Source organism: Periplaneta americana, chromosome 14 (assembly GCF_040183065.1).
Source record: "Periplaneta americana isolate PAMFEO1 chromosome 14, P.americana_PAMFEO1_priV1, whole genome shotgun sequence".
Taxonomy (NCBI): domain Eukaryota; kingdom Metazoa; phylum Arthropoda; class Insecta; order Blattodea; family Blattidae; genus Periplaneta; species Periplaneta americana.
The window spans coordinates 59,820,807-60,362,190 of record NC_091130.1 but is presented as its reverse complement, the minus strand read 5'-3'; the positions used below and the strand labels follow the sequence as shown (position 1 = coordinate 60,362,190).

General features: G+C 35.5%; 3 protein-coding genes and 1 long non-coding RNA gene across 6 annotated transcripts; all 4 read right to left on the bottom strand.

Annotated features, from left to right (window-relative positions):
* Positions 1-5,750: 5,750 nt before the first annotated feature.
* LOC138713992 (uncharacterized) lies at positions 5,751-6,438 on the bottom strand. Its single transcript, XR_011336025.1, has 3 exons — positions 6,234-6,438; positions 5,973-6,112; positions 5,751-5,795 (listed from the first exon to the last, which is right to left on the bottom strand). It is a non-coding gene; the product is annotated as an uncharacterized lncRNA (long non-coding RNA).
* A 14,955-nt stretch (positions 6,439-21,393) lies between these two features.
* On the bottom strand, positions 21,394-33,768 carry agt (O-6-alkylguanine-DNA alkyltransferase). Its single transcript, XM_069845379.1, has 4 exons — positions 33,487-33,768; positions 31,471-31,622; positions 27,489-27,587; positions 21,394-27,232 (listed from the first exon to the last, which is right to left on the bottom strand). The coding sequence occupies exons 1-4, from the start codon at positions 33,624-33,626 to the stop codon at positions 27,036-27,038; spliced, it is 588 nt and encodes a 195-aa protein (XP_069701480.1). The 5' UTR covers positions 33,627-33,768; the 3' UTR covers positions 21,394-27,035.
* A 5,060-nt stretch (positions 33,769-38,828) lies between these two features.
* LOC138713348 (uncharacterized) lies at positions 38,829-59,849 on the bottom strand. 3 transcript variants are annotated; one of them, XR_011335849.1, is made up of 4 exons: positions 59,695-59,849; positions 54,711-54,791; positions 40,462-50,534; positions 38,829-40,377 (listed from the first exon to the last, which is right to left on the bottom strand). XR_011335849.1 is itself a non-coding variant. In XM_069845377.1 (3 exons), exons 2-3 carry the CDS (start codon positions 54,767-54,769, stop codon positions 49,634-49,636), a joined length of 960 nt encoding a protein of 319 aa, XP_069701478.1. In that variant the 5' UTR covers positions 54,770-54,791; positions 59,695-59,849; the 3' UTR covers positions 38,829-49,633. The 3 variants fall into 3 exon arrangements, 2 of the variants coding, with proteins under 2 accessions (XP_069701478.1, XP_069701479.1); XM_069845377.1 differs by having other exon boundaries at positions 38,829-50,534; XM_069845378.1 differs by lacking the exon at positions 59,695-59,849 and adding an exon at positions 59,380-59,638 and having other exon boundaries at positions 38,829-50,534.
* Positions 59,850-81,109: 21,260 nt separating this feature from the next.
* Positions 81,110-457,360, bottom strand: LOC138713002 (uncharacterized). The gene is made up of 4 exons (XM_069844684.1): positions 457,252-457,360; positions 393,813-394,025; positions 88,985-89,072; positions 81,110-84,098 (listed from the first exon to the last, which is right to left on the bottom strand). Exons 1-4 carry the CDS (start codon positions 457,358-457,360, stop codon positions 83,936-83,938), a joined length of 573 nt encoding a protein of 190 aa, XP_069700785.1. The 3' UTR covers positions 81,110-83,935.
* Between the last annotated feature and the right edge of the window lie 84,024 nt (positions 457,361-541,384).

Sequence of the window (541,384 nt, the reverse complement as noted above, 5' to 3'; positions counted from 1 at the left end):
AAGATTTAGAGCATATAAAAGAACCATGACTAAGGAAAAATTGCCGACCAACTGTTCCTTATTTCCTCAAGTGCCCTTGCTTTGCAGAAAGAAGTGTCTACAGGACATTGTCTCTCACCACTACAGAGGTCTTTGATGGATAAAATAGAAAAAAATGACATGCTATCATTTTCAAAGACTGCAAAGTTTAAAGGATGTGAAAAGAGACTGCTACTAAAAAATGAAGGGTGAAGGGAAAAACACATGGAATGTCACAGAACAGTGTTATTGAGAAAATAGTGTTTTAATACATATGACATTCATGGTCTTTAATCATGCAAATGTTTAATGTTACCATATATGGGCATTTCCACATTTAAACTCTTTGCGATTGGACACTTCTGTAATCTCAGTTGCCATAGAATGAGCAATGAGTTATACTGGTACACCATAAAATCGATAAAAATGGATATTCCTTGTTTTTCTTCTTACCCTTCAAATGATTTAGATCGGTTCATTGTAGCGGGGTGCTTTCCTAAAAGAACATAAGGCATTTTTGATGAGGACGCAAAATATGTAAAATAAATATTCATTATATTGATAAGAGTTTGAGTTTTTACAAACTGCCAACAAACTTTATTTAAATTCTATTGACAATGGATTCTTATTATGACGCGGGTGTAGCGTAGACCAGCCTCCTATGGTGCATCCTGGGCAACGACTTTGTCGGTAAATTGGTCTACACAACTGGCTTCATATGAATGAATGAGTTAGTTAAAAAAAAATCTTATCCATATGCCCTCTTATGTGTTATCTATGGCTTAACTCACATGGACCATAACTTTGCGATTATGTTGCAGTTTTGTGTGGTTGTGCTGTGGGCGGTCAGGAATTAGTATGGAAACAGGTGACAGTAACTCACACGGACCACAAACTGAAATAATTGTAGACGTCTGTCGCAATGAGTGGTCGGTATCACCCACAGAATTGTCGCTCCTGGTGGTCGAGCATAACTCACACAGTGTGACATGCTGACCACTCACCGATGACACAGTTATGGAGAAATCATATAAAAAGTGTTATGCTATATTTCTATGGAAATGTCGTGGTGTTCAACAACCATCTGATTCCACAATCCACAAAGAAGTGTGAGAAACTGATTCATTTTTAAATAAACAAAATAAAGCATATAAATCGCATTCTACCTGAAGAAGAACTCGATCATATAGACTAGAGCAGTCTCCCAAGAAATAATTAAGAAACTTAGCTTAACTGGAAGGTATATTCAAGACATCAGCTTGCAAAAGCAACAAAATTGTTAAACGTCTTGTAAGATAACAGTCATTTAAAAATTGAACGAAATGAGCCATATGCCTACAGTTCTATTTTATAAATAGAAAATCCAACATGTCTCTAGACATCTTTTCAGAAGATGTGAAATGTGCATTAGAGAGGATGGTCAACAGTTCCAACATTTACAAAAAAGTAAGCCATTCATTTTTCTTTCTAATGACTGGCACTTGACCGTCATTCACCCATCTGAAGCCAGTTGTGTAAACCAATTCACCGACAGAGTGGTTGCCCAGATTGCGCTACAGAAGGATGGTCTATGCTACACCTGCAATGAGATGAAATGATGTTGCGAAGTCACCCGAGCTCCCAGAGAAAACCCCTAATAAATGTAATGCAATGAATAAGTCGTGAGATCTTATTGCTGAAAGCTGACAAGCTGAATCACCACTAAGTGGGCTGTTACTTTCCCATGTCACTTTTCAAATGATATTGTACTAAGTGAAACGTGACCTCTGCAGTGACTGAATGGTCAGACCTTCAGACTGTTATGCAGGCGGCTCGGGTTCGATTTCCGGTCAGGTCTGAAAACCATAGTGAAATTTGTGGCAGACAAGGTCGCAGTTGGGGTTTTTCCTGGGGTTCTCCTGTTTTTTCCCAAATTAGCTATTTACATCATTCCATCACCATTTCTCCATTTCATTATCATTCCATAGCGTTCCCTAAATGCCGGCCGGTGATGCATGGAGTGGGTTGGCCTAGGGACGAGTGGGGTTGCCTGCTCGAAACCTGGACCAGAGAACGTTAGTGTGGTCAGCCGGTGTGGGTTTGGGAATGCGTCACCAGAGGGCTAGCGCAATAGATCTGAACAAGGTCGCAGTGCTGGGCCATAGTGGCCCCCCTTCGTTAAATTAAAAAATTCAATTCAAGTTAAACGTGTTTCCAGGTATACACCCATTATTTATAGCTTTAGATTAGACTTTTTTGACAGGAAGATTCACTGCATATTACAAAATAAATTGTTATAATTAATAAAAGGTAATAATACCATATATTTATAACATTTTTAACAAGATATGCATAAAGAGCACGCCAGTAGTTTTGTAAATTAGACATTTTTCAAAGCACATATGATTAATAATGGCATAAAAATGCAAAGATCAGAACTAAAATTTTCACTTTGTAATTTGACACACAAGATTGAGGAACTGTGTTTTTAAATGCTTCTGGCGGAATATCGCCTTCTTCATAATATTCATATTCTTCCTCTCCAGTTCCTTTATTTTCCTCACCTTGTAAAGCTTTATGAACATCTCTGATATTGTCTTCATGTTGATTTCTGAACTTGTTTTCATTCTTCTGTAATCCATCATATGAATAATCACTGCCATATCCACTCTTAAAGTCTTCATAGCCTTCGTTAGGTACGTTTTCTTCTTCATCACCATTACTGTCATCATTATCATTTTTATCACTGTACTCATCATATTCCAGCAGTCTTCTGCTACATGGCCTCTGTTGTTGAACCTCGTTTCTCTTCATATTTCCTTGAAAATACCGGTCGTTGTTTTTATTGTTATAATCAATTAGGAGAGAATTTTTATATCTGCAATTGTCAGGTAAGTTTTTTGCAGTTGGTGAAGAAGGGTGCAATTGCAAGTTTAACCCATATGCTGGAAAATATTGAGTGCGATGTTTGTCTTTCAAACCAGTCAGGTTTTTAAATATTCTTCGTTTTTCTTGCAGTTGCTCGTGTAATTTTTTTCGATTTTCCTCTGTAAGATAAAATGATTGGGGCATCCGGTTTTGTTTCAAGATTTTATACTTTACTGCCCTAGTGTTAAGTTTATTATTAGCGAAGAATTTTTTATGTTGAACAGAATTAAGCTTCTGCTTCTTGTGCTCCTTTCTTATAGAATGCAATCCAGTTACACCACGGCTGCGTAAATTTTCATGTCGAGGTTTCTCTGAAACCATTTATAAATGTGACATTATAGATAGGACATAAAAATGCTACAGCAACCCAATCTCATTTGCTTTTAATAAATTTTATGTGTAATATAAGAATAATGTCAAGATTATGTTCTCTACCTGTAAAGATATCATAATCATCAGTACATGGCTGAAGTGAAGAACATGGACTGAACATTCTAGTAACTTTAAGGCCATCTTTATGATGATTCACGTGGCATTCACAACTGGGGACGTGTTCCGGACAACTGTAAGCAATCGAATTTAAATGACAATAAAACATTTTTCAACATTTGTTGTTAATCATATTGTCGTCTACCACATTATCATAGACGCAATGGGTTTCTCGCTATAGAGACTGCAACTACAACATGAACAGAATTCGACATTGATACACTACAGTCCTGCAACTTAGAAAAGAACCTGCGCAGAATCAACTGTCTTTCTGGCACACAGCTAGCTACTGAAGAGAACCTGTTTCACTGAAGAAGTGTCACTCTAAAGACTATGTTACACAAGTACAATTTACACGTGACAAGATCAGAAGAGTATTTCTGGCTGTCAATTGTGAAGCTAAACACGAAATATGGTTAATGTTCTGAAATAATGAGCCAAAAATAAACATTTACGCTCAAATATAATTTACAGTCTGTCAATGAAATATGGTTAATGTGGTGAAACAATGAGCCAAAAATAAACATTTACAGTATTCAATGAAATATGGTTAATGTGGTGAAACAATGAGCCAAAAATAAACATTTACACTCAAATATAATTTACAGTCTCTCAATGAAATATGGTTAACGTGGTGAAACAGTGAGACAAAAATAAACATTTACGCTCAAATATAATTTAGGCTACAGTTTGTCAATGAATAAATCAGAATTTCAAAGAATTTCGTGAAAACAATTGTATGAGAAGAAGTAATGTCAGTAACCAAAAGCAAGCAGGTATGTATTTCAATTTCAGACAGAAAATCCGAAAGCTCAGTTGAAATTGCGTTATAACTTGACACATCATATGTACAATGTGCTGTCTTATATGGATATAAAGTCGCAATTAAGTGTTCTTCAATCGAAAATCTACTCGTGTCTCGATTTGAAATTAACAATATACAATGACAATTTAGTCCAAAAAATGTCTCTGTGATTTGTTCTACTGCACAGAATAAACTGATAAATTAAACTGCATAGTTCATATGAAGAAAAAAAATATATTTATTTCTATAGAGAAATCTATGTAGACTTCTAACACTTTATCTGTGCGTTCTCTGATCATTAGTATATGAGAGAGAAGGACGTTGGAAGTCAGAGAAGAAAGACTCTGCACACACTTAGAACACCAATCCACCCACATTACCGTATTTCCAGTAAATATCAGTTATTCTTAGTAAGGAACACGTGTGTCTATCTTGTGCTTCTAAAAGCATATATTTTCGAGTTTGTGGTGTTCAATTTGTGTATATAATAATAATAATAATAATAATAATAATAATAATAATAATAATATTACAGAGTGATTTATATAGAACTAACACATTTCTTTCTTTATTTCAAAACGAATGATGTAGCCACAATTTGTTGTACCTCAAATGTAAAGTATATTTGGGAAATTACTAACCTCTATAGCAAATTTTAAAATTCTTTACTTATTCGGTTGGAAATTCACTTAATGACCAGTTTTTAACCTCAAATCAAGCAGGAGCTTTGATTCCCAGTCACGAGATGCGCAGATGATTATTCTTTATTTCTTATTATTGGCAGCTGTTTTCGACATTTTGTTTGAAAATGCAGTACGCATTACATCAATGGCTCTTCCTTGTGAAGCAATACTGCATTACGAATTCAATTAGTTACTCAAAGGGCATACCAGAGAGAATTTGGTGTTCGTAATTCCCCCCAAAGAAACATAATACTGAGACTGGTAAACAAATTGTAAACAACTGGATCTCTAGTGAGTGAAAAAGGCAAACATCGTTCATCTAGGCTGCCCACAGTTGTTGTGGACGTCTGGAGCAGTACCCTGTAAGTCATTAAGACGTTTGTCACAGGAGAACGAGTACATTTTCAACATTTCCTATAGAGGTTAGTAATCCCCCAAAGATACTTTACATTTGAGGTATAACAAATTGTAACTATTATTATTATAATGTACCCAAGTACATATGATATTTTCAGCACGTAGAGCTGAAAACCCGGGTTCAAATCCCGGCGCCAGAGAGAATTTTTCTCCGTTCCATTACTCTTTAAATTGTAACTAGCATCATTCGTTTTGAAATGAAGAAAGAAAGAAATGTGTTACTGTAGTTCTATATAAATCATTCTGTATAATAGTATATTTGTGCATTACGCTACGCTATGCTAAGGATGCCTCCTTAAACTGATATATTTGTAGTGAGTTGAAATGAAACAATCTCTCACCACTCTGACATCGGCTGAGTGCACAGATAAAGTGTCAGAAGTCTATCTTAAATTAATGACCTAATAACCAATTGCTTATGAAATCTTTCTCACCAAAATGTTCCTGGTCCCAAGCAATCCAACGCAGGGCTCCCACTGAAGAGAAATAAATGACAGCTCTAATAATTTTCAATCATAAACAGCAGATTTACAAGCTAACACTAGGGAAAAATCACATGCCTGCTTGCATCTTCAATATTCAACAGGATTAATGTTTACTGCACTTCGAATTCTTAAGTTATAACATATGTATATTCTCTTAAAATTCATAACCTGGTTTTACTGAGGCATGTCGCTTCAGAATACATCACACCTCTGCCACAAGTGGCGTTGCAGATAGGAGTGCTCCATTCTGACCAATAGGATGTAATTGTCCGTGGAACTGTTGTAGCAGGGCCAACATCCTCGCAAAACTGATCCAACAAATAAAAAAGATACACAACTCGCTATTTTCTCTATATCATATGTATACTGACAGGCAAATCTATTTTCACCCAATTAGTAAAAGATTACATAGTTTAATCTGCTACTCACTGGTTGTCCACCACGGCAATTTGGGTCACATCTCACTGAATGAATATTAAATGTTGTCTTAGCTGAACAAAGAGCAACTCCACACACACTTCTTGGGGAGCAAATGGATTGTGGCAAAGGTGACCGAAAACACGTTGGAAATCCTGGTGAATGAAACACAGTATATTCGACATTCAGAAGTACTGAAGGCTTATGATACAGTGACTCCCAGCAAATGTTCTGAGTTTCTGTTGGCCGACCAGCAGGAATCTATCCTCTACCACCACTGATGGCACCCACGAACTCCAGGCACTTTGCCAGATTAAAACTTGCATACTATGTTATATTAATAAAAATTGGACAGCCCTGTTTTATGACTAACTACTAAAGATGCCAATTCGACTATTTCCAAGAGTTTGTCTTCCTTCACCTGCATGACTAGTGAATCCCCTAATGTGAATGTTTAGCTTATTTTATCACTCCTGACTGGTGTTTACGTTATCCTTCAGGTATAAGCTCTTATTATTATGTATGTGCTAAGAGAGAGGGAATTAGGGAAAGATAGATAAAAACACCCACATGGAAGCTGCATGGTTAATGAATCCCCATCCTCCGAAATTAGCTGTGCAGTAAAGACACACAGTGAGTCAGCTAAAAATAAGTGCAGTTTATTACATTGTGTTGTGTTTTTCAATGGTTACACATTAGTGTGTGTAAGTGTTCACATTTTCAAAACGTACATACAGAAAAAGAAATCGTTTGGCAGAACAAGGGAAAACTTTAGACATACATTTCTTGGCTGCTCAGTTCTGTGTGGAAAAACAATACAGTACTAAATTTAGTAATATATTTAATGAAACAGGTTCTGTGAATGATGTGAATTAACTACCACACAAGATGGACAATACTTCCAGCAGGTACTGTTGGGAGGATGAGTAGCCTACCAAATGTTATTCATATAATACAGTGCCTTTAAGTTTTAATCTGATGAAGCATTATGAGTTTGCGGGGGAGAGAGGGACCTGCTGCTGGTTGGCCAATAGAAACACCAGGAACATTTGTTGGGACTCATTGTACTTCAAATATAGTAGTAGTAGTAGTAGTAGTAGTAGTAGTAGTAGTAGTAGTAGTAGTAGTAGCAGTAGTAGTAATAATAATAATAATAATAATAATAATAATAATAATAATAATAATAATAATAAACATTATTGTTATCCTTAATGTCTGAGACCATGTGACCTCTTTCAATTTTACTCTATCATTCTAATGATCTTCAAATTATTTTGGTTTGATATATTTTAGAATTTGTTTTAGGACAATGGTTTAATGTGTCCAATAATTTTATATAAAATTTTAATTTCGATCAACTTCCAGATTTATAAAATTTATATTTCTTCTACTCTAGTGGTAGTGTTTTATTTAATGACACTTTCAACTGCAAAGATTATTTAGTATCGAAGTTCACCATGGGAGATAAATTGCGGGAGAATTTCGCCAAGAGCCCTTTAACAGGACAAGATATTTTACACACCATAAATCTAAGACACCAGAATCCACAGCTTGATTTTACTCCTGGAGAAAACCATGATAAGGACTTTACTGTCCTTCAATGTCTCAGCCAGATTTGAACCTGTGAACCTCTAATCTAATAGCAGCATGGTAATCGCAAGATTACTAAGGACGATCATTTTGTTATCGAAAAGTTTTGATTCCAGCAGTTTTCCTCATGAATTTGATTTCTGGTGCTTCAAGTTTACTGGAGAGCTATGGTAACAAAGGTGATGATTTACTGTATAGAATAATCACTGAAGATGAATTGCGGAGGTTGCAAACAAAACTATTAATTTCGAAAAATAGTATTTTTTTTCAGGAAGTAGAAAAAACTGTATCGAGCCTTCACTTCACCCGAAAGTGAACGATAATTTTATGTGTCATGCATGTTATGTCCGCTGTTGTAATGGTGTCAATAATAATGATTTTAATTATTTTCTGTGCATTTTATAGACAAAAATATTTTGGAAATATCTAGTTTTGTTTGGAAATGTGAGGGAAATGTTTAGTTTTGTTCGAAAAAAGCTATTTGACATTTGAAACAGTAAAATACAGATTGTTTCATAATTCCTATTACAAACTTCTAGGGGTTGTAGAGGGGACTACGTAGATAAAGTTTTGATTAGGAACCCATGTCCGGAAATGTATCATTTTGATGCAAAATAAGTTTGAAGATAGATTCGATTTAAAATCTCCCGCTTCACGGAATGCAAACAAAATGGGCTGAGGGCGACTTCTGCAGTCCCCTGATATCGTGTGTCTTCTGTTTAGAATCAGTTCTACGGAGTCAGCCTTCACATCAGTTGTGATTCAAGTCATTGAGCAGTGCAGGACGAGACAGTAGGCCTCTGATATCGTGTGTCTTCTGCTTACAATCAGTGAAGTGGGAGACGGAAAATCGATTCGATCTTCAAGCTTATTTTGCATCGAAACGATACATTTCCGGACATGGGTTTTCAATCAAAACTTTATCTACTTAATCCCTCTGCAACCCCTAGAAGTTTGTAATAGGAATTATGAAATACCTTGTATACATGTCAAAATGTCATGGAGTAACGAATATAACATTTTCATGGTAATTATGTAGTAAGCATTGGCCAGGCAATCTTCCAGCAATAGGAATCCAGAGTTCGTAGGCTTACATTACCAAATATATACATATATTTAAATTAAATTTTGAACATTTTCCTATGACTAGCATATTGTGAGTCCCTTTACACTCTAATGGGAAAATATGTGCTCAGGACCTCTACTGTGGGAAAATGGCGGCCTCGCCGGTGCTTACTACATAATCACCCACACTTTAACACTTTTACAATAATTTCAATTAAAATGCATTTCGCTGAACTATGAGAATGCACATTGCATGAAAATAAAAATATGAATTGAATAGCACATCTTCCTAGATATCTTTCACTTTAATTATACTGTATCATGAAAAATTGAGTATATTATAACACTTTTATAATAACCTCAATTAGCAATAAGATATTATCACTCTTGCATAATGAAGTGGAAATGACCAATTTTGAATGGATTGGTAATTGCAACACATACATAGTGTTGGAAATGTCAGTTTTTGATACAGAAAAAAAGACAATGAAAATATTGGCATTAGTATGATATGGAATTATCCAGTTTTGATTGAAAATACTGATTTTACCATACTGCTTCTCATGGAAATGACCGAATTAAACAAAAAACAGTAACATATTCAGAAAGATGTCTCTCTAAAACATACTAAAACCATAAAAAAACTCATTTTTTGTTTTCGGTGGAAATTACAGGTTTTGTTCGCAACCTCCACAATTGTGGATCCATCACTTCAAATCAGAAGTTAAACGTCATAGTATGGAATTGAAACACCCACAATCACTAGCAAGAAATCAGAAGCCAACACATTACAGGAAAAGTGTTATCAAAACGTGTTTTGTTATTAAATGATAATGTGCGCCCACACACTGTTTTCAAATTAGGGTTACCAGATGGAAAAAATAAATAAATAAATAAATGAAACGGGATTTAAAAAAAAAACAGGATATGACAATATAACATGTGATGTGATGCTTATTCCCTATATTTTGTATAATAAGGTAAATTTTTAGGTTAGTATACAATAAAATTAATATAAAACTGTTAGTAATCATTTATTAAATTAACTATTTAACTGTACAGACTACAAATAACCTTATGTCTTTTTAAACTTCCTAAATTGAATGACCCAATTTGTTTGAGTAAGAAAAGTTGTTTGTCACTCAATAAATGTTTGTGGAATCCCACACAATATAGACATCTCAAATTAAATTTTACAGACATAATTCCTTTAATGGATTGCAGATATAGTAGATGGTTTCTCTCTTTGGTCTACTCGAATTGACGAGAGAGAAAAGCAGCACAATTTCTGATTTTCTACAATGCCTCACCGGATGCAGGACACAACCTAAAAAGCAGGACATATCCGGCAAAATACGGATGTCTGGTAACCCTAGTTCAATTGCTTCAGAAACTGGTATTCAAGATTGTAGAACATCCTTCGTGTAGTCCCTACCTAGTTCTCTTGGGTTATCATATGCCTGTCTACTAAAAGATGACTTCAGTGATTGTCGATTTGCCATGAACCAAAATGTGAAAGAGGTGAGGCATACATGGCTGAGAGATCTTCGTGTAGTCCTCAAAGATATAAATATATATGTACAGTATATGTATTTTTTTTCCGGAGGAATATACAAACTTGTGGAACATTGAACCAAATGCACTGAAAAGCAAGACCACCCAGGATAAGTGACATACATAAAAAAAATTATAAAATGTCATGCTTTTCAATAATTCATTATACTGAAAGTGGTTAGCAGGGGCATATTAGTACAATACAGTACTCTCAATATAGGAAGCTACAACAAGAGAGGAAGCAGCAAAGCCAACAAGAGCCAGGCTATGCAAAGAAGTGAGCATTCAGCCACATTAACTGAAAGATTGAACTTTTGACATTGCAAATTTATTCATTGTACGAATACTGTGAACACAAGGAGTTAGCAAGGAAAGGGACTTGTACCTTTAGATGGGTAATGGTAGGAAACAGATTCTGTGTGAAAATACATGAACCAGGCAACTTCCAATTGCAGAAACTGTATTACAATTGGCTTTAAATGTATTCTAAACAATTTTATCTCTCTACAGTCTATAGAAAAGAATCTCATTGTTGTACCTGTTACACTGTACAAAGGCTGGTTAGCCATGGAGCGCGAGCAGTTGCAGGTCTCGACTCTGCGTGCCATATCAGTTACATCACACAGCCGGCGATGTACTCGAACGCTGGTATTTGCTGTTGAAGTTGCTTCTTGAAAAGTGCAGTCTTCGTGACGGATATGAGCTAGAGTGGAGGAACACAATCTCCACTCTCGAATGATAGCACATTCACACAGACCAAGAAAGAACTCCGACACTGATAGCATCTCGTAGCTTCCAAATCCCGGTCCTCCACGTAGTTCAACAAATATCTGCATTTTTGAAGAGAAATAAATTGCTTCCACTCATTTACAGTTCACTGTGGAACCATAGATGTGCTTGTGAACTTTTAGGTGTCATTATACTCACATGTTGTCATTAACCTATAAAGGCTGGAAGTGGTATAACTGTACAGATTATATTAAAATATAAATAAAAACCCATTAAGTGCATGGTTAATTAAAAAATTAGATTCTACAAATTGGAATTTCTAGTTAGAGATCTTTCATTCTCCACTCTGTCCTAGAGCAGTGATCAACAGAATTTTTGTCATCACACTTCTCTAGCTGAAGAGGCGAATTGAAGCCAAAAAAAGAGAAAACGCAAAACAATAAATAGAGTTTATACTCTTGAAAATACAAGTTTGTGTTTTCGCAGATCTTTGCCAAAGGTTTGATCCTTTGATTGCATTTGGTATTATCCTTTGCATTCTTTGGATCTTCCAAAGGCTTTGGTCTGTGATACACAAAATGGAATGATATTCTGTGACCCAGTTTGTGAATCTCCAATTTCAAACTATTCGGTTCTCAAATGTAAAATGTCAAAAGACAAAGCAATAGCATTTATGGAGGTGTATCAAATTCTACAATTTGGAATTTCTCGTTAGAGATCTTTCCTTCTCCACTCTGTCCTAGAGTAGTGATCAACAGAATTAGGCTGAAAGTCTATGTAACTTGACAACAGCGCACTGCCAGCTCACCTACAAAATCACAAACTCGATCTGAATAGCAGCATTCCGTCCCTTAGTCAATGCAGTAGGGTTGGTAGACTTTCTAATGACAAGAAATAGCGATACATATTATTTAAAAACTGGAGAGGGATAAATCATTCCTTATCAGTTTCTCTAATGACAAGCGTACAAATCAGAACCATACAGATAGTATTTATTGAGTAAAACAGTGTTATCATCTTCAACATTCCACATATTACACCTAGTAGTTTTTTACGATCTCTATTCATATTCATAGATAAAGGACTAGTTTTTTTATCTGCCCTTCTGATAGTCTGTGCGCTGCTGCCATATGTAAGAGTTTTGTAGATCCTAAGTCTGATGTGTCTCTGCACTTGAGGTGTGAAAACTTGATTGATTACGAGTAGGATCTTAATGAATTAAGAAATTGTAAGCTTCGTATCTTCAACAAATGAAAGGTTGTAACTGAGATAATTGAACGAATTGACTCATTCTATTAATATGTTATTTATACACATTTTACTCTAAAATGGCTTTGTACCTAGAAATGCCATTATTTTTGTTTTCTGTGTTGAAATTATCGTATTAAATTTGGAAGCAGTGTTTTCTAAATTATGTACAGCACGCTGGAATTCAGCTTCTGTTGTTGGAATAATAAATAATTTGGTTGCCTGCAAATAAAGTGTTAACATTATTATTTTTTTCTTAGAAAAGTATTCATTTGGGACTAATATATTAGTATTTTTTGTTGTACTCTAGCCAAGGAATAAGCAGTTAAAATCTGTACAGTTATATTACTTCCACTCTGTATATGAACCAATTCAATGTTCTAACTGCAGCTGGTAGTGCAACAGTGCGCACAACCTATTTACTACTTTTATGGAATAACATGGTACTTGGTTAACATGACAGAGGAGGTTAAGAAGAAGGATATAAACTGCCAAAATATGCTAGAGGGAGTGTTACCAGACTGAAAACTAAAACATAAGATTATCTGGGCATAAACTACGCAATGTACATTGGCTAGCATGCAAGAAGTGTGGTCACAACCATTTCCTATGATCTTCAGCTTTTAGTTTTTACTGTACATTAGTTAAGTTATTTATCATATTATAACAATTATCAGCCACTCTATGGATGAAAGAATATACAGGGTGTTTCAGAAATACTTTGACAAACCTTGGGGGCATGTTCCTCACACAAAAACAAGGAAAAAAGTTAATATAAACATATGTCCGAAAATCCTTAGTTTTTTAGTTATTAATGAAAGAATATAATGAAACATGTTAGATATTGTCAGCTTTGTAGCAAGTGTTGCAACGTTAATCAATTCAGAAACTCATAACATACATGTTCAAAATGTTCTGCATGCACTCGTCGGATCATGGACTCCTTGGCAACACATAGCCATCTAGACTACAATGGGTACATCAGCAGACTTGTATCGATAACATCATTCTATTATCTAAAAAAATTAATATTATTATCGGTTACAAACTTATGTTGTTGGATTGTACCTCAAAACGTGTTGAACGTAAACTTTCATTGTTATGAGTTTCTGAATTGATTAAAGTTGCAACACTTGCTACCAAGCTGACAATATCTAACATGTTTCATTATGTTCTTTCATCAATAACTAAAAAACTAAGGGTTTTCGGACATATGTTTATATGAACTTTTTTTCCTTGCTTTGTGTCAGGAACATGCCGCCAGAGTTTGTCAAAGTATTTCTGAAACACCCTGTATATACAAAGACCTCATTCTCCAAGTACGAGTAGATGAACTGGTCTTATTTTTGTATCTGATTTAAAGTTATTGGGTCCATGTTTCTTCTTTCATCATATGGACGGCTCAGAAGCCAATCAGTGTTAAGTCATTAAATATCCAATTCTGAGATACTGAGCTTGGGGGATTCCTATGAGACATTTCTTCATAAACATATTCAATTAAGACAGTTGTAAGATTTTTATTCGGAACAGAGCAGTAGGCTACATATTAATGCTTCTGAAAAAATCACATGAAATTCCAGTGGTCATTCAAAGTAAGTCTAGAAAGATTTGTATTCTGGTGCTGAGACTCATGTATTAGATTCAAATGTTTCTGCAATCATCGTAACCTATAACTTGAGCCAACTTTCAAGTGTACTAACACACATTTAAATTAGTTTAAAGGTATTATTGGTATTTTTATATATATATTTTTTTACTTAGTTCATCCAACTTTCAAAATAACTAAGACATTATATATATAAATGTAAAATATATAGAAAATATAGAATGAATTAACAAAACAAAACTAACAACAAGAAATGCAATATACTGACAAATTGGAAGAGAAACGTGAAATAAGTGTTAATACAAATCGCAGACAAGTTCAGGACAAGAATTCATTTCAGATTGTAAGTGTGCATGCAAATCGTACTTCCCCAAGCAAGAAAGAAATTTTCAAAACTTTCCATGCCCTGATATATCATATAAAACAGAATATATAGAAATTTGTGGTTTAGTACAATTTGCACCAATTAAACAACAGTACAATTAGAGACTTTTCTGAAAAACCTAAATAAAAATACTGTAAGCACTTCCTACATATAAATGAGTCATCAAAGAAGTATTCAAGAAGTTTTTCAAATTAGTGACTGTTGTAATGAACCCTCTCCGAAAGGCTATCAGTGCTATCACATTTAGAAAGGTCACTACTGAAAGAGAGCCACCGGCGTAGCTCTGTTGGCTAAGGCACTTGCCTGCCAATCCGGAGTTGTGCTCAGGCACAGGTTCGATTCCTGCTTGGGGTTTTTCCGAGGTTTTCTCTAATCGTAAGGCAAATGTCAGGTAAGCTATGGCGATTCCTCGGCCTCATCTCGCCAAATATCATCTCACTATCATCAATTCCATCGACGCTAAATAACCTCGTAGTTGATACGCATTGTTAAATAACCAAGTAAAAAAAAAAAAAAAAAAAAACTACTGAAAGACATCCGTAAATTTGACGAAAATCCAATGGTTAAGATACTGCAAAAGTGAACCTTATAGCTAGATTATTCTTCAAACTTGCATTTGCAGAAGAAAAGCGAGCTTCATGTGATCAACATCACAAAACAAGCAAGACAGGAAAATCTGCAAAACTCTCAATATCTTAACAACCGCTATATACTGCTATTAGGCCTGTAAAATATAGGAAAAAGAAAGACATGACAGACTTGTTGCTATACATATCACCTATGTATCGTTTTTACTATACTTCTCTACCAAGCTTGAACAGCAATATACCTAGAACTTAGGCTATCTGTACTTCTGCATAGATAAAAAAGAGAAAAGTTAATGATCACAGTGATATCGATTTCTATTGTGATTAGATGACCTGAAATTGAACTTGCTAGAGATATGTTTGAAAAAAGTTTTGTGGGCAAAAACAATAAGTCAATATTTTTTTATGATTTCGCCTCTAATAGTTACATTTATTAGTCGATTATTTTGTAAGTATTAAGTTGCTTTAGTTATTGTCACACATGTATAACTGATTAGTTAACGTTTTAATCTTAATGAGGTTTTGGAATAAACAATCTAATAAAATCCTCATTTTCTCTATGACTTACACTGATTGGTTTGTGAGCCGTCCATATGTAAATACACGTTTTAAACAAATCTCTCTACCATGGTTGTAAATATTTCCTTTTCTCACGAACTAACTCTTATGTTTCGATATCCGTCCAACATGCTAGCTGAAAGAAGGCTAACTATTTTTACCCTCACTATTAACTCTGCTACAGCATTCAAAATGAAGTACTTCATTTCAAATATGCTCTACATTCAACACACGTTACAATTCTGTAATGTTAAACTTTCTTCAGTATATTCCATATATTCACAGAGTTCGTGTTTTGAACAGAAGTTTGGTTTTAAATATTTGTTTCAAAGCAGAACTGACAATAATAACTAATAATAAAAATTATATAATAAGAAAAACAGTTTAATATGATGACAAATTATGCACTTATCTTTTGTAGCATGATGATAAGACATAAAGAGGTTAAGTATCATCTGTATGCTGTAGCAACTTGTCTTGAACAGCCAGGGTGCGAATTAACAGAGAGGGGGATATTAACATCCCTGCCAGGGATAACTTCTATCCCCACTCAAAAAATATAATTTTATTGTTTTAATACGACTATTGATGTATTATCATCACCAGCAAGCTGACAACAATCAATAACTTAGGAATTACACATCTTATCTTAAGCCTGCTCATTGATATAATTATTATTATGATCAAGATGCAAGACAAACAACTCAGTGTGACCAAGCATTCAGCAGTATCGAATGAGGATAATAATAATGTTACGTATGGTAGGATTCTATCCCCCCCCCCCCCATCAGAAATCTTAATTCGCACCTTGTGAACAGCACATAGACAAACAGCCATAAAGTAAGAATCATAGTTCACAATTTCATATGTCTGATAAAATATTCGATAAAAATTCTAATAATTTCATCAAAAATAGAGAACTCCTTTTTTTTGTGGAACAATCAATAGGATAGGTTTCCCACTATACAGTTGCAAAACTCATTTTAGCTACTATAAAAACGATCATTAAAGAAAAACCGTAACTTGAGTCTTAAGAGCAAAATTATGATGTATACTTTTATCAAAATTAATTCAAATTTCTGGCATTTTCTTTTTAATTATTTTGAAAAATTGTTATATTTCCTTCCAGATATAAATTCTTATGAGATTTGCAAATTCGAAAGAAAAAAGGAGGAATGGAGAAGATCATGGAGCAGAAAAAAAACTAAAAATGTGACCCAGAAACATGAGGACATTAAATTTAGTTTCTGACATTCCTTGAAATATGTTACTATATTTTATACAAATATATAAATAAGACTGTAGGCATTGAAATATTTAAGAATATAAAATATATATACTGTACTCAGGGGCGGACGCAGAATTTTTTTTCGGGGAGGGATTTGTGGAGATAGTAAAAATGGAGTAATGAGAAATAAGTTTACATACTTACAAGTTGGCCTGAGTAGCGTAGTCGGTATAGCCTTCTGTGCTTGAAGTTGCGGGTTCTACCCCAACCCAGCTCGATGGCATTTAAGTGTGTTTAAATGCGACAGGCCTCATATCAGTCGATTTACTGGCATGTAAAAGAAGTCCTGCGGGAAAAAATTCCGGCACACCGGCGACGCTGATATAACCTCAGCAATTGCGAGCGTTGTTAAATAAACCATATATTTTTTTAATTTTAACATTTAAAATGACTCCAATACAAAAACAATGACAGAATGACATTTACAGAAGAAGGTGATGAGGCTTCTTAGACAGTTCATCCGGTACTTCATGAGCTTTTACTTCTACATTTTTATGTATATACATCAAGGCCAGTCCATTTAATCTGTCTGCTCTCATCGTGCTCCTCAAGTAAGTCTTCAAATACCGCAATGTTGAGAATGACCGTTCTGGTGTTGCTGTAGTTACAGGCAACGTGCAGAAAATTTTCAGCGCCTTGCGAGTGCAGGGAAAAATAATTTCATTGCACTTGTTCAAAGATGATACAAAATCAGTACGTATTAGGTGAAGATTTTTCTGATCAAGGAAATTTCTCTCCACATCTTCAATTCATTGAAGAAAGACTCTGATGATGCATCAACATCATTGGGCCACTGATTTACTATAGCCTCAACAGCAGTTTCTAAATCTTCATCTGATGCTCGCACTATGTTTTTAGGCAGCAAAGTTTGTATGGACTTTAGGATTCCCTTATGATTTAAAAACCTGTCCTTGAGCTGACTAATGAAATAGTCTAAGAAGAGAAGGAAAATTACAAGCCTAAAATACTCTTCATGACTCTGTCTTGAAGTAAGAATGCTGTGTTTGTCTTCCTGCAGTTCTTGGAATTTAACATTTTAGCAAAGAGAATTTACGTGGAAAACTCTCTAATTGCTATGTACATTCACGAATTAAAATTAATATTATTTTTGTTTCTTGTTTCGTATTTTTCTCAAAATTTCGGGAGGGTATATATCCCCTTAATCCCCCCCCTTGCATCCGCCCCTGACTGTACTTGTTAATACATTAAAGATATAGGTACCACAAACATTAGAATTTGCTGCATACGTCACAGCAGAAAACACGTAGGTGATCAATGCTTATGGAATATTATATAGCTAAAATCTATGGAACATAGTTTTTGAACTTACAGCACAAAATCCTTCTCCAATTTCCACAATTGCACACTGCTGGAGATTGAGTTGTTTGATCCAATCTGTTATATCATAGCCAGGAAGAGACTCTCTTCCTGGCATTTCTACCCACTTTATATCTCTCTTGTTATGCAGGAAAATGAGCATTTTCAATTCCTCACCACTATGATTTTTTCCACAAACCTGTGGTGTTGTAGTAAGTACTAAAATACATAACAACATAAGGCCTATAGATAGTGTTTCTTGAGGTAAATATCCCATGGCACAGTTTGTATAAATATTTGTAAAATTATAAAATTAAATTATCATTGAAATATGTTGCCTCACAACTACAATACAGGTCACACAGTGTTGGCCAACAATGTTATATGTGAAATTAATTATATATTATAAACTGGTAAATAACTTAGCAACCAAAAACAATAGAGTTGTTCAAAAATCGGAATAAATTACGCACTGAATATAAGTAGGTTTGTTTCAGCAAGCAATTCAGAATGTGTTACGAACTAATACCAAACACCTTTCGACGCAAGCGCTAGTTGAGTAAGTTTCAAAACTAGTTCAGGTTTTTACATTGTTGAAACATTTCTTGAATTGTTCTTTCATGGCCTTCGGAGTTTCTTCTCATATTAAAGTTATATTCATCTTCCGAACTTAATTCATCATAAAATATATTACTATCTTCCAAATCATTCATGATCGACTATTTTTTAATTTTAACCTCAACCTCTGATTAAACCATCTGTGCAATGCATCAGCAGTTCAGAATTCTCAGTTCCTGCTCTTAATCAAGAACCAATTTCACTTGTTCCAAAGCACGTTGGAAAGGAAACTAAGAGTTCAGAATCAGTTCAAGTCTTGTTGGAACGCAAATTGAGCAACTGCACATGAGCAGGAAGTTCGAAATCGATTTTGAACCGTGCTGGAACAAACCTATTGAGAACCAATTTCATTCGTTCCAAATGAGTTCATGCTGGAACAGGAAACTGGGAGTTCAGAATCGGTTAAGTCTTGTTCAAATGCACATTGAGATACTATGCATGAGCAGGCAGTTCAGAATAATTCTGAACCGTACTGGAACGAACCTAATATATTACAAGTGATGATTATTTTGGACCATAATGAAATATACTTCATGGAGATTGTTAGTTGCTAATGCTTTACTTTTTTTAGAGACTTTTCATTCACCACCTTGTATTCCAGTATCAAGTTGTTAGATTTCCATTCATTAAATCTGTTTGCAGCAGAGGTGACTCCTGGAATTTTTTTAATGTAGGAAGTTAACATTAACTGTCTGAAGTGGCGAATTATTCACGGACAGCATCGATTTTCAACAGTTAATCAAAGGCAGAGACCCATCACATTCGGCCTCATTCCAATTTTGTACTATTTGGAAGATACAGATAAAACTCTAGCACGACCATTTCTAGTTTATGGCAGCAAGGCATGGACGATAAGGAAATGTGACGAGAGACAACCGAAATGTGATTAATGCAACGAACTGCAGGATGTTCTTACTTGACCACTGTCGGAATGAAAACATCCTCAAAAAACTTAAAATTGATCCTGTCATTATCTCTAGCACTATAGACTGCAATGGAAAGAGTATGTCAAGAGGATGGATCATACTAGATGACCTAACAAATCTTATGACTCAAGGAAACTAAGAAATTTAGGGCGACCTAAAAACCACTGCAATGAGACCATAACAAATCCACTGGGGTCTAATATAGGAAGCTCATGATGATAAAATTCGTCATAACCACCGAATGGCAACTCCTGAAATGCGAGATAGCATGTTGCAACTAATAAACATTTAAGCACATAATGGTATCTATTGCTTTCCACATTTACATTATACACACTATTTAGAAAGAACTCAATTCTGGTATCAGGGTTTTCATATTCAAGACTTGTTGCAACTGCAGTATGTTTTTTATTTTGTTGATGACACTTTCATAACACATTCCCTAACCTGACTTGGTGGCCGAGATTCCACAGTAATATACACTGTTGCTCGAAGAATCTACTGAAGATTAATTTTTGGTCCTACAGAATATATCTGTTATGGTAACAATTGAGATTAGAGGAGAAAAATTCTCTGTGGAATCCCGGCCACCAAATCACTCAATTGAGTGCACTCCTTGTATAATGGCAGTTGACTTAATATAAATGTCAATATACATGTCGAACTTGGAGTCAGGCCACAAAGGGAAAAACACTGGAGGAGGGGGATTTGATCCGGTGCTGTGGATTGAACTTCAGCATAGCTCAATGGTTAGAGCACTTGGTACGCAGAGCCAAGGATCCATGTTCGATCTCCGGTGCCGAAGCAAATTTTTCTCCTCTAATATCAATTGTTACCATAACAGATATATTCTCTAGGACCAAATACGTAGATAAAGAGTTTATCATTCTAGTCATTAAGAAGCTATTATTTCTTTTTCCCCCTTACATACTAATAAAACTGTAAGCAGTACCTGTCGCCTTCTGAGCTGTTTTAATTCGGGTATAGATGATCACACAACCCAAGAATTTTCCTTTTTCACCCAAGAATTTAATTATTTTACTCAAGAATTTTTACCTTTATCACTCAAGAAATTTAGGCGATTTTATTCAAGAAATTTGAGTGTCTCTATCTGTAAGGAAGAATCATTCCTGGTTTTAAGGATTTTTTTTCTGTGCAATGGCACACCTTTAACCTACCATTCTTCGCTTTGACTCTATGAGCACGGTTCGAGCTCATAGTCACTAGTGCTGAGAAGAGTAGACCATTTATATTGAACACAGAACTATGAACATGGGAGGTGCTAGACGCGGCCATTATTCTGCAATCAGCCAAACTGAGATCACTGCAACGTTGTTTAATAACGACCACACTGGTTTGCTGTGGCAAAGCCTTCTTATTTTTTTTTCTTCACGTGCACAAAATTTATTACTTATAGGAAATTTTTGATAATGTCATGAGAAAGAGCTATTTTTATTGAAGAAGACTGTCCAAACCCCGTGAATGTATGATTCTTGGTTGGCGGGATAAGCACTAGTCTTGAAGCTAATATAAACACAGCAATCCTTGTTTTGACAAGTTAACTTTCAATCGATTAATAATAAAATTTCTACCAAGAACTATAAGCTAATTCTCAGATCATTAATCAATTCATTAAATTGATCCTTGGAAAAGGGTAACTGAAAGGGAAAGCAGTCAGGCTAATATTTTAATTAGTACACATTATCTACAAATTACATGTCTTTACTGAACATTTATAAAGGAAACAAAATGCAATTACATTGCTCTATAAAACATTTACAAAGAAAATAAAATGCAATTACATTGCTCTAAAAACACTGTACCTAAATAATACATGTAAGGTACTTCATGTAGTAGCATTATTGTATGATGCACTCATTTGTCAGAGATATGTACATTTCAATTTACAAAGAAAAAGAAAAACTGTTAATGAGTGGTCGAGCTATTAAAGCTAAAGGAATGTAAGTACGACTACTAAAACGTTGTAATGTAACATCGAGAGAGATTATTAAAAATAAACTAACGAACTAAATAGAAACAAAAGTAACACTACATAAATAAAGTTTTAGTATGAACTTGTGTTGTTTTGTATTGAACGAAAAGTTTACAAAGGTTTACAAAGCAATTAATTCTGATTCTCACAGTATGATATATAGGCCTAATATTATCAGGGATAGACAAAACTCCAAAGTTTTCAGGCACCAGCCCCCTTTTTTCAGGAGCCACCAGATTTTATCCAAAAAATGCAATGAGAAAACTATTTGGTCTAAGATAAAGATACATTTACTAAAATACCGTATATTAAACACTATTATAATTCATTAATAATAATATATTGCGATACAAGTGTAGTAAGTGGATTATAAAAGAATCGAGGAAACAGTTTGAAAAATGAAGTGAAGCCGAGTTTTTTCAATTTACAAGATTGTTAAGCACTTAACGTATGTGTATTGTACACAATTTTTTTTTTTTTGACGATTGTCACTTAAATAAATTTGTTTTTAATTTTTAATAATGCATAAATTTGTCTGCTAAGTAAATATTTCTCCAATAAGAAAGTTTGAGCATTGTTGCCAAGACAGTATATAGGTTTTTTTATTTCAGTGTAAACATTTTTTGTTGTTTTCGGTAATTAAATTTGTATTGATCTGATTAACATACGAGTTTCCTTAGAAGTTATATAATCATTTAAAGATTATGGCAAAAGAATTGGTAGAGAATTTAGTGGATGAAGCGATTGAAGAAGCACTTGAGCTAAGTTAATACCGAAAAAGTCTAAAAGATACGAAAATACGTATTTTTATAAATAAAGGCTCTGCTAGTGCAGTAAGAAGTAGTTATAACAGCACTATGATTTCCTTTGTTTGCACAGCAACCAGAGAATGTGTGGTATTGTCAACTTACGAAGGATGTAAACAACAATGGCAAAAAAAAAAAAAAAAAAAAAAAAACATGATGGTCCAAAAAATATATTACTCACTCGAACTTCTTCCTACAACTGTTTTTGTTAACATTATGTATTAGGAATAGTGACATAAAAGAAATCGAAGTCTTAAACAATTCTGAACTCTGAAAAAAAAAAAAAAAAAAAAAAAAAAACTTAGGTGTCACATAAAAACTTTTAAGTGTCATGCCGATCTGATGGCTAGGATTTGTCTATCCCTGAATATTATATTTGAATGTGTTGAATTACTCGATAAAATATACCTAGAATAATAGTATTATTCAAATTTATATGGGCTATTTCTGTATGTCTATGGTAAGAGTCTAGTATGATTCTAAATGAAATAAAGGACGAAACCATTTTTGTATTAAAAGAAAGAAGGAAATCACTGGAAAGTTGCTTACACCATGTTTGTGATCCCACTGCACTATTTTCACAATATTCCACAGTGATACAGAGACATTATGATGTGATGCGAGAAAACAGTGGGTTACTGGCAGCAAGGTCTGAGATGCGCGGGCTGCTAGAGGTGTGGCATAGTCGCCATATGGCATTCACTGTAGTCACAAGTCGTATTACAAAAGTCTAGATTCTTCAAGTGTACAAAGTTAGTGTATAAAGTTTAGTGATTATTGTGTATATGTACAATATGTACATAAAAGGCAGAAGGTCGTGTGCGAAAACAAGACGTAAATTTCGAATAAAGTTTCCAAACAGACCTCTGCCTTCTGCCGAAAAAATTAGAAGACTCGTTAAAAGATTTAAGTAAATAGGCTCAATGAACAATCGAAAATTAAACAGAAAACTAGTGTTCTTACAGAAGAAAAATTAAATGAGATTGGTGAATGATTGGGGGTCATTTTCAGCAATGACTGTGAGCATGGTAAGTCCAAATTATTGGACACTTATTGTTAGTACTGTTATGTATTGTAGAAGTGCCAAAAAAAATTGTTACACGCTCACCGGAAACATGCTAGCAGTGAGCCATGTGTCATCCACCATTTTCTCGCATCACGTCATAATAATGTCTCTATTACTATATTGAATATTTCAGTTTCATCCTATGGAAGTAATGGCTGAGAAAATTGTAGAGAAGCCGCAATGCAACAACCCAGATCTTGGTGAATGTTACTTATGTCCCGGCCACTGCAGGAACTTTATAAAATACCTTCAAAATGTCTTGGATTTAAAGTATTGAGGAGTAGATAATTGATGTGGTCACTGGGAGAGCTGTAAGCCCGCCCAAACGGCCCTATACGTACCTTACTTATATACGAAAATCGTCGTGCATGAACAAAGAATACCGCCATATTTCTTTAATGTAACAGTGGGTTTCAGTGTTGCCAACATAGTAACACTATACACACCTAATAAAACTTTACCTAACCTTTCTCATAATACTACACACCTAATCAAACCTAACCTAACCTGTCACATAATACTACACACCTGTAGTAACATTCCTCACACTTAGTATGAATTAGTTTTCATGTATTGCCGGCTCTGCCAATTGTGTCAGTTTCCATCTAGTGGAAATGGATCATACTAATACTACTAATTTTAAGAAGAAGCAAAGGCGACTTTCATAATAATTACATTTTACATGTTTCGTGATATACTAAATGTGTTAGTATAGTAATAATTCTCCATACAGGGTGTTTCCGAGGTGGTGTTACAAACTTTCAGGGATGATGACGTAGGGCACATGTATCAATTTGAGATAAGGAACTCTGGTCCAGAAATGACCGCGTCGAAAGTTACAAGCAAAAACAGTGTGTGGAAATGAAATAATTTTATTCCTCTGTACACCTTATTTATGTGTATTTATCTGTACATCTTACACATACTGTATTCATCTGATGTTGTTTACGTTGTCTACTTACAGTATTCTATTCAGTGCGCTATCTGAGGGATGGGGACAGGAAACTACACTAAAGCAATGCAGATAGCGTAATGTGTAACGGGACGTGGTCGGTCCTGATATGCACATCTGTAGACAGCAGTGTATGTGTACAAGTTGCAGTGTCCAGTTGATCAGTCCTAGTGAAATGGAGTCATACACGAGAGCAGAATAAGCAGACCTGATCTTCGAATACGGATGAGCCAATGGGAACAGTAGACAAGCTCACAGATTGTATCGGGCCAAGTACCCACATAGGAGACATCCGGCCCATACCATCTTTCCACGACTGTTCCAAAGGTTAAGGGAAGGAGGGCACATGGTGCCAAATTGCAATTCCATTTCCACACTACTATTTTTGCTTATAACTTTCGACTCAGTTATTTCTGGACCATGGTTCCTTATCTCAAATTGATACATGTGCCCTTCGCCATCATCCCTGAAAGTTTGTAACACCACCTCGGAAACACCCTGTATATGGCACAGTAAGATTTTAAATGTGTTGTGGTTGTGATAAAAGTATTGAAAATTGGTTTATAGCAGCAAATTGCAGTGACAAAAGTGTGCAATATTCGTTCAGTGGCCGATGGATGCTCTACTTTGACCCAGATCTCGACCAAACTGCCCACAGTCAAGTTTCCAGTTAAACAGAGAGCTTGCTATCAGTGATATGTACGTAGTAGTGTCAGTAATTCAATACATTACAAATTATTAATATAAAATATGACTAAACATAAGCAGCTGAAACATAATTTATACTCACCCAACACTGATAAATGGAGGCAATATTTTCAGATTCTGCAACATCACATATCAACTGTTCTATGGAGGAACTTCATAAAATATTCGAGGAAAGAATTATCAATAAGAAAATGTGGTCCTCTTGATTCCCCAACCAAATACTTTGTAAATTTTATCTCTGGGGAAATCTAAACAGACGAAGTGAACGAAAATAATAAAATTCACATACACTAGACAAACTACAAAACTACATTCTCCATTTGAAAACAGGAACTGCAGTAAGTGATGCATTAATTTTTAAACAAATATTTGGAACAAGAAGGCAGGTAGTTTCAGCATCTTACATCTTAAATTGGAAAAGTAAACGATGTTTATGTTTTAACTGCTTATATTTAACTTAGTAACATTTTAAATTAATAGTATATGGTATGTCAAAGTAGCAGTAGTAGTAGCTTCTTAGGTTGCACACAAACTCTGGTGATCCCGTGGGATGTTTTCAGCAGTTTGGTTGCCAGCCTTCTATTTACTTGATCATGCTCATTAGTAGGGGTGTGATTTTATTGTGATTATTTTACCCTGATTTCGATGATTAAAATGGTTTGATTTCGGTGAATATTTCACAAAAAAAAACTATTTCGTGCACATTTCGCCCGTTAAAGAAACTTAAAAAATAACAAAATAACATTTTTTTTTTAATTATTGAAACAATCCCTTTCAAACTAACAGATAATTCCAGTTGTATTCTACTCTTCATTTCGTTTCTTTGTATATGTTCGCTCTCATGAAGTTGATTTCATTTACATTCACTAGTTCAAGCTGCACATCACCAAAAGCATTGAAATCTGTGAGCATATTGACGAAGGGCTGGAGTGCCACAATACAGTTTCTCTACACTATATTCAACCAGTAGTTGTAGTTATATTTGAAAATACTTAAAACAAGCACAGAAGAATTTGTTTGCAACATTTCGAAAACATATGATAAAGTATTTGATATGACTACATACCTAACCACAAAAATAAGAAGAGAAAATACTTGATCATTTAATTTCAAGTCCTGGAGAAGAAACATATTTAGAGCCAAATATGTGCCAATAAGACTGGACAGTGAGCTAAAGTCAATTCTATCAGGAAAAATTCTTAATCTGATTTCGAATTTTTTGACAGTATGTTCTTTCTCACACAATCGATAAGTCTACCTTAGGAATTCCTAATGTATATAAAAGAACCTGCTACTAAAACTGATGATTATTACATTTGTTTAACTTAGTTAATGTCCTAGTGTCTTCAACAGTCATTTTTACACTGTGAACTATGATTATTGACACTCTTTTATTAGTACTGAGGTTTCAATACAACGAATATACACGGAAAATAAACCTACAGTACGCATTTCCACTTAAATAAGCAATAATGTTTCAATTCCACGGTTCAGAAAACTATAAAATTAATTTAAGAGAAGTAGTGAGAAAGGCATTAATTTTAATAAAATTTTCAACTTCATGTAGACTTGTAAGAAAGACTCTTGGTTGAAGTTGGAACCACACTAGAGAGGACTGTGGTTGAAACAGGTGATAACTGATTGTACTTTGTTCTGGTCAGCTGCTCTTACCATTTCAAACATATTCCTGCCAGGGCAAGGACATTCCAATGTCACAGTAGTATAAGTATGACATTTATTCTCATAATATAACTTTTTCCATTCTAGAATTCGATTTTAGTCCACTGTGCACTGTAGAATAATAATGTAAGGAAGTTATTACTTGAAGCCCTGTATCAAAACTTTCTTATTAACAATTTTCAGGCCTTCATGTTCCAGCAGCCAGTTCTTCACAGTGTTCTTTTTACCCCTGGAATAAAGTCCCATTGAACCATCGCTACGTATGACACGATGGCAAGGAACTATGATCTGTATAGGGTTTGCAGCCATTGCATTGCCAACTGCTTGTGACGCACCTATATAACAGATGGAAAGTTGTTACTTGTATCATGTTATACATAACATTCACACAGTTTGTCTCCACACCCATTAAAAATTGTACATATATTTAAATGAACTGCTTTTTTTATTCAGAATAGTCCCTACTACCATCCCCAAAAATATTGACTATTCCTCTTGAATTACTACGGAAAAGGAATAGGTCCAAAAATACACTCAAAATGTAAAATTTTTTTCTTGCTTTTAGTTAAAGAAAGAATGAATATAACAAACCTGGACTATTCACTAATTTTGCCAATCCTCCATATGATACAGTCTCTCCAGGTCCAACATTTTTTGCCAATGCAATCCAGACTCTTTCTTGAAATGAACCTGAAATTTTACATATTTATATATCATATCATTGACGATAAAGATTTAATGCATTTCATGGACAGCAAGCTTATAGTTTCTTTTTCAGAAATGTGTGCAATGTGCTTTTCACAAAAATTGTCCAATTTGTTTTCAATTAAATTATAATTTTTACATATAAAAATAAAAGTTTTGGAATAGCATTCCAAACAGGATATAAAACAGCCATTCTTTTGTAGTGGATATGACATGTACACAGGTTTGGACGTTCCATTCTTACCTTGTCGCCTTGTGGTCTTTCTTATAAGGGATCCATCCCAAGTCGTGTAGCTTAAATGAAAATGCATATTTAAGCTAATTTTCGTTCGTTACGAAACATGGTGATAGTTGTTCATTTCGCTTTTTCCTCATTTACGAAATATACTCACTTGAAAATCGTTGCTACTTACACCGATTCTTACGCACTCAGATCCTCATAGTTCCACGACACCGTATCACAACTCATGCGTTAATGCTCTAGTCAATTTATTTTCTCTAAACTCACATTAATAAAGTAGTAGTGCAATCCATGGCATCTTCCACTCATTCATACACCATCCAAATCCACAGGTATGCAGCTGGAAGTCTAGGAACACGACTGTACATACTATGCTTTCAAGAACCGAAAGGGAAATTTGGGCCTGAAGTAAAACAACGTATAGACAATGATTAGCCATTTAATGTTGTTGTCCATGCAAGTACTTCTGGTAAACTGACAAAAAAAATCACGTGAGAAGATGGTTAAGAGATGTATTTTTTTCCAGATATTAAGAAAGGCACACTACTATTTCTGGATTCCTGGAGTGGTCACATAGATGACATTATATTTACTTTTGAAGGAGTAAACAATACTTTACATAATAAGACGATTAAAACACAAATTATACCTCCAAAAACTACAAAGATTTTTGCAACCCTTGGATATGTATTTTTTTAGACAATATAAAATTGTAATTAGAAGGCTAGAAGAGTATTTCAGGGATAAAATTATCTGTGAAAACATTCCAGATACATTGCACGATAGGGACTTCATAATGACATTGCATTCAATTTCATCCACCTGTCCTCAAAGACATGCTAATATACGCATGGCAGAGGTGTGGATGTGACGAAGAAATATGTGAGAAAGTTTGATAACGTTCTTGCAACAATGTTGCATGTTGGAAACAGTGTGTGTATGTTACAGAAGAGAGTGAAAAACCAGCCTATATAAAATGTTTGTACTGTTTAAAGGCTCTTTGTTCCGACCACTTCATTACGAAACCACACATATTTAAGGTAAGTCACAAAGTTAATATATAATTTAAATTCAAATTGAATTTCTATTTCAGCAAGAGTATTCTATTAATGTCAGTTAAGAGAAAAAGAAAATACATAGATCATTAATGTGGGAGCTGTGATAAGGTGTCGCAGAACTATGAGAATCTGAGTGCGTGCAAGAAGCAGCATAAGTAACATCGATTTTCAAGTCACTATATTTCGTAAACGAGAGAAAAGTGAAATGAACGACATTACCACGTTACTTAACAAACAAAAATCAATTTAAATATGAATTTTCATTAAATTCAAGCTACACGACCTGGGATGGTTCCCTTGTTAGACTCATGGGAATTTTCATCATTACTGCTCTGAAGATTTTCATTTTATTGCCATTTTTTGTGCTATAATGGTTGTGACAAAAATATCACGTACCACAACACTCCGTTTTATATTATCTTAAAAATCTGTTAATCTTTATGAATATCAGTATTTTAAAAATTCTTTACTGGTACTTGAAGAATGGCATTAACTATGTGTGTTGACAAGTTTAATAAATGTTTATTTTAATTAAAAAATATTATGGTATTTTCTGTAATAAATATAACATGGATTTGTAACTGATGTAACAAGTATGTAACACATGATTTTACTTTATTTTATATGAAAAATTAATGCTTCACAAAAATTCTGTCAACACATTAAGATATGAGCTATTTAGACATTTTACTACATATTACCATTTTATTTTTACACCAGGATGATTTTTTTTTAGTACGAGGTGTTTGTTACAAAAAAAAATGGCTGACAATACCCTAAAAATTACATCAAACTAGGCTATTAAAAGCTATAATCGTGAAATACGACAATGAATCTAATAGCAAGAACAGCTTCAGGCTAGACTCTAAAATAAAGGTAAGCAAACTGCTCTGGCATTAGTGACCATTCCATGTCGAGCCAGAGGAAAAATAAGCACTGAATGGGGAAGGAGTGGCACATGGTTTCAAATTATTAATCTGTTTTAGTAACAAAAAGCTAGTTATGTAATGATGGTTAGCTTAGTGGATATTATTTTATTTTATTTTTTTTTTTACAGAGGAGGGACCCAAAGACTTGCACCACAGCCTGAGGCTTATTGCTTACCACTCCTGTTCTGTGAATGATTTTTTTGCTGAACAGCCGTACTTTTGTACAAATACAGCACACTTAACTGTGAACTTAAACCAGGTTATGATAATGATACAATGACATTTGAAAATTAATGATGGTGAAATGAATACGAGGTCCAACACCGAAAGTTACCTAGCAATTCTGCTTCATTTGGTTGAGGGAAATCTGGGAAAAAACCCCAACCAGGATCTGAATCTGGCCTGCTTGTTTCATGATCAGACATGCTCACCATGACTTCACAGTGGTGGACTAGTAGATGTTGTTACAAAACACAAAGTTCAAATGAGTAATGCATTTGATCAGCAAATAAAGAAGAGTATTTTTTACTTGAAAAAAAAAAAAAAAAATTCTTTTGGGGGAGGGGGAGCGGAAACGAGAATTAATGGCCTTCGACACAATTCCCTTTATGGGAAGACATACTTTCTTTTCCCGAACTTCCAATTCATCAATTTTCACATGTGACCTTCACACTTACATTAATATTTTAATTCAGCATGATTACTTCACAGTCTAGTATATAAAGTCACGAAGCTTAATACATAGGGAATATGCATCAATAGATAGTTGCTAACCACTAGGATCGCTACTATCGCCTCATTACAGACAATGCGAAATATTACCGGCACAGTCTATTGTTCCTAGTATTCTCAACAACTTAAGCATCCTGACTGTATATACTAGACTGTGATTATTTCTCAAACTTCTTTGTACAGTTGGCCAAGATTTCTTGCACATTACGGCAACAGTTTTTCTTTTTTTTCCCACTTTACTTTGCTTACCAGCTCTACACGTCTTACAGTTATGTTTCAATGAACATAATTCTGAGAATAAAGCCAAAGAGTACCCCTATTCCGTATCCTACATAAATGTAGGCATCATATTCAAAGGTTTAAATAATGATTAAATTATGAAGACTGCTAAATTAATTGACATTTAGGAGAAAAACTACAAAAGAATGACCCATTCAAAATTAAATGTTACAGTAGGAATTTGCAAAATTGATGATGAATGTGTGTGATGGCATTTTGTTATGGATGCGAAAAGGGAAAGTTCTGACCAAGACTGAGGATTTCAGTAGGAGGAGCAAGGGATAGGCTAAACTGAAGGAAAAAATTATGAGAAAGTTTTTAAAGTGTTCTTTTATTGGTTGAATCTGAAGATCACAGTGTAACTGACTGTTTCTTATGTAGCTACCAAGACCCATTAACAGCTGATCGTAAAAATTTGCAATTTAATTAAATGAAAATGTGTTGCACCACCCCAAATTGGATATCCATATGTGATCGTAGGTCTGAAGCACAATTTTTAAAAACTTAACTTACCTGTACTCTTAGAGTCGGTCCCAACTTCGTTTCTTTGCTATACACTTCTCTTTAAATCCTTCAATTACGTTTAAATGTTAATGAAATATAAAAATTACCACATAAGAGTAACCCACCTATTTCCGAAGCAACGCATATGTCCGGAATGGGCACTGTCTTAATACTTCCCACATCATTAAAGTAAACCTTCAACCAGTTGATACAGCTCTCAACATGTTTCTGCACAGCTTTATTTTCTGAGTTTTTTCCAGTCAGAACTACTTCTTGACTGAAAAATTAGAATATACAGTACATTAGTCTAATTAGACTATTTGAAAATGTTGCACAATCCTAGAGTGACTGTCAAAAAAAATTAATTAGTATTATATCATGTAGATAGTAGCCTATCTATGTATTTTTAGTGCCATTTCATCAATGCACCTGTATGGTGGTACCACACCCAGATTAGAATATCAGTTTTAACATCATTCAATAATACAGAACAATCAGATGTGGTATGGACAGGAGCTATGGCATTTTCACTGTGTGCTGCTGATGCACTCACAGCAGGGAATGGTGGGCTGGCAGAGGCAATGATGCAAGCATACATGTGTTCGTACAGGTTCGTGTAAGATTACCATTCGTCCGGCAAAAGGAGGACATGTCCTCTTTTTAAATTTTTTAATAATTTTATCCTGTCCAGCAGGCACTTTAAAAAAAAATTGAAATGTTCGGCATTTCAACTAGAAATAATATGAATATTGAATAATGCGCGATATGCATAGAATATCTAAACAAATGGTGAAAACCTATGAAAGAATTTGAATAGTTGAAGCTGGAGCACATAAAGGGAGTATTTTCCCTAATATCTGCTCAATGGACAAAAGAACGAAGTCGCATGCTAACGGAGACAGTCAGAGGTATCATCATGGTGAAATATAATTTCAAGGACATGTCCTGTGAAAGTGGGCTCCACCGATAAGTAGGGTACAGATGTAATACTGATCCAGCAACTAGTGAGAAAACTGACTAAGGTGAGCTATTGTTTTTATCTTTAATTTTGTTCATACGGTACCAATTTTTAAAAAGTCCTCCTTTTTCAGCAATGTCCACTTATTTTAGATTCCATGTCCTCCTATAGAATTTCTTCTCATGGTAACCCTAGGTTCGTGTCAAATGTCAAGGTTAGTGAATCAGTCTCCAAGTTGCAAGTGAGAAGGTACATACTACACTGTATTGTACAATGCATTTAAAGTGAAAGTGTGAATAAGTGTAAACTATATGGGTGACTATAAAATCTCGATCCATTTTCGAGTTAACGTTGGAATTTGGTTTTCATTTCAGACTGCTATACTATTATGTTGACTACTGAAGAATGGGTGGCTGTTGTCGGTGCTCGATTGTGCCATTTAACTTAATGCACAGGTGCAAGAGGAATTTAGACGTAAATTCCATACCTGGCGCCAAAACGAGCAACTATCAGACTCTTGGTCAACAAATTTCAGAGGATAGGTAATGTCGCTGATGCTCAATGTTCCGGTCGACCTGCCCAGCCCGAACAGACTGCGGCAAGATCCGAGAAGCCATCGAAAGAAGTCAAGCATCGACTCGTCGTTTAAGAAACGAGCTAGATGTGTCCAGAGCAACTGTGTTGAAGATTTTGAGGTTTACATTCATAGGGCAATGTGTTATGACTTAAGGACTGTATAGGCCTATAGCAATAAAAATAAATCAATTTTTATAAAATTACAAAAAAAAAAAAAAAAATGGTGGGTGCTAGAAAAATTCTGACTTCATTTTTGGAATCAGCAGATGACATTGCATAAGAAATAGCAGACACTGTACATTTAACAAAATCATTGTTGACCAATGATAATTAGTTGATGTTACTTACATCTTCGAACACACAACTCAATTGCTATTATCTGTATGATTAGTAATAAAAATAAAACATAAAGGGGAAAAGCAGCAAGAAACAAAAAATTCAGCATCAGTTTCAACTGCATATACTTCAATTCTATTCACACAAGCCCAAAACCGTTAAATGCCGTATAATGCAGGTTAGGTCTAACACAAATTGGCAACTGTGGACTAATAATATGACACTAGCCAGATATCTTACATATCGTTTTCTCTTCATTTTTTGTACTTACTTTTTCTGGGGTTCAAAATTTTCATCACTTATGTAATCATATTGCGACAGACAATGCAAACCTTGCGGACAAACTTTTAAAACCATTTCTCCTATTGGAGATATCAAATTAAATACATCAACAGATTTGACGCACACCATTCTAGTAATTCCAAATAAACAAATTAAACGTTTCCTTTGAAACTTTTTTGCCAAACTACAATCAGTACAATCTTTTCCGACTTTCGTTCCTCTCAATTTTGACAAGTTGAAACATGTAGACTTGCCGCCAGAATGATCAGGATCAGACAGTGTTGCCAACATGTAAATTGTATCCCCGTTAGCCTAACACCTAGAAATCCGTCAGAATCCGTCAAAATAAAAAATACCCACTCAATATATCTATATACAAAAAAAAAAAGGAAATTTAACACAACTTACTTAGCAATCTTGATTAAAATAATAATTTGTCAATCTCTGACTTGATTACGAAGAAATCTGATACAGAGAATTCTTTAACATGGTACGGCACAGACAGGGCTGTTCAAATAAAAAGTAAAATCCCCCAAAAATTAAACAATTAAAATGATAGCAGCTAAAAAAGTCAAAAGACGATGTAAATAGTAAATTCCGCCAGAAAATCCGTCACCCGTCAAAGCCATTCTTTTCCCGTCCATGTTGAAATTCCGTCACTTTTGGAATTTCCGTCCCATTGGCAACACTGAGATCAGAACCACAATCAGAATTGCCAACCTTGTCAACTAAATGCTGTATACCGCAACATTCGCTACACGATTCTTTTCTTTCAAATTCAGACGTTCAAGCAATGCATGCAAGATTGATGTTTAATAAATAAATAAAAAATATATATATATATATGTATGTAGTGAACATGACGTTCAAAACGGCGCACAATGTAGACACAAAACCTTCATGCTTCTTAATTGAGCGCGTTTTTTAAACTTGATTTTTTCGATATTCTTCCCAAATTGCATGCGTACGCGCATAGAAAATTGAACCGTATAGATGCAGCTTGTGTGTATAAAAAAAAAACTCTACACATCCTTTTCATTACACGAGTTTCAACAGACAGTGGCATGGATGATTTATTGATTATATATTGTTGTTTAATCAACTGTCCGAAGACAAGTCTGAACCTCACAAACGATACCAAAAAGTACCACTCGGTAGACATACACCCGACCTTCCCTTCTACTGCTACCCCCTCGAAAGAAACGTTGTTCCCGTACTGCACATCGCGAGTGTCAGAAGGCCAGAACCTTAATCAGAGGATGGGATGAATACATATTCATTTTAATATATTATATATTTATCCATGGCAGTGGTTTCAGTGAACTTTTGCTTCTGCTCGCAGAAATCTGGCAATATAGCATTTTTCGTCCACAATGTAAGAGCCATATACAGTTACTATATGGCATAAAAATATCAATATCATTTCTCTGCTGTGTTTTCATATGTATTTTACACACATTTAACTTGCCTGCCGCTGGAGCGCTACTGTCACGCCAGTTGTCAAATTTTAGCATATTTTATATGTATGCAGGGAGGAGAGTATGTATAAAGCACGTGGAGGGCCAAGGTCAGTTGACTGGTGACCTGACGTCCATATGGAGAAGTGAATGATCATTCAATCAATATAGGAGTGATGTGTGGTCAGTGTAATGATCCTCCCAGCCAGTATAGCTGGCATACAAAACCGGATTTCATTACTTACTAGCTCCCCAATTTCATCATAATGCTGGAAATGCTGGGTGGGCACCAGCCCCATACAATGGCCGAAATTTCATGAGAAAATATCTTTCCTCGTGAGGACTCAAACCAGTGCTCATTATGTATTCATAGTCAATATAATATTTTTTTAAACAATCCTAGATACACACACACATTAAAAGATGAAAATCAGTTATAACTATACACAAATCATCACATTCCAAAATAAAATTTTCAATGGAATCCATCCAAATTAAATTAGACCGATAAACAAAGTTCAAACACTGGTAAAAGGATACCACTTAACAACTAAATGATTCAACTGGTAAAAGGATACAACTTACCAACTAAATGATCCAATCACTCTTCCTTAATATGTACTTTATGCAAGATGAGAAAAGTTCAGATTTCAGACATAAATACTCATAGTGTGGGGTCTACTGTTTACAGTAAACCATTTGCAATTTCTGAAGAAATTACACCAGTTTTACATAATCATGATGCCTTAGACCAGTGTTTCTCAACCACTGGGCCACTGCCCAGTACCAGGCTGCGAGATATTCTCCTGGAATTGTATCATTTTCCCTTTCTAAGCATTTTTCACGAATAACATTTTATAGCAGAAATATTCTAAGGAGAACAATTTTCGTGATTGTGTCGAAAAGTGCAGATCCTAAACTATGAATTCTAAAATCTAACTAGATAACATCTGTGTAGCAAGTGGGCAAGCCACTTATTTTCGAATGATCGGGAATTTTTACAGACTTAGAAATATTTCAACATTCGAGATAGGTAATACTGCTGTTTATTACCAGTCACAAAAATTGCCTGCAAGCTGATTACAACAATAGGCGGTGAATCCCATTCTCAAAACTGAACGAAATAATTTTAAACTTTAGTAGGCATACAGATATTAATATGAATAAAATATACTGGACTTCGCTTAAATTTGATATTCAGAAATTTCGTACTGAAGTTGTGACGCAACTAGTGATGCATCCACCTCAAGTCCACAGAGTAAGCTCCAGGATAAGAAAAAGGAGGGGAAAACTGTCCGCACACAGAAGAAAAGGTCTGTGTTCACTCGTCAAGTACATGGATACTTGAAATTTGGTTTCAATTGCCACGACCTCAATGTGTTATTTGTGCTGCTGTTCTGGGAAATGAAGTTATGAAGCCATTGCGGCTTTTTCGACATCTCAACACACAAGATTATCCAATTTAGTCAACAAACCCACTGAATTCTTCATGCATAAGAGAGATGTAGTTAAAACAGAAAATAAAATTATTTCTCACGTTTTACCCACTGATACTTCACTTCTGACTGTATTCTATTTAATATTATTAAAGATAGTCTAATGTAAAAAACCGTTTGCAGTTTATGTCTGGTAAGTGTTTCGCAGAAATGTTAACATCCATCTGCTAATTCCCCTGCTCAGCTGACCTCACTTCTGTGGTGAGTTACAGTACATAATCACCCTTCTCATTACCTTTTCTTTTTCAAACCAACATCATTAAAATCAATTTAATAATATAATGATCAATGTTATAAATTTTATAAGTTTTTGAAAATTGGTGTACATTGCAACAAAAGGATAAAGGAGTGATTCTTAACAAAGAGTTCCCCCCAGCAAACAGCTGGATAAGAAATCACAAAAGTCTAACCCTCTCGGAATGGATAGACACCTTTAAATGGTAGGCTATGTTGCTCCGGTCCGAGCTGTACCGGGTAGAAGTAGGAATGGTACCCACTATAGGCTCTGTCTCAGCAAGATTGCAACTCTTCCCCATATCCTTGGCTTCTGCCCCTATAGTGAGGCCCTTCGCAACATCCGTCACCATGCTGGCCATTCTATGCTGGTCGAGGCATTGAAGGAAGTAGGGTTTACAGTCCATCAAGAGGTGCAGGGACTAGCCACACAAGGGAGTGTTTGGCGAATTGATATCATTGCCATTAAGAACAACTCTGCATACATTCTCGATCCCACCATCAGATTTGAGAGACATGCAGATCAACAGCATGAGGTGGACAGTGAAAAGAAACGGATCTATGAACCAACAATCCCTTTCTATAAAGATAAATATAACCTGTCCCACATTGGTGTAATAGGTCTGATGGTGGGAGCACGAGGTACCATACCCTCCTTCTTTGCCAACAAATGTAAAAAACTGGGGCTAACACACAGCCATACCCTCCTTCTTTGCCAACAAATGTAAAAACCTGGGGCTAACACACAGCATTGTGAAGGAAATACCATTAGTGCCCTCAAAGGATCGGTTCAGATATTGAGAAATCATTTGTATGGGAGTGATAATGGAAATTTGAAGTTATCTTAACCGATGGCTGTTGATTGGTTTAGATATCAATGCCAAGAAATCCATATTATTATTTTTCTCGCGGTATATCGCATTCAAATTATTCTAACCTATCTGATGATATTTTTTTTCCCCTTTCTTAACTGTAAATAAGCACAAACGCTACTTAGGTGTAAATTTTCTGACATTCTGTATATTCGATTCCCTAACTGTTTCAAATGTATATGATTTCATCTTTTAGGTGTGTTTCCAAATTATGTTAATATGCTTTGTCAAATCTGGCAACCTTTTCATAAGGGAAGCTAAATTTATATGTATTATATACAGGGATAATATGTCAATGAAAATTAGCATAAATTAATGATGTTGACAATTAAATTATTTGTCAACATGTCACACTGTTTTCATAGAGTACTAATACTCTCCAAGTCTGAAGATTACGCCATATTTAATTACTAATCTTATGTTAGTTCAACGTATGAACTTTAAACGAACAGGATAGGTATTTACAAGTAAATTTGTTGACACCAGGCCCTCGTCTTATAGAAAAAGAATTTACCAGGATGCAGTCTCTCAAAGATTGTGAGCCACTGCTTTAGACTATGCATCTACAGGCAGGGTGAATATTTATTATATAAACACATAATCTGCATAATAATAAGATTATTAAAATTCATAAAGGAGAAAGAGTGGACAAATCAATAATTGCACAATACTGCCATTTCAAAGCAAACTGCAGCAGAACTGGATCAAGTCTTCTGAATTGAATACAATGGTACAAAATTTTCAAGTTACTTTTGCTATAATACATTTTATTACTTGATAATTCTTTTACAGAGCAGTTTTTGTTAAAAAAATTATACACAGAAATAAGAATTGATTTGGTTTCACAACTATCAAAAATATGTATATCATTTGGAAACTAAAGCTCTTTGGTAAATTTTATTACTGTATTAAACTTAACAGCCCTGTTAAAAATACTATCAAAAATTAATCTTAGAACATAAAAAAAGCAGTCTATATTAAGAAAACAAACCTAGATATTTAATTACATTTCATTGTAATCAGAATGTTGAGATAAACTGATGAAATAAAATATATTTTCAAACAATCCTACATACACACATTAAAAGATGAAAATCAGATATAACTATACACAAGTCATCACATTCCAAAATAAAATTGTCAATGGAATCCATCCAAATTAAATTAGACCGATAAACAAAGTTCAAACACCGGTAAAAGGATACCACTTAACAACTAAATGATTCAACTGGTAAAAGGATACAACTTACCAACTAAATGATCCAATCACTCTTCCTTAATATGTACTTTATGCAAGATGAGAAAAGTTCAGATTTCAGACAGTTTACAGTAAACCATTTGCAATTTCTGAAGAAATTACACCAGTTTTACAATTTCAAAAGGCTAAACAAAGTAGTTTTCACGTAGTTTTCTTATAAATTCAAATAAATTTAACTTCTCAATACATCAATTTCACAAAATGTAAAGGAAAATTACACACTTAATAATTTTCTTCACTTGTCCTAGCATGTCTCTAACTAAAACACAATTTATTTCCAAAAACTCGTTTAATTGAATTTCATGGTCAAGATACTATAACTTCCAGAATTCATGAATTTTTAAAGATAACTGCATAGTTTCAATAATTTTGACTTCTACGAATACTTGGATGACCTCTAGAGGTATATATTAATCAAACACTAAACATGCATTTTGGAAATAAATAGTATAGAGAGAGGCTCCCACTGAAATTTCTAATAACTCACTCAACAGCAGAAGACATATCAATACATCTAACCTTTTACGAATTCCTCAAATTTTCCCACTATTTGGTCTAAAGATCTCTAGAATTTAAAGAAGTTTGAACTTTTAATAAACATGATCAGTTACTGAAGTCAATATAGACAGTTCTATAGAAACCCAAGCCACTGCACTGGAGGTGAGGAAATGATAGTAAAAGGTTTGGTGGTCTGCATAAAAACTTCGACCAATCAGATTTATAGTTTCCAAGATCACACAGCACAGTGTTGCTAACCATGTGGACAGCATAATCAAGCAATGTCAAACTCTACCACTGGTGGCTTCTGCCTTTGTTTTGCCTTAAGCCAGAGAGACCATGCATTTTGTGTCCTGAACTGTAGTTCAGTACAGTAGAGTCTTGATTATCCGGATAATACAGAGGGTGAGAATGCTATGTGGTTTTTGATTCTGTAATCTTAAAGGGACAAAGGTTGGACCTAGTAATGTAGAAAGACATTACTCACACATACATAATAATAGAGTCATAATACAGTACAGTAATTGACTTTAAAAAACTATATTTTTCAGTACTATATATATGTACACTACTGTAATTTTAAAAAATCAAATAACACGGAAGACCCGATAATCGGGACTCTGCTGTATATCCGTAATTGTTGACATAACAGTACTCAATTCAAGAAATGGCTGCACCTAAATGCATGCACTTGAGCTGCAATGAATCTTATCAGTTATTTAGGCATTTCAATTCACAATGGGAGGATCTATTGTTTAAAGTATGTTTGGCAATCATATTTCAGTGCTTAGTATGCAAACAGTACTCTATTATAATAAAATACGAAAACATGAAACAAAGAAATATTGGGAATTTTATATAATGAACCAAGTTGGCAGAGTGCTTTTTAATTATAATGGGATGTTGGCAATACCGGTAAACATTATATGAAATGTGTTAAGAGCGATTTAGTAGCATCACAATTAAAAATTTTACTGTATATTATATGACAAAAAGTATTTAAGAAAGATGAAACAACATGATTAGTTTATATTCAAACACTTGTCTAATACGGAAATCTGTCACCTAATATACTGCAACTGATACGTATAGTCAGTAGCAGATAAAATGCCCTACCATTGTCTAATATGGAAACACGAAATCTGTCACCTAATATACTGCAACTGATACGTATAGTCAGTAGCAGATAAAATGCCCTACCACTATCACAACTCGAGACTAAAATACTCTTTTAGCACATGTTAGGCCTGGTTCATAATGTTTTTAACATTTAAAACCAATACAATGAAATTAAAGCAGTCATTTAATATGTTTTGTTCAAGATGCATTATAAGTGGTCCCATATATTACTGAAGTAATTGCTGTTCTCTTTAACAATGTAATGAATAGAAAACTATGAATTCATCTTCATCTCTTGAATCTACTGTCGTGTATTACATCTGTCTTGATTTATTTTAAAGTGCACAAAGTACTGTCCTGATTCATTTTAAAATGCACAAAGTGTTTTGTGGTGGCATTTTGAGCTTGACATCACTGACATAATAAAAATAATATCAGTAAAGTAGTTAATATTTACGACAATACAGCACTAAATCAGGCTACATTAGTCATGCACAATGTTTCTATGTATGTAGTGTAAAAATCGCAAAAATTTGTTGAACTATAGTTACTGAGAAAAATATACTAATAATGTTTACAGTAATTAATATTTACTATAAAGAAGAATAAAATTATTAGGTTATGTTTGATTTTGACAAAACAGCATATTATAATAGTAATGTTTCTTAGATGAATTCTAAATTATGCAAATCTTCTCTATAGTATCTTACCAAACATTGCAATTACATATTTCGGGAAACTTTTTACGGGAGATTTTACAATAATGGTTAATTTTCTTCCTCAAATTAAAATATATCATCACTGTTTCTGCAATATGACATGTTTATTGATTTTCCGATTTCTGCTCTATTAAATAACTTAAATAGTGATACAGCAAATAATAAAATCTTCTATATATAATTATATTTCTTTCTTTCGAAAATGTAAGAATTCACAACCTCCTATGTACTACTGCCATAGAATGAATAAATGTGTTTTCCTTCCTACTGAACAATTTTATATTTTGCACATAGGAGTTATTGCAGGAACGACGACGATATACTCATAATAATTATATGAGGGCTTATTATAACATACAAACTTTTATTTTTCCATTATTCATCCTTTTTTCCGTCAAAAATCAACAGAAGAAACTGAACATAGAAGAAACATGTCAAATCTGTTGTACAATAAAACATCAATTATCAATATGATATTTTAGGCTTTCATGATGATTGCATCCAGAAGCACACTTCTGGGTATTCCACTGTATGCTGGAACTTCACACCCCCCTTATGTGAAGTGTAACGTCTTTAATGAATTCCTCTCACAATCAATTCTGTTTGTATATTACATTTAAAAGACTTTTGTGCAACCTGTGAGGACACAGTGAATGCTGCTCTACAGTACTAAGCTTCAAGGAAGAAAGGCTTTACTTCAGTCTAAATTATTATTCCGTCTACATACAGAGTGAGTAAGAATGAGTAAGAAATATGGAACATTGCTTATAACAATTTAACTTTTAGTTTTATTGAAAAATTCAAGAGTTGTTTCCAATAAATGAATAAATTTTGCACATATTCGCAAAACAATAGTTACTCTTTTTGTACAGATATGCGGAAAAAATATTTCTTTCAAATGGCATCCTAATATTTATTTATATTTTTCATTTCTGTGTTCACCAGATCCTATCCTGTACAAAATCATAACATTTTTATTTATTTACATGTTCTTATTGTATGGGTCCAATGAAAACTAGAAAGCTACTTATAAATACTATTTAAATTTTTGCCTTTTATTTGAGTCCACAAGTAAATGTTTGGTCTAAATGTGAAGAACTGGACCAGAAATTGGAGAGTCCATTCCTGAATATAAGACAAAACTGGAGGTAGAAGCAGAGCTAGAAAATCACAAGGAAAGAGCAAGTAAATTCTATAAGATGCATACAAAGGACTGAACGAAGTTTGCACATTTTTAATGGATTATTTTGAAACCTTCATGTTTCATGGAGAGGAGAAACTGTACTTCTTCTCAGATTCATGCCTCGGACAAAATAGAAATCACACAGCTACTAGATTAAGTCTATTCTTAGACACAAACCGATTTAACTACACAGAACACAGTTTTCCTGTAAGAGATCACCCCTCTGTAACTTATGATTGGAACTTTGGGAAAATAAAGAGAAGACTGAAGAAAACAAGATAGAATATACCAGTATATTCCAGAGCAGTTTTAAGGTCTCACCTCAGATGCCAGCAGAAGAAATAACTACAGTGTGACATTAATCATTATCAGTGAAATCACACGTTTATAAACCTGGTGGGATTAGTGGTACAATCAGAATGTAATAGTTGAAGATTTCTTACATAAAAATTTCCATGAACTGAGAAGTAGTCATTTATGATTTCAAAGTTTCATCACTTCTGTTACACATCAATGTTTCCTGAAATTGTTTAAACAAGAGAGATTATTTATGGTGAATCAATGTTCAACTTACAGCTAAGACATTTCCCACGCAGTACCTATGTTGCCACAAGAACATGTTAATGGTGACATTGCCAGTGTTAACTCGAACAAAATTCAGGATCTACGGAACATCAAAGTATATTCCTGATGGTCATAAACCTTTTTCGTTTATGAAAACTGTTCCTCTGTCAACCCCAAGAGAGTAATGCTGATGACTGAGATGCTCAGCAGTTATCCTAGATCTTGGTTTGACTGTTAGAAAAATGCATGTAATCAAAATGAACTAGCAAAATATTATATTAAAAGTGTTTGAAATTATAAGAAAAGTAAGTATAGCTCATGCAAGGAACGATTACCAAAAAGCAATGATGGCGTTGCTGTCTGTTTTGACGTGTGTATGTAGGCATGCAGACGGGAGGTGCGGGCCAATGGAAGTACTGTCTCTTCCAAGAAGATGAACAAATGAGGACATCGCTGTGGGAATAAAGAACGTAGCAACTGAAAAATTCGAGGCTAATTAAATGTGCAACATATGTTTACGAATGAAATAATGATACCGTGCAATACAAGACATGTATTCACATGGAATGGAACAAACTAAAGTCATAATGTAATTATCACAATGCAAGACTGATTCTATCGATGTCATTTCTTTTCCGACTGTACTTTTAAATATCATTCAAGTTATCCCGTGACCTTTCCTGTCACCCGCTCTTCCTTATTGCATTGTTTGATTCGCATTCCTTCTGTCAGTATTCCCTGCTTGCGAGACCTATACCAAAAATGTCAACAGAAGTTATGTAATGCAAGTCTAGTTTTTCAGGTAAAGCTCCCTGTGAAGCTGACTTGAATAATTTCAAGGGGGGGGGGGGAAGAGAAGTTATGTAACTTAATTACTTTATTCATAGTGAGAAATGTGCCACCATGGTAGTCTAGTTAGTGCCTAAAGTGGATTTACAATTCTGTGGACCCAGGTTCGATCCCATTTTCTCCGGAAGCCCTTGTGGCATACCAGTAAATCTCCATCTCATCGGAGGTGTGTAGACCAGCCTCCTATGGTACACCCTAGGCAATGACTGTCGGTAAATTGGTCTACAGACACAACTGGCTTCAATATGGGTGAATGACGAACAGTCAAGTACCTGCCATTATTAAAAAAATAATTTAAAAAGTGGGAAATGTTACATTAGCCATCGTTTCTAAAATTAAATGAAAATAAAATGTGTAAAACTAATACATTTTGAAAATTCCGTATGTCCGTCTAATTGGGCATGTGTTGTACAAAACCGAAATACAAATATGTGAAAAATTTGTTCATTTACTCTAAACAACTATTATACACAGCATTTTTAAATCAAACCAAAAATTAAAACATTATAGGCAATGTTCCATTAGTTTTTAATCACTCTGTATAGAACCTCCCATTATCATGCATGAAAATGAACACAATGTCTGCAACAATTGCAAGTTGATTAATAACTGCATCATCATCGAAATTCATAACGACCAAAGACAAAAGGGATTCTACATTTTTAAGATGATTTAGGCTTCTCATGCCTGCTGACAGCTATAGAAATACAATTCAAATTCACGAACCTATTTTTATACCACACTCAATTTTATATTTAAAATAACAAACAAGGCTAGCAGAAAAGTTCATTTGATTTTCTTAGATCCAGCTAACTGAAGTATATTTGCGTACTGAATCAATCTTCTTAATGTATCCAGCTATTTGCTGACAACATAAAGTGCACTATAGTCTATTCAAGTTTTTGTTTTTCACGAAAAATGAGGGGTATTTTGATCGGTGTTCATTATAGATGTCTATTGCTAGTAGCTAGAGGAGTTGGGGTGTAGTACTGAGATAACAGAAAATATCGTACATACTTTCCATTTTTGTATTTATGCTCGAAATTTACATTAGGAATCATGATCTATCCTTCTTTACAACTTTGCTCTTCCCAGCTATATTCCTGCTGGAAAATGGTTTCAGTAGCAGGTCAGTTATTATACAAAACTCTTCACTTTTCATAATTAGCCCACTACTTCTCACCATGCACTTAACTCACAAATTCACAATTTAGCAGAATGTACACTTTGAAGTTACATAGTGCATGTGGAGTGGGTTTCGCAAGTTTTCATCACAATACAGTCATCTAAATGCCTTAGAATGACGTCATGCACGCACGTGTTTGCTGCTGCAACCCTTTGCAAGAATAAGCATCAAATTTACGCAAGAATTGTACTGACAGGAAAAATATGGCTGTCAAAAAAGAAATCTCGTTTATTAATTTATTCCTCAGCATCACCCTTGCTTGGATATTTCTATATACACTCCTGAAGGTTAAAAGAGAAAGTCACCTGGAGGAAAGGTAATGGCAACAGTCTTTTGGAATGCGGAAAGGCTGATATTGATCAATTTGCTCTTAGATTACTAAACAATAAGTGCAGCATGTAATGGTAGTCTTTTAAAGGGCACATTCAAAAGGTTCAGAACATGAAAGGTAGTCCAAAGACATCATCCTCCTTCATGGCAAAACCTGTCTTCTCTGCACAAAAATCACATAATACCCCTTATATATTGGAACTAGGAATTGCTGCCACATGCTCCATACAGCCCAGATTTATTCCCGATCAAATTTGAACCACCTATCAAGAGAAGCACACACCCTGCACATGTCGAAACTGTACCTGAAATTTTGCTCATGCTTAGATACCTAAGAAATAAAGGTAAGTAAACACTTTTTCGAATTTTCAATCTCCCTTAAAATATTGCGAATAAACGCAATTTTGAAAAATAATGTTTTAAGAATAAAAATGTAATCTTAAGCACTCTATATTTATCCCAGTTATTAATAGCATATCACCCCTGATCACTTGTAACAGATTGATAAGCCTAATGCATTTTCAAGACAACAAAATTGATCAATTCCACTATGCTGCCATCTAGCGACTAAGAAAGAAGTCATGGAATTGTAGCTTGCAACTTACTTCCATCTAGCGGCTGTTATCCAAAAATACTTTTTCGACAGTGGAGGCTCTGGTGGTTGATTTCTTTTTATATTGCTATTTCATAACATGGGAATGACCAATCTGATATACATGTATCAGGGATACCACGTTCCCTCTTCCTCTTAGATAAAGCTATCCTTGCTGTCAGAACTTCGCCATTAAAATATAATGCAAAGGGTTAACTTATGAATACAACACTCCTGAGCTGTAACATCAAACTAACAAAGAAACATTTAAACACGAGAATAATTGTTAGAATAAGTGCCTAATATACAAATTAGTGAGAGCAAAGCTATTCTTTGTGGAAGACTGACTTATAATTTTAAATTACAGATCAAATAAGACATTAAAGGATTTCAAAAATACGTATGAGGAAAAATATAAAAAATAAGTCTGCATAAAATGGTTATGAGTAAACACTTTTTGACATATCCTATAACATACAGGCACAAGTCGACATAAGATTGATAAATTACTTCTAAACAATTCTTATTTGGGCACAGAAAACATTTTCAACTTCAGTAGTGCAAAAGATTACTTTGAATGTAAGAAGCCAGCCAATATGTCTGATCTTCAGTTTACCAAACAGGCCATACCAACTGCACACATAGATATTATTCTTATATCTTGCAGTAGTGAAGACAAAAGACAAACAAATTGTAAATGCACCAGAATGGTTTTTGGTCTATGGACGCCAGCACATGACTGTACACATTTTGCAATCTCTCAAATGGAAACACTGCACTTACGAGGTGGCCAAAAAATTGTGTAGTAGTAAAAAATCAAGGACATAAATTCAGATTTAATATTACAATTACCTTCCAAATAAAATTTAACATACAGGTAGAAAACTGATGATTGGAAGTAGGAAGACAGTATGTGAAAATTACAAAGTGGGATTATATATCCCTATAATCAAATCCTAGTAATTAGAGATAAGACATGAATTTTAAACTAGCAGTTGTAAAATTAAACCACAACTACGAGTATAAATAATTAATGTCACGAAAAAAAGCAAATATGTAAGAATATAAAACACAGCGAATTTAATGCAAACAACTAACCATATTGAAATATCTATAACTTGATAGGCCTTTCACTTGAAATATTTCTTACAATTATTAAAATTATTAATTTTTAAGGTAATAAATATTTTGTGATTGTGTGATCTACGCTGAAATTATAAGTAATCAGAAAGTAATTGAATGTAAAGACAAAAAAAAAAAAAAAAAAAAAATTACAAAATGAATTTACAGTACCGGTACACAGGTTCATTCTAAGTCTACAGTACTAATATGTTACAACTTTTATGGCAATAATTTCAACAAAGTGTACATTTTAATAATAGTTATTTCTATTTTGTAACACTGATATTTCTTTTCTGCAGTTTCAATAATAATATAAAATAGTTGTATGATTTTCAGACAGCAACTTATCGAAGTGTAAGTACAGAATGAATTCTGTTACATCACATTAAATTATATATTTCACAAATCACATTATATTATGTTTCACGAATATTTTCGACTTGTACAAAAGTCATCTTCAGGTGACACAATAAAGCAAACAAAACAAATTGAACACAGGTGATAGATAGCAGTACAATGAGTGAACACATATACACATTACAAATCATGCATGCTAATTTAAAAAAAAGCTTTAGTGTGGCTGTAAGTCAGAGTATCATACATTGTAATTAATCCCCATTTCAGTTTGGTTGATAGGCTTGCCCCTCTACTCACACTCTTTACCATCCGTGAAGGGGAAGATGCTACTGCCTATCTTACTAACGTTCGACTAATTGACTTTGAACTTAGTGAAAATCCTTATTATTGAAAATAATATCTATATTTCGAAAATCTATAATAAGCTTTTGTATTTCAATTTATTGTTATTTATATCAATTGGCACATTAAAGAGCTACTGACAGCAGAAGATAAATGTTTTCTTCACCGCTAGTTGCTACACTGGGACAATCTGCACTGTGTCGCTCCCCCCTGACTTCACAGTACAAATTAACATTCCTTAATTTAATTAACTATTAGTTGAAAATATTGAAAGAACGACACTAAAATATACTCAAACAAGTAATTGTCAAACATCTGTGTCACTGTATTTTATATCCATTTATGTACTTTATTTAATATTTTATTTTCTTGTGTGTACAGCTTGGGGGGTGCAGGTATAAGAGGTAACAGCTACCGGTCTGTTACAGACGGACTCGGGGACAGTAGAAGGGGAAAGAAATACCTTAGCATCCTCTCAACTTGTATGAAATGTCGTTTAGTTATAATAATCAGGTAAAAATAACAATCAAGTAAAAAGGGTATACTTAGATTAATATCATGTTGTGTGACACATAACAAATTGTGTGCCAATGTTTAAAGATAAACATTAAAAATTAAGTTCAAAAATATAAAAAATATATATAAAAAAAAAAAATGTTATATTTTTAAAACTTAATTTTTATCTTTAAACATTGGCACATAATTTGTTATGTGTCACACAACATATTAATCTAAATGTAGCCTTTTTATCGTTTGTTATTTTTACCTGATTATTGTAACTAATTGCAATGTATGATGGTCTGACTTACGGCCACATTAAAGCTTTTTTAAAATGAATATGCATGTTCTGTAATGCGTATATGTATTCACTCATTGTACTGCTATCACCTGTGTTCAATTTGTTTTGTTTGCTTTATTGTATCACCTGAAGATGACTTTTGTACAAGTCGAAAATATTCGTGAAACATAATATAATGTGATTTGTGAAATATATAATTTAATGTGATGTAACAGAATTCATACTGTAGTTACACTCTGATAAGTTGCTGACTGAAAATTATACAACTATTTTATATTATAAGTTAATTCCAACTTATCTGAATCTCAACATAACCTTCAAAAGTTTCAATAATGTTTGGAAGTTGTGACGCCTCTATGTCAGATCAAAGACCTTTGTAAACATGTTTGCCTTTTAAAAGTAAGCCCTATTTAAGAATATTAAATTCTATGAGAACATTATTTCATGCAATTATTAATAGAAATTGTCTGGGGGGGGGGGGGGGGGGAACAGCAAAAATAAATGAATGTTTCTCAGATTTCTGATATGAAGAAACACTAGTAATACTTGTGAACTTTTACTCTTTCTTTACTAACTTAACAATGGACTTGTAACAAAAAACGTAATTTTATGGCTACCCTCTTCAGAAAAAAAAAAAAGTCTTAAAATCTACGTTTGATAACGGTTTGGAACATTAACAGAAATGTTTAATTTTTTTTTATTAAATATAATTGCAATAGGTTGCGTTATTTTATATTCATAATGCTGACCAGCAAAAAGACAAAATACTGAACTAAGTTATAATAAATCAAGGTATGCTTAAATATGAGTTCACAAACATTGCAAATTCATTTGAAAGGGTTCTTTTTCACGGACATTTGAATCTAATCTCTACAACCATTAATAATTCAACTTTGGTAAACAATTTAACATACAATCTTACTTCATATCTTTGGATCCGTTTATAATTTTAACTTTTGTACTACTGAATGTTCTACTATGTGGCAAAACCAAATCAATGGAGAAATTTCATTGGTATATGCATTTTGACTGGCCGAAAATTATGGACGAAATAAATCACGTTCAGAAAACAGCAATATAGAATTGTAATGTAGCTTACAAAAATAATTGACCAACTACTCAATTTAATCAAAAGTGGTGAAAATTATTAATCATAATTCTAAATATACATCATTTCAGCCATGTGAGACATCTTTTTGGGGATATGAACAAAGACATCAAAATAACTAGCTAATTCATCGATCGTGACGTCATCACAAGAGATTGTTGCGGTCAGTCTTGCCTGATGAGAACATGACTGACCACTTGAGCTACCGCCATTGTTGTGGGAGTTCCTGGTCGCCATACGCTTCTTCGCCACACAGTTGACACACGTGTTTCCTTCTGCAGACTTCTCAGCTTTTATCTCTCCTCTAAACACCATTTGTTTAGATCTAGAATTTGCACGCATGTTCTGAAAGCTAGCTGTACAGAAACTCTGGCTTCTAACCACTGCAGAGCATTTTGATGGTATAGAACGAAGAGACTTGAAATCTTGATTACAAATTACATTATGGCCAAATGCTTGAAATTTAGAATCGGCTGCAATATCACTTGATCTAGCATCCACATCAACTGCAGATTTCTTATCTAAGGATGGTTTCGAGATAGGAATCATTCTAACACTGATGTCACGAAGAGGTAACAAGCTCTGAATAGACTTATTTGTGAGTTTTAAGATTGGTTCCTTTAAAATATTATTGCTTTTATCTTCTTTTCTTACAGCACCACACATAACACTCAACTTGCTTTTTCGTATCAGGCTCCTCTTGAAGGTAACTGTAGGTCGCACGTGAAGTATCTGTTTACAACTAGACCAGCCATCACAGGGACGATTGTGGCGTGAAGCGGATGGAGTGGTCGAATTCTGCATGTTACAACTGCATGATGTACTTGCACATTCCTCACCAAAGAAACTAAGCTTTCCAAATGTTTCATCAATGGGATTGAACTTCTTGAAAGCACCACTGCTTTCTCTGCTGAATGGGTTTACATTCCTCAAGTTATTATCAGCTGCCTCCCTGTAATCAAATACGATTACAGTAGTGTGTAAGAAAGTTCATTTAAACAGAAATTCTGTAAAGTTAAATAGGAAACAATATACATAACTGGCTTACATTTAAGAGGGTACATAGGTATACATTTACAGCATAAAAATGATGCAAGAATGATAATTTTTGTATCTTAATATCATGAAGTAAATTTGATATTGTCGCTGTGCCTCCAAAATTCGCTGTGTGTTTTTAAAAAGATTTTGTAGGAGAAAGAAAAAAGCATAGTCACTTTTAATTTCCTTGATTTTCAAAGCTACTTTCGGTATAATTTCAATCATTACAAGACACAGCAACAATATAATATGCATAAATTATGTTTGTTCCTTTTTTATCTGCAACATGTATTCATATTTGAGTGAAAGTTACTATTTATATATTTGTATCTTTTTCTTTTTTTTTTTTTTTTACTGCACATAATACCTTGAAAATAGTTAATCTCTCATAACTCTACAGTTTTTTAATACTTCTTAATAACTAATTTTTTAATAGTTAATTGCACACAATTTTTTTCTTTTTAACTAATGATGCTATGAGCATCTCTCTTACAATATCCACAGAAACAAGTATATGCAAGATGGAGGGAGATACCTTAAAAATTAGCAAGTTATTATGGATTGACCTCAGGGGCTTACATTTGTAAGTTTGTGGGTTGGCGAGAACAAGGACCCGAGCTGAATCTGATACTGCTTCCACTTACATCAGATTCCTTATTTTCAATCTTTTCTGTTTGATCTTTCTTGATCAACTCTTGATTTTTTCGACATCAAAGATATGAGGGACCTGCAGACTTACTAAAGGCTTTACCAATAACCAAAAATATATTTAAAAATAGGCTTAAGGACTTTACTAATAGACGGTAGTATATTATACACACTATTTAAAGGGTGTAATTGATATTTTGTTGTGTGAAGTGTGTTGTGTAAGTAAAGTTTTATAGTTTATAGTGGCAGTGCAAAGTATTTGAACAGTGAAATGTTTTTGAAGTGTTAGAGAAGTCAGGATAGAATCAGTGAAATGTGTTGTAGTTCCAGTGGAGTGAGTGAGTTGACAGCGAAATGAGTGTAGTGCTGAAAGGTACTTGTGCAGGTATGAACATATCATACTCGTGGGTTTTAGTTCGAACTTAGGGTTAAGATACAAATTAGATTTACTTTAAATGTTATTTTAAGTGATTATGCTTAATTTAATTTAGGATGCTCATTATTATTATTATTATTATTATCATTATTATGAATTTATTATTAATTGAATTTTTATTAGTTGTTTATTATTACTTGTCATTATTGAGTGTAATTAGTTACCAGTGCCACTGGATATGTATCCATTTGTAGTGTGAATAAATACATACATATGTACATTAGAGTGTTCGAGGTCTTTGGTTGTCTTTCCTTTTCTTTTCTAAATACTGAGTGATGTAACCGCCAATTGCTGTTCATTTAAACGGTTATGTTTATGCCCATAATATGAAACTTCTTTATCATAAAAAGTCTGGAGGTAAAATAGTTCTCTGTTCGGATCTCTAGTTAGGGACTGGAAGAATCCTTAATATATTGCAATGGAATGCAGATGGCCTAAGCCAGACAAAGAAAACAGAATTGTCGAAAATATAATATGATAAGAAAGGGTCCGTTTATGCTTATCTATATAGTAACAAAATAACTAAAAGTTATTTGTACACATTTTAATTAAAATATGAACGTTTTCGACTCAATTGAGTCATCTTCAGATATACATGCCAAATGAATACATTAATGAAGCTGTTGGAGTGTAGGTGTACATGTGTATAAGCAAATGCAATATGAACCACCACAAAACAAGGTGCATGCATGCATCATGAGTTAATATAAGTTTAAAACATATCGATAAAATAACAATATTATACATGTGTAGGCTATTATACAAGTTAAAATGTTAAAATATACAAATTGTAATATACTATCGTGAGCACGTTTTTTACCAATCATCTGTTCTTGGTAAACTTTCTTAAAAGTGTGAGAATAATATTTTCAAGCAGTGACAGTGAAGAAGAATTCATACATAGGTGGAGGATAACATTTAGGTCAAGAATAAATAGAGATTTTCAAGAGTTCCAGTTTAAAGAAAGATTTTGCTTGTCAAAAATTAAATTTGAGATATTGAGTGATATTAATAAAAGGAAGTTACTCAGAAATCTGAGCATCGTTGCTGTTTGATATTAATAATAAGATCTTGTTCATGTTACTCACCGAGGTCGTGCTCATTTGCCTCGGTCACAGAGCAAATGCCCATGTTTTGATATAAATAAAACAGAAGTCATGCTCATTGTTACGAGCAAATGATTACGCTCATTAGCAGACTCGAGTTTATAAACGTGATGGCAGCATTTATGAATGTGATTTCTGATCGAAGAAGAAAGATTTATAAAATACATAGGAACTCTGATGTACATAGTTACAAAGATTTGTACAGATTTGAACGGGAAAATGTGCAGTGGCTTATGGAACTTTTCTTACCTGAATCAAACGAAACAAGAATTGGAGCACTAAACAATGCAGAAAAAATGAGAATATTTCTAAGATACGTAGGAGACCCTGGTTTTCAAGTTAGTGTAGCAGATGTTGGGGTTTGACAAGGAACTGTGTCTTTAACATTCTGGGAATTTGTCTGTGCAATTAAGGAAAAAGTAGACAATTGGACACAATTCCCAACAACCACTGCTGCTCTTGAGGCAGCTAAAATTCAATGGTCAAACAAGTATACATTCCCTGATGCTACAGGGGCAGTGGACTGTACTCACGTGATAATAAAAAAACAGACTATACATGGGGATGAATATATAAACATAAAAGGAGTCCCCAGTATTAATGTGCAGGTTACGTGCAATGGATATGAGAGATTCGCCAGTGTTAACGTCAGGTGGCCTGATTCCCATATGTGGAAAAAATTCTGGTGCGTGATGTATGACATTCTGGGAAGTTGTCTGTGCAATTAAGGAAAAAAGTAGACAACTGGATACGAAATAGCGGTAGGAAGTGCGGAAGGATGTAAATAAAGCAAAAACAAAAGATGAATGAATACAGAGCAAATGCTCATGTCACTCATCTTTTGCTCTGTGATTTGAGGATGTTTTTAATATCAAACTAGTAACACTATGCTCATGCTGATCAGGTCTTACTCACAAGGAGTTTTTCAGTTTTATTAATATCAGTCATTGCTTGCTATTGCAAAGCCTTATTTACGTCCTACAACACGATTTTACTTATAACCAAGAAAAGACTATTTTAATAGTACTGGTAATCAAACACTGTATTTAAAAAATAATAAAAAAAACTAGTAATAATATTCATTTGAAAAATATTATGTAAATATATACCATTGCGCTCTTACTAAAGTTCGACGAAATTGTCGTTTGTGTATATTTATAATTGGTATCAGTAGTACCGGACCAATTGATTGAGTACATGTGTGGAAATGGTTCCATTTGACTTTACTTCCTTCGTCAAATTGGAAGAAAACTTTCTAAATATTATATTGTTCTCTTCCTTTATCAAGAAACATGACACAAAGACCGTTTCACGACATTTTTACAACAATGGAACACAAATGTTGAATATTTTGTGTGCATCTTAGACTACAATTGTCTTTCTTCTTTCTTAATTAAATAAATGCAAAATTAAATAATACTTAATATGCTGATCATGACAAATTAGTAAAACTGTGCTATGCAACACAAATTACTAAGAGTTGTCATTTATCATCCCTATATTAGTAAACTGTCACTTGTCACTAGTATATTTTATGCAACAGGCCCCTGATGGTAATAAGATAATGTTGTCCATATACATTAGAATTTCAAGAAGCACAGGAAACTCCATTTGGGGTATTTAGACTGGCACCAATCTGCAGAATTATGTGCCCCATTTGTTTTTGTGTAAGATTCAAAGTTAGGACGTAAGTTTCTATCCTAATTTTATATGTTACTGATTCCCTCTATAATGTATTGTGATTCTTGGACGACATTTTCCTTATGTCGAATGAACTAAAATGTAAATCCATTCCTCACTGTATGAAAATTATATACACATCACTGAATGCACAAAATGAATAAAGGACAATGAAATTTACCCATAGTAAAAACTAAATGCTTAAAAAAATCGGCATTACCTTTGAGAATCTATTTCCAACTTCTCAAGACTAGCAGGAAGGAAATTATCTTCTGCCATCTTAAAACTAGGTAAGTATCATCTGAAATAAAATAATGTATAAAATGAAACCTTCCTGTTTACAGAGCACAAATATAGACATGAAACAATACATTCTTTATTAATAAATAATTGAGGCTTACCATACACACTCAATTTACTGGAATTAATAAACTTTACAAGGATCATGTTCTTCTTAAACTGAAATGAAATTCTTCCAAAAAGCTAAAAATATGCACAATTATAACGAGAATAAAAATGAAGACATGTCAAAAGGCTTGCAATATTTTCTATTTATGAAAAATTTGAATAATAGATACTATATTGCTGGAAATACCACATTAGAAGAACAAGAAAAAAAGATAATCGCTACACAAATTTTAAAATATCAACCTCAATGTAAATGAGAGAACGTTGTCCACATAAAAGTATGGTAAGTTAAATCTAGATAACGTTAGTTTACTCCGAATATTTTCAGACTTCTTTGAGATAAAAAAGGCTGGAGCGACATATGTGAACGAGATGAGAAAAGGCCTTTTTTTTTTTTTTTAATGTCAAGAATACTGCCATTTTTAAAACACACTCGTTGGAAGAAAATTGCGTATTTCTACGTTCTTACACAGGTGACAAATATTTAAACATATAAAATACCCGTCACATTTATGCTAATACATCAGTAGACATCCGATATGACTATCTTACTTATAGGATTTGAAGTTTTAGGAATTTGAAAAATGGTTTATCAGAATCAATGAACATTAAGCACGAACTCTTGAATTTTATAACATCTTTTTTTTTGTCATTGTTTCTTATATCATTTTCCTTAATGATTTATTTAGATTTAGGTATTTCTCCAGGAAAACTACACCAAAGAAGGCACAATTTTCTTTTGTTTCATTGATTTCTGTGAGATGTAGCTATATAGTAATAAATAAGTGGTTTTAGTTTGCAGCAGGAAATACTTTCAATATAAAAATCGTTTGATACTTAGAATTTTACTGCACTGTTATATCCCCCTCACATTACCAGCATATCATCCAAGAGGTCTAGGACGAATTACTAGGGACATGGTCAGTTTTCCTAGTATTGTGTCCTGAACTTCTCGAGTATTATATCTGTAACAAGTAGGGGTGGGGGGGGGAGCACTACAATAGTGCACTAGATATAAGGTATCAAACGATTTTTATGTTAAAAGTATTTGTGCTTGCAAACTAAGACCACATGTTTATCACTATGTACAGTCTATGTTCTGTCGCACAGATACTTTATAAGTCCCAGAAAGAAGACAGTGTGCATCATCAGAGGACGAGCGATTTGGTTCACAAGAGGAGGACTAGTTGAGGTAATAAATTAGTTTTGTTTCATTCTGCCTCCTTTCTGGGATTTGTAAAGTATCTGTGCGACAAAACTTTTTTCTAAGATTGTACATTGCACAGAACCCAGTAAAGAAAAAGAAAACTGGGCCTTTTTTATGTAATTTTCTTGGAGAAACACCAGTTTTAAATTTTTAAAACCCAACCGTGGGTTCCATTTTAGACACGCTAATACTATGAAAACAGAATACTGGTATGTGGTTAAAGGGGAGCCTAAATTAAGTAGATGGGAAAGAAGGTAACCTTGTTCCGAAGTTATTGCTATTTTTGTCCACCTAGAAATTAATTTTGTTCAACAAACACCACAAATTTCATTCTAAAGTTATAGGTATATTAAAATTCGAACTATGGAAATCATAATAAAAATATCCATTAACTTAAGTGTTTCATAAACTTTGGTATAATAGTGTAAGCACACAAAAGGAAACCAAACTTTAATCGCCTATGACCTCATTTTCAATGCCTAAACATCCGATGTTTAGTAACTGATACTCAGTAACCAAAGTAATGCAGCAGTTAAAAATGTAATGGCAAGTATTTTTTTCTATTGTATTTTCCTTTACCTCGGTAATATATACACTGGCTCCAAAAATTATTAGCACACCCCATTTCTTCTATAATACTGGACTCAATTTAAGACAATTGAAAATGAAATTTATATATAGGCCTATATGGGCAAAGATAAGATAGTTAAACTATTTTACTTATGAAATTATTCAATGATATGATAAACTACAGTGTTAGATTCGTCAAAAAATTAATGGCACAGTGGCACTCTCATACTTTTCTGTCATTTAAACTGCATTCAAAACAAGATCGTGTTCCTGTACCTTCACTAAGGATTGTTTACCAGACTGCATTCAAAGTCATGTTCCTGTACCTTCACTAAGGAATGTTTACCAGACTGCATTCAAACAAGATCATGTTCCTGTACCTTCACTAAGAATTGTTTACCAGACTGCATTCAAACAAGATCATGTTCCTGTACCTTCACTAAGGATTGTTTACCAGATAGCATTCAAACAAAGTCATGTTCCTGTACCTTCACTAAGAATTATTTACCAGATAGTATTCAAAACAAGGTCATGTTCCTGTAGCTTCTCTAAGGATTGTTTACCAGATAGTATTCAAAACAAGGTCATGTTCCTGTAGCTTCACTAAGGATTGTTTACCAGATAGTATTCAAAACAAGGTCATGTTCCTGTACCTTCTCTAAGGATTGTTTACCAGTAAGTCGTAAGTATGGTGTGATAGTGCTCATTAGTGTCAAGATGGGACTGAAGAAAGGTGAACATTCATCCTCTGTTCGAGATAAAAATTGTTTTGCTACATTCACAAGGAAAATGTTAGAGAGAAATAAGTAGATTACTTCCTATTAGCTTCTCTATTGTAAGATCTATAACACATAAACACAGAGAACAAGGATCTGCACGAAACAAGCATAGATATGGTCGCTCAAGAAAAGTCACATATTGAGAGAAAAGAACCATCACATGTTTAACTCAAAAGGAACCTATAAAAAGTGCTGTCTCTTTAGCTGCTGACATCTCAATAACATCTAACAAGATGGTACCGTAAGTGCTCAGACAGTACAGAATGTCTTGAATAGTGCTGGTATTTGTGGCAGACCTCCCAGAAAAGAAACACTATATTTCCGAGGTAAACAGGAAGACAGGTTTTGGGTTTGCCAAGGAATATTGTAAAAAATCATTGGAATTCTAAGACACTATCATATCCTCAGACGAGTCGAAGTTCAACTTCTTCGGTTCTGACGCATGGAAGGAAGTGTGGCGAAAACCTAACACAGCATTACGACAACATATAATTGCAACAATAAAACATGGAGGTGGGCATTTTTTATGGTTTGGGGTACATGGCATGCTTGGGAATTGGAAATCTGGCCTTTATTGATGCAAAAATTGATAGTACAAATACATTGATATGTTGCGGGATAACTTGCCCAACAATGTGCATAAGCTCAGCCTGGATGGGAGTTTCCCTTTTCAACAAGATAACGACCCCAAACACACTGCTATAAAAACAAGAGAGGGGCTACTATATAATTCCTCCAGAAGACTTCTTACTCCACCACAGAGCCCAGATTTGAATCCCATATATCATTTGGGATCGTCTTGGAAGACAAAAGACCAAAGTCCGTCCATCTAATAAAGAAGACCTTAAGACGGTTCTCTTGGGTGTATGGTCTCAAATTTCCCCTAAGTGACGAGAAATTTGGCTCATTCAATGTCAAGACGTCTGAAAGCTGTCATCCGTGCTAATGGCTTGCATATAGGATATTGAAAAATACATTACAGAGACCTATTATATTTATTAGTATAATATGCCAATATCTTTTTCGGAATCAGAAAATGGATTTTCTTCTGTATATAATTATTTTGTGTTACTGTTGTAATGATTTCAATGAAACATTTTTAGTTTTACATTATATTGAGAAATAAACATATTATTTTCTTAAACTTGTCCTATATAAGCTTACAGATTTTATAGGGAAAAAATTGAGTGTGCCAATACTTTTTGGATCCAGTGTACACTACATGAGAAAGGCCATTTATAAGTTACAATGTCTTATAATAGTAACAAGATACGCGACAGTTAAACTTCTTAACGTTTATAGAATGCAACATTTTTTAATTTTTTAGAATACAACTTTCCAAAATGTACAGACTATGGTAAGGCAGTAGCTTATTGGGAAGAAAAGCTCTATCTTTGAGTTTAATAACTCTCCAAGTTATAATCTAGGCTAAATTTGTAAAACTAACAATAAATAAGCTACCGGTACTATTTTCTTTGAAAAAGAAAAACCAAGGGATTTTTAAATTTCACCAAATTGCATAAGTAAAAGTAACACAGCTAATTAATTGCATATATTATGTGAAATACTAAAATAGTGTGATGAAATACTAGGCCTATATTAGCAAATCAAAATTGTTTAACTCATCTTGATAAAAACTAAACAAGATACCAGTTTATTGCCTACTTGAAATATATTGACATCTTGGTACATAAGAAAAGGAAGATATTAATGTTACAAGTCGAAATAGAATATCTCCTGCTACTTACGCTTACAAGGTTAACTGGCACCTAACCTACATTAACAAATCAGTGAACAAGTTTAGCTTATGTCATTTAGGCACTGAAAAAGAATTAGACATGATTCAGCACCATAACCATAAAACATATATAAATTTAACTTGATATCAATATAACATAAATAGACAAAAGTAATCCCATTCTTACATTATTTTCGACTGACATCTGTATCTGCTGAATGAAATGTCCGAGTCAAACATTTTTGCGTCAATGATATAGGAAGTCCTTGTATATCTACGCAGTTAACTATTAGTGAAAGTTTAACTTCGTAAAATGCGTGGCAACAAATCGGATGCTCTCAAACATAAAATCACATTCCATGTCTCTCAACGTAACTGATTTTAGACACACTTATAACATTTTTCACCGAAGTAAATAAAAGCTTCACATCTACAATGTGTTCCACACGCGGGAAAAATATCAATAAGTCTTTCTCTTATATTGAACAACTTCAATACAAACCTGCATTCAGAATTAGTAGACACTTGCAGTTTATTATTATTGACAGCACTACTCATAGTCCACACACGAGAGTTCATTAATCTTCAGCTGCAAACGATGACTAAGCGCAGTAACTACTGCCATTTTTATTTCTTTCTGCTTCTAGATTGTTTTGGTATTTTGTTACTATCGATATGGAGTATCGATATACGTATTTTCCCGCCATTAACCATGTAAACTTTTGACCATAGTATATTATTTGTTTATTTCATAATATTGTTGAAATGCATGACTGGTATCATAGTATCTATAATATCTCGCATGTTTTTATGAGCTGAAATGAAATTGACTACCAGTAACAAATTTATTATTTACCTTCCAGCGTCACACAACAGATCACTGCGGCACAAGCGATCCTCTGGAATGATTACGAAATGTATCAAATTAGCCAATGACAGCAACAGGCCATCCCAAGCCGGGACACTTGAATGCCTGTTTCATAAATACAGTAGTCTCTCGTTAATCCGAACAAAATTATTTTAAGAAAAATCAAATTTATTATAATAGTACAAAGTAGCGAAAAGAAAAAAAGTATAAATTCACTCAATTTCTTTCACTTAAAAAATTATGAAAATAACTCATTCGAGGGTACGTACTTGCAACAATTATTGTTTTCTGTGGTTAAACGAGCGTTGAGCGAATTCCGCCGATTTTGGAATAGACACCGACGCACTTAGGTTAGGTTAGGTTAGGTTAGTTTAGGCTTTTATTATCCCGTCAACAACTATCAACAATATACCTCTACTAGAAACATCAACAACCAAATTTCTTGGTTTGCATATTAATAATACAATAAATTGGAAAAATCATATCAAAGAAATAACCCCCAAACTTAGCTCAGCATGCTTCGCAATTAGGTCGTTACAACAATTTCTAAACAGCAGTATCTTAAAGACAATATATTTTGCCTATTTTCATTCCATTATGTCCTACGGAATAATATTTTGGGGAAATTCTGTAGATAGTAAAAATATATTCTTATTACAAAAAAGAGCCATTAGAATAATAGTTGGAGCAAAGGCTAGAGAATCATGTAGATTATTTTTTAAAAAAATTAGAGATTCTAACCTTAACAAATCAATAAATATACTCTACAATAAATTTCCTCTTATGTAGTAAAGAAAAATTTCCAACTAACTCAGCCATACATAGTATAAATACCCGCAGAAGGAATGATTTTCATACGCCATCATCAAATTTATCATGCTTTCAAAGGGGAGTACGTTACATGGCGATAAAAATGTTCAATAGTCTTCCTGAAGACATTAAGAATCGTAGCCAAAACCCTGCATTATTTAAGGTAAAACTAAAAAATTACTTAATATTTCACACTTTCTATTCTGTAGATGAATTCTTGGAACGTAACTAGTCTTTATAAATAATTAGGAACATTAAATCCAGACGTTTGAGATGGGCAGGGAATGTAGCACATATGGGCGAATCCAGAAATGCATATAGAGTGTTAGTTGGGAGACCGGAGGGAAAAAGACCTTTAGGGAGGATAATATTAAAATGGATTTGAGGGAGGTGGGATATGATGACAGAGACTGGATTAATCTTGCACAGGATAGGGACCGATGGTGGGCTTATGTGAGGGCGGCAATGAACCTTCGGGTTCCTTAAAAGCCATTTGTAAGTAAGTAAGTAAGATGAATTCTTGACATTTCACAGTACTGTGTAAATATTATAATACTATTAAATGGTAAACATATTACATTGTATAAAATATTATTGTTATTAAGGTATTAATTCTGTACTGTACATATTTCATATTTGCATTTTATATGTATTGCATTTTATTGTTAAACATAAGAATTGGACATGGTCTTTATTCTATGCTATAATGCAAATGTAAGAATATTATGGAACGGATCTATTTATCTGTCTGTCTGTCTGTCTGTCTGTCTGTCTGTCTGTCTGTCTGTCTGTCTGTCTGTCTGTCTGTCTGTCTGTCTGTCTGTCTGTCTGTCTGTCTGTCTGTCTGTCTGTCTGTCTATCTATCTATCTATCTATCTATCTATCTATCTATCTATCTATCTATCTATCTATCTATCTATCTATCAAGATGAAGGTGAAAGCGATTGAGTGTGATTTTTTGTTTTCTATGTTTTCAGTTCAAGTACGTCGGTGCCTATTCCAAAATCGGCGGAATCCGCTAATTTACACATCTGTCATGCTCATAAAATCAGTAATTTTCTGTTGTCGTAATGAAGTGAACCTGTTGATTGTGGTTCTAAAAATAGCAACAGTGCACAGTGCACTCCCATGACCGTCTCTCAGCGCTCGTTGCATTACAGGAAATATTTCGGTTAATCCGAAAATCTTGTAATCCTAATAGGTCTTGGTCCGAATTAACGAGACTCTACTATAAGTAATGAAGTTGAGACATCAAAACATTGCCTAGACGTGGCCACAGGATTAAGGAACACAGGATGAGATGACGTTAGCTGTTTACTTTAGCCATGTTTACTTTACTGATGTACCTTCATGTTCGTGTGCAAAATGAAGGAAGTCACGTGAAAGGATTTCTGTTCATTCGAAGTTTAATGGGTGCGGGTTTTGTATTGTTTGCTGAATTATAATAGGTTGTTTCGACACAGAACACCTATTTTATGCTTAAAAAGTAAACCTTTCGTATGGAGTTCAGTTGTGATCTAGCAAAGGTACTGTGAAGATGCATTAAAATGTCGCCAATAAAATCAGCTACTTTGCCTTTGCTTGTAAAAGTCTTCGAAGATGACTATTTTTCAGTCGAGGACAAAAATATATTATTATGGTGTAAAGTGTGTAAGTTAGACATAAAAATTGTTGCACTTTAAAATGATATAAATACGGAATTTCTACGATTTATAGAAACTTCAGTATAGCCATTTTCATAATACATTGCACCCTAATTTACGAAAAAAGTAATATTTAATAAACGACTAAATAATTGTGTCTGCCCGAAAAAAATACAAAAGTTACTAAGCGTCATGAATTACAAAAACATTGTGACTAAAAGTCACATCGAAAATCTGGAATGGTTTAGTGATTTGATTTCGGATCAGTCCACTTTTTGTTATGACTTGTGTCTGATGCTGATATGTGCGAATATTCCGTTCCATAAACTTGAGAATCCACATTTTAAACACTTCAGTGAAAGGTATAGGCCTACGTTTAGAAAATTGCAGACTCCAACAATCATGTGTACACAACATTTACCCTTGTGTTATGAAATAACTTTAAATTCTATACGATCAGCTGTTGGTAACAATAAAGTATTAAACTAAAAGTGAAGAGTATTCTTGAAAAAATCCTGCTTATTTTAAATTCTGTGAAGTGCAATATGACCTAAATAATGAACAGGCACAAGATTATAATAAATAAAAACTATTTCAAATTCGCACCAATAACATCATGTGATGTGGAAAGAAAATGTTTTTGTTAGAGTGACACTCGAAACAGGTTAATAGTTGACAATTTAGGAATCTATACAGTTGTACATTGGAACAAAATTAGTGACACTTAAAGTACACCATTATTATTTAGAATGTATCACCATTTTCTACAATGAAGAGAATGAAGTTGATTTCTTAAATAATATGTGTTATACACTATTAGTTTTAGTCACCTGATTATACCGAGCAATATTTTGATTCAAGCATAGCAGTGCTCTGTAGAAGTCCCTGTACTACCCTGAGTTGATGTAATCAACATGACTTGTTTAATACGCGACTAGGAAAGTCCAGAAAAACAGAGAAAGTTTGGAATTGAACGGGTTACATCAGCTGCTTCTTTATATGGATGATGTGAATATGTTAGGAGAAAATCCACATACTTTAGGGAAAACACGGGAATTTTACTTGAAGCAAGTAAGGAGATAGGTTTGGAAGTAAACCCCGAAAAAACAAAGTATATGATTATGTCTCGTGACCAGAACATAGTACGAAATGGAAATATAAGAATTGGAAATATATCCTTTGAAGAAGAGAAAAACTTTAAGTCTTTCACAAGAAGTGATGTATTTATAGTGTATTTAAAACAATTAATAGGTAACCAACATGACAGAAATGTTCGTGTGTCACAACATATTTGCAATATTTTATTTCTTAATGGCACTGTTAATTTTTTTTAAAGTTCGTGATTTACGGTAGCAGTTACATGTACTACACAAGCATCTTAATTGTTTAGAAAACAACTGAATGCATTTATGTCATTTGGCACAATAATATGAACATTTTCCATTTTGGTAATAAATCTAGTGGCAAGAAAATGTTCGTGTGTCACACCATACAATATTTAATATTTTTTGCATTATTAATTATTCCTTTTCATTAAGAATTTGTGTTTATATTTAGGAATGCTTATGTTAAAAGACAGTAATTCATGAAAAAGACATTACTAAGTATTTAATTAAATATCCTGTGAAGATCATAGTTAGGTACTTAAAAAATGTTACGTGTGTCACTATGGAATGACCCAGTAAAAAATATAAATGACATTCGAGAGGAAATTAAACGCAGAATACATAGGAAATGCCTGTTATTATTCGGTTGAAAAGATTTTATCTTCCAGTCTGCTCTCGAAAAGCTGAAAGTTAGAATTTATAAAATAATTATATTACCGGTTGTTCTGTATGGTTGTGAAACTTGGACTCTCACTTTGAGAGAGGAACAGAGGTTAAGGGTATTCAGGAATAAGGTGCTTAGGAAATAATATTTGGGGCTAAGAGGGATGAAGTTACAGGAGAATGGAGAAAGTCACACAATGCAGAACTGCAGGCATTGTATTCTTCATTTAACATAGGTAATTACTAGGAACATCAAATTCAGTTTGAGATGGGCAGGGCATATAGCACGTACTGGTGAATCCAGAAATGCATATAGTATGTTAATTGGAATATCTGAGGGGAAAAGACCTTTAGAGAGACCAAGATGTAGATGGGAGAATAATATTAAAATGGATTTGAGGGCGATGGGATAAGATGGTAGGGACTGGATTAATCTTGCTCAGGAAAAGGACTGATGGCAGGCTTGTGTGAGGGTGGCAATGAACCTCTGGGTTCCTTAAAAGCCATTTATAAGTAAGTTAACTTAATAGGTTCGGTGTGCAAACTCCAAATTTTATTGTATTGTTCTGTTTCATAAAATTATTATAGTCTGCATCAACTGAATATTCACTTCAAGGTCGATGCTTAGTTGCCACTTTGGTACAGTCATAAGATGTTTACGGGAAGAGAATTTCCTGCGAACTTCATGGAAAGACAAAAATGTAGTGCTCACTGTACTGTGTGCTCTTCGTATTTTAGTTTTTCACAGTGGTGAAAATGACATTAAAAAGCACGCGAACACTGCTTTGCATAAAGCGACTAGAAATCATATGATAAAATCTTGATAATTTCTTAAATTGGCTTCTGATATTCCGATTTCGCTCGGAAGAAACCTGCAGGGTGCGAATTAACGGGGTGGAAGGGGAGAATGGGAGGGATTTCCTCTCCTGTTGGAAAGTTACCCCCTCTCATAAATTCATATTAACATCCCTGCCAGGGATAACTTTTATCCTTCCCCTCACAAAATGTAATTGTTTTAATACGAGTATATGTACTGTATCCTCTTCAGTCCTGTTGTAGAGTATACTATACATAATTTCCTTTTAATTTTTTGCAGTGTTTTGGATACTTTTGAAAATTTTGAAAAAATAAAATTTGATAGAAATGAAGAGTATCACTTTCGCAACATTCCTATACCAGAATTATAAATTATAATTTAAAATTTGGGGACACCAAGAGTCAAAATTACCCCAAAATTTGATTTTCTGTGAAGACTTGATTTGGAATTTTGGAACCCCAGAATGATTATGACCGATTTTTTTTTTTCAATTAAAAAAATATATATATAAATTCGGGACTAAAGAGGTTATAGTATTGATGTATTATCACCAGCAAGCTGACAACAGTCAATAATTTAGGAATTACACATCTTATCTTGAACATTCTCATGGATATAATTATTATTATAATCAAGATGAAGACAAGAAACTCTGTGCGACCAAGTGTTGGGCCGTATCGAATGAGGATAATAATAATTTTATGTATGGTATTTTCTATCTAGGATTCTGTCCCCTCTCACCAGAAATCTTAATTCGCACCCTGGCAACCTGCAACCCTGATAGGAAGGGCTGAGATCTCCGGGCCCTGGAACTTATCAGGTACTCATTTGAGGATCAGATCTGGCTCTGTCAGAACTAAGGCAGGATGGCCCACATATCAGCATCGGGTTCACGAATACCACCCAGATTTGCTATCAGAGTTGGACAACATATATCGCGTACAATGGGTATAAAGCAAGCCTAAGTGTAAGGATCCAAAGTCAAGTCAGGCCAAGAAGCAAGACGTGGTATAGTTGGTACCGCACTTCGACCACCTTTCACCTCTGGGAGAGACCTGGTACTCAATTTTATAGGAAACTGGGTGGATCTTGAGGCCGTTATGGAAGTTTTGAAACGATAAAAATCTCAATATCACCTAGAATCTTCCAGTCTGTATCCAATTGCTCTACTAACTGTGCTACCAGGCCACCTTAATAATGAAACACAAAAATCATTACCTACCTTATAAGTTGAATTGCAGTCATCAGGATTGTCTATCAGCAAATTTATTGATTAATGCAGAAGGATCCTTTACATAATAACCAATTGTCTCGCCCAAAACAAACAACCTGTTCGACATTTGAAAATGCACAATATACAAACGTTTTAGTCATATATTGAGAGAAAACAACCCATATGATCGTTACACCACTGCATCCATTATTGTAGCTTTTTCTTCACTACTAGCAACTTACGGACTGGAAATAATCTGGGAAAAGCTGTCACTCAGAGACCTGGAAAAAATTGAAAACGTCAAATCTCGTTTTCTCAAATGTGCACTGAGTATTGGGAAAACAGCACCAACAAGAATGGTCTACGAACTGGCTAAAGAGACTTTATACATTGAGGATCTCAGAACCCGAATACTACTGCCTTCTACGGAACCCTACATTGAACACCTGAAGAGAAGAGAAGCAAAGAGGAAAGAGATAGACCCTGACTTCTACGCCACCAACGCAATGTTGGAGAGAAAGTAGACCAAAGAAAATCGGGAACAAAGACATGTCCTAACATGCCTCGCCATCCACAGTTTCCACCACAAAATATGCAGTGACAAGACATGTCATAACTCCAGTGACAGTTGCGTGTGTGAATTGTGTAGCCAGATATGTGACAGATATCACATAACAGTGTGTCATAACAGACTAAAAACACTGAGTAAATATAGTAGAACTTAATGCCCATTCGGGGTATCATTTCCTTATTATTCCTTATTATTATTTTTCTTCACTATCAGTACATCTTGGAATTCTTCGTCTTTCTATGTTTATATTCTCACGTCTTCTATTATCAACTGTCAATGACTTAACTAATTTAGAAGCATTTATAATGGCACCACTTAGTGGAATTCTCCTTTTTTTTTCCTGAAGATCGAAAGTAGATCCAACCTTCAGAATTTCTGTCTCCTGTATTTCACCAGTACCAGTAATGCAAATGTCTTCTTTTGACTCACTCTGTTAAATTAATCTATTTACCGGTACTTATTAAAATGAATTAAAACAAAGTATTTTAAAATTAACATTAACTATTTACACAGAGAATGACAAATGTGGTAAATTTTGTACAAGAAAATTACGGCATGTTTTCGAATATAGCCCTATCTGTATTGTGTCCAGGAAAGAACCGATGAAAAAGAAATAATTATGTCTGTGAAACAATCGCATTTATTGCCTCGATGTTTACAAAGTTATGAAGAGAAAATAAGTTTTAGTAAACCTATGTATGGATACAATTTGTGGCACAGACACCATGTCCAGGGACAGTCAATCTCCTGCCACATATTAGAAAGCATCTATGGTGTGACCAGTACTACTGTTCCATTAATTCGGCTATGTAAATCTGCATTAACAGCCACAGAGTGTGATACACTTTATCCATCACAAAACTCCACAGAAATAAATCTAGTAGGGTCATTATTGGCGATCGTGGTGGCCATGGCGTAGGTCCACCTTTTCCAGTCTCACAGTCAGGAAACGTTTCATCAAGAAAGGAGCACACATCATTGGCATAGTGTATAGGACCAAAAATTAATCTTTACGTATAGATTCTTCAGCCAACAATGTATAATACTGTGGAATCCTGGCCACCAAGTCATTCAATTGAGTGCGCTCCTTGTATAATGGTAGTTAACTTAATATAATATGCCAACATATATGTCGCACTTGGAGTCAGGCCACAAAGGGAAAACACTAGAGGAGAGGGATTCGGTCCGGTGCTGTGGATTGAACTTTGGCATAGCTCAGTGGTTAGAGTGCTTAGTACGTAGAACCAAGGACCCAGGTTTGATCCCCAATGCTGGAACGAATTTTTCTCCTCTAATAACCATTGTTACCATAACAGATATATTCTGTAGGGCCAAAAATTAATCTTTTCGTAAAATTGAATGAGTTTCTATTTGTAACTGTGTAAACATCAAAACAATAAATGCAATTGTTTCAGAGATATGATTCTTTCTTTATTATAAGACCTTTCCTGTACATGGTGTAAGCTTATAGTAGGCCTACTATCACCACCACTACCACTACCACCGCTTTTGTCTATTCTCTAAAACCATCACCCTCAACAGTAAAGCAAAATACTAATTAGAAAATAGTACTGGGTCAATCAAGCTATCTCTATTAAATCGATGGTTTTCGGGTAAAGGAATTAAGTCATATTTTGTACAAATGAAGTTTTGTTGTTCCCCATGAGAATACACAAGTTAAATTCTACAAGTGGATGTGCAAAAAACAAAAGAATACTAGCATTTGATGTCTTTTATTTGTGTAGAAAATTATTTTCAATAGAGGTCCAATGCTTAATTTTCATTTAACTCAAAAACTAATTTTTATGGTTCATCTCCCTTTACCCAAACACCATCGAAATTTGCTGGTTCTACGTTCATGAATTAAATATAGCAATTTTCGTCTCTTTGCTGTATACATTTCCTATTTTACGTCTAAAACTGTACCTACATTGTGTTCTGAATCATACTGGGATCTCACCTGTACATTTCAATGGTGAATTGATGATATAGTCCACACTTGTGAAGTAATAACGCGTCTGGCTGCGAAACCAGGTGGCCAGGGTTCGAATCCCGGTCGGGGCAAGTTACCTAGTTGAGGTTTTTTCCGGGGTTTTCCCTCAACCCAATATGAGCAAATGCTGGGTAACTTTCGGTGCTGGACCTCGGACTCATTTCACAGGCATTATTACCTTCACCTCATTCAGACACTAAATAACCTAAGATGTTAAAAAAGCATTGTAAAGTAACGTAATAAAAAAAGTTGATGATATAGGTTTCACAAGGAAAAAACGAACTACACAATATAACAAAGAAATGTCATTTTCTTTTCTTCATTTTAATGGAGATTACAGTCTTGGTTTTTATTAAACCAATAAATTATATGAAATTTGATTTTTAACAGTATACTTGCTTACATAATTTTCACTATAACTTAATTCTAAAACATGTGAATAATCTTCCATGTGAAACAGCACAAATCCATGAATTCATTCAAACACACATACTTCAACACTCATTAGTTCATTACATATCTCATTCACTATGCATCCGAAACTAGATGTAAACACTATAAAGACTCCAATATACAAATTTAGATTTGGGAGGATTATAAAATAGGTGAAGAGATATGATTTTCACTTTAGGACCTCACAAGAAGGCTAACAGGCACAGTGGACACTGTGAACCTGATTGTAATACAACAGCAGAAAATAACTATAAAATTATTTGTGTACTGAGAAAGATCAATCGGGCTCTCAACTCTTTGATTATAAGGATGATTTTATTAGGGATGCATCTTATTATTATGATTATTATGTGGGTTAATTGTAATGTAATAAAATCAGGACACTGCATAAATAAGCAGTTTAAAATGTATATACAGTACCTACTTTCTTCATTCTTAGGTGACCACAATGCCATTTTGTGGCATATGACCTACCAGTAAGTTACCTACCTACATAATATTATTCAGGGCCATTTTAGTAAATTTATTTAAATTTTCCTAAAAATCTTATTTTCATATTCATTAAAAGTATGCTTGATTATTAAATTTATAAAATTCATACTTGTAGATTACCATCTCTTTGTGAATAAAATAGTATTTAGAAAATGTGAAGAAAATTGAATCGCTTAGACAGTTTACAGAAGTGAAGACAAATGGAGAGGCATCAATATGGCAGTTGGGATCAATGTTTCCTTTTTTTAATTAATTAATTTTGAGATTAATATTCTTGTGATTGCGTTATAATTTCTTGTTTTCATTACATTACATGATTCAATATGAAAAGTATTTTATAAATGTTATATCACTATAATAATGACCAATGTTCTATAGTTATAAGGCCATCATCTCTATAGACGAGTGATTTAAAAATTATTAGCGCCATTTTTTTTTTTTAGAAAATAACAGTACCGAATAATCATGTAAAATAAGTTACTCATAGTTTCTAACAAAAAATGTGTTTAAGAAGCACCTGAATTATATTACGAAAGGCATGGACATTAATGGCACTTCAATACACGCAACCATTGTCTAGTCCGATTGTAAAGATCATAATGTTTGATTCTGATTATAATTCCATCAAGTGGTTGCTTGTGAATTACCATATTTAAATAATATAATAATTTATGTTTAAATTGGAGTTCACAATATTTCCTCTTCTGAAAATTCACCATTTAAAGCATGTAATCTACAATAGTTTCCAGTTGTCATTAAACTTTACCAAGCGAAATTCAATGAAACTGGCGTGGATGTTAATAAAATTAAAGAACTCTACCTGCATGGTACCAGTAGCAAATTGTTGTACATCTCTGCATAACTTGTAGATATTATTTCTTTGGATATTTGTATCCATGTGCTGTCCATACCTTGATTATAATAATTTATTCTATAATGAATTGACTCAGGTATTAGAGCAATGCGTAGACATTCACATATATTATTATAGACTTAAGCAAATCACAGTTTAACAAGGCAAAACAAAATCTTACTGCTCTAAATACTTTGATTCTTTTCTGTACATTCTCAACAATGCAGGTTTGTCTGATACAAGATCTAAAATAAGTACCTAGGTATTATATTATACAATAATAGCCCATTATTGTCAAGTACGAGTTTCCATCACAGGTAAATGACAGCTAATTGAATGTATGGAAATTTCACCTATTATGAACTTCATAAACTAATTACCTAGGATACGACCATATTTGGAACATAACTGCTTGTGTAACTAAGAAGTAAAATAATGTTGATTTATCAATATGGACATAAAATCATTACAAAATTTTTTTGTACGTACTTTAAACTTTTGTTACAAAAAGAAAAACGTGTTATTTAATTGAAAACTGACCATTGAAATGAAGTACGATATGTGGATTTTGTTACCAACTTCAAATTCTAAGAATATTACATCATATAAATTCCCTGGCACATACCGGTATAGTATCACAGATTTTATTCTCAATTTAGTGATAAAGAATAACAACTTTCGCTGATAAACTTCTTGAGTTTCACGCTTTTGACTAATTCACATTATTGGACAAATTGTTTGGTGTTTTATTATTCTGAGGAATGAAAATACTGTAAATGGAACACAAATATACAACAATGCTACTGAGTGGATTCAATGAAGCCATGAATTTTGTTTTCATGTACGGGTACATAAATTTTTTTCCTCTCATCAACAACCATAAAGATAAGAATGATGGGACACTAAATTGAACGCTAGAAAGAGAGCATAAATTAACACTTTTTGGATTTTCTTACGGTAGTAAAATGCACAGTCTCTATTCAGAACCATAGAAGTGAAACCTTGCTTATAACATGAAACTGAGTCTAATTTAAGTATTTGGTAATATTTTTTTGCACTGTTGTTATTATTATTATTATTATTATTATTATTATTATTATTATTATTATTAATGATTGATAAAATGGCAAACTTACTAGTGTTAATTATATAAGCACGTGTGGCTTACAGCTGTTTCGGTGTATACTGTTTACCGGTATCATCATCAGAGCCTATTAGATCCTGGCGTCATCTAGATATCGTTGCCTGTTGTAGGGATGTGTTTATGTGTTGAAAAGTGGAGTCAAATAGTGAGTGTGTTCTAAATTGATCTGTGTGTTGAGAATTTGATTAGGGTGTGTTTTAGTGTGTCTGTATATTTCGTATTGTTGTAGTGTGTTGAGTTTTTGGGTTTTATGTGTAGGATTTCCATGTCTGTATTTATGTTATTGTATGTATGGTTAGCATTAGTTATGTGTTCGGCATATGTAGATGTATTGTGTGCTCTGGTTATTGCTTTAATGTGTTCTTTGTAGCGTGTTTGGAATGATCTGCCTGTCTGTCCAATGTAGAACTTGTCGCAACTATTACATGTGAGTTTGTATACGCCTGTGTGGTTGTATTTATTTGTTTGTGTTGTTTGTGTGTCTTTATAGTGTGTTTTCTGTTCTGTATGCTATGTTGTATTTCATTCCAAACATGCTACAAAGAACACATTAAAGCAATAATCAGAGGACACAATATATCTACATATGCCTAATACATAACTAATGCTAACCATACATACAATAACATAAATACAGACATGGAAATCCTACACATACAACCCAAAAACCAAAAACCCAACACACTAGAACAATACGAAATATATGGACACACTAAAACACACCCTAATCAAATTCTCAACACATAGATCAATTTCAGAACACACTCACTATTTGACTCCACTGTTCAATACGCAAACACACCCCTACAACAGGCAGCAATATCTAGATGAAGCCATGATCTAATAGGCTCTGATGATGGTGTACAGTATACACCGGAACAGCTGTAAGCCACACGTGCTTATATAATTAACACTAGTAAGTTTGTCATTTTATCAATCATTTGTATTTAAGTGTTAAAAGTAGTGTACGCAAGGTTCAAGATGGATTATTATTATTATTATTATTATTATTATTATTATTATTATTATTATTATTATTATTATTATTATTATACCAACTCAACTGCATTAAAATAGAACATTATTGATTGTGATTTGGAAACTGAATTTATAAATTTTAAAAGGTTTTTTCTCTACCTTAGCCATTTAAATGTGACTTCATGCTTGTCTACTCATTGTTCTTATAAACCTGATATTTTTAAAACCCATGTTAAAATAGACCATGAAGAGTCTTCTGAAACATTACATACGGATAGCAAAATAAATTAAGAATATATAAAACATAGTTCACTATCAAGTGTACATATATTATATCAGTTCTGATAGAATATGTTGGTCTAAAACATGTTTCTGATGTAGTAACTAAATACATTTCCAATGTATTATATTTCTGGATGTAAAAAACAGTTTTTATAATTGAGATGAATGACTTGTTATAGTTTTTGGTAATTACTTGGACTTTTCAAAAAGACTTTCCATTTTTTAACACACAAATTTATTTGAAAATGCAGCATCAGTGTAATTTTTTTAGAAGTTAAAACAAGATGTACTGATACTTAGGTAGGCCTACATTTTATTTTAACGCTTCTTTCTTACTTTTGCTTCATGTTTTGTGTTTCTTTTTCGTACCGGTAAGAAAGAAGTTATGGTACGGTACTTTAATGTTTGAACATAGAAATAAAATGGTAAAAATGACCATAAAATTGATATATTTGCGTTTAGAAGAATTCCTTTCGAAAGTATCAGCACATGCCATTACAAGAATTACAATGAATTACATTTTTCTTTTTGTGTATATCGTCACTGTTCTGAATTGGAACAGGGAAAAATAAGGAAAATAGTATGAAGCATATATGATGTGTAAAGACGATAATTCAACAATATTTAATTAGCAAATAAACTATTGGATCTTAGTATCCTTGCTTTCCGACCAAGAAAGTTGCTGAAGTACCGTAGAAGGTAAAAATTCTAATTACAATGTGTTGAATTAAGATATTTTCCAGTCTGGGATGGAGATATAAATTCATAAAAATAATAATACCTATGCAATACTTCTACTTACATTTTTTCAAGTGTAGGCATACAGATATTATTTTCAAATTAAAATAAGTTTTTTTGAATTAAATATAATATAATATAATTAAATATTAAATAATTAAATAATTAAATATAATATGTCACATCAACGGATGTATATACGTCATCCAAACATCGTAAGATGAAGATTACATTTGTAAATTTAAAAAAAAATTGTGATCTAAAATTTAGATTATGGTTTACATTCAATCTTGTTCAAATTTCTTAATATCTGAAGTTAATTTTACGATATAAATAGCCTATGTAAAGGTTAATTTTTGTCCTACAGAATACATCTGTTATGGTAACAATTGATATTAGAGGAGAAAAATTCGCTCCGGCGCCGGGATCGAACCAATTCACTCAATTGAGTGCGCTCCTTGTATAATGGCAGTTGACTTAATATAAATGTCAACATACATGCCGAACTTGGAGTCAGGCCACAAAGGGAAAAACACTGGAGGAGAGGGATTCGATCTGGTGCTGTGGATTGAACTTCAGCGTAGCTCAACAGTTAGAGTGCTTGGTACGTAGAGCCAAGGACCCGTGTTCGATTGCCGGTGCTGGAGAGAATTTTTCTTCTCTAATATCAATCGATATAAATAAGTTACTTATGGTATTTAAAAATATTACTATTGTATATGCAATTAAAATTTAAACAATTACTACGTTAAATTTCAATGGAAATATAAAAAGCTAATGAAATAATGGAAGCAAACAACTACAGACTTCTACATCAGTCAATTTTGAATATCCTATTGTACATTCAAGATAGTACTTAGGGACTGTTAGTTCTAAAATAAATGTACCGGCAATCAGTAACATGTGTGTAAATAGATGAATTTAATTATTATCTTGGAATGATATAGTAATTATTGGCTCCTATACTATATGTATAGGTACCAGTATATTAAATACGAATACTTGATTCTAGTACCGGTACTATATTATTATAATTATATCCAAGGAAAAATTTTCTTTCTGAAGGAGAGAATTTCCCCCAGGCCAACCTTTGCATTCATCAGTGATTGAACTTAAAATAGTTTTTTGTAACTTGAGTTCTCCAAGGACTATTGGGACAATGACAATATACACAGTTTATTTTCATATGATTTAAATATATCTGATTAAAACAGATCGTCTTTTTGTAAAAAGACCCTGTATGATGGGAAGCAGGACACTTAGGTGAGTGAGAACAAAGGATTAAGACATTATTCACTGTACATTTACACATCAGTTCTATGTTCGCACACAAAGATTGTGTACAGTAATAGTGTACCACATTTGTCTTGTCTTTTGATAGGCATGTCAAACTAGTGGCCTCTGTGTATGGTAGGGCCTTATGAATATCGATACGAATATTAGTTATTACAGTGTTACAACAGATAATACGCAATAAATCTTGCAGATCGTTATAATGGCGTAGTTCTTAGAAAAGTCCTTACTAAAAGAATACTCGTTATCGTAACCTCGAAATATGAAAAATAAATTTGAACACTAGAAAATTACGTTGGTTGAAAGTAGTTGTTTAAAATATATGAGCTTTTGAAACTTGAATTTTCATACATCTATAATAAAGGCATTTTGTTTATAAAAGTAAATGTCGTTCTAGTACAAACATTAAAAAATCTAATATATTTTTTACTTCTATATATTGTTTGAATACCGTACCTTTAGCATATCAATATTTAGGCGTTTCATTGAAATAAAAATCATTGATTTTGTAGGTGGCAGAATTTATTACATTCAGAAAACACTACACACTCAGAACTGCAGGTCTATGAGCATTTGGCTGTGTAAAGAGGTGCCCTCAAATCACTCGCAAGTCATGTAAATACACCGTGTCCCGCTTAGAGGGATCGAGAAATAAGTGCTAATTTAAAGTGTAAATAATGGTTTTATAACACAACTTTTTATACAACTTGATGTAAAAACTCTCCAACTTTCGGAGAATGGTAAGTGCAACTCGATGTGTGCACTTCGAGCTACCCTGAAGACATCCGAAACGTACTCAACCTTCTGCCAAGTGTTCCATAACATTTGTGGAGTGATTAGCAGAGCTGCATTTATAATGCATTGTCTCAATTTTTCCAAAGTGTCAACTGTACCACGCTGGTACATAGCACTCGTCATAAAGCCCCAGAAAAAGGTTAATGGGCGTCAAGACGGGTGACCTAGGTGGCCAGGCAAGGATTCTCCTTTTCCAATCAACCTATTGTGAAAGTTTGCATTCAAGAAGCCAAGCACTGCTCCAAAGTAAGGGAGTGGAGCTCCATGTTGCTGAAAAGCCGATCCTGGGAGGAGCTGATCAACAACAAAAGTTCTACACATGTCCAGATACAAATTCCCTTTGATTGTCGCCTCGATGAAGAAGAATGGTCCAATGATGGAATGTTCTACTCAATGGCGCCAGGCTTGTTTCCACGATAAACGTTAGTGCGCATGCGCATGAACATGCAACTGTTTTTAAACCATTGGTGCATAAACTTGTACAGTTTCTGCAGCTTGTCAGATGTAAATTTAAATAATATCTTTATCAGATTTTAAATGGTGAGCATTTATTTCTCGATCCCTCTAAGCGGGACACAGTGTATAGCTACAGTACTCACTTCCAAAATAGTATATGGTACCAGTGGTTCAAGAAGTTTCACAGATTATTTTTACTATCGCTATGTTTGTAGATAGTTAGGAAGTGGGTGGATTTCTGGCTGGTTTACAACTTCAGTAATGATCTCAACAGTTTTCTCAGTTTTTGCTTGGTTTACACTCCCAACGAAAGCTTGATAACATGAAAATGATGGTCTGAGAAAACGCCTTTGGGCTTAGTGTATATATTATCAATTAAAATCTAGAATTTTTTATATTAAAAGTAGGCAACTAAAAGAAAATTTTGAACTTCCCTTGGCAATTATTTAATGGGAGATATCCAATTTAAAGATATTTAATAGAATTACACATACTGGTATCGCTGCTGTGAAGAAAAAATCTTGGAAGTCACTTTGGGTAAATTCTGACTTCATTAACACAGAATATTTAAGTACCGGTATCCTATATTGATGCAAATGTCTAATATTAATTCAATTTTGTGAAGTAAGTATATATTACCATTTCGAAGTTAATCCTTGCTATTATCAGTAGTCTCAGTTTGAACGATTTTACGGTAGGGTATATGCAACTTCTCTCTCGTGTCCATTATCATCATGAACAGCACGAATAAGGTCTCTTGGCCTGTTCCGGTTTTACAGAATTTTGTTTGACTTTAAAATTGTTTTCTCCAGCGTTTATTACGTTTGCCAACATTTCTCTTTCCAATACCGTAGGTTTATAATTATATTTGCAATGGTAGGCCCATTCTGAATGGTTATAAAAAGTATGGTTTATTTAACGATGCACGCAACTGCCGAGGTTATATCAGTGTCGCCGTTGTGCCAGAATTTTTTCCCGCAGGAGTTCTTTTAAATGCCAGTAAATCTACTGACAAGAGCCTGTAGCATTTAAGCACACTTAAATGCCATCGACCCGGGTCGGGATCAAACCCGCAACCTCGAGCACAGAAGCCCAGCACAATATAACGACTACACTACCCAGGTCGACTAAATGGTTATATCCTAAGCATATGTGTAAATCAATAAATTGTCTTTATATTGTACTACTGTATATTATCTATTATATTAGTGACTTTTATTTCATCAACCTAGGAAAGTCGGAGTAAACTTTTACTCTGCTGTATTGTTTATATTACTTTACTTTGTAATTGTATTAAGTAACTTATACAATGTAAATTTTCATGAATATCAGACTATTGCCTTCATGTATTCTGTTGTATTTTTATTACTGTACAAAATTTGTTATATTACTGCACATATTGGTTTTATTATTGCACATATTGTTATTACTGTACATTAAAAAACCCTGAGAGCAGAGCCTATAAAGAAGTGCGCACAATCTTTGGAATGACAGACCAAATACATTAATCTATGATGCGATGCTGCACATTTTGTGGTGTTGTGCTGTAAATACTTGTCATAATTAAGTGCAAAGCAAAGAAATTATTTTGCTTTATTGACCTTTAGAATATCTAAGAGGGACATTGGTGTGTTATAAGAATAGGAAGTGAGATTTGCGCTCTGACGTTGGGATCGGGCTTGGGTTCGAATATTCGGTTGCGATTTTCTCCACCTGTAAGATGAATGTCAGATAATCTCATAGTGAATCCTCGGATTCATTTCGGCAACATACCATCTCGCTATCACCAATTCCATTGGTACTAGGTAACAGAAAAATTTATACGGAATCATTAAATAAACCAATTGAAATAAAAAAGATCCAAAAAGGTTCTTTTATGATTATGTAGTAAGGAGGTTTTACTGCTCAAGAATTTTTCTACCTCAAAAAATACTAATATTTCCCTCGAACACCCTCGTGAAGTGTTTCTCTAGTATTCAGAAATAACCTATTCTGTATATATTCAGTGCACGAATTGCCATTATAAAATTTCAGTACTTTTATTCAACGTTTTGATTTTCACAAATGAGCCTCTCTAAAACTAAATTTCATAAGCGACCACTGAATCTGCGTTGAAATGTGTCTGCATTGTCCACTTCAAACGAAAATTTGAGTTTCTCTAATGCACCAGGGAAGATACAAGTTTTCTTATCTCAGTGATTAGTTAAATTTGTTTGCATAGTATGGGTGATTCGGAGTGTTTATGCTTTCAGTTACGGTAACTTGTGATTTGTCAGTAAATCACATTTTCGTTCCTTCTTCCTTCCTTTTTTTTTTTTTTCAACAAAATTAAATTGTATCATTATACTAAAAATTTCGCTTGATATACATTAATATAATTTACTGAATTATACTAAGGATTACTTTTTAAATCGTGTCTTTTAACATAAATTATGATAATTTTAAATACAATTAATTCTTTGGTATATTATCACCTTTTATGGTACAGGATGCAATCCCTTAATGTGATATATGGGCACATTTTATGAGCCAGACAAAACTATTTCATATAATTATATGCATTTATAAAGGTGGACACATGACAACCATCAAACTTGAAGCAGTAATTAGGAGAGGGAGAGACCGATTTATGAGCGAAGTGATATCTCCATATTTCTATTACATGTATTCGCGGGGATGTTCTGGCGACTTCGTTAGAATTAGCTTCCTCACACAGGTGTTTCGTCACTTGTCAGCATCGGACAGATTTAGGGCCACCTTGAGCGGGGTTTCGTATAGACTCGATGAAGCATAAAAGCCGGAGTCGGACTAGACCCGTGGGAAAGATACTGCCAAGCTTGGGTTTTCCAAAGAACGGGTATTCTTGTGAGATATGCAAACTAATTTGAGGTTATGGGAAATCCAAAGTTTAAATTTAGAGATGACATATTTCGCGCCCAATAAGAAGAGATCTTGGTCCAGCTTATGAGGTCACTTTGGACCAATAGGGAATAGATTTTAGGCCAGTTAGTGACGTAGTTTTTAACCAATAGGATAGTTAGTTTTAGCGTAGGATAGGTTTTTATAAATAAGGGTGACGGGGAGCGGAGATAAGGATTACTATTCCGCTTCGGAGCGGAGATCATCAAAACAACTTTACATCGTGTCGGCGGCCCTACATACAGGGCAGAATAACTACTTCGTTTGGTGTCGACAGGACTACTATTTCGCTTCGTGTCATAGTGTACTCGACAGAGTATTGAATTTGTAGTATCGGATAGAGCTTATTCAGAGCCGCCATAGAGTCGATACAGAAGTGCGACCAACGATTGAATTATATGTCAGCCGGAAATACATATTCTAGGGTTTACCAAGTGGATACGACAATAAACTTATAGTTTTGAAGTTTACGCTGCCTTTTATTTAAGTAGCCGGCTTGGTATTATTCCCGACATCAACCTGCACCACAACCGTACCTCGGCTACCCTGAGTGAATCTCACGCAACATCGAGACGCACCCACCCTCAAATGGCGCCCAACGTGTGGTCACAATAACCACTCACCCTCAAATGGCGTCCAACGTGGGAACTCAATAACGACATACACCCACAAACTGCACGTGTATTGAGACGTGCTGTTTGCAATATTCATTCATCTGCCCGTTATTAACCTACATTTTTGTTCCAGATCTACCAATGCTTCAGCAACGACCACAACAGATTAATGTTCGGAAGAACAAGCTACACAAAAAATATAGTTGTACGATTTCTTTGCCTGTATTTTTTGGGTTGCATGGGATTAGCCCATTCTTTTTTTGAATCACACATTATTAATATTATCAGCTTCTATACAGTTCTGGTATTGTTAAATCATATGCTGTAAGCATACATTATTGTGTTTACATTATTGTTAATAAACTCGGAATCATAATGAATATCGTATGAATCAGGTCAGGTCAATGTGAAATTCAGTAACCTGATTCAATACAAAAATGTTCGAAACTATGTATGTGATAAATAATGAAGGTATTTAATTTTATATCTGTGCAAATGTTGGACCTTGAGCAAGAGGAAACATATTTTATACTGTGGAGAAGTATGCCGTGATAGCTTATCTTATACCGGTATGACTTTTAATCTGATTACTGTATAAAATTGTATGGTAATTTTATGTTGAAATGTATAATTTTGGATTTTGGTATGATAATTACTCATTATCAGTTTCACAGTATGAATTATTCAAATATAGCAAGATAATTGGCGTTTCCACAGCGACTCCTATCTCTACTTGTGTCTCTAACCTGCTTGTTTGACAGCTGCCATGTGTCTTCTTCCAAAATACAATGCTTCAATTATACTGTATGTACAGTACGTAGGTACTGTCTGCTGACTTGGTGTTTTGCTTCTCAGTGGCTGAGTTGCAGACTCACACTTAACCTAACCCTGTTAACTTAAGACATGTATAAAATCATATATTATGGAAGAAACTGGAAATGTCGTCTTCCCTCAGCTAAACAGAAGTTATGTCGGGAAAACACATTCTGATTGACACGATTAAGTTCGGCCACTGTAATGTTTGTGATTTCATTTGTTCTATCGATATACGATATTATTAATCTCACAATAATTAAAATGCTCAATTTAAGAATAATGAAAAGCAGTGGCGGCTCGTGGGTATTGAATTCAGGGGGGGGGGGGCTGCATACAAAAATAAACCATGCAAATTACCTTATTTAAAGACTAGTTCCATGCGCCTTGTCTTGTAGGTTGCAAACTTTTGAATCATCTTATTAAAATCCGATGTCGTTTAACATGTCTTTACAATTGAAAATATAGGTAATGCGGTCAGTCTCGCTTCTCTCATCGTATTTCTAAGATAGGATTTCACTCTTTCAAACATGAAAAGCAACGTTCTGGTTCGGAAGTTGTCATTGGTATGGTGATATCTATGCGTAGTAGTTTCACAACTTCTGAAAATGAGGCCTGTAAGTTCTCAGATAGAAGAAACTGCAAGAGCTTGACTGCGTCACTGATATTTCTGAATTCTTGTCTCTGATACAACACAGTGAGTTATGTTTTTAGTTTCTCTTTATCGAACATTAGAAAAAGCTTCACACATACATTTAGGTCATTTTCAGGAAATGAGCTTTTGTAGCAGTCAAATTTTTCTTGACACAGAAGAGAAGATAATATCAGATGATCTATGAACTGGAATCGGGTGTTAGCTTGTGTGATAATGAGGTCACACACTTCCTTGGCTGCCGCAACGCTTCGACCTTACAACGCTTTTTAGGGATTTCATTTTCACAGATCTCGCTGCTCAACTGTGCACTGTTCCGTATTGTCTGTACGGCATTAACAAAGCTTGATATGCAGAGTCAGCCTCGGGAGCATAGTCGGTTGCGGGTTCGATCCTGGCCCAGGTCGATAGCATTTAAGTGTGCTTAAATGAGACAGGCTCATGTCAGTAGATTTACTGGCATTTAAAAGAATCCTGCGAGACAAAATTCCGGCACACCGGCGAAGCTGATATAACCCCTGCAGTTGCGAGTGTCGTTAAATAAACCATAATTTAATTTTTTTATATGTAGATTTGGACCTTAGAAATATCTAACTGACGCTGTTGTAGTTGGTTGTAAAATATATCTACATGATACATCAATAAATGAAAAAACTGAGCCAGAAATGGAATTCAGGATCTTCAAGAGCACGCACCAGGGTGCTTGCCTCATTTATTGTGATGTTGTTAGATGTCTCAGATTCCATTATGGTTTGAAAACATTCTAGCAATGGCTCTTTCTTCTCATGAACAACATTTACTATTCTTATTTTAAAACTCCATCTTGTTGCCCCTGCTGATGGAATTATCTTTGAAACACATTAATCTAATACAGACTGTGTGGAGATCGAGAGAAGAAAGTAGGGATACTGGATAAATCAGCGAGCCTTTGTATTTTATTTAGCAGTTCTTTACATTATGAGATTCAAATGATGGGCACTTATTTCCACATTTCTCCTGAATTGTTAAGGTTCTGAACTGAATAGACGGTAAATATTGTACAGAATTAAACACTGTTGCACTTGTCATACTCACAACATTAAAGAAAATGTATTTAAAACTGCACGCTACTGACAAGCTGCTGTAAATTTTGCAGCTCCTGGAAACTCTGGATTCATGGCCAAGGGCAGCAGGGGGAGGGATAAAACTAACGCGCAAAGCATCCTAGACGAGCCTGGCAGCTCCAGGGGAGGAAGTGGCTTCACCCATAGTCCTCGTCTCTGGCTTCGCTCTGGCAGCACCAGGGGAGGAAGTGACTTCACTAACGATTGCGTGCATGTCAATGAGAGCGAAATTAAAAAAAATTCGAGCCGCTAAATAGAGACTGTATAATAAATGTATTTCACAGCATAAAACGAGACATGAGTCACAAATGTCTGGGGGTGCTGCAGCTCCGCAGCCCCTCTTCGAAAGCCACCCCTGATGAAAAGTAGATAAAGTGTATGGTTTTTTCATCAGTGACTGATTGTTTAATCGACCCACAGCTCGTGTTCTATTCAGAAGAGGCGTGGTTCTACCTGACTGGTCGTGTAAACAATAACAAAACTATTGGCGTTCTGAAAATCCACATCGTAGGTATAGGCTACAAAAAAATCCCTCTTCATGATAGGAAAGTTGGAATTTTGTGTTGTTAGCGCAAGACGAATAATCAGTCCGATCTTTTTTACGAGTAGAACACACTTTGTCTATGCTTCAGTGTTCTTAAATTGATCATTTTAATTATTGTGAGGTTAAAATTGCATAAACCGGTAGAACAAATGAAATCACAAACATTACAGTGGCCAAATTTAATTGTGCCAATCAGAATGTATTTTCCCCGATATAACGTCTGTTTAGACGAGGGAGGACGACATTTCCAGGATCTTCTATAAGGTACGATTTTATACACGATTTAAGTAGCAGGGTTAACGTACGAGTGCAGCCAGCTGCAACATGCCCAGCCTCCTAGAAGCAAAACACCACATCAGCGGTTAGTACATAACTACTTACAGTATAATTAGAAGCCCTATATGAAACATAATATACTCTTAACATTAATTTAGTATTAGATCTGTAATAGACACACCATTAGGAGTTTTAATAACATATAATGTATGGCGTATTATTCTTTGCTTCCATGTCATATGCCAGATGTCTTAATAAACTTCTGCAGTTCATTGAAGAACGCAAAATGTCCTGACATCTCAATCTCAAAATTAGACTAATGTTCGTACCTGTTTCACGCATATACACCTGTAAAATAATAATTATAAACGAAATAAACGAAGGACTAGGAGTCTCACTTTTTCTTCCTCATGTACGGTACAGTACCTATTCTGTAGTAATTATCGACCTGAATATTTGACATGCCTGGTCTTCAATTGGGATCGTACACAATTTGCATCGTATTTCTAGTCCTCTATAGGAAGATATCTCCCACTGAAACTGAAGATACTACCTTCCTTCATAGGGAGAGTAAAGGAAGATAAGTAAGATTTTGAAAGCAATTGTCCACTGTGCCTCACACAGCATTTGTAAGAGCTACCACACACTGGTCAGTTACAGCAGCCTCTCCAGCTCTTCACTGGTCACTGTGTCATCACTCGTCTCGTCACCAGATTCAGTGTTGCCAATACTTTCATCACCAGACCAATGTTCGAACTCTTCTTTGTGATGTTCGAGGGCCATTAGTGAAGGAAATAAACTGTCACATGCTGAGCACCTGAAATCAAAATGAATTTTACATTTAATAATAAATTCTTCTTCAAATTTTCATCGTTATTCAAGAAAGAATTTCCTTCTTACTGATAGATGAATGCCTCAATTTGGAATTTCGAAATAGATACAAGGAGGGTAGATATACAGAGTGTTAAAAAAAAGTATCCACTATTTTAGGAGGTGCTAGTATACATCAAAACAAGAAAATAATTTCTAATAAACATGGGTCCTACAACACATACTTTCTGAGATCTGTACACTTGTTCATAGAAGGTGCTCAATGTGACATCTCTTCATGGCAGTGCATTCCTCTGCCCTTTGGCGTAAGGAATCACACACTCTTTAAAATTGACCTTGTTGTTCTTGATAACCAAAAGTCTAGGGGATTTATTTTGGGGAACGAGCAGGCCAAGGCGTGGGGCCTCCCCAATCAATCCAGCAATCCCAAAATGTCAGCGTCAGGTGTTCACGCTGATTGCAGAAAAAATGTACTGGTATGCCATCATGCATGAACCACATCTGTAGTCTTTGCTGACATGGCACATACTCCAGAAAGGTAGACAATACGTTAATAAGAAAGTTCTGATAACGAGCCCTAATTAATCTCTGTGGTAGCATATATGGCCTTTAATCTACTGCCAAGAACACCTACCCATAAGTTGATCGAAAATCGGTATTGATGCCTTGTTTCTTCAAATGCATGGGGATTTTCATCAGCCCACACATGCTGATTACGAAAATTGACAACACCATCTCTGCTGAACCCCCCCTCATATCCGCAACCAAACTTTTGTTTTCAGTTTTCTTTGCGACGTATCAGTATTCCATGCCAGGGGTGTCAACTACGGTATGATTATCTGGTAGCCTGCTGTATTATAGGGCGGAAAAATGCATTGCCATAAATGGACGTCACATTGAACACCTCCTATGAACAAGTGTTCAGGTCTCAAAAAGTATGTGTTGTAGGACCCATGTTTGTTAGACATTTTTTTCTTGTTTTGATGCATACTATCACCTCCTAAAATATTGGATACTTTTTTTAACACCCTGTATACGTGGCCCATTTCTTTCAGGGCTCATCCCGACATTTGTCTTAATGTCTTAGGTAAACTACTGGAAAACCACATATAGGATGGATGGTTTCAATTTATAACAGAGTCAGACATCTCATTTACATTGCACTGACTAGTAAATTTGCCTCTTCATTGAGAGAAAAGCTTATTATTCTAAAATGGAAGCAGTGCTGTAGTTGGACCGGAATGCATCAGAATGCAGTTTCAGTAAAAATAATGTTAAGGTTCCACAGTTCCATTATAAATAATACAAAAAATGATTAATGAAACACAATTTAGGGGCTTCTGAAATAGCCAAGTTCGAGTAAAAAAAGTTTTTCAACTACAGCACTGTTCGAAGACAGGTCTGAACCTCAAAAGTGATACCAAGAAGATGCCAATTATGAGTAGATTGACCAGTTTTTTTATGGTCCAGCAAGGGACATCGGCAATTTCAAGAAAAACCAGAAACGCTTGTCCAGTCACTCTGTGTTGAAATGTTGCACAAAATACATGTAACAGTTGATACAATAATAGAACTTCGCGCACTAAATTTGTAGAGTATCGTAACTTTTTTAATTAAATGCATAAACACACGTAACTCCTATACATAATTATAGCCATTAAGAATTCAGTTTCAGTACTGCCGCATGCATGGAAGTGTTTCACATAATATTATACACACTGAACTCTAACACACATTTTGCAAGTATTTGTCTGAAGAATGTATCTTTTTGAAGGATTTGTTCATTTCCATACAGCTTCACACTAAGTTCTTCACATAAGAAATGAAAGTTTGTTTTCACTTGTAACAAAGCTTTAACCGTTTCAATTTTTATTCTTGACTTTTCATCAGTCCAGATTGAGTTCATTGTGTAGAAAAAAAGAGTCTTTCAAATGGTGAATTACTGACTGAAAGACACATGATTAATGACACTATTTTGAGAAGATTTTCAAATGAAATGGAATTTTTTTTTGAAATGTTGAAAAACGTCAGACCACTTTTCACCTGTTGGTTTGTCACAAAACTCCTTTTTTTTTAAACTACTTAAAAATGGAGACTGCGGCATTTCTAACACTTCTGCGCAACGCAAATAAAGACAAAAATGCTATGTTCTTCTCAAAGTGTGCAGAATATCTCATGCTGTGCTCGCTGGTTCTTCTGTCTCATACTGAGAACCGTTCAGAAATGTGCATGAATCACAGCAGTTTCATCACGATACTTAAATATTTACATGTAAAATGTTATTGAAACAAAATCGAAACTTCTGGGGACGAAATTAATTTCCGAGGACAAAAACGGGGACATTTGCTCCGCGGGGACAGCAACTCAAAACCGTGGACTGTCCCCGGAAATCGGGGACGTCTGGTCAGCCTAATTATGAGGCAACTAGGACAGGAGATATATTATATCCAGGTCTAGGAAAGGTTCCTACACTGGATTCCACAAATGCCGTCTCGTTCTTTAATTGTACCTACAACGAAACTGCGTCTTCTACTCCTACCCCTACCATACACGAGTGGCTTGACTAGTCTGTACTGTGTATTTTGGATTTCAGTGGTGTTCATGCTAGTGTAGCAGCTGCACCATCATCAGAAATGAGATCCCAACATTTCAGAGGTACAGCAGCGCGCTACTGCTCATAGGAATGATTCTCTCTGTATGTTGTGTACATATTTACTAGCATAGCAGCGGAAGAAGGATGAAGTGAGCCTACTGAATGTAAAAAAAACTTTAAACGTGACGGCATTAATGTAATTGATTGTACATTAAAATGTTTTGGATGAGAGAAATACTGGTGGACATAATCCTTGTTGTGACGATTGGGTACATCAGTCGCTCATAGCATCAACTCATTCAGCAACTGCACAGGAATAATGAGAGGCAAGCAACACTTGCCAGTTAGGCAGATTGCGCAAAGTGAGAGAAGGAATAAAATGTGTGTGCATGACTCCTGCACAAGAATGCGCGTGTCTCCGGGAGACCACCGAATAGGGATTAATGGGAATAGGCACTGGACGAAATTCCCTACTCTCTTTTTTTTTTGTAAGCATGCTCTAGGCTAGCATTTGAGTCTACTTTCAAATGCTAACAGTCAGTGTAATCGAGTATCTGCGAATGGTGGAAACTAAATCCCTAATCGGTGGCAAATCTGCTAAAAGATATTTCGGCTGTCTATTGTTGATGCGATATCAGCGCTACCTCTAGGGGAAAAGAAAGACCCTCACACTGTTGTGTATACTAGAGATGAACAAAACTAACTGCCCCTCTCGCTAGCTGTGTTCGCTGAATTTGTCTTTCGAGTCTCGTCTCGTCATTCTCGTGCGCTTCGAGTCTCACTCATCATTCTCGAAATAGCATTTGGTCGACGTGGAAAGATTTCGTAACTTTGAATAACATACATCATTAAAATAAATAACATAAATGTTTAAATGAGACAAAAAGACAAAACAGAATAGTATTTTGGTTATCAAAATGTTCTGGTTCTATTATATGATATTACCTATGGCTATATAAAAAGAAAAAGAAAAAAAAAAAACAATTCTCAAATAAATTTGCATTTCCACGAAACATAAAACATGACATTAATATCTTTTTATACTTGAGATTGCACACTTGATCTTAAACATATGAAAAGAAAATTCCTAGCCTTTTAATAAGGGCCTAGTAATTAAATAAAGACTGGGGAACGGATTATTATACACTAAGGTAGAGATGTTTCAAATAAGCTACTTGATTGTTTATACATATATACCGGTAACTTAACAGTTGCCAAAGTAGATAAAAGTTCAGTCAGGTATAAACAACTGCTGACTTCGGGACTTCGGGAGATGATCAATATCGAGTCTCGGAAGACTCATAGCCAATCTTTACGTCAAGGACGCGACGTAATACAACATTGTCGTGCGGGTTTTCGGCTTTGCGGGCGCTGTTAGTCTCGTTTTCTCGATCGTTGTTCATCTCTAGTGGGTACAGCTGGTTTGAAGGTAATTGAAATGTCAATGCTACATCAAAGGTACCGACGAGCAGTGTCCATACTTATAATTCCCCATAGGCTGCGCTGGGGAGACATAGACAATTACTTGCCTCTTCATCAGTTGAGTTCAGGTATATGCGTAGGAGCTGCTATTTTCATTTCGAATATTTGTGTAGTTTTGGTGCATTTCGATCAGGTTTTCGAATATTTTTTTTTATAGATTTTCTGTGTCTGGAAGTGTGATGGAGTGGTCTAACGAGAAATGTATAGAGTTAATTGAGATCTAAAAAAAGTTTCCTTTTGTTTGACGAGTCTCAGATACGAATATTATGACTGTTAGAAAAGTGGGAACGCCAATAAATTTTTGGCAGAAAAGTATGAGCAGGAATGATTCCAGTTTCATCCCTTCCTTTGAGATATTTGCTCATCCAAAATTAAGGCTTCGTCACTTCAACTTAAGTGAGATGATATTTGACGAGATGAAGCCGGGAATTTGCCAGAGATTAACCGACATTCGCCTTACGGTTGGTAAAACATCGGAAAAAAACCCAACCAGGTAATCAGCTCAAGCGGGAATCGAACCCACGCCCGAACGCAACTCCGTAGCCGACTGAGCTACGCTAGTGGCTGCTTCGAAAGTTAACCAGTATTTGCTATTAATGTGTTGAGGGAAAACCTCGGAAAAAACTCAATCAGATAACTTGCCCCAACCAAGACTTGAACCTGACCCGATCGTTTTACGATTAGACATGCTAACAGTTACTCCACAGCGGCTACAAACCTGAATAATAATATGATATTATTTTCTTAAGGCAACTAATCTACCTAACACATTTCTTGTAAAATAGGCAACCACTTACCCAAAATGCCGTTTCTTTTGTTGATGGTGTGCCAATTGTCTAGGACTGCTAAATGAGCGATCACAAACATTGCATGTGAGGGCCTCGTCTGAAAAAGAAGAAGAAATAATTACACATACGAAATTTCACTTGCAATGTTCAAAATAAGATGCACACAGTGTGGAAAAACTACTTGTAACAATTTTAGAGGTGATAGATACCGTACGTTCAACAGAGACTTTGCTTTTATGATAGAAAACAATAGATTGGAAATGTGTAATTATGTCCCTAGGAGCCTACTTTGTAGACATGCTTCGTTAAGGCTCAAAGCTTAACTGTGATTTTCCGATCATTACTGAACAATGACTATCAGTACTGTGGAAAGCTGTGCTCTACGTCGCATGACGTGATAGGAGCAAAACGATAAAGAACTAACATCATTGCAGTCTTTAAGAGACAGTCCTTTATTCTCGGGTGACTCTATGCCCACTAATTTGCTGTTTATGTTACGCAATGTTCCATATTCGTTATTTTTACATAACAGTGATTTCCACTTCTGTTTTACACGTTCAGTAACCGGTGTACTTGGTGCCTCATTAATTCTTTGCGTCATTTTCTAAATTAATTTGAGGGCTTCCGTCTCTCTTGCTCTGTCTTTTCTAACAGTGTAATAGTTTCAGACACAGTTTGAAAATAGGTTTGTATGAAAATCAAATTATTCGTCAGAACTTTCAAATCCAGAGCGTTTTTCTTTGCGTATTTGTTGGCATTCATTCTACAGTACTCTCACCCACTATATGCTTTACCACTATAATCAGTACCCCGTTATGCGGATTTCCCACTGAACTGCTCTATTGGGTCCGAAGTCTCGAAGCCTAATAATATATAATGAGCAGGCTTCGGTCCTGGGCACAGAAACGCATGAAGTTCAGAACGCACGGACGATAGTGTTCCGTTGGTCGAGTGGACTGGGAGATGGAGCGCGCCGTTACTTCGTGTCTAAACATGTAAATAGTCCGTCATAGTACGGCACAAAATATATTTCACCCTGTACAGATGCAATATATACAGTACATTCCTAGTGTGAATTCTAACCTACAATCAGATGTCCCTAAGCGAAGTCTGTTACACGCACAGCAGCCAAGCAGCAATACACACAACGGTAATGCATTACGGACCCACCTGTGCTGTTGCAGTCACACCATACGGGTCATGACGTCATTTATACTCCGTGTACTCTAAACTGGTTACTCTGTGTCCTTAGGCCGAAGCCTGATAATGAGATATAGATTCTATGTGCAATTTAAATTACGCAGTTATTTCTTGAGTGTTGTGCAATTTTAGTACATAGAGATAAATACATGTAACCACTTGATATCTGTACGTACGTACTTATATTTCTAACAAGCCGCCACTGATGTGCTTGATTATAACAATGCGATCTGTCACTGTGCTGTTGGAAGATGAAGCAGAGTCTGGGGATGTGCATGAATCCTGGGAGAATACACAGCGCGAGGGAAACACATTTCAGCTCGCGAATATTAAAATACATACAGCCAGGCACCATCGTTCGAGAACCGGCGAAGAAGTGACAAGAGGGCTTCTTTACTACGCCATGAATTGCAATACAAGCCGGTTCACAAAATTTTATTTATTTATAGTAACGATATAACTATGGCAACACAAAAACGGAAATGTTACGAGAGAAATATTGGATTTCTGAGGCGAGAGCGCAAGATATGACGGACGGGATCAAGGCACGTAAAGTCAGAATATGATAGGATACGAACTTATCGAAAGTTAAAGGGGGGTACATTGTATTTCTACAGATTAATGTGGTCTAATAACGCTTCAGCCTAAGTACTACATTTAATACTGCAAAAAGGAATCCTCTAAAGCATTTTGAAATCGGCTATATGATGCTAAAAGTGATTATTTACGAGTTCCATAAGCAGAACAGGCACCTAGTGGCTCATGCACTTCACTGTAGGAACCGGCATAGCAGAAGTAAACAATATGCTTTAAGGGGAGGCAGAGGTGAATATTTCAAAATCCACAAAATTTATCCGATTTGTTTGAAATTGATCATGGATACTAAGTATGTTATTAGTAATGGACATACCAAGTTTCAACTTTCTAAGTACAATAGTTCTGTAAATATTAATAATTTTATAAAACTTTATATCGTTTGATGTAAAATGCTCCATGCACCATATTGTAAGAAATTTTCAATATTTCTTTTTATTTATATGTTCAGAGAAGGTATATAAATAATGATAAGTATTAGTTTATTATGGGAATAATATAGTAATACAGTTATCTTGGTTTTAATTTCATACTTTTAAGGGCACAAAATCAAAAACTAACATCGTAATATGAAAATAAAGATAATAAAAATGGAAAAAACCAAATTTTCATTTTTTCTTCAGTTTTGTTCGAAAATTTCACCTCTGCCTCCCCTTAATAATAATAATCCGAGGCACGACAGCCCATGAAGAACCATGACCGACCAGCCGGCTCCTGGCCTCACGTCCACATGCCGAAGCAGAGGTGGACGCTCATCCAACCAGAATAGAGGTACTTATTGTGTTGTTAGCACGATGATCTCCCCAGCCGTTATAGCTGGCTTTCGTAACCGGATTTCGCTACCTATCGTAGTTCCCCAAGTGCATCACGATGCTGGGTGGGCACCTGTCCCACATACTCTGGCCGAAATTTCATGAGAACATTTCTTCCCCCATGAGGACTCGAACCAGCGCGCATTCCGTAACGCGAGTCCTAGGCAGGATGCCTTAGACCACGACGCCAAGGCGCGGGGCAATATGTGTTTTGCTAGAGAAAAATAACTGAAGATATTCATATGCCGAAGGTTATTAGACAAATAAGACATTGTTTAGCTGGCAGTATTAAAGTATTTGCGATTATGAATGCAAGATCAATCAAATATATTACCACCGTGATGAGTACATTGTAGAAGAGTACTGCAACATGCTGTTCGTTCTGTATCAGAGTAGCAATGCTGTCCCAGCGTCGTTATACGACTGCGCAGGAAATACAGGGACATCATTTTATTTTTACTAACATTTTTAATATTAACCTGACTATACCTTTGGATCAACGCCGTTTGCTACCCCCTTCCACGACTGGAGTTCGATGATACTGGCGTAATGTACAAACAAATCACTTTACTAGGTACAGGAGGGAAGAAAAGTAGTTCATCCATTTACGTAAACTAGAAAATATCGCGATTTTGAGTTTGATAATTTTCATTAGGTTTTTGTTTAATCAAAATACAGTACAGTATTAACAATGAGTGTTTTTACTCACGAACTGAGCTGTCCATGTGGACGTATTCATTATGCAGTGTATATTATACTGTCTACAGCACATTAGCGTACAATATAGAGAATGAAGTTACATTGAAAAATAATCATAATATGGATATTTAAGCACATTTTTGAAAATGGTGGCCGTTCATTTCGATACAGGCTTCAGTTCTAATGTGCATGTTATCTCACTATAGACTATTGTACGTAATTCCAATTACCAGGTTCGTATTTCGTATCAGTAACTCATGTTGAAATAATTCTGTACGTACTCTATAAAAGAGACCTTACGTACTGCAAATTCAATCTTCACTTCTGCCCGATCCGAAAAGATAAAATTACTGAGACATGCTATCTACTGTCCGTCCAAGTGGTTATATCGCAGGGTCGTAGAAAAGGGAGCAAATTACGTGACAGTTAATTACTTAACGAGGCCCTTTTATTTAAGTTATTTTAAACAATTGTATGGGTATAATATTACGTAGACATCCAATTCCTAACAGAAATTAATGTTCTCAGAAAAGAGCTAAGACAGCCAAGCCACTAGCTGGCGAATAAAAGCTGGTGGAGGGAAACCGGGATATGACGTAGGCAAATGGACGACAGTACCTGTGCGAAAATGATTTAACGCGAACATATTTTTGGAACGTACTGTTTACTATGACCGTAAGGCTACTATGACTGTATATGCGGTCTTGGATCTGTGTGGAGGACGGTTGAGCTTCATTAGTAGAAGGGGTGGGAGTGAAGTACATTAAAAAACTCAGGTACAATAAAAATTGAAGTAAAAATAAAATGATGTCCCTGTATCTCACACGTAATAATAGACTAGCTATACGGGGTAGCATATTATTAACACTTTTCCATTTTTTCCAAAAATTTCCCCCGTTTGACTGACAGTTACTTAACCACGTCGCTATAACGAATAACAATGCGTAACAAATTTTAACTTTTTTTTTTTTTTTTTTTTGCGCTGGGTATGTGATACATGTTTTCTATATAATTTGAGCCTCCTGAATACGAATATGACAATAAAAACAATTGTTAGTTACGGTTTTTGAGAAATTTTCGAATTTATATCTATTAAAAATACTGCTTTATCTTAATGACAATAAAGTTAAATATTCACTGTTCAGAAGATTACAGCTTTCTTTTACTGGGCATGAGGTAAATCACGAGATAAAGTCCAAGAATAGTCTGCTAACATATTGGTACTCCATTGTCCTTGGTATCTTTTTTCCATAGTTGAAATTTCTTGATGAAAACGCTCACCATGCTCATCACTGAAGTCGTCCCAATTCTCGGGGAAAAAGTCAAGATGGGAGTGAAGAAAGTGAATTTTCAGGCACATGTTACAACCCATAGTTTCATAAGTCAACAGTAAATTTTGCACTAGTTCTTCATAGTTCTCACTTCTACGGTTACCCAGAAAATTTAATACAACCTCCTTGAATGCAATCCAGGCCACTTTCTCTTTTCCTTTCAACAAAGATTCGAAATAACTGTCCTTCAGTATTTTTTTTTAATTTGTGGTCCATTGAAAACTCCCTCTTTTATTTTCGAGTGACTAATAGCAGGAAATTTGTCCTGGATATGTTTAAATGTTTCAGTTTTATAATTAATCTCTTTAACAAAATTCTTTATCAAACCTAACTTAATGTGTGAAGGGCATAAAATTACTTTACTTTGAGGTACAAGGGGTTGATGTATAATATTGTTCTTCCCTGGCTCTAATGAGTGTCGCTTTCTTTGATAATGTTTATCTCGAGCGCGGCACAGAAAACAGCAAAATTTTATGTAGCCTAATTGCATTCCAAGAAGCAATGCTACAACCTTCAAATCCGCACATATAAATCATTGGTAATTTGAATATTATCATTAAAGCACACTTTAAAGAAATACACGTCTTACATAAAATACTAACACCACGGAAATCTTCTGGTAAACTGAAGCGATTTCATACAGCGAATCTGTTTCTCCCCCTCCAAATGGAACCGAAAAAGGGCAATAAAACAATTTCCGCTTCTAGAAGTCGTCTGACAAGGTGGTCTATTGCAAAATATAAACTACAGTAATGTCATTAAAGCTCACAGTGAAAGAAATGCACATCTCAAGTAAAATCAGGTAAACTCAAGTAAATTCATACCGCGAACCTGTTTCCCTCCTCCAAATAGACTCGTAAAAGGGAATAAAATAATTTCCGTTTCTACAAGTACTTCTAACATGGTGGCCTATTTATTCTAATATTGTTTTCACATAATGGGTCGTCACATTTGTAAAACAAAGTAGTTACACACTAAATACGGTGATTATTTAAAAAATAGAATGCATATATAAAATGAATTATATTGTGCATCTCGAAAACCCGAACTGATGGGACATTTGGCTTATTATTTTTGAATTCAGGAGGTCAAAATTAGTAAGAATTTGTTAGTTTGATGTCTGACTCAAAATGGCTGTTGACAAGTGTAATTGTTAAACGATCCACAGCGGCACTTATGGCGGACAAGGTCGTAGTTTGGGTTCTCCCGTTTCCCCAATATATGCATCCACTCAGTCCTTCAATATCTCTTCAATCCATATCATCCAGTATTCATAGCATTCTCCGATCACAGGTCGACGACGTGAGAAGAAGGCTGGTCTAAGGGATGTGGGGTTGTCGGCATGTACTCTGGATAAACAGCGAACCTCAGCACAGTCGGCCAGTGTCAGTGGCGGCTCGTGGGTATTGAATTAAGAGGGGCTGCATACAAAAATATACCAAGCAACTTATTTTATTTAATGATTAGTTCCATGCCCCTTGTCTTGTAGGTTGCAAACTTTTGAATCATCTTATTAAAATCCGGTATGTCGTTTAACATAATCTTTACAATGGAAAACATAGCTAATGCGGTCACTTTTCTCATCGTATTTCTATGATAGGATTTTACTCTCTTCAAACATGAAAAGCAACGTTCTGGTTCTGGAGTTGTCATTGGTATGGTGACAGCTATGCGTAGTAGTTTCACAGCTTCTGAAAATGAGGCCTGCAAGTTCTCAGATAGAAGAAACTGCAACAGCTTGACTGCGTCATTGATATTTCTGAATTCTTGTCTCTGATACAACACAGTGAGTTCCGTTTTTAGTTTGTCTTTATCGAACATTGGAGAAAGCTTCACACATACATTTAGGTCATTTTCAGGAAATGAGTTTTTGTAGCATTCAAATTTTTCTTGACACAGAAGAGAAGATAATATCAGGTGATCTATGAACTGGAATCGAGTGTTAGCTTGTGTGATAATGAGGTCACACACTTCCTTGGCTGCTGCAACCCTTGTCTGAATCCCTTCGACCTTACGACACTTTTAGGGTTTTCATTTTCACAGATCTCACTGTTCAACTGTGCACTGTTCCGTGCTTGCCTCATTTATTGTGATGTTATGTTTCAGATTCCATTATGGTTTGAAAACATTCTAGCAATGGCTCCTTCTTCTCATGAACAACATTTACTGTTCTTATTTTAAAACTCCATCTTGACTTTGAAACACATTAATCTAATACAGACTGTGAGGAGATCGAGAGAAGAAAGTAGGGATACTGGATAAATTAGCAAAAAATAGCGAGCCTTTGTATTTTGTTTAGCGACTCTTTCCATTATGAGATTCAACTGATGGGCACTTAATTTCACATGTCTCCTGAATTGTTAAGGTACTGAACTGAATGGACTGTAAATATTGTACAGAATTAAACACTGTTGCACTTGTTATACTCACAACATTAAATAAAATGTATTTAAAACTGCGCGCTACTGACAAACTGCTGCAAATTTTGCAGCGCCTGGAAACTCTGGATTCCCGGCAAGGGGCAGCAGGGGGAGGGGTAAAACTAACGCGCAAAGCATCCGAGACGAGACTGGCAGCTCCAGGGGAGGAAGTGGCTTCATCCTATAGTCCTTGTCTCTGATTTCGCACTGGCAGCACCAGGGGAGGAAGTGACTTCACTAACGATTGCGTGCATGTCAATGAGAGCGAAATCTTGTAAAAAATTCGAGCCGCTAAATAGAGACTGTATAATAAATGTATTTCACAACATAAAACGAGACAAGAGCCACAAATGTCTGGGGGTGCTGCAGCTCCGCAGCCCCCTTCGAAAGCCGCCCCTGCTGCTGACCAGTGTAATTATTGTTAAACGATCCACAGCGGCACTTATGGCGGACAAGGTCGTAGTTTGGATTCTCCCGTTTCCCCAATATATGCATCCACTCAGTCCTTCAATATCTCTTCAATCCATATCATTCAGTATTCATAGCATTCTCCGATCACAGGTCGACGATGTGAGAAGAAGGCTGGTCTAAGGGATGTGGGGTTGTCGGCATGTACTCTGGATAAACAGCGAACCTCAGCACAGACGGTCAGTGTCAGTGACAATTCACCTAGACGGAGGTTAATTTTTGGGGTACTAGTAATTTTGGCCAGCTAAATTTGAGTGGTTGAAAACTCCTTGTCATTTTTTTATTATCGTTTTCGTTCGCTTTTTTAATATTTGGCATCACATGGGTTTTTGATCTCTGAATCAATGATTCTTCTGAAATGACAATAAATGACTTGAATCATCACCTACAGTATGTTAAATCACGTGTATTTGAAGGGGTTTTCCGATCCCCACTTCGTCATTTATCTGAAGAAACTCCAGTACATAGACTAGACCCAGTGCAAGTTGTAACTTACGTTCAATGAATATAATTAGTTTGTAAGTTTTGGCAAGGAAAATTTGTTGTAGTTTAACAGATTTTTTACTGTATTTTTCGCTGTCAGTGTGAGTGTTATTTACAGCAATGGTGATTGTAAGTTACTTATTGTCCGCCGCTGTGGCGTGACGGTTAGTATGTCTGACCGTGAAACGAGCGGGCCCGAGTTCAAATTTGGTTGGAACAAGTTAACTGGTTCATGCTTTTTCCAGGATTTTCCCTCAACCCATTAAGAGCAAATGCTGGGTAGCTTTGCGCTGGACCCTGGACTCATTTCGTGGCATTATCACCTTCTGTTATAGATTTATTAAGCTGTCTTACAGAATAATCTCTGTAATGTTGACAATTAATATTTGAGAAGAAAAATTCTCTCCGGCGCCGGGGATCGAACCCGGGTCCTTGGCTCTACATACCAAGCGCTCTGACCACTGAGCTACGCCGAATTCAATCCACAGCACCGGATCGAATCTTCCTCCTTCAGTGTTTCCCTTTGTGGCCTGACTCCAAGTTAGGCATATATGTTGACGTATATGTCTAGTGTCAACTGCCATTATATTAGGAGCGCACTCAGTTGAGTGACTTATTTGGCCGAGATTCCGCAGTTAAGTGCACAGTAATCTGTACAGACATATGCACTGCTAGCTATGAGAATATTATAGATTTATTAATTTGTCCTACAGAATAATCTCTGCAATGTTGACAATTAATATTTGTGGATTGAATTCGGCGTAGCTCAGTGGTCAGAGCACTGGGTACGTAGAACCAAGGACCTGGGTTCGATCCCCGGCGCCGGAGCGAATTTTTCTTTTCAAATATTAATTGTCAACATTACAGAGATTATTCTGTAACACAAATTAATAAATCCATAATATTCTCATAGCTAGCAGTGCATCATAACTGCGGAATCCCGGCCAAATAAGTCACTCAACTGAGTGCGCTCCTAGTATAATGGCAGTTGACACTAAACATACGTCAACATATATGCCTAACTTGGAGTTAGGCCACAAAGGGAAATACTGAAGGAGGAAGGTTCGATCCGGTGCTGTGGATTGAATTCGGCGTAGTTCAGTGGTCAGAGTGCTTGGTACGTAGAACCAAGGACCCGGGTTCGATCCCCGGCGCCGGAGCGAATTTTTCTTCTCAAATATTAATTATCACCTTCATCTCACTCATCGCAATCAATAAAGCTTTGTAAAATAAATGAATTAAAAATGTTATTAATTTTTATTTTTGTTTAATTATTTACAAGATAAGATGGTTATAAACAATGAGTCCATCTTTACACCTTTCACACTGCGTTTTGTAATATTTCTTTCTGCGATATTATTAATATTTTGTGTAATTGCAATGAGAAAATGAGAAAAGTACAGCAACAATTGTCGAATGGAACTAAGGGCACAAAAAGCAGATTTGAAAACAACACGCAGATTCATGAAAATGCAAACAAAATTCAGTTTCTTTCATATCCCAAACTAAACTTTAAAATGTGTTTCCAGTTGGTAATTCATTAACAACATTTGAAATTCAGTTGGCAGTTTTGTAACTAGTCATACCGCGGTAAAATCTGTTGATAATCTAAGCGACTTATTGATTTAAATTGTTCAAGTGTAGGAATGTAGTCTTAGAGAAAAAGTTTCGCCGCACAGATACTTTACGAGTCCCAGAAACGAGGCAGTACGCATGATCAGAGGACGAGCGACCTGGTTCACAAGAGAACGACTAGTTGAGGTCATACAATTAGTTTTGTTTCGTTTTATGTCTGATCATGCGCACTGCCTCCTTTCTGGGACTTATAAAGAATCTGTGCGACAAAGCTTTTTTCTAAGACTGTACATCTATCTCCAACCTCACAGAACGAAGTACATTACAATAATTACGAATGTCATAGCCACTAATATCCTAAACGAGCAAGTATAAGATATCAAAGATATATCATTTTTATGAATTATTATTAACGAATCGACAGAAGTTACATGTATTATATATCTTCACCATTGTATATGTTGTAGGTATTATAATGAAGAGGAGTTTTGTTTCTCATTAAGATAAAAGATAGTGTGCATAGGCGGAGAGAGAACTGTTTCCTTGGAGTGACAAAGCAAAACCATAGAATCCCCATATAACGTGGTTACGGGGACATCATTTACCTCCTTCCCCGTTATAGTTTGACCATGATACAGTATATCGGAATATGATCATTTAATAAAAGTATTTTCGAGGGGCATGTTTCTTACAGTGTTACATCCATATCCGCGATGTTTAGGGTTTGAACAAATTATAATAGGGCATAACTTAAAACAATCTGCCTCTTTTTCTCTCTCTCGTACAGAAACACATGCGTACGTCAATGAAACTATGTACCAGTGATAATTTTACATGAAGCTTACCTTCCTGAAGAAATATGAAATGTAAATTCTAATTATTTTATTTAATCTCGTCTTTAATTCTACACGTTATATCGGAATCATTTTTCTTTTTATGTGCAGTATGTTATTTATACATCTCCAAGTGTAAATTGAATAGTTATATGATAGAAAATTCGTTATTAAATATTGTATATTTATTGTGTATAATCACTATTTGTGCATAAGTCAGTTTTAATTAAGTTTATGTACTTTTGAACTATTAATTAATAAATATCAATATATTTATACATCTCCAAGTGGCAGCCTGAACACCTGCAGACTTCTAACACAATAGTACAGGCTGTTACAAAAGAAACATTACAGTGCTTCCATTCCTCAAATGAAGTATAGGAATTCTTATACATTCAGAAATTTAAAATAAATGTTATAGTCCAGACACATGCTCTGAAGACATTAATTCATCAATTTAAGCACAGAAACTTGATCATAAACAAAAATAAAAAGATTTTTTGAATTCAACATTTTCTAACGTTAATAGAAAAAAAAAAGAGTTCAGACAAGTTTGGGGAGGCAGTGCCCCCATCCCCCCCCCCATAACTCCGCCTATGATAGTGTGAAATTAAAATATTGGGCGATTTTTTCCTCTAAAAGGCAACTTTTAATGAAATATATGCAAATTTCTGAGAAAACAATCTGGCAACCCTGGTCTGGTGAAAAGCAATGTCACAGAGCTCCCGACAAGTAGTTTTCAATATGTGCGTTCTTATCTGTCACTTGACGTCTCTGATCCGTTATTGCGGCCGCAAGCAAATAGACCGACGCAATATAGCGGTCCTGTTCAACTCAGTCTAGCACACATTGCTGAGCACGCCATACAGTCCAGTATCATTCTCAAGGGTCACTGTTATGAAATATGAACTTGTTCCATTACTAGCTATTTATTCAGATCGAAAGGAGAAACCAATTTAGCAAATATCAAATTATTTTCTGCGCAAAGATGGTGATGATGATGATGATGATGATAGTAATAATAATAATAATAATAATAACAATAATAATAATAGTAATAATAAGTGGACAGCTTCAAATACTTGGGATGTACTATAGGGTACGGCAGCGAAATATGACGGTTTTTATAGCTTTGTTGTGGGACACTCAGGACGAATTAAAAGAAAATACGTATGCTGAAAGTAATCTAGTACAATGTAATTTATTAATGTCTGATTACTTTTTAAAAACTACATTTCGTAAGTAGCCTCCATAGCAAAGAATACATTCCTGCAATCTGCTATGAAAGTTCTGAATAACTCGCCCCAACAAAACAGGTTCAATAGCACTAATTTCGTTCCTTATGTTTTGTTTCAGCTGGATGATGGTGTGAGGCTTGTTGCGATACACCCTACTTTAGAGATAACCCCATAAGAAGTAATCAGCTGCAGTCAGGTCAGGAGATCTTGGCGGCCAGGCAATGTCTCCAACTCGTGAAATTATTCGTCCTGGAAACATATTTCTCAGACAGTTCATTGAACCATGAGCAATGTGCGCTGATTATTCCTATGCAGTTACCTCACAAGTAGGGTATTCCCATCTGCTAGGCCATAAATGTAGTGCATATCCGTCATTTCTCTCACTGAATACATCTTGTGATGTGATGAATGTTACTGTGAATAACACAAAACAGAACAAAAGGCAATCAGACAAAACAAAACAAATGTCATGACCAACTATAATGAAGAAAGTGGGACAAATGTAAGTTTGAGGTGAATTACATAATCAGAGGTCACTACAGGAAATTTCTTTCATAACTCCGTAACGAAGGGTTTGCGGACTCATGTTCATGTGAACTTCTTGTTTTGGTGTCAGGAATATGCCCCCACATTTAAGGACACACATATAGATACACCCTGTATATTGTAATACATTGTAATATGGCTACATAGAGTTAATTTAGGGTGCCAAGTGTAGTATGTTTTTAATACTGTAGTTCCAGTTCCAATTCTTTTGTAATGTTAAGTCATTCATTAAAATGTAGCATCATAAATAGTGCCTATTTCTAGTGCCTATTTTTGTATTTTAATATGTTTTTAGGTTAGGAAAATACTTTATTTCCACGCTGTACATCTCCAAGAATATGACAGGCATCGAATTCTGTCTGTTGCCAATAGTTATTATTAAATGATACCATTTTACTCTATTTAAAGCAAAAGATAACATAAAGAAAGCTAAGACATGGCGTGGACTCTTTCAACGTTTCTCTTCCACTTGGTCGAGACGGGTTCACTCTTTCATCGCATTCAAATACACGCCGGGAAGGTTCAAAAGGTTCTCTCAACTTGAGCCGCCCATCCGCCCGCCTGTGCCCTCTATTTCTTTTGCATAAAGCCATAACGTGGTTACAGCTCACCGGCCCGCTTAATCTTTTCCCTCGAGGCAAAGGTTCGAGATGAGAAGATGAGAAGGTCGACTGTCTGCGAGAGAAAAGAAATGGAACTCCGACGAATGCGGGTCCCGATTATCCGTTGCCTCATAGCAACCAATTTGTTTCTAGAGACACAATCCCGCCGCATCTTCAAGACAGCCTCTGTAACTAGGAGGAGGCAAACACCGAGCTACAGAATTGCCGAAGAGCTTCATTCTTCATAGTTTTCTACCCAATGACAGGTCCTTCACTGCAAACCCAGTATTCTCCAATCTTTCCTATTTTCTGCCTTCTTCTTAGTCTCCGCATATGATCCATATATCTTAATGTCTTCTACCATCTGATATCTTCTTCTGCCCCGAACAAAGCACCATTCATTATTATTATTATTATTATTATTATTATTATTATTATTATTATTATTATTATTATTATTCGCTAAACTGAAGAATTCCCACGGTATCTTTGAACCGTGCCGTTACGTTTAGCACCAAATTTAAGTAAATACGCAATCTCGCCAACATAAGAACACGACGTTGGTGTGTGGCGTCGTTGGAGGGAGAAATTTGTTTATTTTCTCTCTCTACCTCTTTCTTTCTGAACATTACTGAGAGATAGCACCACTGTTAGCTACAAGATATATTTGCGCAAATATATTGAAGTAGATTACGTGACTTATTACGTGACTTAGATGAGAGTCTCGGGACAAAACAGTTTTGCTATATTTCTTTTTTTATTAAATTTTAAGCACAGGAACGCCATTTCGTAATTTTATTTAAGAAACAAGCCAAACAAATTATCTTTGCATCAAAAACGGATGCTCCCTGGACCAAATTATCGTATTTTATAATTGTTTGAATGCAACAGAAGCCAGAAGTCTTGCACTTGACTAATGCAGTGAATTATTTAAGAATATAGTCGCGAATTTTACTACCACCATTTCGATTGTGTTTTGTTTGGCACGGCTCGGTGACTAGTGGCCAGCGAGTAACGTCGACTATCGACATTGCTCTGCCGTGGGTATTATCCAGTTGTTCTTTATTATTATTATTATTATTATTATTATTATTATTATTAGCCTTAGATACATTATAGGTACTGCCAGTCTATTTGATAATATCGATTCATATTCTTATCTGGAAATAGTATATTATCGATTATTATTCTAATATAGCCAACTTAATAAAGTTAATTAGTTTTTTATATATTTCAATAATACATAATGTCACTGCCTTCTCCAAACTTATTCATTCTTCATTATAGTTTATTTACGTAAATATTTTCCCTGGACCTTGTAGTGTTTAAATACCCGCCATGGTGACATGCAAAACAAACAAACTTGGTTCTCAATTATTCAAACAATAGGTATCGATAATTTCATTTATCGAACTGCTACTTCCGTTGACCTTTTTTTTTAGGAGATATAGGCCTATTAACTGGCGGTATCTATGCATCTATTCAGATTATTATTATTATTATTATTATTATTATTATTATTATTATTACTATTGCTGCTCTTGATGGCCATGATGATTACGTACCGGTACTACATTTTTTTTTCTTGCCAAGCTTTTCGTTCGAATGAAAATTAAATCTGTGCTATATATAGTGCGGCCAAGGACGAAGCCATAACGGAAGCAGGTCGCTGCTTTAGCTTTGTTGTGATCTATTTCTGGTTAAATTACAGACTTGCCAACTTTCATGCATAGTACGCGAGCCACCCGCAATTAGCTCACGACTTACGTTCTCGTGCATTGACACGACATTCAAACTTTTAGGATGAATTTGCGATCTTATCTTATCTGATAAAACGCCTCGTACAAAACTTCAGTGTCAATCACAGAAAATCAAGAAATGCCAACAAAATTTAACTTTCAAAATCGCATTTTCAATAACTGTAACTTCAAGTAATAAATAACTCGGTTAAGAGAGAAGTTTTATATAATATTCTTATTGAATTTGGTATTCCCAAGAAACTAGTTCGATTAATTAAAATGTGTCTCAGTGAAACTTACAGCAGAGTCCGTATAGGCCAGTTTCTATCTGATGCTTTTCCAATTCACTGCGGGCTAAAGCAAGGAGATGCATTATCACCTTTACTTTTTAACTTCGCTCTAGAATAAGCCATTAGGGAAGTTCAGGATAACAGACAGGGTTTGGAATTGAACGGGTTACATCAGCTTCTTGTCTATGCGGATGACGTGAATATGTTACGGAAAATCCACAAACGATTAGGGAAAACACGGACATTTTACTTGACGCAAGTAAAGCGATCGGTTTGGAAGTAAATCCCGAAAAGACAAAGTATATGATTATGTCTCATGACCAGAATATTGTATGAAATGGAAATATAAAAATTATCCTTCGAAGAGGTGGAAAAATTCACATATCTTGCAGCAACAGTAACAAATATAAATGACACTCGGGAGGAAATTAAACGCAACATAAATATGGGAAATGAGTATTATTATTCGGTTGAGAAGCTTCTGTCATTTAGCCTGTTGTCAAAAAATCTGAAAGTTAGAATTTATAAAACAGTTATATTAACGGTTGTTCTGTATGGTTGTTAAACTTGAACTCTCACTTTGAGAGTTTAAGGGTGTTTGAGAATAAGGTTCTTAGGAAAATATTTGGGGCTAAGAGGGATGTAGTTACAGGAGTATGGAGAAAGTTACACAACGCAGAACTGCACGCATTGTAGTCTTCATCTGACATAATTAGGAACATTAAATCCAGACGTTTGAGATGGGCAGGGCTTGTAGCACGTATGGGCGAATCCAGAAATACATATAGAGTATTAGTTGTGAAGCCAGAGGGAAAAAGACCTTTGGGGAGGTCGAGACGTAGATAGAAGGATAATATTATAATGGATTTGAGGGACGTGGGTTATGATGATAGAGAGTGGATTAATCTTGCACAGGATAGGTACCGATGGCAGGCTTATGTGAGGGCGACAATGAACCTGCGGGTTCCTTAAAAGCCATTTGTAAGTAAGTAAACAATTTTAAACGTTGTAATTTAATTTGTCATTCTATAACAAGATTATCCAGATGTACAATAGATTCCTAAAATAGTAGGTGAAATACTGCACGCTTGTCTTAAGGAAAATGATGGATGGGAATTACAACTCTACAATTTTTTAACTACAAGGTTTACTTTTTGCTCACTAGAGACCTGCAAAACTGCGCACACAACCGGTTTAGATTCGTCCGGTCGGGAGCTCAACCGGCTACGATGAACATCGGGACGAATAACTCGGTTGTCGAGCGATTACGCCTGACGTATTGCAGAGTAGACAGAACATCAGGCGCATTTACATGAAAATAACGTTTTTCGAGTACACAACCGGAGTAACAAGGAAATTTACGTTGTCTTATTGAAAAAAAAAAAAAAGTGTTTGCAAGTATTCTTACAGTTCATTCGACACTATAACACATATATTTTCTTTATTATTCTGAACTTGCAGTAACTTTATAAGTATCGTTTATATTTTAAACTTTTAGAGTTTTACTAATGAAAGTTGCTTATAGATATGTTAAACAATGTTATAGTTTTTCACAGAACAAGACGTGTACAAGCCATGTATATTTTTCTTACCAATAAACGCTATATAGCTGGCGCTTTTCCATACCAGTGTTAAACAGTATACTTTATAACTTCATCATTTGATTACGTCGTAACTTTTTGTCGTCACATATTGACTGAATCTTGTTCGATTTGTATAACCCATTGATCGATATTACATAAGTTCATGTAAGATCGCGAATTATTTAGAACACAAATCTCACACAGAAAGAAATGGTAAGGAGGAAGAAAATACGATCTCCAAATAACACCAGGTACATTTCATCATACAATAACTTTTTAACATTTTCTCAGTAGGCTGTACAAACAGAGTAATAATATTGAAGGATATTTATTTTGTTTAATTACAAAAATATGTTTGCTTCAAATAGGAATACAAATAATTTGACACTTTAATACATTTATTTTTGTATTTCGAACTTACAGTAATTTGACTAGTAACAAATAAATGAACAATGGACACAGTGACATCGAAGGAAATAGACGTAATGTATAATGTGAAATATCATAATGTATTTTTTTTGGTTATTTAACGACGCTGTATCAACTACGAGGTTATTCAGCGTAGATGAGATTGGTGATAGCGAGATGGTATTTGGCGAGATGAGGCCGAGGATTCGCCATAGATTACCTGGTATCCACCTTACGGTTGGGGAAAACCTCGGAAAAAACCCAACCAGGTAATCAGCCCAAGCGGGGATCGAACCCACGCCCGAGCGCAACTTCAGACCGGCAGGCAAGCGCCTTAACCGACTGAGCCACTGGCTATCATAATGTAAACATATTCAACAATATAATTACAATTCATTATAAAACAAAATAGGAAATAAGTACATAAGTCCATTATGACGTTCGTACTTAAAAAAATGTATAGACCTACCTCTAAAACAATAGTTGCATGCTTTTTAATTATTCTAATCAGTTGCAATATTATTTATTAAGAAATGGATTAAAAAAGATAAACAGTAATGTTATTTTCAACAATACGATTACTTTGGCTGCCAATGGTTGTTGTTCTGTACAAAATAAGTATAGTACACATTTCTAAACCACGAATAACAAAAGAATAGCAAGGTTTAGAAACAAATCATTCTGTATAGAAAAGATCTACTTCAGAGAAAACAAGTGTCATTCAAAGATCTATTTTATTACACACGTGCTAATATCAACTATTTGATGTTCACAATTATTATTAGGGCCTATTATCATAGACTACATGATCAGAGTTGACTTCGTGTGTTTATGTAGCCTATTAATAAATCTGTTTTACTAGTGTAAAGTTACGCTCGGTGGAAACACTTATTCATGGAATGGCCAATATTCGTTTCACAAGTGTTGCTAGAGAGGCTAGAGTTGTTTGGTGATCTTTCCATCAATTTAGTATGTAGAAAATGAAATGAGCATAATGTATAATGTGAGATATAATAAGTAAATAAATCCAAAATAGAATTACAATTAATCACAAAACATAAAATTAAATAATTATTAACTCTAAATGCATTCCTCAAAAATAGTAGCTATTCATATACAGGGTAGAAGTGAAATAACCCTGCAGATTGTACGGGGCGATAAGGTTCACTTAAATGAATGGAAAACCTATATTACGTTTAATTCTGTAGTCATAGTAAACATACTAAAAGCATTGGTTGTAGTAGGTTTCAGAAGATATAAAGTTATTTTTGTTTTAGTTTTACTATTGATCGAGTTTACTGTTTTTTAAGTGTGTCATTATTGTAATATTATAATTCAGTTTTCTAGTGTAAGCAAAAATTACAACCTTGGTAATTTGTGGATACCGAAAGTTTTTTTTCTGCAATTTACGCTTTACAACTTCTGTAGCTTCACGCTGAATGCTGTTTGTTCCTCTTGATGATCCGCAGCTATAATATCTGGATGGTTCACTGTGATCTTCATTTTATACGACAGAGCCGTCCACCCACAGAGAGATCGAATCAACTCGAATACACGTTAAACCGAATACTGAGGCAGTACGCAAGCAGATGTACTTCGCATACTGCCTATAAAGCCAGGCGTTCAGTAGCGCTATGCAAGTTTGTTCGGCTTTCAACCGGTTTTGCAGGACTCTAATTTCATCATACAGGAACTCTGATGACATTTTGTAACTACACAAATGGAGTAACAATTGAAGGAAATTTAATTTTCCTAATTAAAAAAAAGTGTTAGCTTGAAATTCTTAGGAAAATATTTGGGGCTAAGAGGGAAGAAGTTACAGGAGAATGGAGAAAGTTACACAACGCAGAACTGCACGCATTCTATTCTTCACCTGATGTAATTAGGAATATTAAATCCAGACGTTTGAGATGGGCAGGGCATGTAGCACGTATAGGCGAATCCAGAAATGTATATAGAGTGTTAGTTGGGAGACCGGAGGGAAAAATACTTTTTGGGAGGCCAAGAAGTAGATGGGAGGATAATATTAAAATGGAGTTGAGAGAGGTGGGATATGATTGTAGAGACTGGATTAATTTTGCACAGGATAGGGACCGATGGCAGACTTATGTGAGGGCGGCAATGAACATCCGGGTTCCTTAAAAGCCATAAGTAAGTAACTAAGTAAGTTAGCTTGAAATAGGATTATAATTGATTGGACACTTTGGTACATTTATATTCATAACTAATATATAAATCAACTAATGGACACCGGTAACAAAGGAAATAATGCATAGATGAAATCTGATATGTAAACTAATACAAGAATAAAATAAATTATAGTTAACTTACAAAATAGAAGAGCAAATATGTACACACTTACTATTGTAATATTCATACTTTAAACTCATAATACATAGGCTACCTCTGAAAGAGTAGTTGTTAATATAGCCTATGTCTTTTAATTATTGTTTATTAATTATTAATTCAAATTGTACTTTATTTTTAAATTTATCATTGTTCCGTAGTCTCTCCGCAATCATACTGTATTTTTAATTTAACCTCTGCTTTGTATTCGCGATCCTAGTGGTCAGCCGTAGATTTCGGCCAGATGTCCCAAATTGTGAAATTTGTTGTAAGTGGATGTATTATTATTTCACTAATAAATCATTTTTAAGGAGATAAAAAGTTATTAATGAAAATAAAAGCTCTCTTAAGTCTAAATATCGTAGCTTCATGATGCATGCTGTTGCATTACCTGGTTCAATCAATCAATCAATCAATCAATCAATCAATCAATCAATCAATCAATCAATCAATCAATCAATCAATCAATGGTAAGAGAGAAGGAAATATCAACCCAAAGTACACGATGATAATCGCGTCCTTGCAACGATTCTTGGAACTCCTGGATGGCTCAATATTATCCGTATTTCGTGATCCAGAGCCGTCCAACCGAGTGAGACTCGGACATTCGTCAAACCGAATATTGGACTACTCCGCGAGACAGAAGAGCTTCGCATACTGTCTATAGCGCCAGGCGTTCAGTAGCAATATGTCTCTTCCTATCTCTTGTAACCGGTTTTTCACGACTCTATTGCTCACATCTTCTCTTGGAATATGTATACGGGCTACAAAATTTCATTCACATTATTCGTGCAGTTTTTGAGCTATGCATTATGTTTTGAAAAATGTGAAATATTTTCAAAACCTATCTCATAGCACAAAATTTTCAGTACACAATCCACAAATTTATGTGTTGTACCGCTGATGTATTTAGAAATAAATATTGAGTATCTATATTTTAAGAACGTGTCCTGAGCAAAAAGAAAGAAAATATTTGCTTGTTCAAGATGTAATTTTCAGATTTTTTTGTGCCTTATCTACAGATATTTATTTAAAAAGTTACTAAATATAAAAAATCTGATACGCCTACTATATTTAATTAACCATACTTTAATGAGCATGCAAAAATTAATTCAGATTGATAGCTTTATAATTGTAAAATCCTTGAGATTTTTAATATGAAGAAATGTGCTAAATATGTAGGCCTAAGTATCGAAAAATCACTTTCAAAGCATACAACAAAATATTTAAAGAGCGCAATCATTTCAATATAATGTCATTACTGACAATCCAAAGTGTGATAGGGTGCTGAAACTCTGGTGACACATAGATTGGAGTCTGTAGATTTATTTTCTGTAATAACATGATAAAATGATTTTCTTGCCCAGAAATTGTTGAAATGTCTCCTATCTTAATTCAGTGTTTACTTATTCTTCAAGCTGTTTATCTCTGTTAGATTTTATACACATCTTTGTATCTATAACTTATTGTTACCACTTTAATACAGCTTTAAACGCAGTTTGTTGTAGCATAATATCTTAAAATCCTTTTCCGTACAACACTAATTCTCCAAAGATATATTCTTATACTAACGTTTTATACAAGATTATTCGTTGCTACAGATGTTTCTCTAGGGATTACTGTTGTGATCTGCAAACACACGACGAGGCGTATCTAACTTCATCGTTTCGGAGAAGATGCTTTACAAGATGACAAATCTTCTTCTAGTAGCGCAGAAGTAGTTTGAGAAGAGATGTTCGAGTTATTATTCGAGATATGAGAGGAACAGGTGCGCGATGCAGCAAGAAAAATAAACACGACATGGCAAACAAGAGCAGCGTGGGAGTCAGCATTAAGTATTCCAAGACGGACGGCATGGAAATTGAAGATACGCAGCAAATGAAAATTTAATTCAAATGATCACAGACTCCGCTATTATATGAAGCAATACATTCATGAAACATGTAAAAACGCATACTTAATGTTGTGTATTTAGTCCAGACTTGAAATAACAACTCATGAAATGAGCAGCTTAAACTTGTGTGTGGGCTTTAAACGACACAATTTCTAAATTGGTGTCTGTATACTATTTTTGAAAGAAAAGTTATGTGAAATGTTTAATTATTACAATTTTTTAATTTGCTTTTAATTAATGAATAACTAACCCAAGGTAATTATAAATGAGCAGCTTAAACTTGTGTGTGGGCTTTAAACGACACAATTTCTAAATTGGTGTCTGTATACTATTTTTGAAAGAAAAGTTATATGAAATGTTTAATTATTACAATTTTTTAATTTGCTTTTAATTAATGAATAACTAACCTAAGGTAATTATAATGAACTTTCCACTCACGAATTTATACACTCCTCACTCGCTCATCCATCCATCCTCTATCCGTCCGTCCATCCATCCATCCATCCATCCATCCATTATCCGTCGATCCATGGAGAAAGTTACACAACGCAAAACTGCACGCAATGTATTCAACTGACATAATTAGGAACATTAAACCCAGACATTTGAGATGGGCAGGGAATGTAGCACGTATGGACAAATCCATAAATGCATATAGAGTGTTAGTTGGGAGGCCGGAGGGAAAAAGACTTTTGGGGAGGCCGAGACGAGGATAATATTAAAATGGATTTGAGGGAGGATATGATGATAGAGACTGGATTAATCTTGCTCAGGATAGGGATCGATGGCGGGCTTATGTGAGGGCAGCAATGAACCTCTGGGTTCCTTAAAAGCCATTTGTAAGTAAGTAAACTAAACGGAAGCAAGGCCTGTTGCGTATGTTTTTTAAACTAAAGTTCAAAAGGAAAACGACTCAAAATTTAAAGTTTTGAGAAACCTGCATTTGAAAGCTTTATGTTGCTGTGAAAAAATCAAAGGATCGTTGAAATTATTCCAAATTCTGTTAATGATGTTATATATGTACTATAAGTTTCAAATTAGAGTGTGTTAATTGGATTTTTCACAGACAAATGAAGCTTCAAAATTCAGGTTTCTCAAAACTTTAAATTTTGAGTCGTTTCCCTTTTGAACTGGGCCGTCGATATGTTAATGAGCATGTTCACAACAAAGAAATCCTTATGGCTGTTTAGCTTGAAAATGAAGACCCTGGGTAATACTAATACTAATAATTTTATTAGTGCTGTCAATCGATCAAAATATTTAATTGATTAACGATTTGAATTTAATCGATTAATCGAGCTTTGATCGATTGGAAAAAGTTATAATACACAATTATTTTTAAATTTAATTTATGTTCGGTGATAAGCATAAGTATAAAATGTTTTGTATCTGTATATGATTTATCATTATATTACAAAACAATACTATTTTAGTTATTTACTAACATATATTTATTATTTAGGTTTACAATTTTTTTTAGACAAACACAAATAAAAAAGTATGAAGACTGGCCTAGTTAATACTGCTTAATCTATGATTTTAAACTTGCTCCGAATCAAGTGCCCCTCTACGTTTAGTAACAATGTTTTTACATCGCTAAACACGAAAAAACTTTTTTTTTCTGTCAAGCATTTCTCCACGATCGTTCAATTTAAATCCAAACGTTTCACCGAGTTCACCTCTCAAATTCTCATGTGATATAATGAGTTTTCACTTTTCACAGACCTCAGAAATCTGATTTTTTTCTTTATCAAACTAAACACATATGCTTCATCTACAAACTCAGTATAGAAAAACTGCAAAGGTGCAGCAAACTGGTCCCTATTGTAATCAGGTTACAAAATTTTAGAAAGAGAAGTTACTCCCTCATTTGCACACAATGTAGCCATGGCTAAGGGATGAGGGGGGCAAATTCCAGGAAGCAAGGAAGATGAGCTGACAGCAAGATGGAAGTTTTCTTGGAAAACATAAAACTTAATATGGGTTTCGCATTGTGTTAATTTTTCAATAGGGGTAGATCAGATCACAGCCCTCATATCTTCATCTCTTTTTGAAGTGTTTGTGCAAAGATTTGCCCCCTGCTACCTGCTTTGTAGTTACAAAATAACGGTACTATTGTGCTATGAAGTAGGCCTAAGCAATTTCTGAGAGACGAATATTGTCGGAATTTTTATTCTGAGTTTGCATGAACAAAATAATAATTAATATCAAGTACAATCGATTAATTTTAATCGATTAGATTATTCTAATGAATATTTTTGATCGATTAATCTTACAACAGAAATTAATCGATTAATCTATCTAACAGAGTAATCGATTAAATCCCACAACACTACTAATAATAATCATAATACTAATACTAATACTGGTAATAAGCATAATACTAATACTAATACTAATAACACTAATCATACTAATACCAATAATAATCATAATAATAATACTAATATTAATAATAATACTAATACTAATAATAGACTAATGTTTTATTAAAGTTATGCATAGTAATTTACTCTTATTTTCTCATTGTAAGTTATTACTGTGGAACATTTTCTATTAGCATTCCTTCTACTTCGATTAAACTAAGCTATAATATTTCGCACAAAATTCACATTTGCGAACGAATAAGATTCTGCAATACGTGTAAATTAGCATGGATTTTTCCTTTATTACCCAAATGCACAAGCGAAATGTAGATCTCTTGTATATGGTGAACTCTTGACTTCGAGGTGTTCGGCTTAAAATCCCGATGGGATCGCATTAATCTAAGTGATTGCTCTCAGAGTATTGGTTCGGTCGATGGAGTGATTGGCTGCGGGTTTCGGAGTAATGGCTTCGATTCCCTGAAGGACTTGATGAGTTTCCAGATGTGTGTCCCAAGAGATAAAACACCTAGGGAGTAAATACAAACTAGTACCAGAGTAAGGATGAATGGATCTGGAATATCACTAAGTATGCTGTCCTGGGTCCGTCACAAAGAGCGAAGAACTATTCACTCTCTCACGTTACTCTTCAATATTCTTCAGAACTCTAATCCTAGCTACTTAGCTTCTCGTTTTCAACATTTGTCCTCATATCACGAAATAGATACTCGCTCACAACACCATATCACACTCTCCATTCCTAAACACAGAAAATTCTTCTACTCTTCATCTTTCACCGTCTCTGCAGCTCATCTCTGGAACTCTCTACCACGCATGTCAGAGACTGTTGGACATTATCTAGTTTAAAAAAAATTAAAATTGCACTTTTTCAATTCAGATTCCTTTCAATTATAAGCCTTTTTCTCTGCGATAGTTTCGTAAAAAATATATATTTCTTTTCCTTCCTTTCCCCTTTTTTGTTCTCTTCATCACCAGATGAATTTATTATCATACCCTTTTTATTGTGGATTTTATTTAATTTTCGTATTTTTTCCTTCTTTTTATTATTATTTTATTACATTCCATTTTGTTGTATTCTTCCTTACGTTTTCGTTGTTAACTATTTTATTAAATGAGTTGCTTTTATTATATTCCAATCTTTAGATCTGTATTTTACTTTCTTTTTTCTATTATGGTATTAGTTTCATGTTCTTTAGTGTCGATTTTGTTATGATATTTTTTTGTAGTAGTTTAGTATTCTGTTCTTTAACTTTTTGTTAAATTTTCACTGCTTGTATACTTTGTGGCCTGGTAGACTGTAAGAGAAGACCCTGTGGCCTTAACTCTGACAGTATAAATAAAGAATTATTATTATTATTATTATTATTATTATTATTATTATTATTATTATTATTATTATTATCATAAGCAGGCAGCTAGAAATTTATGAGCAGATTTTAAAATTATATAATTTATACATGAATTTCGAATAGCGTGATTACGAATGATAGTATCTAGTGCCAGCGTTAAATTCAAGCTTTATCGCAAGTCGTTTCTGCACGTTCTGAAATATCTCTGATCTGTCTCTACGTTATTCGTGGAAATAAAAGAATGGGAAGAAGACAACTGAGAAAAAAAATTATGGAATGACGTCCTATAAAAATGAGATCACAGGCTGTACATTTATTGATCTGCCGATGGCACATGTTTATTGATGATTATGTTGAAGTCGGACGATAAAAGCAAAACCGAAATTTAAGTTTATATCCTAATTTATATGAAGAATAGGCAGATAACTTTTCGTGACACTATACAGGGCGTAACTAAAATCCATGAACCAACTTTAAGGATGAATTATTTCAGTGCTTTGTTATAGGGGGGAAAACGCGATAGTCGTGGATGTTCACAGGTTAGGTTTATCGTAAACAGCCGCATAATTTCTTATACGATTTTATGTTGTTTAGTTTTAGAGTTTTCTCCATTATAAATACTTTTCTTAAGTCTTGAATTTGCAGACACAATAACATTATGTGTATCGCGTCTTTCCTCTGACTGGAGAAAAGGAAAACATCTCCTCTACAGTCATTTATGTAACACAACTTCCACATGACCTCAGAGAAGCGTCCTGGGCTCGCGGGCCGATGGTTTGGAGACTCTCAATATATCTGGCTTTACCTGCTGAGGTGATGGCGCTAGAAAAAGCGTGATAATGTAGCGTCCGAGCGAATTCTCGTCAAGTGAAGTGCATTTCCCGCAACGTGACGAGGTGCGTCCATTTGCACTCTGCTGCTCACAGCTATTATATTCGTGGAAAGAACTATCTTGTTCGGAATTCAGAGAATAGCCGCGCGGTCAGGTATGAACATGTGTGTGTGGCACACAAAGATTAGACTATTTTTTGTTCGAATGATTATTTCGTTTAAAAACACCGCGTTTGGCCGTTGCCACATTGCAACAATTCCGATCCGTAAGAGAAAATAACAATTTGTAGTAAATGGAAAATACCGTATTTACTCCAATCTAATGCGCACTTTTTCATCCGAATTTAGTTTACAAAATCTGGGTGCGCATTAGAATCGATTGCGCACTAGATTTGTATGAAAATTCGAAAATTCTTCTTATCGTTTTGCTTAGGTTCTACGTGTGCTTCGACTCTGTTTGGGTTACCTCATTGCTCGTCGTTCCTCAACGTTCCTCACTTCGCGTGCTTCCATATTTTTGTAGGCATTGTTGTTAATACCGGCAAAAAGTCCAAAGTGAGTTGTACTTGATGAGGAGATGGAAGATAACAACAGAAGGTTGTAGTAGGAAACAAGCTTCAAAAGAAAAGTTCATCTTTTTGCTGAAACTCATGGAAACAGGCGGCTGCAAGAGAATTCGGTGTAGCAGAGAGCAGCATTCGCTTATGTCGATAACAATAGCGATATTTGCTTCTAAAGCGACGAGGAAGAAGTTCATCGGCCCACGAAAAGGAAGCCATCCTGAGGCAGAGATTATGAAATTTATACAGGAAAGAATTAAAAATGGGTCTTTGTGATTAATGATACAATTAAAAGTATCTATAAAGCTAATGAGATGGCTACTGCCCGTGATACATCAAGGCAAGTGGATGGCTAAAGTAAAATTAAATTTCGCACCAGCTCTGCAGCTGCGCATTACATCTGCCAGTAAAATTTTTATTTTTATTCCAAGTCTTTAAAAATTCAGGTGCGCATTAGATTCGATGGCGCATTGGTTTCGAGTAAATACGGCAACAACTAATTTTGTTGGCTATTAGCTCTTAACGCATAATGTGTGTCAGATACACATTTTTTAAAATTATCTTCTGTTGATATTAAACACCAAAATAAAGACTGACAATCATTGTTAGCAGTTCCAGCTCTGGAGATTTTAATAACGTTTCTTCGGCATCCATGGTGTCTTACAAGTACAGGGACATCATTTTATTTTTACTAACATTTTTAATATTAACCTGGCTATACCTTTGTATCAACGCCGTTTGCTACCCCCTTCCACGACTGGAGTTCGATGATACTGGCGTAATATACAAACAAATCACTTTACTAGGTATAGGAGGGAAGAAAAGTAGTTCATCAATTTACGTAAACTAGAAAATATCGTGCTTTTGAGTATGATAATTTTCATTAGGTTTTTGTTTAATCAAAATACAGTACAGTATTAACAATGGGTGTTTTTACTCACGAGCTGTCCATGTGGACGTATTCATTATGCACTGTATATTATACTGTCTACAGCACATTAGCGTACAATATAGAGAATAAAGTTAAATTGAAAAATAATCATAATATGGATATTTAAACACATTTTTGAAAATGGTGGCCGTTCATTTCGATACAGGCTTCAGTTCTAATGTGCATATCATCGCACTATAGACTATTGTACCTAATCCCAATTACCAGTTTCGTCCTTCGTAACTAGTAACTCATGTTGAAATAATTCTGCACCTACTCTATAAAAGAGTACCTTACGTACTATAGGCTAAATTCAATCTTCACTTCTGCCCGATCCGAAAAGATAAAATTACTCAGACATACTATCTACTGTCCGTCCAAGTGGTTATGTCGTAGGGTCCTAGAAAGGGAGGAAATCACGAGACAGTTAATTACTTAACGAGGCCCTTTTATTTAAGTTGTTTTAAACAGTTGTATAATATTACATAGATGTCCAATTCCTAACAGAAATTAATGTTCTCACAAAAGAGCTAAGACGACAACCCAGCCACTAGCTGGCGAATAAAAGCAGGTGGAGGAAACAGGGATACGACGTAGGCAAATGGACGACAGTACCTGTGCGAAAATGATTCAATATTGAAATCTCTTTCGTCACTGGAAAACGCGAACATATTTTTGGAACGTACTGTTTACTATGACCGTAAGGCTACTATGACTGTATATGCGGTCTTGGATCTGTGTGCAGGACGGTTGAACTTCATTAGTAGAAGGAGTGGGAGTGAAGTACATTAAAAAACTCAGGTACAATAAAAACTGAAGTAAAAATAAAATGATGTCCCTGTTCATACAGTCCACTCCCGATAATAAACTTGCGGTTAATTCGCGATTCTTTTTTTTTTTTTTTGAGGGGGGGGCGAAGTAACGTAATTTCCGTTTTTACTTGATTTGCGCTCTCTCCCTCTCAAATGGTTAGAAGTTGATAAGGAAGATCAAGGATACAGACAAGAAAGTGTGGAAGATCATCATATGAGATTTGACAGTTGAAAGTGGAAAAGATGGCGCAGATGACGAAGGGTGCGAGGATGAAGCCAGAAGTAACGGAAGTTGCACACATCCTAGCTAGTATCGCTTCAGCCACGCTTCTGTCGTATATGAAGGGTTCAGAGCCATAGTGGGCCAAGCGCCATTTATTAAAAACGGAGAAAGCAAGGGTTAAAGTTAAGTGAATACCATAGTTTAATGAAGATTGACATGTCGTTTAGTTTTAATGTGTATACTTCATATTACTTGCTATATGCTTCCATTGAATTATGGCAATAACTTCATTTTAACACTTGTTTTCTACGGTTTTAGTAAATGGCGCTTGGCCCACTATGATTCTGAACCCTTCATATGAAAAACTGTGATGATTTTTCGTTTACAGATACTGTTTGCTTAAGAAATTTGCGATCTAAAAGAAAGAAAAATTAACAGTCCTCTAAGGGCCATTTTCTCCAAAGTAAGTTAAGTTTGGGATAAATTAAACCCGTTCAACTTTACTATTCAGTTTAAACGTGCTTCCATTTTCTACATTAATTTCTGGCATTTGTTTATTTTAAACAACAGCCCACCCGTTTATACTAATGTTAGCACTAGATGTTCAAGGCTCCTCTTGTGTTGGCTACACTGAACAACAATAACTGGCCAATCAGAGCCAAGTAAACCGATGGCGCATCATATCGAGGTCATATACGTACTTTCAACATGTCAGCTGTTTACAGAGAATTAATGCTATAATCAAATCAAAGTGAATAAAGAAGAAATGCATCTACTGGTTTCACAGATAAATAAATCATTTATACTCATGTGGTCTACATCTGTGGAGTAACGGTTAGCGTGTCTGGCCGCGAAACCAGGTGGCCAGGGTTTGATTCCCGGTTGGGGCAAGTTACTTGGTTGAGGTTTTTTCCGGGGTTTCCCTCAACCCAATATGAGCAAATGGTGGGTAACTATCGGTGCTGGACCCCGGACTCATTTCACCGGCATTATCACCTGTTGATAAAGCGTCGTAAAATAACCTACTAAAATGAAAGAAATATACCCATGTGAAGTGTTGTGTACCAGTTCCCTTTTATAATGAGCTGACTGAACTATGACCGAACAATCAGAGTTATGACGTGGAAAGCTGAGACATTAATTATTTTTGTAATAAAGTTAATGTACAGAGTGTTAAAAAGTATCCAATATTTTATGAGGTGCTAGTATACATCAAAACAAGAAAAATGTCTAATAAATATGGGTCCTACAACACATACTTTCTGAGATCTGAACATTTGTTCATAGGAGGTGCTCAATGTGATGTCCACTCACGGCAGTGCATTCCTCTGCCTATTGGCGTAAGGAATCACGCATTCTTTGAAACTGACCTGGTTGTTCTTGATAGCCAAAAGTCTAGGGGGTTTAGGTTTGTGGAACGAGCAGGCCAAGGTGTGGGGCCTCCCAATCAATCCAGCGGTCCTGTAATGTCAGCGTCAGGTGTTTACGCTCATTGCGGAGAAAATGTGCTCCTGTGTCATCATGCATGAACCCATCTGTAGTCCTTGCTGACATGACAATTTTCCAGCAAGGTAGGCAATACGTTAATAAGAAAGTTCTGATAACGAGCGCCAGTTAATCTCTGTGATAGCACGTATGGTCCTTAATCTATCGCCAAGAACGTCTGCCAATACGTTGATTGAGAATCAGTGCTGATGCCTTATTTCTTCAACTGCATGGTCATTTTCATCAGCCCACACATGCTGATTACGAAAATTCACAACACCATCTATGCTGAACCCCGCTCATATCCGCAACCAAACTTTTGTTTTCAGTATTCCTTGCGACGTAACAGTATTCCATGCCAGGGGTGTCAACTACGGTATGATTATCTGGTAGCCTGCTGTATTGTAGGGTAGAAAAATGCATTTCCATAAATGGACGTCACATTGAACACCTTCTATGAACAAGTGTTCAGATCTCAGAAAGTATGTGTTGTAGGACCCGTGTTTATTAGACCTTTTTTTCTTGTTTTGATTCATACTATCACCTCCTAAAATATTGGATACTTGTTTTTAACACCCCGTATTAATCTGCTTGCAGTTGAGCTATCAGAAATTTTATGCCTCTCGCTCTGCTTCTCTGGACACTCGGTGCAGTTCCCGCTGGGCGAGAATGCCAGTGAACAGGATACAATGTGACGAGTGGACCGAACTTGGAAAATCACAGAGCAGCCAAGAACCTTATTACTGTGTCAACACTCTGGGGCAATCAGAGGGGAGTCTGCCCGTGACACGTACGTACGTAGGTGAGGTCTAAAACTTCTTTCATGTCTCTGACGGGGACTTCCTGTCTAGGATTGGCCATGCGGGTGGGGAGGAGAAAGAATCTTACGCCGTGGTCGAGCTGTCAAATCTTTCACTAAATGCCGGAAAGCTGTTCTTTGAACCACACCTCGTAATCTCACTACATAGGCAGCAATACAAACATTACAGACTTTTTGTAATAATAATAATAATAATAATAATAATAATAATAATAATAATAATAATAATATCAATTTTGACCGTTGAGATAGAAAGTAATTTCAGAGCGTGATGAAGTAGAGGGATTACAGAGAATTCACAGAGGTTTCTCATGCAAAATGTCGTTTGCTAGCCATAAATTGGCAATATGATCTCGAAAACTACATAATAAAAGCTGTCTTGCCAAATGATCACGTAATTTGATGTTACCTTGAGCTGTCAGTTCGCGTGTCGCTAAGTTTTTACCGCAATTACAGTCAAATCATATACAAGTGTTTCATAATACTCGCAATTGAAATATAATGGTGAAAACGTGAAGGCGCTGAACAAACTTTTATAGTAGGAGCCAGCGATTTTTGAAGACGGATTTTGTTAATCTGAACTCCAGAGCGAGTTACTCACCGATGCAAGGTCGGCTGATATCTCTGCAGCAAGCAAACTGAAGCTGGAATGGGTAGGAATTAAGGGTAAACATACAGGCCCGAGATCCGAGTGGACAGTCACTTCCAAAAACTATACACATATAGCTAAACTATAGAAGTACAATAATCTGTAATGTGTGCATGTACGTTTATGAAAACGGACCAGTTCCTGGCACACATTTTTCCAGATAATTCCAGTTGCCGCTGGATAATCTTTCCCTCGTTACTATAAAGTATAAAGACAATCTATATATATATATATATATATATATATATATATATATATAAACTATTCTATAATGAACAAACAGGCTGATTCGTTAACTTAAATATCCTTAAACCCTATACGTAGGTTTCTGTTAATCCTTAGTCAATAGATAAGACTGAGTTTTACGAAATACGAACATTAAGAGATTGAAAATGGGAGGCAGTAATGATCGAAATAATTATACCGAATTATTTTTTTAACCAGCTGACGTGCAGCCTTAAAATTTAAAACAAAGATTCACTCACAAAATTGGGTTAGACTATTCATCTCATCTCTCAGAATTGTTTATAAAATGTATAAGGAATGTAAAAAAAATGCAATTTAATGTACTCCCTTCAAAAAAAACTTTTCAGGTTTTTTTACTTCCGAGCAGAGAGGAGAGAGAAAGGAGTTGACGATTTTAAAAATTTACTAAAATGTATTTAACTAGAGATATAAATTTAAAATGAAGGTTAGTCTCTATAATATTGGTTAAACATTCTTAGATTTTTTAAATACCATCTCCTAAGGTACTGATGAAAAGGGAGAAGGGAGTGAGAAATCTCATGCCATCCGATCTCGATGAAAGTCGATATTTCGGGATCTTTGCGATCACAGAATACGAATAAGGTATTATTTTGTCCGACTTTGTCCCTAAAGTGGTGGAGTGGTACAAAAATAGGTGAGAAATTAAATTAGATATCTTAGGGGCTTTCGAGACGAAAATTACAAATAATACAATTTGTGCGAATTTAATATGGACGTTTCAGTACTATGAATCATATTAAAAAAAATAAAACATCGGATGCCGCAAATATACATAAACACAGGTAACAGGTAATCTCCCTGCTCTATGTGGCAAAAGAACCTCGAGGCACAGCGAAAATACGTCGCATTAGATTTAGTTGTTTTGAAGATTGAAAACAAATATGACAATGTGTCAGGCTTTCAGAATTACAGCTATCTGGAGAGAGGAGAGTACTATACGTCAGACACGAGAAAATCTCTGAGAAGGAGCATGGCCTTCGGCGGGATGGGAAGGAAAGCATTACAAGAACTTGGCTTCTAGATTCCCACTGGAGAGTTATGACACATCCCCCTCTAGTGTAGTGAATTAAATAAATGCAAGATAACGGCGAGGACTGAAAATTTCGCGAAGAATGTCGCAATGAGTCTGAGAGTGATTTTATCCCTAAGCTTGAGTTCGTTTAATATGAAGTATCCTAGATCATCATCATCATCATCATCATCATCATCATCATCATCATCATCATCATCATCATCATCATCATCATCATCATCTCCAACAACTTCACGGTAGACCTTAGAGCCCTGTTCCTGCTCAGGGAAAATCCCTCCATCTGGTTTTAGGACGGCCAATTTTATAATGAAATTTCGGCTAGTGTATAAGACCGATGCCCATCCAGCATCGTGATTTATTTGGGGAGTTAATCGAAAGGAGTGAAGAAATTTTGGGAATATTTTACATTATATTAGGGAAACGCGACCTGTGGGATAAAAATACTTCATAACGCGTCTTGCATTAGATAGGACGTCAGTAAACTTCATCGTTACATCTCCCAGATTACGTGTGCCAGTAAAAAGCGCCATGTTCATAAGGCAATTTCTCCCTCATATGGGCAGAAAATCTAAGCATAATTCTTTAATTGCACTGTTGTATTCTGTTAACGTCTGAGTGAAATCTTCGTTAGTCCCATTACTTGGAAGAGAGAAATGCAAATACTTTGTCATGGAAAATACGTGAACGTTTCTGAGAAAACTGAAGCGAAGGTAACTCAGTGAAGGATAAAACGTGGGGTTGAGAAGTGCAGAGGGGAAGAGGAGAAAGCTAGAGATCTAGAGATGCAAATGGTGTTGAGGAGAACGGGAAATTGCAGCAGTGTGAACTAGGGATACATCCCTCAGGATTTCGTAAATGCATTTCCTTTTTTTTTAGTTTCAGGAGAAGAAGGAATAAATGTAGTGACTTAAAAGGGGCTTCTTTAGAATATTTCCATAAATATGCAAGAAAACAAGAAATTTTGAAGTTTAGTTCCATCTTTCTCAACAGCCGAGTAAGAAAACAACCATCATCATCATCATCATCATCATCATCATCATCATCATCATCATCATAGTATGACTCGACAACTAATTTCTGAGTCTTGCTCTTATCAAGAAATTTTCTTCATATATTGTCACCTACAAATTCCTCATTACCAGAACCTTGACGTCACCATAAATCTCGTCCACCCATATCATACCTGCCATCCTCTTCTTTCTTTGGCTTTCTACCTGATAAGCTAAATTTTTCTTGGTTATTTATCCTATCTTCCTTCCTCATTAGATGTCCTGTTCACTTTAGTGTGGTCAATTTTATACCACAGTCTAGTATATATAGTCGCGAAGCTTGAGTTGTTGAGGGTACTAGGAACAATAGACTGTGCCGGTACTATTTCGCATTGTCTGTAATGAGGCGATATTAGCGGTCCTAATGGTTAAAAACTATCTATGTATGTATATTTACTACGTATTGAGCTTCGTGACTATATATACTAGACTGTGTGTATATGCTTAATGACATCTACAATCCTCTGATTGAAGTTCTGGCTGATATGCACATTTATTTATCAGACAGTGCATCTCACTTGACGATATATGTCAGAGAAAGAATAATTGTTTGTATGCATCTAAAGTCTGAATAGTGTAGTATGTAGCTAGTCGGCGATGTATGCAATGGAGAGGGAAAGGAACTGGCCACCCTACCTCATTATCTCCTGGCCTAGTTGCCTCGTAAGTGGTACCTTCTTGGTATCACTTGTGAAGTTCAGACCTGTCTTCGGACAGTTGATTAAACAACAACAATGACATCTACGTCCTTGCGAATAGTTCAAGATTATACAATTATACCACAGTCTAGTATATACATTCACGAAGCTTGAGTTGTGACGTTGCTAGGAACAATAGACTGTGCCAGTACTATTTCGCATTGTCTGTAATCAGGCGATATTAGCGATCCTAATGGTTAGCAACTATCTATGGATGCATATTTACTACGTATTGAGCTTCGTGACTGTAAATACTAGACTGTGATTATACTAAATTTCCTTCCAGACATCTTTGTCACATATTGGATCGTATATTATTTCAGATATTTTCCTTTTAAAGCGTTGTAGATCTTTTTAATTTGACTTTGAGTTGGTCCATGTTCCACAAGAACAGGCCGTATCGCTGTCTTATATAACGAGACTTTCACAGATCTTGAGAAAACACAGCTTTTCACGTTATATTGCAATAAACAAAATAGTAATTTATGTACAATACGAGTAAGTAATGTATAATCTTGGTAAATATGGCACGAGTGTTTCTAATAAAGATTATACACGTGTTACGTACAACGTTTTATGCTATTCTAGCATTAAAATATGTAAAAAATCTATTATAAAATGTAATGTAATGACGTAGTAGAGACATGAGTATTAGATATGATGTAATAAAAGTTTCTCGAACTATCACTATGAAGATGAAGGCATTCTCTATAATGCCGAAATGAAAACGTTTTAGAACCGACGCATGCGAGGTAAGAGGTATAATTGAATCGATTATTATTGAAGGTCACATGTCCACATTTTTGACAAATTGAGTTATAACCAGCGTATAGATATTATACAGTATGGACACTTCGCGTCGGTACCTTTGATGTAGCAGGACTGATTTCAATGCCCTTCGAACCAGTTTGAGCGTGAGATTCTGCTTTCTCCCAGGAGTTGGCACTGACATCACACCAGCTAGCAGTCAATACAGCGGAAATATAACACACAGAATTAATACATCTAGGTACATTATGTACTCAAATAAAATAAATTGGACCGATGAAACAATAAATCCGCCATTAACTGTAATGTCTAGACTCTAGAGTTCCTTTATGAGAGTTGAGACGTTGACCCCATCAACAATTAAAATATGTAATGATTTGATAGCGCTGAAAATGGAAAAACAAAACTCCTATGAGAAATAAAACCATATACCTATATTATATTGTATAGAAATATTAAATGAATTTGATACATAATTTTATAATGTATTATATTATTTTATAAAAATATAAACAATTATTATTACAACTAGTTTGTCACTGAGAAATATGGAAAAGCTGTTAACTTGAATTTGTTTGAAGCAAAGCGTTACTGGATTATGCAATAAGGTAGGCGATGTTTGGATCCTGCGTCTCAACTCTATTCTCAATTATTATCTTAGCGTGTGCTCGATTACACTAACCTCTAGCGCTTGAAAGTGGAACTAAACGCCGGCGCACAGAGAAACAAAACAGGAAAATTCGCTCAGTGTCCATTCTTTGTACCCTATTCGCTGTTATGACCACCATTACATTTTTGTTAGTGTAGCGGACCGTTTGCTGAAGAAAAGGCACAAGTATGTGCACTCTACCGAGTGTTACAGTGTAAAGAAATTTCCGTTTAGTATTGAAAGGGCACGTGTTCAGGACATGTGACCTATCAATAACAAACTCTCTTCTTCTTCCATCATTCTTTGCATGATGTATAGGCATAATATAAAACCCCATGATTCCATTCTTTGTTTACAATAGTTAAAAATAGCAAGTAGTTGAGTAATTAGGGAAAGGAGTGCCTAAAAGATTAGAAAATATACCTCAAATTTCACAGTATTCAATTATGGTTTTTGATGCTAAGTCCCCGGGCACAGTGGTTGCATATGAATACGATGATTATACTATCGTATATTGATAGAGTAATGACACACACATTCAAGTTACTGCTTAGAACCAATGCGATGTATCCTAATGACTTGAAACTACCTGAAAGTAAAGCATATTATGGAAAAGTCCCAGTAAATAAGAAAGTTGATGCCAGCAAAGTTGTTCAGTATGTACTTCCTGAATAACTTCAATTTCATGAAGAAATTCTCCAGTGATCGACAGAAGAAAGAAACAATAAAGATGACTGAAAACTTCAGAGAAAGTGTTTAATGAAGAAATTTAAAAGTTCTTATGCTTTTAAATTGCTTTATTTCAGAAATAAGAGATCTTGCCTCAGCAAAATAAAATTCTTAACAGTTATATTCTTAAGTATGTATTAGTAAATAATAGTTAGGACACATTTAAGAATATAAAAATTTATTTCATTATGATTTATTTACATATTATCATTAAAAGGGCACAAGTTCATTAAAAATATTATTTTTTTACAATTAAGGTTTAGTTTTGTTACCATTAGTTTATGCATTTAAATGTAACTTTACATATCTGTCGTCGAATAAAAAATATCTGATTATATTACAAAGTACCATTTGTAAAATAAATAGTTTTTTGCTTCTCCTGTAAAATTGACGAAAGTGGACATGTGACTTTTAAAAAATAATCGATTCAATTATAGAATTGCACATTCAAAAAGCAAAAAATTAACACATGTAAGACAAGCCTTTTTTGGAAGTTGAAGATAAGGTAATCAATCTAAGAATTCTAAACTACTTGGGAATGAATTGATATTTCAATAGTGTAAAAACTCTTAAGGGTCGATAATGTGATGGCAATGGAGCAAAGATGGAATGTGTAATACTCAAGCTCGTTCAATGACGACGGCACCGCTCTCATTGTTAAAACTTCAAACACCTTCACTTCATTTCACTCCTATATTGATTTCATTACCCACACATGCATCAGATATCGGTATTAATATTTAAACACGGAGTCCGTACGAATTCCCGAGTTAGCAGAGGAAGGGCTGGAGAAAGAGAGCGAGAACATTCGATGAGGAATTCGAGCTTTATATTTCTTTACAACGCCTTAACTGCAGAATTCTGTAGTGAAGAACATGGAAGGGCAATGTATGCAAGCTGTCCTTCCTACGAGAACGTACAACAGGGAAAGGTAATACCGGAACGACAGAAAAAAATAACGTTACAAAAGTGACGCGTACGTTTTACACGCTTCACACTAATTTCGTTTTTTACCACAGTCTAGTACATACAGTCACGAAGCTCAATACGTACGGAATATGCATCCAATGACAGATGAACTTTAGTTACTAGTCACTAGGATCGCTACTATCGCACAGTCTGTCGTTTCTAGTACTCTCAGTTGCTAACCGCTTGGAGCATTGTATCGCGAGAAATGCAAAAAAAAAAAAAAAAAAAAATCACCTCAAGCTTCGTGACTGTATGTACTAGACTGTGATATTACTATTTGTAGTTTATTTTCTCGAACTATCATTGTGAAGATGAAGGCATTCTCTACAGGGTGATTCACGAGGATTTACCGCTCTTTACGGAGCTTATTTCTGGAGACATTTTGAGCAAAAAATGTCATATAAACATAGTTCCTATTCTCAATATTTTCAGAGTTACAATAATTTAAAGTTGTTTGTAAAATACGTCTTTTCTTTAGTTTGAAGATAAAAGAATAATACAAATAGAGAATGAACCATTCAGAAGTATCATTTTTCTAATTGGCAATTATTATGAAGCTAAAAATGTGCAAATCACACCACTTCCACTGACTTAATTATTTGCAGTTCAATTTTGCATCCTAATTTACAGTCTTGGAGAGTTTACAGCACATTTTAGAAACTATCGCCGTCTGCTTGAGTACACTTGGCCGCACGCTTGTGAACGCCACTCGTCGCTCTACGTAACTGCATACGGCTATCTTTGATTTCCGTAGCGCTCGCCCTGGCTGCTGACTGCACGCTGACCAAGATCACGCGTTCACAGCAATGCGTTTCAAAAACGAAACGTAACTCTGTAAATATTGAGAATAGGACCCATGTATATGTGACTTTTTGCTCAAATGTCTTCGGAAATAATCTCCGTAAAGGACGGTAAATCCTCGCGAATCATCCTACATAATGTCAAAATGGAAACGTTTGACTTCATTTACCTATATACCTATATATATTGTCCAATGGCGGGGCTCTGAACTTGCCGTCATTTACCCCAAATCTACAAGCGGACTCATAGTTGTCACTAGTTTCGAGAAGCATAGATCACTTAGTTCGTCAGAGACTATCCAGAGTGTATCACAGGCGGTGGGTCTCGATTAGACTTGCAATGAAAGATGATGGAGAAATTGTTGGGTTGTTACAAGGGAACCGAAGTACTCTGAGAAAATCCCTGTGTTGTCTGGATCACGGGCTTGCAGAACACAAGTTATAAATAAAGAGCGGAGTGGGATTTGAACCAGGGTCCCCTGGCTTATAAACCCAGCTAGCTAGCACTGAATCACCGTGGCGGCTGTAAGTAGATATGCAGGGTGAATACAACTCTACCGACAATCTTCAAGAAGTTGTTCAGTAATGTTAGTTGAGCACTTTTACATAAGGAACTAGTGATGGGGTGTGATTTGAAGACCTGTGATATTTCGATGTCCATTTCTCTCCTAACCTGGAAACAGGTTCAAAAAGAAGAAGAAGAAGAAGAAGAAGAAGTATATTGAGACGTATTATTTTAAATTCTAAATCTTTAAAACTTTGATTCAATGATTCACCTATGCGATGGTAATACATCTGTTGAAAAGAGTTTTGCATAATGTCATATGATTGACTTACAGTCACGCCCGGTAAACGATGTTATATTTTCTTATCTTCGTATGATATTTGAAACGCAATAAATTTGTTTACTTCGTTCACTATTTAGAATAGAATAGAATAGAATAGAATAGAATAGAATAGAATAGAATGTTTTAATTTCGCTGGCAGAGTTAAGGCCATAGACCATCTCTTCCACTCAACCAGCCTTAATCAATACAATAGTGACATACATATTTACATTATGAATAGAATGGAAGTGAATGAAATTTACGGAAGGGGACACTATGGCCCAGCACTGCGACCTGTTACGATCTATTGCGCTAACCCTCATCTAGGCGCATTCTCAAACCCACACCGGCGGCTGACTATACTAAGGTTCGCTGCGTACTCAGGTTTACGAGCAGGCAACTTCCCCCTCGTCCCTAGGCCAGCCCCCTCTGTGCGTCGTCAGCTGACGATCGAGGAATATTATGGAATGATGACGAAATGGTGAGTGAATGATGTAGAAGGCTTAATAATAATAATAATAATAATAATAATAATAATAATAATAATAATAATAATAATAATAATAATAATAATAATAATAATAATATGCGTCCTCTGAACTGAGTTCCAACCTTCACGGGCTAAGACAGGGAAGGAAATTTTATCTGAAACTTGAGCCAGCACTGAGGAAAGTATATTAAATTCTTCTAACACACATCCTTTGAGTAACAAATCATAGAACGGGAGGATGGCAAAAAGAGTGAAAGCTAGTTAAGGTAAGTACACTTAATCTTGTTGAAGGCGCTATCAGCATTGAAAGTTTCCTGGATACAAAGAAAGTCAAGGAAAGAGAAAGGGGAACCTCTTACAAGAGAGCACAAAAAATCACCAGACGTAAATCATCTTTGGAAAGCTGACTACGGATAGTTACTGTAAAAGAAAATTTATATACGAAAATTTAGCTGTCGATACATACTCTGAGGCATAAAAGGTAACTTCCAAAAGAGGAGTAAAATCTGCATTTGACTAAGATTATTGTACGCTATATTTTTAGAACAAACACAAATATTGTGTCTTCGACCATCCTCATTAGCTAATATTACTTTTGCATAGAGTAAAAAATACAGTTCTCAGTACACATCGGTCTAATTAAACAAGTTACCAATTATGCCTGTACTTGTAAATTAAGGCGTAGAGCATCTGGTTTGTCTTAGTTAACGATGAGTAGCTTTACAAATGTTTATCTTTAATCTCTATTCTCCCTGTCTTAAATTTCGGAAGCATTTTACGGTGGCACAGGAAGGACAACAATCCTAATTGTATCTGACATAATTCCTTTTAAAATTCGGTGTGTTGGTGGAAGATGGTACGGTATAAGTGCCAAATGATACATTTTTGAGAAAAAAAACTGTCATGGAGATATACCAAGCACATTCTTTGGGTAGCTGTTTGGACTAAATGTGAATGCTTGGCACTTGTATCTTTTTATTTAGTGTTGGCAACAGTAGGCCTACTTAACACGTTTTCAAGAAACGGAAATGAAACTTTATGGTACTTATATCGTTTCCAGAAAAAAAAAACCTTCTCAATTCACAATCTAGCATCGGCTAAACGTTTTACCATCAACTAATTATTCCAATTATTATATAAAAATATACTCCTTTTCACGGTAACCGCTTCACTTTTTTACAACGAAGGGTCAAAGTTAGCTATAGGTCTATGGCAATATCATTCAGTATATTTTTAAATACTTTTCTGTACGATGTAATTAATTTTTAGTACAGAGTGGCGCGCGGCAACGAGAGATTTTGAATCTATTAGATCAAAGTTATACTTGAAGTGGATAAGATTGTGATACAGCCATACTGTTCCTTAGGCAATGCCATTTCAGTTGCCAAGATGCAATGGACGGGAGAGCGTTGTGAATTCGCAGTAAAACAATGATTGTTGTGAATCTGCAAGACAAGAATTTCGGCGTCATTTTCACATTTGTGCCATGATCTGGTTCCGTGTATACACGCTGTGAAGACATGGGTTGAAAAATTTGAATCAACAGGTTCTATCCTGAGTAAGAGACACCCAGGACCAAGCAGTGAATGCCGCCATCCGGCAGAGTCCACAAGTTTCTGCACTGCGACATTAGGTTTGCTCGCCACATTGTGGCCAAAATATTGTCTTCAGATATCAAATTGCATGCGCACAAACTTCAGGTCGTCCAACAACTGCAAGCCGGCGATGCCAACATATGAGTAACTTTTCCTGAACCATTTTTAGCAAAATGTGAGGAAGATCAATATATAATATATATTATATTTGTATTTAGTTATATCGCAAATAAATATACTATTATTATATACACTCTCTACCGAAAAGTAATTGGACACTGTTTTTACCACTATAGAACCTCTTGTTACTATAACAGCAGCAGACATGCTCTCCACTAGTTTGTGTAGGATATCCACTAGAATGCGTCGCCATTTCTCCTACAATATGGCACTCAGTTGGACAATGGAAGTTGGCCGCATCTCTCGAGACCTCAATCGCCAGTCCAATTCACCTCAAAGGTGCTCAATGAGGTTGAGATCAGGACTCTGTGCAGGCCAGTCCAACAGGTGAACATTATTGTTTGCATAACACTGCATAGTAGCCGCAGAAACATGGGGCCAACTTCCATTGTCCAACTGAGTGCCATGTTTCAAGAGGAATGGCGACGCATTCCAGTGGATATCCTACACAAACTAGTGGAGAGCATGCCTGACAGGATGGCTGTTGTTGTAGCAACAAGAGGTGGTACCACAAAGTTCTAAAGGGGCGAAACAGTGTCCAATTACTTTTTGGTAGATAGTGTATTTGTATTTAATTGTATTGCAAATAAAATAAAAATAAATCATGTGGGACGAATTACAGATCCATGCACACCGAAGATCTCAGTATAAACTGGCTAATCACATGATCTACTAAACTATTCATTACAACAGACAGACGTAAAAAAGTCCAGAATTCTTCAATCTCGAACGTATTTTAAAAGAGGAAGTAAGAAGATTGGATGCAAGCTATTTCATACATCCTGCGATATGTGGTATGAACTCTAACAAAGATACGAAGTTCTCATACAGAAGAAAAATGATCCGCCATCATACATGAATGCATGGGCTGATGCAATTCTACTTCAGCATCAGAGAACAGAGTCCTCCAATCAGCCTGACTGATGGGGTGTTAGTGCTAATCATTACTGATAGGCGAACGTGATATATGAAGCGTTATAACTTGTGAAAAAGACGAGATTATGTGTCATATTTGAAATAATGCCAGAACCTCTGCGCGATCCATTTATTTCTATAACATGCAGTATATAATTAACAATATTGGATGCTTTCACGACGATGATATAAGATCAACATTCTGAAATTTCCTAGCAATGAAAATTGCAATGAAATTATTATTTATTTTCCAAATAAAAGTAGAATTTTCTTCAGACCACAGCTAGTTCGAACCCAAAAACTAGACCACCATGCTATCATCAGTAAAAGAAACTATTAATTGGTAACAGAGAGGTATTGGAGACATTTCAATTCACAGCACTGTCGAAAATCCCAGAATTTCATCGTAATCCAACCTGCCGCGGCCGTATCCCAAAGATGGAAGCAGAAAACATTTGAAACTCGAGCAACGTATTTCTTAGACATTATGATAATGATTTTTCCGTATTTAAAATTTCTTTTAAAAGTAAAAAATTAAGAAATTCTTAGATGATGCTCATAGTGCGATTATGTATTTGTGGAGGCTTTAGAACTGTATACGAAATTTATCCTCATAGACTTACAAATCGCACAAGATCTGACTGCGATCAAATCTCGGTGCATTTATATTCTAAACTTTCATATGACTGGGTTGTCATTGTTTTAACTCGTTAATTTTCGACGCTTTACCAGCTGCGATGGTTATCTAGCGTCTGGATGAAATGAAGATGACAATGCCACCAAATGAGTCCAGAGTCCGTCGCCGAAATTTACTCAGCATTTGCTGGAGGAAAACTCTGAAAAAATCTCAACTAAGTAAGTTGTCCCAACCAGGATTTGAACCCGGGAGCGCACGTTTCACGACCAGACATGCTAACCATTACTCCACAGCGGTGGATGGTTATCATTGTTAAGAAAAGTGAATGGCGCCTGGACATTTTTTCTTAAAATGTCGTCAGCGATCTGAGTTGCTGCTGAGTACCATTTCTTAGAAGTCTCAAATTGACTGAGGTGCGTCTTTATTTCTGAGAAATCTTCAGCTGAGTTGCATATCGACTCCGTTTCTGAGAAGCCTTCAGCTGACTGACATATTCTGAATCTCATTGAACCGGTGAGACATCAATGATGCCACGTTGTATCGAAAGAGCAGCAAAACTGCTTTTGGTTCAAGGGTTTTCATGGCGGCTATGAGAGTTGTTTTATATGCTACGGTAGCAAGATTTTGCGAAATTTACATAGATTCACCTCGCTCAAATAGAATGGAGCACAAACACATTATTTTTTGTTCCAGTAGCAATAACTTGTCCGTTGACATGCTCATACATAAGTTCCTTCCTTTTCACATGGTGCTCATTACAAACTACACAGCAGAAGACACAGTAATGACAAAATAATGTATGATGTCAATTAATTCCTGTCCTTTATGAGAACCAATCAGATTCGTAAATGACGACTGATAGACTCAGACACTATCTCTGCAAGCTGATGGAATTGCATCATGGACGTCATCGTTGAATTTCGGAACACCGTGAATTTGGAATACAGTAGAACCACAGTCTAGCACAGGCGTTCCCAAACTTTCTCAGCCACGGAGTCCTTTTTGAATCAAAAGTTTCTCGTGGTGCCCCAAGAAATGTTTACTTTTTAGTTTTATCTGTCTACTTTCTATGAAGCATATTTCACACGATACATAAACGGAAGTATGAATATTTATATATATATACAGTATATATATATATATATATATATATATATATATATATATATATATAGAAAGAGAGAGAGAGTATCATCGAAATGATAGTCGTCCAAATCTTGGATTTAAAATATCGGCATCCTAATCAATTCAAATGAACAAAAAAGAAAATGTAAATTAATGTTAAAAATACATAATGAAATTTAAAAAAAGAATATTCTGCGACAAGATGTTGTAGCTATCAAAACGATAAAAATTTATTGAAATTAAATAATATGCATTGAATATTATAAATATAAATAGAGAAAACAATAGTATAAAAGTACTGGATATAATTTATTTAAATCTAAAAAATGATATTAACAAGTAGTTAAGATATTTAAAAAATGTTACAATGTTACATGTACACTCGAAGTTAATGTGAAGAATGTGCCTGTTTCTTGCGACAGAGTTTGTCAATGTCGGTGTCATAGAAGTCAGTTGAAGACGTATATCGTCTTCTGTGTCCAAACAAGTTCGATATTTGTTTTTGTAGCCGTGTACCTGGAAAAGCTCGTTTCACTGAGGTACACAGTACCAAAAGGCAGCGAGAGAAATTTAGCTTTTGAACTTAATTTCAAAAGATCTTCCCCTAACTTAGCCCAAAATTTGGGAAATGGTTTGCTTTTAAATTATGCCTGACAGTGGCTGTTCGAAACTATGTCTATAACGACCTCATATCTGAAGCAGTGAGGGCTGCTGGTTTTGACATCACTGAAAATGGATCTACAATCCTCTCATATTTCTTTAGAATCGATTCCCGAGTGTCCCTTGGAAAGCCTGAATTGATATTTTGAAGCAAATTGTCAAGGTGTTCTTTCATTATTGCTATGAATGAAACATTCATTGTTATGATATTTTCTTCTATAAAGTTTAAGTCAATGACAAACGTAAGATCCTTATTGTCGACGCTTTCTATGTAGAACGCTATCTTTCTCTTCAGTGCGACAATTTCGTCATCAGCATCGAATATAGTCTTCCGTTTACCTTGTATGTATGTGCTGAATTCATTTTTGAAAAATGTCTGCCAAGTAACATAATTTGTACAACCATCCCTGATCATTCAAATAATCTGCTAGCAAATTGTTCTGATAATTCAAAAGTGAAGAAAATTCCGTTCGAAGTTCATGTAATCGGGACAACGCTTTGACGCGCGACAACCATCGCACTTCTGTGTGTAATATTACTAACAACTACTTGTGTATGCTACCCGTATCTTCACACAGGATTTTAAGTAGCCTACACTGCGAAGGTCGTGCCTTAACAAAGTTGATAAGTTTGACGGAGTTGTCTAGTACCTGCTTTAATAACGCTGGCATTTTTTCGTTGCGAGGGCGTGTTGGTGTAGTACATTGTGACTACTTGTGCAGTTTTTAAAACTTTCTTGATCCTAGCAATAGCGCCAGCAACAGGACCTACCATGGCCTTTGCGCCATCTGTGCACACGTCAATGCAATTGTCCCACTGTATCGAGTTTTCAATGAAGAAGGAAAAAATTCCGTATCGCTTGTAGAGGATAGCAATGGCTGCAGAACAAAATATTTCATGAAAAAACCTGAAAATTCATATCGCACAAACAACATTAACATAGCAAAGACCGTGGATTTGTCAAGTTGTAAAGAAAATTTCGTTTAAGTGATACGGGAAATCATGATATTTTTTACGTCTTTTCATAGATTCTGGATTCGATTATGCACAGTGTTATTTGATAAGGGCACACTGGAAATCAAGTTTTGCAGTTTTCTCGTCCACCATGCACTTCACTACCTTCACTAATAGTGGTTTCATAAGAGTTTAAGCAAGGGTGAGGTTTACTAGCATGACTAACCATGTTCGACGTTTTCAGTGCTTTCTCGTTGTTTGTTTTTACACGAGGTGACATTTTGTCTGAACTGCATGGAGTTCGTCACTTTTTCTTTCGAAGTAGTCTGCAGTTTTATTTGTGAATTTTTTAATTGAGAAATGCCGTCTAAGCTTGGCAGGGAACACAGAACTATTGGGAAAAACTTTGTTACATATCACACACTGTGGACGTTCAACAGCAAACTCAGTGAATCCCATGTCCAAATACAAATCACAATATTTTCGTTTGTTACTTTCAATACCTCTACACTAGGCATCGTAGACTCTGAGATAGGTTCATGTTCAACATATTCCGAACTCAATTCCCAGGAATTCGCACTATCTTCTTTGAAGTAAGGTTATAGTTGTTGTTATCTCCCTTTGACTGAGCATTGGTTGATGGCTAATGACTCTTAGGTCTTAGGAAGCCCGCCTTAAGCCACAGTTCCGGTTCAACGGAAGTTTAGCTAACAGATATGCTATCAAATTAACATGCAGGTATACAGTATATATATTTTTTGAGGTAACGTAACAGTCAATAAATTGTAGATTCCACGTACCACGAATAACAAACGCTGCCTGCCCAGTATATAAAAAATAAAATAAATTTCGAGAATCATTGAATACTTGGCAAGCAAGAAAGATCGAGATAGTTCCAGTGACGAGTAGATCTAATATTAATGCTTCCGTGTAGCAAGAAGAACGCAAACTACTTTCTCAGAAAGTATTTTTTGCTTGATGGAAGTAGTTTCCCTCTTCCTGCTAGAGACTAGATGGAAGCAGCAATTTTTGTCATCTTCATAACTTTCGCGGACGGAGCCCCTGAGAATCATTCGCGGAGCCCTAAGGGCTCCGCGGAGCACACTTTGGGAACCGCTGGTCTAGCATATACAGTCACGAAGCTCATTACGTAGTAAATATGCATCCATAGATAGTTGCTAACCACTAGGATCGCTAATATCGCCTCATTACAGACAATGCGAAATAGTACCGGCACAGTATATTGTTTCTAGCACCCTCACAACTCAAGCTTCGTGACTGTATGTACTAGACTGTGGTAGAACTTCTATTATCCGTGGTAATAAAGGAGGTGGACTGAACGGTTAATCGAAAAAATCTGATAATCCGTACCGTAAAAGATGTTTATAAATTAAGTGCATAATACACAATTTCGTAATTTCCTTCGCGGTCTTGTGTTTAACGTGCTTTGTAATGGATCAGGAGCTCATTAAAAGTTCGGTTGTCAACGACGGGTGCTTAAGGGCCAAGGGTTGATGGTTGATTATTGTCTGCGGTAAGATAGGAAGTCTCATGTTGTAAATTTACATATTTTATAAACTTTATCCTTGTTCTTTTGATTAAATCGCGTACAGATGTAACTTCAATATCCTACTCTGAAGCAGCATTAACCACAGTTTCTTCTTTCCTTAAACTTCTCAGTTATTTGAAATTTTTTTTACAATTAACACAATACGTTTTCTTTTGACAACTGTGGAAGACATTTTGCAAGAAGTTGTACAGTACACTCGAATAGTAAGGATAAGAACTGAATTGTACTCAGGTTTGTGGAAATTCTTGGGGTAATTTCTTTGGAAGCAAGTAGTGTTTATTTTACAAGTAACTATTTCTGTTGCCGACAGCGAAGCATTTCTACTGCATACTTTGTAGTAAAAGTAAAAGTTTGTAATAACTTCTGTAGAAAAACTATGTAGAAACATAATGTACAGTTACTTCATATATTTTTCTGCAGGAGAAAGGAAATAGGAGTTAGAAAAAATCGGATAATCCGACAATTGGTTAATAGGGTGACGGATAATCGGGGTTCTACTGTAAACTCTAAGTTGTAGCTAGGCCCGTTTCTGAGTAGCACTCAGCTTATTGAGATATAAATGGGTTTTGTGAGACCCCGTCAGATAACTGATTGAAACGGCTAGATCCTGTTTTGTATGAAACCTTCAGCTCAACTGAGATAGATTCAGTTTTATGAGAAACCGTCAGCTGAGATTCGAATGGATCCTGTTTTGTAAGAAGCTGTCAGCTAACCAAGCTGCTACTGAATCCTGTATTGTAACAAATCATTAACAGTGCTACGGCTGGATACAGTGTCGGTTAACTGAATGGACTACGGATGAATCGCTTTTAGCGAAGATCATCAGCTAGTTGAATAAGCTACGACTAAATTTATTTTCATGAAAACAGTCAGTTACGTCCGCATTCCTTTTCTTTAAAAACCCCATAAAATAACAGACCGAAATACAGCTGGGTCCCCTGTAATAAGGCGTCAACTAGCTGACCGAATTATGGCTGGAGCCTCTTTCGTTATAAGTCGTTATCTAACTGACTGAAATACGGCTGAAACTCTTTTGTGACACGCCATCAAGTATAGTCCGGGTCAGCTTACTTAATACCCTAAGAGTGAAAGCTAAACATTTTCCTCCTATTACTACATATGCTAGTGGATTATATTTGGGGCTAAGCGGGATGAAGTTACAGGAGAATGGAGAAAGTTACACAACGCAGAACTGCACGCATTGTATTCTTCACCTGACATAATTTGGAACATTAAATCCAGACGTTTGAGATGGGCAGGGCATGTAGCACGTATGGACGAATCCAGAAATGCATATAGAGTGTTAGTTGGGAGACCGGAGGGAAAAAGACCTTTAGGGAGGCCGAGGCGTAGATGGGAGAATAATATTAAAATGGATTTGAGGGAGGTGGGATATGATGATAGAGACTGGATTAATCTTGCAGAGGATAGGGACCGATGGCGGGCTTATGTGAGGGCGGCAATGAACCTTCGGGTTCCTTAAAAGCCATTTGTAAGTAAGTAAGCTAGTGGATTATAGTGATTTTCTAGCTCTCAGGTTGAATTTTCTTTTACCAACTTCGTTTCGAATTTCGGGTACCGACAAATACTACAACTGGCAGTTATTTTCTGACTATGTTCGCATCAATAACTTCGGTTTGCAGTAAAATGCAAGTACCTAGGCTTGTGAATTAATAATTAATTAGTAATACCGGTATTAATATTAATATCAATACACAATTAAATTCTGTTTCGTTGTGATTCCAATTCAACTCTATATTCAGGTAAGTGTAATTAAATAAGAATTTATAGACCTACTGCGTATGAAACATGCACGTAAATATATTTCACATTTTAATGAAATTCTTTCATGTTTAAATTTTTATTAAATGTCCTAGAGAGGAAATAGCATGGTAGAGACTTCTCCAAGAAAGAAAGTGCTTGAAAGTATTTTAAGTTAGCTATACATTTTAAAGTGGTGTTCTTTTTTCGGAATTCGTACTAATCATTTCACGTGATCAAACTACATTTTTAGGTTAGGTCTCGTGAATCGTAAACTGTTTAGTTAAAGCAATGAATTTCATGTTTCCAGACAAAATAAATTTTAATTTAAATCATACTAATCCTAATTACTAACTGTCATGGTTTGGACACGTGAAAAGGATGGATGTAGATAGGAAAGTACGCCAGTTCATGGAAGCAAGACCCATAGGAAGAAATCCAGTAGGAATACCAAGGACAGCATGGGAAGAAGAAATAAAACGAATAGCATCTAAGAGAGGAAGGACATGGAGCCAGTTAAATAGATTGGCAGAAGATAGAGTACAATATAGAAGATGGATCCGAGGAAATCCTCTAACACCACGATAGTGGTATACTAGGGAAGTTGAAGAAAAAGAAGAATTACCAACATAATATACGAGAAGTCCAGGAGGGAAATATACTATTTATAATTTATTGAATCATATAGAAAACACCTCGCAACATAAACATGAGATGTGGTAAATAAATAAGACATGTTAATTACTGTATTATTATATTATTATTATTATTATTATACTATTATTATTATTATTATTATTATTATTATTATTATTATTATTATTATTATTATTATTTCAGTAACCTATGTAGCATTGTGATTTTTTTGTTTTTGGTGATAACTGGTATTAGGTGGTAAAACTGAAGAGACGGCCAAATTAGCCTTTTAGGACCTGCTCTCATGTGATCCTCACTATAATTGACTGAGCTGAAGCTGGATCCACAGTTATGAGAAACCATCAGATAACTGACTGAAATACGGCTTTTTCTCGTCATAAAAAGTCATGAGATAACTGACCCTAAGAAGATTGGAGCACTTTTGTCACCTAACTGACTTAGGAACAGCTGGGTCTCTATGGTAACGAGGCATCTGGTAACCGATTGGGCAGTGGATGGATCCACTGCCATGAGAAACAGTCAGCTAACTGAAAGGAAGATGGTTGTTTCTAGAGTATGAAAAATGAGGAAAAACTGCCTGAAAACAGATTGCCATAGATTTGATCCTAATAAAATAATCATTGTTTTATTGTTTTGTGTTGAATAAGGAAGCTTATGGCTCTTGAATTAACCTAAAATGGTTGTTATCTACTGCACTGCAAACTATAAATCAATCTTCAAACTTTAATGGTGTTCTTTTTAGATTATTATTACATCACTGTACATTGGTGCACTTATTCATTTTATACAGTTCTGATCATAATGAAATTTCAACCATTTTTTTTTCAGAGGATACTAAAGTAAAACAATATAATATCATTTTAATATGTCTATTATTTTTGTACTAGGTTCAAATGAATAATATTCATACAAAAATTACTTTTTCCATATAGTAAAATGAACACAAGTCAGAAATTTTTGTGATATTTCAAAATAACTGGATAATTAAGACTATAATATACGTATTAATATGCTCTGAAAATGTCATAACAGCGAGATAAATAGATTCTGAAAAAGTGTACCAATGGAATGAATCTAAAAAAATACCTTCAAAATTTCAACATTAATTTATAGCTTACAATGCCGTACATAACAGCAATTCTAGGTTCAATCAATAGCAAAAGTTTTCTTATTCAGCACAAACATTTAGAAAAAGCTACAATTAATAGGATAAAATCTATAGCAATCTGATTTCAAGTAATTTTTTCTAATTATTCATACATCATAACTATTTTCCCTGAACGAAATACGACTGAGTCCTTTATCATGACAGGCCATTAGTTAAATAACTTATGGTTGGAGTCTATTTCATTGGAAGTCCTAATCTAAATGACTATGGCTGCTATTACATTATCAAAGTTCTTTGATAAAGATCTTTTATAAAATATATATTATAAAATGTATGATAGTGTACTGGGTTTTCTTTTATAAAAGTTTCTTTGATGTAAGATCTTTTATAAAATGTAAGTGCATCTTGTTATCTTTGATAAAAGATTTCTATACCTTGAAACAAATATGGCGGAACGCAAATATAGGTTAACTGGACTGTTGCTACCACAAAAATTCTGACATCGGAATGTGAAGGAAATTAAATGTTGTAAATAAATAATATTTTATAATAATTTGTATAACTTTTCAAGTCCCCGCATTGTAGCTCTTTCAATAAGTTCTGATGGATACCTCTTTCATCACATTTTGCAACCCACGATTTAAACCAGAGGCATTTATTTTTCTTTTTTTTTTTTTAGTAAAAAAGATGGAGAACCTCAGAAAATTAAAAGTTCCTGAAAAGACTCTTCAGACAATTGGATCAACCATTTTAAAATCTTCATTGAACATCATAATATTCAATGCATATTATTTATTTTCAATAAATTTTTATCGTTTTGATAGCTACCACATCTTGTCGCAGAATATTATTATTTTTTTAAATTTGATTATGTATTTCTTTAACATTAATTTACATTTTCTTTTTTGTTCATTTGAATTGATTAGGATGCCGACATTTAAAATCCAAGATTTGGACGGCTATCATTTCGATTATATATATATATATATATATATATATATATATATATATATATATATATATATATATTAATTGTAGCTAAACAAGCATAATATTGTTCTTCATTCATAGTGTTATAAACTTAACGCGTAAATATCACTATCAACAAATCCTCGAAACACGTGTTAACTGTTGTGAAACAAGTGTTAGGTGAGCTTTTGTCCCTAATTTTAGGTTATCTTTGACAAAATATTTTATAAAAGATTTTATGTAGTATAATATACTCCAAATCCTATCTTTTATCAAAGATCTTTGATAAAATATTTTATCATATTCTTTGTGAAAGAACTTTGATAGTGTAACAGCAGTCTATGGTACGGCTGGACACTTTTTGTGATAAGCCATCAAATAACTGAACTGAGATTGGAATCAATGCTGTGAGAATCCATCAGCTAACTCAGGGCTGGGCATCAGGAGCGGAACGAGACTCTAAACGGGGACGCTTAATATTCATCCGTTACTGAATCAACGCTGCGCGGTGTTCGGCGGCGAAGAAAGGGGATGAAGAGAAATCATACGGCTCCCCGTGAGAGAGTAGAATCTGTTCTTGCTGCCCAGCCCTGAGCTAACGGGGATAGCTGAACGTTTTTTTTATACAAGCCGTCGCGACGACGCGTCTTCAACTAACTGATGGTTGGAATAAGTTACGTCTGAAGTTGTCAGACAACTCTACGGCGAGATTCTCTTTCGTGAGAAGCTAACAGCACAGTGCGCTACGGCTGGATCCCTTATTGTGAGAAGTCGTCAGCTAACTGATTCTCTCTGTTGGATTCTCTGCCCTGGAAAGCATCATCCGACTGGTTTACGGCTGGAGTACGTTTTGTGAGAAGCCGTAGGCAGATCTGGTGTAAGTCATCATAAATCACGATGTATTCTAAAAGTCAGTGATGCAGTGTCCCTTACACCCGAAGGCTGTTGTGAACACAATGCGCGCACACTGCTATGACAAGCTGCCACACCGCAGCGTTTATTCCTGCATTACAGATGAGACTCTGCACACACCGCCATCAATTGAAAGAGCCGGTGGGTGAAAATTTATTGCCATACCCCTGGGTAGAATTCATTTCTACAGAAGGGAGCGCATTATATACCCTCAGTTGCGTCATATGCGAGCATACAATAGTGAGTTCGAATGTCAGCAATGATATCGCTGTGAGACCTGGATCAATGTCACGAAAACATGGGGATCCCCAGCATACCTCACTGCATTGTGCAGACGGGCTGGACTGCGTTATCTTAAGAGATGGTCTAGAACAGTGGTATTCAATATTTTGTGCAAGCGTACTCCCAAAATACATTCGTTTTATCTTCGTACTCTACACTGCATTGCAATTAAATAATAAATAACAAAAGACTATGTTTGACGTTGTATGCAAAATAATGTTATTATTATTATTATTATTATTATTATTATTATTATTATTATTATTATTATTATTATTATTATTATTATTATTATTTCAGGATAACAGAGAGGGTTTAGAATTGAACGAGTTACACCAGCTTCTTGTCTATGCGGATGACGTGAATATGTTAGGAGAAAATCCACGAACGATTAGGGAAAACACGGAAATTTTACTTGAAACAAGTAAAGCGATAGGTTTGGAAGTAAATTCCGAAAAGATAAAGTCTATGATTCTGTCTCGTGACCAGAATATTGTACGAAATGGAAATATAAAAATTGGACATTTATCCTTGGAAGAGGTGGAAAAATTCAAATATCTTGCAGCAACAGTAACAAATATAAATGACACTCGGGAGGAAATTAAACGCAGAATAAATATGGAAAATGCCTGTTATTATTCGGTTGAGAAGCTTTTCTCATCTAGCCTGCTGTCAAAAAATCTGAAAGTTGGAATTTATAAAACAGTTAGATTACCGGTTGTTCTGTATGATTGTGAAACTTGGACTCTCACTTTGAGAAAGGAACAGAGATTAAGAGTGTTTGAGAGTAAGGTTCTTACGAAACTGTTTGGATCTAAGAGGGATGAAGTTACAGGAGTATAGAGAAAGTTACACAAAACAGAACTGCACGCATTGTATTCTTCACCTGACATAATTAGAAACATTAAATCCAGACGTTTGAGATGGGCAGAGCATGTAGCACGTTTGGGCGAATCCAGAAATGCATATAGAGTGTTAGTTGGGAGACCAGAGGGAAAAAGACCTTTGGAGAGGCCGAGACGTAGATGGGTGGATAATATTAAAATGGATTTGTGGGAGGTGGGATATGATGGGATTAATCTTGCATAGGATAGGGACCGATGGCGGGTATATGTGAGGGCGACCATGAATCTGTGGGTTCTTAAAAGTCATTCGTAATTAAGTAAGAAACTATTATTATTATTATTATTATTATTATTATTATTATTATTATTATTATTATTATTAATAGTAGTAGTAATTAATGCAATAACAGTAATGCATTATATAAAATGTTATTGAATCAAGGGAAAACAAGAACTGATATTGTAAAAGAAAATATGTAAATTGCAATAATTATTGCCAACAAGTACAATAAAATAAATATGTCAGCATTTTTATATAGGCCTACCTTGTCAGTGAGATGCGTATAGATAAGCAGGCGAGATCTGGCATGTGAGCTGTGCGTGAGAGGAAAGAATGAGCCTTCAGAAAGAGGGTTTGTTTCATGATGGTTAATATTATATACGAATCTACAGACACGGAAGTTCATCTCAGACTAAAACATATCTTCCCCCTCCATAACCTTTGATGATATAGCTATGATACGGTCATAGGACAAGTCTTGCCTCCTCTACTGTACCTGCTGAGACAACCCCGCGTATCCTTGGGGGTTTGCGTACCATAGATTGAATATCTCTGGTCCAGAATGTGATTACATGCTAAAAGTCACGCTGTTCGTGAATTGTTTTAGTGGTTTTAATTTCCTATTAAGCATATTATGACGAGAAAATTCTGTGAAGTTGTTGTAAAAATATATTTCGAGAGATTTTTACGAAAATAAATGTTTTCTAAATCAACACAACTGTAATCATATTTATGTTTCTTGGGTGTTCTACCGTGAAATTCTGATCACAGTCACTGTGGAAGCTTGAAGTTCCAGATACAACGCATTGCGCATGTGCAGTAAACAAGAGCGCCTAAATGTATGCTACTTGTGGACAGTCTTGCGAAGCTTGTTGCCTACATAGAAAAGAAACTACTACCAAAACTCTGCCCATTTTTAAATTTCGTATCTGTATAAACCTTAACCCGACGGAGGAATCTCATTTTTTCCAATTGTATTATTTTAGACAGAAAATAATGATCGGCAGTCCATAGACAAGTCCCCTTCCGAAGACTTGGATTGATTCAGTAAGAGCTTAGGTTTACATATGAACGAATTTCTTATGCACGACTCTGCTCTGTTTTTCCTTTGTTTTGTTTGTTGCTTTTTGTATGTTTTTAGATGAACTACACTATAACAAAGATATATTAAAGAGGTAAATTAGATGCAAAATAAACATGCTTTCCAGTGTCATGTGAACCAAACGCTGCCCGAAGCTGGATTTAGACAAATTTACGTTATAGGAGATCGATATTTTTTTGATGAATTTAAATACTATTATAGTCACAATCATGCCATGGTATGAAAGAAAAATTTCACAATCTCGACCGGGAATCGAACCTGCGACTTCATGTTCTCCGGTCAGGCGCTCTACAACTGAGCTATCGAGTTTGTCTCACGCCAAAGGCTTGGAATTATCCTTTAATACTGGCGACTCTGTTATAGAGTACTGTCCATAGCGTCTGATCTACTGGGTGTTCATTTCAAAGTGTGTCATGACGTCACTTTTGTGAGTCAGCGATTTGAAGCGAGTTTCAGCTTTTATGTCAGAGAAGTTGCCTATTAATCAAGGCGTTCAATCTGAACTTGAGAACGTGTACTGTATAACTTGAACGTCGTAGCAACAGATTGCGACGGTCGTCCGTCGTCGTCGTCGTCGTCGTCGTTGTCCACGACGCCTTTCCTTGCCCTCGGCTGCCAGCTCCGTCGTATATGGAAAGTATCTCAAGGAGGCAAGTCGATGTCAATAATTAACTATGTACACTGATTAATTTGGGCGCCAGCCTCCTCGAGATTACTCCGGTAGAGGATGAGGTCCCAGGTCAGCTACAAAACGGTCGGGACATGGGGTTTGGGAGACGTGCTCGTAGATTGAAATGACGTAGGCGCACACCAGAAGTTGTTGGTAAGAACTATGAGAACGTTTATTATTATTATTATTATTATTATTATTATTATTATTATTATTATTATTATTAAGTGTTCGTTTCAGATTAGCAGAAATGCGCGTCCAAGTGTATAATTTACTGCTCTCACTTCCTACAAGTTGGTAGACTAATTTCTGAGTTCACGTAATTATATATTTTGTACTATAAAACACCAGTAATATAACGGACAGTTGATAACGTGATGAGAGAAAAGAATTCAGACTTATAATGATAATGCAACACACGACTTCTTACTACACCCACTAAAAAAAAAATTCTAAGTCCGTAAATTGTTATACTTCCGAGTTAGGTTTGCCGAGAATATGTGGAGTGCGTCCTCTCCGAACGCTGTCTATCTGCCTTCCGTGTATCTGCCAAATCTATCCTCTATGTACTTTCAACCACGAAACATGCAATTTCGCCCTCCTATCTATATATCACGTGTCTCTATTAAGAATCCTGATTGGCCATGATTACACTTACGTCACTTAAGACGCGTTCTTCAAAAATTGTTCGTTAACTAGAACATTCCCTTACTTCCGGCGTCCTGACAATTCTCTGACATATACCAGATCATCTCTTGGCGTCATCTTACTGACCACCCGCAGACAAAGTCCATACATTCCCTCATCAGTCAACTCCACGCCTGGACACATGTTTCCTGTCCGCGTAGCTTGGCTTCAGCCTTCCTGCCCACCTTTTACTTCCGCCTCACATTCTGGACCTTCCTTACACGTCCATACTTCTTACTATCCATATGAGAATATTAACACGAAATACTAATCTAACGAAAAACCTCCTTATCCTATACGAGGAACCGTCTCAAGATGGCGGTCTGTACGGTCTTTGTGCTACCATAACCTCTTTCGAACTGTGTTTTGCACGGGCAAGTCGTACGCAGGGTATTTGTTATCATCCGTTGCATACCGCAACATTCCACAACACAAATCAAATGCTCCGTGTCCATGTTGACCGTCGAAGTTAATGTCAACAAATACGTAAGTAATCGTCTTAACTCTCTCCCCATATCCCGACAGTAATAAAAAACTCACCTCAGTACGTGTTTCCAAACAGTTCACATTCCTGCCACTACCGGCGTTACCGCACGTATCGGTACGTACTTACAGAGTCCGTGGGTATCCACGGACTCTGCGTACTTCAGAATGAACGCCGTACTTGCTAGGCAACTTCTCTCGCATTTAGGTAATACCACAGTCTACTATATACAGTCGCGAAGCTTGATGTGTTTTTTTTTGCAAATCTCATGATAAAGCGCTCCAAGCGGTTAGCAACTAGAAACAATAGACTGTCCATGGTCGACTTTGGACTGTGTCGTATTTCTATCGAGTGCTAGCTCGTTGCGTATTTCACATTGATGCTTGTGAAATGTTCGTTATTGGTTGTAATGAAAATGTTAATGGCTAAAATATAATAATTGGAATAATAATATGGGACAAGGAGGAGACGTTTGTAGTGCTATAAATTGTAGCAACAGTAAGAGAAAGAGGCCAGAGTTATCCTTTTTCCGATTTCCGAAAGATTCAGAAAGGTTCCTGGGTTTCCACAAGAATGCTGTGCAGAAACAAAACTCTTAATTTTGAAGTTCTTTGTGACTGTTAGAATACATTATATCCTTAAATTTCACAATGAAGTGTTTCAGTCTAACCGAAAGGACATTAGATACCGGTTAAAGTTCTGTCACTAGGCTGCTAAATTTCCAGAGAACTAAAGGTTAGGTCTACTTTTTTTTTTCAGAGGATATATTTTTAATTGTAGCTATTAATTTTGTTATTATTTTTATATGTTATTTTACTAAAGACGTAGAAAAAAATTAAGTTTGTTTTAATGAAATTTATTGATCACGTTTTATTTTCAATTCTGGTGGGATTATTATTGCTTAGGCCTACTTTTTTTTTTCAAAGGATATGTTTTTAATTATAGCTGTTAATTTTGTTGTTATTTTTATTTGTTGCTTTACTAGAGACGTAGAAAAAGTATGTTACAATAAAATTTATTGATCACGTTTTATTTCCAATTCTGGTGTGATTATTATTGCTTAACCTGATCCCACTTTGTTAACTACGTAAGCCTACACTACAAGTACCGGTACACGTAAGTTACTCCATTAATTCATATTTCCATTATTATTGTTGTAAAGGGAAATGCAAATTAATATTTATTGGTTTCATAGTTAATTATCGCTATAATCTTGAATGAGTGAAGCTATTATAGTAAATTTCAGTTCGTTTTGCACAAACAAAAATTATATTAACTTATTTCTTGCAGGTATCTTCGAGTTTATGGTGGAATTTAATATACTTCATTAAAATAATAAATTAACTTTATGCATTTAATATTTCAATAATGGAAGGAAGGTGTTAATTTTACAAAAGAACACGACAACGAAAGTGTAACATATTTTGTCGTCTGCTAGGAGAGAGATCTGCGATGATGAGGCGATAGTAGCGATCCTAGTGGTTTGCATTTTTACTACATATTGAGCTTCGCGACTGTATATACTAGACTGTGGTAATACGCCTCTGCGGAAGATTGACTTCTCTAGGCTCACCGGCTAGCCACATGACGACATACAGCGAGCCATGACACACTTTGAACTGAACACGCAGTAGTCAGCAATGCTTATGGGTTGAAAGAAACTTTACAATGTAATCTTCATCTTACGATGTTTGGTGACGTGTATACGTCCGTTGATGTGACATATTAATAAATTTAAATACTATTATAGTCACAATCATGCCATGGTATGAAAGAAAAATTTCACAACCTCGAGCGGGAATCGAACCTGCGACTTCATGTTCTCCGGTCAGGCGCTCTACCACTGAGCTATCGAGTTCGTCTCACGCCAAAGGCTTGGAATTATCCTTTCATACTGGCGACTCTGTTATAGAGTACTGTCCATAGCGTCTGATCTAGTCAGCACTGCTTATGGATTGAAAGAAACTTTACAAATGTAATCTTCATCTTACGATGTTTGGTGACGTATACACATCCGTTGATGTGACATATTAATGAATTTAAATACTATTATAGTCACAATCATGCCATGGTATGAAAGGCTGTTTCTAAGGCTGTACATATGTACTTTACTTCTGTCTCTTTCTCTTATTATTCAAGATTCATTTCCAAACTTAAGAGCTGGAACAGTCATTGTCTTGTGAAATTTTTTGTATATTTTATAGTCTTGTTTTGAATTGTTCTATTAATTGAATCGGGGATTGGAGAAACAGCACATATGAAAACTAAATTTTTCAGTAGACACAAAAAACGGTATTACTAGTAGTAGACTACATCATTGATTACAGTATTTGCTTCTTCAGACAGAAGCCTCATAGATGTGTCGTTTTATACCAAATTTATTGGAATCTAATGAATTGTTATTGAAATAAATCAATATATATTAGCTTGACATGTGCTATTTCTGCAAGGAATCAAAATTGTAGTATAATAATTTCAGTTCAACTAAAGTTTATTTGTCAAATTAGGTATATAATATATGCATAGGCCTACTGTGTACTTAATACATAAGTTCAACAAATAAATGAGCTTATTTTTCCACAATAGGCCACTGAAGAATATTATTGTAAAATTCTTGACATTCGTGTGGTATGTAACGCATTGGTTTGCATATATCGTCTAGCTTCTCTCTTTAATTGGCACGACTTTGTCTGGATATGCCAATGAAGAAGGTAAATATGGTATTCTCCTTTGTACTTACAAGCAAACATTCTCTTGGGGGCAGATAAAAAAATTAATCTTTTTTCTTCCATTATTTTAATAATGTCAAAAGAAGTGCTTATACAAATTTTGGCCACTCGAGCGCAATTACGAAGGCCGTAAAAAATAAGTTTCTCTGGGGCCGTTTACAGAGAGAGAATAAAATTTCATGGAAAGGTTTATTGGAACAGATATTAGCAATTGTTGAGTTATTTTTCAACGTATTCACCACCAGAATTGAGACATTTGTCATTCAGTGGGATCAATTTTTGTATCCTTGTGTCGTAGATGTCTGCCGTCTGGAATCGGAACCAATGTGTCGGCACATGTCTTTGACATGAGTTGTTTCTGCGCGCTTCCAGGATTTCACAGCTCTCCAAATATGAGACGGCTATACTGACATATGTGGTTTCTACATAGAATGATAGCCCTATATCAACAGTCCATGAAACTCGAATAAACTCATTCCGCCACAAATAGTGACATGCGCTGTTTCTGCAATCCCTGATTCAATTGTTCCACATATCGATTGAAATTCATTTTATTATATTTTTTATATAGGGTGTTTCCAGGCCGGTGTTACAAACTTTCAGGGATGATGGGGAAGGGCACATGTATCAGTTTGAGATAAGAAACCCTGGTCCGGAAATGACTGAGTCCAAATAGTTGTGTGGAAATGGAATTGTAATTTGGCACTACGTGCCCTCCGTCCCTTAACCTTTGAAACAGTCGTGGAAAGATGGTGTGGGCTGGATGTCTCCTACGTGGGTACTTGACCCGATACAATCTGTGAGCTTGTCTACTGTTCCCATTGGCTCATCCGTATTCGAAAATGAGGTCTGCATATTCCGCTCTCGTGTAATTCATTTCACTAGGACTGATCGACTGGACACTGCAACTTGTACACATACACTGCTGTCTACAGACGTGCGTGTCAGGACCAACCATGTACGTTACACATTACGCTACCTGCATTTTTTTAGTGTAGTTTCCTGTCCCCACCCCTCAGACAGTGCACTGAATGTGTAAGATGTACAGATAAATACATATAAATGAGGTGTACAGAGAAATACATTTTTTTCATTTCCACACAATTATTTTTGCTTATAACTTTCGACTCAGTCATTTCCGGACCAGGGTTATCTCAAATTGATATATGTGCTCTTCCCCATCATCTCTGAAAGTTTGTAACACTAGCCCGGAAACAACCTGTATATTACAACCCTCCCAAGGATTATAGTAAACTCAACCAAGTAGGTTATGTATAGGCTATATGCGGACTTTCATTGTATAGTACAGCAATGGGCTTGTTGATTTGATCGTATATGACGTAGGCATTTCCATGTCAATCGAAGTCGAATTTCCGTTTAAAAATAATCCTTTAATTTTTTATATTAGCGCAGGTGAAATAGAGGAGTTACACGTATGTGTAATTTACACCATACTATTAATTTGTTTTTAGTTTTTAAGAAAGGTTTATTGGTATTCAGAATACGAGATGTTTTAATTTGGAAGCGATCTCTATTCATTTTAATCTTCGCTACCATTTTCTTAAAATCACGAAGAATGGCGCGCGTAACTTCGCTTCAACTCGTAAAGAGAGGACATTTACTTCGTTTTCTGTTTCAATGAGGTTTCCAAGTCTCTCAGTTCACATCACAATAAGGGCTGCTACTTCTTATTCCATCTCTCTTTTCTCACTATACATTTCTCTGTCTCTCTCTACATCGCTTTGCTTGCATTTCCTTCCAATTCATTTTATCTACCCGCTGTTATTAAGTTCTCATTTACTCGTTTCCTTACTTCGCTCATTTCCAGCACTTCCTCCTCCTTCATCCACCACTATCGTAACCATTAATTAATTGATTTGCCTCCTCAGGTTCCCCAGTCAATAGCTCATTCGTCTTCCAGCGCATTTAAAGTTTATTCAGCACCTCTCTCACTTTTTAGACTCGTTTTGCGACACGTGAGCGCAAGTTCTGTATACAAAATTACGCAGCTGTCTCCGTATAAATGAATGTCTAGAATTCCTCTATACTGCGCTGTCTCGAGTCTTTAAACCACGACAGCAATAATACTCACAATACAACTGAACCACCTTTACAATTCATTTTCATAGTTGAGGAGCAGGCATGGAAAACGGTATAAGTGTCTGCGAGGTCAGATTTTTTTTTTGTCATGGAATGTGATACATGTAGCAGCGCCAGTATCATAGTAATGGATAGAGACAGTCAAATTTCGTTACTCGCGAAATCGCGAAAAACCTAGAAACCAAATAAACATAGTTTAAAACATGGTTCACATAAAAATATTATAAAATTACACGTTTCAACTCGCGAAACACTCTCGAAAAATCGCAAAAATCCTATGACTCGCGAATTTAGCATATTTTCTGTCGATATTCGCGAAAAAACGCAATTTTTCAGCAATTGATAAACACATTATCTAAATTTGGAAATTTTAGAAGTTCTGTTTGAAAAATGCACAAGGTTTGGAGTGCTGGCGCTAGATAGTGTGAGCTAAAATGGTTCGTAAACGGTTTGATGCAACTGAAAGCAGTTTGAAAGGTCTCTTTGATCATGTGCCGACCTTAAAGAATCTATCACCTGATGTAGCAGTACATGCACAGAGTGGACTGAAGGACATAGTTAAAAATAGTCCTGGACTTTCAGTGCGAGAAAGTTTGCTGTCGTTACGTGATGATCACAGCGATTTTGTGGACGGAGCACTCCAAGCTATATGGGTTCCAGTTTCTAATGTTGACTGTGAACGTTGTTTTTTTCACAATTCTCGTGTGTGCTAACAAATAGAAGAAGAAACCTCAAAATTACAAACTTAGAACTGTTGTCTGCATACAACTTTAAATAAAAAATAATGTAAAATATCTTAGAATTGTTGCCAACGTAAAACTTTGAATATATAATTATAATTGTCAATTATCTTAAGCAACATAATAATTTAATAAAACAGGGTGAAAATTTAAAGCTTAGTCAAGTAATTTTCGTTTTCACTCAAGAATTTTTATACTTTTTAACCAAGAATTTTAGCCCCTTTTATTCAAGAATTTTGACTGTCTCTAGTAATGGATAGCCTATACAGTACAACCCCGATTATCTGTCACCCTATTAACTGACTGGCGGATTATCCGACTGTCTTTCTGTCGCTCTTTTTTTTTTTTTTGCTACAGAAACATACGAAGTAGATACTATTGTACGTTATATTAGGGTACGTACTTTTTTCTAGAGTGTTATTACAAACATTTACATTTAAACAATTTTGATCTATTGTTCGAGTTGCCGTACTGTACAACTTCTATATAAAATGTATTCCATGAGTGTCAAAAGAAAACGTGTTGTGCTAAGTATTGAACAAAATACAAATAATTAAGTGGTTTGGGGAAAGAGAAACTGTGGATCATCTCCCATCACAATACGAGACTGATGTTACAACTGTGCGCGATTTAGTAAAAATCAAGGATAAAGTGTATACAGTATATAAATCTACAACATCAGACCTTCACTATTCCTATCTTTCTGCTGAAGCCATTACAAGGAGTTTTCTTACTCCTTGAAACATGTCGTTGACAACCGAACTTAAATTAATGAACTTCTGATTCACTACCAAGTGTATTAAACACAAGATCACGGAGAAAATGACGAAAGTTCAGTGTTATTCACTTAATTTACGAAAATATTTTATGATATGGATTATCTGATTTTTTCGATTAACCTTTCAGTCAATCCCCTTCATTACCACGGATAATAGGGGTTCTACCACAGTGTACTATATACAATCACGAAGCTCAATATGTAATAAATATGCATCCATAGATAGTTGCTAACTACTAGGATCGCTACTATCGCCTCATTACAGACAATGCGAAATAGTACCTGCACAGTCGATTGTTCCTAGCAACCTCAACAACTCAAGCTTCGTGACTGTTTATACTAGACTGTGGTTCTACTGCATGTGCCAAACATCTATATATATAATTTGAATTGGTAATGGAAATTACGGGAAAACGGCTGAACGGATTTTAATAAATGACCCCTCATTTTGAAGTTACCACTGCCACCAGGTATATACCTATTGCAGTGTGAATAAAAATACATACAAGCTTGGAACTCAAAGTTTTTCAGAAAAATAGTAGTTTTCAGTGAAATGTCAATTTTTCAACATAATTTTCCTATTTTCCAAAATCCATCTGTCGTCAGTTTTGAGAACTAGCTAATTGAATTTCAGAATAAAACAAAACGCACACTAACCCAGTAAAGAATATTACACGAAGGCCATGATCTGCAAGAATGCTGACATATTTATAGCTCAAATTAAATTGGTTATTAAAAACTTAACTTACTAAAAATAATTTACAGGTTCGATTCTATGGTGTGTAATTTTCTGGGTACAGCTGTGTATTGGATATTAAAAACTACAAACCTTGAGGTGGTTTGATGACATTATTACCATTAGAAATGAAATATTATTGTAGTTAATGCCATGATGTGACTATTTTTCATTAATTATACATATTAATGCTATATTGATGATATGAAAGTGAAACGTTTTGAGGTTATGTAAGTAGTTATAGAGAATAACTTAAATTAGATTTTTATTTCTATATTTTACTGATTAGCGGCTATATAGTATATATAGTATATGTTACTGAAAGCTATAAAACTTACGTAAGATAATATTATTAAAAATCAAATATTTTTATAGTTATTAATCAAGTGGGGTTGGGTCTTTTTCATATATTTAATGGCAGTGTGGTGTAGATATTTATATGCGTGGTCCTCTTCAGTATTGGCTCGAGAGAGAATATGTTTCATTATTATGGAAGCAAATAACTTTCAGAATGTCTGGCATTTTTCATTGAAAATAAATCTGAAAAATGTTTATTTGGAAGTCTAAAGAGCTTAGTTTGCTGCACAAGCCAATAGTCCTCCTATATAGTCAAACGAGTGCATTCTAGATGACACTCGATATAAGTCCCGTAGTATAGTCCTGATGAACGAGTGTATGTTCTGTGGAGGGTTACTCGCTGTGTTGGTCTGCAGTGAATGTAGCATTTATCATGGATAATAACAGGCCACTAACTATAAAAGTATCTAAGGCAAAGAAGTGTGTAGAAAATAGGAAACTACGGCAGCAAGGGAAGCCATACACAACTGCTAAGGGAGAGGGTTTGTAAAGCCATGGTTCCTGATGAGATGCAGGACATTGTAAGGTCGGCCAGAATTTAAAAAAATATTCAAAGTGGTTTCAATGAAATCTGAAGACTTCTTGGATGTGGCTTCAGATACTAATAGGGCTCTAAATACGTTAACATCGCGGATTACTCAAGTATAATGGATTCGAGTTGCTTGTGATGATCCAACATTGGTCCTTACCAGGAATAACTTGAGTGATTCTGAACAGAGGAAGGATAAGGCTATCCTATTCGTTGGAGTCGTTATAAAGTTTAATTCAATTGACTAATTCTGTTGTATTTTTAAGGAACCTATTGCATTAACAATTCCCAGACTTATACCTCTGGTTTCTATCATCAAGGATATTTCGTCGTAATTCGGGATCAGTCAAGTGAATTTAGATGTTTTAACTACCCCAACAATAAGATACAGTTCTCGTTCTTTCCGTTCACGTGAAGGCGTAAGTAGGACCAGTCTTCTAATCAGTATGAGCATTGGAAAAGTTCAAACCTCACGTTTTCTTACATAGGTTTTCTTTTCAATTCAATTTTAAGTGTCTACCAAGCAACGATATTAATATAATAAAGTGATACTGGTATTCATGTTTTATATATAGGGTGTTTAAAAAAGCATTCAATATTTTGAGAGATGGTAATATTCACCAAAACATAATAAACCTAGTAAACATGGGAACTAAAATTAATATCTTCCGGGATGCCAGTACTTTTTCATCATCATCGTAGAAGATGTTCAATGTGATTTCCATTGATACTAACGCACCCTTCTGTCCTAGATTTTAGGAACTCAACTTTGTTGCCCTTTTGTTTCCTTGATTTTTGATATGATACTATGTAACCCAATAAGAAACAAGTAAAGAGCTCACATTAGGAGATAATAGCCTATGTTGACCTTATTATATCAATTTCAAAGCCTTTGTTTCGTACGAAATTTAGTTTTAGAATCCATTTTTTCTTATTTTGATGACTCCTGCCAGTCTCAGAATACTGATTTTTTTTAAATGGAAATCACTTTCAGCATCTCCTATGAAGTCGATGAAGAAATATATTTCGGAAGATATTAAATTTAGGACCCATATGTTTAACATCTTGTCTTCTTCTTTTGATGGGTAATACCACCACTCAAATACTTAATTCTTTTTTCTGAATCGTCCTGCTCTCTATACGTAAACATATGCAGGGAAATTGCACATAATATTTACACTTACACATAGCGCCTTGCAAGAGCGGTAACCAGCGGAACGAAGTAGTCGCTGTAGTAAGGCGTTCTGCAGTTTGGTACCGTCATTTCCCATGGTCCTGGAACACAACTATGGTCCGCGATACGACCATTCAAATTTTCTACTCCATAACATAATATCTCGTTTATCTTTATTTTTTCTGTACTGCAGTTTGAAGTCAAGTCACTGCAGCTATCTACGAACGGTCTATGTTACTTCTACAATGTTCTTTGAATGGTTATATCATGTACCACAGTTGTGTTCCAGGATCATAGTTTTGGGAAATGACGGTACTTTACTTTCTGGCTTTCCCTCATACGTCGTAAGCAATTGAAACAATATTATATTCAGAAAATAATTCCTCCGCTGCACTGTAAGCGATATAAATAATAACTATAAATTGAATAGATGTAAAACTTTATGTTCTTACAATGATAAAGTTTCTAAATGCGTGATAGGTTTGATTCGGCTCAATGGATGAGTGGATAAGTTGCCGTATTAGGAAGGCAAATTATGTGTATTTACACTCCTATATTGCGCCTTGCAGAAGCGATAACCAGCGAAACGAGTCTGCTGTTGTGAAGTAATCGCCGTAGTAAAGCGTTCTGCAATCTGGAACCTTAATTTCGGAAAACCCAATATTTTGCATTACACAGCAATAATAGTACATTATGCAACGAGCCTATAATGATAGTAATTAAGACGCGAGTATGTTTGTTTATGAAACGAGCGCAAGCGAGTTTCATAATTTTCATACGAGCGTCTTAATTACCATTATAGGCAAGTTTCATACGACTTTTTATGCTCGACCATATTTCTAACTTGAAATTATTCAGAAGCATTCATTTTATTCGTATCTGACTGAAGATCGGAAGTGACCTTGTGCATAGCTCGTAAATTGTGAGATGTGCGCAGACGCGAAAGTATTGATTTTTTCCGAGGAAAAATAATGTCATCGACCTTGATGTAATCTAGAGAATAACATGAACTAATTTTGATATACCGGTAACCTGGAAATTGATTTAGAATTGAAAAACGAGATGACAAATTGAATTTATTTGAATATTATTTACAATTAACGCTAGTTATTGTAGTAACAGAACATAACCTTCTGCGACAGTATTGGATTTCCAGCCTCCGTGACGTTTCCCTCGTTGTCTTTCGATTGCATATCCGAGAATAATCGAAAACCTGAACTTTAATGAATAGGTGTACTCTATAATGACATGCATTAAAGGACTGCTACCAGGTGTATAATTACTACATTTCGGCATTGTCGAGCATAAAAATAATTGATTTATTTACACGTCTCCATCAACAGAAGCTTCTAATTATATAGATGGCTTGCATTATAAAATAAACCCAATACCACATACTGTATTGGAGAAGAAACTCATTTGACTTTAATATATTTAGAAAATGCGTACAATTCAATAATAATAATAATAATAATAATAATAATAATAATAATAATAATAATAATAATAATAATAATAATAACAATAACAATAACAATAGTAATAATAATAATAATAATAATAGTAATAATAACCACAACAACAATAATCCTGTGTCTTCAATACTTTTCTTACGACTACAATACAACTCTGAAAGCCTACCTAAGGCCCGTTACACACTTGAAGAGATCTCGCCAGCGACAAATGTGTTGCTAGAAAATTCAAAGATTGATAACATGAATTCAAATGGACGTCCACACGCTAGACGAGATTCTCGTTCGAGGCGAAAACCTCGAGCTAGTTTCTCGCTGGAATCGGTAGCTCAGCGAATTTTCTTGACACATTTATCAAAGATGTTTGACATTTATACTCTTTATGGCGATTGAATGTAGAAAAAGATGAAGTAATATCACAGGTGGCGATGAATTGTATTGTTTTTATTGACAATGAGGAAAGATGGCTGATAATTGCACTCAGACCCTTATCGAACTTGTACAATGTCACCCGTAGGCTTATTTATATGATGCACAGGATGAAAACTAAAAAAAAAACACGTAACTTAAAGAAGAAATTTGGAGACAAATATCAGACGGTCTGAAAATAAACATGGCTATATTTTACTTTGTTGAGATTTAATTGTATTAATTATAACATTTGAAATAATGTATCTATATGTCTTAACAGTTTGCATAATTTTAATCAGAATATAGCAAAGAATCCTCTGTCATATCATGAATGACAAAAAACTGAGGTCTATTCAACCTGAAATAACGCTTAAACGTATCATCATCCAAATCTAAATTTTTATTTTATTGGGTTATTTTACAACGCTGTATCAACATCTTAGGTTATTTAGCGTCTGAATGAAATGAAGGTGATAATGTCGGTGAAATGAGTCCGGGGTCCAGCACCGGAAGTCACCCAGCATTTGCTAATATTGGGTTGAGGGAAAACCTCGGAAAAACCTCAACCAGGTAACTTTCCCCGACCGGGATTCGAACCCGGGCCACCTGCTTTCGTCCAAATCGAAATCAGTGACCGAAAGTCGCCCTTATCTTCGTGAGATACCATGTGATTTCCAAATATTTCTGGCTTTAATTTTAGGCCTACTTTTTTCTTTTCTTTAACAAAATATGTTCATATAACTCCATTTTCTCATCATCTGAAGATTCAGATTAAACATAGTAGCGTTCGTACATAATCTGTAAAGTTAGTACAATAATATATTTACAGGTTATTTATTTAAGTGCGACAATATACGTAAATACATAACCTGTAATATTTCCCGCAACGAGTGATTACTGTAATCAGAAAAATGCTCTCTGCATGAAGACAGTGAATGCATGATCATAGCGAGGTGTGATCTGTGATAGCGAGAACTCGCTAAATGTGTGGAGGAAGGCTCTTCGCCTCTTTCTCGAACCACATTTCTCGCTAGCGAGATCTCTTCAAGTGTGTAACGGGCCTAAGGCACGTTCTTCGTATCGCCGGTGAATGTTCAATACCACTTCATAAAACCTAGATAAGTCACTGCTTTACAACTGCGTTCTTCCCAACACTTGAAATCATTACGGTGAAATTTTGCCTGAAGCTTCGTGTTTATTACTGTCCTTACATGAAATGTGTGACTTAATCCGATGGCCCAGTGTGGAATTTTCCTCCTCCTTGCAGCTCTGCGCGGTGTCGTGTGTACACAACTTGTCGCCCCGGCATTTAATTCGTAAGTTTAATTAAGAAACGTGATGCTAGTGTGAAGATTCCAGCTTAAGCCGAGGCAGCTTCTATTACACGGGCTGGCAGTTCTGGCTTTGAAGTGCTCCAATATCCCACCCTCTGCGGGCGGTGTCTAATATTTGACAAGTTCGTATCACTAACTTTACCGAAAATGACAAGACTTCCAACAAAACGCTCCAGGACGTCACATGCAGGATGGAACGTGTAGTGCGTTACGGTTGTGATTTATTTTATTTTTGCTGCAGTCGAGTCTCGTATAAAAAGCCCTCGACACAGCAGATATTGTTTCACACATAAAAACTTGCATCTACCATATATGAATGGCAAGAGCAGACGTATATGCTCAACGACTTTACTTTCTTTATTATCTCTTTGCCCCGGTTTAATATACCGACGTGTTTTGAATTAATTAAAAAGCTCTAGGTCTACAGAAAGAACAGAAGCACGACGTTTGAACCTCAACTTTTGTAGCGAAATGTACGGTAAGATGAGATGGAGAGAGACAAGATTAGTCGAAGACGAGAGAACTGGAAGTGAGATAAAGTGAGGCGTTTTAAATGAATTGGATGCGAGATATGTTGAGAATGAGTTGGAGGTGGCGTCAATTGGAAATGAGTTGGAGTTGAGGTTAGTTGGAAATGAGTCTGATTTGAGGTTAATTCAGAATGAGTTGGAGTTGAGGTTAGTTGGGAATGAGTCTGATGTGAGGTTAATTCAGAATGGGTTGGAGTTGAGGTTAGTTGGGAATGAGTCTGATGTGAGATTAATTCGGAATGAGTTGGAGTTGAGCTAAGTTGGGAATGAGTCTGATGTGAGGTTAATTCGGAATGAGTTGGAGTTGAGCTTAGTTGGGAATGAGTCTGATGTGAGGTTAATTCGAAATGAGCTGGAGTTGAGCTTAGTTGGGAATGAGTCTGATGTGAGGTTAATTCGGAATGAGTTGGAGTTGAGCTTAGTTGGGAATGAGTCTGATGTGAGGTTATTATTTCAAACGAGTTGGAGGTGAGGCTAATTAAGAATAAGTAGAAAGTGAAGCCAATTTCGATTCGTTAGAGACAAGCCTAATTAGGAAAGGGTGGGGTGTAAGAATGAGTTGGAGATGAGTTCAATTTGAAATAAGTCAGAAGTGAGACTAGTCTGACTGGAAATGAGATTAAATGAGTTAGAGTTGAAGTGAGGTGAAGTAAGTTGAAGTTGACTTGAGGTGAAGTGAGTTTGAGCTGAGATGAGGTGAAGTGAGTTTAAACAGAGATGAGATGAAGATACTTGGAGTTGTGACGAGGTGAACTGTGTTGAACTTGAGATGAAATGAAATAAGTTGAAGTTGAGATGGGAGGAAATGGGTTGGAGATGAGGTGAAGTGAATTGGAATTGAAATGATGTGAAGTGAATTGAAATTGAGATTATAGGCCTATAAAGTGAATTCTAGTTGAAATGACGTGAAGTGAGCTGAGATTAAGGTGATGTGAAGCGAGGTGGAGTTGGAATGAGGCGAAGTGATTTGGGAGTTTGATATGATGTGAAGTGGGTTGGAGTTAAGATGATACGAAGTGAGTTGGAGTTGAGACGATATGAAGTCAGTTGGAGTCTGGATGAGGTGAAGTGAGTTGAAATGGAGATGGGGTGAATTGAATTGGAGTTGATATAATGTGAAGTGGGTTGAAGATAAGATGAAGTGAAATGAGTGGAGTTGAAATGAGGTGAAATGAGTTGAAGTTGAGATGAGAAATGAGTTTGATTTGAGATGTGGTGAAATGAGTTGGAGTTAAGAGTGAAGCGAGATGGACTTAAATTGAGTTGTAGTGATTTGGATTTGAGATGAGGTGAAGTGAGCTGGATGTAAGTGAAAGATATGCTGAGCTGAACTAGAAATGAATAAGGAAGATGAGTTACATTGAAAATGAGCTAGAAATGGGATGAACTGAATTAGTTTGGAGTAATTTCAAGGTGTGGCCATTTAAAAGTGATGTGTTGTGATTTTAAAATGAGTTGGGATGATGTAAGTTTAAAATGAGTTATAAGTAAGACCATTTGGAGGCGGGTTAGAATAGATGCGACTGGAAATGAATTGTTCAGATGATTTAAGCTGATAATAAGCTGCAGTTAAGATGATTTGAGTTAAAATGCGATGGAAGTGAGGTAATTTGGAGTTGAGTTCAGATGAAGTAAGTCGGATATGGAGCTGAGAATTAGCTGAAGATGGAATGAGTTGAAGATGAGGTGCATTAGGAATGGGTTTAAGACGAAGTGAGCTGGAAGTAATTTAGAAATGATGTGAATTGTAAATGAGATGGAAGTGTGATGAAAGGAAAGTAGGGATTAATGAAAAGGAAATGAGAATGTTAGGTAAATTTTAAGATGAGATGCCAGATGTCGATGAGGTGAGGTGGAAGTAAGCTCAATTGTTATCATCATCATCATCATCCTTCACGAATTAGGCCTCTGTAGACCTGTTTCGGCCCCAATCTAGCAGTCTTCTTAACGGTCTTCCTGGTCGACGATGTCCTCTAGGTTTATATTGCATCATAATTTTTGGGATTCTTGAATTTTCCATTCTTCTTACATGATCTAGCCAATTGAATTTGTATCTGGTGATTTTTTCTTCTACCGACTCTACTTCTAATTGTTCTAAAATTTCTTCATTCCTTTTTCGGTCTAAAAGAGTATATCCTGCTGTTCTCCTGAAAAATTTCATTTCCGTTGCTTTAATTCTGTTCATGTCTTTTTTCTTTAATGTCCAAATCTCGCTTCCGTATAGAAGGGTGGGTAATGCTAGTGTATTATATATTTTTATTCTTGTAGATTTTTGTACTAATTTAGCTTTTAATGTATTGTTTATTATTCCTAGAATTTGTGTAAATTTGGTAATTTTCTTGTTCACATCTTTTTCATTTTGATAAGATATTTCACAACCCAGATAATTGAAATTTTACACTTGTTCGAGGCATTGGTTATTGTGTATTATCTTACTTCTCACTGGGTCTTGTCCTAAAAATGCCATTACTTTTGATTTTTGTGCTGAAATTTCCATCCCAAAATCTTTTAATATTTCATTTAATGTATACAATCCTCTTTGTAAATTATCCTCTGAATTGGAAATTATGACTTGATCATCGGCATAGAGTAAGGTATTTAATGTTAGAGCACTGGTTATTTTGATTCCTGATGTGTAGATTTGGTTCCATTTTAAAATAATTTCATTTATATAAATATTAAATAAAGTTGGTGATAGTGGACAACCTTGTCGAACTCCATTATTAACTAATTTTCTTTCGGATATACAGTTATTTATTTTGACACTTATTTTGCTATAAAACAACAAAATCCAATAAATTAAAAGCTTTGACAACAAACCGAAAATTTTGTATCCAAAACTTCATCGTCGTTGTCTTTCATGTACTAGTCTTCTATTACATAATTCTTGTCTACTCAATCATCATATAATTGATTATATTTTAATATTAAATATAGTCGTTGGCATAGGCATAATTTGTTAAGGGGGGTCATAATTAAAATTGTTTACAATATACATTATTGGTATTTCAAATTTTGTGTATTATTATTATTATTATTATTAGTCTATTATTAAAAATACGAACTCTCAAATGCACAAAAAATTAAACGAATATTTTACAATAAAGTCAGAACGGATGACTATCGCTCTTCAAATGAGTTTAAAATCGACAATGCACAATATTTAACATCTGCACTACAGAACTGTCAAAACAAACTTTTCAATATGTTTCACAAGAAATTAAATTTGACACTGTGTCAGCTTAATTTCATTACAAAGTCGGCGCTGGCAGTAGGTCTCTCTGTAATAAAGATAGTATTGTTATAATTCGAACGTGTTGCAGCACCAAGGGATTATATTGAAGGAGGGGTAAGAGGACTATGGCTTATGTCGATGTAGATTTTGTTACTCTGACAGTGAAAAATCGGAGAAGTGGAAACGATTATGGATAAAAAATATATTCAAATCTAAGTATGTAATTAAAAAAAAGTTCAAGTGGGAGGTTCAAACTCGGTAATCCCTCTTTGCTTACGCCCCTGTAATGCACTTAGAGAGTAGTAGAAACAAAAATACATGCCAATATACCAATAGATAGAAATCTGTTAATTACAGCTACACTTTTCGCTGATTATGTCATTTCTAGCGTCCTCAGAAGTTGACTTATAAACGCTCACTTTATAATCTTCATAAAAATGTGTGGACAATATTGAAATTTCAGCTGAGAAACAAAAGTCATATCATTTTCGAGTAAAGAACCCATCGAAAGCAAAAAATATTTAAATGATGAAGGATCGGTGGAGCGGAAAAAAAATTCTCTCCGACACCTGAATTCGAACCCGGGTTTTCAGCTCTACGTGTTGACGCTCTATTCACTAAGCCACACCGGACTCCAATTCCGATGTTGGATTGAATCCTCTCAGTTTAAGCTCCACCGGGTTCGAATTCCGGTGCCGGAGAGAATTTTTTCTCCGCTCCACCGATCCTTCATCATAAGATAACGCAGAATTCCTGCACGGAAATATAATATACTTCGGTACATCACAATAATAATATTTAGACAATAACATTCTGGAAAGAAAGATTGAGTTTAATAATTTGAAATATAATTGAGCTTACAAATGTGGACGGGATATTTCCAAGAACATTGATAAATCCACAAACATAGTATCTTTTTTATTTTTATTTTATTGGGTTATTTTACGACGCTTTATCTACATCTATGTTATTTAGCGTCTGAGTGAAATGAAGGTGATAATGCTGGTGAAATGAGTCCGGGGTCCAGCACCGAAAGTTACCCAGCATTTGCTCGTAATGGGTTGAGGGAAAACCCCGGTAAAACCTCAACCAGGTAACTTGCCCCGACCGGGATTCGAACCCGGGCCACCTGGTTTCGCGGCCAGACGCGCTGACCGTTACTCCAAAGGTGTGGACAACACAGTATCATCAATGACGTTTTCAAGCCTTCATATTAAAAAAAAAATCGCTTACTCTTCTGCAACATTCTCGCAGGAACGCTGAATCGGTACTCTCTTAGGCAAGCGGAGCTTGGTTTTTTTTTTAGTAGGTTATTTTTACGACGCTTTATCAAAATCTTAGGTTATTTAGCGTCTGAAGGTGATAATGCCGGTGAAATGAGTCCGGGGTCCAACACCGAAAGTTACCCAGCATTTGCTCATATTGGGTTGAGGGAAAACTCCTGAAAAACCTCAATCAGGTAACTTGCCCCGACCGGGAATCGAATCCGGGCCACCTGGTTTCGCGGCAGACGCGCTGAGCGGAGCTTGGACATTGAAGAAACAAAACAAAGTTTTTTGAGAGACGATTGAAGTCAGGGAAGATCGAGAGAGCCATCCGGTATATAGTGGAAATCGAAGTCGAACCCAGTTATATGCCAGCTGTATTGACGGTTCAGTCTGACATGGAAGGAGTTGACACAAACAGTCATTAGCTTAACTGTGACTTGCGGCCGAGCGCGGAGTGAAAGCACAGGACATTGCTGATGGCGCGCATTCAGACAGAGCCGCAATCTACTTGTCTTGTGACCGAACTGAAAGGGGGTCCTCTGGGAAGTCGCTGCGAATTCCCCCTTAGTCGGACACGAATTTCATGCGCGGGGAAATTCAATTGGTAATTTTAGGGATATTATACTGGCGGGGTTGGAGGCTGCACAAGAACGAAGGAAGGTGGTTTGAATTGGAGCACCTCGCTGCCCTGGGCGTCTCTCTACTTCTGTGATCGAGTTAGAAATGATGATGTCACGTGATCACGTCATCGCGTCACAAGTCGGCGGTCCGAACTGCCTAATCGCAATTCAGACTTCTCACATAGCAAGACTAACGGTAAACAGGATTGCAAGATGCCTTTCAGCTTTTTATAATTAAAAATATAATTTACAGAATATATATTATTTTTTTATGACTTTTCAGTAGCTAAAATAATTTCTATCGTGTAGATTTTCATGTAGTTGTTCCTTTGAAGTCTCTTTTTAATTATTTATTTTTCTGTTAATGTAGGGGATTAAGGTCGGCGGGTAAAATACCTTTGGGAAGACGGAGACCTGGATGTGAGGATAATATTAAAAGGATTTGAGGGAGGTGGGATATGATGGTAGAGACTGGATTAATCTTGCTCAGGATAGGGACAGATGGCAGACTTATGTGAAGGCGGCAATGAATCTCTGGGTTCCTCAAAAGCAGTAAGTAAGTAAGTAAGTAAGTAAGTAAGTAAGTAAGTAAGTAAGTAAGTAAGTAAGTAAGTAAGTAATTAAGTAAGTAAGTAAGTACGGGATTTTAGGAAAGACTAATTATTGATATCATTTTCATAGCTGAGCCTGCCGACCGATCTTGATTGGTTCAAATTTAAATCGTCTGAATTTTCAGTCTTGTCTACAGTTAAGCAGTCAGTTGTGCTTGGCATAATTTTCAGTGTAAGTTTTGTTTAGCTTGTTTACTCAAACAGTTATAACTAGGGGGTGGATTTTAGCATATTTGCACGTTTTATTGCTTAGTTGCAAATCATATGCTACCATTATATAAATGCATTTCAAGTTATTTGTAACCAAAGATCAGATTTTATAGTGATATATGTACAACGCATATAAAAGCATATTTCTTTACTTTTTTAACAATATGGTGCTTAAACCAAGATTAATAATATGGAAAATCGGAAAAATAGAATACAGAAGAAATTCTGATATTGAAAACATTACAGAAATTATATTTTATTTATTGCAATCTGAAAATATGCAGACAGAGCAATGTTGTCGGTGAGTCATTCTGGACAAATCCTAGGCAATCAACAAAGCACTCAATTAATTAAGTGCATTGCTGACCCTGTACAATATTGAGATGTTATGATGGATGAAAGTTGTGATTAAAAGAACAGTTATGCAAAACAAGAAGTAACCTTATTGTCTACTCCTCATGTGTATAAGATTTTTTCAGTAGAACGCTGCAATATGACTGGAACAGAAGTTACAGGAAGGGTTCATAGACTTCTTTTCACTCGCTAAACTCGAATTTCGCCAACTGTCAACAATAACATAGGCACGATAATGCGATTTTCTGTTTTTTACATGCCAAGGTGGCAAATCAGATTAGTCATTTTATTACAGTAACGAGTCTTAGAAACTTCGACAACGTATAGAGTGCATTGTATTTTAGAACAACTTACCTGCATGCAAATTATTAATTTTGAATTAATTTTATCAATGATGCCTGACGAAACATTTGCTAGAAGAGTATAACTTAAGCAGTGGGTTGAAGGACACGCAACTTCAACAACTGATGGTGATCAATACTCTTTTGTATAATAGAAAAACCAAAAATAATAGTAAATTGCTATTATTTCAAGCTTAAAGAGTGCATATTTTGTTATTTTTAGTGCATATGAATCATTCCCCCTTGTTATAACATACTGTATACAGTAAATATAAATAAATATTTAAGTGCATGATGGAAAAACAACATACATTGTTTAATTTTCTTCAAGGAGAGACGTATTGACATGCCAATGGAAAGTGCATCCATTGCATTTAATGAAGAGAATTGAAGACCACAGGAGAAAAACGTGATAAGTCCAAAGTTATCGATTTTCTGTTTTAGATGTCAGCTCAGGTAGTGTAGATTTGTGTAGTTTAACTGTAGAGAGTAAGTATCTTACAGTTCCAAAGAAATTTGAAGAATGTATCGCCAAAGACAACACAATACAATGGCTCTCGAAACTTTCAACTTGCTCTCCTGTAAAAACAGTAAAACGTGACTGATCAAGTTTTTACCCTGTGGTCTTCAATTTATTTTCAGCGAAACTGAAATCTGTAATATTGGTAATTCCATCAATGTTATCTTCATCTATTGCTATTAGTGGTGAGTCAAAGCATAAGATACCTGGACGCGAAATCAATATAAAATACGGCTAGAAACTAAATATAATTAGTTGCATTATTGTAAAAAGTTGTAAATTATGTCTTATTTAATGACGATTGCAACTGCCGAGGTTATATCAGCGTCGTCAGTGCGCCTGAATTTTGTCCCACAAAGGTTCTTTTGCATGCCAGTAAATCTACTAACATGAGCCTGTTGCATTTAAGCATAGGGGTACCTAAATGCTATCGATCTGGGCAGAGATCGAACCGCAACCTCGAGCACAGAAGGCCAGCACTCTACAGATTGCACCACCTAGGCCGACCATATTATTGTCCTTTAAACAATTTAGAAAAAATACTGGAATACGCATTCGTATAATTTGGTCTAATCGGTGAGTAAAGCTACTTGCACCTACAACATTTAGGCGGTTTATGTAAAAATGGATACTTAACACAGACTTTATGCGACAATTTTACACAGGAAAACAGTTACCTACTCATATTTGCCATATTTTACATTAATAACATTATTATTTTTAAATCAATGGCTACGTTAACATTTAATAGTATTTAAAACAATATAAATGAATGAAAGCTGTATTTCTTTAACTACCCCATTTGTCAATATTCCATTGTACACAGACAGCATCTGTTCTAGTTTAATGATATGCAAAGCGAGAAGATCGAATAAGAAATTGAAACAAAAATTTTGGAAATTTTCTGAGAAAAACAATTTTTGTAATATATGTCTAATATAAAATTATATTTAAAAATAATAAGGGAAACATAATAATAATAATAATAATAATAATAATAATAATAACAATAATAATAATAAATATGTTTAATTATTTTAAAGATGAAGATTCAATAACAATATTCGAAAGGTCAAAAGAAGAAGATTCCTTTAAAATAATGATGTCCAGAATAAGAAGATTCAATAACAATTTGAAAAACAGCCAAATAAAACGATGAAGTTAGGATGTTAATAAGGCCAAAAAAAGTACACCGAGCTATACTGTACAAATTATCTAAACAATATTGCACAGTAATATTAAAATGTTAACCGTGAATTTTAAACAATATTTACTGTAAAAGTAGATGAAACATCAATTTTTAAAATTCCCAGAAGAAGAGAGGTCCAATAATAACGTTCTAAATGCCAGTTAAATTCAGAATATAACAGTTAATGAAGGATATTAAAATTACTATTACACTTTTACTACGTCATACTACTTTTGACAAATAAAACGGTACGAAAGGACGTCTTTCAACCAATCATGGCTGCTTATCGCACAATTTTATCGCTTCCCTAGCATTTGTTTAATTTTATCGCTTCCCTAACATTTGTTTATTTTTATCACTATCTAGCATTTTTCTTTGTTTGCCAACATTTCAAACTGCAAATGGTACTATAAAACATGCTTTGCGATCGTCATTTGTTTACAGCATATATAGTAAATTGAAAACGGCGGCTCTGTTCAAACGTTTTGGTGACGCTAACATTAGTGAAATAGAATTTCAGTAAGTCAGTTAATATTTTATTGCATTAGAGTACTTTATTCTTCTAATCTTTATATACATTCTTCTAATCGTGTTAATAGTCAATTAAATCACACTCGAGTTTCGATTTTCTCTAGATAAATCTGCTCGTGTTCCATTCGCAGATTTATTGATAAAGTCAAAACCTCTAGTGAGATTACTGTTCAAAATGTACGAAATATCCAAAAGAATATGATTCAGTAAGTGTGTTTGAAGTGAACAATATTTATGCACGATAATAATATAGTAATAACTATTCAAAGACGAGTGCCGGAGTCAGTTTCGACACGAGCGGAGAGTGTCTTAATAGCCATTATATGAGAGTTACATACAACTATTTTTCTACGACTGTAGTAAGGTTAGACAAAAATTAATTAATTCATTAAAATTCAAATTAATGTTTGGATACATACGTCTTTATATTGACAATATGGAAGTATGAATATGGTTTTAGATAGATAGTGGGAAACAAAACAGTGTCGCTTGAGACAGTGAGAAACAAAAGAGTGCAAGTGATTCTTATTTTCAGTTCCTATACAACGTACGAAAATAAATAATTGAAATCACAGTTCCTTTTTGTAAATTTTAACATTAACTGAAATATAAAAATTATTGAATAATGTCTGATTCAAGCAATTTTGATGAAATGAAAATAATGGAGGAAGCTTTAAAAGTGAGCAGTAGCCTACTTCATTACCTGTAAAATCAGAAACTTATATGAAAAGGCATAATATGGTATTTATTGAAATAAGAAATCTGTATCGAAATGATAACCTGTATCGAAATTAATGTCATTTCGATACAGATGATCATTGCATAATAACTTCATTTCAGTATGGTTGTAGAAAAAAAAATATTAAGCAACAGCAGTCAAAATTTCCAAAGAAGAAGATTCACTTGCAATGTCTAAAATGTTTTCAAACGAAAAAGTTTGCAATACCAATATCCAGGGACCAAAGCAGAGAAGGTACTTTTGAGTCCACCGAGATCTGTGAAAATAGTGCACAAAGCTGGCCTTCACTCGAGAGGACTACAACAAACAGAGAATCTAATTCGTTGCGCCTCTTTGACACCAGATCCCGATGTACGCTGCATGACGCGCTAAACCGAGAGGCAGGCGTGAGAGTGTAACGTTTTGATTGGGTTATCAGATACTTCGCGTCTGTGGGGTTGTCTACCGCTTATCGCGTTACCGGTTGTAGAAACGATGCGGCTGCTTTCTTATTCGTGAATTTTAACTCCTGTACCAGGAACACGGTATCTGTCGTTCTTCAGAGACTGATATTGAGAAGAGGGACTATTTCACTATCATCCAAGGAGTTTCTTGCTTCGTTGATGAAGTTCATGTCTCTTCGGCGTAGAACAGTCACGTCAACTGATGCCCATAGGCGCAAGCGCGCGCTTTAGAGCTCAGAAGAGCCTCAGCGCTTTACAACGGAAAGGAAAGAGACAGACGAAAGAGGTATCATCACAGTCTAGTATATACAGTCACGAAGCTTGAGTTGTGAGGGTGCTAGGAACAATAGATTGTGCCGGTACTATTTCGCATTGTCTGTAATGAGGCGATATTAGCAATCCTAGTGGTCAGCAACTATCTATAGATGCATATTTACTAGGTATTGAGCTTCGTGACTGTATATACTAGTCTGTGGTAGTATATGCCGCTTATTCGAGCTATATACAGGGATGGCCAGGACTGATTCAATGGATAATGGGAAGAGAACTTATTAAAACTGTATCCATGTTAATTTTTATATTTGTCGAGAAGTATAAGTGCATTATAAGAATGTAAGTTTTAATTTTAATGCTCATTTTTCACAAGTTTGCTTTTTTATTCAAAATGAATATTTTCTCAACTTTTTTTTTTTATAGAAAAGTGAAATTTTCAGATGTTTATGTAGTAGCCTTACAGGTACTGAAACAATGTTTTTGTAAATATAATATATCGTAAATACGTAATATTGAAGATAGTGTACTGAAAATTTTGAAAATATTCGCTTTGGAAAATGTTTGTAAGGAAATGAATTAACAAAGCAACTATGTTACATCATAAACAAAAAATACGTGTCCATGTGTTGTAAAATCGTCAGCACTATAGCTTTAGCAGATTTCGAGAAAATAATTTAATATTCTGATGATAGGAAGTTGCGCACCAATATTACCTTACAAGCATAATGCGTTAAGAGTTTTGTTATGTAATATTAGTTAGTTAAAACATATACCTTGTACTGTAATATTGTTTTGATTAGTTTATTGATTACTTTTATAAGGATAAAGATACCATCAATATTAATTCCAACTTACCATGTCATACTCAATCTCTTTCTTTGGAATATCACTTTCTTTGTGAATGATATATTTCATTCACTTAGTACAGTATAACATTACTATGGGATTTATGTGAATATTCTTTCTTAACTCTTTATTATGTTATTAACATTTAAAACATGAGTGCAATATTAAGGCTCGTTACACACTTGAAGAGAACTCGCTAGCGAGAAATGTGTTGCGAGAAAGAGGCAAAGAGCCTTCCTTCACACACTTAGGGAGTTCTCGCTGTCGCAGATCACACCTCGCTATGACCATCTATGCACTGCCTTCATGCATAATGCATTTTTCTGAATATAGTAATCACTCGTTGGGAGAAATATTACAGGTTATGTATTTACGTATATTGAATGAATTAATGAATGAATGAAGCCACTGTGTCCCATGAAGGGCTAGGGCCTCCTGCAGGAGGGGAAGCTCGGTTGGTGTGGTTCACATGATGAGCTATTTCACGTGAACAATATTTACATTCACATTCACTATGTGAGATACACTAGAGTTTGTCAAATTTTAGTTCTATATGAGTTTGTTCACTATCTGTCTGCACTCGTTCCTGTTGCGGGCGATGGTTGAGCAGTTCCCTCCCAGCTGCTGCTTGAATGTGTCTGCCCATCTTCTTCTTGGCCTGCCTTGTGTTCTCCTTACTATGTACGGTCCCACATGGTGGTTTCTCGCGCCCATCTGCCTTGTTGCTGCCTTGCTACTGACCACCCCACTTCCACTTCGTTATGAGGGCTTTTTGTGTGATGTTCTCAGAAGCTGTAATTTTCTGCAGTGCCGTGTTGGAGACCTTGTCTTTCAGTGAAACGCCAACTATCTTCCTCTCCATTGGCATATTTCCATATTCGTCTTTTGCCTCTCTGTGAGGTCCCAGGTTTGGCAACCGCATGTTAGCACCGGGAATACACAGGAGTTAAGAGCCTCTAGTCTGAGTCTGCGGTTTATGGACCTGTCAAGGAGTATAAACTTTAGCGCCCAGAAGGCTTTCCAGGATTGTGTTATTCTCCTTTGTATTTCTTTCTCCATCCCTTGGTTAAGTGAGATAGTCTGCCCTAGGTAGATGTAATCGTCCACGTGTTCTATCTCTGTTCCTTGTACTGAGATTGGTGTTGGCGTTCTATTTGACATTATTTTTGTTTTACTGCAATTGATTGAGAGCCCAACACAGTTGCTGAGCTCGTTCAGTTCGATAAGCATTTGCTGTAGTTCGTTTGGCGACCTGGCAAACGGTACAACATCATCCGCGAATCTTAGGTTGGTTAATCTTCTGCCATTTATTGTAATGCCATATTTTGTATCCCATTTGAGCTTCCTGAAGACTTCTTCTAATACGCTTATGAACAGTTTCGGTGAGATTGGATCACCTTGCTTTACTCCACTACATAGCCGAAAAATCTGCCCCTCTTTTTCCGTCTTCACTTTTGCTTTGCTCTGAGCGTATAGTTTGTTTAGGATTCTGATGTACTTTGCTTCAATTCCTTGTTTTTCCAGTGCTTGCAGTACGCTTGTATGTTCGACCGAGTCGAACGCTTTGCTGTAGTCGACAAATGCTATGCGCTATATGCTACGTATATTGTCGTACTTAAATATATAACTTGTAAGTATATTGTCGTACTTTACAAATTACGTACGAACGCTACTATGTTGAATCTGAATACTCAGATGATGAGGAAATGGAGAACTTATATGAATATATTTTGTTAATGAAAAGAAAAATATGCCTAAAATTAAAGCCAGAATTATCTGGAAATCACATTGTATCTCAAGTTAAAGGCGAGTTTCGGTCACTGATTTCCATTTGGATGATGATACTGTACGTTTAGGCGTTATCTCAAGTTGAATAGACGTCAGTTCTTTTGCCATTCATGATATGATATAGGATTATTTGCTATATTCTGATCAAAATTATGTAAACTGTTAAGACATATAGAAACATTTCAAATGTTATAATTAATACTATTAAATCTCATCAAAATAAAATATAGTCCTATTTATTTCCAGATCATCTGATATTTGTCCCCAGGTTTCTTCTTTAAGTTTCGTGTTTTTATAGTTTTCATCCCGTGTATCATATAAATAGGCCTACGAGTGACATCGTAAGTTCGATAAGTTTCTGCTGCAATTATCAGCCATCTTTCCTCATATTCAATAAAAACAATACAATTCATCGCCACCTGTGATATTATTTCATCTTTTTCTACATTCAATCGTAATAAAGAGTATAAATATCAAACATCTTTGATAAATGTATCAAGAAAATTCGCTGAGCTACCGATTTCAGAGAGAAACTCGCTCGAGGTTTTTGCCTCGAGCGGGAATCTCTTCCAGTCTGTGGACGTCCGTTTGAATCCATGTCATCAATATTCGATTTTTCTCGCAACATACTTCTCGCTAGCGAAAACTCTTCAAGTGTGTAACGGGCCTAAGAAATTGGTGTTAGTACTTTTGTTTGACAGACAATAAATGAAATATAAAACAAAAGAAGCCATATAAAAATAGCGACATACAATTTCACGTTCCATTTGAAGTTACGCAACCTACTAAAAATATTTTCTTTATCTCTATCTTGCCGAAATTTCAACATTCGGCATTAGAACTTGGAGAGAGAACATCTGCCATACCTCATTACAGGCTATTTGTTACGCACAACATAATTAAAAACTGTATAAATTTCCAGTATAACTGATTTCAGTGCTTTGTGGACAATTACGATGAGATTAGGATTTGATTTTTATGATTGTTTTTTAAATACGGTACGGCATTTAAGTTAATAAGCTCATGTACTGTTATGGCTACTCGTGCCAATTAAAACGTGTTTTGATATTCAGTTCAGAAATTAATGAATTCATGTACAGTATAATGTGTATATAGGTTTCCCTCCGCTTCAAACAAGTGACAACTATTGGTGGCAAAAGCAATATTAGTTCACTCGTATTTTACAGTGGTTTCCATGCAGAAATAGCTCCACTTTTACAGAGAGAATCATGACTAACATGAATAACTCGAGGAAGCGATTCCTCAGGTTACTTTGGTAAGAAGAGTTACCATATACTTTGGTCCGATTTTCAATGGTTTCAAAGTTATAGGCGCTTTCTATTTCTGAGAACCGCACTACTACGAAATGAGCTTGAACTCTCGAGTGGCAAAAAGGAACAGTTCACTCGAGGGTTGTCATACGTACTATTATCACATTCTAGTATATACATTCACGAAGTTCAATACGTAGGGAATATGCATCCAATGACAGTTGAACTTTAGTTGCTAGCCACTAGGATCGCTACTATCGCCTCATCACAATGTGAAATAATACCGGCGCAGTCTATTGTTCCTAGTACTCTCAATTGCTAACCGCTTGGAATATTGTATCGCGAGAAATGCAAAAAAATCATCTCAAGCTTCGTGACTATATGTACTAGACTGTGCTATTATAGTCGTTATAATTACAATACTATTTTGTAAGGTTGTACGGCGTATGGACCAATGTTGAGTCGTACACGTGTTCGTAAGACTATTTTCAAATTTCTTGTAAGATTAAATAAATAACACTATAGATAAAGCTCCTATAGAAATCCATACTTTTACAGACCTGACAGTAGCTATAAAGACACATGCTTTAACTACAGCACGGTAGGACCTGGTATAGGGATATACTATGACAATATAATATAGAGTTTCAGGGCTAAAAGTAAACATAAATAACGGCGTATAATGCGAGAATTGTACTTTATCATTTTGTCACGTCAAGCGCAATCGACAGAAAATCTCTCCGAGATTTGTTTCGTCATACTTGCGAGGTGATAGTCACCTGCCGCGCAAGCGCAGACACGAAATGAGGTCAGGTTAATAATAATAATAATAATAATAATAATAATAATAATAATAATAATAATAATAATAAGACCTTTAGGGAGGCCGAGACGTAGATGGGAGGATAACATTAAAATGGATTTGAGGGAGGTGGGGTATGATGATAGAGAATGGATTAATCTTGCACAGGATAGGGACCGCTGGCGGGCTTATGTGAGGGCGGCAATGAACCTTCGGGTTCCTTAAAAGTCATTTGTAAGTAAGTAAGTAAGTAAATAATAATAATAATAATAATAATAATAATAATAATAATAATAATAATAACTTCTGAAGTTGTTTAGTTTAGAATTCTACCTTCAAAAAGTGTTTAAAAATTTGAAAGTAGTGATAAAAGTTTAAGGGTTTAAGGTGGGAAATTTTTCTAAAAACCGGGAAATTTTTATAAATCTGGAGAGAAAATTCCTTTACTGAACCTGACAACCTTGACCTCGTCGTTTCCTTATTACTCGAGATGTGGCTGCTACAGCGTGAAGTGCAGCCTCTATTTGTTTCTTTCTCCCTTTGCATCTTCTTTTCATCAGTCCGTAAACTGTACATTCATATTTTGTATTTTTCCTTTACCTATAGTTTGAAGGGTTCAGAGCCATAGTGGGCCAAGCGCCATTTATTAAAAACGGAGAAAGCAAGGGTTAAAGTTAAGTGAATACCATAGTTTAATGAAGATTGACATATCATTTAGTTTTAATGTGTATACTTTATAGGCCTATTACTTGCTATATGTTTCCATTGAATTATGGTAATAACTTCATTTTAACCCTAGTTTTCTACGGTTTTATTACATGGCGCTTGGCCCACTATGGTTCTGAACCCTTCATTTATTACATACATGTATTTTATTTGCCTCTTTTATCTTCCTTCATTTACCTTCCTACTTCATTTTTTATTTTTCTTCTTCTAATAAATAAGTTCCTTCTTTACAAGTCCCTTTCGTGCTGATCCACAATGAGGCACGTCATGGCGGACGTGCACGTGGGTGTCTCACAAGTAATTACTTGAAGAGCTGCTCTAATATTGCCTTCGTGGGGCTATGAAAACAGAAGACCCGTCCTTTGACCCAATCATGACGCCCACATACCACATGCCATCAATTGGTACACACCGGGGACAGCGGCTGACCACGTTATTAAATTCCTCCCACTTACCCTCATTCCCCTGTCAAGGACGGGGTTGTGCTACCAAATTTTCTGTTCTGCAACATTATTAGTCAGACAGAAGCAACGAAGTTATCCTGTACTGCTGCACATCAAGTGGATTTGAATGGGTTATTTGGCAATTGGATGCTTCGTTGAGGAAATCAGAATGTCATTAATTTTACATTATGAGACTTTTCTGTTTCCTGGTGACGTTCTCAGTGCTTGGATATTATTACCACAGTCTACTATATACAGTCACGAAGCTTGAGTTGTGAGGGTGCTAGAAACAATAAACTGTACCGGTATTATTTCGCATTTTCTGTAATGAGGCGATTTTAGCGATCCTAGTGGTGAGCAACTATCTATGGATGCATATTTACTACGTATTGAGCTTCGTGACTGTATATACTGATTTAAACTCGACTGAGGGCTTATTTTTCGCATATCATAATATTACGATGTACCGAAGTACATATGATATTTCAATGCAGAATTTCTGCGTCATCATGTGATGATGGAAGAGTGGAACAGAGAAAAATTCTCTCAGAGGGAACCCAAGAGGTGGAACTTAAACTGAGAGGATTCGATCCGACATCGGGATGGGAATCCGGTGTGGCTTAGTGGATAGAGCGTCAGCACGTAGAGCTGAAAACCCGGGTTCAAATCCCAGTGCCGGAGAGAATTTTTCTCTGTTCCACTCTTCCATCATCGACTGAGGGCGATAAGAATTTCTTGCACGGCTTCCTTAGGAAGTTTCTTATCGTAGATATATTTTATGTCACGTAAAAGAGGCTTGTACTTGGTTGAGAGGGCTTCTAGGAAAATTTGCAGGAAATTTCTCTCTCATGACACATTTAACTGCGATAATATAATATGGTGCATATATATTCCTCTCAGGGACGGTAATACATTTCATTTCACGACTGCTTTTTTTTTTTTTTTTTTTTTTTTTAAATCCCGCCATCTCAACAAGAATGTTTTAAATTTTCTTCAAAGTAGTTGAGGAAATATAGAAGAGACGACAGTATAGGTCTCGCAAGCAGGGAATACCGACAGAAGGAATGCGAATGAAACAATGCGGACGACAGGAAAGGTCACGAAATAGCTTGAATGATATTCAAGAGTAAAGACGGAAGAGAAGTGACATCGATAGAATCAGTGCTGCATTGTGATAGTTACATTACGAATTTAGTTTGTTCCATTGCATATGAATACGTGTCTTGTATCGCACGGTATTATTATTTCATTCGTAAACATATGTTCCGCGTTTAATTAGCTTCGAATTTTTTTCTTGCTACGTTCTTTATTTCCATAGCGATGTCCTCATTTGTTCATCTTCTTGAAAGAGATAGTAATTTCATCGGCCTGCATCTCTCGCCCCCTCGACGTGCCTACATACACACGTCAAAACAGACAGTAGCGCCACCACGCTTTTCAGTAATCGTTCCTGGCGCGAGCTATACCACCTAAACATGAATTCAACCAAATTAATTTACATACCAGCCTCAAATGCTCCAAGATGGCTGTTTCTGGAAAGGAGATGCAACGTATGCTTGTAGGCAAGTCACTGGATTATTGATAATATTAACAAAAATAAATACTATATTGAATGTGTTAAATAAAACATTGTTCTGTTTGATGGCATAATCAGATTCGTACCTTAAAAAAATTGTCCATATTACTTCAAAATTGAGGTATACGTTGTGTCTGCTATGAGAGAAGTCAGTAAAAATTGTTATTTTGTAACGTATATTATAAAATAAAACTGAATATTCAATCAGAGTTAATGTAATTAATTTACAATACATTGAGTCCCAAAGGTATTCTATAGAATATATCAATTTTGAGTTACTTTCATTACTCGAATATTTTTTCTTCATTTTTTCATCAATAATTCGTCGTTGTTCCTGCAATAACTCCTATATACAAAATATAACATTTTTCAATAGTAAGAAAAAACACGTCTTTCATCCTATGGCAGCCGTACATAGGAGACTGTGAATTCTTACATTTTCGAAACAAAGAAATATAATTACATATAGAAGATTTTATTATTTGCTGTATCACTATTTAAGTTACTTAATAGAGCAAAAATCTAAAAATCGATAAATATGTCACATAGGGGTAATTGCAGGAACAACGACGATATAGTCCATTTGCAACACTGTATTAAAATTTCAAAGATTTCTGAACCCCTATATTTTCTCCAGGACTGAAGAGGTTAATGCTTCACTAATTTATATAACAGATAAAGTAGGTTTGCAGAGTGTAGGAAGGTTCTTATCGATTACATAGGGCTATGGAGTTTTCGTAATCAAAGACATAAAGAAATAATAAAAACCGAACCGAAACCTGAAGACAAATCCAAAGGAAAACAAACCAAAATAAAATGAAAGTCAATCAAAAACAATGAGGAAAAACCAAATCTAAAGTCAAAGAAAAATCCAAAGCCAAAGCCAAACAAATACAATAAGAAGAAAACCTAACATATAGGCAAAATAAAATCTAATCAAAAAGCCTAAGAAAAAATGAAATCTAAAGCAAAAACAAAACTAAAGTATGTGTAAAAACCAAAACGAAAACCAAACCAAAAGCGTATAGAAAATCGAAATCTAAAACCAAAACAAAAGCCGAAGTAAACAACAAACGATATTCGAAGTCGAGGACCATACAAAAAGCAAAGGAATGGGAAACAAAAAACAAACGTAAAAGCCAAATCGAAAACAAAAGCAAAAACTAAACCCTAAAGCAAAGCAATCCCAGAGCAGAAATCGAAGTAAAATCCAAATCAAACTAAATCTCAAAATAATAACAAACCACAATAAAACGAAAATCAACCCAAAGGAAAAAAAAAAACGAAGCCACACCAAAAATAAAAAAAAAAACATTGTATACAGTGAAAAAATAAAATGAAATAAAAAATAAAGTAAACCGAAGTAAAGACAAGGACTAAACCACAAACAAAAGCAAAATCTAAATAAAAAACGGAAGGAAGAATCAAATAAAAAATAAAATATAAACGAAAAAAAGAAAAACAAGACAAAAAATGCAAATAAAAAATAAAACCAATCCAAACCCAACCCCAACCCCAACCCCAACCCCAACCCCAAACCCAACCAACCAACCTTGTCTTTTTAAAATTACTAGGGGATGTATGCTATTAAGTTTTGTGAAAGAGTTATCACTTTCTGTTATATTTTGCCTTTAACTTCCAGGAGATTTCTTCGTTTACCCTAGAGTAATACCTTCTTTACAACATTAAAAATGGCTTTATCACCAACTCTAATCTTCCGAGTGACACTCCACACCACGACGGAGGAGAAGCAGAAATAGTAGAAAAATTTCCTATGGTGCCAATGTTCTTGACGGAGTAGTTTTAATGATGTGCAACTATAGGTAATTTACTAGAGTATTCCTCGCTTCTGAAATCGAGGCTGTCAGGAGACATGTGACTAATGGTTTAGTTACATATAGAGCCATGCTCAAGGTTAAACGGTAATTGCTCGCCATGTTAATTATGCATCAGTGCTGACATGGAGCTTCTAGGACAATACACTTGACACATTGGGAGGATTTGATTTCTTATCTGAGTGATAGAATGGCTAACTTAATCGACCAGTATTCTATTCTCCAATATTGCTGGGGACGCTCAGACAATACACAATTAACACATTTCACCTCTAATTGCATTCATTGATCGAATCTCGTTGTTTTGTCGCAGACACTTGTGAAGTCTGAATTATTTAGGTCAGGGTAGAGGTCGCCCGCACTTAGTAACCGATCAAGTTCAGTGGTTTATTATTTAATAAACATTATGCCCTTTATCATCTACACTGTTCAACATCTACTTGGGGGATTTGGTGACTAACTGTTTTCAAAACATGGGAGAGGTAAAAGTAGGAGGAAAAAGAATAAAGTGCATAAGATTTGCTGGTGATATGGCGTTGTTATAAAATAAATGACAAAGCCTTAAAACTATACTATTTGCGGACGACCAAGTAATATTATGCAACACAGAAGATGATTTACAAATTGCTATATTTAAATTAACTCAAATAGCTAAAGAGTATGATATGAGAATTTCGGAACAAAAACAAAAGTTATGGCTTTTGAAGGGACAAACCACTTGAGATGCAAAATAGTGATTAACGGAAAAATAATAGAACAAGTAAATAACTTTAACTATTTGGGATGCAATGTATCCTACTGCCAAAAATGATATCAATATAAAAATAAATAGATTCTATAATATGTGTGGAACAATAATAACATTCAAAAATAAAACATTAAGAACCACTCAACTGAAATTTTACAAAACAATGGCAGTACCTATGTTAACGTACGCCTGTGAGAACTGGACACTTAATAGATCAGACAGAAGAAAAATAGAGACGGCTGAAATGAAGTTCTTGCGTTCCGTAGCGGGTTATACACTTTTAGACAAAAAACATAACGAAGACATAAGAACACAAATATATACAACGTAAATGACAGAATAAACCAAATAAGAACTAACTGGTAAGAACACATTGAACGGATGCCACATAATAGATTTCCACAGCTGACACTTCAATATCAACCTAAAGGCAAAAGGAAAGTAGGACGTCCAATTACAAGATGGAAAGATACAATCTCTTGATGTGGAAACAGGTCAAAGGCTTAAATCCATGAGGAAGAACGAGGAGAAGAAGAAAAAGAAGTAGAAGAAGAATAAGAAGATGATTTGCTGGTGATATGGCGTTGTTAGCAGAAGAAGAGACGATACTAAGGGATATGCTACTGGAACTAAATGACAGCTGCGAGGAGTATGGGATGAAGACAAATGCAAATAAGACGAAGACCGTGGTTGTCGCAAGAAAAATAAAGAAGGTAAACTTGCGAATTCTAAATGAGACAGTAGAACAAGTGAACAGCTTCAAAAACTTGAGGTGTACTATAAGCAGTAACATGGGCTGCAGCCAGGAAGACAATTTTTTTTATTTTATTGGGTTATTTTACGACGCTGTATCAACATCTAGGTTATTTAGCGTCTGAATGAAATGAAGGTGATAATGCAGGTGAAATGAGTCCGGGGTCCAGCACCGAAAGTTACCCAGCATTTGTTCGTATTGGGTTGAGGGAAATCCCCGGAAAAACCTCAACCAGGTAACTTGCCCCGACCGGGATTCGAACCCGGGCCACCTGGTTTCGCGGCCAGACGCGCTGACCGTTACTCCACAGGTGTGGACAGGAAGTCAAAACGAGGATAGCAATGGCAAAGGAAGTTTTTAATAGAAAAAAGAGCATCTTCTGCGGACTTATAGAAAAAGAACTAAGGAAGTGTTTTGTGTGGAGTGTGGCATTGTATGGGGCAGAAACATGGACATTACGACGAGATGAAGAGAAATGAATAGAAACATTTGAAATGTGGATATGGAGAAGAATGGAGCGTGTGAAGTGGACAGACAAAATAAGAAATGAAGTTGTGTTGGAAAGAGTGGTTGAAGAAAGAATGATGCTGAAACTGATCATAAAGAGAAAAAAGAATTGGTTGGATCACTGGCTGAGAAGAAACCATCTACTGAATGATACACTGGAAGTAAAGGTGAACGAGAGAAGAGTTCGGGACAGAAGAAGATATCAGATGATAGACGACATTAAGATATATGGATCATATGCGGAAACTAAGAGGAAGGCAGAAAATAGAAAAGATTGGAGAATGCTGGGTTTGCAGTGAAAGATCTGCCCATGGGCAGAACACTTACGCATGTATATGACTAAAAGAAAAAAAGCTAAACTTCTTCTGTTTCTGAAATTTTAAACCGTAACTGATCGGAATACCTGATCAGTGATCACTTGGTTAGATATGAAGCATGTCCACCATTCTATGTTGACTGGTAAGTCGTTACGCTTCCTCGTAATTCTCTCACAATACGAAACTACGATATTACTACAGTCAGAGTAGATGGAAGTTTGATTATCTGAAGAAACTTGCTCCTCCAACATTGATTCTCTAATTATGATTTCCACTTTGACTTGTCTAAACTTCAACTCGGAACTCCAGCATGGAAAACTGACGCTCTAGTGCAGTCATGTCAACTGATGCTCACAGGCGCAAGCGCGCGCTTTAGAGCTCAGGGTAGCCTGAGCGCTTTACAGCGGAAAGGAAAGAGACCGACGAAAGAGATAGTCGCTTAGTCGAGCTATATACAGGGATGGCCAGCACTGATTCAATGGATAAAGGGAAGAGAACTTATTAAAACTGTACCTATGTTAAGTTTTAGATTTGTCTGAGAAGTATAAGTGCATTATAAGAATGTAAGTTTTAATTTTAATGCTCATTTTTCACAAGTTCGCTTTTTTATTCAAATGGAATATTTTCTCAATTTTTTTTACACTAAAGTGAAATTTTCAGATATGTTTATTTAGCAGCCTTACAGGTACTGAAACAATGTTTTCGTAAATCTAATATATCGTAAATACGTATTACTGAATATAGAGTATTAAAAATTTTGAAAATATTCGCAAGGAAAATGTTTGTAAGGAAATGAATTAACAATGCAACTACTGTTACATCATAAACAAAAGATATGTGCCCATATGTTGTAAAAACGTCAGCTCTATAGCTTCAGCAGGTTTCAAGAAAATAATTTAATATTCTGATGATAGGAAGTTGCGCACCAATATTACCTTAAAATCATAATGCGATAAGAATTTTGCTATGTAATGTTAGTTACAGTTAAAACGTATACCTAGGTAACTTTGCTTTGTACTATAATATTGTTTTGATTAGTTTATCGATTACTTTTATAAGGCTAAAGATACTATCAATATCAATTTCAACTTACCATATCATACTCAATCTCTCTCTTTGGAATATCACTTTCTTTATGAATTACGTGTTTCATTCACTTAGTACAGTACAGTTGTACTACTATGGAATATATGTTAATATTCCTTCTTTACTCTTTGTTATGTTATTAATGTTTAAAATACAATTACAATATTAAGAAATTGGTGTTAGTACTTTTATTTTACAGACATTATAGAAAATATCAAACGGAAAGAAGCCACATAAAAATAACGACATAACATTTCACGTTCTGTTTGAAGTTTATACACCACTATTTTCTTAATCTAACAGAGTGGTTATTCATATACATAATCCTTTTTCCTTCCATACCTAGCGCTTAATGCCTGCGCACGACTTCAAAGTCATAAAATGCGCTTGTTTGACATCGCTGCTCTAGCGCTATGGGAAGTTATGCGAGCCTAGAAGATACGGAAAGAGACGACAAACCAAACATATTGGAACTTCCTCTCTACTGTAACATCAACAAGTACAGGTGATAGTTGGGAACACTCTGTTACAGAAACGTGTTAACTAGGGTTTATGATTTGGCTTGCCTTGGCTTTTCGATGGCCGATCCCGGGGCAAGTCCGTACAGTTAGGCACTTTTGGCCCATTGTGCGGTGATTGTTCAAGTTCAACAGATAGCCTGGGTGGTACTCGTGAATTCGAGCCACCCTACCTCAGCTCCAGATAGAACCAGGTCCAATTTGCCCTAGAGGCCTGGAGTCCCAAACCCTTACTCATCAGCTGACGCTGGCAGGAGATCATTCTGCCTCAGCCTTTGATAGTTTCAAGTCCCATTTCGTGGACGAGTAGCCGGATAAGTCCCAAGGGCCCGAAGCCCCAAGCCCTTCCTGATCAGCCGAAGCTGACGAAAGCACCATCCTGTCTCAGCTCCTGATAGAGTAGTTCCCATCCTCACACCAGTAACCTGATTAGTCGCAAGGGTTCAGAGCTCGCAGTACTTCCTTTACTACCATCAGAAACCCGTACCATGTCCAAGGCTTCATCACAGCCTACTTTTAACTTTTATACGTTCGCTCGGGGAAAAGCCAGGGGGTGGGGGCTGAAAGCAGAAGGCCAGGCAAGCTACTGCCGTTTCCTTCGTTCTGCGCAGAGGTAAACACCACATAGTTACCAGTTCTGTAACGACTTGGAGTGCACAGAGTTTGCATTATCTGTTTAGTTTTCTTAGTGAACTTAGTGAAATATGTAGCGACCATGGGAGTCTGTTGAAGAGAGTGAACAACATAGTGATGACGACAATAATTGCAATGTTCGTATTTCTGTTAGAAGAGGTCATTCAGTGGAGAGACAAGCTGCACACATAAAAAATCTATACTGTACCCATTTTTCAGTGAAGGAGAAGGCAAATGTGATTCACCAATTGCTAAAACTGTTCGCGCTACGGGTGTTTCAAGATCATTAGTGAAGAAAATAATTTATATCAATATAACCGTATGTAACAGTCCTAAAAACAAAACTCAGACTGCACTACAAACAGTTACGAAATTCAAGAAACTTGATTTCAGACGTGATATAATACGACGCACCTTTATGAATGTTACAACAACCATATATCCCCTACATTGGACATCATTTTGAGTGCAGTGTAAGAAAAGGCACAAGACACAGACTGCGAATTGCTGTATTGATAAAAAAATATATGACTCAATTGTTATAGGTTATACTATTCTGAAATCTATGAAATTTATAAATTTATTATGTTAACTGTATAGGAGATTGAAACTATTGCTATACTATATGATTCAAATAAATATACTTTTTTCATATTTAGAAAATGGTTCTGAGAGACCCAACCCGTGCAGTTACGTACCTTTTCATGACACATTCACTGCAGGGTTAATAATAATAATAATAATAATAATAATAATAATAATAATAATAATAATAATAATAATAATAATACTTATAAATGGCTTTTAAGGAACCCGCAGGTTCATTGCCGCTCTCACATAAGCCAACCATTGGTCCCTATCCTGTGCAAGATTAATCCACTCTCTATCATTATCCCACCTCCCTCAAATCCATTTTAATGTTATCCTCCCATCTACGTATCGGCCTCCCCAAAGGTATTTTTCCCTCCGGCCTCCCAACTAACATTCCATATGCATTTCTGGATTCGCCTATATGTGCTACATGCTCTGCCCATCTCAAACGTCTGGATTTAATGTTCCTAATTATGTCAGGTGAAGAATACAATGCATGCAGTTCTACGTTGTGTAACTTTCTCCATTCTCCTGTAACTTCATTCCTCTGCGTCCCAAATATTTTCCTAAGAACCTTATTCTCAAACACCCTTAATCTCTGTTCCTCTCTCAAAGTGAGAGTCCAAGTTTCAAAACCATACAGAACAACCGGTAATGTAACCGTTTTATAAATTCTAACTTTCAGATTCTTTGACAGCAGACTGGATGATAAAAGCTTCTCAACCGAATAATAACAGGCATTTCCCATATTTATTCTTTGTTTAATTTCCTCCCGAGTGTCATTTATACTGGGTGTTCAGTTCAAAGTGTGTCATGGCTCGCTGTATGCCATCATGTGGCTAGCCGATGAGCCTAGAGAATTCAATCTTCCTACACTTCCGCAAAGGTGTATAACCTATGAGGCAGAGAAGTTGCCTAGCAAGTACGGCGTTCATTCTGAAGAGTACGTACCGATACGTACGGTAACGCCGGTAGTGGCAGGAATGTGAACTGTTTGGAAATACGTACTGTCGGGATAATGGGGAGAGGGTTAAGACGATTACTTACGTATTTGTTGACATTAACTTCGACGGTCAACATGGACACGGAGCATTTGATTTGTGTTGTGGAATGTTACCGTACGCAACCGATGATAACAAATACCCTGCGTACGACTTGACGGCGCAAAACACAGTTCGAAAGAGGTTATGGTAGCACACAGACCGTACAGACCGCCATCTGTTGCTACAACGTTCAAGTTATACCGTACACTTTCTCAAGTTCAGATTGAAGAACGCCTTAAATAATAGGCAACTTCTCTGACATATAAGCTGAAACTCGCTTCGAATCGGTGACCCAACAACAGTGACGTCATGACACACTTTGAAATGAACACCCAGTATTTGTTACTGTTGCTCCAAGATAATCGGATTTTTCCACCTCTTCGAAAGATAAATCTCCAATTTTTATATTACCAATAATAATAATACTAATAATAATAATAATAATAATAATAATAATAATAATAATAATAGGCTAACAAAAGTGATAAATGTTATTAGTGAAAATAAACATAGATCGTAAGTGAAAGGTTTAAGTGACGTACTCTAGTAGATGTTGCAACGCTGCTTCCTTAGTCGCGTATCGAGTTGTGTAACAACCACTGTTTCGGTAGCTTACTCACAGTGTTGGTGGAATGATAGAGGGAAGCGAGAGTACCCCGTGAAAACCCTTTGAAACTTCTGCTTTGTGCACGACGACTTGATCGGGGATCAAACCCGGGCCGCATGGATGGATGGCACAGAGGCGGCATCGCCAACAATCGAAAGGGGACGTGAAACATACAGAATACGTCATTCTCTGCAGAAGCATGAGCTCAGAAACCTTTGCAAGTTGTTTACATTAGCCGCTTCGCTGAGTCGCGGGTTGTCGAACGGAGACATTTGGGACGTGTGCAAGCCCTGCAAGTTCAAGATGGAGCTCGCACGATATGTAAATGCAATTTGTGATCCAGCGCTACAATGAGCATCAATATGCGCTCTGATCAAATGAATAGGAATCCCACTAACGCAGAGCGGAGGGAACACAATTAGCGAAAATCTCGCTGCGACTCAGCAATCTAATAACTGTAATTCGTTACGAAACTGTTCCCAGTGTATGTTTCACTTCCCAAGATACTCATAAGCGGAGTCCTCAGGCATATGAAGAAACCTTATTAAAGAAAATCTTATTAAAAACCAGATATTATATTCCCTTCGTTCAGTAGATACAATTTCTCATGTTTAAGGTTGTTCGAAAGGCTGATAATTTGCCAGTATAAAATATATATTCATGGCTCACTCAATAATTAGTGGCAACAATGTTTGTATGTGACGCTATGAGCGTTAAATTATGCTAGCTGATAACAATGAGAATCAAGAGCATCTGATGTGTGTTATCTATGAGTTTGAAGACAAACAATCTCATTTATAGGATATTTGTAGTGAGTTTAATTTATAGACTGTTGTCTGTAGTGCTCTAAAGTGTTTAGCAAATACGAACAAAGATGCTTCATTAAAATTTAGATTGAAAAAGGCAAGAATGCCCGACAATGCCGTACAGCATTACTGGAAGCTTGTGGTAGAGAGACTTCACCATATCGTACCGTGGCTAGATGGGCGCATGCATTTCACAACGGGATGGAAGATATTCATCAAAAACGTGGAACTGGCAGACTGTAATAGGCAAGTGAACGCTGTAAGAGTGCTGCTGGAAGAACATCGTTGTTGGTTATGATTTTGACGGAATCCTTCTCACTCATTCAGTTCCTGTCGGAAATCGTGTGAATGGTGCATAGTACAGTTACTTTCTGGAAACCATTTACAACCAGCGGTACGCCATAAACGTGCAAATCTCCTGAATTCTCAGCCTACTGTGCTACACGATGGTGTTCGCTCTCACATAGCTGCCCCTGTGGTTAATTTACTTCACAGATGGAACTGGGAAGTTCTGGAGTATCCTCCATACTCTCCAGATACGAGTCCATGTGATTTTGACCTTTTCCCGAAAGTAGAATTACCACTTAAAGGAGTTCACTTTAGAATCAGACAGACAATTATAGCAGCAGCAGCAGAGCACTCTGTTCGAAGATTAGTACAACAAGACGCTGTGGATGGCATCCGTCGTCTCTCTGAGGTGTGGAGGCGGGTTCTTCATGTTGGAGCACTGCAACAACGTGACTGTTCCAAAAATGTTTTCTTTGCTGTTAATACAAATGTTGCCACTAATTGTCCCCGAAAGCTTAATAACCGTACTGGATCTTCGACGATGAAATACATAAATAAGAAAGCGAAGTGTTGGACAACCCAAGAAAAAATGGCATTACCAGTTTTAAGGCGAGATCAAAGGTAAAATTTCGAAAAATTCACAATTTGGTTTTTGACCCAAATAATCACTTGCAATTTTCTGCATAATTAGGCTATATAAGATATAATTTATTGATAAATTCTAATTGTAAGTGATTTTAATTTCATAATACTTTTTCAGAAATCAGCTGTGATTATCACGAGGAATGTCAGGTAGTTATGATTTTTTTCCCCTAAAATTTTTTCCTTACACAATACGCATCCTTAATTTTTAACCCAAAAATTATTGTAAAAAGTGCGTCTATTACGCTATAAATGTAAGAATAAAAACTAATGTATTCAAATGTGATGTTTATTTTATTCCCAAAATAAAAAACACACTCTTAGACACAAAAATGACCGATCTTCTGTAGCGTGAATTTGTCTAAATCCATCTTCTGGCAGCGCCTCGTTCACATGACTAGAGAAAGGATGTTTATTTTGCACTTTACTTACCCCTTGAATATGTATTTGTTATAGTTTATTTATAACACTTGTTATATAAACAGACAGAAAAAGCAAAAAAGAAGGAAACAAACAAAACACAGGAAAAATTAGGACTACTTTTGCTTTGCTTAAGGAACTATATGCTGGCTCAACTCCTTAACAACAGCAAGCGTGTGAAGTCACGCGCAGGTAAACATGTCTACAGGAAGCAGTCGCACAGAATATATGAGATTTTATAGGAAAAGAAAACGCGGTGAGAAATTTAATTCCCAATCTAGTAATAATGTACCGAAACGAAGAAAGACTAATGCTGAATATGTACATGAGAGTTTACCCGGCCCCGGAACAATTTTTCCCTTGAAATTATTCAAATATGCTTTACAGGGAGCTTCACCTGAAAGACTAGATTGGCATGTACATGAGTTTAAACATTAATTTTAATGATAAGGTAAAATATTATTTTAATACAAAACTTAATAGATCTATTTAATGTTATTCAACGTTAATCCTGGGACCAAAGTTGCATAACAATTTTTGATTAAGATTTCCAGAGCACTTTATTAAAAAATTCAGCATAGACCTGCCTAAGAGGAAAATGCAGAAATCTTTTAAGAACGTCCTTTCATCACTGTAGAGTTTAAAAGACTGAAGAACAGAAAGTATTCAGTAACTCTCTCAGAGGTCAGGCAGAATTTAGAAACGCTCGATACGCGTTCCAAGTTTTTCCAATGAAGAGAATAGGACTTTGTTTTGCCAAGAAGCGAAACTTCTGACTTGTGGTACTTCCAGGCTAAGCGCCTTAAGAAAATGAACAATGTGCTCGAGTTTAGCATCGCAGCGAAGAGGGAGATTTTAATACAAAACTATGTAAGTGAAAGGCATTGTTTAGCGTTACGTAAGGCGTGTGAGTTTGCTCTGTTCGTTTGCTCAATACATCACATCTGCATAATGGACACCCCGCCCAATGTCAGAGATGCATATCTGTAGGGCATGACAATTCCCAGGCCAGTTCATGTATACTAACGAACGTCATGTTCTGGTAATTAAAAATAATATTACGAACGTAGCATATAGAGTTGATACAGCTCACAAATGTGTGCAATTCACTATTAATTTTATTATGAATAATTGCTGCATATTTGAGATTTTTTCAGTTCAGAATCAGTCTAACGCAGCCTCAAAACTTTTAGGTATACTCGTAAAACATAATGTTACGTATCTAATGTTATGAGTTCGTTAGAGTCATAATACACATGCTCCAAAAAATGAAAAATTGAGATACCTTTATATTCCCATGCGGTTATCTGCGTAGAACACGATTCAGGGGTTAATTTTTCACATTTCTTACATGATGCTTGTGTAAACGGGCGACAAACTTCCCGGTTTTTGTCAAAAGTCTCATGATCCACTGGATCTTGTGAGTTCTGTTGTATAGCGCTTCTCGACCAATCATCAATCAGTATTCCCCTCCCACTTCTCCACTTCTTGTTGTGTAGAATAGGGTTGTGGATGAGTATCTTGCATGCACCTTATTATTTTTATAAATATCAGTGAATTTAACGGCTGTAATTGAGCATTTTGTAAGCGTAATATTATGGAAGAGAAGTATCACCGATTGGAGAGGACGACCACGGAAACGTATAGCAGATCCAGAAATAACGAAAATATACCAGGCCAAATTAGCAAGGTTAATATTCTTTTCTGATTCTGCTTGGCTCCTACTGATGTATTGGTAAATTAAGCAGGACCAAGTGTTTTATCATAACTACAATATATTCAAGTCCTACATGTAGGCTAGTATGTATTATTGATGGTGCCGTGAATAATAAACAATTGGACAATACTGAACATATGTGCGAATTGATGGAAGCAGATGTTAATCTTGTAATATAAAGGAACGTAGTAAGGAAAATGTATGTTTTGATAACATTTATTATCAGTATTTCTTTAGTAGGTTGTAAATTGAGAGATCGACTCAAATAAGGAGAAAACTCGCTTTTCTAAGAAAATTGAGTTTTTTTCGTCTCTAGAATGGTGTGTCATAATTGCAATAACTCTGGCAATAATTTACCTCACTGGAATTTAAATTTCCACAAGAAATTCGCAGATTGTTCTCAGAATACTTAATTGCTCTATTCCAAGATTTGTGACATTCTTCACTATGACTGAACCCCTCAATTTATATTATACTTTGTTATTTTTTTAAATGTACTTATCTGAAGAATTTAATAATTGGACACCTATTGTTTTAACATTGAATTTAAAAATAGGCTTGAGGCAATGCTCTTGTGTAATATTTTAATTTGTTACTGAAAGATCCCACACGATCCCAACTGGTCACTTTCTAAACTCACATGTTCCAAACGGAGCACTCTCAGAACACTCATGATCCAAAGGTCAAAGGTCATTGTCGAAACTCGTATGTTCCACAATTTAAAGCTGAATAACTTTTGATGATGGAAGAGTGGAACAGAGAAAAATTCTCTCCGGCACCGGGATATGAACCCGTTTTCAGCTCTACGTGCTGACGCTCTAGCCACTAAGCCACACCGGATTCCCATCCCGATGTCGAATCGAATTCTCTCAGTTTAAGTTCCACCTCTTGGGTTCCCTTTAGTGGCCTACCCTCATGCACTGCGTCATAGATGTATGACAGTGGCACAATGTCCACACATGTGCAGAGGTGCACTCGTTATGAGTAACTAAGTGGCCGGGATCCGACGGAATAAGCGCCATCTAAATCACAAAGTGATTATTTTCGCATATCATATATTATTACGATGTACCGAAGTTCATACGATATTTCAGTGCAGTCATTATCATATGATGACCAAAGAGAGCAGATCGGGTACGTTATCAGTGGACACAAGTTTACTACACGGAGAGCTTTGATTACGTCACGAGGTGGGGGAAGGGGTCTTACTACCAGGTACAGTCATTGTACGCGCTGAGCTCTCAGATGTTGCACGTGCTGTCTGAGATAGTTTTGAATACCTGTGCATTTCCTGGGGTATGTGAATTTCCTGTCTTCTTTATATTCTTCTTTGTTGGTCCTTTTACAATATTTCGTGTATTTACTTTTTTTTTCCTATCCCAGTCCTTCTAATTTGTCCTACTTATGTTTACTTTATGAGAACAATGTCGCTGTGATCAATCAATTTGATGCCAATGCGAGCCAGGCAGTTCTCACTGTACAAATGTTGATTTCTCCACAATTACATGATAATGTATTTTGTTTATCTGTGATAATTTTAAATGTGTGTCTAAAACTATAAAAGATTTAGAATCTTCCGATTTAACCATGGAAACAGCAATCAGCTAGAAGAACTAGCAAGTCACTGAAACAGATAACGGGAGGGATTTGTGGAAGAGTGCAACAAAGGTTGGAAAATATCCTAGCAAAAAATACAGGTTATTCCGTAATGTGTGATATGGCGGACAAGCTGTCAAGGAACGAAACAAATGGAAATAGTAACATAGCATATTTCAAGTTCGCCCCGATCACATCATGCCATGTGGAAAGAAGTTTTTCTCACAATCAGTATAAATGCTGCTTCACGGAATATCGTACCAAGTTCACCTCTGAAAGCTTAATGAAGTACGTATATTGTCATGCACAGCAACAAATGCAGTCATGAAGAAGAGCAAAGTAGTACAAAATAAAATATTATGTTTTCTATGTTGTATTTATATACAATATTATGTGCATTAATATCTTGTAACACAGAACTATGTATACTGACTTATTGGCTTTTAAGGAACCCGGAGGTTCATTGCCGCCCTCACATAAGCCCTCCATTGGTCCCTATTCTGAGCAAGATTAATCCATTCTCTATCATCATATCCCACTTCCCTTAAATCCATTTTAATATTATCTTCCCATCTACGTCTCGGTACAGAACTATGTATGTTGTAATTAAATGCACAATATAAACAATAGGTTATTTAATATTATAAAGTGAAATTACTGAATAGTAGAGAAAATTTGCTGCAGGAACTGTACTCTAGTCGTTGTTATTGTAGCGACACGATGACATTCCCTCCCTCCCTTCCTTGCTCCCTAATACATTACGATATAGTGCGTGTAGCAGTTAACTCAACGGTTTAAGTACACCAAATGCTCTCTCTAATGATGACACAGAATTTCTGCACTGAAATATCATATGTACTTCGGTACATCGTAATATATAAATAACTTTTACTCCTGTATAAATAAATGCGGTTACAAATCTGAATGGTAGTTTTCAATCATTGCTCTTTCATTTATTAACTTTCATTGCGAAGGAAATGGGCTAGAGCAGTGGTATTCAATCCTTTTCGCTAGCGTACCCCCAATAAATATTATTTTGTACCTTCGTACCTCTAAACTGCATTGCAATTATATGAGAAATGACAAAAAAAAAAGAAGAATGAAAATATGCAAACTGCAATAATGATCAACAAACATAATAAAATATGTCACCATTTTTACATACGCAATCAGTGGGTCAGTGGGATGCGTAGCCTACCTCTTGAGACAGCCCCACATACCTCTGAGGGTGCGCGTACTATAGATTGAATACCACTGTAATAATAAAATAAGTATATATAAATTTCAATCATAAGACACATCTGTTTGGAAATGTTTGTTTGCTATATGAATATGCAATATATTAACGTTTTCGCCTTATTGGGCATCATCAGATATAATAAAATATGTAATCTGAACTTTGATCAAATTGAGCAAATAACAAATGAGCAATATATTATACATGGTGTTGGATCTTCATGAGCTTTATGTATAAAACTATAAATAAAATTGGAGGATAATTAATTTCAATGTGATGCAAACTTTTAAAATTTAAATTGAAATTGATTGTGTATACATATAACTCATGTTACAGTATAAATACAAATTAATCAATTAGAATTATACGAATTATCAGTAATGTTAAAATAAATTATGAATAAAAATGAATAAAATGAATATATTAGCTTAAAAAGAATTAATTAAAATTCACATTGTTCGAAGATTGAAATGTCTTGAGGTACTACACACAATATTGATGTTGTGACTGATGGATCTTATGTTGTCGATTGGTTGTAATTATACATGTAGAATTTCAATCGTGTAGTATACGTTCGCTTGTGATCTGAATGTTATCTGACATTGATGCAAATAGTGGTTGTTATTGATCATTTAGATCTAACATATTCTATCCGATATTAATAACATACAGATAATTATCATTGATGATTACTGTGTATGATCAAAGTTTATCAGGGACTGTATATGTAAAGATGATTTATATGTATATGTCTTGATATTTGTAGAAGTTTGTTGGTGGTTTAAAGCGAACTCAATATATATATATATATATATATATATATATATATATATATATATACTTATTTTATTATATTACTAGGCATATCTGAAAATATAAAATGAATTGAATACCACTAGTCTAGACTCTAGAGAGAGGGAGTATAAGCTTGAAACGACCGATTCAGAAAGGTGTAGTATTATGACCGTCAAATTATTTATAGTGCATCTCTTTTTTGATGTGTTAATCAGCTGTTTTGTTCATATTACGAATTTTGTCTCGTGTCACTGTGAATATTTGGAAAGTTTAGTAAAAATTCAGCGAATGTTATATGCATCAATAAGCTAATATTCTGTTGATGAATGTAGTGAACAGCATTAAAAAAGTAGAAATGAAGTGTTCAGTCCATGTAACAACCATAACACGTTTAATAAATATACAGTCAAATGTACATTGATATAGTAATCCACCAACACCCCTGTTACCTCCGCATCCATTTTAAACCATTTAGGCCTATCTTTGAGAAAATATAATTGTATAAAGTACCTGGCTTTCTAAAATACCGTAAAACATAGAAAAGAGTACATTTTTGTATAGAGCGTAAATGCTATAATAAAATGTGAGTTGGCTGACAATTTACCTCATAAATTTCACCCATTCGTTTTTACGACTTATGTCTTTCGGAAATATGTAAAGGAGTTGAGCAAGGGATTATACTCTAAGGTTAGAGATGAGTACATACTGTATATGAATTTCATTCATTATACATAAATATGAGGAATAGAGCATGTGAAATGGACAGACAGAATAAGAAATGAAACTGTGTTTGAAAGAGTGGACGAAGAAAGAATGATGCTGAAACCGATCAGGGAGAGAAAAAGGAATTGATTGGGTCACTGGCTAAGAAGAAACTGCCTACTGAAGGACGCACTGGAAGGAATGGTGAACGGGAAAAAAAAATTCGGGGCAGAAGAAGATATCAGATGGTAGACGATATTAAGATATGTGGATCATATTCAGAGACTAAGAGGAAGGCAGAAAGTAGGAAATATTGGAGAATGCTGGATTTGCAGTGAAAGACCTGTCATTGGGCAGAATACTATGAATGAATACATAAATATAACAATTTAATGCTTGCATACGAAATATCACAATGTTTCATGAACATTTTAGTTCAGCTGTTATACCACATACGCAACAAAATTCAAATTCAAATTTATTTACAATTTACATTTGAAATGAATACATATGAATATATACCCGAAATGAGCATATGCTCGTGCTCGGGTACAGTCCAGTAGTCTACATAAATTTTACAGAGATCAAATAATAATGCTGATGATAGAAATAATAGTAACAACAACAACAACAACAACAACAACAATAATAATAATAATAATAATAATAATAATAATAATAATGATAATAGAATAATCGTGACAGAAATGATACAAAGATTGTAATACAAAATAATTAATTAATAATATTAATAATAATAATAGTAATAATAATAATAATAATAGTGATAAAACAAAAATATTTACAATAATAAAATAAATACTAAGACGGATAAAATGAAATATAAAACCAACAACTCATCATTGTTAAAATTTTAAGTAGACATTTAAATATCGCCACGTGAAATAACAGCCAATAACAGCAATGCATATTTGGCGGTTCGGTGAGGATTATGCGACGTTCAAAAATGCAGTTTGACAATATATATCCATCACACCGCTTTCAAGAATTATCCCTTGGTATGCTTTGTCGTCTTTCTATACCATCAGACCATAATCAACACAAGACAAGGGTTACACGTTTAATCTCTGTGAATAGCAGATAAAAATATTATTTCTATATCGCGAATGGAACATGAGTTCGCTGATTTTGCATCCGTGATAGTTGCCACTTGAGTTACGACGAAGTAATGTGCATAACCTGAATGTAAATGGCAAACCTTTCTTCGTGGCTATCTTTAAACTCATTGTAATGAAGTTACGGCGCACGTCAGAAGCTGTGATTAGAAAGGTCGATGTACTGAAGCAGTCTTTTGTTAGGGATACTTTTGTTCTTTTTCAAAGAAAGCGTTATCTTCAAGCCGAAGCCTCAGGGAGCTACATAATAAGAAAGAAAACAATTTCAAGACAACATTATTAAAACAATTTAAAAACCTCGTTTGAAATGCAGAAGGCGAGAGAGAATTTCAAACGCAGATTTCTGGTTTTGTGAGTCTAGAAAATTACCAACACAGTTTACTACATATAAAGTGTGTAACTTCATCTTGATTCAAAGATAGGGTAGATGGGAGGATAATATTAAAATGGATTTGAGGGAAGCGGGATATGATGATAGAGACTGGATTAATCTTGCACACGATAGGTATCGATGGCGGGCTTATGTGAGGGCGGCAATGAACCTCGGGTTCCTTAAGGGGTTAGGTACAGTTTACAGCAGTAAAATTTTGGAAATAGTCAACTTTTTTTTCTCCATTACTGTATCTTGTACAATAATGAAAATTAGTATGTGTAAAACACTGTCCTTCTGCTATATGAAAAAATATCTTTACGATTAAAAAAAAAAAATACAATTTTGTTTTCAAAATTCAGTTCACTGTGCAGTGATGAAGCGTTTCCCACATAACTAAAAAATTATCCAACATTCTGTGATGAAATATTTTGTGTGTATTTATGCATATCATATCTACAATACGATGCAAGATTACTGCTCTACCTTTGATAGATATTTATGCATATCATATCTACAATACGATGCAAGATTGCTGCTCTACCTTTGATAGATTGTCTGGTAAAAATAAATTCATTTTATAAATGGTCAAATATCAGTACTTTCTTCTAGCACAAAATAAAAATAAATATTATTTTTTGAGGAATGTAGATGAAAGAGCATGATATTACAAACATGAGTTTCAGCAATAAAATAAAAGAGAGAGAATATGAAAAAGTTAACAAGTTTATGAGTTCACTGCACAGTAAACTACCACCATTATGAATTTTGAAAGAAATATATATGAATAAGTTTTTTTTTTAAATCTTAAAAATATTTTTTTTTCATATAGCAGAAGGACAGTGTTTTACACATACCAATTTCATTATTGTACAAGATATAGTAATGGAGGAAAAAATGTTGAATATTTGCAAAAATTTAACTGCTGTAAGCTGTACCTAACCCCTTAAAAGCAGTAAGTAAGTAAGTAAGTAAGTAAGTAAGTAAGTAAGTAAGTAAGTAAGTAAGCAAGCAAGCAAGCAAGCAAGTAAAGTAAGTAATAATAATAATAATAATAATAATAATAATAATAATAATAATAATAATAATAATAATAATAGTAATAGATTCGTTTTCGAGTTAATAGCCATTTTGTATAATTTTTGTTGAAATAAAGCTTCTATCTAATAATTCTATTTCATAATTCCCGTATGAACTCACTGGAAGAGTGAATATGAACAAAATATGCTTCAAATCCCAATTTCTACGTCACAAATTCCATAATCTGTGAGGGAGCAATCCTCGTTCAATAGTGAGAGTCATTAGATTCAGCTACGTGTGAGCCGTCAGTGCTAGATGCACGAACGAACCTCACATGGTATAATTATGAAGCAGAGACCGTGAACTTCCGAATCGGTCTCCGGGGTCGCAGGAAATTCCCATTTGTTCTCGCAGTCGTCTTAATCACCCGCGTTTAGTAGTTTCAAAGTCTATCTCGTCTGGCTTGATTGATTTATTGGGTCGGAGATTAGCGCAAATCAGCGAGCCGTGCGTTCGCAATCGAACAATACCGTTCATTATGTTGCTGCTGACAATGCAAGTGCGATTCAATCCGTTGGCTTCAATTTGTTTGTTTACCCGCTGACACTTTAGTCTGCATTCACTGTGATGGGGCTTTACAGCTCGGAGGATGACATTCTAGGTTCATCCCTCATAAAACACTCTCCAGGCGGCCGCTGACATTATTATTATTATTATTATTATTATTATTATTATTATTATTATTATTATTATTATTATTATTTAGTGCTGTTGATCGATCAAAGTATTTAATCGATTAATCGACAGATTACTCGAGTTTTGATCGACTTGAAAAAATCTTTTAATATACTGCAATACAAAATTATTGATAAATTTAACTTGTGTTCGGTGATAAGTAGAGAGCGGAATTTAGGCAAAAACCAATTTTTTTTTCTTCATACGTATAGGCTAGAAATTTAATATTTACATTTTTCATGGAAATATAGTTATAAATAAAGGGGTTTTATAGTGCCTAAAATGCCTATTTCGACGTTAGTGCCTATTTTTATGTTTTTTTTTTTTTAATTTTTGCATCATTTTTCGTAACTGTTTACTGTCTTTATTAACATCCTGTACCGTTTACATTCCAAGACGGATAACAACTCCTTCCTAGCAACGAACGACACGATAGAGAAGTACTTCCGGGCCATCCCTTCTCATTCTTACAATATTTTAATTCTAAAATTCCAACTTTCAGTCGGCCTGGGTAGCGTAGTCGGTATAGTGCTGGTCTTCTATGCTCGAGGTTGCGAGTTCGATCCCGGTAAAGGTCAGTGGCATTTAAGTGCTAAAATGCTACAGGCTCATGCCAGTACATTTACTGGCGTGTAAAAGAATTCCTGTTGGACAAATTATTATTATTATTATTATTATTATTATTATTATTATTATTATTATTATTATTATATATTCCTCTGTCTGCCAGCAATTTAACACAAACTCGCTGGGTTGTACCCGAATAAGCATTCTCTTACATTCCAAGACAGATAACAACCCCTTCCTTTTTTCTCACCATTTGTAAGTACAGCAGTGACCGACACAATAGCCACAATAGGTGCTGATCATCTACTGTGAAGCAAACTATGGAAATGTGATTGGTGAATGGAAAACACTAACTTAAAGACAAAATGTCTTCATTTTGTGTATGCATGTGTATCCTTGCAGTCCACAGCAGTGGAGTAACGGTTAGCGCGTCTGGCAGCGAAACCAGGTGGCAAGGTACCTGGTTGAGGTTTTTTCCCGGGTTTTTCCTCAACCAATATGAGCAAATGCTGGGTAACTTTCGGTGCTGGACCCCGGACTCATTTCACCGGCATCACCACCTTCATCTCATTCAGACGCTAAATAACCTAAGATGTTGATAAAGCGCCGTAAAATAACCTACTACAAATGTACCCTTGTAAAATGTAAAATATGTGGAAGTTCCTTTTAATCCTAGAATTTTGCGTCAAATAAATGTTGAATCTCATAATATTAGTGACATTCTTTAAAAAAAAAAAAAAGTAAAAAAAAAAAAATAAAAAATAAAAAATAAAAAAAAAAAAATAAAAGCCTATTTTTTATTTTATAGAGCCTAAATAAAAGAGTTTAAGTACCTATTTTAGGCGCCTAAAATGCAACTTTTTAGGGCCTAAAATTCCGCTCTCTAGTGATAAGCATAAGTATTAAATGTTGTATATCTGTATATATTGTATCGTTATACTACAAAACAATTATTTTAATTACTTACTAACATATTTATTATGAGGCTTATAATTTACTGTGTCAATTTCTCCGGGAATTTTTGAGACAAAAATAAAAAATAACAAAAAGTATGAAGACTCACCTAGTTAATATTGCTTCATCCATGATTTTAAACATGTGAATGGATTCACATGCTCCGAATTAAGCGCCGCAATGTTTCCTGCATCACAAAACACGAAAAAACTTTTTTCTGTCAAGCACTTCTCCACAATCGTTCAATTTAAATCCTAACGTTTCACCGAGTTTACCTCTCAAATTCTCTTATGACATAATGGAGTTCACACTTTTCACAAACCACAGATAACTGATTTTTTTATCAAACTAAACATACAACCTTCACATACAAACTCAGTACAGAAACTGCAACTGCAGAAGTACAGCGGTCAAAACAGAAGACTGGCCCCTATTGTAATCGAACATTACCAGATTTTAGAAAGAGAAGAAGGTAGTTACGCTCTCACTTGCGCACAGTGTAGACATGGCTATTTTATAAGGTATGAAGGGGACGAATCCCAGAAAAGTATGTATTTCATATGCTAGGAAGATGAGTTAGTCCAGTGGCTAATCAGTTTCTTACTCAATAGTACGACAATCAATACGAACGGAGTCCCACGATCACAGTATACGTATAAGATATCTACGAATTCAGTTAAGCTAAAGTACTTGTAATTGTTACAGTAATAGTAATAATAATAATAATAATAATAATAATAATAATAATAATAATAATAATAATAATAATGATTTATTTTAACTGGCAGAGTTAAGGTCATTCGGCCTTCTCTTCCACTCAACCAGTATGATAGAAAATTACTACATTGCTATCAATATATAACATAATTAATACAATACAATACAATAAAATACAATTCAAAGCAATACAATATTACAATACAAGACAATTTAATACATAATTAATATAATACAATGACAATTCTTTTTATCTTCACAGCACCAATAAAATAATAATAATAATAATAATAATAATAATAATAATAATAATAATAATAGTCATACCTAAATTAAATTAAATTATTAAACTCGATCACAATTATAATTTCAATTTGACTGCGCTCGTAAGAAATCGTTTAGCCTTTTCTTGAAAGTGGTTATTGTCTGGCAGCCCCTTATCTTCTGAGGTAGAGAATTCCATTCACGGGGGACTGAGACAGTAAACGAGGATGAATAGTGGGATGTTCTGTGGGCAGGAATTGCTAGGATTTGGCTCTCCTGTGACCTGGTGTTTAGATTGTGATTGGAGGATAAGTAGTTAAACCGGGAACGAAGATAATTTGGAGTAGAAGTGTGGAGAACTCGAAACAGAAGAGACAGCGAATGAAGTGTTCTACGGTTACTAAGTTGCAGCCAGGATAAAGATTTGAACGAGGGTGTAATGTGGTCAAATTTGTTAGCATTGCTGGTGAATCTGACACACGTATTGTGCACACGCTGCAGCTTGTTCGAAAGGTCAGTTGTCAAGTCTGTAAGTATTACGTCGCAATAGTCAAACAGTGGTAGTACGAGGGTTTGCACTAAAGTCAGTAGGCCTACATGTAAGGGCATAGTATCGCAATCTGCCGTAGCTTATGTGAACCGCGTGTTAACAAATTTATAATTTCAACATGAACAATATTTTTTGCTCATCATTGTACAAATTGTACACTATAGATTATATTAAATTAAAAATTAAATTATGGTTTATTTAACGACACTCGCAACTGCAGAGGTTATATCAGCGTCGCCGGTGTGTCGGAATTTTGTCCCGCAGGAGTTCTTTTACATTCCAGTAAATCTACTGACATGAGCCTGTCGCATTTAAACACACTTAAATGTCATCGGCCTGGGCCGGGATCGAACCCGCAACCTCGAGCATAGAAGGCCAGCGCTATTGCAACTACATTACCGAGGCCGACCTACATTATATTAACGAATATTATTATAATTATGACATTATGCATAAACATAAAATTATGACACTACATAGAAGACTATAAAGATATTTAACTGCTTGCATTTGTTGATTCTATGCTTCACTTGTTGCAAAAAAATGACAATAAAAATTTGTTTTCACTGAATAAACATTCTACAACATTGTAGGATCATGCATTGCGAAGTAACGATTTTGTGCTATTGTAACTGGAAGCTGCAGGTCTCCACTTTCCAACATTCGACTTCAACGACTGTAATTATAAACTAGCAACATTACAAACTCAACACGGACCATTCAGCAAGTTATTAATGTTACGAGATACATGTGAGAGCTCTGGAGGCAATTTTGTTAGATACTGAGTGCTTTGAGCTCCACATTTTCCGTGATTAAAATGTGATATCGATGTTTACTGAATTCACATATCTATGGCAATGCAACGTCGGCTGTCTGCAATATAGGGTCAAGTAAGGCTAATATTATGCAGTGAAAAAAGTCGGTCTAATTTGATACAGGCTTTAAATGTACCAAAGGCTCAGTTTGAAAATGTTTAAAACTGCGGTTATTGAAGTACATTTTATGCTCTTTCAGGAGCAACACTGAACAAATCATTATCAGTCTCATAAATGAATTAAAAGATAACGCAGTTTTGTTTCGTTAAAAAACTTTGATGTGATATTCAATTACTTTTGTTATTGCTTTTGAAAGAATAAAGATAGAATAATTTCTAAATTTTCCTTTTGCTCAGAATAGTGTCAGATTCACTTTTCTCCAAAGAAAAGCTGTGAATGTTGAGTAGTCTAGCAGTAATCAGTGCATGAATGAGAAGGGATAATTATGATATTATGTTTACAATGAAAGAAATCGACAAAGATTATTAATTTTCTAGCTTAAAGTAGTTTATTACCTCTTGAGGGGTATTTCATAAGACAGAAGACGGACACTGGAAATTTTCTTTTCTCAATCGTACTATCAGGGACTGGAATGCTTTACCTGCAGACTTATTAAACGCTTTACCAATAACCAAAATGTATTTAAAAATAGGCTTAAGGACTTTACTAATAGACGGTAGTATATTATGCACACTATTTAAAGGGTGTAATTGATGTTTTGTTATTTGAAGTGTTGTATTAGTGAAGAAATGTGTTGTGTCAGTGAAGTTTCATAGTTTATAGTGGTAGTACAAAGTATCTGAACAGTGAAATGTTTTTGAAGTGTTAGTGACATCAGGATAATGTCAGTGAAATGTGTCGTAGTTCCAGTGCAGTGAGAGTGAATTGGCAGCGAAATGAGTGTAGTGCTGAAAAGTACTTGTGCATGTATGAACATATCATACTCGTGGGTTTTAGTTCGAACTTAGGGTTAAGATACGAATTAGATTTAGCCTACTTTAAATGTTATTTTACGTGCTCGTGCTTCATTTAATTTAGGATGCTCTTTGTTAATGTTATTATTATTATTATTATTATTATTATTATTATTAATTTTGTTATAATAATAATAATAATAATAATAATAATAATAATAATAATAATAATAATAATTGAATATGGTATTCCCAAGAAACTAGTTCGATTAATTAAAATGTGTCTCAGTGAAACGTACAGCAGAGTCCGTATAGGTCAGTTTCTGTCAGGTGCATTTACAATTCATTGTGGGCTAAAGCAAGGAGGTGCACTATCACCTTTACTTTTTAACTTTGCTTTAGAGCAGACGTCTCCAAAAGCGTACTCGCGAGTAAGCCCCTGAACGGAACCGAAGCCAGTACGTAATGAGCGCTCTCCGCGTCACCCATCCCCACCTGTACTAAACTCAATTTTTATGCGCAAACGAAGAGCAGTGGCGGACTGCCATTATCATTGTGTTGATCGGAGTGTTCCACCGTTTCACAATGTCTTTTATTATGGACGTAGTACATTCAAGAATGAATAGGAAGAGACTTTTTTTGTGTTAGTGGGGAGAATGTGAAATGCTTAATTTGTTCGAAAATTCTTAAGGGTGTGTTAAAATTCAACATGCGACGACAATACTCGACTCTTCACAAAGAATATCATACAATTACAGGCATGTTGGACATGTGAAAATAATTTATTTTGGAGCTATCTGTATAACTGTTGGTTATACATAATAATCAGTATATTACAATACGTTTACACTCAGTTCCGCATGACAAACATGTAGTTTTTCGTTTAATTTTAGGTGAAATGCGAAAGCCTACAAATATTTTGATAAATATAAAAGAAGAAAATACAAACACAAATCACACACGCATCCTCAGTCTTAAACAAAAAAAGCTTTTTGCTAGCTATGTTCTAGCTTGGAATATTGGAAAATCAATGAAGCCCTTTACAGAAGAATCATTTGTAAAATCGTACATACAGGACGTTACTAAAATACTGTGTCCAGAACAAAGTCAAAGTTTAAGAAAATTAAATTGTTTCCAATTACAGTTCAGAGAAGGAATTTCAAGTTTGCAAATGTAATTGAATCTGAAGTCGAAACCACAATTAACCAGTTTGTAGCTTACTTACTTGCATTGGACGAAAGCACAGATAGAAATGACAAAGATCACCTAGCCATTTTCATCCGAGGAGTTAATGAACATTTTACTGTGTCTGAATGTCTTCTAGATGTAATTAAAAATACAACTGGATAAGATCTTTTCCAGGCACTGAGAGGCACCATAGAACAGAAGAGGACAAATTTGCAATGGCTTGTGTCAATAGCAACAGACGGGGCTCCAGCTTCATAGTATGTCAAAATAATATACAAACGTATGATATTTCTTATTCTTTCGATGTTATTATTTGTAAATATAAGCAGACCGTTGCCGCGATCCCCCACTGATCGCTCCCATCTGTTGAAGTACGAGTCTCTTCCCCTTATCTAGCCTTACAGCACACTGTGTTCGGCGGGCAGCATCGAGAGCATGAATGAAGATACGCTTTTTGGAGACCTCTGCTGTAGAGTATGCCATTAGGAAAGTTCAGGATAACAGGGAGGGTTTGGAATTGAACGGGTTACATCAGCTGCTTGTCTATGCGGATGACGTGAATATGTTAGGTGAAAATCCACAAACGATTAGGGAAAATATGGGAATTTTACTTGAAGAAAGTAAAAGATAGGTTTGGAAGTAAATCCCGAAAAGACAAAGTACTGTATATGATTATTTCTCGTGACCTGAATATTATAAGAAATGGAAATATAAAAATTGGAAATTTATCCTTTGAAGAAGTGGAAAAATTCAAATACCTGGGAGCAACAGTAACAAATATAAATGATACTCGGGAGGAAATTAAACATAGAATAAATATGGGCAATGCCTGTTATTATTCGGTTGAGAAGTTTTTATCACCCAGTCTGCTGTCAAAAAATCTGAAAATTAGAATTTATAAACCTGTTATATTACCGGTTGTTCTATATGGTTGTGGAACTTGGACTCTCACTTTGAGAGAGGAACATAGGTTAAGGGTGTTTGAGAATAAGGTGCTTAGGAAAATATCTGGGGCTAAGAGGGATGAAGTTACAGGGGAATGGAGGAAGTTACACAACACAGAACTGCAGGTATTGTATTCTTCACCTAACATAATTAGGAACATTAAATCCAGACGTTTGAGATGGGCTGGGCATGTATCACGTATGGACGAATCTAGAAATGCATATAGACTGTTAGTTGGGAGAACGGAAGGGAAAAGACCTTTGGGAAGGCCGAGACGTAGATGGAAGGATAATATTAAAATAGATTTGAGGGAGGTGGTATATGATGATAGAGACTGGATTAATCTTGCACAGGATAGGGACCAATGGAGGGCTTATGTGAGGGCGGCAATGAACATTCGGGTTCCTTGAAAGCCATTTGTAAGTAAGTAAGTAAGTAAGTATATGAATTACTATTTTGCTAATTTTACTATGTATTTTCGTAATTTTTAAATGCTTATTTTGACCATTTTACTACTTATTTCCTGAATTTTAAGTATTTTTTTATTATTTTAATCACAATAAATGCCTCATCTTCAGGGCTCAATAAAGTTCAGTAGAATTCCTCTTATCCGGCATCAAAGGGACCAGGCTAGTTCCGGATACGAGATTTTGCCGGATAATTAAATGAAAATATATTAAAAAAAGTTCGTATTTCATGGTGCCAAATGTTGACACTGCAGTCATGTGAAGCTTATTTCTCTATCACTGGCTCGTAACTGAATAAACTAAAAATATATGTGGATTTTCCTTATTAAGCTACATCACACAACACAAATAATACACTAATTTTAGGTTGGAGTATTCACTGAAAACAAAAGTTTGAGCGAACTTCCTAATGTGGCAACAATGACGGCCCGAACATAATTAAATAAACATAAATGCTGTGTGGATTTTATTTATTAAAACACATCACACAACACAAATAATACACTAATTTTAGGTTCGAATATTCACTGAAAATTAAAGATCGTGCGAACTTCCTAATGTGGCAACAGTGACGGCCGATATTGTAGCACTATGGAAGATTTAAACATTTTTTTGGTCCAGCCAAAAGTGCCGTAGTTTTGGTATTGCCGGTTATTTGGGTGCAGGTTGCGAGGGATTTTAAATACATTGAATGCAACCTCTTATGAGTCACTTCTTGGCCTCCTCAACTTTCAAACGCATCTGAACACGAACACTAAATTTTAAACAAGCCAAATCTCCTCACAGTTAGCGATTGCAGGAGAGTCGAGAGGTTTTTTTCTGCCCTCTGAGTCCCAATAATAGTAAATCAGGACGTTAATTCCACCCCGTTTTTGTGCGGTTGTAGTGGGTCAGGCCGCCACGCTGCATTTTGTTTCCCAAATTGGTCTGTCAGTTAATTAGTCCTCTTATGGGACCATGGCGCTACGGTCTCTGCGGCGAGGCTCCCCCCCACCCCGACAGCAGTGGGGCACTGGATAGCAGGCCCCGCACCGGTGTTTTAATCTGCAGAGTTTCTAAAGGCGCCATCTATCTTCCTTTCATTGTTTCTTCCTTAATTGGCTTCATTGTGAGATCTGTCCGACTTAGCAGCTCTCAGCTCTCTCTGCTCTGTCTTAAGACGTAATTGATGGCTTTCTGAGCTTGTATTTCATAAAAGCTAGGTTCAGTTTTACTATCATAGAAATAAGGCAAGGCGTACAATAGACATTTCCAACATTACTTCAAAATGTACACTCTTAAGACATATCTGTCTAGGCACTATACAAATCTAATTTCCTAACATCAGTTTGAAATCTATCTTAAAGGGTTAGATACAGCTTACAGCAGTAATATTTCGGAAATATTCAACGTTATTTTCTCTCCTTTACTATGTCTTGTACAGGGACATCATTTTATTTTTACTTCAATTTTTATTGTACCTGAGTTTTGGAATGTACTTCACTCCCACCCCTTCTACTAGTAAACTTCCAACCGTTCACGACACAGAGCAGAGGCCGCGTAAGCGGTACTGAGTTAGTGAGTATAGTACGTTTCAGAAATATGTTCGCGTTTTCCAGTGACGAAAGAGCTTTCAATATTGAATCATATTTTCGCACAGGTACTGTCGTCCGTTTGCCTACGTCGCATCCCGGTTTCCCCCCACCTGCTTCTGTTCGCCCCTCTGTAAAGTCTAGTAGCTGGGCTATCTTAGCTCTTTTCTGAAAACATTAATTTCTGTTAGGAATTGGACGTCTTCGTAATATTATACCATACAATTGTTTAAAATAACTTAAATAAAAGGGCCTCGTTAAGTAATTAACTGTCACTTGGTTCCCCCCACCCTTCTACGACCCTGCGACAAAACCACTTGAACGGATAGTAGATAGCATGTCTGAGTAATTTTATCTGTGCGGGTCGGGCAGAAATGAAGATTGAATTTACGGTACGTAAGGTACTCTTTTATAGAGTAGGTACAGAATTATTTCAACATGAGTTACTCGTACGAAGGACGAAACTGGTAATTGGAATTAGGTACAATAGTCTATAGTGAGATAATATGCACAAAAGAACTGAAGTCTGTATCGAAATGAACGGCCACCAGTTTAAAAAATGTGTTTAAATATCCATATTATGATTATTTTTCAATTTAACTTCATTCTCTATATTGTACGCTAATGTGCTGTAACAGTACAATATACACTGCATAATTAATACGTCCGAATGGATAGCTCAATTCGTGAGTAAAAACACTCACTGTTAATACTGTACTATATTTTGATTAAACAGAAACCTAATGAAAATTATCAAACTCAAAATTGCGATATTTCCTAGTTTACATAAATGGATGAACTACTTTTCTTCCCTCCTATACGTAGTAAAGTGATTTGTATTTTACGCCAGTATCATCGAACTGCAGTCGTGGAAGGGTTAGCAAACGGTGTTTCCTGTTTCAATCGTTTATAGAAAGGTATAGCCAGATCAATATTAAAAATGTTAGTAAAAATAAAATGATGTCCCTGTACAATAATGAAAATTAGTATGTGTAAAACACTGTACTTATGCTATATTAAAAAATATTTTTACGATTTAATAAAAACGATTTAATTTTTTTTTTTTTTTTCAAAATTCAGTTCACTGTGCAGTGACAAAGCGTTTCCCACATAACTAAAAAGCTATACAATATTCTGTGATGACAGTTTTATGTGATTTATGCATGCCATATCTACAATATGATGCAAGATCACTTCCATACCGTTGATAGATTGTCTGATAAAAAACAAATTCATTTTAAAAAAGGATCAAATATCAGTATTTTCTTCTAATACAAAATAAAAAAATATTATTTATTAAGGAATGTAGTTGAAAGAGCATGATATTGTAAACATTAGTTAATAAAATAAAAGAGAGAGAACATGAAAAAGTTAACAAGTTTGTGTGTTATGAGGGAAATGCTTCATCACTACCCAGTGAACTGCCACCATTTTGAATTTTGAAAAAAAAATATATATATAATTTTTTTTTAAATCGTAAAAAAAATATTTTTTCCATATAGTAGAAGGACAGTGTTTTACACATACCAATTTTCATTATTGCACAAGATATCGTAATGGAGGAAAAAAATGCTGAATATTTCCAAAAAATTTACTTCTGTAAGCTGTATCTAACCCCTTAAATGCCTGCAGACGGTTAGCGATCAGTACGTCTAAAGATTTAATGTCTAATACAGTAATGTCTAATTCCTTAGGTCTAAAGACAGAAGTTCTAAGAAACCGTGTCTAATAACAATATGTCTAACTTGAAATGAATTGCATTACAATTATGTCTAACTTACAATCATGTCCGATACCTCTATGTCTAAATTCCAATATTGCATAATTTCTTAGGTCTAATGTCTAATGAAGTAGATCTAATACCAATAGGTCTATGTCTAATGTAAAATAAAGTTCAATACAACTACGTCTCACTACAACTATGTCTCACTATTTTGTCCAATACCTTTACGTCTAACTTACAATGTTTGAAGGTAAAAATATGCAACAGATTTTGACTCCTAGAAGGTTTGAATAATAAAGCTAATAAAAACAACTGAATAGCAATGGTTAACATTAAACAATTTCAAATACAGATTTATGCATTGTTTGGTAGTAAATGGTGGCCATTTTGAGCACCTTTTGTAAACTGAAATCAACATATTATGATACAACACAACAATGCTAATTTTGGTATTAATGGATTTTCTTGATTTAAAATCCATGTATTTCATTACTATTGCAGTTAAATTTCAATGGTGCATATTTTACAATGTGCATTTTTAAAATTATAAATGTAAATAATATTAATATTATTATTCAATTGTTTTATTAGATTTATTCACTTGTTTCTATTAGCTTTTGTCTGCAATTGTATAATCCAAAGCCTCCTCAAATCGATATACTGAAGCATTCAAATTTCCCTTTATTCAGTACACATACATTGTCATCAAAAGAGGCAATTAAAAAATAGTTTATAAATGGCAAAGAAATATGACAAGAGTGATAGCATTTAAGAGTTGCAATGTTATTTTTGTCCTCTATTTTCAATTGGCATTACTGTACAATGAAGTTAAATGGATATCGTTACTACAACATTAGATCTTACTTCAGTAGACATTATTTGTGATTCAGCCAAATTTAAAATGAGATATTTTGGCATTAGACCTTTCCCCATTAGACGATTTTAGACACTCAATAGACATTGTTTCCAATTAGACATTTCGGCATTGGACCATGCGCCAGTAGACATTATATGTATTTGAAATTAGACAATTCAAAATTAGACATTTTGGCATGAGATATTTTTCCCATTATACATGGATAAGTTGTAGACTTATTTTTCATTAGACACAATTGCTGATTAGGTATTATGTACTTTAGAGCTCGTACATTTAAACGTACTGTCCTGAAAGCCTGCAAACATGTATTTTATTTTATTGGGTTATTTTACGACGCTGTATCAACATCTCGGTTATTTAGCGTCTGAATGAAATGAAGGTGATAATGCCGGTGACATGAGTCCGGGGTCCAGCACTGAAAGTTACCCAGCATTTGCTCGTATTGGGTTGAGGGGAAAACCCCGGAAAAAACCTCAACCAGGTAACTTGCCCCGACCGGGATTCGAACCCGGGCCACCTGGTTTCGCGGCCAGACGCCGTGACCGTTACTCCACAGGTGTGGACGCAAACGTGTAAATACTGTAAAAAGTGACAAGGAATTTCAGGAAATTTTGTAATATTTTAAGATGGAAGGTCATCTTTCGCTAGTATAATTTTACTAAATTGCAACATTTTTTCCTCAGAATCTATAAGCCGTTTGGATATAAAAACTGTCGTGCTTAATACACACTATCTGTATATAACTAAGCAATTTTAATGTTTTCCAAAATCTAAACTTATTTTTGTATTATGAAAGTTTGTAGAGTATTTTGTTCAACAGGAGAGAGTTTATCTGATAATTTAAAAAGTATTTAATATGTTAATTAAACTTCGTATGCAAATGCAGTTCTCCAATGTGAAAAAAGTTACTCTAAAATCGTTAATGTACAGTGTATAATTTATTTAAAATAATTTTATATTAACTTTTTAAAACCCTTTGATGAATAATTAAAAAAAAATAAACTATACATTCTACATTAAGGACTTAGAGTAAACTTATTTTGTTCACATGGGAGAATTATACATGCATGCAAAATTTAATTAAGTATCTTAAAAGTTTTCAAGTTATCAGATAAACACTCTCCTATTGAACAAATTTTCATAATTGAAAAATCGATTAATTTTTTAAAAACTTTAACATTATATTAATAATTTCTCAGAAAAGTATTCGACTCTTCACATATGTAACATGTATGGAATGTAATAAATTGAATGAAATAAAGTTTGTATCCATGCCTTCACATAAGATGAGTTTGAAGAAGATTCGGAAATACTTTTTTGATAGGGATAAAATGAAATCTCATTTTGTTCACTTTTTTACGAGGCAGCTGTTCAACTCACTGATATACTACTTATACTCGTAGTATGACCCAAGTATTTTAAGATGGCCACTTATTCCACTGCCTCATTTCCTATTCGCATGTTTACATTCTTTATTTCTCTTCCGATAACTATGGCCTTCTTCTTGTTTGCATTTATCTTCATCCAGTAGCATTCAGAACTATAAATTGTTAAAGAAAATAGTTAAAAGCGATTTAATTTCAAAATGGCGAGCACTCTCGGCACTTAATAGTGCACATATTGAGATTTGTGAAAGAGTCAAGGTTAGAATCAGGGCAGGAGTTTTACGCCCCGGCTCCGCAGCTGGGATCGTTATTGCTCAAATTTTTCGCGTTTCAGTGGCCAGCTTGGAACAGCTTCAGGCAGTTTTGTTGAACACATCTGCGGACCAGTCTGTAATACATGGACCTGTATTGAGATTCACTTGATGGATCACCAGTGAATGATTGATTGGCCGAGTCCTTGTGCGCTGGGAACCACCTGTCACGCGCGGTGACGATGAAACATGTGAAGTGTCGCTCTTGAATTAATTCAGTTTTGTGTACGCGTCTCATTTACATATCGACTTTGGTGCTCGTCATCATTGTAACCCGGTTGCCAATAAAGATTTGTACAGATAGTCAAGAAATTATTGAACACTATACATTTTATAATTATCGCCCAAATAGGCCTACACTACTTCGCTTAGCAAAAACATTCCAAAATGATTAGGTCGAAATTTCATTGGAAGTCGTATGCGGATGGGTATAATTCTGTGCTGTTTGGGTAAAGGGAGATAAGTCATAAAAATGAGTTTGTAGATAAATGAAAATTAAATTTGGAATCGTTACTGCAATTAATTTTCTACCCAAATAAAGCACATCAACTGCTAGTATTCTATTGATTTTTGCACTATCACTTGTATAATTTAAATTTGTATTCATCTGGGGAACAAAATTTCAGCTGCACAAAAAAATGACTTATCCCCCTTTACCCAAACACCACAGAATTATGGTTAAAAGATGAAATTTCTGGAACCGAGGACATCTCTAACTAAATAAAAACAAGAACATACAGCCAGTATATAACCTGCATCATTTGCGTAATTTGTATAACAAATGACGTCCATCAGTTTATACCTTTCCCTTTATTGCATTTATAACGACAGAGATATAAATTCCTAACAGTGAGTAGTTTCAATACTAATGTAGTAAACGTCACAAGAATTATTTCCTTCATGTCAAAGATTTCACGAGAATAAAATAAAACTCTCATAGTAACAGCTAAAATGCCGTGTCCATACTAGTTAAGTATTTAAAATGTAGTATGATTATGTGCAGATAAAGGTTAAATTAATAACGTAATTGAGAGAAAAAGTAAAGAAACATTTTATATTATCAAAACTTCTTCATTTATGTCTGACTTTATATTTTTTTTTACATATGACTGCATAATTTTATTACTCTAGTCCAGTAAATTAATCAGGTCTGTTACACCATTCTGTTACTATAGATACACAGTTGAAAAAAAATCCCATATATGTCAGCACAAGCCAAGATGATGTATAAAGAGCCATCTTGATTGTACTGTTATCACAGTCTAGTATATGCAGTCACGAAACTGAATACGTAGGGAATATACATCCATAAATAGTTGCTAACCACTAGGATCGCTACTATCGCCTCATCACATACAATGCGAAATAGTACCGGCACAGTATATTGTTCCTAGTACCCTCACAACTGAAGCTTCGTGACTGTATATACTGTGCTGTTATGTTCATCAATTTTGATATGCTCTTGCTTTGTGTTTTAGTCTTGGCTTGCATTTTTACTCTGTCAGATCTGTCTGAGGTGTGTTTTCCACAAATAACAACATATAAAGTCAAGATCAAGAGGGCATAATAGTACACGTGTGCAGTAGTTAAGTTGCTATTTTGAAGATTTTTATGCTAAAATATTTTAGGTTAGCATATGCTTATGTTTGCTTTGTCATGTCTGTTACCTGTCAGATCTGTTACTCCATGTCATATCTGTTACATCATACAAAACAGTGTCTTATTTTTTTCTAATTATCTATCATTAAAGAAACTAAGGCTCAAATATCTTCGCCTTAAGGGCAATCTACTAAGATAATTGTTATTGAAAGAATGCTTTTCTGTTACTGAAGAAGTTATTATCTTCATATTATCTTAGGTAACAGATCTGATATTAAGATATTTAAAATATTTGTTCATTTTTGATCTGAAGATAGTTCTGTTACTATTCTAGGACCCATGCACTGTTTAAAGAATATCTGATATAAAAATAAAGGACTATTTCTATAAAAGATTCATTGTCTTGTCTTGTAATACACTTGGCATTTAGTCGTGCCATCAAAGATTCATTGATACTCGTAGAGAATGCTGTAAAGCAAGGTGAGTGTACAGTGGCTGATTACTATGGCAGAGACATTGCGCTATATTAATACCTGCAGAATATGCACTAAATAGTACTTTAATTTTGACGTTCTCAATCGTCCATTTGTTATACAAATTTTGCAAATGACCCATTATATAATATACACAGTCCGTAAAATCATGGTGCAGTTTTAAACACTTATAATGGATAAACGAAACGAAACTGAAGGATGAGTCTTACGGTACATTGAAGTGTATGTCAAAGAGTTTCTGAAGCATAAATTCCAATTTTGTGCGTGCGCAGGTAATGACGCAACACAACAATGAAGCGAATCACGCCACTTAGTCAAGATGTGGACGGTGCAAAGGAAAGTTCAACGCGTCCTGTGGCTTGCAAAATTTGAATCCTTCAGGCGTGTTTGTCGTGAATATCGTCGCCACATAGAAATAACATTCACCGGTCGGATAAGCATCTGAAGGAAACTGGCAGCTTGTTGGACCAAAAACGTTTTGGTAGGCCTTCGGTTAGTGAGGAGTCTGATGACGCTATACGGGATATTTACCTAAGGAGCCCCAAGAAATCGGTGCATACCTGTGCTCGAAATCTAGTCCTGAAGAAGACTGCAGCTCATAAAGTTTTAAAGAAACGACTCTGTTTTACTGGTTACAAAATGCAGTTCTGATAAACCCAAACGATTTGAGCTTGCTGTACAGATGCTTGATGAAACAACTGAACAATTCTTACAGAAGATTGTGTTCAGTGATAAGGCCACATCCCATGTGTGTGGTCATGTTAATCGCTACAACATGAGGATATGGGCTTCTGAAAATCCTCGTACACTAGTCGCCTGCAATCTGAAAGCATAGCGGCCGCTAGCTTCGTCTGTAAAATAGAGAGTGTGCATGTGCGAGCTTACACCTATAGTACTGCTTCTACCCACCGCGTGACGTCACTCATGCTTCCAAATTCCAGGCGGGAAGTGTACCTATTGTCTGAGCACCAGTTTTGAAACCGCGGCAGGAATGCGGCGTGGAACCCGCTAGACTGTACTGTACTTGCTGAGTCACGTCCCCCCGTTCCCCACTTCCTCACACGGCGCGGTTTCAGAGGTGGCGCTCAGACAATACATTGAGTTTGAACGCAACACCCCTAAGATGAACGTATGGTGTGCCCTAATGCATTATAAAATTGTATCCCATATTTCTTTATGGAGCACACTGTGACGTCAAACAACTACCTTGACATGTTGCAATTAATTGTATGCAGTGCCACAAATTCAAGATGAAGGCGAAGACATTATCTTTCAAAAAGCTGGTACTCCTCCACACTACGCCAACATTGTTCGCGAGTTTGTGGATACAACATTTCCTTATTAGTGGATGGAATGCATGGCCACCATGATCGCCGGACCTAATACCTTTAGACTTTTCCTTGTGGGACTATGTAAAGCAACGTGTGTACAGTGTTCGTATCAACGACATTGACCATTTAAAAGAGAGAATCAGAGACGCTATTCACTTGTTACATTTGTCTTTAGTCGTGTATGGAATGAATTAGAATATCGTTAAGATGTGTGTAGAGCAACAAACTGGAGGCACACCGAACTGCACTGAACAGGTACGCAAACTTGGAGAGATTTTCTTTCATTTGGTGAAGTTTTCACATTTTTATCTTGTTTCATTGCTTTTTTGTGACCGTTCAAAACTGCACCATGACTTTACGGACACAGTGTACATACAGAGTGATTCACGAGGATTTACCGTCACTTACAGAGCTTATTTCCGAAGTCATTCTGAGCAAAAAATGTCATATAAACAAGTGTTCTAATCTCAATATTTTCAGAGTTACACTAATTTGAAGTTGTTATTAAAATACATTTTTCTTTTAGTTTTAAGGATAAAAAAATATTACAAATAGAAAATGAACTATTCAAAAGTGTCATTTCTTTATTGTCTAGTGTTCTGAAGCTAAAAATGTGTTAACTGCTTTGCACAGATTTATTCTTCAATTTTTAACTAACAATTACATCATTCTTACGCACTTGTCACAAAAATTGTTACAAATCATACGACTTTAGGAACTTGATTCTTTACAGTTTAATTATGCATCCTAATGTGCAGTCTTAAAAAATTTACAAGAGCGACATGATATGTAACAATTTTTGTGATAAATGCGTAAGAATGTAATTTTGTAGTTAAAAATCGAAAAAAAAATTCTGTACGAAGAAATTATGGAATTCACAACACATTTCTAGCTTCAGAATATTACTAATTAAAGAAATGATACCCCTGAATAGTTCATTCTTTATCCGTAATATTCTTCTATCCTTAAACTCAAGAATAATAGTATTTTACAAACAACTTCAAATTAGTGTAATTCTGAAAATATTGACTTAGGACAAATGTTTATATAACATTTTTTGCTCAGAATGTCTTCGGAAATAAGCTCCGTAAGGGACGGTAAATTCTCGTGAATCACCCTGTATTATATATATATATATATATATATATATATATATATATATATATCATACGGTGCTAGAAAAATGTTTATTTTCAAAATTAAAACTTAGAACCTCGCTGTGTGGGAAGAGAAACAATGGTACAAGTAACACAGTTTTCCAAGAATTGTATCACTGTCACTTCTACCACTTTTCCACTGAGCCCCTTTCTTAAGTCTACAAATGTTGCTATATTTTATAAATAACAAATGCGTGACAGTTGTTACCTAGGGCAGAAAAAGAATGTGAAGTTATTTGCTCTCCTGTACAATTTCCTCGAATGCAGTTACGAGGTTTTAGAAATAAGCCAACATTCAGGAAAAAACCTTTAAAAACAAGAAAGAAAATTGAAAGCAGGTATTTAAACTGCGAACTACAAGTATTTTTAATAGAAATGTATAACAGTTCTGTTTTCTACAGGGACCTCATTTTATTTTTACTAACATTTTTAATATTAACCTGGCTGTACCCTTGGATTAACGGTTGAGAACCGGAAACGCCGTTTGCTACTCCCTTACTGGCGTAAAATACAAAGAAATCACTTTACTAGGTATATGAGGGAAGAAAAGTAGTTCATCCATTTACGTAAACTAGGAAATATCGCGATTTTGAGTTTGATCATTGTCATTAGGTTTTTGTTTAATCAAAATACGGTACTCACGAACTGAGTTATTCATGTGAACGTATTCATTATGCAGTGTATATTATACTATCTACAGCACATTAACGTACAATATAAAGAATAAAGTTAAATTGAAAAATAATCATAATATTGATATTTAAACACATTTTTGAAAATGGTGGCCGTTCATTTCGATACAGCCTTCAGTTCTTTTGTGCATATTATCGCACTATAGACTATTGCATCTACTTCCAATTACCAGTTTCGTAATTCGTACTAGTAACTCATGTTGAAATAATTCTGTACCTACTCTATAAAATAGTACCTTATGTTCTGTAAATTCAATCTTCACTTCTGCCCGACCCGCACAGATAAAATTACTCAGACATACTATCTAGTGTCCCTCCAAGTGGTTATGTCGCAGGATCGTAGAAAAGAAGGGAAATCACGTGACAGTTAATAACTTAACGACGCCCTTTTATTTAAGTTATTTTAAACAGTTGTATAATATTACATAGACGTCCAATTCCTAACAGAAATTAATGTTTTCAGAAAAGAGCTAAGATAGCCCAGTCACTAGTCTTTACAGAGGGGCGAGCAGAAGCAGGTGGGGGAAATCGGGATGCGACGTAGGCAAACCGACGACAGTACCTGTGCGAAAATATGATTCAATATTGAAAGCTCTTTCGTCACTGGAAAACGCGAACATATTTCTGGAAAGTACTATACTCACTAACTCAGTAGACTACTGTTTACTTTGACTGCATACAAGACCTTGGTTCTGTGTGGAGGACGATTGGAAGTTTACTAGTAGAGGGGGTGGGAGTGAAGCACATTAAAAAACTCAGGTGCAATAAAAATTGAAGTAAAAATAAAATGATGTCCCTGTATATTTTTGTACGTGGCATATTTTGATGTGAAAATAATTTAAGAAAGAATTAAAGGTATTATCCTAGATCATATATATATATATATATATATATATATATAACAGATAGCTCATCCCTATGTTAAAATCGGTAGCACTTTGAAGAGAACAAATACCAGGATTGCCATCTGTCCGCTGTAAACGACCACGAGATGGCAGTAGAGTCGCTAATTCAATTCAAATGGGAGTTATGACTGACTCCTTATGTAACAACTAGATGGCAGCACAGTAAACCTGACAAAAGTTATTAACGTCAAAGCCTATAAGGCCGAGTAATCTGGGTATATATGATCTAGGGTATTATCTTACTTCCCACAATAAGTTCTAGAGTCTCTCTCTAGAAGTTGGTCTTCCTCTCGAAGTTTGTTCCTTTTTGTTTAACGTCACCAATTTATTGGCAGAAACTATTCAGATATAGTGAGACACTACAACAATGGGCAAGTGGTGGTTATCTCTGGTAAAGAGTTTTCAAGTCTGACAAGCTATGGCACGTCCGGGCCTTGTGACCTTTTACACTTTGAAACGTGGAAATTTGCTATAACTTACTGATCGCAGGCAGGTCGATAAAATAACGCTCAGCTTTAACGTTGTGTAAAGTCACGGTTGTGAGTTTGAATCCCGCCTGCGAAATGTTCACACGGCGACATTTGACCTCTAAATCAACTTTATGACTCGTGTAAAATTGCTTTCGAAGCCAGCATGTCTCTACCATAACCTACTTACACAGCATCTGTGTTGAAACGCAAGTAAACAGAAAATACGACATGGTTATGTTACACTGAACTAAGTATTGAGGAAATAGTGCGTATACTTTGTCAGAATTTTAATAAAATCAATACGAATTGAAAATTTCTCTAAAACTTTTCACTTACTCTACTCAAATGATTTGTGCAACGTTCAACAGCGTATCCAGCTGTCCCGTTTTTCGAACAAATACAACATTAAAGCGCCTGCAAAATTGGGCTGTCCGCAGAAATACAGCTAAGTGTCTTTTGCCTTGCGAAGACTTTAAATGAATTAGCCACGTTTCTATCTGATGTTTTTCCAGTTCACTGCGGACTACAACAAGGAGATGCACTATCACCTTTACTTTTTAACTTTGCTCTACAGTATGTCATTAGGAAAGTCCAGGATAACAGAGAGGGCTTGGAATTGAACGGGTTACATCAGCTTCTCGTCTATGCGGATGACGTGAATATGTTAGGAGAAAATCCACAAAAGATTAGAGAAAACACAGGAATTTTACTGGAAGCAAGTAAAGAGAGAGCTTTGGAAGTAAATCCCGAAAGGACAAAGTATATGGTTATGTCTCGTGACGAGAATATTATACGAAATGGAAATATAAAAATTGGAAATTTATCTTTTGAAGAGGTGGAGAAGTTCAAATATCTTGGAGCAACAGTAACAAATATAAATGATACTCGGGAGGAAATTAAAAGGAGAATAAACATGAAAAATAACTGTTATTATTCGGTTGAGATATTTTTGTCATCTAGTCTGCTGTCAAAAAATCTGAAAGTTAGAATTTATAAAACAGTTATATTACCGGTTGTTCTGTAAGGTTGTGAAACTTGGACTCTCACATTGAGAGAGGAACAGAGATTAAGGATGTTTGAGAATAAGGTTCTTGGGAAAATATTTGGGGCTAAAAGGGATGAAGTTACAGGAGAATGGAGAAAGTTACACAACGCAGAACTGCACGTATTGTATTCTTCACCTTACATAATTAGGAACATTAAATCCAGACGTTTGAGATGAGCAGGGCATGTAGCACGTATGGGCGAATCTAGAAATGCATATAGAGTGTTAGTTGGGAGACCAGAGGGAAAAATACCTTTGGGGAGGCCGAGACGTAGATGGGAGGATAATATTAAAATGGATTTGAGGGAGGTGGGATATGATGATTGAGATTGGATTAATCTTGCACAGGATAGGAATCGCTGGCGGGCTTATATGAGGACGGCAATGAACCTGGGGGAGGGGGGGTTTCCTTAAAAGCCGTTTATAAGTAAGCCATGCTCTGAAGTCTGTTTTAAATTGTATCATAGGGAGTTCATATTTACTCGTAAATCTATTATTTCTAATTAAAATTTTTGAAGTGAAATTTCTTTAAGCAGAGTACAAGTCAAACGCTGTAAGACAAATTCTGTGACAGACGTTTTAAGAGGACTGTGCATGTTGTGGATTGTGGACTTTGTTATGTTATCACATAGATAAATTTCTTGACGTTTGCGGTTTTCCACCAATTTATACAAAGTAATGCATAAATTAGTGAACGTAATGCTGCTGTAGGGTAGTGCATCCTCTGTGTAGTGTTGTGACGTTATACTGTTGAACAAGTGAGTGCAATTGCATTCTTGCAAACTTTTTGCTAGAAAATATGCCGAAATCAGAGTTGAACGAATGAAATCGTGGCATGAAATGAAGCGTGCAAATGAACCCCAGAAAATTGAGCCATAAACGAAAAAGAGTAGACTGGAACTAGTACGAGAATGTACCTGTAGACAGTAGAGATGAACAACGATCGAGAAAGCAAGTCTAACAGCACCCGCAAAGCCGAAAACCCGCACGACAACGTTCTATACGCCGCGTCGCGTCGTTGACGTAAAGACTGCTTGTGAGAGTTTCGAGACGCCGAGATTGATCACTCCCGATGTCCCGAACGTCAAACAGCCTTGAATCGCTGCAGTTGGTTATACCCGACTGAACTTTTATCTACTTTGGCAACTGTTATATTATGTATAAACAATCAAGTAGCCTATTTGAAATATCATCTCTACCTTTCAGTGTATAATAATCAGTTCCCCAGTCTTTATTTAATTAAGAGACCCTTATTAAAAGGCTAGGAATTTTCTTTTCATATGTTTGAGCTCAAGTGTGCAATCTCAAGTAAATAGATATTAACGTTATGTTTTATGTTTCTTAGATATGCAAATTTATTTGAGAATTGCTTGTTTTCTATTTATATAATCATATATAATATAATATACTAGAACCAGAACATTTTGATAACTAAGATACTGTTCTGTTTTTTCTTTTTGTCTTATTTAAACATTTATAATATTATTTATTTCAATGATGTATGTTATTCAAAGTTACGAAATCGTTGCACGCCTACCAAATGCTATTTCGACAATGATGAGCGAGACTCGAAGCGCACGAGAATGACGAGACGAGACTCGAAAGACAAATGCAAAGAACACAGCGAGCGAGAGTAGTAGTTAGTTTTGTTCATCTCTAGTAGACATAAAATAATGGTTTAATTAGCTTTCAAATTAACATTGTTTTTCATTGGTGCGAGTGCGTGAAAAACTTTCTTCAAGCATGGACACAGTTCAAATTAGCGGTTCTTCTGGAAATGAATCCGGTTCTTCTGGTTTAGATCCTAGCACATTTGAACATGATTTTCATGCTATGGTTGATCAAATGGAAACTGTGAGTAGCGATATAAATATTAATAATTCTGGAAATGACACAGATTCTGTAAACATTTTCTTGGTGCCTAGTTACAAACAAAAGAAGATAAAAAAAACAATATTTATGCAGCTACCTAAAAAAATCACCGAAAACTCTTTCTGCTAAGCATGTTAAGTTGACTCCTCTTGGAAGTAAAAATGTTACTATTTTAAATACTGCGAACAAGAATGCTTCTCCAGTACCTAATCTGAATGCAACCCTTTCTAATATGCAAATTAATAAGCGGCCGTGCACAAGCTCAAATACAGAAATAGCACAGAATATGACTTGTTACACCAACATTCCAACTCAAAACAGATTTCAGCCTTTAGCTACGGAAGACAGCATGGAGGAACCTTCTGCTGCTTCTACACTTCAAAAGGAAAAAAATTCCACCTATCTGCTTAAAGAACATTGAGAACTATCAGCTCTTATTACAAAGCATACAGAATTATGTACAATCAGAATTTCATACAGAGTTGAAAGGTTCAATCATAAAAGTAAACGCATCAACATCCCATGATTTTCGATCACTTACTACTTACTTTGACTCAATTCGTCAGCAATACTATACTTATAAAAATCCCTCTGAAAAGAAATTTTCTGCTGTTATTCGAAATGTACCGTACTCTCTCAGTGATCAAGAGATAAAAGTCGCCCTTGAAGAACTTAACTATCCAGTTCATAAAGTAACGAGATTCCTAGGAAAGAACAAACAGCCCACTCCACTTTGTACAATAGAATTAGACAACAATGACCAAGGTAAATCAATACTAAATCTCAGTCGCCTATTTTACAGTGTAGTTAAAGTCGAAATCAGACGCCAATCCAAAGAGATTCCTCAGTGTACAAGGTGCCAAAATTTTGGTTATACTAAGAACTACTGCCAACTCGAACCACGCTGCGTACGATGTTTAGAGCCTCATCATTTCTCTCAATGCCCAAATCCTAAAACAATACCGCCTAAGTGTGTGAACTGTCAACAACAACAACAACAACAACAACAACAACATCCAGCTAACTACAGAGGCTGTGAACACTATTTATAATTGAAGGAAAAACTCTCACGTGGTGTTCAGTTAAGACAAGAAAAACGGACTCATGTTCCAGAATCTTCGCAACCATTACTTCAACGCACAGAAGATTCTCAACATCAAGTAAACCTTTCAATGTCTCAACCATCTACGTCAAAATTTCAAGCAAATTCTCGATCTAACACGTATGCAAATGCAGTGAAAGGATCCTTTGATCAGGGTCACCGTCGCCCTATAAGTCAACCTGCTCCAGAATCTTCCACTTCATCTCTCTTAACTGATCTACTCTCTAAGGTTATTCCGCACATTATCACTCTACTGACTCCATTTTTGTCAGAAATTGAAGATTACTTTATCTCGTCTCTGTCATCTTATTTCCAGAATGGCAGCAAATAATAAAATTTCTATTCATCAACTCACTATAATCAATTGGAATGCTGATGGTATTAGAATGAAACGATCTTCTCTGATTGCCTTTTTGTCAACACATAATATTATGATAGCCTGTATCACAGAAACTCACCTTCTTCCAAACGAAGTCTTCACTGTTCCAGGATATAAAATATATAGAAATGATAGGAATGCTTCAACTGCATCTGGTGGTGTTGCCATTTTAATTAAACGAAATATTACACATCATCAAGTCCTTCTTCCTTATACATCTAATATAGAAACAGTCGGAATCAAAATTGTCAAAATAACCATGATTTTGTTTTATTTTGTGCTTATAAGCCCCCAAAATATCTGCTAAATACTGCATACCTTGTTCTTTTATTTCCCTCAGTCGGTTCAACACTTCTTGTGAGCGATCTAAACTGTAAACACACATCATGGGGATGCAGAGTAACGAACCCAAATGGACATCGTCTTTACAACTGCATTAACAACCTTGGTCTCCATATTCTCGCACCAACTGAACCAACACACTATCCATATAATCCCGTCAATCTTCCTGATATCCTTGACATCGGAATTCAAAAGAATATGCATTTACCAACTTATATTGCATCATTAACAGCACTTGATTCAGATCATTGTCCAGTGTTGATTACTTTCCACTTGTCTCCTAATGTAACACCTAAAGTGCAACGCGTTATTAATGGTTTTGTTGATTGGGATAAATTTCAGTTGAATCTAGACTCAATATTAGTCACAGAATATCATCCACTAACAGCAACAGATATTGACAATGATGTTCAACATTTTACGGACACACTATCCTCATGTGTAAAGTTTTCTACAATATGCTCCAAGCGGCCATTAACGCGCTACTACTTACCATCTTCCATACTCCAATTAATTAAGGAAAAACATCGTATTCGTAGACAATGGCAACGAGAGAGGCAACCATGGCAGCGGAAGAAGCTGAATTATCTCATACGATTAGTCAAGGAAAATCTTGAACAACATCGCTGCAGTCGTATCAGTCTTACTTATCATCTCTATCTGAAGCTGATAATACTCTTTGGTACGCTACAAAGCGTATTCTACGCAAGCCAACAGTCATTCCGACACTTCGTTTAGACTCTCAAATAGCCATAGACACAGAGTCGAAATGTAATCTGCTTGCATCTCATTATCAACATGTATTCACCCCAAACGAGAATAAAAATGAACAGACTACCTCTGAATTAGAAAAAGAACTTATAGAAAATATTAATAAACCGACTGTGCCAGAGAAAATTTCCTATACTACTCCACAAGAATTGTCTCACTTCATTCAAAGCCTTCCAAATAAAAAATCTCCAGGCCATTATCTTATACCCAACATTGTGCTAAAGAAGCTCACCAACAAAGCTTTTACTTACTTGACCATGATTTTCAATGCTGCCCTTTTAATTGGGTACTTTCCTCGAGCCTGGAAGCTTGCTGAAATCATTGTTTTTCATAAGCCTAACAAACCTAAGCACTTGCCATCAAGTTATCGATCTATTAGCTTACTGCCCACGCTATCAAAATTGTTTGAGAAGGTTATTCATCATCGCATTTGTAAATTTACGTTCCAAAACAAGATAATACCAGATTTTCAGTTTGGCTTTCGTCCAAAGCATTCTACAACACACCAATTGCAAAGAATCACTGGATCCATTATAAAAGGCTTTGAAGAAAAACAGTATACTGCCGCTGTGTTTCTGGATATTGCCCAAGCATTTGATACTGTTTGGCATGATGGTTTAATGCTACAATTATATAGAATTGGCTTTCCTGACTATCTCACACGCATCGTGAAAAGTTTTTTTATCTGAGCGTCAGTTCTCAGTACGTATAGATGGCATTAAATCAACGCTTCGTCCAGTTTTAGCCGGAGTACCACAAGGATCCATACTGTCACCACTTCTCTTCAATATCTTCACATATGACATTCCATGTTTACAACCGTCACACATAGCTATGTATGCTGATGATATAGTTTTCTTTTATTCTCATAGTAACCCAAATACTGCAATCAGCACTCTTCAGACATCCTTACAGGAGCTGTCTAAATGGTTCTCTGACTGGAGATTACTACTCAACATTACCAAGACAGAAGCTAAAATCTTCTCTTTAAGGCCTATTCATAATCCACCTCCTTTGGTTCTTCTAAATGAACAAGTTACATGGCTCTCTAGTCAAGAAGCTGTCAAATATTTGGGAATATTATTAGACATGAAACTTACATGGAATGCCCACATAATTCGCATTGTTACACTAACCTCTTCTAGAATTCGAAAATTATACCCTTTGGTTAATAGACGTTGACAAATTGGATTGGACTGTTCAATGCTACTCTACACCTCGCTTGTACGACTTCTTTTATCTTATGCAGCGCCAGTGTGGGGGACTGCAAATAAGACTCACATGCATCGCCTACAAGTTCTCCAGAACAAGTTCCGGCATACTGCAACAAATGCCCCCTGGTTTGTAAGAAATCAACAACTGCATCAAGAATTGGGAATTCTACCACTAGAACAGCACATCCATTCAATGTCAAAAATTTTCTTCAACAAACTTCCTGGTGTTCCTGGAGCTGTGACATGTAACATTGGAGCAAGATCTTGTCAACCACCTCCACTTAAAAGGAAATTTCCTCAAGACATCCTTCTTAGTGATACTGACGACTCTTCATAAATTTAACACAGAAAATCATCATATTTTTATTCACATAATTCACAATTAATTAGAGGAGACTTTAGAGCCAAACTCAGCATGATATTCTGCATGTGATATTCCATACCAGTGGTCTGTATAGCAAGTTTGCTGGTCGACCAATATTAAACATAAAAAAAATCTCTAGTAGACAGAGCAAGGAAAATACATTTTCTAATTCTCTTCTGTAGTTCAGCTATAAGTGTCAACGATTTTATAAATGTTCTTGCACTGCCAACAGTCAACTAACTATCAAAGAGTGCAATGCCTTATGCAATTGGTGTGCTTTGCAAACATTTGTGAATAAACGCAAGGTTTTCAATTGATTATTTATTGCAAGCTCTGTCTGTAAATTGATTGATACCTTTGGTCATTTTTCCACCACTTTGACGGGAAAAAGATATTGTTTCATTATTTACAATGTCTCTTAAGGTGCATCGACATGGTTCTACTTTTATTTCAACTTTACCTACGCAATAGTGCACGAAGTGGTTTAACTATAAATGACTTACTTTAATAATGAGCATAGGTGGAAAATCATCAGGTTCAGAAGACAATTTACTTTTGAGTTTCTTACTCATAATTAGAGCTCGGATGTTAGGCAAAATGCCTTTTTTAAACTGAGTATATGTATGAAAGACCTATTAGAGATAAAAACGTTTCCACACATTTGGGGACGAATGGCCCAATTTTTCATTTTGTCTTTTTTGCCTATTTTAGCTCCCGTTGCCTATTTTAAGGTTAAATGCCTTTTTTTAGCCTTTTTACATCGTTATTGTACATTTTCTATATTTTTAATGCATTGAAAATAAATTTCACATAAATTATATAAAAAACAGAAAATAACGGTTGCACAAATTAAAAATATATATTCACCTCACACAAATATTTGCTGAGAATCTTATTCTCCAGCAATACACATGTTCCCAGAAGTCGTTAACTTTTTTCCCCAACCGATTCCATCTTTTATGTCACTTAACAAAGATGTTTGAACAGTATAACCCTCAGAGCTCAGGTCACTTCGGGGTTTACCAGCGAAAGAACGGGGATGAGGGAAGTATTAAAAGCAAGTCTCCAGGTCCCGTTACTGTTGTCGTTTGCACGCACAAGTCACGCGTACTTTGAAGACTCAAATACCTTCTCACACCCTCTTTTTGAGACAACACACAGTCGGTTTTCCCGATCTCTGAAAGAAAGTAGAGACAGTCCTTCTGAAATAAGTTGTTTTAAGTTTGCTCCAATCACTTCAGTAGAAGTTGAAAGATCTTTTTCCACGATGAAAAACGTTCTCTCTGACATGCGGCTCACTATGACAGTTGACAACTTGAAAAAATATCTTCTTGTGACATGTAACCAAGGAAAGGGAGTACGGTATGGGATAGTTTATTAAGTATTTGTCTATTTTTTGTCTGTTTCTATGAATAATAAATGCCTATTTCACTGCCTATTTTTAGTGGCTATTTGCCTGCCTATAAATGCCTAAACGTTCGGGCTCTACTCATAATATTTAAAACTTCATCTTCAGTAAATTCATGTACATACATAGAATGATTCGATTGTGTCATATGTTCTAAATTCGAAGTACCATTTAATAGTCGTCTAAAATCCATTACTGAAGCACAGTGTCCACTGTGAATTTGTTTCTAAGACGGTGTAAGCGAAAAGGACATGGGCGAGGGTTTCTCCTTTTCCTTTCACTTCCCCTCCATGCCCAGGGAGACACAAAATTTTCATGCGTACAAATTGAACATGCGTTTTCTACTTTCGTCTTTCAATATCCTCTCCAGACTGCATGCGTATGCGTATGGATAGTTGAAATGAACCGTGCAGATTGCAGCTTTATGCAGGTACATAGTTGTACGAGTTCGACATTCGTTTGTTGAAATTAATAGTACGTTAATTTTGAGAAGGTTGAATGTACGTTATTATTAAACAAATTGTCTTCCAAAAGAAGGGACAATTAGCCGTATCACGGACACTTAACAGTAGCATAACTCAGTAGCCAATGAATGACGGGAGTTGTTGCCGGACTGCTGAAACTTCCAACTCAATTTTCTAATTAACCGTGTATTTAATCACAAAATGTAATATAGGTTTTCTATTCATTTAAGTGTAGCCTATCGTCCCTTTCAATCTGTACGATTATTTCAGTTTCACCCTGTATAAAGTAGTTTTCAGAGAATAAAATAAAGTATATTGAAAGTAGTAAAGCGTACCAGTTTCTCTTTGTCTGTATCTCCTTTGTTTGATGTGATAGAGTGAAAGTCCCTATTAATTACTTAATGAGAAACCATTCACCGTGTTCATTACTGAAGGCGTGTACTTACTCTCAATAGCTTCAAGGAGTTCCATACAACCGAACTTTTGGACAACGCAGTAACCTCATCAAAGTTGATGCGGTGACCATGGTTAATGCTATGCCCAACCACAAACGAATTATCGAGTTACTCGTAATATAGAGTTATCGACGGATATATCGCAAGTGTTCTTTGATGCGTATCTCGATGGAATACCTAGTCTGACCGATATATACAACGCTTCAACCGGAAGGAATCTGATAAATTCTCGAAGTCTTGACAGCAGGGTCGTGTCTTACGATACAGTCCAGTTCTGAAGATTGGTTCTCTGTAACGGATCTAATAGATAAGTTTCCCCTTTCTGACCTTTCTTCAAGATAAACCTATAATTATGTACTTCCTTAAGTTTGAGTTTTTGTACAGGGTCATGGTACAATAAATACATAGATTAGATAAGATGGGATTAGACTGATTAGATGGATTAGATTGATTAGATTTGATTAGATTGATTAGTAAATGAAATAAGTATAATAATCCTTCAATAACTGTCTCATTAACCCAAGAAATAATATAACAATTACATTAGGTCATTACACAATCAACCATGACTAGCGCTTTCGCCAAATAATGACATCTTTTGGTCTATTAGCATATAGTAATGCTTTGAGCATAAAGACATAGGTAAATGGCAAAATAATAAAATATGATGAATTGCATGATGTGAAATTGGAGGAGATTAATTAAAAACAGTAATACATAAATAATTGTACAATCACAAAGTAATGTAATAATAATCACTTAAAGGCATAGTGGTTGTAGTGATTAAACTTCATGTAGAGTCTAAATGCTAAAATACAGACTCCATGCATTAAATTGAATGCTAAAAGAACATGTGTGCAGCGTAGAAGTATGAAGATAACGTAGTTAAAATGGGTAAAAATATTGCAGCAGTCATCACGACGCAAAAAATGGGTAGCGTGTTATGAATAGAAATTGAACCTATAGGAAGAACCGATGTTTCATGGGCAGTTGCGTGGTGTTCGATAGACAGACAGACAGACAGACAGACAGACAGACAGAGAGACAGGCAGGCAGAGGTAGATAGATAGATAGATAGATAGATAGATAGATAGATAGATAGATAGATAGATAGATAGATAGGTAGGTAGGTAGGTAGGTAGGTAGGTAGGCAGGCAGGCAGGCAGGCAGACAGACAGACAGACAGACAGACAGACAGACAGACAGACAGACAGACAGACAGACAGACAGACAGACAGACAGACAGACAGACAGACAGACAGACAGATAGATAGATAGATAGATAGATAGATAGATAGATAGATAGATAGATAAACCATTATCCGTTACACAAGGGTCAGTGGGGTTAAATCATTGATGACAGCATCACAGGAGTTTGTGAGGTGAAGAAAAACATGCGGTATGACCTAAGCCTAAGGTCTCTTGTGAGCAGCAGTAGTCATACAAGTAAAGAGAAGATGAAAATGGCGGAATGTAATTTATCTCAATCTCATCTTCTCACCTTTACTAAATTAAAAAGAGGGAGAACATATTTTTTAGTCCATAAAACAAAGTTTTTGTGGAAGATTCAATTTTTCTCATTTCATAATATAATTTGTACGCACAATGCAATTTTGTGAAGTAGTTAAAACTCCAAAAGAGAAACCTCCGCTTCTGGAAGAACCCAGGGGAGCAATGTTTGAAAGAAGTTTATCAGTTTAAATACAGAGAACATTTGTTAAAGTTTGCGAAAGACGTATCAAACTTTAACTGCAAAAGATTCCACACAGAGTGGTATTTCCCCACTTGCAAATTTCTGGCATCGATTTCCCTTCCGCCTCATGAAGTCCCGTGACAATGAACGCTGGAGCTTCGTTTGCTATTTGAGTCATGCACAACTTCAAATTCCGCTCCAGTTGGGCCATCGAGTCCCTAAATAAACGGGATCAAGTGCAGCAGGTAAACTCTATGCACCAGATTTCTTCTGCGCTGCTCCACCTGAATGCTAAGTTAATGACCCGTGCGGTGACCCACTGCCCAGCAATCTGCTACACTGCACTGCGGTCGATCGTCGATCCCTCCTCCCATAATAGCTGCTCAGTGGATCATTCAATCGACGTGAAAATTGCTCCATTCAATATTACGTTTTAGAAACTGGCTGAGATACGCCGTGAAAAAAAATTAAAAAGGTTACAGGGCATATCAGATTTAAGACTGATTAAGTACAGAGTGTCCGGGAAAGACCTGACGAAAATGAAATATCTATATCTCTTAAAGTATTTTATTTATTATCGTGATGTTTTCACACTTAAAAAGAGAACACAATAAGTTTTAATGTACCTCTATACGAGCACCATTTGTGGCCAGGGTTATGTCCAGGCGATACTCAATCTCCTGTCACACACACGAAAGCATCTCCGGTGTGACTAGTTCTATTGCTTCGTAGATTCGGTCACGTAACTCACGTCCTTCACAAATCCCACAGAAAGAAACCAGTGGAGTCATGTCCGGCGACCATGGTGGCCATGGTGTAGGTCCGCATCTTCCAATTCAACGGTCAGGAAACATATCATCGAGGAAAGCGTGCACATGGTTAGCATAGTGTGGGGGGCTCCGTCCTGTTGAAACATCGTTTCTGGTGGTAGTTGTGGGACAGCGTAATTTCGTAACGTATCCAGGTATGTGTTACCTGTTACTGTGAGCTCTTGTCCGTTTGGAAACGACGTTGTACATGCTTGACTGACTTAAATTCAGCCAGCGATAAAACGCATTCTGCTTTTTTTTTTACTGTGGTAAACACTGTTCGGCTGTTCACTTGGTACACGCACAACTTGCATTCCCAGCTCTGAGAGCAAGGCTGACTATATACGCTGCGCAGAACGAGTTTTTATCGTTTTCTCCTAGCGCAATGGTAAGTGCACGCGCGAAACATGCTGCTAGGTAACAAAACTTATTGAGTTTCTCTTTCTAACTGTGAAAACAATGAGGTAATAACTATAACAGTTTCACATATATAATTACTTCTTTTTCGTCTGGTCTTTCCCGGACACCCTATAGTAGTTAGGGCAGAAATATGTTCATTAGGACGAAGTGAAGAGAAACGACTACAAGCATTTCAAATGTGGATATTACGAAGAATGGAGCGTGTGAAATGAACAGACAGAATAAGAAATGGAGCTGTGTTAGAAAGAAAAAAAATTATAATGCTGAAACTACTATATGTATTAATGATTCACTAAAAAAGGTTATTTTTCCTGAATCCTTAAAAGTTTCAAGAGTGACACTTATTTTTAAAAAAGCCCATTAAAGATGACCCCAGTTATTATAGACCAATTTCTAATGTTCCTGCTTTTGCAAAACTCTTTGAACAGATAATTAAGAAACAACTTTTATTGTATTTAGAATCTAACAAGTTGTTATATTACCAGCAATATGGTTTCAGGTCTAAACATAATACCATAGGCGCAGTTAGTTGTCTTGTAAAGTAAGCAATGGAGGTTTTTGAAAATAATGTTTACTTTCATGCAACCTTTTGTGACTTAAGCAAGGCTTTTGATTGTGTTGATCATAGTATTTTATTGACTAAATTAAGTTATTTGGATATCATAGGAAGTGAGTTGATTATTTTTTAATCTTATCAGATCGCAAAGTATTTCGTTTAATGGTAAAAAATCTGATGTTATGAATTATTATTATTATTATTATTATTATTATTGTTATTATTATGGAATTCCTCAGGGCTCCGTTTTGGGTCCGATATTGTTTTTGCTAGCTACTAATGACCTAGCCTATAATATAAATCCTGATACTGTACTGTACGCGGATGATAGCCTACTACTTTTTAAGTTAACCATAGTGATATTAACTATTTGAAAAGCTTTGCTCAACATAATTTAAGAGATGATGAAGTTTGGTTTAATCCAAATGAATTTTTGTTGAACTCAGCTAAAACTGAACGTGTGATTTTTATTCTTAAGAAGATCGATCATGAACAAAGTCAGTTTAATATGTTAGGAATTATTGTTGATTGCAAGTTGACAAGGGAAAGTCATATTGATCATATTTCTACTAAACTTTCAAGAACTTTGTTTCTCCTTAAAAGACTAAAAACTGTTGTACCTGAAAAACTATATTCGTGATGCTTATTTTGCTTGTTTTCAAAGTACTTTTACCTATGGAATACTGCTATGGGGCAACAGTGCTTTATAAATAGGGTCCTATTACTTCAAAAAAGGGCCATAAGAATTATATCAAATGCAGCTTTTAATGAACATTGTAAACCATTATTTGTGAAAAACAAAATCATGACTAATAAATTTATATATTCTTGAGTTAATTTTGTAAGTTAAAGATAATCTTCCAACTTTAACATTAAGAAATGATATTCATTTCTATGACACAAGACAGGGAAAATATTTTAATATCATAACATGTAGACTTGCTAAATCCCCAAAAAATTTTGTCAAATGTCATTGAAGGTTGCAAATAAATTTCCATCACATATTTTTAATTTAAGCAGAGCTGCTCTCAAGTTTTACACCTCTAGTTGCTTAATTTTAAATCCGTTTTATAATCTTGACGAATTTTTTGATTGTATAATCTCTTCGTAATTGTTCCATTCTAACTGATCTTCTCTATACATATTGGCTAAAAAACAAAAAGAAATTGCCTGGGCTATTGGATAAGAAGAAACTGCCTGCTGAAGAATGCACTGCATGCAATGGTGAACGGAAAAAAAGTTCGGGGCAGAAGAAGATATCAGATGATAGACAACGTTATGATACATGGATTATATGCGGAAGGCGGAAAATAGAGAATATTGGAAAATGCTGTTTGCAGTAAAAGACCTGCCCTTAGGCAGAACACTACGAATGATTGAATAAAAATGTTATGTTTTATTTAACGACGCTCGCAACTGCAGAGGTTATATCATCGCCGCCGGATGTGCCGGAATTTTGTCCCGCAGGAGTTCTTTTACATGTCAGTAAATCTAAGCACACTTAAATGCCATCGACCTGGCCCGGGATCGAACCCGCAACCTTGGGCATAGAAGGCCAGCGATTGAATGAATAATTAGTAGTAACAGTAATAATAGTAGTAAGGAAAATGATAAATAGACCTAATAATAAATCACAAATTCGAATAGGGTACATGTAATGTACTCATCGCAGTTACAGGTGTTTAATGAATTTCTATATCATGAAATCTCTCTGAAAAATCACTTTTATTAAGAAAGAACCCCTCTTAAAGACTGATTTTTCTTACAGTCGATGTAAAAACCTATAAAACAAATGCATACTTTACTTCCATATAAGGACCAGAAGAAATAGTACAGTGTGTCCTACTCGAAGATAGCCCCATTATTTTAATGAAAGTACAAAATAGTACGAAAGTAGCATGAGATTGTCACAATAGGTGCTGAAAATGTTCTCCCTGAGCGTTAATACACAAGTGAACACGACACTGCGCGTTTCTGAAGGTTGAAGTCCTTGAAATATTTGTAGCTAACTGGAAATTAATGTTATTGGGGCTACTTTCGAGTGGGACACCCGGTATATTACGATAAAAGGCTGGGAACTGTTTTTTTTTTTTTACAAAATCGAGGAAAATTTTGAAAAACAGCAGAGCGAGTTTTCCAATTTTCGAGATTTTGTAATGCACTTCACAAACGTGTATTGTGTAACATTTTTTGCACGATTATATTTTTTTAAATTCCAAATACCATATATATTGCATTGAAAATTTAGAGCAATATTATTCCAAAGCCTTCGCAAAACTACACTATAACACGGTAACTAAGTAACAATAAGTGCACTGTAATGGGTCTATTTCAGTATAGTTTTATGTTATGAAGAATGGTTTCCCTAGCAACAAGTTTCTGTGTGGGAATTCTAACTTTCAAGGCCTAACAACAATAACTGTAAATACAGCAAAAAACACGATCATGCAAAAAATCCTTTCTCTTAATTTAACTCATTTTAGGAGATATACACAATTCTATTTATTTTTCAGTAAAAAAAAAACTTATCATATGATTTTAAATATTGTATTAATAAATCATTGAAGAAGAACATTTGTCACTGAAGAAGACGAAAGCAGAATAACGGCTTATGAAATGAAATTTATGAGATATACAGAGGGATATATGAAATGGGATCACAAACCCAATGAAGATGTAAAGGAAGAATTACAACTAGAACCTGTAATTAATCACGTAAAACATTATCGGGACAACTGGATAAATCATCTGCATCGCATGCGTGGACATACTGTAGAATTCCAAAAGTCATGCTCCACTATCGTCCAAACGGGAAGAGAACTCTCGGTCGTCCAAAGAAGCGCTGGATTGAAAATTCAACTGTGAGATCGTAACGGGCCATATGGCCTAATACTTGAAGGGAAGAAGAAGAAGATATTAATAAATCAATACATTTATTAACACAATGTAAATATTTCACTTTATTAATACTATTTTTCGCCTAGTATTGGCATCATCACATATCTTGAAGCAATATCCATCACATTAATTGATTATCTAATATGTCTAAAGGTAGTAGTAAGCGTGTGTGTTTATATTGACTATTACACTCTTACTACGTCATACTACTTTTGACCAATAAAACGGTACGAAAGGACGTATTTCAACCAATCATGGCTGCTTATCGCACAATTTTATCGCGTCCCTAGCATTTGTTTACTTTTATCGCGTCCCTAGCATTTGTTTCTTTCTTTGCCAACATTTGAAACTGCGCTGGTCTGGACGTCAAATATATATATATATATATATATATATATATATATATATATATATATATAATTACAAACCACTCCAGTCGATGCACAGCAGTTTCAAATATGACTCGCATTGACATTCAAGAACAAGAATTAATAAAAATCACTTATCATACCTATGCATCTTCTGAAATCCGATTTACAAATAAATGAAGAGCACCATTCGGAAATCCTGAATAAGTTGAATACACCATGTAGGCCTAAATCAACGAGTTCCACTTCTATTATGCACACGTCCAATATAACATCAATTGAACCACCAACCACATTCAAATTTTAAAATTGTACATTCAATAATTATTCCTTTTAAAATTATTCATTCGGAAATTCTGAATAAGTTGAATACACTATGTAGGCCTAAATCAACGAGTTCCACTTCTATTACGCACACGTCCAATATAACATCAATTGAACCACCAACCACATTCAAATTTGAAAATTGTACATTAAATAATTATTCCTTTTAAAATTATTCATGTTTATTTTTTATGTCATCGTCGTTAATTAAAACATTTCTAACACTTGTGTATATTAGTTAGGTTATGTTATAGCTTCTGCTCTGAGAGGATAAAAAGAACTTCTGCTATATGATATTATGGATAGTCACGTATCAGAGATTGTTTAATATTAAGATTTATTGAATAGTAATCATTACAGGTCTGTATAAAGACACTACTGCCATCTAGCATGCATCTAGCGTAATATTTGTAATGTTGAGATGGTACAATAATACATTTGAAGACAGTTGTATTTTCGTAAGTCAATATTTTATTGTATTGGAGTACTTCGTTACTTCTAATCTTTATATACTTTTTTCTAATCGTGTAATAGTCAATTAAATCCCACTCGAGTTTTCGATTTTCTCTAGATAAATCAAAACGTCTAGCGAGATTACTGTTGATAAATAGTACTCGTATAAACATGTTAAATGAATATGTGACTGCAATATTGAAATATAAATGGACATTGATTGGTATTAAATTATATAAAATGATTGTTGATATACAGTCTTTTGTGATTGATTATGTTTTCTGATAAAAGTTAAAAGACGTGTATAAACCTCTTGTTACATGTTTTGTAATATTTTTGTAAGTGATAAATGTCTATCAAATGTGTATCATTTATAAAGTGCTTGTTACAATTTCGCGCTATATTTGTTATACTGTTTGATGATATAAACAGCATGTAGATATTCAAATGTGCGATGTATTTATAGAGGTCAAGTTCAAGTACAGTATTTCAGTGTTGGTGACGTGTGCGTTGATCATATCAGTTATCTATCTAGCATTGTATTACGTTGTGCTCCTAGTGGTTACTATTTGTACTAAACGTCGTCTCGAGTTTGATCGTACTTGGTGTGTTGTGGTGTAATCATGCCACGAAAAAAATCGCTGCTCTTTCCATAAATTCCAAATTTGTTATCTAAAATTTTGTCTGAAACACCTGTGAGACGCTCAGAAACTAAATTTATTGCCGAGGGTTTCCATTTAATTTACTCCAGAAATGAGAAAAAAATATTTAATGCAGTGGAATATAAAAATTGCCAAAATATTGCAAGTATACAGAAGAAAATGTATTAAAAATAAAATAAGAGATCTAAAGGAAGTGTTGATAATTATTAAACACACATTCAAGAATACTAGTGGCTTGTGCAGCAAATGCTGCAAACTAAGTCAATTAGACGTTCGAATAAAAATTTTTCAGATTTATTTTCAATGAAGAATACCAGACATTTTGAAAGTTATTTGCTTCCATAATAATGAAACATACTCCCTCTGAATGGTTTTTTTTATGCAAAATACTTTTTCTTGAACCTATCCACCTTCAGGTTTTGAGTTCCAACGCGAAAACGCAAGTAGTTTTTCATGTGGGAGTAAAGAAATAGCTATTTCAGGTCATTGTGGATTGTAGGGGAAAGTTAAAAAAAATGTCAGGTTTGCTATGCTTTCGAACAATAGACATAGCAACTTGGTATAGCTGCTGCATGGCGAGCTTCAAATGTAGAGGGTGAAATCATTTTATCCTGTTAAGAGATCTTGCTGAAATGATCGGGAGCCTACAAAATTTTGTAGGCCTCTTATTTTATCAGTAAGTAATACCTTTTGGTCTTTCCTTAGAAACTGTAATTTTTGCGATCTCTTGAGCCATTACTGAAGAGAATGACGCATATAAATATCTACACCACACCGCCATTATATATATGAAAAAGACCCAACTCCACTTGATTAATAACTATAAAATATTTCATTTTTAATAACAATATTATTATCTTACGTAAGTATATATATATGCTACATAGCCGCCACTCAGTAAATTATAGAAATGAAGATCTAATTTCAGATATTCTCTACATCTACTCAAATAATCCCAAAACGTTTCACTTTCATATCATCAGTATAGCATTAATATGTATAATTAATAAAAAATAGTCATATCATGGCACTAATATAATAATATTTAATTTCTAATGGTAATAATGTCATCAAACCACCTCAAGTTTTGTAGATTTTAATATCCAATACACAGCTGTACTCAGAAAATGACATACCGCAGAATCAGATCTGTAAATTTTATTATTTTTAGTAAGCCTTGAAGTTTTTAATAACCAATTGAATTTGAGCTCTAAATATATAAGCAATTCTGCAGGTCATGGCCTTCGTGTAATAGCCTATTGTTATTGTAGTATGTGTTTTGTTTTATTCTGAAATGCAATTAGTTCTCAAAACTGACGAAAAATGGATTTTGGAAAATAGGAAAATTATGTACGAAAACTAACGCTTCACTGAAAGTTACTATTTTTCTGAAAACCCTTGGATGCCAAGCTTCAAAATGACGGGTCATTCATTAAAATCCGTTCAGCCGTTTTCCCGTAATTTCCATTACCACTTCAAATTGTATATAGATTTATTGTTTTAATGTGTACATTTTTTGTTATATTGTTCGAAGAGACAACAAAAGTTTTGTAATAGAGTACTTAAGTTTGAAGTGTTCACGAAATTAGAAGTCAGTATGACACCCGGCAAAATCAAAACGAATAGAAAAAATTTTCACTATTTGTTTTAATTGAACAAATGTGTTATTTTTAATCCTATTGTTTTAGTACATTTCGACTTAAGCAATGTGCAAACCATATTAAATGTCTATTTACTGTGACCGAATAAGAATTATTAGCAGAATACCTGTTCTGAGGATGACCCATAATAGGTCGAAACATGTAAACCAGGTACGATAGAATTTAACACAAGAAAGTCATATAATACATATTCCGAAGTGATACAGTGTTAAAAGTTGTGTAATCAAGATGTATAAGAATTATTGGTCTTGTTATATTCCATTGGTAAAAAATTGTAAGTTCTTGTACTTTCCTAATTTCGTTTGCCAGAAAGATTCAATTAATTTTCCTTAAGTAATAGGTACTCTATATTTTTCGAAATAAAATATAAATTCCTACGAATAAATGCTTTGTACACGTACAGACAGGTTTATTTCTACTACTACGATGCTGTAAATAAATCAAATGGGACACTATTTATTTATTGAGATTCTTTAAATAATGAAGGTATTCCTGAGCCTTGTCACGTATGTCCCACCGCCACAATTATTCAATCCTTGCTCAGCACACTCATCCCTCCACCGTCCTCGGTACGAAATACGTATGTAAAATCATTGTACGTAGTGTTTCCTTGACAGCCTTAAATATCTGATAAAATTTTCTTCATGCTTTTGAACCCTATTACATGAATTCTTTGTTCGTCAGTTAACTATGCATATTTAAGGTCCTATGTAGCTTTGGTCCAGAACAAATCTTTGCTAAAAAATAAAAAAAGAAAAAAAAACTCAACAATCAACGGAGATGAAGGCAGGGAAGTTAGCCCAAATCGTGATAGCTGCAATAAAGAACTTATAGGACCCCGGCGGTTCTACCCTTCGCAAAATAGCAGAGTAGGCCCTACATCTCGGCATGCTTCCTTACAGTTGAGAGCACGCTGATGCGGCAGTTAGTGACAACACTGAAACGACGTGTCATGTACTGTATACTGAGGATAATGAACGGCCGCCGTGATACCAGCTCCTCGAGTATCTATCCTAAGATAGATCCTCGAGGAGTTGATACCGGCCGTTCATTATCAATATCAGATATTTAAGTACTTGTCCCGGACTGTCAAGGAAACACTACTTACAATGATTTTAAACAGTCTTGAACAGTGTGCATTCCTCAATCAACGGATGTATAAAGAATTACTAATGGCTTATGCAGCAAATGCTGCAAACTAAGTTCATTAACAGTTCAAATTAAAATTTTTCAAATTTATTTCCAATGAAGAATACCAGACATTTTGGAAATTATTTGCTTCCATAATAATGAAACACACTCCTCTGAATGATTTTCTTTATGCTAAATACTTTTTATTGGACCTATAACTTACATCTTCAGTTCTTGAGTTTCAATGCGAAAACACAAGTAACAATTCCAGGACGATCAGTCGGTTTTTCATGTGGGAGTGAAGCAGTAGCTATTTCACGTCATTGCGGATTGTAGGTGAGAGTTAAGAAAATATCAGGTTTGCCATGCTTCCCAACAATAGACATAGCGCCTTGGTATAGCTGCTGCATGTTTCGTGAACTACCTTGAAATGTGCACGGTAGAATCATTTTATCCTCATAAGAGATCTTGCTAAAGTGATCGGGACACTATAACATTTTGTAGGCCTCTTATTTTATCAGTAAGTAATACCTTTTGTTCTTTCCTTAGGCATTATAAATTTTGTGCTTCGTCCAGACATACTGAAGAGAATCACACATATAAATATCTATATCACTTACTTACAAATGGCTTTTAAGGAACCCAAAGGTTCATTGCCGCCCTCACATAAGCCCACTATCGGTCCCTATCCTGAGCAAGAATAATCCAGTCTCTACCATCATATCCCACCTCTCTCAAATCCATTTTAATATTATCCTCCCATCTACGTCTGCCTCCCTCAAGGTCTTTTCCCTTCAGGTGTTGCAACTAACACTCTATTTACCCATACGTGCTACATGCGCTGTCATCTCAAACGTCTGGATTTAACGTTTATAATTATGTTAGGTGAAGAATGCAATGCGTGTAGTTCTGCGTTGTGTAACTTTCTCCATTTCCCTATAACTTCATCCCTCTTAGCCCCAAATATTTTCCTAAGCATCTTATTTTCGGACACTCTTAATCTCTCTTCCTCTGTCAAAGTGAGAGTCCAAGTTTCACAACCATAAAGAATAACCGGTAGCAAAACTGTTTTATAAATTCTAACTTTCAGCTTTAAATATCTACACCACACCGCCATTAAATATATGGAAAAGACCCATAGCACTTTATTAATAACACTATAAAATATTTCATTTTTAATAACAATATTGTTTTCTTACGTAAGTTTTGTATAGACTACTATATAGCCGTCACTCAGTAAATATTATAGAAATGAAGATATAACTTCAGATATTCTCTGCGCCTACTTATATAACCCCAAAAGGTTTCACTTTCATATCATCAATAAAGCATTAATCAGTGTAATTAGTGACAATATATCTTGGCATTCAGTAAATTAATATTTCATTTTTAATGGTAATACTATCGTCAAACATTCTTAAGTTTTGTAGTTTTTAATATCTAATACACAGACAGTTGTACTCAGAAAATTAAACACCAGAGAATCTGACCTATAAATTCTTTTCAGTAAGTCTTGGAGTTTTTAATAACCAATATTACAGAAACGTTCCGATCGACATATTGGCATTGCGATGCCAGAGAATCTGAACCACTGAACTCTAAATATGTCAGCAATCCTACAGGTCATAGCCTTCGTGTGATATTGTTTATTGCAGTGTGTTTGTGTTTTATTTTATCCTGAAAAGCCATTATTTCTCAAAACTGACGACAGATGGATTTTGGAAAATAGGAAAATGATGTAAGAAAATTGGCATTTCATTGAAAACTACTAAAAACTACTATTTTTATGAAAAACTTTGGGTTCCAAGCTTCAAAATGAGGGATCATTTATTAAAATTCATTCAGCCGTTTTCCCGTAATTTCCATTACCAGTTCAAATTATATATTGTAGATACAAAAATTATGGATCTACTACAACATTTGTAAGAAGAGAGCCATTTTCAACAAAGGAAAATGTACAAAAACGTTCCCACCCATTTTGCCGAATCCGCATTCCCGAATGGACGTTTTCCCGAATGCTACTTTCCCGAAGCCTAGTTTCCGAAGCCAAGTCCCGAATTTCATTTACTATTCAGTTCCCTGAATATATTATGCGATAAATTCCCGAACATTTGATTATTTTGGTGTCACGTACATCAGTGGCTCACTAGTTCATGGCAGAAGGCGACCTGTACTTCCTCGATATGATACGACATTGTGGAACCAGCACAATTCCACATTAAATAATGAACACCGAACAAATAACCTATTGTAAGGCTTCCACAGCAGTCTGCAAGTGGTGTTTGGAGTCACCATGCAAGGTTCTATACTACTTTGACTGAGCTCCAAATGGAAGAGAGCCACACGAGGACCATGATTGCGGAATTCACATTGGGTAGACGCGTGAGGGCACAACCGAAGAGAGAGTGGCTACAACTTCAGATACGAATACGAGTTATCGTGCAGGATTATCACACCTATGCAGCCGATAACAGACACGTCAGTTACCTGAGGACACTTGGACATTATTTCACTTTGTAAAGAGAAAGTGTAATTAAATATAATTATACCATAATTATATTAAATACATTTGCGTATTATCGAGAAAAGGGAAATCAAATAAATCTGGAATGTGGATTCGGGAATTTTGTATTCGGGAAAATGGAAATCAAAAGAAATCGGGAAAATGTCTGTCGGGAATGTGGATTCGAGATTTTTGTATTCGGGGAAAAATGCTATTCTGGAAAATGGATGTTCGGGAATGCGGATTCGGGAAAATGTCCGGGAATCGTACAAAAACTTAAGCCGAGAAAAGGAAGTTAAAAAGTTTTGGAACTATACACATGAAAGTAAACACACGCAGTTTCTTCTATCTCTAAGAAGCGATTGGATACCTCTATGTGCATGAAAATTGGAGACCTGTTTTAGGCCTTAAGCAATTTTTAATGACTATTACACTTTTACTACGTCACACTACTTTTGACCAATAAAACGGTACGAAAGGACGTCTTTCAACCAATCATTGCTGCTTATCGCACAATTTTATCGCGTCATTAGCATTTGTTTAATTTTATCGCGTCCCTAGCATTTGTTTATTTTTGTCACTATCCTAGCATTTGTTTCTTTGTTTACCAACATTTCAAACTGCACTGGTCTGGACGTCAAAAAGCAGAAAATTACAAACCACTCCAGTCGATGCACAGCACTTTCAAATATGACTGACATTGGCATCCAAGAACAAGAATTAATACAGATCACTGGTCATAGCTATGCATCTTCCCTGAAACCCTATTTACAAATAAATGAAGAGCACCATTCGGAAATCCTGAATAAGTTGAGGGATACACCATATACATCACCAAGTTCACTTCTTTTACGCACACGTCCAATATAACATCAACTGAACCACCAAGCACTAAAACATTCAAATTTGAAAATTGTACCTACTTTCAATAATTGTTTCTTTTAAAATTATTCATATTTATTTTTTTTCATCATCGTTAATTAAAGTGTTTCTTGTTTATTTCATCATCCCTAATTAAAACTTTTCTAACACTCGTTTATATTATTTAGGTTATGTTATAGCTTCTGCTATATGATATTATGAATAGTCACGTATCAGAGATTGTTGAAAATCATCTGTCAAGTGACGTTGATTACTGGGATCGGGATAATTGAAGTGGAATGCAACTGTTTTAATAAAAATGAAACTGAATCAACAAAGCTTTCTTGACCAGTAACCGTCCACAGAGTTCAATGAAGATTCCATAGTTGGCACAACTGTTAAGAAAACAGCTATTCGTAACACACTACTGCCATCTACTAGCGTAATATTTATAATGTTGAGATGGTACAAATTTGAAGACAGTTTTGTATTTTCGTAAGTCAGTTAATATTTTATTGTATTGGAGTACTTCGTCACTTCTAATCTTTATATACTTTCTTCTAATCGTGTAATAGTCAATTAAATCTCACTCGAGTTTTGATTTTCTCTACATAAATCAAAACCTCTCGTGAGATTACTGTTGATAAAAACGGAAAATCGTAAATTTTCATAAAAAGTGACAAAATTTCACCACGAAACCTTTGAAAGTAATTACAATTTTTCCGTTAAACAGTTTTGATTTATAAAACGCTTGTAAATTTGTTATTATTTTAATCATAATTTGTAAAAATTCATCAGTAGATTACATAGTAGTAGTAGTGAATGGCTAAGGGACAACCCTTCAGTACGTCGGCTCGACAGTGGCCTATTTTGTACCCGGAATTATGGGGTGAAAGAGGTATACCAGCCCACCGGCCGCATGAGAACCATTACCCTCTCACCCAATAGACCCCTACACCCTCCACCTTAAGTTCATACCACCAAGGTGACCAAGTAGCAAAGCATCCATTCCGACAGCCCTTCTAAGGTGTCGAAGCGCCCTCGAAAATGCTCTTAAGGAATGAATACTGGCAGAGATATTGTGAAAGCCTTGGAACCCAGAAACGGTTTTGGAGAGGACGACCCTCCTGCAAGCGGACGAAGACATGCGTCATGATCTGAATATGGCTATGGAAATGAAGATGAATGAAATGATATGAAATCTAAATTCTTTTTCTACAGGGAAGAGGAACGGAAATGGACCGTGGCAATGAAAATTCCAACCCGGCATTTGCCTGATTGTGGAAAACTACGGAAAAACTAGAGTCAGGTTGGTCGGACTGGGGATTTGAACCGCGAACCTCCCGAATGCTGTGCGCAATGCATGTGCTACCTCGCTCAGTAGTAAATTAGATGACTTGTTTGTAAATTTACCTTTGTGAAACATGTGCAAAATCTATTTCTACAAATTTTTAAGAAAATGCATATAAAATTGTTAATGTAATTTTATGAAATAGACCTCTGGACAGCCAAATTCCATGCCATCATAACTTGACAATCAATCTTAATGGAATTCTTTTTATGATGAGCTCTCTTCTCCTTATTAAATCAACTAAAAATACGTCTTCGCTTTCAGATACGGTTTTTGAATACACTGTTTACTTTGAATTAACCTTATTAAAGTTCTTTATCTGGAGACGTCTGGCAAGTGCTACACTGGTCATCCAGTCAGAAACTTCGCATTTGCAAACCATAAGCTTTATTTATGAGTTTTAAATCCTATAAGTATCGATGAATTAAAATCGGGTTCCAATAAAATCTACGAAATCCTGCTGAATTTATGAAAAAATCTATGAAAGTGCTATGTCATCCATGAGGTTGTTGATGAATTAAAAGGTGCCCAGTGTGTTTAACTGTGCTTGGAGAAGCAGCTCTCTCCTCCCGCCGCAATATTAGAAGCACTGTATTGAAGTTTCATTTCGTTTCTCTCAATATCTCTCCTTTCTCAACGATCGTTCAGCTTTTGAGGACGTCCACTTGTTCGTTTGTTCTTAAAAGCTTTCATGACAAGAATATCTGTCGAAGATATCACAGAGAGTATTGTAGAACAGTGTTTCTCAATTCTTTGGTGATGAGGTCCCTCTTTTCCTCAGATGTTACTGCGGCCCTTTGGCCTAATAATCATAAAATATATTTTAAAATTCATTCTGAACCATCTAGTTCGGTGTTGGACGATAATCGAACATTCAGAGAGCGATGGGGCGTATGTACTGTATGTATGCATTTGTCTATGGAGTGTTACAACTGTTATAAAAATAGTTCTATTTGATCTAAAAAATGAACGAAAAGCAGCCAAATTAATTCTTTCTCTATCTTTCACTCTGTTCTAACGAAAATATGTTGGCTTTAGTTAGGCAAGGGGTGGGGGACTTTGTAGATATTGAAAAAGGAAATAATTTAATTGTGTTTTTATTTAGGCTGTCTTAAATAGCTAGATGTTTAAATGTCAGTAGAATAACTTTCAAAAGTAGTTGTTATTATTATTATTATTATTATTATTATTATTATTATTATTCATAGTTTTCTGCTCACTGCAAACCCAGCATTCTCCAATCTTTCTTATTTTCTGCCTTCCTCTTTGTCTCCGCATATGAGCAATATATTTCAATGTCGTCTATCATCAGATATCTTCTTTTGCCCCGAACTCTTCTTTCGTTCACCTTTCCTTCCACTGCATCCTTCAAAAGACTGTTTCTTCTCAGACACGCCCCAACTGGCACGTTTACTTTCTTTATATTTTTCCGACAACCATGGCCTTCGTCTTGTTTGCATCTATGTTCATCCCATACTGCTCACAGCTGTCATTTAGTAGCATAATCTATGCAGGCTAATCACGCTATAGCACAGCTCCGAATGCGGTTATTGACATATATGAGCGATGATGGAGCAATTATGGAATGAATTGTTAGGGAGTATAGTGGGATTCACATTAAAAAATCACACATTTTTGATCATATACTCATAAACACAAAACCAAAGGCATGGATACTATACTTTTGTTGGAACCCAAGTGTTTAACGAGCACTGCTTTCAACCATAGTACTAATATCGACCCTAGAATTTATAACAAATTAATAAAGAAATGCGCACATCTATTTACCTCCGACGGTTTGAAATTTAAAAAAGTGTGTAAGCAATTTGCTATTAGTAATGATTAATTTTTAGTTGTTATTATAATGTAATTTATGCATGTACATAATATGTATCGAATCCTCCCCCGAGCACGAGAACACTCTCTTTTGTAATTTTACAATTTCTTTGTATTGTATTTTTATGGCAATAAACATTATTATTATTTTAATTAATCTTTCACAATCCATTATACGCGTCGAAATGGATAGCAATAGGCCAGTAGTGTCAGAGTTGTAAGCTCCGAAATCGGTTGTGGTGCTAGAGACGTCCAGTCGGAGCGTGAACTTGCTTATGTCTGTGGAAGCACCGAAGCACGCAACGAGTTATAGTGGAGCACTCCGCTCCGTTTAGGCTGTGTCTGACAACGCTGCAATAGGCGTTTAGCACGTGGGGAAGTTCTACGGACTCGCAGAACGCATGCGCAATAAAGGCATTTAGGTCGCTGGTAGCTGGAAAAATGACGTGATCCATTCTACCAGCTACCAGTGGGCTAACAGGCTAAGTAGCAATCGGCCGAACAGGCCTCGGCTTGCACGTTTCCTTCCCAGGCAGGATTCGAACCACGAAAGTCTTAGTTACCAGTCTATCGTGCTTTGGAGTGAACAAGGCTCTGAAATCAGCTACAAGGGTCGGTCCGGTTTTTTTTACCTCTGCTGTACACATCAAACTAGGCTAGTCACCAGCCTGAGATTTTAAGACTTAGACAATCCTAGGTCTATTAATTATAGAGTCCGAGAAATACTGTAGTTTACGGACAAGCTTACGAAAGTTTAAACTACCTCTAATTCTTTTGAATAGTGTTCATAGGCCTACTCGTCTTTCATCAAGAACGGAACCCAGGAAAGCTGAATGTATGGTATTACGCTCAAAGATGCGACGTCTGGAGCAAATGGCTTGAAACTATGAACGTAACGTCACGGTTCAATGACGAGTGTTACCACGTGGGGCACTCAGACTTCTACAGAAGCAAAGAGTCCGCTAACTCCTTGCCAACTTTGTGTATGCACACAAGATGTTGCGAGAGACGAGGGTGCTTTAAGTCTACACGGGGGTGGGCAGACACAGATGACCCGGGAGTTGGAGGGGGAGGTTACATTCAGCAGTTTGATGATCCCAAGTGTCCCGAGGCACGCAAAGCTCGGATTAAACCCCCGCAAGGATGTAATGACGTCACGTGACGTCATATCCCCCGTTACAGGGTCGCTTCTAGGATGACAGAGACCATTGGGATGTAACTGGAGCTCCGGGTTTCTGCTGAATAAATTATTTATCTTGATGTTCTCTTAAGACGTTGATTGCGTTCTTTTCTGCGTTTCACTGCGCTTTTCTTGGGAGCTTTCTGCTGAATGGAGAACTCCTCCTCTCCGAACAAACACTTTCCTAGTTTACGTCCAATTAGACCCAGTAGTTCACCTTCCTACGTACATAATCATGAGCCAGAGAATTTCATAATAATTAAGAAGGCAGAAATTTATTGAAACAGTAGTTGACAATAATAGGCCCGTTAATACGCTAATACTAAAAGCATATATCTGAATTTCTAAAAAAATCGTATTTTATAAAAATATATGCTAGACTTGTACTTTTCATTTCACATATCTTTATAAAAAATTAAACAATTAAAAAAAATTAAAGAGCAAGTCCTGACTTAGCCGGTTAGTCGGCAGCTTTCTACCGAGACGACCTGGGTTCGATCTCTAGAAATGCTAGTGAGATTTGTGACGGACAATGCGGCTCTGAAGCAGGCTTCCTCCAAGTACAGTCCGGATCTTCTTACTTTATATCCTCTTACTTTATACCCCTTTTATATATGCTATTAGATTATAGTAATTTTCTAGTTATCAAATTAAATTTTCTTTTGCCAATTTTGTTTCAAATTTCTGTACTAACAAATACTACAACTGGCAGTTACTTCCTGTTATATTGATAGCATCGTTTGCATTTAAAGAAGCTGCCAACTTTCATGAAACGAAAGTTTCCTGGAAAGTATTATTTAAAATTTGAAAGTAATTAATAATTAATAATATTTATAAATAATACAATAATAATTACTAAACAAGCAGCATTATATTTAATACTCTGTAATGTATAAAGATTTGTAAATAATCGTGTTCTATGTTTCAAATAAGACATATAATAAGAAATATTAACAAATGAGGCGTGTAGTTGCAAAATCAGATACCGTACATCACTTTTTTGCGAAATGAGTTAATGTTATATTTCATATCTTAATATGATTCTACAACTGCTATAGCACTATTATGCTCCAAAGCCAGATACATCACATGGATTTGTATGATGAAAGAATAGTATTGGTTGTAAATCCTTAGTTCCTTGCAAACGTTTATCCTTCATACTGAAAAAATTATGTTTCAGTGATGTATCTGATTTGGCAACTAAACACCTCAAATAGTTTAATAATAAATAAGTGTTGCAGCTATATTTGTTGTATATTGAAAAGGTTATATTCAATTTGTGTTTTCAGCACTAAACTAATTTACAAAGCTAGGAAATAATATAATTTTGTTATGTGTGTTTAGGTACAGTCTGTCTAAAATTACTATAATTATTGTACCATGCGTCATTCTGAAATTCAAATGATGGAGTAGATATCACGACCACCTGCATGAGCCGCCAGAGCGCACCGTGGCAGTGAACTGCTTTTGCAGCGAAACTACAAACAACTTGTGACTGCTTCGGCTGGCTCCGTCTGTATTTCTCTCTTTCAAGGTTTCTTTAGCACTTTGTGAGCACGAGTTGCCCGTCCATGGCCGAGGTTATATCAGCGTCGCCGGTGTGCCGGAATTTTGTCCCACAGGAGTTCTTTTACATGCCAGTAAATCTACTGACATAAGCCTGTCGCATTTAAACACACTTAAATGCCATCGACCTGGCCGGGATCGAACTGCAACCTCGAATACAGAAGTCAGCGCTATACTGACTACGCTACCCAGGCCGACTGTTTGTGATATATTAGAAAGAAAAAACAAAAAGAGCAGTAACTTATAAAGTTGTAAGATTTTATAAACATTTCTGTGTCGAAGAACATAAAGACACCAGGTGCTTTTCTATGCAGGAGAACAAAAAAAATTAATAGTGCCTTTTAATTAAAAATCTATGTATGTAAAGCGACAGGAGATGTTAGGAAATCCATATGATTGCATGTAACGTCTATATATATATATATATATATATATATATATACATACATATATATATATATATATATATATATATTAGAGTAATGGAATTAGGATAAATAAATACAATTTGTTACTGTCTGTCTAATGAGCGGAGTTAAATAAGCTATGAATAACAATCAATCCTCCTCCTCCAATAATAATAATAATAATAATAATAATAATAATAATAATAATAATAATAATAATAAAATAGAATGATGTATTAAGAGGTCAAGTACAGAACAGCTTCTGGGCTACAGTCAATTAATACGAGAACTTATAATATTTGAAGGGTTCAGAGCCATAGCGGGCCAAGCGCCATTTATTAAAAACTGAGAAAGCAAGGGTTAAAGTTAAGTGAATAGGCCTACCATAGTTTAATGAAGATTGGCATATCATTTAGTTTTAATGTGTATACTTTATTTTACTCGCTATATGTTTGCATTAAATTATGGTAACAACTCCATTTTAACCCATGTTTTCTCCGGTTTTAGTAAATGGCGCTTGGCCCACTATGGTTCTGAACCCTTCATTTACTCCTTTGCAGACGATACCGTTGTCATATTTACTGGATGCTGCTGGGAACATGTTTTTAAAAAGGCTAATATCGGCTTAAACTCAACTTTAAAAATGGTTAGATTTTAACCTGCTAGCATTCAACTTAGATAAAACAACTTTAATTCCCTTTTCTTTAAATAAAACAGGCCTCCCCACAGTGGAAAACAACTATAATTTTAAAATTCATAGCAATAACTGTACAAATATCTATAATAATTGCAATTGCCCTAAACTACGCCCATCAACACATGTAAAAAATTTAGGTATCTTCATCCATCAAAACTTAAAATGGAATTTTCATATTAACTACTTATGTCTTAAATTACGTAAAACTCTGTACAAGTTTGTTCAACTGCGTCGCTTTATGGCAGTAAAACTATTAAAAACAATATTTTTAGCCCTAGTTCAGTCTATAATACATTATAGAATTATAGGATGGGGTGGATTATCACAGAGTACCATTCGTCCATTAATATTACTACATAAAAGAATTATTAAAATATGTCTAAGAAAAAACTTGATCATCCAACTCATCTCATATAGGCCTAATTATAAAGAATTCAGTGTTCTGAATATCAAGCAAATTTATATGTATACTATTTTGAATTACTACCATAAATATCAAACTAAATGTATATCATCCGATCATGGCCACAACACAAGAAGATACAATATTTCGCTCTTCCTCACTGAATCAAATTGTAAGACTGAAGCAGGCCTATGGCACAGTTCTAATTCTGCATTGCCTGGGAAAAGTGACGTAGGCTAAGTCAGTTTCCACAAACGTTTTTTAATAATTTATTGACAACTTACTCTGGTTTAGGTGGATTTGATTTTTTTCTGTATGAATTATTGTAATGGGAGAAATACTTATGTCTCTTTTTCCAAGCGAGCAGATGTTCCGTAAGTTGTCAATAAATTATCAAAAAAGGTTTGTGGAAACTGACTTATGTCACTTTTCCAAGGCACTGCAGAATTACGGTCCAAGATTGTAATGATTTTATAAAAAGAAATCCTAAACTAAAATTATTAAACAATACATTATTAAAAAAAGAAGTGCTTGAACTGTTTTTAAAATTATAATCATGTAAATTCTTATCCTTTATTTTTCGTCACTTTAACAATGTCGTATTCTTAACTTAATATGTTTATGTAGGCCTATATGTAACTTCTCTTTGTTTGTTTTTGTTTTTTCTTTCTTATTGTTTTTAAATTTTATGTGTAATTACAGATAACAGTTTAATCACAGTTGTGATGATTATTATTTTTTTTTCTATTCAGTTTTCATTATTGACCACACGTGATCTCAAGCATCTTGATGTTTCGGGTGTGGCCCAGTTATAATTGTATTTACACAATAATTTGTAATGCATTTGAATATGAGAATGGTAATCAATTTCGAATGTTAAAGAATATTCATATACGAGTATTACAATAGTATTGTAAAAACTTTGTTAATGTCTGTAATTTCTGCTTGCAATAATAAACTTTCGAATAAAGAAACTCACTTCGTGTGCTGTACACATGAGAATAACCCTCGGAAAAAAACCCTACCAGGTGAAAGCCGAAGTGGAAATTGAACTCATGCCCGAGCGCATCTCCGGATCAGTAGGCAAACGTGCCGCCGCGTTAGCTACTTAGTTGCTTTTACTTTTTTTACCTTTATGATTTGTTTTGCCACTTTTAATACTTTCATTATTATTTAAGATGTTTTATTCCCGCGCCCCACTACAGCTGAAGTCACATAATAGTACATTATGCAACGAGCCTATAATGGTAGTAATTAAGACGCGAGTATGTCTGTTTATGAAACGAGCGCAAGCGAGTTTAATAATTTTCATACGAGCGTCCTAATTACCATTATAGGCAAGTTTTATACGACTTTTTATGCTCGACCATATTTCTAACTTGAAATTATTCACAAGTATTCATGTTATGGTTATCTAAGTGAAGAGCGGAACTGACTTTCTAAATTGTGAGATGTGCGCAGACGCGAAAGTATTGATTTTTTCCGAGGAACGAATGTCGTTGACCTTGATATAATCTAGAGAATAACATGAACATTAATATTGATATAACCTGGAAATTGATTTAGAATTGAAAAACGAGATGACAAATTGAATTTATTTGAATATTATTTACAATTAACGCTAATTATTATAGTAACAGGACATAACCTTCTGCGACAATATTGGATTTCCAGCCTCCGTGACGTTTCGCTAATTGTCTTTCGATTGCATATCCGATAATAATCGATACTTGCGGTTTTATAATGGTACAATGGTGATTTCTCATTGGCTAAACAACTGAACTATAATAAATAGGTGTACTTTAATGAGGTGCATTAAAGGGCTACTATAATCCGACCATCGGATCTGTGCCCCCGTAAGATATGCGAACTGAATCCTAATTCCTTCTCAGCCTCGGCAATTCATTTCTCTCCCTGTATTCCTATTTCTCTCTTTTCCATCCCTCTCTCTTTCTCTCCCTCACTACTCACAATTTTGAGCCTTCTTGCGGGACAGTTTATTTGCACTTGCAGTCCAGTGTTGTCAACTCAACATGAATACTGTAGCACGGAGTGGTGAAAGAAATATTATTAAGCAAGTAATAGCATTTTACATAAGTCAATCAGCGTCAGTAGACCTACTTAAATTAAATTATGAATAAGTAATAATTAACCTTACAGTATTATAAGCAATATTCAAGAGACATGACACTGTTTGACGGAAGTTGGGCAACATCCCTATTCGGCAAGGTTCGTGGCCTGCTGTTTGACGTAGTGGGAGAGAAACGGGTGGAATGGTGTGAGTAGAGGCGTTAACTTTTCCAAGAACGACGACAGCGCTGAAGGGGCATAGATCCGATGGTCCGACAATACCAGGTGTATAATTACTACATTTCGGCATTGTCGAGCATAAAATATTAATTACTAAACAAACTGTCTCTTAATAATAAATATTTTATGAAATATTAAAAAGATATGTTTTATTAAATATTTTGAAACATAGGAACAAAATTAAAAACATAGTAAAATTATTCTTAATACCAATAGAAAATCTACTTCGAAATTAAAAAAAAAATGTATATCCTTCACCGAAAAAGAAAACAGATGAAAAGTTTCTTCCTAACAAAATATCCCCAAAACGTTATTGTATAAAAGAATGTAATCCCGCTCGGGAATATGTATAGCTGTGAAACACCTTACTTTTTTCCAAAGGGGAAGTTAACTTGAAAATAGTTCTTAGAAAGCTGTCAGGATTTAAGAGACTTGTATCTATTGAATGAAGAAAAATGATTCTGTCGGTGTGTTCAGGAAGAGTTCCTGGCCGCAGAACTCATGCATGAGAGCTATGCAGGGGAAAATCTTTTCCCGCGATATTAAATTACAACGAAAAGAGGATTGAAAATATCTTCAAGTAAAGAATAACTCGTTTGAGTAAGATGGCAGCTGTTATTTCGTTAATACACAGTGGGTTGCCGTAGCATTCCATGGTGAGATGCCTACATTAAAATTGAAAAGAATTTTACACCTTGATGAGGGCTGTAGAAAGTAGAACAATCAGTGGACGGCTCCGCATGTAAAGGAATCCGACGTTTTCTCTCAAACAATATTGTGGATTTTTAGTGGTCAAAGAGACAAGTAAATGTAGACCCTACATATTAAATCAGTTTTTAGCATTTGACAGAGAGATATTGTATATAATGATTGATTTAAAATAAATTAGTTCATTATTTAACTAATTATTACCTAGTTATTATTAATTTATTATATACGTATCTATAGGGATAATACAATTGGAGTAATTTACGTAAACAGATGGCGACCCACATTTTGCTATAAAGTGAGATAACCGTACTTGTATTTTTTATTTTTTCATTAAGTATCCCTGTAAACTATAGTTCGTCTCAAACGTGGAAGGAATGACAGAGTTATGCACATAATATTAAAGCTAGTTATATTATGTTTACGTACAAGAAAAAGTTGATAAATATATTCTAGGATACGATCATTAGCGCCTACAGACAAACGAATTGAAATTATACTTCCTACAGCTGAGATAAAATCTCAATTGGAAAAAATATAGGTTCAGTACCAACACCTCTAGTGGTATAAAAATCCTTGAGAATGAAGAATAATTGTAAATCATCGGGCTGTAAGAACGAAGTCCTCCAATTGTTTAGAATAAATTACTGTTAAAACAAAATTCTCCAATTGTTTAGAATATGTTGCTGCTAGAATAAAATCCTCCAAATCTTAGAATTAATTGCTATTAGAACAAAGTCCTCCAATTATTTAGAAAAAAAATTACTACTAAAACAAAATACTCCAATTCTTTAGAGTATGTTGCTGCCAGAATAAAATCCTTCAAATGTTAGAATTAACTACTATTAGAACAAAGTCCTCCAATTATTTAGAAAAAATTACTGTTAAAGATAATGCTCCAATTCTTTAAAATATGTTGCTGCTAGAATAAAATCCTTAAAATGTTAGAATTAATTGCTATTAGAAGAAAGTCCTCCAATTATTTAGAAAAAATTATTGTTAAAACAAAATCCTCCAATTCTTTGGAATATTTAGCTGCTAGAATAAAATCCTTCAAATGTTAGAATTAATTGCTATTAGAACAAAGTCCTCCAATTATTTAGAAAAAAATTGCTGTTAAAACAAAATCCTCCAATCTGTGGAATATGTTGCTGCCAGAATAAAATCCTCCAAATGTTAGAATTAATTGCTAATAGAACAAAGTCCTCCAATTATTTAGAAAAAATTACTGTTAAAACAAAATCCTCCAATTCTGTAGAATATGTTGCTGCCAGAATAAAATTCTCCAAATGTTAGAATTAATTGCTAATAGAACAAAGTCCTCAATTATTTAGAAAAAATTGCTGTTAAAACAAAATCCTCCAATTCTGTAGAATATGTTGCTGCCAGAATAAAATCCTCCAAATGTTAGAATTAATTGCTAATAGAACAAAGTCCTCCAATTATTTAGAAAAAAATGTTGTTAAAACAAAATCCTCCAATTCTTTAGAATATGTTGCTGCTAGAATAAAAACCTCCAAATGTTAGAATTAATTGATATTAGAACAAAGTCCTCCAACTATTTAGAAATAACTACTGTTAAAACAAAATCCTCCAATTCTTTAGAATATGTTGCTGCTAGAATAAAATCCTCCAAATGTTAGAATTAATTGCTATTAGAATAAAGTCCTCCAATTATTTAGAAAAACTTACTGTTAAAAAAAAATCCTCCAATTCTTTAGAATATGTTGCTGCTAGAATAAAATCCTCCAAATGCTAGAATTAATTGCTATTAGAATAAAGTCCTCCTTACTTAGAAACAATTACTGTTAAAACAAAATCCTCCAAATGTTAGATTGCTATTAGGACAAAGTCCTCCAATTGTTTAGAAGAAATTACTGTTACAACAAAATCATCCAATTTTTTGGAATATTTCGCTGCTGGAATAAAATCCTCCAAATGTTAGAATTAATTGCTATTAGGACAAAGTCCTCCAATTATTTAGAAAAAATTACTGTTAAAACAAAATCCTCCAATTCTTTGGAATATTTTGCTGCTAGAAGAAAATGCTCGAATTGTTACAATTAATTGGTACTAGAACAAAATCCTTGAATTATACATACATACATACATATATGTTATGCCCATGGCCAGGTCTTTCACTCCAAACCCAGAGTGCCTGAAACCACTTTTTCAGTGTCACTAATGAAACTTCAGGAAAAGAAAAGAAAATAAAAGGAAAAAAAAAAAACGGAATAAATGAGCTATCACATTCTTCAGGCAGCTAAGCTAAGTTATATTTCTCAGATGGACTCAATTATTCCAGAGAAGAGAAGGATCTTAAACTGTATTCATTTGTTTGACCGAGCCGCAGAAAACTGTTTTTCTTTTGTCCGTTATTTGAACGCGTGTTGAACGGATGGGAAACTCGAAACTTTGATGTTCACAGCCAGATTCTCTGCTAACCCCTTTCCGAAGACAACGGGAAGTTGAACGTGTAAACAATAAACATTTCCTTTTAAAGTGCAATTCCTTATTCCTCTCTCTCTTTGAGAAAATCCATTCAACTCTGCAGTGCAATATCAGAGGCGGAGAAACTTGAATTCCCGACCCAGAGTACGCTCCGCACCTACAAAATTCCTTTTGTTAGATTTCAATTCTGAAAAGAACTACGCGTATCTCTGAATATGTAAAGCAATTTAAACTCTTCTAGTTCTTCCTAGACTTTTATAGAGGACGTCTGGGACAATAAAATTCTTAATACATTTCTAAGAGCACTGTTTTCCAGGATCTTCCACGAGTGAGAAATCTAAGAGTCGGTTCATATAAAAGTAGTTTATATATTTATTACATTCGATAACGAAATATAAAACATTGATATATTACAATTAATGAAAGCATGCTTTGATTTGAATATTCTTTCCCTTAACACTGCTAAAACTATAGTTATTCCTTTTTCAGTAACTAGTAAATGTTATAAATTGTCTGATTCTCCTTTAAACATTAAACTACACAATCTGAATTGTTCCGCAATTAGCTGTAATTTCCCAATTATAAATTAATCATCAGAGGTTAAATATTTAAGATTGTTATTGATAAATGTCTGGAATGGGACAAACATATAAAATACCTTTGTAACAAATTACGTAGATTGATGTATTATTTTGTTCAGTTACGAAATTACTTACCTGTGGATGTACTACAATACGAAGACCTACAGTTTATCTTGCCTTGTTTCATTCTATAACTCAATATGGAATATTAGAATAGGGTAGTACTTATAAAACTAACCTTAATCCACTAGGATTTATTACAGAGAAGAATAATTAAATTATGTCTAAAAAAACCCATTGATTATCCTACCGAAAATAGTTTTTAGAATTTAAAATCTTGAAAATATAACAAATTTATATCAATTAATTTCAGACACAAAAATCACACATATTTCGGATCATATACTCACAAACACAAAACCAAAGACACGGATACAATACGTTTGTTTGAACTCAAGTGTTCAACGGGCACTGTTTTCAATCATAATGTAATAATATCTATATATATAATTTGAACTGATAATGGAAATTACGGGAAAACGGCTGGACGGATTTTAATAAATGACCCCTCATTTTGAAGCTTGGAACTCAAAGTTTTTCGGAAAAATAGTAGTTTTCAGTGAAATGTCAATTTTTAAATATAATTTTCCTATTTTCCCAAAATCCATCTGTCGTCAGTTTTGAGAACTTCCCTTCGCTCTTTTGTAAAGCAGAAGCGAAGCGAGCATCAAGTCGGCAGTGTTGCATTTCAGAATAAAACAAAACACATACTACAGTAAACAATATTACACGAAGGCCATGATGTGCAAGAATGCTGACATACTTAGAGCTCAAATTCAATTGGTTATTAAAAAATTAACTTACTAAAAATAATTTATAGGTTCGATTCTGTGGTGTGTAATTTTCTGGGTACAGCTATGTATTGGATATTAAAAACTACAAAACTTGAGGTGGTTTGATGACATTATTACCATTAGAAATGAAATATTATTGTAGTTAATGCCATGATGTGACTATTTTTTATTAATTATACATATTAATGCTATATTGATGATATGAAAGTGAAACGTTTTGGGATTATATAAGTAGATGTAGAGAATAACTTAAATTCGATTTTGATTTCTATATTTTACTGAGTGGCGGCTATATAGTATATGTTACTGAAAGCTATAAAACTTATGTAAGATAATAATATTATTAAAAATCAAATATTTGTATAGTTATTAATCAAGTGGGGTTGGGTCTTTTTCATATATTTAATGGCGGTGTGGTGTAGATATTTATATGCGTGGTTCTCTTCAGTATTGGCTCGAGAGAGAGTATCTTTCATTATTATGGAAGGAAATAACTTTCCGAATGTCTGGTATTCTTCATTTAAAATAAATATGAAAAATGTTTATTTGAACGTGTAATGAACTTAGTTTGCAGCATTTGCTGCACAAGCCACTAGTCTGCCTTAGATTTATGACGAATTAATAAATAAATACTCACATATATTTACCTCTAACAGATTCAAATTAAAAATGTATGTAAGTAATTTGTTATGAGTAGACTTCATTGAATTGCCACACGCAGCATGCAATCAGGTTGCCGATATACGGTAGTACAGAGGAGGTGAGCGGCCGCCCGGTCTCGTAGTATAAGCAGTTCATGTTAAGAGTTGTGACCGGTCCAAATAGATGGAGCAGCTACAGCTAATGTATACCTAAGTAATCACCTGTTTTTGCATTACTGTGGTTGGAATAGTCAAAGCTTAACATTTGTTCAGTGTAGACAAGTATTCAATCAAACATACTACAATGAGTGTGTTGCTGTTCCAAACAATTCACAACTTCGTATTTTAAATGATGTACTATCAGGTCACGACAAGACGTCTGAAGTTGGTGTACTAAAAAGCAGTGACTTTCCGTTTTTCAAATATGCACGTAGTACATCGTATGTTGTTGAACGTACATTTTCCCAATATAAAAACTGTTTAAATGACCATCGGAGGGGGTTACTTTGCAGTCGCTCAAAATGTACGCAACTCTTCACTGCAATGCAAATATTCAAGTACGATGTGAGTATATTACATTAAATTTTAGGAGTTAATATATCTCATTACAAAATAATTGTGTATTTACATCTTTAGACGTTTCCTACTTCACTGATCATTCATTATATTTCTTGAATGCAGGATACAGGTTTTATTGTAACCGTAGTATACTACTCAGTGTTTACATAAGAGGCATACTCCATCCGTTGCACGTCCCCTTCTCATACAGTCTATACCGAGTGCGTAGTAAACCTTACGATTCTCGTGGCAATTCCACGAAGTCTAGTTATGAGTAATTATTAGACAGTGGATGCGGGATGACTTATCGTTGAATGTAGGTGAACATTTACTATATGTTACATTTTTTTTCATTCAGACCATTGGCTCAACAGGTTTTAAACGTAAACAGACGACGTCAACATGCTACTGTATCTCCGTACAGTCAGAAGGAAAAGAAAAATAACGTACTGTAGTAGTGTAGCACATACCTTGCAAGTTCAGTCCTCGTCATCATTGATGCAATTACTAGAGTTGCAGTAAACGACAATATATTCTCGTAAGTTGTCGAAGCTGAATCGTCTTCGCCTATTGCTTAAACAGTTTTTGTATCGTGAGAATTTCTGTAGAAACCCTCTAAAATGGGGATCACTCAAGTTCTTTGGAGGAATATTTGTACTGAGCATCATGTTGCAAGTGTCGTTAGACCTGCACAAATAAATGATGATGATGATGATGATGATGATGAGGATGCTTTCTCAGATTTCATTTCAACGCATTTCCTGTGCGATGTACTGTTGCAGTGTTTCTCTAGAGCCTGAGTTGTTCTGGTTTTTATTTCAATTTTACATACATTACACACGATATTGTCTTCGTTGAAACATGAAATGTCACTCTCATACTTCTTAATTGCATTTCGTATCTCTAAGCGAATTTAACGTTTTGACTTCGACATTATGAATGGATCAGCACTGCACTATTCAACTCGTACTAAATACTTGAGCAGGATAACACAACTGCACACATTGCGTTGCAATGTGGACCGGGGTTCCTTCGTTCTGTACGCTGCTGTACTCGCCAGATGCACAAAAGACGGACGACGCGGCACGTGCCATATACTCCGATACGAAACAACTTCACTTTTCCTTAAGTCATCCCGCATCCACTGTCTTCTAATTACTAATTTCTTAGATGTTATTTCATGTAGTTTATGCACGTAACTTTATTATGTATCGAATCCGCCCCTGAACATGAGATCATTCTCTTCCAGGGGAGTGCTAGAATGTTGTATATTTACAATATTTCTTTGTATATGTTTGTTGAAATAATAATAATAATAATAATAATAATAATAATAATAATAATAATAATAATAACAATAATAATAATAATAATAATAATTACTGAATTTGAATTCTAATTATGCAGCAGTTACAGCCGTCGTAGGAGTAGTCTACGAAGTTACAATACACCGTGTCCCGCTTAGAGGGAGCGAGAAATAAATGTTTACCATTTAAAATCAATTAAATATATCGTTGTGATTTACATCTGACAAGATGCAGAAACTGTCCACGTTTATACACCAAGGATTTAAAAACAGTTGCATGTTCATACACATGCGCACTAACGTTTATCGCGGAAACTAGCCTGGCGCCATTCAGTAGAACACTCCGTCATTGGACCATTCTTCTTCATCAAGGCAACAATCACAGGGAATGTGTATCTGGACATGTTGCAGACTTTTGTTGTTGATCAACTCCTCCCAGAATCAGTTTTTCTGCAACATGGGGCTCCACCCCATTACTATGGAGCAGTGCGTAGCTGCTTGAATGCAGACTTTCCCATTAGGTCGATCGGAAGAGGAGAACCCCTGCCTGGCCACTTAAGTCAACCGACTTGACGCCCATTGACCTTCCTCTGGGGCTTTGTGACAAGTGTTGTGTATCAACGTGGTACAGTTGACACTTTGGAAAAACTGAGACAACGCATTATAAATGCAGCTGCGCTAATCACTTCACAAATGTTATGGAACACTTGGCAGAATGTTGAGTATCTTTTAGATGTCTTCAGGATAACTCGAGACGCACACATCGAGTTGCACTGACCATTCTCCGAAACTCGGAGAGTTTTTACATAAAGTTATACAAAATGTTATCTTATAAAACCATTATTTATACTTTAAATTAGCACTTACAGTATTTCTCGATCCCTCTAAGTGGGACACGGTGTAGACTTCAAATAAAATAAATAGACAATTAATTACTAATTAACAAATAAGAAAACAAGCACATAAAGTACATAAATAAAATAAAAATAAATGAGAGGAAATAAAACATGAATCAGATAAACAAAAACTAGAATCAAATTAATAAAAGAAGAAACGAATTCGTTACAAACGAATGAATAACTGAATGAATAAGTATAACACATGTCTTCTTTTTGTGATCTGGCTACAATTTCCGTTTCATACAACACAAGGAAATGATCAGTCTATCTGCGATACGATCGTCCTGTATTTCTACGTATGATTTCAGGAACATAGTGGAAAAACCTTAGAAACTAGACAATTTTCTGGCATTCTAAAAGTATATTTTTTGATGATATTTATGGACTTCGCCACTCATTTCTTCTTTTTGCCACTGATCCCTCAGGTTTTTACTTCTCATATGATCTCCCAGTGTGACCCCCGACAAAAATCTTTCAAATTTCATTTGTGAGATATGTAATCTATTTTTATCATTTTGGAACAGTCACCTACATTCGCAGCCATGAAATATAACAGAGTTGATTTTAGTATTATATTCTCGAATCTTATATTAATTTATTTACTAATTTGTTTTACACAATTTCATTGTATTGCTATTCAACGCGGAAATGCAATGAGTGTTTTAGGTACTCTTCCCCAATCCAGCCCTTTGGACGAACTCTTTCTTCTGTAAAATTTATTAAGTATTTTGTGTGTAAATATTTGTATTTAGTATTATGAATTTAATATTAGCACATCTTGTAATATTGTATTAATTAATCTATTTTGTATTATCAGTCCGTTCAGCATTGTGTTACATATTAAATTCCATTAAATATAATATAAAACCGTAAATATATTTATAGTATTAATACAATTGAAATACATTTATTTGGAAGTTAACAATAAAATAATTATATGATGAAGGATGAGTGGAGCAGAGAAAAATTCCCTCCGGCACCGAGACTCGAACCCGGGTTTTCAGCTTTACGTGTTGACGCTTTATCCACTAAGCCACACAGGATTCCAGTTCCGATGCCGAATTGAATCCTCTCAGTTTAAGTTCCACCTCTTAGTTTCCCTTTAGTGACCAACCCTCATGCACTGTGTCACAGATGTGTGACAGAGGCACAATGTCCAACACACTATGTGCAGAGGTGCACTCATTACGAGTGACGAGTTTAATTTGATGAGCGCCGTCTTAAATCACTAAGTGATTATTTACGCATATCAATTATTGTGATGTACTGAAGTACGTATGATATTTCCATGCAGTAATTCTGCATTATCATATGATGAAGGATGGGTGGAGCGGAGAAAAATTCTGTCCGGCACCGGGACTCGAACCCAGATTTTCAGCTCTACATAGAGTGCATGAGGGTTGTCAATTGTCAGAGTTCAGAAAACAGAATTGAACCTATTCTTGGTTATAGGTTATGGTTAAACTCTAGAATCTCTGGTCCTAACAAAGAGTTAACAACAGAATGTTAAAATGTGAAATGTAAAGTTGAAGAAAGGCAATATTTTTAACAGAAATTTATACTTTTAACTTATAGTTAATTAACGCTATGTTAGGTGCATTTTAACAAAGGTTGAAGAACCTGGGCCTAAATTTTGTATTGTAACCAGTGCTGAGTTCAGCCTATGTAAGAATGTTTTTGTCTTCTGTGTAAAAAGTTGAGTTACCTAGTTCTTGTGTTCAGGCAAGGGTTTAATGACGCAAAAATATTGTTTAATTGAGCAGATTATTGTGTTTAATTTGATGGCACATTAAATATATTATTATATTACATATAACTATTTCGCACATAACTCAAAAACTATCCAACATTCTGTGGTTAAATTTCTTGCGTGTATTAATGCTTGTCATATCTACAATATGACGCAAGATCACTTCTCTATCTTTGATAGATTGTGTGATAAAAAATAAATTCATTTTACAAAATGGTCAAATATCAGTATTTTCTTCTAACACAAAATAAAAAAAAATATTTATTAAGGAATGAGTTTCAGAAATAAAATAAAAGAGAGAGAACATGAAAAAGTTAACACGTTTATGAGTTATGAGTTAAACGCTTCATCACTGCACAGTGAACTGTACATTTAGAATTAAAAAAAATATATATATATGTAAATATTTTTTTAATCGTAAAAATATATATATATTTTTTTCATATAGCAGAAGGACAGTGTTTTAAACCTACCAATTTTCATTGTTGTAAAAGATATAATAATGGAGTAAAAGAATGTTGAATATTTCCAAAAATTTTACTGCTGTAAGCTGTACCTAATCCCTTAGGGTGCTATGCATAGACATTTCGCTAGCCCGCGCTACGAGCGTGCTAAACTAGCCCCGGCTATCGAGTGGTTACTTGTACAGGATTAGTATCATATCGCTAACACTGGTTTATGAATACGAAAAACATTAGTTCGCTTATCATCCACCGGAAGCCCGCGCTAAGAATGTCTATGAATATGGCCCTTAATGTCAATCTGCTCTTAGTAGTTTTGGGAACCTAGGGTGCTATTCATAGACATTTCCCTAGCCCGCGCTACGAGTGTGCTAAACAGGATTCATATGATATCATATCGCTAACACTGGTTTATGAATACGAAAAACATTAGTTCGCTGATCATCCACCGGAAGCCCGCGCTAAGAATGTCTATGAATATGGCCCTTAATGTCAATCTGCTCTTAATAGTTTTGGGAACCTAGGGTGCTATTCATAGACATTTCCCTAGCCCGCGCTACGAGTGTGCTAAACAGGATTCATATGATATCATATCGCTAACACTGGTTTATGAATACGAAAAACATTAGTTCGCTGATCATCCACCGGAAGCCCGCGCTAAGAATGTCTATGAATATGGCCCTTAATGTCAATCTGCTCTTAGTAGTTTTAGGAACCTAGGGTGCTATTCATAGACATTTCCCTAGCCCGCGCTACGAGTGTGCTAAACAGGATTCATATGATATCATATCTCTAACACTGGTTTATGAATACGAAAAACGTTAGTTCGCTGATCATCCACCGAAAGCCCGCGCTAAGATTGTCTATGAATACGGCCCTAAGATATTTAGCATTGAAATATTTATTTTTCTCATTTTTGCCAAAACAAATTTAATATTATGGAAAAATTTTCTTCATATTGTGCTGGTTTCTACTCTAAGCAAAAGAATGCTCTATAATAAAAATGTCAGTTCAACAAGCCAGGCAATATAGATGTATAGTACTCAGGACGCTGAACAATATGATCCGAACCGAACCATCTACCAGAACTAAATCGTGATATTGATGATAGTCGTGCGGAGAAGGAACGCGGTCAGGAAGGGTGTGCTCTGTTATCTTAGGTATGCGCATCCAATGAAAAAAGTTAAATATTTGTGGCAGTGCGGCGCTGCGGTGAGCGCTAAGCCTCCAGACGCCGGCGTCCACAGTTTAAGCCGGCGGCGTCTCATTTCGGCTTATGAAGTTGGGCGTCGGTGCTACACATCAATATGAACTAAGAGACAGATGCTACGGGGATCCGTCATGCATAATGCAGCCCGCGCCCCGGTACTGAATCTCTAATCAGAGCACTTCGACACGCCATTGTGTGCTTGGACATATGAACGTGTCTCACCGTCAACAAAACCTTCCATTCAGATGAAAAATATTTTTGTTACGCAACATATTACCACCACCACCACCACCACCACTATTACTACTACTTTCACTTCTACTACTACTGCTACAGTTGCAACTACTTTTATTACTACTGCTACTCATTGCTGTTATGATCATTTTTTTGACCATTCACTCAACCCTATATTTTTCTCCCTTGAAATATGTTTTACTCCCTGCCTTTTCGATAGTGATTTAACGGATGTTTTCATGTTAAAGAAGACGTAAGGAAATTGTTTTGTTTTACTTTTAATTGTAAAACACGGTTTATTTAGCCTTTAAGAGCCGAGCTACCGTTATAGTAACTTAGTATAGGTAGTATTATGGCCATGACGTGATATACAGGGTGATTCACGAGGATTTACCGTCCTTTACGGAGCTTATTTCTGAAGACAGTTTGAGCAAAAAAGTCATATAAACATACTTCCTATTCTCAATATTTTCAGAGTTACACTAATTTAAAGTAGTTTGTAAAAAACATTTTTTCTTTAGTTTGAAGGTAAAAGAATAATATAAATAGAGAATGAACCATTCGGAAGTATCGTTTCTTTAATTGGCAAGTATTATGAAGCTAAAAATGTGCTGTGAACTCCTTAGTTGCTTCGTACAGACATCTTTTTTATTTTTAACTAGAAAATTACATTATTCTTACGCATTTACCACAACAATTATTTCAAATCACACTATTTCCACCGACTTAATTATTTGCAATTCAATTTTGGATCCTAATTTACAGTCTTAGAGAATTTACAACACATTTTAAGAAATGTCTCCGTCCGCTTGAGTACACTTGGCCGCACGCCTGTGAACGGCACTCGTCGCGCTACGTAACTGCATACGGCTATCTTTGATTTCCGTAACGCTCGCGCTGACTGCTGACTGCACGCTGACCAAGATCACGCGTTCACAGCAATGCGTTCCAAAAACGAAACGTAACTCTGTAAATATTGAGAATAGGACCCATGTTCATGTGACTTTTTTGCTCAGAATGTCTTCGGAAATAAGCTCCGTAAAGGACGGTAAATTCTTTTGAATCACCCTGTATTCTATGAATTGTATACAGTATTATATATAAAATACGTTGATATTCTTTAATTTTATTTAACATTAAGGACATTGCACTTGATTGAAATAATTAAAAAAATTGTAATGCTTTTTTTTTTCTTAAAAAAATGCAAAATCATTACAACTGCAGTCAACTGAAACCCCGTCAGCTTCCATGCATACCATTATACCGACTGTTTTACAAGGGCCCTCCCCATCCTTTACCACAGACTCAATTGACTGCAGTGGCCGAGAGGCGAACCTGTGACCTTAGGCACGATATGCTGACCGGACATATCTTGTGCGTCTTAAACCACTCGGTTAACGAACCCAACACGAATTTACCCGATTATGCACGTATACAAACTCCTGCTTAAGAGTTAGAAATTTGTGTGCAATAGTGGTGTAAGTCTTCCGGCTTCTAAAAGTTAAATGAGATCCCATGAAGCCCTCACACATATCTACACTTTATGAGTCCTGGAGCGTGTATCTGCAATACTACGGTATTTTTCAACTATTTTTATAAATGGTTCTGGTCCACACCTGTGGAGAACGGTTAGTGCGTCTGACCACGAAACCAGGTGACCCGGGTTCGAATCCCAGTCGGGAGAAGTTATCAGATTGATGTTTTTCCGGGGTTTTCTCTCAACCCAATATGAGCAACAGTTAGGTAACTATCGGTGCTGGACCCCGGACTCATTTCGCCGGGATTATCATCTTCATTTCATTCAGACGCTAAATAAACTCAAATGTTGATACAGCGTCATAAAAACCCATACAAGAATGGTTCTGAATTCCAGCACTGCGAAGATGGACCATTTTTGTTTACGGACATCAAAGAAGATATATTAGCAACAGCAAGAGGTGATCTAAGACTAGTTCAGTTTCGGTGTAAAAATATAGACTTAGATCGCCATGCAGGAAACTTAGGCACCCATATGCCTTGTGGTTGTGTGGGTAAATGTTTTTCTTCCCCATACGATTCATTACACTTGTAGGTTCCCATATTGTTACTACTACTGCAGCTACTATCATCAATTTTACTAGTGTACTACTACTACTACTTCTTTTGCTGCTACTGCTATTACTACTAAGCTTACTGTTACTGCTACTACTTTTACCATTACTACTTTTTTGCTACTACTATTACTAATTCTACTTCTTTTGCTGCTGCTGCTCCTGCTGCTGCTCCTGCTACTACTACTACTACTACTACTACTGTTACTACTAATACTGCTTTTAATACTGCTACCACTGTTACTATTACCACTACTACTACTCCTACTGTTACTGTGACTACTTTTACTACGACTACTACTCTTGCTACTTTTACTACTACACCACCGGAGCAATTCTAGTTTTTTTCAATTTCGGAAAATGACATTTTCGTTTTCACCCGTTCATGGTTACAAGAATGGGGCGCAATTCTTCGGTTTCGGTGCACGTATAGTCTCAAGTGTCATTAGTGAAAATGTATGTATGTGTATATGTTAGAACTGGTTTACAGCGAATCTCAGTTTGTCTTATTATTTTTTCATATTTACAAGCATTAAATTTAATTTGTATGAGAATTTTTTATTTTTAGTGTAGAAACCTTAATTAATTTACCCAATGGAAATAATCCTTATTCTCATTTCTGTTAGAGACTGAGAGACTGGGGCCGGAAGGATTATTTCAATGAAGAGAACCGATTTCCCCATCGGGAATCGAAACTATGACCTTTCGGTTTAGAGCGAATCACCTTAACCGCGACGCTACCACACGGTTCTTCCTTGTTATTATAAAATAAGCGACACAAGTTTTATGTGACAAACAAGAGATCAGAATTCGACTGTCAGTTTTGGAAAGCTCGTTCCATAAAAAAAAGCAGTTAGTGTAATAGCAAGAACAAGAACGTGGTAGGGAATTAGATTGGAATCTTTTTTCTTCCTGGAAATGAAACGAATAAGGGATCGAGACTGTTTATTGGTTCGCTTTGATGTCACTCGTTCTTCCATAAAATAATAACGTGCGACGCTGAGAAAGACAACGTGATGTGATGGCATTGCCAGGGACAGACAGAGCTGTTTGACGTAACTCGTATTCAATCTCTCCTGTGAACTGGAGTTATGCCTGCTGATGTCTGCTCTGAACATTTGTATGTCGAAGCTGTTCAACAATAATTATCTAAAGTTACAATATGCTTCATATTCTACAAGTTTGACGTTAAAATCCGGCAATAACAATGAAATTTTTCTTGTCTCATTACGAAATTATAGAAATCTGATTTTAGAACACGAAGTTCGGCATTGGTGAATACGCAAGAGCAGAGTATCTTTGTCGATGCTCAGTTTATCCTGCTAAATGCCACCATAAACCACGTGGGCACTGTAAACAGAATCAGGGTAGATGGTAGATACAGACGAAGGTGATGAATTTTTTTTGACGAGAATATGTCTGTAAGTTCTGTCCAGTACACTTAGACACGATTTGGCTCATTGTGCTCCTTATACAGGTTGGAAGCGAAATAACCCTGCAGATTTTCAGAGCGAATAGCTCATGTTGTGTGTAACAACAAACTATAATACGATATTGGTTGAAAGTTCATAGTTTTCTCAGAAATTTTTTTTTCTCAAATGTCTAACAACCTCTTATTCGGTAACTATTGCGAGTTGGATCGTGATTTTTGTCCACATCGATAGAAAATCTAACAAAGAATCATTTATCCCTCTGTCGTATTTCAATAACGCGAGCAGATTTCGTATAAATTTAATTTAAAAAGCACTAATTTCAGGCCACTGAACGATGCAACCACATCGCAACGTTGTATTGTATTTATTAACATTTCATGGTATTCATTCATTGCTTCACAGCTAGAATATGGAACAAGTCGAAAAAATTTATTTTTACTAATAATAAATCTGTAGCCAAAATTTTTTGGTAATTTTCGATTTTCCAAAAATAATTGGTGTTAACATGTATAATTAACCATCCTACAACAGAATTATCGCTTTTTTGAAATTTTTGTTTGTGTCTGTCTGTCTGTCTGTCTGGATGTTTGTTACCTTTTCACGCGATAATGGCTGAACCGAATTATATGAAAATTGGAATATAAATTAAGTCCGTTGTAACTTAGATTTTAGGCTATATGGAATTCAAAACGCTTTATTTATAAGGGGGTTATAAATGGGTCTGAATTAAATAAATCGAAATATCTCGCTTATTATTGATTTTCATGAAAAATATTACATAACAAAAGTTTCTTTAAAAATAATTTCCGATAAGTTTTATTCTATACAAAAGTTTGATAGGACTGATATTTAATGAGATAAATGAGTTATAAAATTACAATAACAACGCCACCTAAGGTGCTGTACTTAAATAAAAACAAATGACTTCGTCTATAAGGCGCTTTGGACAACAACAATCGAAAGCTATTAAACATAGCCTAAGAGAATGTTTCTGTGTTTGTATGAAGTAATATCGGAAGCTAATTAATTTTATTATTTCACCACTGGAAAGTATAGTTTCTCTAAATGGACATAATTCTACAATGTTATTAGAGTAACTTCTGAAACATATAGCAAGTAATATAAAGTATACACATTAAAACTAGATATGTCAATCTTCATTAAACTATGGTTGCATGTAATAACAATTAAGAAACATGTTAAAGGAATTGTCATTGCACCAAATGATTGCTCTCTGGACTAAAATGACCGCATTTTAATTATTTAAATACAATTTAAATTAAATAACATATTAAACGATTTATCCTTCTATCAAACACGAATGTTCCCAGGATCAAACGTCCTATTTTAATTATGTAATTACGTTATATTTATTTCTAACAGGTGCAGCGGAGTGCACGGGTACGGCTAGTACTATTATAAAGTCTTAATTTATAGTCACAGTCCAGATGAAATATATACAGACGAGGTTTAATAATATAGTCTACTAGTACAACACAAAGTTTTAGTATCAATTTCATGAAGCGTTATTGAATGTCATGAATTCATCTACAGAATAGAAGGCGTTAGAAATTAGGTACTTTTTTAATTTGGCCCTAAATAATCCTATGTTTTGAGTTTCATTTTTTATATCGATAGGGAGGCTATTAAAAATTTTTACTGCCATATAACGCACTTCTTTTTGATAGCACGATAGCTCGCCGATGGAGTATGAAAGTCATTTTTGACGTGTATTTATGCTATGAACTGTTGAATTAGTTACAAAGTTTTCACGATTACATACGAGGAAGATTATTAATGAAAAAATATACTGACAAGCCATGGACATTATTTGTAATTTTTTAAAAATAGTCCTACATGATTCCCTATATTTGGCACCTACTATTATTCTAATTACTCTTTTTTGTAATAGGATTCTACTGTTACTATCTGTGGAATTTCCCCAGAATATTATTCCAAAACATTACCGAGTGAAAGTATGCAAAGTATATTGTTTTTAAGGTATTGATATTTACTATCTTTTGCATAGATCTAATATCAAAACATGCTGAATTTAGTTTGGGGGTAATTTCTTTAATATGATTTTTCCAATTTAACACATTATCGATTTTGAAGCCTAGAAATTAGGTTCTTGTTGTTTCTAATAGAGATATATTGTTAATTCTTGCGCTTGAAATTTACGAGGTTGAATTTGGACAGGATTAAAATTGAATTATGTTAGTTTTGTTACAATTGAATACTAATTTAATGACTGAGAACCAGTCACATATTTTGAAGAGAATTTCCTCTGTTGAAGATTGGAATGTGTTGGAGTTATTGGATGTAATTACTATACTTGTGTCATCTGCAAATAATATGCGATGACCTACATTTTTTATTAGGGGGGCAAGATCATTTATGAACACTAGAAAAAGTAAGGGATCTAATATTGTGGCTAGAGAAGGAGGCACGAGGCAGTTTACGTACGCTGAGTTCGTTGACCTTTTACATCTGTATTACCACAGTCTAGTATATACAGTCACAAAGCTCAATACGTAGTAAATATGCATCCATAGATAGTTGCTAACCACTAGGATCGCTACTATCGCCTCATCACAGTCAATGCGAAATAGTACCTGCACAGTCTACTGTTCCTAGCACCCTCACAACTCAAGCTTCGTGACTGTATACTGGGTGTTCATTTCAGAGTGCGTCATGACGTCACTGTTGTGAGTCGGTGATTTGAAGCGAGTTTCAGCTTTTATGTCAGAGAAGTTGCCTATTAATCAAAGCGTTCAATCTGAACTTGAGAACGTGTAAGGTACAACTTGAACGTCGTAGCAACAGGTGGCGGTCTGTACGGTCTGTGTGCTACCATAACCTCTTTCGAACTGTGTTTTGTGCGGGCAAGTCGTACGTAGTGTATTTGTTATCATCGGTTGCGTACGGCAACATTTCACAACACAAATAAAATGCTCCGAATCATGTTGACCGTTGAAGTTAATGTCAACAAATACTGTACTTAAGTAATCGTCTTAACCCTCTTCCCATATCCCGACAGTAAGAAAAAAACTCACCTCATTACGTATTTCCAAACAGTTCACATTCCTGCCATTACCGGCGTTACGGTACGTATCGATAAGTACTCTTCAGAATGAACGCCGTACTTGCTAGGCAACTTCTCTGGCACATAGGTAATACGCCTCTGCGGAAGTGTAGGAAGATTGAATTATCTAGGCTCATCGGCTAGCCACATGACGACATACAGCGAGTCATGACCAAAGCTCGGAACTTGGGGACTTGTGTCGTGTGCATGAGTAAGGTTACAGGTACAACGTACACAAAGCTCACGCTGCAAGTGCTCAGGGACAGTCGTATGTACTAAGAAAGTGGCCACAACTAATGACAGGAAGACGGACGAAGAAACTGTTATGTCGAAGCCAATGACATTCAGAGAATTAAAGGTAAACGGTCTGTTTGAGGAAATAGAAAATACGTGTTATTTCGAATGGGTATTATAGAAGTTTCAAAATACATTTTGTTTTAAATTTAAGATACAGAATTTCGTGGAGAATTCGGAGGAGATACATTATTTTTTTCGAATGGAGAGTTTATATTTTGTAAGTTGTGCCACACACAAACTAGAGGCTGGAAACGAAATTCATTGAAAGGCATTGCAGTCCCTCAAATTGTAGAAAAATCTGTCCATAGCCGTGGATCGAAACGTAGAGGGGCTTGCCTTAGTAGTGACACACTAATTGAAAACTATTTTCGGTAAAAAATTAGGATATACTTATCTTTCTCAGATACGAGATCAGCTAGCAACTGCTGAAAATCGAACAGAAAACAGTAACAGTGAAAAAATTCAGTATTTTAAGTCTACTACCGAAAAATCTTCGAATGTAGGTAGTCATACACTGTAATAAAATGTACACAGCAGAACAGTAAATTTGATATATTTCTCATGTTTATTTTTATTATATATATATATATATATATATATATATATATATATATATATATATATATATATATGCTATAAAATTACGTGTTTCAACCTACCATAATATTATCAATATGTTGTCGCAGCCAGAAACCACTTTTGTAGCAGACCTGACGGTACCTCCGTGCTGGAAGCGGGAGTTTGTTGACATTGAAGTCCGGTCACTTAGTCACGTGCAAAGACACAAGTCCTCAAGTTCCGAGCTTTGGTCGTGACACACTTTGAACTGAACACGCAGTATACTAGACTGTGGTATTACTTTACGAAAGGTGACCGTTGGCAGCGAGGTTGCCAGACTGCTGAAACTTCCAACTTAATTTTTTAATTACCCTTGCAGTTAATCACAAAACGTAAGATAGGTTTTCTATTCATTTAAAGGTACCCTATCGTCTCTTTCAAATCTTCAAGGTTATTTCACTTCCACCCTGTATATTAATATATACATAAATCAAGTCTGATGAAATATGTTACTAGTCAGCTATGTATGCAATGGAGAGGAAAAGGAACTGACCAACCTACCCCTTATCACCTGGCTTAGTTACCTCATGAGTGATGCCTTATTGGTATCACTTATGAGGTTCAAACCTTTCTTCGGACAGTTGACTGTGGCTGCTCACGGCATACTTTGACTTCAGATTAATTTTGGAGCACTTGTAACACAAATGAAAGGATTCCAAAAACTCAAGTAAGCTTTATTCAGTCAGTAAAGAAGCTGAAATCAAACCTTCATCTAAAACTAGCAAACCAACCGTCACAAAATCAGCAAAGACTCTTGGAGTTATCACTCTTAAATCCTCCATAGATCTTGAGGAAGTTTTGACTAAAATTCAGACAAAGAAAGTTCAAGGTTCATGGCCCTTGAGACTATCCACACCAGATACCCAGGATCCGCTTGGCTACACATCTACACAGTAGGAGCTAAAATAGCTAGACACTTGAATGCTGGAGCTGGAATCTACAGTAGCCTGTTGTCATTTTATCTCCCTGCAGGCCAGAATACGTCAGCCTTTGATGTGGAAGTCAAGCAATTAGAGTGGCATCACAACAACTCACAGCCCACTTAGGTAGATTCAGTAATGCCATTATCTTCTCTGACTCTAGAACAGCTACCCAATCAATTAGTCAGACTTTTCGGCCTAGTTTGATAGAAATAAAATACTTCCAAGATATACTAAAGGAACTTGAAGCAAACAATAAAACATTTGCTCTACAGTGGATACCTGGTCACTGCTGGATCTATGGAAATGATGAAGCAGACTCCTTGGCTAAGAAAGGAGTTCAGCTCCCACTAATCTACTCAAAACGAATGTCATTATAGTCTGTGAAAACAGCTGTAAAAGAGCTATTCAAGACACGACATCTGCAAGGCCTAGCCTCAAGAACATCTGAGAAGCATTCGCAGTATTTCGTCTAATAACAGGGCGTTATTTACTGCGAAACATTTCCCGTTTTGGGATAATGAAGGTACCATCCTGCAAATTGTGTAACTCTAATAGGCCTACAGAGTAGGATCGACATCGTCTTTCAGTCAGTATGTCACTCACAGAATGTGGAACGCTATTGGGAAGCCAGAAATAAATTTTTTATACAGAATGTTTCCGGGCTGGTGTTATTAACTTTCAGAGATGTTGGGAAAGAGCACATGTATCAATTTGAGATACGGAACAATGTTCCGGAAATGACTGAGTCGAAAGTTATAAGCAAAAATAGTTGTGTGGAAATGGAATTGTAATTTGGAACATGTGCCCCCCTTCCCTTAACCTTTGGAACCTTTGATTTGTAATATGTATTTGACTATGAGATTGGTAATCAATTTCGAATCTTGAAGAATATTCATATACGAGTATTAAAATAGTATTGTAAAATCTTTGTTAATGTATGTAACTTTTGCTTGCAATAAATATCTTTGTTATCGTGTTAAAATATATATACTGCATACTGATCGATTTAATGGGCGAATCGAATAATTAATTCGTAGGAATATTTTTCAGCACGAATTTTTTTAAATAGGGAATGTCGCTATATCCACTGACAACTGGAGTTTATGCTGTAGGACATTAATGGTATTTATGCAGCTGGAATATTAATTGAAGTTACGTACGCGTTTGTACGTCGTAACTACTACCCTACAGCATCAGATAACATGTGATATTTTAATATTCTAAATGACTGCACTGATAATAATTCATCGCGCACTGAACCTTTAATTAATTGGTGCATAATTGAAATGCTCTAGGGTGGAAAAATTGTTCATAAAGGCTGCTCAAAATGACGCTGCGCACTTCAAAGCACAGTTGATAGCACCGTTTCGCTGACCGACGAGTTCTTTTAAAGTCTACATAGTATGACCTATGTTGTGAGTATCGTCAAATGGAGCAATAATTCTGGCCATTAATAATTCTCTTCTGTAATGACTGAGTATCGTGCACGAGATTTTTACATGATCCAATAGAGAAAAACAATAGCCATCAAATATGGCGAACATGCCGACCAGAGTACATAACCTCATCTCCCAATGCAGCACCCACAATAGAATTACATTTAGGAAAATTTTTAGGTTTCGACTTAAATGCGCTGGAGCCGCAACTCCATGGAACTGCATTTCTTAAACAACTTTCAACGGAACATTCTCCAGAAGTGCTTGTAAAGTGTGCTCTAAAATTGCCTATAGATGAACCTGTCCGGAGGAATGCCATCGAAATTGACTGTGAAATTTACTGACATGCAGCATGTAAACCATACGTCAGTGGATGTAACAATCAGCGAAACTTAATTTTGGGAGGTAGGGATGACTGCTGAACCTTTAGCATAGTATAACTTTGGACGTTTTTTGTTTTTTAATTTTTGCTGCTACCTAGAAGACTCAAACCGAAGTAGATTGTAAAGAAAGCCGCTAAGTAGCTCTGGTCGTAGTTTTGGTTTGATTTATTGCAAAGTATGAAGTCCGTGAACAAAATAATCTTTTTTAGTACAGAAAGTAAACATTTCGTTCATTGATATAGGTTTTATAACATGAAACCAGATTGTATCTGTTACTATCCATCATGTGCAATGTGTTCCGTATCATCTGGTGAGTAATAAGATTTTAATTTCCATGATTTATTCGAATCTCTAGTTTTGGGAGCCATATTTGTTTAAACATGCACCCTCTAGTACCTTTGAACACAGAACATGTTCCAAGGTACATAATACTATTGGTTTTTGTCTTTCGTTTACTTTAAAATCATGTCACGAAGTAAGTCTGGAATTAAGAGGCCCCCAATTGATCCGGATGCCTTGAAGAAAGCCGTTGAAACAATTCTTGTTATTCCAGAAAATAAAATCTAAATCAGAGAAGCCTGCTATGGTTTATGATAGCAAATACATTTTAAATATGATTGCCAGTTCTTAAAACTATATTCCCATCTATATTCCATGTGTTCCAAATTACAAGAAGATATTTTCTAAGGTACATGAACCTGTTGTACCTTCGAGCATATTACATTTTATTTTTTCCATCCTTAATAGATGTGTAGAGCAGGAAAATATATACAGGAAGTAGTAAAGGAATCTTCAATAACTATTTAAAGCATTTCTTAATTTTAAAAATGTAATTTCCCAAAATTAAAAAAAAAAAATAAAATGTGAAAAGTTTTTAAAAGTACAACAGTCTCTCCTATATTTAAAAGAAAAAAAAGGCTGTTCAATGTATGTTTATTAAAACATAATGAATTCTACAATGCTGTTTTTTGCGGAAGGTAAATTCATTCTACATAAAATACTTGAGAGTCATTCACCTTAATACTCCTTGGCCTTTGCTATTGACAAGGCATTTAACAAACACATATAATTAGTAAATTAATAACAAAGCCATCTGTCTCTTATCATTCACATAACTATACAACTTTGTTTCGATTTATAATTACTTCAGTTTCTGTGAGCGAAAAAAACCTAGTATCAGTGTACTACCACAGTCTAGTAAATACAGTCACGAAGCTTGAGTTGTTGAGAGTATTAGGAACAATATACTGTGCCGGTACTAATTCGCATTGTCTGTGATGAGGCGACAGTAGCGATCCTAGTGGTTAGCAACTATCTATGGATGCTTATTCCCTACGTTTTGAGCTTCGTGACTGTATATACTAGACTGTGGTACTACCATACCATCAAAGAAGAAGAAAGCTATGACTGTTGCGGTAGTGCTTTTTTAGCTGATACTGAAGGCAAGAAAAAGAGAAGAACAAAGTGTTGCAAGACAAGTTGTTAGAAAGAAATATGTACGCTCATATGAATTTACTGTGAGAGTTACGTGATTAGACAAATTATTCGAGAATGAATAGTAAAATATTCAACGCTTTATTGAACTTAGCAAGAGACAAAATTACAAAGCAAAATATGACAGTGAGGGACTTAATAACTGCAGAGGGAAGATTATCCGTCACCATAAGATATTTGGCAACAGGAAACTCATAGGCCTATGAAGATAATTTTACTTCACATCTCACTTCCAGTAATGGAATATGGTGCTGCATGTTGGGATCCTTACAGATTAGAATATATTAAGACACTGGAAAAGATTAAAAAAACGGGCTCTCAAGCGTTTTCATAATAATTCACCATTAAAATGGGACACACTCACGGACAGAAGAACGTGAATTCGATTATGCGCAATGTTCAAAACATTCAGAGGTGAGCCTGCCTGGAGAGAAATAAAAAAATAGGTTGCAGCCGCCAAATTGCTCATCAAGGAACGACCACTCATATAAATTGAGGGAAAGAAGACAGAGGATAGGGACTGAAATGCTTTACCTGCAGACTTACTAAAGGCTTTACCAATAACTAAAAATGTATTTAAAAATAGGCTTAAGGACTTTACTAATATACGGTAGTATATTATACACACTATTTAAAGAGTGTAATTTATATTTTGTTATTTGAAGTGTTGTATCAGTGAAGAAGTGTGTTGTGTCAGTGAAGTGTGAAGTGTGTTGTTAAGTAAAGTGTGTTTGTGCCAATGAAGTTTTATAGTTTATAGTGGCAGTGCAAAGTATTTGAAAAATGAAATGTTTTTGAAGTGTTAGTGAAAACAGGGTAGTATCAGTGAAATGTGTTGTAGTTCCAGTGCAGTGAGTGAGTTGACAGCGAAATGAGTGTAGTGCTGAAAGGTACTTGTGCAGGTATGAACATATCATTCTCGTGACTTTAGTTCGAACTTAGGGTTAAGATACCAATTAGATTTACTTCAAATGTTATTTTAAGTGATCGTGCTTCAATTAATTTAGGATGCTCCCTGTTATTATTATTATTATTATTATTATTATTATTATTATTATTATTATTAATTGTATTTTTTATTAATTGTGTTTATTATTATTATTAATTATCATTATTGAGTGTAATTAGTTACCACTGCCACCGGGTATATACCCATTGCAGACAAAATAAATACGTACACTAGCAACTATTGTATTTCGTTTATATAATTCCATAAACTCTTCCAATATTTTTCTTTTGAGTCCATTGCGAATGTATTTACATACAAAAACAATCGCAGTGCCTGACATAAGAGATGTGCAATTGTAATATAAATATTAGTATCGATCGTAACAACCTTTAAACGTTGCAACCTGTCGTTCAACATGCCGGTGGTACGAAAGATTTTATGGAAGCTTCGTACTGCCATCCAATTCGGCCGCGATGTACTGCAGGTTGTATTACAACGCCACATACGTTACAATTATCGTTCAAATTATCGTACTAAGTATAATATTGTACGACGGATTGTAGAACCGATCGTTGCTGTGGGCCGTTTAACAAGCATTCATTTTCTGTAACGCTTGTGTAAGACCACAACTCTAAGCCATAGGACACTGATGGCTTATAGATAATTAGATGAACGTTCAGAGATAGCTAGAAATACAGGTAGATAACTACAGATATGAACCCTATCCATTCTGTTGCTTCCCCTATCATAAGCCTTAAATTAGCTGTTAATTTCTAAATTGTCTAGCAAATCTGTGACGCTATTTCCCCATACTATTAACGGAGTGTCTTGTATATAGGTACACAACACACATTCGTTTATCCTACCGACACAGAAGCCCGACATTAAATCTGACAATGACTGTACTGCGAAGTCTTGTATTAGTTCTTTATTTTGACAAAGCGAAAGGTCACGTCTCCTTCCAGTTCCCTCGTGCTCAACATCTATATTATTTTGCAAGTCCTTTTATGTAAATCAAGTTTATCATTATATGTTTTCTGTAGACTGCTTCAATCTCTTTTGTCTACAAGTTACGATTTCCGGGTTCTTTCTGCTTCTTGCCTTTGTTCGACATCTAACATTTTCTTGGAACTTCTGTGTCTTAATAAACTATTTAAATTACTTACTTACATGGACTTCCGTTATTTTGTAAATGCTTTTCTTTTATGTGCTCTTCTTTGGAATTTTCTCCTAGCCTTTGTACTGTATCTTTAATTTTGCTCTAGATAATTTTTTTTCTATATTCCATTTAGAATTATAACTTCACCATTCAATACTACAGTTTCTACCAAAAGTTTAAGGACAACCCTTCAAAAATGATGTTTCACTCCTGACTTTATGCTTATGTGAAACTCCCCCATCTTATAGGGTAATTCCGGGTGAGATAGCCATGCGGGTGAGATGGCCAACCGGTCTCATTTTTATTCTAATCATCTGTTTCGAATGAAAGTCGGTTTGCCGTCAGATGTTAATTAAAGGAAGTAATTGTTGCACCTACGAAACCATAAGATTATTATTTCCGCATTTTGTAACCGTTCGTGATTTTGTGAGCAAGCAATAATTTTACATCAGTTGTATTAGATGTGGTATGTTTATAAATAAAAAATGTTATAAAATAGTTTATTTACTGAAGATGCAGAATATATTAATATAATATCTTAAAAGTTAAAGTGAAAATATCTGAAACATTAAAATATCAATTACTTCACTAACACGTTAGTAATTTCTTATAATATAATTTACATATTTTAAATGATGCAGTAGAGCAAGTGGACAGCTTCAAATATTTCGGATGTACTATAAACAGTAACATAAACTGCTGACAGGAAATCAAAAGGAGAATAATAATGGCCAAGGAAGCTTTTAATGGAAAAAGGAGTATCTTCTGCGGACTTCTGGAAAAAGAACTAAGGAAGATACTAGTGAAAGGTTTTCTATGGAGTGTGGCATTGTATGGGGCAGAAACATGAACATTACGACGAAGTGAAGAGAAACGACTAGCAGCATTTGAAATGTGGATATGGAGAAGAAATGGAGCTTGTGAACTGGACAGACAGATAAGAAACGAAGCTGTATTGGAAGGACTGGGTAAAGAAAGGATGATACTGAAACTGATCAGAAAGAGGAAAAGGAATTGGCTCTGCCACTGGCTAAGAAGAAACTGCCTACTTAAGGATGCGCTGGAAGGAATGGTGAACGGGTGAAGAGTTCGGGGCAGAAGAAGATGTCGGAAGATAGACGACATTAAGGTATATGGATCATAAGGGGAGACTAAGAGGAAGACAAAAAAATATGAAACATTGGAGAATGCTGGTTGCAGTGAATGACCTGCCCTTGGACAGGGAACTATGAATGAATGAATACCTTACATTAATTCTCAGTGTGTCATACATATTGGTCTTTAAATTATTAACATTACTCAAGGTGTTTTCTTTTTAATAACGCCGAGTTACGAGTATAAACATTGTTTATGGATGAAGGTTAATGTGGTTTAATTATACAGGGACATCAGTTTATTTTTACTTCAATTTTTATTTACCTGAATTTTTTAATGTACTTCACTCGCACCCCCTATAGCCTACTAGTAAACTTCCAACCGTTCTCCACACAGAACCAAAGCCGCGTATGCGGTCGTAGTAAAAGCAGTAGTGAGTTAGTGAGTAGCCTATAGTACGTTCCAGAAATATGTTCGCGTTTTCCAGTGACGTAAGAGCTTTCAATATTGAATCATATTTTCGCACAGGTACTGTCATCCGTTTGCCTACGTTGCATCCCGATTTCCCTCACTCACTTCTGTTCGCCCCTCTGTAAAGACTAGTGGCTGGGCTGTCTTAGCTCTTTTCTGAAAACATTAATTTCAGTTAAGAATTGGACGTCTACGTAATATTATACAACTGTTTAAAATAACTTAAATAAAAAGGCTTCGTTGAGTAATTAACTGTCACATGAGTTCCCCCCTTTCTACGACTCTGCGAAAAAACCACTTGGACGGACAGTAGATAGCATGTCTAAGTAATTTTATTTTTTTCGATCGGGCGGAAGTGAAGATTGAATTCACAGTACGTAAGGTACTCTTTTATAGAGTAGGTACAGAATTATTTCAACAAGAGTTACTAATACGAAGGCCGAAATTGGTAATTGGAATTAGGTATTGTAGTCTATAGTGCGATAATATGCACAAAAGAACTGAAGCCTGTATAGAAATAAACGGCCACCATTTTCAAAATTGTATTTAAATATCCATATTATGATTATTTTTCAATTTAACTTCATTCTCTATATTGTACGCTAATGTGCTATAGATGGAATAATGTACACTGCATAATGAATACGCCCGAATGGATAGCTCAATTCGTGAGTAAAAACACTTATTGTTAATACAGTACTTTATTTTAATTAAACAAAAACCTAATGAAAATTATTGCACTGAAAATCGAGATATTTCCTAGTTTACGTAAATGGATGAACTACTTTTCTTCCCTCCTATACCTAGTAAAGTGATTTGTTTGTATTTCACGCCAGTATCATCGAACTCCAGTCGTGGAAGGGGGTAGCAAATGGTGGTTCCAATTCTCAACATTTAATCCAAAGGTATAGCCAGGTTAATATTAGAAATGTTAGTAAAAACAAAATGATATGTGTATAACTCTGTGATATACAATATAAATATTAATCACTGATGAACGTTATTGAACAAGTAATAACTACTTCACTGTGTTAATATTGTACATTTTGATGGTAAATTAACTGATTGACTTGTTTCGACGTGGTTTGCGTCATCTTCTGAACAAGGTAATTTACCACCAAAATTTACAATATAGACACAGCGATGTAGTTATTACTTGTTCAATACCGTTCATCAGTGACTAGGCCTATATACGAGGCTCATACATATAGTTATGAGCAATGCATTGTTATAAATGTTAATTTCATCTTAATCTGCAGACTTTTCTGTCACTTTTCAACATACTCTCCATTTCTTTGCACACATATTTTTCCCGCCGTTTGTAAGTTTGAAATTCTCTTGCTGTAGAAGTCCGTTTCATCTTCCCGAAGATACTGACGCCCTGCTTTCCGGATGTCCTCCAGCGTCTCGTAGCGTTGGCCTCGCAGCTGCATCTTTACAGAACCGAAAAGATGGTAGTCGGGGGGGGGGGCAAGTCGGGACTGTAGTGAGATTGCAGAAGAGTTCTCCACCCAAATGTTCTGATTTTCTCCATGGTGACACGATCAGTGTGAGGCCACGCGTTTTCGTGTTGCAGGATGATCATCTTTCCAGGGCGTTTCTCGCGCAATGCACAACGGAGCTTCAAAACTGTCTGAATATAGTGGACAGCATATTTATAGTCTGTCCAGGTTCAAGAAATTCAACCAAAATGCATCCTAGAACTCATCAACTTTTTCCTTGTTGCGTTCAGTGGAGGCAGTTCGAGGGCGACCGCTACGAGGCTCATCTTGGATGCTTGTGTTCCCATCTTCGAAATGTTTCACCCATCTCCTAACACTGCTGGCACCCAAACACACATCTCCGTATGCACGCTGACGTCTGAGGTGAATTTCAGCAGCAGATTTTTCTTCTTTAACAAGGAATTTAATAACAGCACGCTGTCAAAACGAATCATTGTTGTCGACCATTTTGCAAACATTGCCTGTGGTCACATGATAGAAGTTAATGACGGCACAATATGTCAATACATAGTGTAAGGTCTGTGGATTATGATCATAATATAATCGTTTTTGTTACATTGTTGAAACTGAAATTATAGCAATGTGTTGCTCGTGACTTTCAGTACGACCTCTGTAAGTGTTAAAGGGTGCATCCAAGTATGAAGATAGAAATTGAACCATATTAGCCTTCATTCATATACAACATTTTATAACTCGAAATTTATCCGAATGAAAACAGCATCGTAACTTGAGTAAAGTTGATAATTTAAATATAGGGTATGCAGAGAAATGTAAACGTTATTATAAGGAACTACAGTGCATGCATTTGATCTTGCCCCACTTGTGGACATAAGAGTAGAGCGGACGCGACAGTGCATAGAGCAGCTACACATAATATGGGAGCGGGTGAAGACAAAATGTATGCACTGTAGTAACACATTAGTCAAGAAATTAGATATTTTTAATGTTTTAGATCAGCGATGTTAAGGTCAAGAACACGTGGACGGTTCTGCTTGCGATCAAGCGCTCACTGATTGCAGTGAATCTATTCTGCAGGCAGCAGAAGAGAATAAGAAGGGGTGAGCAAAGTGAAGTCTATTGGCCTGTCACTGCAAGATGAATTAAACTGTTTTTAAATAATAGATAACGTGTTACATTCATACAATACCACAACAAATCAGAACATGTTTTGTAGAGTGTACCTCTAATAAATGCATTGAATTACAAAATAGTAGGCTACAATAAATAATAAACTTAACTTATACAGATAATAGCTAGAATATAATTAATTTTTATATAATTATCGAATAATCCAACTAATATAAAAACACTGTTTTAAACTTACCAATACAAAAGTGAAAGAAATTACAGGACTTCGTGCATACGGAAAAATGAAATAATAGGACTGCAACAAATAATAAACATAGTAGCCTATATTTTTTTATCTTAGAGGTATAAGATAATGAGGCCTACCTAATTAAATGCTATGTAACTGTTACATACTTAATATGTACTTATTATATGAAGAGTATATTTCTGGAAAAAAATTTAAATTCCTGACTTCTCGTCTAATACAGAAGTGTTTCTTCTTGTTTTACCCGACACCAACCTTCTTATGTCCGGCTAAATTATGTTTCCTGCAGCATGACATAGCATAGCACATTAAACTTATTATCTTCTGATAATCTTGGTATTAGTCTTGGTTTTGTGAGGTTCATAAGTGAGGAAAATTTCTCACATACGTGCTTACTGCCAAATATAGAAATAATTTGCGCCGCAAATATTCGTACCCTGGATATATTACCAGGCAAAGCGAACTTCCAACTTGACTCTGTTCACGCAATGCAAAGAACCTGGAGAGAACGTCTTTTCCTCGGCGTAATCACAATGGTAAGGACCACTGTCAAACTGAAAATCGACATATCTTCACAATTTTTAGACAGAATTCATAACGAGTTCGCTATTAGCATCCATACTTTTGTACTTTATTCTGTAAACTTAAATGGAATGCAGCGAGGCAGAATCTCTACAGTACATTTAAACATAATATATTTATTACTATTTAATGTTAATAAACAACAAAATTTCAATACATTAGGTACATCAATTAATAATTTCAGGCGTTTCACATTGCTCCTCTTCGTAACCAAGTGCTTTCCATATATCAGAAAAAGAACATGGTCTCCTCTTTCATTCATAAAAAGTCAGGAGTGCAGTCAGCCTAAAACTTGCTGAATGACTTCTTCCTCAATGTGTAGTGTACAACTCTTGAGTTCATCAGTGACTTGTACCTGCGTGCCGTACGTGCTTTAAACAGCGCATACGGGCGATGAGGCACGCTTGCGCTCTCGTTGACATCACTGTTTTAGATAGTTTAACTTCGTTAACTTTTAATATATACGGCAATGTATAATGACTGTAACCTGAAAATGTCTGAACTAGACGAAACGTTAATTAGTATGTTTTAATGTCATGATAAGTAATATGACTGACAATTATATGAACAAATAAACGACTCTTAGGAACAATAACATAAACATTAATTTTAAAACTCTCTTCTGCAGTTCAGTTACAAATTGTCAAAGATTTGTTGAATGTTCTTATACTGCCAACAATGAAGAAACAATCAACGAGTGTAATGCCTGATCCAGCTCAAGGCCTTGGATCCAGCTGATTCCATGACTTAAAACTAAATGGTATTCCACCATGTAAAGACTTGAAATCAAGTAAAAGTGCTTATCAGGTATTTGGAAATATTGCGAAGTACAGTTTTCAGATTATCTTTGAATGTTCGTCAAATAAGACGACAACTGAAGGAGAACGAATATAATGAGTGGTATTCATACCCTCATAAAGGAAAAGGTGTTGAATTATTTTCAGAAGTACCATCTGCCAATGCTTGGATTATTAAAAAGCAAGGTCTTTCCAGTTCAGAGTGGAGAGATATGATAAAAATGACAGCCATGGCCGCGCCAGTTCGAGCTCTTCCAGAACGTTCCACAGGCACATCCCACTGCAGACACTGTAATAAGTTTGAATCCCTACATCATATGCTTGGGAGGTATCCTCGGGGAGAAATCTTAAGAATAAAATGACATAACATCATTCGTTCCCTTCTTTCTGCTGCTCTCCGAAGCAAAGGTTTGGAAGTTTTCCGAAGAAGTTCATTGTTTGGCTGATCAAGATAGCATACGGAGGATTGACATCATCGTCATCAATAGGAAAAAAACCTGTAGCAGAGATCATCGACCCTACAATACGCTTTGAACAGTCCAAAGCACAGCCTATGGATGTTGATAATGAGAAAAAAGAAATATACGAGGCAACAATACCTTACTTCCGTAACAAATACAACGTCCAAAGTATCATAGTGACAGGTCTGCTTTGGAGTCGCGAGGAAGAGTCCCTAAATTTTGTGACGTGGAAAGGGAAATATAAATTAGGCAAATATATTCAAAACGAAATTGTCCAAAACATAATTAAATACTCAGTTGCCATCTTAAAAAAAATCACCTATTGGTAAACACTACACATAATTGTTAAAATGATATATGTGATTGAAAATCTGTATTTTTATCTATATATTTTTTTCATGTGCGCATTCATGTACAACCATTTTTGTAAATTGTGTGTTATTCTGTGTCTATAGGCAAGCCTTGTAAGGTTAGATTGTAAAAAAAAAAAAAAAAAAAAAAAAAACAATTTTTTCTTTTTAAACTCAGAAGAATATTTTAAATAAAAGTGTTAAATTTAATCTTAATTTATCGTGTCTCATTGCACGAATTTAGAAAGATTACTACACATTTACAACTCATTTTTAAAACGTTAGTTTGCATTCCAGCCAACAGGAAAGTTATATCAGAAAAATATTAAAATGAACTGAAAACAAGGAAATGAAGGGGAAGATAAACAAACACCAATACTTTGTGAACTAAGAGAATTAAGATATGTGAGTTAGTTCAGCAAGCAGTAGCTGAGGCGCTAAGCTTGGAAACCAGCGAGTAATTTTAAATACACAACAAAAGCAAGAATCCACAGATTATGAGCGAACAGCACACACAATTAATCCCTTGTTCGAATTTGTATGTAAACACAGGCTTACAAGTCTGATTGTTTTATTGGACAAGCAGAACCAACAACGCGAGCCAGCCAGAAATTCTGTGAAGCAGACAGCAGGACAAGAACTTTACACTGTTACATCGCGCGCATAAACACAATGCAACACGAGTGAAGCAGCAACGTCAATACTGCTCATGCTTGGGGTACCACACATAGGTGCATCCTTCACTTCTTATTCTATTTTGACGCTGCAAGGAAGCCAAGGCTGTACTTAGGCCTATAATCTGGTTCAAGGGTTCCCAACAGGTGTGTCGCGAAATTTTGGAGTTCAAAAATAAATTGTAAGCCATCCAGAAAGTCTCTTTACATGGCATTTTTTATTTGCAACGAAGTCTTTGATATGGTACACTTTATTTTGAGACCGACTGTACCAATGAAACCTGGACACCTGCAACAATACTCAGTTCAGTTTTTCCACCATAAGGCCACGTATAGAGAAACACTGTGCAACCCACCAAGCGCAGACTTCACATTCATTTAATGGCACTCAAGTTGCTGCTTGTTCTTTTAGAATTTTTGATTGCATGTTAACATCAACCTATCTACAACACTGGATGTCTGACACTACATAGAAGATTTTTTCCTGGCGGAACGCGCTGGAACGGCGTTCCGGCACGTTTCTGTTGCATTTTTCATCATGGAACCGAAATATGTGTGAATAACCATGTTTTAATATAATTTTTCTTTGAATACAGCTTAGATCTTGAAAGACTTAGTTGGACGAAAACGAGGTTAAAAACGACAAAATTCCCGTGCAGTAAACAGTAATAATCTCCCCGTCCGCTATAAAATATTCTACACAGAGTTCCATCGACTTTTTCTCTAGAAGAAAAGTATTGATTATTATTATTATTATTATTATTATTATTATTATTCATAAAATCAAATAAGTGTGTCGCGTTATCTTGGGCGTTCAGTAAAGTGTGTCGTTAGTCAAAAAGGAACCACTGGTCTAGTTTATGTCATGAAGTTTATTGTAATTTCTTGCATTAGAACAGTGTTGGGTAGATTTCTGTACTATGTGCATGCATGTACAAGACTAAAATGTCAGGCTACAAACGGCCAAAGCCTACCAGCCGGGTGCTGGCCTCACGTCCACATGCCTCAGCAGAGGTGAACGATCATCCAATCAATATGTAGTAACATATGATCATTACAATGAAATGCAAGAGAATGCGGGTTTCCAGTTTATTACAGCTTCTCGTTGCTTTAAGGTGAGCTATAATGTTACATTAATTGTATATTTATGCCTATAAGACGATAACTTAATATAATACTTCAAATTGATGTTGGTCTAAAAGAATATCAAGCAAACGTGAGTTTGTTTTATTTTAAATTTTATGCTGCTGGGGCTTTTCAAGTAATGGTATATCTGAAAATAGAACCATAATACATTTGGTTTTAATTTAAATTTTAATCCATTTAATAATATAAGTAATTAATTACCTGGGAACGAGTTTCCAGGTAGTTATACATTAGTAGTAGTTAGGAACAAAGGATAAACAACAACATAAACGCTCGAACAACCGCAAAACAACCGGCGAGATTGAACATCCGACCGAATATTCGATTTTAAAGTGGTTGCGCCTACTGTTTTGCAGGGTAGGCAGAACACCAGGCGCACTTCACCATATAATAACTCTGATGACATTTTGTGACTACACAAATGGAGTAACAGTTGAAGGAAATTTACTTTTCTTAATTAAAAAAAGTGTTAGCTTGAAATAGGCCTATAATTGATTGGAACTTTGGTACATTTATCTTCATAACTGATATATAAATCAACTGAAGGACACCAGTAAATATAAAAGAAATAAGCGTAATGCATAGATGAATTCTGACATCTAAAAAAATGCAAGAATAAAATAAATTACAATTACTTACAAAATAGAAGAGCAAATAAGTACACACTTACTATTGTAACATTCATACCTACTTTAAACTCAAAATGCATAGGTTGCCTGTAAAAGAGTCATTGTTAATATAGCTTATACCTTTTAATTATTGTAAGTAGATGTATTATTATTTCATTAATAAATCATTTTTAAGAAGATAGAAAGTTATTAACAAAAATAAAAACGCTCTCATGCTATAATGTAGTTTCATGCGCTGTTGCTTCTGGCGATACTTAACTGCAATACATGAATGAATGAGGAGGAAATATGAATTGAAAGGTACACGATGATAATCGCGTCCTTGTAACGATTCCTTGAACTCCTGGATGGCTCAATGTTGTTTGTCTTTCATGATCCAGAGCCGTCCACGCGCGAATGACTCGGACATTCATTAAACCGAACACTGGATTATTCGGCGAGACTGCCTATAGCGCCAGGCAATATATAATTTGTATTTTTCGTAACGGGTTGTGCACGACTCTAACCTGTATAGCAACATATCGTCGTTGTTCCTGCGATAAACTCCTATGTGCAAAATATAAAATTGTTGAGTAGGAAGAAAAACACATTTATTCATTCTATGGCAGTAGTGCATAGGAGACTGTGAATTCTTACATTTTCGAAAGAAAGAAATATAATTACATATAGGAGATTTTATTATTTGCTGTACCACTATTTAAGTTATTTAATAGAGAAAAATCTGAAAATCGATAAATATGTCACATAGGAGTTATTGCAGGAACAACGACGATATACTGGAGCTAGGTAGCACGCAAAGTAATCGAAGATCGTTAAGCGCTGTTTCTTATACATCCCTGACTTTGAAATTCCAACACAGGGTTCCGTGCCTTAGCATTGACGGAATTTGCATGCTTGGTCACTAGTCGGCTTGTTCATTGCCGTACACTCCACTGCGTCATGGGACCCTAATCGGTTGTACTTTATTTCTTCTGCATACAGTTTCCAGGGTAATTCTACATTGTTCGAAGGAAGAATCTTGGAGACTTTTATTAAAATTTCTGTCTCATCCTACCAATATATGAAATAATAAAGCATATGAGCAGTTCCAAAACTTCATTAAATTATATTTTGCGTGAACATTAGAGACAGAAGATTATATAGACTATATTTAAGCTCGTTTAGTGCAAGGACAAGCAAAATGTAGCGTTCGCCCTACAAATTTGGACACTTCTATAAAATATATCACCAGATACTCGTTGGCTAATAGACTGAGTTAAAACTTTTCCGTCCCCTCGCCTTCGGCGTCATATTCATCCCATATAAAGGCAGTGTCGCGTGTCTTTTTAGTAATAGAATATGTATAATATGCTTAGAATAAACCCCGGCAAGAGCAAAAAGTTCTGACAGTAATTTAGAGTGATATAGCGGCAATTCCTGCAATTAGTATTATCCCAGATATTAAATCTGAGCGGGGATTAAGAATGATATAATGCTGGCGAGACAGAGGGATTTGCTAGATTAGCAGACTGAGTAAGGAAACAAAGGCAGCTTCCTCGAATGGAGTACTTGCTGCAGCTCAATCAGTTCCTGGAATCTCAGTAAAGAGGACGGGATTCGATACCGAACAGAGCAACCATGTCGAGCAGAAGAAATTAAATATAGTAGAGCGTCTCGTTTAGGCACAATGAAAACGTAAACAAAGTGCAGGTAACGAATGGGAGGAGGACGAGCCGTACGATAAACACGAGGGATGCACAAGGTTTAGTTACAACATAGCCTATATGGCGGAGCATTAATTGAAATTATATTTTACAAAACTACACGAAACAAAAGAACACAAATTGCATAACTTTATCATAATATACACATTTTAACAAACTAGCAGTTGTAACGTTGAAATAATTGAATATAACAAATCAAATTTTGATACTTATATCATGTTGTTTTCAAGTAGAATTTTTACAGTCATGAATTTCATTCTTTGTATGACTGAAATAATATCACCGTCTTCTGTACTGTACCTGAATAAATTGAACTTTGAAAAGGAATAATTTTGTTTAGGAAACAGTGTTGTCACTTCAGAGCAATATACTATGGTTTTCTTAATTCGGCCACAAAAGACGGCGATATTATGTTAATCAAGCAGAGAATGAAATTCATGACCGAAAAAAAGGCTTGAAAGCAACATCATATAAGTAGCAAAACTTGATTTGTTATATTGAACTATTTCAAAGTTACAATTGCGTGTTTGTTAAAATGTGTATACGATAACGTAATGCAATTTGTGTTCTTTTGTTTTGTGTGTTTTTGGAAAATACGTGGGGGTTAACTTTAATAGTGTCAACATTGCTGCAAAAGCGAAATGAGACGGAGTTAAATGTTGTCACTTCTACCACATGTTAGTCTATGTCTGCCCTCCTCCCCCCTAAAAGGACTCTTCCGTCCGACTCACAGCGCATGGACTATGGAGAGTTGAAGTTAGTCTCCTGTTGGTAACAGCTCTAAGCGGTTGTGTTTCGTCATCCTAACATATACCGTCCCGCAAAGACAGAATGTTAATGCACAGTATTTCCGTCATTTTTTGGAGCATAATCTGAGATCAGCGTTACTAAGAAAACGCCCACACGTTTTTCAGAACCCTCCCATCATTTTGTAGGATAACACATGTGCGCACAAGGCGCACTCTGTAGCTGATTTGTACCGTCGCTGGGGAGTGGGAAGTGCTTATCCATCCACCACATTCACCGGACTTAAGCCCCTGTGATTATGACTTAATCCCAAAGATGAAGGAACCACATCGTGACGTTCGATTCCGGACTGTTCCCGATATTCTGCAAGCAGTAGGGCAGTCCATCAGAAACATCAACAGAACAGGAGCTGCTATAGGAATACTACGACTTCCACATCGCTGGCAACGAGTTGTAGACAATGCTGGTTACTACATTGAAGGACTGTAGAAGTTTCACAGATGTATCGCTTGTATAATCGTAATAAATAAATAGTTGCCATTATTAATGCTCCATCATAAATGTTGTAACTAAAACCTTGTGCATCCCTCGCGTTTATCGTACGGTTCGTCCTCCCCTCACACGTTACCTGCACTTTGTTTACGATTTCCCTGTGCCTAAACGAGATGCTCTACTGTATACAGTAAGCTGATGTAATCAATGACACTCGTAGAGACATACAGTTAGTAGAACAGATAATGACTGATTTTTTTATTGTTAGTTTGATCTTGGAATGGAATTTACGAGAGGGGGCACTATGGTCCAGCACTGCGACCTGTTACCATCTATTGCGCTAACCCTCAAGCTAGTCCACCGTTGTGGCTTAATGGTGAGCACGTCTAGCTATGAAACGAGCGAGCCCGGTTTTCAAATCCTGGTTAGGTTTTTTCCGGGTTTTTCCCCTCATCCAACTGAAGCAGAATTGCTGGGTAATTTTCGGCGTTGGACCAGGGACTCATTTTGCCATCACATCATCACCATCCATACAATAGCCTGGGTAAAGTTTACGGTGAGGCGTGCTGTACTTGTGGCCGTTCGGCTACCCAATAATTTACAAGAATACGAGTGGCAAGCACAATAAGCCTCAGACTGCAGTGTAAGCCTTCGGGTCCCTCCTCCGTACAAGAGAAAAAACCCTCAAGCTAGGCGCATTTCCAAACCCACACCGGATGACTACACTGTTTGTTGCGTACCCAGGTTTCGAGCAGGCAACCCCACTCGTCTCTAGGCCAGTCACCTCCATGCTTCGCAGCCGGCTTCCGGGGAAAGCTATGGAATGATGACGGAATGGAGAGATGTTGACGGCATAACGTAGATGCCAAATATGGGGAAAAGGGAGCACTACTAGAAAAACCCCAACTGCGATCTTCTCCGCCACTAGGTCGCTACGAATATTTTTATTGAAAAATACGAGGACTGACTGGACTCGAACCCTGAACGCATGCGTGACAGACTGAAGGTCTTACCACTCTCTGCTACAGCAGACGTTTAACAGGAGGAATGATATGTTCACGTAATCTCTTACCCTAAGTTATAGTCTGTGTTGACTGAGTACGCACGTGTGCATGTGTATTTGAATACGCACGTATGTATGTGTATTTGAATACGGACGTTGCATGTGTATCTGAGTACACACGTTTGCATGTGTATTTGGATACTGACGTTGCATGTGTATTTGAGTACGCACGTGTGCATGTGTATTCGAATACGGACGTTGCATGCTTATATGGGTGTACATGTGTATTGGAATACGGACATTGTATGTGTATCTGAGTACACACGTGTGCATGTGTATTTGAATACGGACGTTGCATGTGTATACAAGTACGCACGTGTGCATGTGTATTTGAATAGGGACGTTGCATGTGTATCCGAGTACGCACGTGTGCATTTGTATTTGAATACGGACGTTGCATCTGTATCTGAGTATGCACATGTGCATGTGTATTTGAATACGAACGTTGCATGTGTATCCGAGTACGCACGTGTGTATGTGTATTTGAATACGGACGTTGCATCTGTATCTGAGTACGCACGTGTGCATGTGTATTTGAATACGGACGTTGCATGTGTATACAAGTACGAACGTGTGCATGTGTATTTGAATAGGGACGTTGCATGTGTATCCGAGTACGCACGTGTGCATGTGTATTTGAATACGGACGTTGCATGTGTATCCGAGTACGCACGTGTGCATTTGTATTTGAATACGGACGTTGCATCTGTATCTGAGTACGCACATGTGCATGTGTATTTGAATACGGACGTTGCATGTGTATCCGAGTACGCACGTGTGTATGTGTATTTGAATACGGACGTTGCATCTGTATCTGAGTACGCACGTGTGCATGTGTATTTGAATACGGACGTTGCATGTGTATACAAGTACGAACGTGTGCATGTGTATTTGAATAGGGACGTTGCATGTGTATCCGAGTACGCACGTGCGCATGTGTATTTGAATACGGACGATGCATGTGTATCTGAGTACACACGTTTGCATGTGTATTTGAATACGGACGTTGCATGTGTATCTGAGTACGCACGTCTGCATGTATATTTGAATACGGACGTTGCATGTGTATCTGAGTACGCACGTGTGAATGTGTATTTCAATACGGACGTTGCATTTGTATCTAAGTACGCACGTGTGCATGTATATTTCAATACGCACGTGTGCATGAAGAGGGACGTGTGCATATATATTTGAGTACGCACGTTTGGATATACAGAGTAGATGGTAATCTCTGCACCAAACTTTAAGAGGTAATTCTGCATGTTAAATATATCAAAATTTTATTACCCTTTCCTTCGATGAAGCACTGTTAAGAAGGAAAAAATAGTTTTGCGCAATGTTTGCAGCGCTCTATTGCGCTAATGGCCCGAGAGAAATGGCTGATTGCTATACAAGCAGATAGGTAAAAATAATCTGAACTGTTAATGTTTTGTTTTTTTTTTTTCAAATTAAACCGTTTAAGCATGAATTTAAATTGAATAATGGCGAAAATCGTTGAAATAAATCTTGTAATGCAACGCATTTTGCATACTGCCGACAGACTACAGCAGAGGGGGAGAGGAAGGTAAGGAGTGCATGTCGCGCTTGCTTAAAATTATTACAGTAGCCAAATGTTTCATAGAAACAACAATTTCCTCTAAAACGGCGAATGTTAGAGAAAAAACCTATTTAGATTTTTCAAATCTCTCCTCATGTTCTATTGCAAGTTTCATTTTGATGCAGAGGTTACCATCCACTCCGTATATTTGAATATGCACTTGTGCATGTATATTTGAGTACGCACTGTTCATGTATATTTGAATATGCACGTGTGCATGTATATTTGAGTACGGACTGTTCATGTATATTTGAATATGCACTTGTGGATGTATATTTGAATATGCACTTAAGCACATATATTTAAGTACGCACTATTCATGTAGATTTGAATGTGCACTTGTGCATGTATAATAATTGAGTGCGCACTGTTCATGTAGATTTGAATATGCACTTGTGCACGTATAATTGAGTACGCACTGTTCATATAGATTTGAATATGCACTTATGCATGTATATTTGAGTACGCCCTGTTCATGTAGATTTGTATATGCACTTGTGCACGTATTTTTGAGTACGCACTGTTCATGTAGATTTGAATATGCACTTGTGCACGTATATTTGAGTAAATACTGTTGATGTAGATTTTAATAGCACGTGTGCATGTATATTTGAGTACGGACTGTTCATGTAGGTTTGAATAGCACGTGTGCATGTATATTTGAGTACGCACTGTTGATGTAGATTTGAATAGCACGTGTGCATGTATATTTGAGTACGGACTATTCATGTAGATTTGAATGTGCACTTGTGCATGTATAATAATTGAGTGCGCACTGTTCATGTAGATTTGAATATGCACTTGTGCACGTATAATTGAGTACGCACTGTTCATATAGATTTGAATATGCACTTATGCATGTATATTTGAGTACGCCCTGTTCATGTAGATTTGTATATGCACTTGTGCACGTATTTTTGAGTACGCACTGTTCATGTAGATTTGAATATGCACTTGTGCACGTATATTTGAGTAAATACTGTTGATGTAGATTTGAATAGCACGTGTGCATGTATATTTGAGTACGGACTGTTCATGTAGGTTTGAATAGCACGTGTGCATGTATATTTGAGTACGCACTGTTGATGTAGATTTGAATAGCACGTGTGCATGTATATTTGAGTACGGACTGTCCATGTAGGCTTGAATAGCACGTGTGCATGTATATTTGAGTACGGACTGTTCATGTAGGCTTGAATAGCACGTGTGCATGTATATTTGAGTACGCACTGTTGATGTAGATTTGAATAGCACATGTGCATGTATATTTGAGTACGGCTGTTCATGTAGGCTTGAATAGCACATGTGCATGTATATTTGAGTACGGACTGTTCATGTAGGCTTGAATAGCACGTGTGCATGTATATTTGAGTACGCACTGTTGATGTAGATTTGAATAGCACATGTGCATGTATATTTGAGTACGGCTGTTTATGTAGGCTTGAATAGCACATGTGCATGTATATTTGAGTACGGACTGTTCATGTAGATTTGAATAGCACGTGTGCACGTATATTTGAGTACGCACTGTTGATGTAGATTTGAATAGCACATGTGCATGTATATTTGAGTACGGACTGTTCATGTAGATTTGAATAGCACGTGTGCACGTATATTTGAGTACGCACTGTTGATGTAGATTTGAATAAGCACGTATACACGTAGCCTACATTTCAAATCATAAGTGTGTATGTGTATTTGAGTACGGACTGTTCATGTAGATTTGAATAGCACGTATGCACGTAGCCTACATTTCAAATAATAAGTGTGTATGTGTATTTGAATATGTACCTGTGCATTTGAATTTGAATACGCACACGTGCATGTGTACATCTTTATTTTAATACGTTTGTATATTTGATTTCGCATGTGTGCAAGTGTATATGAATACGCACGCATGTTTGCATATATTTATATATATTTGAGTAAATATGCGTGTAATTTATATTAGATCTATATTCATTTATGTGTATTTCCCTACGAATGTATTGGTTTGCATCTGTGTGTATGTGTTTTTTGTATTTGATGTTTGTTTACTTTTAGTTGTGCATTCATGTATGTAAACACGTAGATATGCGTCCTTGGAAGAGTGCATGCCGAATCCCTAAATAAAATGAGAAGATAATGTTAAAAAGTACATCTCACATCTCTCCTTTCAGAACGCAATTTGGCCTCTGTTGTATTGGGCTAATGACTAACAAGGCTCTCTGTGGATTTTTAAACGTGGTGGGTTGGAATATGCCCTAAAAATAGACAGGTGGAGCAAGATTTGTGATGAGGGAGGCTGTACAATGCGATACGTAACAAAAAGCGCGCATCGATCTGCTAGCAGAGAAGCCAACAGCGCGCGCCGGGCCGACATTCATTCCTTCTTTCTCAATTTGTCATGTCACTCGAAACTCCGTCAAAAGCGCAATATCCCTCGCGTTACACGACCCATTTCCTGGAACTGTCCGAACAACTTTGATGCATAAGATGAGCTGCACGATTCATTTGTTTTGTTCTGAGAGGGCAACGCTCCGGCTGCAACACGCCAACCTGTCAAATCTCTTCTCGACAGTCATACCAAAGCTCAGGAACGCCAATAAACATACAGCCACTTAAAAAATAATTATTACATGAACAAAGGAGCCATTTTCCAGAGCGCCTGAAGTTATGAACTAGTCATCACCACCACCAAAGACGCCGACGTCTTTGAATTGTTGGAGGAGGGGGGGCAGAAGATTTCACAAAAGTCAAAACTTTAATTGCTGTTTCTCAAAAAGTTTCTTACATATTATGAAGAAAATAACATTGTCTGATTTTTCTCATAATACCCATGCAAACTACTTAACCTAAGATGGTTTAAACCTACTTTCTTTATGTACTACCTTTTCCCTTTCTCTGCCTTTGTTCACCCTTCGTTGATACTTGCAGCGATGATGAACATGAGCATAGATGGGCAACTCGTTCTCTCAAAGTGTCAACACAACCTCAGTGCAGGTAGAACGGACTCTGTACTAGCTGTAGTGTCTGTATGCGGTTCTTGCAACACGCAAGTTCGCTCACGTCTGCACTAAGTGGCGGCTCGTTTTAAATGAAAAACATTATAATCCCTAGATCATTTCCCTTTAGTGATGAGTCGAAAGTGAAAGATTTTTTTTATTAAGTAGGGAGGTAAAGCTTGTATTATGTTCTATACACTTTCTTACGCATGACATTTTATGTTAAAAATAAACACAGTGAAGTTTTTAGTAAAGAAATATTGTCTAAATCTGCTTTATAACAGCTAAAGGTAAAAATGGGATATCAACAAGGTGAGACTGATATCAAATATCGTTAGCACGTTGTGCGTGCGAGTTACAGAATTTCACGACATATGATCGACTAGCTAAGATCATTTATGGATAAATTTCAAATGTGGCAGTATCACGTAGAACATAGACAATGTCATTATCTTGAACATAATCTTGAACAGTGATAAGAAAATAATCTTATCAAATATAAGATCCTACTTCAAGACCTACAGCAGAATTCACTGTTAAGTTTGGAGAACAGTGACAATTGACAAAGAATCGATATTTTTCTGAAATTCTTTTGGCTTACAGCCGGTAGAAGATCGTGAGTGTTTATAGCTTGAATTGATAAATCTACAGAACTGCACGCCACTCAGATTCCAGGGAAATCAGGAATCGAACTATTCGTAATGCTGCCTAATTCAGAATTTCCAAATATACTCTTTGCTTCCACATTATTTGCTTGAGGCAGAGTTCAATACAAGAAAGAAGTGTAAAAGTTCTCAATTTAGAGAAAGAGCTCAGAAGTAAGTTTATTTCATTTGTCGTGACAAGTAAAAAAAATACTTTCTTGAATTTGTGACTGTTTGCGAATACAGACTATTACCTTTCTGAGAACAGAGGAATACTCTTTAATGTATAAAAGCTTGTAAATTCTCGCGTTCTATGTTTCAAGTAACACATATAATAAGAAGTATTAAGACATAGTGTAATAATAACTAAGTATTGCAGCTATAGTTGTATCTTGTAAAGGTTGTATTCAGTTTGTATTTCCAGTACTAAACTAATTTACGAAGCTAGGAAATAATATAATTTTGTTATGTGTGTTTAGGTACCTACATCTGTCTAAAATTACTATAATTATTGTATCATGTATCATTCTGAAATTCGAATCATGGAGTAGATATCATGACCACCTTCATGAGCCGCCAGAGCGCACCGTGGCAGTGAACTGCTTTTTCAGCGAAACTACAAACAACTTGTTACTGCTGCGGCTGGCTCCGTCTGTTTTTCTCTCTTTCAAGGTTCTTTTAACACTTTGTGAGCACGAGTTGCCCATCCATGAACATGAGCTACTAGTTCCACTAATACAAGCCAATTAATTTATCATTGTTCCCGTTCACTGCAGTTTTATTTGACAGGTTCCTTTATTAAAAATGTATCCGTAATCAGTTACATCGCAATCACTGATCAAGTGATCTCTTAACAAGTACACAACCGCGATGACGATCATTACAAGAAACTCTCACTAAAACTGTATGTTGATAACTGTTACTTTTACTTTTCATAACAAATTTAATTTTCATGAAAAATTGTAGATCATTAACAATAATCTATTACATCACATTAGATAAAAATACTGTGGAATACATTGTTAATTGAACTGTTCATTTCGTATTATTATTTTCGCTTGGTAATACTTATGATTTTACCTAACATAATTAGGAACATTAAATCCAGACGTTTCAGATGAGCAGGGCATGTAGCACGTAAGGGCGAATCCAGAAATGTATGTAGAGTGTTACTTAGTTGGAAGAAATGACGGGAGGCAAAAGCATAGATGGGAAGGATAATATTGAAATGGATTTGAAGGAGGTGGGATATGATGGTAGGGACTGGATTAATCTTGCTCAGGATAGGGATCGATTGCGGACTTATGTGAGGGTGGCAATGAACCTCCGAGTTCCTTAAAAGCCATTTGTAAGTAAGTAATATTTATGACCTTTAATGATCGATCACAATAGTTTATAGATTTGAACTGAACTGAAAAAAATGTGGGTCATAGACAAAGTGGAGTCACCGTTGCATGATGTGGGAATTCACCGATCTGAAAGGGAGGAAAAGGAAGTGGCATTGAAAGTTGCGTCATTGACATGTACAGACCCAGAAACAAAATTTGGGCCACCTGAATTTTCCAAGTTTAAGTTGTAACTGAAACTTGGAAAATTCAACTGAGCATGTTCAGTATTTTATAACTGGAACTTGGAAATTCAGGTGGCCTAAATTTTGTTTCTGGGTCTCTACATTGCAACACCTGACCTTGTCTATTGATTTGAAATAAACATTTTGGCTTATGTCCTAGTTACTTAAGACCTAGTTTCTTCCTCAAACAAATTAATTACATTTGTTAGCACGAATATCTCTTCGAATTATTTGGAGTGGCGGGGTCTCTCTGCTAATTTTATTGGAGGACAACGCCCCTGCTTTTTAAGTTGAGAAGATAGAAAGTACCTTTCTCCCCTCAAAACCTGTCCGTATGACCACCACCACCACCACCGTTAGTCTCTGTTTGCCATTAGATTCTTTATTAAAGCCTACCAAAGGTGATAAAAATTCTTAGCACTACTTTCTTAGGAAAGAAAGTTAAGGTGTGTGAACTGTATCACAGATTTATGATATGCTAGGAACCCTGTCCCTAAACGAGAAGGGCGCAGGTAAAATTTCCCAACTATATCTCGCCTGCATCAAAGTTCAGACTTAGCACAATAGATCAATATGAGTGGCCAATTGTGTTTGTACCATTCTGCTATCTGCAATCAATATAATACCAAACCACGACCATCATTATCGTCTTAACTAAAACAATCATACATCCGCGGTGGCTCAGTTCTAGCACGCTGGGCTTATAAGCAACGCATCCCGGGTTTAAATCCCGGTCAATCCATCCTGAATTACTTATATCTTGTGTTGGGCATAATTCAGATGCTATATAACCATAGCAGTTGATAAAGCATCGTAAAATAACCAATTAAAAATAAGAATACAAATCCTACAGATCATAAGCAAGGAGCTCTGTAAGATAATTGAGAGCCATAAACAGCAGCTAATTAACCATAATAATCTTTTTACTGTCTTCATCACTGTATAGCGTAATACGTAATATTCACTAATTATTTGGATCGTTATATTATTGTAGTCTGAGCGAGTAAACGTATTTATGGACCTAAACTCGTATTTCTTGCTGCCTGAAATTGTATTTGTAGGTGCCTAAACTGTATTTTATGGCCTATTTTTGATTATTTTACAGCCTATTTCAATGCCTAAAAGTTGGTTAATGGCGTAAATGTCCGAGGTTTAGTTATAAAGTATATAAAATATACTGTATGTATTATGATAATAATAGCTTTTTTTTTATCATTTGGCGGATTCAACGTTCCTATCTTGTGCGATAAACTTTCGAGAACACTGTACATGTTAGAAAGAGAGTGAGACAGAGATACTATACCTCACTCTTCCTTGTAACGCAGGTATCTTGCGGTAACATTGTATTGGGCAAGGCCCCATAAGACCGGTGTTTTTTTCTTAACGTGGAATCCCCTGTAGCTCTGATTACGACGTGAAGCAACCCATACACACCAAACAATTTCAGCATATTCCGAATTTCACCGGACCGGTGGACATCAATGACGTCACGCTGCAGCGAAATAGGAACAAAACTGCTGGAAAGGTCAATGGCTAACATGGTGGCTGTACAAGTTGTTGTCTGTGCTACGCTAGCAAGATTTTGCCATTAACATATTGTTTTTTTAAGTTGTACTCATTACAAACAATACACCAGAACCAAAGCAGAACACACCGCCATGTCACAACAGTGCACGATGCCATTCGTCTACTAATTCCCGCCCTATACAAGAACCAATCAGATTCAATGTGGATACTGCCACCACTTCTTCAAGCTGATGGAACCGATGCGCCACCGGTGGAGCATCAGTGACGTCATCGTTGAAATTCGGAACACTGTGATGCCATCAGATTGCTCAACCCTGAGATTCGGAATACGCTCTTGTAGGAAAACCCGTATGGAAATATCTTAATTAGTTTTCGAGTAATACATTTGTTTTATTATATGTTCAAGCCGGACATACTGTATAAAACAACACTTTTATAAAATTGGAGAGATATCTGTTCTAATCATTAAAATATGGGTAGACGAAAAATCTCCAGCGAGCTCGCCGAGGCATTCGGACTGATTAAACATAATTACTGAAATTAAGAACTGATTTCGAACTTGTGCTGGATGGAGAAGTAATTACTTCTGTATGTATAAGATAATGGGATGGTCCTTCGATCAGGAACAGGATTTGTACGTGAGACGAAGTGAGGAAGGGAGGCAGGAAGGAAGGAAGGAGAGAAGGACGAAATTAAAACCCGTGTGAGCAGAGCGCTCCGCTCCATCTTCATTAAGCAGCGTCGTCCACGTTCTCGTCAGGTTTCTTTCATCTCTGCCGGATTGGGATCGCGTCGCTATAGATGGAAATGATCCGGGTCAGGGACGGGCAGCCTTTCCGGTAATTGGGTCACGTTACACATTACATTTTTATAGAGGGACAGAGTAGCAATTAATTTTATTCGCTTACTTATTTAAAGAGGCAAAATTAATTAGGAACTCTAAATATCATCGGGAGAGTCATCGTCGCAACCAGCAAGAATTATACAGACATGTCATGTTCCTCCCACTTTTTCAATCGGACATTTAACGAAGTTTTCCAAGCCACTGATCATCTACGCTTTTCAATACTTATTTTTGTTTAGAATTTTACCCAAAACTAGACATTAATAATTATCAAGACTCGCTTTGCCTGTGGTTACCATGAGATACATTTCTTTTGTCTCACCGATAATCACAATGGAGTCTCTTGTTTTATACAATAAAACTGATTCTAACGTACGCCAGAATAACCAATTTTTAATTTTTGCGAATTTTAATATTGGTTCCAGTCATTTCCCTCCAATATCTGTCGCCTCGTTTTGTGTATCTATGTTCTAACCGTAACCTAAATACTCGATTTCACATTATCGGCGTATTGAGTATACCTCATTTCCCGATACTATTTATCAATCAGAGCTTCAATTGCTCGTCCCTCCCCCATACCTTAGGGGGCTGTCAGAAATTGACTACTTTCAAAAGCCGATTGCCAAAAAAGACTCCTTTTCATCTCTAGAATACGATTTTTCTTAAAATATATAACATTTGCAGAATATGATTTGTATTTTTAATTTATCAATTTTCCTTCATTATTTCAATCATTCCTGTGATTCAAATTGTCTTACTTACCACTAAATTGTAAATGTTTAATGCTTATGATTGCATGTAACTAAACCTATCTACATTTTTCTCTTAGGGTTTTACCGTTATAATAATAATAATAATAATAATAATAATAATAATAATAATAATAATAATAATAATAATCATAATTATTATACTATTGCTATTATTATTGTTATTATTATTATACTATTCTTCTCTGTAGGGTGCTATTTATATTGCTACGTATTTTTGTACTGATTAGAAAAAAAGAGAATGCCTTAATGTCTTAACTTTGCCAGTGATAGATATATAGAGATATAGAGATATATAGATGTATATAGAGATATAGAGATATATAGAGAGATGGATGGATAGATGGATAGATAGATAGATAGATAGATAGATAGATAGATAGATAGATAGATAGATAGATAGATAGATAGATAGATAGATAGATAGATAGATAGATAGATAGATAGATAGATAGATAGATAGATAGATAGATAGATAGATAGATAGATAGATAGATAGATAGATAGATAGATAGATAGATAGATAGATAGATAGATAGATAGATAGATAGATAGATAGATAGATAGATAGATAGATAGATAGATAGATAGATAGATAGATAGATAGATAGATAGATAGATAGATAGATAGATAGATAGATAGATAGATAGATAGATAGATAGATAGATAGATAGATAGATAGATAGATAGATAGATAGATAGATAGATAGATAGATAGATAGATAGATAGCTAGATAGATAGATAGCTAGATAGATAGATAGATAGATAGATAGATAGATAGATAGATAGATAGATAGATAGATAGATAGATAGATAGATAGATAGATAGATAGATAGATAGATAGATAGATAGATAGATAGATAGATAGATAGATAGATAGATAGATAGATAGATAGATAGATAGCTAGATAGATAGATAGATAGATAGATAGATAGATAGATAGATAGATAGATAGATAGATAGATAGATAGATAGATAGATAGATAGATAGATAGATAGATAGATAGATAGATAGATAGATAGATAGATAGATAGATACAGACAGAGACAGACAGATAGAGACAGACAGACAGAGAGATGGATACATAAGATTAGATTATATTAGATTTAGATTTAGATAGATTTGGACAGACAGATAGATAAAGTAAATAAATAAATAAGGAAGTAAATAAATAAATACATAAATAAATAAATAAATAAATAAATAAATAAATAAATAAATAAATAAATAAATAAATAAATAAATAAGGAAGTAAAGAAATAAATAAAATATTACCTTAAATTCTTCAACTATATGCTTAATAATTTGTCGTTTTTTTAGGCGTTTAATAATATTTTCAGTGTCAAAAATACTTATTCGTGAACGTTTTGTGGTATGATGCCTTATCGGTATGCGGGGGGTTGGATTCTCGTCATAACTGCTAGTTTATGCTTTCTTTAGACTCAAACGCATTATACAAAATCGACGCAGCAGTGTATTAGTTAACTGTGATCATTTTACCATTCAATACAACATTGTAAAAGTAAGTTTTTTTTTTTCTTTCCAGTAATGAAATGTCTTTTATCAATACTAATGTCAGTTAACGAAATTTCGTTTTAAGGAACTAATTTTGAGTATCCCTTCAAATTCGTTATAACAATATTTTACTAGCAGAAAAATACTTGATACGGAAGATGTCATGCTTTTGGGTTGAAGCCTGGAAACCGATATTGTGGCGATTACTTGCCGTGTAAAAGAGTATCGAGACAAAAATAAATTAGCAGTTTTTAGAAGAAACTCGTTACGAGCGGATCACAATGCGAGAAGCAAGACAAATCCAGCATCGAAGTTTGTGTGTACCGCAGGGTCGGCCGCTTCGTCTGCGTTTGCCAGTTCACTAATTGAATCCGCGGCTTCTCTCCCCGCCCCCGCCCCGCATAAAGTGATCGCGCTGCCTGCCCCTCCCACCTCGGGCATTCCTCAATAGGAAGCTGCGTCCATTAGTCGACCTGACACTCCGCAGAATCCAGATAAAACTCATCCCAACTCTATAAACTTTTATACTAACATCCAAGCGAATCCAATTAAATCTGACCGCAAATGAGCATAATGCCGACAGATGATATGCAAATTCGTTACCCGCTGGTAATTGGCGCCCAAGGGCCAAGTCCAGCGAGCCGTGATTTATGTTTTGTCTTTTTCCCTTGCTAATTCAGTTCAGGGTTTTCCAAACTCGGATTTACTTCACAGTAAAAAAATGAAATTTTGACGAACTACTAGACCACCACCACCACTACTTACAAGGGAAGGGTTTCGGCTCGAACAGGAATTTTTGGTTAAAAATTTGTACGGAGGCTTACCTCACAATGGCGATGAAGTCCATAAAAGCATTCATTTGTGTAACTCTCCGTTTGGTTGGTATTGGTCAATACACTTCTTTAAAAATGTAGGCCTACATGAGGATTCTATATAAAATGCATAAAACAGCATGAAGCAGAGAAATAAGCACAACACGCAGAAGCAACACCTGAACACTCTTCTGAACCACACTCCATTGGCGAAAAATAAAATGCCACCTGAATTAAATTTTTGAAGTCCGAGACTTGTTCAGGATTCACGTAACCAGCTGACTGCCAGGAATATTGAAGCATAGGGCGGTATACTGGAGCAGACAACTGGTTATGAATAACAGAGTGCATTTTAATTATAAACACTCGATTTCCCAAGTTAAGTTCTGGATTCTCTGCAAGAGTCCTTATGCAATCTGTTATCTTCCGAGCATATACTTTGTATTGTCTAAGGAAATAGATATTCAGAGGCTGGAAATATTTAGTATTTTTTAGGTGGAATGATCATACATTGTATGTCCTAGCTTTGGAATGATTCATTTATTAAGGTTGTGTCCTTGTGCGCATTCAATGACTCGCACAACAGTGTACATTTTTGATTAGCTGCAATATTTTCAGAGAGAACGTTGGAGAAAAATGTTCTTAAATGTGCTTTAGACATTTTACCACTAGCACTAGCTTCTAGGCTAGGCTAGGCTTGGCTTACGGGTAAGATGTCCCATTCCCTTAATTTGTGCAGTGCTCTCCCTACCCCTCAACTTGTACAGTCCTCTAATAGACAAACCACACATTATACAAACGAATGCTTTTGGGAGCTTTACAGAGATGTAAAGATGGGCCTATATACAAATTTTGGATACGAAATTCCTGTTCGAGCCGAAACCCTTCCCTTGTTAGAGACAGTAAAGATTATAATAGCACGGTTAGGACGTTACACTACAAGCTGGTAGGTCGAGGGTTTGATTCCGATGATTTCATGGATTTTCTTCATTAATAAATAAGACCTCTCAATTCCCGGACCGACCAACCTGACCGTGGTTTTTGCCGTTTAAGCTCCACCTTAAGGATTCAATCCGGCATTGGAATTGATATCCGGTGTGGCTTAGTGAATAGAGCGTCAGCACGTAGAGCTGAAGACTCGGGTTCGAATCCCAGTGCCGGAGAGAATTTTTCTCTGCTCCACCGATCCTTCATCATATGATAAAGTAGAATTCCTGCGCGGAAATATCATACGTACTTCAGTATATCGCTATAATATTAATTTTATTAGTTTATTTGTATTTTCAATGACAGAATAAATGGAAGAGATTTATTTCTGTTATTTTACATACGTTAGAAAATAAAATACGTAAATAACTTATTTTAGTTATATTACAAAGAGAGGGGAATGTCCAAGATGCCTGTATTCCCAATGCTATTTTCTGAACTCCTAGCATTTTACAGTAGCGGTGGTGGTGGTGGTGGTGGTGGTGGTGGTAGCGACGTCGACAGGAGCAGTAGTAATTTAAGACCTGAATCACTTGCGCAATGGGTTTTAGGAAACCATTTTGGGGGAGAATGTCTTAATATTTCCGAAAGTCGCCGTCTATGTTATGAAATCTTACTGTTAATCGAGCTTAAATAAACTGATGGGGATTCTAAGGAAAATTGGAGTGTATTGGAAAGAGAGAAGACTTTTGAGTAATCTTTATGTGAAACAACGAGTCAGTCAGGATAGGAGAAGAAATGTCACAAGGAAGTGAAATTGGAAGAGGAGTACGTCAAAGATGTCTTTTTCACCTACCCTGTTCAACATCTACTCAGAGGATTTAGTAAAGGACTGTACTCAGAAGATGGGAGGAGTGATAGTAGGAGGAATAAGAATAAAGTTCATAAGATTTGCTGATGATATGGTGTTGCTAGCAGAACAGAAAATGATAATAAAGGATATGCTACTGGAGCTAAATGACAGCTGTGAACAGTATGGGATGAAGATAAATGCAAATAATAAGAAGAGCATGATCACAGGACGAAAAGTACGGAAAATAAACTTGCGAATTCTAAATGAGGCAGTACAGCAAGTGGACAGCTTTAAATGCTTGGGGTGTACTATACGCTGCTGCCAGGAAGTCAAAAAAGGATAGCAATGGCAAAAGAAGCTTTTAATAGAAAAAAGGAGCATCTTCTGCGGGCCTCTGGAAAAAAAAAACTAAGGACGAGACTAGTGAAGTGCTTTGTATGGAGTGTAGCATTGTATGGGGCAGAAACATAGACATTACGACGAAGTGAAGAGAAGCGAATAGAAGTAGGCTATTTGAAATGTGGATATGGAGAAGAATGGGACTTGTGAAGTGGACAGACAGAATAAGAAATGAAGCTGTGTTGGAAATAGTAAGTGAAGAAAGAATGATGGTGAAACTGATCAGGAAGAGGAAAAGGAATTGGTTGGGTCACTGGCTGAGAAGGAACTGCCACTGAAGGCTACAATGCAAGGAATGGTGATCGGGAGAAGAGTTCGGGGTAGAAGAAGATATCAGATGACAGACAACATTAAGATATATGGATGATACGAGAAAACAAAGAGGAAGGCAGAAAATAGGAAAGATTGGCAAAAGCTGGGTTTGCAGTGAAAGACCTGCCCTTGAGCAGAACACTAAATGAAAAATGAAATCGAGATTAACTTTGAGAAAGTATAATTAATAATTTTCGCATTATAAAGTGTTATTTATGTGTATCTCTAACCCGGATACAATATACATAGCAAATATTTAATGTACATTTATGAATAATTGAGTACGTAAGCTATAAGATACAGTACACCTCGAACTAAAATTTAGAAATCAATCAAATTACTTAATTTTGGGGTTGTAAAGAACGCATTTTGTGTGTAATTTAGAAAACTAAAGTTCATTTCATTGTAAATTATTTCATTTATGTATCCTTTTGAATGACATTAAGAAAATTAAACTATGTATAAACAATAATGATATCTTCCGCAACATGGCGTGATGGAAGTGAGTCTTCGAAACAGTTGTTTTCCCAGATTATTCGAGGTGGAAGACGTCCGTTCATATAGCTATGCGTCTGAAATTTATAATGCTGAACGCTTGGGAAACCCCTGTTTTGACTACTCGAAAAACCGATATAGCTGTATCTGCTCAGGACATGGCGAATCGACTCAAGTGTCGGAAACATTTATTGCCGCTTTGTTGTGGCATAAAGGGGAAAAAATAAATGGTATTTATTTAAACGGATAAATCAGAGTAGATGGCGTGTCAGATCTGCGAAAGTCATTTACATAGGAGAACTTCTGAGTTGTAAATTATGGTTTTATTATCATTAATATGTCCATATAACGCAAAGGGAATTTTAAGTCACAGGATGGCCAAACTGACAGTGAATGTGGCCTTTACAGGTGGGCACGTCAGGGGTGCCAGGGGAGATAACTGGAGAGGAGGATTTTATAGTCCTAATGTCAAATTAATACCCAGGCGGAAGGTTTTGTGTTAGATATATCTTTTTTCACAGGGATCAATACTTGAAATGTCAAGCGATGTTATCACATTTTCATTGTAAACATTATCCCTAGTTACAATAATTTTATACCGACATCAATACATTGATTTCTACCGTCCACACCTGTGGAGTAACGTTTAGCGCGTCTGGCCGCGAAACCAGGTGGCCCGGGTTCGATTCCCTGTCGGGGCAAAGTTACCTGTTTGAAGTTTTTCTGGGGTTTTTCCTCCACCCAATATGAGCAAATGCTGGGTAACTTTCGGTGTTGGACACCGGATTCATTTCACCGTTATTATCACCTACATCTCATTCAAACACTAAATAACCAGAGATGTTGATAAAGCGTCGTAACATAACCTACTAAAATATAAAAAAAAATATTTCTACTACCGTCATCCACAGTGAATAAATTTTTAGCCGTAAGATGGCTTTTGATTAAAATTGAAATTAAAATTACTAACCTTTTTGTCGTTAACAATTAATTCCAGATACGACAATATTGGTTTTACTTCACGTGGAGTTGAATGAGAACGTCAGATACAATAAAATTGCTAATACATCATTGATAGACATATGTTACCGCTTCTTATAATTAGAGCGGTGTTTGAGAAGGCTTTATCAATAAACAAAGTTTTATCTTATTTCTTCAAAAGAAAGCGCCCTCTTTGACTACAAATCGACTTGACATACAGATACAATAACAAAATAAGTTACCTCAGCAAGTGACGGTCTGGCGAATTAGGACCTTTCTTGCTTGTGTCTTTTCTGTTCGAGTAAATAACTTCGCTCGTCATAACTTATTTTTCAGAAAGGAAGACACTTACGGATAGCGAGATATTTTATAAAATGTAATCGATTCATTAAGATCTAAAATCATGTCATTAATTGTTTATTTAATTGTAAGAAGAAAAAACTAATAAACAGGTGCAATGAAACGTTGTAAAAAATGAAATGGCAAAATAAAAGGAAGTAGTGTCTTAGCTTCATTGCTTATAGGAATACTAATTTCATAAAAATAAAACTTACTAGTTTGTTATAATTAATAGTAATCGTAATAGTATTTAGTAATAATCATCTTAACACATTAATAATAATAATAATAATAATAATAATAATAATAATAATAATAATAATAATCAAACAAAAATAAATTTTTACATTTGAATGACACAAACTCTTCATGTATTTGAATATAATTCTTTCGAGCGTTATACATTTTAATGGAGAACACTATTTCATTGAATATTAAGCAATACATAACATACTCTTAGCTTTGTATGCAACAAAATAATTCACATCCCATTCGTCATTATTCGAGCAACATGTCCTTGCTTCTTTTCTTTCCAGCGTACTGTAGTGGTGCATAAGGTGACTTAAATTCTGCTACTACATCTACTTGTGTTGATTATCCAATACTAGATCGTGGTGGAAGGAGAAAAAAGACACGTGATGTTATGACGTATCGAATCTGGCCTCGAGGGCCTCATAATTTGTCCTACTCTGCAACCATGACGCTATGAGGCGGGATCGACAACTAGCTGCTCCTTCGAAATTTTATACATTTTCCTCTGCACTAAATTTTGAGAACTGATCTAAACCAATGTTTAAACTTTATTAAGTACAGACTTCCTGTTCTTTTAGTTAATTACACTGAACAACAAGAATTTTGATCCGATTTAAAACAATGTGTACCTTATGGTTTGATGTGCGCTGAATCCTAAAATGCACCTCTTTTCTTCGTATCACGTAAGATTTTAAGATATATTTCGATTTCATTTTTCGATAAGCGCTCCCCCAGGAAACGTCTAGCGCGGGTTGAGGGTTGTAAACCAAAACAAAAGTTAATGCATTTTATGAGTTTATGACTTATTTCCCGTTTTTTATGGTTGTTGGTATGTTCTTTTGTACTTCTATTAAATAAACAGATATTGGTCCTTCTATTCAGTAAATTTCATAACAGTTCAAAGTGGGGTCTACACAATGAACAAACATGGGTGTGATTTTCAGTATTTAAAAGAAGAGTTTACTATTTTGAGTTAAGGAATATTAAAAGAGGGAATTTTCTTCTGTCCACAAATATACAAAGTAATGGCTGACTCTTTGAGGAAGAACTTTCCGTTACAGAGAAAATGATATGGTGCGATTTCAAAGACATCTGCTCAAATTTCCTTGGAAATTCTAGGGCAGACAACTACATAGAACTTGTTGTGGAAACCATATCAAGTGCATATGAGAAAATGGGGTGTAATATGTCTCTCAAAATACACTTTTTACAATCTCATTTGTATTTATTTCCTCCTAACCTTGGAGCGGTAAGCGACGAGCATGGGAAAAGATTCATCAATAAATATCTTAAATGGAAGGGCGATATAAAGGGAGGTCATCATTCAGCATGCTTGCAGACTATTTTTGGTTCCTTGTAAAAGACAATCCCGGGTTTAGTTATAAACAGAAGTCATCCAGAAAATTATTTTAAATGTAGCCTAAGTTCAAAGTTCGAGATTTTTCTCATTATATGCAATGAAATATTTTTATTGTTGTGTTTTAAATTATGTAACATTATTTTTGTATCCAGTATATATTTTTCACATTATGAGGCGTTTTGAATTCCTAGTGCGTTGTATTTTTACCAATAGCAGTAAAAATAAAAAATACGTTTTTTTATTTAAAAATTAAATTCTTTTTCCCCGGAAAATGGTACGTGATGGGGCAATTTGGTTTTTAAATTCAGATTTAGGGCCCACATATTAGTAATATTCACCCATTTTTATTTCGGAGCGAGGCAAAAAGTAAAAATTTGTTGTTCAGTGTTATTTAAGGACGCTGTATCAAGTACTAGGTTATTTAGCATCGATAGCGAGATGGTACCTAGCGAGGTGAGGCCAAGGAGTCACCAAGAATTACCTGGCATTCGCTTTACATATATCCATTTGAAGCATATAGGTAAATAAATTAGGAACTATGAGATGCGATACTGGAGCCATAATAAAATGTCAAAATAAGAGAAAATAGAAATACTAGTGGAACGCCTACCTCGTAGCTATTTTCTCACCACAATTTTTATTAGATCTGTCGGCCTGTATTCATAAAATGGCAGACAGACTCTCGTGACTAAATGAACATATTTTTTCATGACATATAATAAATATAATAGATTCACAGGATCCTGGGTTCAGCTCAGATTTCTATTAAACACAAAGCTATTTCCAGGCTGATTCTACATTATCTGGTAACATGACACCATTGTGCATTTCCTAGAATGTTACAGTAGGGTTATCTGTCGCACTCTCAGGTGAATGTCTAATTACACTGAAACGGTATTTCCAGGGAAAGCAACCAATACGCAAGTTCTATGAGTGGTGACGCTTGTAACAATGTAGGGCTCCTGATTTCTAGAAACTGTTGACATGAACACTATGTAAAAACTTGTTTCTGAATATTTTCCAAAATTTTCAGAAGAATTAAAAGCCTTTTCAGTAGAAAACATTTTAGTTTCTATAATACGTGTTACTAATTCTTTTAATACATGTTACCAGTGGCGTACGGAGAATTCTGTCAAGGGGGAGTTACTATTCGCGATCCCAAGTTACACAACGTAAATATGTTCGATCAATGTAAACCTACATTCTTCATGATAATGTAAATAATAAAAATAACGCGTTCTAGTGTATATAGTGTAAAGGGGCTGTCAGATATTGGCTATTTTCAAAGGCCAATTGCCAAAAAGGCTGCTTTTCGTCTCTAGAATATGAGCTTTCTTCAAATATTACTTTTATCCTTCGAAGAGGTAGAAAAATTCAAAATAACAAATATAAATTATATTGGGGAGGAAATTAAACACAGAATAAATATGGGAGATGCCTGTTATTATTCGGTTGAGAAGCTTTTATCATCCAGCTTGTTGTCAAAAAATCTGACAGAATTTATAAAACAGTTATATTACCGGTTGTTCTTTATGGCTGTGAAACTTGGACTCTCACTTTGAGAGAGGAACATAGGTTAAGAGTGTCTGAGAATAAGGTGCTTAGGAAAATATTTGGGGCTGAGAGGGATGAAGTTACAGAAGAATGGCGAAAGTTACACAACACACAACTGCACGCATTGTATTCTTCACCTGACATAATTAGGAACATTAAATCCAGACGGTTGAGATGGGCAGGGCATGTAGCAGGTATGGGCGAATCCAGAAATGCATATAGTGTGTTAGTTGGGAGGCCGGAGTTTGGGGAGGCCGAGACGTAGATGGGAAGATAATATTAAAATGGATTTGAGGGAGGTGGGATATGATGATAGAGACTGAATTAATCTTGCTCAGGATAGGGACCAATGGCGGGCTTATGTGAGGACGGCAATGAACCTCCGGGTTCCTTAAAAGCCATTTGTAAGTAAGTAAGTATGTATTATTATTATTATTATTAAATTATTATTATTATTATTATTATTATTATTATTATTATTATTATTATTATTATTTTAAATTTGCTACCCATGCCTCCCTAAATGACGACTCTGGTAGAATCACGAGCCCTTAAAACTAAACGAAATTGTATCAACGACCGTGGAAAAGGGCAGACTGAAGAAGCAGCGAAGGAGAAATATTATAGATTGTGAAATGCGTATTATTAAACGACGAGAATCTGAAGCTTTAACAACATTTTTTCATTCTCTCGGTGCACTCCATCATAGCTGTACCACAAACAAAGCAGGCTGAATGGTGCATATCGAGGCACTTCGCTTACTAGTAAATCACATATTTCGCTGGTATTTCTCCGCTCATTGTGTTCGCTTTTCCAATAAAGGCTTTGACAGATTTGAGGAATGAATAGGCATTCAAAAACTCCATTGTATGAAAGGAAGAGAAAGAATTGCGATGGCAAAAACGAAATAACAAGGGACCCTATTTCAATGAATAGCTACTGCAGAGCGCTTATGATTGAGGCTGCCGCATATTATTTGCAATAAGCACTGAAGCGAAAGCACGGAATAGTTTCCATGGAAATAAAAGTGATTACAAATTAAGTAAATGAATGAAAAAGAGTTTTAGTATCTACGGTACTTTGAAACTCCTTACGTTAGGGTCGTATCAGTCACGAGTCATCGAGAATAACGTACTGAACAGAGTACAAGATCATAATTATGAAACCGAAACGTCGGGAATATCTCAACACACGGCTTGAAAGCTCGAATTCTTCAGAAAAGGATTAGCCTATGCTTTTGGATAAAATATTGTTAAATAATAATAATAATAATAATAATAATAATAATAATAATAATTATTATTATTATTATTATTATTATATTATAAAATTTCGTGTATATAGTGTATCAAAATATTCAATATTGAATGCTCAGAGCAATTTATGCTAATGAAATTCAAAGGAAAACTCTACGAGCTGTAAAATTTGCGCGTACGATAAGAACTACTTCATTTTTCGCGAATGAATACACTAGTTTTTGTAAACATTTCTGATCTGCGAATATGTTAGAGTTGACGGCAGCTCGGAAGGCGGTGGTCTGCTAGAGTTTGCGTGGAAACAGACAGACAGAATTGCCACATCATACTTCACGCGAGCACCCAATACAAATAGCGCAGGAGACGAATTCCCAAAAAATAATGATCTTAGCCGTTGATTATTGTAACCATGACATCAAAAAACCCTGTTCCTTTCACTAACAATAATTCTTTGCACAGTTCGCAATCCCACACACACACACATGCTTCTGCAACAGTTTCTTGCGTGTTGGCAACGTTGCAGCCAGCACCTTGATGGCCGGCAGCGTTCTGGTCGTCAAGGTTTTTAAAATAGTTACCTATACATCTTAAACACTGGTTGTGAAGTACTTGTATTTTTACATTCTCTCCTTCCATTTATCAATCTCACATATACATAGTACCTATACTGTCTTCGCTGTAAGAAAGATTCTAATGTAAACATAAGCACGTTGCTGCGATACCCATGACTGTCTCCCAGTCGAAACACTCACATGGCGCAGGAAAATATAGTTCGTATTTGGTAACCATAATCTTGTATTACTTGAAAATAAAAAATTGAATTCTAGTTGTTAAATACGATGAAACATATAACTTCACTCATATGTAAAACGCTATGTAAAAGAAAAGCTACTTTTATATTTTGTTATGTACTATGAACGCGGATGAATACGAACAGTAATACCGAGGTAGTCTGTTCTTGTAACAAGCTCGCGTCATTTGAGCTCGTAGTTGTTCACATAAGCACGTGGTACTGAAGTGTGGCTTCTGCATCCTCGGTGTGTGTGGTTATTAAACATAAGAGTGGAAACGCTCTCAAAAGTGGAGAAAAACAAATAATCTTAAATGTACGGTATATAATAAGTTGTGAGTTTTAATTACAGTAGGCTAATTATAAAGTAAATGTTTTCTAAGCAAACGAATGTATAGTAGTGAGCTTAGGGCTACTTGACGAATAACAGGAAATGTTTAACATGAAGCAGAATGCACAACAGTAGGCGGGAACATGTACTGAGAATCTATGGCTCCAAAGAGCGGCCAATGAAGCCTCACTTCAGTCACATGCTATTGTTTATATTAGGATTTTTTTACAACGAAAAGATTATATAGGCTATGTTAGTTTTACTTATTTAATGTATTAAAACACTCACATGTGAACAAACGAACTCGGGAAGGACAAATCCTTAATAAATATAATATAATTAATTACCGACTGATTCCGATTGGTTCTACAGTACAATCAGAGACTAGTATACTGTATACAGTCACGAAGCTTGAGTTGTAAGGGTACTAGGAACAATAGACTGTGCCGGTACTATTTCACATTGTCTGTGATGAGGCGATAGTAGCGATCCTAGTGGTTAGCAACTATCTATGGATGCATATTCCTTACGTATTGAGCTTCGTGACTGTATATACTAGACCGTGGTAAAAGTTTGTGATGTCACATGCCAGAAATCTCGTTAGCTATGCCAAAAATGCTGCGGCGTATATAGCAGTATTTAAATATGAACAAATGAAAGTAGATTTACAATATATTAAAATAGTAAAGCTTGAATAGTTGAAAGTACTTCTGAACTTACTTACTTTGCTAAATTTAATTAATTGTGCTTACTCTGAGTCTTTAAAGGTCATTAGATATGTATATTTATATAGACATTGATATATACATATTAGACCTATACTATAATAGAAACTCGCTTAATTAAAAAAAATGTCTGCTTATAATGCCAGTATCAAACAGACCAACGTCGCACACATTGATCACGATAAGCAGTCTTCAATCTCCGATGAATGTCTATTGAGGGGGGCATATTTTCTGCTGTTAAAAACTCGATTACAGCACGCTGCGCTGGTTCAGACGCACTGACATAGTGCTGGTCAGTGAGCTCTATAGTAAACTGGAGACACCAACGCAATGCTCTTCCCTATCTGAAAACATGACTGTAGACGCCATGTTGGAGAGAGTATTGCTCTAACGAACTAATGTTTTTCACTCAGTCTTTCGTGAGGTTCATGTTGCATATGCGCAATAAGCAACAAAAATACTGATATTGTGTACGATAGCATTCACTGCAAGAGTCCACCACTGTGGAGTAATGGTTAGCACGCCTGACCATGAAACGAGCGGGCCTGGGTTCAAGTCCTGGTTGAGGTAAGTTATCTGGTTGAGGTTTTTCTGGGGTTTTCCCTTCAGCCAGTAAGAGCAAATGCTGGGTAACTTTCGGCGTTGGACTCGGACTCATTTCGCTGGCATCACCTTCGTCTTACTCACACGCTATATATATTTTTTCAAAAAAAAAAAAGCGTCGTAAAATAACCAATAATCTCTCTCTCCACTGCAAGAGAGACAAGAACAACACTATGTTAGAAAAAGATAGCAAAACGCTCAGGCGCTCAGCACTCGCGTCACGCTTTTAAAGCATTGAGTTGTGCCTCCAGTTTAGTATAGAGCTCACTGGTGCTGGTACACGCCGCCATGTTTCAGACTATAACTCAGAACTTCTGTCACTGAAAGCAGAAAGTTCACTGAATACAATGTAGCTACTATCACTAATATTTTTAACTATATTCACAGCGAAAAAAAAACAGGAGGCATTACTTTTCAGCATGCCCTCGTATATTCTGGTCACCATACATAATAATAATAATAATAATAATAATAATAATAATAATAATAATAATAATAATAATAATAATTTTGGAGGGATTTACATTCAAACCTATCTCATTACTTGCTTCAAGTAAAATTCCCGTGTTTTACCTAATAGTTTGTGGCTTTTCGCCTAACATATTCACGTCATCCGCATAAAGAAGCAGCTGATGTAACCCGTTCCATATCCTCTCTGTTTTTCTGGACTTTCCTAATGGCATATTCTAGAACAGGGATGTTAAATCGCCTGTATTACGTGCTCATACTACAAGCATTACAAATCCAACAAGGTTCACTTTTCAGCAAGATAAAGTGCAATCATCGCTCTTAAGGAAATGTTTTGCAGGTTCTTGAGAGCACGCAGTGCAGGCGCTTTGACATCCCTGTTCTAGAATATGCCCTGGGCATAAGAGGAGAAGTGAAAAGGACCGAGAATTCCCCGTCCATGTCTTTTTCGCTTACACCATCTTATAAACAAATTAATAGTACGGCTCTGTGCATCAGTGGTGGATTTTAGACGACCGCATGAAAACATTACTGTCTCAGCCGCGGAAGGTGGAGTGGGGAGTTACGGAGTGGTTTGCAGGGACTCAATCAAGTTAATAGTGCCCAGGCCTGTTCTAGAATATAATTAGTTTAATCTCCATGAATCAGTTTCAGTTCACGCGACGTTAGAAATAGAAAAGTTAGAAGTTAATGGAAATGGATTGTTTTTGCTGTGCGTAATACCGTGGCGATAGTCTTCTCCTCTATAGTACGAGCACAGTGACTTATGTAACTAAGTATACCGAATAGAGGAAACGTTTGTATTGTATATAACACTGAATGTCTTCTTGATACAGTGGATTAACTCCTTATGTTCTTATGACATCGTTTGCTAGTGACATTGTTATTTAGCGTTGCCTGGAAAGCTGTGCGGTGCTGAGCGAACTTATCACGTCATTATGACGCAATTGACTTAGCTGCAGACTAATCAAATGCCATCGTCTTGTAACCTAGCGAGAGAAGGAATCTAATTAAACAAAGCGCGTGTTAGCTAATATCTGGCATGGAAAAAGGGATTATTCTATAAGATGACGATGACGATGATGATGGTAATAATAATAATAATAATAATAATAATAATAATAATAATAATAATAATATTACTATTATCTTATTGTTATTTATTATTAAAACTACTATTATATTGAGAAAAGTAAATTATCATAATATTTTTGTTATTTATTATTATCGTCGACTGACAACCAAACTAACCGTTGGATCCGAAGTATCCGAATTTAAATCTATCCGAGGATGGCGATCTTATCCTGTGTTCCTTAAACCTGTAGCCGCCTCTAGGCAATGATTTGGTGTCTCAACTTCGTTGCCTAGTCATGACTATAAAAGAAGAATAATGAGAAAGATTCGCCTATGCCTGCACCTGAATCATAATCTGTGAAGACGTCTTCTCGTGGGTATCGAATATGAACGGTATCCAGCGCTGAAGATTTCAGAATATTTTTATCATATTCAGTCTTCTTGTTGATCCGTTCAATCAGCTCCATAATTTACGATATCAGTGCAATAGCAATGTATACAGTCCACATGCATCGTATAGGCCTGTTTATTTGGAGATACATAACATATTTCTACAATCTTTCTGTTTACTTAATTACTTTTCTATCAACGTGGATATTTGCATCGACAATCTCGTATTATCGTCATTGTTTCCTTTTACGTCTTGTTTATTTAATTCTATTTTTTGCCAATTTTTACAGAAAGGTTCCATAGTATAGTAAAACATTGCTTTTTGTAATGACCTGTTTTAAACTGTGCAAATATTAGCTTTAATGACTTCAACTACTATTTCGCCCATTTGCTTGCACATTTTATAAAGTATTAATTTGGAGACATTCTAGTGGCTAGATAATAATAATAATAATAATAATAATAATAATAATAATAATAATAATAAGGTCCCTGAGCCAAATAACGCCATGTATACCTTTAACGCCACCCTATTAAAATTTGTTAACAACACAAGTTTTCGGTAGTGTACTACTGTAGCCTGCATTCGCTTGCAATCTAGTGATGAAATGAGTTACTAGCTGTCCGCTGACATTTACGAGTGACATTATATTCCATCATTTTCCTGTTGTGTGTTTATAGTGAATGTCTGTTCTTATATCAAGGTAAGAGGCAATATTTTATTTTGTGTGTTGAGCAAATAATAACTATATTAAACTATATATTTTCGTGATCCTTAAACATTCTTCTATGTATAGAAAGTATTTGCTATCTATATAATTTGAAAATGTTAGAGAAACAGGCATGTCATGTTATCAAGTACTCAGTAGCGCTTTAACGTCATCTGGCGTTAAAGGTCTACAGACAAAATTTTAGGTTATGTTAGTACTAAGGCTGACAGTACAGCATCAGCGTGAAAACATCAGGAAAATCACTAAGCTTTCAACTTACAAATGTTCAGAATGTGCAGTGAGATATTGGTTCAATTGCTTATTGAACTCTTAATTTTTTTTTTATTTTACATAACTTAATTTTTTTGTTTTACTTATTAGAAAACATTCATATTAAACTAAGGTAAATGCTTTTGTGTTTAATAACTTTCTACTGTGTCACATTGTCTTTTTTTTAAGTAAGGAGTCACTGGAAAACATATTTTCCTAATCCATCTGGTGTTTCAGTTTCAGATCAAGAATCTTTCATTAGTATTGAGTGATTCTGTATATTTTATTAACAGAAACTCAAATTTAGTCGCTTAGTTCTATTTGTATTGCTTAGGAAAAATATTTGATTAACAATTATAAGTGTATAGGTTATTAGAAAATAGGTGGCGTTAATTGGACAACCTGTTCCTAACAACGCCAGTTTACAAAGTTTTCCTATTTGAGTTCTAATTCTTGTTCGGTATATGATATATCCATTTTCATTGTGCTATTTTGTAAAGATAAGATTACAGTTTCTATTTCATAATTTTCGTGTTTGTACATAACTTATTTCCAGAGCAAAGGTGACTGAAGTGTTAAGGTGGCGTTATTTAGTACGTGTACCTTAATAATAATAATAATAATAATAATAATAATAATAATAATAATAATAATAATAATAATAATAATAATAATAAGCCGTGTTAAATGGGGTGTTACGTGCAATATAATAATTACAACATCTACCCATATTGCGTTCTCACCTATCTGTAATGTAATTTGTCCCAGATGACGAGGCTCTAGGGACCGACTAACAACAGTGTAACTGTACCATCGACTGCACGGAAGTGCTGTAGAACATGCCTGTACAGCAGCTAATCTATTACTATTGGACTGTGTAGCGAGAAGGCTATTAACCTATTTCTGAGGAATGAAGCTACTTTCAAGCTTCGACACTATACTAAATGAACAAAAATATGCAATGTAAAATAGTAATAATTTATTAACTGTAAATAAATTATAAACAAAAAGATTACCCTGTAAGGCCCGGGTGGCGTGGGTCTTGTAAATGTACCTAGAATGGAGAGGTTAAACTGAGAGAAAGAAAGAAAGACAAAAAGATTACAAGATTTCCTACGATTCTTAATTAGTGTGCTAACTTTTCAAACAATCCTATTATTTGCGTTAAATTTATACATTTGAATTGATCTACAGTATCGTGGAGACTTTTGTGTACGACATTTATTAACAATTCTATAAATCCGAAAGATTGAGTACATCACCAGATGGCACAAAGTCGATTTTAATTCGATTTCTCTCGGAATATTGTCCGATTTTTCTAGTTGTTCTTGTTTCAATTATATAATGACTGGCATAATGCACCGGCGAAACAGTCGAAGATCGTAGGGCGAGTTGTTTAGATACCATTATGTCTAGTCTGAGCCAAAAATTTTAATTTTTCATATTAAATTATCGTGGCTCAAAATGAACTTTTACTTGGCTCCAAAGGTACCGATTTCGCTCACAAGATTCGTCCTTGTTATGCGGGTGTCCGGGTTATGGCGTACAAGATCGCAATTGCAGTTGAGGTTTTTAACGGGTTCCCGCGTTTCCCCACATAGGCATCAGCAACACTTGTTAACATTTCTCCACTCCATTATGTCCATTAGCATTTCTCTGTTCACCTGGCGACGACATGCGGATGAGTCTGGTCCAGGTGTTACTGAGCCCTTTAGCGCAGTTGACCTGTGTTGGTAAAAATGCGTCTAGTCTGGGGAGGGGTTAAGTGTAATGTCAGCGTAGTCCACATGAGAGCAGCACACTTATCTTTGCATTCAGAAAAAAATTCTTTGGTATAATATATTTGGGGGTTGACTGTAAAAATTGTAATCAAGAGAAATTACGGGTTTATACAATAACAGTAGAGGAAGCTCTGGAAAATTTCATATATAGGGCAGCTAAATTTGTTAAAGGTAAAAGAGAAGATGGAAAAGATACGATAAAAGAACTTAAATGGGAAACTTTGGAAAACAGACGTAGGAAAACTAGAATAACATCATTGTATAGAGCACATCTAGGTCAGAAAGCATGGGTACACATTAACGGCTCGGTTAGAAAAGCCAACGTACTATGGTAGGAACGATCATGATTTTAAAATCAAATGTAGGAAACAGATAACGGATGTAGGTAAATTCTCATTTTTAAATAGAGCTATAAATGATTGGAATGACCTACCTGCAGCGGTCTTTGAGGGCTGTCCTTCCTTAAGGAGATTCAAGAATAACTTAAAAATTTGTGTATAAAGTGCAAATTAAAATTAAGGTGACATTCAACATTTAATTTTTTAAGGTGACATGTATTTATCTAGCCTGACGAGTTTACTTCCTTGGTTTGAATTGTAAATTATTTAAAAATAGCGTGTAAGAGGGCCTTAGACTAGAAATGTTTAGTTTAAATGTAATTCTGTTTATAAGTATGCATAAGGATGTAATTATTTGACTTATTTGAACTGTTGTATCAGTGAAGCGAGGTGAGTCAGTGAAGTTATGGTTTTACAGTGCAGTGAACAGTTCCGATCAGTGATAATTTATAGTGTCAATGAAATGTGTTCTATAGTGTCAGTGAAATGTGTTACAGAGTGTCAGTGAAATGTGTGCTAAAATGTCAGTGAAATGCGTCATAGTGCCACTACAGGGAATGAGATGAGAGTAAAGTGAAAGACTATTGAAACTTATGTAGGACCTATACATAATTATGTAGGTTGTATTGTGAAATTAGGTATTTTATTTATGTTTTATTATTATTGTGTTAAATTGTATTGTGTATTCTTATTGTATTGTGTATAAAATCGTATATGTGTTGTAAAATTGTATTGTGTATTGTAAATTTTATTGTGTATTGCTTATCATTTTATTGTGTATTGTTTATATTGTATATACGACTGCCACCGGGTGCTTGCCCACTTGCAGTGTAAATAAATATATACATATTATGTTCAAAATATGAACCAATCTGGGTACAGAGACAAAAATATGTATTCCTTTACTTGGTTATTTTATGACGCTTTATCAACTGCTATAGTTATCTAGCGTCTGAATCAGATGATGATAATGCTAGCGAGATGAGTCCAGAAACTAGAGCCGAAAGTTGCCCAGCATTTGTTCTTAGTGGGCAGAGAGAAAACCCCGGAAAAAACCTCAACCAGGTAACTTGTACCAACCAGGATTATAACCCTGGCACGTTCGTTTCACGGTCAGATGTGCTAACCGTTACTTCACAGCGGTGGACGAAAACATCTTCTATAAATTACTGGAATAATGTCACCGGGCCTAATCTGCAGGATAAACCGGATGTGTTCTGATAGAAATGTATGACAATATCGTTTTATATCGTTTAATAGATTTTATGCTCGACCATGCCGAAATGTAGTAATTATACTCCTGGTAGCATTCCTTTAATGCATGTCATTAAAGTACACCTATTCATTAAAGTTCAGGTTTTCGATTATTCTCGGGTATGCAATCGAAAGACGAGGGAAACGTCACGGAGGCTGGAAATCCAATACTGTCGCAGAAGGTTATGTTCTGTTACTATAATAATTAGCGTTAATTGTAAATAATATTCAAATAAATTCAATTTGTCATCTCGTTTTTCAATTCTAAATCAATTTCCAGATTATACATTCTCTGCATTACATCAAGGTCAATGACATTATTGTTCCTCGGAAAAAATCAATACTTTCGCGTCTGCGCACATCTCACAATTCAAGAGCTATGAACAAGGTCACTTCCGATCTTCTGTCAGATACAATAAAATGTATACTTCTGAATAATTTAAAGTTAGAAATATGGTCGAGTATAAAAAGTCGTACGAAACTTGCCTATAATGCATGCGCTCGTTTCATGAACAAATATACTTGAGTCTTAATTACTATCATTATAGGCTCATTGCATAACGTACTATTAGGTGAGTGGTCTCAAACTCGCAATCGGGAAGGTAATATTTTCAGGCCCGCGATGTTTTTATTCTTTATCGTAATCATAATTACAATATAGAAAACTCAAATAAAAGTAATTTTAATTATATAGTTTTTGAAAATAGTATACACGCTTCAATAATTTAGAACATCGCATAATTTTTATAACAAATTGACTACGGTACCTAACAATTTAAAATAAATCAATTAAGCCAATGTTTTGCTAGGCATTGGAGGAACATTTTTATTGTCCATGTTTCTGCCTATGTTCGGAACAACATGCACATAAAATGAACAATTGTTTTAAAGGATTAACCAAATGAAATCTCTTGAAAGGAGTGGCACTCATTTGTTTTCCGTTTTAAAAATGGCGTGTTCCAAGGACATATCATAATATCAGAAATCATCCAAGTTTTCACTTATACGACAGTCTCTCCGAGAAATCCCAGGCATGACTTTTGAAGGTAAAATCATTTTCAGCCAGCAATGAAACAAAACATCCATCGAATAATTTCAAGAGAAAAATTGTTCCGACGCCGGGTATTGATCCCGGGTCCTCTGGCTGAACGCATCAGCGCTCTACCAACTGAGCTACTCAGGAAGTCCACCCGATACAGAGGTCCCGGGATCGATATATGGCCCCAGAACAATTTTTCCCTTGAAATTATTCAAGTCTGCTTCACAGATAGCTATTATACTAACCAATGTTTTTGTGGAGACTTGCTTCTCCGCTTATAAATTGATGTTGACTCACAAAATACACAGCTTGACAGTGGATCTTTTGGAATATATGATTGTTATGTATTGCAAAAAAATTATGAAAGGAATGGAATGGAATTTAAGAGAGGGGGGCACTATGGCCCAGCACTGCGACCTGTTACGATCTATTGCGCTAACCTTCAGGCTAGGCGCATTCCCAAACCCACACCGGTTGACTACACTAGGGTTCGCTGAGTACCCAGGTTTCGAGCAGGCAATCCCCCTCGTTCCTAGGCCAGTCCACTCCGTGCGTCGCCAGCCGGCATCGAGGAATGCTATGGAACGATACGAAATGGAGAAATAGTGACGGAATGCTGTAGATTCCTAATATTGGGAGAACCCCGAGAAAAACCCCAACTGCAAACTTTTCCCCCACAAGTATCACTATGAATTGTTCAATGAAAAATCTCAGATCTGACAGGGACTTGAACCCGGGCCGCTTGCGTGACAGGCTGGAGGTCTGATCATTCAGGCATCGCAGAGGTAAATTATGAATGAAAGTGTTATAATTGTTTTTATTGCTTAACTTTTTTATGAGAAAAATACATTTTTGGAGGTCTATTATACAATTTTAAGTGCCTACTTTATTCTTTTACAAGCATATTTTGGGTGCCTAAACATACGTTTTTAGTGTTCCATAATCCTAGGTCTGCTGATAACTAAAATAGGCCCTAATACTTAAGTTTTTTTTAATGTAACTTTGCATACATGAAAGTAAATTTTATCAGAAAAATATAAGTCTACCCTATTTATTTTGGCATGTTTGTAAACTGGCTTGTTAATTTTAAAAAGTAATATTATATATATTTGAGTTCTACACGTTTTCAATTAACTTTTAGATACTGAATATGAGCACAACCCATCCAATAGTCCAGGATAAATTGCTCTACACTGATATCATATCAGAAACCATATTTTTTATATCAGAGACTTCAAAAATATTGAAATGGATATTTTTGCAGCATCAGGAAACAGTCTACTTACATTTAGTGTAATTAGAAAGTAAAAGCGGCAATGAAAGGGTGGATCGTTTTATTTCTCATAGATATATCTAACGCGGAGGTATATGCTTTAATATTTATTTACTGAGCAAGAAATTATGAAGTACAATAAATCTGTTTTAACGTGGTGGTAAATCTGCTTCGTTTCTTTCCATTCTACCACTGAGTGAAATTGCTCTTACTTCTATAGAAAGAAGAGTGCAAGCTTTCATACCAGAAAATGAATCGCGTAATATAGTGCAGATGATAAAGAGTACAGCAAGATGAAAAAAGATTGTTAGAGAAGATAAACTCTATTCTCCAGAATGCTGTGCCCGTTACGGCATTCCACCAATTATCCAGTTGCAGGGAATAATGTTTCCTCTTGGAAATACTGTACTAAAATTGTTTGGATTCTTACACAATAGAGAGCGCAGAAAAAACTGTGTGTAAAGTGACGAGAAAATTGTATGGAAACACAAAGGGGTCTGCACTGAAAAGTATGTAACTGACAGCAACAGATGATATAGAGGTCGCATACAAAGAATTCGCCACATGCCGGCGCTTCATCAAGAAAATGATGCGGTTTAGGGGAAGCTGTGTCTACTTTTACATTTTGCCATTATTCATTACCGTCCTAGTCGTCAGTTTTTATCTTTAAAGTACTAGACACTTTTTCATTTTTTATTTTCTAATTATAAGAAATGTGCTTTCTCATAATAAGTTGCAACATGTTTCGTTCCTTTATCATATTGCAAATTATATTATTATTTATATGTTATTTCCTTGAACAAAAGGCACACAAGTATAAAGTCATTTAATACGCATCCAAATTAAAATGGCTAACTTTCGTTTTCTGACTTAAACATAAAAAGATACTCTTTACAATCTTTAAATCAAGATATTTGTCTTATATGAATTGCGTGAGTTAAATAGATATACTGAGCGTTTCGAAAGTTTGCAGACAAACTTAAGCAATAGAGAATTTTCCTATAGGAAGATAATACGAGTAAATAGCTGAACCCATATGATTCACAGAAAGTGCTAGCATTGTACAGAGTCTTTCATAAATAATGAGTCTAACGAAAAATCAACTATTTCGGATAATTTTTTGAAATGATGTTCATCCTCACGAGAAAAACAACCATTCCCGGTGCGGTACAGTCGATTTGGAAACAAACAACCCCTGCCCCCGCAGCCAGAGGAGGCTACTTATCCATGTGTAATGTGCATTTGATGCCAACTTAAAATGACCTGAAGCATGGCCTATAGCCAAGGACTTAAAATGACCTGGAGCATAGTCTTCTATACGCCAAGGATAATGGCACATGGCCATGCCTATACACATTGTTGTGATAGACTGGAATGATAAAATGCCACGCAGCCGCTTAACGTTATTGCAGAAGAGAAAAAATGCTGCCTGGTTTGAAGTTGGAAATAGTATAGCTCAAATTAAGCGTTTATTCCGTAGACGAAGTGTTTCCAGGCAGATGGATCGGTCGCACAGGCCCAAATTTTTGGCCTCCGCGATCACCTGATTTGACTTCCCTGGAGTACCTTTTCTGGGAAATCATCAAGGATCGTGTCTATGCGACTAATCCACTCACCATTCCTGAATTAGTGGAACGAATTGAACACACGTTAGAAATGGTTACGCCTGACATGCTCACCAGAGTCCATGAAGAGTTGATACGTCGCTTACATTTGTGCATTCAGCAGAACGGAAGACATTTTGAAAATTTTACACCATAATTTGTCAACAATTGAAATTGTTTTTACATTTATGCGCTTTAATAAAGGTTTAAAACACTAACCATTCTTTCGTTTAATAGCTCTGGCGTCGAGGGGAGGGGGTATTTGTTTCCAAATCGACTGTACGGCACCGAGAAGGGTTCTTTCTCGTGAGGATGAACATCATTTCAAAAAAATTATCTAGAATAGTAAATTTTTCGATAGACTAGTTACTTATGAAAGACCCCCCTATATGGGGGATTTCCCACGACACAACGGATACAATTTTTCCAACGAATGTTGTAATTTTGTGAGAACGATCTATATTTTGTGAGTGAAGTATTATTTACTGCCGAGGCATCTTTAACCAGAGATGACTTTTGAATTATCACGTTTGGGCGAATATTAATCCCTACGTTACATTCGAACATCACCATGAAGTAGAGATTGCAGTCAAATATATGCAGGTATTATCGGTTATCGGGTGATCGGTCCATAACTCTTGACATCAAGTCTGAATGACTAATAACAAGATTTACAGAACTTACTTGGAACAAGTTCTTCTGGAGATGTTAGAAGACGTGTCACTTGTGCGTCAGGAAATATGGATGTAAGCACACTTTGATGTTAAAGTGTGGAACGTTTGAATCACACATATCCTAGGCATTGGCTAGGAAGAGGTCCAATTAAATGACCAGCCCGTTACCCTGACTTGACGCCTCTTAATTACTTCTTTTGCGGATGTACACTATCAAAACCCTTGTTTACGAGACACTGGTGGACGATGAAGAAACCTTTAGCCGGAATGTTGGGAACAATTGGCGTGGTTCATGAAATGCAGGGGCTATTTGAGAGAATGTGCCAGAATTTCGTTCCATGATGCAATGTCTGCATTGAAAGTTATACTGTAAGTACAGTACAATCAAAGTAACCCGTGTTTAATAAATATTATAAAAATTATGAGTAATTCATTGTCAAACATGTAGCTCCTTGCATTGAAATGCCTGTGAGTCGGGTTTGCATTTTATTTTTTACGATAATAACGATAATGTTAAAGTTACTGTTTACGATGACAATGATAATTATAAAGTTATTGTTCAAAAATGATAATTATAATGATAAAATAATTTTTGGCGATGACAACGACAATGATTAAGTTATTGTTGACGATGATAATTGTAATTATACATTTATTATTTACGATGACAATGCCAATGATGCCTGATGGCCTTAACTACACCAGAATAAATAAATAAATGATAAATATATTATTCAAGATGACAATGATAATGATAAAGATATTGTTGACGACGATAATGATGAAGCTATTGTTGACGATGACAATGATGATGAAGTTATTATTTGCGATGACAATGGTATAACTCGACAGAGGCGAGTGGAGCCGAGGGCGTAATGCAAACTATAGCGAAGACGCTATATGGACGAGGAGTACAAGTGGCCCTGCGGGCTGCAGGACTCCACTGGCCTCGGTCGAATAATAATGATACATTTATTATTTACGATGGAAATGACAACTATAAATATATTATTTACGATGGCAATGGTAATGATAAAGATACTGTTAACAATGATAATGATAAAGCTATTGTTTAAAATGACGATAAAGTTATTATTTGCGATGACAATGGTAATGATAAAGATACTGTTGACAATGATAATGATAAAGCTATTGTTGACGATGAAAATGATGATGAAGTTTTTATTTGCGATGACAATGGTAATGATACATTTTATTATTTACGATGAAAATGGCAATTATAAATGCATTATTTACGATGGCAAAGGTATTGATAGAGATACTGTTGACAATGATAATGATAAAACTATTATTGACGATGAAATTTTTATTTGCGATGACAATGGTAATGATAAAAATACTGTTGACAATGATAATGATAAAGCTATTATTGACGATGAAATTATTATTTCCGATGACAATGGTAATGATAAAAATACTGTTGACAATGATAATGATAAAGCTATTATTGACGATGAAATTATTATTTGCGATGGCAATGGTAATGATAAAAATACTGTTGACAATGATAATGATAAAGCTATTGTTGACCATGATAATGATGAAGTTATTATTTTCGATGACAATGGCAATGATAAATTTATTATTTACGATGAAAATAGCAATTTATAAATATATCATTTACGATGGCAATGGTAATGATAAAGATAATGTTGACGATGATCACGATGAAGTTATTGTTGACGATGACAATTTTAAAGTTATCATTGACGATGATAATGATAATTAGAATAATAAATGTATTGTTGGCGATGACGATGAGAATAACGAGATAGTACCCATAATGATGATGGTGATAATTATGTTCTGTTATTGGTAATAAGGGCTCTTTCATATAACTAAACTAATTAAATCTTGTACAAAAGTCAACCGAGGACACAATATTGCGTCCCCGCTAATGGAATCAATTTCGCCCAGACGTCACATGCTCATTCCATTTGCCGTCCTTTCAGTAGCGACCCTGTAAGAGGCTTCCCGTCTGTCATTTTTGTTCCTTAGAAGCTGCTCTATGATTAAGTGAAGGTTGAGATGAATGCCGTCTGCTTCTTGCTGTTTCGAGGTTCTGCGAGGTTCTCCTACGTCCAATTTATTTCCCCCGCCATACTTACTAAAATTCTTACATACGCGGAACTTTCCAAGGTTACATACTCAAATAATAAAATACCTAACATCTATCTATTCACAATGTCATTCATATGTCCATCCGCGGACTGACTCATCCAATTATCCATCCATCCATGAAGTAACCCATGTATCCCAGTCATCTCGCCTTATTATTCGTCATCCAATCGTCTAAATTCGACAGTCATTGGTCCCCCATGCTGAATTTCGATACTGAATGAACTCTGTAGTCGAAAACGTAGTTAAATTAAATATTTCCACTTCTCTCAATCGAGCCTCTTTCCATCAACCCTTCCATCAATACAACACACATTCATTCAGTCCAGACATCAGTATATTCAGTACCCCATCCATCCATCCATCCATCCATCCATCCATCCATCCATCCGTCTTTGGTAAAGGTATTTTTCCTGTCACACAGGTACGCCTGTTTAAGTTCAGGTCAGACCTGGGATTTTATCAACAGTAATCTCATTAGAGGTTTTGATTTATGTAGAGAAAATCAAAACTCGAGTGGGATTTAATTAACTATTACACGATTAGAAGAAACAAAGTCCTCACATGCAATAAAATATTAACTGACTTACTAAAATTCTATTTCACTAATGTTAGCTTCACCAAAACGTGTGAACAGAGCCTTCATTTTCAGTTGACCGTTAATGCAGTAAACAAATGAAGATCACAAATCATGTTTTATAGTACCGTAAAGAATTTCCAGTTTGAAATATTGGCAAACAAAGAAAGAAATGATAGGAAGGTTATAAAAAACAAAAGGAAGTATATAAAGATTAGAATAAATGAAGTACTCTACCAATACAATAAAATAGATATTGACTTAATAAAATTCTATTTCACTAACGTTACCTTCACCAAAACGTTTGAATGGAGCCGCCAGTTTCAGTCGACTATCTATGCTGGAAACAAATGACGATCACGAAGCATGTTTTATAATACCGGAAAGAATATGCAGTTTGAAATGTTGGCAAACAAAGAAACAGATGCTAGGGAAGTGATAAAAACAAACAAATGCGAGGGAAACGATAAAAATAAATGCTACGGAAGTGATAAAATTGTGCGATAAGCAGCCACGATTGATTGAAAGACGTCCTTTCATACCGTTTCATTGGTCAGAAATTAGTATAAACAAAGTAAAAGTGTAACAGTCATTTGAAAATGTATAGTGACACTTGTTGGTAACAAGGTGGAGATTCCCTTGCCAGTCTCCAGTTTTCTTAATATTATGTCATGAATATAGTTATTTCTAAGTTCTCGATCGTAATGGTCCCTTGTTTAACCAATTCAAACCAGATCACCCAAAAAAAAAAAGGAAACCAAATCAACTCAAGCCAAATCGAATCAATTCAAAGCAAGTCAAATTAATTCAAACCAAGTCAAATTAATTCAAAAACCAAAAAAATAAAGAACAAAAAGCGAAAAATAGAAACAGAAACCGAATCCCAATCAATCAATCAATCAATCAAACAACCAATCAATCAATCAATCAATCAATAATCAATCATTCTATCAATCGATCGATCAACCAATAAATCACTCGATGAATCGATAACTCAACTAATCAATCAATTAATCAATCAACGGTACAAAATAAGTCAAATAAAATAGTACATTATGCAACGAGCCTATAATGAAGGTAATTAAGAAGTGAGTATGGATATTTATGAAACGAGCGCAAGCGAGTTTCATAATTTTCATACGAGCTTCTTAATTACCAATATAGGCGAGTTTCATACGACTTTTTATGCTCGACCATATTTCTAACTTGATATTATTATTTTTTTAGCAATGTCCCTATGTTGTGAGATGTGCGCAGACGCGAAAGTATTGATTTTTTCCGAGGAACAGATGTCCACATTGACCTTGCTAGGCCATAAGAACCTACAGAGATAACATTGAAATTAAATTAGACATTGAAAAACGATATGACAAATTGAATTTATTTGAATATTATTTACAATTAACGCTAATTATTATAGTAACAGAACATAACCTTCTGCGTCAGTGTTGGATTTCCAGCCTCCGTGACTTTTCGCTAATTCTCTTTCGATTGCATATCCGAGAATAATCGATACTTGTGGTTTTATAACGGTAGAAAGCTGACCTGTCATTGGCTGAACAGTTGTAACCTGAGTCGTCATTGGCTGAAAGACCTGACCTTTAATGAGTAGGTGTACTTTAATGACATGCATTAAAGGTCTGCTACCAGGTGTATTATTACTACATTTCGGCATGGTCGAGCATAAATATTTTTTATATAACGGTTCATCTCCAAAATGGTTGCTTGTTCGATCCGTCATGTTCTGAGGTGGAAAAAGCTGCTAAATACATTTCTCCTGAATAGGCTTAATATCAGAATATTGTACGAAATGGAAATATAAAAATTGGGGACTTATCCTTCGAAGAGGTGGAAAAATTCAAATATCTTGGAGGAACAGTAACAAATATAAATGACACTCGGGAGGAAATTAAACGCAGAATCAATATGGGAAATGCCTGTTATTATTTGGTTAAGAAGCTTTTGTCATCTAGTCTCCTGTCAAAAAATTTGTAAGTTAGAATTTATAAAACAGTTATATTACCGGTTGTTCTATATGGGTGTGAAAATTGAACTCTCACTTTGAGAGAGGAACAGAGATTAAGGATATTTGAGAATAAGGTTCTTAGGAAAATATTTGGGGCTAAGAGGGATGAAGTTATAGAAGAATGGAGAAAGTTACACAACGCAAAACTGCACGTATTGTTTTCTTCACTTGACATAATTAGGAACATTAAATCCAGACGTTTGAGATGGGCAGGGCATGTAGCACGTATGGGCGAATCCAGAAGTTGAATATAGAGTGTTAGTTGGGAGACCGGAGGGAAAAAGACCTTTGGGGAGGCCGAGACGTAGATGGGAGGAGAATATTATAATGGATTTGAGAGAGGTGAGATATAATGGTAGAGACTGGATTAATCTTGCACAGGATAGGGACCAATGGCGGGCTTATGTGAGGACGACAATGAACCTGTGGGTTCGTTAAATGCCATTTGTAAGTAAGTAAAGTAATTAAGTAAGTAAGTAAGGCTTAATATCATTGTCCTACACGTGATTCAAAATCAAGGAAACTGTTGAATATCGTTATTATGATAATGACCAGATAGCGAATTTTTTATTCCTACACAACTTCAAGACGTCACGTCCCTTGGCGTACGGAGGGACCATAGCAATGAGTTCAATGACGTCCCTACAACTGACGCACACCTAACATTCGGCATCGGGACCGAAAATCTGCTGTCTGATTAGTGACCCAGTAATATGGCGTGCATCAGTGATTGTTAGTAGATTGTACTCCTACTTCGCAGTTTAGAAATGTCATTACTCATTACCTTCGATCCTCCAATGTTTCTCTCACTCATTCACCTGAAAGCCATCCAGCTAGCTAGTCTCTCTCTCTCTGTCTCTCTCTCTCACCGCTCATTTATGAACCAAATGACAACCATGCTATACACTCGTCTATATATTTTCATTTATTCATCGACTTAACGTCAATTTAACCTCACTGAATTGTGCAAATAATGAAAGCGCAGAAACTGGTTGAGAGCTATATGTGTCGTACAAGGAAAACTCAGCTCGGACTCCTCGCGGCGCGTATGCTGTACACCTCTCACCCCCCTGCAGTAGGCGTGAGAGCATTGTGGGAACGGGAGCATACGTCATCTCCGCGAGACAGTCACGGCCGCTGGTTTCTGCGCACTGAGTTTTCCTTGTCGGATGTCTATAGGCGCAGAGCGAAGCAGAGGAGAATGAAATGTTGCACAAGGATACATACGGTCCCGAGCGGGACTCGAACACAGGTCCCACGCAACAAAGGTGATAATGAGCATAATCTTTCATTTCACAACAAAGCTCCAGGACTGAATCAACCGATCCAGAAACTTATCAGTTTTACACGAGAACTTAATTTCGTTTGAGATTTTGTCAATCATGGAGTCATTAGAAAGAACTCTCATCTAATCAGATCGAGCCGCACGTTGCGAGGGGAAATTGTTACAGAATAATTCCGCTTGAGACGTACCACCCAATTCTTAGGAAAAGAAAGAAAGTCAATATAGGAAGCATTCATGCAATTATCAGATTAGATTCAAGTCTAAAGTGCAGAAGCTTTAAAAGAGTGCTTCATTACAATGAGGTGGTAATTAAAAGATCCAATTTCCTAGAGATCAAGTTACGAGATCAATGTTCTATTCGAGGTTTGTATCATTTCCTTATGGTCAGAGCATTTGCTCTTTGTATCGTGTTTGTTCTGGGCTATCTTAAGTGTTTTTAATATTTGAAGGGGTCAGAGCCATAGTGGGCCAAGCGCCATACATAAAAAAAGAAGAAAACAAGGTTAAAATTAAGTGCTTACCATAATTCAATGAAACATATAGTAAATAGTATAAAGTGTGCACATTAAAACTAAATTATATGTCAATCTTCATTAAACTATGGTATTCACTTAACTTTAACCCTTGCTTTCTACGTGTTTAATAAATGGTGTTTGACCTACTATGCCTCTGAACCCTACATTTGTAGAAGGTCACGTACGGTACTAAAAAAAAATCGCGGTGATACTAGAGTGGTATGAAAATGAAGCCAATGTATAAAAATATGAAAATTTTATTCCATTATATAAAAGAAAAAATATTTTTATTAGGGAAAAAGAATCTGATGTGAACGAAAGGTAACATATAAAAATCTGCATAACTTAAAAAGTTGTGTATAAAGTGCAAATTAAAATTAAGTTGACATTTAACATTTAATTTTTTAAGGTGACATGTATTTATTTAGCCTGACGACTTATTTCCTTGGTTTGAAATGTAAATTATTTGAAACTAGCGTGTAAGAGGGCCTTAGACTAGAAATGTTTAACTTAAATGTAGTTCTGTTTATAAGTATGCATAAGGGTGTAATTATTTGTCTTATTTGAACTGTTGTATCAGTGAAGCGAGGTGAGTCAGTGAAGTTATGGTTTTACAGTGCTGTGAATAGTTCCGATCAGTGATAATTTGTAGCGTCAATGAAATGTGTTCTATAGTGTCAGTGAAATGTGTTATAGTGTGTAAGTGAAATGTGTCCTAAAGTGTCAGTGAAATGCGTCATAGTGCCACTATAGTGAGTGAGATGAGAGTAAAGTGAAAAACTATTGAAACTTATGTAGGGCCTATACATAATATGTAGGTTGTATTGTAAAATTAGGTATTTTATGTTTTATTATTAATTGTAATTATTGTATTAAATTGTATTGTGTATTCTTATTGTATTGTGTATATGATTGTATTGTGTATTGTAAATTTTATTGTGTATTGTTTATGATTTTATTGTGTATTGTTTATCATTGTATTGTATTGTTTATATTGTGTATACCCCTGCTACCGGGTACTTGCCCACTTGCAGTGTAAATAAATACATACATCAACATACTAAAATCGCTTCATTACAAACAATGCGAAAATGTACCTGCACAGTCTATTGTTTCTAGTATTCTCATAAACTCAAGCTCCGTGACTGTATACACTAGACTGTGGTATAGGTAATCAATGTTTTCATATTTTGATGTTATTTCTTTCATAATTTTCTACGTTCAACTTAAGTACCTTCTTAGACATGATTTCCTTTTGTGTGTGTGTGATTATATACCTACGGCGCAGTATTTCACTAGTTAACTAATCTCTGTATATTTTCGTGGTACAATGACATTGCTATTAAGAATGTATGAAATTATGGCATGGGAAACAAGAGTAACCAGAGAAAAAGCGTTCAAATACAACATTTCTCTATTCTCTTCACTTTGACCCTGCCAAAATTGAATCTAAATTTCAGACAAGTGTAAGTCATTCCGTTAATATATTTTGATACGAACCATGCAATAATTTGAAGATGTTAGATTTCTTGGTCAGAAGCAGCTGTAATGCTACATTTTAAGAAGAAGAAAAAAAGACCTGTTATGCTGGAATTATGAAGAGTAACAGAATATCATTTAGGTATGTTTTGCACTCGAAATGTGGATTCTGTACACTTCACCCGATATTTTACAATACTCTAGCGCAATTAGTTTCCTCTCTTGCGTTATGAATTAATCTACCGATGTCCATCACGCAACACTTTGACAGGTTCTCTGATAATGTAATGTTTAGTGATTAATTTTTAAGTAATTGGGTCAAGAGCGATTGGTTATACTTTGGATGCCTATTAAATAAATGAAGCCAGAATTTATTCTATGCATGGAAAAATGTTATAACTCTTTTTTAGACAGCCATTACTAAAAGTAGAAAAAAAATCTTTTACCGATATGTAAGCATGTTTAAAATTGACTATTATGCGTTAGCCTGCGAAAAGTACTTTTAACACTAACACGAAAAATATTTTTAATGCTGAATTTTAATTGTTTGCGCTGACTTCGAATTGCTTCCCACCAGACATCACATGGCAGCATTCGCAACCGATCAATAAAGTGGGTCGAACATTGGCAGACCTACTTTAAAAAATGACTGTTTTAAAGTGAAACTTTAATGTGCTTGACATAAGAAATCTGATCACAATATTTACGTTAATGCGGTGACATCGTTAATTATAGTAGGTAAGCCTTGAATGATTGAAGTTAAGATGTGGTTAAATCTAAGTACTTTTGAATCCAGCCCGCCGTGATAGAACATAACGGGGTAACTATACCGCTTTTTTGGACACACCTTGAGTGTACATCCGCTACATGAACGAATAAACAAATGAACAAACAAAAATAAATAAATAAATAAATAACTACGTAAATAAATACACAAATAAATAAATGAACAAATGAACAAATAAATATATGAACGAATAAACAAGTGAACGAACAAATAAATAAATAAATGAATAAATAAATGCATGAATGAATAAATAAATAAATAAATAAATGAATAAGTAAATGAATAAATGAATGAATAAATGAAGCAATAAATGAATAAATTAATAAGTAAATAAATACATAACTAAATACACAAATAAATGAATAAATGAGCAAATGAATAAATGAACAAATAAATACATGAACGAATAAACAAATGAACAAATAAATAAATGAATGAATAAATAAATAAATAAATAAATGAATAAATAAATGAATAAATAAATGAATAAATAAATAAGTAAACGAATAAATGAAGCAATAAATGAATATATAAATAAGTAAATAAATAAATGAATAAATGAAGCAATAAATGAATGAATAAATAAATACATACGTAAATAAATACACAAATAAATGAATGAATAAATTAATAAATGAACAAATGAATAAATAAACAAATGAATAAATGAACGAATGAATAAATGAACGAATAAATAAATAAGTAAATAAATAAATAAATAAATAAATAAATGAATAAGCAAATGAAGAAATGAATAAATAAATAAATAAGTAAATAAATAAATGAATAAATGAAGCAATAAATGAATAAATAAACAATTAAATAAATGAATAAATGAAGCAATAAATGAATAAATAAATAAGTACATAAATAAACGGATAAATGAAGCAATAAATGAAGCAATAAATTTATAAATAAATACACAAATAAATTAATGAATAAATGAACAAATGAATAAATGAACAAATAAATATGTACATAAATAAATGAATAAATGAAGCAATAAATGAAGTAATAAATGAAACAATAAATGAAATAATAAATAAATACACAAATTAATTAATGAATAAATGAACAAATGAATAAATGAACAAATAAATACATGAACGAATAAACAAATGAATAAATAATAAATAAATAAATAAGTAAATAAATGAAGCAATAAATGAATAAATGAAGCAATAAATGAATAAATGAAGCAATAAATGAATAAATGAAGCAATAAATGAACAAATGAATAAATGAACAAATAAATACATGAAGGAATGAACAAATGAACGAATAAAGAAATAAATAAATAAATAAATAAAAGTAAACTAATTCTGTAAAACTATCCATGTGGACTTACAGTAGAAAGTCTCGTGTGTTAGTAGAAACAAAGTCTGTAAAGCATTCCACACTGATTTCAAAGACATGATCCCATTCCTGACTATAAGAGAATAATGGCCTGGGATGCAAAGTTGAAGCAAAAAGGAAGCTTGCTGTTGAGTAGTGGTAAGCATGCTAAGAAAAGTGTTTCTGAAGAGTACATTGAACTCGTACGAACCTCCTTTGCATGAAGCCCAAGAAAATTAATCCGAAAAACAAGCTTGCAACTCCAGATTCGTCACAGTACTATTCATAATGTTCTACACAAAAGGTTCCGTCTTCGAGCATACAAACTTCAAATCATACAGCAGATCAAGCCCGGTGATAAAGATAAGAAGCTAAATTTTGCTGAGAGTGTTTTAGACAAAATTGACGAAAACAACCCATACTTAGATCATGCGTGTTTCTGTGACGAGTCAACTTCCCACGTATCAGGAAAAGTCAACAGGCACAATTGCAGTATCTGGGGAAATGAGAATCCGTCTGTTGTGTTTCAATATGAACGCGATTCACTTATAGTAAATGTCTGGTGCGATTTATTGAAAGATAGTGTGGTAAGTCTCTTCTTGTTTCCTGAACCTACAGTGACTGGTTCAACCTATCTAGATATGTTGGAGTTGTATGTCGTGCCACAGCTTCCTTCAGAAACCATTTATCAGCATGATGGCGCTCCTCCTCACTTCGCATTGGAGGTACGCAAATTTCTTAATGACAGTTTTCCCAGACAGTGGATTGGCAGAGGATGAGACAATCGCTTGGCCGCCAAGGTCACCAGATCTATCACCCTTGGACTTTTTTCTATGGGGATTCGTAAAGAATCAAGTATACAGAACACCAGTGGCTGACCTCGATGATTTGAAGCTCAGAATCCGCCTTGCGATTCAAAATGTCACTATTGATATGTTGAGGAATACCTGGAGAGAGGTGGAAAACAGGCTTGATATCTGTCGTGCTATAAATATAGTCATGTTGAAGTGTATTGAAATTGCAATAGGTATTAGAAAATGTTAACAGTTTCAATTAGGTCTAAATAAGTTTTTCATTAGAGCTATGGACTTTTATTTTATTGGTGTTTTAAGCGGGACACGGTGTATATGCACTCCAAGTCCGACAGATGGACTGCATGGCATTTCTTTATGCTCACAGGTTGCCCATCATGCCTCAGCCCTGACAGAGCCAGGTCCCATCCTCAAACGAAAAACTGTTAAGTCCCAGGGCATCAGCATCGGGAACTCATACCATCTCTAAGACTTCATTCCAGCCTATTCTTACTATTGCAGATGATGGCTGGAATGAGAGGAGGTGGAGAGTGTTGATGGAATGGTAGAGGGAAACGGGAGTACCCAAAAACATTCTGTAAAGTTTCTTTGTCCACCACAAGCAGCCATCGGCGAAGTTAATAAAGTTGGCACGTTTTCCTGCTGATCTGGAGCTGCGTTCTGGGTGGGGTGATATTTCCGCTTGGGCTGATTACCTGGTTGGGTTTTTCTAAGGTTTTTCACAACTGTAAGGCGAATGTCAGGTAATCTATGGCGAATCCTCGATTTCATCTCTAGTCCATCGACACTAAATAACCTAGTATTTGATACAACTTCGTTGTAACCAAGTCCACCACAAATTCTATCATGACCTGGCCGGGGATCGACTTCGGACCTCTTGGATGAAAGATCAGGACGTTAGAGTATCTCTGGTCAATTCTACATGAGCAGTTACTGTACTCACACCATATTCAAAGGGTGTAAGCTCTTAGGCCACCAGATCACCACGCCAGATTAACGTTCTGTCAATGGCTTTGAAGATTCACACTTCACAGCGAGCATTTTATTTACCGATGAGACGGACTTCACAAGAGAGAGCATAGTCAATTACCATAATAAACACGCTGGTTAGATAAAATTCCTCACGCCACTGGGGCATCACCATCGATTTCCTATCAATGTGACACATTCGTAGGACCTTGCATTCTACCTAACGGACTAACAGGTGCCATTATCACAATTTATTGTCAAACGATTTATCCACCATGCTGGAGGAAGTGCTCCTCTTAAGGGGTTATGTACTGCTTACAGCAGTAACATTTTGTAAATATTCAACATTTCTTTCCTCCATTACTTTATCTTGCACAATAATGAAAATTAGTATGTGTAAAACACTGTCCTCCTGCTATACGAAAAAAAAATATTTTTACGATCTAAAAAAAATTTACATTTTTTTTTTTAAATTCAGTTCACTGTGCAGTGATGAAGTGAGCCGTTCAGAGCAAAAGTGGTGTAAGTCAAAATTGACTTACACCACTTCTGCTCTGAACGGCTCAAATAAATAATATACAAAATACAATTCCTACTTTCTCTTTGTTTTTTCTCTCTCCCTCAATCTCTCTGTTCTTCGTATCTACATTTACAGGCAAAATATATATTCATGTCATTTAAATTTATATAATAATGACCGAATCATTAGCCTAGTTTATATGAGCCGTTCAGAGCAAAAGTGGTGTAAGTCAAAATTGGCTTACACCACTTCTGCTCTGAACGGCTCAAGTGTTTCCCACATAACTAAAAAACTATCCAACATTCTGTGATGAAATTTCTTGTGTATATTAATGCATGTGATATCTACAATATGATGCAAGATCACTTCTCTACCTTTGATATTGTCTGATAAAAAATAAATTCATTTTACAAAATGGTCAAATATTAGTATATTCTTCTAACACAAAATAAAAAAAATATTATTTTTTAAGGAATGTAGTTGAAAGAGCATGATATTGGAAACATGAGTTTCAGCAATTAAATAAAAAAGAGAGAATATGAAAAAGTTAACAAGTTTGAGTTATGAGGGAAACGCTTCATCACTGCACATTTTAAATTTTGAAAAAAAAAAAAAAATAATAATTTTTTTAAATTGTAAAAAAATATATTCTTTTCATATACCAGAAGGACAGTGCTTTACACATACCAATTTTCATTATTGTACAAGATATAATAATGGAGGAAATAAAATTTACTGTCGCAAGTTGTACCTAAACCCTTAAAGGGAACGGTTTGGCTCATGGATGATGGGACACCATTTTCTTCTCATCGTCCGACAACACTTTAACCAACATATTTAAACACGCAAGAACTTGTCGGAAGGTCCATTAGTTTGGTCAGCTTGATTCGTCGCTCATAATCTCTTAGATATATGGTTGTAGGAACATTTAAATGTTTTGGTGTATTAAATATACATTTAACGATGACGTATTACAAATATAGCAGGCGCGCGTTACCCGTGTGACCAAAGTTCGAGAGCAGCCAGTTGCGTTTGAGTGAATGTGAGATTCTCATGTTGGCCAGAAGGAAGTGTGCCAATGATTGGGAACCAAAGAACATCTCTTAAAGTCACAAAAACAATGGTCCATAATCTTAACAGGTATTTGTTTATGGTCACTATAGTTTTTTTTTCCTTTTTTGATCAATAATACCTGCTTTAAAATATGAAGGGTATATGATATGACATACATTTACATCACAGAACTTCTTTACATGTAATGGTGTACTTCACATTCCTCGTATACGGTGCCACCATTAACACATTCTTTGCAGTATCTCCACAAATAACTCTAATTTACACTATGTACCTTTTTCTACGATAGTGCGTAAAGTTGCATTTTAACCACGGTTATCAGTGCCTAAAGTGAATCTTTAAACAAAAGGCCTAAAAAAAATAATCATTGCTATTCATTTTACTCATTGCCAAAGAGACTGTAATATTCAATTTATAAACTTCATTCAGTAAGAAATTAATTAATTACTCGATTTTTCATTACTCAAATATTATACGTAACACAAGTAACAAATTTAACATTCATATCCACATTTTAGCCCTTATTTTTCTGAAGTTAAATGTAGTACTCATTGTAATAAGATTTATCATTCAACTGTTTCTAACCGCTATGTTGATTATATGGCCGGTTTAGACAGCCATGAAATCGTGAATATGAATAAAACACGCTGCAATTCCATGGACACTTACTTCTTAATGGTTCTGAGTTTAGATGGACATGACACTGTGATCTTATAACCTCTCCAACGTGAAATATTTATTTAATGCAAATTTGTGCTATCGTAGAAAAAAATTGTATAACACACATTCGTAAAGTCATCTTTTTGGCCCCCGTGAATTTGTGAAACTTTACACTCGTGCCAAAAAAGAGAACATTTAGGAACGTGTCTCATAAATAACTATTTTATTATTCGGTCTAATCTCCCATTCAATATTTATCTTACATTTTCTATGCTATTCTCTATTTGTTCACTAATTCTAATCTGTAATATTATATTCTTCTTTAACCCGCATTTCTTTTCTAACTAATATTCACTAAAAATCTCAATTTTACATTACAAAATTGTATTATTTACTCTAGTTTTTCCATTGACATTTTCTCCTATCTTTGTCTTATATTCATTTACTATTCCAATGTTCAAATGCTAGTACTACTTTCTTACTGTCAATTCTCTTAACACTTTTTCATTATTATTATTCACTCTCTATTTTCGCTCATTTTCACTTTCTCACTACTTCACTTACACCAATTCCTTTTTCGCTATTCTCACTTCCTGGAAATACTTTACTCTTTCTCTACACATTTGATTATTCACTTCCTCTCTCCCTTATAGTTCTCGATCTTTTGCCAGTTCCACTTTAGTCGCACTTCTTGAGCACATCCACATTTTAAATCGCATCTAATACCTCTGAAATTTTAATATCCAAGCCCTTCGCTAACGCAGGTTCTGACATTTCTTTGCTGTTCATCACAGCCTTATTTCTATCTGTCACTTGGAGGGTGTAGTAAAGAACTGTTTTCAGAACATGACATGATAGCAGGAGGAAGAAGAATAAAGAGAATAAAGTATATAAGATTTGCCGATTATATGCTAATGGAGCTAAATGACAGCTGTGAGCAATATGGGATCAAGATAAAGCAAATAAGACGAAGACCAAGTTTATCTAAAGAATAAAAGAGAAGGAATTGCGAATTGGAAATGAGAAAGTGGAACAAGTGGACGGCTTCAGATATTTGGGGTGTACTATTAGTAACATGAGCTGCTGATAGGAAGTCAAAAGGAGGATAGCAATGGCAAAGGAAGCTTTTAATAGGAAAAGGAACATTTTCTTCGGATCTCAGGAAAAAGAACTAAGCAACTAGTGAAGTGCCTTGTCTGGCTTTGTCTGTAGAAACATGGACATTAAGACAAAGTGAAGAGGAAGAATTAGAAGCATTTGAAATGTGGACATGGAGAAGAATGGAGCGTTTGAAATGGAAGAAATGAAGCTGTGTTAGAAAGAGTGGGTGATGAAAGAATAATGCTGAAACTGATCAGGAGGAGAAAAAGAAATAGGGTGGGTCAATGCCTAAGAAGAAACTGTTAACTGAAGAATGCACTGGAAGGAATGGTGAACGGAGAAAAGGTTCGGAACAGAAGAAGATATCAGATGACAAACGACATTGGGATATGTGTATGGTATGTGGAGACGAAGAGGAAGGCGGAAAAGAGGGAAGATTTAGAGAATGCTGGGTTTGCAGTTTAGGACCTGCCCTGGGCAGATAACTATGAGTGAACGAAAACCTGCTTTCAGAATATGTGACTCCTTCTTTAACGCTCTGTTTAAGCAATGCGTGATTGAAGTGAAATGTGTCAAGGTTCGCTTACATTTATGCGTTGTAAACGGTCAAGAGTCAATGTGTAATCATTGTGATGTTTAGTAATTATTTTCAATGTTTCATTTGACTGGTTTTAATTACCTCCGTCTAGTGATGTGGAGTTCTACGTTCACGATGGAACGTAATTTACATAAATGCGTCTATTTATAACACGCAGTGCTCTCTATTAATTTTTAATGACCACAAAATCAGAGCAATCTGACCCACGCTGATTTCAAATGTCGGCCATGTTGTTGCTGTTTGCGGTTTTTGATGTTGATGCCAATTATTAATTATCCCCGCTTGAAGTGAGGCGCTAGCTGGAAAACGGACGATGGTTTTTAGGTTAACTTTACAGTATATCGAACAGCTACGTAGTGGTGCACAGAATCGTATGTTTTATTAATTAAGTAATGATGGTCTGGTTATTAAGTGAGATGATGCAAACATTAAAGTGAATTTTACATTGAGAGACATTTTTCCCCCAAATAGTTAATACTGAAGCACTTGCTTCATAAATTACAGGGGAGTTCATCAGTTGAGCGCAAGAGAAAATTTTACCTGAACTGAATGCATCAGTTGAGCACGGCGGTCAGTTTTGTGATGCATCAGTTGAGCGCGGCGGTCAATTTAAGGGGTTAAATACAGTTTACAGCAGTAACATTTTGCAAATATTCAACATTTTTTTCTCTATTACTATATTTTGTACAATAATGAAAATTGATATGTTTAAAACACTGTACTTCTGCTATATAAAAAATATTTTTACGATTTAAAAAAATTATTTACATTTTTTTTTTTCAAAATTCAGTTCGCTGTGCAGTGATGAAGCGTTTCTCATATAACTCAAAAACTATCCAACATTTTGTGATGAAATTTTTTGTGTGTTTTTATACATATCATATCTACAATACGATGCAAGATCACTCCTCTACCTTTGATAGATTGTCTGATAAAAAATAAAAACTAAAAAAAATGGTCAAATATCAGTATTTTCTTCTAACACAAAATAAAAAAAAATATTATTTATTAAGGAATGTAGTTGAAAGAGCATGATATTGTAAATATGAGTTTCAGCAATGAAATAAAAGAGAATATGAAAAAGTTAACAAGTCTATAAGTTATGAGGGAAACGCTTCATCACTACACAGTGAACTGCCACCATTTTAATTAAAAAAATAAGTATTTTTTTTTTAAATATTAAAAGTATTTTTTTGTATATCAGAAGGACAGCGTTTTAGACATACAAATTTTCATTATTGTACAAGATTAAGTAATGGAAGAAAACAATATTGAATATTTCCAAACTTTTACTGCTGTAAGCTGTACCTAACCCCTTAACACGAGCCGCAGCAATTTCCCTTTCCATTTTGTAGAGACTTAGGACTCTCTGTACATTGACAGGTAAGTATGGTTAAAAATGCTGCTCTCGTAAAATTGCTCGTACCGATAAATTCTCAGAGTTTGAAATATTTGTTCCAGCAATGGATTGTTCAATATCTAGGTCACTTTCTAGGATAATAGTAGGCCACTCCCTGTAGGAAACCAATTATAGTAATATTTCCGCGCCTATATCTACAAAGTATACTGTTTTCTCCTTTTATATGTAGGATTGGCTCTAACAGTATTCCTGTTGTCATTCATTTTAATATATGTGCTAGTTTTTGTCCCAGTAATGTTTCGAAGAAGCAAATAATAAGTATGAGGATGCGCAGTATTAAAATGAAGAGAAAACGCTTTGTAGAACGCCTTACATTCATTATTAGTTCTGTCTGATGTAACAATATCGAAAGTCCATATTTCAGGAGGAAATAACGAATCCGGTTCTATAAAATTTGATGCCAAATAATCAACAAAGACTGTGATACTTTCAATAACAGGTTGGTTGCTAACTAAATCTTCAACAAATGCATCTCAGACTTCATTGGAGGAAGGAATGTAAGACCGAATACCCAGATCAACCATTTAGGCCTACCGTTGTCAGTATTATCTTTATACTCATTAGAATACGTCGAGAACTGAATTTTTCTCTACCAAGCCTGACATAGGCTACACAGCACAAAAATTTTCTCACGCACTACGTGTCATCTCTAAGCCTAGAGAAAACTGACCACCGCGCTCAATTCCACGCGCTCAACTGATGTATACCCAAAACTGACCCCGCGATCAACTGATGTATACCCAAAACTTGCCCCCCGCTCAACTGATGTATACCCAAAACTTGCCCCCCGGGCTCAACTGATGTATACCCAAAACTTGCCCCCCGCTCAACTGATGTATACCCAAAACTGACCCCGCGATCAACTGATGTATACCCAAAACTTGCCCCCCGCGCTCAACTGATGTATACCCAAAACTTACCCCGCGCTCAACTGATGTATACCCAAAACTTGCCCCCCGCTCAACTGATGTATACCCAAAACTTGCCCCCGGCGCTCAACTGATGTATACCCAAAACTGACCCCGCGCTCAACTGATGTATACCCAAAACTTGCCCCCCGCTCAACTGATGTATACCCAAAACTTGCCCCCCGGGCTCAACTGATGTATACCCAAAACTGACCCCGCGATCAACTGATGTATACCCAAAACTGACCCCGCGATCAACTGATGTATACCCAAAACTTGCCCCCCGCTCAACTGATGTATACCCAAAACTTGCCCCCGGCGCTCAACTGATGTATATCCAAAACTGACCCCGCGCTCAACTGATGTATACCCAAAACTTGCCCCCCGCTCAACTGATGTATACCCAAAACTTGCCCCCGGCGCTCAACTGATGTATACCCAAAACTGACCCCGCGCTCAACTGATGTATACCCAAAACTTTCCCCCCGCGCTCAACTATGTATACCCAAAACTGACCCCGCGCTTAACTGATGTATAGGTACCCAAAACTTGCCCCCCGCGCTCAACTGATGTATACCCAAAACTGACCCCGCGCTCAACTGATGTATACCCAAAACTTGCCCCCCGCGCTCAACTGATGTATACCCAAAACTTGCCCCCCGCGCTCAACTGATGTATACCCAAAACTGACCCCGCGCTCAACTGATGTATACCCAAAACTTGCCCCCCGCGCTCAACTGATGTATACCCAAAACTTGCCCCGCGCTCAACTGATGTATACCCAAAACTTACCCCGCGCTCAACTGATGCATTTTCAATTCTTTCGCGTTCAATTGATGTACACCCAATTTCAGAACGGTGTGTTATAATATGTGATTCTTTATGCGGTGCGATTCCTGCGGTTGTTCACGTGATTTTCGCACTCTCACTCCAAGCAAGCGACAGACAATTAAACCTGGATATGATGGATGGAGCAATTGATATGAGTGTAATTTCAATTTAAGTTCTGGCTCATGTCCTATCAAGCCAGAAGAAAGGTTCACCTTCTTTTCGCTTTTTTAATCCTAATCATCGCTGCAAGCCATGGACAGAGAGGGACTCCCACTTTACTACAGTTTTACGCATTCTCAGCTTTTTCGTTAAAATCACACACGCAGTGCAAGGTGTAGTTTTTACTTTAACATTAATTTCTTTGCAAGTCCATCGACAACTCCAGAATGGCTTCCGCGTGTTGTTCATTTGAATCGGCAACAAGATTTTACTTGCATAAGGGTGAAATCTAAACATTCCCCCCCCCCCAATACTACATAATGCTAGTGAATTACAGTGATTTTCTAGTTGTCAGGTTTTATTTTCTTTTGGCAACTTTGTTTCGAATTTCGGCACTGACAAATACTACCTAGTACAATTATTGGCAGTTACTTTCTAACTGTTACGTGGACAGTACCGTTTGCACTTGAAGAATCTGCTAAAGTTCTTGAAACGAAAGTTAATGACGAGCGTTATTTGAAATTTGAACGTAATAAATAAATAAATAAATAAGTAAGTAAGTAAGTAAGTAAGTAAATAAATAAATAAATAAATAAATAAATAAATAAATAAATAAACGATATACATTTTAAAGTGGCATTCAATTTTCGCAATTCTTATTAATCATTCCATTTGGTTAAACGAAATAAATTTTAGGTAATTGGCTTGCTCTTCGGTGCAAGAGGCACTATCTCAAGATTTTGTATCAATTTCTTTCATCGTTTCCATATTGATCTTTTGGAAATTCAAGATATAGCCATTAATGTTTTAAGACATTCCTTGTTAATTGTAAAGTTCTATATATGAAAAACAAATTAATCCTGTCGAGGATAGCTGCCCCCCCCTAAAATAAATAAGGGCAGCTATCCTTTTTGGATTCTTCTCTCTTGAATCAAACTGTTCAGTCAAACCAGTGAATTTCATATTCCCAGACAAAATACATTTTAATATTAAAGCAACAATAAATAAATAATATTTGAGGCACTCAGAAGCAAAGTGATACAAGTGACATTTAGTAAGTTTTGAGATAAGTGACTTTGAAGTTGAAACGGAAATTAAAAAATCTGTTACAGGACTATGTTGCTGTAAATTTACAATTGAGTTTGTCGGTACCTATATTTTTTAACTTCTAAATAGAAATTATCTATTCTAAAACAGTTTAGGTAAAATAGGGTCCTAAAGTCACTTGTATTATTTTGCCACGAAAATATTCTTGTGGAAAAGTAATATAAGTGCAAGGGTTTTCAGTATTTTTATATTATTTAAAACAAGAACAAGGACATTGCTTACAACATTGAAACATTTCTGTCTTAACAGCACTTGAGCTTTCTTATTATCATATTATAACAAAAAATGTGTCTGTATAACTGAAAGAATGAATAAATCAATCTTCTTAATGTATGCAGACAACATAAACTCAACTATAGTCCACTGTAGTATTTTCAGTTCTTTTTCATAGTAAATTAGGGGTATTTTGATCGGTGTTCGTTATAGACACCTGTTGCTAGTAGCCAGAGTTGGGGTGTAGTCAATATATACTGCAGAGATGTGTCTTCTGCAATTGATACCGATGATTTTAATTTACTTCTTTTGTGGTTTATTGATGGACAGTATAGAAGAATGTGTTCCAGATCTTTATCATGATTATTACACCACAGACAAGTAGGAGTATCAGAAAGGTGAAATCGGTGTACGTACAATTATGTGACAATGTGATCCGTTCTGACTCTTGTTAAAAATGTTTGAACATGTCTGGGCAATATTTTGTAAATTTCCAGGTCATTCGGTTTCTTTTTAACGGACTGTAAAATTTTTCCTTTGTCAGAAGAGAGCCAATTGTTGATCCATAACTTTATAAAATGAAACTTTACTGAAGCATTGGATAGAGATATCATTTGAAGAGGTCTTGGTTGCAAACATGTTGCCTGTTTCGCAACGTTATCGACTTTCTCGTTTCCAGGTAGACCACAATGACTAGGTATCCATTGAAATTTTATTTTCTTTTAGAGTTTTTTTAGTTCACTTAGTTGTTTCTGAATTGGAATAATTCTATGTACGTATAGGTTTGGTACATATTTGATTATATTAAATAGAGCTCCCTTGGAGTCGGTAAGTATTCAAATAGATCTTTCAGAAATTTCAGTAACACACTAAAGAGCAACATCAATAGCTATCAATTCAGTGTCAAGACTGGAGGAGGCTGAACATGGTATGAAGTAACTTTCTTGATATTTTGGAATATAATACCCTGCTCCAGATGTTCCATCTTCAGGGTTTAGAGATTCATCTGCATAAATTTGAAGGTAATCCTTATTTGTGCTGCAGAGTAGTTCCATGGCATCTAACTTAAGAATGTATAGAGGATCATTTTTGAAATGATTTCGTGGAATTTGTAGGCTATGTTCTGGAATTATCCATTTTCATGGAGGAATTTCATTTAAAACTGGAGTTTTAGCAATGAGTGTGTCTGTGATATAGACTGGTATTTCTTCTTTGTTTATTTTGTAGAAATTACATAGGATATTATCTGACAGTTTGAAGAACATCTGAGATCTGGATGAGGCTTGCAATTTTAAATGTACTTTTAGATCCTATTTTAATACATAGTGTCTGATTGGTTAAATATTATATTCAATTTCTAGGGCAACAGTTGATGTGGTTTTTGGTACTCCGAAAGAAGAGGGCTAAGAAAATTTCAAATTTTAAATGAAATTCAGCCTTAGTCGCTGTTCATTACGTCACTAGCCTCGTCTAATGAAGTCACATCTCTCTCCTGAAACATCTATGTTTCTGTCATGAAGTGCATCTGTAGTGTTCCTACCGCGAATATTCCTTCAACTTCCTCTTCCACCCACTTTTCCACGTCCTACAGTCCTTATTATAGTCCCATCCTAATGCTTCAGGTCATCAAAGAAAGAGTACTGTATGAGTGGGATGAATTTCATTAGCTATTGCAAGTTGCTCCACTTAGCAAAAGTTATCCTTATTGGATCACTGTATAGTTAGTCCAGCTCAATGTGTGCAGGCCTTCCACGAAGATGTAATCTGTTACCTCTCTACATTATGGCAAATGAATTAGTCATACACAGAAGAAAAGCAACAACAATATGTAAACAACGCACTTGAATTAGTTTGCCTCTCAGTGAAAACTCTGTAGGCATTCTAATACAAGTGTAAGGCCAACATGGAGCAGCACTGACTGGAACTGCACTTATATTACTTTTTCCCTGAACAGAAGTGACGTTAAAGATTTAGAATATATACTTATCTCACTTTTTAAAAAAATGTCACTTATATTACTTTGCTTCTGAGTGCCTCATTTATCATTATTGTTTCAGTACATGGGACTATAATTTTACCTGATTTGGTGATATCTGGTAACTGTTAGAAACACTGAAATGACTGTTATATTAGCTTTTTAGGAACTATTCTTACATGAACCCCACTACCCCTCGCTGTTTTGGTGGCGAAAGACTCGATCAATCTAGTGACAGTGCGAGACGGCAGCTCAGGATTTCGCAGATCTTTGTGACACTGACTGGCGCACCGTCCTCGGGAAAGTCGGATTTTAAAAAAACTTCGTTTCTCTTTCCGAGTAACGTTTTAAGGAAGGTGAAATAAACACGAACAATTTACGTCTTCTTCCACACAGGGTGACCAGATTCACATCGATAAGAAAAGAGGACACAAAGCTTCAAAAAGGAGGACATTGTTCGAAAAAAGGGAACAGAAAATTAGATTTAGGCTTAAGACTATATTATACTTTAAATTACGTCAATATCTCTTTTATTACAAAATATTTACAGTACAGATTGAGGCTTATATCATACTTAAGAGTATATTAATATCTATTTTATTACAAAATAATTATGATAAAACTTAATAATAATGATTTTACAGTTGGCTACATATGAAAGTCAAGGGACGCGAGAATGCGGAAACGAAACTACATTCGCACATCCATCTCTCGATTTACTAGTTACCTGTGAGCAACGACGACCATAACAAGAAGGACGAACGAGAGTTATGATCGTTGATAAGGAGTATATTCCGTCGATGCTGGTGCCACCTATAGGAAAATTACTTGAAAAGGCGTCAAATCAGATAATTTCAATATGTCAGGCATACAAGTTACGAAAAGGAGGACATTTCATCATTTTTTAAAAACCCGCCCGGACCCCGGACAAAAGAGAACGTCTGGTCATCCTACTTCTACAACTTATTATCAAACAGAAACACAAGAGAATAAACATTTTGAAAAATAAACACAGCTGCTCATTTGGTTCATATCCTCATAAACGTGGTCGCCGACGTCAGACAACCTGACATTTGGTACAGCACAGTTAAAATTCGAAAAACATAGATATTTAGGTTGCAGCATAATTTATAACATAGACAGAGATACTGAAAATAAAATAAATTTAGTATGTGTGTTTGAACAATAAATACAATATTTAAAATAAAAGATACAAAATTAAAGTTCTACAAAACGATAGAGATCACAACGCTGACGTATGGAACTAAATCCTGAATTGTTAGGGAGAGGGATACGAGTAAATTACAGGCTTCAGAGATGAAATTCCTTTGTAGAGCAAAAGGAAGTGGAAGAAGAGATTTAATAAGAAATGACGATAACCGTAAATAATTAAATATATATGGGTACAATATAAAGAAGTATGATTCGGTTAAGAGAGTAGTTTTATATAATATTCTTATTGAATTTGGTATTCCCAAGAAACTAGTTCGATTAATTAAAATGTGTCTTAGTGAAACTTACAGCAGAGTCCGTATAGGCCAGTTTCTATCTGATGCTTTTCCAATTCACTGCGGGCTAAAGCAGGAAGATGCACTATCACCTTTATTTTTTAACTTCGCTCTAGAATATGCCATTAGGAAAGTTCAGGATAACAGAGAGGGTTTGGAATTGAACGGGTTACATCAGCTTCTTGTCTATGAGGATGACGTGAATATGTTAGGAGAAAATCCACAAACGATTAGGGAAAACGCGGAAATTCTAGTTGAAGCAAGTAAAGCGATAGGGTTGGAAGTAAATCCCGAAAAGACTAAGTAAGTTATATGATTATGTCTCGTGACCAGAATATTGTACGAAATGGAACTATAAAAATTGGAGATTTATCCTTCGAAGAGGTGGAAAAATTAAAATATCTTGGAGCAACAGTAACAAACATAAATGACACTCGGGAGGAAATTAAACGCAGAATAAATATGGGAAATGTCTGTTATTATTCGGTTGAGAAGCTTCTGTCATCTAGTCTGCTGTCAAAAAATATGAAAGTTAGAATTTATAAAACAGTTATATTACCGGTTGTTCTGTACGGTTTTGAAACTTGGACTCTCACTTTGAGAGAGGAACAGAGATTAAGGGTTTTTGAGAATAAGGTTCTTAGGAAAATATTTGGGGCTAAGAGAGATGAAGTTACTGGAGAATGGAGAAAGTTACACAACGCAGAGCTGCACGCATTGTATACTTCACCTGACATAATTAGGAACATAAAATCCAGACGTTTGAGATGGGCAGGACATGTAGCACGTATGGGCGAATCCAGAAATTGCATATAGAGTGTTAGTTGGGAGGCCGGAGGGAAAAAGACCTTTGGGGAGGCCAAGACGTAGATGGGAAGATAATATTAAAATGGATTTGAGGGAGGTAGGATATGATGGTAGAGACATCTTGCTCAGGATAGGGACCATTGGCGGGCTTATGTGAGGGGGCAATGAACCTCCGGGTTCCTTAAAAGCCAATAAGTAAGTAAGTAAGTAAGTAAGTAAGTAAGTAAGTAAGTAAGTACAATATAAAGAAGAAAATATATGACCACAGACAAAAATGAAAAGAACACCCATTTCGAACAAACAGCGGACGAATGCCAGCACTAGTTCAACAATAGCAACCTGAAGACAATAAGGATGTCGAGTGTCTTAAGAAGAGGTGGAGCTGAATAAATGTGAAGAAGAAACAGGCATCAAAGCCTAAACCGTGAACTGAAGATGATGATGAAGAGAGACATATTCATACATGATCAATGTCTTTGCCATTACCAGAGGAAGATTCTGATATGTCACATACAATGTTTAATAGTTAACTAATATTTGATGAAATGTGTTTGATGTTAGACCACATATTATGAAAATCGGAAAATGTCAAAAGATATGACCAGACTGCGGCCTGGCGCAGCGGTAATAATTCAATACAAATCGAAATGATGATGTTGCTGTTACCCAACGGATTTATAGAGAAACTTAGTCTTGGTTGACATCACTTGACAAAATGAAAATTTAAGGCATGAAAAACTTCAGGACATTAGTCAAATCAAAGCTAACAATGACGTTGTTTGGAGTCTGTATTTATACAGCGATCAAAGTTAGATGATTTACTACTTCCATTTGATAAGCTGGTGGCTAATGAGAATAGTGAGTGAGCAAGGTAGAGGAGAAAGTGACAATTTGGTCAAGCAGAACATTTTCCGGATTTTTCATTAAAAAATCTGCGGGAAATTTGCCTTCTCAAATTTTCTAGATAGGAAGAGGGAATTTAAAGGTGTTAATGATCATTGCATATGGTTTGAAAAAGGTCATTTAGCCTCACTCTGTATCATATGACCGGACATGACGCAGGCTAAATATTATCTTTAATTCCTTGAAGACTACCTGCGTTCACCAATCCATCGGAAAATATCATCGTTGCATATTGATACTCGATTGTCTGACACGACAATGATTACTGTCATTCCTTGCTCAAGGTGAGGTGGCGGCAGAAGGAGATACTGGAACATCCACAACATAAATATCTTGCTAAAGTCCGTGTGATTGGGATCTCTTCTCGAAGATAAAATAAGGAGTTATATGCACGTGCTTTCTAGATGCCTTCCATTCATATTGGTAGCCAATTTATTGTATTTAACATTTCATTTAGAGTATCTATCCAGTGACAACTGTTTAAAGGAATTTAGGCTTCATGATTTTGGAAGGTTCCATTATTAATATTGTTGGCCTAAGTGATAGGTGTTAGTACTTTAAACAAAATTCACAAACTGCTTCATGAGAAAAGAAAAATGATATACAACGCAATATTATGAGTGCTGAAAATCTTGAATTTATAGAAACATTTCAAAATTGATATTGCTATCGTTTAGTCAACTGTCCGAAGACAGGTCTGAACTCACAGGTGATACCAAGAAGGCAGCACTTATGAGGCCACTAGGCCAGAAGATAATGGGGTAGGGTGGCCAGTTCCTCCCCCTTCCATTGCATACATCGCCGACTAGCTACATATTACACTAGTCAGACTTCAGATGTATACAAACAATAAAACTGTTCTTCCTCTGACACATATCATCAAGTGAGATGTACTCCCTGATAATAGATGTACATATCAGTCAGAACCTCAATCAGAGGATAAATTCATATTATAGGTCAGAGACACTGTTCCTGTACTTCCTTGTCGTAAGTAACAGTCTAGGAAACGTAACTTAGATGTTGATTTTACTATTCTCAATACCATTATCAAGTCTCTCAATCATACTTTTTCCAGCATATTCCACAATTATTAATACCAAAATAATATTTTTCTCATTGATTAAAGTTCATGTTAACACTTTGTTAAAAACATAGAATTACTTAGTCACACGTTAAAAAAGATTTTTCTTTATAGACATTCACACAGTAATATATTTATTTCACTTAGTAGATCGAAATATAAGAATCAATTTTGTTAATTTTAAAACGGAATTTATATTTGTTTACTTATCTCTACTGAAATATTTTTCAACCGACGTTACATGCAACAGTTTTATCGGGTATGATAACAAAAAGTAATTATAAGCAAGCGTTTCACAATCACGTTTGTAACTAACCCAAGTTCGTGTTGTGACATTATAACACCAAATTAAAAGCTAACATACGTTGCACTCATCTTTGATCATGCGTGGCTGTAATTTTGCATTTAACTTCAAATGAAATTGTTCACACTTCTCTCATATTGCCCCTTACTAGAGTGTGAAAAAATTAATATTGCGTTCATCCAACCCTTTTATGTAGTGGTAAACAACGACTTTCCTCAAATTTGATATTTATCGATTTTACAAAAGCCTTTGAATATGGGAAACAGAAACGTTGTTCAATGATAATACAAAGAGGAACAGAAAGCCACTTCAGCAAAATTCAAATTTGACAACACAAACTGTTAGATAGCCGTCTTGATTGGTATTTTGCAATAAATGGAGTGGTAATATAGTGGCCACCACTATCGAAACGTCCGAGAACAGGCAAAAATAAGAGAGAATCTCTCACGTTAGCACGCGCTATTTAGGGAGAGAGGTACAGCTCATGCATTTTGTCAAGACACTCGCGATGCGCAGTAGGGGAACAACGTTTCTGTTGAGGGGGTTGGAGTCGAAGGGAAGGTCGGGCGTGTGAGTTCAAGGCAAAGGCTAACCCATTCCCCTATAATTCGGAAGTAGACTCATCCGATCTCATGCGCAGCTTTATAGGAAGAATGGGGGAGTGTCTGGACATAATGTATGAGCTGTACACCTTTCGCTAGTAAGTTATAGACCTAATTGTACTATATTTCGAAAAATGTTTGCTTCAGAATGTTAGGTCCTTTGGAAATATAAATTGGCATGCTTAATATACACTCTCTGTATATCACCGAGCAATTTTATTGTATTTAAAATCCTAATACGTAGTTAGTTTTCAATTGTTAAAATCTGTGAACTATTTTATTTGAGAGAAATAAAGTAGTTCTTATCATTTTCGTAAATTTACAGCTTGAAGAGTTTTCCTTTAAATTCCATGAGCAGAATTGCACTAAGCATTCAATATTGAGTATTGGATACACATATTTTTTGCAGGATTTTTTTTTTTAAGAATTAAGAGAGTCACTTTTAAATCGATTAACAAATTAGTTAAACAAGTTCTGCGCTGTATCAGGAATACACATGCACGCAATACATATACTCAGTTTCGGGAATGTAACTATCGTTTGATGGCTTGAATATTTTATTTTAATTTCGTTTTACAAATATATAGTGTAGATTTATGATAAGAAAAGTAATTAATGAAGAGCATATAATATATTCTCTTCATATGAAGCGACATTCCGAAATTAGTCCCAGGTCTCAGCAAATTTATCACGGTTCACTCAAGGGTGGTGTGCACCAACCAGGAGTAAACGAAACTGAAGTAGTAAATCAGTAAGTGAGAAGGAAATTGAGATTTCCAGAGGAGAGTAATGAATTGAAGTAGTGAATTACTAAAGTAGTAAAACTATTTTTTACTCCTGGAGTAATTGAATTTACTCCACAAGTGGTGGGGAGCACCAACACAGAGTATGTTATTATTATTATTATTATTATTATTATTATTATTATTATTATTATTGTATCTCCAATGGAGGGTAGCCCTATTTTACATATGTATGCCAGGGCTATAGTTTTACAAAAAAAATAGGCCTAAGCATAAAAACAAATTGAAAAGAAAAAATAAATTAGCTTACACAATGTAAACAAAACATAAACAATACGTAATTTAAACAGTGCGATTGTAAATCAAACATCAGGCATCAATTTGAGACATACAGAAAATAGTTAGCTTACAACACATAAACATAACATTTCTTATAGCCGTTCTCTATATAACACAATTATGCAACTTTCCGTAACATAGATAATAAATTAATACACAATAGTCACACAAACACAATCAAGCATCCTATAACTATGACTCACATACATAACAAATCAAGCATCCTCTACAATACACTTCAACATAATAGCCATACTTTTAAAATTTAAAATTTGGCTCCAAGAAGAATAAATAGGACACTGTTACTAAATACTGTTATTTTCTGTAAGGTCTTAAAGACATCTGTAGTAAATCTGTGAAATTCCTTTATGCAACATTGCTTCAGAAGAACTTTTGTTATTGGTGGTGAGAAAGTTGTATCGCACATGCTAAGGTGGGTTTCTAGCCGGTATCTCTTGCGTTCTTGTGGCGGGCACTCAAATAACAGGTGGTCGACTGTTTGTGTGGGGTGTTCACAGGAACATGAAGAGCCGTTTGGGTTGTCAATTTTGAAACGTTCAAAATATGAATTAAATTTTCCATGTCCAGTCATAAATTGCGTGGATATGTAAGATGGTTCATAATTCTTTACGGTTAGTCTATCTTTAACTGTGGGAAAATATAGTGATTTTGTGATTTGGCCATTTGTAATATTTAACCATATTGCATTCCAGTCATTTAACATGTCCACCTTCATTTGCATTTTTACATAAGAGAGGGGTTGTTTAGAGTATGTGTGTTCTGTTTCCGAATTTGCGGCCATCTTGGCTAGATGATCTGCTCTTTCGTTTCCTGTGTTCCTACATGACCACGTACCCAATCGAAACATACATGTTGCTTACATAGTAACAAAGTTTCCCTAATACCAACCGCAATTGGATTGAGGTTATATTTATCGCCAATTGCTGCGAGTGCTGCTTGAGAATCACATAAAATTCGTACATTACAAGGTCTGTTTACACTCCATTCTGTTGCTTTCTTCAGTGCTAGGAGTTCCGCCTGGAATATTGTGCACGCTGGTGAGAGACCATACTGTTGGTGGGATATTTCAGAGTCTCTATCGTAAACAACGAAAGCGCAACCAACAAGTGTACACAGAGTATGTTACTAACCTAGTAAGTTCTGGAGTAAATCAGGCCAAACTTTATTCCTTGCCAGAAGGTGAAGTGAAGCTGTAGAATAACTGTGTTCTGTCGCGTTTTGAGTGCTGTATGAGTTACATATCATGTCAAATGTATATATTACATTATGTTAATTATATTGAGATGGAGGAAGAATGTGGCACTACAACAATGAGAGTAATTAAGACGAGAAGAGACCCTATTTACATTGTACAACGTCCACGAATTCAGAGGGAAATTTGGATTCCGTAAGACTCTATAGAAATGCTGCTTGATATGATGGAACAATTTCTACAACATACTTCTGAAAGGAACTCAGCATAACCCCCAAGATTACAACTGCTTTTTTCGGCATTTCTTAAGTAATTGCAGGATATTTATTAAATGTATTAAATGAATGGTGAATTTGCAAAAGACTGAAGTCCACATTTTGGGGGTTTTAAGTTGAGAGCATGATTATGTTACTGTGTGCAAGGGACATCGTTTAGTAGCAGAATTACTTTAATTCACGACTTCTGTATAGTTTTTATTAGCAGCAGGGGTAAAACGACTTTAGTCCTGGACTTGAGTTGTTTTTTCTGCCAAGTACTGAAGAAACTTACATAATATGTAATTTTAATCATACACTCAGCTGACAAATTGTTTTTTGTCTATTGTCATTGGTAATTCTTTCCGAACTTATCTCACGTTTACCATTCCTTCCAGTGCATCCTTCAGTAGGCAGTTCTATTCAACCAGTGACACAACCAATTCCCTTTCTACTTCATCATTTTCAGCATCATTCTTTCTCCACACTTTCCAACACACTGGTTTATCCCCGACCAATGAAACCAAAATTCAAGATATTCGTAAAATGGCTAAGTACATTCGTGATGAAGAAAACGTGAATACATTTTACGAAAACATTGTAGTAAGGGAGACAACAAAGAATTGAAAGATGGAACTAAGCTGTGGTCTCGTTATAACACTCCTAAGAGTTGTCTGTGCTCTTGTGATTAACAAATTGTTCAAAATAATGTTGTTCAACCATTGCAACAAGGTTATTTTATGATTTTGGTATAAATACATTTAAACATGTTTATGTGTCAGTAACCTAATAATTATGATGCAGCATTGAAGTCAATTTGCAGAACAACTTAAGTCCTGAAGATAATTGAATTTTTTACGACCTGAAGAAGAATATAAAAGTATGAATTTTTATAATAAAACTATTTTTCTTACATATAAAAAAATATTGTAATAATATATGGCTCAGCGAGGCTAAAAACAATTTTCTTTAATTTTCTCAAAACTACTTCTAGGGACTTAAGTCGTTTTTCAAATTCACCATTCAAATATTTTGGTTGCCTTAAAAAATTGTATGTGTCATTACCGAATAATCGAAAAAGTGTCATACAATAAGAAAGAATTCTTCCCACTAGGTCGATTTCCGAATATGTTAGGGTATATTGATTGTATACATAACTCCATGCTCTGTTCTCCAGGTCAGAGCTGTAAGGGAATTGTAAAAATTTCTATTTCATCAAGATTCAAGTTATTAGTGATGCGAATCTGGAGATTATGAATGCAGTAAATCGCTGGCAAGATTCTACACATTTGGGACAATAGCGCAGTTGCTACTGGATTTGAAAAGGGACAGTATGGTAAAATGTTGGTCGGTGAAAGTGGGTGGGTCATTTGCAGAATTTGTAAACAAATGATGTCCATCAATTCTTATCCTTCCCATTATTGCATTTATAACGATAGAGTTATAAATTCCTAACAGTGAGTAGTTTCAATACTAATGTAGTAAACGTCACAAGAATTATTTCCTTCGTGTCAAAATATTTCACGAGAATAAAATAAAATTCTCATAGTGATAGCTAAAATGCCGTGTCCATACTACTCAAGTTTTTAAAATGGAGCATGATTATGTCCAGATAAAGGTTTGTTTAATAATGTAATTGAGAGAAAAATTAAAGAAACATTTGATATTATCAAAACTTCTTCATTTATGTCTGAATTTATATTTCCTTAAACATGATTACATAATTACTCTAGTCCAGTAAGGCAGTCAGGTCTGTTACACCATTCTGTTCCTATGGATACACAGTTGAAAAAGAAATCCCATAGATGTCAGCACAAGCCAAGATGATGCACAAAGACCCATTTTGATTGTACTGCTACGTTCACCCATTTTGATTTGGCGAGTTTGTGTGCCATACTCTTGCTTTATGTTTTACTCTACTCGTAAGTGTGCATTTTTACTCTATCAGATCTGTTTGTGTTGTGTTTTCCAAAAACAACAACATATGAAGTCAAGATCAAGAGGACCTAATAGTACACGTGTCCAGTAGTTAAGTTGCTATTTTGAAGATTTTTAAGCGAAAGAATTTTAGGTTAGCACATGCTTGTTTGCTTTGTCAAGTCTGTTACCTGTCAGATCTGTTACTCCATGTCGTGTCTGTTACATCATTCAAAACAGTGCTGTAAAGCAAGGTGAGTGTACAGTGATTGATTACTACGGCAGAGACATTGCACTATATTAATACATGCAGAATATACACTAAATAGTACTTTGATTTTGACGTTCTCAATTGCCCATTTGTTAGGTATACAAATTTTGCAAATGACCCGGGTATGTTCTCTCGAAATATATAGTGACACCTGTGTTTCGGCCCCAAAACAGCAGTCGAATGACACTATAATTAAGTTCATACCCTTACAAGAAATATTGTAGAACATACATTTGGTCTAAGGAAAAAAAAGTTCTCAGATTCTGTATAAAACCATGAGATTTGAGCCAACCAAATGTGGAAATGTTACCTGTACATACAGCTGCTCCTGTTCTTCATAACTCTGGGCCAGAAGTCTGCTATGTGTTTGAAGCTGATCCCGTGGAATGGAAGACAACGGTGAACGTGAATTTCAGCAGGCAGCAAATGCAGCTGGCAACGCTGTCGGCAAGTCTTTTGTATAGTTAACCGATTAAAATTAGCCTATGGAGAACAGTGTGATACATATTCTAAAAATAAGGTAAAAATGTAGGGCTATGCAGTTTGCATGTACTTAAAAAAAAGTCCACACCTGTGGAGTAACGGTCAGCGCGTCTGGCCGCGAAACCAGGTGGCCCGGGTTCGAATCATGGTCGGGGCAAGTTACCTAGTTGAAGTTTTTACCGGGTTTTCCCTCAACCCAATACGAGCAAATGCTGGGTAACTTTCGGCGCTGGACCCCGGACTCATTTCACCGGCATTATCACCTTCATTTCATTCAGATGCTAAAGAACCTAGATGTTGATACAGCGTCGTAAAATAACCCAATAAAAATACTTCAAAAATCATTGTTGCTCCATTTTATTTTTTTTATTTAGTTACTTAACGACGCTGTATCAATTGAAGGGTTAAGAACTATAGTGGGCCAAGCGCCATTTACTAAAACGGTAGAAAACAAGGATTAAAATGAAGTTAGTACCATAATTCAATGGAAACATATAGCATGTAATATAAAGTATACACATTAAAACTAAATGATATGTCAATCTCCATTAAATTATGGTATTCACTTAACTTAACCCTTGCTTTCTCCGTTTTTAATAAATGGCGCTTGGCCCATTATGGCTCTGAACCCTTCAATTACTTGGCTATTTAGCGTTATAGAACTGGTGATAACGAGATGGTATTTGGAGAGATGAGGCCGAGGATTCGCCATAGATTACCTGACATTCGCCTTACAATTGGGGGAATCCTCGGAGAAAACCTAACCAGGTAATCAGCCCAAGCGGAAATCGAGCCACTCCCGAGCGCAACTCTGAATCGGCAGGCAGGCGCCTCAGTCGACTGAGCTACACCGGTGGCTTCCTTTTTATTGTTAGTTAAAGCATTCATACATACGGTGCTTGAAAAAATTGGATTTCCTTTAAATTCTGACTTGATGTAAAATATAAATTGTTATTGAAGACTGGAATGAATAGCCTATTTCAACACCTTATGTATGGATAATTGAAATGATAATTACAATAAAATTATAAACAAATACAAAAGAAGATTAGATATAATGGATTTGATTTTTATTATTAACATCAGTTTTTGTTTCTTTAAATTTTTAATTTGCCAATAACATCATTTAGCGACCGGCGTAGCTTAGGCTAGGGCTCCACTAGCTGTGTTTGACGGCTGCCGTGAGCTGCATTCTACTGCCTAGATTTGTACTGCAGGAAGGTGGCTCTACTTAATGTAAATTTTTTGCTTGTGAAAGCCGTAGTCTACTGCTCCGCTGTGCTCTGGCCCGGCTCCACTCCTGTTGTTCAGCTGAAAACAGCGTTGTGATGTTCTTTGTGTACTACAAGATCAAGCAAAAATTGTAGTAATTGAGCACACTATTTATCAAGGTGATTGTATGTTTGCTAGTGGTTCGCAGTCGTCGAAGATTGCATCAAAGAAAATGCCGGATACATCCTATATATATATATTTTTAGTAGGTTATTTTACGACGCTTTATCAACATCTCAAGTTATTTAGCGTCTGAATGAGATGAAGGTGATAATGTCGGTGAAATGAGTCCAGGGTCCAGCACCTAAAGTTACCCAGTATTTGCTCATATTGGGTTGAGGGAAAACCCCGGAAAAAGCCTCAACAAGCTAACTTGCCCCCACCGGGAATCGAACACGGGCCACCTGGTTTCGCGGCCAGACGCTCTAGCCGTTAATCCACAGGTGTGGACCATCCAATATTAAGTAACAGAAAACATGAAGGCATGTTTGCTGCAATGCATCACAAACTTAGGGAATATCCAACTAAATTCTTTTAGTTCTACTGGATGTCGGAATTTTGTTCTAAGCATACGAAGTAATTGTTCTGTATGGTTGTGAATCTTGGACTCTCACGTTGAGAGAAGAACCGAAATTAAGGGTGTTTGAGAATAAGGTTCTTAGGAAAATATTTGGGGCTAAGAGGAATGAAATTACAGGAGAATGGAGAAAGTTACACAACGCAGAACTGCAAGCATTGTATTCTTCACCTGACATAATTAGGAGATAATAGGAACAGACGTTTGAGATGGGCAGGGCATGTAGCACGTATGGGCGAATCCAGAAATGCATATAGAGTGTTAGTTGGGAGACCGGAAGGAAAAAGACCTTTGTGGACGCCGAGACATAGATGGGAGGATAATATTAAAATTAATTTGAGGGAGTTGGGATATGATGATAGAGACTGGATTAATCTTGTACAGGATAGGGACCGATGGCGGGCTTATGTGAGGGCGGCAATGTACCTGCGGGCTTTTTAAAAGCCATTTGTAAGTAAATAAGTAAGCATACCAAGTAATAATTCTCATACATAGGGGGTGTTTCTCCTCATGGACAATTGGACAGACGTTCGAAACAGGAGCACGACACATCTAATCAAATCAGAGCTGAAAACTGCAGTCGACTTTAACGATTACGCGAGAAAAATCTGTCTAAAAATACTCGTAATTTAAGCCTAGCTGGCGAAGTGTAGAATAAAGTTGTTTTTAGCAGCTAACTGAACGGAATATTTGTCAATTTTATATGCGAAATTTTGTCGATTTCTTAATCTCACGTATTTTCTTCAAAACAAGTTGGCAACCCAAATCTGCAGTACAGGATACTTCTCAATTTCAATAATTTATTTGCTCACTATCAAGCTCCATTTTACAAATTGCAAACAACCTATCAACAATACTATTGTGACACAACTGCAAACACTGCGAAACGTAGACTGTTTTACTACAGCTACCAGCTGACTACTACGGCCAGTGGAGCCAGGCTTCGGCAACAGATAACGGCACGAAAATGGAACATGTTCTATTCCCCTGGCAGTAGACCTTGGCACTGCCGCCGTAATTCTGTTAGGCGCAGTGAAATACTGCCCATATAGCCACCTAGATTGTTTTGCGTGTAGTCCATTTTCAGGCAGTGGTCTGCAGCTCACAACAGCTGTCAAACACAGCTAGTGGAGCCCTAGCCTTAGGCGATCGCGTTTGCCTGCTAATCCGGAGTTGCGCTCGAGGGAGTTCCTTATTGTTTAATTATTTATTATCAAAATAACAAGTCTTATAATGCGGGTATAATTACCGCTTTATCTAATCGGATTGGAGATGTTTGTTTACTAATAGCAATTGCTTGAATATTAAATTTTGGTACTGTCTTCGCGCTACGAGTTGGCGCGGGGTGTAGATAGGCGGGACGGGGGAACTTTACGTACGCTCTGACCTGAAAACTTCAGTCTACTTACTTGGCTACAAGGGAACGGAGTCAGACATAAAAGACCCCGCATCTTCGGTGTTGTCGCTATAACTATCATTATCACATTTTTTCAAAATTACTGGAGTATGACCTGTCCATGATAATCGTCTGTTTATGTTCCAGCCGTGTATATTAATTCGAATCTCTCAACAAAGCCATTAGCCCCACCGCCCCATCCTGATGGACAACAATGAGTGTTCTGGACACATTTATGGTAGTCAAAACTCCCGTAACATTTTTATCGTGCCAGCACTTGGGAAACGTTAAATTGGTAGGCCTATCTATCCGCATCTCGTCTAGATACAAAATCGGTTTTTCCACTATCCTAAGCATTCTTATTTGCTGTAGATATCTTCACGTATTCTAATTTACAGTGTTTTTCTATTTTTTTTTTTTTTGCTGTACACTTCTTCCACCTGAAATCCTTTTTCTTCAGTATTCGTCTTAATGTTGTCTTTCATTTCAGATCAATTTTCTCTTGTAAAAGGGTAGAAATTTGTTGCAGCTTGGTACTATTTTTTTTACTTGTTATTTAACGACACTGTAATAAGTACTAGCTTCTTCAGTGTCGATTGAATTGATGATGGCGAGATGGTATTTGGCGAAATGAAACCAAGGATTCGCCATAGATTACCTGACATTCGCCTTCCGCTTGGGAAAACCTCGGAAAAACCCAACCAGGTAGTCAGCGCAAGCGCGAATCGAACTCATTCCCGAGCGCAACTGCAGATTAGCAGGCAAACCCGCTACCTCCTGAGCTACGCCGGTGACCCTCTTTCTTTTTCAAATAAAAATTCTCAATTATATCTTTTTTTTTTTCAATCTCCCGGCGAAGTCATCTACATTTGCGTTTCGGTAGTCTGGACGTTTCCGTTTTTTTCCCTCCCTCAGGCGTCGACAACGCACTTTCTTCTGTGCAGTCTTTCATTTAATTCCTTATACGCTGTATTGTTCTTGTGGATAGATTAGAGTACTTTTCTGCCTTTGCTGTAGGTTTCGTAAGAGGAATGCAAAGGCACTGTTGTTCTTTTTCTTCATCACAGAATTATTTTGCACTTCTAATAATATTCCTTTCTTCGCTATAGATTGTCAATCCTTGTTTCCTCTTTGTCAACATATTTACAAAAAACAAAAAACTGCTATAAACCTAAATAACAGTATAAAATAACATAAATTCTATTAACTATATTATTATCAACACTATTAACACGAAAAGCAAAGGATAACTAAAGCAATACAAAGATTTGCGGTATACTGAAAACAATTGTCTTGTTGAAACTAATAAAACACTACAATAAGAACCCCACTATTATTTTCACAAAGACTCATAGACACGTGTAGTAGATGTTTGTTAAACAGGAATATTGCAGTGAACAGCGCGGTGCGCATGCGCGACTGTTTCCCCTCCGCCCCGTCCAGGTACTTCAGGCGACTTCTCCTGGCGTGACAACAGTAGATGGAATTATATTTATTATTTGGAAATATTGAAGGGTAATCCAGTAGTTAAATAACTAAGTAAAAGAAGTCGGTATCATTCGTAAGTCAATTATACTGCACATATATTTGTTTTTATTTAAGAAATATTATAATTTAGAAGAAATTCTTGTTTCAATTTTCCCCTCACCAGTCTGATTTATTTCTCAATTCCACTTAACTTTCACTTTCTTTGCTTTGACTTTCATGTCTATTTTTTTTTATCCATGCATCTTTCTTTCTGTTTAACATTTTGACATCGTGCTTCTTACACTCAATCACATCCACTAGCCTACGTCTTCATTATTTCGGCGAACAATTCCTTCTCCCTATCTGATACTTTTTAGAATCTACAAATGCCTGTGTATCCATTTTGACACTGAAAACTGCGATGAACCCAGTGTTGCCAGGTTTTTACGAAAGAAAATCCCTCAGATGGGTTGAAAAATCTCTCAGATTTAGAAAAAAATCCCTCTTGGGGTGGTATGGTCTAAACCAGGCCTGCAGAACTGTAGCTCTTGAGAGCAACTGCTTTCCTCCCCTCTTTTACCCCACCCACCTTTTCTACCTGTGCGGTCACGGCGTTCTAGTTACGCTCGGCTGCATCAACATTCATTCTCGGGGCGGAAGTCGATCATCCCCAATAGAAGTGGAGTGAGGCTGTCGTCATAGTTCCCCTACTTTGCGAGTTCTGCAGGCCTGGTCTAAACTCCAAAATACACATTTTAAAAACGAATTAAAATAATAAATTAGAACAAGACAATGTTCCTAATAAATAACTCAGTGCAACAGAGTACTCACTCTTAGGTCGGCATATAATTGATGATCCTGTTCACATTCTTCTTCTCCCTCTTCTTCCGCAACCAGCAGACCAGCTATTTTGTTGTCTCTTGAATCCTTGTTGTAGGCTACATATTTTCATTGAACAGTTTCAACATTTCGTCGGTGATTGGATAGTTGTAACACTTTTTGTTCATGTTGCTCATGTCAAGTTTCACCCGCACTAGAGACGACACTGTTTTTGCTGATAGTTTATTTCTTTTCTTCGTTTTTGTCACTAACCATTGAAAATATGCGCTTATAGCTGCATTAGAATAGGACAAAGAAAGGCAAATTTTGGCTAGTTTTCCTAAATATTTGAACAAAAATTAGAATTGAAATTGTGGCAATCTTCTATTCGCTTCCAAAATTCTAGTACAGACAAATTTAGATAAGCAGTGTTCTTTTCAGAAGAAAAGTAATTCAGTAAAAGACTCCATTCATTTAATACTGATTCTTGGTTTACTTTTGTCTTATATTTATCAACTAGTGAAGTAAGTGTGATCTAGACCTTTCAACAATCTTACTGACACCTAATGCAATTTTTGGACCTAGAAAAGTCAAATTACTTATAACATCTTGTTGAAGGGGTAATCTTTTCAAGAACTCATTGAAAGCTACTTGATAGAACTCCAAACATCGTAATCTGAACTTTTACTTTGTAATCAGATGGCTTTCTTGTAAAAACACTGGCAATTCTGGGGACATTTTTCAACTGTAATGCTTTTTTTTATGCGAGGGCGTGGAGCTGTATCTATCTAATTCACTCTTACCGGCCGATAGTTCCTTTTCCAACACGAAACATTTTACTTTATGGGGATCATTAGATTTAGCCAACAAATCTTTAAAATGAGGTTCCTCCAACCATGATTCAACGAATGATTGTTTCCGCCAAGATTTCTCACTTTTAGATAACTCTTTCCTCATTTCACGTTTTTTTTTTCGGCGTGGACGGTCCTTCTTGAGGATCACTCATTGTACCAATGAAATAAACACACGCTTATACCAATAAATACACACGCTTAAAAATATCAGTAATTTAAAACTAAGAAAATAGACACTTAAAAAATATCAACTTAAAACTATGGTTATAATGTACAATATGTACATTTTTCCCGGCTGTTAACACAAGAACTGAAACTACAGTATGCCTATATTCCTAACGTACTCATGTTCGCAACAATCTACTCTCTACTGAAGTACTGAATCGATTTGAATATAAGGCGGGAAGGCGTATACGACCATGGTAAATGGTAGCCAACAAGCAGAAGAATTAAAAATCATCATCATCATCAATAGCTATCAGGGTTTAGGCCATTTGGCCTGTTCCGTCTCAGGTGAAAAGCTGGTCTCTCCATCGCTTCTTCGGGCGTCCACGATCTCGGTATCCAAGGGTCTGTAATTTAGTAATCTCCTGGGTAGTCTATCATTTGGCATTAGTAGAACATGCTCATGCCAGTTGCTCCGATACTTGTGGATTGTCTCTGTAATGACTGCGATATTTAGTTCTTGTCGGATGTCTTCATTATATTTATGGTCATAGAGAGTGTAGCCTGCTAGCGGTCTTAGTAATCTCATCTCAGCTGCTTCTATTCTTTTCAGTTGACTAGTTGTTAGAGTCCAAGTTTCTGATCCAAGTAGCAAAGTTGGAATGGCCATTGTTTTGTAGAATTTCAAAATTGTGTCTTGCCGGACCTTCTTAAACAGTGTATTTCTAATTGTTCTTAGCAGCTGTTGAAATTTGGCTAATTTATTATCTATATCTCGAGAATGAATATAGGAGAGATTACAGCCAAGGTAAGTAAAAGCATTTACTTGCTCTACTCCAGAGTTATTGATAACTATTTTAGTTCGTATAGAATTTTTACCAATAAAGGCCATGGTTTTTGTTTTGTGTATAGAAATTTCTAAATTGTACTCTTTTGCTTTTTGATATAACCTATGAATTGCCATTTGTCAGTTGTCTTCGGTGTTAGCTAAGGCCGGGTGCACACAGAATCAGACGCGACGCGACGCGACACGGCGCGGCGCGACGCTACGTTTTGCTTTACAACGCCTCGCGACAGCTTAAAACTGTCTGCTCGCGACAACTGATTTGCTGGCTGTGTGGGTTTGGAAAACTGGCCTAGGCTGAAAAATGGCGTCAATGAAAGAAGACTGTCTATAGGAGAAATTCTATTGTATTTGCTTATTATTTCCTAAGGACGCAAGCTCCTAAAAATCTATACGATTGAAAGAGTCTTAAAATTAAAATGTACTGCACAAACGTCATTTTTTATGTTTATGACTACTTCACGACTCACAATAAAGAAAAATAATATATTAAATCAATAATGAGTGATAGTATAGAGCAGGGAATTAGGCTGACTACAAATTACACTGGTCAACAGTCATTTTGCGCCAGACATAAAACTAACAAATTCTTACTAATTTCGACCTCCTGAATTAATAAATAACAAGCAAAATGTTCCATCACTTCGGGTTTTCGAGATGCACAATATAATTAATTATCTTTGCATTTTATTTAAAAAATCACCGTATTTCGTGTGTAACTATTTTGTTTTACAAATGTGAAGACCCATTATGTGAAAACAATGTTAGTATAAGTAGGGCACCATGTTAGAAGCACTTGTAGAAAGGGAAATTATTTTGTTGCCCTTCTACGAGTCTATTTCGAGGGAGTGAAACAGGTTCGCGGTATAAATTCACTTGAGTTTACCTGATTTTACTTGAGATGTGCATTTCTTTCACGGTGAGCTTTAATTACATTACTGTAGTTTATATTTTGCAATATATCACCATGTCAAAACCACCGAACAACAATTTACGAAGCGCCATAACAAGGCTAGCAGTTCACGGTTTTCACCACAAACTGTGCAGAAGATCAGTGTACCACGAACCCTACCCCGAATGCGTGTGCAAATTGTGCTACGAAGTGTGTCCAAAATATCATTTTAGTAAATGTGTGAATAGAACGAAGTCACTAATGGAATATAGTAAAGAAAAGTAACTCATACCAAACTAAATTGCACGTTTGTGCGCACTTCTTTCTTATTAAAACGACTTCTAGAAGCGGAAATTGTTTTATTGCCCTTTTCGGTTCCATTTGGAGGGGAAGAAACAGATTCGCCGTATGAAAACGCTTCAGTTTACCAGGATATTTCTATGGTGTTACTATTCTGTGTAAGACGTGTATTTCTTTAAAGTGTGCTTTAATGATAATATTCAAAGTACGAATGGTTTATATGTGCGGATTTGAAGGTTGTAGCATTGCTTTTTGGAATGCAATTAGGCTACACAAAATTTTTCTGCTTTCTGTACGAATTGGACAGTCGCGCTCGAGATATTTTATTTTTATTTTATTGGGCTATTTTACGACGCTTTTTCAACATCTGGGTTATTTAGCGTCTGAATGAAATGAAGGTGATAATGCCGATGAAATGAGTCCGGGGTCCAGCACCGAAAGTTACTCAGCATTTGCTCGTATTGAGTTGAGGGAAACCCCCGGAAAAAACCTCAACCAGGTAACTTTCCCCGACCGGGATTCGAACCCGGGCCACCTGGTTTCGCGGCCAGAAGCGCTGACCGTTACTCCACAGGTGGGGACTCGCGCTCGAGATAAGCATTATAAAATAAAACGATAATCACTAGAGCCAAGGAAGAAAAATATTATACATCAACCCCTTGTACATCAAAGCGAAGTAATTTTACCCCTTTTACACAATAAGTTATAGTTAATGAAGAATTTTGTTAAAGGGATAAATTATAAAACTGAAACATTTAAAAATATCCAGGAAAAATTTCCTGCTATTAATAATCCGTGGCGCTACACCCCGTGAAGAGCCAAGACCGATCAGCCGGCTGCTGGCCTAACGTCCACATGCCAAAACAGAGGTGGACGATCATCCAACTAGAATGGAAGTATCGTGTGGTTAGCACGATGATCCCCCCAGTCGTTATATCTGGCTTTCGCAACCGGTTTTCGCTACCTATCGTAGCTTCCCAAGTGCATCACGATGCTAAGTGGGCACCGGTCCCATACACTGGCCGAAATTTCATGAGAAAATTTCTTCCCCCATGAGGACTCGGACCAGCGCGCATTCCTTAACATTTCCTGCTATTAGTGATTCAAAAATAAAGGAGGGAGTTTTCAATGGACCACAAATTAGAGAAATAATGAAGGACAATCACTTCGAATCTTTGCAGGAAGGAAAAGAGACAGCCGTCTGGATAGCATTCAAGGAGGTTGAATTAATTTTCTGGATAACTGTAGAAGTGAGAACTATGAAGAACTAGTGAAAAATTTACTGTTGGCGTATTAAACTAGGGGTTGTAAAATTTCCCTGAAAATTCACTTCCTTCACTCACATCTTGACTTTTTTTTCCCCCCGAGAATTGTGCGATTTCAGTGATGAGCATGATGAGCGCTTCCATCAAGAAATTTCAACTACAGAAAAAAGATACCAAGGACAATAGAGTACCAATATGCTAGCAGACTATGGTTGGACTTTAGCTCGTGATGTACCTGATGCCCAGTGTAAAAGAAAATGCAGAAAAAGAAAGCTGTAATCTTCTGAACAGTGAATATTTAGCCTTATTGTCATTATATAAAACAATATTTTGAATAGATATAAATTCCAACATTTCTCAAAATCCGTAACCAACAACTGTTTTATTGTCATATTCGTATTCAGGAGGCTCAAATTATATAGAAAACATATATCACATGCCTAGCGCAAAAAAAAAAAAAAAAAAAAAAAAAAAAATGTTAACATTTGTTACGCAGTGTTATTATTATAAATTATTATTCACCTGGTGCTTTCATCTCATTTGCAATGTTTCACATATTTTAGAAGCCACATTATTGTCGTGATATTGTTTCAAAAATTGTACAGAACGTATCTTTCCTGTACTAAATCAACTAATTTATCCGCATCCAGCTCCATTATGAATAATGTGCACTACACAACAATAGTATTTTTTGTAGATAAGGAAAGCGTGCAATCATAGCCACTACTAACGCATGCGCAGTACACTGCAGCTATCAGACGGTCTCCTCGCGACGAACTTCTAGCAGTCATTCGATGTTGTCTCTTCGTGTCTCCTCGCGACCGTCGCGCCGCGTCTGATTCTGTGTGCACCCGGCCTAATATAATTACATCTTCTGCTTAGAGCAGAGTGTTAAGGGGTTTATTATCGATCATAAAATGTGTGGCCAAATCAATTTCCCAGTCCTTAATAAGTGCATTAATATATACATATATATAATAAACAAGGAGACAGCGGACAACCTTGTTTTAAGCCTTGATTTGTTATCCTAGTCGTTAAACTAATCTTGTTATTAATTTTAATTTTAATCTTTGTGTTTCTGTACATGCTTTGAATTGCATAAATTAAATTTTGAGGTATCCCTTCTTTCTTTAAAATGTTCCAAAGTGTTAATCTATTTACAATATCAAATGCTTTTTGGAAATCAATAAATGTTATGTGTGTTGGAATATTGAACTCTAGATGTTTCTCAATAAGTTGGGCCAATGTAAAAACTCCATCAATGCAAGATCTATTTTCTCTGAAGCCGTTTTGTTCAAGAAGTATCGTTTCACGCCATCTATCTTCGTATATAACTAGTTTAGTATAGAGCTCACTGGCACTATAGAGCGGCCTTGAATCGGCTGATCGCTAGTAGAGCAGTGATCAACCCTGCTGCGTTGACTAAGGAACAAAATACAGCTATTCAGATCTGAGTTCTTGTTTGTATTCGTAGGTGAGCCGGTAATGCACTATTGCCAAACTATGCTGAACTACGCACACTTCCAGTCAAATTTTCTAATTAACCATGCACTTCATTACAAAATGCATAATAGGTTTTTTTATTTATTTAGTGTATTTTATTACTCCTTTCAATCTGCACAGTTATATCTCTTCCACTCTGTATTCATATTTAACAGAATATAGGGATCATGTATGTTAATTACTTACTTACTTATTGGCATTTAAGGAACCCGGAAGTTCATTGCCGCCCTCACATAAGCCCGCCATTGATCCGTATCCTGAGCAACATTAATCCAGTCTCTACCATCATATCCCACCTCCCTCAAATCCATTTTAATATTATCTTCCCATCTACGTCTCGGCCTCCCCAAAGGTCTTTTTCCCGCCGGCTTCCCAACTAACACTCTATATGCATTTCTGGATTCGCCCATACGTGCTACATCCCTGCCCATCTCAAACGTCGGGATTTAATGTTCCTAATTATGTCAGGTGAAGAATACAATGCGTGCAGTTCTGCGTTGTGTAACTTTCTCCATTCTCCTGTAACTTCATCTCTCCTAGCCCCAAATATTTTCCTAAGAACCTTATTCTCAAACATCCTTAATCTCTGTTCCTCTCTCAAAGTGAGAGTCCAAGCTTCACAACCATATAGAACAACCGGTAATATAACTTTTATAAATTCTAACTTTCAGATTTTTTGACAGCAGACTAGATGACAAAAGCTTCTCAACCGAATAATAACAGACATTTCCCATATTTATTCTGCGTTTAATTTCCTTCATGTATGTTAATTAATTTATAAAATTAATAAGCTACTTATCACACAATTCGCGGGTGCTCGTGTAAAGGGGGTTAAGTTGATTTGGCTAAACTGGAATAAGTACAGATTTGAACTATCCATAATTACTTTTCTCTTGTGTTAAGGGGTTAAGTCATTCTTTCATCTATGATGCAGTTACAGTGCTCCATATTTTGACACAAAGGGGTTTTGTTCAGTACCAAAGGAGAGAAGTTTACATACCTTGCAATTTGACTTAACCCCCTTTACACGAGCATCCGAATTTTGAATTACGGAAATATAGTAAATAAGCCTGCCAGAACAGTGCATACAACGAATGGAAGTATCACTGTTGATGCTGTGTTCCAATGACAATTAGTACGAACACCAGATTTTCATTTTGTAGCACGAGTCTCTCTCATACCTACAACAATTTTAACTCTCTCGAAAAAGAATTTTCTATTTTAAGGGAAGAAGTTCAACTAGCGCTTAGGGCAGTGATGTCAACTGATGCCTATAGGAGCAAGCGCGCGCTTTAGAGCCCAGGAGAGCCTGAGCGCTTTACAACGGAAAGGAAAGAGACAGATGAAAGAGGTAGTATATGCCGCTTGGTCGAGCTATATACAGGGATGGCCAACACTGATTCAATGGATAAAGGGAAGAGAACTTATTAAAACTGCATCCATGTTAATTTTTAGATTTGTCTGAGAAGTATAAATGCATTATAAGAATGTAAGTTTTAATTTTAATGTTCATGTTTCACAGGTTTGCTTTTTTATTCAAAAGGAATATTTTCTCAACTTTTTTACAGAAAAGTGAAATTTTCAGATATGTTTGTTTAGTAGCCTTACAGATACTAAAACAATGTTTTCGTAAATCTAATATATCATAAATACATATTACTGAAGATAGTGTATTAAAATGTTTGAAAATATTCGCATGGAAAATATTTGTAAGGATATTAATTAACAAAGCAAATACTGTTGCATCACAAACAAAAGATATGTGCTTATGGGTTGGTAAAACGTCAGCTCTATAGCTTGAGCAGATTTCGAGATAATTTAATATTCTGATAACAGAAAGTTGCGCACCAATATCACCTAAAAGCATAATGCGATAAGAGTTTTATTATGTAATATTAGTTACAGTTAAAACATATACCTAGACAACTTTGCTTTGTACTATAATATTGTTTTGATTACTTTTATAAAGCTAAAGATACCATCAATATCAATTTCAACTTATCATGTCATATTCAGTGTCTTTCTTTAGGATAACACTTTCTTTATGAATGATGAGTTTAATTCACTTAGTACAGTATAGTTTTAATTATTATGGAATTTGTGTGAATATTCTTTCTTTACTCTTTATTATGTTATTAACGTTTAAAACACAGGTGCAATATTAGGCTAAAAATACGTGTTAATACTTTTGTTTTACAGACAATATAGAAAATAACAAACAGAAATAAGCCATATAAAAATAACGGCATAAAACTTCACGTTCCGTTTGAATTTTGTGCACCACTGTTTTCTTAATCCAACAGGCTGCTTATTCCTCCTAGCATACCTAGCGCTTAATGCCCGCGCACGACGTCAAGGTCAGAAAAATGCGCTTGCTTGGACGTCACTGGCTTAGGGAAATGAGGAACAGGAAAGCAACAGGAGTTGAAGGAATACCCATTGAATTAGTGAAATGCTTGGGTGAAGACAAGAAGAAAATTTTATCATTATGTAGTGAAATATATGAGCAAGGCGACTAGCCTGTATATTTTACGGCGATAGTATTGCTTCCAATACCGAAGAAAAATAATATCAAGAAATGTAACGAGTTCAGGACTATCAGCCTGATATCATACTCGTCGAAGGTTCTCTTGCGAATACTGAATCGACGTTTATATTCAAAGATGGAAAAAAACAGTTGGAAGAAGAGCAGTCTGCGTTCAGGAAGGGAAAAGGTACGAGAGATGCAATTGGACTGCTACGAATAATCGGCGAAAGATACCTAGAGGAGAATAAAGAAGTGTATATAGTATTTGTGAACCTAGAAAAGTCGTTTGACAGAGTGAATTGGAATAAACTGATGGGGATCCCAAAGAAAATTGGCGTGGATTGGAAAGAGAGGAGACTGTTCAGCAAAATTTATATGAAACAACAAGTCAAAGTCAGGATAGGAGAAGAAATGCCAGAAGGAAGTGAAATAGGGAGAGGAGATCCACAAGGATGTCCTTTATCACCTACCCTGTTCAACATCTATTTGGAGGAATTAGTGAAGAACTGTTTTCAGAACATGTCAGGAGTGACAGTAGGAGGAAGAAGAATAAAATGTATAAGATTTACTGATGATATGTTGTTCTTAGCATTATAAATTTGATCATCTCCAATTAGTGAACCTGGTTGTCCGGATATGCTAGTAGAACTAAATGACAGCTATGAGCAGTACAGAATGAAGATAAATGTAAACAAAACCAAGACAATGGTCATAGGAAGAAAAGTAAAGAAGATAAACTTGCGAATTCTAAATGAGGCAGTAGAGTAAGTGGACAGCTTCAAATACTTGGGGTGTACTATAAGCAGTAAAATAAGCTGCTGCCAAGAAGTAAAAAGGAGAAAAGCAATGGCAAAGGAAGCTTTTAATAGAAAAAGGAGCATCTTCTGCGGATTTCTGAAGGAAGAACAAAGGAAGAGACTAGTGAAGTGCTTTGTGTGGAGTGTAACATTGTATGGGGCAGAAACATGGACATTACGACGAAGTAAAGAAAAGCGACTAGAAGCATTTGAAATGTACGTATGGAGAAGGATGGATCGTGTGAAATGGACAGACAAAATAAGAAATGAAGTTGTGTTGGAAAGAGTGGGTGAAGAAAGAATGATGCTGAAACTGATCAGAAAGAGGAAAAGTAATTTGTTGGGTAACTGGATGAGAAGAAACTGCCTTCTGAAGGATGCACTGGAAGGAATGATGAACGGGAGAAGAGTTCGGAGCAGAAGAAGATATCAAATGATAGACGACATTAAGACATATGGATCATATGAGGAGACAAAGAGAAAGGCAGAAAATAGGAAAGACTGGAGGATGCTGGGTTTGCAGTGAAAGACGACCTGCCCTAGGGCAGAACATTATGAATGAATGAATGGCTCAATTAGCAGAAAATCTTGAAAAAATCATTCGCGAAAATCCGATGTCTTGAACAATAATTAGAATCACAAGTAGGCCTATAGTATAGAATGAACCGTAAGTAATATGATTAATTTCAGTGGGTTATTCTTTGAGATATTTCAAACAAGAGAGTTAAACACAATTTTATTTCGCTCGTTTTTTGCTGCCTTTTCAAGATAAAAATTATTTTATACGAAACATTTCATAGCGTGTTTTGGAAAAGTAATTGATTTAATTCCCAATATGATCAGTCAATTTAGGAGACCAGTGTATCGTATTATGATAATAAATGATTGAAAGAATTTTAGTTTTGTCCATTAAATGTGCAGAAGTTTTATCCAAACAAATGTGTATCAATAGTCCCTACAATGCTTAACGAACAATGAAAGGGTATTATTTTAAACAATTAGTACCTACTACATAAAATGAAATACTGTATTCGTTTTGAACAATGAAAGAGTATTACAGTATTTTAAAATAATTTAGTACGTACTATGTAAAATGAAATATTGTATTCGTTACATTTTTTGTTGTCTCAAAATTACTGTAATACTCTCTGCCGCCTGAAGTCAAGGGCTGCCGAACTTTAATTTCCTTTAAATGTAAATTAGAAAAATATCTTATGATGAGTTGCCAGACATAACGCGTTGCAAATATTTAATGGAACGTATTCCACTGTATTTATTTTAATTTTATTTTTTTTTGTTTCTTATTTTTATTATCTAAACCGTGTTTATTTATCACTTAACGCCAATATGTATCCCACTGTGTTGTTGTTTTTCTTTTTTTATTAATCTATTTTTTGTGTACATTTTATTCAATTGTCGGTTTCTGGTTTAATTATGTAAATCCTACTTAATTGTAATCTAATACTAATATGTATACTAATATGTTTATTTTTATTTTTACTGTGTACATTTTTTTATTGAATTATCGGCTTCTGTTTTTATGTGATTCGTATTTGATTCTAACAACATTAATATGTATTTCACTATGTTTATTTTTATTTTATGAGGTAAATTTTATGTAACTACCTCTTTTGATTTCATCATGTACCTAAATTGTATCAGCATGTAATTACTTAATTCCGATCCAGTTTTATGTTCAACTGTGTAAGTAACTTTTAAACCTGGTTGAGTGTAAGAGAAAGCCTTACGGCCTTAACTCTGCCAGGTTAAATAAAGCCATTATTATTATTATTATTATTATTATTATTATTATTATTATTATTACTATTATTATTATTATATTTTCTTCAAATACTCTACAAAAATCATGTTAGTAAATGATGCTTTACAAACCACTGCTTTGTGAATTATATCTGAATAAGCCTAATGTTTACTGTGTTATAATTGTCAAATTGACATTGATGTGTTTTTTTTCCCTCCTGCTAAGTGCGTTTATAATGTCCAAATGCCACCTTTGGCTGAAAGTGCTGGAGAAGCTGAATTTTGTACACTTGGAATTCTAACTTCTTTTGTACCCAGCAGCATATTAAAGTTGGTTATCCACTATGGTCTTCTGGATTGACTTTCAGTTTATGGGGTGCACAATGGACCATTTACGCGTAAGTGCTTAAGTAGTTCTGTAGTCTACACCCTTATATAGGAAGAAGAAGAAAAAGAAGAACCTCTTTCTTACAACGTCATGCACAGTTGATTTGGCAATTTGAATTCGCAGGAAAAGTTACATTTGTTCGTATCGAATTTCTGCACATTTAAAGGACGAAACTAAAATTCTTTCAGTCATTCATTATCGTAATACACTGCTCTCTTAAATTGACTGAGCATATTTGGAATTAAATCAGTGGATTTCCCAAAACACGCGATAAAATGTTTCATGTCAAACAATTTTTATCTCGAAAAGGAAGCAGAAACGAGCAAAATTGTATTAATATTTTTTGTTTGAAATATCTCAAAGAATAATCCCTTAAGTTAATGGCATTACTGAGGCTCACTCTGTATATTTTATATTGTACATTAGTCACCATAAACATATTGGGTCTTAATTACCGCAAACTGAAAATGTTAATAATAATAGTAATAATAATAAATAATAATAATAATAATAATAATAATAATAATAATAATAATAATAATAATTCTTTATTTATACTGGCAGAGTTAAGGCCGTAGGGCCTTCTCTTACACTCAACCAGGTCACAAAGTATACAAGCAGTTAAAATTTAACAAAAAGTTAAAGAACAGAATGCTAACACATTACAAAAAAGTAATAATAATAATAGCATAATAAAATCGACACTAAACAACGTGAAAATAATACCATAATAGAAAAAAAGAAAGTAAAATACATTGGATTATAGTAAAAGCAACTCATTTAGTACAAATGATTAATATGGAAAACGTAAGGAAGAATATAACAAAATGAAATGTAACAAAATAATAATAAAAAAGAAAAGAAATAAGAAATAAATAATATTCACAATAAAAAGGATATGATAATAAATTCATCGGCTGATAAAGAGAACAAAAAGGGGAAAGGAAGGAAAGAAATATATAACCTATATTTTTATAAAACTATCGCAGAGAAAAGGGCTTGTAACTGAAAGGAATCTGAATTGAAAGAGTGCAATTTTAATTTATTTTTGAAACTAGACAATGTCCGACAGTCTCTGACATGTTGTGGTAGAGAGTTTCAGAGATGAGCTGCAGAGACGGTGAAAGATGAAGAACAGAAGGATGTTCTCTATTTATGGAAAATTATGGCAATATAATTTTGTTAAAGGATTTTAGGATTGGCCGCTCATGTACAGATGCCTTTTTTACAGTAAACCAGATAATTGAGAAACGGACAGAGTACAATTTAGAAACACTTGGCCTTTGTTGACTATTAAAAAGCTTTTCTGGCAGATAATGTATAGAAGAGGCTATCCTAATCATTTCATAAACGTATTGAAAAGTATCTACAGAAACACGACAATTATCATTAATATTCGACACGGCAAATATAGCAAGGATATTCCAATTAAACAAGGTGTAAGACAAGGCTTTCACCAAGTTTATTTTTAATCTATATGGACGACATTCTTAGAGAATGGAACAACATATCATCTAATAGTATTAAAATTACTCCTAATTTTAGTATTAAGATGATGCTATTTGCGGATGATCAGGTTTCAATTAATAAAAATAAAAATGATCTACAAAAATCAATATATCAGTTACAAACAATAAGTGAGATGTATAATTTTAAAATTTCAGCACATAAAACAAAGACAATGGCTTTCAATGGAAAATACAATTATTTTAAATGATACACCTATAGAACAGGTCACTAGTTTCAAATATGTAGGATGTGAAGTCACTTATAAACACACAAGTGAAGGTGGAAACAAACTTCCAATGTTCCAACAGATATGTGGTGCAATAAATAGAACACTAAGGGTAAAACAAGAAAATACATACAAATAAAGTTTTATAATGTAACAGCAGTACCAGTTCTGTTATATGGACCAGAGACCTGGACTCTCATAAGCAATGACAGAAAGAAATTGCAAGCATCTGAAATGAAGTTCCTAGGATCGGTCAAGGGTTGCACTAGGCTAGATAGAATTAAGAATGGCGACATTAGAAGTGAACTAAACGTGGTATCACTGGAAGAAAAGATTCGTAGTTATTAGAGAGCAGTGGATTGAACATCTAGAGAGAATGATAGCAACCGAATTCCAAGACGAATACTATTGTTATGCCCCAGGGCTAAAGAACGCCCTGTAGCATGATTTCCTGTCGAGTATTAAATTTGAAACAGGAACATGTTAAGATTATGGATTTGTGTGTTAATAATTATAGCGAGAGAATCTATTTTTCGCTATAATTATTATAGAAACTTTTTTTTTATTTATTGTTCTTATTTTTGTCAGCGGAATACATGGTTAAGACGCGCAATGCAATCCCAGCTTGCGAAGTAAATAGATGCTTAGCCAGCGTTATAGAGTTTGTCGCGCGTGTGGTAAATCACTGCCTACGATAAAAAGTATTCTTACGCCACAGATCATTGCTGGACTAATCGCATTGGTCCAGTAGAACAAAGCATGCATTTTAATTGGTTAAATTATATCACGCATTGTTCGAACTCTTTTCTTACGCGTAGTCTCATTAAAGCGACTTATCGCTATACTGCATTGAATCGGATTAAATATAATAGATGTTTGATTAAGACGACATCCGTAGGCACATGAAATCAAAAGGGGTTTTAAGCCCATCTCACCTGGTGGATTTTATTTTTTATTTTATTGGATTATTTTACGACGCTGTATCAACATCTAGGTTATTTAGCGTCTGAATGAAACGAAGGTGATAATGCCGGTGAAATGAGTCCGGGGTCCAGCACCGTAAGTTACCCAGCATTTGCTCGTATTGGGTTGAGGGAAAACCCCGGAAAAAACCTCAACTAGGTAACTTGCCCCGAACGGGATTCGAACCCGGGCCACCTGATTTCGCGGCCAGACGCGCTGACCGTTACTCCACAGGTGTGGACACCTGGTGGATGGCATGGTCGGTACCCCGGGCGGGAAACCGATAACGAAACATAAAAAGTGTTGGTGAGGAGATTCTGCAGTTAGTTGAGGCGGACGGAGAGTGTTAATCGAGTCTTTGAAGTGAAGAAACAGACGGTAGCGTTATGGCGTCAGCGTCAGCCCATGAAATACCTTGTAAGTAACTTTCATGTACATTTTGTAAATTCATAATAAATCAAGTAGAGTTTTCATTTGTAATCAATTCAGTCTAGTTCAGTAACCATGTAGTTATCCTATAGTATCCTGAGAGCTCCAGCTCTTCCAGTAAAATCGTTTCCATTATTGAGTAAAATAGTGGTGTCAGAAATCCTGATTAGTACGAGCAGATGTCGAACGCAGTAGCCATCCGGTTAGCAAGTAGGCCTAATGCGACCTAAGTGACGGTCGCACAACACTAACATTAGACCAAAAGGAAAAAGAGACCAAGGAAGACCAAGAAAACGGTGGAAGGAGTCACTGTGAAACCGGAACAGGCTTTAAGCCTAATCCCTGAAGTGAAGAAGAAGAAGAAGAAGGAGAAAAAGAAGAAGAAGAAGAAGAAGAAGAGGGTACGGAGTTTTAATCTTTCATGTCGGGCTTCGGAAACTGCACACCAAAATTTGCTACCTGGATTTCGGTCATATAGGAACTGCACAACAAAATGTTTTCTACTTGCTTTGCCGATACCACACATAGTTTTAATTTATCAAAGTGTTTTAATTTTGTTCGAAATGGAGCGTTTGTTTACATCTGAAAGTAAATGGGGAAATTTAGTGCTGGTATATGAAGATTGTAATTTTTGTAAAGCCAAGGAATTGGAAAACTTCACTCCATCTAATATAGTAATATACTTTGAACTAGCTATACATGCTGCAGTGGTGAAACTTGGGATTACGTTACTATTATACTCCTAGGTTGCCGCTTCCATCTTGCGCAAGACTTGAGAAATTTGGAGGTTATTTACTAGAAACGCATATCTCCGAAGATGCAGTTTTCCCTCCTACTGTATAGGCAGCCATGATTGCATCGACCTTTCGCACAACAAAAGCTGTGAATCATTTCACAAGCATTTTCATGTCATTTTTGCAGCAGTCATCCTTCATTGTATAAATTCGAGAATCAATTTCTGGACATACACACTGATACTTATATCAAACTGCAAAACAACGAAGGAAGAAAGTAAGCGAAGTTTCAATGTAAAGTCAGTCAAATGCAAAAGAAATATATTTTGTAAATTGTGCAGTATCCGGGTAGGATTAGTAAAACCCTCGTGAATCAGTGTGCAGTATCCGGGTAGGATTAGTAAAACCCTCGTGAATCAGTGTGCAGTATCCGGGTAGGATTAGTAAAACCCTCGTGAATCAGTGTGCAGTATCCGGGTAGGATTAGTAAAACCCTCGTGAATCAGTGTGCAATATCCGGGTAGGATTAGTGGGTCTCTCGAAAAGCGGTGTGCAGTTTCCGGATCAAAGTGTGCAGTTTCTGCCTACCCTTTTATGTTTACACATACATCTTACGCAACAGTCTAATAAATTCTCGCGACATATTTTAAAATTATCTCTTGTACTTTAACTCGTTTCTCGAGGGTTGTAGTTTAATAAAATGCTTGGAATGTGGGCAGATGAAAAATAGCAGAGTCCATTCATTACATTTCAAGCAGTGTACCAAACATTAGTATCTGCTTACTTCCCGCGCATTTTATAGATAGAAAAGTTTTTCATAGTCGAGGGAAGCTCCCTCACACACGCTCTGTTGTACATTTTTTTAGACATTCACTTTGTTATGAAGTGTCCTGGAGGCTATTCGGCTACCAACCTTGCAGCCGTTATCGGATGGCGTTACAGACGCGTATCTAAAGCGGGAGTGAATTACAACAACGTGTTTACACGCATAAAGGAAGCTTCAGAGCGACGGTGTGTTACGGAAATGAATACGAAATTGCTCACATGGTCAAACATTGCTATCCAGACTGACAAGGAGAGGACATGCTCTGTATATCACCGAATAGAATAAGATTGTGTGAGATGAAAGTACAAGACGTACTGTTTAAAGTCATACCTGGTACGGGTGGCCAATGACCCCTCGTTTAGGAAATATTGGCTATTGTTTATGACATACTTCCGTTAGGTGCTCAATAGGGAAGCATTAGAATGTGTAACAGCGTAGCCCATATAGTTGGATGCTGAGTTGTTATCCAGGCAACCTGAGTTCGAATCTTAACTGGTTCTATATTTGTTTCTTTTAATAATGATTAATATTGTGATCACAGTTATCTATTTACATACCTATATCATATTTCTCAATGTATTGAATGCTTCATCATGTTTTAAACAAATTACTAATGAACTAATGTTGTATTGTAAAGGATAAACAATGAAATACTGCTCACGTAGGAAGATAAGATGTGTCACTGGCGTTTGTTCTATTTCTGTAGCAGCTATTCCATTTCATTTTGTACCCGATTCATTATGATGTCATAAAAACACACAAAACATACATATTTCCTGCACCATGCACAGAAAATGAAAGAAGGTTGTCCACAGTCACACATATTTTTCCGCACTTCTGCTGCGAAACAGATATCCTTCACATTCACAAACACTTCTCGTTCGTTTATCAATTTTGATGCATACCACGCATATTTCAACATGGCTTTGAATATAGGAACTGACAACTGTAAGTGAATTAAAATAATAATAATAATAATAATAATAATAATAGCAATTATAATGATAATAATAATAATAATAATAATAATAATAATAATAATAATCTTTAAAAAATGAGAAGGCATTACGATTCAAACTCGGGTTGCCTGGATGACAACTCAGCATTCAACCACATGAGCTACGCCCTTACACAGTCTAATGCTTCCCTATTAGGCACCTAACGGAAGTATGTCACAAACAATAGCCAATATTTCCAAAACGAGGGGTCATTGGCTATACTTTGTAAATTTGTAGTGTTTTTGTAACGCAGTTTTTACTCCTGATTGAGTGTTAGAGAAGGCCATATGGCCTTAACTCTGCCAGGTTAAATAAATCATTATTATTATTGGCCACCCATACCAGGCATGACTTGTACTTTGATGTCACAAAATCTGATTTAATTCGGTGATATACAGACCGTGTCCTCTCCTTGTGAGTTAAATTCAAATCACCTTCATCTATAGCCCACCTCATCCGTACATTAACGTAGCGTGAAAATGGAAGGCTGCTGTACATATTGAGAGAGCTGGATATTTTATATTATTACTAAATAATAATAATAATAATAATAATAATAATAATAATAATAATTAGGCTCCGTATTCCAGCTACCTAAAGACTGAAGTTAAAGACACGTTGGGTATATAGCACGCCGAACACAGATGATGCAACGGATAAGAATATAAACAAACACATCGTCGCTGCGTGGGGTACGTCAACTCCCGACATTCCCAAATTATACTAGTAAACACATGCCTGAGCCGTGATGTTCATTTTCGTCGTGATCTTTGCAGTGAACAGGCCTAATAACGTGCCTTCGTAAGTTACGGATCTTGAACATATGCGGATGTCACTTGAAATGATTTTATATTGCAAGAAATTCTTTCAATAGCACATGACGTTATTGGTGCATAATGTAGTAGGCCTACAAGATATTCCTATTGTGTGATATTTTTTTCGTGTTGCATTAGGATATTGCATGTCGCTCATCACTGAAAACCCACTAATTTTCTATGTACTTTTCTAGAAATTCCCTAAAATGGAGATCATTTAATTTATTAATTGGGATGTTGGCATTGAACATCATGGTAGGCTACACAAATCCATAGTAAACGTCGAGTTAATATCTTTATAATTTTGAGATTTTTTATGGTACTGGTTCTTTTTTATTACGTTCAACACAACTTCTGTGTCTTTTGATATTTCAGTATCTTTCAGAGCACTCTTTTTTGTCACTTTTACGTTTATTTTACACAATTTTTATGTAATGTTGTCTATATTGACAGTAAAAATTAATTCAAATATCCTCAAGTATACCCCGCAATACTACATGCTTTGCAATAAACCTTCAATCGGCCACAAAGGTGTAGTTATTTAAATAGCCCTAATATGACTAGTAAGGGCAGTGATCCATAAGATTACTCACTGTGGCTGCGTCCCGATTTTCACTTTGTAGGGGAAGAGGGCAGAGGATGCATAACTATTTTCTATACGAACGTACCTGTATCTGCGCTGTGACGTCACATATAGGCTATTATGAATCAGGCAACTTTATTCCAGTTTATAGGTAGCTGAAATACGGAGAATAATAATAATAATAATAATAATAATAATAATAATAATAATAATAATGCCGACCGCCAATCTCTTCAACGTGACACTGATGAAAATGCATAGTAGTCGGCACACAATGCAATGGTATGAAAATTAATGTTTCCAAGACTAATGTTATAACCAGATATCGTATTTTTATGTACGAAATATAGTCAAAATATGCATGCATAGGCCTATATGTAATTAAATTGAAGAAATATGCCACTAAAGGGAAATACGCATCACATTTTTAGAATTACTTACGAGTATTGTAAACTACATGTTGTGGTTTAGAAATGATAATAGGAATAACATCTCCATCATCACAATTATAATATTATCATCATCATCATTATTATTTTGGCGCTTCCATGTATTTCTCGCTCTTGCCACAACTACCGTTATTGTCTTGCGACAAATGGTAGTAGTTTCGTCTGTTTCAGGCATGCCAGAAAAGAGACATTGAAGTATATGTGCACGGGATCGTCGGTCTGTGCAGATTGCGTCATTCACGCGTTGCTCTTACCAGTTCTTAGCTGGAAGGGTGTACAAGAATCTATTCTGCGCTTCTAGTGTTGGATTAAATTGACATTTGAACATTATAAACACACTTAGCAGAAGGAAAACAGAAAGTTTCGTGTGTATAATTACAGCAAAGCAATTGCCATGTATAGTTACATGCTGCACATACATACACCGCTTGGGTTGGTGACAACTCGCCACAGAAAATTGGCCACAGAGGCAACTCGCCACATAATTGAAATTCGTATCAAAGACAATTAGCCACACGTTAAAATTCAAGGCAATACTCAAATTCTCAACAATTTATAATATATTTGTATGGTAACACAAGAAAAATCCAGAAGCTGTAAATTAATTCGGAACTATGGCGGAAGAAATTCGCTTCACAAAATCAGAAAGAGGCTTTGACAAATTAATATAGCTTGGCTACTTGTACACGAGACTTAGAGGAAATAAGAATGGAGTTGTTTGGCGCTGTGATATGCGTGGCGGGTGTAATGCAACAGGCAAATAAATGTGTAGAGAACATGAAGGCAAGGGCGGGGACTTCCCGAGAACCAACGTCTGTCATTATTCAAAATGAGTTAGAGAGTATTGCAAGCGAAGCCAATGTGAATCTACCGAAAAAACCATCTATTAAAAAAAACTGTGCGCCGTATCAGGAAGCTGCACCTACCACCTGAACCAAGGAATATTGACGAACTGAACGTTATAGCCGACAGATACATAGAGAGATTGGAAGGTGATCATTCTCCTACCAAATGAAGAGGAAGTACATCGACATGGACAGACGAATATCACGTATAGTTGAAGAATACCCGCGGTACAAGGAGAAGGCACCGTCATCCGGTACTTGAGAGCTTAGGCCACAACCTAGAAGGACATTTTTGAAGCCAAATTTACATGTACATAGCAATTCACATACTTGTGGAATTTACAACTATTAATCTCTGTATCCATTCGCACAATATAAAGCTTCTGGAAGTCATAGATTTATCTTTGTATCTCAGTGTGGCAAATTGTCTATCTGTGTTTAAATTGTCTATCTGTGGCAAATTGTCTATTTGTGGCGAATTGTCCCTGTTACCAATTTTCTGTGGCCAATTGTCCGGAACCGCCACCGCTTATGCATGATTTATTAGTAACGTTTTCTGTCCCAACTCTACATAAGTCTCGCGTAAAAATTGTACACGGTTCATTAGTAAAACCGTCAGAGTACATGATCCTTCGCACGTCGTCGACCGACGACTGGAGAAACATTATGAATACAGTAGAACCCCGATTATCCGTCACCCTATTAACCGATTGGCGGATTATCCGACTTCTGTATCTTGCGCTTTTTTTTTCTTCAGAAATAAATAACTTATATAAAGTACTGTTAGTAGCAGAGTCTCGTATATAGTCACGAATCTCAATACGTAGGGAATATGCATCCATAGATAGTTGCTAACCACTAGGATCGCTACTATCGCTACTAAAGCCTCATTGCAGACAATACGAAATAGTACCGACACATCTATTGTTCCTAGTACCCTCACAACTCAAGCTTCGTGACTGTATATACAAGACTATGTTAGTAGGTTCTACATATTATGTTTCTGCTATAGTGTTTTATTACAAGCCTTTATCGATACACAACATTGTTTACTGTTCGAATTGCCGTTCTATAATATAACACTGTATATAAAATGTCTTCCACGGGTGTTAACAGAAAACGTGTTGTCCTAAGTATCGAAAAAAATGGAAATAATTGAATGGTTTGAGGAAGAAAAACTGTGGCTCATCTCACCTCAGAATACGAGATTGGAGTTACAATTGCGCGCTTTAATAAAAAAAGATAAAGAGTAAAAAGTATGTAAATCTACAACATGAGACCTCCTTCATTCCTGAGACAGTTATTACAAAGGGCTTCCTTGTCCTATAAAAACCCGTCGTTTATAACCAGATTTAAATTAGTGTACTTCTGATCCACTACATAGCGAGTTAAATACAAGGCCATGGAGGAAATTAAAAAATCTTTCATGGTACGGATTAACCGATTTTTTCGATTAACCGTTCAGTCCATCCCCTTCATTACCACGGATAATAGAGGTTCTACTGTATAATGATGGAGTGTTGTCGATGCCTGTACTGGGGAAACAGGAGAATCCCGAAAACATTTCAATTGCAATCGTCTACCAAGCTATGGACTTTGAAATGAAAAGTCTTAAGCGTGATCACGACTCCAATTTGGACCACTTGCAAAGAGGCTGACGGTTTAGACCACGCGAGGTCGATTTCTGAGGTTATTCAGTGACACGTGAAACTTTCTGACATGATATTTTAGGGCAAAGATACAGAGAAGCTTCAGTAACTTTTAAACAATTACAGGAAAGTTAGAAGGCATTACACCAACAATAACAATAATGATTTCATTTAAATTTGCAGTAAATTACTTTACAAGTTCTACACAATTTTCACGAAGCTTAAACGCGTGATCATTGACTTTTATATCAATGCATAAAACTTTGCCGTCAAAGTAAAAGAAACTTCATAATTACATCGTGCCAGACAAGGATACTAGTTCTGAAATTCTTCGCTCCCTCGGAGAGCAATTAAGAATTTTATTGCTTCTCATTAAATCTTGAATTTGAGTCTTTAGTGGCCTAACCCCTGTTTCATGAAGTATCAAATAACCGGAGAGGAAATTGATGTCAGCGTGGACTCGACTTCAACATTTTGTCAGGGGAGACTCATTTAATTAATTTGCATGTAAATAGGAAATTGACATTTCCTTTATTAATATACCAACGCATCGAATTTTAAAATCTGTGTGTTAGTACCGTCATCGTCGGATCTCAAGCACGCAAAAGTTCGTACGCAGTGTAACACTACGTGAAGTCTCGGCACTGGGTTGTAATCTCGATCAAGATATGCACATTTGATTGACATTGTGGTAATTTGAAATGTCTCAAGCAGCGGTCCGATGTCGTGCCAATCTATTAACAACGTCTGATTTTGTATGTGTATATATATATATATATATATATATATATATTAATGATTACATATATTAAAACGGTAAATGTTGCGACTATTTCCTTACAAACACATAGAATATATATAATATATTATGTTCAAGAAAGTAACCATTTTCAGTGGTTTCTGACGAGATGAATTGTTATAATTTCACCACAAATACACAAATTACGTCAACTAATAATACGTTTATATATACACAAATAAAAATATTTGCAGCTTTTCCTGATATTTATTTAGGTATGCTGCGAAGCTTTCCTTATAAATACACAAACTGAGTAAAATATATAGAGTGTTTCCGAATTGGTGTTACACATTTTCAGGGAAGATGGCGAAGGGTACATTTATCAATTTGAGATAAGGAACCATGGTCCGGATATGACTGAGTCGAAAGTTACAAGAAAAAATAGTTGTGTGGAAATGGAATTGTAATTTGGCACCACGTGCCCTCCTTCCCTTAACGTTTGGAACAGTCATGGAAAAATGGTATGGGCCGCATGTCTCCTACGTGGGTACATGTCTCGATACAATCTGTGAGCTTGTGTACTGTTCCCATTGGCTCATCCGTATTCGAAAAACAGGTCTGCTTATTCCGCTCCCATGTACTCCTCATTTTACTAGGACTGATCAACTGGACACTGCAACTTGTACACATACACTGCTGTCTACAGACGTGCATATCAGGACCGACCATGTCCGCTACACATTACGCTATCTGCATTGCTTTAGTGTAGTTTCCTCTCCCCATCCCTCAGACAGCGCACTGAATGAAATACTGTACGTAGACAACGTAACCAACGTCAGATGAATACAGTATGTGTAAGATGTACAGATAAATACACATAAATAAGGTGTACAGAGGAATAAAATTATTTCATTTCCACAGAACTATTTTTGCTTGTAATTTTCGACTCAGTCATTTTCGGACCAGGATTCCTTATCTCAAATTGATACATGTGCCCTTCGCCATCATCCCTGAAAGTTTGTAATACCACCTCGGAAACACTCTGTATATCTCTATTTATAGAGAAGCAACAAGTTTCAGTTGCTTCTGATGAGTAGGGCTGAAAAAAAGTATTGGTTATAGGTTGCGCTGCATCGTACGTAGAGCACGCACGACTAGTTACTATAGCGGCTGCTTATACAGTAGTGGCAAAAAAACGGGACCGACTCTTGTGGCTGATACAAAAGAATCCTGTGCTGTGTCTTGTGTCACACTGTGGTAATTTCAATATGGATAGTGAAGCTAGAGGTATATATTGCTATTTAATGTAAAAATACGCAGTTATCTTTACCGAATAAAGGTAGAAATGTAATATTGATGTCAGATGAAAATAAAACTCTCAAAGTTTTTTCGTCTGTAAGTTTGAGGCACTGAAGGAAACAAAAGACGGTAAGAATCGAACAAATGCAATGAATTTCATTGTTACAATTAATTATACAAGATGGATGTGTTTTGTGACTAGCAAAATTTGAATCTGTGACTCTGAAATCAGCTACAAGGGTCGGTCCGGATTTTTTTGCCACTACTGTACAGTCCTCTCCGTATGAATGAACTAATAATAGAATTTACATTTACAGGATTACTTGTGTTTCAAATTAATTAACACGCAACAAATATTAAATTTACAAAAAATATCATTATCAATTTTATTAAGTCAGGGCCGGGCATGAGAGCGGCTCCATTTAGCCAGCCAGAGCTGCTCTCGCTCCGCAAGGCAAGCCAGGGCAAAACGCTCAAGCAGTGGCGGACTCACATTACAGCTGCCTTCCCTGCATTAATATGACAAGCGCCACGGTAGTTCTATTCATTCAGTCTGTCAGTACATAGTAGTTTATAAGGATAGGCCTATTACATCAATCCACTGTACAGTACAGACTTTATAACACTCTTATTTATTTAATGGAATAAACTTCGCTCTATGCACACACACACAAATCATTAGGCTTATTTACATAACCCATACGCACATACTACACTCTCCTCACCACGGTTCTACGAGACAGGCGTATGGCTTCCACTTCCCCTACTTGCTGTGGACAGAGTTCATCTGCCAACTATAATTACACATCGCTTGACGAAGTCATCTTCGTTGAATGTTTCCAATTCCTTTGCAGTTTCGTGGCAAATTTTGTAGCTAATTCTCATAGCCGATTCACTAAGTGCATTACTGTCATCCTGTTAATATAATATAATATAATATAATATATAATATAATATAATATAATATAATATAATATAATATAATATAATATAATATAATATAATACAATACAATATGATATATCATGAACTGTAATATACTATACTATGATATAACATAATACCTATATAATTTAAAAATTCATATACTACTAAATGTACTATTATAACAACTTTTAATGCAATATAAAAATCAAATAGATACTCTTATTTAATGTACCTGAGAAACATTTTCTTTAAGTTTTTGTATTAATTTATGGCGTTCATTACCAACATATTTGTCATATTCAGTAGCATGTTGTAAAGAATAATGACGTTGGATATTGAACTTCTTAATCAGTTGGAGTGTTTTATGACAAATTAAACACTATGCTAATCCCCTGCTCTCTACGAAAAGGAACTCCTCCTCCCATGATATATTAAAAGCATTGGGAGTAGCGGACTACTTTAATGTATGAGCGGAAGCTCCGTCGTCAAAGTTCGCCATCATACTGCAGAGTCACCACTGCACCGACACTGAATGACGTACAGTATGCATACGTCACGGCGCTCGGAAGAACCGCTCTTTAAAGCACACAGCGCTCATTTCTCAGAATCACGTAATTTGCCCAGCCCCGAATTAAGTCAAACACAATTTCCCCATGTTCTGAATTAAGTTCTCTTATTATTTGCTCTTTGTTGGATTTTTGTTTCGGCATTCTGATACAGCCTCATGTCACTTAAGCAGTTCTACTACTGAGGAGAATTAAGATCCTTAATGCATAGGATCTATCTATACTCGTTATAATGCATATGAATCGATTTAAAAAATTGTCTTAATCGCATTCTATACGGAAATGAAGGAGAATATGTATTACATTTTCTCTAAAATAAGTTAATATCTACAGAATTTTATCTGAATTTGTAAACTCATTTAAGGAAGTAGTTAGAAATTACAGGCATGTACTTCCAATTGAAAGCTTCAGAACAAGAATTATGACTTCAAGGTGTCTACAGGAATTAATTTTTAAAACTAATGTAACCCTAGAAATAAACAAGCAGAGGAAACAAAACAGACCGTAAGTGACTCAAGAAGGTACTTTGTGTTTAAGAGACTGAAAAATAGCAGTGGGCCTACTATATACCATTGTTTGGTATATAATGTATACTTTTTAAGTCTCAAAATTTACAGGGAGTTAACCTATCCTGCTATAGTTACATCAAATATACGGGAGATTACGCCACCATAAATGTCAAATTCTGCAGAATATCCATAAAACTATCGGTTTTTAATTGAACTGTTGAATTTACTGAAATCAATTGGGTTACATACACACATTTAAATAATAAAGTATGCACACAAAAGAGCAAATTCTAGCAACTGGGGCAGTTTCAGTTAGATAATATAATACTAACCTGATAGCTTAAACTGCCTAAACCGACATAAGAAATCAATATTGTCATATATTTCTATTAGATTAGATATCATCAATCTTGAGTTGAGGTCTGAATGGCTGAATGCCTTGAAATATGTAGTAATAATTATTTTTACTAGATGCCTAAACATTCTGTTTGTATTTGTCCATGTACATATGCGAGTAAATGAACTATTTTTTGTAAATATAAAATGTTTTATACATTTATGGCGACGACATAATGTAATTATTGTTATCTCTTATGCTCAAGTACGAATTTGTTTTTAGTTAACCTTAAAACTAAAAGAATCTAAGCTTTACTTTTTATTTTTGGAAACTGGTGGCTCTTTTATAGCTTACTAGTAAAGTGTTGACATCTTAGAGGACCAAAAGCAGACCTATGCGTTAGATAAATCCTTAAAAAACTATTAACGTTAGTGGATGTTCTTCTAATCCTACTTTAGTATTTATCACGCCATTAAGAGATAAAGGATCAAACACGTTGTTACAAACCAGCGGTAGTGTCTTAACTTCCATCATCCTCTTGGACAACGTGACCAATAAAGATCTAAAAGTAGCAATGAATAATTTATAATCTTCATGACGCAAAGTTTCTTTTATGAAATCATCAAAAAAACTCGTACGACGCTATGTCAAGTCTCTCTCTCTTGTCATGGTGATTACATACACAAATAAACAATATTTGTAGGTGTGGTCAGTTACAATAAACTATTTCTCTTACCTTTTGATTCTGTTTATTTGTTGACTGGGAATTACTTTCATCAACGGTTTCCATACACAGTCAATGCAATGCAATAGCAATAGTGTTGTGGAAGAGAAGGCCTGATGGCCTTAACTACACCAGAATAAATAAATAAATAGATAGATAAATAAATAAATAAATAAATAAATAAATAAATAAATAAATAAATAAATAAATAAATCAAATCAAAACAAAACAAAACAAAACAAACAAATAAAGAAACAAATAAATAAATAAATTAAATAAATTAATTAAATAAATAAGATTAATAAATTAAATAAACTAAATAAATAGATAAATTAATTAATTAATTAAATAAGTAAATTAAATAAGTAAATAAATAAATAAATAAATAAAAATAACACTTATGCAAGATACTGTTATATTTTGCTGGTGAATACATATTTTGCTTGTTCAAACTATTAGTAATATCAGACATTAGCAAATAACAAAGCCTCTGGTGAAGTAATTTCCTAGTGCAAGACTTCTGCGCAAGTAAATAGAGGAAAACATACGATAAGGAAAACACTGGGTCCCTGGTGAAAGAAAATAAACTTCCAATTTCTAGTTAGGGATGGAACCCGAATCCTTTGGGACTTAGAGTAATTTGCTCTGCAAGAAATGAAAGTAACAGATGTATTTTTCAAAAGTGTGTAACGAGTTTCACATGTTACCTGACCAAACGTACAATTTATCTGATCATATTGCGGGCTGTGAATGAAATCATACTCTCAAGGGCGCAAGGTATGTAGCCTATGTGTACCATAATGGCAAAAAAAAAAAACCGGACCGACGGAATAATCGAAGTCCCCGAAATGAGCCACAGCGCATGTCACGCCCGCATTCACAAGATAGCGAGTAATCTATTGAAATTGTTGTAGTTTCGACGGCTGACGTAGCCCATTTCGAAAGTCATTAGAAAATAAGCTGGTAAAATTCATGTTCTGGGAATAGTAAGTTAATTAAGTAGTAAAATATCGCTGCAATTGAAAAGTATTGGGAATACATTTGAATAAGGAACAAAAAAAATTGTCCTTGCTAGGCAGGATTCGAACCACGAAAGTCTTAGTTACCAGTCTATTGTGCTCTCTGGAGCCCAGATCACATATAGATTGCTCATTCATATGTTATAATCTGTTGCCCTTTGAAGAGAACAACCGCCAGGATCGCCACCCGTCCGCAGTAAACGAACTCGAGATGGCAGTACAGTCGCTAATGCAATTCAAATGGGAGTTATGACGTGACTCCTTATGTAGCAACTAGATGGCAGCATAGTAAACCTGACAAAAGTTATTACCATCAAAACCTATAACGCAGAGCAATCTGGGTATTTATGATCTAGGTTTGGAGTGAACAAGGCTCTGAAATCAGCTACAAGGGGCGGTCCGGGTTTCTTTGCCACTACTGTACATTCACTTCGTGAGAATATTTACAAGCGTTACCTTTATTTAACATGTCTTCCAGTGCTACGAGGGTAAATTACACGACTAGCACTTAATGTTATTAAATCCTAAAAAAAGTGGAAACCATTACAATATCCCCAGAGAAAGCAACAGAGTATGCTGGAAATAAGTTACGACTTAGTTAACCAACCATATGCAAATTAAAAATGTCAAAAAGTGAACACACGGAAATATCAACTCCCAGAAGAGTTAAGGACATCACAAAAACAAAGTAATTACTGATGTCTTGGTAAAATTTATGATCAGAAGAACATTTAACCAATATTATGAAGTTTATAAAGCAATACTTCCATTAAGAAAATTACCAAACTTATGCAAGTAATACGTATTGTTCAATGGCTGCAAAGATATATTTAGAAACTTTATAGAATTGTTAAGTTTTTGAATTAACGCAAAGGGCATGCAATTCTTATTTATCGTACCAAGATTTCTCTGTACAGTATAATATCAATTTGATGGCAATTAGCACAGCAGGTTAAAAAAATTAAGCTTATTTCTATCTTCAGCAAAAATAAAAAATAATTTGCAGTCATTCTTAATAAAAGAATGTTATCATTTTTTTCCAGCAGCTCAGTGGAATTTTAAATTTCTTGAACCGATTGTACATCTACATAAAGGTATGTTACATATACCCTATTTTTTTCTACATTTGTATCTTTTATAACTTCTGAGAAAAGTGTACTCAAAATTGAGGCATTTAACATTGTAAGATATGGAAGTATAGACTCCCCTTCAATCTATGGGATGAGATACCCAGATTTAGTTGCTCTTAAAATCCATTGCTCTTTTTGTCAGGTTTATTTCGCTAGTGTAGTTCTGGACCCAAGGGAAGTCCGGGAGTCGAACCTTCGCGAACGATTTTTGCAAATAGTAAGATTAATAAATGGCAATATTTTATCTTGAGTTAATTATTAAATTCCATTGAAAACTAAAGGGAACTTATTAAATTGTAACAGAAGTTGATAAGTACTTAATTAGGCAGCATAATTACGTCAGCATCATGTTTACACATCCCTCTTGAAGTAGGTTATGGAACTCAACTTGTAAGTTCATTAAAAGCTATAGTTATAGGAGAAGATCGGGTGTGTTTAACCTTCTTCAAGGGAACATAACGTTTCATACTGGCTGCTTTGAGCACAGAAGTGGTGGAATATTATACACATCTAAATAATTCCCACGTTTTCTCATGTAAACCTACGTTCATATTAAAATGTATATTCATTCTTCATAGTGTTGTTTTGTTAATCTGTATAGGGATGTCCAACGAAAACTGGAGACTGGCGTCAGCCGCCCAGCTCGTCCCATATAATATGAGGGTCATTCCGTACAACATTTTAAGAATATGCCAGTGATGTCATGATTTTTTTTGGACTTTTAATATAATAATGTTATTATGAAAATAAATTAAACTGCCAATTATGACCGCCATATCATTAATATTTTAATCATACGGATGACTGAAAAACGGGTGGCAGTTACATGCTATCCATAATTTGAAATATTCTAGACACCCTATGTGAAGTGTCATCGAAACTAAACAGACGCCATTGTAAACTTGAACAACCATATTTTAATACCTTAAAGACTAATTCGAATAATATTAAGGGATGCTCATGAAAACACCTCATTGAAAAAAAAAAATAGTTTTATATTTGAATGCACCAATTTAAATTAATATGAATTTCATTCGTATTGAAAAAATCTTATTTTTAATCCATCTCTCAAGTTCTATGACATTATCTCAAAAAACCTATGAATAATTAAATTAATAAAATTATTAATTTTTGCTCCGACGGTTGAAAATCGCTTGCTCTGTGTGACGGTCGCAGCGTTCGCGAGACTTCATAACTATGAGTAATCTCAAACGTCCGTCTCCCTGACCTTGATCGCGCAACATTCTGTACGACGGGAGAGCCAATCTGTTGAGCTCCCTTGTTCCGGTGAGTTATTTTTATTAAAAACTGATATGATATTTAAGTCACTATTCTGAAATTCTCACAGTGGAATCAATATACCGTAAAGAATTAAACACATGTTTTTTCGTCTGTAAAAATGAGTTCCATTTTGTGTCTTATATTATTTTAAATTATTTTACGGCTGATAACTACTTAAAAAATTGTACATTTTTTCCATTTCGAGGGAATTTATAAACAAGCCTCTCCTCTTTCGAATTGCATTGAAATCATTTTTCCATCTTCTTTTACATAGTAAAAAAACTTCAATGAATGAAACCGTGTTCTTTGCTAAACCAATATTTTAAATGCTGATTGCTGCCAAACTATGAAGGATATAAATATAATATTGCGCGAAATTCATATTTGGAACATACAAAATAACCTACTACAATATTTTTAACTTTTGAGACATCATGGTTCAAAAGCATACTTTTTTGCATGGAATGACCCATGAGTGTATAGAAAATTTTATTAAAGGAATAAATAAAAGAAATAACCTATAATAAATGGAAGTAATGGATAAGGGAGAGGAATGTGCGAAATGAATGAATAATAAATCAATGAAGCATGACATTAGGCCTACTTATCACATTATATGTATTGCTCAAAGTAACCACCTTCCCCTTCCAAACATTTCTCGCACCTTCGGATAAATGACTGTGCTCGAATGTCATTAAACCTTTCGTTCGTAAGTTTTTTTGTTTAAACCAGTGTTTTTTTATATACACAGATCCTCCAGATTTCAATTTATGAAAAGATTTATAAACATGCGTTACTGAAAGAACTCGTGTTTACGGATATTATCGTGTAAACGTCAATTCAATATCTTGTAACTTTTGTTTCTCCGGAATATGCATTATATGACTTTCTCGTGTTTTCATTTGTTGTGTCTCATTAAATGTTCCGCAATAAAAAATATCTGGTCTAAAGTGAAAACCATTTGACTTCCTTATTTGCCAAACACTAACACTCACTCTCAAAAAATGTCACAATTAACAACAATAAACAAATTATTACATATAGATTCCACAGAACTAGGATGTTGACTGAATTCTCCGTCACAGCTTCTCACAACCTTCGTTACCTTGCGAACGACTCAGTGCTTTGCCGACGGAAAAACACTGCCGGATCAACCTAACTTGTGGACATCCGTTATTTAAGGCTACTGTTACTAAATACGTTCCAATTTGAAGGCTATATAGTTTAATAATTTACTAGCTATACAGCCTTCCTCTCGCAACATTTGGCCTGAACTTTTCTGCATCGATGGTAATCTCTGGGTCTAGATATCTGACACATAATAGATTTATACATATATCACGTAGTTCAGTTAATTTTAAACATAGTTGAAAATGTTTCAGAAAATGGGAGGGGTGATAATACGAGAAAGAAGAATGAAGTGCATCAGATTTGCTGATGATATGTCGTTGTTAACAGGAGAGGAGACGATACTAAGGGATATGCTACTGGAGCTAAACGACAGCTGTGAGCAGTATGGGATGAAGATAAATGCCAACAAGATGAAGACTATGGAAGAAAAATGGGCCCTAAAGAAGATAAACGTGCGAATTCGAAACAAGGCAGCGGAACAAGAGGACAGCTTCAGCAGTAACACGAGCTGCTGCCAGGAAGTCAAAAGAAGGATAGTAATGGTAAAGGAAACTTTCAACAGAAAAAGAAGCATATTCTGCGGACCTCTGGAAAAAGAACTAGTGAAGTGCTTTGAGTGGAGTGTGGAATTGTATGAGGCAGAAACGTTGACATTACGACTAAATGAAGAGAAGCGACTATAAACATTTGAAATGTGAAATGAAGAAGAATGGAGCGTGTGAAATTGACAGATAGAATAACAAATGAAGCTGTGTTAGAAAGAGTGGACGAAGAAAGAATAATGCTGGAACTGATCAGGAAGGGAAAAAGGAATTGGTTGGGTCACTGGCTGAGAAGAAACGTCTGCTGAAGGATACACTGGAAGGAATGGTGAACGGGGCAGAAGAAGGTACCAGATGATAGACAACATTAAGATACAGGGATCATCTTCGGAGATTAAGATGAAGACAAAAAATAGGAAAGAGTGAAAAATAAGGTATTTGCCTTACATGTGCATATGGTTATAATAGTTCAACATTAAACTGAAATCGATTGACAACACATTCTCTCTGCTACCCGATCTTTTCACATCAATAGCCTGTGTCTAAAAGAAGATCGCCAACATCTAATCACTCACCAGCTGAACAGAAGTGACTAATATGGCTACTGTGTTCGATTATAATTCTAAATTAGCTATACGAAAATATATTTTACAGTCTACTTCATTAATTGTATTCAAGTTATAAAACTGACAAATTCTGTAAATAATAGGTATTCATAGTAAGTGTAAAATTGTCAGATTGGCAACACTTATATCCAATTTTTTTTCTAATAATTTCCATCGTAACACAGCAATAGCAGTACTCCGACCCCAATACTATGAAAAATGAACTTCCCATGATGATCAAGAGTTAAACCTCACTGATACACTACTGTGCATGTTCTATACAGCGCCTTCTTGAAGCGGCAACCAGCGAAACGACTTTGTCAGAGAAGTGGCCGCTGTAGCAAGGCGTATTGCGGAAGTGAGTTTTCCTCGTAAAGATTAGTTTGTAACAGATGAGAGGTGACCGATCTGTACTCACCGTAGTCGGAGTCGTCTGTGAGCTCCTCCTCCAGCTCGAGATCCGTGCAGTTGGAGTCCGTGTCCGACGAGTCGGGGCCCCCGGGCCCTGGGCCGTGTCCAGGCCCCGACGAGCCCTGAACGACGCACTGGGGCGCTGTGCAGTTTACGTTGTTCACGTCGGCCTCCTCCCCCGCCAGCTTGTTGTAGCCCTTCCTCGTGCCGCGACTCGTACCTGCAACAATTGAGTCGAACACTTGAATGGCTCCGCTGCAACGCAATTACTCGCGGCCACGTGTCGGCGCGGCGGCGAGAAGGCCGAATCCAAACATTCAACCGATACAAACACATAGCCAAAGTTGTCGCACCGATAGCGAATTTTTCGAGTCGTAACAACTCAACATGAAATTAAGGTCAACTCCACAAACGAGGGAAGTTACTGAGAGTCATTCCTATAACAAAGTTTATACAGGGAGTTCGGAAAGCCACTGGGAGCTTGTATGACGTAAAGAGAGGAATTTCTTCTCGAAATTGCTATGATTCCAAAGTTACGGTCACGTTCATAGCTAAAATTATTACTATTAATTATAAATACAATATAAATTAATTTATTTTATCTGATGAAGCTAAAACTGTGAGATGATCCCTTCCACTACACCAAGAATACATAAATGTACAAATTACAATTACATCACAAATTACGAGTAAGGTTACATATTTTAGGTTACCGGTACATACATTTCTTAAGAATATCATAAAACATAGATATATTTTAGTATTTACAATTCACCATACTACTTTATAAGTCAGATCTGCAGAACTGTAGCTCCTCAGAGCGACTGCCTTCGTATCCCTTCTACCCCACCCACCTTTTCTACTAGTTTGGTCGTAGCGTTCTAGTTGCGCTCGGCTATATCAACATTCATTCTCGCGGCGAAAGATACACCATACGCTATCAAGTATTACAAATGAACAGATAGTAAAATCCTTAGGAACATACCTTTGGATAGTAAGAGAAAAACGGATGAGGGAAATAAATAAGTTACAAGACATGTAAAACAAAATTAAAATGTATGTGTGCATATAATGTAAAAAGGTCTATCAGTGTATGTGTGTGTGTGTGTGTGTGTGTGTATATATATATATATATACACACACACACACAGGTAGAGATATAAATTGTATGTTGGCAAGTGAGTGATAGCTATATGACCGGAGGTCAATGCTGTCACTCAACATTGTAAAGCACTACAACCAATGAATGAATGAATGAATGAATGAATGAATGAATGAATGAATAAATAAATAAATAAATAAATAAATAAAATAAATAAATAAATAAATAAATAAATAAATAAATAAATAAACAAATAAATAAATACACAATGCGCGTACTGCAGTTTGAAGAAAACTGGAACATGGTAAAATTTAAACCCGTGAATAAATACTACTTCCGAAGGAATGGGAATTGATTATTTTGTTGAAGAAGACGAAAGAATTGCTTATTTACTGTGTCCCATCCAATTTATTTCTACTCGTCATTTCAATATTACACGACATTTCAACAAAGCCCATATTAAGAATTATGGAATAGACAAACTTTCGGGTAAATTCATTATTACGAACTGTACGATTATATTGATTATTTATTTATATGCTGCTAAATTAAGAACATCACTCGTTGTTTTGTTCATTTTGAATTGAAATGAATAGTTACATTTATATTAACTTTCAAGCTTCATTACTTAAATGCTACTAATTGATGTTTCTGTAGGTGATGATAGGAGGAAAGTTTTGAAATATCTAAAGCAGGCTAGGTGCAAAGAAATCTCAAAGAAACTACCGATAGAAAATCTAGCATAGTCGTAAACCATGGAACGACATACCGCATTATAAATACAATGACTTTATTACAATACTCTTTGAAAATTACAGTGCCGCCACTGATGGACCTTCGACACGAAAAACATGTTAAAACTCTACGCAGAAGTCATCCCCAACAGAAGTGGAGTGAGCTGACGTCATATTCTCCTACTTACAGGTTCTGCAGGCCTGTTGTAAGTAGTGCATATATCAGAAGTAACTTAGGTACCATTGTTAAGCTCTTCAAATTGTTGAAGTTGCTAGTATTTTCAAGAATGGTGATTATTCCAAGTCTGAAAATTATCGATCGATCAGTATTACTTTAATATTTTGAAAAATCATAGAAATTGTTATGTACGAACAGTTGGCTTAGTATTTTGAATCCGATTCTTTGTTTATAAATGCCAGTATGTTTTCAGGAAAGGTTTATACACGGTTAGTGCTCTTGAAGAATTTGTAGCGTCTATTATTTCAGGCTTTGTAATGTAGATTATGACCTAGCAGTTGAAGTTGCTTAGATGAGCAATTTTCTAGTTGGACACCATTTAAGTGAACATTAATTAGACAAATGGTGGGCATGATGATTACAGTAAGGGAAACGGCGTTGAACTTTAAGAGTCGTGTGCAAATGCCATCTTTGTGCCATAACGTCTGGGAAAGCTCCAAAAGTTGGATTATTAGTTCTCAGCGGAGGGGGGGAGGGTGGAGAAAAAACCCACTTAAAACTTAAGTTTCTACGGAAACTCTTTCCATTATGTCATTAGTTACCCACGAGTATGGGAATTTCGTGGAATATGCAAGCCTTTGTGTTGGAACAAAATTGCTAGGCGTCTGATTTTTTGAAGACTGCGGGATAATTTATTTCACAACATGTCAAATGAATTTCATTATATTTACGTGCTTCAGAAGAATGAAGAAAATGGAACTTTACGCTACCGTAATTACTAAAGACCTGTGTTTGGTTACATTTAACACAAGTTGGGTAAACAGTGACTACATGCCAAAGGCGGTGGGAGGTAAGAAGCAGAAGGTGCGTCTAGGTACTTTTGTGTGTCATATATGCAGGTACAGGCTGTTGACACAATAAACCATATAAAACTGTAAACAATTATTTTCACGAAATATTTCACACACTAAATAACTTATCATATATATCCTATACTCCGCGGTATTATTGTAAGGACAAAGCTCCAAGAAAATTACGCATTATTTTAACTGATGATTATTTATGTCATAAGAAAGAAAAATGTCCTTACAATTTTTTTGCAATATTTAACTAATTATTAAAGTTTACAATATTAGGCGTTTTGCAACGTTGCTGGATGGGGAGGAGGGAGTTTAGAAGTATACAGTACAGCTCAAGCGGGTACAGACAAACTGGTACAAAACAGATGCTCTGCTCTAATTCAGGAGCAGACCAGGATAATATTGTTATTTATATAAAACGAGCAGCAAATACAAACTTTCAACCTCATTAATAGAACATTATGGTAAATTTAAATTTTATGTAACAACATTGCTTAATTTTTTATTGTACGTCTAAAAAATAAGCAATGGTTTTTAAACAAAATCACACGAAGTTTTTTTATAATGCAACATTTTAATCTCCCCGCTTCCGTAAAGCACTATCGTTTTTAAACAAATTTCTGGTTGTGTGATTTTCGAAACGGGGTAAGAGACTTCCAGTTTCTAATAATCGTTGAGAAATTGCTACAAAAGTTCGCCGATTAGGTAACCTTCTTTGAGGAAAACGTTGACGGTACATCTTTCTTGCCTCCTTGAATTACTACGACTTTCTCTGTAAATAAATAACATACGATATTCCTAAACTGTGAATAACATTGTAAGTTGTTTATCGAATACCCTGTACTGAACTGCCATCCGCTCGGCAGTAGAGCTATGGACAGGAAGCTTGAACTCAGCTGACTCGTATTTACGTCTGTGCAGAGTACTGCCTGCTGAACGTTGGCACGTCTCTCACGCCAGAATATTAACAAATTTAAGCATGCATTTTATTTAATTTCACGAAAAGGTAATAGAACACAAATATTTATTTAAACTAATATTAACTCTTTGCTAGATATATCTACTGATGTAATTGTTTTCGTAATTTTACTAATGATATAAGCAGTATAACGCAAATAAAATAAGAAAATAAATATTTTTTTCTGGAAAAACTATCAAGTTTTGACCCTATGTTGTATGGACACTTTTTGATCCTGTAGACTGTCTCAGACGACTGTGAAAAGGACGGCACTTATACCCCTTACACCCCGTATAACAAATTTGAAACTTAAAATTAAATTGAAATCCATCAGGAAACACTCCAATTACATAAAAAGGAAATTATATATTAGCTAGAGGTGCGACATAATCTATTTTGGTATCGAGTTGCATGCATTCGACCATACACTTTAAAAACAAATGATGGCGCTGTGGTACGTCACAAACAATGACAGTCCGTTCAGATATACAATAGCATAGTTGCATAGCATAGTAATTCAGTGAACTGTAAATCTAATTCAAACAATTGTACACTTCCCGCCTGGGATCTGCAAGCATGAATGATGTCACGCGGTGGGTAGAAACAGTACTGTAGTATATGCTCGCGCATGCGCACTCTTTGTTTTACAGACGAAGCTAACGGCCACTATGCTTCCAGATTCCAGGCGACTAGTGTAAGTACGGTTGAAATGAAATTCTACCAGTTTCTTGCCTGCTTTTAACATATGATGCGACATCATTTACGAATATCGATGCACTACCATTCACTATGCAAGAGATGTCTGTACTGGTACTGTACAGTGTACTGTATTTCTATTCTCTCCGTCCACCCTCAGCAGTAACCCCTCCTCAGGCTTAGCCTTGCTACCCCCAGTCCTATGTACGCTGATATCTTGTCTAGGTAGATTTTGACTGTATATTACACTTTGCAATCTTTTTGAGAGACTAAATAACTACATAATCTTAGTGCTTCCAATGAAACATTTCTCCTTCTCTTTATTAGACAACTAGAAAACTTCAACCTCGAAAAAGTGACCGATACAAAAAATATGTGGAATATCAGAGATATTTGCATCATCATACTAATAGGTGGCAATGTTCTAGTTGTAACATGACCTATGAATCTCCCAGTTACATCTACTGTTTCAGCCTATATTTTCTTATTGCCATAACGTCCTTTATGTGAGTAAAATCGTTTTAAATTCTCTTCACGGATACACATCATGCGCAACGTGGCCCGCCGAAGTGGTGTACAATTTGAAAATGGGTCACAGTCCTGCCATCTATCCGCAGTATGTGGAACCCGAATCATGCAAAGTGAAGTGGGTAGACATTAGACATACACACACACGTTACAGAAGTCGTAATAGAACAGTGATCGAGTAGCAGCAACCAAATTTGAAGAAGAAGATCTGTTTCGAGTTTCCTTGAGAAATACTTGTACATTTTAGTGTGTTCAGTGTTTCTGTATGAAACAACGTTTGTCTGCTCTGAATGGAGATTAGCATAAATGATAAGTTTATTTATGTGAGGGTCACATAAGAATAGTTCCTAAACAGCAAATATTGCCGTCTTGTCAGTGTTGCCAACTGTTACCAGATACGACACGATCCTACTACTAAATGACATTTGCTTACCGTACTTTATGTTGGAAAGTTATTCTAAATAATTAATAATTTGTAACATATTTTCGCAGGCAAACTAGCAAACTATACGAGAAAGGGATCAACATGTCAAGTATTTTGTCTGGAAATACGAAATTAATTGGTTTGACTAAGCAATTGACTCAAGAGACCTAACCTAAAAACGTATTTTGTTTGACCACATGGAATTATTAGTACTAACTCCGAAAACTTAACTGACTATAATCTTGAATTATAACCACAACGCAACATATAAAATAACTATTATGTATTAATATTAGTACTGATATTAATTAATTATTAGTAGCTTCCAGTAAACGTCTCAGAAATCTAGTACAATTTTAATTTCACGGAACTCCAGTACCGACAAATATTGTCGATATTTGTCTCAGCTGTCAACATACCAGTTACAAAATCACTACCATTTGTAGTATTTGTTAGTATCGAAATTCGAAACGAAGTTGGGAAAAGAAAATTCAACCTGCAAACTACAAAATCACCATAATTTACTAGCATATGTAGTAATGGAGGAAAAATGGTAAGGTTTCACCCTTACGGTATTAAGTAAGCTGACCCGGACTATAAAGTATATTCACTCCAAACTCTTTTATCAGCGAGCTAGCCTCCAAACGCTTTGGATTCCTTTCTTTCTGAACAGTCGCTAAGCTTGTTTATTTACACATAATTTATGTATAGGCTTCATAAGTGAGCTACCTATATGAGTAAGATGGAATGAAGTTGCCTGTTTGGAAGTATATGTGACATCACAGCTCATGTATAGGTACGCTCGTATTCTAAACAGTTACACATCCTCTACTTTCGAAGCCAGGACGCAGTCATAGTGAGTACTGTTATCAATCTGTGCTGTCCTGTTATTAGTCTTATTATTTAAACAACTGCAACATATCTTTGGCTGATCGTAGGTTCACTGCAAAGGTAAACTGCCTTAGGTAAGAGTCTCAAGCGTGTAATGTTCCAGAACATAATTGTACCACATTTTTTTTTCAGAAAAAAAAAAACAATCCACATTATACCTAAACTAAGAAAAATTCACTTAAAAGTTTAACTTGAGTGATAAATTCACAAGTAGACCTAAATATAAATACATAGGCTACTTACTGCTTTAACCAAAAGCGTATTATACAAAGTATCTTTGTTCAAAATATGGATCCTCGGAATTATTTAATTATTGGGACATTACATATGTTTGTGGGTTGGTTTCTTTCTGCAGAATGTGGTCCAATTGAGGAGTATTGAACTGATATTTTCTCTGTTAGTATGGACAAAATTACATATAAAGCCTGTAAAACAAACGTAAATGACAAAAACAGTGCATTGAAAGGCATTACAATACCAAAAGGCACAGAAAATGTGTTGAATGCAATAAAAAAGAACCAGTACTCTGAAAATTATCAATATATTAATTCTACATTTAGCATGGATTTGTGTATCATGATGGTCAGTGCGCACATTCCAATTAACGAATTAAATAACGGACATGTTAGGCAATTTATAGAAAAAAAAGTGCACAGAAAAATAGCGAATTTTCAGTGGCGAGTGACATACGCAATAGCCTGATGAAACACGAAGAAAAGTCTGACAATAGGAATATCTTGTATTATTCTCATGCACCAATAACGTCATATGATACTGAAAGAAGTTTCTCACTATATCGAAACATTTTAATTGATATGTGCAGAAAGTTCGAGTTCCGTAACTTGTGAATGCACATTATTACTCACATGATGGAAATGGGTCACGGCTCCAGTATGAATATATACGTAATATAATTATTTATAGCTCCATAGTGGCCACGCCTCATTTCAGTAGTTGGTCAGAGCTTGTTCAACAGTGCTCCAATATATTTGGAGTTGACTGTACTCCACGAACACGAAGCGAAGACCTGTTTGTTTACGGTATATCTTTATGCGTTGCATTACCTGTGTTCAGCGTACTATACACACATTTTCTTGTCTTGTCCCAGGATACTAGGATAGTTTATCTTCCCTTGAATAATAATAATAATAATAATAATAATAATAATAATAATAATAATAATAATAATACTGACTTTTACTTAGAAATGCCTTTTAAGGAACTCGTAGGTCCATTGCCGCCCTCACATAAGCCCGCCATCGGTCTCTATCCTATGCAAGATTAATCCAGTCTCTATCATCATATTTCACCTCCCTCAAATCCATTTTAATATTATCCTCCCATCTACGTTTCGTCCTCCCCAAAGGTCTTTTTCCCTCCGGTCTCCCAACTAACATTCTATATGCAATTCTGGATTCGTCCATACGTGCTACATGCCCTGCCTATATCAAACATCTGGATTTAATGTTCAATAATAGTCCAATAATAATAATAATAATAATAATAATAATAATGACGACGTTGAGTATCACTGTTATATTGTGTCTATATTTGTTGTATATATTTTTACTTTTTTTATCATTCCTTAATGTTAGACAATTTGTATTATTTTGAATTTTTACCTGTATGTTCAGTTGTTTTTTATATCACATTCATTTTATCACACATTATTATACCTATAAGATTAATTTGGATGATGATGTACAATTTTTCTTGTAATTGTATAGCATTTCTGGTGGTGTGGTAGAGAAGGCCTGATGGCCTTAACACCACTATAGTAAATAAATAAATAAAGAAATAAAAAATAAATAAATAAATAAATAAATAAATAAATAAATAAATAAATAAATAAATAAATAAATAAATAAATAAATAAATAAATAAATAAATAAATGTGTATTTAACTTCACTCTTTGGGTAGCTGCAGTACTGGAAGTAGTTTTGTACTGCTCATTTTACTCAACTCAGCATGTTACCAATATATTTTAGGCAAAGGCCACATTTTCAGTACACACGACTGTATCTCTTTGTCGGAAGAGTGTATTTATTTCGTTTATATCCAACTTCTGTCGCTAGCCGTGTGTACAGGACAGAAGATCGGAATTTGCAAGCTAGTCACGAAGTTGTCATAATCGCCCGATCCTCTTTCGCACCTTCTGTAAGACATAACCAGCAAAAATACATAGCGTTTTTAGATATGAGAGTATTTGCATAAACTTTCGCAGTGTCGTTTTAACATGCAATGTTGGCCACTTGATGCATAATAATTCATTAATAGAGCTTTAACTGTACTATTCAAAGTCGGTGAGATAGTTGTACGACTAAAATGGAACAATGATTGAATGAGGTTAGTCAGAACACAAAAATCGCATTAATTTTTTTATTTTAGTAGGTTATTTTACGACGCTTTATCAACATCTTGGGTTATTTAGCGTCTGAATGAGATGAAGGTGATAATGCCGGTGAAATGAGTCCGGGGTCCAACATCGAAAGTTACCCAGCATTTGCTCATATTGGGTTGAGGGAAAACCCTGGGAGAAGCCTCAACCAGATAACTTTCCCGACCGGAAATCGAAGTCGGGCTACCTGGTTTTGCGGTTAGACGCGCTAACTGTTACTCCACAGGTGTGGACAAATTGCATTAGCCATTAAAAATGTGCCATAATTGTTCTAACAACGAACGTTGACTTCTGTGGTGGGAAGAAGTGAAGTTTATGATCGGGGAATGTGTGTGACCTGTATCTGTAATTCTCTATTTAATGTGAACGGTTCAACCACTTCATGTGAAACGCACGCCGGTGGCTGTGTTTCACAATTGAGTTGTTACTGTCAGCAGAACGCATTATAATAATATGGCATTATACGCTTTTACGAGCTGTGAACGTTTGCGTTGAATGGATCGTCAAAAATCGATTTCACAGTTAAACAGAGGTCTGACATGAAAAAAGCTAACAATATTTGTTTCAAGTAACCAGTTTACAAAAATTATTACAACGTTTAAATAAAATGTTACAACATTTCCACTCACGTAATACGTATGTGACCGGAATATTGTGTCGACGATATAGGTAGCAATAGAACGTGACCGAACATGCTTTTCTCTGCAGCACCGAGTTCAATATTGACTTGAAATTCCATTTCTATGATCACTTTATTGAAAAACATTTTCCACTACTGAAACGTCTAATATCAATATGATTATGAACCACAAGACAGGTATAATTTTAACAGTGATTAATACGGTTATAATTTCTATGATGTCATTTTTCTTGCTATATCTTAGTTTCGATGCTTAAAGTTAGTTTATGTACGGTCTCTGCTTTTACGGTAAACTCCAGTAGTTTTATTTGCGATATAAATTTACCGGGGAAACTATAATTTATTCACTTTTCATTAACTTGACTAGAGGAGTAGCTATTTGAGATAGGCTATGTTGAGAGTTGTAATGATTAAGAGAGTTGAATTATTTATTTATCTATTTATTTATTTGTCTGTAACAGGACAAAGCCCCAATTGAAATAGACTGTACAAAATTATACAGTATATGTTTATAACATAAAATCAAAACAAAAAATAAAATAAATATATGAAAAAAGAGATAAATATAGATATGAATACAAAGAAAAATGAAAAGAGATAAATACAGATATGAATAGAAATCACATATAAATACAAATGAAGCATACAAATAAAAACTTGAAAATAAATAGAGTGAGCCGTGCACGCCGGTTCAACCGTCAGTATAGTCTACTTCAGCGCCACGACAGTCTACTACTGTTCTCCGACCAGGATATTAACCGTGAAAGGAATGTGCTTAGTATTGCGTCATCTATTGGAGCGAAGTAGATAGATAATATTACCGTTATAACGTCAGTTTAAAAAACATGCGCTCTCCTGCATATGATTTCCTGTATGGAGAGATTAAAAGACCAGGATATTAACAGTGATCTAATTTTGTAACTAGAGTAGTATAAATATGTGTGTATCAGTGTTATCGTTTGTGGTTTGAGAGTTAGCCAATGGAGATGCGTGTACTCACATCTTATGACATCAATATTCATTCACAACATTACCCCGCTGCGTCTCATTCCCCTGAGACTTTCTTCTGGTTGGAGTACAGTATAGTTCATTTCGACTAGAGCGTCATCTATTCTAAGAGAATTTCCTTCCTCGTTTCCTCATTGGCCAGCAGGAATTATGGGTATCTGACGCTGAGAGAGGGGGGCCGAGTATAGCTGGGAAGCCCCGTCAACTGGGATTGTTACTCAGGAATCTTCAGCCATGCAGTGAACTTTTGTGTAAAGAGTATTTGCTGTTCGAATTAATTGTCATGTAGTGAACATCAGCTGGGTTACTTCGGAAATCTCCAACCATATAGCAAGGTCAACTAGCGTAACATATTTTGTATTCAGAATCCCCAGCCATGTAGTGAACATCAACTAGGTTATACTCGAAAGTCTTTACATGTAATGTGAACGTCAGCTAGGTTGTACTCGGAAACCTGTAGGGATATAGTGCGGAACAACTAGTGTATTTTGATCTTTGTAGGAAACCGCCTAGCTGTAGTTAGTGGTGGGAAACTGTATTTAGACTGTTCAGAAATCTGTCTCGGCGTAATTGTGTGTGTTGAGGTTATATTTGTGGTATATGAATATGATTATATTGGGAAAGTATTAGTCGTTGTGGAATATGAGAATATGGTTGTATTAATAATCATCGAGGATAATATGGTTATTGTGAAGGTTAATTTGGTAAAATAAGAGTCGTCGAGAATAATAAAGAAAGTATTATGAGAATATTGTGAGGTTGTATTTGGTGAATATAGTGGCCGTCCAAGGATTGTATGAAAATAATATACTGAGGATCATAGTGTCGGTAAATCTATGGTTATTGTCGTCGAGTTTATATTGTGGGGAATATTGGAAGTTTGACGGTTGCGTGAATACAATCTCGCGTGTAGAATTGCGCGGAGTGCAGATAGAATGCTATGTAGTATTGGGAATAGGAGGAAGTTACGTATTGTCAGCCATACTAGAGAAAATTCTAGATCGCAAATAAGTAATATTGTACTTGAACAGACTTCGTTATATGGAAACAGATTGACCTCTCTGATTTTTAAGTATGGATATTCTTTCCTTGGTTTTTCTGCTTCACCTTGTTGAAACTGCATTTGTTTGCCTCGTTTTAACCGTGACAACGCTTTTTAGTTCGTTTAAGCATTCTGGTTGTTGTGTTATGTTTGTGTTTTGTGAATGATTTTAGATAAGGGCGCAAATAGCCATAGTAGCTGACGCGCCCTTTTTAAACCCCACTAACTAACTAACTAACTAACTAACTAACTAACTAACTAACTAACTAACTAACTAACTAACTAACTAACTAACTAACTAACTAACTAACTAACTATTCTTTCCTCCTCTCATTACGATACGCCAGACTTGTAAATCATTATTGTACAGATGTGTGGACATAATTTATGAATGGTGGTGGTTAAATTATATTATCTATATTATATAGGAAGTTACCTGAAGGGAATATTGTAAGAGTGGCGACCATTGGATATATTAGATTAATTAATTAATGTATGTTAACATTGTATTCTTCTATCATATGCATCTTTGTTATCTCATCGATCAACTCATTGTACATTGTTATTGTAATTTATTGTTATAAATTCAGCCAGATTATGTATCATGTTGTTTGAATTACTGCATTTATTAATTCCATTGCTTCCACTACGCAAACCTACAAATCCAGTTCACTATTACATCTGATTTAGCAGTCGTAGGAAGTAAATGGTAATCGATGATAAATATATGGTACAGGAGAGTGCAGTATAAAACTACCATCTCATTTCAATGGTAGCAGAACGTGGTTTATCGTGGTTTTTTCATACATCCGTGTTTTTCGTGGTTTTTCCCGGGAATACGTGGTCTTTCGTGGTTTTCCCCGGGCATACATGGTTTTTCGTGGTTTTCCCTATGCATTTGTGGTTTCTTGTGATTTTCCTCAGGGGTATATGTGTTCTTTTTCCCCGGTAATTGGGTGGCCTTGTATGGGTATTAGTCAAAGTGAGTATAGTGGTGACTTTCCCATGATGCACGGTGTTTATGGTTATAGTGAATAGTGAGCTGATGTGGGTATGTACGGGGATATACCTATGATGGTGATAAAGATATTTTGTGGTTTATTGCTCCGCGAGAGGTTTGACATGTTTAGTGTTATTTTGGGATTGAGGTGTGATATGAATAGGTGCCCGCGTTGAATTTTTGCTTGTGCTATAGGGAGCTGCGTAAGTGAAAGTTGAATGGGGAAATTATTTGCGAGTTGTGATACTGGATTTAATTATGGGGAATCATTGTTTGGAACATATTGGGAGTATTTTGCTTACTTCATTGCGCACTGCTTGGGCAACTGTGCTTGCATTCTGCAATACTTTTATGTGAACTGAATTTGGCTGGTTATGTTCATTTAGGTTGACTGGATGTTGGTTTATAATAATAATAATAATAATAATAATAATAATAATAATAATAATAATAATTATTATTATTATTATTTTATTTGAAAGATAATAATATTACACTTTTAGTCGGCACTCCCGATGAAGCAAAAGCTTATGGCCAGAAGTGGAGTATTACATTGAATAATTAAAAAGTAATATTACAAGTTTAAGCCTACACTGAAATAATTATTTAATTGTTTAATTTAAGTTATCAAATGTAAGTAAGCAAAAGTAAAGTGAAAAATATCAAAATAATAATAATACAAGAAATAGAATGAAATTATATCAAATACACAGAAGAGTAGATTAACTAGAAAGTAAAGGGGGCGATGGTCCCTTTAACAGTAAAAAAATAAAGTCAAAAGTATAAATTATAAAATAAATACAAAATATAATGCAATAATATAGTGGAGTAATATATTATATACATGAATGATATTTATGTACACTCAATTTGACATTGTTGTTATTTTTATGTTAAAATGAGTGTACAAATTGGCTGGTGTTTTATTTTAAGAAATTTATAATTTTCACTGTGTTTAATTAATGACATTCTTTCTTCCATGCAGGCCTTGATTATGCAATTTTTATCATAAGAGATTAATCAGGTATTATTTATTTTATTTTTACAGGTTTTATTAAGTTTTTGTACAAATAGAGAATTAAAGATGGCAAATTTGATAGTAGTCCTCCTCTATGTAGGCAACAAGCTTCGCAAGACTATCCACAAGTAGCATACATTTAGGCGCTCTTGTTTACTGCACATGCGCAATGCGTTGTATCTGGAACTCAGTAAAATTAGATGGACTTAATTTTGTTGAGATTAATCACATACAGCTTCGATAAAACATCAATCATAATAGGCGGTTTCGTACCTTTCATTATTACTGGGTTCGAGGTCCAACACCAAAAGTTGTCTAGCAATTCTATTTTCAGCATCAAATGGTTGAGGAGGAAAAAGTTTGAAAAACTCCAACCAGGTAACTTGTCCCAACCAGGATTTGAACGGTCAGACAGTCTAACCGTTATTCCAAAGTAGAGATGAACAACGATCGAGAAAGCAAAACTAACAGCGCCCGCAAAGCCGAAAACCCGCACGACAATGTTCTATACGTCACGTACTTGACGTAAAGACTGCTTGTGAGTGTTTCGAGACGTTGAGATTGATCACTCCAAAAGTCCCGAACGTCAGGTAGCCTTGAATCGCCACAGTTGTTTATACCTGACAGAATTTTTATCTACTTTGGCAATTGTTATATATGTATAAACAATCAAGTAGCCTATTTGAAACATAAATATAAACTATAACATAAACATTGTAAATAGTAAAGTCAGTATTAGTGAAAGTGTAAGATAAGTTTTGTAAATAGTAAAGTCAGTGTTGAGAAAGTGTCAGGTAAATAGCAATCAGTGTTTGCCAAAGTGCCAGTGTCAGTATAAAGTGTGTAGTGCAAGAAAAAAAAATGAACAAAGAACAGAGTGCTGAGGCTAGTTAAAGTTTAACAGGGTTATTAACCGTGTCACAAAAGTAGTATACACGACAAGCTCGCCTGGATTGGCTCACCAAGCGAGTACACTTGAGCCATCCCTGTCGAGGGGGTTCTAACCCCATCACAGGAGGCCTGTGCCCAACATGGGACATCATGGCTAACATTCATTCATTCGTTCATTTGAAACATCACTCTACCTTTCAGTATATAATAATCAGTTCCCCAGTCTGTATTTAATTACTAGTCCCTTATTAAAAGGCTAGAAAATTTATTTTCATATGTTTGAGATCAAGTGTGCAATCTCAAGTAAAAATATATTAACATTACGTTTCATGTTACTTAGAAATGAAAATTTATTTAAGAATTGTTTCTTTTTCTATTTATATAGTAAGTAAATAAATATGGTTTACTTAAAGACTCTCGCAACTGCAGAGGTTATATCAGCGTCGCCGATGTGCCGGAATTTCGTCTCGCAGGAGTTCTTTTACATGCCAGTAAATCTACTAACATGAGCCTGTCGCATTTAAACACACTTAAATGCTATCGATCTGGGCCAGGATCGAACCCGTAACCTCGAGTATACAAGGCCAGAACTATACAAAGTACGCTACCGAGGCCGACTTTCTATTTACATAACCATAGGTAATATCATATAATAGAACCAGAGCATTTTGATAACTAAGATGCTGTTTTGTTTTGTCTTTTTGTCCCATTTAAACATTTATAATGTTATAAATTTCAATGATGTATGTTGTTCAAAGTTACGAAATTTTTCCACGCCGACCAAATGCTATTTGGAGAAAGATGAGCGAGACTCGAAGCGCACGAGGATGACGAGACGAGACTCGAAAGGCAAATGCAGCGAACACAGCGAGAGAGAGCGGCAGTTAGTTTTGTTCATCTGTACTCCACAGCAGTGAATTTCAGTTACGTTTACTAATTTTTGTAAGTTTTACTTCAGATATTTATAATTTTCACTGTGTTTAATTAATGACATTCCTTCTTTCGTGTAGGCCTATGATTACGCAGTTTTATCGAAAAATATGGATAGGCAATTATTCATTTAATTTTTACAGTAAATTTTTTGTACATTAATCACACACAGCTTAGATAAAACATCAATCATAATAGGCGCCTTCGTCCCTTCCATTATTAATGCTAAACACAACAAATCTGTGGTATCGGAAACACAATGCATATTTGCTGCATCGATTCAGCATTGTCCTGCGCTGGATTAAGGACCCGGTCATTGGGGGATGTTCTGAAATTCATATTGGCATGCATCTCAAATGAATGGCAAAGCTGTGGATCTGTGGGCTCTAGTAGGGAACAGCGCTGAATACGGAATGTGCGGAATCTGTCCTTTAAAATTATATAGAGGGAATGCGGTTTATGCAATCTCCAAGAGATTAGCACCAAACAAATAACTGGGCGCTCGACGAGGTGCAATGCAGCTAGTATGAGTGCGGGTCGCTTCGACAAAACAACTATATTTCTCATAGCAAACGTCCTTGGCTGCATCCCAGTCAACGAGATGATACCGGGTTAAAATGACCCGAGGACTTCATTCTAAACCACCACAATGCACATACCAAGTGTCCATTCTAAATTCAATTGGAAAATATTACAGGGTTGTTTCCGATCTCTGATAACGATTTATAAATTACGTCATTTGCGTCAGGAGTCACGTGTCAACTCAACTGTGGTCAGAGATGATAGATCAGTAGTGAATGATTTCATAGGGTGCACGGTGTCTCACAGCAGCAATGCCCAAGAAAATCGAGCCTTTTTGGGAGGAGTACATAATAACCATTTCCGATGCCAAGTATCAATCAATATTCCCACCATTCCTGCGTGGAACATAGGGCTCTCAGAAAGCTTCTCCATCTGACTGTATTCCTGGCCAACTCCTTGATCTCACTCCATGTCTTTCCCATCGTTTTTGCTTCTGTGAGAACAGTTCGTTCCCATGTTATCTGGGGTCTGCCAATTCCTCTGCTGCCCTGCGGATTCCAATCCAATGCCTTCCTGGCGGGGTCATCTGGAGGTCGGCGAAGTGTATGTCCCAGCCATCCCCACTTCCTATGCCGAACTTTAAGTTCAACTGGTTTTTGTTTAGGATGCCAAGTACAGTATAGTTAAGTGAAAATAATAGAAGTCTGCAAGAAACGAGGTTTTGTTACTTCCAAGAAAGATATCTTCTGTGTACTTAATAAGACCGGTAAAGCTTGGATGGGATTAATTTGTATCATCTTCTGGGGTAGTGCGGCTTGTGATGAGGGGTGAATTTGCTTGCTTTTTCCCCTCTGGAATTAATCTCATTCCAGATTTGGCAGTCATATTAAGAACACAGAAGATGCGTTTCTTGGAAATAACGAAGTCACGTTTTTTGAAGGTCCTATGATTTTCACTTAACTATACTTGGCATCGGAAAGGTTCTTAATGTACCCCTCCCAAAAAGGCTCGATTTTCGTGGGCATTGGTGCGTGATACACCGTACACTCTGACTATGGTCTGTCACCTCTGACCACAGTTCAGTTGTCGTGTGACTCCTGACACACATGAGCAGCAGCAGCAGTAGCAGTAGTAGTAGTAGTAATCCTGGTCACTTCACAGGGAAGCATAGGGCCTTGATGAAAGCACGCCATCGTACTCTATTGTTCGCCAACGCTTTAATTTCTTTCCAGCTTTTCCCTGCCTGTTTAGCCTCTTCTCTAATTGTGTTGCTACACGTTATTTTAGGTCTTCGTCTTCGTCTTTTCAGTCCTTGGAGGTTCCAATCCAGAGCCTTTTTAGTTATGTTATAATTTTCTCTCCTTAGTACATGCCCAATCCACTTTCATTTTCTGAATTGATTTCTTTGCTGATTTCGTGCTGATCTGCTCTTCTCCAGAGTTCCGTATTTGACGCACATGGCATCATTCAAAAATCGTTATCAGAATTTGGAAACAACCCAGTAGTAAATCTTATACCACAAAATAAATCCAAAATGGGTATAAGAGCAGATCAGGTGAGTGAGGAGACTTCATGCATGCGCAGAATGAAATGTTCGATTGTGTCCGCCAGCGGACGAAACTTGATGTGACATTACCGTTTTGTCCGGGACGGTCTGTGTTCGATGCAGTATGCTGGACCCTTATAACAATGCGTGTAATCAGTCACATCGGACGGTTTGAGACAGAAACGTCCTGTTCGAGACAGAATGTCCGATGCAGTATGCTGCACCCTCATAACAATGCGTGTAATCACCGTCACATCGGACAGTTCGAGACAGAATGTCCGATGCAGTATGCTACACGCTCATAACAATGCGTGTAATCACGTCACATCGGACAGTTCGAGACAGAATGTCCGCTGCAGTATGCTGCACCCTCATAACAATGCGTGTAATCACCGTCACATCGGACAGTTCGAGACAGAATGTCCGCTGCAGTATGCTACACGCTCATAACAATGCGTGTAATCACCGTCACATCGGACAGTTCGAGACAGAATGTCCGCTGCAGTATGCTGCACCCTCATAACAATGCGTGTAATCACCGTCACATAGGACAGTTTGAGACAATGTCCGCTGCAGTATACTGCTGTCCTTGGTCTTCCACTGTACGTACCTTCATCGCTTCACTGGACGTACTGTAGATTATTTTTCCTCTTGATTGGCAGTGAATTATTTATCTCAGCAGCTTTTCTGCTTCCAACTTTTGGACATAGCATTTCCAGCTATCCTAATAATTGAACAGTATATCTAGTCAATTACTGGTTATGCCTGTAATTACTCATGTACATCTTCATTTCTTTCATGTTACCATTTTCTGCTGTTCGACTATTCTGGCTACGTTTGAAGTACTCGTATATTATGAAGCACTTCCAAAGCTCAGAGTTGATCTGACAAGGGTTTTATAAATGAGAAAGCGAGTGTGTTTCCGTACAGAGTGAATTAGGAAGAATAGTAAAGGTTTCATGGGACGTTAGTACGGACTATTCTGAGTGAAAAAGTTCATATAAACATGTGTCTAATTTTCAATTAGTGCGGATATGCAGCTATTTCAATGTTACGTAAGTTAATTGGACATTTCTGTTGTAGGAAATATGAAAAGCAGAATATGAAGTATCTACAACAACTACAGCAATGGGTCGTTAATTAAGTATAGTGACACTGTAAAAAATCTTGGGTTATTAATGGACAGAGATAAAGTAACCCACATCTGTAAGAAAGTATTTTCATTGCTCCACTATCTATAAATCATTTGCGAAATTGTCTGCTCCTTTCCATAAAAATAAACATTGTTCAATCGCTAGGTATGCCGCATTTTGATTACTGCGATTCTCTCTTGACAAGTATAACTGTCAATTTAACTGAAAGACTACAATGTGCTCATAATGTGTGTGTCCACTTCATCTACAATACTCTTAAATTTGACAATATAACGCCATCTTTTGAAATTCTTTCATGGGTCCGCCTAAAGGAGCGGAGAACAGCACATTCTTTATCTGTTCTGTTTAGAATATTACTCACTTCTACTTCAAAATATGAGTGAGTGGATAGATATATAGACAGATAGACTGACTGACAGACAGATAGATAATATTCCATACTGAATTAACACGCTGTACATATCGCAACCATTTGTTGAACTGATATTTCTTATGTCCACGCTAAAAATGCAACATTTAAAATCGAATTTTCATTATAAATTTGAAAGAATTTACATAAAAAGGACGAAAAGATAATTCTTTTCTTAAAAGAATATAAGTTTCACGGAAGTATATTAGTAACTATTATTTATCAGAATTTGAACGTATTCAAACCAAAATCTCTTCTGAATAATCTACCATTACTTCCCCCTCATTTAGCTCATTTCTATTAGTTTGTTATTAATTTCCTACGCTGAAACACTTTTCATGAAATACCATTATTTTTTGTTTTATTTGTGTTTGTACTCATATTGTGTACTAACTCTATTATCTGTCCATTACCGCAGCATCACTCATTGTGTCTGAACAGCTCTTCTAGTAAAAATTGACGTGGACTAAAAAAATGCAATTACATCATCTCTCGGATGCTTAATTGTTTGCGTGGTTTAAATTCGTCTCTATTTATATTAATTAGAGTGTTAATGGGCTTGCATGTTTGTTTACTATTCAGTAGGTGACGTGTGTTGAACAGAGATGTTTGCTTGCAGTATTTAATTAAATGATAAAAGATCTGTTGTATCCGTATACACTGCACTATTTCAGTGTTGCCAATTTGGTGAGTTTGTCACCAGATCTGGTGTTTTTTGGAAGCCATTTGGTGCCAAAAAAGTCCATTTGGCTATATGTAAACATTATGGTGTTTTTTTTAAACACGTCTAGTGATAAATCTGGGATATTGGGTGCACAAAATCAATATTTAATTTATTCTGGTTTTTCATTTAATTAACCCCAAATCTTAATTCATGGGAAAAAGATTGACATCACTTCGCACTTCAAAATAATGTGTAAAGTCTCCACTGAGGATCCTCCTTCCTATCATCACTTTATACAACTCACAGAATGGGAGTTACGAGGTCATGAGCATGAGGAAACAGAAAGTAGGAACGAGGAGGTACAGAAGTCACAACATTAGCAGTTCGCTTTGTTATTCAGTTGCCGGAACTTTTACTTACGCAAAGGCCTTTTTAAATGTTTACGGTATGTTATAAGCAGGCAGAGCATATACTACGCGACCAAGGCGGGATCCGTCGTGGCAGAATGAGGAACTCCGTGCTCTTTGCGTATGTTTACTGCAGGAATGTCGTCACATCCAATGTGACGTGTGTTTCGTAACCAAGCGCGAAGCATTATTTATAATGTCATAAAGTTTTGTGATGAAGAAAAGACAACTGGTTTATTTCTACCTCTATCAAAGACAACAGAACGTACTGCAGCTATTGTGAAGGTAAATAAGGAAACAATTAGTAGGAATAGAAAAGAAGGTTTAGAATGTGAGGACAAGGGTGTAGAAATATCGATACCAAACAAAGTTAGACGACCTCCTGCAAATGAGGTTGAATTAGACGACATAGACAAATGTATCATAAGAAGAGAAGTTCATAAATATTATGATCTCTACAAAGAGCTTTCATCATTAGGAAAGTTGCATAAATTTTGTAAGAGAGAGATAGAGTTTTAAAGAGTGCAAGGAAACTTTACGAAAATTTGTACTATCCATGAGGTTTGCATTAAAAGAAATGTGAAGATAAAAGGAAATACCTAATAGAACGCTCTGATATAGTAGCCCGTTATTTATCTGAACGAAACATGGTTCCATACCTACCCATTACACTGTCCACAAATGTTGGCAAGACGTAAACGTATCAGGAGTTTATGCAAATAGCAGTGCAGGTCAACGACTTATAGTAGTCAATGCTGGTGTAGTAATGGTTTTATACCGGGTGCATTCCTCATATATGTCCGGAGTCCGGCCACTTTAAAATACTAAGACAAAAGGTGTATATCAAATGAAATATTGTATAAAATACAGTACCTACTTTAGTTTACGTTACTTTCGATTCATGTTCCCTCCTTTACGAAAACAGATGTTGAGGTGTGTTTTCTGAATAGATTCCTATGTGTGTAAGCATATGATAAAATATAACTAAACAATAAAGTTAACTATATACAACGGACATATAACATATAATGCGTGTTAATAATAATGAAACAAGAGCGCAGTTCAGCATGTGCTTCATTTTGCATCTGATGCGGACTTTACAACACGACCTGTGTTGTGAAGCGAATCGCAGCGCCAACAAACAAAACGGTTCCCGCTTTGGTTGCGTAGTACAGTGAATCAGTTTAATATTGGGCCAATGCTATCTTACTATATGTGCTTAATCACATTTTGCATTAAAATATAAATTAATTGTAAAATACATGGATATAAATATATTGCACAATTAAAAGAAAGAAAATTGCGTTAGTGTACTATACTCAATATAACACGGTAAAAATATTTCAATCATCAGGAGACATTATTTGGATTATTTTTCTTGAAATGCCGTAAGAGTGCGTCAATTTAATATCGGGCCGATCAGTATTATTATCCATTCAAGATATTCAGTTCAGTCTCAGGGAGTCAGGTGCGGTCTCTGTGTTGTGTGGACGTACTGAAGTTAACAAGAGTGATATGGGGCGAAGAGGACCCAACATTACGTTTGAGCAACGACAACTGATTATATACCATTGTGCCAAAGACAAATAGGCAATATGCTAAATTTGCCCATGAATAGTGTTGGAAATATAAGAAGATACGAAAAAGAGGCTAGGATAGAGAGTATACCACAAACAGGTCAACCAAAGAAATTAACTGATCGTGAAGAACGGTTCCTACTAAGAATGGTTCAAACTAATCCAAGAATAAGTGCACCAAAACTTGCTTCCGAATTGTTGGACAGGTTTGATAAGAAAGTACATCCAGAGACAGTGCGTTGTGTAATTAGGAAAGCAGGGTAGCCTACAATGACAGAGCTGCCAGAAAAAAGCCATACATAAGTGAAGTGAATAGAAGAAAGAGACTTCAATTCGCAAAAGAATATGTTAATAAGGATAAAAACTGGTGGAAAAATGTGCTTTTTCTGATGAAAATAAGGTAAATGCTTTTGGTTCTGGTGGTAGGATAACTGTATGGTGCAGAGTAAATGACGAACTGAAAACTAAGAACTTGAAACCTACAATTAAAGATGTGATGGTCTGTGAGGTGCATATAGTCTGCTGGGGTAGGGGAGATGGTCTTCATCGAGGGTAAAATGAATCAAAATGACTATCTGAATCTCCTGAATAGCAATCTTCATAAGAGTGCTGAAAAGTTGAGTATTAGAGACACTTTTAAGTTCTACCAGGACAACGACCCAAAACATAAAGCTTGGAAGAACAGAATGTGGTTGTTATATAACTGCCCGAAAGTAATAGAAACACCTCCACAAAGTCCAGACTTAAACCTAATCGAAAAATTGTTGACAAGAGCTGAAAAGGGGACTGTGAAAAACAGCAATAAAGTCAAAACGTGAGCTTAAAACGAGACTGTAGGAAGAGTGGGCATTTATTGATTCAATGGCTCACTGAACTTGTAAACATTTATATGGTTAAGTATTCTTTGTCCCTTGTGGCAGTTCACGAATACTGAAAAGATTTCTAAATCATACCCAGAAAAAATTGAGAATATGCCGCAACGGTTGAGGGCGATCATTAGACAGAAAGGGAACCAAATTAAATACTAGAGATTAGGTTTTTGTACATTCGAGGAAACGTTTAATTTCTCTGGCCCAATATTAAATTGTGTGCATATACATTAGGTTATTTTTTCAGAGAGTCGTTGTATCTCTTCAAGTAACAATTTGTATTTTTTACGAAGTGAATTTGTGTTGTTTCAATTGAAGTAATTAATGTTCAGAGCTTGAATGTTTGTATATATTTGTTTCAAATTTCAAATGAAGACCTACAAAGTGGTAGTGCGACATTGGCCCAATATTAAATTGATTCGCTGTATGTTCCCAAACGTAGGCTACAACGGATCGAGTAGTTTCTTCTGGTACATCTACTATGTCACGTGGATGCATAAACAGAGTAGAACTGTAAGCAGGTACGAATAAACTATGAATCATAGTACGATAGAGGCGCTCCATCGTCAATGTTGTTTATGTAAAACATCAAGTTACGACTATATTGTGATCTGATTCTAATAATGAGTAGTTGCATTTGCATTCAGACTTTTGTGTTAATATTATTTTAATTGATCAATCTATCTTATATTGCATTTCATTTCATTTCATTTTTATTACTGTATTATTTATGTAATGTGAATATTATGCATGATTCCAAAACAGTAAAGTCATCTGTTATTAAATAATTATGCAAACAGGAGTGTGTAACACGTTTATATTTTTTTACCCGATTATTCTTCGTTAAATGCTGACATCTCGTAATGCTATGCATTCAGTTGCGTTATAATCCAAGTTCAACATCGGAATTACGATACAAATTTCTTAGCTGCCATTACAATAGAAACGAAAAATTTTCTTGAAAACAATTATGCTTTTAATATTATGTGCCACATACGAGATACACTATTAGTTTCACAAAGTAATTGTTCACCTGATGATAATACGATATACTGTACCATATATTTTTCAGATTTGCTCTAGTAACATCTTGTGACGTAGAACGAATATTTTCAGAGTACAAATATTGTTTTTTTTTTTCTGAACCTGAAGGGAGTATTTCTTTTGACTATTACACTCTTACTACGTCATACTACTTTTGACCAATAAAACGGTACGAAAGGACGTATTTCGACCAATCATGGCTGCTTATCGCACAATTTTATCGCGTCCCTAGCATTTGTTTAATTTTATCGCGTCCTTAGCATTTGTTTCTTTGTTTGCCAACATTTGAAACTGCGCTGGTCTGGACGTCAAAAAAAAAAAAAAAAAATATATATATATATATATATATATATATATAAAATTACAAACCACTCCAGTCGATGCACAGCAGTTTCAAATATGACTCGCATTGGCATTCAAGAACAAGAATTAATAAAAATCACTGATCATACCTATGCATCTTCTGAAATCCGATTTACAAATAAATGAAGAGCACCATTCGGAAATCCTGAATAAGTTGAATACACCATGTAGGCCTAAATCAACGAGTTCCACTTCTATTACGCACACGTCCAATATAATATCAATTGAACCACCAACCACATTCAAATTTGAAAATTGTACATTCAATAATTATTCCTTTTAAAATTATTTGTTTATTTTTTATGTCGTCGTTAATTAAAACTTTTCTAACACTTGTGTATATTAGTTAGGTTATGTTATAGCTTCTGCTATATGATATTATGGACAGTCACGTATCAGAGATTGTTTAATATTAAGATTTATTGAAAATCATCTGTCAAGTGACGTTGATTACTGGGATTCGGATAGTTGAAGTGGAATGCAACTGTCTTAATAAAAATGAAACTGAATCAACAAAGCTTTCTTGACTAGTAACCGTCTACAGAGTTCAATGAAGATTCCATAGTTGGCACAACTGCCATCTAGCGTAATGGTGCAATAATACATTTGAAGACAGGTTTATTTTCGTAAGTCAATTAATATTTTATTGTATTGGAGTACTTTGTTACTTATAATCTTTATATACTTTCTTCTAATCGTGTAATAGTCAATTAAATCCCACTCGAGTTTTGATTTTCTCTAGATAAATCAAAACCTCTAGTGAGATTACTGTTGATAAAATGAAAATGTTCATTGTAGAATTATAATTGTACACTTCGTATGTTATTTTTATATGTACGGGTAAATTATTTGATATTGGGAGTTACGAACTTTATAATTACAAGTTATTGTCTTTTTATATGAATTTCTTGTTCTAAGGCTGTGGACGATTGGAGCACATGTTTGGTTACACCCGGCTGTACATGTTTGTCGTTCTGGTTCACTGACACTGAAATACGCTCTATTTCTTTTCACTCGGTAGAGATATAGTTCAAGCTCACACATTATTAGTACTTTTGGTAGTTATAAGAGAAGTGTAGTGTGGAGTTCAGTGGTTTTGTTTGTGAAAATCCCATTTTTGAGCTTGCTAGACTTGCTTTATCATTTCTAACTGTACCATAACAAATGCCGATATTGAACGCGTGCGTTCAGTGCAGTGAATTTGACCAAATCTGAATTATGAAATATAACGAAAATTGAAACACTTCATGCTATTATGAGCATGAAATTCGTCTTGAAAAGAGTCAACAGATTCTGCCATAACTACAGTTTACCAGGATATGTAGTTAAACAAATTGTTACCCTACAGCAGGCATGCCAGAAATCAGATCTAAATGTGTATTTGTGTGTGCGGATCGCCGGTCTGTGTAGACTGCATCATTCGAGCGTTGCTCTTACCAGTTCTTAGCTCGAGAGGTGTACAATAATCTATTCTGCGCTTCTAGGGTTGGATTAAATAGGAATTTGGACATCATAAACACACTTCGCAGAAGGAAAAAACACGGTTATTAAAGTGCCTATGTTTGACAATTGTAATACAAGAAACTTTAGGTTTACTCAGTTATACTTCACAAAGTAGTGGTTTGTAAAGCATAATTTATTAATATGATTTTTATACAGTATTTGAAGAAAAAGAATATTGCAGTAATTTCGAAACAACAAAAAACGAACAAGTATTTCATTTTACGTAGTAGATGCTAATTATTTTAAAGTAATAGAACCTAGTCTTTCTTTGTTCGTCAAGCATTATTATTTATTGGGGCCATTGGTACACAAATGTTGAAGAAAATATTATACTCCCAATTAATTACATACAGTAGGACATTGTGACGTTTTTACACTGAAATCATTTCCTTGCTGTATGTCAATATAAATTAACATTAATATTAATAAATGATATAAATTAAGCTTAGAATTTAAATACACATATAGTTTATTTGGAAAACGTTGAGAGCAAGTGTCGACAAGTTAGGAGCGTTATTCAAAGAAATTAAAAGTGTAGTTCACAAGCTGTGAAGCGACGACATCCTCTTTATGTCAGGTATAAGATTTATTAAAGTAAGTATATTAGCATAATATAGTGACGTGAGATGGAAAATTTGCCATTATATATTTTTCTAGAAACTTTTTCCGCCTTGCAAAGTTGTTTTCTTCGCTCCTTACAACCTCAAGAGCCTCACATGTATTCCTCACTATATTCTCATCACTTACCAGCTTATGAAATGAAAGTCGTAAGTCGTCTAATCTTTGATGGCTGTGTTAGTACAGACTCAAAAACAACGCCATTGTTAGGTTCGTTTTGCCGTGAGAGTACTGATTAAGAAATAAGCGCTGGCAATATCATATTTTGAGAACTTTACTAATCTGATCTAAACTGTCACAACACTATTACCTCGACATAGGGTGATGAAAGCCTTTCATTTTAAAATAATTATTGTTGGATGAGGAAAACATTATAACAATTATGTTATATGATTCTAATTTCTCTTCTTCGTTATCTGTGAACTCCTCACTTTATTTATCATAACTAATTCACAGACACAGCCAAATCAGCACCCGTACTGAAGCTGCGTTACTGAAAGAAAAGCTGATATGCTGTTGCAGGTCTGTATAGCCCTGTCGCGTTCTCCTCCAAGGCGATTCACTCCCTCCAGGTAGGGGAATAGAAAGTGCACATCGCACAGAGACTACTGCACAATGTGCTCGACTGCACAATGTGCAGGGTTTTGGCATGCCTGTCCTACAGTAATACAGGCCTACGACAACTTCTCAAGACGAGGATGTATTTGAAGAGATAGAAGAGGAATTGTGTTCTAATGTATTATAATACAAACGCTCCGACATAAGTAAAATTAATAAAACTGCATACTTTGGTGATTTTCCGGTGATTTTTGTACTATTATTTGCTGACATTTGATTTGACGAGTTGGCAACTCTACGCACTATTTTTAGGCAGCAAGTTGCTGGTTGTGTTGGATCCAAGTCATAGTTGTTGCAGAAGATTCCTAACTGGACACAGTAGCTTGAACACTGGCCTGCTGGCGAATACACGTAAATGTAATTGAAATGGCGTGAAATACTAATTACAAATCAAATCCATGCAGCCCTTTGGCGCAGCGTGCGATGCAGCTGGATTAATTTATCAGATTTATTTTGTAATATTGGAAATACGCTTAGTCCACAGGCGAAGTGCTCCAAGCGTCGAATTTCAATATCAGATATCTGCGATATAATTTCGTATTGACAAAATGGAAACTGTGGTAGACTAAATTTATGTTCTGGCAGTACAGTTCCACCGCTAAAATCGAAACATTTCTCTATTTTAGCACCATGCTTATGATTAGGTTTTTCTCCGGAGCAGTTGTTTGCGCGCTATCATTCGGAGTCCTCCGGTTACCCCCGATTGATGCAGCGCAGGTTGTATATGTGCTGTGGCGCAGACATATACTTTCCGCTGAGCATTCCTTTAATCGGATCAGGTAATGATTCGAGTCCGCTGACGTCAGCGTATCTTTTAAAATAAGTTGTAATTTGTTGTTGTTTATTCTCTCTTTTATGTTTATCTCTCCCTCTTTCTTCGGCTCTTTTTTTTCTTGTTTTGCTTGAAGTGCTACGTTAGCTGACAGATTTTTTTTCTAGTTTTGAAATTCATAGTATATGTGGAAAGACGTATTAGTTTTGTCATTGATCAAATTAATATCATTAAATCTAACTCCAAAACTAACATAGAAGTAAAGCTTTTCAGTAGCTAATGTAAACATTTATACTGTAGTTCACCTGGAAACACTCGTTTATTCGCAAACAGTTTTTGTCAATATTCTAATCGGTTTAGTTTAACGTAAAATATATTAAGGGAGTTTCAGAATGGAACAAAAGAAACGTGGGCTATCAATGGGTTAAAGTTTACCGTCCAAAATAATTTATTCAGATTCTTCACCGGACAGGATTGTGATCATTGTATTAAAGGATGTCAGTATTTGAACTGCCTCTTCTAAAACGCGCCACTGTTTCCCTGTAATAAAAACATAAGCGGATGTCAACTTAAGTATAATTGTAATTATATTATTATCACACGTTTCTTTAGTTTCATTCAGAAACTCAATATTTTAATCTAAACAGTAAAATATAACTCAAGTTTTTTTTTAATATTTCGTATGTTTTTTATTGCCTCGAAAATTACGTTTTAGAGAAATTTCAAGACTTTTTTTCTATACTGTGGGCCTTTCGGAACAATAGCACTAAAAAAAATTAAAAAGAAATCTTATCAAATGTTCTGCGTAATTTATTGTTTTTGTTGGCGCTTTAGTCAAGTTCGCGATTGTGCGATCGCTTCAAATGGTCTAAAAAATTCGAAGTTCCACCACCCTTAGAATAAATTTGCCCACAAAATTTACAGCGTACGACTTTATTATTACCTAGAACTAAATTAAAGAATTTCCAAGTTGTGACAGATTTTCTCGGGGTTCTCCAGTTTTCCCTCATCATTCCACCAACATTATCTCCCTTTCATTATCATATCCCTTTCAACAAGTAGGGCATCTATTTAATTATTAGTTCTCCTTTAGGGAAGGGCACGGTCTGACTGCTCTCGAATGGTCCTATTCAGCTATGGGGACTATAAGCAAAGTAGGTAGGGAAAGTTCCTACTCACCCCACATTCGTTTGATTGGCAGGCGAGGGTAAAGCAGTTGTTTTGCTAAGTCAAGTGCAGTGGTGGAGTCAACACACCTTGCGCATTCAGTGACTTCTCCGCTCTTATTTGTTGTTTCAAAATCTTTACAGTATTTTATTTATAGGAAGTACATGTGTCATGCAATAATTATTATTACAGCCACCTACTGTGATTAGGAAAATTATATATTCTTCAATTGTATAACCATTCCTTTGTCACGTGCACGAAAAATTCTTGAACTACCTTGTGATCGACATAATAATTGTTTCTTTTTAAAAACAATAAAGAAAAAGCTCCATTGTCATTTAACTGTACAATATATTAAACAATATAGTAATCAACATAATAAATTGTTCCTTTTCAAAACCAATAAAGTAACTAAGCTCCATTGTCATTTAACTTGAAAACTTATTAAACACAATATAATGATCAACAAAATCAATTGTTTCTTTTTATAAATACTAAAGAAAGTAAAACTAAGCTCCATTATCATTTAACTTTAAAACATATTAAACACAATATATGAGATATGAATGAAACTAAATACTACTGTAGGCCTATACTACTGGTTTTCATTTTTTTTTTTTGTTGATTGCCCTCGAAATTTCCTGTTATTAACTAAAAAGGATATATTTGGCTCTAAAATAGAACAACTCAACCGTAACACTGAAACTAAATGCATGTCTGTGATCCTAGACCTGGAGATACTTTTGGTCATATTCATTTTGAAAAGAAAAACAGCTCACAACAGTAAGTTGAGCCAAACATAGATACCATACGCATTGCAAATGTGCGCAGATTAGGGAATTGCTCCTCTGGTAGGTAATCCATTTTTTCCTGAACACTTTAGTGGCGTGCTCTTTTGCATCTCTATAGTGGCTCTGATGCTTGGGTAACATCAAATACAAATGGATTATTGAACAGACACATCTCCATGTCCATTGCAGTTACTTCTGAAAATCTTTCTTGGAAAGAGAACGCATCAAGTAGGCCTAATATGCACTCAAACTTTTAAATAAGTTCAGTTCCAGATACTTAATAAAATAATAAGTATCTAAATCCTGAAAATACCATAAACATGTCTTGTTTTGTATCTTTTCACAAATATTACGAAAATAGCTTTTAAAATTGTAAATAAATACTTGTAAGATCACCGAAGTCCGCTTTATGCTTCCGATCAAAGTGGCGTTTAATATTGAAGCGTTTTATATGCGCAATTTTAAACCTACATATTAAGCAACAGACTTTCTTCTTTTTGTAAGTAACAAAAAATTCTTTCTGCCACTCTTCCTGAAACTGACGTCCCGAGATCGAAGCCATACCCGCCACTGAATGAAGCGTGTCTACGAAGCACCAGGCGGAGGAGAGGGTCGGTGGAGTGAGGTAAGGCGGCTTTGAGTGCAGTGGCCCTTCGGAGCCATTTTTCCCCATGGTTGGTCCTATTGTACTACCCGAAATCGAATGATGTGCATGACCTAAGACCCTCTGCGCTACAAATCCCCCTGCCGGCAGCCCCCCGAACTCCCCTTACAGTCTACAGACTCCTTTTACCTTTCCGCGTATGCATCACCGCGGTCCCTCGACTCCGGTCTCACGAGCTATTAGACCAAGGGAGAGCCCACAGTACATAGCACTACCACCAGCAACTAATGACCACATACCACGGAGTCCAAGATCGGTGGCGACCCGCAACCGACTCTACGTACACTTAGCGGCAAAAAGAATGGGCCGACTCTTGGTCGATAGAAATGCTAAGTTCTATCGCGCGGTTCACTCGTGTAAACATAACCCAGTGCAAGGCATTACTGTGGTGTCTCTTCATTGAAAGTCATCCGTCTATAATGTAATAAACCTTACGAGCAGTGTGTGGCCCAGTGGTAAAAAGTCTGATATCCGTGCCAGAGGTTGTGAGTTCGCCTCCTGGTACGGTAAAATTATTATTTTTTTATTTTAACTTTCACTTAATTTATTAGTTTAAATGTGCAATGGCATTTGTTAACACACTTCGTTATGCCTGCCTTTTAAAAATATTATTGGCCATCACCTGTGGGCTAATAGTAGGCGAGACCTGGTCTGTATAAACAAAAATACTTGTTTCACATCCTAAAAAAACGGACACACATCAAACACAAATAAATAATTAAATTAACAAAAACAAACAATGTGTTAATATATTAACAAAATAAGGCTGTGGTGGGGACTAGTATCTCGTCCACAAACCACCTGCGTCAACATCTGCCCTCATTCTGCGCGGCATGGAGTCCACAAGATTATGGAACAGGTCTAAATTCTTGGCCATCTTCTCCCACGCATCTAGAACTCTGTCCCACAATTCCTCAGGTGTCCGAACGGGTGGTTGTTCTGCCCAATTAGAGCGTAGGGTCCTTTTGACTGCAGCCCACAAATTTTGAAACGGATTCATATCTGGTGAATTTGGAGGCCAGTCGACTGGGTCGACATCACGCCTCCTCGAAAACCATCTTTGAATCCGGTTGGCGGTGTGTAGTCTATCGGATGATTATTCTGCTGGAAGAAAAGTGTTCCTTCTGGATATCTTTTTCGGGAAGAAGGGATCATTACATTTGCCAAAATGTGTTCGTAGACTTCTGCTGCAAACAGACCGTGGATGCGTTCCAGAAGTCCTGCCCCATCGTATGACATCCACCCCCAACACGCGACCCTCACGCGAAGCGTATAGGTGGTCATTCATACAATCAACTAGGGCAGTACTATATTGCTATTGGAGACAATTACCTCGTCAGAGAAAATGACATTTCTCCAATCAAAGTCCTGTCGCAGAGTAGCATACACAGAATGTTACTGGAGACAATTACCTGGTCGGAGAAAATGACATTTTTCCAATCGAAGTCCTGTTGGAGAGTAGCATACGCAAAATAACCTATGCGAACCAGGGCAATGAGTTATTGTTTCTGTGCCATCTTCAAGCGTAATGACGAGACAGAACGTTATATTAACAGATAGCAGTATTACTCGAAAGAGAGAGGGAGGTTTATTATTTATTAGAGTTTGGGCATATTCTAAGAGATATAGCCACATAATTATAGCTTTGCGAGACACATATGATGGCAATTTTGTAATTAAAAAAAAGAAGATTGGGGGAGATTCGAACCTTGAGATACTACTACTAACTTGTTCAATACACCAATGCGGTAACAACTTACGCTACTGTAACTGTTTATATCGCTTCGGGATAATACATGGTTTTCCTGTTCATATTCACTCCGGTTGATTTTGTATTTATCAATTTTATTACTATTTCACTCTTCAAGGGCCTTGATGTATCAAGAATCAACCCGCCGTTCGATTTTATTACATATTTTAGCCTCTTAAACAAAATACAGCAAATTTAAATGGTTTAATTATGTGTTACCTAGTGAACTACAGCGTTGACGAGACGAGCATGCGCAATGTATGTCTCTGGAACTTAGAAATTGTCGGCCGGCCCATTCTTTTTGCCGCTAAGTGTACATTCGAGCAAGCCCAAAATATGGGAAAGAAATAAAGATGATTAAGAAAGAGGGGAAGTGTAATTATGATGACGAATTGAATCCGAGCTCCAACGTCGTAAGTTACTCATCACCAGGCTTAGGATCAGGGATACTTTAGCAACCAATGTACGCACCACTTGACTGTTAAATGTTATGTTTTATTTAACTACGCTCGCAACTGTAGAGGTTATATCAGCGTCGCCGGATGTGCCGGAATTTTGTCCCACAGGAGTTCTTTTACATGCCAGTAAATCTACAGCACACTTAAATGCCATCGACCTGGCCCGGGATCGAACCCGCAACCTTGGGCATAGAAGGCCAGCGCTATACCAACTCGCCAACCAAGTCGACACCACTTGACTGTAGAGTTCCATGAACCTAGTAGACAGACATACTGTAAATGTAAACAACGACATCAATATGTTGCGTTATATTCTACTGTTAATAGTACAATCTAGTGACGGTGGGAAATGAAGTAGGATACATACTTCACGAGATAACCGTACTCCACACAGAACCAAGGCCGCGTATGCAGTCAAAGTCGCCTACTGAGTTAGTGGGTATAGTACGTTCCAGAAATATGTTCGCGTTTTCCAGTAACGAAAGAGCTTTCAATATTGAATCATATTTTCGCACAGATACTGTCGTTCGTTTGCCTACGTCGCATCCCGGTTTCCCCCATCCACTTCTGCTCGCCCCTCTGTAAAGGCTAGTGGCTGGGCTGTCTTAGCTCTTTCCTGAAAACATTAATTTCTGTTAGGAATTGGACGTCTACGTAATATTATACAACCGTTTAAAATAACTTAAATAAAAGGGCGTCGTTAAGTTATTAACTGTCACGTGATTTCACCTCTTTCTACTATCTTGCGACAAAACACTTGGAAAGAGAGTAGATAGCATGTCTGAGTAATTTATTTTTTCTTTTCGGATCTGGCAGAAGTGAAGATTGAATTGGTTGGTTCTCACATGTTTGAACATTGCAGGACACTAACATACATACATGCACACACACACACACAAACATCACGTTACGTCACATCATATATAAAGTCACATCACATCATATATATAAGGTCACGCCACATCACATATCACATCGCGTCATATATATCACGTTACGTCATATCATACAGCACTTGCATATTATCATATATCACGTCACATCATAATCACATCACGTCATATACAGAGTGAACAATCCTTCGCGCGCCCGCGCTTTCACGGCTTATGGCTAGTCGACGGAACCAAATGCTTAGTCGGTTATAAATTCCTCGCCTTCGCCGCGCTGAAGGTCGCGTCTGGCGTCAGTGTGAATTGTACCCTTGCAAGATAAGCAAGTGTTCTTTAGACGACGTAATACAATGTGTTAATTAAGTTAATATGACTCACTTCAGGTAGTCTATTCATGTATGATTCATACTATATGTGAGTACAGAAATGGCTTGTGCTGCAAGGAGTTTATTTCATGAGAGATTCCCTGGTGTCCAAGTTCCAAATCGAAGTTTGCTTCAAAGATTGGTAAATAAATTTTGTGAAACGGGAAGAGTTCTTGATAAGCGTAGAGATCCATATACATCCCTAGAAAGGCACTTCGACGTCTTTCTCAGCAAATGAAAATTTCCTATGGTTTTGTTCGAACGGCTACAAAGTTAATAAAGTTGAAATCCTTGTTTGAGGTGGTTGAGTAAATTACTTTTACTTTACTTTTTAAGTGTTTATTGGTGTTTATTTTAAAGTGTTTGTTACTAATACAATAACATACGCGACAAACTAAATAGATTTTTAAGTGTTTATTAGTGTTTATTTTAAGTGCTTATTAGTAATAACTTACGGAGACAAAATTTAGGTAGTTTTTTAGGTGCTTATTTTTAAGTGTTTATTAGTAATAAATTACGCGATATATGCATTATATGCAGGGACTAAGAGAAAGGTAGAAAACAGGAAAGATTAGAGAAAGCTGGGTTTGCACTGAAATACCTGCTCTTGCGCAGGGAACTATGAATTAATGAATGAATGGGAAAAAAGGCAAAGGGCTTTAAATAATTTCATAATACTGAATATTTCAATATATTGACATTCTTATAATGACATTTTACTTTAAACAAAAATATTGAAACTGCGGAGACAAACTGACTGACCATATGATAAGCAGTTCTAGATTACTATGTAAGTTAAGCAAATACAAACTCTCCGGTAAGAGGAAGGCTTTCTAAACGCTGCAGCGCGCTGGCGTAATCAAATTAATGTAGTTGCTAATCACAGAAAATGCCCAAGTATGGATATTGATGACAATGATGAAGATGATTACATCAGCATAACCAGTTCAAGCCTCCATCAGTGACAGCTGAATGTCGGTAGTGCCGGGATATCACGTGACTGCGGATTCACCTGAACGCTGCACGCAGAAATAGTATTAGTTTTAATGCCAATAAAGAGGCAGAGCTGCAATATCGATATTAACGTAATGCCGACAAGTGCGTAAACAGCCCATCCAGCTGAATCGCAGAGCAGTAGGGCCCGTAATCACGTTTGCTGTGTTGGACTCATTTGAATGATACGGATGTTCCCAAACATCAAAACCAACTCCCTTTCAAATTATCGGAAATTCGTTCCAACCAATCTGTTTTAATACGCCCTCTTTACCGGGCAGGCAGACGCGAAGAGGTATCGCAGTGCCAAACGATAAAACTGAATTATCTGCAGTGATTGCATGAAACCTCTAACTGAAAGGGAATCTGTAATAAAAGGGGAATTTTGTCAGTTTGTATTTCGCATCTTTCAGTGCACGAACCAGAAGGACCGCATACACACATGACCCACAGTGATTTGCGGGCTGGAGTGCTGTGTTCGACTGTGTTTTGGACATACAAATGATCATTTTCCTGAAATGTCTTAACCAGAACCTACAACTTACTTACTTACTTACTTACTGGCTTTTAAGGAACCCGGAGGTTCATTGCCGCCCTCACATAAGCCCGCCATTGGTCCCTATCATCATATCCCACCTCCCTCAAATCCATTTTAATATTATCTTCCCATCTACGTCTCGGGCTCCCCAAAGGTCTTTTCCCTTCTGGCTCCCCAATTAACACTCTATATGCATTTCTGGATTCGCCCATACGTGCTACAATGCCCTGCCCATCTCAAACGTCTGGATTTATTGTTCTTAATTATGTCAGGTGAAGAATACAATGCGTGCAGCTCTGCGTTGTGTAACTTTCTCCATTCTCCTGTAACTTCATCCCTCTTAGCCCCAAATATTTTCCTAAGAACCTTATTCTCAAAAACCCTCAATCTCTGTTCTTCTCTCAAAGTGAGAATCCAAGTTTCACAGCCATACAGAACAACAGGTAATATACCTATTTTATAAATTCTAACTTTCAGATTTTTTGACAGCAGACTAGATGACAAAAGTTTCTCAACCGAATAATAACACGCATTTCCCATATTCATTCTGCGTTTAATTGCCTCCCGAGTGTCATTTATATTTGTTACTGTTGCTCCAAGATATTTGAATTTTTCCACCTCTTCGAAGGATAAATCTCCAACTTTTATAGTTCCATTTCGTACAATATTCTGATCACGAGACATAATCATATACTTAGTCTTTTCGGGATTTACTTCCAACCCTATCTCTTTACTTTCTTCAAGTAGAATTTCCGCTTTTTCCCTAATCGTTTGAGGATTATCTCCTAACATATTCATGTCATCCGCATAGACAAGAAGCTGATGTAACCCGTTCAATTCCAAAACCTGCCTGTTATCCTGAACTTTCCTAATGACATATTCTAGAGCGAAGTTAAAAAGTAAAGGTGATAGTGCATATCCCTGCTTTAGTCCGCAGTGAATTGGAAAAGCATCAGATAGAAACTGGCCTATACGGACTTTGCTGTAAGTTTCACAAAGAATAAACTTATTAAAAAACAGGACACATGTGGAATTTCTAAGACTTTATAAAGTATAACATTTAGATAAAGAAATTAACAGGGGAACCTTGATTCTCGACGTACCGTTGAGTAACTTTATGCAATGTATTTGTAAATGTATGTTTTGTATTTTATTAAATATTACAGTAGGCTCTATTCGCGCATGTACTCGGCACGCTTGCTTGTCGCAAACACGATGTCTTACCTGCAGATGAATTCATAGCAAAATAAGTTGCAATACTTCAATATAACAAAACTTTATTAATAAAGTTTATAAAAATTGTAAAAAGATGACACAGATATATTTCATAATACTAGGCGAAATAATAAAATTATGTTGCCTCTTTTACTTGAACCAAAATACAATACAAAATCTGGGCAAATTCATTCTTCATATTATGGACCAAGACTGAACAAACTGTTTATTAATATGAATCAGAATGAAGTAATCTTAAAAATTTCTTCGTAAGAGAATTCATTCATTCACGATTATCTGCCCGAAGTTTTTCAATTGCGGATATTCCATTACGTTATTCGCTACAGTAGATCTACAGCGAATCAGTATGATGATTGCGATGATTAATGGAACAATGGTAAAATAACAGTAGGAAAAATGTGTACTCCGCGAAAATCTACTACCGAACATCATCTTTGTCCACAAATTTCGCTTGGACACACGGAGACTCGAACCCTGATCACCAGCGTGGAAAGCCAACAGTATAGCTGTTCAGCTATCGGTGTGCCATCATCGAAGTTATATAAGTTTTGATTTTTCTTCCATTTGACTGGGTAGAATGGTTACAGTACATCAAATGTGCAGGACAAAATGTCTCACACGTGTTTGACTGTTCTTCTGGAAGATCGACGAGAAAGGGTATGGTTCATGCATGATGGAACACCATCCCATTTGCTCATGATCGTTCGACATCTTCTAGAGCACGAGTTGAGTGACCAGCAGATTGTCGGAGAAGTGCAGTCGATTCTCCTGCACAGTCCCCTGACCTTAATCCTTTAGATTAAGATTATTTCCTCCTAAGGGGACATTTAAAGACATGGTGTATTCGAGGACATTCAAAGACTCTGAGGCATTACTTCCACTGACTGTAGCCAAGAATTCTCGAAGGAACGTGCACTTTTCTGCGGTGAAGGGCTAAACACTTTACTAATGACTGAGCACCGCATTGAGCACAATTCAAGCCTTGTAACAGTGGAACTCCACAAATAGACGCTCACTCTCGTGTAGTTCACGATACAAGGTAAGTCAACACACTCTGTCCCGCGCTGCACAGGGCTAACCAGTTGAACCAGTGCAGTAGTGTGCAGATACTCGTACACGTTGGCAGCAAGGCAGGGAACAAAAAAGGTGTACTTATGTTGAACCAGAAGTTACAAATATTGGAACGGTTTAAAAAAGGTGAATCAATCAGAGCCATCGCTCATGAATATGACATTTCGATCAGAACAGAGCATGGAATAAAACAAAATTAATCTAAATACGAGGCATTCTGTAGTGATTATAGAAGCGTTGTTATTATCAGTTAATTTTAGGATGAAAAAACAGCTTATTTTGTGTAATTTTCTAAATTTAATCAATAAGGATGATTTATGTTCTCTCTTGAAGGGTATACACCATTTTAAAATAATTTAATATACAAACACAACTATTACATGAAATGCTCAACAAGTTTTTGTAGCTTTTATTAACAATAATCCAGGTTGCCAGGCGACGGTAGAAAAGATGCGAAAACAAATGAATGAGGTGTATGAACAATTGAATGCTCTTTCATATTTAAGTTTAAAAATATAAGGGTGTCATTAGAAATTTCGAAGTGGGGATGGCTGGGGGGTGGGAGGTGAAATATAAAATGCAATTAAGCCTGGTTTAAGACTTCACCCTCAATATCTAAATTTACGTGTTTTTTGTTTAAATTGAATTCAATTTAAATAACTAGTAATTTAGAGTGGGATGTTTTGAATTGAAAGCTCTGTATGTACATAGATAAATTTAGAGAGTTTTTCCTCCAGAAGTTTGTTTTGTTTCAAATGTATCACGTAAGTATATTATACTTAATCACGAAGTTGTGTTATATATTATTTAAAATTATGTACGTTAATTATATATATTTCGGTCCGCACGCCATAAAAGAACATTGTACAGCCCTTATGTTTACCAACGACCGCAGTACTCCGTAGAAAGATAGAGTTCGTACCTCGTCTCGCACACGGACCATTGCTGTGTCTATTTGTAGAGTTCCACTGTAGATATAACTTTAGTACCTACATTTATTAACAACAAAGAAACAGTTTCAGACAAATGTGTGCAAAACTGAAAAGACATAAATAAAGCCCAGTGTTTGTTTACAATTATCACAAGTTAGATAAACAGTGACTATATGCCTAAGTCTGTGGATAGGAAAGACAGGTACCGTCACATGGGGCAACTTTAGCCCTTCCGGTATAACTTTGGCCCAAACAAAGTGAGAGATTTGAAGTGTTATATCTGCCACCGATTTCAGATACTAAAATATTTGTTTAATTGCCTATAGATGGTAGTATTATGCATATATTTAGTGCATTTTAAGTTTATCAGATTTACTGCAATAGCACAGCACACTCATTAGCTGTTAGATAATATCAATTTACTCTCTGCAAACTTCTTTGTGTCCAGACCACAAATTAAGTGATAAAAATCAGGTAAGTGTCTTAACTTATATAAATATATGCGGATAACTATGTTTGGCTTTTATGATTTTCCTTCTTGATGTAATTTCATCCCAAACAAAGTGATGTCTTTTCAGTTGATTTCTGGGATATTTTTAGCCCTGAGCTACAGTTGCCCCATCAATTTTCATGTCTTTATATTAGTTAAAATATTAATCCGCAAAGTAATTTATTGCTTATTTCGTTCTTTTTATGTGACTTGTCATTTAAGAAGAAAGCCAAGAACACATATTAAGGTATTATTCCAAGAATACATATTAAGTTATTAGGGGCCACAAATATGCAAATTATATAAAGGAGCATTTTGAACAATGCCTACTGGACATCAGGACGGGACTAAGAACATTGAGGACTGCTTCACAACATTACGGAATTCCCAGAAGTACGATTAAGCTAAATTAAAGGCAAACATCAGAAGAATCTGTGATTCCTGTATAATAGTGACTGGCATCTTAGGAACCCCAGCAGTGAAAATGAACAACTTCAAATTAACTTCATAAAAAATACAGGACTTTAAACTACACTGTACGGTAAAAGTGGGCTAATGTTGCCCCACTTTACGGCACGTCTAGATACCTTCGTGTCTCTTATGTATGATATATGCAAGTGCTTTTTACAAAATCGAGGAAAAGTTTGAAAAACGAACAGAGCGCGTTTTCCAATTTCCGATATTTTGTAATGAATTTCAAAAACGTGTATTGTACATTTTATGCACGATCATGCTGTATTTCTAAAATTGCAAATACAATATATTTTGAATTTAAAATTTAGAGCAATATTATTCCAAAGCCTTCGCAAAACTGCACTGAAATCGTAACTAAGTAACAATAAGTGCAATTCAATGGGTCAATTTCTGTACAGTTGTATGTTATAAAGAATGTTTTCCGTAGCAACAAGTTTTTTCAAGGCCTAACAACAACAGCTGTGAATAGAGCAAAAACATGATGTGTAAAAAACAATTATTTCACTACATGTTTCACATATTAGACAATTGATCATATAGCTACTGGATACAATTGTATGGAGAAACCTCAAAGAAAATTATAATAACAAATCTAAAACTGAAAAATTAAATTTAAATCAAATAGGAAACTCTGTGATATTGTATATTACAGAAAATAAAATTATGTATTACAATTAGCGATCATGTTAAAAGACACTGCAATACTAAATAAATTATCTTAGTGTTTTGAATGAAACATTTCTCCTTCTCATCACTGGACATTTCCTGTATCTAGAAAAACTTCATTTAACCTCCCTAGAAATAACTGGTAGAAGCTGAAAAAGTAGAACAACACAGATATCTGCATTGTCGTACTATTAGGTGGCAATGTTCCCGCGGTAACATGATCTATGGATCTTCCAGTTACGTCTGCTGTTTCATCTGGCGAAAACCATATTTCCTTATCTGCCATACTGCCCCTTATGTGAGTTACATTTTCGTAGCAGGACGCAAAACTATGTTTACTCAGTGTTATTGCACAAGAAAGTTTTTAATTTTAGTATATTTTTCTACGAATATCTTAAAATGAAGATTTTAGAATTTCTTCAAATAAAATATTAGCTGAAAAGATCATGTTACACAAGTCGTAACAGAACTGTGACCGAGTAGCAGCAACCAAATTTGAAGAGGAAGAAGGTCTATTTTGAGTCTCCTTGAGGAATAGTTCTACATTTTTATTGTGTGTTTTGGTAAATCAGTTCTGTATAGAACATCGTTTGTCTAGTCTAATTTCAGAATAGCATGACTGATATTTAACCCATTCAAACTGAAGTATTCACTTCAAACACTTCTATCAGCGCGTTAACCTCCAAACGCTTAGCTTAGCACCACAAATTAGTTAATGATAGCTGTTGACAGAAATGCAACAAAAAATTTGTTGGCCAGTGTTATTCTTAAAATATGAATGGATAAATAATTTCAGTGAATGACAAATTCATAGTTTCTCGAAGCCTGTTACTTAATTAAGCTATACAGGGTGTTTCAAAAGTAATGGTAAATAATTTACAGATGAAAATTACGAAATAAAACAAGCAAAAAAAGCTTCTATACACATTGGTCCACCAATTTAACTGTTAACGAGATAATTCACATTTTCTGTTGAGATTCCTCTCTGACTAAGAGCAGACGTGCAGATATCCCTAACTGGATTCCACCTAGAGCAGGTCTTCAAAATGCTGTCCATGCATCTAAATGCAACATTGTGCTTTTCTCTGTAGTGAGCTGCGAATCCTCTCGGGCAATCCCGGATCATTCCTTTTTTCCTGAAAAGTACGTTCAATCCGAAACCTCAGTCCCTTGAAAAGTGTTGGCCTCAAAAGTATAAACCAGGCTTTTTACATGACCCTAAATACAGAAATCTATCGGACTTAAATCAGGTGACCTAGGAGGTCACTGTATAGACCTTCCTCTGATAAGTGAATATCGCATATGCGTTTAATTTGCGGACCAATGTTTATTGAAGCTTTTTTGCTTGTTTAAGTTTGTACTTTTTATCTGTAAATTATTGAACATCACTTTTAAACCACCCTGTATGTTTATCCCATCTAATATATTGATCAATGACAATACCTAAATATTTAACTTGTGAAGTTTTTTCAAACTTGGACAATTTGCAGGACAAAAGCAATAAGAGTGATGCATCTTAATTTTGAGGTTGGAATTTGAGTATTATTTTGCTCAGCGAAACGGTTCATCTGGTCTAAACTTCATAAAGGATGGTAATGGTATTAGTAACCCTCGGCTGACATGTCTATCCACAACATTACATAATGTGCGTGTCATGATCCTGAAGTTTTCAAGGTCCATTAGATTATTACGGGAAGCAAATGAAAGTATAATATTCTGGCTGACGTTAGAGGGCGTGACTCAGGTGAGGTACACGATGGACGGATTCAAATGAGGAAAGTCTATATTCATGACATAGCACGTTCCTGACGGAAGCCGAGAATACAATGAGATTTTTAATTAAAAACGTAATGTGTTTTTAATTATGGAATCGGCCAACACGTGCTGCTACTGTGGCGGAATTAAACAGGGCTGCCTCATCGTCTGTTTCAACAGCATCACTCAGGATTAGATTCAGCTTTGTCGTACATGTGTTGACATAGTAGCTCGAGACAATAATGCCTTCTCCTTATTACAGGGAGGATGCCTTATCGTCATTACAAGAACTGGATCATCGACATCGTCGAGGATTAGGCTTACAAGATTTGAGACGTTGATTTTAATGGGCTTGTTATGGATACCGTGGTACTTGAGGCTATGCACTACTGAAATTTGTAACACCCACAATTTTTTAGGTAGAGTGTTGAAATTTTTAATGAATATGCATATCAATATCATAATCACACATTGTAAATTTCAATCTTTTCTCACATACATTTAAAAAAATTAAACTTTTGTTTTTTTTTTTAATTTTCTTAGTGAAAATTCTATTTCTAAAAAAAATATATTGCGTTTTAAAAAGACTAATTTTTTCTTAAAGTAACACTGCATATTGTGCAACGGAGTATTAATAATACCACGGTCTAGTATGTACAGTCACGAAGCTCAATACGTAGTAAATATGCATCCGTAGATAGTTGCTAACCACTAGGATCGCTAATATCGCCTCATTACAGACAACGCGAAATAGTATCGGCACAGTCTATTGTTCTTAGGACCCTCACAACACAAGCTTCGTGACTGTATATACTAGACTGTGGTATACTCTACTCTAATTCGTAAAAAAAAATGTATAATTTCTTCAATATTCACACATAAATAAAAATAATACTGCTTTACATATAATTCTCTAGCAATAAAGCTATGATGAATACAGCCAATCAAATGCTCCATTTCACAACAGAGATATTAATGAATAAGTATGCCAAGTTTCGTCACTCTAGCTTTAACCACTGAGAAATGAAATGAATACTTGTCGTTGAAAATGTAGACAATTTCTTTTGAGGTAATTAGTAATAATAATAAAAATAAAAATTAAAAATAATAATACTTTATTGCCAGAACAAAGATACATATTGATTTTTTTTAATATAAGCACTCTGTAGCACCCTCAGAAAAAGTAAGTTACATACTCGTGCTCAGGGGGTATTCCAGATAAGTTAATGTTAAGACATTTTATTTACTAGCAGAGTAAAAAGTAATAAAAGAAAAAAAGAAGAAAAAACACATATCACAATAATTGAACTTTAAATTTTCTCTGTTAACAGCAATTTTAATAGATTTTTTAAAATAAGGACCATTAGCAAATTGTATGTTTGGGAATTTATCTATTATGTTATAAAGCCTTGGAACGAAGTTGCTACTGTGATTATAAGCTACAGTTGTAGCACATTTAGGTTCTGTCAAGCACATGTTGTCTGATCTTTTGGTTTTATATTTATGTGAATATAAATTAAATATGTTTCGGTTTTTATGTACGAAATTCAGTAATACATTGTTATAAATTTGATGGAAGTCAAATTCTGAATACAGCAGCTCTGAAGGACAATCAAGAGGTTTATTAAGGCATATTTTTATTATTATTTTCTGTAGCAGAATTATTGGCATAAGAGAGGTAATTATATTTAAAGTTTTGGTTACACATAACACGTACATTGACACAAGTTCTAGCAGATTATATAAAAGTATACTGATCACGATATTGAGATAACATTTTCACGAAAATACTCCTAATGAAACCGTACATATCTAGCGCGAAAATAAGAAAAATTCAGTAGAGCATCGCCTTAAGCCGAGAAATCCTTTGTGCATCTGATGTTCCTCTACTTTTTAGCTACAGCTACAGTTATAGGCCTAAGTGACAAGAAGCATCTTCGCAAACCGTATTAGCTCCACCACTGCATAAAGTCGAGTTTGATTTCAGTTCGCATAGTTTTGATTATAATCAATACACATTACGTACACTTAAAATTACATGTTTTAATCACTTCACATAAAATACACATTTTCATGTAATCCTACACCATATTACACACTGTGGCTTTTCGGGTGTTTTATTCATACTGAAGTAGTAAATGCAGTACAAGATTATTTTTTTTAATTCAAGAATTCAAAATGTAATTGAAAGTTGTCTGAACTTGCTAATATCAACAACAGAGTAGGTCAGGTTGCAATCTCTCACCAACACACTTGAATATAAATACCGGGTGTTTCAGAATTCGACCGAAGAAATTTAAGGGATTGTGGAGGAATCCTAGGTAAGTATTTTGATACAGGGAATTACGGGTCTTCGAGTTTAAACTTAATAGCGTCTAATATCTTTTGGGCCAGTACGCCACTGACTGAACCTGCACGTGGCATAGCGGTACGTTCACACTTCAGCAGGTACTGAAATAGGTTCAATAACAAAAATGAATGAGGATGAAACAAAAAGTGATGTACTGTCTCATTATTTGTCGACAATTTTGCAGATTCTGTGAGAGCTCAATTTTGAAAAACCTTTGATTAGATCCTAACAGTTGGACTTCATCCAATCCCTAATAACGTGCGAAACCATCCCATACCATTCCATATCCCTATTTCGTTTTAATACTGGATTTTGAGTATCAAAAATAAACAACTTTAACAGCTGATAACTTAGATATTTTTCGTCGGAGACACTGGGTTTCCTATCTCAAATTGCTTGTTTACAATCTCTCTTTAACCAGATAAATTTCTTCGGTTGAATTCTAAAACTCCAGATATATCTGAACGAAATAATTGAGAGATGGGAAGAAACCACTGGAATAAAAATAAACCGAAACATTTAAACCAATGTTTTTTGCAGATGATCTAAATCAGAGTGATCTAAGTAACATGTGAGATGTTCTGAGATATTTAACTTTGAAAGTCCGGACGTAGTTAACTTTTTGTCCAATAACAGTTGTTACCTGATTCCTGTGCCATATCTCAAACGCAGTTACGAGGTTTTATAAGTACACTAAGCCAACGATATGGAAGTAGGTGATGGAACCCATGTACTAGGTGACCATTTTGTATGTGGAACGTAAACATCGGAGCTGCAATCTTATATTGTTACTCTGTGTGAGTAAATAAGACATAGCCCATGACTTAAGAGAGCAATCGTACTGCACCGGCAATGTAGCAGCGGTGCGCTCTATATTACTACAAGCGACTGTCATTCCAAAAACATAATGGTCGGGTAATATATCACTCCTTCCCTCAGTAGATACAACATTCAGTATACCAGTGTATTTTTCTCATTTTTCGTAATTTTGTTACTTAGATCACTGTGGTTCTAAAGGCCTCAATTAGCAACATACAAACCGAATACACTAATAGAAGAATTTTTCTAAAGGGAAATGAAAGCTCCAACAAGGAGTAAAATAACAATAAACAACATAATTACTGAACAAACTGAAGAAGCTGACTTATTTATCTAGGATGCCTAACGTCCCATGAAAATGAAAGAATATATTTAACAAAATGTATACTTTTTGAGAATAAGAGAAATTATTATTAATAATAATTAATACACAACAAAAACTCACTAATACGTTATCTACATCTACGTTATTCATCTTTATACGCTACATTTTTAAGATAACGACCTTTATCCACTAAAATTTGTCTCAGTTAAATATTTTCACATTTCTACGTAACACTAGTGACCTGTGCAGCAAATGCTGCAAACTTAGTTCATTAGACGTTCAAATAAACATTTTTCAGATTTATTTTCAATGAAGAATACCAGACATTCTGAAAGTTATTTGCTTCCATAATAATGAAAAATACTCTCTCTCGAGCCAATACTGAAGAGAACCACGCATATGAATATCTACACACACCGCCATTAAATATATGAAAAAGACCCAACCCCACTTGATTAATAACTATAAAAATATTTGATTTTTAATAATATTATTATCTTACGTAAGTTTTATAGCTTTCAGCAACAGATACTATATATACTTATATAGCCGCCACTCAGTAAAATATAGAAATCAAAATCTAATTTAAGTTATACTCTACATCTACTTATATATCCCCAAAACGTTTCAATTTCATATCATCAGTATAGCATTAATATGTATAATTAATGAAAAATAGTCACATCACGGCATTAACTACAATAATATTTCATTTCTAGTAGTAATAATGTCATCAAATCACCTCAAGTTTTGTACTTTTTAATATCCAATACACAGCTATACCCAGAAAATTACACACCGCAGAATCGAACCTGTAAATTATTTTTAGTAAGTTATGTTTTTAATAACAAATTTAATTTAAGCTCTAAATATGTCAGCATTCTTGCAGATCATGGCCTTCGTGTAATATTGTTTACTGTAGTGTGTGTTTTGTTTTATTCTGAAATGCAACACGGCCGACTTGATGCTCGCTTCGCTTCTCCTGAATGCAATTAGGTAGTTCTCAAAACTGGCGACAGATGGATTTTTGGAAAATAGGAAAATTATTAGGAAAATTGACATTTCCCTGAAAACTACTATTTTTCCGAAAAACTTAGGGTTCCAAGCTTCAAAATGAGGGGCCATTTATTAAAACCCGTTCAGCCGTTTTCCCGTAATTTCCATTACCAGTTCAAAAAAAAAAAATATATATATATTTTTTTTTTCAGTCACCACATGCGAAATTCACTTATTTATACGATTTTTTTGTTTGTTTTGAAAGGGAAAGGATTTTAGTATAACATTCTTGTAGATTTTCCCGTCTGTTTGAAACGACACGTGTGTCACATTTTTTTTTTCACTTATTTTGAACTGACACCTTTGATTCAATTGTTTATCGCGGTACTGCACCACAACGCAGAAGATAAGAAGTTATCAATCATTCCGACTAGAAAATTTCGAAGCGTAGCTCGAGCCTACAAAGGTAATGAACACGGAACACGTGTCTTGTCTTCCTTCCTGCTGGATCTTTTTCTCATACTGATTTTATCGACGACTTTTTAATGGGCTTATATGGCAACGTATAGTCGTAAGATACAATCGCTTTCTTATTGGAGAGAAGAAACATGTGTGCCTAGCAACCTACAAATAAAAAGATAAGGAAATCATTAAGTCTCCGTGAAAATTACGAATGTCAGATGAAGTCGAGAATAACCGTAATGAAATAAGAGGAACATTGTTCAGCGGCTGGAACTTCCATATTCCACAATTACAACAATAATAAAGATTGAAAAGGAACTAAGGAAAAATATATTAAAGGCTGGATCTAGTCATGAAGATGCAGAAAAAATGTGCAGAAGCGACTTTCGCTCTTCTAAAAAATTGTCTCATAATCTAGTTATCTCAACACTGCGTAAAAACATTCCCATCGACGGAAAGTTATTACAAGGGAAAGCATTGGAATTTGCTTAGTAATGATTTTGTTGCTCCAAGTCAGTCTGAGGCTAAGGAAGCCCTTGAAATCAAACAAAGATGTCTCCCTTTTTAAGATCTTATTGATGAAGTTTTCCAGAGATAAGTACTTATATCCGATTAATGTATGACTATGCAGGAAATTTGAAAACGCAAACTAAAATTAACTATTTTTTCAAAGCAGTATCAAATAGGTTTTTCAACTTGAATAGAAACTCATAAAATCTAAGGTGACACAAATGTATATATTTTTCAGTTATGTTACTACTGCTCTCTAGAGTGGTATGATAATTAAAGAAATTTCAGTTCCAATTGGACATTTTAAATTTTTACTTGCACGTTTTCTCATCTGAGCATTATTCTTACCATTTTCCTTAAAAACGTACGAGATTTCATTATAGGCGTACTTAAACTCACAAAATATTAAAGAGCAGTAAAATAAAAGTTTATGAAATATTGGTTCTTCCAATATTATGGCAGAGAAATCCAAGAATGAATAAAGAATAAGAACATTTTAAATGAAAATTATGAGAACAACTGCACAGTATATACTTACAAGGGAAGTACCCCAGCTCGAACGGCTAAAACAGAGTGTAAATGCTTTTAAAATACAGAGCTGTGCTTGTTCTACCACCCATCAAGGTTATTTATCTGTAAAACTCCGCAGTCGTGTGCAATCAATGATTGAAGAATAACGAATCTAATGACTAGAGAAGCACAAATCGCTGAAGAAACAACACCGTGTAACAGACAGCTATGACAAGGAGATCCACAAAATACATAAATGAGGTATTATGTGCCAATAAGCTATACGACATTTGCTTTAAATAATATACGAGTATAGGGTATTTCAAAAGTCAGTTCAAACATTAAACCGCTATAAATATTATAATATGAGATAGGGAAAAAACAAGAACATCACAGTGTTGGACAAACAACGGGGTTTACAAAACATTGGGAAGATGTTCGCCGTTCTCTTGTTCAACGTACAGCTTTCTTTCTGCGACACCATGTACAGCATTTTACAGATAATGTCTTGGAATATTGGCAATTTCTTGCGAGATGGCATCTTTCAGTTGCAGTAGGGTTGTTGGATATAACCCCACAACCAAAAGTCGGCCGAATTGAAATCTGGAGATCGCGGAGGTCACATTTTTGGAAAGTGCCTATTGATAACTTTGGTCGGAATATTTATAATATTTATAGCGATTTAATAACTGAACTGACTTTTTAAATATCCTATATATTAACATATGCAGTGCGTACCTGTCCATATATCCCTAACTAAAAGATGCTGTGTTGTGGTACGTTCTTCCCTTATTCGTCACAGAGTGCAAATCTGGAGTTTCAATGAAGTGATTAAAACACAACGGAATGGAACAGTATGCAAACTTGACAAGGGCAACATGTGAACATGCTACATCATCTTCGGTGTATCCGCATTGCAATGGTTCAATATCACAAGCCACATGATTGCATTTTGCGCGTCACATAATCCAAAATTACCTTACAATTGGATTTCAAACGAATGCAGCTGTAACTGTTCATTAGTTTCCTGTAAGAATTGTAACCGCGAATAATATAATCATAAATATTTTCCAATGTTAGATCATCAAGACACTGTAGCACAGTAGGTCGTGGTATTTTTGAGAGTCAAGGTAAGTATTCACTTTGACTTGCAGTTCCTTTATTTGCTGGAGAGGACGTTTCAGAACTGTTGAAACTCTCATACCCTGTGCCGTTTCTTCTCCGCCATCAGACTCACAATCACTATTCCTATCCAATATGTCGGTATCTACTTCTGATAATTCCCGGTAGTATGTTTGCATTATAATATCACGTAACATGCATGCAAACGGCTCATCCTCACTCCAATTTCATCCTCATTATCCGGTATGTAAGTTCGACGTACCTTTTCGCGCAGCAGGTAAACAATGTTCACCGGATTAATTGACTTCACCCTACTCATGTTTGCCGTTAGTACGTGCACTTCACTATTGAACATCACAATGGTCTCGCTCGTACTCTCTGTACAGCTACGACGTAGTGAGGCTAGTACTCTTAACTTTCAGATGGCGATAGCGGCCGCACACGTAGTTTTACAGATGAATGGTATTGATAGCTATTCGAACAGGTACAACATTATATTTTAAACGCGTTTCCAGTCGGTTTTAGCCGTTCGAGCTGTGGTACTTCCCTTGTTAGATTGTAAGAGAAAAAAAAGGAATTCAAAATGAATCGAAAGTCAGGCAGTTTTAGACAAAAATTCAGGAATACAAAAGTACTTAATTGAAGGGCTTGCAGCAAAAGTAGGCAGCTCCAGTTTTACTAAATGTTGGTAAATGAATACAACAATTGCTCAAAAATTTTCTGCTGAACTTCAATTAAAAATTTTGTTCCCTTAAATATTGTTCATGTATTAACATTCAGCACTACTGACAAGAAAACATATAGTTTTAACAAAGAAGAACAAATTTTTAGCTGTTTGGCTGCCTTCTTTATGAACCAAACGATGTGTAAATCTTGTCTTGTTTTGTTTTTCGTTTCTAAACTCGCCATGTTTAAAATTATATAGATACCGTAATCTATATGTAGTCTACATTTACTCAGCAGCCCGAAGATTGGTTGGAACTTCATAAGTGACAAAGGTATCACTTATGAGGCAACTAATCCAGGAGATAATGGGATATGGTGGCCAATTCCTATTCATTCCACTGTACAGATCGCTGACTAGTAATACAGTTCACTAGTCATACATCGTACTAGATATGAACAACGATCGAGAAAGCAAGACTAACAGCGCCCGTAAAGCCGAAAACCCGCACGAAAATTTCTATACGTCGCGTCGTTGACGTAAAGACTAGTTGTGTGTGTTTCGAGATGCCGAGATTGATCACACTCGAAGTCCCGAACGTCAAACAGCCTTGAATCGCCAAAATTGTTTATACCTGACTGGACTTTGATCTACTTTGGCAACTGTTATATATGTATAAACAATCAAGTAGCCTATTTAAAACATCATCTCTACGTTTCAGTGTATAATAATCCGTTCCCCAATCTTTATTTAATTTATTTAATTACTAGGCCCTTAGTAAAAGGCTATGAATTTTCTTTTCATATGTTTGAGATCAAGTGTGCAATCTCAAGTAAAAATTTATTAACGTTATGTTTTATGTTTCTTAGAAATACAAATTTATTTGAAAACTAGCCGTACCCGTGCGCTGCGCTGCACCTGTTAGAAATAAATATAAAGTAATTACATAATTAAAATAGGACGTTTGATCCAGGGAACATTCGTGTTTGATAGAAGGATAAAACGTTTAATATGTTACTTAATTTAAATTGTACTTAAATAATTTCAATGCGGTCATTTTGGTCCAGAGAGCACTCATTTGTTGCAATGACAATTCCTTTAACATATTTCTTAATTGTTATTACATGCAACCATAGTTTAATGAAGACTGACATATCATTTAGTTTTAATGTGTATACTTCATATTACTTGCTATATGTTTCCATTAAATTATCGTAATAACTTAATTTTAACCCTTGTTTTCTACGTCTTCAGTAAATGGCGCTTGGCCCACCATGGTTCTGAACCCTTCAAATAACTTAAATAGTGATACAGCATAAACAGTGATATGTAATTATATTTATTTATTTCGAAAATGTAAGAATTCACGATCTCCTATGTACCATTGCCATGGAATGAATAAATGTGTTTTTCCTTCCGACTCAAAAATTTTATATTTTGCACATAGGAGTTACTGCAGGAAAAACAACGCTATAATCTGAGGCGGTGGTGAAAATGTATTGTATTGTTATTTTAAAAGTCTTATAATATTCTTAAATTTCACTCAGAAGTTATTGTAATAACATTATATAATTATGTCCATCTAGAGAAATTACACTTTCCAAAGGTGAAATAATAATTAAACAATTAATTAGCTTTCGATATTACTTCATACAAACACAGAAACATTCTCTGTAGGCTGTTTATTAGCTTTCGATTGTTGTTGTCCAAGGCCTCTTATAGACGAAGTCATTTGTTTTTATTTCAATACAGCGCCTTAGATGGCGTTATTGTAATTTTAAAACTCATTTATCTCATTAAATATCAGTCCTATAAAAATTTTGTATAGAATAAAACTTATCGGAAATCATTTTAAAAGAAACAATATTTTTCATGAAAATTAATAATAAGGGAGATATTTCGATTTATTTAATTCAGGCCCCCTTATAACCGCCCTTTTAAATAAAATATTTTGAATGCCGTATAGCCTAAAATCTAAGTTACAACGAACTTAATTTATATTCCAATTTTCATATAAATCGGTTCAGCCATTATCGCGTAAAAGGTAACAAACATCCAGACAGACAAGACAGACAGACAAACAAAAATTCCAAAGAAGCGATTTTCGGTTTCAGGATGGTTAATTATAGGCCTACATGTTAACACCAATTATTTTTGGAAAATCGAAAATTACCAGAAATATTTTGGCTACAGATTTATTATTAGTATAGATTGTTTTTTTTATTCATATAACCATAGGTAATATATAACAGAACCAGAACATTTTGATAACTAAGATACTGTTCTGTTTTGTCTTCTTGTCTCATTTAAACATTTATAACGTTATTTATTTCAATGATGTATGTTATTCAACGTTACGAAATCTTTCCATGCCGACCAAATGCTAATTCAAGAATGATTTGCGAGACTCGAAGCGCACGAGAATGACAAGACGAGACTCGAAAAACAAATGCAACGAACACAGCGAGCGAGAGCGGCAGTTAGTTTTGTTCATCTCTAGTTCGTACCGTACTGCACTCTGTCCTGTCAAAGTAAATTCTGTGAAGCTATAACCGTAATTATAAATAGACAATTGCAATCATTACATTTTTAGTGCTAAGTAATTACATATTACGAGAGTTTTGCTATTATATTTATGAACATGTATTTTAAATTTTTCTATTGCTTAAAAACCCAGGCTTTAATTAGAAACATTTGGAAGAAAATAACAGAATTTTAAAACAAACGGCAATGTATTGAAAATGGAATATATTTTCGACGTGAATCAATAGTACTAAATAGTAATGATATCGACTTATCGACTGTATTGTTGGCCGCTTCTATAAAATTTTGTAGTGCAATAGAAATAATGAGCATGTTTCCCAGAATACTCTTAATTCGTAATGCAATTAGTATGGAAGGAGAAAAGAAAAGCTATGACGTAAGTAGCAGTAAATATCTTCCGTATAATGAATTCTATCAACAGACACTAATGAGCTCTTTTGCCTTGACGAAATAGGAAGCAAAACGTGCATATTAGTGAGAAGGGGCAAGAAGGACCGAGGCGGAAGCGTTTTAAATGATTCTCATTTTCTAGACAAACTTTTGTTTTTATATCTAAAAGAGAGACTCTATTGAATATTTATATTATTCTTTTCTTCAGAGAAAAGCTTAATATAATTTGGGTTGAAAGAGAAATGTGGAAAAGAAAAAAATTAAGGAAAGACACAGGCTGGGCCACAAGTCAGCTTACTGAATATTGCACCAATACTTTTTAATTATGAGGAAATAAAATAAAACTGCAAGTTTTGTTCAAATCCTCCAGCATTGTTTTGCAATACGCCTATATACCTGACATCTTTCAATAAGAGTCTTGCATGTTTCATAATTATTTGTTCTATTACAAACGAAAGACCGTCAATATGTCTAGATTTCCTAGAGAATATTAGATCTTTTATAAATCTACAATGGAAAATAACAGAAAGTTAAATCATAATATGAAGAGAAGGCTATCTGTACTTCGATGACCAATCTACTTCTTAAAACTAGCACCCAATATCTGGCACTGATTTCGAAATATTGGGAAACATTATCTTGTTATCATTGCTTCACTGTTGAACGTATGATACCTACTTAAGGTGCATCTACACGGTTCAACTTTTCTTTCAACTTTACGCATTCAAGCAATGCATGCAAGAGTGAACGAAACGCATTCAATTGAGCATGCCTTTTTCCACTGAAGATGATAGCGCATGCAGCAATTGAAAGCTACCCATCGCCGGTGGGTATCTTGTGCGTTATTTCATTCAATAACAGCATGTAGCGAACAGCTGACTGTGTTAGGTGGCCGTCTATAAAATGAAAATGGTACGATTATTTTTATTGAAGATTATCTCAAATACGAGTGCCTATGGAGTGTTCAACCACAATTTTGAGAGTGAAGTACTCCAAAGTATTGGACTGATATTTAATACTGATTAATTAATATACAACGTAGTGAAGATGAGTTCAACAAGGTGCACCATGTGGACACAAAATCTGCGTGTATTTTGATTGAACGTATGTTTTCAGCTTGGTTCTTTCAATATTCTTCCCAGATTGCATGAGTACGCGCATGAAAAATTGAAGTGTAAATGCAGCTTTAGGCGAGAGTGGGTGAGACTATTGGAATTGTATAGTTTGGAGGAAAGTTTTTCTATAGTTTCAATTATGAAAATAGGTCTCACCGTTACAGTTACAGTTCATGGAAGGGCGAAAGTGCTTTCGAGCGAAGATATTTATGTATTAGAGACTACATTAATGTGAACATTTTATAATGTGAGTGTAGATTAGCAGAAACATGATATAGTGTCCAAACATTGTTTCAAGAATAAAGAACATTTGAAACTAAAAGGGAAAAGTGTGGCTCTAAATCAACGCGCGTTAATTGAAGGGTTATTTGGGCGTCATAAAAAAGACAAACCAAGGAAAGCAGAGTTTATGATGTATACGATGAAAATTATCAAATATCCCAATGGAAAAGTTAAACGATTTAGCAGTTAAAGCTTGGTTTCAGAAATATATCACAGAAGAGTTTCTTTTTCTGAATGTAATATTATATTTTTTAATTTACATTTTAATTAGGCAAAAATACAATTAGATACAATCTTACTAAAATATTCAGTTCATACATCCTCACACAAATTAATTGCAGACATTTAATACTTATATGCGGCACTTTCCAATCAAACATGATTTCAGTAATACGACAAAAATGATTTTTAAAACTCGCTTTAGAATCGGGAGATATGTCTACAGCCAATCGTTTCGCATAAGAAAATGTCTCTTGATGTACTGAAGAAATAGTTGAGAATACAAGAAATTCTTTAGTTTAAGTAAAAACAAGATTTGACTGTACTCCTAACTTGAGACGGAGCCACAGATTCGCCACATCATTGCTTATTTCCATCCTAGTTAACACAAAAGATGACTCATTTCAGCAACAAACATATTTTAGATTGTGCATCTTTGGACTCAGGAAACAGAAGAACTTTTTCAGAAGCTATTCTCGAAACTTTAGAGACCTATTGCATCGATTATGGTAATGTCAGATACATTGCTACGAATTCTGCCTTTTATATGTGGCTATTACACTTTTACTACGTCATACTACTTTTAACCAATAAAAGGTATGGAAGGACGTATTTCAACCAATTATGGCTGTTTATCGCTACAATTTTATCACTTCCCTAGCATTTTTTTTGCCAACATTTCAAAATGAAAATTCTTTACGGCACTATAAAACATGCTTTGCAATCGTCATTTGTTTCCCACATAAATAGTCAACTGAAAATGACGGCTCCGCTCAAACGTTTTGATGAAGCTAACATTAGTGAAACAGAATTTTAGTAAGTCAATTAATACCTATTTTATTATATTGGAGTACTTTATCTCTTATAATCTTTATATATACTTTCTTCTGTTTTTGTCATCTCCTTACCATTTGTTTGTACGCCAACATTTCTGCAAATTCTGTGATGTTTGGGTAAAGGGAGATAAGGCATAAAAATGATTTCGGAGATAAATGAAAATTAAACTTGGAACCCTCATTACAAATAATTTTCTACACAAATAAAACACATCGGCTGCTAGTAGACTATTCTTTGATTTTTGCACACCCACTTGTATAATTTAACTTGTGTGTTCATCTGGGGAACAAAATTCCACCTGGACAAAAAAATGACTTATACCCCTTTACCCGAACACCACAGAATTCTTCTCGGTACTATAAAACATGCTTTGCGACTGTTATTTGTTTACCACATAGATAGTCAACTGAAAATGGCGGCTCCGTTCAAACGTTTTCGTGAAGCTAACATTAGTGATATAGAAGTTCAGTAAGTCAATTAATATTTTATTGTATTAGAGTACTTTATTTCTTCTAATATTTACAGTAGAACTTGGTTATAACGACCTCGTTTTGTGCGAAACCTCGCCTATAACGTCAAATATTCTGTGGTCCCAAATAATTCCCCGTAAGACATAAGCTTTTCTTACCTTGCTTAATACGACAAACGTATATGCGTCTACCTCGCATATAACGTCATTTTCAACCTCAGTTTGGAATAAGATTTTCTAAGAACCAAAGTATTTTAAGAAATAGTTACTTACTTACGTACTTATAAATGGCTTTTAAGGAACCCGGAGGTTCATTGCCGCCCTCACATAAGCCCGCCATCGGTCCCGATCCTGTTCAAGATTAATCTAGTCTCTATCATCATATCCCATCATAAATGCACGCATTTTAACGCAATATGGCCACTAAAATAAAAGTTTTAACGTTGGAAGAAAAAGTTAAAGCGATTCATTAAGTTGAGAATGGAATTAAAAAAGCTGATGTGTGTCGTGAGTTTGGCCTAGTTAATTCCAAACGATTTGGGAGAGCAAGGATGAAATTGTTGCATTTGAACAAAATTGATCAAGCTAGGGGGGGAGCAATTAAATTGCAACTGAAATAATGAATATAGAACGTAATTTAGAAAATGTGTATTGGGCAAGTATGAGACAACAGAGTAAAATGACTGATTACTTCACTCCAAAGTAGACTAAAGAAGCTTGATGAGTACTGAACAAACTGTTTTAATACAAAATACTGAATTTATAAATTGTATATGCATTTTATTACTAGCCGTACCCGTGCGCTCAGCTGCACCTGTTAGAAATAAATATAAAGTAATTACATAATTAAAATAGGACGTTTGATCCAGGAAAAATTCGCGTTTGATAGAAGGATAAATCGTTTAATATATTACTTAATTTAAATTGTATTTAAATAATTAAAATGCAATCAATTTGCTCCAGAGAGCATTCATTTGGTGCAATGACAATTCCTTTAACATGTTTCCTATTGGTTATTACATGAAACCATAGTTTAATAAAGACTGACTCATCATTTAGTTTTAATGTGTAAACTTTATATTACTTGCTATATATTTCCATTGAATTATGGTAATAACTTAATTTTAACCATTGTTTTCTACGTCTTCAGTAAATGGCGCTTGGTCCACTATGGTTCTGAACCCTTCAAATAACATAATAGTGATACAGTATATATAGTGGTATGTAATTATATTTCTTTCTTTCTAAAATGTAAGAATTCACGATCTCCTATGTATCATTGCTATGGAATGAATAAATGTGTTTTTTTTTCCTACTCAAAAATTTTATATTTTGCACATAGGAGTTACTGCAGGAACAACAACGTTATAATCTGAGGCGGAAGTGAAAATGTATTGTATTGTTATTTTAAAAATCTTGTATATCCTTAAATATCAGTCCTATCAAAATTTTTCATGGAATAAAACTTACCGGAAATCATTTTTAAAGAAACTTTTGTTATGCAACATTTTTCACAAAAAGCAATAATAAGAGAGATATTTCGATTTATTTAATACAGGCCCCCTTATAAGCCCCCTTTTAAATAACGTATTTTGAATGCCATATAGCCTAAAATCTAAGTTACAACGAACTTAATTTATATTCCAATTTTCATCGAAATCCGTTCGGCCATTACCGCGTGAAAAGGTAACAAACATCCAGACAGACAGATATACAAACAAAAATTTCAAAAAAGCGATTTTCGGTTTCAGGATGGTTAATTATACATGTTAACACCAATTATTTTTGGAAAATCGAAAATTACCAGAATAATTTTAGCTACAGATTTATTATTAGTATAGATGTTCATGATAGGCTTAAAAGTGAATACATAAATCTAAAATAAGTCTAATTAAGTTTGTTATTTTCCATTTTCCGCCTTACTAGACTCATAATATGAATCTCGGTTACTACAACACTCGTTTATAACGACGTAATTTTTAAGGTCCCTTGGATGTCGTTATAACCAAGTTGTACTGTATATACTTTCTTCTAATCGTGTAATAGTCAATTAAATCCCACTCGAGTTTTGATTTTCTCTAGATAAATCAAAACCTCTAGTGAGATTACTGTTGATAAAATGTTTCGGTTTATTGATGTATGATCAACTGGATGTAGTTGTGGATATTATGATTGCGGCCGCGGCTGTGAAGGTGGTGGTGATGGTCTGTAGTGGCTGTAGCAACATTTATAATGACGACAGTTGTGGTATTGATGGTGGCGATTGTGTTATTTGTGATTGGTTAAAGTTATTAAAATTCCAATTTATGTCGTGCAATGGTCTGTATAATTCCTTTGTTAATATGAACTGAAATGCGACTTGTTTACTGAAAATATTTTTTGTTAAAGGATACAATGTTTACTTTCGCTTTTAGATTTCCGCAACGGAACGTATCTCTTAAAGTAGCGAGACTGACTACCTCACCTTGTTACTTTCATTATAGTCTGTTTGTATTGTATGTACTACAGAGAAGCACAAACGAATAATCCACCTCGTGTTTTCTTTTGTAGCAGCTGATTCAACATTCTGCTTTCAGTTCGCACTCTTTCTTGTACTGTAGTATGATTGGGAATAAACAAACTCTCTAATGCTATTCCTAACGAACCTGTTTTCTTTCTAGTTTGTTTTCGTAAGAACTCTTCTCGCTCAAATGACAAAATTCAGTGGAACGTGCTATCGTAACAAGCAGGAACGCTTTGCGAAGGTGACATCAGTAGACCATCTTCTGCACCGTTGGTTTCAGTTAGATGGCTGCAGATAACTATGGAATTTGATCAATTATATTAAACGTCAGTTACGCCACGTTACAGATAGCAATCGCTATATGTCAAGGGCGACTCATATCATAGGGGCAGATGATACCAAGGCTGCGGCGATGGATAGTGAATATAGGCCTACTGTTTAACTGAATGCTAGTGTTACCAACTGGACGGAAATTCCGTAAAAACTGACGGAATTTCAACGTAACGGAAGGCAAAAGAATGGATTTGACGGGTGACAGATTTTACGACGGAAATTACGATTTACATCGGTTTTTGACTTTTTTAGCTGCTGTAATTTTTTATTGTTTAATTTTTGGGGGAATGTGTCTCAATGAAACGTACAGCAGAGTCTGTATAGGTCAATTTCTGTCAGATGCGTTTCCAATTCACTGTGGACTAAAGCAAGGAGATGCACTATCACCTTTACTTTTTAACTTTGCTCTAGAGTATGCCATTAGAAAGTGCAGGATAACAGAGAAGGTTTGGAATTGAACGGGTTACATCAGCTGCTTGTCTATGCGGATGACGTGAATATATTAGGAGAAAATCCACGAACGATTAGGGAAAACACGGGAATTTTACTTGAAGCAAGTAAAGAGATAGGTTTGGAAGTAAATCCCGAAAAGACAAAGTATATGATTATGTCTCGTGACGAGAATATTGTACGAAATGGAAATATAAAAATTGGAAATTTATCTTTTGAAGAGGTGGAAAAATTCAAATACCTGGGAGCAATGATACTCGGGAGGAAATTAAACACAGATTAAATGTGGGAAATGCCTGTTATTATTCGGTTGAGAAGCTTTTATCATCCAGTCTGCTGTCAAAAAATCTGAAAGTTAGAATTTATAAAACAGTTATATTACGGTTGTTCTTTATGTTGTGAAACTTGGACTCTCACTTTGAGAGAGGAACATAGGTTAAGGGTGTCTGAGAATAAGGTGCTTAGGAAAATATTTGGGGCTAAGAGGGATGAAGTTACAGGAGAATGGAGAAAGTTACACAACACAGAACTGCACGAATTGTATTCTTCACTTGACATAATTGGGAACATTAAATCCAGACGTTTGAGATGGGCAGGGCATGCAGCACGTATGGGCGAATCCAGAAATGCATATAGAGTGTTAGTTGGGAGGCCTGAGGGAAAAAGACCTTTGGGGTGGTCGAAACGTAGATGGGAAGATAATATTAAAATGGATTTGAGGGAGGTGGGATATGATGATAGAGACTGGATTAATCTTGCTCAGGATAGGGACCGATGGCGGGCTTATGTGAGGGCAACAATGAACCTCCGGGTTCCTTAAAAATCAGTAAGTAGTAGTAGTAGTAGTAGTAGTAGTAGTAGTAGTAGCAGCAGCAGCAGCAGCAGTAATTTTTGGGGGAACGCAGACCAACCCAGCACATAAACTGCAAAACTAGAGAGAGATGATGTGGACGAATTATTATTATTATTATTATTATTATTATTATTATTATTATTATTATTATTTCAATCGAGATTGGTAAGTAAGCTGTGTTAAAATTTGCTTTTTATTTGCATATAGATTTGTGTGGGCTTTTTTTATTTTGACGGATTCTGACGGATTTTCAGGTGTTAGACTGACGTGGATACAATAAATTGATGTGTAGGCAACACTGCTGAATGCTTCTGACACATAGTACCGAATATTAGAATGTTGAAACCACTTTCGTTATTCTTGCCGAAGGACTTCGGTTCCGTGAGAGGACTTTTCAGTGCAGTAATTCTATCACAAACAGCGTATTCCGAATCTCACCGGTCCGGTGGGATCAATGACGTCACGTTGCAACGAAAATAAGGAACAAAACTGCTGGAAGAATCGATGCTGTCATGGCGACCGTGTAAGTGGTTATCTGTGCTACGCTAGCAAAATTTTGCTAAATTTTCGTACTGCCATCTCCTTCAAAGAAAAGAGATCACAAACAACTTATTTCTTGAACCGGTAGTAATAACTGGTCCGTTGACATGTTCGCTCATAAGCCATTAACATATTGTTTTTACGTTGTGCTCATTACAAACAATACAGCAGAACACACCGCCATGACACAACAGTGCACGATGTCATTCTTCTGCTAATTCCCGCCCTATACAAGAACCAATCAGATTCACTGATGGCGGCTGATGGAGACTGCCACCACCTCTGCATATTGATGGCACCGCTGCGACACCGGTGGAGCATCAGTGACGTCATCGGTGGAATTCGGAACACCGTGATGCCATCGGATTGCTCACCGATGAGATTCGGAATACGCTCAAAGCTGCACCGGTTGCTTTGTCCCGACATTCATTTTGGTTGCTGCGCTTAACATTAGTTCAGAGGTTATTGGCTTAAAACCCGGTCCAGAAAAGTGAAATTTTAAGACCCATAAAAATATTTGGCATGACTGCCTTTGGAAATAAAAAGAAATAATGTCACCAAAATGGCACAAATATTCCATTTTACATTTTTCGCGTTTTGAAACACTTCATTCCCTTTAACATATCGCGAATTATGTTAATTTTGCTCCACGAGATAACGAATGATCTACAATTTCTTTTAAAATTTACATTTTTAAACGTTTCAAAGCTTCTTTTGTTGCCTAATATTTTTTGTAAAAAAAAAGAAGTAAAATAAAATAAAATTTTCTACTTGCGCCTTTCAAAGTCGTGTATGACTGCTGAATGATAGAAGAACAAAGTTTAACAGCACTTCAAATTTTTTCTGGTGTCGATATTCTTGGAAATCTTCGTATAACTAGGAAAGAAAAAAACCCGAAGGTCCCGATTCGTAGCTTTAAGACATGCTAAAGAAACAAGGCTCCCGGGTAAAATAACACGTTTCCTTGCCCACATTTCACGATTCGCGTATAGATTCTCTGCAAGCTCGATGAGTTTAAAGTTCTGTAACGCAAAGGTAGCCCCAAGCGTTTTATTTCTCAGCAGTGCAGATGTAGGACGGCTGATGTTTTCATCTAATTTTCTTGCTCTAACTATTCCAAACTACGATACAGGAAAGTTATAAAACTACTTCCATGTAGCTGAAGTCTAACACAGGATTTAAAGCACGCCTAAAAGTAGCATCTAAATCACCATGTAGTAGAATACAGTAACCTAAGTGAACTTCATATGAACATAGCTCCACAAGAAGTGCCAAGACCGAACGAGTTGGTTCAGACGTTTGAGACTCGCATTCGGAAGGTCCCGGGTTCAAACCCCGTGATCGGCCATTCCGATTGGGGTTTTTCATGGTTTCCCTCAATCACAAAGGCACATGTCGTATTAGGAATGTACATACCATGATTCATCATCGACTCAATAACCAATATCATAAATATTAATCAAAATCTAAAATCTGTTACATGAATACAAGCCATCTACAACACACAACAGAAACAGGAACTCAACAATAGTAACAACAGCCTACTGGTATACCCATAGGTTCTGAACACGCGATATGACCACAGGTGTTGAAGCGTATAAATAAATTTAAAAAAAGGCGTACCAAATGAGTACCGTACTTGTAATTGGTATAATGCTAAGAACTGCAATAAAATTAGTAATAATATTTAATAATAAATAATATTATTAGGTTTATTATTATTATTATTATTATTATTATTATTACTGCTGCACACATTGTATTCTTCACATAATTAGGAACATTAAATCCAGAAGTTTGAGATGGGAAGGGTTTGTAGCACGTAATGGGCTAATGCAGAAATGCATATAGAGTGTTAGTTGGGAGGCCGGAGGGAAAAAGACTTTTGAGGAGGCCGAGACGTAGATGGGAAGATAATATTAAAATGGATTTGAGAGAGGTGGAAAATGATGATAAAGACTGGATTAATCTTGCTCAGGATAGGGACCAATGGCGGGCTTATGTGAGGACGGCAATGAACCTCCGGGTTCCTTAAAAGCCAGTCAGTAAGTAAGTAAGTATTATTATTATTATTATTATTATTATTATTATTATTATTATTATTACCACCACTAACAGCCTGTCTGAAATCCTCTCTTTAAAATGATACATTATTGATGATATCACATGAGTTGTTATTTAGTCAACTGTCCGAAGACAGGTATGAATCTCATAAGTAACACCAATAAGGCATCACTCATGAGGAAACTAGGCCAGGAGATAATGGGGTAGGGTGGCCAGTTCCTTTCCCCCTCCAATATATGCATCGCCGACTAGCTACATATTACACTAATCAGACTTCAGGTGTATACAAACAATTATTCTTCTTCTGACACATATCGTCAAGTGAGCTGTACTGCCTGATAATAGATGTATATATCAGCCAGAACCTCAATCAGAGGTAATCACATGAGTGTGTTATAGTAAATTAATAGACAATATGTTTCGAGCTCTTGCCTTGAGGGTCACACTGAAATTTTCTGCAAATTGATAACTTACGTACCGGTATAGCAATATACTGTACTACTGTATATTGTTTTATGCTGTTTACAAATCCGAAAATATTCCATTGTTAACTGCTAGATAGTTTTGAATGAACAGTGTATCAAATTAATGCATTTAAGTCCACAAAACTTTGGGCTATGATTTTTTTATCATTTCATATTGTCATTGACTCCAAAAGAATGCCAGTCACTATTTTCAAGAGGACGACCTGCTACAGGGACAAATGACAGAAATATCGATGCGGTGCGTCAAATGGTTAAAGAAAGAAATCAAATCACATACCGGTACGCTGAGAATCGGGCATCTTTGGTGGTAGGTTAAAAGATATCTTCCATAATCATCTTTCTGTGAGGAAGCTGTGTGCTCGGTGGATTCCACATTATTTGACACAAGCTGAGAAACTAACACGTGTTGATTGGTGCAATGAGATGCTTAAAATATTCAATCTGGGGAGCGGTCAAATTCTGTTTTTGACATCATAATAGGTGATGAAACATGTATTTACTGTCATGAACCAGAAAATAAACGTCAATCTGTACAATGGACCTTCCTAGACGAAGATGAGCTGACAAAAGTCAAGAGACCTAAGCACTGGCAAGATGATGGTATCGTTCTGTTTTTTTACATGCGTTTTTTTGGAAAAGTAAATGCAAGAATGGTAACAACCAAAACGAAAGAAGGAATAAAACATAATGCAAGAAAAGAATATAATGAAAGGGAAACGGGGAATCCAATTTCTTGGATCCCTTAGCTAGAGCACTGGCACTACAGAGTTTTCCTCTTTCCCCTATCACTACATTCGCTGACGATGGAACCGACATGCAACTCCGAATCGTTGGATGTGTCTATATCTAGGACACAGTGCAAATACCCATAAACTTCGCACCACATAGCGATCATCGAAAAAATCTCAAATCATATTTTGTCAGTGAATAAATTAATATTAGAGGAGAAAAATTCGCTCCGGCGCCGGGGATCGAACCCGGGTCCTTGGTTCTACGTACCAAGCTCTCTCACCACTGAGCCACGCCGAAGTCCAAACCACAGCACAGGATCGAATACCCCTCCTCCTCCAGTGTTTTTCCCTTTGTGGCCTGACTCCAAGCAGGGCATGTATGTTGACATTTTATTTTAATTAAACTGCCATTATAATAATCTTTACATAGTGAATAAATTAGTTACGAAAAGGAACATCGTACTGGACTGTTCTATTAAATGAAAACTAATTATGCAACTTTTCATCCTTTAAGAAATAGAACAATGCGACTTGTCTCTGAACTAATCAGTTCCCATCAAGAGTGAGAACGAGCTGAACGATGCGTCAAATTCTGGACTATGCTACTCCTGCTACTGCTGATAGTGATGGTGGTTGTGATGGTGATGGTGATGTTGGTGATGATAACCGTTACAGTGAAGTGCTGAATGTTATTTAATTATGAGCAGCTCTTTAAATGCTGGAACCGCCCTGTTATTTATGTAACCTAACAGATAACTAGTCACAAAGTTGAACATAGCAGCTGTCGCTGATAGGACGGCATCATCTCTGTCAGCAGGGGCTGTCAGCATAAGATAATTATGTAATTACATCGAATTTTCACCCTAAGCTAACATAGCGCCACCCACAGTGATTGATGACGTCTAATCAAACGTAACAGCTAGTAGCCATAACCCGTTATTATGTTTGACGTGTTGTTAACACGTCTTCATTCGCAATACTGGGTCGTGCGTGATGATGTACCACTTCCTATGTGTTACCACCTCTACAAGGGATTCAGCTCCACCCCATCATGTGTCACTAGTATCATTCTTTTCAGAAAAACTCTACGGAACTCATTCATCTGACGAGGACAGCACATTGTTATTGTCTATTGCTGCGAATATCAATGCCACAGCGCCGACTATGCTGGCTAGATACCGACGTTGGCATTTTGCGCGTTATAAGCAGGCAGTGCATTTTCGTTCCCGAACAAGTTATCGGTTAGTATATCCTGGAGTGTTAGAGTTGAATCTCTGACCCTAAATGCTCACGTCAGGACGCTACGAAAGGTATAACCTAGTTCGGTACATAATAATAATAATAATAATAATAATAATAATAATAATAATAAAGCATGACAATTGTAAGTGGGATTGCTACTAAATTCAAATGGTCTGTGCAGCTACTTTGTGACCACATTACGCTCTTAATGAATGATGATGGAGAATTGTTGGACGTCACAGGGAACCGAAGAACCCGGAGAATACCCTTGTTTCCTGGACCATCAGCTTGCCCCACACAAGCTATAAGCAAAATTATGGGTCGAGTGGGATTTAAATCCAGCTCCTGGCTTATATGCCCAGCGGACTAGCACTCAACCACTGTGGCGGTTCTGTAATATAATGAATGAGTACAAGATGCGAGATTTTATTGCCGAAAGCTGACGCGTTGAATCACGCTCAGCGGGCTGTTATTTGCCATTGTCACTAAACTGTTTTCAGTCGTAAATCCGTTACTAATTTATGTAAATACTCAGCATATCATTGACCGTCTTAACTGTCAGCATCCTAAAATCGGCCGTAAGAAACGCACTTGAGCCATTCCCAATTGTTGGAATTCTGTTCTGTCTTAAATCAAAATTCTATTGCCTTACTTCAAAATTACTTACTAATGAAATTCTATGAAGTTTCATAGTCAACATATGTTCATTTCGTAATTCATTTCCTTACACTTTTGTAGTTTGACGACAGTAGCATACATATAGGTATTCCGAAAGTGAATTATCTAAGAAGTATCTTAAGTAAGATGGATGTAAATTCACATACCTGTTGAACCATTGGTAATGTCATAAATTTTGGTGGATTATTTCTATAGTAAAGAGCAACAAAAAGAGTCAAGTACCATTTTACCGTGTTTTGGATAGTTTTCAGTAAAAAGACGAGCAATTTTAAATAGGTACGTGAATTGTGCCATTGTGCAACGTTGTAATCAGTGATGGAATGCACAGTAGTCCCTTGTGTTCCGGTGAACAAACACTTCACCAGGCGTGTTTTGAATATGGGAGTGGTAAGTCTTCACCATGTAGACCGTTTTCAATGTCGTAATAAAAAAATACAGACAGGCTATGTACTGTTTAACTTTTCTGTTTTAGGCGTGGAAAGAGAAGCCGCAAGAAATATTTTTCTACAATCAATTAGAAATAGTTGCTTCTCACTTTAATTTTTAAACCAGTTAACCGGTAGTCTTATATAAGAGAAAGTGAATTTTCAGAGCTGTCTTTAAACGAAATTGTACAGGGACATCATTTTATTTTTACTAACATTTTTAATATTAACCTGGCTATACCTTTAGAGAACCGAAAACACAATCTGCTACCCCCTTCCACGACTGTAGTTCGATGATACAGGCGTAAAACACAAACAAATCACTCTACTAGGTATAGGAGGGAAGAAAAGTAGTGCATCCATATACGTAAACTAGGAAATATCGGGATTTTGAGTTCGATAATTTTCATTACGTTTTTGTTTAATCAAAATACAATACTGTATTAAGAATAAGTGCTTTTACTCACGAACTGAGTTATCCATGCGAACGTATTCATTATGCAGTGTATATTATACTGTCTACAGCACATTAGCGTACAATATAGAGAAAGAAGCTGAATTGAAAAATAATCATAATATGAATATTTAAACACATTTTTGAAAATGGTGGCCGTTTATTTCGATACAGGCTTCAGATCTTTTGTGCATATTATCGCACTATAGACTATTGCATCTAATTCCAATTGCCAGTTTCGTCCCTCGTACTAGTAACTCATGTTGAAATAATTCTGTACCTACTCTATAAAAGAGTACCTTACGTACTATAAATTCAATATTTCCTTCTGTCCGACCCGCACAGATCAAATTACTCAGACATGCTATCTACTGTCCGTCCAACTGGTTATGCCGCAGGATCGTAGAAAAGGGGGAAATCACGTGACAGTTAATTACTTAACGAGGCCATTTATTTAAGTTATTTTAAATAGTTGCATAACATTACGTAAAGGTCCAATTCCTAACAGAAAGTAATGTTTTCAGAAAAAAGCTAAGACAGCCCAGCTTTTTATAGAGGGGCGAACAGAAGCAGGTGGGGGAAATCGGGATGCGACGTAGGCAAACGGACAGTAGGCCTTACCTGTGAGAAAATATGATTCAATATTGAAATCTCTTTCGTCACTGGAAAACGCGAACATATTTCTGGAACGTACTATACTCACTAACTCAGTGCTGTTTACTAGATGCGGCCTTGATTCTGTGTGGAGGACAGTTGGAACTTCATTAGTAGAAGGGTTGAGAGTAAAGTACATTAAAAAACTCAGGTACAATAAAAATTGAAGTAAAAATAAAATGATGTCCCTGTATGTTTACATTCCATTTTTCTCTCCATCGCTCTAACGTACACGCGAGCTGTAGCACGTATCTCTTGACTCTAGGCAATGACCTTTTACAGTCTTGTCCTGGCTCCGTATAATTTAAAATTGCTCTGAGAAACGACAAGTTATGCACATTTGTTTGGATCTAATTTCTGCAAATTTAAGCGACAAAACTAAAATTCGTTCATTTGTTTATTATTAGAAGTTATTGCTCTCTTAAAGTGGCTGGAGATATTGCGAATTTAGTTAATACACTTACTTACTTATTGGCTTTTAAGGAACTCGGAGGTTCATTGCCGCCCTCACATAAGCCCGCCATTGATCCCTATCCTGAGCAAGATTAATCCAGTCTCTACCATCATATCCCACTTCCCTCAAATCCATTTTAATATTATCTTCCCATCTACGTCTCGGCCTCCCCAAAGGTGTTTTTCCCGCCGGCCTCCCAACTAACACACTATATGCATTTCTGGATTAGCCCATATGTGCTACATGTCCTGCCCATCTCAAGCGTCTGGATTTAATGTTAGTTAATACACTACAACTACAATTCTGTATAAAATCCTTCACAGAAAGAGCTCACCTCTTTTTGTTCACCAAGGCTGCAGCGATACAGGAGCAGTAAGAAAAGATCCATAATCACGATAGTACCACAAAAAAGTACGCAGTGTTGAACAACAACCTCGTATGTAAAAAAAAAAACACAAAATAAGATTTCGCTTGATTCCCATTGAAGAAATTTTCCCGAAGCTTCTGCAAACACATCTTAAGTCGAGGCATGGATACAAACTTCACAAGAAGATATTTAAATACCCTCTTACGCCAAACATTTGTTTCTTATCAAGATAATATTAAAATGTTTCTTTGGTCTTTTGTAAAACTAATTGTTATATATACAAATATACGAGGTTGCTCTTCAACATCATCGATTTGCTTTAATACTAAACACAAATTACATCTTCATTTATTTAACATACGACTGGGCTGCAATATTTTAGCCCTGAAAGAGTTCCCAACACACTCGTATAGTTTTACACTGTTTTTGAAAAACAATTAACAGTATTTTAGAAACAACGCTGATAAGACTCGTGTCTGAGCAAAATAACTTGTGGATTTTACATAAGATTCTTTATTCAGAAGTCACCCTTTCGATTTCATATGTAATTAATTTATTTCAGTTGTCTTTAGAGTTTCAGTGGCAATTTTAGCCTAGTAGGCAGCGACATTATAAATGGCGTGGAAGCACTTATTACGTACTAATTTATTTGCGATGCATTTAAAGTTTTCGCGCCATTTTAAATTCGACGAATAACTGTACATTTAAAGACGTCCGCTTGACAGAAATCTCTTACCGTCTGTGACGTGCTCGGTAACAGTGCCTGATCTGAACTGGCACCATCTTGCTTACTACCCTCGGTACCTTAAACAGCGGTAACCAAACTGAGTATCGTGATTACATCGTGTAATCAGAGACATTCATACTAGTAAGGGGAGTTTCCTGTACATTGCTCTGTCTCGCTCACGTACTGAAGATAAGCAGTGTCGGTACCATGTCGCTCTACAAACCCTCGGTCTCTATGAGCAGGAACAGAAGGTTTAATACAGAAGGGGAAGAGGAATTTATTCGCTGTTCTGTCGAAGAAAATGTAATATGTTGCATAACAGGTATTATTATTATTATTATTATTATTATTATTATTATTAATCAGCAAGTGTTACCATAATTCTTACACACGTGCTTCAATATATAGGCCTACATCTTCCCTTGAATGATAAAATAATTAATACGTTATATCTGCATTTTAATTTTTTTTAATCTTTTGAAGACTATTATCAGTTATTCACTAGTTATTGATTTAATAATAATAATAATAATAATAATAGTAATAGTAATAATAATAATAATAATAATAATAATAATAATAATATAGAGAAACTGATTTAATATTACGTGCTAGTGTAGTAATGAAGTGAGTTATTAAACTCCAAGAACTGAAATCAGCCTTCCATCATCGTCATGAAGAGAAAGATGACATAAATAAATGTATTGAAGTGTATCTATGTATTGAATGTATCTAGTGGCGAACAAAATAGCTCGTTTTCTTAAGTCTTCCAACGAAGGAGAGTTTTATAAAAGCGTAATGATCAAGGTGGTTGAAATAATTTGTCCAATGAAAGTTGTTAATTAACTTTGAAAGAACTTTGCATTTCTCGACTAAATATCCAGAAGAGAATTCAGGAAATTTCTGATTGTGTTCATTGAGGAATATTAAAAAAAAATAAGACAATTTGTATATATATATATATATATATTTTTTTTTATTTGTTCTTAATGACAGTAGTGACATTACTAATACAGCAAAGCTTGCTATTTTTATTCGCGGGGTTGATGAAGAAATGAATGTTAGTGCACGAACCACCACTGGTTATAGTTTTCATGCCATGTACCTCTCCCCCGTCTCCTTACTTCTTAGACTGTCTCTCGCGTGCAATCACTACCGTTCGAGTTTTGGTCACCGCTAGCTTAAACCATTCACAGAATTGGAGTCGTATTGTGGTTTTCTTAAAATACGCTACTAAACATTTTTTCTCGAAACATAAGCAAAAACGATAAAAATTATATTTAACTCTACAATTTGAAATATGAGAAAAATTATATGTAACTCTACAATTTGAAATATCTCAGTGTGGTTTCTTAAAATACGCTACTAAACATTTTTTCTCGAAACATAAGCAAAAACTAGAAAAATTATATTTAACTCTACAATTTGAAATATCTCACTGTGGTTTTCCTAAAATACGCTACTAAACATTTTTTCTCGAAACATAAGCAAAAACTAGAAAAATTATATTTAACTCTACAATTTGAAATATCTCACTTTGGTTTTCTTAAAATACGGTACTAAACATTTTTTCTCGAAACATAAGCAAAAACTAGAAAAATTATATTTAACTCTACAATTTGAAATATCTCACTTTGGTTTTCTTAAAATACGCTACTAAACATTTTTTCTCGAAACATAAGCAAAAACTAGAAAAATTATATTTAACTCTACAATTTGAAATATCTCACTTTGGTTTTCTTAAAATACGCTACTAAACATTTTTTCTCGAAACATAAGCAAAAACTAGAAAAATTATATTTAACTCTACAATTTGAAATATCTCACTTTGGTTTTCTTAAAATACGCTACTAAACATTTTTTCTCGAAACATAAGCAAAAAAAACGTAAGCAAAAGCGAGAAAAATTATATTTAACTCTACAATTTGAAATATCTCACTTTGGTTTTCTTAAAATACGCTACTAAACATTTTTTCTCGAAACATAAGAAAAAACTAGAAAAATTATATTTAACTCTACAATTTGAAATATCTCACTTTGGTTTTCTTAAAATACGCTACTAAACATTTTTTCTCAAAACGTAAGCAAAAACGAGAAAAATTATATTTAACTCTACAGTTTGAAATATCTCAAAGATTAACTTCCTGAAATTAATGAGATTATTTACGGTTCACTGTGTATATTGCCTACCTGCAACTTCCCTTTGATTTCGATCAGTCGAACGAATGGACTAATGTAACTACAGCAACAGTTTTCTACACCGATTTTCATACTCGACGTGTCAAGTCTGAGGAACGCCGTGTCTTTGAACTGCTTTCCCTTCAATAAGCGTCTTCGGAGTCACTCTAAATTCCTAACAAAGAACGCGGTTCTCTCGTTAAGGACGGATAATGAGTCTGCGGCAGGACGAGCGGTGAGGCGTGACGAGGTCGTATCGCGCCCTGAATAATGACAAACTTAACGAGTCTTTCATATTTCGTGTGTGTTTGTTACAACATGCCAGACCTTGATGTACCCAACGATTATGCCACAGTCTTAGCATTTCGTGGAGGTTATTGTTGTGAGTTCGAATCTCACATAGAGCATGATGTACAGGGTGTTTATAAATTAGACCGACAAACTTTTGGATCGGATATATAACCTTCTTTCAAACACTTTTCGTTAAGAAACCCATGCGCTTCGACGCTTCGTTTCAGTGCAAGAGAGGTTTAATGCTACCATCCAGTTTGTTTACTCCGTCAACGCACTATCATTCTTCGACCGCGTTTGTTCATTTCCTTAGCTCGGTACAACTTACAGCAGTAAAATTTTGAAATATTCAACATTTTTCCTCTCCATTACTGTATCTTGTACAATAATGAAAATTAGTACTATGTGTAAAACACTGTCCTGCTATATGAAAGAAATATCTTTACGATTTAAAAATTATTTACATGTTTTTCTCTTTTTTTTTTTTTTTCCAAAATTCAGTTCACTGTGCAGTGATGAAGCGTTTCCCACGTAACTCAAAAACTATAATAATAATAATAATAATAATAATAATAATAATAATAATAATAATTTATTTATTTAATCTGACAGGATTAAGGCCATAAGACTTTCTCTTCCATCCTACCAGATAGCTCATATAAATACAAAAATGAAATACAAACACTGATGAAAATAATACAAATTAAGTTAAAGCCCTATAGAGGGTCAACAGAGTCAAAAGAACACTATAGAGCTCTCATCGAGCTAATACAAGAAAAAAGAAAGAAAACAGAGATAGCAATGATGATAGTGATAACTGATAATAATAATAATAATAATAATAATAATAATAATAATAATAATAATAATAATAATAATAATAATAAATTACATATAAATTGTCAATTTTACAACAGCATAGTCACAATATTTACTATATGTCATGGGTTAAGGCGAAGTTGCGCAACCTGATAGGTGTTCAACAAGCAATTCCAGAACTAGAATGTGATTTTTTAATTTAAATTTGAATTTTGATATAGTCCGACAGTCTCTGACATGATCAGGGAGAGAATTCCAGAGGCGTGGAATGGATATGCTGAAAGATGAGTAGAAGGATGTTCTGTGCAGAGAAAGAGAGAGAAGGTACATGTTCCAGGTTCGAGGTAGTGAAAGGTAAACAAAACGAGATGCTAGGTAAGAGGGTGTGGAGGTGTGGATGATTTTATATAGTAATAAGAGAGAGTTGAAGAATCTTCTTTCTTTAAGTGGTCTCCAAGACAACAATTCTAGTGACGGTGTTACATGATCGAATTTTCTAATGTTACAAACGAAACGAACGCAGATATTGAGAACACGCTGTAGTCTATGAGCAAGATCAGTATACAACTATACAACATTCTGTGATGAAATTTTTTGTGTGCATTTATGCATGTCATATCTACAATATGATGCAAGATCACTTCTCTACCTTTGATAGATTGTTTGATAAAAAATAAATTCATTTAAAAATGGTCAAATATCAGTATTTTCTTCTAACACAAAATAAAACAAATATTATTTATTAAGGAATGTAGTTGAAAGAGCATGATATTGTAAACATGAGTTTCAGCAATAAAATAAAAGAGAGAGAACATGAAAAGTTAACAAGTTTGTAAGTTATGAGGGAAACGCTTCATCATTGCACAGTGAACTACCACCATTATGAGTTTGGAGAAAATATATATAATTTTTTTTAATCGTAAAAATATTTTTTTCATATAGCAGAAGAACAGTGTTTTACACATACAAATTTTCATTATTGTACCAGGTACAGTAATGGAGGGAAAAATGTTGAATATTTCCAAAAATATTGTACTGCTTTAAGCAAAAAAGGTTGAATATTTCCAAAAATTGTACTGCTGTAAGCTGTACCTAACCCCTTAATCCAATTGGATTATTACCTGTGGTGTTTGAAACCCCTCGTGACTCTGAAAAATATCTTGCAACACGGAATATCTGGGCAGTAGCTGTAATCAGGGAAATGCCTGTCGTCTTTGAAAGGGTACGACAAAGTATGGCACGTCGATGCAATGCGTGTCTGGAAATCAATGGGCGTGTGTTCCAGTACTTCTTGTAGTGATGAGACAATAAAACAATGGATCCATGCTTCCGATTTAACACTGAAGTGAGTGTTCTTCCTTTTCATTCGGTTTGTTTTCTTTGTGTTTTTCTGTATGTTTGGGTCAATAAATTGTGCCTGTTACATTAATGATTTGTTTATTCACTTTTTATGTAAGTAATTACTTCAATCCCTTCCTTTACGATCGAACCATGTAATGACATAAACTCCTCTTGCTCTGAAAGGAAGTGTCGCAGCCCATGGGTTCCTTAATAAAAACTGTTTGAAAGAAGGTTGTCTATCCGATCCCAAAGTTGTCGGTCTAATTTATAAACACTCTGTATATCCGTTATTGTAAACTTGTGTATTGCGGTGGGAGTCAAAAGACACATCGACTCGTCGCCACGGGATAAACTAGTACCATGCCGAGAATAAATTCCAGTCAAAAGTCAGGAAATACTGCATTTGAAAGTCTTTAACTTTGTTAAAAAGTGAGTTTATAGGAAAATAATAACATAGTTTTCATTTTAAAAAATGCTTTATTTAGGTATAAATCAATATTTTGAGAATACGTTATATTGTTTAGTATTTGCTGTCACATCGCAACCTGATTTACATTGCATGTTCCATATTATTATTTTCCCCTAATTTCCTGGATGCCTTATAAAACCATCGCATATCCACATAGTTTTCTATGGACTTTAGTCTACTACAACGACATTATAATGTACGTGCAAATATTTTTAGAGATAATCGGGTACAGCATACTGAACCACACTTTATAAAGGATATATCAATTTCGAAGTTATTTTTCAGGCATAAATATACCATATTCTAAAGTTCCGTAATACTTCCTAGCGATTTATTTTCCTACGAACGCCTGACTAATTACGTGGAGCGCCAGGCTTACCATGAAGGTGTTTGTACTGTAACAGGTAAGCAAAAAATTTAACTTGTATCCAAACACAAGTAGATTTAGTAACATATTTTTATATTGACACTTGTGAGTAAATCCATTATTTTATTTTGTGTTGTAACACGTTCGAATTTCGTAATCTACATTTTTATTCTCATAAGTATGATAGACTGCAATAAAACTACAAAACAAGCAAAAAAAAATGAAATTAATGTTACCCAAATCATCAAAATACAAAAGCTTTCATAAATGGTGTAGTATTCACCATCAAGAAAGAATTAAAAGACATTCACATTTTAAAATTATTGTTATAGAAATGAAAAAAGAACATACGCAACAAAATAATTTCTAAATGTTAATAAGAGTTAATCTCAAATAATTTATTAACTAGTGCAGAATTTTTTTTTAGAAAAGTAGTATCACATTACAAAAGGAAACGTCACAATGCAGTCCACGAACCTCGATCTGAGGACGAAACGATCCTGTACACCGGAGTCTTTGGTACACAGCAACAAATATTCGTCCATTTGAAATCACACCATTTAGAAATCATAGCTATGTAATAGAGCTCTTTTCCACGCCTGCAGATTCTCTTGCTGTTCCGTACATTAAATTAATATAAGCTAATTCAGCGTTAGTAATTCCTTCTACTACATTAAATCTTGATGAATAAATTTCTTGCAAGGTTAATGACCTTTAACTGACCGAGAAATAGTCTATAATGGAAAACGTGTGATATAAATAAGTGCGTATAATTTAAATTGACAGGCGTTTCGTAGTACGATCATTAAAAAAACATCAGATCGTAAAATACGTGACACAAAGAAAAAACTAGGGCGTTGTTTTACATGCAGTTTCCTTAAAAAATATCAAAATGGACCATAAAAAATCTGGTCAGCCTACCATATATTTTTTTTGTCAATCCTCTTTTGGAACTGTAAACGCAATTAAATATTATTTTTAATATTATAAATTATTGAAATACATGATCAGTATGGATATTAATTATTTTTTATGTGAAGCATAATGCATGTTGATGATTAATTATTCAAATATTCACTAATTTGATTACTGATTTAATTAATTAATGAATTCAATAATTAAAATTGGCAAGGTCTATATCACAATTACGATTTAGTCAACGATGTTATAATTTTGAAACACTAATTCACACAAAAAATCCATCATAAAAATACTTCAACCATCAAATTTAATATCAATCATGAAAAAGTTGTTCACAATTATTGCACGCAGCCTGCATCAAATGCAGCATAGCTGTGACAGTATGAAAGCCTTGAATTAGGGTAGAATAGAAGTCTATACTTTACATATTTTCTTTTCTTTTCATTACATACATATAATTAATTTGTTCCATGAAAATGTCCGAAGGCTCTATCATAATTTACAGTCTCTATAACTTCAATAATGTCGCAAATTTTTTTTACGGTGCTGAATATCTCGTCTTCACATATTTACAAAATTCCTTACTATTATCAGTATCATCACAGTCTAGTATATACAGTCACGAAGCTTGAGTTGTGAGGGTGCTAGAAACAATTGACTGTGCCGGTACTATTTCGCATTATCTGTAATGAGACTATATTAGCGATCTTATTGGTTAGCAACTATCTATGGATGCATATTTACTACGTATTGAGCTTCGTGACTGTATATCCTAGACTGTGGTATCACCACGGTCTGGAGTAATTGAAGAGGTGGATTCCAAACTGGCCAAGTCCAAATGACAACTTATGAGGGGGGGGGGGAAAACTCGATAAAATAAATTTGACGCCCTTAAATCCGTTTCAAAACATGCACACACTAAGTCAAGACTTAGGAAAGTGTGTTAATTAACTTACACAGTTATATACACAGTTGAAAAGTATACATTAAAATGTGAATAAAGCAAATTAAAATCTAAAAAAGAACTTAGGACACTTTGAAATTCACCTGTTCAATTATGTTCAGCTGTCAATTTCAATATATCAATATGACATGTTTATATTAAATTCAGAAAAAGTCATTCTCACTCACATTTTGCGAAGATAATAATTGTCTCCAAGTTTAATTATGCAAAAGTTTCTGGAAATGCTTTCGTCACGCTACGAACACTGCGGTAAAAGCAATCTTAATTCCCTTTGCTTCTCTTTACTGTACTCCTTTAAATGCATGTATTTCAATTTACGTTTCGTGTAGTAACAGTGAAATAAATTTTTCTCTTAAAGCTTCTAGAATAAAATTTCGAATCGCACTAATATTAGAAACTTTTGACTTCACTCAAAGCATGTTCGATCATGATCATAATAATAATAATAATAATAATAATAATAATAATAATAATAATAATATGTATTGAAAAAGAGAAGAGGCTATTCAGTAACATTTATATGAAACGAGTCAAAGATTAGGAGAAGAAATGCCAGAGCAAGTGAAATAGGAAGAGGAATACGACAAGAATGTTCTTCATCATCTACCCTGTTCAACATCTACTTGGAGGATTTAGTGAAGAACTATTTTCAAAACATGAGTGAAGAAATAGTAGGAGGAAGAAGAATAAATTGCATAAGATTTGCTGGCGTTGTTTTCAGAAGAGGAGATGATGCTAAGGGATATGCTACTGGATCTGAATGACAGCTATGAGCAGTATGGGATGAAGATAAATGTAGGCAAGACGAAAACCACGATTAGGCCTTTCAGAAGAAAATAATTCTAAATAAGGCAGTAGAACAAGTGGACAGCTTCAAATACTTCGAGTGTACTATAAGTAGTAACATGAGCTGCTGCCAGGAAGTCAATAGAAGGCTAGCAATGGCAAAGGAAGCTTTTAATGAACTAGGGACATCTTTGAGGACTTCTGGAGAAGGAATTAAGGCAGAGATTAGTGAAGTGCTTTGTGTGGAGTGTTGAATTGTACGGAGCAGAAACATGGACATTACGACGAAGTGAAGAGAGACGACTGAAAGGATTTGAAATGTGAATATGAAGAAGAATAGAGCGGGTGAAATGGAAGAAATAAAGTTGTGGAGAAATAATAATGCCGAAACTTACCAGGAAGAAAAATATAAATTAGCTGAAGAATCTGCCTACTCAAGATGCACTGGAAGAAATGGAGAACGAGAGAAAAATTGGGGCAGAAGGAGATATGAGATGATGGAGAACAGTAAGATATATGGATCATATGCGGAGACTAAGAGGAAGGAGAAAAAAGGGAAGATTCGAGAATGCTGGATTTACTGTGATGGACCTGCCTTTGGGAAGAAACCCATGAATGAATTAAATAATAATAAAATAATAAAAATAGTAATAATAATAATAATAATAATAATAATAATAATAATAATAATAATCCAAATATTGGAGAAGCTACGTGGCAGTGGAAAAGTGCTTCTATGGGGTAATTTTATTAAGTAAATACTTGCTAAAAATTACTGTGTTGCTAAGGATTAGATTATCTTTGATGAATAATGATATAGTGAAGACATTCAATATTTGAAAATTTACATCGCTAAAAACGGGTCATTGTTTTCTGGTTACAAAGACGTGTAATGTAAGATACAACCTTATCTTTTAAGTCGTTCCACAGTACTGGAATAAGCGAGAACCGCTAGGTTTAAGGGATGTAGTGGTAATCCTAGCTGTCAGCGTTCAGTGCAAACCACAATTTCATTCCAGTCAACACCCGGGCGGGAAACAAGACTCGACGGTACAAAGCAATCTGCACATAAAGCAGAGGGCTACCGGAGAGGAGAGACAAAGTCTTAATTTAAGTCACTATTTATCGATATATTTTCATTTGGTCCATCAGCATTTCATTATTTCTATTTGTACTACTTTCCAGACCAGATTAATTCGATTGGATTGTGCAACTAACATTCCAGAACCATATAACATTGTCAATGCCTGAAGTTAGGTGTCAACAATGTTCATTAAAACGGGAAAAATACATATTTATCTGTCGAACAGTCTGGCAGCTCGGCTGATATTTTATTTTATTTATCTCTTATTCTGTTTTCTTTTCAATTGGCTGTTAACACGTGAAATCAAAACACAATATTGTAGACAGAGATTTATAGCTGGCAAGACCGCATACTCCATTCAGCTTTATTTGCATTGAAAACTTAAACGTAAACATAACGTACTCATAGAAGCTAGGGCAATTTTATCAAGCACCTATTACCGTACTTTCTAGCGTGTTTCTAGCCCTTGAAACAAGAAACTGAGAAGTACTACAGAATCTACTTACAATAGCAGCATTAGGGCCTAAACTGTACGAACTAAAATGTGAATAAAGCCAACACACAATCAACTTCTCTCTACAATCGATTACATCAGACATGGGCGTAAGGGAGGGGAGGTATAAATGATCAATTTCGCTCCTTCCATATTATTTCGGACATATTTGCTGTGCTTACATCAACTAGAAACTACATGAACTTGGCTTCTCTTCCGCTTAAGGATGTACAAAACTAATGCGGCATGCATTTACATTAAACATTTCAAATCAAGTCAAATAAGTATTATAGGCATTCATATGGTCACTGTGGCTTAGCACTTATAAGCTCTAGAGCGCCTTTACTGTTTGCTCAAGACGTGTCTGTCTATATTAGGATTAATACTATTACTACATAAACGTAAAGCAGTTACGAGATGATAGGTTGTTAAACGTGTAACAGCAATATTTTTCATCACATTCATTTTAGGAAAAAATGTTCGCAGATATACGGTGATTCAAAGATTGTCAGCATCTTAGCTGCGAAATTATGTAAGTTAAGAGACTTGTTATTAGGTAATAGTTTATACAACTCTTTGCCGGTTTTACCTGACATTTGAAAAGGGATAATGTTCTCTATAATTCGCCTATGTGTTTGAAATGCGATGTGATTATAGAGATTTGGTAGAATAAAGACAAGAAAACTGAAAAGTAAACCGACAAAAATTACCTCAACAAGTCTTCGTACACAAATTCAACTACTGTCCGGGACTTCACTCTGGTCTTTGGCGTGAAAAATTCGGAGTTCTAACCGTTCACTTTAAACGGCACGCCTTCAACTGACCTGACGAAATTAAATGGTGTCAAGTTTTTGTACAGTAGATTCACTTAAACTAGTTAGAACTACCATCGTTGCTGCTTCGTTTCAAATAAAATACTGTTACTTAGTGCAGTGCTCTGAGATAATATTTGCTGGTCAAATACGAGCGGCAAGAGCATTACACTGTTTCAGAATCTCTGGTGACATACTGTACGTAAATTAATTGCAAAATTATTTACCCTCTTCCAACAATATATTCTGAGGTAAAAAAAGCTAACGAATTAAACTGGAGTGTGGGAGGGACGCTTCTATATTGACAAACTCGGTAACGTCGGGAGTTGGTTTGAGAGGGCAGAAAATCGCTCCGGAATTTAATCAGCCGTGTCCAGCTAGGAGTGGCCGTGGTATGAGACGACACACATCTGCATTACAGGTTGCCTGCTTCCAAATTGTCCTCACGTTTGGAGGGATCGAGCCTCTGGGATTCGTCCACCGAGTGTCTCCATTCAACCCTGACCTTAATCTCAGGAGGCGCACGTCAAAGCGAAACAGGTGTATAATCATGAACACATTGCGCTCTCTCAAGACTGCGACGTGTAATTATGGAATACATAGCACGATGTTGTTTATATGTTGCTACGGAAACGTGGTTTAGTTTCTGAATGGAAGGCCAAATATGGTAACAGTAGTAGTAGTAGTTCTATTTTGCCTGGCAGAGTTAAGATCGTAAGGCCTTCTCTTCCATTCAAACAGGTTAGAATTATATATATATATATATATATATATATATATATAAACGGATTTTAACACAAAAAAAGGAAAATGTCTTAGAGATTGTATAAAATAAAGCAGAAAATTACATATGTTATAATCAAGATCAGTTACATAATATAAGGGAAATATATACAATTTATAAGACAAACTGTTCGAGACAAACTCGACGACTACAAGCTTTGTCTTGTAGGCAGTCTCCACTTGGAGAAAACGAAGAAATAAAAGTTTATTAAAAATAGATAACAATATGAGATGCATGGAATATATGAGAATAGAAAAAAAAATTAGATGATAACGAAACCACTTGAGACAGAATATACAGTTATACACTAATACGAGAATATTATAAGCGGGGTACAAGACAGAAAGAGTTGAATAGCTAGGTTATTTTACGACGCTTTATCAACGGCTTAGGTTATTTAGCGTCTGAATGAGATGAAGGTGATAATGCCGGTGAAATGAGTCCGGGATCCAGCACCGAAAGTTACCCAGCATTTGCTCATATTGGGTTGAGGGAAAACTCCGGAAAAAGCCTCAACCAGGTAGCTTGTCCCTACCGGGAATCGAACCCGGGCCACCTGGTTTCGCGGCCAGATGTGCTAACCGTTACTCCACAGGTGTGGACAGTTGAACAGCGAAAAGGTAGTACCTAGCATACAGTTATAAACGATTATAATTAAAGAACTTAGTCATGTAAAGTAAATATTTAGAAAATTCCGCAAGAGTCTAGTTCTGTTCAATAAACATATTTCTAAGTACTGGTCCACACCTGTGGAGTAACGGTTAGCGCGAAACCAGGTGGCCCGGGTTCGATTCCCGGTCGGGGCAAGTTACCTCGTTGAGGTTTTTTCCGGGGTTTTCCCTCAATCCATTACGAGCAAGTGCTGGGTAATTATCGGTGCTGGACCCCGGACTCATTTCACCGGCATTATCACCTTTATCTCATTCAGATGCTAAATAACCTACGATGTTGATAAAGCGTCGTAAAATAACCTACTAAAATAAAAAAGTCTAAGTACTGTAGAGTGTAGGTGAAAGATTTTAGGCTCCGAATGCCTAATGAATGACCCTGAATGCCTTCCTAACACCTTGCTTCAAATCTTCAATTGTCTGGTATGGATGTTTCGAGACATGCTGCTTAATTATCCCCCGCAATGAAATCACACCGCCTTTGCTGCGGAAAATTTCACACAGGACATGGCGCAGCATCATTTTGTGCCGCGACAATGATGGTGCCATACTGAAGTTCTGGATCACTAAACATGCTGGAACGTAAAGTATCAACCATTGTCACACATCTGCTATGACATGTTCAGAATGGATGCACATCAACATACAAACAAGAAGGGGTAGCAAGACTTTCGAAGCCTTACTGTATATTCAATAAATAACATTTAAAGGTTACAGAATTCTTCATTGCTGAAAAAAATAATACTAAATTTTGCCAATTTTTCAGTACTTAAAAGTACTTAAAAGTGTATGTTCCCTTTAACTATTTTCCATACTGTAAACTGGGGTAAACTTGACCATAACAAATTTGAACCATAATACCAGAAGAACTAACGTATTTCAGAAGTGAATTGAATTATTTTTCTCCCTTTCTGGAATTTTAAATCACCTATATAAATACGATTTCTTAGTTCTATAATAATAATAATAATAATAATAATAATAATAATAATAATAATAATAACAACAACAACAACAATAATAATAATAATAATAATAATAATAATAATAATAATAATAATAATATCATCAACGTTATTAAAGTAACAAATCCTGTAAATAATGAGAATTCGTAATATCTGTTTAAAACTGTCAGATTGGCAACACCAATTTATTCCCATCATTCCCATAGGAACACAGCTATCACACACTGACACAAGTGGAATACTAAGGAACTTCTATGAAGAGTTAAGCCTGGCGGTAGTAGTAGTAGTAGTAGTAGTAGTAGTAGTAGTAGTAGTAGTAGTAGTAGTAGTAGTAGTAGTAGTAGTAGTAATAATAATAGTAGTAGAGCGTCTCGTTTAGGCACAGTGAAAACGTAAACAAAATGCCGGTAACGTGTGTGGAGAGAACGAGCCGTACGATAAACACGTGGGATCCTCAAGGTTTTAGTTGCAACATTTATGGCGGAGCATTAATATTGAAAATATATTTTCCAAAAACACACAAAACGAAAGAACACAAATTGCATACCGTTATCATATACACATTTTAACAAACAAGCAATTGTAACGTTGAAATAATTCAATATAACAAATCAAATTTTGCTACTTATATTATGTTGCTTTCAAGCAGCATTTTTTACGGTCACGAATTTCATTCTCTGTATGACTAACATAATATCACCGTCTTCTGTACTGTACCTCAATAAATTGAAGTTTGAGAAGGGATAATTATGTTTAGGAAATAATGTTTTCACTTCAGACCAATATACTGTAGTTTTGTTAATTCGGCCACAGAAGACGGTGGTATTATATTAGTCATACAGAAAATGAAATTCATGACCGTAAAAAATGCTGCTTGAAAGCAACATCATATAAGTAGCAAAATTTGATTTGTTATATTGAATTATTTCAACGTTACACTTGCTTTTTTGTTAAAATGTGTGTATGATAACGTTATGCAATTTGTGTTCTTTTGTTTTGTGTGTTTTTGGTAAATATAATTTCAATTAATGCTCTGCCATAAATGTTGCAACTAAAATCTTCTGTATTCCTCGTGTTCATCGTAGGGCTCGTCCTCCCCCCACACGTTACCTCCACTTTGTTTACGTTTTCACTGTGCCTAAACGAGACGCTCTACTGTAATGGTAGTGGTAGTGGTAATAGTAGTGGTGGTGGTCGTGATGATGGTGGTGGTGGTAGTAATTTGAAGTTCGAGAGTTTACTGTAATGATTTGTTTCGTTTTCTATGTAATCTTTTTTGGCACCACTGCTCCCAACCTACTTATTTCGATCCACGAACAGTTTATCTAACTGAGCCACGACATTTCTTCGCCCTCTGTGCTGGCCTGGTAATTAATCTTCATTTAACGCACGACCTACAGCGATTGTTAATCTCTGCGCAATACGTGACTGCTGTAGCAGAAGAGAAATCGAGCCGCTGAGAGATCTGTGACATCTGAAGAACAAATCCACCCTTCAATTCATTCCCAACCTGTGAACCGCAGTTCCACAGGGCAAACATGTTTGTATCCTAGGTTAATTAAGGCCATAGCCCGCTACATAATTTACATAACGTAGACTGAAATTTGTAGATTGGCGAAGAGGGAGGATTGGAGGGAAGCAATCTAGCAAGCGAAGTGTTCTTCCCTCACCCCCTTGCTAGCACAGCTGGAAGCATCAAAAGCCCACAGTAAAATTTGCATCAAGTCCATATTGAAGGCAGAGATTTGCAGAATACATTTCACAAGCTTATCAACTACTCAGGAACGTGAAGTGGAGATGAGTAAGAGGAACGAATTTATTACGCAGTCCACGGCGTTATCAGTTCCACGGATTAAGTACTCGCTAATGAAAAGTGTGGAATCTCAATAATTCGTTAAGTTGTCCAATGAATGATAGTATAACGAAGGATAACGTTTTATTACCATGCCGTGCAAGAATTCCCTTCTTTTGTCGACAAAAATGGTAGGAACATATTAAATGTATTATAAATGTTTATAAAACTAAGATAGATCTTAAATGAGACGACGAGTTAAATAAATTTGTCAGATTTTACAAGTGAAATTAAGTTAACATATCGTCGTTGTTCCTGCAATAACTCCTATGTGCAAAATATAAAAATTTTCAGTAGGAAGAAAAACACATTTATTCATCCTATGGCAGCCGTACATAGGAGACTGTGAATTCTCACATTTTCGAAACAAAGAAATATAATTACATATAGGAGATTTTATTACTTGCTGTATCACTATTTAAGTTATTTAATAGAGCAAAAATATGAAAATCAATAAATATGTCACATAGGAGTTATTGCAGGAACAACGACGATATACAGTTATAAGCAGGCTTCGACCTAGGGACAAAGAGTAACTACTGTGAGGTTTACAGTACACGGAGTATAAATGACGTCATGACCCGTGTGGGGTGACTGCAACAGCACAGGTTGGTCCGTAATGCATTACCGTTGTGTGTATTGCTGCTTGGCTGCGGTACGTGTAACAGGCTTCGGCGTAGGGACACTTGATTGAAGGTTGCAACTCACGTTAATACTTTAATGGTAGACATTTATTGTCTACATAGGAATGTACTGTATATACTGCAATTGTACAGGGTGAAATATATTTTGTGCCGTACTATGACGGACTGTTTACATGTTGAGACACGAGGTCACGACGCGCTCTAACTCCCAGTTCCCTCGACCAACAGAACACTATCGTCCATGCGTTCTGAACTTTATTCGTTTCTGTGCCCAGGACCGAAGCCTGGTTATAAATATCTTCTTGTATCGCGCTATTCTGGTGTCAGTAACGATATTCAAATTCATTCCCAACCTGTGAACCGCAGTTCCACAGGGCAAACATGTTTGTATCCTCGGTTAATTAAATTAGAATTTATAAAACAGTTATATTACCGGTTGTTCTGTATGGTTGTGAAACTTGGACTCTCACTTTGAGAGAGGAACAGAAATTAAAGGTGTTTGAGAATAGGTTCTTACGAAAATATTTGGGGCTAAGAGGGATGAAGTTGCAGGAGAATGAAGAAAGTTACACAACGTAGAACTGCACGCATTATATTCTTCATCTGACATAATTGGGAACATTAAATCCAGACGTCTGAGATGGACAGGGCACGTAGCACATATGGGCGAATCCAGAAATGCATATAGTGTGTTAGTTGGGAGACCGGAGGGGAAAAAGGCCTTTGGAGAGGCCAAGACTTAGATGGGAGGATAATATTAAAATGGATTTGAAGGAGTTGGGTTATGATGATAAAGACTGGATTAATCTTGCACAGGATAGGGACCGATGGCGGGCTTATGCGAGGGCGGCAATGAACCTCCGGGTTCCTTAAAAGCCTGGAAGCTGGGTAACTTTTGGCGTACAAAGTAATTATTGATTATAAAAATATTTTTAGTTATGTGTAAATATTTGGGCATTATCTAATGAAAAAGTCTTAATATCACTATACACAGATAAGAAGATAAACAAAATAGCAAAGGAAATGATTAAAACTGATTGCAATTTTTATTTTCATGAAAATATTGAATTCTATTAATTGAAAATTAATACACTACATTTTTATACTTTCTACAATGATAAAGTAAAATAAAACAGTTTTCATCTGTTTTAGTGAGCAAAGTATTTTTATGGAAATATGAAATTATCCTTGTGAGTTTACTTAAAAACTCATTCATTCACACAAGGTATTATTAAGCATTTCTTTCTCTCGATCATGTGCAACACACAAAGACTAACATTATCTTCTGTGGTGTCGATCCACAGTTAGGAATCCAAGTTGTAATATTGGAGTCAATGTCCTGCTCGGCATTGTGTATGCTAGACGATGGCCAGGAATAAAGATTACGACATGGGGCAAACTGCTTAAATGAAATTCTTAAGGTCCGAAGTGGTTATCGAGCAAATGTCCAGAATCGAAATGAGGATATAAACCAAGGTTAAGGTCCCCAACTAAAATGGCGAAAAAATCCCATCATGGACATAAAATAAAAGCTCCTGGTCTCAGGGGTCCGACCGCGCTATTGGTTCACAGGATGAATTTAAAAGCGCTCAGGACTCTGGCGACTTTAGGGTATCAAAAACTGTTATTAAGTTCGTCCGTAACGAAAACGCGTTGTGTGGAATACAATACTTCGTTACTAGTCTTCAGGAAATGTGTCAGTACAATGAGGTACGATGTAATAAAACAGTCGATTTATACATACTGTAATTATTATGGAGCATGGTAATTTAACATTTTACAGCACTCAATACTTCTTGAAACTTAACCTTTAGCACACCTGAAGAGAGAATATTAATAGCCAACAACAACGAACGTAGGCGCGTTGCCTGCTGAACCGGAGCTGCACTCGGACATGGGTTCAATTCCCGCTTGGGCTGATTACCTGGTTGGGTTTTTTCTACGTTTTTTCGCAACTTTAAGGCGAATATCACATAATCCAGCGTTACAAATATGTAAATGGGGTACAAATAAGATATAGTGTGATATAACGACCTCAGACGAGTTGTATTCTAGCGGAAGCCTTCCAAATTACTTCTCTTCCGCGGAAATATATCAGTTTGCATTTAGAACTGAACTGAAACGTTGATCATTATTGCGTTTTCGAGGAAAGTTAAAATTTTGGCGGTAAGTTCTTTTCTTGAATATACATATTATTCCTCACTTAGAACTGAACTGAAACGTTGATCATTATTGCGTTTTCGAGGAAAGTTAAAATTTTGGCGGTAAGTTCTTTTCTTGAATATACATTATTATTCCTCACTTAGAACTGAACTGAAACGTTGATCATTATTGCGTTTTCGAGGAAAGTTAAAATTTTGGCGGCAAGTTCTTTTCTTGAATATACATTATTATTCCTCAATGTTAGAAATATTGATGACATATATTCTTAAAGAAAAATTATCTACATTTATAGCAATGTATGTTTAATTGATTTCGTTTTTACATTGGTATGTTTTGAGGTTATGAAATACGACAGTGTGTTACAAATATAAGATACTAGTATTACAGTATTGAATGAATGAATGAATGAATGAATGAATGAATGAATGTTAACCATGATGTCCCATGTTGGGCACAGGCCTCCTGTGATGGGGTTAGAACCCCCTCGACAGGGATGGCTCAAGTGTACTCGCTTGGTGAGCCAATCCAGGCGATCTTGTCGTGTAAACTACATTTGTGACATGGTTAATAACCCTGTTCAACTTTAACTGGTCTCAGCACTGTTCTTTGTTCATTTTTTTTCTTGCACTACACACATTATACTGACACTGGCACTTTGACAAACACTGATTGCTATTTACACTATTTACCTGACACTTTCTCAACACTGACTTTACTATTTACAAAACTTATCTTACACCTTCACTAATACTGACTTTACTATTTACAATATCTTAACACTGATTACGTTATCTATTTACAATGACCTTCCCTAGTTCTTTCCACAAAACTCTGTTCTTTGCTGTCCTCGACCATTGTTTCCCCGCCTCTTTGGTAAACATGTCAGACCATCTGAGCCGTGGTCTTCCCTGTCCTCTCTTTCCGACGTAGGGGTCCCACATCGTGACTGCATGGGTCCATCTTGTCTGATGTAGTCTCGCCACATGTCCCCCCCAGATCCACTTCGTTGCCGTGGCTCGTTCTGCTGCGTCAGTAGTGTTCGTCAGTCTTTATAGTGTTTCGTTAGTCATTCTGTCTCGTAGCGTAATGCCCAGTATTTTTCTTTGCATCTTCCTCTGGCATGTTTGTATACTTGAGCGTTGTCTCTCGGAAATGTCCAAGTTTGGCAGCCGTATAGCAAAACTGGGATTATACATGTCTCTAGTGCCTCAAACTTGAGATTGCATTTGATTGTCTTGTCCGTCCATATGAACTTCAGGCTTCAGAACGCCTTCCATGCCGATGAAATTCTTCTATTGATCTCTTTGTGGTTTCTTTGTGAGAAGGTAACTAGTTGACCCAAATACACATATTCAGAGACATACTGCAATTCTGTGTCGCATACTCTGATTGGAATCTCCTGTGCGTTTGTCATCACTTTTCTTTTCGTGTTGTTCATGGTCAATCCACTGTAATTACAGTATTACTGTTCTTCAACCAGGAGATTAACCGTGAAAGGAATGTGCTTACTACTGCGTCATCTATTGAAGCGAAGTAGATAGATAATATTACCGTTATAACGTCAGTTAAAAAAAAACATGCGCTCTCCTGCATATGTTATTTCCTGTATGGCGGGATTAAAAGACCAGGAAATTAACCGTGATCTAATTTTGTATCTAGGGTAGTATAAATATGTGTGCATCAGTGTTATCGTTTGTGCTGTGAGAGTTAGCCAATGGAGATGCGTGTACCCGCGTCTGTGACCTTATGACATCTTATGACATCAACATTCATTCATAGCATTGTCCCGCTGAGTCTCATTCCCCTGAGACTTTCTCCTGGCTGGAGTACACTAGTATTCCATCTTTATATCCTGGTTTTCTGTTTCGTTAATATAGACATCCGACAAGGAAAACTCAGTGCGCAGAAACCAGCGGGCGTGACTGTCTCGCGCAGATGACGTTTGGTCCCGTTCCCAGCATGCTCTCACGACTACTGCAGGGGGGGGTGGTGGTAAGAGGGGTTTAGCATGCGCGCCGCGCGATGTATGAGCTGAGTTGTGCTTGTAGGATACCTATAATGTAGGAAGTGAAACCTTTCTTCTGACAAATTTAGAAAACAGTGGAATGAAATGGCAATACAAGAAGTCATAAAACAAGTTCGATAAAAGATGTGATAGGTGATTCATCTGGATTCAGTAGCCTATTACGGTTGGGAAAAACCCTTCTAATGAGGATGCTGAAAGCTTGTTCTGTGCTTTCCTCAGTAAAGGCTAGAGGCCATTTTGATTTTGCAATTTTGTTAATCTTGTAACTTGTTAATAGTATTCCATATTTGTAACTCCATTTTTATGAAGGAAATATGTTAGATTTTGAGGAAATTATTATTATCAAACATTTTTATAACATCTTTCGAACTTATAAGTCCGGTGTACCATTCACAGGGACATTCAGAAATAAACAGACGATACTCTACGTTCAGTATTTAAAACATGTAGGTTCCGAAACGGAAAAAAAAAATGTTATTCCGCTTCCTCTAATAATAATAATAATAATAATAATAATAATAATAATAATAATAATAATAATAATAATAATAATAATCATCATCATCATCATCATCATCCTTGCATGTATTGGGCCTAGTGGCTTATGGTCTCTTGCCAACGCTTGAACGGTCTGCCCAAGGATCTCTTGACCACAGGATGGTAATTTAAAATTTGGGTGGAATTCTAGAACGAGGCATTCTGATGACATATAATCTCCAGTTTTGTCTGTATTTCTGTAGGTATTCCGTAATCGGTTCAATCTGCAGTTCTTTCATAATGTCAAAATTTCTAATGTGATCCATTCTCGTGTATCCCGCTGTACGACGCATAAATCTCATTTCTGCCGCCGTTAATATTTGTGAATCAATATTACGAATCGTCCAAGCTTCACTACCAAAACAGAGTATAGGTCTGGTCAATGTTTTATAAATTCTGGTGCGCGTGTGTTTTTGTATTAAGGTTGGTTTGAATAGCTGATTAATTATCTCCATTGCTCTGTTGAATTTAATCATTTTCTCATTCAAATCTTTTTCTTCTTCATATGAAATTTGGTAACCGAGATAACTAACATTTTTAACTTGTTCGATGATCTTATTATTACTGCAAATTTTGCTACGGACTGGTTCCTTTCCTAAAAAAAGCCATCACTTTAGATTTGTCAGTTGAAATTTCCACGTTGAAACTTTCTGCCATTTGATTAAAGTTGTAAATCAAACGTTATAAGTTATCTTCTGAAGTTGCCATAAACACAATATCATCAGCAAATAATAAGGTATCTATTTGGGACAAACGACTTATCGGTATACTTCCATGTGATTTGAATCTACATTACTTAATAATGTGATTCATGTATATTATAAATAATAGAGGAGATAAACTACAACCCTGTCTCACTCCTTGATTTATTCGTTTCCATTCTGAATATTGTTTTCAATCCTAACCTGTATATGATTATTATAATAAATATTGTAAATAGCTGTTATTAATTGATTTGGAATACTATCATGTGCTAAAATATTAAATAATTTGTTTCTATCTACTCTGTCGAAGGCTTTCTTCATATCAATAAATGCCAGCTGGGTTTCAATATTAAATTCTCTATGTTTTTCGATCAAAAGCTTCAGTGTAAAATATCTATCTGCGCATGATCTGCCTTTTCGGATTCCATTTTGTGCTTCATCCAGTGTAGTGTCATAAAATTGGTTCAATTTAATTTTTAGTAATTTTTTATAACTTTTTTAGCCAGAATTGAGAAGGTTGCTTATAACACCTTTTTTGGGTACCTGAATTACTATTGCTCTTTGGCAATAATAATAATAATAATAATAATAATAATAATAATAATAATAATAATAATAATATTAATATTAATAATAATAAATCTGCTGAAACCCCTCAAGTTCTTGTTTTCCTAGCGGAGATATGACAACTCGTGTAGATCTGAGAGTTACAGCAGACCAACATTAGTTCATGGCTGAAGAGGAATGTATGTTGTGGCGGGGTGGAGCTGGCTTAGTCGGGTAGCACAATCGGCATATAAAGACTACTTTGGCTGAAGTACTTAGGAATGCTTCCTGTTACCTCTATACCACTAGACGTCTGCCACTTGAGCTCCAGTGGAAGATCCTTAAGGAGTTAGGTATAGCTTACAGCAGTAAAACTTCTGGAAATGTTCAACATTTTTTTCCTCCATTACTGTATAATGAAAATTCGTAGTGTAAAACACTGTCCTGCTATACGAAAAAAAATATTTTTACGATTTAAAAAAAATTATTTATATATATTTTTAAATATTCATGATGGTGGCAGTTCACTGTGCAGTGATGAAGCGTTTCCCTCATAACTCATAAACTTGTTAACTTTTCATGTCCTCTTTTATTTCTATTGTTGAAACTCATGTTTACAATATCTTGCTCTTTCAACTACATTTCCTAATAAATACAGTATATTTCTTTGTGTTAGAACAAAATACTGATAATTGACCATTTTTTAATGATTTTATTTTTTATCAGACAATCTATCAAAGGTAGAGAAGTCATCTTGCACCATATTGTACATATGACATGCATAAATACATACAAAAACTTTCATCACAGAATGTTGGATAGTTTTTGAGTTATGTGGGAAACGCTTCATCAGTGCACAGTGAACTGAATTTTGAAAAAAAAAAAAAAAATGTAAATAATCCTTTTTAAATCGCAAAAAGACAGTGTTTTACACATACTAATTTTCATTATTGTACAAAGTACAGTAATGGAGGAAAAGTGTTGAATATTTACAAAATTTTACTGCTGTAAGCTGTACCTAATCCCTTAAGAACCTACTAAGTTAAACAACAGTTTAGATATAATTTTGAAGACCAAAACTGGTAATTGAGCGCAAGTGAAAGAGAAGACTGAAAAATCAAAATTACGAATGTAATTCGAACAGTTGGCGCCCGAGCATAAATATTTTATTCTCAAACCCAGCAGCTTGGTAAGCGTAAAGAGGATACATTTTTAAAATGCCTTCGAATAAACACTACTTTATTCTAATGGTTTTTCTGTGCCGATTTTAAAAGCTTTCCCGTAGCTTGTAAATTATGTATAAATTGTTTTAGTGAAATTCGTTGTCACTTCAAAATGCTTAGCTTAATGGGTCATTGTCGCGAACGTATTAGAGGAAATCCAATGAGTCAGAAATTTCGTAATTTCAAACATGTGACTGTTTGTATGTATAGTCTTTCGAAGCACCATAAAACGTAGTCATTTGCGAAAGTATATTCGTAATATCGGAAGTTCGTCCATAAGGCTGAAATTCACTCTAACAATTAATTAATTAATTAGTTTATTTGCATATTTATTTAGTTATATATTTATCTGATTATCTGATTCATTTTGATTCATTTGATTAATTTCATTTATTTATTTATATTTATTAATAGTCATAATACTGTATTTAAAAAAAATTGCAAGTTAATTTACAAATAAAAATGAATTATTATACATAAAGAAATTGTTATAGAAAACAAGATAGATAGATAAATATTTAAAAAATGTATAGCAACGTCAAAAACATAATATACTACCAATTAACGTTAAAATATTCATCAAGGCCATAAGACTTTAGTCTTGAGCGACCTTTTAAATAATTGATAAGAAGATTCCTTTATATAAGTAGGTAATCTATTATAAAGTCTTATTGCAACCGTATCAAAACTATTTTGAGTAATACTAAATTTATTCTTATTAGAACAAATATTATTTCTATCACGGGTAGAATAATCACGAAGGTAATAATTTGCGATTGAATTTAAAACTTTTTTCTTCATATAAAGGAGGGAGATCAAAACATATAACGATGGCAAAGTAAGTATACCCAATTTGATAAAAAGTGGTTTACAAAGCGATCTTAGAGGAGCTCCACAAAAGACAAAGATATAAAAAAACTTAAACATAAACATAGATAAATAATTGATTTAAATTAAATTATAGCTTATATGTAAATTGATAATAATAAAAACAAAAGAGATAAAGTAATAGTACCTCCTGAATGAGCAGAGCTCGTGTTCGCAGATACATTACTAAAAAATTTAGAACAGACATGTAGTATCATAAAAGAAGAAAAAATAATAAAAGAGGGAAAAAAAGAAAATGGTGTACCCTATTATTTATGACTAAAAAGATCTTGGAAACAAATTTCTGTTGGATTGGTCAGAAATATGAATTTTGCTTTTCTCTTAATATAATTAATATTACCATTACCAAGGTGAGAGAATTTTTTTTAATAACTTGGTTTTAATGTCTTGTCGCAAATTTTCTCTGTGTTTTATTTCTCTAGTAGTTTTACGGCTTTGTTCTTTTAACGTCATTGTGTCATTCCATCTAGTTAGTACAATAATAGTGAGAAATGTTATAATATTTTCCCGTTTTTTATCAAAATAAGTTAATAACATTTAATTAAATAATTATTTTATATCTAAGACTTTAAATTGATTCAATGATTTTAATTCGGTTAGGTACAGAAATGTTTAATGAACGAATAATATTGTTATGTTCAATCACAATTTTCAAAATGAATTACCATTTTTACCAGAATGGATATTTTCCCCCAATTTTTCTCTAAATAGTTATAAGAAACTAGATAAAAATGCTACTAATCTCTCTAAGACTTCATTTAAAGCAACATAAATTGTAATATTTCATCATAACCGTATGATTGATTTGAATTACGCGATAAATACCTTTCGTAAACAGTCAAATTAAAATAGTTCTCTGCTATCAATGAACAAAGATTTGAGAACCTCATTCCCAAAAGGTTCCAATTCCAAAAATAAATAATTTTACAGGAAAAGAAAAAATTATTTTGAGACCAAATTCTTTCATACTTGAATTTAAGTCGGATCAACATGTTAAGATCGTTAATTGGGTTGTTTTTACAAAGTATTTCTGTTATTGATTGTGCTATTCAGATTTTATTGCATATTTAAAAATGGAGGTGGTACTTTTTGGCATGAAAGTGATAGATATTAGGACTTAGGTGTGTGAAAATAGCAATTTATGTTATAAATTATAATGTAGACAAACATTAAATTATATTTAGAGCCTAAAATATTTTCAAATTACATTTATACACCTGTTGTAACATCAACAACTATTTCATTATCACATGTCATTGTTCCTTTTAAGTGATATTTCTTTTACAATTTCACTATAATAAGTCAATTGACGTAATGTATATTCCATTTCTCTTGTAAGGTGGATTACATCTTTTTTCTTAGCTTCATGAATATAATTTGGCATGAAACTTGTTTACGTAAGTCTAAAATATTCTCAGAATTCTTCCCACTTTTTAAAAATTGCTTATGTTCTCAAGCATGTATTCCTTTATAAAAAGATACAATACACAGTTATCCTTTAAGCCTCGCTTATTTTCAGTTTTTTTTTCGAGATGTTACAGAAAATTGTGTTATTTCCTTTCGATTTACCCGCAGGAAATCTAAATCAACATCTCATCTTTCCGGATACCCTGAAAGCCCAATATATCTCCACTGTGCTGGAACTCCTGAGAGTAGCCATCTTCTATGCATTGAGGGTAAACATGTCGGTTCCTATAGTAACCATCACGCTCTATCGTTTGCTACTCGTTTCTTATATGTCTGCTTCCATTTGCACTATATATGCAGCTACATTTTGAATTTTCTTCTTAATTCACTCGCGAATTTTTCCAATTTAACTAGCCGACTGCTGATTGAGAATGTAGTCTGGTTCATTACAAATCATTTGACACTATTACGAACGTTCTATCGCTTCGCATTCTTTTCGAGTTATGCTGCCTCGACTGTAGCGCGATCCACCAATTCGTACTCAACTTGCCCCTCCCTCCTATCGCTATATGACGTTACCCATTCCAATTCAAGGTCACGTAGGGTACATTGATCCTTCGTCTGTCGATCGCCGTTTACTTAATTGAAATACGTCGTGTAATTTAGAAATTGAAGTGCTGCAAAACTGACCTGAAAATGGTCGATCGAATTTCTGGGATGACATCCTCGTATTGGACTGAACTTATAAACGTATTCATTTAAAAAGGAGTTCACTTTATTATAGTCTCCAATACATTACCTATTCATCTTAAAGCTTTGAACGGCCAAGATAAAAGGTTCAGAATATAATTAACAAAATTTCTGACAACTCATACCTTCTACTCAATTGATGAAATGTTTATTCATCTATAAATTAATCTGCTTGCTATTCTGTATAACTTTTTACTTCAATATCTTAAAGTTACAATGCTGACTCAAGTTCTATGGAATACAATATATTAAGTAAAAATGAAAATGAAACAGTATTGTGTGTAGTACTGAAAAAGGAAGAACAAGATGAACGAATTACTGTTTAAGACAAGAGAGCAATCGGATTCTGATTGGAAACTTGATAGCTTGTGGGACTTCAGAGACTAAGAATCAGAGCCAACAAACTAATATTATTCTACATCACACAAGGACTCAAGTTGAACCATTTTTGCTGCAAGTATTTTAACAACCAGTAGCATAATATTAATTGGTGTTCATAAGTCTCAAACTGATTACAATAGCGATGTATGGTTGACTTTTTAAGCGAAGAGTCTTAAATTGAGCACTTTTCCTAAACGGAGCAAGCCATTGCTACCAACAGTTGCTCAAAATGTCCTATAATACGTTGTTAATGTATGTTATAGCGGTGTATGAAGTTCTGGAAAACTCGCTTTGGTTCATCCTTATTAACATTGCTTATTAGCAGGGAAAGGATTTATATGTAAATACATATTTACTTATAAAGCTAATATAATTTATATTTTGCATTATCTTTATGTTTCACAATGTGTAGGGTTGAAAAATCCTACTTTTATTTTCCATATTTTTCCATATTTTAGAGTTTAGTACATATTTTCGTTAATTTCCATATATTTTCCATATTTCATATAAAACAGTCCATATTATATTAGGTTTAACAATAAAACAAAACAAAATTCCATTAACTTTTAAAAATACATTTCAACAATAGAGATTTAAACACATGTTCAGTAATCCCTTTAACATCAGAGTTATTTGAAAATTAGCAGTCCTATGAACAATGGGAAAGTAAGTTACAAAACTGTATTAATTTAATTTAAAATTTTTAACAGACTTCAGTTGTGCAGCTCAACAGTTAAATGCCAGTCAGAGTACACATAGGTTCAGTTTTGTAAATCATACTATAAAGACGGTAAATATGCCAAAAGTACGTCATTCAGTCAATTTAAAATCAAAACTAACAAGTTACATTTCAGAATTTAAAGAAGATGGTTTATCAACTGACAATAAAATATTATTTTGTAATTTGTGTCAGTGTGCAGTATCATCTACACAAAAGTTCCTGGTGCAACAACACATTACAACTAGTAAACATCAGGCCAACAAACAACTAAATTCCAAGCAGAGACAATTGTTTTTAACACAACCAACAACATCGAATGTAAGATCTGAGTTTAACATCGACCTGTGCCGTTCTCTCATCTCTGCTGATATTCCTCTCTACAAACTAAAGAATAAGGTCTTCAGGGAATTCCTTGAAAAATATACTCAACATACAATCCCGGATGAGTCAACACTTAGGAAGACGTATGCTCCATCCATCTACGATGAGACAATACAGAAGATAAGAGATGAAATTAAAGATAGTTCAATTTGGGTTTCCATTGATGAGACTCCCGACAAAGAAGGTAGACTTGTTGGTAATGTAGTTATCGGTTTGTTAAGTGAACAATATTCTGAACGAATTCTTTTACATTGTGATGTTCTAGAAAAGTGCAATAACAAAACTATAGTTAAACTGTTCAACGAAGCTATGGGTATCCTGTGGCCAAAGGGTATTATGTACGATAATGTGTTATTCTTTATTAGCGATGCTGCCCCTTATATGGTCAAAGCTGGACAAGCATTATCTGTTGTATATCCTAAATTGACTCATTTTACTTGTGTGGCGCATGCATTTCATCGTGTGGCAGAAGTGGTCAGAGACAATTTCCCTAAAGTAGATTTGTTGATTTCATCAGTGAAAAAAGTATTTCTCAAAGCTCCCAGTAGAGTTAACGTGTTGAAAGAAATGTACCCTGAAATTCCATTGCCACCAAAGCCAATTTTAACTAGATGGGGTACATGGCTAGAAGCAGTTGAATATTATGCCGAACATATAGACTCTATTAACAATGTTCTCCTTGCATTGGACTCTGAAGATGCAGTCTCAATTGATACTGCGAAAACAGTTACCTGTGACATAAGTGTGAAGAATGACAGCTCACATTCAGCATACATTTTCATGCATCATAAAAACGCTCAAAAGTCTCCAAAATAGGCACCTTTCACTATCTGGAAGTTTTGAAATTATAAATAGTACTGTGGAACAACTGAATCGTGGTAGAGGTAAAGTTGCAGATGCAGTAAGAGCTAAGGTGGACACTGTACTTTCAAAAAACCCTGGATATGAAGAACTACAAAAGGTTGTTGCTGTGATGAGTGGTGAATCAACAGTGAAGATTAACTTGGACTTATCCCCAGCAGACATTGTGAAATTGAATTATGTACCAGTTACTTCTTGTGACGTCGAACGCTCTTTTAGTCAGTATAAATCTATCCTCAGACACAATAGAAGAAGATTCACTTTTCAGCACTTGAAAGAAATGTTTGTAACCTATTGTTATGGTAACAGACAATAAAAATTGTGTTTTGTTGAAACTACATTGGAAGATAAGGTACGTCCATTATATTTTTTGTTTAGTTTGATTAAAATGTACCAATATTTAACGTACATAGTCATTTTTTTATAATTTTAAGTCCATATTTAATTCCATATTTTGGTAAAAATCCATATTTAATTCCATATTTTGGTAAAAATAACTACATATATATTTACATATTTCATATATTTTTAGTCCATATAAATCCGTTCCCTGCTTATTAGCCTTATCCTCCCGAGTTCTGAGACATTTGTTGTTTCAGTTTTAAAGTTCTATTAATTCTACACTTCAAAAAAAGCACTGACATGAGGAAAAATGGTGAAAAAATTCAGCAGGTTAGAGTTTGAGCACAAATGCATGTATATTATACTATACATACTTCGAGTCTCTGCACACACATCTTACTGTATATCGTAATCAGAGACCGGGACTTCGGCAGAATGCCTTTTTAAATGTGTTAAATCTATCTTCATTTTAAAAGTAAATCTGTACGAATGATATCTTTGTGATTGAAACGTCACAGTTTTATGTTGCCCTTTTCTGCCTTTCTTAATATAAATGCCTAATTTACAAAATAAATGCCTTTTTTCCTTTATTTGATTATTTATCTATTATTTATTAATTTATTATTAAAATTGCCTACGGGTATATTTTAATTTATTTCTATAACCGCTACAATGAAAGTGACTTCACCGGATGTATATTATTGTCTTTCAGTCAGTTCATATTCTCTTTGCAACAATGAGTGCTGCCGTGCAAAAATGTATAACAGTAAGCGTTTTAATTATCACTTGTGTTTATTTGACAAGGCAATAATGAGTGCGGGTCTAACGTTATTTTGAACGGTTATTTTTCTTTCAGTTTTCATTGCGATGTTGTTGTAGCTAGATAAATATTTCATATCGCAACATATCAGTACAACCAAACACAAAAATGCACTTTCCAAGGCTACTGGGAAGAAGATTTCTTTGCTTCCAAAAGTAATTGCAACATCGAGTTGAAAATCTCAATTTGCATTCGACTTATGTAAAGCCGAAATCCCTTTGTGGAAAGTGCAAGGTTGTGGGTCTAGTGCAAGGTTTTTGTAATTGCCTTTTATTGCGTATTTTAGCTATTTATAATATCTTTTTTCCTGCCTATTTGAGCTATTTATGATGCTTTTTTGCCTGCCTACTTTAATTATTCATAATGCCTAAACTTCCAGTCTCTGATCATAATCATGTATGCAGCATGGTGTAGTTATACTATACTCTCAGAACTCAGGACGGTATACGATGTGTATTTTTACCGGTACATGTCATCGCAGAATTCTCTCTTTCTTTAAAAAGTCTTTGTAGCTAAAGTTAGGTTAGCTTAGGTCACGGTGGCTACGGGTGGGTTAGGACGACCCCTTGGCACGTCGGCCATACTGAGGCCTTTTGCGCACCCAAATTTATGGGATGAATGAGGATGAAGGTGTACCAGCCCACCGGCCGCATGTCACCTCTCACCCGCTCACCCAATGGGAGCCTCCTATTCCCCACTCCAACTTCACACCGCCAAGGTGAACAAGCAACACAAGCTCCATTCCAACGGCCCTTCCAAGGTGCCGAAGCGCCCTTGGAAGTGCTCTTAAGGAATGGATCCTGGCAGAGATATTGCGGAAGGCTGGGAACCCAGGAACAGTTGCGGACAGAAGCCCCCTCCCGTAAGCGGATGAAGACATGCGTCTTGACCTGAATATGTCTATTGAATGAGTTGAAGATTAATGATATGAAATGAAATCTAAATTATTTTTCTGTACAGGAGGGAAAGGGAAATGGATCGTGGCAATGAAAATTCCAACCCAGCATTTGCCTAAGTAACTGTGGAAAACCACGGAAAAGACCACAGTCAGGTTGGTCGGTCCGGGAATCGAACCACGGACCTCCCGAATGCGAGTTCCATGCGGAACGCATGATCCAACTTGCTCGGTAGCTAGAGTTAAATATTTGAAAAGTAAATTCAATAAACCGTATTTTGGTTAGCACGTCTAGCCGCGAAACCAGGTGGCCCGGGTTCGATTCCCGGTCGGGGCAAGTTACCTGGTTGAGGTTTTTTCCGGGGTTTTCCCTCAACCTAATATGAGCAAATGCTGGGCAACTTTCGGTGTTGGACCCCGGAATCATTTCACCGGCATTATCACCTTCATCTCATTCAGACGCTAAATAACCTCAGCTGTTGATAAAGCGTCGTAAAATAACCTAATAAAAAAAACCGTATTCGAAATGAAATTTATTATGCAGGATTATTCGAAATTAAGCAATATTTTTAAATCGGTGGAATTTTGCTAGAAGTAACATTTACACAATGGCATCATGTCTGCACTCTCATTACGGAATGCGCGTTGGTTCGAGTCCTCATGGAGAAAGAATTTTCTAGTGAAGTCGCGGCCAGTGTATGGGATTAGTGGCCACCCAGCATCATGATGAATTTGGGGAGCTTCGCTAAGTAAAGAAATTCGGTTTCGTAAACCAGCTATAATGGCTGGGAGATCATTCTGTTGACCACACGGTACTCCCGTTCTCTTCTCTTTGCTGATTCATGATGATGTGAGGTCAGCAGTCAGCTGGTCGGTCTTGGCCGTCCATGGACTGTCTGAAGTCTTATTTCTTCTCTTCTTCTTCTTCTTCTTCCTCCTCCTCCTCCTCCTCCTCCTCCTCCTCCTCCTCCTCCCTTATCAAGGAGTGGGTTATTTCTCGTTCCGAAACCAAAGGTCATTGGAATTGTAGAGTCTATCCTGTTTTCTTTTTTGGTCTCCCAACGTCTCACCTTCCAGTAGGTTTATAAAAATAATACTTGCCTTGGTAGTGGACCAAGTAGCAATATACAGGGTGTTTTCGGGCTAGTGTTACAAACTTTCAGGGATGATGGGGAAGGGCACATGTAACAATTTGAGATAAGGAACCCTGGTCCGGAAATGACTGAGTCGAAAGTTACAAGCAAAAATAGTTGTGTGGAAATGAAATAATTTTATTCCTCTGTACACCTTATTTATGTGTATTTATCTGTACATCTTACATATACTGTATTCAGCTGATGTTGTTTACATTGTCTACTTACAGTATTCCATTCAGTGCGCTGTCTGAGGGATGGGGACAGGAAACTACACTAAGGCAATGCAGATAGCGTAATGTGTAACGGACATGGTCGGTCCTGATATGCGCGTCTGTAGACGGCAGTGTATGTGTACAATTTCCAGTATCTAGTCGATCAGACCTAATGAAATGGAGGAGTACACGAGTGCGGAATATGCAGACATGATTTTCGAGTAAGGATGAGCCAATGGGAACAGTAGACAAGCTCACAGATTGTATCCTGCCAGTACCCACGTAGGAGACATCCGGCCCATACCATCTTTCCACGACTGTTCCAAAGGTTAAGGGAAGGAGGGCACGTGGTGCCAAATCACAATTCCATTTACACACAACTATTTTTACTTATAACTTTCGACTCAGTCATTTCCTGACCAGGGTTCCTGATTTCAAATTGATGCATGTGCCTTTCCCCATCATCCCTGAAAGTTAGTAACACCAGCCCGGAAACACACTTTATATAGACCTACGCGACTACGCCGATTCTTTCGGAGACGGTAAATTTCCTTCCCCGGTCAAAAAATTACGTAAATTGCCTTCCCTTTACCTGAGAGAATGAAAGTGCTTCCCGATTGTAAATACGTCACTGTAATCAACATTTCCCCTTCCATTTGCAGGTTTTTTTTAGTAGGTTATTTTACGACGCTTTATCAACATCTATGGTTATTTAGCGTCTGTATGAGATGAAGGTGATAATGCCGGTGAAATGAGTCCGGGGTCCAGCACCGAAAATTACCCAGCATTTGCTCAAATTGGGTTGAGGGAAAACCCCGGAAAAAACCTCAACCAGGTAACTTGCCCCGACCGGGAATCGAACCCGGGCCACCTGGTTTCGCGGCCAGACGCGCTGACCGTTACTCCACAGGTGTGGACTTTGCAGGTTTAGGACTGCCAGTATTACAGGCTTACGTGCATAGTTAGCACGAATTACTTGTATGATTAAAACATGTGTTTCAGTATGGTTAAAATATTGGTCAGCTACAGGTAGAAAAACTTTGTCGTAAAACTTAAAATAATAGGCCTATGTTTAAAACATTAAATATTGACCTTTTTAAACAGGCAAGTATTTAAAACAAACAGCCCTTACAAACTGAATTCGAATAATCTGTTCTTGCCGATGTGTAAGTATTCCATTTTATGAAAATAATACAATTCTTTGCGGAAGACATATTTATTCCTTTTGCCCAGCCTTCTACGCGACACGTAGGTGTCTCTCTGTTTTGTTTAAGAACTTCAATGAAATGATCAATATTTGGATGGCTGGCGTTGAAAAGACTGTTAAGTTTTCTATAGAATGACGTCATTTCGGCGGATCAACAAGTAGTACAGTGCGAGATGCAGTCAGTGGCGGATTTAAAGATTCGACGTCCTAGGCAAAGGGAGGCTGAAATGTGACCAGTAATTTGTGCCTTAAGTTAGGACCTTGCCATCTCATATCCACGGACCGCAGTTTAAGAATCATTATTATTGATGAATGAAGTTGTTTCGCTCTCTGTATGACTTTTAATACTGCACAGCAAATCCTAATAAAATCTGTTTAATTAATTCATGTTAACGTATTGAATAATGAAGGCGCTTATGTTATTAATTTTCAGATGTGGCGGATTATGCAATCGGTTTCCGTTTCTGAACTATCCAATTACCGAAACAATGGGTCTGGGAAAAGGCTTACTGCGCCCAGTAGGCCTAACGGCAAATCCCTGACTGAACAGGTAATCCCCGCAACAACAATAAAGGTCGATATAGGACTCGGCCAGGCACGCCAACTCTTTCCTCAGATCTATTTTTCACTGGCAGAAGTAAAGACCCAATTTAGTGCAATAAACTGTATAGACGAATTGAAATCATTACACAGGTAATAATAATAATAATAATAATAATAATAATAATAATAATAATAATAATAATAATAATAGCAATAATTTTCTTTTTTATATTTTATTAGGTTATTTTACGACGCTTTATCAACATCTTAGGTTATTTAGCGTCTGAATGAGATGAAGGTGATAATGCCGGTGAAATGAGTCCGGGGTCCAGCACCGAAAGTTACCCAGCATTTGCTCCTATTGGGTTGAGGGAAAACACTGGTAAAACCTCAACCAAGTAACTTGCCCCGACCGGGATTCGAACCCGGGCCACGTGGTTTTGCGGTCAGACGCGCTAACCGTTACTCCACAAGTGTGGACTAATAATAACAACAACAATAATAATAATAATAATAATAATAATAATAATAATAATAATAATAATAACAAATTTTGAAAAAAAATAGTTTCTCCATAAAGGATATTAGTTGATAGCATAGCACGCAATTCTCAATATACTGTATGTACAATTTAGTGTACTGAAAGATGACACAATATATTATCTTTAACTAAAATTGCCAATAGGAATTAAACCTTCCACTTGTTTACACTCTCAGCCACTGATATATTTACTATAATCGGCTTGGGTAGCGTAGTAGGTATAGCGCTGGCCTTCTGTTCTCGAGATTGCGGGTTCGATCCCGGCTGAGGTTGATGGCATTCCGGCACATCCGCGACGCCGATATAACCTCGGTAGTTGCGAGCGTCGTTAAATAAACTACATATTTTTTATTTACTATAGGCTAGCCAAGTTCCGATTACCGATGGCAGAAGTCCGAACTACTGAGCTCGTTCCATGTTTTCTGTTTGAGCGATAGCAGCGACCTCATCTCCAATCGGTAATAAGAAGTTGGTGGGCATATACGCATCCCATGCTGATCACTGATGTCGCCACTGTCTTGTATACAAGACATCATAGGCGATTCCGGAGCGCGGGGCATTAAGGGGATCAAAGCATTCGTGGAGGGGTACGGCGGATTCTGCTACAAACCGATTTATTTAGTCCTGACAGCTCGGCGACGCGAAAGACGGGAAGTAATAGGAGTAGTGGGGAGAGCTCCGGAGTAGAGATAAGGGCGAGCCGTCAGTAAAGAAATGCAGTACAGCTTAACTGTACTGGAAACACAACGCTCTACCGCACGCGTGACATCCGATCGCTCTGAATTAAGAGTTGGGTCGATTCGTGAACGAATCGTTCATTCGAACGACTAATAATAAAGAATCGTAAAAATCGATTCGTGGTATCAACGAATCGTCGTTGAAAAGAACAGTAACGAATCGGCATGGTATCGTAACCCACGATTCTATTTACTTGTTTGATGTAACCAGTCAGTGGACATTTCCGAACAGTGCCGAATGCTCCCGAGCGAGAGTGAAATAAAAATACTGCATTTGTTAAGTGTGAAAAATAATGAACACGAACCTGAAATTTGCATGGTTAAATAGAGATATAATGCAAAAAATGTACTTGATAATAAGGTTGAGTTGATAAATTATAATTAAGAAACACTATCTTGGATAATTTTGTAGACTAATGAAGGTCATGATGAATGGTTCCAGCCAATGAGAAAGAGTCGCCTCTTATGTCATCTATGCGAGAGATGTAGAATGTTTTTGTTCTACCCGTGGTTTGCAAAGGAAAGTGTCCTGCGAGTCGTTCGTTGACGATTCAAAAGAATCATTGGAATCGTAGACTGGGAAGAATAGTGAACTCGTTGACGATTCAAAAGAATAGTTGGAATCGCAGACTGGGAAGAATCGTGAACGAATCATTAGAATCGATGCGTAATGCATGATAGAATTTTTGGAATCGACTTCTGAAAAAGAATCGTGTTGCCCAACTCTACTCTGAATGCAAGCGACTGACTAACCCAAACACTCCTTGGCGTAACTAAATGGACTCGCCTGACGCAGGAGCACATTGTTGGCGACTGTCAGGACTAAATAACCGTACTGTATAGGTCTCGCAAGCAGGGAATACCGACGGAAGGAATGCGAATGAACCAATGCGATAAGAAAGAGCGGGCAACAGGAAAGGTCACGAGATAGCTTGAATGATATTCAAGAGTACAGTCGGAAGAGAAATGACATCAATAGAATCAGTCTTGCGTTGTGATAGATACATTACGACTTTAGTTTGTTCCATTGCATGTGAATACGTGTCTTGTATCGCACGGTATCATTATTTCATTCGTAAACATATGCTGCACGTTTAATTAGCTTCGAATTTTTCTCTTGCTACGTTCTTTATTTCCACAGCATGTCCTCATTTGTTCATCTTCTTAGAAGAGACAGTACTTCCATCGCCATCGGCCCGCACCTCTCCCCACTCGGCGTGCCTACGTACTACGTAAAAACAGACAGTAACGCCACCATTGCTTTTCGGTAATCATTCCTTGCGCGAGCTATACATCGTGGAATCAACACAGGTTAATTTACAAAGGACGGGTAGTACAGAGACATGCATCGTCTGACGCCAAGACGTAAGTCAGCGATCTTAGCATTCAATCTTCAGTCTCTGATACGAAATCGTATTTTAGATTATCATTTCTTTACAATTCTAATCGTAACATGGCAAATCACTGATCTGTTCTTGCTTACTCTTTAAAAGTGACAAAAATTAATTATGTCTGCTAGATCCGCGTTTTAGACCACTGTGCTTCGGTTGGAAACCCCTGCCTTGCGGTCTGTAGTGGATGTTTCAAAATTGATCAGTATCTGTGTTTATCTGAAAACTATGTGAGTGATCTCTCACCTGCGACGCACAGTGGTCAATGCGGTTGATATGTATTGACTGTCCTGTCGCTTTGTCTTCTATGACAGCACAGACAGTGATTCCTGCGAACCAAGTTGAAGTGTTAGCATAGATGTCACACATGCCATGCGTCAATTGCTTTCGATAACCAATCTCACAGTCAGCGTGTTTAATTAAAGAGGATGAAGTTAGTTATGTGTACATATTGTAATATGAAGTCTGACGTCCTCTTCCACCACCACCACCACCACCACCACCACCACCACCACCACCACCACCACCACCACCACCACCACAAAGGATGGAGTGTGTTTAAGGGACTGTACAAGACGGTATTTGCAACAAAAATGTTAATAAATTTAAAAGGTGTGCATAAAGTGTAAATTAAAAAAAGAAATCAAATTACAACATCGCATACAGAACAAATAACACTCTACAAAAACATCTCAACACACAAACAACTCAAATAGACAAATACAACCACACAAGCGTATACAAACTCAAATGTAACACCTGCAACAACTTCTACGTAGGACAGACAGGCAGATTATTTCAAACACGTTACAAAGAACACAGCACAGCCATAACAAAATTACAAAACACCTCCACATATGCAGAATACATCACAAATGCTAACCACACCTACAGAGACATCAACACAGACATGGAAATTCTACACATCCAACCAAAAAACCAGAAACTAAACACACTAGAACAATACGAAATATACAGACACACAAAAACATACCCCAATGAAATTCTCAACATACAACTCAATTTCAGAACACACACACTCTTTGACTCCACATTACACCACACAAACACGCCCTAACACAAAACAGAACAAACAAGAGGCGCCAAGACCAACAACAACCAGTTCTGAAGATGACCCATAATAGGTCGAAACATGTAAACAAGGTACGATAGAATTTACATCACTTAAGGTGATAAGTATTAACAGTAGAACATCGATTATCCGAAACATTTGGTGACGGGGGGTGTTCGGATAATTGATTTTTCGGATAACAGATCATTTACGAAAACAAATTGTGGCGGTGATATAGGAGCAGTATGAAACAAAGAAACACTGATATTAAACACAAAACTGTACATAGAGTACATATTTTGTATTACACGTCTTATAAAATAACACAGAAAACTGACTAGCCTAGTTTGACAAGTTCAAAACGGCCTTTAAAGTAGGCCTACAGTTTAGGGAAAGAAGTCCAAACTTTTTTTTCTTTTGCTTCAGAGCTGAGACCTTTTTTTTTTTTTTTTTTTTTGCCGCTAAATCTCCCAAGCGCGCAAATTTAAATTTTCCGACTGGAACGCTTTCGGTTAACCGATGTTTCGGTTGATTGGTATTCGGATAATCGATGCTCTACAGTACTTAGCCTGACGAGTTATTCCCTTAGTTTGAATTGTAACTTATTTTAAAATAGCTTGTAAGAGGGTCTTAGACCACAAATGTTCAGTTTAACGTAGTTCTGTTTATAAGTATGAATAAGGGTGTAATTGTTTGTCTTATTTGAACTGTTGTATCAGTGAAGCGAGTAATAATTTATAGTGTGTTCTATAGTGTCAATGAAATGTATTCTAAAATGTCAGTGAAATGTGTCATAGTGCCAGTACAGTGAGTGAGATGAGAGTGAAATGAAAGGTTGTCAGTACCAATGTGAAACTTATGTAGGGCCTATACATATGTGTAATATAAAATTAGGTTCACTTATTAATTAGGTTATTTTATGTATTATTATTATTATTATTATTACTATTATTATTAATGTAATTATTGTGTATTATTTGTATTCTGTATTTTAATTGCATTGTGTATTATTTTTATTGTGTGTAATTATGTTACCACTGCCACCGGTTGTTTGCCCACTTGCAGTGTAAATAAATACATACAATATTAATTTGTTATTTCACATTTAATTTCAGGAAGTGAAAGGTCAGTGCTTCCATTTTTACCTTTTAAAAGTTCACTAGTCACTAAAGAAAAATTCTGTGTGGGCCCATCTTTGCAGCGGGAAAGGTGCACCAACAATAATTATTATTTCCATTTTGAATCTTGCATACACTACTTTTAACACTTGAATGTAAGTAATTGATTAACTAAGGACTTACTCGTGTTAATTATGTAAGTTTGTGCGGCTTACAGCTGTTTCGGTGCTTCATCACACCATCCAGCAGTAGGCTCTGAGGATGGTGTGATGAAGCACCGAAACAGCTATAAGCTGCACAAACTTACATAATTAACACGAGTAAGTCCGCTAGTTAATCAATTAATTATTATTTACTGGTTTAAATTCCTAACATTTCTATCAAATCTATTTAACGAAGATTAGTAAAAAGAATCAGATCTTGCTACAGTTACCCATGCCCATCAAGTAAAACGCTTCAGTTAACTTTGTTTTCATGAACTCACTAAGCAGTATCGGAAAACTAAAATGTGCAAAGATAAAGGTCACTCTCACCAGACGTCACATTACTCAATGACATGCTCTGATGTGTTGATGACAGAATCAATCGAGGACTATAGTATCTCGTTTCACATATTCCTGATATGATTGTAATTTTCAACAAAATGTCCAACAATTCACACATTTTTCAGTAAACTAGGAATTAGAATAAATAGAATGGTCAGCGAAATTTCACAAACAGAGCTCCAGAAAGTGTTCCTTCAGAATTTTCTTCATTGGTATCGGTTGTGTAGAATACTATTTCCAACAACTGCGCTGAGGTGAAGATTACTGTTGTTCTAATATCTCCTTAGCAAGCTAAAAACGATTTCGGCGAACGTTCCCTCTCCGGCTGGGAATATAGCTTATTGGGCTGATCAAAATTTCGTAGCGTTTTTTCTCTGAGACAAAGGTTTTTGTTTAGATGAATAAGAGACAGAAATTTAATAAGTATATATTCTTCTACATTGTCTATACTGTCAACATTGGAGTATGAGTAGTTTTCCGTGTGAAGAAATCTGCTGTTTTGGAGTTAAAAGAAATCGTCAAGCCAAGTTTGTAAAGCGTCTTCGTTATCAAAGGAGTTCCGTTGAAGATTGCTGGATAGAGAATGAAAGAGGTGAAAATCTGAGGGCACAAGATCGGAAGAATATAGACGATGTGGAATCACCTCCCAACCCAACTCCTGGATAGCTGCTTTCGTCATGTTAGCGGAGTGCGGGCGTGCATTATTGTTTCGCAGCAGCACTTAATATCTCCTCGGTCGTGTTTCTTCAATTGCGTGCGCAAGACTTCTGAGTTGTTTTTGTTGTTGTTGGTGAGTCAATTATCCGAAGACAGATCTGAATCTCACAAGTGATACTAAGAAGGCCCCACTTATGAGACAACTAGGCCAGAAGATAATGGGGTAGGGTGGCCAGTTCCTTTCCTCTTCCATTTCATACATCGACGATTAGCTATATATTACACTAATCAGACTTCAGATGCATACAAACAATACCAATGAAGCAACAGAATTACAACGAAGAGCTAAACACAATCAAATACATAGCACAAGAAAACGGATACAACCCTAACATAATAGACAACATAATACGTAAGACAAAACAATCACAAAAGACATAAGAATACAACACAAGCACAAGAACACAAAAAATATATCACACTAACATACGAAAACAAAAACACACACAAGATTGCAACCTCATTCAAGAAATTAAATTAAACATCGCATATAAACCTCCATGCCCCCCAAGTGCCTTCATGGCATGTTACGGGGATACCTTTACCTTTTATATAAAACAAGTAACACTCTACAAAAACATCTCAACACCCAAACAACTCAAACAGACAAATACAAGCACACAAGCGTATACAAACTCAAATGTAACACCTGCAACAACTTCTACACAGGGCAGACAGGCAGATCATTTCAATACGTTACAAAGAACAGATCACAGCCATAACAAAAAGTCATGTAATACATATTCCGAGTTGTTCTTCCTCTGACATATTATCGTCAAGTGAGATGTACTGCCTGATATTAGATGTACATATCAGCCAGCAGAGTTGGCAATAAATGTCAGCAGTTATGGTTACATTCTTGGGAAGCAATTCGTAGTATACAATGCCTTCTTTATCCCACCCAGTGTTGCGAAACAGTGTGGAATTCCACAAATATATGGAATTTTGATTACTATGTGGAATGATTGCCCGTGTGGGTTTGTGTGGAATTCTCACAGCTAGGTCCACTAAATTTGTAACATAATTAAAAAATAAATGTGCATATAAAATACCGGGATAATTGACTCTCGGGTATTAATGGGCGAATTATCCGATTGTGACCAACCTTTAATTTCTAGGCGTAGCTTGGGTTTTGTCATTTTGGGCGCAAAATCTTTGACAATGGGATTCATATTCAGTCGAAATGAAAACAAATATATATCAATCTTAAAAACATGGTAATGTACAAATTAAACTCAAATTATAGACATTTTTTTCAATAGACCGTTATGTTCTGTCCGTAAATTTTGGCAGTTTATATAGTTTACAGTCTGTGCATATTTGAGAATATTTATATTTCATAAATGTGCTTATTCATATCGTGGCGCCATAATGATCAATAATATACATTTACCTTCAAATTCGGTTTTCCGAAACCAACATTTTCCAACTTATTAGTAGGCCTACACTTCTTAGAAAAATTATTTGAGGTAGACTCATAATATTTTCTAGCTAACTTACCAGATGTGCGATAATGCTGCCCTATCAGATATATAGTGAAAGATATTTAAAATTATTCTGTCTTACGAGTCATTTTATGACAAAAAATCTTAAATAATTATAACAAAATTAAAATATACCCCAAAACTGTAAGATTTAAAGGAATCCCACTGATTCTGGCAAAAATGCCTTGTACTGCTTCTCAGTCCATGTGATTGAAGTGTTCTGAAATAATAATAATAATAATAATAATAATAATAATAATAATAATAATAATAATAATAATAATAATAATAATAATAATATCCCTTTCATCTAATATCAATGATAAAGGCAATGTATAAAGACACGGTCATCGGCATTGACAGAGGGATGCACAAATGCTCTGAAATAGAAACAATTAATTTAGGAGTAAGACAGAGCTGTCCATTGTCTCCCACACGTTTTAATATATACAAGGTAGCTGTAGCAGAATGGCAAGGTCAGCTAAGACATCATTTTAAGGTAGGTAAAACAATTTTAGATACAGTTTTATTTGCTGATGACCAAGTCATTTTTGCAGAAACCGAAGAACAACTACAGATATCAGCTTATCAGCTTAACAAACTAATGTCGCAATATAATTTAGAAATTTCAACTCATAGAACAAAATGCATAACCTTTCAAGGTAAATACAGTATAAGATCAAAAATAATAATAAATAATAATAAATAATAAAGCCATTGAGCAGGTTCGAAGTTTTAATTATCTAGGATTCGAAATCTCATCTATCTATCAAGGAGATATTGAACATAAAGTACACAAGTTTCAGAACTTGTGTGGAACAATAAAAAAAATATTGAAAAATAAAGTTAGAAAGGAAACATTACTTAAATTCTACAAGACAATGGCTTTACCTGTATTAATGCATGGATCAGAAAATTGGACCATGAATACCAAAATAAGACAATGGTTGAAACATCAGAAATGAAATTCTTACGTTATGTAGCTGGATATACCCTAAGAGACCAAGTACGGAATGATGTACGAGATAAGCTGCATATAACTGATTTAAATAAATAGTATGATTCCAGGAAATTAAAAAAATGGTTCCAACATAGACAAAGAATGGCACTATCAAGACCAGCTAGATGCCTTTATGAATATAAACCAAAAGGGAAACGAAGTATTGATCGAACACGACTACGATGGGAAGACGATCTCTGAACGGACCGAAATCGATCTACCTTGAATTTGATGATGATGACGACGACGATAATAACAATAATAACAATAATAATAATAATAATAATAATAATAATAATAATAATAATACAGTCCGGATTTATATATACTAAAAGTTAATATTGTTAGTCGGTATAGTTTATAAACATAAAAGCCCTACCCCCACTCCCTTTACATGTCATTCAGTATTGTCCTTTTATACCGTTAACGGTCTTTAATGCTCCTGACTGCCACTCCAAACCTGAGCCAGATTTACAAGATGTCTAGATTATAGTTTACTTCTCTATTATTACACTTCGGAGTCTTATGAAGCAGGTCCTAAAATCCTCTTAACCGATACTACATCTACTCAACTATACTTGGTATCATTCTTAACTTTTAGTGCATACAAGTCCGGACTATAGTAATTAATAATGAAACATGTGATTATGGATCATATTATGCTGAGATTAAGAGGAAGGCGGGAAATAGGAAAGATTGCAGAATGCTGGGTTTGCAGTGAAAGATCTGCCCTTGGCCAGAACACGATAAATTAATGAATGAATATTGTTATTTTTTAAGCAATGTATTATAACTTCTAGTGTATTATTTAAACAGTAGAAAGATGATCTAATAAAGAAAAAAAAATCATGTAATTGTGAATATTAGAACCATGGCAAAATATGTGGTTATTTTTTCAACTTTAGTGTAGTTTAACAACCAACTCTCCTTAAAGCCTAGTACTTTACTTTTACACGAAGAAATTAAATAATTCCTCAGATCGCTTGTATTTTCACGTCTCACTTTCACCTGACTTTAATCAACGAATTTTTCTGACGTCGCATGGAAGTGCGACTGTTCTAATTGCCATCGTTAATTTCACTCCGCTGTCCTCGACCAGGTATAATTTGTCACTCTGTACATCTGATGCAAAAGCTTCTGCTCTGCGCCGTCCATTTCTCAATAAACTGTCAGTTTTGTGACGTCATGCCTCGTTTGCTCTTCGCTTTCGGACAGCTTGTTATGATGTGTGCGTCCCTGTTACTTTATTATCTTTCAGCTTTTATGTCACCAATTTTTTAATTTGCAGCATTCGTTTGAGTATCCATAAGGAAGGACAACTTTGATTATTCAGGAAATACCCTGACTCCAGTATAGATTTAAGAGCGATTGGGTTTCTTTAATCGATTTTGCAGAACGTGTTGAACAGATAGTGCCTGACACTTTTCTAACATTTTAGTTGTCTGGAGGGCTGGAAGGAATAGTGAAGTGCATTCCATAACCTCTTCTACTCAAATACCATCCTCTTGGGACCGAATTACAGCGCTATAACTGTTTCATCAAAAATGGAGGAGATGGCATTTTAGCATACTGACCTGCTATGGCAAGCATATGTGTCCCCTAAGTGGTCAAAATGGGATATAGTTAGTGAAGTCGTCTGACAATTCTCCCGGGTAGGTCATATAGACCCACTAACTAAGAGTAAGGTGTGGTCCGCCAAATAGTTTGGGAGTTACATATAGGTAATATAACCACTATAACACAGAAATGTGGTTCATATGTACATTTTGCTGTATCACTCTCCTATATTGAACAAGAGCGTTGATGGCTTTATTGCCGAGAACTCGGCAATTATTAACAACAATAACAACAAGTTTTTCTGGTAGTTTTATAAGGTACAGAAAACAAATGAAATGAAGTTTATACCCAAAGGCTATAACTGCAATATCTAATTATATTATTATTATTATTATTATTATTATTATTATTATTATTATTATTATTTATATCTGGCTTCTTAATCGGATTTTTCTATCTATCGTAGCTCCCCAATTTCATCACCATGCTGGGTCCATACACTGGCCGAAATTTAATGAGAACTAAACCAGCAGGTATTCCGTAAAGGCTCGTATCCACTATTAAACATATAACAACATGTTAAATATAGCATGTTGAATGTTGAATTTTAAATATAACATGTTGAATTTAACATGTATATGGGCATTTCAAGGCTCAACTGACTTAACATGTTGACTGAGTATGTTGAAGTTAACACTTTTAACATGTTGGCGTGTTTTTCAGCAGCAATGGAAAATATGTCAAGTTAATTCATTTGCTCGTGCATCGTCGGTACACTTCGGCAAAGTTCGTACTGTTTCCATAACAACAACTAACTTCCGATTTTGTGGCGCGTATCTTGATCATTTTTATACTATCATTGGTCCTTGGTGTTGGCTGTAAGTTGTTCGAAGTGGACGAAAGAAAATACGTTAGAATAAAATTAATGTACTGATGGAAAGGCCTTGTTTGTGGGATGTGTCTGCAAAAGAATACAGAGACAAAACAAAGAAGGCCGACTGTTTTAGAGAACTGGAATTATATTATTTAATTGTTCTCGAGAATACAATAGGACTTTTCACACTCTCGTCAGACGCTAAACGTTAATGCTATGTTGACGTCAGTAATGGTCGTATTTGGTGATGTATGTAAACGTTCGTAAAACTTCGGGAAGAATAATTATACGATATTACCCGCTCCTTTAATATCTATCATGTCGTAGGTCCTATGATAATCAATCGCGCTGTATTTTTTTTAATTGTGATGAAATGGCTGCTCTTAAATTGTGCCTTTATTTGATGTAACAGGAAGTATTTTTGCAGCACTATATTAAAATCATGTTCTGACATTCTCAGCAAGTTTTTTAATGCAAATCTATCTTCAACTTTAAGCTCGTTTAGAATGTCTTCTGCATAGTGTCTTTTACTAAGATATTGCCGCACCCACATTCTCATTTTCTTCCTTTTCAAGGCCTTATAACAAGCAATAGAGGCAATTACAAATTCAAATCATCATCTGAGTCCATTGTCTAAGGTTAGAAAATAAGACACTATCTACATTAAAATCTCCTAGACTCTATATGGTGGACTACGCAAAGAAAGTCAAGTTTAACATGTTTAACAGTGTGGGCAAAGTGTTAAATGAAATTAGTATTAACATGTTCAATCAACATGTTGGGATGTTAACGGTAAACAATTTAACATTTAACATGTTGTTGTTAAATGTTTAATAGTGGAGACGAGCCTTAACGTGAGTCCAGGCATGATGCCTGTAATAATTAATATTAGCAGCAGCTGTAATAAACAAAACGTAGGTTGAGAAACTATTAGAACTATACTGCGTTCCATATTGTCTGATACGCAACTTAAACTGGGTGAAGTATAACTGCTAATCAACCAATAGCAGAGGTCACATTCCAGACCCATTTTGAAATTGGGCGGAGGTATAACACTTCAGACCGCCCAACTTCAAGATAAGTCTGGAATGTGACCTCTGCCATTGGTTAAATAGCAATTATCCTTCTCCTTTCCTCTGCTGGCAATGACATAGAACGAAGTATAGTCAGCAGTGTTTTTTCATTACTCGATGAATTGACGAAGTACTTAATTATAATCAACTGAACTCACCAATAAATGTAAGGCGAAGCATTTATGAGAAATATATTAGAACATTTTAAATTAAATGTTGCATTATATTTTTTTTGTAAAAAAAACATGAATTCAATTTCCTTTCTTTGACATTAAACACCGATTCTGATTTCGGTACTTGGTGATTGATAATGTTTGTGATTACATGACTTATCACAACTGGTAATGACTGATAATGGTGATAGACGAGTTATTGTTGTTTATAATTTAAGAGTGTGATCCCAAAACTCTGTGGCCATTTTTATGATTTATACATACATATGATTATTTTTAGACATCTATCATTATATTTTAAACTTCCTTTCTTCCAAAATAACGCCAATACTTGTCTAAAAGTTTGTGTTATTGGTCACGTCATTTGAAAAATCGCTCAGTTTGTAGACAGAAAAAACTAGCCCAGTCCTTTAACAAAAATAGACTGAAAGCATTTTGGAATCACTCTCTTCAATTGATTAATTATATCTAGAGCTAGTGTATGTATGTGAAACAAATATTGAAATATGCACACAAACTGCACAAATATTTACCATGACGTGTAATACTGTATGCTTATGTAATTACAAATTAATAAGCATAAATGTAACAGGTTAAATATCACGTACCAGTAAAGTTTACCATATTTTCCGCTTCTGTGCTGTATAATAATTATATCAATGTGACATTTTCCGCAGTGAGATTTGTTTATCTCTCATTCTCTCTTAAGAACTCTTACACTATGTCACAATACTATGTTACGTTACAGAAACGAAAAGCATAGAGTTACCACAGTCTAGTACATACAGTTACGAAACTCAATACGTAGTAAATATGCATCCATAGATAGTTACTAAACCACTAGGATCGCTACTATCGCCTCATTACAGACAAAGCGAAATAGTACCGGCACAGTCTATTGTTCCTAGTACCCTCATAAACTCAAGCTTCGTGACTGTACATACTAGACTGCGGAGTAACCATATTTACGCAAACATAATTTTTTTATATAATCAGGATCAGTTACTTTTGTTGTTCCGATTTCTTAATAAATTTGAGCGCTTTGTAACATTCGTAATTTTACCGTCTAAATATCCGTACGTTCATTTATCCCTTTTCTTTTGTTGCGAGGTCAGCCATCTACTATCGCCTTATTTCTTCCTTATACCATATTAGCCGTTTTCAATAATAATATTTCCTCCATCTGACATTTACTTTGTTCTTACTATCTGAACTAGTCTATATGTCGGTGAAAATGAGAGGTAGTGACTCGCTTTCAAGCAAAATTTTCGGACACACACAATCTGACAAGACCTCTGATGTAAACTCAGAATTCGGTGAGTGGTACATCACCTTTGTTTCATCTCTATTCTAATCTCTCCTTTCTAACTTTTAAGTATAATGAGCTCTCTTTGCTCCCGAATCATTCACTAAAGTATAAATTGGAGTATCCAGTTTCCGTCTGTCGTAATCATTGAACTGGTTTTATATTTAAAATTGTATAATAATTGTAAAATTCATCGTTGTACAAAATTAAGCATTGAAATATGAATCAAGGCGCGGTGCTCATGCTATCTTTCAGCGCACAGCTGGTTCCCACTGTAGGAATGCAATCATGGTCGCGTCAGTAAGTGAGTGACTGCCTAGTGAGACCGTTCATATATTAGGAGTTGGCGTGTTTGTTGTAGATCAGCAGTGGCGAAAATGTAATCGTGCGCAACGAAGAAAAAAATGAACAATATCACAACCTAAAATTAGCTGTCTTCAAAATGTCTCTGCGACAAAGTTTCAAAATCAGGAATTATGTCACTTACTGCCAATCGTAGTTGATCACGAAGGTATTTGTCTGTCAGTCGTGATCTAAATTTGGTTTTTACTATTTTAATTGTTGAAAATAATTTTTCACAAACGTAAGCTGTAGCGAACATGGCTTCAACAGAGCAAGCGAAAGAACGAAGCTTCGGATATTTATTTTTTGGCAAAGATTTGAAAGTTCAACATTTGTCAAGTCCTTACAGCTAGCTTTCATTTGACATCACATAGTAAATCAGTGAGTTCAAATTGAAGAGCTAACCGCATTATTCGTACATCTGCTGAAAAAGGATCGACGTACAGAGATGATGATGATGATGATGATGATGATGATGATGATAACAACAATAACGCTTAACCTTTTAATGTTTCATCAATAACATGTAGTATAATGCCGTTTTATGTTATACAACCGTTTTCCCCGTAATACTTGTGAACAAATCATACATTTAATATTTTCATCATATTGACAGCGAAAAAATGCGTCCTCCTATCCTACTTGGAACTTTTGTACATGGTTTCGAGAGAGACATATGCCACTCGCAGGTCAGAGACAAATACAAATGGAACGGAGTTTGACTCCAGTAAGTGAGAGGGTGGGGGTTGGCGGAGGTTAGAAGCCAGCGAAATGCACAGCTATCACTGCGAGCCACAATGTCTCGCGAGTCACGTTCTCGCCACGGTTGTTGTAGGTGAAACCACAGAATGTATTGTGACTCAGCCTATGTTTTCTATTGAACAACATGCATTTATTTGTGGTTAAGTCAGCTCGTAAGTTCAAAGTCGACGTGAAGAAAGATGCTGAGTGTAAAAGTATCAGTTCATATAGCAATCCATGCTCTGTATAATAAATTTCAGGCGAAGAGAAATGTTCAGGCTAAGTAACTATTCTTACTAAATTGTATGATACTGATCATTGAAACAAATTCTCTAAAATGAATTCTGCGCCTTTCTGAACAAACGAGACTTTCTTATGTACCTGTAGAAAGAGCTACAAAGTTGTTAAAATTAAAGCTGTATAAAATAACTTTGCCAGATGAACTTCAACTGGGTAATCCCTGTACTTAGACTCGAATTTTGTGAGTGGATTTTGAATAATGTACATGACTGACAAATAGACCCATATTCAATACATTTAATTTTGGACAATGATATGGATATGTATATGTATGGATATGGTCGATATGGGTATGTAAATTCACAAAATAATCATTACTGATGCTCTATAAAACCTAAATATTCCTCATGAAGAATCCCTGCACGACGGAAAAATTAGTGTATAGTACGCAGTGAGCGGCGAAAAAATCATAGGACCAATTATTTATGGGAAAATTTTGCTGCTTTGATATACATTAATTTAACTTCAAGTTCTCAGGGCGTGGAGTTGAATCAATCTTCTCAGTCATTACTCATTACACATTATTTTTAGACAAAGAAGTGGCATAAAGTCTAATAAATATTTAAAAACCGGACTCATATTTGCATGATTAAATGGACGGAGTTACGTAATAAGAGACCAACTAACAAAAACATGTTTTCGAGATACTCACCATTGAAGTAAATTTGGTTATTTATTAAATATTTTATGCAAGAAGTATTGTAACATTAATAGGTCTACTATTACAAAAAATAACACAAATAATAATAAAAAAGACTAACCGATATTTGAATGGCTGCCTAGAATAACGTTGTAAGTCCGTTTTTGGCCAAACTGAGTTTTCGGATGAAAAATGTTGTATCGCATATCTTCCATCATATGCTACCATCATCTTGCTGATATTCACACTACTTCGAGAGCTATAGTATTTTGATTGTGTTGCTGAGCTGAATAACGTTTTAACGCAAATAAAATGGCGGACAATCATGCTTGTAGCGTGACACATGGCTAGAGGTTATAGCCAATGCAAGGCCAAGGTAACCATTTGAGGTTGTTCATATGCAACAGGAATACTTTAGGGATATAGACCTAGCAGAACAAACAATAAAGAAGGATCCCGACTTCAAGATAACAACAGCTGACTGGTTTCAGTTCAGTTCTGACGATCCCTATGTGTCTGAAAATGCGGAAATTCCATGGTAGGCTATATTGTTATCATGGTCAGTGTATTCTCTAAAAAAGAAGCAAGCGTGGAAAAAATAAGACAGTAAATCATATTTCACATGATAACTTACCTCGCCTTTATCATAGCCCTATTCAAATCACAAAAGAGAAAAAAAGTGATTGCAATGTCAAGTTTTCTTCCTCTTGGTCATGGTTACTCTGAATTCTACCATGACCTAATAACAGAATAAAGAAAAAAGGATACTTGTGTGTGTAATATTGATATCGTATGCCTAAACATATAATCTAAGTTGTGTAATTTGTTTTAAGTTCTTATGATATAAATCTGCATTATTATTATTATTATTATTATTATTATTATTATTATTATTATTATTATTATTTAATGTACTTAAATGTAACAACTATACAGAATTTACCAGGAAATATGGATAGTATTTAAGTTTCTTTGCTTTACAACGTTGTTCTTCTGGACTGACACACAACGTTTTTCTACTGTAAATATTCGAAAAGTTGTGGTATTTGGAAGATGAAGGCAATACATATGTATATATATATATATATATATATATATATATATATATATATGGTGTGAATACTTATTGAAATATTAATACAGGCCTCACACTGTTATTTTGTAATATTTAACAATATTAGTATGGAATAACCATATTTTAAATTTCCTGACAAATTGTAAAAACTGACTTAACGTAATTCTAGGCAGCCATTCAATTAATCACAAACCTTGAATTGAGTTTTAATTGCAAAGCAAAATAAATACAATAACTTTATTCTACCCCTGGTAGAGGGGAAGAGAAGGCCTGATGGACTTATCTCTACCAGGTTAAATAAATAAATAAATAAATAAATAAATAAATAAATAAATGAATAAATAAATAAATAAACGAATTTTGTTTATAAATAGCAGCAGAGTGCAGATATTCCAATCTTGATTTGTTTCCTGACTTAAATAAATAATGCAACCAACACCAGATTTATGCAAATATCTCAATTTCTTTTTAAATGTCGGTTGGTCTGTTGTTGCGTATCTCCATCCAAATGTCCTTACCTACGTTTCGGAAGCCTTTAAATATAGAGCCTTTTATAGTCTAGACAGGTTATTGCTCATTTGTCTGCTGCTGACAGGAGGGAGACATTGTCTGAACAATGTAGGTCAACCCAGGTTACCGCTATGTGGCGGCCAACCGCGAAATACATATTGCAGGTCCCTAGGGTTTGTACATTTCACTTCGTTTCAAATTCAAAGCCTTTGAGCATTCATTTCATGAGTGAATGCTCGTAGAATCACGTTCATACTACGCTAAACAAGGCATCTGTTACATAAATCACGCGTCTATTTTTTTTTCAAGACAATATCGAAACATTCTATCCCATAGCCCTATACTACACTTCGTTGGAAATTGTTTAGTCTCGAACACTTGGGTTCAAATATTGTGCACAAAGACGAAAATAAATGCTTTTGTTTCATGCCATATAGTAACTTACAAGCTAGAAAGACAAAATTGTTTTAAATAATTCACAAACTGAATAAGTTTATTCGACCATGCCGAAATGTAGTAATTATACATCTGGTAGTAGCCCTTTAATGCACCTCATTCATTAAAGTTCAGGTGTTCAGCCAATGCCAAATCACCTTTGTACCATTATAAAACCGCAAGTATCGATTATTCTCGGATATGTAATCGAAAGACAATTAGCGAAAAGTCACGGAGGCTGGAAATCCAATACTGTCGCAGAAGGTTATGTTCTTTTACTATAATAATTAGCGTTAATTGTAAATAATATTAAAAAAATTCAATTTGTCACCTCGTTTTTCAATTCTAAATCAATTTCCAGGTTATATCAAGACTAATGTTCATCTTATTCTCTACGTTATATCAAGGTCAATGACATTCGGCCTCGGAAAAAATCAATACTTTCGCGTTTGCGCACATCTTACAATTCAGATCAGTTCGCTACTCACTTACATAACCATAACATGACCTACTTTTGAATAATTTCAAGTTAGAAATATGGTCGAGCATAAAAAGTCGTATGAAACTTGCCTATAACGGTAATTAAGACGCTCGTATGAAAATTATGAAACTCGGTTGCGCTCGTTTCATAAACAAACATACTTGCGTCTTAATTACTACCATTATAGGCTCATTGCATAATGTACTATTATAAAATTGTCATTAACTACTTTATTCCCAATACTATAGTGAGGGTCACGTAAGAACAGTTCCTAAACAGAAAATATTGGCGTCTTGTCAGTGTTGCCAATTGTTTCCAGATATCACACGATCCTACGTACTGAATGACTTATCCACTTACCATACTTTACCTTTATGTTGGAAGGTTATTCTAAATACAGTGGATTCTTATGAGTTCGACTGAACGGAATTGAAAGTTCAATGCAATAAGGGTAGTGGGTGTGGCAGGTGAAATGAATACAAATTCTTATTGGTTGTCCATCAACGAATATAGTACTGTACTTGGATTTCCTGCCCGCCCCGAGACTTCTGTATGCGCTTCTAGTACCACAGTGAGTGTCGAAAGTTCTGTCTCACAAACGGCACAGTTCTCAAACAGAAAAAGAAGAGTTCATTAATTTAAAATCAGTGATCAATATGGATGTCCTAATCATAAAATATTCTGTTTTCATTTAACAAAAGTATCACTACAAGACACAGAACCAATTCCCATTCAAATGGCAAACCCAGTTCTTAGTGCCCGTATAGGGGCGTGTCTAATTCTCCTATGTATGCAATCGAACTATAGGATGTCGAACTTGTTTTCTGTCGAACTTAAGAGCTTCCACTGTAATTCAATAATTTGTAACATATTTTCGTAGGCAAACTATACGAGAAAGGGATCAACGTGTTAGGTATTTTGTCTGGAAATTTGAAATTCATTGGTTTGATTAAAGAATTTAATCACGAGACCTAACCTAAAAATGTATTTTGTTTGACCATGTGAAATTATTAGTAGGTACTAACTCCTAAAACCGAATATCATCATGAAATGTATGCTTAAGAATACTTACTTCTAATAATTTTGCTATTCTAGTTATAATTGCTGTCTCCGTGAGCATAATTCCTTCTTCATTATCTTCTTTCGGTTAAATCTGAAAGAACAGAACATCAGTAGGGAAAGTTATCTGCACTCTCGCAGCACGCTTTACGCTTTCTTGGTGGAGTTGCTGCCATGCTTTTTCCTCTTTTTGACATTATTATAATAAAATCTAAAGACGAAAGAAATTCATTAAAATGTGAAATGGTATTTCTATCGATTACCCACGTGCATTATCACACCCAAGTATGTTATATTTATTTACACTATCCTGACTATAGTCTTGAATTATAACCATAACGCAACACATAAAATAACTATTATGTATTAATATTAATACTGATATTAATTAATTCATTAATTATTAGTATGGTCAAATTTCACTAGCTTCCAGTAAGCGGCTCAGAAATCTAGTACGATTTCAATTTCGTGAAACTCCAGTACCGACATCTGTCTCAGCTTCCAACAAAACAGTTACAAAATCGCTACCATTTGTAGTAGGCCTATTTGTCAGTATCGAAATTCAAAACGAAGTTGGCAAAAGAAAACTAGAAAATCACCACAATCCACTAGCATTTGTAATAATGGAGGAAAATGGTTAGGTTTCACCCTTAGGGTATGAATATAAAGGGCATTGTATGGAAAAATTGATGCACGTATAATTTTTTAAAATGGTTGTACACTCTTAGACACAAAAAAAAAAAAAAATGACCAGCCTCCAGATTCTATGTCCGATTCGGAAGACTTCGGGTGCATTCGTCAGAGCATGATACACAAGCGGATGAATTTCTTCTGTCGTAAATGTTTCCGATACTCCACTGCCACCACTATATGATGATTATATAACATGCTTCTTAAAGAGTCATCGTCTCTCTCGCATAGCGTAGTCGGTAGCGTTGTGGCCTTGTATTTGAAAGGTTTCGAGTTCAAATCTCAGTCTATACTCTGTTTTTTTTTTCATTCTCATTTTTTACTTCTTGTATAATGATAATAACCAGTTTTGTGAAATATTTGACAGAAAGTTAATATTTACAAAGGACAAATTAGATATATAATAGCAATCTTTTCCCTTGTATCTTATATTTAAAGAGACTAAACGAAATCTTCTCGGATAGAAATAAACAATAATAAACCTTAAGTAAAAGAAATCCTTCTCGGATAGGAATAAACAGACATAATCCTTTTCCTTTTATTAAACAAAATAAAGAAATACATCTCTGAGACCAATAAACAAAAATCAAAATAGACAAAAAATTCAATACCGGGTATGTAATCCCTCCGCATCTATAAACGCCTGCATCCTACGGGGTATGGATGCGATCAGGCGTCTCAGGTACTGTCGACGTGAAGATACACGATCCCAAGCGTCCTCGATAATGCTGCAGAGTGCATCTTTTGTGGTCGGCCGACGTGGTATTGTATTTATCATCGCGTTCACAGTTTTCTTCACCTCCGACCACAAATTTTCTAGGACATTCAGATCTGGTGAACAGGGAGGCCAGTCTATCAGTCTGATATATGGCCTCTCTGAAAACCATCTCATGACCTCGGCACATGTGTGAACACGATGATTAACCTGTTGAAATATGATCTCATCATAATCAGGATGTATCATCCGTACAGAGGGAAGCATAACATTTTCCAATAAGTCCTTGCACTGTTGGGCATTAAGATTTCCGTCGAGCCGCCACAGAACACCCAGACCGTCACTGGACATCCAGCCCCAATATGGAACAGATACACGACCACTGCGAAAGCGAGTAGGATCGTATCGGGATTCCCGTGAACGGTAGACTATTTGCCTCCCGTAATTGTCAGAGGAAAAAGTAACTTCGTCTGAAAATATTACCTTATTCCAATCGAAATTAACATTTTCCTCTGAAAATGCAAGGCGGAATAATCTGTGGTCATTATTATTATTATTATTATTATTATCATCATCATTATCATTATCATTATTATTATTATTATTACTATTACTACTTATACAAATTATAGTAACTGATCAATATTCCTTATGGAGAGGGGAGAAGATCCAAGAACTGAACATCTATTTTAATTCAAGGGTAATTAGGAGGAAGTCTCCGATATTAGTGAATGTTTTTCTTTAATTGTTCAACTAATCCAAACTCCTGTGCACGTTAATAAATGTATCACTTGTTTCTAGCTAGAGAAAAAATAAAACGAAACAAATATATATACTTATACGAAGGCGGATGCGAACCCGGGTTTTCTGCGTGGGAAGTCAAAGTTTTACTACAGAGCTATGACACATACACAGTTCAAACCGTTGTTTCCCGATATTAGAGTATGTCCTTGAATCTCGCTGGTTTCGTCCTTACTACTCTGATTTTAGTCTTGTGTATCAGGCGCACAGCCGAACGGAACTTAGAAAAAATTACGCTTCAAGAGTCCGGTCATTTATTTTGTCTAAGAGTGTACCAACACTACTGTACTGATACGAAAGTTGTTATAGAATTCTGATTTCTTCGAGCAATCAATGTATAACTAAAGGCAGACCACAACATCAATAAAGACATCGAAGCCCAATTATAAGTTTTCGATTTGTTGAACAAAGTAGGTGGTCACCAATTAAATATCCGTAAGGAGGTAGCATGAAAAGGAGAAATGAGAGCAAGAGGAGAAATTAATGAAAAGACGAGAAGGAGGCAAAACTGAGTGAAATAAAAACGAGAATAGGAAAATTAGATTATGCTGAAAAGAACTGAGTATTATAATAAGGGAGAATAAAATAAAAATAAGAAAAAAGATAAAGAAACGTTAATGAAAATACTCAGTAGGAAAAAAGCAATAAAATGCAGAAAAATGAATGAAACCAAAGAAACAAAATATGTAAGATAAGGATACAGTTAAGAATACAGGATATACCGCTCGAATGTACCTAATTTCAATTGTATGTGACTGGTGAACGGTTGAAGATAGAACCTTATGGTAACGTTTATATGAAAGGAAAACTCAACAAGTTTCGAATCCTGTCGGTAGATAGTGCGCAGACAGGTTTCTTTTCGTAGATTGTATCGATTGTTAAAATGGCGACACCGCAGATGTGTTGTGGTATGCGGAGATTAAATCAATTGTTAGAGTTCAAAGGGAGTATCGGCGAGTGTTTAACCATGATGCTCCAACTGCTAAGGAAGTGGCACGATACATTTTTAGCTACAGAATCGGTGTTGAAGAAGCATGGTGGTGGTCGTAGAACATCCGACGAAATGGTTGCAAATGTTCAAGCCGCGTATGAGCGAAGCCCGCGGAAGTCATAAGAAGAACTTCGCGGGAACTTCAAGTACCAAAATCAACATTGCAACGAATTGTCCACAAACGTCTCAAACTTTACGCATACAAAGTGCAGTTAATGCAACGTCTGGAGCCGGATGACAAACCCAAATGAGTGGAATTCGCCAATACGATTTGTTTCTCTGGGGCTACGTCAAAAGTGTACGCCACCTCAGTCAGAGACCTTCGTGATCTTCGGAAGCGCATCATAGAGGCTACCGAGAGCATTCCAGAAGACATATCCAACGTGCTTGGCAACATATCGTTCATCGCCTCGATATCGTCACAGTGACAGCTGAAGCTCACGTAGAGATATGGTGATGTGCATATCGAAACTTATCGAGTTTTCCTTTCAGATAAACGTTACTGTAGGTTTGTATCTTTAACAGTTTACCTATCACATACAATTGAAATTAGGTACATTCGAGCAGTCTACCCTGTATAATTAATAAACGCAAGAAAAGGCTATGTGAACAACAATAGGAGATGCAGGTGAAGGACAAAAAGGACCTGATGCAGGAGGAGCAGGATGAAGATGAGGAGAAGGTAGGATAAAGGGTCTGAAAAAGAGGAAATACAGAAATAGAATAGGAACAAGTAAAAACGAACAGAAGGAGAAATTAGTATAGAGAAGAAGGTTGAGGAGTATAATAGGAAGAAACTAAGACAACATAGAATAAGGACAATACAACTCCTATTACAAACTTCTAGGTGTTGTAGAGAGAACTAAGTAGATAAAGTTTTGATTGAAAACCCATGTCCGGAAATGTATCGTTTCGATGCAAACAAGTTTGAAGATCGAATCGATTTCACATCTCCCAGTTCACTAGAGACAATGAAGATCTTCCTCCGACTCTACAGGAGTCTCATAAACAAGGTTCCTCATGTGGCCCCAAAGGAAAAAGTCGAGAGGAGCTAAATCTGGCGACCGTGGTGGCCAAGAAGTTGGATCACCTCGATTTATCCACCTTTCCCCGAATGTTTGGTGGAGATGTTCGCGGACGGCAAGTGAAAAGTGCGCGGGTGCGCCATCATGTTGGAACTACATTTACTGACGTAGTGTCAGTGGCAAACTTTCACATAACTCTACAATACCTCTTGCAGGAAGTTCAAGTATCTGGGACCCGTTAGGCGGTACGAGGAACCACTCTTGTAGTGCACACTGGCACAATGACAACAAGTATGCTTCATTATCTGTTGGTCATTCGGTACACTTTAAAGAAACTTATGAGAAACTTGAACTAGCTAGAAATGGTTTATTTAAGGACGCAACTGGAGAGGTTATATCAGTGTCGCCGATGTGCCGGAATTTTTGTCCCGCAGGAGTTCTTTTACATGCCACATTTAAACACACTTAAATGGCATCGACCTCGGTCGGGATCGAACCCGCAACCTTGAGCATAGAAGGCGCTACCAACTGCGCTACCAGGGGTGACTATATAAAGATCTTAACTGAATGACTGTGGAAATCTGAGAGATTTGTACATGCTTCTTGGTTAGCAGGCTGGGTATGTAAGTTTCCATATTTCCTCTGTGAATGGGACAGCAGAGCAAGAAGCTGTCATTGGGAACAAAAACGCTGGCTACAAAGGACGTCTCTTCAACCTCGCACAAGAGGAAAAATGACAAACGCAACATCACCATGAAGAGAAAAAGACGGTATAAAGCATTTGACTAAATGTGAGTTGTTAATTATGTCAATCTAATAGTTTTTGTAAAATATACCTTTAATATTTGCCATAGGACATGTTTCTCTTCACCACTTTTCCATATTAAATTCAATAACGCTGCATTCACATTGATAAAAAGTACAAATGCATGTTGCGAAAAAATGGTACGTAATGGGGAAAATCTCAGCTCAGTTTTTGATTCAGCACTCCAAGAAACTATAAACGTACCATATATTTTTATAAAAGTTTTTATGACCCTTAATTTTGCAGACCTGTGATATCAGATGTTATATGTATTATTATTAAAAACAACCTCCTGAACTTACAAGCTGCTATTATCGACAAGGTAAATGTTTCAATAAAAGAAAAGGAAGGGCGGCTATAATTAAATATGTAAATGGGATTGATTTTTAAATACTTGCTGGTAAGTACCGTACATAACGTATAAAGATATAATAGTTATAATACCAAAGGGGAATATTGGAGGAAAATAAAAAAATAAGGGATATAATATTATATATAACAATTACAGACCTCTATTCCACAAAATAATACCGATACATTCACAGAATGCAAAATGCGTAGGAAACTGAAATAAAATTAATACTCGCAGTAACTATACATTCAATTTTATCCTCATATAATTGACAGATTACACAAATAAATCCATCAAAGCTTGATAAATTAAGTACTAAAGCCGTTAAATAAACGATGTTTACAATTTAATTAATGATCGTGCTGAATAACATGACCTTTTAAAGGAGGGTTATTAATTTCCTGAACAAGTTTTAATTACATTTTTATATAAAAAAAGGAAGACCAGCTGTGCAACATTTTATGAAGCTAATATTACTAATTACAGTACCTTAATAATTTAGTGTGCAATACAGGAGCTATTTCATTTTTATTTACCAACAATTGTGAGTCAATTAAAACAGTACTAAAACTGGAAAAGAGAAAACAATGTGATTACCGGGAATCGAACATGGACAACGAACAAACAAATACCTTAACCAGAATTTTAACTCACGACTATACAGCGTGGAAGTGAAATAATCTTGCAAACTGCAAGGGACGATAAGGTGCAACTGAATGAATAGAAAACTATATTACATTTCGTGATTAAATGCACCGTTAATTAGAAAATTAAGCTTGAAGTTTCGACAGTGCGACAACATCGCCGCTAACACACTCTATTTATGATACAGATGTAAGAGAGCAATGAACTCTGTCTCGGTAGGTAAGCTGCTCTCTGCCTCGACGTTGCCACTTTCTAGCATCGTGCAGTGGTTTGAAATTAGAGGTTTTTAAAATTAATTTGCAGGAAAACCGTTCGCGCTATTGAAATACGCCACAGGGATAAATTATTCTTTTATTAGACTTCCTATCGATAAGGACAAAAATCAAGATCCCACTCGCAACACAGAGGGTTGTTTCCGGTCTCTGATAACGAATTTGACGTCATGTGCGTCAGGAATCACACCGACAGCTGAATTGCGGCGAGAGGTGACAGACCAGTAGTGAGTGATTTCATAATCAGAGTGCACGGTGTATCACAGTAGCAATGCCCAAGAAAATTGAGCCATTTTGAGACGGGTACACAACAACTGTTTCCGATCCCAAGTACAGTTACGTGAAAATCATAGGAGCCTGCAAAAAACGTGGTTTCATTATTTTCAAGAAAGACATCTTGTGTATACCTAGTAAGACTGGCAAAGCTCGGATGGGATGAATTCCAGAATGGAAAAAGCAAGCAAATCCACCCCCCGTCACAAGTCGCCGCACCCCACGAGATGATACAAATTAATTCCAATCGAGCTTTACCAATCTTATTAAGTAGGCCTACACAGAAGATGCCTTTCTGGGAAATAACTAAACCTCGTTTATTGCTGGCTTCTTTTATTTTCACTTAACTGTACTTGGCATTGGAAAGGCTCAATTTTCTTGGGAAATTCTGCTGTGAGTAGCCGTGCACTCTGACTATAAGATCACTGACTACTGGTCTGTCACCTCGCGCCACAGTTCAGCTGTCGTGTGACTCCTGACGCACATGATGTTATTCAAATTCTTTATCAGAGATCGGAAACAACCCTGTAGTTACCGAATGAAAGGTTGTTAAACATTTGGGAAAAAATATTTTTTCTATAAAAGCTATGAACTTTACAACTAATATGATATTATAGTTTTTTGTTACATACAACGTGAGCTGTTCGCTCTGAAAATTTGCAAGGCTTTTTCACTTCCACCCTGTATGTTAAAACTGCACTTCACTATTTCGTCTGAGACGAGAGATACCAAAGCAAGTTTCCAACATTAAACATTCATGTAGCACTCAATTCAGATCGATGCAGTGTGTACACCTGCCCCTGATCAGCGAGTAATCTGTCTCGAGAACGTGAGCGCTCTTATCTCGAGAATGACAAAGCACAAGCAGGAAATAGAAACATCGCGACTGCAAGATCAGACGTTTATTATGATTAATAATTTCCGCAAAACGTCACGTAAACAACTTTATGCAGTCAGACATAATGGTTTGGGTATCCAAGTCTAGAAGAGTAAGAAAGTCGAAAATTTTTACATTTATAACTTCACATAGAAAACAGTAACTCAAGAATGATGAAGGCCGTGAAATATGAGGCATTATTGTCATTAGAGGAGGACCCCCCTTGTAGCTAATATTCCAAAACAAATTGCGCCTATATTTTTTTATTTTAGTAGGTTATTTTACGACGCTTTATCAACATCCTAGGTTATTTAGCGTCTGAATGAGATGAAGGTGATAATGCCGGTGAAATGAATCCGGGGTCCAGCACCGAAAGTTACCCAGCATTTTCTCATATTGGGTTGAAAGAAAGCCCCCACCGGGAATCGAAACGGGGCCACCTGGTTTCGCGGCCAGACGCACTGACCGTTACTCCATAGGTGTGGACTTGCGCCTGTATCTCGACCAGAATCATCCCAAATATCGAGACATCTTTAATAATCCAGAATCGAAGAGAAAGTAAAATAGTAAATACACATGATGTTAAGTTATAAATTTGTTTGTTTTACTTGTTTTCTTGTTGTCTCTCTTTTCGATGTCTTCCGCCTTCGTAACAAGCATAATGAGAAATAGTAATTTTACAAAGTAATCTAACCTAAAAAAATCTATATATATATATATATATATATATAGGGGAGACTGTTGTACCTTTAAACACTTTTCACATTGTATTTTTTTTAATTTTGGGAAATGAAAATTTTTAAATGAAAGAATACTTGAAATAATTATTGAAGATTCCTTTACAACTTCCTGTATGTATTTTTCTGTTTTACAGATCTATTAAGGATGGAAAAAATAAAATGAAGGGATATGTAATGTGTTCGAAGGTACAACAGGTTCATGTACCTTGGAACATGCCCTCTTGTACCTTGGGACACATGGAATATAGGTGGGAATATAGCTGTAAAAACTGACAATCATATTTAAAATGTATTTGAAATCCTAAACCAGAGCAGGCTTTTCTGATTGAGATTTCAATTCCTGGAGGAACAATAATTGCTTCAACAGCTTTCTTCAAGGCATCCGGATCAATTGGGACTCTTAACTCCAGACTTACTTCGTGACATGATCTTAAAATAAAAGAAAACAAAAACCGATAGTGTCATGTACAGTTGTCAAAAGAAAAAGTGGCCGCTCTCCTGAAACAAAGTTCCCTTCGGGTATCTTCGCTACAATTCGGAGACAGGCGATATTACATGTTGTTGGACCACGTTGCCTGATATCTACAGTTATAATTGAAGTATTTTGTGTGTTATTCGATAGCGTAATGGTAGCGTTCAGGCCTCTTATTCGAGAGATCCTGCGTTCGACTACAATCTCATGCTTTTTATGTTCTTTTTTGTTCTGTTTTTGGGAGAGACAAACTATATATAATGACTCCTTTTTCTTTTACGATTATTTTAGTAATTAACATCAGGTTCATTAATATATTATGCCATGACTTTATCATTATGATATTGTGGCTGCAAATGGAAAGAAAAAAGATTTTATTCTCAATAAAAATATCTTTCGTGGTATAAACAAAACAAATTTACTGGCGTCGGCCTTAAAACATTCAAACAATTAAGCGTTCAAAAAACAAAACAATACGCCACAATTCAATATTTAGTCTATACTTACTTACTTACTTACAAATGGCTTTTAAGGAACCCGAAGGTTCATTGCCGCCCTCACATAAGCCCGCCAGCGGTCCCTATCCTGTGCAAGATTAATCCAGTCTCTATCATCATACCCCACCTCCCTCAAATCCATTTTAATATTATCCTCCCATCTACGTCTCGGCCTCCCTAAAGGTCTTTTTCCCTCCGGTCTCCCAACTAACACTCTATATGCATTTCTGGATTCGCCCATACGTGCTACATGTCCTGCCCATCTCAAACGTCTGGATTTAATGTTCCTAATTATGTCAGGTGAAGAATACAATGCGTGCAGTTCTGTGTTGTGTAACTTTCTCCATTCTCCTGTAACTTCATCCCGCTTAGCCCCAAATATTTTCCTAAGCACCTTATTCTCAAACACCCTGAACCTATGTTCCTCTCTCAGAGTGAGAGTCCAAGTTTCACAACCATACAGAAGAACCGGTAATATAACTGTTTTATAAATTCTAACTTTCAGATTTTTAGACAGCAGACTGGATGATAAGAGCTTCTCAACCGAATAATAACACGCATTTCCCATATTTATTCTGCGTTTAATTTCCTCCCGAGTGTCATTTATATTTGTTACTGTTGCTCCAAGATATTTGAATTTTTCCACCTCTTCGAAGGATAAATCTCCAATTTTTATATTTCCATTCCGTACAATATTCTGGTCACGAGACATAATCATATGCTTTGTCTTTTCGGGATTTACTTCCAAACCGATCGCTCTACTTGCTTCTCTATCCTCTTCTTATCTCGATCATCTTGCAGTCGAGTGGGCATGGTATCGACTAGTCTTTGCAAATAGCGACTGTTCTTATATTCCAGGCATTCTGAACATACATACATACTTACATACATACATACATACATAAGTGTTCTGTCCATGGGCAGGTCTTTCATTGCAAACCCAGCAATCTCCAATCTTTCCTATTTTCTGCCTTCCTCTTAGTCTCCGCATATGATCCACATATCCTAATGTCTTCTATTATTCTTTTCAACCAGAGACCCAACCAATTCCTTTTTATCTTTCTAATCATTTTCAGCATCATTCTTTCTTCACTCACTTTTTCAAACACAATTTTATTTCTTATTCTGTCTGTCCACTTCACACGCACCGTTCTTCTCCACATCCACATTTCAAATGCTTCAATTCGTTTCTCTTCATTTCGTCGTAATGTCCATGTTCCTTCCCCATATAATGCCACACTCCACACAAAGCACTTCACTAGTCTCTTCCTTAGTTCTTTTTCCAGAGGTCCGCAGAAGATCCTTCTTCTTCTTCTTCTATTAAAAGTTTCCTTTGTTCATGTTTGCAGTTTTTCTTGGGAAGGATAGGCCTAAATGCGGTAACATCCCGTTGCTTTCCGCACACCACTATCTCTTTCGCATCTTATTAAATTTCAGGGGGCCCAAGCGTGGAGATGAGGAGAGTGGATTTGACTAATTGGACCCTCCGGACTTCACCGAAAGTCACGGCAAGGGTTAAATATTAATTCTATCCGGATGTTTGACCCGATCAGAGACTGGGAAATCTCAATTAGCCTTTGCCCCCCGCATCCTGGACTAGCTTCTACGAATTAACAGAAAATCTTAGAGTGTGATTGGGCCAATTTTTCCGAAAATGTTTCCACACTTTTACCCTCGTAGCTCAGCAGACGAACGTCGAAATTTAGATGCCAACGTCTCAGGTTCAGTTCCTCGTTACTCCTTTTCATTTTATTGTGGTTCAAGATAGTATAATGTAATAATAGAAAAAGAAAAACTAATGGCAGTATTATGCAACTGGATTTTTCCAAACCTAATATTAAATTTATGTTATTTGTATCGCTAAAGAACGATTACAATATAAATAACTTGAATATTATTTATACAGTATCACTAAAGAACGATAACAGAATATAAATGATACATATCGGTTTGTTTAATTAATATAAGATATTACATAATACGTGTTTAATTATATAAATAAAATAACCTATTTTACAAAGAAAGGTGTTTATTTGTGTTATAATAATTACTTACATAAAATACAGATTATTTATATTGCGAAAGAACAATAACAATATAAATAACTTGAATATTATTTTATAATGCTAATGAAGGAAAACAGAATATAAATGATAACTTGAATATTATCTATATCGCTAAAGAACGATAACAATATAAAAAACGTGAATATTATTCATATCGGAATTTCACAGATTTATTACAGATATATTTAAGAAATTGTAGAAGAATAGTAATTAGTAACAGTGTCCTATTTATTCTTCTTGGAGCCAAATTTGTAACTTTTAAAAGTGTGGTTACTATGTTGAAGTGTATGTGTTGTAACGGATGCTTGATTTGTTGTGTATGTGAGTCAGTTATGGGATGCTTGATGTCGTAGCAATGTCGTAATTATAGTTTGATTGTGTTTGTGTGACTATTGTGTATTAATGTATGATGCATGGTACGGAAAGCTGCATATTTGTGTTATAGAAATGTTACGTATGTGTGTTGTTAATGTTTTTATATGTTTCAAATTGATATCCGATATTTGTTTTGCAATCGCAATGCCTAATTTACGGATTGTTTATGTTTTGTTTACATCGCGTAAGCTAATTTAATTTTCTTTTCCATTTCTCTTTATGTTTATCGTTTTTGTGTATGAAACTATAGCCCTAACATACATATGTAAAATAGGGCTAACCCCCATTGGAGATACAATAATAATAATGATTATTCATATCGTTATAAAACGATAACAGAATACAAATGATGACTTGAATTTTATTCATATCTCTGAAGAACGATAACAAAATATAAATAACGTGATATCCATAAAGAACGATAACTGAATATAAATGATAATTTGAATAGCATTTACATCGCTAAAGAACGATGAAAAAATAAAATGAAAACTTAAAGAAGGCCCGAACCCACAACCTTTGAATCATTAAACAAGCACTCTACCGCTGGTCTACAAGCACATGCATCGTGTAACATCGCCGCGACCCGAAGTGGACTTTGAAAATATTCGCTGTTCACGAGTGCGGCCACTTTTTTTTTTGACAGCTGTACCTTGGAACATGTTCCATAATACAAGATGTTTTGAGTTCAAAGGTACAAGAGGGTGCACGTTTAAACAAATATGGCTCCCAAAACTAGAGATTCAAATAAATCATGGATATTAAAATATGTTATTACTCACCAGATGATAGGGGACACACTGTACTTGAAAGATATTAACAAATACAATCTGGTTTTGTGTTAGAAAACATATATCAATGAACGAGATGTTTACTTTTAGTACTAAAAAGTTCTTTTGTCCACAGAACTCACACTTTGTAATAAATCAAACTGAAAATATGACCAGAGCTACTTAGCGGCTTTCTCTACAATCGACTTCAGTTTGAGTCCTCTGGGTAGCAGCAAAAATTAAAAAACAAAAAATGTTCAAAGGTACACTATGCTAAAGGTACAACAGTCTCCCCTATATATATATATATATATATAAATCATCCAAGTAGGGCCTATATTTGAGGCGCTAAAAGCAGAAATGATGTATTTAACTTCTTTAACAGTTTCGGTGAACGCGATAAAAATTCATTTTTAAAATGTTTTTAGTCAAATGGCCAATTTTAATTGGACATAGGCTACACTGTTCCGCAGATTTAGTAGAATGCGTTTGAGTCTAAAGAAAGTAGTACAACGTGGTTTGTTGTTGTGACGAGAATTCAAGCCCCCGGATACCGGTAAAGAATCATGTCACAAAACATTCAAATTTCAAATTTACTTATTTAATACACTAGGTTTACACTACATTAGGCATTGCAGCCCGAAAGAGCAGAAGCTCGTGCTCGGGCGCAGTTCAGTCTGCTTATATAAAATTGAAGAGTGTTAATTCAGCACAATTATATTAATATATAGTAAAATACAGACCATGTAATGACATATAGCCTACAAATATAGAAACTGCAAAGTACACGTGTATTAGATTACAATTTTAAACTCATATAGCTTAAGAAAAGACAAAACAATTAAATTAATTAATTAATATAATTTGTCTTTTAAATCTATGTGTGTTCAGTGTACTTAGTTTATGGTAAGCTCTAATTAATGCATTATGTATTCTCACGACTCAGTATTTTTGAAAACATAACCATATTTATCAAATGAAAAAAGCCGCCCTAAATAAGGGTTCGTAGATCGGCCTACTAATCCATTCACAATGAACAATGATTAAAAACAATTATGTATGTAACAAAATAAAAAAAGAACAATAATTTGGGGGAAAAACATTCTAAGATAAATAATGAGAAATCATAGGAAATCATTTACAATAAAAGTTTCTTGAATATAAATGATTACTAATTCTAATTTTTATTCAACGCCTATAAAACGGCGCAAATATAAAGGATATTGCTAAAGAGTTTGTGGTAATATTTATTTATGTATATATATATATATATATATATATATATATATATATATATATACAGAGTGATTCACGAGGATTTACCGCCACTTAACGGAGCTCATTTCCGAAAACGTACTCAGTAAAACGTGTCATATAAACATGTGTCCTAATCTCAATATTTACAGAGTTACACTAACTTGAAGTTGTTAGTAAAATACCTTTTTTCTTTAGTTTAAAGGGTAGAAGAATATTACAGATAAAGAATTATCGATTCAGAAATATTTACATTTACCTTTACATTTTAGAGGAAAAAATGGTCAGAACAGTGTACTGGAATTTTGGCCGGGTCACTGGCTAGGCAGAAACTGCCTACTGAAATATCAATGGAAGGAATGGTGAACGGGAGAAAAGTTTAAGGCTGAAGAAGATATCAGATGATAGAGAACATTAAGATACGAGTATATGGCTCGAACACGCGAAGAAGAAGAAGAAGAAGAAGAAGAAGAAGGAAAAGAAGGAAGATTTGAGAATGTGGTACTTGCTGTGAAAGATATGCCCTTGTGCAGAAAACTGTGAATAAAAATATATATTGAAAACAACGCTCAACAATATCATATAAACTACATACATCGCGAAAGTACTTACTGTGCACCACCGAGGTTGGTCCAGAGATGTTTTTTTTTTTTTCTCGAGAACTACAAACGAACAACATGTCAAAGCAACTTTTGTTTAACTAGTAGGAATTATCTGAAATCAATTGTGTCTTACTTTATCCTCTACGAGTAAAATAGTAGATTATATATTCGCGCGTACATTAAGTTTACGCTGAGGGAAAGAACAGGTAACCTAAACATATGGCCACATAATAATCCATCAACAATGTATGAAGACAACTGAATTCCGTACCTCACAGCTGGCGGCTATTTTTGCTCTCCCTTCCACACTCAAAACTGGAGACATCTCTTACCTGAAACGGAACAAAATAAGAATATGTCAGAAAATTTGTTTTATATCGATTGAGGTACCATGGCAAATATTTCTGAATATTATAGCTTTTACATGCCATGGCAATGTTTATAAACATTACAAAATTCATGCGATTAGGCAGTGTATGGAGTGCTGCTCTTTGATTCCGCAGCAAGACAGAAGTAGAACAATTCGATGTCAGGTAGGAAACAAACGTACAATACGTATGATGAATCCTATCACACTGCCTAATCCCAAATAATGTTTATTTGAAGTCCAAAGAACTATTTGAGTTAGAAGATTAAAAACTTTTGCTTTTGTGTGTGTCTGTCTGTCTTTTTTTTTAAATAAATTACAATCCAGAAAATCTTGTCTATTTATTTTTTAGACCCTCTGTATAAGTGCAAAATACAGGGTTGTTTCCGATGTCTGATAACGAATTTGAATGACGTCATGTGCTTCAGGAATCACACCGACAGCTGAATTGCGACAAGAGGTGACAGACCAGTAGTGAGTGATTTTATAATCAGAGTGCACGGTGTATCACAGTAGTAATAGCCAAGAAAATCGAGTCTTTTTGGGAGGGGTGTACATAACAACTTTTCCGATGCCAAGTACAGTCACGTGAAAATCATAGGAGCCTGCAAAAAACGTGGTTTCGTTATTTCCAAGAAAGGCATCTTGTGTGTACCTAACAAGAGTGGCAAAGGTCGGATGGAATTAATTCCAGAGTGGAAAAAGTAAGCAAATCCACCCCCCGTCACAAGTCGCCGCATCCCACGAGATGATACAAATTAATTCCATTCCAGCTTTACCAATCTTATTAAGTACACAGAAGATGCCTTTCTTGGAAATAATGAAACCTCGTTTATTGCAGGATTCTTTTATTTTCACTTAACCGTACTTGGCATTGGAAAGGGTCGTCATGTACCCCTCCCAAAAAGGCTCGATTTTCTTAGGAATTTCTGCTGTGAGTCGTCGTGCACTCTGACTATGAAATCACTCACGACTGGTCTGTCACCTCGCGCCACAGTTCAACTGTCGTGTAACTGCTGACGCACATGATGTCATTAAAATTCGTTATGAGAGATCGGGGAAAAAGCCCCTGTACAGTGTGCTTTGTCTTTTAAAATAGTAGTCCTCAATTATTTATCTCGAAAATATTACTGATGGTGTTCGTGATTGTGGTATTGGTGATTGACTTGGTGAAGGTGACATTGGAGGAGGAGGACGAGGAAGATGAATTGGTGATAATAATGCTGCTATGATGCCAATAATGTCTCATTAAATTTTTTCACAGCTTCCGATATCCCTATAAGCGAGAAAAGTAGTGAGGAGTGTAGATTACACTGACAGAAGTGATAGATTAGTCTTAGTTCTCTTTCCGCCCTTTAAAACTTGTGAAAACTTGGGATCTTGGGAACTTTAAAAATTTCCTTGCTCTCCACTTCACTTTTATCATCTTATACAATTTTGTTTTGTAAATTACATTCCTTAGTGGGGAAGGAGAGTGAACCTAGTACCAATCTACTGTAGACTGACAAGAAAAGCTCTCCAGGTGATAATGGATTTTCAAACGATTTTTTACCCATACGTTCCATTTGAAACAAGAAATGTTCCTATAAATGTCTACATCCGAGGAAGGCCTAGCCTTCGAGATATGACTTTTCAAAATAATCACTTGACACATCTAATATCTCCATTACCATCTTGAAGAAGAACATGTTTAAGGCCCCAAATGTTTATGCATTGCCCTCTAAATCGTGGAAGCTTATGAAAACTCACCTCTTCAAGCGGGCTCAAGAATTATCCTTTCCATCTGTCAGTGATCATAGCATTCTTTTGATAGACTCGTGGACCAGTTACCGAGATAGACTATAGAAAGAATAACTCCAGAAGGTAAAACGGTGGAAGTGTTAACAATTTCAAAGCACACAGCTCCGATTGTTCAGCCTTTTGACGTTTATGGCTTTAAGTCTTAAAAAAATTCCATTCGGAAGTTCTGTGATAGTGTTTTGTTACTCGGCACGAATATTATATTGCATGAGAGAGACAATGTAATAAAACTGCAGTCCTTAACGCATAATCAGTTTTCATCTCCTACGTAATATGTAAATATGTTTAAATATGGCTGACATCAAGCCGTGTAATAGAAGTCCAAAAATAATTAAATATAGAAAAAGTAACTAAAATTATTAATATGCGTAGTAAGTCACATTAAATCCTTAGAATAAAATCCTGTCAAAAAGGTATTCCACAAGAAACCTGATAAATTCGTTAATCCTATAGAATTATGTTTCGACGTTGATGTATAGAATTGCTCTGTGAGAAACTTATCTTTCTTAAATATTTGTGTTGCAAAGTTCCACGTGTTTTGAACATTTTTTACAATGATTTCCACTACTGTGATCAGTACAGTGGTTTATTTCAGGTATGCTTACATATATTTACCACTTTTTCATAGACTGTTCTATAGTCAATTTCATGAATATTATGTACCTGGTATGTCATTTTCATAACTTATTATTTAAGGATATTCTGACAGTACGGTATGTAGCTAAATGAAATTTACTGCTTGATTTGTCTAGCACATAGCACTGTTTGCATTAGCGCTTTCTCCGGATTAGAAATTTATAGAGAGGTTTCTTATTTCAAATGGAACGTACCGATGGAAAATCGTTGTGACAATCCATTATCACTTGGTGAGTCTTCCTTGTGAATAGTGCACATATATTTTGCAGCCATTGCAATTCGTATAAAACAGCTGTTACATACAGGAAACAGAGAATATGAATATTTACACCACATGAAATTATCTTCGTGTGAAATGCTATGTAAATAACACTGTCAAAATGTAAATATTTAATGTGCGAAATACAACGTATAAGATCTTAGGCACTGGGTTTATAGCCATAAATGTAATAACATGAAATGTTCAGCTTCAGTAACAGATAAAATGAAGGTTGTTTCAAGAGGAATGTTACAAACTTTGGAAGCATGCATAAGAGCTTCAAATTTAACAATTTTAAGGTACTGCATCTATGAAAATCTGAAGTCAGTCAATTTTTACCCTATGGCTACGAAAATGTAACCACATAGTAAGGACAAATAACTCATGCTAACTAGAAAATATGATCGTTTAACTTCAATCGTTTCTGAGAAATTAATTTTTAATTGAATTTCAAATAGTTAATTTGCGATTATTAAAAATTCTCCACTTCATGAATGATTAAGAATATCAGTTTAAATATTTAATTTCCTATTTATAATGAAATAATAAATAAACTGAATTGGAGTTTTCTTTTACAAGACTTCAATAGTTTCTCAGAAAAAATGTAAACTTCTGTAAAATTATTTTAATTAATTTTGAATTATTTTTATTCGTAATATTTAATAACTATTGAGGTATTCATGCAAAATAAGCCCCAATCAGTTTTTTTGTCCTAATCTTGAGGCATTACCCTGAAAATTTCAAAGGATTTTAATAAAAATTGTATTATGTACGCTGTTTTGAAATAGTAAAAATGCTGAAAAAAATTATATACGAGAAAAGACATTTTAAAGTTTTAGGTACATGTAAAAGTTTTTACTAAATTCTCTGTAAAGGGGTCATTTGACGGCTTAAAAAAGTCAGAACATAAACATATTTTTCCTCAGAATGTTAATATATGTTCCAGGGTGTAAAAAAAGCAATAAAATAGATTTTCAACCAAAATCTCGCCGATGCGTTACCTTAATGTGAATAGAAACCTTTCATCTCCGGATTTAACTTGCTACGAGACGAAGTTCAACGCATTTTCAAACCTAAACCACCCTGCGGACTCGATAATGAATCTGTAGAGGTGAAATGGTTATGGATTGCTTCCATAGCTTATTACTGATGTTCTCATGTAGTCAAATTTCTTATTTACATTAATATCAAAGTACATATGCCTATACAAGGTGGAAGGGGACCGATGCACCAACATTTAAGAGGTGATTCTACACGTTAAATATAACAATTTTTTTTTATACTTTTCTTTCGATGAAGCACCGTTAAGCAGGGAAAAAATAGTCTTTGCCCAATGTTTGAACTACTCTACTGCGGTAATGGCCCGAGAGAAATGGCTAATTGCTATACAATCAAATAAATGAGAATAATCTAAATAGTTAACTTAATGTCTTGACTATATATATATATATATATATATATATATATATATATATATATATATTGCTGATTAAACCGTTTAGCAATGAATTTAAGTTCAATAATTGTGAAAATCATTAAAATAAATTTAGCAATGCAGGGCACTGTCGCGCGTCACTGAGTACAGCAGAGGGGGAGGGTAAGGTAAGGATTTGAGACCGCGCTTTCTAGAGTAGCCGTGCTGTTGCGAAATGCTTGTTAGAAACGTAACTATTTCCTCTAAAACGATGAATCTTAGAGAAAAAAAAACTTATTTAGAAACGTAACTATTTCCTCTAAAACGATGAATCTTAGAGAAAAAAACTTATTTAGATTTTTTAAATCTCTCTTCATGATCTATTACCAGTTACATCAGTGGTCGTCAGGACTCGCCGAAATGGGTAAAGAGTAAACAGTGTATCGGAATATGCACCGTCGCGTCGTGCAGAAGGGAGAGGGAGGAAGCATACTCGCCAGCAGCCACGATGCACGCTAATGCCTCTCTTATTCTCCGTAAGAAATGCTAGCCTGAGGGCGCACTGTGCTGATGACCGCTGAGTTACACTTTGGTGCAGAGGTTACCATCCACGCTGTATTGATGTTGAAAATCACTACTCAGTAACTGCAATGACGATACTGTTTGATATTGTGGCCAAATCATCCACCAAACATTTTCTCCTACAGTTCGCTGAGTTAGCTCTGTGGTAGCATGTCTGCCTCCTGACTAGCCGACCCGGGTTCGATTCGCGGCGTGGATAGAGATTTACGTTTAAATTCGGAACTAGGAGGGGTGGCGGTGCACAACTTCTAATCATTAGATTTTGCACCAATATCCCTGGGTTAAATCTCAAATCTCTCCGCAGTGATTATGAAGAGTAGGCATATGTCACTGTTGTTTGTGATTCGTCCGTCGGATGGGGACATTAAGCCTATGCAGCCCCCTTGGTATTATTCTACAGAAGTAGGTACGTGCCGGCACCGGGTTTCCCTACCTCATCTTCTTCATCATCATCCTCACCCATACCCTACACCAGACCATTCCAAGTGGGCAGCCCCCGTGATGCCCCGTGGCTGCCATGGGTTCGGAGGAGCTGTGCCGAGTCCTAGAGAGAGACAGCGAGTGAGTGGGAAAGAGACGGAATACCAATCACTGAGAGGGTTGCAGACGTGCAAGGGGTAGAGTGAGCCAGTGACGTACATAATATATGGATGGCACATTTTATGACACATAGGAAGAATTATTCAAGAATTACAATTGGCCGTTACAAAATAATACAACAAAATAAAATTGTTCTTTTTTATGTAGTTAGGAAGACAAATAACATTTCTTTGATTTATTTCCCTTTCAGCTATATCAGGGAAAACTGTTTGAGCAGAATGAATGCGTAACACTGCTTCCAACGCAACATCGAACAAACATGACCTAGTTTTACTCTTATTCAGGTTCATGACTGAGAATATGTGTTCGCGAAGGTATGTAGAGCTAAGCATAACAATTAACTTGCATGTCAATGCGTGGATAAGCGGAAACTCTTTTTGTTCCAAGTTCTTATAAAACGCAACGAGGCCGCCTGGAATATTGTAATATCTATCTTTCAAAATTGTGTGACACTGAAGCCTTATCAATTCTCTTTGGAATTTGACTGGAGCCTGCTCAATATTTACTGAAAAGAGCGTTATAAAAATGTTCACAAAGTTATTACACGCAGCAAAAGATTGTTTGTGGAGAGAGACTAATTGACTCAAATAACGTCACCAGGAAAGGACACAATATCTCTGAAGTTGAAATCATGCACAAACATTCCTTCCGTAAAAGGCCGACTACTTTTGGCGATATTTAGGACAACAATATAGTTTGCATGGACAGCTCTTTCGGAAATTGGCTCAATATGCTGCGAAAGAAAAGGAAAATGAATTTTAATGACATTGTCACTACAAAAGAAACATACATAATTAAACGGGCAGAAAATCCTTTAATAATTTAACAAACGTTAAATAATTTCCATACATTATTGACAACTGTTCAAAACAAACTTACTATAACCTAATCATTCATTTAATTATACTGCCATTAGAGTACTTAATTAGTTGAAATGATATTTACCTATTTGTAAGAAGACTGCATTTCCACCTTTAGTTTCGTTATTAATGCCTTCCTCTCTTCGCCGATAATATGAGCGTGGGTATCAGAATGTTTAACTTCAAAGTGACGCTTAATGTTGTACGTATTTGCCCGTACATTGATATGGCATATTAAACATTGAACATTGTTGTCGTCAGATTAGACAAGATACAAGCCCTCCCAAGAGAGGTTAAATCCTTAACCGACTGTCGCTGCACTTCTCTTCATTCTTATTCAAAACAATTAAGCACAAACGACAGTACATCATATGGATGGATGAATGACTAATGAAACGCATAATCCAGCAATGCCTGCAGAATATCATCGTACAGATGAAAAGAGTTAATGATCGCAAGCATTCGTACACCATCACAGCCGCAGCGACAGAGAGGAGTGGGGGTCAGCCCTGGGCAGACACAGGGCAGCGACCGGGCGCCCTAGCCCTCAAACGCTGTGTTGGAATGGTCTGCCCTACACTGTATTTATACGAACTTACACATACACTCACTCTAGTACACGATATAACTCTCCGCACATACGCATCATGCACAGCGTGACTCGCCGAAGTGGTGTGCAACTTGAAAAATGTATCACAGGCCTGCCATCTATCCGCAATATGTGAAACCCGAATCACGTAAGTGAAATCGGTAGGCACTGGATACACACGTTTTCTCCTACTTCCCATCTCTATTTCATCCTAAGTCCATCTGCCACTGTAAAGACATACTGAGTGGAAAGAGACTAAGTAGAATCCTTTTGAAATGTGAATCAGAGAAGTGAGTTAAACGTAAAAGTCTAAATCATTGTAGTCGTTTGTGAACGGTTTTTGAGATGTTCGTATAAACACGAGTAAAAGTGAAATGATTATATGATTGTAACACATGTTCACGTAACAGTTGCAATTGATTGGCGAAATTACGTACGTAACTGTAGGAAATATTCAGTAACATAACACATCACAGAGGAACATTGGTGACTATGAATTTCTTCTTTTCCGCTTTAGTCTTGGTTCTGACTTGCTTGTATCGTCACGGTTGCCACGTCTTCCTGTCACACACTTGTTACAGATCTTCTATGAAATTACGATCAAACCGTCAATGTTACGCAACAAACTAAATAAGGACATATTTGTTGGTATTTTCTCTATAAAATCCCCCCGAACACCACACCAAATTTTCCCTTTTCAAAAATTCAACTAAAATGCTATTTTTCTCAAACTCATTCACAAATGACCAAAATTGTATTGGATTTTTATGTTTAACTCACTTTCTTGGTTCACATCTAAAAAATATCCTATTTAGTCCCCGTCCATTATGTATATTTCAAATTCCATGATGCAACCATTAGGGCCTACAGAGTCCAAAAATTGGTAACAATATTAGTATTTTATTTAACGATGATTGGACTGCAATTACGTTACTGTGTCGAAATTAAAAATGGGCCTCTATAAGGAACAGAGTTATTTTACGTGCTACAATTGTACGAAACGGGATCCACAGCTTTACTTCTCTCTCCCCGCAGTAAGCCATCGGACTCAACTTTTTAACGGCGAGACCACCGAGGAGGACCAAGAATTGGCTCAGTTATTATGAAGGACCGCAAGCCAAGATCGAATATTCCTCAATGTAAGTATACCTGGTGATTCATAAGTACCTGTACAAATTTTGTAGGTGTAATATAGACTAAAATATTCTATACAAGTTTTCCCTTACTTTCAGAGTTTTGATGCATGATGGCCATCTTGCTAGGCATAAAAAACGTGGGTCAGTAAAGCCATCGGATGTATCATGTTCACCTACATAGTGACTGTGGTAGATGTTTGTTATTCGCATATCTCACTACAGTTGATACCGACTTGATAGGACTTAGTTTACTGTACGTAGGTATATACTGATCTTGGAATGTTACAGAGCCGACTGAACTCATTTCGAACATTTTCACAGCCAATTTGAGTTCATTGCTGTAGTTTGCTACGTTCGGAATTTTAGTGGCATAAACGAGCGCCTTCAAACGGCCCCAAAGGTAGAAGTCCAGGGGGTTCAGGTCCGGTGACCTGGGTGGCCAAGCAACTGGTCCTGCACGACTTATTGTACCGTACACAACTGAAGCCTACTGAACTAACGACAGAATGAATGTGTACTAATGAGACGTGGTGACGGTAGGAAATACAACAGCATCATACGACTAAACATACCTACGTACAGTAAAGTAAACAAAGTCCTATCAGGTCGGAATCAACCGTAGTGGGGTGTAAGAATAACAAACATCTACCACAGTCGCTATGTAGGCCAACATGACACATCCGAAAACTTTACTGCCCATGTTTTTTATGCCTAGCAAGATAGAACATTATGCATTATAACTCTGCAAGTAAAAATTTGCGGGAAAAGTTGTATAGAACATTTTAGTCTTATTTGCACCTCTACATTACACCGAAAAAGTTTGTACAGTTACTTATGAATCACCCTGTATAAACCAAAATGTACTAGATTTTCTTCAAGAATGTAACGTAAATAATTAAGATAATTTATATTTAATATTGGTGTTATGAAGACTATATATAGTTTTTAATTTTGCTCTTTCTGTATTTCGTAATAATTAAATTGAAGTTACTATAGCTTTGTACAAAAATAGAATTTTTATAATCCAAAACAATGATATGACATTACGGCATTTGATTACACATGTTATGTAAAAAGTACGGAACACTACTTGTAGCTATGTAGACGGCAATGACAATAAAAGACGAAATGTGCAGTATGTTGATAGAATGACGAGAGCGAAGCGGGAGAATTCCGAGAAAATCCCTCACACAATATAGGCTACAGAGTGTTAAAAAAGTATCCAATATTTTAGGAGGTGCTAATATGTATCAAAACAAGAAAAAATGTCTAATAAACATGGGTTTTACAACACATACTTTTTGAAAGCTGAAAACCTGTTCATAGGAGGTGCTCAATGACACGTCCATTCATGGCAATGCATTCCTCTGCCCTTCGGCGTCAGAAATCACGCACTCTTTGAAATTGACCTGATTGTTCTTGATAACCAAAAGTGTAGGGGATTTAGATTTGAGGAACGAGCAGGCCAAGGTGTGGAGCCTCTCCAATCAATCCAGCGGTCCTGAAATGTCAACGTCAGGTGTTCACGCTCATTGCAGAAAAATGTGCTGGTGTGCCATCCATCATACATGAACCACATCTGTAGTCTTTGCTGACATGGCACATACTCCAGCAAGGTACGCAATACGTTAATAAGAAAGTTCTGGTAACGAGTCCCAGTTAATCTCTGTGGTAGCACGTATGGCCCTTAATCTATCGCCAAGAACGCCTGTCCATACGTTGACTGAGGATCGATGCTGATATTTTATTTCTTCAGCTGCATGGGGATTCTCATCAGCCCACACATGCTGATTACGAAAATTCACAACACCATCTCTACTGAACCCTGCTCATATCCGCAACCAGACTTTTGTTTTTAGTATTCCTTGCAACGTATCAGTATTCCATACCAGTGGTGTCAACTACGGTATGATTATCTGGTAGTCTGCTTTATTGTAGGGCGGAAAAATGCATTGCCATAAATGGACGTCACATTCAGCACCACCTATGAACAAGTGTTCAGATCTCAGAAAGTATGTGTTGTAGGACCCATGTTTATTAGACTTTTTTTCTTGTTATGATGCATACTATTATCTCCTAAAATATTGGATACTTTTTTTTTAACACCTTGTGTACAACTCCATCATCGCCAAGATTTAAACACGAGTCTGCGATCGAGGCGAGCCAGTACTCTGTCGCGGCTAACGATATAAGTTTTTATTTATTGTTTCTGCAATGATTTTTCATTAATAATTTTAAAGATATTAAATAGCACTAATGTTTAATAAAATGTTCAACATTTTGAGAAAGGTAATCGGGTCTATAGGGAAGTTTTCGTATTAGTTATAATGTGAATTCTTAAGGCCACATACTCGTAATGGATCGTTTTACAATTACTTTTGCTATTGTACGCACTCTACAGACAAACGAAGGAAATGACCCATTGAATCAAGTATGTAATTAACTCGAGAGAATACACATTGTCTTCGCGTCATTAGTAATTCTCTCTTCGTCGCGGCTGCATTTACAAACAGCCAAACTTGGTTTCCAAGTTTAGACTTAGGAGTATAGAAGGGGAGGCTTTGAATACATACAAATTTATAATTAAGGCCTGTGCCTCGGAAACTGGCGCAAAACTGGAAGAAGACAAAATGCTCGGAGCACATGAGGAGCTGTGATAGCGAGAGAATCTTCGCCTCAAATATTGTGAAGACTGTAATAATGCATAATTAATTTCCATGCAAAGGAATTGCATAATAATAAGTTTTACAATTTGAAGTTTCAACTAAAATACGCATTTTAGCAACAAAAACCGCAATCGTGATATAAACGTTTAAAAAATAAATACTGTAGTCTAGAGATAACCGAATTTTCAGTGCCCAAATGTTTAATTTACTTGTAATCAATCGCAGCCATTGCACTTTGACTTTCTGTTCTTCTTTTATATTTTATTATATAAAACTGATGATTCTGTCGCTAGTCCTCCAATGTTGAGAAGTTGGTAATATGTGGAGCTGTCTGTCCTACAATATTGACAAAACGGTAACATTTGAAGATGCCAGTTTTCCAATGTGGATGAACTAGTAGCATGTGGAATTGCTAGTTCTCTAATGTCGAAAAACTGATGTCATCTTGAGTTGCTAGTTCTTCAATGTGGACAAACTGGCAGCATGTGGAGCTTGAAGTCCTCCAGTGCCTAGACCAGGGCTGGGCACATTACGTGATTCTGAGAAATGAGCGCTGTGTGCTTTAAAGAGCTTGTCTCGCGAGCGGTGTGACGTATGCATACTGTACGTCATTCAGTGTCGGTGCAGTGCTGACTCTGCAATATGAAGGCGAACTTCGAAGACGGAGCTTCCGCTCATAGACTAAAGCGGACCGCTACTCCCAATGCTTTTAATGTATCATGGGAGGAGTAGTTATTTTTCGTAGAGAGCAGTGGATTAGCAAAGTGTTTAATTTGTCATGAAACACTCCAACTGATTAAGAGGTTCAATATCCAACGACATTATTCTTTACATTATGCTACTGAATGTGACAAATATGTGGTAATGAACGCCTTAAATTAATACAACTTAAAGAAAATGTTTCTCAGGTACATTATATTAGAGTATCTATTTGATATTTGCATTGCATTATAAGTTATTATACACTTAGTAATATATAATTTTAAATTATACAAGTATTATGATATATAATATTATATATCATGAACTGTAATATACTATACTATGATACAGCATAATATTTGTATAATTTAAAATTATATATTACTAAATGTACTATAATAACTTATAATGCAATATAAATATCGAATAGATACTCTAATATAATGTACCTGAGAAACATTTTCTTTAAGTTGTATTAATTTATGGTCATTCATATCATATCATATCATATCATATCATATCATATCATATCATATCATATCATATCATATCATATCATATCATATCATATCATATATCATATCATATCATATCATATCATATCATATCATATCATATCATATCATATCATATCATATCATATCATATCATATCATGTATCATATCATATATCATATTATATTATATATTAACAGGATGACAATAATGCACTTAGTGAATCGGCCATGAGAATTAGCTACAAAATTTGCCACGAAATTGCAAAGGAATTCAAAATATTCAACGAAGGTAATTTCATCAAGCGACGTTTAATTATATTGGCAGAAGAACTCTGTCCACAGCAAGTAGGGGAAGTGGAAGCCATATGCCTGTGTCGTAGAACCGTGGTGAGGAGACTGCAGTATGTGCGTATGGGTTATGTGAATAAGCGTAATGATTTGTGTGTGTGCATAGAGCGAAGTTTATTTCATTAAATTAATAAGAGTGTTATAAATTCTGTAATGTACTGTGGATTGATGTAATATCCTTATAAACTATTATGTACTGACAGACTGAATGACTAGAACAACCGGGCTCTTGTTATATTAATGCAGGGAAGGTAGCTGTAATGCGAGTCCGCCACTGCGTGAGCGTTCTGCTCTGGCTTGGAATTGAAGTGCCTTGCGGAGCGAGAGCAGCTCTGGCCGACTAAATAGAGCCGCTCTCATGCCCGGCCCT

Coding starts and splice junctions, on each gene's coding strand:
- agt (XM_069845379.1), bottom strand. CDS start 33,626: ATGGTGTGCGTCAAATCTGTTGATGTATTTAATTTGATATCTCCAATA. Junction 31,623..33,486: donor AATTTTGAACCCCAGAAAAA/GTAAGTACAAAA, acceptor CTAATTTTTCAG/TCAAGAAGTAGTTCTGACTG. Junction 27,588..31,470: donor ATGCGTTGCTTCGGAAATAG/GTGGGTTACTCT, acceptor GTAAAATTTCAG/GTTCATTTCAAGAAAGAGTC.
- LOC138713002 (XM_069844684.1), bottom strand. CDS start 457,360: ATGCCCTGCTTGGAGTCAGGCCACAAAGGGAAAAACACTGGAGGAGGA. Junction 89,073..393,812: donor CACAGACGACTCCGACTACG/GTGAGTACAGAT, acceptor CTTCTTTTTCAG/ACGAGGCCCTCACATGCAAT. Junction 84,099..88,984: donor CAAAAGAAACGGCATTTTGG/GTAAGTGGTTGC, acceptor TTTTGATTTCAG/GTGCTCAGCATGTGACAGTT.
- LOC138713348 (XM_069845377.1), bottom strand. CDS start 54,769: ATGGCAGAAGATAATTTCCTTCCTGCTAGTCTTGAGAAGTTGGAAATA. Junction 50,535..54,710: donor TTGGAAATAGATTCTCAAAG/GTAATGCCGATT, acceptor ATTTGATTACAG/GGAGGCAGCTGATAATAACT.